Source organism: Ahaetulla prasina, chromosome 9 (genome assembly GCF_028640845.1).
Source record: "Ahaetulla prasina isolate Xishuangbanna chromosome 9, ASM2864084v1, whole genome shotgun sequence".
In the NCBI taxonomy this organism is placed as follows: Eukaryota; Metazoa; Chordata; class Lepidosauria; order Squamata; family Colubridae; genus Ahaetulla; species Ahaetulla prasina.
In genome coordinates this window covers 5,160,443-5,677,703 of record NC_080547.1, presented here as the reverse complement: position 1 = coordinate 5,677,703, position 517,261 = coordinate 5,160,443, and the positions used below count along the sequence as shown (strand labels likewise).

Below are 517,261 nucleotides of genomic sequence, written 5' to 3'. Positions count from 1 at the left end.
GGTTTACAGCCAACAGTAAAATACAGAAACAACACATACAATGCTAAAAAACAAACATTAAAAAACTTATTCAATTGGCCCAATTTAAAATACAATATCAATATAAAACTAATAAAATTTAAAACCCATAAAATCAATTAAAAATTTTAAAAATTCAAGCCAGTTAAACAGGAATTCTAAAAGTTTTCAGATTTTATACCTTATCTATCAACAGAGAATGAGGTGGCTGGATGGAGTCACTGAAGCAGTAGGCGTGAGCTTAAATGGACTCCAGAGGATGGTAGAGGACAGGAAGGCCTGGAGGAACGTTGTCCATGGGGTTGCGATGGGTCGGACACAACTTCGCAACCAACAACAACAACAACAACAACCAACCTGGAGCTCTTTGGCAACACTTCCCTTTCCATCCTTTGCAGCCAAGAAACTGGGACACCAACCTATTGGAATACAGAAAGACCTAAGTTTAACTCACAGAATCATCTATTGTAATGTCCTTCCTGTTAAAGACTACTTCAGCTTTAATTACAATAATACTAGAGCAACCAATAGATTTAAACTTAATGTCAACCGCTTTAATCTAGATTGCAGAAAATACGACTTCTGTAACAGAATCATCAGTGCTTGGAATACTTTACCTGACTCTGTGGTCTCTTCCCATAATCCCAAAAGCTTTAACCAAAAACTTTTTACTATTGACCTCACCCCATTCCTAAGGGGACCATAAAGGGCGTGCATAAGCGAACAAATGTGCCTACCGTTCCTGTCCTATTGTTTTTCTTTTCTTCTTCCTATATACATATATGCTTATACCTCCTTATATTTACTCATATATGTGTTTATATCTATATAATCTTTTTGTATGATACCTACATATATTGTTGTGACAAAATAAATAAATAAATAAAATCAATAATAGTTTGCAAATATTAGCCCCCATGGCAGAGTTGTAAAAGGGAAGCAAACTAACTCAAAGGTTGCTTGTTCTTTTATTCAATCTGCATGATATGAATGCGTCTAACAACGCAATGTCTATGGAGATTCTCCATCATCCAGGTCATGGTTGTCCTAGAAGTGCTTTTAATCAAGAGGCAAGAAAGTCCAGTTGCCTCTTGAAAAAAGCACCTTTGGGACCATCTAACACAGGGGTCGGCAACCTGCAGCTCCAGAGCCGCATGCGGACTCTTTGGGTCCTCTGCTGTGGCTCCCTGTCAGGTGATCCCACCACTGGTTGGCCCCACCCCTCGCCCTCCTCTCCCAGTCAATCCTCACCTGGCCTGAGAAGGTAAGGGCGACAGTGGGGGATGGAGAAGCAGCCAGGGTAGAGAGAGAGAGAGATACAGAGAGAGTGGGAGAGAGGGAGGGAGGGGAGAGAGAGAGATGTCAAAAGAATTTTGTTTTTTTTTAACAACTGGTTCTCTGCCTTAATGACCGACTGGGTATAGGCGTGGCTGGGGGGGGTCATGTGACTGGTGGAAGTTAGTGACATCGAGTTGGCCACGCCCGCCCAGGTTTTGTGGCTCCCGGTGTTTTCTTTTCTGTGGGAAACGGGTCCAAATGGTTCTTTGAGTATTTAAGGTTGCAGACCCCTGGGCTAGGAGAAGCAGTTTGGTTGCCTCCCATTTTTGAGTGTGAAACGCAAGACTTTTTTTTTTTTAAAGGAAAAAGGTGCAAATCACCTACTCTCTATGGAAAAAAGTACCTCCCTTCTTTTAGGATAAAGGATACTCAGCCATCGAGAGAGGCGTAACAAGGGCAACATAACAAGGGCCACATCCAATACTCAGAAATGTTAAAAAACGATATTATTTTCTTTAAAATTGAATTAAGAACACTCTTCAAATATTAAATATTTGAAACATTAAACATTACATCTCCTGACATGTTAATAATGTGGGTTACTAAGCCATGGCATAGTGTGTAATGTGAGGTGACCACTATAAATTGTTACCCAAAATTTGCTTAAAACCAAAGTAATATAGACGAGAGGTCAAACGACTAGCCTTGTGGTTCAACCAAAACAATCTGGAACTGAACACACTCAAAACCGTAGAAATGGTGGTAGACTTTAGGAGAAACCCTTCCATACTTCCACCTCTCACAATACCAGACAACACAGTATCAACAGTAGAAACCTTCAAATTTCTAGGTTCTATCATATCGCAAGATCTAAAATGGACATCAAACATCAAAAACATCATTAAAAAAGGACAACAAAGAATGTTCTTTCTGCGCCAACTCAGTAAGCTCAAACTGCCCAAGGAGCTGCTGATCCAATTCTACAGAGGAATTATTGAGTCTGTCATTTGCACCTCTATAACTGTCTGGTTCGGTTCTGCAACCCAATAAGAAAAACACAGACTTCAGAGGATAATTAGAACTGCAGAAAAAATAATTGCTACCAACTTGCCTTCCATTGAGGACCTGTATACTGCACGAATCAAGAAGAGGGCCGTGAAAATATTTGCAGATCCCTCGCATCCTGGACATAAACTGTTTCAACTCCTACCCTCAAAATGACGCTATAGAGCACTGCACACCAGAACAACTAGACACAAGAACAGTTTTTCCCGAAGGCCATCACTCTGCTAAAGAAATAATTCCCTCAACACTGTCAAACTATTTACTAAATCTGCACTACCATTAATCTTCTCATAGTTCCCATCACCAATCTCTTTCCACTTATGACTATATGACTGTAACTTTGTTGCTGGCAATCCTTATGATTTATATTGATATATTGACCATCAATTGTGTTGTAAATGTTGTACCTTGATGAACGTATCTTTTCTTTTATGTACACTGAGAGCATATGCACCAAGACAAATTCCTTGTGTGTCCAATCACATTTGGCCAATAAAAAAATTCTATTCTATTCTATTCTAATTTAGCCGGAAAAAAATCTAGATTGACCATCCAAACAAGATAGAAAACTCTCATTGCTCCACCTAGTGGCCATATAAATTTCAGCAGTTGGTTATGGCATGTCTAGTTAAAACAGACCACAATTAGCATAGCTTAGACGTAGAATTTGTCGGAAACGATAGAGAACAATTTCCATTTACATCCTCCTGCCTGGATTAAAAAAAAAAAACAGGCTATAATTTCTAACTGACAATGGCCCCAACTGGCCTAATGGGGTTTTAATAATGAGGTTTTATTGGTTTTAAGTCTTCAACCAACTCTAAATTTTCCTTTTAAAAATTGTACTAATTGTTTTTACTTTGGCTGTAAATCACCCTGAGTCCTTTGGGAGAAGGGCGGTATAGAAATTGAAACAATAAATAAATAAATAAATAAATAAACTTGCAAACAAGATTAGTTATGCATGTTATGTCTATACCTTTCTAGAAGCAGGATTCTGGCAAGAAATGGTGTAAAAAATGCAAGAGGAGAATTGCATTCAGTGTCAGAAAGCCAGAGAAGTCACGCCAAAAAAAAAATTAAAAAAAAATCCATGTATTTTAGGCAGAGTTTAAACCCCCAACTTCTGAAAAAGTTTGATTGCAAAGAACTGGGCAGAAGATGCCCATTATTGGAAAAGAGCGACATCTAGGGGTAGTTTGGCGTCATAATTCTTTTTCAGCCTTTCAAGAGGCTAATAATGGATTTTCTTAGACATTTTTTTTTATTTAATTTTGTCATAACAGTATACATAAACATTGTCATAAGTAAAAAAACATATCATGAAATATATATATATATATATATATATATATATATATATATATATATATATATATATATATATATATATATATATATATAAGTAAAGAATATGCATTAGCTATATTAATTAGATATAATGAAAGGGAACAATAGGACAGGAACGGTAGGCACTTTTGTGCTCTTATGCACGCCCCTTATAGTCCTGGGGTGAGAATGGGGTGAGGTCAATAGTAGACAGTTTTTGGTTGAAGATTTTGGGATTTTGAGTAGAGACTATGGAGTCAGGTAATGAGTTCCAAGCATTAACAACTCTGTTACAGAAGTCATATTTTGGTCGGGAAGCATTGGGGGAGCAGGACAGGAGGGCAGAAAAGACTACTAGATTCACCCAATGCTCTTGAACTTAAATTGTTGTTTTCGAAGTAATTTCTTCCTTCTCTGGATTCATTCATCCATGGCAGAAACCTAACATACTCGAAAACTAGGGATTAGGTTTTAATTGATCGGTTTAACTAATAGAAGAGCTTGCTTTCAGATCAAGTTGTCCCAACTTTAGTACCCTCCAGGCATATGGATCAGGGGTGAAATCCAGCAGGTTCTGACAGGTTCTGGAGAACCAGTAGCGGAAATTTTGAGTAATTCGGAGAACCAGTAGTGGAAATTTTGAGTAGTTCAGAGACCCGGAAAATACCACCTCTGGCTGGTCCCAGAGTGAGATGAAGATATTTTGCAATATCCTTCCCCCAGAAGTGGGGAGGGAATGGGGATTTTGCAGTATCCTTCCCCTGGAGTGGGATGGGAATGGAGATTTTGCAGTATCCTTCCCCTGCCATGCCCACCAAGCCACGCCCACAGAACAGGTAGTTATCTATCATGTCTCCCCTGGTCCTTCTCTTCACTAGACTAGCCATGCCCAGTTCCTGCAACCGTTCTTCATATGTTTTAGTCTCCAGGCCTTTGATCATCTTAGATAGATTCAGATTAACAGAGTTGGAAGGGATCTTGTAGAAATTTCTAGTCCAATCCCCCGCTCAAGCAGGAAACCCTACACCATTTCTGACAGATGGCAGTCCAGTCTCTTCTTGAAAGCTTCCAGGGATGAAGCTCCCACAACTTCTGAAGGCAACTTCTGTTCCATGGGTTGATGGTTCTCCCTGTCAGGAAATTCCTCATTTCTAGGTTGAATCTCTCCTTGTTCAGTTTCCATCCATTGTTCCTTGTCTGGCCTTCAGGTGCTTTGAAAAATAGCTTGAGCCCCTTCTTCATCCCTGTGGCAGCCCCTCAAATATTGGAAGACTGCTATCATGTCTCCCCTGGTCCTTCTTTTCACTAGACTAGCCATGCCCAGTTCCTGCAACCGTTCTTCATATGTTTTAGCCTCCACTCCAGTCCCCTAATCCGGTGGTCTCCAACCTTGGTCCCTTTAAGACTTGTGGACTTCAACTCCCAGAGTTCCTCAGCCAGCAAAGCTTCACAGCAAAGCTGGCTGAGGAACTCTGGAAGTTGAAGTCCACAAGTCTTAAAGGGACCAAGGTTGGAGACCCCTGCGGCCTAATCATCTTGGTTGCTCTTCTATGCACCATTTCTAGAGTCTTCCTCAAGGAAGCCTCGCTCAAGCAGCCCCTCTCTCCCCAACCGCAACCCCTCCAACGCCATAAGGACAACGTGGTCAGAAGGCTTTGAAGCCCACCAGTCTTTAAAAGCAAGGGTCTTCAAGCTTGGCAACTTGAAAAGTTGGGAGTCCACAAGTCTTCAAGTTGCCAAGCTTGGAGACCCCTGTTTAAAACAGGGGTCTCCAACCTTGGTCCCTTTAAGACTTGTGGACTTCAACTCCCAGCAAAGCTGGCTGAGGAACTCTAGGAGTTGAAGTCCACAAGTCTTAAAGTTGCCAACTTTGGACACCCCTCCATTATATAGTCAGAAACTAAAAAGGAGACAAGAGAAGATTCTCATGAGAATTCTGCTGGGAAAATTAAAATCTTCAATAGGAGCTAACTAACTTATTCCGATGTTTCTCCAGATCCATAAAAATTGACATTTTTCCATAAGCAGGCCTAAATAGATTTTTCATGCAAGTTCCTGCATGATAGTATTATGGTCTAATTATAGCCGTTGCCTATAAGCATTGAACATCATTATCTTCATTGGGTATTTTCTGGTTTTATTTCCAGTAAATGATGACTTCTCTGCCTTTTGTGTTTTTTCTCTCAGCCACAAATAGCCAAATGCTGGTATAAAACAAAGCAAAATCAAATGTAAAGAAAATGTCAGAAAATACCAAAATATTATGTTGGGATATAAATTGCAAATTAATACAAAAAACGTACAAATCTTAAAAACGTTTTTAATTTTTGAAAGAAGAATTCCAATAACATTGTCAATTTAAAGACACTGAAGCAACTTGCAACAAAAAATATGCGGTTCCCCCCCCCCCCAATTTCTGTCTTGTAAAGATAACTAAACTAAAAGCAATCAAGATTATCCAAGGCCGGGCTTTTTCTTCGAAAGGAACTCGGAAGTGACCCCTCCGGAGAGCAAGGAGCGCTCTCTTATTTCTCTCTCTCTCTCTCTCTCTATGTATATGCATATTCTAATTCTGCGGCGCGGCCACGCCCAGCGGCCGTAGAGTTCGCCGCCGTCAAAACTCCTTCAGGCGAAGTGGGGGGGAAGGGAGGGAGGGCTTTGCGACAAGCCGTAAAGCGGAGGAGCTTGCGTCGTCGCCGGCGGAGCGACGCTGGAAGCGGAGGAAGGAGAAGCGGCGGCGGGGCTTTGCCCGTAAGGGGGAGGTTGAGGGAGGGGAAAACGGCCGTTGGGACGAGGGCGGGGCCGGGCCTGAGGGGGCGGTTGGCGGGAGGGGGAGGGGGGAATGTATGTGTGTGTGGGGGGGTCTCTTTGACTCTTTGACAGGCCCGGCCTGGCCTACCTCGTAGGGTTGTTGTTGTTTTTTGAAACCCGCCTCATGGCCGTGAGGGAAAAGGGGACCACCCAGGATTCCCCTTCAACGGGCGGTGGTCCCGTCTCTCCTGAGGGAGAGGTGGGTGGGTGGGTGGGGGCTTTAGGGCAGTTCTTCCTCCGGGGAGGAGGGTTGGGGGCTGGAAAGGGAGGGGAACCCCGTGGCAGTTTAAAGTGTGTGTGTGTGGAGGGGCATTAAACGTGTGAGAGAAAGAGAGGCTGGGCCTGTGGTGGGAGTGGGAGGGGCTTCTGGGGAGGGAGAGGAGGAGGGTCTCTTTATGGGCTGGGTCTTTGGGCCGCCTTTCTTAGGCGAAAAGGTCTGATTTCTCCTCCCCTTTTTCCTTCCCCTTTTTCTCCCCTTTTTCCTTCCCCTTTTCCTCCTTTTTCTCCCCTTTCTCCCCTTTTTCCTTCCTCCTTTTTCTCCCCTTTTTCCTTCCCCTTTTTCTCTGCCCCTTTTCCTCCCTTTCCCCTTTCTCCCCTTTTTCCTCCCCTTTTTCCTTCCCCTTTTTCTCCCCTTTCTCCCCTTTTTCTCCCCTTTTGCTTCCCTTTTTCTCCCCTTTTGCTTCCCCTTTTCTCCCCTTTTTCTCCCCTTTTGCTTCCCCTTTTTCTCTGCCCCTTTTCCTCCCCTTTTTCTCCCCTTTCTCCCCTTTTTCCTCCCCTTTTTCTCCCCTTTTTCCTTCCCCTTTTTCTTTCTTTTAAGTTTTTATTTCTACACATTAAAACACAAGACAAACATACGACATATATAAATGTGTGTTTTCGTAGGTTTTCACGGGTATATGTATGCAGGTTCGATGAGTGAGATCTCATCGAAACGTTGCCTAAATACTTCCAATCTTACACGGGAAAAGTCCTGAACATACTAAAACCTGCATATATATATATATGTGTATATGTATATGTATATATGTAGGTCTTTGGTTATTTGGGTTTTCTCCCGCGTAAAATTGGAAGTGTCTTGGCGACGTCGCCAAGACACTTCCAATTTTACGCGGGAGAAAACCCAAATAACCAAAGACCTACATACAAACACCCGCGAAAACCTCAGAAAACAACTATATATATATATCTTATCAGCTATTCAGCACGGTCCTTTCTTACTATATATACATATTTTAATCCTATCTTATTTTGCTTTTATGATCTCTCTTCCTTTATTTCATCTACATTCTACCCTATTACTCAGTTTTCCTATCTTACTTTTTCTTCCCCCTTTTTTTTCTCCCCCCCCACTTTTTTTTTCATCCCACCACCTTTCTTTCTCCCCCCCCTTTTTTTTTTCTTTTCCCCCTCCTCCCCCCCTTGGATGCACTTGGCCGAATGGATTTCAGTCTCTGAGCTGCCCTATAAATGGGGCTGCTGCTTAGGAAGAGTCCCGAGGCTTTGCTTTTTTGGGGAGGGGAGGAGGAAGTTGGGGCAGCTGGGGGGGGGGAGGAGAGAGATTGGCCCTCAGAGCATCAGCTTCTCCAAAGTGATCTTGGTATTCACACACACACAGAGACAGACAGATAGACAGACACCTGGGAGTCTCTGGGAGGATGGATCGGTGCTATCCTTATTTTTATTATTCGAGGTATTTTTTATTATTCGTGTGGATAGGTTTTCCTATCGTAAATGGGGTTTCTTTTAGGGATGGGGGTCAATCTGAAATGAAGGGGTGAAAAGGAGCTAAAGAGTTTGTACACACACACACACACACACACATATACACACATACACACATATATACATACACACATATACATACACATATATATACATACACACATATACATACACATATATATACATACACACATATACACATACATATACACACATATACACACACACATATACACACATGCACACACATACACACATACCGTATATACTCGAGTATAAGCCGAGTTTTTCAGCACGTTTTTTGTGCTGAAAAACGTCCCCTCGGCTTATACTCGAGTATATACGGCTTATACTCGAGTTTTTTTTTTTCTTCTTTTTTTCACATTATACCGGATGGTGCAAACTTGGCGGGCTTTTGCATTAGCGCGGGGAAGCCTTGCCGGTGCAGTGAGAGGGCGGGGCGGGGGAGCCGCCAGCCTTCTCGGCTGAGGGAGGGAGGCTTTCCCTGACCGGTAGCTGCCTCATTTCCCTCCCTCGGCTTATACTCGAGTCCCCAGTTTACCCCAGTTTTTTGGGGTAAAATTGGGGACCTCGGCTTATACTCGGATCGGCTTATATTCGAGTATATACGGTATATATATATACATACACACACACATATACACACATACACACATATATATATACATACACACACACACATACACACACACACACATGTGTGTGTGCGTGTGAACTCAAACTCTTTAGCTCCTTTTCACCCCTTCATTTATTTCAGATTGATATGATATATATACCTTATATACACATACAGGGCATACGGGGAAAAAATGATACCCTGCAATGCTGCAGCACATAGGAAAGCCGTTTTCCGTGCTGGCTTTTGCAGCTTAGGAAAATGGTATTTTGAAAAGCATCCTCTGGCAACCCTGGGAAAAAAAGAGTAAAAAAAGAGGGATAAATTGGTAAAAAAAATCTGGACTTTATACCTTTATAGATTCTCTCTTTTACTGCTGGCTGCTTTCAACTGGAGAGGGAGTTGGAGGAAAGTTGATCTCCTAAAGGAAAGAGGAGGAAATCTAAAGCAAAGGCACATTTTGCAATGCTTCGTGGGTGCAGTTGTCCTGATCTGATTTGATTTGGAATCCAGAGATGGAAAGGGGATATCAGTAGCTTGTGGGGGGGGGGGAGCGCTGCCGTCAAAATGGGGAGCCACCACAGGAAAGACGCTGCTCTCCGCTCTTGTCTCTCCAGTTGTGAAAATGATTTTAAATAAGAGCCTCTTCTGATGCTATCAAAAAATGGCTGTTTTGTATCCATCCACATCAGGGAGAAAGATACCCCGGTTTCTATTTGGATGGGAGACAAATAGCTATAGCAATAGCACTTAGACTTATATGCTGCTTCACAGTGCTTTTACAGCCCCCTCCGTGGTTTACTGCAGCAGCATATTTCACCTCCCACCCCCAACCATCTGGGTCCTCATTTTGCTGACTTCAGAAAGATGGAAGGATGAGTCAAACTTGACCTGGTCAGGATTGAACTCCTGACTATGGGAAGAGTTTTCCTGCAATACTGCATTCTAACCACTGCGCCACCGTGGATGATTAAGCTGTGATCGGCTGGTCTAAGGCCACCTGTCTGCAAAATGGAGGAAACACTTGATATATGCCTTTCTTGTGCTCTGTCTCAGCTGTTTGCGTACCTTTCAACACCCTTTCTATCCTTTGATGAGAGCCAGTTTGGTCTAGTGGTTGAAAGTTGGAGACTTGAGTTCAAGTCCCGCCATAGCTGTGAAAAGCCAGCTGGCTGACTTTGGGCCAGTCAGTCACTCACAGCCCAACCCAACCCATCTCACAGGGTTGGTGGTTGTGGGGAAAAAGGAGAAGGAAGATACATTGGATATGGTCACCGCCTGAAGTTATTTGTAAAAATAATAAAGGCAGGATGCATGTAAATAAATTAAAAAATAAATTTGGGGGTGGGGAGGCAATTTGAACTGGGGTGTTTAACCTCTGTCAAGAGGGATCAGTTTTCTTCTGATTACACCAGTCCTCTTTCCACCAGTACACTTGTGGGAATTTTTAAGCTAAAAGATTCAGTTGCAATATTTTAAATGACACTTCCTAGTGCTGAGAAGTGAGGCAGAGGTGGAACAAGCTCTGGACCTTTGAGACAGACAAAACTGACTAGAATGCCAGCATGTTCCTCTTACTGGCATAGATGCTCTTAGAGATGGAAGCCACTGAACCTGTTTAAAATAGGTACAGTCCCTGGGCCATTACTTTCACTGCTGAATTCTACTTATCATTAGAAAGGTTGGCCTAACACTCAGTTGGAGTCTTGCCTTCCTCTGACTTCAGATTACTGGCCCACGCTGTGCCTTCTGGGATGATGGAAACAAGACCCTTCTTTTCATACATTTGGACATTGCTGTCTTATATTATCCACTCAACCTTGTCTCCTTGTCTTCTCAAGGCTAAATATTCCCCCAAGTCTTTTCAGTCTCTCCTCATTGGCGGGTGATGTTTTTGGTTTTTTTTAAATGGGGTTCCTGAGTTGCAGGGAGAACTGAAGCACGAGTATGTTTCATGCATTGAAAAGCCATCATGGAGCACCTTCAAGATTACAGCACAAATAGCAGGATGTTGAAGATCCCTTGCACCTCATAACAACTGGAGCAATGTTCTTAAGCATATTAAGCACTCATCCTTTTTAAGTAGAGGGAATAAGGCCTTCAGTATGCATGTCAAACGTATAGGACCATTTAATTGATTATAATAATTGCCCAGTGTGTAGAACCAGGGAGCTGATCAGCCGGGCACACGTTCCAATGCAGTCAGCCACACAGGATATATAACTAGATCAAAGACGCACTTTGATCGCTTATCTCTTCTTTCACATCCAGACTGGCCAGTTTGAGCTGCGAGATGAGGCCACAGCAGCCGCCTGTTGCCAGCAAAGTCTTCATCCAAAGGGACTACAGCAGTGGCACTAAGTGCCAGTTCCAGACCAAATTCCCCCCAGAGTTGGAAAATCGGGTGAGTGATCACTTAAGCTTTTAAACTATAGTGTGCTTAACAAGCCAAAGTTGGCTGGATCCATGTTAACGTACTGTGCTTGGGGGCCCCAAATTGCCCACCTTTCTTAGCGGCTTGCTTGGTTCTGCACCTTAGCCAAATCTTATCTACGGTAGGTAATTTAATTAAAAAGTGACGAGCTAGCATGGTACGAAGCAAAGAATGACTTGGGAGCAGGGAGTATTCTACTGCAAGGGATGGGCAGTGAGTGGGGATGGGGAGGCATTCTGTCAGTTGTGTCTTTTTGATCAGCCCCTTTGCAGGAGTTCACGCAGCAGGTGCTCCAGCTGCTTTGTGCCACACTCCTCCCGTGTTTGTGGACACCTCCTTGCTGCCCTTTAGGCTTTGACTTCAGTGACTGGGATTTGTCACTTGTTAAATCAACTCCTACTTTGTTGAAAACCTGTTTTCTGACGGGGGGAAAGTCTGACCTTACGCATTGTGATGAACTCCAGTTCCTAGCTGTCTTAGAACGACCATCGATGGGAGAGTTCTGAGTTGCTCGTGCCCAGTCTAAGGCTGTTTTATTTAAAGAGCTACGAAGACTTCAGTGAATTGAACTGCATTATATTATATGGCATTTGCTTCAACACTTATGAAAAATGAAGAGCCAACTTACATAAAACTAACTGATGAATTCAGGGGTGAAATCTACTTACCTTCCTTACTGGTTCGGAGGTGCGCACGCTGCTCGAGCATGCGCAGAAGGTAAAAAACATATTACTTTCTGGTTAAAATCAGGAAGTAATGACACCCAGGCAGGTCAGCAGAGCTTTGCTCCACCATCGCTACCAGATCGCCGAACCAACGGCCACAATCGCTACTGGATCATGCGATCCGGTCCGAATCGGGAGCATTTCACCCCTGGATGAATTACTATGCTGATTACTATACTATACTGACACTAAGTATAAATGGATTTTAGAGATGTGTAAAACCTACTCTTAAATCTCTTAAGATCACCCCAACAACAATGGGAAGCCAAGCCACTAGAATATAAATTGAGAGCAAACCCCACTCCCTACTACCACCGATGATGTTACCTAGTTTGGATAATGAAACGTTTGCAAGGAAACAACCAAGCTAAAAGAACACCAACTCCCATCATTGATTGATGTCTTGGGCTGGGTGGAACAGAGAATAGAGGAAGGGTTAGCAGCGATTTCTGTGTTGCTGTCCCTTTCATAAACAAAGGCTAATAACAGAGCGGTAATTATTACCTGTTCTATTCAACTAAAATTACTCTGTGTGAAAACATTTTCCGGCTTTTTGAAAGCAATGAAAGTACTTTTTTGAGAGGAAAGGATAGGTTCTCCCTTAAGTTAAAATTGCCATTTCATGTAGTTAACGATGCACTGCATAGACTCAAAAGGAATCTGGTAGCAACTTTTCTGACTAGCAAGTTGATCAAAAGGCTGCAATTTATGTCTTTTAATATAATTTGCTGGTTGGAAAAGGTCCCACCGATCTCCCGGTTTGGGGCGATTGTAGACTAATGTGGCTTTCCTCCGATGCAATTTTCACTGTAGAGTTGTTTTTCTTCTGGATTTTACACTGCATCAGTTGTCTTTAGCTGTTTTAACAATTCTGTTTTTGGGTTTTTTAAATTTAACACTCAGGATTGTGAATTATTTTTATAATTAAGCTGAAATCAATAATGACAGAGATGCAGGAAAAACCATCTTTTTCAAAGCAGAGATAGAGTATGGGAGATCTAGTCCTAGAACAACAAATGAGAGCTCAGGGTGGTTTTTTTTAACTGAAAACCTATTACCGTACAGATTCTGAAAGAGCTGTTCTAGAAACCACCCAAACATTTAACAAGCATTTCAGAGCCTTGGCGTTGAGTCATGCCGGCCACATGACCACGGAGACGTCTTCGGACAGCGCTGGCTCTTTGGCTTTGAAACAGAGATGAGCACCGCCCCCTAGAGTCAGGAACGACTAGCACATATGTGCGAAGGGAACCTTTACCTCAGAGCCTTCTTTTATTTCTCTTCTCTGATGGGCAAATATTTCGATCCTACCGATTGAATTCTTTGGTTTCTCATACCTTTGATTTGTGCAGGACGGTAATTTTGGATTGGATTTAAGTTTATAGGACAGACATAAGCTTTGGATATGAAATCTCAGAGCTGTAACCCTTTGATGGTGCCTACTTCCTGTTAAGAAGTCTTCAAAACAGGTTTGTCGGGCTGACTGTGCAAGCAATTAAAGAGCCACGCAAGAGCCAAGCTTGCCTGTGGGAATCCCTTTATTAGGGTGGTGACTAAAGCAACACCTGGGCTTCCTGTCCCAGCATCTCTCAATTGGGCTTCAGTTCTTGGGGGTTACATTATTCAGGTTCGAATCTGCCACTCAGCAAAAGAATAAAAGCCGACAAGGACCAAGTTACATCAGCTCCGTATGGATGGGTATTTGGCAATGAAACATTTGGTTATAGGAATTGGATGGAATAGGGATAGGAATAGACCTTGGATGTCTTCTACTCCAGCCCCCTGCTCAAGCAGGAGATCCTATACCAGTGTTGGCAAATCTTTTCGACACCGAGTGCCGAAAACGGGAGCGTGCGGGGCGGAGCGCCGGAAATCTGAAGAGCAGTTTCCTGATACATACACGCAGGAGTTCCAGAACCCGAAAGTGCAATGGGCGACAGTTGGCGTGCCCGGAGAGATGGCTGTGTGTGCCACTTCCGGCACGCATGCCATAGTTTCGCCATCACTGCACTATACCAGCTCAGACAAGTGACCGCTCAGTGTCTCCTTAAAAACCTCCTACAACTCCTGGTGGCAAGCTGTTCCGCTGGTTAATTGTTCTCACCATTAGGAAAGTTTCTCCTTTCCAGTTGCTTCTTTCTTTGATTAGTTTCCAGCCGTTGTTTCTTGTCCTGCCCTCCGGTGCTTTGGAGAATAACGATTAGTAAGGGCATTACTGTATATGGTTCCCTCTCAAGAGCATTGGGATTAAAGCAGGGCAAAATAAACTTCTGAGAGCCCCTTTCCGTTGGGAGTTTAGCACAGAGGTCTCCAACCTTGGCAACTTTAAGGCTTGTGGACTTCAACTCCCAGAATTCCTCAGCCAGCAAAGCTGGTCTAGTGAACTCTCAGGGAGTGGGATGGCAAGTAGGAAGAAGAGCAGGTCAGGGTGAGACTGCCCAGCATGGCTGACAGGGGACTTCTGGTAGTTGAAGCCCACAAATCTTTAAAGTTGCCAGGGTTGGATGCCCCTGTTTTAGACAAATGCTGTGGACAGGAATATTTTTTTCTATGACGCTCGGAACGCATAGGTGTTAAGATGTGTGTGCGCTCACGCGCCTTCGAGTCAGTGTTGACCTCTAGTGACTTGCCTGGACAAGTCCCTGCAGTTTTCTTCTCAAGTTTTTCAGAAGTGCTTTGCTGTTGCAATCTTCCCTGGGTCGAGAGAAAAGGACTGGCCCAAAGTCCTCCAGTCATTTATAACATTCATAAGCAACTTTACTCTAAAGGAGTTGTGGGCTTCAACTCCTAGAACTCCTAGCTTTGCTGGCTGAGGAATTCTGGGAGTTGAAGTCCAGAAGTCTTAAAGTTGCCAAGTTGGGACACCCCTGCTCTAAAGGCTTTAGGCAGCATACAAATTGTGTCAAAGTATGATAGAAAACAACAATAGTGTAAAAAACAATAGAATTATAAACAAAACCCCTGGATTTCAAAGCCAGGGCTGTTTTTTGCATGATGGTTTTATACCAAAGATGTTTTTGGCAATGCCGGAAAAAGAGCACTTAGTTTAACGTTTACTGGAGACAGTGGAAATTTTCTACATATTGCTGCTACAGATGTCTTACTTTGATTGTAAAGTGCCATTAGTTTGCAAGGATTTGGTAGAATATAAGCCCAGTCGATCAAATATGTTTGCTGGAGTGTTACTTCAAGTGCCTAAGACCAATTGATCTTTTTAACAATAGATCTCTTCCAACGAATTCTTCAAGTGGAGGATAATAACCACAAGAACCATGGAAACAGGATGGTGGAATAGATGGCTGTTTTCTGCGTTCAGGTCAACGCATTGAATAATAAACAAAATAGGTTGCATTGACGCTGTTCACAAAGCCACAAAAGAAACCTAATCAAATGTAGCATGTAAGAATACGGAGCTGCTAAGATCAAATCCTCAGGATTTGAGTACTTGCACTTCGAGGGCAGCATTTCCAGCTTATTCCTGGAGGAAAGTCAAAATTTGTGATGTTATAAGTAACTAGCAATCTGACAGCCAGATTGTCTATGTATTTGCTAAGAAGTAAACTTTACTGCGTAGAGTTTCTCCTAGTAAGTAATAAAGGCAGAATAAAAAAATTAATAAAGAAATAAAATAAATAGCGCAGTGGATCTAGGATTGTAGCCTGAGATTTCTTCCTCAAAACACCTTTCGGCTTCCAAGTGAAAGAAAAAGAAAAAAAAATATTAAATCTAAGTTATGGCAGTGTCATCCTTAATGGTTTGAGAATAATGAACAAGTCATTTGTATGTTCTGGAATTACTGTTCTTGCTATGTGGGTCAAACTTCTCTCTGCTATTGAGAATTTGTCTGGTATTTTTGTTCTCAAATACTCTTAATTTACTGGCTACTTATGCTGGGTGGAGATCAGTGTTGAAAGCAAAAGCAAACACGATTTCTCCTTGCGATCTTTTGATCAGCAGTTCCACCAAGGAAAAACAGACTGTTTCCATTGTAATAGCCTGATTGCTTTCTTTTGTGAATTGAGTTGTGCCAGGAGCAGCTTTGAAAAATATCTCGAAATGCTTTTCTGAAGGAAATTGCATTTTTTCGGTGACTTATTTTAAAACCTGTAATTGTTTCCTTAGCCGGAGTTCTCCATACAAGGCTCCTGACCTATAACTCTCCTTCCAAGAAGTCAGGTTCTGTTTCCTGGGGATCTGAGCCATCTGAAATCCCATATGGCTTTCATCTAAATATGCTGAAGCTTGTTTTCCATTCAAGAAAGTCGATTCTGTACCTGCCTGGATGTCTGTTTCTCAAAAAGATCCTTTGTTCAGATTGACAGGCAGCAGTTTGAAGAAACTGTGCGGACCCTGAATAACCTTTACGCTGAAGCAGAGAAACTTGGGAGCCAGTCCTACCTGGAAGGGTGCTTGGCTTGCTTGACGGCCTACACTATATTTCTGTGCATGGAGACACATTATGAGAAGGTCAGCTGGTTTCCTTTCCTTTAAGAAAATCCTAAAAGGAAAAAAAAAGGGGGTAATGTATACACACTTGGAGGTTTGGTGGCCGGAAAAAAAAATTCCACGGAAGGAACAGCATGTAATCTCTTTGCAATAAAATACTGGAACGGCATCACGTTAAACTTTGGTTATTAAAGCCCGAGCAGGATGTGATTTACTGCTTCCATTCTATATTCAAGAATGTCCATTTTCCATTCTGACTCTCTGACAGTAGTTCCAGGCTGAATGTCTTTAGCCTCAAGTTGCTAAGTGTTAGGACTCACTCACCTGCATCTGCTCCCCTGTGGTAGAGCTGTATCCCATGATAGAATATTTTGGTATAAATCAAAGTGTCTGCCTATGGGGAAAAAAAACTATTTCAAGAGGAAGGCTAGAGTAGCACAGGTGCTTTCTGTCTGTTTCGTTCTCTTTGGATGGGGAAATGTTCCATTATGTGGTTTTTTTTCCCTTCCAGACAAGGCAGAGAGTAGTGGTTTGTTTAATAGCAATAGCAAAAGCCCTTAAGACTTATATACCACTTCACACTGGTATATGAGTCTTATAGCCTTTTCTAAGCGGTTTACAGAGTCAACCTCTTGCCCCCAACAATCTGGGTCCTCATTTTACCCACCTCGGAAGGATGGAAGGCTGAGTCAACCTTGAGCCTAGTAAGATTCGAACTGTCAAATTGCAGGCAGCCGGCAGTCAGCAGAAGTAGCCTACAATAATGCATTCTAGCCACTGCGCCACCACAGCTTAATTCTTGTGTTTATATGCCGCAACATTTTTTAAAAAAGAGACTTCTTGTAGTTTATATTGGAAGAACATTAAAAACCTTATAAAGCAATGAAATTATAAAAGCTATAAAAACACAAAAGTGGTAGGTAAATGGAATATGTAAACAGGGGCACGGCCAGGAGATAATCACAGTGAAATCTGGTTCCTGCAGTTTGCTAAGCAGACTTAGTGTATTGTGTGAACCTAATCAATTTTATTTTATAAACCATGATATACGGCTTCATACAGTGTTTTCAGGCAATTGTGAGTGATTCAAAATATAGCCGAATGGAGCATCCACAATTTCTGAAGGCAAGCCATTCCACTGATTTTAATCATTCTCACTGTCAGGAAATACCTCCTTCGTTCTAGGTTGCTTCTCTCTTTTGAGTTGTACTTCAATAAATTGAGCAAAGGCTCTTCCAACTCCTTTTTCATACAGTCTTTGTTTCTTAAAAGTGAATTTTGCCTTCCTTTAAAGAAGCAGGATACCTGGGGAACCTCCCTTTTATGCTTCCAGCAGCCTTGTAAAATAGGAGAGAAACAAATCTGGTTTAAAATTAACCAAGGAATTCTGTGGTTGAGTGGGACTTGAACCTGTCTCTTCCCCAGTTTCTGTCTGGTTATCTGACCTTTTCCCAGAAGTTTACTTTTCCTCTTCTCCCTTGTCCTCTAGTAGCCTTGACTTATATTTCATGCCTGCATCTTATGCAGGCTCCCTTTGAGAACCTCATGGTGCTATGAAGGCTGCCTTGGTACCCTTCTTTGATTTCACTTAGGGTTTATTGCCATAAATTCAGCCCCCGAAAATTAAGTTTCCTCTCTGTGCTTCCATTTCACACTTCTATCGCCCCTACCAGCTAGTTGGCTTTCCTGCCATTGATAACATTTCAGGGTGGCCTTCCTGGGGAACAAAAAAAAAATGAATGGCATTCTTTCCATCCACCACTTTCCTGGCCTTAAAAAGCCTTGTTTTTGGCCCTTCAGAATTTTTTTTTAAAGGTCGTATTTTCTCAGAAGTCAGCATGACACAGTTCTCTGGCTCTACCAAGGAGAATCAGTTTCAAGCTAATGGCTTCTGCTCCTGATTATATATCCTCGGGATTTTGTGCCAGTCTCTGGCTACTCCGAGGTGTCTCTACTGAGAGTGCCTTTGTGGTATTCTCTTTTTGAAAATGGACACTGAACACACTTAGTTCCAGCCAAGTTGGCTTCCAAAATCTTGTCTGTTCTGAACTTGGGGTAAAATACTTTCCAAGCACCACATTTCTGTCTAATGCTAATCTCTAGTCTAGTTGAAAAGAACCTTTTACAAATATTTTAAGTGATACATGTCAGTTGTGATCCAGGCAGCCTCCATTTCCTTGTAAAACAACCTTTCAGATTTTCCATTGGGGTTAGCAGCAAGGGTGCATTTGCCATAGTAGCTGTTGGGAGAGTTGTCTCAAGGGAAGATTATTTTTACGTGCGTACCCAATTGTGTACAACACAATACCATCATTGCAGGGAGAGGTCGCAGAGAATTGTGTGAATAGCTTGCAAGTATTCTCTGCGTTAGGAAGCTGAATATAGTCAGATTTGGTTAACATATGGATGGGAGACTATTGGGATGTGGGTGTTGTGACCAAGGCCCAAGTAGTGATTACCAAACACAATTCAGTCCTGAACAAACTTATTTTATTAGAACAGCTGAGAATTAATTCATTCTCAGCTTAGTCCAAAACAAATTCTTCATAAACAATCCTTCGACCTTATCACCAACCTTTGTTGTCTTTTGCAACCTGCCAAAGGCTTTTCTTCGCAAAAACCTCACAAAGTTCAAGAGACGCTGACAAGAAGCAATGGAATCAACGTTGCTTTTCCACAAAGAACCCAATAGCTCATTGCTGCTCTTTGAAGCCTTATGGGAGTGGCCAATCATCTCCTGGCCTTAATCCCGAGTCGTCCTTTTTACTTCAGCTACTCTTGCCTTTTGGCAGCTCTTTGCATGCGTGCACTAGGAACAGGCTCCTCCTGTTCCTCTGCCTCTCTGCTATCCACCTCTGGAGGCTCCAGAGTCCGCGCATCGCTCCCAGATGGCCCTGGCCCCATCTCTGCCTCTGATGCAGAGCCCTCGTCTGCGCCTTTCCCTGACTCCAGGACTGGCCCATTGTCCTCCCCAGCTTCCTCACTGTCCGACTCCGCTGCCAAGTCCGCAGGCTGGTTAAACATGGGAATGTCCTATGATAAGAAAGCAGTTGGGTTTTTTTTTATTCCATGAGAATGATATTAAATGATATAATGATTCCCTGCTACTATAGCAACTAATGATATTAGCCTTTGCTTATGAATGACTGAATCTTGTGAGTTGAGTATAACAGTATTTTTATTTGGCATGTGTTTTGTTCAATCACAATACAGGGCTTTCATAACAATTATAATTCTGTGAGGTCCACTTGGGCTAAGTGAGAGTGATTGGCTTGAACTCACGTTCATGAATCTCCCTGTTGTGAGACCTTCATCATTTACAAGTATTACCAAGAGTTTGTAACAACTGGAATTGAAACAAGCATCTTGTCTTTTCATTCCAGGTTCTAAAGAAAATTGCCAAGTACATTCAGGAGCAAAACGAGAAGATCTACGCTCCGCAAGGCCTCCTCTTGACTGACCCCATTGAGCGGGGACTAAGAGTTGTATCTTTTTCTGTGGGTTCCTAAACTTTTGCTACCACACGGGTTGTCTTTCTTTCTCCATTCCTTCGTGAAGCACAAAAACCCACACTATGGTTATTTAAAAATAAGGTGAAACTATTGATGCAAACTTTGTTGTTCCAGGATTTATGCCATGAAGGTTACTTTTATTTATCTCAGTTCTGCTCCTTAATTCTGTAGCAAACAGACCTTTATGTCATAAGTCCCAAACAACAAGGTCTGTCATTTAAGGTGGCCGTGATTAGATTCTGGTTAGCCCATGGACTTTTAGAAGAAATGCCCTTCCCTATCGCTGAATATTCAAGTTTGCTACCGAGGGGTGTGTGTGTCTTTTTACTTATTGCGGCAATTGTGTCACCAGAAATAGAATAAATGAATAGAATAGAGCTAGGAGGGACCTTGGAGGTCTTCTAGTCCAGCCTCCTGCTCAAGCAGGAGATCCTACACCATTCCAGACAAGTGACTATCCAGTCTCTTCTTAAAAACCTCCTGTGATGGAGCTCCCACGATTTCTGGTGGCAAGCAGTTCCACTGGTTAATTGTCCTGTTTAGGAAGCTTCTCCTTAATTCCAGGTTGCTTCTCTCCATGGTTAGTTTCCAGCCATTGTTTCTTGTCTGGCCTTCGGATGCCTTGGAAAATAGCTTAAGCCCCCTCTTCTTTGTGGCAGCCCCTCAAATATTGGGAGTACCGCTATTTGCACATGATGAAATGATTGCAAAGAGATATGCTGCATAGAATTTTCTAGGCTTTTCTGCTTGTGAAGAACAGAAGGTAGACGCGGCTTCATTATTTTCAGGGTTCCGGGTACAGACAGTTGCCTTACGATCGGTTACCAAGGGAATGTGTGCTATAAGAATCTCCTCACCCCTGGTAACATCCCTAGAGCTTGAACCTTCAGCTTCCAGGACCCCTGGCCCCTATGTCAACTCTGGAAGTTAGATGTCCAACACTTCTGGTTGGAAATGCAAGAACAATTACGGAACATATTATCATCTCTGGTGGACCTGCCCAGTGGCGAAACAATTCTGGGCCAAAATTAAAAAGTGGTTACAGGAAATAATACAGAAACCAATAAAGGGAGAGCCAGAACAATTTTTATTAGGGATTCCAACAGAAAATTATACAAACGATACGCAATATTTAATACTCCATATATTGACAGCAGCACGTATAGCCTATGCCCAGAATTGGAAGAATGAAAATCCACCAACAGAGGAAGAACTAATTAAAAAAATATTAGAATGTGCAGAGATGGACAAACTTACAAAACAAATTAAAGAGAAAGAGGACACAGAATATTATAAGGTCTGGAGCAAATGGTATGAATGGTTAGAAAATAGGAACGGTAGATAAATAAAAGTAGAGTAAGACAGAACTAAAATATGTGTAAATAATAGGAAAGGACTGTCTTGAATAGCTGATAAACAGTGATATCTACATAAATGTGGTATGTTTTGTCTTTCGTTTTAATGTGTTTTAAAAATAAAAAACTTTACACCCCCCCCAAAAAAAAGAAGTCCAACACTTCTGAAGGACATCAAGTTGAAAATCTAGAGTAACCTCTATTATCTCCTTTGTTTTTTAACCTCTCTGACTTGCCCTGCGGAATATTTCCCTTAACAGGTGTGCTCTACAGGTTGAAATTACCATTTACGAAGACAGAGGTGTGAGCAGTGGAAGATAAACCTTTGATGTCAGAGGTAAACACGATGAATATGTAACTGTTGAGCTTGAACCGTGCTTCCCCAAAAAACCTCCCTATCCAAAATGCTACTTATTTGACTACTCTATTAACACTTGAAGGAATAACACCCTCGTGGTGTCCTAACCACATTAGATATTATAGGTGCCTAATAACTGATAAAATCTAGAAGTTTCAAATCAAAAGCCCAAAGTTCTGGTACAGTAGCAGTGTCAAACTCAAGGCCCACGAGCTGGATCCGGCCCGTGGGGTGCTTAGATCTGGCCAGGGGTGGGCTTCAAAAATTTTAGCAAGGGATTCTCTGCAGGTTGCTGGATGGGCATGGCCATGGGGGGTGTGGCCTAGTCAGCGTCCTACACCATGGGGCGGGGCTTTTTTGCCATCCCTGGGCTCTGAAGGCTTTCTTCAAGCTTCTGGGAGGGCAAAAAGGGCCTCCCCAGGCTCCAGAGGCCCTCTGGAGGCCAGAAACGGCCCGTTTTTCGCCGTCCCGACCTTCCACTTACCTGCATCCAAAACGGGATGCATGGAGACTCCTGGGAGGGGCAGGGTGGGCGGGGCCAGCCAAGAGTAGGATTTGGGGGTTCTCCGAACTGCGCAAAATCTTAGTTAGAGGTTCTCCCGAACCCCCAACAGCCCACCCCTGGATCTGGCCCATGGGGCAACCCTAGAAACAGCAACGGACCAGCCTGCGATGCCTCTACCAGCGAAAACGGAGCTCCATTTTCACTGGCAGAGGGCTAGCAAAACAAACTAAAAACAAAATAAAAGGAGAAACGTTTCCCCCTTTTGCATTAGAGCATGCAAGAAGGGACAGGAAAGGAGAAAGGGGAAGGGGAAAGACAAAGAAAAAGGTGGGAAGAGAGCAACTAAGGAAAAAGAAGGAAAAAGAAAGAATGGAGAGGGAAGTCAAAAGAAGAAAAGGAAGGAGCTTATAATGGGAGGAAGGGAAAGTCTGTGGGAAGTCCTACCTTAGCACTTGGCCACCACAGGTGCCCCCGACACAAGTTGAGATGGCCAGCCCCCCCCCCTCCCCCACTACGTCCCCCCCCCAGGTCAAACACAACCCCTAGGCAGCCCTCCATGAAACCCCTGGGTAATGGGCGTCTTTTATTTCAAAGCACCGCAGTGAAAGAGCGTTTATTTGCTTCTAACCATGTACGTACATTTTTGTGTGGGTTTTTAGTATACAGTTGCGTGAGGCTTGCCTCAGTTGGCAACCCGTTTATGGGAAAAACATCTGCTTTTTGGGGCTTGGAAGAACCATTAATTCTAATATCCTTAGTGGCCGCTAAATGAATTATTGCTGGGGGTTTTTTTTTACTTGTTGTGTGGGCCAGAATTCCTTTTCTCCCCTGATCTTGAAGCTGTGGGCTATAAATTAGATTAATAAATTATATAATGTCTAGACCATTTACCTGCTTCTTTAATTTGCCAACCTGCACATCATAGACCTGGCCATGTCGGAGTCTTTCAAAACGCAGACTGGCTGAGGAAGCGGGGATTAAGGGGCTTGGATTGAAAACTTGCAAATTAAAATAACAGGAATGCTCTCAATAAACGACAGGATGGTAGTACTTTATCCCCATTTAAACTGTCTCGGGCATTGCAAGGTTTTGAAAATATGGATTAAGGCAAACTTTTGTTGTTCCCAAAGGAATTGCAAAGAACTGCTGGAAAACTATATTATAACCGGTAAGAAGTTTCATGATTTTCTGGCAAATGGGGTGCCAAAACTTGAAAAAGCAACCAGTTTCCAAGCCCACCTGGTTTTTTGGTTTTAAATAATTTATCATGAATAGAACAGAATGTAACCAGAAAGGAGGATTTTAGGTAGACAAGAAACCACCTCATTTTGGAACGAAATGGCATAAAAGTCTTAGTAATTCATTAGCAATTAATAATTTTCTTAATTTAAAAAGTCTTTTTTTTTAAAGAGCCTAATTGCATCACTGCATGGAAGATTACATGGTTAAAATCCAGGATAAAGCACATTGGGGTGGTATATATTAATCTTAGCTGGTAGATTATGAAATGTTGAGACTCTTGAAAGAGTGCAGAGAAGAGCAACAAAGATGATTAGGGGACTGGAGGCTAAAACATAGGAAGAATCGTAGCAGGAACTAGGTATGTCTAGTCTAATGAAAAGAAAGACCAGGGGAGACATGATGGCAGTCTTCCAATCTCTCAGGGGCTGCCACAAAGAAGAGGGAGTCAAGCTATTCTCCAAAGCACCTGAGGGTAGAACAAGAAGCAATGGGTGGAAACTAATCAAGGAGAGAAGCAACTTAGAACTAAGGAGGAATTTCCTGACGCGAGGCTCCGTAAAGGGGAGCGCGTTTGACCTCGGCAAACAAGCTAAGCCCCGTGTTTATGTCTCTGTATCCAGTCAGAGAACAACGGGAGCATCTGATTGCCTGTCCAAAACCCTTGTGACACGAGCCTGTCGGAGCCATCTTTAGTGTGGGACTGCCAGTACATGTGACTGCGCATGCTCCTCCCTTTCAAGGAAAAAAACGCCTGAAAGAAAGTCGCGCGGGGGGGCGCGAAAAATGTTTTCTTCTTCCTAGGGGGGCATGACAGAAAATAATTGAGAAGCACTGAATTAACAAGTGGAACCACTTGCCTTCAGAAGTAGCAAAAAGATTGGATAACCTTTTGTCCTAAGTGTTGTAGGGTTTCCTGCCTAAGCAGGGGGTTGGACTAAAACAGGGGTCTGCAAACTTGGCTCTTTTAAGACTTGTGGACTTCAACTCCCAGAGTTCCTCAGCCAGCAAATCTGGCTGAGGAACTCTGGGAGTTGAAGTCCACAAGTCTTAAAGGGACCAAGGTTGGAGACCTCTGGACTAGAAGACCTCCAAGTTCCCTTCAAACTCTTGTTCTTCTATTCCATTATCAGCTACTGATGTTTTCACAACTCGCACCTACATTGTATGTTGCATGTATGAATATTGGCATGCTCCTGTGGGTTGAAGAGGGCCCGTTGTCCTGCTGATGTGTTTCACCATCCCAACTCTTGGTGGCTGAACTAGTGCAAGCCTCTGCCCCTCCCATAGGAAACCATCCTATTTTCCATCTATTGCGCTGGTTTTGTCAGTGCGTTTCAGGCCAGAGTGAAAATGGGCTATTGGTTTCACGCCAGTAGTTGTTATCCCTAAAATTTGCTACCCTATAATTCTGTGAACCACTGACAAGTGTGGGGCACTAGAGGAGGGGAGAAAATGATATTCTGCTATTTTCTTTTCCCGGTTGCTCTCTCTCCAAATGAGCGCCTGGAGAAGACGACTTTCTTCACATTTTATATTTTTCTTTTAAATCTTGGGTTTCTTAATTGCAGGTAGTCCTCAACGTACAACCACAATCGAGACCAAAATTTATGTTGCTAAGTGAGACATGTGTTAAGGGTGTTTTGCCCCATTTTACGACCTTTCTTGCCACCGTCGTTAAGTGAATCACTGCAGTTAAGTTAGTTAACACGGTTGTTAAGTGAATCTGGCTTGGCTTGTCAGAAGGTTGCAAAAGGGGATCACATGACAATCGTCATAAATATGAGTCAGTTTTTCTCAGTGTCCAAATTTTGATCACGTGACCTGGGGGAGTTGAGATGCTGCAATGGTCGTAAGTGTGAAAAATGGTCGTAAGTCACTTTTTTCAATGCTGTTGTAATTTTGAATGGCCACTAAGCAAACTGTCGTAAATTGAGGACTAACTGTATTGTCTTTTTATTTTCTCCTGGAAGAGACAGTTTGCCTGGGGCAATACACGTCGTAAAATAAATGCTTGAGGAAAAAAAAAACATGACTTCTGGGATCAGGGCTGGCATTACTTGCAATCCTTTTCTAGCTTTCAATGTCTAGTTTTACACCGAATTGTCCCGTGACTCGTCCCAGCTTCTGCCAACCTAGCAGTTCAAAAGCAGGTAAAAAATGCAAGTAGAAAAATAGGGACCACCTTTGGTGGGAAAGTAACAGTGTTCCGGTCGCCTTTGGCATTGAGTCATGCCAGCCACATGACCACGGAGACGTCTTCGGGCAGCGCTGGCTCTTCGGCTTTGAAACGGAGATGAGCACCGCCCCCTAGAGTCGGGAATGACTAGCACATATGTGCAAGCGGAACTTTTACATTTAGCCTTGTATTGCTACTACCTTCAAACAGCCCCAACAGGATGATGTAAAATCCTGAGAGCTGCCATGCTGTGCTTTAAATATTAACGAAGCTTTGTTTTCTCTCCCAGGGACCAGCGAACTTGTTTTCCGCTCGTTTTCTTTCTTCTGTCCTAGCACCCTTTCCTCCGCTTCCCTGAACTCCGCAGTGCCATTTACACAAGGAGTAACTTTTCAGACTCCTGTTCTTTCGTGGGGGAATCCCAGCCCAGCTGGGCAGCCATCCGTCTTGCTTTGTTCTGCCGGAAGCTCCAGCGTCCCCTCAGGTGGCTAGTTCCTTTGGCCCGGTCGAGCCATCACGGACAACAGACATAAGACCAACCAGAAATGACCAACTCAAGGCAGCGGGAACACTCTCGGTGGACTCTGGGCTTCTATCAGCTTCTGGAGAAGAAAGCAACCATGCGTTGCGTTTCCGAAAATAAGGCGCTTCTGTGATAAAATAAAACCTGCTGATTTGTCGAGAAGAGACCTCAAGCCCCCATCTTTCCTGACTGACTCCGCTAAGAAATCGCAAAGGGTTTTTTTGTTTTGTTTTGTTTTGTTTTTTAATTTTTATTGCTGACGTATTTAGGGAATATGGAGCCTCTTTCTCCAGATCAGTGTACATTTCATGAGAAGAAGCTATCGGCCGCGTGTTAAAACATGAGAAAAAACACAGCAGCCCCAAAATACGTCATCGTCAGCAAAAGCATCCCTTCTCGGCTCTCCTCCCACCCTTAAATGTTGAATATGTAAATGTAGGTAATAAATACGGTTTTGGGGTTTTATAGATGTTTTAGTTTAGGGCAAACAGGTGTTAGGACAACTTAGAAACGGTGTTCGCTGCGTCAGCTATTTCTCCTTTCCCAGATGTCATCTCTGCAGTACTTCTACTTGTGCTCGACATTCCAGCGCGATGCTTACAAAAATACCTGGAACATTTTACCCCTGTATCCCCCCCAAAAAATATCAAAGATTCTTTGTTCCTTCTTTTCTGTCAAATGTGGGTTACTCTGTGTATCACTTTGACTTTAAAACGGCAAAGTAATTCTGCTGTGTGGAAGTTTGCTATTCTCTCGTGACCAGGTATTAAGGAATTTGCCAAACAAGACCAGTTTTAATACTGGTGGCATAGTTTGTTTGTTTGTGTTTTTTTTTGTTTTTTCTTTGAGCAATAGAAGAGACGCCAATAGTGGATCAAGGTTTTCAGGTGTATAATTCTTCAGTTCCTTTACTTCATTGTTTATCCTGTTTAAAAGTTTAATATTTGAAATATATATATAGATATATATATACACTTGTGAGTTGTTTTTTCTAATCTGTAACAGTATTTTGCCTTTTGCACCCATTACGATTGACTTTGGGAAATAACGGCTTAGTAACCTTTTTTCTTAAATAAATGGTCATTTGCTAGCACTGGTGTAAAATACAGGCTGCTTTTGTTTCAGAACAGTGAAATGGGTGGTAGGATTAAAAGTCCTTTATTCTGACAGTAAAGAGAAGCAGGGTTTACAATTACAGTCATCTGAAGATGGCAGGGGGTGTATTGTCATCATCGTGCAATAACTTTTTAAATTACATCTTGAAATTGTATGAAAGGGTTGAGCATTAGAATTTTAACAACAGCCTTAGTGACTGACATACTAGCAGGACAACAGAATTCATGCCAAATTAATTTCTACAAATAATTTGTCCCCTATCCCCCCAGCCACCCACCCCAAATCTCATTCTGCTTCGTAGATCAGAAGCAGTAGTTTCTTCTCCGGTAATATTGAATTGCAAACTAGGGCATACAAAACTTTTGCCAGACCAATTCTTGAATACAATTCATGTATCTGGAACCTGCACTGCATATATCAGACATTAATACAATTGAACGAGTCCAGAGATATTTCACAAGAAGAGTCCTCTACTCCTCTGCTCGCAACAAAATGCCTTATGCCACCAGACTCTAAATTTTGGGCTTAGACAACTTAGAACTTCGCCGTTTTCGGTCTGACCTAAGCGTAGTACATAAAATCATCTGCTACAATGTCCTTCCAGCCAATGAATACTTCAGCTTCAACCAAAACAATACAAGAGCACACAACAGATACAAACTCATGGTAACCGATCCCAACCAGACTGCAGAAAATACGACTTCAGTAACAGAGTGGTCAACGCCTGGAATGCACTACCTGACTCTGTGGTGACTTCCCCAAATCCCCAAAACTTTAACCTTAGACTGTCTACTGTAGACCTCACCCCATTCCTAAGAGGTCTGTAAGGGGCGTGCATAAGCGCACTAGCGTGTCTACCGTCCCTGTCCTAACGTTTTCTTTTATTCATATCCTTTACATGTGTTTATAATTAAGCTTACACTTGTATCTGTCATAAAATACATGCTTGACAAAAAACGAAAGAAAGAAAAAGAAAAGAAAGAAAGAAAGAGCCCTGAACCACGTCTCCATGTGGGTGTCAAAATGCTTTGCAGGCACATGTGAGAAAGCAGCAAAAAGCCTCATTGGTCGATAGGAGCCTCTCTCCGCTCTCACATTAGAATAGAATAGAGGTGAAAGGGAGTTGGAAGGGACCTTGTAGGTCATCCAGTCCACCCCCCACCCTCAAGCAGGAGACCCTACCATTTCTGACAGGTGGCAGTCCATTCACTTTTTGAAAGCCTCCGATGGCTGTCTATGCAGTTACTAATTTAAAGGGGGCTGGGCAGTGGTGAAATCCAAATTTTTTTGCTACCGGTTCTGTGGGCGTGGCTTGGTGGACATGGCAGGTGATGGATATTGCAAAATCCCCATTCCCACCCCATTCCTGGGGGAAGGATATTGCAAAACCTCCATTCCCACCCCATTCCTGGGAGAAGGACATTGCAAAACCTCCATTCCCACCCCACTCCTGGGGAAAGGATATTGCAAAATCTCCATTCCCACCCGACTCGAGTCAGCCAGAGGTGGCGTTCGCCAGTTCTCTGAACTACTCAAAATTTCCACTACTGGTTCTTCGAACTATTCAGGTGGCTAAGTGGCTAAGACACTGAGTTTGTTGGGGATTCGAATCCCTAGTTTCTGAATCACACAGGTCTCCTGCGTGAGCAGGGGGTTGGACTGGATGACCTCCAAGGGCCCTTCCAACCCTTTGTTACTTTAAATCTTTTTTAAAAAACTCTTTTAAACTCTTTAAAAACTTTAAAAACTCTGTTAAAAGCCTCCAGTGATGGAACAGGCAGGGGTTTGAAATTCGAATCCCTAGTTTCCGAATCACACAGGTCTCCTGCGTGTGAGCAGGGGGTTTATTTTATTTATTTATTTATTTTTTATTTATTATAAAAAATATTTACAGATCCCTCACATCCTGGACATAAAATGTTTCAACTCCTACCTTCAAAACGACGCTACAGAGCATTGCACACCAGAACAAACCTGTGTTTAACTCATAGAATCATCTATTACAATGTCCTTCCTGTTAAAGACTACTTCAGCTTCAATCGCAATAATACAAGAGCAAACAATAGATTTAAACTTAATGTTAACCGCTTCAATCTTGATTGCAGAAAATATGACTTCCGTAACAGAGTTGTTAATGCTTGGAACACACTACCTGACTCTGTGGTCTCTTCCCAAAATCCCCAAAGCTTCAACCAAAAACTGTCTACTATTGACCTCACCCCATTCCTAACAGGTCCGTAAGGGGCGTGCATAAGAGCACAAACGTGCCTACCGTTCCTATCCTATTGTTTTCTTTCATTATATCCAATCAATATAGTTATGCTTATATGTATATGCTTATATATTATATAGTTACTTTCATGCTTATGCTTATATGACTAAATAAATAGAATAGAATAGAATAGAATTTTATTGGCCAAGTGTGATTGGACACACAAGGAATTTGTCTTGGTGCATATCCTCTCAGTGTACATATAGTGTACAAATAAATAAATAAATAAATAAACAACTAAACACAAGAACAGTTCCCCCCCCCCAAGGCCATCACTCTGCTAAACAAATAATTCCCTCAACACTGTCAAACTATTTACTAAATCTACACTACTATTAATCTTCTCATTGTTTATGACTATGACTGTAACTTTTTGTTGCTATCATTAAGGGTTAAATTGCAACATATGACCGTCATTTGTGTTGTAAATGTTGTACCTTTGATGTATTTTTTTAATTTTTTCTTTTTCTTTTATGTACACTGAGAGCATATGCACCAAGACAAATTCCTTGTGTGTCCAATCACACTTGGCCAATTAAAAAATCTATTCTATTCTATTCTATTTATTTGTCAAACGCAACAATATATACAAGTATAAGCATGAAATAACCATACGAATTGGATACAACGAAAGGGAACATTAAGGACAGGAACGGTAGGCACGCTGGTGCTAGATGACTAAATGACCTCTAAGGACCCTTCCAACTCTGTTACTTTAACTCTTTTTTTAAAAAAAAAACTTTTAAAACTCTTTTTAAAAACTTTTTTCAAAACTCTGTTAAAAGCCTCCGGTGATGGAACATTGATTATTATGGTTTTTTTTCCGGCCGACGGCTCCTTTAAGAAAAGGGGCGGGGCGAAGAGGACTTTCCCTCCGCCCCGCCCCCTGCCTGGTGGGGTGGGGGGAAATCCCTCCTCTTTTCCCGCGCTGGAGGATTATGACGTCACCGAGCGGTGGCGGGAAACCCGGGGGTGGGGGGGAGGTGAAGCGGTCGTGGGAATGGCTGAGCTGGACTCGGACGCGGGGAGCGATGAGGTGGTGCTCACGCCGGCTCAGCTCATCTGCAGTTTAGAGGAGGTGAGGCCGGGAAGGTCTTGGGGACCCCCTTCCCCCGCCTTCATTGGGAAAAAAAACGGGGGGATTCCCTTGAACCCGACCCGCCAATGCTGCCGGCTGGTTTTTGCAGCGCAACCCGGGCTTGAGTGCAAGACGCGGGGAAGAAGGGGAAACGTTGCCAGGGGCAGTGAAACTGCAGGGAAATTGGATTTAAATTTAACTTGCATTTCAATTGCATTTATATCGAAATGCATTTCAGTTGCATTTCAATGGAAATCAGGGGTCTCCAACCTTGGCAACTTTTAAGCCTGGAGGACTTCAACTCCCAGAATCCCCTGGGGTATTCTGAGAGTTGAAAAATCCTCCAGGCTTAAAGTTGCCAAGGTTGGAGACCCCCCGATGTAAGTGCATTTCAATTGCATTTCAATTTAAATGCACTTCAATTGCATTTCAGTGTAAATGCATTTCAATTGCATTTCAATTGAAATGCATTTAAATTGCATTTAAAGCCGTGTGAGTGCAGCTGACACGTAAACTGGCCACAGCTGAGCCGCAGCTGTTAGGGTTTCAGTTTATAAGGTGGGGGGGGGGGGTTTCAAGAAGCCACGTTTTGGATTGAGTTCTCACGGTCTTTTCCCACCTGTTCTGGGTTTGGGGAAAATGCGCAGGGAACTTCCGCCTTGGGATAAGCTGATTAAGGCTGAAGGATTTAAACCGGGGGTCTCCAACCTTGGCAACTTTAAGTCTTGTGGACTTCAGCTCCCATAATTCTCAGCCAGCATAGCTTTAAGACTTGTGGACTTCAATTCCCAGAGTTCTACAGCCAGTAAAGCCAAGCCAGCAAAGCAAAGCTGGCTGAGGAACTCTGGGAGTTGAAGTCCACAAGTCTTAAAGTTGCCAAGGTTGGAGACCCCTGATTTAGGCAAAACAAACAGGTAACTTGTGGGTGGGACATTGTGGGTGCTCCATCATTGGAGATTTCTAAGAAGATATTGGCCAAGTGTGATTGGACACACAAGGAATTTGTCTTGGTGCATTTGCTCTCAGTGTACATAAAAGAAAAGATACGTTCATCAAGAATCATAAGGTACAACACTTAATGATAGTCATAGATTAGACTAGACTAGACTAGACTAGAATAGAATAGAATAGAATAGAATAGAATAGAATAGAATAGAATAGAATAGAATAGAATAGAATTTTTTTTATTGGCCAAGTGTGATTGGACACACAAGGAATTTGTCTTGGTGCATAGGCTCTCAGTGTACATAAAAGATATGTTCATCAAGAATCATAAGGTACAACACTTAATGATAGTCAAAGAATAGAATAGAATAGAATAGAATAGAATAGAATAGAATAGAATAGAATAGAATAGAATAGAATAGAATAGAATAGAATAGAATAGAGTTTTTTATTGGCCAAGTGTGATTGGACACACAAGAAATTTGTCTTTGGTGCATATGCTCTAAGTGTACATAAAAGAAAAGATACCTTCATCAAGAATCATAAGGTACAACATTTAATGATAGTCGTAGGGTACAAGTAAGCAATCAGGAAACAATATCAATATCAATCATAAGGATACAAGCAACAACGTTACAGCCATGCAGTCATAAGTGGAAGGAGAGGTGATGGGAACGATGAGAAAAGACTGGACAGTCACTTGTCTGAAATGGGGTAAGGAGGGTCTCCTTCTTTAATGGGGTTGGACTAGAAGACCTCCAAGGGCCCTTCCAACTCTATTCTAGTGCAGTCAGCAATCCCCAGCTGTAGCTGTTCCCAGTCTGGGGCTCTCTAGCTTTAGATGTTCCTTCATTCAGCTCTGACTAGATGGTGGGGAAATGGAAGGATTTATATTCCTTGCAGACAGCTGGTCATTTGCATTCTGCAATATAAATCCTTCCAGTCAGAGCTGAAGAAGCTTCTTGGATGAGAAGCGAAACATCTTCAAAGAAAAAAACCCAGAAGTCTAGGTGCCTCTTGAAAAAAGCACCTTTGTGCTGTTTTGAGTTCTTTTGTAATCTTTGATGCTGAAGTTTTCTTATTTTTTCTAGCTGTGTACGCAGTTCTTAATCCCCGTATGTAAGCTTTGGTAGCGTCCCATGGAATTTGTAGTGATGTGTCTTTCTTTTTATTTACCATGAAAAATAATGTCAATTCTTTTTCTAACATCTGTCTATACTCTTTATCTTTGCACGAACTTTGATTCGTTGTCCATCTCTTTTTCCATTTCTGGCCTTTCCATTTTATTTTTATTGAATTATGATCTGCCCAATTGTTAACTCCTATTTCTGTTTCATCTACTCCCATTTAATTTAATTTAATTTAATCTTCTCATAGTTCCCATCACCAATCTCTTTCCACTTATGACTGTATGACTGTAACTTTGTTGCTGGCAATCCTTACGATTTATATTGATATATTGACCATCAATTGTGTTGTAAATGTTGTACCTTGATGAAGGTATCTTTTTTTTTTTATGTACACTGAGAGCCTATGCACCAAGACAAATTCCTTGTGTGTCCAATCACACTTGGCCAATAAAAAATTCTATTCTATTTCCTAATTCTGATGTCATCCAGGCCATGTCAATCTTGGAACAAGATTGATGCGGATATGAGTAATATGTATATTGGTTATTTGTCCTGTGTGTCTCTCTCCAGACATCCTAAAGATTAAATTCTGATGCCATGTCAAAAAATGATTTTGGTAGTGTATTTTTCTTCTTCTTACTCTTATAATAAGTCTTTTTTGACATCAGCGATTGCGTTAAAATCCCCGATTATACAAATATTTTCACATTCCAATTGATTTTGTTGTGTATCTTTTTGAAAAAATCATATTGATTTTTATTTGGTGCGTATATTGCTGTAAACAAAATTTGTTATATAGTTACAATATTATGCATGAAGGATTGCATATATGAATAAGGAATAAGAGGACTATAAAGATAAAAATATGTATAGAAGAGTTGGGGAAAAATGTACTGGATAGAAGAACACCGATTTGAAACTCTTGTAAAAAAGAAATATATGTTTTATGTTTGTGTTTGTTTTGTTTTTAAAAAAAGAAATAACAATAAAAATTGAATATTTAACAAAAGAAAAAGAAAAAGCATCTTTGACCTGGATGACTGAGAATCTGCATAGACAGCTTTATGCAATGTTTGGAGGTAGTAAAGGCGGCAGTTTAGAAGAAGACAATAATTCTAATCTGAGCAACGTTGGATTGGTTTTTGCTTGGTTCAGACTGCTAGCTTAGCTTTCTTCATCCTCTTGCTTATTACGCTGGGTTTCTAGCAACGAACTCAAAGCCTTGAACATTGGGCGCTATCTAACAAAATGAAATTCAACGGTGAAAAAATTAAGGTTCTACATTTAGGCAAGAAAAACCAAATGCACAGGTACCATATAGATGGTACCTTGCTCAATAGTAGTAATTGTGAAGGGGATCTTGGAGTCCTAGTGGACAACCATTTAGATATGAGCCAGCCGTGTGCAGCAGCTGCCAAAAAAGCCAACACAGTTCTGGGCTGCATAAACAGAGGGATAGAATCAAGATCACGTGAAGTGTTAGTTCCATTTTATAAGGCCTTGGTAAGGCCACAGTTGAATACTGCATTCAGTTTTGGTCGCCACGATGTAAAAAAGATGTGGAGACTCTAGAAAGAGTACAGAGAAGAGCAACAAAGATGATAAGGGGACTGGAGGCTAAAACATATGAAGAACGGTTGCAGGAACTGGGCACGGCTAGTTTAATAAAAAAAGAAGGACTAGGGGAGACATGATAGCAGTGTCCCAATATCTTAGGAGACAAAGAAGAGGGAGTCAAGCTATTCTCCAAAGCACCTGAGGACAGGACAAGAAGCAATGGGTGGAAACTAATCAAGGAGAGAAGCAACTTAGAACTAAGGAGAACTTTTCTGACAGTGAGAACAATGAATCAGTGGAACTACTTGCCTCCAGAAGTTGTGAATGCTCCAACGCTGGGAGTTTTTAAGAAGAGGTTGGGTAACCATTTGTTTGAAGTGGTGTAGGATTCCCTGCCTAAGCAGGGGTTGGACTAGAAGGCCTCCAAGGTCCCTTCCAACTCTTGTTATTTTATTCTATTCCATATGCAGAACTCTGGGGTGTGCTAGGGGGTGAACCTGGAAAGAATAGGGCCTTACTAACAGTATCAGATCTTACATTCAGATCATAGTGGTCAGAGAGGATGAGAGCGGTTGATCAGCCACTTGGAAGAAAAGGACCTTCCTGGGACCATAATAAAAGCATTGGGAGAGCTGGGAGCGTGAAGTTCTGAAGGCAGAGGGTACCAGGAAAAAGTTTCAGACGGTAATCATGATGCCCATTTTCTGTTGTTATTCTTCAGGCTTGGATGAATGAGAAATTTGCCCCGGAGCTGCTAGAAAGCAAAACAGAAATTGTTGAATGTGTCATGGAGCAGCTTGAACATATGGTAAGGCATCCAAAGAGGTAAATGGAACATGACTGATCTTGGTTCAAGAAGTTACTCAGGCCTCACTCTTGTTCTAGCCTAGTAACTCTCCTTTACTTTACTTAACTTTAACTTTAACCTTAACCTTAACCCTAACCTTAACCTTAACTTTACTTTACTTTTACTTAAACTTAACTTAATTAAACTTTACTTTTACTTTACTTTTACTTTACTTTTTTATTTTACTTTACTTTACTTTTACATTTACCTTTACCTTTTACTTTAACTTTACTTTAATCTTTAACTCTAACTTTACTTTACTATACTATACTTTACTTTGCTGTCATTGCACCTCGTACAACGAAATTAAATGCCATCTTCAGTGTACATCATACATAAAAAAAAACCACAGAGACACCTCCTTCGCATTCTATACAATTAAATTGAAAAGCTCTGATATTGCATTAATATTGCACTATACAGCAGAATTCAACATAGTTACTGCTCTGGGATAGCAGAGCTGTTTTTTTTCAGCCTATTTGTCCTTGTCTTTATTGTCCTGTACCGTCTGCCAGATGGTAATAGTTCAAAAAAAAAAAAAAGGGTGAGATCCAGGATGAGATGGATCTTTAAGAATGTTTTAAACTTTCTTAATGCACCGGGAGCTATAAAGCTCTTCCAAGTGATAGGGTAATGCCACACCACCACTGCAATGCAACCGCTGCTCCTTTTGTTCCTATGATGTCATACAATGGAGGTGGACCTTGAATCACATTCCTGCGGTGCTGCTTTTGGCATTCAGTTCTGCGGCCGAGGCCTCTGCTGGTACTCTTAACAGGCTGTGTGGCCTCACAGCAATGAAAATCAGGAGCTTTAAAGATCTCCTTTTTGATTATGTTGTTTCCTAGTATGATTCGATTGTTTATTTTATTTTTTTATTTATTTATTTATTTACATTTATATCCCGCCCTTCTCCGAAGACTCAGGGCGGCTTACAGTGTATAAGGCAATAGTCTCATTCTATTTGTATATTTACAAAGTCAACTTATTGCCCCCAACAATCTGGGTCCTCATTTTACCTACCTTATAAAGGATGGAAGGCTGAGTCAACCTTGGGCCGGGCTTGAACCTGCAGTAATTGCAGGCTGCTGTGTTCTAATAACAGGCTTCTTACCAGCCTGAGCTACCACGGCCCTTATTTGTACCTTATGGCTATCATTAAGTATTGTACCTTATGATTCTTGACGAATGTATCTTCTCTTTTTATGTACACTGAGAGCCTATGCACCAAAGACAAATTCCTTGTGTGTCCAATCACACTTGGCCAATAAAGAATTCTTTCTTTCTGTCTGTCTGTCTGTCTATCTCTCTCTCTATCTATCTATCTACCTACCTACCTACCCTATCTATCTACCGAACTAACTAACTATCTACCTTATCTATACCTACCTAACTACCTACCTAACCACCTTATTTACTTACCTACCTACCTACCTTGTCTATTTATCTACCTACTCTAACTAACTAAATATCTATCTATCTATCTATCCATCCAGTGGTGGGATTCAAGTAATTTAACAACCAGTTCTCTTCCCTAATGATTTCTTCCAACAACCAGTTTGCCAAACTGCTCAGAAAGTTAACAACCGGTTCTCCAAAAGTGGTGCGAACTGGCTGAATCCCACCACTGTATCTATCTTATCTATCTATCTATCTATCTTATCTATCTATCTATCTATCTTATCTATCTATCTTTTTCCAGTTGGATCTGAACTCTTGATTTTGCTATTCCTGTTTGCTGACCTACTGCAGGGTGAAGGAGTTGCGAGTGATCGAGGGGGTGGGGTGGGTTAAGAGTAGGATGAAAGTTGTGTATCTTTTAGCGAGTACAGGTACCCCTTGACTTGCAAACGTTTGTTCGGTGGCTTTTCAAAGTTAAACAACGGTGCTGAAAATAAGTGGTTTACGGCCGCTTTTCACACAACTGTTGCATCAAAACTCAGACGCCTGGCAACTGCTTCCTATTTATGACAATTGCAGTCCTGGGGTCACCCCTTGCAGCCTTCTGGCAAATGAAGTCAGTGGGGAAAGACAGATTCACTCAACAGCCGTGTTACTAGCTTAACAATTGCAGTGATTCACTGCAGAGAAAGGTCATAAAATGGGGGGGGAAACTCACTCAACAACGGTCTTGCTTAACAATGGAAATTTTGGGCTCCTTTGTAAGTCTATAAGGACGTGATGGCTCAGGGGCTAAGATGCTGAGTTTGTCGATCGAAAGGTCGGCAATTCAGTGGTTTGAGTCCCTAGTGCTGCCGTGTAACGGGGTGAGCTCCTGTTACCTGTCCCAGCTTCTGCCAACCTAGCAGTTTGAAAGCATGTAAAAAATGCAAGTAGAAAAATAGGAGCCACCTTTGGTGGGATGATAACAGAGTTTCGTGCGCCTTTGGCGTTGAGTCATGCCGGCCACATGACCACGGAGACATCTTCGGACAGCGCTGGCTCTTCGGCTTTGAAACGGAGATGAGCACCACCCCCTAGAGTCGGGAACGACTAGCACATATGTGCGAGGGGAACCTTTACCTTGTAAATCAAGGACTACCTGTAGTATATTTCAGAAGGAGAAAAGCAGACAAAGCCAATCATCCATTTTTGAGGCCCGTGAGAATAAAATTTAGGAATCCTTGATCTACGGAAAAATTACTGTGATTTATTATCGTCGTCATTTGTCCCGTAGGAAGAGAATCTGAAACGAGCCAAACAAGGGGACCTAAAAATCAGCATTCATCGCATGGAAGTAGAAAGAATCCGTTACGTTCTCAGCAGTTACTTGCGCTGCCGACTTCGGAAGGTAAAAATGACCCCAGCGGGGCTTAATGTAAAACCTGCCAGATATATTAAACCAACCCCATCCAGCACAGCTACTATTGTAGAAGTTACCGTACTTTTCAGAGTATAAGATGCACTTCCCCCCCAAAAAAAGAGGGTGGAAATGTCGATCCGTCTTATACACCGAATACAGCCAATTTTGGCCTCCTGTTCTGTCCTCCTTTGCCTCCGTCCGAGCGATGACTTAATTAGCCGGCACTATCAGCTCTGGCGGCAAACTAGCAAGCGTCTGCCAAGTGTCTCTGTTATCTCTCTTGATGCCGATGAGTCAAACAGTACATCAGCTCTAGTCAAGCAGTTGATTTACCTGCTACGAAGACGCATAGCAGCTCTTGCTGCTTTTATATCCTGTGGGGTGTGGCTCCATGACTCAGTACTTCCTAGGCCTGCCCCACCCCTGCTTCTGTTGTTCCCGCCTCTCCTGCCTACGAAACCTAGGGTCCAGCCAGGCCTGATTGCCATCAGCTGGGTCTAGAGGCATGGCCTGGGGGGGAAAGAGTCAGGGGATGGAGGCCTCGTTATCTCCTCCACCTGGCCTGCCTCTGTCTCCTGGAGCTGAGCCAGGGAAGCCGGTGCTCCTGAGGTAAGTCCTGATGGCCCTTCCCCCTCACTTTCCAAGTCACTTTCTGGCAGGGGGCCCGGCTTGCGGGGTGCAGACACAACACCTCCCAAAACCCCGCCCGTCCCATTTTTGCAAAAAACTGGGCCCGTTTTTCACAAAAACAGGACGCACAGAGCGTTTGGGAGGTCTGCAGAGTGCTCCTGGGGGCTGGGGAGGGCAAAAACGGGATAAGTGGGGGGTTTGAAAAGCCAAAAATGGGCCTTTTTTTTTTTTTTTTTTTTTTGCAAAAATGGGACACGCAGAGGGTGTGGGAGACCTCCAGAGTGCTCCTGGGAGGTGGGGAGGCAAAAACGGGACATGGGGGGGGGTTTGGGAGGTTGAAAACGGGCCTGTTTTTTGCAAACATGGGGTGCTCAGAGGATTTGGGAAGCCTGCAGAATGCTCCTGGGGGCCAGGAAGGGCAAAAACTTATTTCTTTTCTTGTTTTCCTCTTCAAAATCTTGGTGCATCTTCTACTCCAGTGCGTCTTATAGTCCGAAAAATATGGTATTTTCAACAGACATTGAAGAACGAGAAGCATCATTGGTAACAAGTGGTAGATTCCTTGAGCCCAGAGACTTAAAAGGCAAAAGGACATTAGCCAAGGAAATCAGAAAAGACAGAGGAACTAGAGATTTTGTGTTCCGTCGCTGGCTTTCGGCAATGCAGAAGTGCCTGTATATTCTTACCTTTGTTGTTTATTTCCTCTGAAAGATTGAGAAATATTTCCCCCATGTCCTGGAGAAAGAAAAGACTCGGGCAGAAGGAGAACCATCTATCTTGTCCCCAGAAGAGTTTGCCTTTGCTAAAGAGTGAGTAAAGATTTGGGAAGAGGGGGGGGGTGGTTGATGGCCAAATATGGGTTCTAGGTTCGGGCCTTGGTATGCTAGACCCCAATTAGGCAACCAAGAGAAGAAAGATAATTTAATTTAGCAATAGCAATAGCACTAAGACTTATATACTGCTTCACAGTGCTTTTACAGCCCTCTCTAAGCGGTTTACAGAGTCAACCTCTTGCCCCCAACAATCTGGGTCCTCGTTTTACCCACCTCGGAAGGATGGAAGGCTGAGTCAACCTTGAGCCTGGTGAGATTTGAACTGCCAAATTGCAGTCAGCTGGCAGTCAGCAGAAATAGCCTGCAGTGCTGCACTCTAACCACTGCGCCATCACAGCTCAATTTACTATTTATTTGAAATGTTTCAATTAAAAGATCCGTGGTGACATAGTGGTTAGAATAGTGGTCAGAATGCAGGCTAATTCACTGGTCACTTAAGGATTTCGATCCTGATTGGCTCAAGGTTGACTCAGCCTTCCATCCTTCTGAGGTGGGTAAAATGAGGACCTGGATTGTTGGAGGCAAGAGGCTGACTCTGTAAACCGCTTAGAGAGGGCTGTGAAGCGCCGTGAAGCGGTATATAAGTGCTATAGCTACTTTCCTTCCTTCCTTCCCTTCCCTTCCTTTTTTCCCCCTTCCTTTCCCATCCATCCATCCCAGCTCAAGGTTGACTCAGCCTTCCATCCTTCCGAGGTGGGTCAAATGAGGACCCAGATTGTTGGAGGCAAGAGGCTGACTCTGTAAACCGCTTAGAGAGGGCTGTGAAGCGCCGTGAAGCAGTATATAAGTGCTATATTGCTGTTGTTAAAAAGGATTCCCTTCAAAGGAAAGAGAACAAAGGTTTAGTTTTACTTCTATGGCTTGTACAACAAAGAAATTTCAAAGTAGAAGTTGGTTGTTTTAGGAAAAATCATCCCCCACCCAGGGAGGTAGTTAGGGCGCAGATGAGCAAACACCTGTCTCCAGTATTCTATTTATTTCATTGTCCTTGCATTTTGCATAGGTCAAGTGGAATAGGAAGCCCCGTTTCCTATTTATAATTTATAATGATTTATATAAATGTAATATATTAATTTATATATTTAAATATATTTAATATATTAAAATATATTTATAAAATATATAATAAAAGGGACACGGTGGCTCAGGGGCTAAGACAGCTGAGCTTGTTGACTGAAAGGTCGGCAGTTCGGCGGTTCAAATCCCTAGCGCCGCGTGACGGAGTGAGCTCCCGTTACTTGTCCCAGCTTCTGCCAACCTAGCAGTTTCGAAAGCACATAAAAATGCAAGTAGAAAAATAGGGACTACCTTTGGTGGGAACAGCATTTCGTGTGCCTTTGGCGTTGAGTCATGCCGGCCACATGACCACGGAGACGTCTTCGGACAGCGCTGGCTCTTCGGCTTTGAAACGGAGACGAGCGCTGCCCCCTATTATTATTATTTTATTATTATTTATTATTTATTAAATTTTTATACCGCCCTTCTCCCGAAGGACTCAGGGCGGTGTACAGCCAGAATAAAACTCAATATATATACAATTAAAACCAAAATTTAAAACGAAGCAAATTGCAAAAAAGGCCGACATTAAAATTTAAAAATTTAAAAACCCTAAGACAATAAAACCCAATTTAAAATAATAAAAACTATTATGCCAGTCCCGCTTGAATAAATAAATATGTTTTTAGTTCACGGCGAAAGGTCCGAAGATCAGGCACTTGGCGTAAGCCAGGGGGAAGTTCATTCCAGACCATCGGAGCTCCAACAGAGAAGGCCCTACTCCTGGGGGCCGCCCGCCGACACTGTTTGGCGGACGGCATCCTGTGAAGACCCTCTCTGTGGGAGCGTACGGGTCGGTGGGAGGCATAGGGTAACAGCAGGCGGTCTCGTAAGTACCCGGGTCCTAAGCCATGGAGCGCTTTAAAGGTGGTAACCAAAATCGGCAACGATTAGCACATATGTGCGAGGGGAACCTTTACCTTTACCTTTAACATATTTAAATATATTTAATATATTAATTTATATATTTAAATTATAATAATTTATAATGGGAAGTGCACAGGTCATTCTGCATAGGTCAAGTGAAATAGGAAGCCCCGCCCCTTCCTTCCCTTACACTGAAACAATCTCTGCTTTTTCAGGTTCATGGCAAACACAGAGAACCATCTCAAAAACGTTGCACTGAGACATATGCCTCCAAACCTTCAGAAAGTTGAGTTCCTCAAAGCCGGTAAGGAAGAATGCAGGAAGGGCAGTCAGGACCCAGCCCTTAAGCCCATAAGCAGCTGGAGAGCTGCAGATGACATCCCTGAAACGGATGGCAGGCTGGGGAGGAGCTGAACCTTCGGGCCAAACAAGGATATATTTACAGATTAACAAGAGTTGGAAGGGACCTTGTAGGTCATCTAGTCCAACCCCCACCCCCGCCCAAGCAGGGAGACCCTACACCAGGGGTGAAAGCTAAAAATTTTCCCTACCGGTTCTGTGGGCGTGGCTTAATTGGGTGTGGCTTGGTGGCCAGGTGACTGAATGGGCATGGTCAATAATAATAAATAAAAATCATAAAGTATACAAAACTTGGGAGGCACCGGTCTACCTTCTTTAAAAATGGAGGCACCAGTGTACTAGCCACCTACAGCGCTGATCAGCTGTATTGCAGCCCTTTGAAGCGCTGCGGCAGTCATTTAAGGCCGTTTGCAACTATATCACCATCGAGAGCTTGGGACAGAGAAGAGGCACAGCGAGGCGTGGGCGATGGGGGGGGGCAGGGATTTTTGCTACCGGTTCTCTGAACTACCTGCCCCCCCCATCGCTACCGGATCGCGCGATCCGGTCTGAACCGGGAGCATTTCACCCCTGCCCTACACCATGTCTGACAGATGGTAGTCCAGTCTCTTCTTCAAAGCTTCTAGTGATGAAGCTCCTACAACTTCTGAAGGCAACTTCTGTTCCGTTGATTGATTGTTCTCACCGTCATAAAAAATTCTCCTTATTGCCAGGTTGAATCTCTTCTTGATCAGTTTCCATTCATTGTTCCTTGTCTGGCCTTTGGGTGCTTTGGAAAATAGTTTGACCCCCTTCCTCTCTGTGGCAGCCCCTCAAATATTGGAAGACTGCTATCCTGTCTCCCCTGGTCCTTCTCTTCACTAGACTAACCATGCCCAGTTCCTGCAACCGTTCATCGTATGTTTTAGCCTCCAGTCCCCTAATCATCTTGGTTGTTCTTCTCTGCACTCTTTCTAGAACAGGGGTCTCTCAGCAAAGCTGGCTGAGGAACTCTGGGAGTTGAAGTCCACAAGTCTTAAAGGGACCAAAGTTGGATACCTCTGTTCTAGAGTCTCAACGTCTTTTTTATAGTATGACCAAAACTGGATGCAGTATTCTAGGTGTGGTCTTACTAGGCTTTATATTAGTATTAGTACCCCCCTTGATCTTGATTGTATCCCTCTATTAATGCAATTTAGGATTGTATTGGCTTTTTTGGCTGCCGCCGCACACAGCTGACTCATCTTTAATTGGTTGTCCACTAAGACTCCAAGATTCCTCTCACAGTCACTGCTATTAAGCCTTGGAAAACCATCTTCCCTACAGCTGATAATAACAATATGTGGGCCCAGGCATAGCGGCAGTAGAAACTTAGCAGACCTCGTGTTGTCGTATGCTGTATTTTTTTCGGAGTATAAGACGCACTGGAGTATAAAATGCACCTTAGTTTTTGGGGAGGAAAATAAGAAAAAAGCTGATTGGCTGGTAGATCGGCCTCCCGGAATACCCCCAATCAGCTGTTCACAGAGGTGAATTTTAGCTTGGTTGTGAACTCTGTGCCTTGCTTTTTTCGGCTTTTTTTTTCCTGCCTCTGAAAGCCTCCAAAACAGAACTTCAGAAAAAAAGCCTCTGAAGCTCTGTTTGGGGGCTTCTTTTCTGAAGCTCTGTTTGGGGGTTTCTTTTCTGAAGCTCTGTTTGGGGGCTTCTTTTCTGAAGCTCTGTTTGGGGGCTTCTTTTCTGAAGCTTCTTTCAGCCTCTGAAACCTCAGTTTGAGAAGCTGGGCAGGGTTACATTCGGAGTATTAGACGCACCCAGATTTTCACCCTCTTTTTTTGGGGAAAAAGGTGCGTCTTATACTCCGAAAAATACGGTATATTATGGCAGGAGATCTTTCTAAGTGCTGCTGAAGAAAACTTTTTTTTCTCTCTCTCCTCTCTGATCTTTCTTGGCAGTTCCCAAGCCCAACCTGGATGCCTTTGTCTTCTTGAGAGTGAAAGAGAAACAAGAAAATATAATGGTGGACCCGGAACATGATGAGCAGAGGTTGGAAGTTCTGTTGGCAACAAAGAGAAAAAGATAATAGCTAGAAAAAGAGCCAATCAGCTGGGCTTTTGATCGGCCAGTGAGATTTTTTCAAGACACCAGAATCAGTGGTGAAATCCAATTTTTTTTACTACCGGATCTGGGGACGTAGCTTGGGGCATGGCGTGGCTTGGGGGCGTGGCTTGGGCATGACAGGGGAAGGATACTGCAAAATCTCCATTCCCACACCACTCCTGGGGGAAGGATATTGTAAAATCTTCATTCCCTCCCCACTCTGGGGCCAGCCAGAGGTGTTATTTGCCGGTTCTCCGAACTACTCAAAATTTCCGCTACCGGTTCGTTAGAACCTGCTGGATTTCACCCCGACCAGAATGGTTCTTCTCTCTCCCCCTCCTTACTTCCCCTTTAGCCCTCACATATTTGGTATTCCTGAAAGATGCTTGTCCAAGTGTGAAAGCATCCCATTTCGGGTGGTGCAAATCAGATTTTCCAGTGCAAATTCAAGCAAAGGGGGTCTCACGAATGAAGGCAAATATAAAGAAGGGATCTCAGACTTTCATTATTATCGTATTTTTCGGAGGATAAGACGCACCTACCTTTTTTGGGGAGGAAAACAAGAAAAAAAAATCTGCTTCTGCCTCCCAGCAATTTGCCTCGTTACAGCAAACAGCCTGTTTTAGTTTCAGTTTCATTTTCAGCACAGCCTGATTAGCAAAAGGAAAAAAAAAATCACCCTCCCACCAATTTACAGGAAGCCCGCGTGGCAATAGGCCATGGCAATCCCTTCAACCTGGAACAGCTGAGAGCTGGGAGGCTGATCCAACTGACAATCAATTGCTTGTGCTAATCAGGCTGTGCTGAAGCCGAAATGGGCTGTTTACTGTTTGCTGCAAGGAGGTAAATTGCTGGGAGGCATATATTATTTTTCTTGTGCTAATCAGGCTGTGCTGAAGCTGAAACGGACTGTTTGCTGCAAGGAGGTAAATTGCTAGGAGGCTTTTTTTTTCTTGTGCTAATCAGACTGTGCTGAAGCTGAAACGGGCTGTTTGCTGCTTGATGCAAGGCGGTAAATTGCTGGGAGGCAGAGGCCAAAGGGTAGGGGCCAGTGGGTGGGCGGGGCTACATGGGGTGTATAAGATGCACCCAAATTTTCACCTTCTTTTAGGGGGGGGGGAAGTGCCATCTTATACTCCGGAAAATACGGTACGTTTGGTGCAGGTGGATTCAGTCTTGCTGTTTGCAAAAGTTCAGTCAGCCAGAGGAGAGATCTGACTCCACCTTGGTCCATGAAAGACCCCTCCCAAAATTTTTACTAACCTGGGCACCTGGATTTCCTGCAAGATATCCTCCCTTCCACTTTTAATAAGAGGAGTAGAATATTAAGGATGTGGAAAGGAGTGGGATAAAGTCATTAAATTATTATTTTCATTTTATTAAATTTATATAATATTTTTTAACAAAACACAACAACTAACACTAACATAAAACATATACTACTTCTTTACATCAGCTTGGTTTCGGTATTCCTCTATTCTTTACATTTTTTTCCCCTTCTCATTTCCTTTAATTACACTTTTATCTTTTTTGTCCCATTATCCCTTATTTCTGTATCTATTCCATCAGACCTATCATTATAACAATTCATTTTCTTTCACGCACTACCCTTTTATGTATGTGTATATGTGACTTTTTTTCATTTTTATTAAATTTAATGTAGTTGCTACTCACGTGTGTGTGACTCTGGGTAGCACGCACAATTCAAATACGATTAAAAGAGGCCTATTAAAAACCATTATAATAAGTTAAAACTGTAAACAAATAGACTTAATTCAAAATCCTGTTTACCATCTAGCCAGTTTGGGGAGGGAGGGGGGCTTATTTTCATGGGGTGCCCGAGCTTGCAGACAGAAACAGGTTTTAAGGGCAGATCGAGAGAGTTGACCAATCTTGCTTGGGGGTGGGTAGATGACCTTCCAAAGGGCAGGTACCAAGGCAGGCGAAAGCTCGCCTCCTGTTACAATAGCCCTGGATTTAATTTCACCCGAATCCCATTAAAAGCTAAATTTATACCCTGGAGCTTTTCTTCTAAAGTTCTGCCCTTGAAAAGGGGCTCCCTTCCAAAAGGCCTCTCAGCATTAAAAAAAAAAAAAAGGAGGAAAGATGGAAACCCTCAATTAATTTAATTAAGGTAGGTAGTCAATAATCAATTAAGGTAGGTAAAATGAGGACCCAGATTGTTGGGGGCAATAAGTTGACTTTGTATACAGTATACAAATGGATGAAGACTATTGCTTGACATAGTGTAAGCCGCCCTGAGTCTTCAGAGAAGGGCGGGATATAAATGCAAAAAAAAAATTTAATTTTGTTTTTTTAACAAAAGTGTTTTATTTTATAGACAAACATACATTTAAAACATCAGCAATTCCTTCCGTGTGACGTCTCGGTGTTCTCTTCCTGGCTCCATCATTTTATTGTTTCTTCTTTCTTCACTTCAATTTAAACTATTACCATTTTTCCACAAATACATTATTAGCGTTTTCTTTACATAGTTATCCATTGCTTATCTGTACCTTTTCTTCTAACCAATGGTAAAATTTATCCCGTACCTTAAAATATTCTCAATCCTCTCTTTCTTTAATCCTCAAAGTTAATCTGTTCATTTCTGCACAATCTAAAATTTTTCTAATAATTTCTCCTTCCAGGGGTTATTTTCTCTGCTTTCCAATCTTGTGCAAAAACAATTCTTGCTGCTGTAATTACACGTATAATCAAATAGATATTTTCTTTACTAATTTTCTCTGGTAGGATTAATTTTGTGTGTGTTAAAAGTTATACTCGCTTTTTTCTCCAGGAGCTTAGATGGGTTTATGTGGGGACCTTTCATTTAAGATCCCAGGGAGATAATTTCTGTTACACACACACACGGGTGTCAAACTAGATTTCATTGAGGGCCACATCAGGCTTGTGTTTGACCTTGGTGGGGCTGGCGTGGGAATGGCCAGGGTGGGTGTATGGTGGCCCAAGTGCTCTACCAGCGCTCCATTTTGGCTGTGACTGCCTCCTGCAACCCTCTGCCCGCGAAAACAGAGCTCAGAAGGGCTACACGCTCCGTTTTCACTGGCAGAGGTACCGCAGGCTGGTCCTTCGCTTTTTCCAGGGTGGCCCTGCAAGCCATATCCGGGGCCCCGGGCCTTGAGTTTGACACCCCTGCTGTAAGGGCTATTGTAGCAGGAAGAAAGAATGTGTTGTGACCCAGGCCCAAGTAGGTAGTACGAAACTCAGTCCGTGAAACAAACAAACTTTATTCGGATAGCTGAGAATTACTTCATTCCCAGCGTAGTTTAACTAAATTAAAGCAAATTCCTCCCAACACAAATTCCTCAGTCCTATCACCAACCTTGGTCCAATTAGGCAAACGGCCAAAGGCCTTTCTTGGCAAACGTTCAGAAATCACAAAAATAAATGCAAGATGTAGACGAAGCAGAAGAAGAAGCTACCAATGTTGTTTTCCGGCAAAGCTCAAAACGCCGTTGCTGGTTTGTTTTAAGCCTTATGGGAGGGGCCAATCATCTCTTGGCCCTACTCCCGAGTTGTCCTCTTTGCTTGAGCTGCTCTTGCCTTCTGGCAGCTCTTCTCATGCGTGCATTAGGAACAGGCTCCTAATGCACGCACGAGAAGAGCTGCCAGAAGGCAAGAGAATTTGGTTGATTTTACAAAATGTTTTGAAAAAGAAGATAAAGTTCCTGCCGCAATTTTTTTTTACTGGGAATTATCACGGACTGTACAGTAATTGAGACTAAATTGATTTTAAATCTAATAACAGCGGCAAGATTACTGATAGGACAGTATTGGAAGAAAAAAATTGGAAGCCTTATGGGAGTGGCCAATCATCTTCTGGCCTTACTCCCGAGTCATCCTTTTTGCTTCAGCTGCTCTTGCCTCTAGCCTCTTGCTCTTCGCATGCGTGCACTAGGAACAGGCTCCTCCTGTTCCTCTGCCTCACTTCTGTCGGCCTTTGGAGGCTCCTGAGTCTGCACATCACTCCCTGATGGCCCTGGCCCCACCTCAGCCTCATTACTGTCCGACTCCGTTGCCAGCTCCGCAGCCTTCTGGCGGACCAGAACAGAATGGAAGGAAAGAACATTCTGTATTATTTGTAGAAATTGAACTCCTGCCCATACCCCAAAAAAAGCTAAGAATTAAGTCTAACGAATAAGTATGTATAGAATTACGAGAACAGTCTGTTTTTATTGTCCTTCTATCTCTTTCAGAGATTATGTGATTGACCTGGATGAAAACTCCCAACATTTGATCCGCTACAAGACAATTGCTCCTTTGGTGGCCTCTGGGGCAGTTCAGCTCATATAGACCCGATGGATTTACAGATGCCAATCCTAAGACTGACCCTGTGTGCCTGGGGAGCCAGTTCTTGATGAATAACCTTGGGAATTTAATTCAACTGGTTTAATTCCAGCATCGGATGCCCGAACGGCTGTTCGGTGCTGCTGAAAGAATGGTGCGCGATTCCATCGGAAACAGGGTCCTATCCACACCAGAGAAAGGGAGGGTGCTGGCATTGGAGAAAAGATTTGGAAAGTGGAGCAGTCCAGCTCAGCAACTTAAGGGCATGTCCTTACCTGTCCAGCGGGTGGCAGTAGGCCTGCTCCCGAAGGGCCAGATTCAAGCAATGGAATGAAAATATGAAATTGTCTAGTTAAGAGTGGTAACTTTTTTTTTTCTCTAGAGCTATGATGGCAAGCCTATGGCACAGGTGGCACGCAGAGTTCTCTCTCTGGGCACGCGAGCCGTTGCCCCAGTTTAGCTCCGCCGCACATGCACCTTCCGCTGGCCAGCTGATTATCAGGTCTCTGCTGCTTATGTCGTGTCCCACTCCTCCTCTGACAACCGGGTCGGGGAAGTCTGTATCATGCGTGGCCACAAAGCCTCTGCAGCTCTGCCAAATTCCTATCAGAGTTCTCAGGACAGGCAGGAGTTCAAGGTGTGACTTCAGCAATCCAGATTAGACTTTGCCTGACTCAAAGAATGCCAGAAAGCAGATCCTTTATATAGGCCATGGGGTGTGGCTCCATGACTCAGCACTTATCCAGGCCTGCCCCTCCCTTCCTTTTGCTGACGTCACCTCTCCATTCTCCGAAAGCGTGGATCTGTCCAACCTCCAACTGCCGGCAATTCCAGCTCCTCAGGCTCACATGCTGTGGGAGAGGGGTCTATTTGCTCCGTTTGTCCGGGCATGGTGCCAGGACTGGGGGCTGGAGGCATGCCAGGACATTCTTCTGCACTATCAGTCTCTGGCAGGAGATGAGAAGGGCCCGGCTGCGGAGAGGGGGGCGGCCAAGGCACAACAGCTTATGCGTGGGGGTGGGGCTGTGTGCACGCATAAGCTGGGGGCGTACGCATGCAGGGGGTGAGGCGCATGCACGGGGGCCATGCACACTGCATTTTGGGGGTTTGGGAGTGCATTTTGGGCAATTGGTCAGGAAAAAGTTAGCTATCACTGATCTAGGGGAATGTTTTTTTCCCCCAATTGCGCAAAGCTGCAGGGCATGGCAGGAAGGTCATTGGGAGTAGCTGGTCTCAAGCTGTTGGGTTTTTTAATTTGGGGGAGAAGGGTTGAGGGGAAAGAGGCGTGTCTCACCCTGTAGGTCCTTAAAAGTTGTATTTTTAGTGCTTTCTTTGCAGCACTTAAAATCGGCAATAAACATCAGGGATCTTGGTGACCCAATTGCAGTGGACGCGGTGGCTTAGTGGGTAAGAGACGCTGAGTTTGTCGATTGAAAGGTCGGCAGTTCAGCGGTTCGAATCCCTAGTGCTGCTGTGTAATGGGGTGAGCTCCCGTTACTTGTCCCAACTTCTGCCAACCTAGCAGTTCGAAAGCACTTTAAAAAAAAGCAAGTAGAAAAAATAGGGACCACCTTTGGCGGGAAGGTAACAGCGTTCCGGCTACATGACCACGGAGACGTCTTCTGACAGCGCTGGCTCTTTGGCTTTGAAACAGAGATGAGCACCGTCCCCTAGAGTCGGGAACGCAAATATGTGCAAGGGGAACCTTTATCACACGCTACGGTCCCCCAATCTCTTGGCAGATAGGTCAGGCTGCAATTGCCCCCCCATCTTCCACTAGTCCATTGTGTTGTACCCAGAGAATGTGTGAGAGGGAGGCGGGTCAGGGGATGATGGGGTTGCTAAAACGTTCATGGGGGAAGTTTGAGGGTTGGGGAATAATTTAACACAAATTGAGGCACCAGACTCAGGAAAGCAGCTGTTAGAAACGCACGGATGAACTGAGCGGGGCATCCATTCAAGAGGTTTTAAAAGTGTAGTGCTGTACTATCTGGGCTGTGTGTAACTTGGATGTGACTCGAAAAAAAACAGGAGTGTTTTTGAATCTAGAAATAGTACCATCTTCCAGTTAAAAACTGCTAATGGGAGTCAATGCAAGACTTAAATATCATGAATAAGAGTTTGAAGGTGCCTTGTATTTGCTTCCGTTAAACCAGGGGTCGGCAACCTTAAATCCTCAAAGAGCCACAAAGGTCCTAACTGGAAGCCCCCCCGCCCCCCATTCAATTCTGGAGCCGACCGGAAGTCCTGTTCCCCCACCATAGAGTCTCCTCCTAGTGCGGTGTCCTTTTTCCTCTACCTGTCCTAACCAAAAGCCCTATCAATTGTGGAGCCGACTGGAAAACCCACCCCTTGCCATAGAGTCTCGTGGCATGCCATGCTTCCCCAACCCGAAGCTCCTCTCAAAATTGTGATGCCGACCAGCGACAGGGAGCCGCAGCAGAGGGGTGAAAGAGTCACATGCAGCTCCAGAGCTGTGGGTGTCTGACCCCTGCATTAAACTCAAGTGATCATGAGCCGTGGTGGCGCAGTGGTTAGAGTGCAGTACTGCAGGCTCCTTCTGTTGACTGCCGGCTGCCTGCAATTTGGCAGTTCGAATCTCACCAGGCTCAAGGTCGACTCAGCCTTCCATCCTTCCGAGGTGGGTCAAATGAGAGCCCAGATTGTTGGGGGAAATATGCTGACTCTGTAAACCGCTTAGAGAGGGCTAGAAAGCACTGTGAAGCGGTATATGAGTAAGTGCTATAGCTATACTGTTCTATATAGTTCACCTTGAGATTCCAAAATTCATCACTTACACCATGATTTCATTGCTGTATTCTCCATTAAGGTATATATTGAGACTGCAATATCCTATTCAACCAAAAAGGACTCGGTGCAGGTAGTTCTCAACTTATGACCAGAATTGGGCCCAACATTTATGTTGCTAAGTAAGACACTTGTTAAGTGAGTTTTGCTTCCTTTTATGACTTTTCTTGCCAAATTTGTTAAGTGAATCTGGTGGTTTCCTCATTGACTTCGCGGGTCAGAATATGGCAAAAGATCATCACACGACACCGGGACACTGCAAATGTCATGAATGTGAATCGGCTGTCAAGCATCCGACAATGTAAATCGCCTGACCACGGGGCTGCTGCAATGGTCATACATGTGAAAAATGGCCATTAAGTCTTTTTTCAGTCTTGCCGTAACTTTGAATGGTCACTAAGCGAAGTGTTGTAAGTCAAAAGTCTACCTGTGTGTCCAATAGATCAGGGGTCCGATCAGTGGTCCAATAGATCAGCGGTAGTAACGGAAGTTGGGAAATGGGCCATTTTTGGCCTCTAGAGGGCCTCCAGGGGGTGGGGAAGGCCGTTTTTGCCCTCCCCAGGCTCCTAGAAAGACTCTGGAGGCTAGGGAGAGTAAAAAATGGGCCTTCTGGTCCCACTGGAAGTTGGCAAACAGGCCGTTTCCAACCTCTGGGGGAGGTGGCAAAGGCTGTATTCACCCTCCCCAGACTCCTAGAAAGACTGGAGGCTAGGGAGAGCAAACAACAGGCCTACCTGTCCCACCGGAAGTTGGCAAACAGGCCGTTTCCGGCCTCCGGAGGGTGGGGAAGGCTGTTTTTGCCCTCCCCAGACTCCTAGAAAGACTCTGGAGGCTAGGGAGAGCAAAAAATGGGCCTTCTGGTCCCACTGGAAGTTGGCAAACAGGCCGTTTCCAACCTCCGGGGGAGGTGGCAAAGGCTGTGTTCACCCTCCCCAGACTCCTAGAAAGACTCTGGAGGCTAGGGAGAGCAAACAACAGGCCTACCTGTCCCACCGGAAGTTGGCAAACAGGCCGTTTCCGGCCTCCGGAGGGTGGGGAAGGCTGTTTTCGCCCTCCCCAGACTCCTAGAAAGACTCTGGAGGCTGAGGAGAGCAAACAACAGGCCTACCTGTCCCACCGGAAGTTGGCAAACAGGCCGTTTCCGGCCTCCGGAGGGTGGGGAAGGCTGTTTTCGCCCTCCCCAGACTCCTAGAAAGACTCTGGAGGCTGAGGAGAGCAAACAACAGGCCTACTGTGCCATCATGTGCCAGGACCGTGGTGGTGGTGGTCATGCGCGGGGGAGGGCGCATAGAATTATGGGTGTGGGCACACACGTGACCCACCCCACCCCACCCCCCGCTCCTGGCTCACCTTTTTGCCATCACTGCTGTAGGACGTCTTGGCCTTCTGTGGCTCAGATGTTCTGTGGACTTTGGGGGGAGGGGAATGCTCTTGAGTTTTTGTTGACATCTGGACTTGTCCTTCCAAAACTGAGCTCACAAGTCTCACAAGTTTCTAGCTTGGTGCTTTAACCACTGTATAAAATCAGATTTTTGATTTATTTTTTTTTAGGGAAATTGGGGCCATATGTTATTACTGATTAGTTTAGTTTAGTTTTAGTTTTATTTAGATTTTTATACCGCCCTTCTCCCGAAGGACTCAGGGCGGTGTACAGCCAAGTAATAAAACCATACAATATACACATTAAAACAAAAAACTTAAAACCAAGCATAATTATATAAATGGCCGAAATTTAAAACAGTCAATTTTAAAACCCTAAAATTCATACATAGCCCCAATAAAATTCAATAAAACTTTTAAGCCAGTCCCGCTTGAATAAATAAATGTGTTTTCAGCTCACGGCGAAAGGTCCGAAGATCAGGCAATTGGCGTAAACCAGGGGGAAGTTCGTTCCAAAGAGTAGGAGCTCCAAATGAGAAGGCCCTACCTCTGGGGGCCGCCAGCCGACATTGTTTGGCGGACGGCACCCTGAGTAGACCCTCTCTGTGAGAGCGTACGGGTTGGTGGGAAGCATAAGGTAACAGCAGGCGGTCCCGTAAGTACCCGGGCCCTAAGCCATGGAGCGCTTTAAAGGTGGTAACCAAAATCTTAAAGGTTATATGATAGGTTATACTACCTCTTCCGGCCAATGTCTTTATACCGCTCATCAAAGTATCACATTCTCAAGTTAAGAAAACAGTGCAAAATACTGAATATCTGGGAGATAGTGCCCTCTGATGGTTCCCAGGATGTATCGCAGCCTCAATGGTGGGGGGGGGGGGAAATGGCTCTATAAATCTGAATAAAACCAACTGTGTAAATCTAACTTTTGGACAGACTGTCTTAGAAATAACTATTAGACCTGTTAATCACCTCTCTGTACTTCCAGACCTTTGAAATACAGGTCCTTGTGCCCTACAGCAGGGGTCTCCAACCTTGGCCCCTTTAAGACTTGTGGACTTCAACTCCCAGAGTCCCAGAGGAACTCTGGGAATTGAAGTCCACAAGTCTTAAAGGGGCCAAGGTTGGAGACCCCTGCCCTATAGCAATGATGGCAAACCTTTTTGGCATCGAGTGCCAAAAAAGGTCGTGCGGGCAGCTGCACTCTGGAAAAACCAAACTTCCGGGTTCTAGCATGCAATGCGGCCCCCGACGGTCAGCTGGTTGGCACACAAGCACAGGCTGGTTTTCAGCACTGCCACGCGCACGGAAGGATTGCACTCCAGAAAACCTGAACTTCTGGGTTCTGGCGCACATGCGCAGCCGACAATCAGCTGGCTGGCGTGCATGTGCTGCTGAACGACAGCTGATCATTGCGTGCGCATGCACACACAAAAAAAAAACGGAAGACAAACAGGCAAGGCCGTGCTTGCCAGCCAGCATGGCTTCACATGCCACTTTGGGAACGCATGCCATAGGCTCGCCATCATGGCCCTAGAGTATATAGCGGAAACAGGAAACAATTTTTTGGAAGCTGCTTAAATTATCCGCTTGAGGGGTTTCAGTACACCTGGCTTATTTATTTTTTTCATTTATTTATTTAATCAAATTTATTTAATCAAATTTTTATACCGCCCTATCTCCCGAAGGACTCAGGGCGGTTTAGAGCCCAATAAAATACAAATACCATACAAGGTAAAAACATTAATTAAAAAACTTATTTAAATAGGCCAAAATTTAAAATTACAATTAAAATGTTAAAACCCCATTACCTAAAAATTAATAACTAACCCCAGTTAAAATTAAGTAAAACTTTTAATCCAGTCCCGCTTGGATAAATAAATGCGTTTTCAGCTCACGGCGAAAAGTCCGAAGATCAGGCACTCGGCATAAACCAGGGGGAAGTTCGTTCCAAAGCGCAGGAGCTCTAACAGAGAAGGCCCTTCCCCTGGGGGCCGCCAGCCGACATTGTTTGGCGGACGGCACCCTGAGAAGACCTTCTCTGTGTGAGCGTACGGGTCGGTGGGAGGCATGAGGTAACAGCAGGCGGTCCCGTAAGTACCCGGGCCCTAAGCCATGGAGCGCTTTAAAGGTGATAACCAAAATCTTAAAGCGCACCCGAAAGACCACAGGAAGCCAGTGCAGACTGCGTAGTAGTGGTGTTACATGGGAGCAACGAGTGGCTCCCGTTACTACTCGCGCAGCTGCATTCTGGACTAGCTGCAGCCTCCAGGTGCACCTCAAGGGCAGCCCCATGTAGAGAGCATTGCAATAATCCAAACGAGATGTAACCAGAGCGTGAGTGACCGTGCACTATCAGATGGTTATTCATTAAATAAATGACTCTTTGAATCCGAGTTAAACTTAAGATTGAAAACAACAAGTGTAGGTCTGGTGTTGTAAGCTGCCCAGAGTCGCTTAAAGTGAGATGGGGGAAATTTAATAAAAATAAAAAGTGCAATTAGCTACGACGTCTAGCCACGACAGCTGCCTTACACCCAGTCCGGCTAAAACCTAGTTAACCGGACCGTCATCTAATGGGGATGATTGCTCTTTTTTTCCCATTCTAACACTTTTCTTAAGTTCCACCCTTTTCCAGCTGCAGCGAGAATTGCAAGTTGCCATACTAAAGAATTGCAGTTGCCATACTAAAGGGTCGGTTCAACATCAACCAGCCCGACCTTCCACATCTGGCTGCCAGACGGAGGAGGAAAGATCAGAACCTCTGGCCAATGGCCAACTCCGGGGGACGGAGAGGAATTGCGAAGCCCAATCAACCCCCGCCTTGCCTTTGATTTCCTCGCCTCTCCTTTACACCTGTCCGTCAGGTGACTTTGCGCACCGGTGGGCTTAATTAAAGTGCAGCCACGCAGCTGTGGGGCATTCTTGGCTGGCTCGTAGCGGAAAAATTGCCCCGGACTTTGGATTTTGTCCTTGACTCTTCTTCGCACGTACGTAAATTGAGGGTCTTGAGCAGAACTGGGACCTTTTTACCACGCTAGTGCTGCCTTGTAATAAGTTTATTCTGTGAGTCGAGTCTGCTTGCCTTTAGTAGGTTGTAGTGAAGGGGTGTTTAGGCATGCAGTTTTTCCAAGCCCATCAGGAAAAAGAAGGTATATATACCTAAGTGCTATTGCTGTTGTTCTTCCTTCCTTCCTTCCTTAATAATAACAACAGAGTTGGAAGGGACCTTGGAGGTCTTCTAGTCCAACCCTCTGCCCAAGCAGAAAACCCTACACCATCTCAGACAGATGGTTATCCAACCTCTTCTTAAAAACTTCCAGTGTTGGAGCATTTACAACTTCTGCAGGCAAGTTGTTTCACTTACTAATTGTTCTCACTGTCAGGAAATTTCTCCTTAGTTCTAAGTTGCTTCTTTCCTTGACTAGTTTCCACCCATTGCTTCTTGTTCTACTCTCAGGTGCTTTGGAGAATAGCTTGACTCCCTCTTCTTTGGGGCAGCCCGAGATATTGGAACACTGCTATCATGTCTCCCCAGTCCTTCTTTTCATTAAACTAGACATACCCAGTTCCTGCAACCGTTCCAGTCCCCTAATCGTCTTTGTTGCTCTTCTCTGCATTCTTTCTAGAGTCTCAGAATCTTTTTTACATCGTGGCGACCAAAACTGAATGCAATATTCCAAGTGTGGCCTTACCAAGGCATTATAAAGTGGTATTAACACTTCACGTGATCTTGATTCTATCCCTCTTTCTATTCCTTCCTTCCTTCCTTCCTTCCTTCCTTCCTTCCTTCCTTCCTTCCCTATGCCCACTGCCAGCAGTTCGATCCTGACTGGCTCAAGGTTGACTCAGCCTTCCATCCTTCCGAGGTTGGTAAAATGAGGACCCAGATTGTTGGGGGGCAAGAGGCTGATTCTGTAAACCGTTCGGAGAAGGCTATAAAAGCACTGGGAAGTGGTATATAAATCTAAGTGCTATGCTGCTGTCCTTCCTTCCTTCCTTCCTTCCTTCTCTCTGCCCACTGCCAACAGTTCGATCCTGACTGGCTCCAGGTTTTATTTTTTATTTTATTTTATTTATTTTGTCACAACAATATATGTAGGAATCATACAAAAGATTATATAGTATATAAACATATATGGGTAAATATTAGGAGGTATAAGCATATATATAAAAAGAAGAAAAGAAAAACAATAGGACAGGAACGGTAGGCACGTTTGTGCGCTTATGCACGCCCCTTATGGTCCTCTTAGGAATGGGGTGAGGTCAATAGTAGAAAGTTTTTGGTTAAAGCTTTTAGGATTATGGGAAGAGACCACAGAGTCAGGTAAAGTGTTCCAAGCATTGATGATTCTGTTACAGAAGTCATATTTTCTGCAATCTAGATTAAAGCGGTTGACATTAAGTTTAAATCTATTAGTTGCTCTAGTATTATTGCAATTAAAGCTGAAGTAGTCTTTAACCGGAAGGACATTACAATAGATGATTCTGTGAGTTAAACTTAGGTCTTGTCGAAGGCGACGGAGTTCCAAGTTTTCCAAGCCCAGGATTTCAAGTCTGGTGGGATAAGGTATTCTATTGTTTTCAGAGGAATGGAGAACTCTTCTTGTAAAATATTTCTGGACACGTTCAATTGTATTGATGTCAGAGATGTGGTGAGGGTTCCAAACAGGCGAGCTGTATTCTAGAATTGGTCTAGCAAATGTTTTATATGCTCTGGTTAATAGTGTGGTGTTTTTGGAAAAGAAACTACGCAAGATTAGGTTTACAACTCTTTAGAGCCTTCCATCCTTCTGAGGTGGGTAAAATGAGGACCCAGATTGTTGGAGGGTAAGAGCACTGTAAAAGCACTGGGAAGTGGAATATAAGTCTTAATTGCTATTGCTATAATGGGGCCAGGTGGAAGAAGGCTCCAGATTGTCAGAATATTGATGACCGGGAAGACATGGTAACAAGGTCAGCCAATGAATAGCCGCACAGCAACTAAATCAGCCAATGGGGAGCTGGAACAGAACTGAGTCTGTGCAGAGAATTGAAACTGAAACTAACCAGTGTGTGTTAAGCTCTGAGCTGTGAGGCTGTGTGTGCGAATTTGTCTGCTGATCCGAGCTGAAATGAAACTCTGAAGAGTCAGCTATTGGTATTTGGTAAAAGTATTGGTAAATACTTTATGTGTTATTATGAATATAAATATATGAATATAAATATATAAATACTGACACAGATGCCTTCAAGTGAGCGTAAAATGGGGCAGGATCACTAATCTTATTTATTAAATTTATATCCTGCTTATCTCCCCCAAGAGCCTGTTCTAATCATCCAGTCTGGGGCACCTTTTTATCCAGAAGTAACACCCACTTTCTCTGTGCATGACTCAAACAAGTGATAGATAATTATTGATGAGTTAATTTGTTTACAACCCCATCTTTATTATTTTTACAAATAATTCAAGGGGGAGAACATTCAACGCACCATCCTCCTATTTCCCCCCATAACAACAACAACCACCATTGTAACGTGGGTTGGGCTGAAAGAGAGTGACCGGCACAAAGTCACCCACAGTTGGGCTTTTGAGGGTTTTAAGGCAAGACTTGAACTCACGGCCTCCCGTTTTCGAGGCTAGTGCCTTAACCACTACAGTAGACTAATCTGGTTCTCTTAAGAATTAGGAATTGTTGCCAGTATATCAGGTAGTAGCAGTAAGAACATAGAACGTAGAACAATAAGAGTTGGAAGCAACCTCAGAGGTCTTCTAGTCCAACCCCCCCCCGCTCGAGCAGGAGACTCGGTGGCGGGTTTCAATTTTTTTTATTACCGGTTCTGTGGGTGTAGCTTGGTGGGCATGGAAGGATACTGTAAAATCTCCATTCCCACCCCACTCGAGGGGAAGGATACTGTAAAATCTCCATTCCCTCCCCACTCCAGGAGAAGGATACTGTAAAATCTCCATTCCCTCCCCACTCGAGGGGAAGATACTGCAAAATCTCCATTCCCACCTCACTCCAGGGGAAGGATATTGTAAAATCACCATTCCCACCACACTCCAGGTGAAGGATACTGTAAAATCTCCATTCCCACCCCACTCCAAGGGAAGGATACTGTGAAATCTCCATTCCCTCCCCACTCCAGGGGAAGGATACTGTAAAATCTCCATTCCCACCCCACTCCAGGGGAAGGATACTGTGAAATCTCCATTCCCACCCCACTCCAGGGGAAGGATACTGCAAAATCTCCATTCCCTCCCCACTCCAGGGGAAGGATACTGTGAAATCTCCATTCCCACCCCACTCCAGGGGAAGGATACTGCAAAATCCCCATTCCCCCCCACTCCAGGGGAAGGATACTGTAAAATCTAAATTCCCTCCCCACTTCAGGGGAAGGAGACTGTAAAATATCCATTCCCATCCCACTCCTGGGGAAGGATATTATGAAATCTCCATTCCCACCCTACTCCAGGTAAAAGATACTGTAAAATCTCCATTCCCACCTCACTCCTGGGGAAGGATACTGTAAAATATCCATTCCCACCCCACTCCTGGGGAAGGATATTATGAAATCTCCATTCCCACCCCACTTCAGGGGAAGGATACTCTAAAATCTCCATTCCCACCCCACTCCAGGGGAAGGGTACTGTGAAATCTCCATTCCCACCCCACTCCAGGGAAGGATACTGCAAAATCTCCATTCCCTCCCCACTCCAGGGGAAGGATACTGTGAAATCTCCATTCCCACCCCACTCCAGGGGAAGGATACTGTAAAATCTCCATTCCCACCCCACTATGGGGGAAGGATACTGTAAAATATCCATTCCCATCCCACTCCTGGGGAAGGATATTATGAAATCTCCATTCCCACCCTACTCCAGGTAAAGGATACTGTAAAATCTCCATTCCCACCTCACTCCAGGGGAAGGATATTGTAAAATCTCCATTCCCACCCCACTACAGGGGAAGGATACTGTAAAATCTCCATTCCCACCCCACTATGGGGGAAGGATACTGTAAAATCTCCATTCCCACCCTACTCCAGGTAAAGGATACTGTAAAATCTCCATTCCCACCTCACTCCAGAGGAAGGATACTGTAAAATCTCCATTCCCACCTCACTCCAGAGGAAGGATACTGTAAAATCTCCATTCCCACCTCACTCCAGAGGAAGGATACTGTAAAATCTCCATTCCCTCCCCACTCCAGGTGAAGGATACTGTAAAATCTCCATTCCCACCCCACTCCAGGGGAAGGATACTGCAAAATCCCCATTTCCTCCCGATCGGCTGGGACTTGGGAGGCAGAGAATAGATGGGGGCGGGGCCAGTCAGAATTTTTACTACCTGTTCTCCGAACTACTCAAAATTTCCACTACCGGTTCTCCAGAACTGGTCAGAACCTGCTGAAATCCACCTCTGAAGAGACCTGTGCTGTTTCAGACAAATGGTTGTCCGAATCCCTTTTTGAAAGCCTCCAGTAATGGAGCACCCACAACTTCTGAAGGCAAGGCCTCTGTGGTTCAGACTGTTAAGACAGTCTGTTATTAACAGCAGCTGCTTGCAATTACTGCAGGTTCAAGTCCCACCAAGCCCAAGGTTGACTCAGCCTTCCATCCTTTATAAGGTAGGTAAAATGAGGACCCAGATTGTTGGGGGGGAATAAGTTGACTTTGTATATAAATATACAAATAGGATGAAGACTACTGCTAACATAGTGTAAGCCGCCCTGAGTCTTCGGAGAAGGGCGGGATATAAATGCAAATTAAAAAAAAAAGGCATTCCACTGGTTAATTGTTCTCACCATTAGGAAATTTCCCCTTAGTTCTAGGTTGCTTCTCCCCTTGTTTCTTATCTTGCCTTTTGGTGCTTTGGAAAATAGTTTGTTTTTTTTAAATTTGCATTTATATCCCGCCCTTCTCCAAAGACTCAGGGCGGCTTACACTATGTCAAGTAATAGTCTTCATCCATTTGACACCGACACCCACACCCGTCTTTGTAAAAGCCCCTCAAATATTGAAACAGTGTTATCCTGTCACCCCTCGTGCTTCTTTTCATTAGCTTTATTTTTATTATTTTAAAATTTATGTTTTTTTAGTTATTATATAAAATATTGTATTATTTTATTAGCTTTCTTCTTTTCATCAGCCGGATTCGAAGGATACGGCTCCCCTCCTTCAAATTCCCATGATTGATATATTTGGCTGAGGTTTTTGAAACATGATAGCCCCAGAATTTAGAATAGAATAACAAGAGTTGGAAGGGACCTTGGAGGTCTTCTAGTCCAACCCCCTGCTTAGACAGGAAACCCTACACCACTTCAGACAAATGGTTATCCAACATCTTCTTAAAAAACTTCTGGAGGCAAGTTGTTCCACTGATTCATTGTTCTGACTGTCAGGAAATTTCTCCTTAGTTCTAATTTGCTTCTCTCCTTGGTGAGTTTCCACTCATTGTTTCTTGTTCTACCCTCAGGTGCTTTGGAGAATAGTTCGACTCCCTTTTCTTTGGGGCAGCCCCTGAGATATTGGAACAATGGACTTGTAGCGAGATGGGTGGGAAACAAAATTTGATAAAATATATATCCTACGCTTTCCAAAATAAACATCGATTGATTAAATTTGTTTGCCCCAGATAGGTGGTCATACAAAATCAAGATGGCGGCACGTCAAACCAGGTGGTCCTTTGATTGCTATCTTGATTTTTTTTCTTCCCAACCACACCTGTGGATGCTGCTGAGCTTGAGCGGGCGAGAGGAAGACCCTCGAAGGAAGAAGCGGGGAGAATTCTGAGGGGGGGGGGGAAAGGAGGGAAAAGATGTGTTTCGATCGAAGCAGCCAATTTCTTTCAAGCTGGCCTCCACCGAAATGAAATTCTCTCCCAGAAAATTATGCTGGGTGAAATGTTTCTCATGGGAAGGGAGAACGAAACATTCCAGCCTTTGAAATGCCCCCATATTTAACCCTTCAATGCATATCTTTGGCCTTTTAAGCACGGGAACACGAAGTGCCCGAGTTGAGTTTTTGAAAGCTTTTTATGGTGGGTGTTGAACTGGAAACCGTTGTGGTTGTTACTGAACGCACGAGAGAGAGAAGTGTGGGGAGGCAGTAATGGTCCTAGGACAGAGGTCTGCAAACTTGGCTCTTTTAAGACTTGTGGACTTCAACATGAGCTGTTTGATATGATTGTAAAAATAAAACTTCTTTATGGAAAAAAACAACAACAAGCTTTGCTGGCTGAGGGACTCTGGGAGTTGAAGTCCACAAGTCTTAAAAGAGCCCAAGTTTGCCGACCCCCTGTCCTAGGAGGCCTTGTTTACTGTATTTATGCATTTATTTATTACATTTGTATCCAGCCCTTCATTCGGGTGCTTTAGTGCCTCTGTTTGTTTGTTTTTTACTCCCAATTATGACCTTTTGAGGTGGGTCAGGCTGAGCGGGATTTGGTGTGTTCTCCTCACCATTTTGTTATTGTATTTATTTATTTAATTAATTTTACCAATAACTCAAGGCAGAAACATATCCAGCATATACCCTCCTTTTTCTATTTTCCCTGCAACAACAATCCTGTCAGGTGGTTTGGGCTACTGGCCAAAAACTACCCAGCCGGACAGTTCATGCATAAGGCAGGACTTGAACTCATGGTCTCTTGTTTTCTAGCCTGCAGCTTTAACCAGTAGGTTTTTTTTATTTTTTATTTTTTTGTTTTTTTGTTTTATTTATTTTTTTGTTTTTTTATTTGAATTTATATCCCGCCCTTCTCCGAAGACTCAGGGCGGCTTACATTATGTAAGGCAATGTAATACACTATGTCAGAATATTCATGACTGGGAAGACATAGTAACAAGATCAGCCAATGAATAGGCATAGCAACTAAGTCAGCCAATTGGGAACTGAGATAGACTGGAGCCAGGTCTGCAGCTTCTGATTCTGTGCAGAGTAAAGAGAAATTGAAATCTGTGTGTGTGAAGCTGTGAAGCTGTGTGTGTGAACTTGTCTGCTGATCTGAGCTGAAATGAAACTCTGCTGTTGGTATTGTATATATATTCTGGTATATAGAGAATTTATTTATTTATTTATTTATTTATTTTTATTTACATTTATACCCCGCCCTTCTCCGAAGACTCAGGGCGGCTTATACTATGTTAAGCAATAGTCTTCATCCATTTATATATTTATATACAAAGTCAACTTATTGCCCCCAACAATCTGGGTCCTCATTTTACCTACCTTATAAAGGATGGAAGGCTGAGTCAACCTTGGGCCTAGTGGGACTTGAACCTGCAATAATTGCAGGCAGCTGTTGTTAATAACAGACTGTTTAGCAGTCTGCGCCACTCAAGGACCCTTGAGAAGTTAATGAATCCTGCTGAATCAGTTTATCTATGTGTGCTTCTGGATTTGTTTTTTTGCAACAAACTCTTGACACACTATATATTTATATAGTGTAATAATACACTATATTATTTATTTGGTTAGTTTGGGATAGTGTAGCGGTTAAGATGAAACCAGGAGGCTGTGAGTTCTAGTCCTGCCCTACCCATGAAAGCCATCTGGGTGAACCAGGCACTCTATCCCAACTTGCCTCACATAATTGTTGCTTTGGGGAAAATAGGAGAAGGAAGGAGTATTAGGTACATTTGCCACATTGAGTTACTTATAAAGTAATACAGGCAGAGTTAAAAAGCAAACAAACAAACAAATAAATAATAAAATATATAGGAATGCTGGGCCTCTGAATTATTTATTCTCATTTGTCTACCTCGCACCCAGTCCTGTATTCAAAAGCAGTTATAGGGATGTCTACAAGAAGGAAAGAGGTCAAAAAAGTCAAGATTTTTTAAATCTAGGCCTACACAGACAGCTCTTTCCTATCCCAAGGGCATTTTATGGGCTTGTTCTGTATTTACTGAATTAGAAAGAACAGCCTGAGTTTCGCTCAAATTAAGCTGTTTTTGTCTCCCTCTGATGAGCTCAAATTGAGGGAAACCTTGGGTACAAAGGCATTTAATTTATTCTATTAATAACATGCTACTGAGTAGCCATTACGCCAGCTCAGAAGACGAAACATAAAACACACGTTAATGATTAGAAGGTTGACTGTAAAATTTAGCTTTCATGGATCTGATGCATTTAAAGTGCTGTTGGCAATAGAATTTGGAAATAATTGCTTAGAGCGATTTGCAAAAAATATAGGCAGCTTCGCAATGCAGTTGTGTCTGGTGGAATCCAGGGGTAGGTTGCTGGGGGTTCGCAGGGGTTCGGGAGAACCTCGAGCTACGATTCTGTGCAGTTCAGAGAACCCCCAAATCCCACTCCTGGTTGGCCCCACCCACTCCTCCCCTCCCCTCCCCTCCCAGGAGTCCCCATGCACCCCGTTTTGGATGCAGGTAATTGCAGACTGCGCATGGAGGCTCGGGGAGGGCAAAAAACGGGCCAACTGGAAGTTTGGGAAGGCCAGAAACGTGCCCGTGGAATCTGTTAACTTTTCACTATTTTGTTTTTGGCAGGACACGATGAAGCCTCTGATTCTCCGTTTTCTGGCAGTTTCTTTGTTTTTAGTTGTCCTGCAAGACAGCGTCAGAATGGAAGAATGCATCTTTAGAAAACTGGACATGGAGGACAAAACATTTTGTAGGTAAGCTCAGATTCCTTTATAAGTTTTATACCAATTTTCATTCATCATGACAGCCATAAAGCAAACATTTTATGCAACAACATCAGTAACATTTTCTGAATAAGAGTCATCAGTAAATTAACTTCCTAGGGATAACCATAACTCTTTTGGCAATATTCTATTAAAATGTTTATTCTATTAGATGGTATTAATAGTGTATTTCTGACAGACAAGCATTTATCCATTGATAATATTGGATAGAAGAAGTTGCATACATTTACTCTCTATGTTAAAACTATGGGACATACTATTTAAATTTAGCTGGTATATGCCTCTACTTTTTAAAGAATAATATCAGGCCCATATATGATTAAGAAGTATATAGATGAATATCTATATAGATCAGGGGTGTCCAAACTTGGTCTCTTTAAGACTTGTGGACTTCAATTCCCAGAGTTCCTCAGCCAGCTTTGACCACAAGTCTTAAGGGACCAAGTTTGGACACCCTGATATAGATGATATAGATATCAGGTATATTTATGAGCATTCACACTGGTATCTTTGGTTTTGATGTGTACTCTTTTATCAGTATATTTCAAGAAATTGGATCCTGGATCATCCAACATTTTGTCTTCTTTCTGTGTATGTCAAATTGCATAAGAGGGGCGGAGGAGGCGGTGAGCGGGAAAGAGGCTGCTGGCCGTGCCTGACCCCAGCAGTTCTACCCTCGCCTTCCTCGGGCCGCCTGGCGAGGCTCCTCACGCCTCCCCATGTCGGACACGCGTGGCGGCAGTGACAGCCATCGAGAAACAGGTGAGGCGGCGGCAAGCGGGAAAGTGGCTGCTGGCCGTGCCCGACCCCAGCAGTTCTATCCTCGCCTTCCTCGGGCCGCCTGGTGAGGCTCCTCGCGCCTCCACCCCTTGGGCAGGGAATAACGAAGGGAGTTTCATACCAAATACAAAACAAAAGCCAAGATCAGGGGTGTCCAAACTTGGTCTCTTTAAGACTTGTGGACTTCAATTCCCAGAGTTCCTCAGCCAGCTTTGACCACAAGTCTTAAGGGACCAAGTTTGGACACCCCTGGCCAAGATGAATGAATATGAAACATATTCATAAACTGTGCATAGGGACTACCCAGACGGCTGAAAAAAGTGATTTCTGACAGGTTCTCACACTTTTGACTGGTCCTCACACCTACAACTATCTTTACATTTTGCACCCTATCTTGTAACCGTGGTGAAGAGAAGCAGTTGTGAAATGAGTGATATGGTTGTTAAAAATGCTGCAATGGGCATAAATGTGAGGATGGTCATAAGTGTGAGGACTGGTCAAAAATTACTTTTTTTAGCCCTCTGAGTAGTTTCTATGCCCATAGCCACATCCACTCAGTCACATGAGCAGTTAGCCACGCCCACCAGTCACATGACCACCAAGCCACACCCCAAAATAAGCCACGCCCAAAGAACTGGTACAAAAACCCGGGCCTTTGCTTATTTTTCTGTATTTGGCCCTCACTCAAAAAACTTTGGACACCCCTGATATAGATGATATAGATATCAGGTATATTTATGAGCATTCACACTGGTATTTTTGGTTTTGATGTGTACTCTTTTTATCAGTATATTTCAAGAAATTGGATCCTGGATCATCCAACATTTTGTCTTCTTTCTGTGTATGTCAAATTGCATGCAGAAGGTTTTTTTTGCAAATGCGGTATATATTTTATTATATCACAACATTCATGGCTCAGCCTATTTCTAGAAGGCTCTAAGCAAGGTCAAACAAAGAAGATGTTTAAAAAGTAACAATTCAATTAGTATTTAAAAAGTAAATTAAAAATAAAAAAGGTAACAATTTAGTTAGTATCATTTAAAGCATCAACAATAACCTTGGACATTCATAAAACTAAGCAAATTAAACTGAGGACAAAACATTTTGTAGGTAAGCTCAGATTCCTTTATAAGTTTTATACCAATTTTCATTCATCATGACAGCCATAAAGCAAACATTTTATGCAACAACATCAGTAACATTTTCTGAATAAGAGTCATCAGTAAATTAACTTCCTAGGGATAACCATAACTCTTTTGGCAATATTCTATTAATAACATGCTACTGAGTAGCCATTACGCCAGCTCAGAAGACGAAACATAAAACACACGTTAATGATTAGAAGGTTGACTGTAAAATTTAGCTTTCATGGATCTGATGCATTTAAAGTGCTGTTGGCAATAGAATTTGGAAATAATTGCTTAGAGCGATTTGCAAAAAATATAGGCAGCTTCGCAATGCAGTTGTGTCTGGTGGAATCCAGGAGTAGGCTGCTGGGGGTTCGCAGGGGTTCGGGAGAACCTCGAGCTACGATTCTGTGCAGTTCAGAGAACCCCCAAATCCCACTCCTGGCTGGCCCCGCCCACCCCTCCCCTCCCCTCCCAGGAGTCCCCATGCACCCTGTTTTGGATGCAGGTAATTGCAGACTGCGCATGGAGGCTCGGGGAGGGCAAAAAACGGGCCAACTGGAAGTTTGGGAAGGCCAGAAACGTGCCCGTGGAATCTGTTAACTTTTCACTATTTTGTTTTTGGCAGGACACGATGAAGCCTCTGGTTCTCCGTTTTCTGGCAGTTTCTTTGCTTTTAGTTGTCCTGCAAGACAGCGTCAGAATGGAAGAATGCATCTTTAGAAAACTGGACATGGAGGACAAAACATTTTGTAGGTAAGCTCAGATTCCTTTATAAGTTTTATACCAATTTTCATTCATCATGACAGCCATAAAGCAAACATTTTATGCAACAACATCAGTAACATTTTCTGAATAAGAGTCATCAGTAAATTAACTTCCTAGGGATAACCATAACTCTTTTGGCAATATTCTATTAAAATGTTTATTCTATTAGATGGTATTAATAGTGTGTTTCTGACAGACAAGCATTTATCCATTGATAATATTGGATAGAAGAAGTTGCATACATTTACTCTCTATGTTAAAACTATGGGACATACTATTTAAATTTAGCTGGTATATGCCTCTACTTTTTAAAGAATAATATCAGGGCCATATATGATTAAGAAGTATATAGATGAATATCTATATAGATGATAGATATCAGGTATATTTATGAGCATTCACACTGGTATCTTTGGTTTTGATGTGTACTCTTTTTATCAGTATATTTCAAGAAATTGGATCCTGGATCATCCAACATTTTGTCTTGTTTCTGTGTATGTCAAATTGCATGCAGAAGATTTTTTTTGCAAATGTGGTATATATTTTATTATATCACAACATTCATGGCTCAGCCTATTTCTAGAAGGCTCTAAGCAAGGTCAAACAAAGAAGATGTTTAAAAAGTAACAATTCAATTAGTATTTAAAAAGTAAATTAAAAATAAAAAAGGTAACGATTTAGTGAGTATCATTTAAAGCATCAACAATAACCTTGGACATTCATAAAACTAAGCAAATTAAACTAAGGACAAAACACATACTGAAATAAAAGTCAGGGTATTTTTGAGTTTCTGTCTCCCATCTTTCCTCATATCAGAAATAACACTGCAACTATTTTAAAAAAATAATAATTGTAAAGTCCTTTGAGGAATTGGAAGTCGGGCAGACATAATTGGTAGGACAGAAGATAATTGACAGTAGTAGATAGTAGTAGATAGTAGGGCTATCTGGAAACTTTCAAATTGTTTTATTTATTTCAGAGGAGAACAATATGTTTCTGAATTCTACTCTATAATTGGTCTGAAATGTTCTAAAAAGTACTTGCTCACCAGTGGTGGGTTTCAAAGTTTTTTACTACAGGTTCTGTGGGCATGGCTTAGTGGGCATGGCATGGCTTGGTGGGTGTGGTTTGGCAAGCGTGGCAGGGGAAGGATACTGTAAAATCTCCATTCCCATCCCACTCCGGGGAAGGATACTGCAGAATCCCCATTTCCTCCCGATCAGCTGGGATTTGGGAGGCAGAGAATAGATGGGGGCAGGTCCAGTCAGAATTTTTACTACCAGTTCTCTGAACTACTCAAAATTCCTGCTACCGGTTCTCCAGAACTGGTCAGAACCTGCTGAAACCCACCTCTGTTGCTCACCTTGGGAAACCTGGCAACGGCTTTAAAAAATATGTTAACATTTCCCTTTTATTTTATTCGTCCTCATCCCGCACTTCGCTATCATTAAGGGTTAAATTGCAACCTATGACCATCATTTGTGTTGTAAATGTTGTACCTTTGATGAAGGTATTTTTTTTCCCTTTTTCTTTTATGTACACTGAGAGCATATGCACCAAAACAAATTCCTTGTGTGTCCAATCACACTTGGCCAATAAATTCTATTCTATTCTATTCTATTCTATAGCTTTTCATTCTACTCCACTGTAGTACTCTAGCCCTATGGTTAGATTTAGAGCAGGAATGTCAAACTCGAGGCCCATGGGCCAAATTCAGCTCACAATGTTGTCAGATATGGCATGCAGGGCCGTCCTGGTCAACGCAATACGAAGAGCAAAAATCGTCCCAATCTACCCAGTGCGAAGAGGAAAGATCAGGCCAGTGTGGCATCAGCCAGGTCTACCCAATATGAAGAAGAAATATGCCAGCAGTTTGGGGAGTGGCGTCAAGCTGGCCACGCCCACCTAGTTGACCACACCCATCCAGTCGGCCACGGCCACCTGCCCCCCCCCCAAATTCAACCACAGCCTTGATGTGGCTCTCAATGAAATTGAGTTTGACACCCCTGATTTAGAGGATAGTCTTAGGTTGTTTCCCTCATCCCAACACAAGCTTCAGGGCAGTGGTTTACTACCTGTTCTGTGGGTGTGGCTTGGTGGGCGTGGCAGGGGAGGTATACTATAAAATCTCCATTCCCTCCCCACTCCAGGGGAAGGTTCCTGCAAAATCGCCATTTCCTCCCGATTAGCTGGGACTCGGGAGGCAGAGAATAGATGGAGGTGGGGCCAGTCAGAGGTGGGGTATTTACCGGTTCTCCGAACTACTCAAAATTTCCGCTACCGGTTTGCCAGACCTGGTCAGAACCTGCTGGATGCCACCTCTGCTTCAGGGGCGTGACTGCATCAGATCTTGGCTGTACATCAGTATCAAGAAATTGTTATTTGCCTAACTAGTTGGCTAGGCAATATATAAACTAACTATATATGTTTGCAGTAAGAAAAGCATGATATTGCTTTAAGGCTGTGCTGCATCATGCAAGCATCCTGATTGGTTGAGCTCTGTAGCCAATGTATAAAAGGACTACTAAATTATGGCTTGTGGGGAATCTACAGGGACGCTACAGCATTGTAACCTAATGACATGCTGCAACTGTATATTTGAGCTTTATGATCATTGCTTGATCATGGCTAGTTACTGATTCCTCAAGATACTGACCGTTGTGAATTGAACTGTGTTTTGCCGAACTGAAAGAAGACCTTGTTTGTTTTGCAAGTCTACGTTTGGTAAGAAGACTTGGTTTGAAACATCCCTGACTGACTGGCTTTATATGTGTATGACCTGGAATTGTTTTTGGACTATGACTTTGCCTTTTCCCTAAAAGTAAAGGAATATCAAACCCCAGTTTGTCTGCAAGTGACCGTTATTGTCTACAACCAGTCTCAGTCGTTTTCATGCATAGGGTACTCTGCTCAACAGTCCACAACTTTGGTTGTGAACCCAGCCAATATGCAGTATCCACTCAGAAATATTTCTCGTATAAAGCATATCACTGATCCAAAGAAGCCATTTATTCAAAAGGGCCTTGAAAGCTTCTTCTATACCAATGATTCTTATTTACTGTAACTCATTGAGTCTTTCAGAAGACTTTTGTAATGACTGCTGCAATCAAGAGAGGTTTTCAACAGCTTACAATAATCCATTAAAGAAGCAATAAAACATCCATAAAAAGCAATAAAACATCCATGGTATAACTAGGAAAATAAAAATCAACCAATCCCAGTCATACTAATCCAGTGGTTCTCAACCTTTATAGTGCTGCGACCCCTTCAATACAATTCCCCATGATGTGGTGACCCCTTTAATACAATTCCCCACGATGTGGCGACCCCAACCGTAAAATTATTTTCGTTTTGAATTTATCGCGCCTGAAGCGGTATTGGCTAGCGATCTGAACTGCTTGCAATTGCCTTGAGGATGGAGGCATTAAAGCGGAGACTCCTCCCCTATTAAGTTTATCGCGCCTGAAGCCAGATTAGGCTAGCGATTGGGAGTGACTGCAGCTGGCTTGAGAGGGAGACATCAGAGCAAAGATTTCTCTCTTTTTTAATTCATCGCGCCTGAAGCCGAATTCGGCTAGCGATTTGAAGAGCCTGCAGCTGGCTTGTGGAGTCAACCATTGGAGCGCGATTCTTCTTATGCGACCCCTGGCAAATCGTCATTCGACCCCCAACGGGGTCCCGACCCACAGGTTGAGAACCGCTGTACTAATCGGTAATCGATGGCATCAGTTCATGCCCCAAATAGTTGTCTGAAGTAACTTACTTTTTAATAATTTATGGAAACCTTACACTGTTTAAACAAAAATAAAGATAAATATAAACACATTCTTTTTCCCCCCTATTCTTTCCTAAAATACACCTTCCCAATCTCCCACTCAGATTTCAAATTGTATCTTCAAAATCTTTCTGACAGGGGGAGTCTAGAAGTTTTCTATCCAGAATTGGGAGATGTTGGCTGTTCATATATTCCAAAGTGCAATGCCTATCGTAAACGGATCAGCAAGGAATGGATCAGCCCCGAAGTTAAATATCAGCAGGCGGATATGGTAAGAACTTATTTACTCTTCGTCATTTTATGCAGACGTTTCTGAGGGCGATTAGATATTTTGGTTCATTTAATTACATTGCTCTTCTTTTTTCTTAACGGTGCCTAAAATCATATGTGCAAAAACATGTATGCTTTGCGACGTTCCTCTATAGCAGGGATGCAAACGCAAGGCTCGTGGCCCAGATCTGCTTAGAAACAGTAAAGGACTGACCCGCGATGCCTCTACCAGTGAAAATGGAGCCCAGGCGGGCAGTGCGTGGCCTCCCCAAGCTCCATTTTTGCTGGCAGAAGGCTGCAGGATGCCATTGCAGCCAAAAACGGAGCCTCGATGAGTGATATCAATGAGCCCCCTGGCCACGCCCAACACCCCCACCCCCCCGAGGTCAAACACAACCCTGATGTGGCCCTCAATGAAATCAAGTTGGATACCCCTGCTCTATAGCAAGCATCTGTGTTTGAATATATATGCATATACACACACAAATAAACCCCTACATGTGCCGTTGCGTGATGGTTAGTGGAAACTAGTGGGAAATAATTCAGAACAGGTCTGTGGAGAGTAAAGTTTCCCTTCGCCATGAAGTAAATGTGTCAACATCCAATATGTCTTCCCTCACGGGTGAAATGCTCCCGGTTCTGACCGGATCTGGCGATCCGGTAGCGATCGTGGCCAGTGGTTCGGCAAAGAAATGACACCGCCCAGGTGTCCTGGTTTTAACCAGGAACTAATGTGTTTTTTACCTTCTGCGCATGCGGAGAAGGTTTTGCGCATGCACAGAAGGTCTGCGCGCGCATGTGACGTACACACACGTGGTATGTATGCACTTCCGAACCTGTAAGGAAGGTAAGTAGTTTTCACCCCTGTCTTCCTCACTCCTTTTGTCTCTGAATAGTGTAGCCAGCATATAATTTTCCTACCTACTACGTTGTTAAAACATCAAATAAGCTGTTTGAATTTTATGCCCAAGCAGAAATTTTATACGTGTTACATATAAAAGGATAAAGAGAATAACGATGAAGACTAATGAATGCAAAGGGCTGTTCTTTGCTATGGAATTTTGATTTGTAGAAAGTGCTTTAAAGCTTTTACATTAAGCAATTATGTACTATAGAAGCTGTACAGTAATCAGCTTCCGTTCATTTATTTACTGCATTGCATCATAAAAAGCATTTATGTAATATAACTGCGTTGTTTGATAACAGCATGAACCCAGAACCGTGTGGACACGGTCAGTGGTCTAGATGATATTGTTTGCAGGAATCATTAGCAGCTTGCAGGAATGCTGGCGGCTTTCAAATAAGCACCAATGTTAATGCATTGGATTATAGAGCATGAAAACCGGGTCACCATCATCCCATGGAATTGGATTATTGACCTCTAAGCCCAACACTTCCATCATTCGTAGAACTGAAATACACACCTCCCCCTCAGGATTTACAACGGCTTAATCTAGAGATGATAAAATACATTCAATATCAAGTCAGATTCATCTTGGTGGATGTCAAGTGTGGTAGAACTAACTTTGGTGTGGCCTTACCAAAGGCATCATAAAGTGGTATTAACACTTCACGTGATCTTGATTCTATCCCTCTGTTTATGCAGCCCAGAACTGTGTTGGCTTTTTTGGCAGCTGCTGCAACACGGCTGGCTCATATCTAAATGGTTGTCCACTAGAACTCCAAGATCCCTCTCACAGTTGTAATGGAGGAAGAATTCCACTAGGATATTTGGACTGTTCTGTTGCTGTATTGGTTGTGGGTTTATACTCCCACATCAAGCCCTTAATATCCTGGAAATATTCTGGAGATGAATGAGCAGGAACGGTGTCTTGTAAAATGTTGACGGTATTAGAGTGGAGGGGAAAAAACAGCCCAGTAGATGGCAATATTATCCTTGTTATCACATTGCATAACAGATGAAATTTTCCTAGGGATGATAAAAAGTTAATTCTGTTGTGGGATGTTTTCCACAAGGCCTATCTCGGATTTCTGCTTCTTCTGTAAGATTGCATTTCCGTAATCCAAGCTATTTAAAGAGAGTCAGGAGAGATGCATCTGATCCAATTTTTTTTACTTCCGGTTCTGTGGGCATGGCTTAGTCGGTGTGGCGTGGCTTGGTGGGCGTGGCTGGGGTGGGCGTGGCAGAGGAAGGGTACTGCAAAATTCCCATTCCATCCCCACTCCTGCAGGAAGGATATTCCAAAATCTCCATTCCCAGCCAGAGGTACCATTTGTCGTTTCTCCAAACTGCTCAAAATTTCCGCTACCGGTTCTCCAGAATCTGTCAGAACCTGCTGGATTTCATCCCTAGTTGTTTTTTATGTTTTTTTTAATTTTCAAAAAAACCTTTATTAACTTTTAAAAAATAAAAATAAAAATAAAAATACATCTATAACACAAATACATCCATAATAATTATACAATTCAACGTACACAATTCTTAACTTTATTCCCAAATATTCCTGTTTAATCAAACATATGTAAATACAATTTATGTTTTATTTTGTTCTATTCCTTTCCTATTTTTAATTTCTAACCATTGATACCTAATTTTCCCAAGTTGAGTAGTATTCCAAGTCTTCCTTATTATTTAATTCTTTAATTAAGTTTGTCCATTTCTGCACATTCAAAAATTTTCCGGATTATTCCAAAGTCTGTTGCTATAGTGGACATTTTCCAAACTTGTGCGAGTACGATTCTCGCTGCTGTAATAATATGAATAATCAGATATTTAATCCTTTTGGGAAATTTTCATATTATGGTTTTAACTGGGCTTTAAAGCATTGTTTTTGTATTTGAATTTATTTTTGTACGCTCTCTGTTACCTCACTTGTGGGCTAGTGAAATTCCCTCTACATGGGGCTGCCTTGAAAAATACTTGGAAGGTTCAGCTGTTCCAGAATGCTGCTGTGGCTGTTATTTTATCCTTCCTTTTTTTAAAATGTATAACTCAAGGCGGTGAGCATATGTAATACTCCTTCCTCCTATTTTCCCCACATAAAAATAAAAAAAACCCTGTGAGGTAGGTGGGCTGAGAGAGACAGTGAATAATTTAAAATTCCTGAGCTGGCTTTCATGCCTAAGGCAGGACTAGAGCTCACGGTCTCCTGGTGATTGGCCCACAGTCACCCAGTCAGCTTTCTTGCCAAAGGCAAGATTAGAACTGAGAGCCTCCAAGTGATTAGGCCAAAGTCACCCAGTTAGCTTTCCTGCCTAAGGGAGGACTCACTGCAGTGGTGGGTTTCTACCAGTTCGTCCCGGTTCGGACGAACCGGTAGTGGCGGCGACGGGAGGCTCCGCCCACCTGCCCAGACGTCATCCCAGATGCTCTGCGCATGCGCCCGCACTCCCAGTTCCAAACCGGTAGCGAAGGTAAGCGGAACCCACTACTGACTCACTGCCTTCTGGTTTCTATACCAGCATTGTGCTACACTGACTCTTTGTAATGGAATGTGTGGTTGATTTTGGGGAGCGAGGGGAAGAGATGCTACCTAGTAAACAATCAGACAAGAGAAGCAGGAGCCCCTGGTAGCTTAACAGTCCCAATTTCTGCAGGGAAGGACTTCATTTTGTTCCCGAGCAGAGTGGCCAAAAGCTGAACTACTTTATTTGTTACGATTATTTTTATCACGACTAAAATACTAGGGTTTGAAAAGAATCACATGAAATTTGAATATTTTATGGATGGTAAGAAAACCCAATTCCTCAGATAACATCTGTAGCATCTTCTAGTGTTCTGTGCAGTGGTGAAATTCAATTTTTTTTACTACCGGTTCTGTGGGCGTGGCTTGGTGGACGTGGTGTGGCTTGGTGGGCGTGGCAGGGGAAGGATATTGCAAAATCTCCATTCCCACCCCACTCTGGGGCCAGCCAGAGGCGGTATTTGCCGGTTCTCCAAACTACTCAAAATTTCCGCTACCGGTTCTCCAGAACCTGTCAGAACCTGCTGGATTTCACCCCTGGTTCTGTGCCCTTAAATATTTATATTAGGGCTATCTGGTCATTAAAATGTTAAACTACGGTAGATTCTAAATCTTCCTGAAAGATGGAGATTAACAAGTTGTGAAATATTTTTTCTGCTTCTGATGTACGGTAGTATTTTTCAGAGTATCAGACGCACCTTAGTTTTTGGGGAGGAAAATAAGAAAAAAGCTGATTGGCAGGTGGATCGGCCTCCTGGAATGCCCCCAATCAGCTGTTCCCAGAGGGGAATTTTAGCAACAGGTTCCTTGGTTTTGAGCTCTGTGCCTTGTGTATTGTTGTTTTTTTTGCTTTTTTTCTGCCTCTGAAACACCTTTTCAGAAAAAACATTTTTTTCTGCCTCTGAAAGCCTCCAGAACAGCTTAAGAAAAAAAGCCTTTGAAGCTCTGTTTGGGGGCTTCTTTTTTGAAGCTCTGTTTGGGGGCTTCTTTTCTGAAACTTCGTTTCTAATGCTTTTTTCAGCCTCTGAAACCTCCGTTTGAGAAGCTGGGCAGGGATACATTCAGAGTATAAGATGCACCCAGATTTTCACCCTCTTTTTTGGGGGGGAAAACTTGTGTCTTATACTCCGAAAAATACGGTATGTAATTGTTGAAATGTCCCCAAGTGACTCTACATTTTAAATACTTCTACGTTTTTCATTGCCTGTTACATTCAGTCAGCCAGCAGAGAGCATAGCATGGATAATATATCTATAAACCTCTTGTCTACATGCTATATGTGGCTGACTTTTTAATTTCCCCCAAATAACTTGGTAGATTTCCAGGCAAGAGTCTCTTCAATTACAATGAAAAATACACAAGAGTGCTAAGGTTTGGAGTATGTGATAATATATTTTAAAATATATATCCAGGCAAAGGAAGAAGTTATAATAAAATAAAACGTGAAAAATACGGCTTTTGAGATTTCAAGTTCCTGGTGATTTTTAAGTAATTGATTTATTTAAATCTGCCTAACCTACTTTATGTCAATTGGCAATTAATTTAAAAAGTCTACAGCTATGATAGCAGGGCATTTGGCAAGCAGTTTATCAAATGGTTGTGGGCAGGGGTGGGTAAACTGGGATGAGATCTTATGATGGATGGAAGCAGTTTATGAATTATGTAGCATCCAAAGCAGGGTTGAAATCTAAAATTTTTCCCTACCGGTTCTGTGGGCGTGGCTTACTTGGTGGGCGTGGCTTAATTGGTGGTCATGGCTTGGTGGTCAGGTGACTGAATGGGCATGGTCAATAATAATAAATAATAAAAATAATAAAGTATACAAAACTTGGGAGCACATCGGTCTACCTTCTTTAAAAATAGAGGCACCGGTCTACTAATTGCCTTTTTTTGGGAGCGCACCGGTCTACCTTCTTTAAAAATAGAGGCACCGGTCTACTAATTGCCTACAGCGCTGATCAGCTGTAGTGAGGCACTTTGAAGCGCCGCGGCAGTCATTTAAGGCCATTTGCAGCTATATCAGAATAATAATATAACTATTTGGTAACTAGTTTTGTAATTTACCTACACATTTTTTAAAAAAAGAAACAAACTTATTGCTGTTAAAACTGTTTATAGCTGTAGTGAGTGTTGAATTATGACAACTGTACATTCAGCTACTTCATGACGTGCTAGTAATGAAATGATAAATATAAAATAATAATAATAAACCAATATTTAAAAATAAAATAATAAATAAATAATATATCTAGAATGGAATGGAACATACTGTATTTCTATAAATCACAGATGGAGAATCTTCCAGTGGACTCAACAGATATTCTTCTAACTATAAGAATAAGATTGATTAATATTAGCAAAGTATTGTGATAGAGGAAAAACTAAGATTGCTATCAAGCTTCAGATCTAAATTACTGATTGTTTAAGTTTTTTTTTTACCAGAGCAATGTGGAAATACATTTTTATATAAATGAAAAATGTAGACTATCCCTGTCTCCATTTTGGAAATGTCAGTTAGATTGGAAGTACGTGTTATATCAATTCTGTAAGAGGAATCTATTGCATGACACATATTTTAAGGATGGGCATATCTGTTTAATTAGAATACCTTGAACAACAGTTCCTTATTACACATTGGTGATTTTTGGAAAGGCAACATTAACAGCATTTTATTGTAGATATAGTTATTCCAAAAGTTTCAGCTATGCTTGTTTTTTGTTTAAAGCAACTTGTGTACCAAATGGATTAATATTACTTACGCTCTCATGGTTTATATACCGCAGATGTTAAGACGTAATGCTCCAGTTTTCAATCTATGATAGAATAAGCCAAAATGGCCAAGTTTTTTTAAACGAATCTATGAGATACATTTTAATTTTCACGAGCAGAGAATATTAATTTGTCCGAAAGTTCTCCTGTTGCCAACTACGATTCCTTCAATGATGGATACGCCGTTGCTCAATAAGAAGTTCAGCTTAGACTGAAAACATCTGGATACGTTGGTAATACGCCTTGTCTTTCAAACACTTCAATATTGCTTTGCTCAACCAAAAAATAAATTGGAAAAGAAAATTGAACATTGCATCAATTTGGAGCAAGTTTATAAATTCTGCAGCTAAGCAATCCCAATAGAAGATGATAGATCACTAGCAAACATGCAGTCCCGGTCTTGATGTATAGTCGCATTAGCTGAAATGCCGTATTACATGATTCTGCTTTATTACCAGTGTTTGTGGCAGACAGAAAAACAGATTACACTTGAGATCAAATCGATAGGAACTTTATTTACTGGCCTCTTAAAAACATATTTCTGCACTTTATAAAAACATACGGTAGATGCTATTGATAGAGCTTGTCTGCTTGTTAAAAAGCAATTTACCCACAGCAGTTTTTTAAAGCTGCAATTTATGGCAATACTTTTCTACCTACTCTTCCACATTCCTCTTTTCATCATTACATTTGATGACTTCCTCAGAGGATTCCAGAGGTGCTAGCCATATTCACTGAGGGTTGAGACCGTCTCCTTTCCGGAATATGTTTGGTTTTACTTTTACTTCCACTGATATACTTGGAAAGATGATGATATCCATCATCAATCTGCCTTTACTCCTGCTTGGTTGACAAGCCACGAACAAAAAGGGAAGGAAAACCACATTGTATGCAACAGAGCGAACCAATTCAAGCAGCAAGAATAAATTTAGTCTATGGATACCTTTTGAGGAACCAATAACTTGATCTTCAACGAAGTCAAAAAGCATTAAATATTAAATTGTCATTTAGAAGCTTCAACTGGTTTTCTTTCTCATGTTAGATAGAAAGGAAGGAAGGAAGGAAGGAAGGAAGGAAGGAAGGAAGGAAGATTTTTTTGGCTGAGTGTGATTGGACACACAAAGTATGTGTCTTGGTGCATATGTTCTCAGCGTACATAAAAGAAAAGATATGTTCATCAAGAATCATAAGGTACAACACTTAGTGATAATGTTGTAAGCAATCAGGAAACAATATAAATAGTTATTTCATGCTTATGCTTATATATACTGATGTGACAAATAAATAAAATAAAATAAAATATAAATCGTAAGGATACAAAGCAACAAAGTTACAGCCATGCAGTCATAAATGGAAGGAGATGGGTGATGGGAACGATGAGAAGATTAATAATAGTGCAGACTTAGTAAATCCCTCAACTCCCAACTACTTGACTCATGCAACTAACTAACTCATGGTTCTTGCAATTTGCTCAGAAAGAGCAACCGTTTAGAGTTGCTCTGACTTCCTTCGGAGAAATTTTTACCAGTGATAATCCAGCATCCAGAGGAAGTTGAAGTCGTTTATGTCGTACTATGTAAACTTCTCAAAATATTCTATTTGCTAGCTAACAGAAACTTTCGCTCTCTAATATTAAGAAATCTGGCATATCAAGAGGTATTGTTGGAGTACGCTAAGCTGAACTGCTAATGTCTTTTTTAAGAACTTCTTTGCATGAGTAGGCATGGTAGAAATGTCATTTCTTATCCATAGTATTGTTTATGCTCTGACAAGAAACTTAACCATCTCAGACAAACAAATGCTCTGTCTTGCACATTGGCAAAAAAACAAACAAACCAAAATATAAAATACAAATTAGATGGACATGACCTTATAGATGACCCTCACTCTGTCAAGGACCTTGGAGTACTCATATCAAATGATCTAAGTGCCAAAGCCCACTGTAACAACATCGCCCAAAAGACATAAAGAGTTGTAAAACTAATTTTGCATAGCTTCTTCTCCGGTAATATTACACTACTAATCAGAGCATACAAAACATTTGCTAGACCAATTCTCGAATACAGCTCATCTGTCTGGAACCTGCACTGCATATCGGACATAAATACAATCGAGAGAGTCCAGAGATATTTCACAAAAAGAGTCCTCCACTCCTCTGCTCGTAATAAAATACTTTATGCCACCATACTCCAAATTTTGGGTTTAGACAACTTAGAACTATGCTGACTTCAGTCTGACCTGAGCATAGTACGTAAAACTATCTACCACAATGGCCTACCTGTCAGTGACTACTTCAGCTTCAACCACAACAACGCACGCGCAAACAATAGATACAAACTCAAGTTAAACCGCTCCAAACTCAATTGCAGAAAATACAACTTCAGTAACAGAGTTGTTAATGCCTGGAATGCACTACCTGACTCTGTAGTTTCTTCCCCAAACCCCAAAAACTTTAACCTTAGACTGTCTACTGTTGACCTCACTCCATTTCTAAGAGGTCTGTAAGAGGCGTGCATAAGCGCACCTGCGTGCCTACCGTCCCTGTCCTAATATTTTTTTTACTTACTCTTTTCATATATCCAAATTATATTTATACTTTTACCTGTTATCTTATATGATTGACAAATAAATAAATAAATATTCCACTGCTCCAAGCAGACGAAGGATAACTTCACTACAGCCTATTTATTCAACCTTTAAGTGTGCATTTAGGAAAGAGGTTGATATACTTTAAAGCTGCAGAACGTTGATGGGTTTTACTTTGATCTCTTTAAACAGTCTATAGTAATCAACACTTAAGCCACCTTGTGTGAAATAATTGCATAACAAATGCATAAAAACAAAATGATTCAACAAATGACAATTAGAACTTGTGATATACAGAACAGATGCACTCAGTGTACCATATTATAATGTGTTAATACAAGATTGACAGCACAATAATAGAAGAGAAGAACTACTCAGCCTATAATTTTAAACCAAATGTGAGGCTGTTCACGGAACTCAAAATCCCAAGAGGCTATAAAATCAGAGATAACCTGCCACAAAAGTCAAGAAGGCTCATTAACAGGTTGACTGTGAATTGCGGGAGGAGAATTTCTCATGTTGGGTGTGTTGGAAGAAATGTCCATCTGGGTTCAGTTCCAAGTGGGGAGAAAGACTTTGGAAACATGGAGGCTGCTTGAAAAGATAGTTTAGCGGTGGACAGGACCACACGGTTTTGAGGTCCTGGGCAAAATGGCTTTTGGGTGAGAGAGAGAGAAAGAGAGAGAAAGAAAGAGAGAGAGAGGGAGGGAGGGAGGGAGGGAGATTTATACCTTCTGTTGGGCTTTTGAATTTGATTCTGTATTCTGATTGGTTGTCAGACTCCCGTGGGGCCGTGCAGGGGTAACTTTGTAGGTTGTCTTTTGAATCCCAGGCTTGGTTGAGCCTTGCTGGATGATGATGTAATGGAAGGGCTTTGGGCAATTCCTATTAAGGCTCCGCTGAAGGAGGTAGATCTTTGTTATGTAAAATAGACTGGTTTAGTGGCCCCTTGACAAAGGTGGCGGGGGTGGGGGGGTGGGACCGAGTTTCTGCCTCTCTTTTAGGGGAAATATTCTGCCCTTTTAATATTTCCTAAAATATCTCATTTTCCTAGGAGAGGGTGCATGCAAGCTACCACTTCACAAGTTTTTGGAATCTAGAACGAAGAACATTTGCAATAGAGTTTTGTTGTTCATTGCGAAGTCGTGTCTAACCCATTGCGATCCCATGGACAATGTTCCTCCAGGCCTTCCTGTCCTCTACCATCCTCTGGAGTCCATTTAAGCTCACACCGACTGCTTCAGTGACTCCATCCAGCTACCTTGTTCTCTGTCGTCCCATTCTTCTTCTGCCCTCAATCTTTCCCAGCATTAGGCTCTTATTTATTTATTTGTTTAGCCTATTTATTTGTTTGTTTGTTTGTCTAGTCTTTCTGTATGTGTGTGTGTGTATGTATATGTATATATATGTATGTAGGTCTTTGGTTGTTCGGGTTTTCTCCCGTGTAAAATTGGAAATGTCTTGGCAACGTTTCGACGAAGTCTCATTCGTCATCTTCAGGCTTCAGCTTCGTGCTTCTGGGAGCAATGTGTGATCGCAGCTGTTTCTTCCTTTTAACTGCTAGTGGGGGTTTGAACTGATTGGGTGGGAGCTTGGCTGTGCTCTGATTGGATGGAGGTTTTTTTGTGCTCTGATTGGCTGGGGGTGTGTCCTGTTTGGGTGGGGGCTTGGTTGTGCTCAAAAAAACCTCCATCCAATCAGAGCACAGCCAAGCTCCCACCCAATCAGTTCAAACCCCCACTAGCATTTAAAAGGAAGAAACAGCTGCGATCACACATTGCTCCCAGAAGCACGAAGCTGAAGCCTGAAGATGACAAATGAGACTTCGTCGAAACGTTGCCAAGACATTTCCAATTTTACATGGGAGAAAACCCGAACAACCAAAGACCTACATTCAAACACCCGTGAAAACCTCAGAAAACAAATATATATGTATGTATATATATACATATGTATGTATGTATGTACATATACATACATATCCATATCCATAAATATACATGTACGGTACATCTACACTGCATTCATTTGGGCAGCTCCAAATATTTTTTGAACTCCGATGTTCTCTATGAAGAACAACGTAGAATATTTAGTTGCTATATCTGAGAATATAATAATCTGCTTCATTGATGTAGATTCAGAGGGTATCCTTGTCACTCATTTGACATTGATGCTTGTCAAAATACACCCTTTCAATTTTAATTGTTTCTGTCTTACAGCAGAGAACAATGCTGGGGACATTGCGTGCTACTACTTGAAAGATACTTCTCAAAAATTTAGACTGCACAGTTTCTACTTTGGAATACTGTTCATAAGATGGGTGCCATGCGGAACTTGGGAGAGCACAGTTTAAAACAGTAATTAGTTATAAAGCTGCAGAATTAATTAGAGCACCTCCAGATTGGTTTTTTAAAAAAAAAAATCAATTATAGAAGATGATTTCTGAGCTGCATAGTTTGTATGTCTTCCATGTGAAATCTGGAACACGATTTTGAATTATTTAACTATCTTGATTTCCTTGATTTTGCAGCCATTTAAATACTGTATACGAGACCTAGTGCATCTAACAAAGACCATTATTTTTGTCTGTTCATAATCTATTACTAGCCCTTCGTCCTTACAGTAGGTAGCAAGAGAGCTTAAACCACAGTTCTAAGTTAAATTGGAGTCTGGGATAAGAAAACTACATAATCATTATTGGGATAATTGCTAAATATCCTGTTTCCCCCCCCTCCCCAATAAGACAACTGATAATAAGCCCAATCGGGCTTTTGAGCACATGGAAATAAGCCAAAGCGCTTATTTCAGGGTTCAAAAAAAATAAAAATAAGACAGGGTCTTATTTTCGGGGAAACACAGTGTCATTTTAAACAATAGAAGGGGCATTTAACATTTAAGATTTGCATTTTCCAAGCAAAAACTTATCTTCGCTTGGAAAATGCAAATCTTACAGGAATAGGGGAAAGGACAGTAGGGAACTCCATTAAGGAAGCAGCTGTGAGTGTGTGAATATTGTCTCTGAGATGGTGCTAAATATCATGTTACAGATGTGTCCTCAGCCAGGGAAGTTTTGCCAAAAATGCAGAAGTCAAAGGAATTCTCTATGCAGCTGCTACATTCTACACACTATTCTCAATGCTCTCCCTCAAACTTCCTTGCTTTTCCCCTATTTTCCGGCTTCCTATTTACCTATTTAAAAAGCCTTTGATTACAAGTGAGTAATTCTTCTAAATTACGGGGGGGAGGGATCCTTCCTTGTTGCCAAGCTGCCTGTACCAACCAAGTCTTGGGGTGTTCTTTGCTTTCTTTCTGATGTGATGGATTTTCTATTTAACCGGAGGTGGGAATGAAGAGGAGGATCTCAATTAGACAAAGCGAGGTGGGAGGTGGGGGAGAAGAGGAGATTATTTTGGAGACGTTATTCCCTGCCTACAAATTGCGGTTTAGAATGTGACAAGTTACAAAACACTTGAGTCATCTTTCTTTCACCCCCCACTGCAAGAGGTGAGGCTGCTTCCCCAGCCCCCCCGTCTCCCCCACCCCTCGGTGACTTTCTGCAGCCCACACAAAGGATATCTCTGAAACGCTGTTTATGTAAGCTGTTCAGATTTTGCTGAGCCATAGCCAGCTAAGGAGATGTTGTCAGTTCTGAGGAAAGCCCACGGTCTGCCCACACAGGAACTCCCAGGCTGGGTTGTGTAACAAAGATGAGGAGGTGCTTAGAAAATCAGTGCTTCCTCTGGAACAGGCAGACTTCTTTTTTTGCTTAGAGCTCCTGAGTCGCTTTCGATATACATTACCTTCAGGGGTGAAATGCTGCCGGTCCAGACCCGGTAGCGATGGCGGCGGGTGGTTCGGAGAACCGGTAGCAAAAATTCCTTCCCCTGTCCGTGCCCAGCTGAGCCGCGCGATCATCAGAGGCTTTTTTTAAAAAACTTTTTAAGAAAAGCAAAGAAAAATGCTTTTAAAAGTAAAAAAAAAAGCCTCTGATGATCGTGGGGCTCAGAGCTGAAGAGGTTGTAAAAAAAATGCTTTTAAAAGCCTCTGACGATCAGGCAACGGAGCAGGGATCGTCAGAACCTTTTAAAAGTATTTTTTCTACAATCTCTTCGGCTGAAGAGATTGTAGAAAAAATGCTTTTAAAAGTAAAAAAAAAATTGGCCATGCCCACTCAGTCACATTAACACCACCACCGTTACAGCCACGCCCACAGAACTGGTAGTAACAAATTTTACATTTCACCACTGATTAATTTCTCTGCAAATGTTTGTTCTGCAAATGTTTATTCAACATGGGGCAGTTATGTTCTACACAAGAGGAAGGAAGTAGCATGTTTACATATTTTGATACACGTGACATGTTGATTGTAGAAAATCTTGATTGTAGAATATATGACTTCAGCAACAGAGTGGTCGATGCCTGGAATGCACTACCTAACTCATCCCAAAATCCCCAAAACTTTAACCTAAGACTGTTGACTTCACCCCATTCCTAAGAGGTCTGTAATGGGCATATACTTATATATATTGTTTAGTATGTGTTTGACAAAATAAATAAATAAATAAAATAAAATAAAATGAATAAATAAAATAAATGTTACAACACGAGACTGTCTCATTCACCTTCACAATACCCCAGAGAAGATTGGATCTCACAGGGTTGACAAAGAATCTTAATATTTCATGAAGACTGTTTGCAACATTTATTGCATGTAGTATCTTGATTTTAAACACATCTGGGATCAGTGGGGAAAAAAAAAATAGGAGCAGGGTTATGCTTTACTCTGGGTACCTAAGGAATTGAGCAGTTTGCCAAAAGTATTATGCCCTTTATGCTGGAGACTAATAGCAGCTAAGACACTGAGGTTGTCGATCGAAAGGTTGGCAGTTCAGCAGTTCAAACCCTAGTGCCGCATAACGGGGTGAGCTCCCGTTACTTGTCCCAGCTTCTGCCAACCTAGCAGTTCGAAAGCATGTAAAAAAATGCAAGTAGAAAAATAGGGACCACCTTTGGTGGGAAGGTAACAGCGTTCTGTGCGCCTTTGGCATTGAGTCATGCCGGTCACATGACCACGGAGACATCTTCGGACAGCGCTGGCTCTTTGGCTTTGAAACGGAGATGAGCACCGCCCCCTAGAGTCAGGAATGACTAGCACATATGTGCGAGGAGAACCTTTACCTTTACCTTTAATAGCCTATATTAAGGGCTATTTTTGTCTCCGGCATTAGCTGCAATCAAATGGCTAATGTCAGGTGTTGATAGCAATAGCAATACCGCTTAGACTTATACACCGCTTCATAGTGCTTTACAGCCCCTCTCTAAGCGGTTTACAGAGTCAGCCTCTTGCCCCCAATAATCTGGCCTCTCATTTTACCCACCTCGGAAGGATGGAAGGCTGAGTCAACCTTGAGCCTGGTGAAATTCCAACTGCCAAATTGCAGGCAGCCGGCAGTCGGCAGAAGTAGCCTGCAGTACCACATTCTAACCACTGCGCCACCGTGGCTTGCTCCTTCCCATATGTTTCTGTCCGTTAGCAGCGAATAACAACTTGCCTACCTCAGCAATCTGCATCTATCACTGAGTTATTTATTTATTTTGTCACACAGTATATATAAGCTTAAGCATGAAGTTACTATACAATATATAGACAGAGGGATAGAATCAAGATCACGTGAAGTGTTAATACCACTTTATAATGCCTTGGTAAGGCCACACTTGGAATATTGCATCCAGTTTTGGTCGCCACGATGTAAAAAAGATGTTGAGACTCTAGAAAGAGTGCAGAGAAGAGCAACAAAGATGATTAGGGGACTGGAGGATAAAACATATGAAGAACGGTTGCAGGAACTGGGTATGTCTAGTTTAACGAAAAGAAGGACTAGGGCAGACATGAGAGCAGTCTTCCAATATCTCAGGGGCTGCCACAGAGAAGTGGGAGTTGGGCTGTTCTCCAGAGCACCTGAGGGCAGGACAAGAAGCAATGGGTGGAAACTAATCAAGGAGAGAAGCAACTTAGAACTAAGGAGAAATTTCCTGACAGTTAGAACAATTAATAAGTGGAACGACTTGCCTTCAGAAGTTGTGAATGCTCCAACACTGGAAATTTTTAAGAAAATGTTGGATAACCATCTGACTGAGATGGTGTAGGGTTTCCTGCCTGGGCAGGGGGTTGGACTAGAAGGCCTCCAAGGTCCCTTCCAACTCTGATGTTATGTTATGTTATGTTATATAAGCATATATATATAAATATGAGTATGTAATAACTATATTAATTGGCTATAATGAAAGGAAACAATAGGACAGGAACGGTAGGCATGCTTGTGCTCTTATGCACACCCCTTACAGACCTCTTAGGAATGGGGTGAGGTCAATTGTAGATAGTTGTAGATAGTTGATGGAGCAAAAATGTACATCATATACAGGGGTACATCTCCCCTTTTTCTTGCTCATTGTTGATGGATAATTTACTCCATGGAAGAACAAAGTCCATCTATGGCCATCTTTTAGAACAGGAGTCTCCAACCTTGGCAACTTTAAGACTTGTGGGCTTCTATTCCCAGAATTCCTCAGCCAGCAAAGCTGGCTGAGGAATTCTGGGAATGGAAGCCCACAAGTCTTAAAGTTGCCAAGGTTGGAGACCCCTGTTTTAGAAGGCATGGGAAAAATTCCTTTCCATGCTCCTTAATATGTTCTGGAAGTTGAGGAAGAATAGATAGAATGCGTGTATTATATCACCCCTCTAAGCTGTACGGATTCCCACCCCTTCCGCTTGCTGTTTCTGATGGTGATTACAGTTTCTCAGGGAATGGCTTTTTCCAGTTTTACAGAAGGAGAAAATAGAATGCTTCCTTGCCTAAAGACACCTTAGTGGAATTATGACAGAATAAAAGCTTGAAGCAGGCTGTTTCCATGCTAATTACTCAAAATCGGTGCCACTCAACAATCAGTTTCTATGGAGATTCCAGATGATGTCGCTGCCAAACTGCTGCAGTACAGTGTGTGTGTGTGTGTTTTTAGTTTTTTTTCCTGGACTGTCATCATCTTCTTTTTGAAGCTAAGTTACAGTAATTTATTAATTGCAATTGCCTTTCAGCTTTCTGATGTGAACGGCGTAGTGCCATTGTGGTACTGATGTAGAGAAATGATGGATGACATATTCCATCAACTGCATTAGCTTTCCTTGCTGGAGCCCCCTTTCTCCCAACTCTTCATCATCTCCCAGCCCGATTGCCGGTGGGGGGAGTAGCAACCTGATGAACCTCCCCGGTTAGTCTCCCCTGCTGTTTCTGCTGGAAGGAGACAGAGTTATAAAGGCATGCAGGACTTGTAAAGAGCAATGTGTACGTGGAAAAATCAGCAATAGAACTTAGGCTTACATACCGGGTTAGTATATTGCCCCTAACAATTTGGGTCCTCATTTTACCCACCTTGGAAGGATGGAAGACTGAGTCAACCTTGAACCTGGTGAGATTTGAACTGCCAAATTGCAGGCAGATGGTAGGCAGCAGAAGTAGCCTGCAGTACCACACTCTAACCACTGCGCCACTGCGGCTCATGCAAAATTTATTTTGCACCAACTTTTTACCCCTTGTGGATTTTAATTTGTACTTTCGGGGTATATAACTTGGTAGAGCATCTAACCACTTGCATTTCTGGGAGTAGGTACGGGTAGTGGTGCTGGTAAATCCTGGAGCAATGTTTTCCCATTTTACTAGTGGTTTAACTATTGGTTTACTCTCTTAGAGATACGGTTTATTTATTTATTTATTTATTTATTTTATTTATTTATTTTTCGCATTTTTATACCGCCCTATCTCCCTAGGGACTCAGGGCGGTTTACAGCCAGATAAAACATACATATAAATACAAAATAAAACATCAATTAAAAAACTTATTACATAAGGCCGAATATTTAAAAATAGCAATACAAATAATAAAACCCCATTAAAACCAAATTCAAAATTTAAAATTTAAAATTCTAGTCCAGTCCTGCGCAGATAAATAGATGTGTCTTAAGCTCGCGGTGAAAGGTTCGAAGGTCAGGAAGTTGGCGGAGTCCTGGGGGAAGTTCGTTCCAGAGGGTGGGAGCCCCCACAGAGAAGGCCCTTCCCCTGGGTGTCGCCAGTCGGTACTGCCTGGCTGACGGCACCCTGAGGAGTCTCTCTCTGTAAGAGCGCACAGGTCGGTGAGAGGCATTCGGTGGCAGCAGACGGTCCCGTAAGTAACCCAGCCCTATGCCATGGAGCGCTTTGAAGATAGTTACCAGAACCTTGAAGCGCACCCGGAAGGCCACAGGTAGCCAGTGCAGTCTGCGCAGGAGAGGTGTCACATGGGAGCCACGAGAGGCTCCCTCTATCACCCGCGCAGCCGCATTCTGAACTAACTGGAGCCTCCGGGTGTTCCTCAAGGGGAGCTCCATGTAGAGAGCATTGCAGTAATCCAGACGAGATATCACGAGAGCGTGAGTGACTGTGCATAGGGCATCCCGGTCTAGAAAGGGGCGCAACTGGCGAACCAGGCGGACCTGGTAAAAAGACCTGGTTGACGAGAGAGTCTCAGAGACCACTTTCTCTCTGAGCGGTATGAATATTTCTGATTTCTCGCTTCCAGTTTATGCCTGCACTACTGTTTAAACCAACCACTGAAAAGAGCAGGAGACAAGTAACAGCAGCAATCTTGGATCAAGGATTATTATTTTATTTCTCAGTTCTAAGAGCACAGTGGCAAAATTGTAAAGAGTTTTATTTGGCCTTATTTTAACATGAATAAAGAATTAACATTCCATTAACAGGTAGTCCCTGACGTACTGTACAAGTATTTGTTTTAGATGTTACAACAATACTTAAAAAAAAGTGACATATCACAGTTTTTCACACTTAATGACTATCGCAGCATCCACGTGATCAAAATTTGGATGCTTAGTAACTGATGTATTTATGAAGGTTGCAGCATGCTGGGGTCATGCGATCACCTTTTGAGATGCTCTGACCCACTAATCTTCAAGTTTAGACTTGCAGATTAACTGGTAGTTAAACCCTATTGAACTAAGTAGCTATTAGAGCAGAACAAATTCTCTTAAAGAAATTATAAAGAACAGATAATCACAAAACTATTCCTTTTCACATCTGAAGCCAGAGAAATGGTGCTTAATAACATTAAAGGATTTTAATATGGAAGATCACAAAACCTTAAGTCTTTATACTATAGCCTCACAAATGTTTGGTTGTTGCAATTTGCTTCTGTAATGTATAAACCAGGATTCTACACCTCACTGGCTTTAAATTGTATAACAGGTCAGTGATTCCTATCGCAAGTTGTTTATCAAGAATAACCCACAGGAAATGAGCAGTACAATATGTTTAAATCCCAAAAGGCTCCTAACATCTGAATTCTTAGACACTTCCATTGCAACTTCAAGAGCTAAAATTGGCCTCTTAAAATTAGGTAATTGGAATGTATTTTGCTAAGAAACATATTTAGATTACAGACATGCGATCTAAACATAGCCATATAGATTGCCAGAATTGTGCTTGTATGTGTGTGTGTAGAGGGGGAAATTAATCAAATAATTAAAATGTAGATATCACTGTAGAATAATAATAACTTTAAACTCCTCATGAATGTATTTAGATCTTATTTTAATTTCCCTTCCTTTAAAAAAGTCTGGGTCAGCTAAAATGTAGGGAAACAGTACTACGTAGTTTAGTTAAATTGAGTAAACCTAGATTGAGGTCCTGAGTTTGAATTTATTGGGTTTCTTCTCCTAACAGCTTTTTATAGTGAACAAAATTAAAAACATCTATAGCACGATTGTAGGGACACGATAGCCAAGCAGTTAAGATGTTGGATTTGTTGACCAGAAGGTTGGCAGTTCAAGACCCAAGAACCCTGTGACAGGGTGAGCTCCCATTCCTGCCCCAGCTCCTGCTCAGCTAGCAGTTTGAAAGCATGCAGATGTGAGTAGATAAATAGGTACCACTTTGGCGAGAAAATAACAGCGTTCCATGCACTTCAGTGTATAGTCACACTTCATCACGGAGGTGTCTTCAGACAACACTGGCTCCCCTGGCTAGAAAACAAACGTAGCCCCCTACAGTTGGATACAACTGAACAGGGGAGACCTTTATGTATATATGTGTGTGTGTGTGTGTGTGTGTGTGTGAATATCATGATTAAACTTGCAGCTGAGTAGCACAAATACATCTGCATTAATTCCTAGTTGTTGTCAATATGTAAGACATAGGGTATATCGGGGTGGAATGCTACCAGTTCACTCCGGTTTGGGTGAACTGGTAGTGAAAAAAACTACCGGTTCGGGCAAACAGATAGTAAAAAAAAAAAGCTACTGGTTCGGTTGAACCGGTAGTTATAAAATAATGTATTTCCGATGACAGCTGTGCCGCATGGTTTATATTTGCTAGAAAGCAGGAAATCCTGCATATGACATAGGACAAACCTGATAGATATGACATGTCCATGTTAAGACTCCAAAGCATTCACAACTATAAAAAAAGAAAAGAAAGGCCAAGTCATCTTCCTTCTGTGTAAATTAGCATTATCTTATAAAGTAATTAACAGTATTATATGAAAGACAGAGTGCCTGGACTGCTTACTGTTAACAGGTTTGTGCAGATGGCTTTAGCATCTGAATATTCCTAAGCTACCACAAAGAAAAACAGCATTCACGCACATGGAAAAAGAAAATTCTCACATTAACATTTCAATGGTTCTTTACAAAAATACAGAAGAATCAGGAAAACTAGAGGCTTGTTTTCTCATAGATTCTAAGAAATACACTCACGGTTCTTGGATTTTAATCTTTGCAGCATCACATTATATATATAATTGCACATTACATACATACATACATATATACAGTACATATATGTTTTATTCATGCAGAACAGAAAGGCTGAGTTTCTCGCTCTGCCATGATGCACTGATGGAAACACTGCTTTATATGATAAAGAGCATAAGAGCACCAGCGTGCCGATCGTCCCTGTCTTAATGTTCCCTTTAGTTGTCTTCATTTTATGTATTCAATTCATGCTTATACTTATATATATTTAATATGTACTCGACAATATATATATATTTTCTGAGGTTTTCGCGGGTGTTTGTATGTAGGTCTTTGGTTATTCGGGTTTTCTCCCGCGTAAAATTAGAAGTGTCTTGGCGATGTTTTGACGAAGTCTCATTCGTCATCTTCAGGCTTCAGCTTCGTGCTTCTGGGAGCAATGTGTGATCATAGCTGTTTCTTCCTAGCAGTTAAAAAGAACAAACAGCTGCGATCACACATTGCTCCCAGAAGCACGAAGCTGAAGCCTGAAGATGACGAATGAGACTTCGTAGAAACGTCGCTAAGACACTTTTAATTTTACGCGGGAGAAAACCCGAATAACCAAAGACCTACATATATGTAGGTCTTTGCACTTTCCATTTGCACCCTCAGAATTTTCAGCAATTGTGTTGTACGAAATAGATTATTTTTTATTCCTACTGGTTTTTTAAAGGGTTTTAAAGTGTTGAGATATTTTTTGATCTGTATGGAAAATTTCCTTTTAAATTTTCATGTCAAAAAAAAATAAAATACAGAGTTAGTCTTTCTCTGTTTTCAAAAGTTGTAGAGTGAAATAATGGCTATTTCCTTTTAACTGAGCCTGTTAGTTTTGCTATAAGCCAGTTAGCTCCTTCATTCTGCCAGCATAGAGCCAAGGTTTCAATACTTAAGGATATTGCCTTGCGGTGTCCAAATAACATGGATGTTTATACTTTTATTTATTTATTTATTTTATTAAATTTCTATGCCATCCATCTCACTACCCAAAGTAGTGAGATCTTTTAAAATTGAACCTTTTTATGCAAGTTCCCATGCTTACTTTGGATTATGTTGTAAGTTTTTAAAATTTAAAATTTTAATTATTTTTTTTTTAAATACGGATCACTAACTTATATCTTTATACTGTAAAGAGATTCTGCCTTTCTATTAGAACACATGACTCTCTGTGCATGGTTGTTGACTTTACCTTTACCTATTACAGTAACTAATACCATATCGGCCAGCGGTCACCAACTGGTGGTCCACGGACCACTGGTGGTCCACGAGAAAATTTTGGTGGTCCCCAGAAAAATTATTTTATTGCACTAAATCAGGGGTCCTCAAACTATGCCCCCTGGACTGGATACATGCAATGAATGCTTTTGTTGCTGCATAGAATCTCCCCCTTTAGGGTCTTTTTGTGTGGGTTGGGGTCTGCTTCAGCCTCCTGGTGTGGGGCTTTGGGTGAAGGATGGAGGGAAGTGCTGCTGGTGGCAAAGAGTCGGAGGGCCTTGTTCCAGTAGGACTGCATCATGGCCTGGAACTGGCTGACCATCTCAGCCCGCTGAGCCTCCAGGCGCTGGTACCTGGCCTTGCACTCCTGCAGGTTTTCCCTCTGCTTGGAAAGCCTAGTCCTCAGTGAGGTGTTTCTGCTGAGCCTCTTTCTCAGCCAGTTCCAATTTGAACTGATCCAGCTGTTTGGCCAACTCTTTCTCATGGTGGCTGCTTAGCTCCAAAAACTGCTTTCTGTTGGGGCCCTAAGGAGCCCGGGTTGGCAGGCAAGGAATGGCTGGGAGGGGAGGGGTGAGTAGAGGTCGGCGAGGCGCCCCTTGATGTGAGTGACATTGAGTTGGCCACGCCCACCCAGTCATATGACCACCTAGCCACACCCACCCAGCCGGTCATTAAGCAGATCATATTAGTGGTCCACGGGATTTAAAATTATGAATTTAGTGGTCCCTGAGGTCCGAAAGGTTGGGGACCCATGATATAGACTTATCAGTGCTAATTATATTTGTTTTGAATTAAATAAGTACCATAACATCGTGGTTCCAGATGGAAACATCTAGCTAGCCTCAGTTGATCTGGGAAAAGCTAAAAAAAATTAGAACCTAGTTGGAAGATCATGAAATCTTAACCGATAGGTTTGATTGACTATGTGTCGTCAACTCCTAGAGACCACTCAGACAGATAACCATCTGTCTGAAATGGTGTAGGGTTTCCTGCCTGGGCAGAGGGTTGGACTAGAAGGCCTCCAAGGTCCCTTCCAACTCTGTTGTTGTTATTGTTAAGATCTTCTCCATGACGATCTATCCCTAACCTGTCATTTCAACTTTCTCAATGGTACACTCAACACCTTCTTCCTTTTCCAGCCTTAGAGCCTTTTTCCAGAGAGTTGGGTGGGCTTCGCAAATAGTGTTCAAAGTGCGATAACTTGAGCCCGGTTATTTGTACCTTGAGTGAAACTTCTGGGTTGATTTGTTCTGCGATTGATTGATTGATTGTTTCCTTGGCTGTCCACGATATTCTTAGAAGTCTAAAGTAGAAAGTTGAAAAACATCTTGGAAGAGGAATGGAAATCACTTTTCTATTGTTGCCTAGAAACTTACATCTCTAGGCCCATGTTAGCTATTCCTCAGGAAATGAGCTCAACACAGGAATTTTATCTTTTTATCAAGTAATATAAGGCATAGAAATTATAAATAATCTGAAGCCGTATTTAAGAAGGCCAGAACATAACATAAAAATTAACAGCTAAAATTCTGGCAATGTAATGATGTAATGCTACAACACAGGTAAAATATGAAACCAAACTAATCACACAATGTAAATTCTGTAATAGAAGAATTATCCTAACAGCCATAGCAATTGTGCAAATTTTGGTTACTTTCTTAGATACGTTTTCTCCTCATCCATTCAACCATAATTGTTTGATTATTAAATCTATGCACCACGTATTATTAAAAAAAAAAGGCAGTAAAATGTGACTGACAGACTCTATACTCCTAGTTAGCAGCAGGGGCATATCTGATCACATATTAGGGTATTGTATTTGCCTAATTTGCTTTCTACCCAGGCTTCCTTCATAAAAAAAGAGAGGGCATTATGCTAATCTTTATGAAAGTGAATATCAAGAGTGCAGTTTCAATTCTGTATAAGCTTGCTTGTGTCCTAAAGAAAGTAAGAGACCAAGATCAGTGGTGGGTTTCAACAATTTTTACTACCGGTTCTGTGGGTGTGGCTTGGTGGGCGTGGCATGGCTTGGTGGGCGTGGCAGGGGAAGGATACTGTAAAATCTCCATTCCCTCCCCAGTCCAGGGGGAGGTTACTGCAAAATCCCCATTTCCTCCCGATCAGCTGGGATTTGGGAGGCAGAGAATAGATGTGGGCGGGGCCAGACAGAATTTTTACTACCAGTTCTCCAAACTACTCAAAATTTCGTCTACTGGTTCTTCAGAACTGGTCAGAACCTGCTGAAACCCACCTCTGGCTAATTAATTAATTTAATTTAATTTTATCACATTTATATACCGCCCTATCTCCCTAGGGACTCAGGGCGGTTCACAGGCAAGTAAAAAAGTACATATAAATACAGACTAAAATAACAGTTAAAAAACTTATTCTTCATGGCCGAATTATTAAAAAGCAATATAAATAATAAAACCCATTAAAACCAGTATAAATTTAAAATCTAATCCAGTCCTGCGCAGATGAATAAATGTGTTTTAAGCTCGCGATGCTAAGATGCTATGATGTCTGAAATATAGATCGATGCTTTTTATAGATATATAAAAGTCATCCATGGTCAAAGTGCCTTGCATGAAGATCAATTTAATCTAGAACTTGAACTGACATAGAGTCATACAAGCTTTGTATGAAGCAAGTCCTGGTTCCTGCTATTACAGATTTTTAGAAAGTTGACTGGATTGCTTTGATAGGTCTTAAACATTTGACAAGGTCCAAATGATGAATAGGGGGTGAGGTGAAATTCCTTTCTGAATGAGAGGATTGTTCCTTCACCTCTGAAGGACGCTTTAGTTCATCCCCTGCTCAAGTAAGCCACTGATGAATCCTATGATACTGGCTCTCGTCTAGTAGTATCTCCTTTTTGGGAAAGGTAATTGAGAAACCGGTTGTGCAGCAGCTTCAGTGGGCCTTGGAGAAGGTGGATTATCTGGATCCTTTTCAATCAGGTATTAGAGAGAAATGGCGTTACTGACATTTTTGGGATCTTTAGATCTTTAATCTTTAGTGTGGGCAGGTTGATGGATGCATGCCCATCCTTGACTCCAGATCAACTGAACCCTGGCAAGACAGAGCAGTTTTGGGCTCTGAGCCTTTCTGGTTTCTTGGACTTTACAAACTTTGGTACTAGATGGGGTTGCACTGCCCCAAATAGGCTCTGTGCACAATGGGAGGTATGGGGTGTTTTCTCTTGGACTCATGACTTCTTCTTGAAAAACAGCTGGTGATTGTGGCTAGAAGGGCCATTGCCCAACTTGATCCGGTGAGCCAGTTGCTCTCCTTCCAGGGGTGAAATCTAAATGTCTTTCCTACCGGTTCTGTGGGCGTGGCTTGGTGTGTGTGTGTGGGTCATGTGACTGGGTGGGCGTGGCTATGTGACTGGGGGATCAAAAGACAGAAACACTAACAATGTCCTGCTGGAGCAGGGTTGGATTAGATGATCTCCAGCTGCGTCTAGTGCCAGGTTTGTAGTCCTTCCTTCCTATCCTTTTTCCTTCCCCCATCCCTCCCTCCCTCCCTCCCTCCCTCTTTCTTTCTTTCTTTCTTTCTTTCTTTCTTTCTTTCTTTCTTTCTTTCTTTCTTTCTTTCTTTCTCTCTCTCTCTCTCTCTAACAACCCCCCCCCATTTTTTGCCTATACCCCCCCCATTTTTCGCCTAACAGGCTTCAGCTTTTTTACCTTTTAAAAAATGCTTTTAAAAATTAAAAAAAAGAGCCTCTGATGATCAGGCGCCTCAGCTGGGATCATCAGAACCTTTTAAAAGCATTTTTTTTTACAACCTCTTCGACCAAAGCGGTTGTAGAAAAAATGCTTTTAAAAGGCTCTGACAATCCAAGCTGAGCCGTGCAATGATCAGAGGCTTTTTTTTTTTTTTACTTTTAAAAGCATTTTTTCGGTCGAAGAAAAATGCTTTTAAAAATAATTTTAAAAAAAACCTCTGATCATTGCACGGATCAGCTAGGCATGGGGGGTGGGCAGGGATTTATGCTACCGGTTCTCCAAACCACGTTGCTACTTGATCGGGCAATCCGGTCCGAACCAGGAGCATTTCACCCCGTCTCCTTCCTAAACCAGGAATGTTTTTGTTTAGATGGATGAGTAAAATTCACCATTTTCTAGCGCTACACTTACGTAGTTGATATGAAAGTGGGAAAAAAGTGTGACAAATAATAGAACCTTGGTTCCTTCCTTTTCAAATAAAAATCATCGTGGAAGATGGCCCGAGGCACATCTAACTTACATGAAAATACATTTGTGTAAATGACACCATCAAAAGCTGTAGTCTTTGATGAAAGAAAAAACAAAGGCTACCAGCTTCACCCCAAGTCTATTCCTGGGAGATTGGATTGATTGCCAAGTTTAAATAAATACATCTAAAATAAAGTAAGAAGATGCTCCACGCTAGGCAGTCTGTGAGGGCTTCCTGTCACTTCCCTCCTCTGCAGCAATTTATCCCCAAAAGCAAAGTTGGCTTTCACTTTCAAAGCCTTCACGAGGGTACTAAAATTCGGGTTTTTAAGAAGGCATTTAAAGATTGTTAGTTCAAATGCTACGTCATTGATGTCAGAAAGGCTGAATATATGAATATATTATTGTTGTATACCAGGTAGATTTGTTTCGCTTTCAGATGCTTAATAAATCTAACAGATAAATAAACAAGGTGAAGGTTCCCCTCGCACATATGTGCTAGTCGTTCCTGACTCTAGGGGGCGGTGCTCATCTCCATTTCAAAGCTGAAGAGCCAGCGCTATCCGAAGACGTCTCCGTGGTCATGTGGCCGGCATGACTCAACGCCAAAAGCGCACGGAACACTGTTTACCTTCCCACCAAAGGTGGTCCCTATTTTTCTACTTGCATTTTTTACATGCTTTCGAACTGCTAGGTTGGCAGAAGCTGGGACAAGTCACGGGAGCTCGCCCCATTACGCGGTGCTAGGGATTCGAACCGCTGAACTGCTGACCTTTCGATCAACAAGCTCAGCGTCTTAGCCACTAAGCCACCGCTTCCCTTAAATAAACATTACACTTTACTAAACAATACAGGAATAGTCTATGTACCATCATAGTATTGTGTATGTGACCTAGAGTGGGATTTGTGATACTAAACTATTAAACCCACCACTGTCTGCATCTTAAAAGACTTTTGTAATTTTAAAAATCCACACCGTCTTCTGAACATTTTCTCTTCCGTTACAAGTCTTTGAAGGCAGGTGTCATTCTTAGCTCTTCATTATCATGACGAGAAACCGCTATGACATATGAATCTCACATTTTAAAACATGCACTCAGCAGATGTCATTTAATGAAGATTGTCTGTCCACTGTAATTACTGCATCTTGACAGACTGTAAGATAGTTGGTTTTTGCACAGTGAAGATCTTATAATTGGGAGCAAGAATTTTCAGATATATACGGTGCAAATTATTCCTGCTGGAGATCCATATTTTGTTGTTTCTTTATTTTAGATGTGGGCTGAAACTGATCTAAGAGCGTCTTATTCATATAAATTACTTTTCTGGAGATTGCTTCATGCTGGCATTCATGATTCAGTAAGAGGTGCTCTTCCTTTGATAGAAAGCTAATACTTTAGTTCTGTTCCCAGGAAAGCAATACAAATCCAATATTCTTGTGCGGTTTTGGCCATTTGTAAATCTATTTTACTATATATTTCTTTAGCGTTTTTGGTTGGGATAATTTTGTGGTTGCAATCTTAATTAAGACTCCACTAAGAGGAGGTTAGACACTGCTAAGCAGTTTGCTCTGTAACACAGGTTGAAAAGTTGCAATGATTTTCTCCAGCAGTATATAACCAGAGCAGAGAGTGGGTATTTCAACTCCTACCCTCAAAACGACGCTATAGAGCACTGCACACCAGAACAACTAGACACAAGAACAGTTTCTTTCCGAACGCCATCACTCTGCTAAACAATTAATTCCCTCAACACTGTCAAACTATTCACTAAATCTGCACTACTATTAATCTTCTCATCGTTCCCATCACCCATCTCCTTCCACTTATGACTATATGATTGTAACTTCGTTGCTTGTATCCTTACAATTTATATTGATATTGATTGTTATTGCTTATTTGTACCCTATGACTATCATTAAGTGTTGTACCTTAGGATTCTTGATGAACATATCTTTTCTTTTATGTATCCTGAGAGCATATGCACCAAGACAAATTCCTTGTCTGTCCAATCACACTTGGCCAATAAAAAATTCTATTCTATTCTATTCTATTCTATTCTATTCTATTCTATTCTATTCTATTCTATTCTATTCTATTCTGTGACTATCATTAAGTGTTGTACCTTAGGATTCTTGATGAACATATCTTTTCTTTTATGTATCCTAAGAGCATATGCACCAAGACAAATTCCTTGTCTGTCCAATCACACTTGGGCAATAAAAAATTCTATTCTATTCTATTCTATTCTATTCTATTCTATTCTATTCTATTCTATTCTATTCTATTCTATTCTATTCTATTCTATGACTATCATTAAGTGTTGTACCTTATGATTCTTGATGAACGTATCTTTTCTTTTATGTATGCTGAGAGCCTATTATGCACCAAAGACAAATTCCTTGTGTGTCCAATCACACTTGGCCAATAAAACATTCTGTTCTGTTCTGTTCTGTTTTGTTCTGTTCTGTTCTAGTCTAGTCTAGTCTAGTCTATATTTGTTATTCTATTCTATTCTATTCTATTCTATTCTATTCTATTCTATTCTATTCTACTCTACTCTACTCTACTCTACTCTATTCTACTCTACTCTATTCTGTATTAAAGTGTCTGTGACAGAAATTCATTGATAGTCAGGTTTTCATTCATTCCTCTATCTTCAATACTGCTGAACCCACGATCCTCATTTTAAACAAAAAAGCTAAGCTGCACCTACGTAATGAAGTCAAAATGCTCTTACAAGCTGGAGTTACTGTTCATTACTATTGATCCAGGGGTGGGTTCCGCTTATCTTTACTGCGCACGTGCTTCTGTGCATGCTTGCTTCTGCGCATGTGCAGATCACCCATGATGACATTGTGGCGGCTGGGTGGAGCTTCCCGCTGGTTTTACTATCGGTTCTATAGAACTGGACTGAACTGGGAGCAACCCATTACTGCATTGACCCCCGAGCTCTGTAAGCAACAAAGGGGTGTGTGGCAGTAGCGGGATTCAGCCAGTTCACACCTATTCAGCAGAACTGGTTGTTAACTTTCTAAGCAGTTTGGAGAACCAGTTGTTGGAAGAAATCTCATTCCCCCCCCCCACTTTAAAGGGCTAATCCTGTAAGGAACTGAAACATTCTGGTGGTGTTTCTAGCCTCATCTTTATTGCCCTGCTTACAGAAACTGCCTCTCTGGTTAACCCTTATTACATTGAAACAACTAAGGTGAAGTGCCCTTTGATGTGAATGACAGTGAGTTGGCCACGCCCACACAGTCACATGACCACCAAGCCATGCCTACCCAGCTAGTCATTAAGGCAGAGAACCGGTTGTTAAATTATTTGAATCCCACCACTAGTGTGTGGTATGTATTAAAGAGAGGGTGAATAGAAGGCAACATTTCACATATGAATGCAAGAGTGAAACCGATTAGAAATCCTTTTAACCTGAGCTTTAGAACAGAACTAGAGAAAAGAGAAGCTTTTGAACTAGTAGTATCTTCAGAAACAAGAATAAAGGTGAAGATACAGGACTCCGCCGTTGCGGCGTGCAAGTTATTGTGGCATGTTTTATCTTGAGAATGCCTGAGAATAACCTGACATAGAGTTACATCAAGTGCAAGACCGCAATAGTGCTTGAAGAAGAAGTAAAAGTTTTGCAACAGTGAAAAGAGTGAGCCCTCCAGCTGATGAATAAAGAATAAAGATTTGTAGGCTCAAAAAAGAAAGACTGATAGTGCTTCTTATGGAAGCACTTATTCAACTTCTTACAGAAGCAGCGCTCCATAAGAAGATGAATAGAAGAGCTGTAGTTGTTGATACGTTAAATCTAAGTAGGAGCAAAACAAAATTTTGGGACACTGAATGAGTTCAGTACTATGAGTAATGAAAGGTAAAGGCAAAGGTTCCCGTCGCATGTATGTGCTAGTCATTCCCGACTCTAGGGGGCGGTGCTCATCTCCGTTTCAAAGCCGAAGAGCCAGCACTGTCTGAAGACATCTCCGTGGTCATGTGGCCGGCATGACTCAATGCCAAAGGCGCACGGAACGCTGTTCCCTTCCCATCAAAGGTGGTCCCTATCTTCTTACTTGCATTTTTTACTTGCTTTCGAACTGCTAGGTTGGCAGAAACTGGGACAAGTGACGGGAGCTCATCCCATTACGTGGTATTAGGAATTTTGAAGCGCTGAACTGCTGACCTTTCGATCGACAAGCTCACCGTCTTATCCACTGAGCCACCACGTCCCGCTAATTAATTAATGAGTAATTAGGAAAGCTTTAAACTGAATCCTGTGGGGGTTGAACGCTCTGAAAGACTGCAGAAAAAGTCTTCTGCACTAAAAGAAAGTGGGAGAGTTACTGCGCAAGACCTTATAAATTACACAATGGAAAAACCCAAAACATCCATGCCCTTCGTTCTCTCAGTGCTAATATTCAGTATTTGAGATACAAAAATGGAAAGCTCTGGATCGAATAGAATAGAATAGAATTTTTTTATTGGTCAAGTGTGATTGGACACACAAGGAATTTGTCTTTGATGCATAGGCTCTCAGTGTACACAAAAAGACAAAATACATTTGTCAAGAATCATAACGTACAACACTTGATGATAGTCATAGGATACAAATAAGCAATCAAATCATACTAGGAAACAATCAGTATAAATTGTAAGGATACAGCAACAAAGTTACAGACATACAATCATAAGTGGGAGGAGATGGGTGATAGGAACAATGAGAATAGTAATAGTAATGCAGCCTTAGTGAATAATTTGACATTGTTGAGGGAATTTTTTGTTTAGCAGAGTGATGGTATTTGGGAAAAAACTGTTCTTGTGTCTAGTTGTTCTGGTATGCAGTGCTCTATAGCAGGGGTCTCCAACCTTTTGGACCTCAGGGACCACTAAATTCATAATTTTAAATCCAGAGGACCACTAAGATGATTTTTTAAAAAAGATAATGTCGTGTCCCACTCCTCCTCTGACGGCCGGGTCGGGGACGTCCGTATCAAGCGTGCCTCTGCAGCTCTGCCAAAGTCCTATCAGAGTCCTCAGGGCAGGCAGGAATCCAAGGTGTGACTTCAGCAATCCAGATTAGACTTTGCCTGACTCAGAGACTGCCAGAAAGCAGATCCTTTATATAGGCCATGGGGTATGGCTCCATGACTCAGCACTTATCCAGGCCTGCCCCTCCCTTCCTTTTGCTGACGTCACCTCTCCATTCTCCGGAAGCGAGGATCTGTCCACTGCATCATTTCGTCCCCAGCTGCCGGTAATCCCAGCTCGTGGCTGGCATCAGGCGCACATGCTATCGGAGGGAGGTTTGTTTGCTCAGTTTCTCCGGGCATGGTGCCAGGACTGGGGGCTGGAGGCATGCCAGGATATTCTCCTGTACTATCAGTGTCTGGCAGGAGATGAGAAGGGCCCAGCTGCGGCGAGGGGGGCGAGCGAGGCACAACAGATAAATAGTATTTAGTGCAATATAAAAAATGCAAATAATTTTTCTGTGGACCACCAAAATTTTCTCGTGGACCACCAGTGGTCCATGGACCATTGGTTGGTGACCATTGCTCTATAGCGTCGTTTTGAGGGTAGGAGTTGAAACAGTTTATGTCCAGGATGTGAGGGGTCTGTAAATATTTTCACAGCCCTCTTTTTGACTCGTGCAGTATACAGGTCCTCAATGGAAGGCAGGTTGGTAGCCATTGTTTTTTCCTGCAGTTCTAATGATCCTCTGAAGTCTGTGTCTGTCTTGTTGGGTTGCAGAACCAAACCAGACAGTTATGGAGGTGCAGATGACAGACTCAATCATTCCTCTGTAGAATCATCTTAATCTTAAGAGATGATCTTTTGCTTCCTATTCAAAAAAATCAAAATAATTTTTTCTTCACTATATTTATATGCTGATATGCACCCACTTACACTTACATGCTTTTCTGAGCTGCAAATAAGCAATTTAGTAACTTATACTTTCATTGCCCTATAGAGTGGCAAGTAGCAAAAGTTTCGTTTTCATCTCTCTTTTCAATTCTAGATAAACACAATCCTCCATTTTACCCAGTAACACCTAAAATGATTTCAGCTCCCACTTAAATGTTATAAAAAGAACATGAGATAGAAGGTCCAATGTTGACATGAAATTAATGAATCAGTTTATAGCTGATTTTATCATTGCAATTGTCCTTTTTCCCCTTTGGTAGAATATTAGTTTATAGCTCAAAAATGCTTCTGTAGAATTTAGGTCAAAAGTGTCATGTTTTATCCATACCAATAAGATCGCATTCCTTTGGTCATCTTGTAAAGGTGTTAGTTTTATTAAAGCATCTCTAGTTTTCATAAGTCATTTTTACATTCTCAACAAACAACTCCAGAGCAGAGAATGAGTTCTACAAATAAATATCAATTGTACAGTTGTATTCTCTTTTTAGAGCACGGATCCCGATATTGAGTTCGGGTTATTAAAACACTAGATTTGGTATGAAGGTGGGAGCAATCTCGATGCTATTAAGAATAAGACAAGCTTACTACTGCATTAGTCTCAAAATGTATTTGTACTTGCCCTGTTTTGCTGCATCGCCTTTAATAAACAAAGAATTGTGTGTTTTTTTAAAAAAAATAAACTACTCTTTTTTGCTCTACATTTTGTATCTATTTTGAAATTTTCTGTTAAAAGTTCTTCCGAGTACTTTATAAGTTATAAACAACATGCAAATGTTACAAAACTAAAGCAAATCAAAAACCAAAACCTTGCCTGTTTCCTCTCCATGATTGGTTTCTCTTCTGATGTGCTAGATTTGTTGTTGTTAGTTGCGAAGTCGTGTCCCACCCATCGCGACCCCATGGACAACGTTCCTCCAGGCCTTCCTATCCTCCTACCATCCTCTGGAGCAGGGGTCTCCAACCTTGGTCCCTTTAAGACTTTTTTTTTTTTAATTTGCATTTATATCCCGCCCTTCTCTGAAGACTCAGGGCGGCTTACACTGTGTCAAGCAATAGTCTTCATCCGTTTGTATATTTATATACAAAGTCAACTTATTGCCCCCAACAATCTGGGTCCTCATTTTACCTACCTTATAAAGGATGGAAGGCTGAGTCAACCTTGGGCCTGGTGGGACTTGAACCTGCAGTAATTGCAAGCAGCTGCTGTTAATAACAGACTGCATTAGTCTGTTGAGCCACCAGACAAGACTTGTGGACTTCAACTCCCAGAGTCCCTCAGCCAGCAAAGCCACAAGTCTTAAAGGGACCAAGGTTGGAGACCCCTGCTCTGGAGTCCATTTAAGCTCATGCCGACTGCTTCAATATGCCAGTATTTGAGGGGCTGCCACAAAGAAGAGAGGGTCAGTTTAATTTCCAAAGCACCAGAGGACAGGAAAAAGAAACAATGGATGGAAACTAATGAAGGAGAGGAGCAACCTGGAATTGAGGAGAAACTTCCTAACCGTGAGCACGATCAACCAATGGAACAGAAGTTGCCTTCGGAAGTTATGGGAGCTTCCAGTGATGGCTTACCTTTTTGTCATTGCATTCCGAAAGCACACGCATACGTGTGCCAGCACCCATCATGCAATAAGTGTGTGACACCCCCCTGTGCCCCATTTTGGGCCTAGCAGGCCTTCCTGCAACCTCCTGGGACCAAAAACGGGCCATGGGGGGTATGTGCAGCACCCCTCCATGCTCCCCTCTCTCCCATGCATGTGCCTGCAACCGCCCCCCCACCCCCATGCATGCACCCATGACCCACCATACCTCCCATGCACATGCACCCACATCTCCCGCATGCGCCCCAACCCCACATATGCACAGCAGAGACCCCAAAATCAGCTGGCTGGTGGGAGGCGCGTATGTATACACGGCAGAGCTGATGTTGTGATTCCGGCTCCCGAACCTGTCCTCACGGAGGAAAATGACTCTGAAAGTGATGGGGGAGGAGCTGACAAGGCCTCCCTCTCCAGGACCCTCCTTTCTGGCAATGCCTCAGGTTCCAGCTGAAGGCCAGGAGGAAGGCATGTCGGAGCACCCACTAGTAGGGAGTGATGAAGATCAATCTTGGATTGATCCCAGGCAGCGTCGGAGGGAGACGCATGCACAGCAAAGGAAGAGGTGGAGAAGGGCCAGAGATTGCTGAGTCACTGAGCCATGCCCCACAGGGGATAAAAGTGGGTGGGGTTGCTCTGCAGGCTCTGTGACGGACAAAAACTGCATATCATGAGTTTCGGATGGGATATTTTTCGGAATTAAGGCTTGGACATTGTGAATGACTTCTGACTACACTTTGAACACTTGGTTGCTCCAGCAACGGACTACAGATATGCTGACTCCTGTTTCTGGAGGTGATAAGAAACTTGGCAGGCATTCGGAAAGTAGCTGCCAGCACTTTTATCTGCTAAAGGGATTCAGGCCGGCTTGTAAAAATAAATTACTGGTAGACGTCGTTTGCTCGTGTGTCTTCCTATGTGAGGTGGGGGGACAGAACAGCTAAGTTGGGGCGACAGCTCGCGTGCCTGCAGAAAGGGCTCTACCTGTGGCACACATGCTATAAGTTTGCCGTCGTGGGTATAGGATCTCCTGCTTGAGCAGGGGACTGGAGTAGAAGACCTCCAAGGTCCCTGCCAGCTCTATTCTGATCCTGATTGCACCAATGGTAGTCCCAGCCCTTCCAGTTGCCATCATTAGGTGACACATCAAACAGTAGCCACTTGTGACCTCCTGCCATCTTCCCCGTTGACTTTGCTTCACCTGCATCGTCACAACTTCAAACCAGCCGCCAAGTACCCAGATCACGATCGTATGATTGTAGGGATGCTGTTGTCAGCTGTAACTCCAAGGACCAGTCATAAATACTACTTGTTCAGTGCTATCATCACTTCAAACAGTCCTCGAACAAGTAGTTGGTAAGGAAGAACCAGCTACTATTTCCCCCACGCACAGTCCTTTACCCAAAACGAGGGTGCTCAAATCTGACTCTTTTGTGTGAATTTCCTATTCAGAAAACATTCACGGCTAATGAATGTCGGGGATGCAATCTTATACATTGTGAAACCATCTTTGTGTTATTTATTGTTGCCAACAGAAGTCGCAGTTGGTATCTCTGCCAACTTCATCGGTTCAGTTCCTTAATCAGAACACATGGACAATTCCAATTTATGGAACATATTTAGAGTGAATGATTGGAGTGCTTTACAGGTTTCTGTTGAATGAGTTCTCCATTACAGCCAAAGGGCAGCAAAATAAAAATAGTATACAGGAACAGACTGTCAAGATAATAATACAATACATAATAAAACAGACAGTCGCATAAAAGCAAGAAGAGATTACCGGTAGATGCTACAACTGAGAGTTGAGAGATCTGGATGATAAGGCTAGTTTCAGGGGTCTCCAACTTTGGTCCCTTTAAGACTTGTGGACTTCAACTCCCAGAGTTCCTCAGCCAGCTTTGCTGGCTGGGGGACTCTGGGAGTTGAAGTCCACAAATCTTAAAGGCACCAAGGTTGGAGACCCTTGGGCTAGTTGACATCCCCTTATTATCTGCTTCCATTCTCTACACGCCATGGAGCAAATGTGTCCTATATTACAGATAGTAGCCTGGAAAATTAACTAAAAAATTGAATATATTTTTCTGTATAGATCCGTATAACGTTTACACTGTTGTAGAACGTGTCTGGGATTAGCAACTGGACTTATTTTCTTGTTGGTTTAAGACATTTTACTGCCCTTCCAAATGGTTTCCTCAGTCTGAACAAGTTGCTTAGGGGGAATCTGAGTAGACAGAATTGTTGCTCTTTCTTGCCTACATATGGAGCAATATGGTGAATGGTAGGATGGGGAGAAAAGAGAGAGAGAGAGAGAGAGATCTAGCTTACTAATTTACTTACAGTATCAAAACAGTTACCCTTTCTCATGTTCACTAATCCATCATTTGCTTTAAATATATATATCACTCAGTTTAGTGACTTTGATGTGGGTTTTAACAACTTGGTCAAAGTTAATAGCTTTGCTTTAACTACATTTTCATTTTGTCTCATGCCTTTAGGTTCTTGGCCTCACTGTTTCTTTCTGTGTTTTGCATAATGAATAGAATAGAATAGAATAGAGTAGAGTAGAGTAGAGTAGAATAGAATAGAATAGAATAGAATAGAATTCTTTATTGGCCAAGTGTGATTGGACACATCAAGGAATTTGTCTTGGGTGTATATGCTCTCAGTGTACATAAGGAGAATAAAATACATTCGTCAAGGATAAAAAGATACAACACTTAGTCATAGTCAAGGTTACTAATAATCTATCAAATTGTACTAGGAAACAAACAAAAACAATATAAATTGAAAGATACAAGTGACATGATTATAGTAATAAGTGGGAAGAGATAGATACTAGTAAGGAATAATAATAGATACTAGTAAGGAAGAATAATAGTAATACACTCTTAGTAAATTATTTGATAGTGTTGTAGGAATTCATTGTTAAGCAGAGCGATGGCATTCAGGAAAAAACTGTTCATGTGTCTAGTTGTTCTGGTGTGCAGTGCTCATTTTGAGGATAGGAGCTTAAACAGTTTATGTCCAGGATTTGAGGGGTCTGTAAATATTTTCCCAGCCCTCTTTTTGACTTGTGCAGTATACAGATCCTCAATGGAAGGCAGGTTGATAGCAATAGTTTTTTCTGCAAGTACAGATAAGTACCTGATTGTTTTTAGGAATGATGTCTGGGCAGAAACCTTTTGGCCAAAGATTTATAAAATTGACGAGAAGAGAGTTCATGTTTCTCAAAACACAAGTACAAGACTCTAATATAAAGTTGTAATCCTATATAACGCATACTTCATAGAAAGTTTCTGTTGAATTCAGTGGGACTTAAATTTGAGTGGATGGATATGTCTTCCTGATTTCAAAGATTTCCATAGTTTTAAAATATATTATTTTTTTCTGAAATAAATACTTTATAGCATAAATGTGGAAAGTAACACCAGTTAAACAATTGGATTTAGATATAAAAAAATGATTCCTTAAAAGAGCAAGTTGTTAATATCCACAGCAAAGTCACTAAACTGAGAGTTACATATATAAGGCGAACGATGGATTAGGGAACACGAGGAAGGGTAACTGTTTTGATACTATAAGTAAGTTATTAAGCTAGATCAAGGAATGATCCCTCTTTCTTTTCTCCCCATCCTACCTTAATTTGAGTTTATCTCATCCCATATTCATTTTAATGAGATAGTACTTTTGGAAAGAGTATTTTTGCGAAAGAATTTGGCACCGTTTTGAAAAGTGATTTATTCCCTTCTCTGTTGCACCATATTTGAAATTATTCCAAACGTACTTGTCTTTCTTTTTTCTTTTTTTGAGAAGCTGTGGCTGCGTTTGCCCATTGGAGGGAACTCTTGCGTTACTCCTCCTTATAGGAACCTCTTCCTACAAAGGAAATAGGGCTGTGCAGAGATCTGGAAACTCTGATTTGAGGTATGGGTGGGGAAGCACATGGAGCACCTCTTAGAAATACTTTAAGAGCAGTGTTTTTTCTGGGCCTTGAGCAGTCACTGTGCAAGCCCAGGAAAATTCAGATTTGTTTTAGGAGTTCCCAACAGATGCCATGTCTGCCCACACGTCCTCCAACGTTTAACAATAGCAATAGTACTTAGACTTATATACCGCTTCACAGTGCTTTACAGCCCTCTCTAAGCGGTTTCCAGAGTCAGCCTCTTGCCCCCAGCAAGCTGGGTCCTCATTTTACCCACCTCGGAAGGATGGAAGGCTGAGTCAACCTTGAGCCAGTGAAGATTGAACTGCTAGCAGTGGGCAGAGTTAGCCTGCAATGCTGCATTCTAACTATTGTGCACTGTGGAAGGAAGGAAGGAAGGAAGGAAGGAAAGAAGGCAGGAAGGAAGGCAGGAAGGAAGGAAGGACAATAGCACTTAGACTTATCTAAGGGCAATAGCACTTAGACTTACCCTCACTAAGCGGTTTACAGAGTTAGCCTCTTGCCCCCAACTATCTGGGTCCTCATTTTATGTACCTCGGAAGGATGGAAGGCTGAGTCAACCTTGAGCCAGTCAGAATCGAACTACTGGCAGTGGGCAGAGGGAAGGAAGGAAGGAAGGAAGGAAGGAAGGAAGGAAGGAAGGAAGGAAGGAAGGAATATACCGCTTCACAGTGCTTTACAACCCTCTCTAAGCAGTTTACAGAGTCGGCCTCTTGCCCCCAACAATCTGGGTCCTCATTTTACCAACCTCAGGAGGATGGAAGGCTGAGTCAACCTTGAATTTAGCTTTTCATATCTGATTCTTTGTACTGATTTCTGAAAAGAAATCCTAGCTTGACTGTTAGGAAGCTTGTTTTCAGACGCTCTGATAAAATGTATTTAAAATTGGCAAGAATTATGTGAGTCCTCCCCCTCCCTTTCTTTTCCAGCATTGGACTAGTCTGTGAAAAATGCAAGCTTTTATTTTTCCCCCTATTTGCTACTTTTAGAATAATGGGGGGGTTTAGAAGATTGTTGCTGCGTTGGATCTCGCATAAACAATGGTAGGGCAGTGATGTTCGTTTCTGTTCTTAGCTTTTAAATTTGAAAAAAAAAATGAAGATGACTCTCAATTGCCTTCAGATTGCTTCTTAGTGCTTCAGGAATTAAAACATTTCCAGTGAAAGATAATTGACTATATACAGTCACCAATAGAAATGGCCACAAAAAATCCTTTTTAAAATCAATTGTTAAGTATTTTGGTGGTTAGCCCAGGATTTGCTGCCAAGTCATATAATGAGAAACCTGAACATTATGTTCCATAAATGAAGAAAACACCTCATATTCACTGGAACATGGAATATAGAAATCCATTCAGCTATTTTTCCTCATATGCATAAACATAAAGATGTAATGAAGAAATAACAGTCATGTTATGTATTCTTGTCTGTACCTTTAAATATTTGAGCGGGAAATCAGCACGTTGCTGATTGGACGAAGCCACCAGTAGAACTGTATAAAAGGAGAGGTTTTTCCCCAGCCTGTTGCTGGGTTCACCCTATATTAAAGAGCTGTTGTCACTACCCTGGTCTCCAGCCTCGTTACTTCCAGAACTTAACACTGGCGACGAAGGTGGGATTTCGAGGCTAAGGAGAACCAGAACCGAGCTGAAGCACGATAGACCCGAACCCAGCAAACACAGGGCAGAAAAGCGGAGATGGCCAGTTACACTCCGCCCGCACCGTTTGACCTGGCTAAAGAGAAATGGGGAACGTATATGACCCGTTTCGAAAGCTTTCTAGAAGCCAACGAACTGCAAGGAGTTCCAGATAACCGGAAAAGGGCTTATTTCTTAAGTCACTGCGGTCCGGAGGTCATTGATATCGCGGAAGCCCTGGCAGAGCCAACGCCGCTACAATCGGTGTCGTGGCCAACTCTACAGACTTTACTAAGGAACCACTTCGCGCCAACGCCGTCCAAATACGTGAGGCGGTTTGAATTCGGAGAGCGAAGGCAGATGGAGGGCGAATCCATCGGTGACTACATGGCCACCCTAAGAAAAGCGTCCAAGGACTGCGGATACCGCGACCTAGACGAGGTGCTCCTCGAGCAACTCATCTGTTCTGTTTCCCTTCCCCCAATACTCCCAGCAAAGAGTCCGTCAGAGGCCTTCCTTTTTTTTTTCCTTTTATTTACATAGATACATGTCCTGGCCACGTCTACCCACGGGCCTGCCAAGTTTCTGGAGATAACGAGGAAATTATAGATAAGGCCAGAATTACTCACGAATATATTCTTCCCTCCATGAATTAGCTTGCCCCAAATTCATTGCTTTGTCCGAGACAAAAAACCAGGAAGTCCCGCCTCCTATTTATAGTCTCTGCAGATGTCACTGCATGACAATTATGACTTGGCTTTGTCCCAACTCTTCCGCTGCTGCGCACGCCGATCAAGCCTTCGTAACCTTGCGTCCCTCCAAAACTGTTCTTGGGGCGTGGCCAAATCAGAAGAAGGCCCGGGAGAATCAGGCCTTGCCGACCCCTCCCTTTGAGTGGGTGCCAGGGAGGGAGAGGGCTCAAGAGAAGCAGGGCTTGCCAGGTCTTCTCCCTCATTTTCTGAATCATCCGAGTCCAGGAGTCTGGGTCCAGGAACCTGGGTCACAACACTATCCCTCACCGCAGGGCCCTTCCCCCGGGGCTGACGATCGGGATGCGGTCGGGCTGGGTTCTGCTCATGGAAGGCCTGCACCAGGTCAGGGGCATGAACGTCGGAGGCATCTACCCAGGAGAAATCAGTCCCGTATCCCTTCCACGCGATCAAATATTGGAAACGACCCTTTAGCCAGCGAGAGTCTCAGACGCTGTGGACTTCAGATTCCTCCGATCCGTCCTCGCGACAGTGACGGGTGCTGTTGGGCACCGAAGGGGACTCGTGTGGCCTCAGGAACCAGAAGGGACCGTGAAAACGGGTGGATCCGCATGGATCGTGGCAGGGTCAGTCGGTAGGCTACCGGGTTGATGACTGCCTCGACAGGGAACGGGCCGATGAATCGGTGGTCCAACTTCTTTACCGGGCGGTCGGACGGGAGGTGTTTGGTGGAGAGCCACACCGGTCTCCAACTGCCAGCGGGCGTTGCCCGTCGGGAGCGGTCGGCGGACCGTTTGTAGTCCTCCTTTGCCCGATTCAGCTGCTGACGTACCAACTGTTGGACCGCATGCAATTCCGTCAGGAAGGTCTGCGTTCGGGAACAGGAGAGTCCGGTGGTGCCAGAGGAAGAGCGGATGGTACCCCACATTGGCAAAGAACGGGTCATCTGAGTAGAGGTGTGCTGAGAGTTGTTAAAAGCAAACTCCGCCAGGGACAGGTAGTCGCCCAGTTGTCCTGTTGCTGGTTGATGAAGCAACGGAGATACTGTTCCAGTATACCGATGACCTTCTCTGTACCCCGCCGGTCTCCGGATGGTGCGATGACGACAGACATACCTGCACCTCCAACGCGCCATCAGGCTCTTCCAGAAGCGGGCTGTGAACTGAACTCCAGCGGTCCGAAACCACCCTGTCCGGTAGACCATGGAGGCGGAAGATGTGCTGCAGAAAGAGGCGGGCGTTTTGCGGCTGTGGGCAGTCCGCGGCATGGGATGAAGTGTGCCATCTTGGTGAGCATGTCCACCACCACCAGCACCGTGGTGAACCCAGAGGACGGCGGCAGGTCTGTCAGGAAATCCATAGAGATCGCCCCAGGGTCTGTCGGGTGTCGGCAAGGGCTGGAGGAGCCGGGAGGCCCCGTGGCGGTCTTGGCTTGCCGGCACGGCACGCAGGATGTCACGTAGGCATGTATATCATGCCCTGCCACCAAAAGGTCCGTGTCACCAGGTGGAGGGTCTTGAAGAACCCAAAATGTCCTGCTGCAGGGTTGTCGTGGCACTGGGTCATGACGAGGGCTCGGAGTGGTCCTGTGGGCACATATAATCGCCCCAGGAGTAAGTCCTCCTCCAAGGTCCAAGGAGACGTGGGGCCCACCTCCGCTCTCCTTTGCTGCGACCAGGCGTCCTGGCGCTGCGCCTCTCGCACCTGGGCCCGCAAGTCCACTGGCTCCGTGCTGCAAGGCTTCTGCCGCAGCACTGTCCGTGGAGGAAGGGGTCCTTGGCGCAGAGGTACTCTGGCTTGCGGGACAGGGCATCCGCCTCCGGTTGTGACCGCTGGGAATGTAGGTCACGCGAAGTTGAACCGGCAAAACAACGACCACCGGATCTGCCGCTGGTTCAACTTCCGAGCTGTGGTGAGGTGCTCGAGATTCCGATGGTCCGCTCGACCTCCACCTGATGTCGGGCCCTCCAGATGGTGTCGCCAAGCCTCGAATGCAGCCTTGATAGCCAGCAACTCTTTTCCCAGATAGTGTAGTTGCGCCGGAAGGGTTGAGTTTCCGGAGTAAGCGCGGGAAAAGTGTGCCGCCATTCGCCGGAGCCTGTAGCAGCACCGCTCCCAGAGCCACATTGGGCGTCCGTTTCCACCACAAAAGGCCGGAGCGGGTCGGGATGCCTCAGGACGGGTTCCGTGACGAAGGCTTTCTTGAGGGCTGTGAATGCTTCTTGCTGCGGGGACCCCACCGAATGCAACCTTCTTCCTGAGGAGCTGGGTAAGTGGAGCTGTCAGTGTGGCGAAGCCGGGATGAAGGTCCGTAGTAGTTGGCGAAGCCCAGTAGGCGCTGAACATCCTTCACCCGGGAGGGCTTCCCAGCTACACAAAGCTTCTACTTTACATGGGTCCATGGCTATGCCCTCGGGCGAGATGATATGCCCGAGGAATTCTATGGAAGTCCGGAAGAAGACGCATTTCTCCAGTTTCATTGAGTTGTTGCTCCATAGCGTTGCAGAACCAGACTGACGTGTCGAAGGTGGCTTTCCTGGACCGGGAGTAAATCAGGATGTCGTCAGGTAGATAACCACGAACCGATCCAACATGTCTCGAACACGTCGTTCATGAAGTGCTGAAAAGCGGGAGCATTGGTCAACCCAAATGGCATGACAGTGTATTCGTGTGTCCGTATCGGTGCGAATGCCGTCTTCCATTTCTCCTTCTCTATCCGCACCAGGTTGTAGGCCCCGGAGATCGAGCTTGGTGAAGATCGTGGCCTCGCAACCTTTCCAGTAGCTCCGGGATGAGCGGCAGGGGTAGCGATTCCGCACCGTAATGGCGTTTGGCGGTAATCACAGCATAGCGCAAGTCCCTGTCTTCTTCTTCACAAAGAGGACCGGGGCCGAGAGGGACTTTGAAGGCGGATGAACCTCGGGCCAGGTTTTTGTCCAGGCAGTCCCTGAGGGCGGCCAACTCGGGCTCCGACATGGAATACAGGCGTCCCACAGGCAGTGGTGCGTTGGGCAGAAGGTCCACGGGGCAATCGTAGGGCCGATGCGGGGGTAGTCGGTCCGCCTCCTTCTCCCTGAACACGTCGGCGAAGTCCGTCAGCTCAGGAGGCAAGGTGATGGCAGCGGTGGGGACGTTCTGGCCGGCACAGGTGTGGCGGATGTGATCGACGCACTGCAGACTCGGGAAAGAGATGGCGTTCCGCGACCAGGCCACCTTAGCCCGGTCGTCTGGGAAATCCTCTGGCCTCATAGCCATGTAGAGCTGGCACTGTCCCAAGAAGGTCGGGAACATCTCAGGCTGCCCAGAAAACTTATCCGGCACGGTTATCGGGCACTTGCGGCGAGGAGGAGGAGGAGGAGGAGGATGGGGGCTGCAGGCACATTCCTGGCAGCAAGTTGGCCTGCCAAGTGAGCCACTTGCTGCTGGAGCTGTTGATTAGCCACGTGTAGCTACTCTAACTGCTGCTGTCCCTGCTGCTGATCCATCTTTGGTGGAAGATGTTTTAGTCAGGTCTCGGACAAAATGTTCTGTTTCCCTTCCCCCAATACTCCCAGCAAAGAGTCCGTCAGAGGCCTTCCTTTTTTTCCATTTACATAGATACATGTCCTGGCCACGTCTACCCAGGCCTGCCAAGTTTCTGGAGATACGAGGTTATAGATAAGGCCAGAATTACTCACGAATATATTCTTCCTCCATGAATTAGCTTGCCCCAAATTCATTGCTTTGTCCGAGACAAAAACCAGGAAGTCCCGCCTCCTATTTATAGTCTCTGCAGATGTCACTGCATGACAATTATGACTTGGCTTTGTCCCACTCTGGCGCTCTTAGATCAAGCCTTCGTAACCTTGCGTCCCTCCACTGTTCTTGGGCGGAAGAAGGGAATCAGGGCCGAGTGGGTGCCAGGGAGGAGAGGCTCGAAGCAGGGCTTGCCAGGTCTTCGAGTCCAGGAGTCTGGGTCCAGGAACCTGGGTCACAACATCATCCGAGGTCCGAGACATCCGCCACGAGGAAGGGTCTGCAGAACCGAGAAACGCGACAAAGGGGACCGAGCAGTGCGGAAGCTGCGGTGGTCAACACCAGCGCCAACGCTGCAAATTTAAGGGGCGACATGTCGGCGGTGCGGAAGAAGGGCACCTAGCTCAAGTTTGTCGAGCGCCCAACCTTCCGAAAATTCAAATCGGCCAATCAGAGTAGCGGAATCGGCAAGGCGACCCGCGATTGGCTCAAACAAAAAGCGATTCAAACCAAGCGACTGTGGTCATAGGCGCGCCTCGACCAGTGGAGAAGAAGATCTTCACCAGACCAAAAATAGAGAGTCGGTGCCGGCTCGAAGTAGACACGGGATCAGCGATCACCATCATGTCCTGGGACACTTTGGCGAAGTCACTGCCGTCAGTCATGACGCCACCTGCAAGCAACTGCGCGCGTCCACGACTACCAGGGGAATCGCATCCCTGTTCGAGGGACCACCTCCGTCCGAGTCGAGTACGGACCACATAAGAAGACCCTGCCCATCACGATCGTCGAAGGGACCCTGCCCAGTCTGTTGGGACTAGACTGGTTTCGTGCCCTGGGCATGGGAGTGACTGGCATCTACAGAAGTGACTGTAACCTGAAAGACAGTCTCTTTAACGAGTTCAAAGATGTCTTCAAGGACTGCCTGGGCAAGTACAAGGGGACCCCTATTTCCTTCAACTTAGACCCCAGGTAGCTCCCCATTAGGCTTAAGGCGAGGAGGTCCCTTTGCCCTAAAACCAAAATCGATAAGGAGCTAGATAAGCTCATAAATCAGGGATTTTGGTGCCAGTCGATCACGCCAAAGTGGGAGGCGCCAATCGTCACCCCCAATAAAACCAGGCGGGTCAATTAGAATTTGCGCTGACTACAAGGCGACGCTTAACAAAGCCTTTACAGAAAAGCGCTTACCGGTTCCGTGGTGCAACACTTGCTGCACTCTTTGGGGCGAGGCAAGTCTTTGCAAAGTTAGACTTGGCCCAAGCCTACCAACAACTGCCCCGTGAGCGCCCGCTGGCGAAGCCCAAGCGATTATAACGCACAGGGGGCCTTCAAGTGCACCGATTGCAATTTGGGGTGAGTGTGGCACCAGGGCTGTTCAAAACCTAATGGAACGACTTCTGCAAGGGCTCCCAGGGTAGTTCCCTACCCGATGATGTCCTGATTTCAGGGAAAACATAGAGGAATTGGGGAGCGTTTAAGAAAGGTTTGGGCATTTTCCGGACAGCGGATTAAAAGTCAAGGTAAACAAATGCCAGATAGGGGTCGAATCTCAATTCTTGGGCTACCGGATAGACAAGAAAAGAATTCACCCTACTGAGAGCAAAGTCAAGGCAATTAGAAGGCTCCAGCGCCCAAAAACAAAGCAGAGCTGCAGGCATTCCTGGGGTTAGTGAATTTTTACGGTCTTTTTAAAGAACAAAGCGACCGTTGCGAACCGCTGCATAGGCTTTTAGGAAAAATACTGTTTGAGTTTCCAAACACCCCTCATCTCTCACACACACTGACAGGATGCTAGCCAGATGGATACCAATGGATGCTGTGGCTGGGACATTCTACTCCCCCTCCCCCTCTGTTCCAACTGCCAGTTGCATTATATTAACACACTCTGATGCTACGCAGTTATACATTCTACATTAAGTTTCAGGCTGTAAGAGTCAATTTATCAAGCCCGAGCATGAATTCATAACAAAGTACGGGTGTCCAACTAGTTTCTTAATATAAATCTTTTTTTAAAAAAATCATAAGGACCATGTATACTTTAAAAGCCAGCTTTGTTTGACAAAATTGCATGTATAATTTCTTTTAATTTTAGATAATTCCATGGAAGCCAATTTCAAATGAATGAAATAAGGCAGTCTGGGCTGATCAAAATCATAGTGTATCAAAAGAAACTTAAGTGGGCAGGATTTCCTGCTGAAAGATCCCAAACCGAACAATCATACAATAACTGAATTTGTATAGAAAGCCAAAAAGGGACAAAAAAAGTTAGAAGCAATAGTCATAGAGATGAAAATTGGAGAGACATTAAAGTATTAACTAGGGAACATACGTTAAAAGGATGTACATTAAAATTAAAAACCTGATGGATGGTTCTAGCTGAACCTACATCTACCAAAAAGCAACAGTTTCTTTCTGATTTATCCTTGGAGTTTGAAGTTTTTCTGGAATGTCCCCACTTACTTTGAGGGAGGTCCTCATTTCCATTCAGCTTCAGCTTCTCATACCCCCTGCCTGGGCAGGGTTTCCTGTCTAGGCAGGGGATTGGACTAGAAGACCTCCAAGGTCCCCTTCAACTCTGTTATTCTATTCTATTCTATTCTATTCTATTCTATTCTATTCTATTCTATTCATAATAACAGAGTTGGAAGGGACCTTGGAGGTCTTCTAGTCCAACCCCTTGCCCAGGCAGGAAACCCTACACCATTTCAGACAAATGGTTATCCAACATTTTCTTAAAAATTTCCAGTGTTGGAGCATTTACAACTTCTGCAGGCAAGTTGTTCCACTGATTAATTCTATTCTATTCTATTCTATTCTATTCTATTCTATTCTATTCTATTCTATTCTATATTCTATATTCTATTCTATATTCTATATTCTATTCTATTCTATTCTATTCTATATTCTATATTCTATATTCTATTTTCTATTTTCTATTTTCTATTTGCTATTTTCTATTCTATATTCTATATTCTATATTCTATATTCTATTCTATTCTACTCTACGTCAGCATTCCAGAAAAAAACCCAGTTTCCAGTAAAAACTTTCAAAGTTCTATTTTCTAGGATGGGTAAACTGGCACATCTGGGAAATCTGAGAGGTCCGGGTTTTCCCTCAGTAAATCAAAAACCCCAAGGGCCCTGGTCAAGAACCTGCTCTCAAGTGATAGCCTGCTCATCCAATATCACAACTCATTGCCCCTAGTGCTGGTTTGCGATGCCTCCCCTTATGGGGTGGGGCTGTACTCAGCCATAGACTTCAAAGCGGCACAGAAGCCCCTATAGCTTTTACTCTAGAACGATGTCCTCCCCAGAGGAACTACAGCCAATTAGATAAAGAAGCACTAGCCATTGTGTCAGGGGTTAAAAATTCCACGAATATGTCTTTGGGCGGGATTTTGAAATCGTGACTGACCACAGACCGCTACTAGGGATACTGGCTGGCGACCGTAGCGCCTGTGGCACCGCTTGACCCGATGGACTATTTTCTTGGCAGCTTATTCGTACAAGCTGCAGCATCGACCAGGAAAGAAGTGGGGCATGCAGGCCAGCGTTAAGCAGATGCCCACTACCAGGGCCATCGAAGACCCTCGCGGGGCGCCCATCTATTGACTCTTTGGACTCTGGCCCAGTCACATCTAAGGAAGTGGCTCGGGCATCATGCGGGACATTATGTTAAGGACTGTACTCGGTTGGGTACAAGAGGGTGGCCGCTGCGCGAGCTTAAGAATTTGTTAAAAAACGGATGAGCTCTCGGCTCAAGGGGTGCCTGTTATGGGGTGATCGTGGTAATCCCGATAAATTAAGGAAAGGTACTGGACCTCCTCCACGAGGCCACCCAGGGATCGTCCGATGAAGGGCTAGCTAGAAGCTATGTGTGGTGGCCACTCATGGATTCAGAGATTGCTGAGAGGGTGAAATGCCAGGCTTGCCAAGAGTCAGACCCTACCCCCAAGCAGCCCCAGTCAGGAATGGGAAAACCCCAAACCATCCCCTCACTCCTCAGTTGATGACATGCTCCAATGCCAACCATCCCATCTCGAGACAGCACTCCGACCGCTCCTTCTCCAGATGCAGGATCGGCCTGACCTTGACCGACAGGAAAATTCAAAAAGTAATCCAGGGCGGATGGCCAGAAAAAGAATCTGCAATAATCCAGGGCCCGATGGCCTAGAGAAAGAGCTGGAGGAGAAAACAGCCCTCCGACCAGCTCAAAACACCACCCAGAACTGAACCGCGCGGGTCTGAAAGAACTAGGAGGCACCCAGGTTATTTGCGTGACTACGTGAAAAATAACATGTAAATAAAATGTAAATAGAGGCAAAGTGTTTTCTGGGAGGAGGAGTGTTATGTATTCTTGTTTGTACCTTTAAATATTTGAGCGGAAATCAGCACGTTGTTGATTGGACGAAGCCTCAGTAGAACTGTATAAAGGAGAGGTTTTTCCCCAGCCTGTTGCTGGGTTCACCCTATATTAAAGAGCTGTTGTCACTACCCTGGTCTCCAGCCTCGTTACTTCCAGAACTTAACAAGTCAGCATAATTTCTTGTCATTTCTCTTTTCATTCTTATATAACTTTTGGACATTTAGATTAATCCTATTTTACAGTAAAAGGAAGAATACTTGATTCATTTATACAAAGTTTCAGATTAGTCTTTCTAAATCAAAATAATATGCATGTTAGAAATATCTGTTTAGTTTCATTCTGAAGCACTGCATCTAGCAGTTTCTATTTAGAACTACTCAGGATAATGTATCTAAGACTCAAAATTTATTGTTGTTGGATTACCGTATTATTTTTAGAATATTACGTATGCATTTTCTTGTGGGTTTACTTAACACTGTTCTCTTAAGCCTCATTTGCTTCAGTGAGAAATCTTTCTCACTAACATTGTGTTGTGAAAATAAAAACCTTGTAGGTAGGAGAGAGTTCTGCAAAAATGTTGTTCACCTTTTTTCAACTTTATTATCTACATACTATAGATTAGGGGTCTCCAAACTTGGCCACTTTAAGACTTATGGACTTCAGCTCCCAGAATTCCTCAGCCAGCTTTGCTGTCTTAAAGTCTTAAAGTGGCCAAGGTTAGAGACCTCTGCTATAGATGCACTTTCATGGACCACTGAAAGGAGGAAATGGCTCACATGATTTGCCCAAGAGTGTGACAGGCAACAGTCTTTTAAGGGGCTGCTAAAAAGAAGGGGGGGAAAAGTATTTTCCAAAGCACCAGAAGGCAAAACAAGAAGGAATGGATGGAAACTCAACAAAGAGAGAAGCAACCTAAAACTAAGGACAAACTTCCTGACAGTGTGAACCTATATAGGTTTCAGTCATAATTTCAAATATAAAACAGCCATTCATGTAATACAACCTGCATATCGTTCAAAACAATCATTAGTATTATGGCTGATGTTTGACAGCAAGCCTAAAATCCCTATTCCCTCCCCACTCCAGGGGAAGGTTACTTCAAAATCCCCATTTCCTTCCTACCCCACTAATCTGTTCTGGGAAGGAATCAAACTCCCCCCTCTTCATTTCCCAAATAAAATATCCCAGATAATTAAGGATTAATCAAGCTGCTAGCAAGGAACCTGCCTGGAATTAAACATTCCTGCCAGCTGCATAAAGGAAACTTCATAAGCAGAAAACAGTTACCGGTGCTTACAGATAATATATAAAGTGGAAGCCGGAAGTTTGGCTCCATTTACAAGCCGGCAGAAAACTCATTCAAGACAGGATACTTCACAATGGAAATCGCCCAAACCTTTTTAGAAACACAAAGCCCATGTTGCACAAACCCCAAAACTTCAAAAACATTGAACCATATAAGAATTCCTCCTCTTATCCAATTTGTTGTTCAGCTGACCCAGAAAGGAGCTTCTAGCCGCTCTTGTCAATTTAAAACGACAGTATTTCCCCCCACCTCTTCTTCTTTGCCAAGCGATCTCCTGGCTGAGAAGCGAGCCGATCAGTTGGGAGGCTTCTTGGCTTCTCAATTTAAAGGAACAGTGTCTTGTTTTTTTTTTTCCTCTTCTTCGACAAGTGAGTCTTGATTTTTTCCTTCTAGCCGATCAGCTGGGAGTCAGGAGGCAGCAAGAGATTAGGGGCGGGGCCAGGCAGAATTTTTACTACCGGTTCTCCGAACTACTCAAAATGTTTACTACCAGTTCTTGCGAACTGAGGAGAACCACTAGCAACCCACTACTGAAGCAGACCTGTGCAATTCTAAGGATTTAAACATGACCATACTGAGGAATTTATCTCTTAGAGGTAGAATTTATTGTGGTTCATCATGCAGTCAGTCAGACGGGTAGACTGGATTCAGCATTTTTAATCCACCTATTGATTTCTTCCCAACCTGGGATAGGAAATGTTGTGTCTTGCCCGCCCTCAAAGCAGCCGGGGCCTTCTTACCTGCTCCTGAACACTGAGGAATGTATGCCTCCCGGCCCAAGTCCTGGCTCCATGCCCACACAAACTGCAGAAGAAGGAGCATCTCCCTGCCCCAGCCCTAACTCCATGCCCAGGCAAACGGAGCAGCTAGACCCCTCCCCCTCCTCCACAGCAGGTGAGCCTGAGGAGGGTTTACTCCCAACAACAGCTGATTGGAGTAATCCTCGCATCAGAAGATTGGAGAGGCGGAGGCAACAGAAGGAAGGGAGGGGCAGGCCTTAATGAGTGCTGAGTCATGGAGCCACACCCCATGGCCTATATAAAGGATCTACTTTCTGGCAGTCTCTGAGTCAGGCAAAAGTCAAACTTATCTTGCTGAAGTCACTTTCTGGTCTCCTGCCTGCCCTGAGGACTTTGCTAGGACTTTGGGCAGAGCTGCAGAGGCAAGCCTGATTCGGATTTCCCTGACCCGGCCGTCAGCGGAGGAGTGGGACACGACATCAAAATGTGGAATGTGTCATTGTGTTTGTCACAGGATGTAAGCTGTTCCAAGTAAAGCTGCCTTTTGCAATTGACTGATGGAGATATTTTGTCAGTGCTGATCATGTTCAAGTGATGCTGTAGATGTTTTGGGATTGCATCCAAGGTGTCTTATTACAGTGGTGAATTTTTTTTTTACTACCGGTTCTGTGGGTTTGGCTTGGTGGGCGTGGTGTGGCAGGGGAAGGATACCGCAAAATCCCCATTCCCACCCCTCTCCAGGGGAAGGATGCTGAAAAATCCCATCCCCTCCCCACTCCTGGGGGAAGGATATTGCAAAATCTCCATTCCCACCCCACTCTGGGGCTAGACAGAGGTGGTATTTGCTGGTTCTCCGAACTACTCAAAATTTCCGCTCCAGAACCTGTTAGAACCTGCTGGATTTCACCCCTGGTCTATTGGTACTTCTACTATCTTTGCTTTCTTTTTCCACAATTGTTCTATTTCTGTTAGTAGGTCTTCGTATTTTGTTATCTTCTCCAGTTCTTTCTCTTCAATTTCTGCTGTCTCCAGGTCCAAAAAACTCTGGAGAGTTTTTTATTAATAATTGTTTCTTATTAATAATTGTTAAATATGGGGAATTTTGTTTTTTTGTTTCTTATTAATAATTGTTAAATCTGGGGAGTTTTGTATAGGTGCCTGTCAGTTTGAATTCTAAATCCCCAGAGCCTTTAGCGTCTTCATTTTCTATTACTTTCTTTATTTTATGTTCCCCCTAATTCTTGCTTGCAGGCAAATGGTATTTCCCGCAGATCTTCCAATGCACCAATATTATTATTCTATTTTATTTATTTTTATCGTGCCTTTATTATGTCATAATTAAGATAATACTCTTAAATGAAGATGTTGAGTGGTTTGAGAAATATGTGGTGCTTGAAATAAAACGTTTCTCCCACCCCCCACCCCCACAGCAATGCCAGTAATCTAAGACATTTATTGGATGGATCACAATTACCTTTATAGAATAGAATAGAATAGAATAGAATAGAATAGAATAGAATAGAATAGAATAGAATAGAATAGAATTTTTATTGGCCAAGTGTGATTGGACACACAAGGAATTTGTCTTGGTGCATATGCTCTCAGTGTACATAAAAGAAAAGATACATTCATCAAGGTACAACATTTACAACACAATTGATGGTCAATATATCAATATAAATCATAAGGATTGCCAGCAACAAGTTATAGTCATACAGTCATAAGTGGAAAGAGATTGGTGATGGGAACTATGAGACGATTAATAGTACTGCAGATTCAGTAAATAGTCTGACAGTGTTGATGGAATTATTTGTTTAGCAGAGTGATGGCCTTTGGGAAAAAACTGTTCTTGTGTCTAGTTGTTCTGGTGTGCAGTGCTCTATAGCGTCGTTTTGAGGGTAGGAGTTGAAACAGTTTATGTCCAGGATGCGAGGGATCTGTAAATATTTTCACGGCCCTCTTCTTGATTCGTGCAGTATACAGGTCCTCAATGGAAGGCAGGTTGGTAGCAATTATTTTTTCTGCAGTTCTAATGATCCTCTGAAGTCTGTCACCTTATCGAGATAGATCTCACCTTATTGAGATAGGTTATAACAATAAAATCTGACAAGCCTGATCATGCTTTATCTCTCCTCCTCAAATCACTTTTGAATACTACCTTGCTACTTAAAGAAAGTTTCAGCCCTCTTTGCTTTATGTAACAGTTCTTGCATATTTCTGTCAAGATCATCTGATATACTCTGTGTGTTGTGGTCCGTCAGCAGCCTACAAAGCTGGCAACGGAGTCGGACAGCAATGAGGCTGAGGTGAGGCCAGGGCCATCGGGAATTTGAGGTGTCGACTCCAGAGCCTCCAGAGACTGATAGTAGTGAGGCAGAGGAACAGGAGGAGCCTATTCCTAATGCACGCATGAGAAGAGCTGCCAGAAGGCAAGAGCAGCTCAAGCAGAGAGGACAGCTCGGGAGTAGGGCCAAGAGATGATTGGCCCCTCCCATGAGGCTTAAAGCAAACCAGCACCGGTGTTTGAGCTTTGCTGGAAAACAACATTGTAGCTGCGTCTTCTGCTTTGTCATCTGCTTTGTCTTCTGCTTCGTCTACGTCTTTGTTTTTGTGGCTTCTGGACGTTTGCCAGGAAGGGCCTTTGGCAGTTTGCCTAATTGGATCAAGGTTTGCGAGATAGCTGAGGAATTTGTGTTTGGAGGAATTTGTTTTACTTTGAGTTGAACGATGCTGGGAATGAACTAATTCCCAGCTGTTCGAATAAAGTTTGTTTGTTTTTCCACAGACTAAGTTTATTACTACCTACTTGGGCCTGGATCATAACACTATGCCTAATCTGGAACTCATACTTCTGAGGAAGCAGAAGAAAAGTTTGCTTTATTTATCTCCCTCTCTCTCTCTCTCTCTCTCTCTATATATATATATATATATATATATATATATATATATATATGTGTGTGTGTGTGTTCAAAATGGCCATCAGAGCATTAGTATTTCCTATATTATTATTAACACACTGTGATGCTAAGGAGTTCTACTTCCCCCATCCCACCTGAAAAGAAATCTATTCCAAATGCAAAACACAAGCAGAGGAGAGGAGTTTCACTTTCAGTTTTACTTTCACAGCTTTACTACAGAACAGTTGAGCTAAGCCACACCCATCCTCCTTCCTGCCTCCTTCTTGCTCACACAGCAAATACTGTTTGAGTTTCCAAACACCCCACACACTGACAGGATGCTAGCCAGATGGATACCAATGGATGCTGTGGCTGGGACATTCTACTCCCCCTCCCCCTCTGTTCCAACTGCCAGTTGCATTATATTAACACACTCTGATGCTATGGAGTTACACATTCTACATTAAGTTTCAGGCTGTAAGAGTCAATTTATCAAGCCCGAGCATGAATTCATAACAAAGTACGGGCATCCAACTAGTTTCTTAATATAAATCTTTTTTTAAAAAAATCATAAGGACCATGTATACTTTAAAACCAAGCTTTGTTTGACAAAATTGCATGTATAATTTCTTTTAATTTTAGATAATTCCATGGAAGCCAATTTCAAGTGAATGAAATAAGGCAGTCTGGGCTGATCAAAATCATAGTGTATCAAAAGAAACTTAAGTGGGCAGGATTTCCTGCTGAAAGATCCCAAACCGAACAATCATACAATAACTGAATTTGTATAGAAAGCCAAAAAGGGGAAAAAAAAGTTAGAAGCAATAGTCATAGAGATGAAAATTGGAGAGACATTAAAGTATTAACTAGGGAACATACGTTAAAAGGATGTACATTAAAATTAAAAACCTGATGGATGGTTCTAGCTGAACCTACATCTACCAAAAAGCAACAGTTTCTTTCTGATTTATCCTTGGAGTTTGAAGTTTTTCTGGAATGTCCCCACTTACTTTGAGGGAGGTCCTCATTTCCATTCAGCTTCAGCTTCTCATACCCCCTGCCTGGGCAGGGTTTCCTGTCTAGGCAGGGGATTGGACTAGAAGACCTCCAAAGTCCCCTTCAACTCTGTTATTCTATTCTATTCTATTCTATTCTATTCTATTCTATTCTATTCTATTCATAATAACAGAGTTGGAAGGGACCTTGGAGGTCTTCTAGTCCAACCCCTTGCCCAGGCAGGAAACCCTACACCATTTCAGACAAATGGTTATCCAACATTTTCTTAAAAATTTCCAGTGTTGGAGCATTTACAACTTCTGCAGGCAAGTTGTTCCACTGATTAATTCTATTCTATTCTATTCTATTCTATTCTATTCTATTCTATTCTATTCTATATTCTATATTCTATTCTATATTCTATATTCTATTCTATTCTATTCTATTCTATATTCTATATTCTATTTTCTATTTTCTATTCTATATTCTATATTCTATATTCTATATTCTATATTCTATATTCTATTCTATTCTACTCTACGTCAGCATTCCAGAAAAAAACCCAGTTTCCAGTAAAAACTTTCAAAGTTCTATTTTCTAGGATGGGTAAACTGGCACATCTGGGAAATCTGAGAGGTCCGGGTTTTCCCTCAGTAAATCAAAAAACCCCAAACCATCCCCTCACTCCTCAGTTGATGACATGCTCCAATCGCCAACCATCCCATCTCGAGACAGCACTCCGACCGCTCCTTCTCCAGATGCAGGATCGGCCTGACCTTGACCGACAGGAAAAGTGCGGTTGTGCCTAAAGACAACCCCTCTACTAAATCCCCCCTCCTACTTTCCCACACAGGAGAAAGTGGCAGCATGGAAGCTTCTGGCCTAATATGGCTTCCAAAACTGACACTCTACTCTACTCTACTCTACTCTACTCTACTCTACTCTACTCTACTCTACTCTATTTCTGTTGTGACCAAGGCCCAAGTAGTGATTACTAAACACAATTCAGTCCTCGACAAACTTATTTTATTAAAACAGCTAAGAATTAATTCATTCTCAACTTCGTCCAAAACAAACTTCTTAATAACCAGTCCGTTGGCCTTATCACCAACCTTTGATGTCTTTGGCAACCTGCCAAAGGCTTTTCTTGGCAAAACCCCCACAAAGTTCAAGAGACGCTGACAAGAAGCACGGAAACCAACGTTGCTTTTCTACAAAGAACCCAAAGGCTCATTTTTAAGCTCTTATGCTCTTTTAAGCCTTATGGGAGTGGCCAATCATCTTCTGGCCTTACCCCCGAGTCATCCTTTTTGCTTCAGCTGCTCTTGGCTCTAGCCTCTTGCTCTTCGCATGCGTGCACTAGGAACAGGCTCCTCCTATTCCTCTGCCTCTTTGCTGTCCGCCTCTGGAGGCTCCGGAGTCCGCTCATCGCTCCCAGATGGCCCTGGCCTCATCTCTTCCTCTGATGCAGAGCCCTTATCTGGGCCTTCCCCTGACTCCAGGACTGGACCATTGTCCTCCCCAGCCTCCTCACTGTCCGACTCTGCTGCCAGCTCCGCAGGCTGCTGGCGGACCACAACAATTTCTTGCTTGGATTTTAAAATGGCTGCTTCTTTCTGTCGGGAAAGAAGAAGCTGGAGGGAGCTACCCAGTCTAGGAGCATAGATCCATGTCTTAGACAAGAAGATCCCACTTGAAGCGGACTGAAGTTGTTTCTGTGTTTAGGAAGTATCTGCCAATCTTACGTTGGTTGAATGGCAACTCCGTTTTATCTCCCTAAGTAACTGACTGAGGGATTCAGTTTTATTATTATTATTTTTTAACTTTGTTTTGTAATCTCTATACTGTTGGTAGTAGCAGATTTCATGAAATAAATATAAGTAATATTTTTTGTGGAAAGTATGGCAGGAGAATTGTCATGCTGTATCCACGAGAGAAGGGAAGGGACTAAGACAGAGGATAGACAAGGCTTTTAATCTGACTCCTTTCTAGAAAAATCAGAATATTCCGGCTGTCTCACATAAGACTGGTTAATTATGACATGTACAAAATCGTTCTCTTTGGTGAGTGTCTATGCTCCTCCCTCTTGCCAATTTTAAATTTTTTTTTTAAATCCAGGGGTTCTTCACCTTTCGCTTCTTTCTCTCTCTCTCTCTCTCTCTCTCAGGTTTACGCTAGCAGGACTAGGGGAAATGCAAAAAAAAAAAAGAATATAACGTAACCTGTAAACTTCATCACGTCCTCATTAATTTGGTGATGCATTTCACTGTAGCCCAAGGGAACAGTCAGATTTTTTAACAAGGGAACCAAGATGCCATCACATTAATGGCTTCATCTTGACAGCCGGGGAGGCTGTCGTATAAAAGGTGCCATGTCAGGTTTTACAATTCCCACACACTCTTCTTCAGCTGGTGTTCACAATCATCTCAGCCTGACTGCACAATATTGGGACTCTCTTATAAGGGAAGGCAAAGACCTGAGGGCATGGTATGTTGTGACCTATATTCCTCATTACCCAGTTCCCTGCTACTACAGAAGCTGTCAGGCAGCTACAACAGGAGAGTGATGTATGAAATAGCGAGTGACCTAGGGACTATTGTATCGTAATACTTTTATTATAATCAACTAAAAATGGCAAAGCAGTGATCTGGCAATTTCAAACTTCACAGAATCCTTGGGCTTAGACGTTGGAGCTGAGAGGGAGGAAGGGTATTGCTGGCAGAGGGCACGTTAGAAAACGTGTGTCTGTCATACATTACAGTAATTCGGGGACTTCTTTGCGGAGTAATTACTGCTGCATGTAAAACAATCGCAACTCTGGTGGCTCAACAGACTAATGCAGTCTGTTATTAACAGCAGCTGCTTGCAATTACTGCAAGTTCAAGTCCCACCAGGCCCAAGGTTGACTCAGCCTTCCATCCTTTATAAGGTAGGTAAAATGAGGACCCAGATTGTTGGGGGCAATAAAGTTGACTTTGTATATAATATACAAATGGATGAAGACTATTGCTTAACATAGTGTAAGCCTCCCTGAGTCTTCGGAGAAGGACGGGATATAAATGCAAATTTAAAAAAAGAAACTCGCTGCAGAGATTAATAGGATTTAATAGGATTAATAGGATTAATTTAATTCTCGGATTTATTTATTTATTTGTCAAACACAACAGTATATATAAGTATAAGCATGAAATAACCATACGAATTGGATACAGTCAAAAGGAACATTAGGACAGGGACGGTACGCACGCTGGTGCTCTTATGCATGCCCCTTTTTATTTATTTATTTATTTTGTCACAACAGTATATATAAGCATAAGCATGAAAGTAACTATATAATATATAAGCATATATATATAAGCATAAGTATGCAATAACTATATTGATTGGATATAATGAAAGAAAACAATAGGACAGGAACAGTAGGCACGTTTGTGCTCTTCTGCACGCCCCTTACGGACCTCTTAGGAATGGGGTGAGGTCAATAGTAGACAGTTTTTGGTTAAAGCTTTGGGGATTTTGAGAAGAGACCACAGTCAGGTAGTGTGTTCCAAGCATTAACAAGTCTGTTACAGAAGTCATATTTTCTGCAATCAAGATTGAAGCGGTTAACATTAAGTTTAAATCTATTGTTTGCTCTTGTATTGTTGTGATTGAAGCTGAAGTAGTCTTTAACAGGAAGGACATTGCAATAGATGATTCTATGAGTTAAACTCAGGTCCTGGCAGAGTTCTAAGTTTTCTAAACCCAAGATTTCAAGTCTGGTGGCATAAGGTATTTTGTTGTATTCAGAGGAGTGGAGAACTCTTCTTGTAAAATATTTCTGGACACGTTCAATTGTATTGATGTCCGAAATGAGGTGTGGGTTCCAGACAGGCGAGCTGTATTCAAGAATTGGTCTAGCAAAATGTTTTATAAGCTCTGGTAAGTAGTGTAGTGTTTCTGGAGAAGAAGCTACGTAAGATTAGGTTTACAACTCTTAAAGCCTTTTTTTGCGATATAGTTGCAGTGGGCTTTGGCACTTAGATCATTGGATATGAAAACTCCAAGGTCTTTTTACAGACCTCTTAGGAATAGAATAGTGTAGAATAGAATAGAATTTTTTATTGGCCAAATGTGATTGGACATACAAGGAATTTGTCTTGGTGCATATGCATAAAAGAAAAGATACGTTCATCAAGGTACAACATTTACAACACAAATTGGGGTGAGGTCAACAGTTCCAGGCATTAATAACTCTGTTATTTACCCTTAGATATTCTCAAGCAGCTGCTGAGATGCTGTGTATTCTCTTTTAAAACAGCAGCTGGATCTGGGAGAGATCTCATTGTAATTTCCTACAGTCTCTTGGAGCAATATTATGCAGGTGTGATTCTTGGAAATGAAAATGGCAGGTGATTTTTCCAGTTGAACAGTACAGCACCATTGAAAGTACTATTGCCAGCTTCTGTTACCTGGTCAGCTGTAGGGGATCATTACCATAGACAGTTCTTCACCAGAAGACATTCTGATGGTTGAATGAATGACAATTAAATTTAGGGGGGAAAATCCCCATGCTTACTTTGTCTGGGCTTTCCTCATTTTAGAAATGCATCATTCCATAAAACGAATAACATAATTAATGAGTTTGCTATAGCAGCCAGTCAAGAAATATGCCGCAGACTAGCACTTGGTAGAGGAGCCTTGAAGGCCTTGGAAAAGATATCCAAAGGCCATGATGTCAAATATCAGAATCATGCAAGCCCTTTGACAATCGAGAGAAGTGAACGTTGGTTTTTGAAGAAGCAGGATAGCAACAGTAGTGAACTTTGGTGTTGGAAGCAAATTCCTGAGAATAGTGGATAGACACGAAAACAAACAAATAGATCATCAAACTAATTAACTCTGTTCTCACTCCAGGCACAAATGACCAAGCTCAGGTTATCCTATTTTGGACATTTTTTTTTTGGACAGGCACAATGTCTGTTTATTTTTTTATTTTTATTTTTTTATAAAAAAGTTTTATTTTTACAATCATATCCAACAGCTCATCCAATGTACAGTTATATACAATTAGTTGGGCTTGCCCAGTCACCACCCCTCCTTTTAACTCTCTTCCCTCTTCTATCTTCTTCTACTTTCCAGACCTTCCTCTCCTTCTCTTATCTACATCCTCTCCTCCCTCCACCCTACACCTTCCTTCTCCTTCTTCTACCCCTCTTCCTTCCTCTTCTCCCTCTTCTCCCCTTCTTCTCCTCTTTCCTACCTCCTACTCTCTCCTCTTTTCTCCCTCCCCACCGTTCTAAAATGGTAACTGGGCAGACCCGACCCTACATTAATTATATTTATACATCTTCAATAACATAACATAACATAACATAACATCAGAGTTGGAAGGGACCTTGGAGGCCTTCTAGTCCAACCCCCTGCCCAGGCAGGAAACCCTACACCATCTCAGTCAGATGGTTATCCAACATTTTCTTAAAAATTTCCAGTGTTGGAGCATTCACAACTTCTGAAGGCAAGTCATTCCACTTATTAATTGTTCTAACTGTCAGGAAATTTCTCCTTAGTTCTAAGTTGCTTCTTTCTTTGATCAGTTTCCACCCATTGCTTCTTGTTCTACCCTCAGGTGCTTTGGAGAACAGCCAGACTCCCTCTTCTTTGTGGCAGCCCCTGAGATATTGGAACACAGCTATCATGTCTCCCCTAGTCCTTCTTTTTGTTAAACTAGACATACCCAGTTCCTGCAACCGTTCTTCATATGTTTTAGCCTCCAGTCCCCTAATCATCTTTGTTGCTCTTCTCTGCACTCTTTCTAGAGTCTCAACATCTTTTTAATCCCTGTACATTAAGCATCACTCCATCCTCTACCCTCAACCCCCCAAATTCCCCTCCCCCTTACCCCCCACCCCGACTTCCCAGAACAAAATGCAGGGTATCAAAACTAACACCTATTTTGGACATTTGATGCAAAGACCCAGCTCTCTGGAAAAGGCTGTTAATGCTGGGGAAGGGAGGGAGGGAGGGAAGGGAGAAAGAAAAAAAGAAAGAAAGAAAAAGAGAGAGAGAGAAAGAGAGAGAGAGAAAGAGAGAGAGAAAGAAAGAGAAAGAGAAAGAAAAAAAGAGAGAAAGAAAGAGCAAGAGAGAAAAAGGGAAAGAGAGAAAAAGAGAAAGAAAGAAAGAGAAAGAGAAAAGAAGAGAGAGAAGAGAGAGAAAGAGAGAGAGAGAGAGAGAGAGAAAGAAAGAAAAAGAGAGAGAAAGAGAGAAAGAGAGAAAGAAAGAAAGAGGAAGAGAGAGAAAGAGAGAAAGAAGGAAGAAGAAAGAAAGAAAGAGAGAGAGAGAAAGAAATAAGAGAGAGAGAGAGAGAGAGAGAAAGAAAGAAAGAAAGAAAGAAAGAAAGAAAGAAAGAAAGAGGCCAGCAGCAAAGTGAATGGATTCAGTTACAGTGGCAATGAGTGCATCACTGGCAGACTTGAAAGAAATGGTTAGGGATAGATCATTATGAAGAAAATTTAACTATGTGACTATTAGTTGAGAACAATTTGAAGACACACAATCCATCAATATAGCAGTGAGAGTGGTAACCAACATCCTTGTGAAATTGAAATGATGTAGTACTTTTTTTCATTGTGTAATTACAAAGGACTTATATATATATTCTTACCTTGAGACATACTGCAATTAGAAAACACCATTGGCATTGCCTCCTGTTTCTTTCTTAATGTAGGAGGAAAATATGAAGTTTGGACTCTAAATTTCAAAATATGCATATATATATTCTCATGGAAGAAAAGTGGCAATAAAGCTTTGAGCCTGAATATAATTTAAGATTTTATTTTTATCCATATTTATAGGCTACATTTAAGATACACTCTTCACAAGAATGCATGAAACGATGGCACTAAACTCACAGACAAAAACCAACCAACATAAAAATCAATTATAATGCAGAGGTGCATTAACGTTGTTTTCCTAAACAATAGAAACCTTAATTGTTCGACTGATTATTTTTAAAAAGTTCCAATGTGAAAAAATGATCTGGGAAAATTGGTCTATATGCATTCATCAAGAAAATAAAGTTCCAGATCTGGCAGCGCCCACCACATTCTGCTGCCCGATTCCCTGCGTCTGTCAGTGAACAGATTTAATTGGAAAAGCATATTTTAATATCTATGTATGTCCATATCAATTGATCTTTTATATAGAATGTTCTCATGTTGTGTAATATAATTCTAATAATAAACACTCCACATAAAATATCAATTTAGTAAGGTGACCAACTTTTTTACACTGAGAAGGAGGACGCAAATAAATTGAAGAAAAAAAATATCGTAAATAAAAGAAACATTTTATTCAGTGCAACAATAACACAGAACGCACTATAATATGATAAATGCATAATAAAAAAACATTTGTAACAATAACATTTTATATTGATATTGCAATTATGCCCTCAATTAATTATTAAAACTGAAACAATAACATAAGTGAATAAACTTGTAAATAAATTATACATATTTGGAAATTATTAAATAGATAATGAATTAATAAAACGTGAATTATTGTGCTCACCTGTGTAGGATTGAATATTCACTGAGAAAGAAGTGAGTCTAATGCATGTGTGTGTGGAGTGTCATGTTTCGGTAAGAAATAAACAAAGCCACTTGCGCATGGCGCACTCTTGCACATGGCGCAGTCTCTCAAAACAATTCTCCTGTGCGGAGCGCATGCGTCTCATAGTCGCATCTCGCCGCGCTGTACCAAGCCTTGACGAATCGTCATGTCAAATACAAATACATCACATGCAACGGATCGGATTGGCATCGATCGAATATGGAGATTTACAGTTTAGTCTTCAAATATCGAAAAAGAGGACATGTAGGAAGACATTTTTCGAGAGAGGACAGAAGTTACAAAAGAAGGACTGTCCCCCCTAAAGGAGGACCTTTGGTCGTCTTAAATTTAGGCCACACCCATTCAAAATTTTCTGAGAGACTCATATCCGGGAGCTGTTCTTACACATTAGATTCCAAAAGTAAATATATTTCCTATAAACAAGTTACTGAATCATTGCTTTCTGTTGGAAAAATCATTTATCACATGAAATCTACATTACGTATTTGAATCAAATGTGGCTGAATGCTATTTTTATCTTGGTGACTGCAGAGCAAAGATCTGTCCTTAGTTATCTTTTCAGGATAAATTCTCTCTGCGAGGAAATAGATACTTGCCTATGGAAAGCAATGCTAGGTTTCCTGAAAACATTGAAAAATATTTGGATGAAAGAAGCATTGGTTTGTATAGTTCATTGGCTTTGGCATAGTTTCAGTTTGCATCCATTGTTTACATGGGTCTTCCAATATGAATAGCCTAACTGAACCACTGGATAATATCTTCTCAAACTGGACATGTCCCAGCCTCATTGGTACAGGTCTATATAAAATTATTTTGTTAATAAGTCTTCCTTCCTTCCTTCCTTCCTTCCTTCCTTCCTTCCTTCCTTCCTTCCTTCCTTCCTTCCTTTCTTCCTTCTAACAGATTTAACAGATTAACAGAGTTGGAAGGTACCTTCTAGGTCATCTAGTCCAACCCCTCCCAAGCAGAAGACCCTACACCATTTCTGACAGATGGCAGTCCAGTCTCTTCTTGAAAGCTTCCAGTGATGAAGCTATCACAGCTGCTGAAGGCAACATCTGTTCCATGGGTTGATCGCTCTCACTGGAACAGCTTCCTTCCTTCCTTTTTCTTCTTTCTTTCCTTCCATCCATCCTTCCATCCATCCTCTGTGTGAATGAATTGAATAGATTTAGTTGTAGAAGTTTCAATGTAGTGTTCAGAACTTGAACGATAATAAAAGGGCACCAAATGGAACATTTATCAAGTAACACTTCCAAAGAATGATTCTTAGTTTCTCCTTCTTGTCCTCTCACCTTAACTAATTGCCCAGGTTGCATATAATTTCATTTCTAATTCCTCTAGGGAAATGAATTGATTTGTCTCCTAAATGTCACTTCGTAAAGAAGGTGAACTGTTTGTTACTTGAGTCTAAGAACAGCAATAGACAAGACAATTCTCCTATGCTTCCTGTATTCTTTTGTTTAAAGTGCAGTCCCTAGAGATTAGGTTCCAGTTTCACTAATGAAATTGATAATTAAAGATATTTCAGAACAATTATCTAAACCACTGAGTTACCTACATCTATTCAGGGTTCAATATTTGGCCAATTAGAGCATTAAAAAAAAAACAACTTTGAGCTTTGTTTTCACATGGATGATTACCACTTCATTTAACAAGACTTATTTTCTCTGAAAAGTTCATCTTTCCTTTTTTTTTTAATAATAACAACACAACGTAACAAACACAAAACACATAACGTACATTCCCTTTTTGCAACTGTTTCGTAGCGGTGAGCTCCGAATATTTACATTTTCTCCCAATTCCCTTTATAATATTTATATCCTTCTTGTCCCATTAGCCCCTATATTACTCTATAATTCCTATCACTTATAATATTAAATTTGCACATTTTATACAATCCCTCTCAAGATTTCTGGGTTCCTCCTACCACTACCAGAATTCTTTCCTTCGTTCATTTTTAAGTACAATCCGAATAATACAGAAATTCTCTAAAGAATTTCAAAACTACTGAAGCTTAAAGCACAAACACAAGTTACCTGGCCTACCTGAGCTCAGTTTTCATCTTCATAAGACATTATTGTTTTATTTTATTTTTTTAAATAAAAGTGGGATAAAATATCTAAAGCTACTTTTTCATATGCATCATAACTCGGAGCAGCCACTAATAAGGCAACAACTAAATGAAGGACTTCATGTATTTTTACACTGAGTCAGTCTCATCCTATGACAGTAGCCTCCAAGCGAACAAGTGTTTGACGTCTTAACTTGTTGCATTCTTTAAAACATTACTATACATTCTTGGGGACTTTAGAAGGCACGAGACTTCAAATATCCCAAAGTGATTTTCCTTCATCTGTTCTTATAGCAGCATCCTTGGAACCGATTATTTTTTTAGATAATCATACAACCTTCACCCAGGGGTGAAATTTTCCTGGTTCGGTCCGGTTCACCCGAACCGGTAGTAAAAAAGGCTACTGCTTCGCCGAACTGGTAGTAAAAAATGTAAAAAAAGAAGTTCTGACAATCAGGTGAGCGACGCGCGACTGTCGGAACTTTTTAAAAAACTTTTTTAGCATTTTTTTACTATCGGTTCTCCAGAACGGGTAGTAAAAATGCTTTTAAAAAGTAAAAAAGAAAGCTCTGACGATCACAGTTGTGCTGTGCGATGGTCAGAGCCTTTTTTAAAATCTTTTGGAAGCGTTTTTTTACAACCTATTTGCCCAAATAGGTTGTAAAAAAATGCTTTTAAAAGTAAAAAAAAAAGATCACGTGCCACAGCTGATCACACACACCCTGCATGCTGTTCTACTTACCCCATGCATCTTTTTGGTATGCACTGTGCACGCGCACCTCGCATTTGGTGCGTAATGCGCACTGTGCATGCACGCGTTTGGTGCGCAACGGACATGCGCAGCCAGCGAACCGGTTGTAAACCGGTTCAGATTTCACTACTGCCTTCACCCCTGAAGTTTGGCTGCAAGTCCCAGTAGAATATGTTCTATTCATGTGCAGACATCTGGCCGAAGCCTTCAAAACCAGGCACACCATTTTTTTCCTAAAAGGTGATAACAGGATCGTACTGACTCCAAAGCTGTGTGACACAACTGTCCGTGTGTCTAGTTGTTCTGGTGTGCAGTGCTCTGTAGCATCGTTTCAAGGGTAGGAGTTGAAACAGTTTATGTCCAGGATGTGAGGGGTCTGTAAATATTTTCCCAGCCCTCTTTTTGACTCGTGCAGTATACAGGTCCCTCAATGGAAGGCAGGTTGGTAGCCATTGTTTTTTCTGCGGTTCTAATTATCCTCTGAAGTCTGTGTCTTTCTTGCTGGGTTGCAGAACCAAATCAGACAGCTATGGAGGTGCAGATGACAGACTTAATAATTCCTCTGTAGAACTGGATCAGCAGTTCCTTGGGCAGTTTGAGCTTTCTGAAAACTGCCCAAGGAGCTGCTGATCCAGCTCCTTCGTACCCTATGTTTATACCCTCTTTTTATACTCTCTGTTATATACCCTCTGTTGGGCTTTGAATGTGAGTTAGTATTCTGATTGGTTATCAAACTCCCATGGGGCCATGCAGGGGTAACTTTGTAGGTTGTCTTTGGAGTCCCAGGCTTGGTTGACTCTTGCTGGGTGATGATGTAATGAAAGGATGATGCAATTCCTATTATGGCTCTGCCTGAAGGAGGTAGATTTTTGTTATGTAGAACAGACTGGCCCAGGCCTTAATGGCCCATTGACGAAGGTGGGGTTTCTGAGTTTCTGCCTCCCTTCCTCCCTCCCTCCCTCCCTCCCTTCCTTCCTCCCTTCCTTCCTTCCTTCCTTCCTTCCTTCCTTCCTTTCTTTCTTTATTTATTTGTCACAACATTATATATAAGCATAAGCATGAAATAACTATACGATATATAAACATATATATAATCATAAGTATGTAATAACTATATGAAATTGGATACAATCAAAGGGAACATTAGGACAGGAATGGTAGGCCCGCTGGTGCACTTATGCACGCCCCTTACAGACCTCTTAGGAATGGGGTGAAGTCAATAGTAGACGGTTTTTGGTTAAAGCTTTGGGTATTTTGGGAAGAGACCACAGAGTCAGGTAGTGTATTCCAGGCATTAACAACTCTGTTACTGAATCATATTTTCCGCAATCAAGATTGGAGCGGTTCACATTAAGCTTCAATCTATTGTGTGCTCGTGTATTGTTGTGATTGAAGCTGAAGTAGTCTTTTAGGGGAAATATTCTGCCCTTTTAATATTTCCTAAAATATCTCCTTTTCCTAGGAGAGGGATGGGTGCTAACTTCCTACAAAAACTTTTCTTTTTCTCTTCAGTAGTTCCTAAATAACAGAAGAATGTACCTCTGTGACAAATGAAAGAACTCTATGGGTTAACCTGATGATTGACCTAGTAAACATAATTGGATCAGATAGATAGTCTTTACGGTCGGTTTCACCGGACAGGAAAATGATGATCCCAGCCATTAACCCAGTCTGGAAAAGAACGGAGTCCAGATGACTAATGATTCATAAAAAGCAGCAAACTTATTGACTAATAGAATTCTTAGTCATGAAGCCTCCATGTTCCATATGTACCCGAATCAAAGCAATTACTGATTTAAGTGAAGCTGAAATCTATAGAGCAGAAAATGCTTGTTTTAGCATACGATTGGACGGAGGTGAACGACCTGCGAAACCTTAGGTAATGAAAGCTCTTCACAGCTTGCAGTGTTTCAGGGGATGATAATTGCTTCAGTCTGTGATATAGATCTGACTGCGTTAATGATGCACTGTTCCTTTTTTGCAGGACTTATTTAAGCTTCGCGTTTTTTTCATAGACTTTGAGAGAAACAAGGCAGAGTAAAATTAACACATTAACGTTTTCTCACTTTGCATATTTAAAATATTGGGGGGGAAAAAGCTGAACTTCTAAAAAAAATTGTTTATGACTCAGAACATTTTGGGGCACTTAAGCAGGGGTGGGGTCTAAATTTTTTTACTATTGGTTCTGTGGGCATGGCTTATTTTGTGGGTGTGGCTTGATGGTCATGCTACAGTGGGTGTGGCTTGATGGTCATGTGACTGGGTAGGCGTGGCCAACTCAATGTCACTCATGTCAAGGGCTGCCTCGCCTGGCCCCTCCCCTCCCAGATGTTCCTTGTCACACCCAGCCTCAACGTATCTATAAAGGTAAAGGTTCCCCTCGCACATACGTGCTAGTCGTTGCCGACTCTAGGGGGCAGTGCTCATCTCCGTTTCTAAGCCGAAGAGCCAGCGCTGTCCGAAGACATCTCCATGGTCATGTGACCGGTATGACTCAACGCCAAAGGCGCATGGAACACTGTTACCTTCCCACCAAAGGTGGTCCCTATTTTTTCTACTTGCATTTTTTACCTGCTTTTGAATGGCTAGGTTGGCAGAAGGTGGGACAAGTAACGGGAGCTCACCCCGTTACACAACAGCACTAGGGATTCGAACCGCCGAGCTGCCGACCTTTCGATCGACCTATAATGTATCTATAGTTCTGTAAAAATGTTGTTCACCTTTTTTCAACTTTATTATCTACATACTATAGATGCACTTTCATGGACCACTGGAAGGAGGAAATGGCTCACATGCTTTGCCCAAGAGTGTGATAGGCAACAAGCTTTTAAGGGGTTGCCAGAAAAGAAGTGGGGGGACAATGTATTTTCCAAAGCACCAGAAGGCAAAACAAGATCCCCAAAACTTTAACCAAAGACTGTCTACTGTTGACCTCACCCCATTCCTAAGAGGTCTGTAAGGGGCGTGCATAAGAGCACCAGCGTGCCTACCGTTCCTGTCCTAATGTTCCCTTTGGTTGTATCCAATTCGTATGGTTATTTCATGCTTATATATATTGTTGTGTTTGACAAATAAATAAATAAATAAAATAAAATAAATAAGCAATGGATGGGAACTGAACAAAGAGAGAAGCAACCTAAAAATAAGGAGACACTTCCTGACAGTGTGAACCAATATAGGTGCAGAAATATTTCAGTCATAATTTCACATATAAAATAGCCATTCGTGTAATGCAACCTGCATATTGTTCAAAACAGTCATTAGTATTATGGCTGATGTTTGGCAGCAAGCCTAAAAGTCAAAGATTACAAGAGTGCTTCTTTTTCTGTATGTATACAAAACATCACATACCAGGAATAGCATATTAAGGTGGACTTCAGTTGTGCAGATAGGTGGCATAACCATAATTTTAGATTAAGCTGGGTGAAATCAGGAAGTAGGGAAGGAAAAAAAGAAAGGTTTCATCAAAGGGCTGCTTCATTGGAAAATTAAGATTAGCATCTAAATTAAGCAAGAGTGTTCCCGCTTCCACAATCCACGCATCCATAATGCATACGGTAGATTCTTGATTTGCGTAGCTCTCATTCGGATTTTTTTAAAAGGTACCGTTTTGGTGTTACGTGTTGAACTCTGGTAGTTCTTAAGAGGTTTCTTGGTTCGGATCAACAGTTGTGAATAAGGCTCTTTGTCACGACTATACAAACAATCCTAGACGAAGGGCCAATGGAATGACTACCCTGAACTGACATTAAATTTTGCTGATGGGGTTGGCGGAGAGGTCTTTTCCTCGCTTCTTCTGAAATACTTTTAAGGAAGACTAATAAGTAGTCCGGGAAGGATATTGCCTGATTTTCTCTTAACATGTGTAATTTTCTCTGGATGAAACAGAGGCAGCTATCCCAAGAGGACAGGAGTTAATTTCTTTCTGTGACCTTTAAGACTGATCTGGCTTGACCTCAGGCCCTTCTGGGCAGGCAGATCAGATACAACTGCTGGAAAAGACTGGGAGTAAATGATAAAGGGCTTTTGCCACTTAGAGTTTGAACAAGACGGGAATAGCATTTTCAGTTAATCATAGGACAGTATCGGGACTGAAGAGAAGCAACAGGATTCAATTACTCTTCCTGTTAACACTGCCCCAAAAGATAAGTCTTCAGTCTTGCAATGCAGTTCCTACATAAGATGCTGAAGCCGCATTAATAATCAGGTATGTACCTCTGAAACTCTGAATAGAGGAGTAAACGGTACCTTCTTTCGTTGTGGTGTGTTTGCAGAAACTCTGTAACTCCGTTCTTTCTTTAAACAGGGGCTAAGTAATACACATCAGAGGTGGGTTTCTGACCAGTTCTGGAGAACCGGTAGCGGGAATTTTGAGTAGTTCGGAGAACCGGTAGTAAAAATTCTGACTGGCCCAGCTCCAGTGATGGGTTTTAATTTTTTTTTTACTACCGGTTCTGTGGGTGTGGCATGGCTTGGGTGGCGTGGCTTGTTAGGCGTGGCAGGGGAAGGTTACTGCAAAATCCCCATTTCCTCCTGATCAGCTGGACTCGGGAGGCAGACAATAGATGTGGGGGGAGGGGCCAGTCAGAGGTGGTATTTACCGGTTCTCCGAACTACTCAAAATTTCCGCTACCGGTTCTCCAGAACTGGTCAGAACCTGCTGAAAGCCACCACTGCTCCGCTTTTCTTGTTGTAAGCCACCAAAATTGCAGTTTGAAACAACAGAGAACTGCTAGTATGAAGGTGCCTCTAACAGGAAGGGCGGGGGGGGGAGCTGGAAGTGGCAAAATTTTCCTCCCATAAGATTCCCTTGAGTGACATGGAATTGCGCTCCAGTGCCATTAAAACAACTTCAAAAAAAAAAAAATCACAGCAGAAGGGAACGTATGTCTTCTTACTATCCTTGTAATTTCTCTTCCTCCTCCTCCTCCTCATTTGACTAACCAAAATCAAAGGCTGATCTACTACTGCCTGTGCCTCAAAAGAGTATTGGATTGTATGCATGGAAACAGCAAAAGAGGCCGTCAGTGTTGACGGTTTGGAAAAAAACAAAAAACAAATCTGGGGTAGCAAACAGCTCCTGTTTAACTTAGGAACAGGGGATGCAAATCCTTCAAGAGGGTTTGCGGCTCAGGTATTAATGGCAGGACGTTCTTCGCCCTTCTGTAGGCATATATGATAGAGAAAACGAGATTCTAATCTATTGCCATTTATACTAAGCACCAGAAATGCTGCTTTCCCCAGTTCTACCACGAGCTCCTGATGGAGCCACATTTCAGCATCTAATGAGTGTGAGTTTTGTTTTTTTTTTAAAGAAAAAAAAGAAAGAAAAAAAACCCCTTAAAGCCTTTTCCTGCAAGCTGGTGACTGACACAAATGGAGTTCATATTTAATCATCTGTTAACTCGTTGTCTATTATAGCTCTTTAATAGCACCATAGATATTCTTAATGAAGCATGATTTAAGGTATTTACAGCTCGAGGACCGACAGACATCACTCACAGCGTGTAGGTAATGAGGCATAAAGCAGCTCTCGGAAACTGTAAAAAAAGAGAGAGAGAGAGAGAGAGAGAGAAAGAGAGAGTGCAAGACAAGAAGGTAGAAACGGAATTGTTCCAAGGTTTGTTTTAAAATGTTTAGGCATTTAAAGACATTTTAGCTTTTTAGAGGTGTCTGGTAGCTTAGGGTTCAGCAATTACAGCTGCTGTTCAACTCCCATCAACAGTGAAGGAGTTCATGGTGCTAATACTCATCTTTAAGATCCTTCTCTCCAAGACAAAATAATGGCTTTTCATTGCTATAGCTCCTCAGAATAAGCCATTCTCTGTCAGAAACTCCCTTCACCCGCTCCCCCCCCCACATTGTTTTATACCTATGGCTTCTGTGGTCTATTGCAGGGGATCTCCAATCTTGGCAACTTTAAGCCCGGAGGACTTCAACTCCCAGAATTCCCCAGCTAGCAAAGCAAAGCTGGCTGGGGAATTCTGGGAGTTGAAGTCCTCCAGGCTTAAAGTTGCCACGGTTGGAGACCCCTGCCCTATTGGACTAGGATATGGCTGTTCCAGCTCCCAGAATGAAGGTGCTATAATTATTTTTGAGAAGTAAAAAAGCTACAAATGCTTTATTATGAGATGATTTATTGTTGTTAGTTGCGAAGTCATGTCTGACCCATTGCAAGCCCATGGACAACATTTCTTCAGGCCTTCCTGTCCTCTACCATCCTCTGGAGTCCATTGAAGCTCATGCCTACTGCTTCAGTGACTCCATGCAGCCACCTCATTCTCTGTCGTCCCCTTCTTCTTTTGCCCTCAATCGTTCCCAGCATCAGGCTCTTCTCCAGGGAGTCCTTTCTTCTCATTAGGTGGCCAAAGGATTTGAGTTTCCTCTTCAGGATCTGGCCTTCTAAAAAGCAGTCAGGGTTGACCTCCTCTAGGACTGACCGGTTGGATCGCCTTGCAGTCCAAGGGACTCGCAGGAATCTTCTCCAGCACCAGAGTTCAAAGGCCTCAATTCTTTGGCGCTCAGCCTTTCTTATGGTCTTATGATGATTTATTAGGGCTTCACAATGCTTCAGGTCACATGCTTCAATAATAACTGAATATTATTTACTAATACAAGCTTGTTTTAGTTGTCCCCGGGTGAGATGCGTTCATCTAATCTTGGCAAATAGGCACAATTCAAAGTATCCTGTGCTTTATATAAATGAGATATCTCCCTTCTTGATGTAGACTCTTAAAAGAAAGAGTCTTCTTTATTTTAATCATGAAAAACAAAAGTTATAAACTATTTCTGGGATGTTTCAGTATAATTTGAAGATGTACAATGAGCCACATGCAAACATGGTTGGGTTGGGTTAGGCTGGGTTACTCTACCTTGTGACTAAAATTTCAATTTCAATGAATACAGAATTCAACATGAAGGCTGGCTTATTTGTCTTGTTGAAGTCTAATTTATCAGTTTTGAAAGGGCTGTTTTAGCTGCCGCTTCATTTGGTGTTTACTTTTAAAAGTCTAAATAGCTTGGAGTCAAGTACTTGAAGGTGCCGTTTCCCATACCGACTTTTTTCATTGAGAGAAATACAAAGTTACACACCATTTTCTACAGTACTGCATTAAACTACCTTCTGTTTCTAGTTAAGAAAGCAATTTCATTCGTTGCCTTTTACAATCTGGATTCCAAGATCCTAAGAAATCTTAGCAGTTGTTTGTTTTTACCTCTACTTCTTTACAATTTCATTGTTTGTCTATCTTGTTTGCCTTCATAACAAATCATTAATTCAACAACATAAACACTTGAAAGATCTTTGTGTTTCTGAAACTTCTAAAAAAAAAATACTCCATTCATAACCCACAAGTCAGTGGTGAAATCCAATTTTTTTTTAGTACCAGTTCTGTGGGCATGGCTTGGTGGGCGTGGTGTGGCATGGCAGGGGAAGGATACTGCAAAATCTCCATTCCCACCCCACTCCTGGGGTCAGCCGGAGGTGGCATTTGCCAGTTCTCTGAACTACTCAAAATTTCTGCTACCGGTTCTCTAGAACCAGTCAGAACCTGCTGGATTTCACTCCTGCAACAGTTCCTAATCCTAGCTTGTGAAAATAAAAAGGGTCTGAGATAGGTTGCCTTTTAGAGTTTGCGTCTTCCTTGCCAAGTGTCAAAAATATTTTTAAAGACCCATCAAGCAATTTTGATTCACCTCAGCGAAGTAATTTGTTTGGCCTTGAACCTCTTGCGCCGCCTTCGACAGGACCTGTGTTTAACTCGTAGAATCATCTATTGCAATGTCCTTCCTGTTGAAGACTACTTCAGCTTCAATCACAACAATACAAGAGCAAAAATAGATTTAAACTTAATGTTAACCGCTTCAATCTTGATTGCAGAAAATATGACTTCAGTAACAGAGTTGTTAATGCTTGTAACATACTACCTGACTCTGTGGTCTCTTCTCAAAATCCCCAAAGCTTTAACCAAAAACTGTCTACTATTGACCTCACCCCATTCCTAAGAGGTCCATAAGGGGCGTGCATAAGAGCACAAACGTGCCTACCGTTCCTGTCCTATTGTTTTCTTCATTATATCCAATCAATATAGTTATTGCATACTTATGCTTATATATATATGCCTATATATTATATAGTTACTTTCATGCTTATGCTTATATATACTGTTGTGGCAAAATAAGTAAATAAATAAATAAAATAAAATAAATGTCACGGAAAAGTTTCTTCTCAATGCTCACCAAATGCTCCCAAACTGGTCAACTCCAAAATTGCCCACAAAGGAATTTTTTTTTTTATAAAAAGTTTTATTTTAACATTCATATCCAATAACATATTTAATGTACCATCATATACAATTAATCGGACCTGCCCGGTCACCACCCCCTTCCTACTCTCTTCCCTTCTCTACCTTCTTCTACTTTCCACGACCATCCTCCCCTTCTCTTATCTACCTCCTCTCCTCCTTCCTCCCTACTCCTTTCTTCTCCCTCTTCTATCCCTCTTCCTTCCTTTCCTCTTCCTCCTCTTCTCTTTCCTACCTCCTTCTCTCTTCTACTTCCTTCCTTCCCATCATTCTGAAATGATAGCCAGGCAGCTCCGATCTTACATTGATTATACATCTTCGATCATCTTTGTACATTGACCATCAATCCATTTTCTACCTCATCCCCCCTCCCTTCCCCTCCCTTCCCCCACCCCCCAGGACTTCCCAGAACCAAATACAGGGTATAAAACTAACAATCTAAAATTAAAATATAACACAAATCATAATCCATAGTCACTCCTTAAAACCTCGACTCCCCGATCTCAGAAATTTCCAATTGAGTTCGTATTTGTTCTTCATTAAAGTACATAGTTTTTAATATCCAACCACAAAGGAATTTTTTAACAAAGTCGCCCATCCTGGAAGACCCTGTGCACAAAGCTTTTGTCCTATACGGTGTAAAGTTATTGGAGGAAAATAATCTGGAAGAGGGAAATATCGCCTCTTATGTCGCAAATGCTACCTATTTCCTCTAACACTGCTTGCTATAATTCCTCATGAGGGATATGGAGGAGGAAAGGGGTAACTCTACTACGGTGTTTGCCCCAAAAGGGAGCAAGTAGCTCCACATTGGTAGCGTTCAGCAGCTGGTTGTAAGACTGCCTCAGGATTGTCAGAGATAGCAAGCTTTGAAGATCTCTCTGGTTGTTGTTTTTTCCCCCAAGGTCACTCGACGCTTGCTATCATTGGTACACACTATCCACAATCCTGAAGGGACATGGTGGCTCTGTAGCTAAGACACTGAGCTTGTCGATCAAAAGGTCGGCACTTCAGCGGTTCGAATCCCAAGTGCTGTTTAACAGGGTGAGCTCCCGTTATTTGTCCCAGCTTCTGCTAACCTAGCAGTTCGAAAACATGTAAAAAAATGCAAGTAGCAAAATAGAAACCACTGTTGACGGGAAGGGAACAGCATTCCGTGCACCTTTGGCGTTGAGTCATGCCAGCTACATGACCTCAGAGACATCTTCAGACAGTGCTGGCTCTTCGGCTTTGAAATGAAGAGGAGCACCGCCCCCTAGAGTCAGGAACGATTAGCACATATGTGCAAGTCCTTTTGCCCTTACCATCCTTATTTACAACCCTACAGTGTTTTGGAAGACTGCCAGGCTCGAAGCCACTACTATGGGAGAAATTTTTTCTCCCAATATCCCATAACGTGAGCTCCATGGAAGAAGATTGAGAATACTTCAAATCAGAACTGGGCCTCTGTGGCTCAGACTGGTAAGACAGTCTGTTATTAACAGCAGCTTGCGTGCAATTACTGCAGGTTCAAGTCCCACCAGGCCCAAGGTTGACTCAGCCTTCCATCCTTTATAAGGTAGGTAAAATGAGGACCCAGATTGTTGGGGGGCAATAAGTTGACTTTGTATATAATATACAAATGGATGAAGACTATTGCTTGACATAGTGTAAGCCGCCCTGAGTCTTTGGAGAAGGGTGGGATATAAATGCAAATTTTTTAAAAAAAGCAATATGGCTGTTGTGCTTTGCTGTTAAAAATTGCTTCACAAAACAGCCTTGGGGATTGCACTTCATTCAGATGGTTATTGAAGTGATCCACTCCTTTAAAACTTTGTATAGTCTAGTTATTTATATCAGGGAAAATGTAATAAAGCATTACAGCGATTTGAACAAAAGGTTTCTATTGTAGTAAAATAACTGTGAGGAAATGAATTGATGGCATTGGTTTATTGCTCAATTGATTATTACGTTTATGCCCCAATCCATGCAACAATTGTGCTGCCTTAAGTTCCTTTCGGATCAAACTCATGGAAAGTAAACAGACTGAGAATGTGATAGAAAATCTGCCAATCAGCATTATAGCGCTTCTCGTAAATAGGAATATTATGAGAGATATGGCATAATTATGCAGAACTAGCCCTTAAACTTTGGTCAGAAAATAGCAGCAACTTTTTTTTTTTATTATTCTGAAAAGATGCGACCCACTAAGAGTTTTACAGAATCTCGGAAATGATAAAAAAATAATTTATGATGGAAGTGCCATTGTTCATGATAACATTTTCTAAAAATTGTCAAATGTCACCCATCTGCATGTCCTCCCAGAATGATGGTAATTGGGTTGGAAAGCTGGGCTCGGTTGCCTCTTCCCTCTTCCTTGGTGTTTATTTTAAAATGCACTAAGCTTCCATCATTAAAGTTGGCGACTTCCTTGCCTACGAAGAGGCCCATCTCTATCTGGGCTCTGAAACAGGTGGTGGGGAGGAGCACGATTTTTTAATTTTGATTTTGATAATTATTAGGGGGTTTTTTTTTTTCCAAGAAGAAGATTTGACAGCATTATTCTAAGGTAAAGAAGACCTACCTATTTTTCCGCGCGGGACTGGCATAGAATTTTTAGATGTTTTATGGGTTTTTAATTTTTAATTACTTTTTTGGGATTTTAAATGTAAATGATTTAAATGATTTTAAATGTATTTTAAATTTGGGCCAAATTTAAATACGTTTTTTAGCTATTGTTTTTATTTGTATTGTGTGTATTGTGTGTATTTTGATTGTTGTTTTTATTTGGCTGTTCACCGCCCTGAGTCCTTCGGGAGAAGGGCGGTATACAAATTAAAATATTATTATTATTATTATTATTATTATTATTATTATTATTATTATTATTATTATTAGTATTAGTATTAGTATTATTATTATTATTAAAGGGAGTTCGGATTACGTGGAAAGAGGCAGTGTAGATTCTCCTAATTCTCCTAATCTGCTCAGATGATGATGATGATAATAATAATAATAATAATAATAATAATAATAATAATAATAACAACAACAACAACAACAACAACAACAACAACAACAGAGTTGGAAGGGACCTTGGAGGTCTTCTAGTCCAACCTCCTGCCCAGGCAGGAAACCCTACACCACTTCAGACAAATGATTATCCAACATCATCTTAAAAATTTCCAGTGTTGGAGCATTCACAACTTCTGCAGGCAAGTTGTTCCACTGATTAATTGTTCTGACTGTCAGGAAATTTCTCCTTAGTTCTAAGTTGCTTCTTTCCTTGATCAGTTCCACCCATTGCTTCTTGTTCTGCCCTCAGGTGCTTTGGAGAATAGTTTGACTCCCTCTTCTTTGTGGCAGCCCCTGAGATATTGGAAGACTGCTATCCTGTCTCCCCTAGTCCTTCTTTTCATTAAACTAGGCATACCGAGTTCTTGCAACTGTTCTTCATATGTTTTAGGCTCCAGTCCCCTAATCATCTTTGTTGCTCTTCTCTGCACTCTTTCTAGAGTCTCTTTTATCAAGGTGAAAAAATCACATTGCTTTTTCTTATTGAGTAATTTTTGTTTCACTTGAATTCTCTTTTTGCTGCGAGTTGCTGGATACGGCCTTTCTGCAGCAGCTTTATTTTACGTTAAGTATGCCATCCAATTACACTTTGTGTGAGTTACAGATGATTGAGTATGTTTAGGGAATGGAAGGTAGGAAAGAACCGTATCGTCCTTTACAAATTTATTTTTATATCTATATAACCTATATTTGTAATGGGTTTCGATCTCCGCGAAAATGAAAAGTATAAATTTGCTCTCATCATCGTATATTGCAACCGATTCAAAGCGGCTTTGCAAGAATGGATTTTTTTTGCTTCCTGACTGATTTTTCCACCGCTATTTTGTTTCACTTTTAAGAATGGCACACTTTATTATTTATATTTTTCAGGAGAAAGATTTAGGATGTGAATTCTGATCTTGCTTTCATTAGGTCCTAACACTCTGCTGTCTTTATTATAGAAACTTGAATTTAACCTGATAATGTCCAATTTTTTTTTTGTCCTAAACTACTTCTATTACTTTTTTATATTGTGTTTGCCATTTTAAGCCACTTTATGGTGTTTCATAAACTTTAACCTAATTTTATTATAAGTGAGCAATCGTATTTCATTGATGTCTCATACGTGTGTGGGCATGAACATATAAAGAAAAACTGTAATGAAAGAATGAGGAATTCCACGCTCCACATTTGCTTTGGTTCTCTAGATAGTGGAGAATATATGTAGCTCCGGATTGACCCGCTGTATTCTTGATATTCTCTGACTTGGTGGTTTTTCTTCTAGAATCTAATTTACAAGATGCAATGTAAGGTCTACAACAGGAAAGCGCATCCATATGAATGAATGACCTTGGGGAAAAGTCAAGGAAGCAATCAGACAAGACAGGTGGGGCCCACAGTCCCTTAATGGTCAGAAAAGAAGGATTCTACCTATTGAAGCAAGCACTTATAAGTGGAGGCTGGTGCCCTCCGACTTGCAAGATTTTGTTAATGTTACCAGAGGTGGGTTTCAGCCGGTTCTGACCGGTTCTGGAGAACCGGTAGTGGAAATTTATTTTTTTTTAATTTATTTTTTTTTTTTTTGCAACAAACAAACAAAAAGAAAATACATTATTACACCCTTGTGCTATACATAAAAGGAAGATTTGGGTCTTCGGATATATCCTCATGATTGCCAAAATCCACGTTCTCGAGGTACAGGTACTGAAGCGTCCAATGTTCCAAGCGCAAAGTCCACAAATGGTTTCCAAGTCTTCCAGAAAATATCTTCTTTATACACACCACTTCTAATTTTAATATCACATGTCATTTTATCATTTAAAGCTAATTTCCACATTTCAGAATTCCACTCTTCTATTCTAAAAATCACATCCAGTTTCCAATATCTAGCTATTATAATTCTACCTATTATAATCATAATTCTAATCAATTCTTTTTCATATTTTGTTAATTCTATTTCCTTAATTACCAACAATAATATAGTTTCCACTCTCAATGTTATTACTTTCCCCATCATTTCAAATATCATTTTCTCCAATTGTTGCCAAAACTTTTAACCTTATCACAATTATACCACATATGTTCATAAGTCCCCAATTCCATCTCACATCTCCAACATTTTTACTAGTTTTTATCCATTTGTGACAATCTTACTGGAGTCAAATACCATTTCCAAACAACTTTATAATTGTGCTCTTTAATCCTTATAGATAAAGTTCTCATAATTCTACTCTTCCAATTCACATTCCAATCTGATTCTGGTATTTCAATATTAAGATCTTTTTCCCAATTTGTCCTCATCACTCTTTGTAATTTTCATCAGAATTTATAATCTTATAAACCCTACTAACGAGTCCCTTTAGCCCAATTTCATCTTTCATAATCCGAGATACTAAATATTCAAATTCAGTTTCACATCTATTTATCGAATAATTTTCCTTTAGTTTTTTGTCCATTTTTCTATCTGTATTTTTCAAACCAACTTAACCCTAATTTTCAATAATTTCTTTATTCCTCCTTTCATTTCCCATAACTTTTATCCAATCTTTAATAATTTCTATATTTTCCTCTTTAATCACTTCATTACGTTTTATATTATTTTTAATCGCCAAATTCAGTTGTCTCCCCAAAAGATTATATCCGAATTAAAATTTTAACAAATTTGTTCCACATTTTACTTAATCCCTTTAACCAATAACTTCTACTTACACATTTTAAATTTGCTTTATCTAAAACCACCTTGATCCAAATTTCTATATCCCTTAACTCTAAATCTCTCCAATAATTATCTTCACCTTTAAGTATTTTTACCACTATCCGGATACCATACGCACAGTAATAATTAAATAATTTGGGGATTCCTAATCCGCCTTCCTTTTGATTTTGATACCACATTTTCTTCACTAATCTGGGTCTTTTGCTACCATTGCAAAATTTATCCAGTTTTTTCTGATATCCTTCAATATCTTTCTCTGTCAGATTTAGTGGTAGCATCTCGAATAAAAAGTTGAACTTGGGCAGCAGCATCATCTTACACATTGCAATTCTACCAAACCAAGACAACTTTAAAATTTTATATTTATCTATCTTCTTCTCAATTTCGTTAATCACCACATCATAATTAAGTTTTTTCAATTCTTTAACCTTAAGTGAAAGCACTATACCCAAATATTTCAATGTGTTTTTAATCCTTATCCCAAATTGCTCTTGCATATTCTCAGACTCATTACCATTACTATCCATCAATAATTCTGACTTTGACCAATTTACTTTCAATCCTGTCATTTCTTCAAATTCTATCAAATGCTTATATATCTTTTTCAAATCTTTCTCTACATTTTTCAAAATAATTAAAGTATCATCCGCATACAAATTTATCTTATACCCCTTATATCCTTCTAGTTCTTCATCTTTTTCTATCATTTTTGTCAATATTTCCATAGCCAATAAAAATAATGTTGGGGACAGGGGACATCCTTGTCTCGTACCAGCTTCTAATTTTATCTCTTCAGTTAATATTCCATTCACCTTCACTCTTGCACTGCTCTTTTGGTACCTAACCACTTCACATTTCTCTAATTTTTTATAACATCTTATACCTCTATCATCTATCAAAACTCCAATTTCTCTCTTCTCTCTTTTATCTTTCGCCATCTTTGCCAATAATTTAGAATTTCTATTACTAAATTCAAAAAATTCTATTTAAAAATCTCAAATTTCTTTTACTAACTCTGTATCTTCTTCTATCATTTTATTTCTTAACATATTAAGCTCCTGAAGAATTTTTTTCTTTAGTAAGCAAAATTGATTTTCCAATTCTTTAATCTTATTTTTATCTCTTTCCATTTTAATTTTATAATTTTATATTTTCCTACTTGATAATTTAATACTCTCCTCTAAACACCGCTTTCATCGCATCCCAAACAATTTCAAATTTAACCTCCCCGTTATCATTTAATCTCCAACTTTCCTCCAATTTTTTAAGTATCCATTTTTTATCCTTTTCATTTTTATACAATTTCTCGTCATATCTCCAATAGCTTCTTTTTTTCTCAAAATTAAAATCTAAGTCCACCATAACTTCTGCATGATCAGAATCTTTAAAAATTCCCACATCTACCTTATCCACATTATTCAACAAATCTTTAGAAAGAAAAATATAATCAATTCTAGAATATGTATTATATATCTTAGATAAAATTGTGTATACTGTCTCAATTCCTTTAACCTCTCTCCACACATCAACCACGCTTCAAGCATCCACATATTTAAAATCCCCAGTTTATTTGCTCCTCCACAGCGGGTGGGATTAGTACTGTCTATTTTATCTCTGATTAAATTAAAATCCCCAGCCACAATTACTTTCCCTACACTTTCATTCTCCAAAATTTTTGTTATTTTTTCAAGAAATTCTCTTTGTTTTTCATTCGGTAAATATAAATTAACAAGTGTCACTTTTTCCTCATTAAGATTTCCAACAATTATTACATATCTTCCATCTTCATCCAAAATTACCTTATGTTTTTCAAAGTACACCCTATCTGATATCAGTGTTGCAACTCCTCTAGCTTTTGAAGTTCCAAATGCTTTTTCATATATTTGCATACCTTTTATATACATTCTATTTGAATCTTCAGATTTCTGATGAGTTTCTTGTAAAATAAAATGTCTGGTAAATCCTTTTAATCTTAAGCTCCAATCTTCTTCTTTAATCTGATTCCCTGTACCCTTCACATTCCATGACATTATTTTTATAACTCCCATTTAAAATATAAATTTTTTAATCCTATCCCCGCATCTTCCTTTCTGTGCCCCCCACCACCCGACATTAAACTACCATATAAACAACAATAAGAAAACAGAAAAAAAACAAAAAACAAAACAAACAATAAAGTACAAACAATCTTCTTCCCCACATCCTCATCGGTTTCGCCTCTATAAAGAGAATGGGGAGAGGGACGTGCCAATGCCCGGGCACTTCTTTCGGCTGTCTATTTAAATTCATCACTCAAAAAAAGATAGCGATGACCCGCATTCAGCTTCATATTTTCCAAGACTCTTATCTGCTTCTTCTCCTACTGTATCCTCACGACTCTTCTTCTGTTCAACCAACACAGGTGATATTTCTTTCCTCTTTAACCCTTTGAGTCTTGCCCTCCAATAGCCCCTTTTTCTTCTTCTGAGATTGATGTTTCCACGTATGTTCCACCCATCTGAAGCATTTGATCTTTTATCTCCATTAAATCCTCCATCTCAATCAGTCCAAGCTCCCGTAAATATAATAATGCATCTATATCTGGGGTGATTGTACGCATCCTTCCTTTATAAAAAAATTTCAATTGTTGTGGTGGCCTCCAATTGTATTTAATTCCATTATCTCTCAAAACTTTTGTAATTGGTTTTAAAAAAAATCTCCATGCCCTTTCTTCTCTTGATATATCCGGGAAGACTTGAATAGTCTTCCCTTCAAACTTCAAAGCATCTCCCAACTCTCTTAACTTGGCCATAACTTCCAACTTATCACCAAGATTTGCGAACCTGACAAGCACATTCCTGTTAGAACCATTTTGCCTTCTATATCCTATTCTAAACACGCTTGCCAGGCCTGCTATTGTGAACGTAAGTTGCGTATCCAAATCATTAATCCATTTCAAAACCCGCTGTTTCAATTTATCTTCCCTTTCTTCCGAGATTCCTCTGATAACAAAATTATATTTCCTCATCTCTTCCTCCAAAAGACAAATTCTCTTATCTTGCTGCTCATTTTATAAAATATTTTGCCAATTTGCCGATCTACTTTTGCCTCATGCACATGCAGCTGCTCCATTTCATCTTTAATCATTGTCATTTCCTCTTTTTGTTTAGCAAAGTTATCATCCATATCTTGCTTTAAATTTTGCACTTCGGATGTCAGTTTAAATGTCAAATTATCTATACGCTCTGATAGTGCTGCTATTTTTTCCCCAATTTTATTTAAAGCTGCAGCAATTTGCTGCGTTTCTGAAAGTTGTTGAGTCATTTTGAAAAAACAAAACAAAACCAAAAATTTCTCAAACTGGGATTCCAATTTTTCAAAGAGTCTTAGTGAAGATCAAAGGACAGCAGTCAAACCAATTTTACAGAGGGTCTTGATGAAGATCAAGGACGACAATCTTTTAATTGAAGCGAAACGGCTTATTTGCACTCGTTAGTAGCTTATCAGTAACTTATGAGTCATATTCACTCCACAAAGAAACACAATTACCTCACAGCTTAATCAGCGCCATTTTTTCTCCACGTCGGCAGAGAGAAAAAAAAAAAAACCAGCTTGAACTTCAAAACAAAGTCCTTTTTTTGTTTTCTGTAATATAAACAAGCTATTAATTTCCTCTCAAAAGAAAAATAATAAAAAAATTATCCACCTAATAAAATCTTCTTCAGCCAATCAGCCAGTCAGTCCAGCACAAAAGATCGATCTCTTCAATTAATATTCTTCTCATTAACAAATTCAGTCTTTGATATTCCTTAGCCTCAGCATTTAACACAGAACACGATAATTATAATAAGGAAAGCAAAAGACAGCAGTTTATTCCAAACTCCTTGTGTCTGCCAGTTCGGTCATCCCACGCAGTAAAAACTCCTTAATTCAAGCAGTTTCAGATGACCTACCAGTTTTAAATTCAGTCTGCTGGGCTATTAACACTTCCACTTCATGATTTATTAACTTTCATCCATAACGGTGCATTCCAAACAGCATTAATCCTCATAAATCTTCATTATTAAGCCCTGTGAAGTGAAGGAAAGGTCCTTACCCCACCACGGTCATGGCCACGCCCCCGGTAGTGGAAATTTTGAGTAGTTCGGAGAACCGGCAAATACCACCTCTGGCTGGCCCCAGAGTGGGGTGGGAATGGGGATTTTGCAGTATCCTTCCCTTAGAGTGAGGTGGGAATGGGGATTTTGCAGTATCCTTCCCCTGCCACACCCACCAAGCCACGCCCACCAAGCCACATCTACAGAACTGGTAGTAAAAGAATTTGAATACCACCATTGAATGTTACTTTACAGCAGAGAAATAGAATTAGTTCTTCCTACTGTGTTTCCTGACTGATTTACTTGGCGAGTTGACAATCCATGAACATCAACTGGCAAATTCTGAGCGGGAAACAGACAAATAAAAGTATTTATGATGACTTGTTCATAAAGCTAACGTTTGCTTTAGTCGTAAAATAGTGTTCACTTATAATTTCTAAGGTAGCAAACTCTGCTAAACAAATAATTCCCTCAACACTGTCAGACTATTTACTGAATCTGCACTACTATTAATCGTTTCATAGTTCCCATCACCAATCTCTTTCCACTTATGACTGTATGACTAACTTGTTGCTGGCAATCCTTATGATTTATATTGATATATTGATCATCAATTGTGTTGTAAATGTTGTACCTTGATGAACGTATCTTTTCTTTTATGTACACTGAGAGCATATGCACCAAGACAAATTCCTTGTGTGTCCAATCACACTTGGCCAATAAAATTCTATTCTATTCTATCCTTTCTTGTCATGTTCTTTAGCTCTACTTTCTCTTCACGTTGATGAGCTGCCACTACGGTATTTCTGCCAGGGCTCATTTGATTGTTGTTGTTGTTGTGGTTCATCGCACAGGCAGCCAGATGCCAAGACTGGATTTGGCATTTTTGTCCACCTATCGAGTCCTCCCCAAGAACCTAGGATAGGCAGATGTTGCTATTTGATGGTGTTAGAAGTATCATCACAGGACATAAACTCTTCTAAGTAAAGCTGCCTTTTGCAATTGACTAATAGTGAACTTGTCAATGTTGTGTGGTTTAAATATGAATTGTGACATACTATTTTGCATTTACCTCTTCATAGACAAAACATGCATTTGGGCAAATCCAAGTTATGTGTATCGTGCAGCTCCAAGTTATATTTTGCAAATCAAGTCACAGGGTAATATAATTTATGACCTTGACTACTTTCATCCAAAATTATTTCTCTTCAATTTTACCGTATTTTTTGGAATATTAAGACACACATTTTTCTCCCAAAAAAGAGGGTGAAAATATGGGTGCGTCTGATACTCCGAATGTAGCCCTGCCCAGCTTCTCAAACGGAGGTTTCAGAGGCTGAAAAAAGCATCAGAAAAAAAGCTTCAGAGAAGAAGCCCCCAAACAGATCTTCAGAGGCTATTTTTCTGAAGCTGTTTTGGAGGCTTTCAGAGGCAGAAAAAAAAGCAAGGCACAGAACTCCCAACCAAGGAACCTGTTGCTAAAATTCACTTCTGGGAACAACTGATTGGGGGTATTCCGGGAGGCCGATTTGTCTGCCAATCAGCTTTTTTCTTATTTTCCTCCCCAAAAACTATGGTGCGCCTTATACGCCAAAAATATGGTAATTTCAAGTCAGCACTCTGGCCATTCAGCATTTTCAGCATTTTGAATTTCCGAAGTCTTTCTATCATACTGCATTCCCATGTTTAAATCTTTAGCCATATTCTTATGTTTTGGGGATCCATTCCAGGCTTCCAACATTAACATGGTGTTCTCATATAAGGGTAAAGGTTCCCCTCGCACATACGTGCTAGTCGTTTCCGACTCTAGGGGGAGGTGCTCATCTCCGTTTCAAAGCCGAAGGGCCAGCGCTGTCCGAAGATGTCTCCGTGGTCATGTGGCCAGCATGACTCAACGCCAAAGGCGCACGGAATACTGTTACCTTCCCACCAAAGGTGGTCCCTATTTTTCTACTTGCATTTTTATGTGCTTTCGAAACTGCTAGCTTGGCAGAAGCTGGGACTAGTAACGGGAGCTCACCCCGTTACACGGCAGCACTAGGGATTCGAACCGCTGAGCTGCCGACCTTTCGATCGACAAGCTCAACGTCCTAGCCCCTGAGCCACCGCGTCCCATCGCGTCCCTATGACATGGGAAGTCTCATATACTTCCCCTATAATTATTGCTGAGTTTATTCTTCCATCCTCTTTCTCAGTGTCAGAAGCGAACATACCAACCTTCTTTTGTGTCGTGTTTTAGAAGTCACGTTTCTTATTTCCTGGGTCAAGAAGAAGTCAATTCTGAACTCTCTTTCTGCAAATGGGAATCGAATAGATGGGATGTTCAGATTGTTCCAGATTAGCTCAAACTTCCTTCTTCATTTTTAAGTGCTGTCGCTGGTTCTCTGAGAATCCATATGAATTCAGTCTGGACTTTGACACATTCCTCGGCATTGTTCAGTTCCTGCAAATATATGATGGGCTGCTTAACTAGTGCATGTATGGCAATTCGCTAGTGCACTTGTTACCTAGGAAACCATAAGCTCTCCATGTGTGTCACTTAACACCCTATTTGCTTTCATTTAGGTCTTTAATTTTTGCACTGCCCCATCTCCTCTGGATCTATTCAAGCTGTTTGTCTTCCTACACTAATCCCTCTCCCTTTGCCCTGCCTTCGTCTCTGGCTGTAGTTCTCAAAAAAAAAAAAACCACCATAAAAAATAATAATAATCCCTTCCTTCTTAAAAGAAGTTTCTAAACCTGTGGATAATCTAACAGCTCGTGCCTTTAACAATAATAACTCAAATTATATACGCGGCTTCTCCCATCCAGAAGCAATTAGTAGCTCAAATGTGATGCTTAACACTTCCATCATCAAAGCACTCTGCAGACATTAACTAATTAATCCTTCAAATCTTACAATGAAGCACAGTAAGATGGTGATGTCTGCTTTGCAGAAGGGGAGCTAGCTAAGGCGCACAGACAACTGGAATAGGACAGTGGCTGGTTCTGTCTAGTTCCTCAAATGAACGGTTAGGTCGTACAGGATCATTAGGTAGAAATTTTGGAAGTCATCTTTCTAATTCTAAATAGAAAAAAAAAAGTTTCAGTTTGTCGGAAGAAATATCCATCTGGGTTCAGTTCCAAGTGGGGAGAAAGACAATGGAAACATGGAGGCTGATTGGAAAGATGGTTTATTGATGGACAGGACCACGTGGGTTTTAGGTCCTGGGAAGCTGAACACACGGAGGAGAGAGAGAGAGAGATTTATATTTATGTATACTCTCTCTTGGGCCTTGAGCTTCCTGTTCCTGTGCAAGAAATGTATTCTATTGGTTGACAGACTCCCAGGAGGCTTTCCAGGGTCATAGCTAACTTTTTAGGTTGCCTGTGTCCCAGGCTTGGTTGAATCTTCCTGGGTGATGCAATTCCCTGCCACCCTCCCCGCTCACACCTTGCTGTTCATCTTCTCTGTCCCTGAAGCTCTCGGTGGTGATATAGCTGCAAAAAGCCTTAAATGACTGCCGCACTATAGCTGATCAGCGCTGTAGGCGGCTAGTAGACCGGTGCCTCTTTTTAAAGAAGGTAGACTGGTACGCTCTCAAAAAAAAAGGCAATTAGTAGACCGGTGCCTCTATTTTTAAAGAAGGTAAACTGGTGCGCTCTCAAGTTTTGTATACTTTATTATTTTTATTATTTATTATTATTGGCCATGCCCATTCAGTCACCTGACCACCAAGCCACGCCCACCAATTAAGCCACGCCCACAGAACCGGTAGGGGAAATTTTTAGATTTCACCCCTGTGTTGGACTGTATGGCACTGAACGTTGGGCAGCAACAACAGGGACCGAAAGCCATCTCCATGCCATGGAGATACTCTGTTGGATGCTCTGTTGGATATTGGGCATCTCCTTTCTTGACCATCTCACATACAACACCATTCGACAACATTTTGGTGTGGCACCAATTATGGAGAAGATGAGAGAAGTCCAACTGCTCCAGTATGGACATGTCCTGAGAGCAGCACCTTCCACTGTCGCCAAGACTGCCTACCAACTAGAAATCAATGGCCAGCGACCTCTCAGGCATCCAAAACAGGGATGGCAAGACACCATCAAAAAAGATATATATGCCCTGGAGACGCAGCTGACCGTGCAAAATGGCATTCAGTGATCTGAAAAGGAGACCCTGCACTTGTGGGAATACGCAAAGGAGAGGGATAGGGAAGAGGAGGAGGAGAGAAAGGAAGAAGGGAAGGAAGAAGAGGAGAGGAGGAGGAGGAGGAGGAGGAGGAGGAAGAAGAAGAAGAAGAAGAAGAAGAAGAAGAAGAAGAAGAAGAAGAAGAAGAAGAAGAAGAAGAAGAAGAAGAAGAAGAAGAAGAAGAAGAAGAAGAGGGATCTTGAGAGGGATCTTGGAGTCCTAGTGGACAACCATTTAGATATGAGCCAGCTGTGTGCAGCAGCTGTCAAAAAAGCCAACACAGTTCTGGGCTGCATAAAAAGAAGAGATAGAATCCAGATCACGTGAAGTGTTAATACCACTTTATAATGCCTTGGTAAGGCCACACTTGGAATATTGCATCCAGTTTTGGTCGCCACGATGTAAAAAAGATGTTGAGACTCTAGAAAGAGTGCAGAGAAGAGCAACAAAGATGATGAGGGGACTGGAGGCTAAAACATATGAAGAACGGTTGCAGGAACTGAGTATGTCTAATTGAATGAAAAGAAGGACTAGGAGAGACATGATAGCCATCTTCCAATATCTCAGGGGTTGCCACAAAGAAGAGGGAGTCAAACTATTCCCCAAAGCACCTGAATGTAGAACAAGAAGCAATGGGTGGAAACTAATCAAGGAAAGAAGCAACTTAGAACAAAGGAGAAATTTCCTGACAGTGAGAACAATTAATAAATGGAACAACTTGCTTGCAGAAGTTGTAAATGCTCCAAAACTGGAAGTTTTTAAAAGATGTTGGATAACCATTTGTTAGGCAGGTGTAGAGTTTCCTTCCTGGGCAGGGGGTTGGACTAGAAGACCTCCAAGGTCCCTTCCAACCCTGTTATTATGAAATTGTGAAGAAGAGGAGGAGGAGGAAGAAGAAGAAGAGGAAGAAGAGGAGGAGGAGGAGGAGGAGGAGGAGGAGGAGGAGGAGGAGGAGGAGGAGGAGAAGAAGAAGAAGAGGAAGAAGAGGAGGAGGAGGAGGAGGAGGAGGAGGAGGAGGAGGAGGAGGAGGAGGAGGAGGAGGAGAAGAAGAAGAAGAAGAAGAAGAAGAAGAAGAAGAAGAAGAAGAAGAAGAAGAAGAAGAAGAAGAAGAATTGTATGCCTCTTTCCCCAAGTCTTGCTCCTTCACAAGTCAAGTTGGATAAAAAGGAAGAAATTGGCCAGCAGCAATCATCAGGAAAGCTGCCAGATCTTCCAAAAGCTCATCTCCTGGTGCATCCTGCTCTTCTGAAGCTATGTCTGGCTCAGAAGTAGCAATGGAGAAGGCGATAATAATGGCAGTTCTTCCATCCCCATAATTTTTACACAACACACCTCCACTGTCAGCTGTTATTGGGCTTGCAAAAATCCAGATGACCAAGAGACTTGAATAAACTTGGGGGGGTGGTACCCCATTTTTATTTCTTTGTTGGCATCTGGCAGCTTGATGGATTTTTGTAGACCAGACATGGCATCTCCATGACATTTGATCAAGTTTGGTCAAGATGTGGGATAAGGAGCAGGCATTAAAGGGAGCCCAGCAGACCCCAAGGTAGCTTCTTCTTCTGCCTTCAACACACGCAGGTGCACACACAAACATAAACACACACACACACACACACAAAACCACATATATGGCACCAATTGCATCTTTTGAAACTCTGCCTTCTAGAAATTTACGAAAATGCCATTTCAGGTTGCTTTTCAGTAGATCACACTGTACCTTAAATAACTGAATCTTGGCACTAGGCAGGGGTGAAATCCAGCAGGTTTTGACAGGTTCTGGAGAACTGGCAGTGGAAATTTTGAGCGGTTCGGAGAACCAGCAAATACCACCTCTGGCTGGCCCCGGAGTGGGAAGGGAATGGGGATTTTGCTATATCCTTCCCCAGGAGTGGGGTGGAAATGGAGCTTTTGCAGTATCCTTCCCCTGGAGTGGGGATGGAATGGAGATTTTGCACTATCCTTCCCTTGCCACGCCCACCAAGCCACACCACGCCCACCAAGCAACACCCACAGAACCGGTAGTAAAAAAAAATAGATTTCACCACTGGCTCCAGGTATATATTAATTTAGAAATGCCACAGTGTCCCCTCATCTAATAATTCAAAGATGTCTTACAATTCATGCAAATATTAGGCTGGATAAATGAAGAACGGCGCCTCTTTTATGCCGATGCTCCTGTTTGTATGAACGAGCAGGCCTTGAAAAAGGAAATTTGGGGAGCCCATCAGTACATTTTTAATTATCGTTATTACTGTCTTGCCATTTATGATCCATGCTTCTTGACAAGATCTGTCACCAATTCCACAAGAGACTACAGAGGTTAGCGTATTCATATGTTCAAACTATGCTGTCACATGAATGATAATTTAAAACGCAGTTGGATAAAATTGTGCAAGGGATCTTCTTAAATCCTATCCAGTAAGGTACAGATGCTCAACAGAGTAGGCTGGAAATAAACAGATCCTGAAAAATTAGAATTTTGCATTGGGTAAGCAGATGGCTTAGAAATTTATGAAGATAACACTGCCTGTCTGTAACATTTCCAGCACAATATGGTACCTATATGTGCCCTTTTAAAAAAAATACGCTTGTCATTAATGAGAGCATTTGTCTTGAGAGTAGCAAAAGTCATCTTTTATTTATTTATTTATTTATTTTATTTGTCACAACAGTATATATAAGCATAAGCATGAAATAACTATACAATATATGAGCATATATAGAAGCATAAGTATAAAATAACTATATGAAATTGGATATAATCAAAGGGAACATTAGGACAGGAACGGTAGGCACATTGGTGCTCTTATGCACGCCCCTTACAGACCTCTTAGGAATGGGGTGAGGTCAATAGTAGATAGTTTTTGGTTAAAGCTTTGGGGATTTTGGGAAGAGACCACAGAGTCTGGTAGTGTGTTCCAAGCACTGATAACTCTGTTACAGAAGTCATATTTTCTGCAATCAAGATTGAAGCGGTTAACATTAAGCTTAAATCTATTGTGTGCTCGTGTATTGTTGTAATTGAAGCTGAAGTCGTCTCCGACAGGAAGGACATTGTAACAGATGATTCTATGAGTTAAACTCAGGTCATATAAAAGGCGGCGGAGTTCTAAATTTTCTAAACCCAGTATTTCTAGTCTGATGGCATAAGGTATTTTGTTGTATTCAGAGGAGTGGAGAACTCTTCTTGTAAAATATTTCTGGACACGCTCAATTGTATTAATGTCCAAAATGAGGTGTGTTTAATTAGCCTGCTTAATTAAGTTGCCCCACTAGTGTTAGGTGCAAAAGGAAAGCAAATCAACATCATACGCAAATTCACCACAAATTTCAAATACAGTAATATGGTAATTATTTAACAGTCAACCCACCAGCCAGCCTGGGGGAACCAGCTCCATTTTAAGGGCCAGGTTACCTGTTCACCCAGGTGATAATCTGTCTTCCTGGAAAGAGATGCCCACACCTTTAATCAAGCATGATTTTTCTCCCATGTAGAAAACTCTTGTCCCTTTCTGCCTTGAGGAAACTAGAAAAGAGGAAATGAAGGAATTGTTTTCTGATTTATTTATTTATTTTATGCAGACAGAAAGAAATCTTTACAATAGGGGTTTTGAGTACTGAGGAGAGTCGAGAAGCAATGCTGACGTTGGAGCTGAGAGAGAGGAAGGGTATTGCTGGCAGAGGGCACATTAGAAAACGTGTGTCTGTCATACATTACAGTAATTCGGGGACTTCTTTGCGGAGTAATTACTGCTGCATGTAAAACAATCGCAACTCTGGTGGCTCAACAGACTAATGCAGTCTGTTATTAACAGCAGCTGCTTGCAATTACTGCAGGTTCAAACCCCACCAGGCCCAAGGTTGACTCAGCCTTCCATCCTTTATAAGGTAGGTAAAATGAGAACCCAGATTGTTGGGGGCAATAAGTTGACTTTGTATATAATATACAAATGGATGAAGACTATTGCTTAACACAATGTAAGCCGCCCTGAGTCTTCGGAGAAGGGCGGGATATAAATGCAAATTTAAAAAAAAACAGATTAGAGATTTCCGATGCTGTTAAAGCAAACTTTCCAAGACAGGGCTTAGCAGAAGTAAACAGAAATTACTTTGAAAGATTTAAAATATAAAGCACCATATTAACAATAAGGAAAGCAAATCTAAAAACATATGCACCCCACTCTGGCTGCTGATATATTAAGAATCCTATGCCTACCTAAAAATTGCATCCCGTGGTGTTTAATCAAACTTAATTCCAGATAAGTCTTTGAACTGCAATCTAAACAATGTACTAGTTCATCTATCTGAAACCTGCAAGATGATTTCTAGTTATTGTGTTGTGATTCAGCTAGTTTTTTTCTCAACTGCTAAAAATATTCCTAGAGTTCCAATCCTGAATAAATATCAGCTCCCTATGCAAATTTTCATGGGAATGTAGGCCTGGTTGTTTTAACACATGGAAGCGTATTGATCTTAAGACTGAGTTCATCAGATGTCATTTTACCTTGTGCAATTGTGGAAACAGAAAACGATTTCGTGTCACAGCGAATGTTGGCCCCTGTTCTGTCAGTAGAGCTCAGTCTCTTGTATCCGTGATTATTCTGCTATATGTATGTGAGATATTCTGCTATATGCATGTGAGATTCGCTGAAAGGGTTTTGTTTTTAACATAACATAACATAACATAACATAACATAACATAACATAACATAACATAACATAACATAACATAACATAACATAACATAACAACAGAGTTGGAAGGGACCTTGGAGGCCTTCTAGTCCAACCCCCTGCCCAGGCAGAAAACCCTACACCATCTCAGTCAGATGGTTATCCAACATTTTCTTAAAAATTTCCAGTGTTGGAGCATTCACAACTTCTGCAGGCAAGTCGTTCCACTTATTAATTGTTCGAACTGTCAGGAAATTTCTCCTTAGTTCTAAGTTGCTTCTTTCTTTGATCAGTTTCCATTCATTGCTTCTTGTTCTACCCTCAGGTGCTTTGGAGAACAGCCCGACTCCCTCTTCTTTGTGGCAACCCCTGAGATATTGGAACACAGCTATCATGTCTCCCCTAGTCCTTCTTTTTATTAAACTAGACATACCCAGTTCCTGCAACCGTTCTTCATAAGTTTTAGCCTCCAGTCCCCTAATCATCTTTGTTGCTCTTCTCTGCACTCTTTCTAGAATCCCAACATATTTTTTACATCGTGGCGACCAAAACTGGATGCAATATTCCAAGTGTGGCCTTACCAAGGCATTATAAAGTGGTACTAACACTTCACGTGATCTTGATTCTATCCTTCTGTTTATGCAGCCCAGAACTGTGTTGGCTTTTTTATGTCTGTGGAGATTCTCAATTATCTAGGTCATCTGCATCCTTTTAGAGGGTCATTGAGGCCACTTGGAGGTTTATTTGTGTCCTCAGGGTCACCTGAGTTCCTGTAGTCTGCCATTTTTTCTCTGGAAATCCGTTCCTACTCCCACATTATTCCAAGGGTGTTCATCCCAAATTGTATAGCTACAAGTATGTAGAGCTGCTCAGTCATCCAGGTCATGGTTGCCCCAAAGGTGGTTTTTTCAGGAGGCAACTGAACTTTGTTTTTTTTTTCTTTTGAAGATGTTTCGCTTCTCATCCAAGAAGCTTCTTCAGCTCTGACAGGATAGTGGAGGAATGGGAGGATTTATATTTCTTGCAGGCAGCTGGTCATTTGCATCCTTTTAGAGGGTCCTTGAAGCACTTGCAAGTTTATCTGTGTCCTCAGGGTCACCTGGGTGGTGCAAATGGTTTTTGTAGTCTATACTTTTACTGTAGTCTGGAAATCCCTTCCTACTCCCACACCATTCAAAGGATGTTCATCCCAAACTGCATAGCTAAAAGCCTAGAGATTCTCAGTCATTCAGTTCATGGTTGTCCCAAAGGTGCTTTTTCAAGATGCAAGTGGTTTTTCTTTGAAGACGTTTCGCTTCTCATCCAAGAAGCTTCTTCAGTTCTGACAGGATAGTGGAAAATGGAAGGATTTATATTCCTTGCAGACAGCTGGTCATTTGCATCCTTTTAGAGAGCCGTTGAGGTCACTGGGAGGTTTATCTGTGTCCTCAGGGTCACCTGAGTGGAGCAAATGTGTGTGGAGCCTTCTTGGAAACCTTGTTGTAAACTGGAGATAGATGATGTTGTATCCCACCCCCTCTGTGGGAAGAGGGCTGTTCAGTTTGGACACAGATGGCCTCTTGGACCCCTCTTTCAAACTAGCGGTCCTTTCTGTCCAAAATGTGGACTTTGGTGCCTTCAAAAGAGCGGCCTTTGCCCTTTAAATGCAGCTAGACTGCCAAAATCTTGTCCTGATGGGTTTGTTCTCCTGTGTTGTGCTGTGCGTTTATGATTTTTGTTTTATGTATTTTCTTCTATAGCATTTTTTTAAAAATCTCTTGGACGCTGCATATGTTTGTCTCTCTCTCTCTCTGTTGTGACTCCTCCTCCCTCCTGTCCTCAGCCGGGCTCCTCCGTCTCCAACCGGGCCTGTTATCAGACTCTGAGTCTGATAATGAAGAAGAACGGCCTGTCATGCCTCCAGCCCCCGGCCCTGGCCCCATGCCTGGAGAGGATTCCAGGAATGAACAAACAAACCCGATAAACCTCACTCATACGGCGTGTGTTCCTTTGGCTCAGCCGTCAGAGGAAGTCAGCCAGGGATTGGAATTGCTCAGGCCTACTCCTTCTGACCCCTCCCTTTCCCAAACAGCAGAAGACAATTCAAAGTGGGAGGATCCTCGCTTCCGGAGATCTGAGAGGTGACGCCAGCAGAAGGAAGGGAGGGGCAGGCCTGGATAAGTGCTGAGTCATGGAGCCACACCCCACAGCCTATATAAAGGACCTGCTTTTGGCATTCCAACCTTGAGTCAAGCAAAGTCTCATCTGGTTTGCTGCTATCGGACTCTATCGCTGAAGTCACAACTTGGACTCCTGCCTGTCCTGATAAACCTCGAAGGAATTTGGCAAGCTGCAGAGGCTTCGTTGCCACGTTTGATACAGACTTCCTTGACCTGGTCGTCGGAGGGGGAGTGGGACACAACACTCTGTGTGTGTGTGTGTGTGTGTGTGTGTGTGTGTGTGTGTTATCTTACAGCATATGAATGGTATAGTTGATACTTAGATAAAGATAGAGTTTGCCCAAAATTGTCACAAGGTTGCCAAGCCCCTTGTTTGCTTTGATTTAAGGTCTCGTTTGACCACCTCGAAACTGGGTAACGATGCTGTTGCAGTCTGCAATCTGTACTGAAATCCAAGCCTGCTGTTAGCTTCACTAGTGCTTTATTCTCGTGTTGCTGTTATTTTTTTTAACACTTTTTTTGTGTGCATTAAAGCACTATCCTCTCCCAAGAGTCTGCCTGCAGTGAAGACATGGTCTGTGCAACTGCAATTATTTAGTAGAACAGATGGAGGGAAGAGCAGAAAGTCTGTTAATAGTAATAGAAATGCTACATGTTAACCTGGACAGCACACGATGACAGTCCCATGACGACACGTTCTGTTCTCACCAGCTGGGCACCAACGCAGAAGTGAGAGATTCATAACCGTAGCAAAAACCAAGAACCCACCTAAGTTAGAAATGAAATTCCACACTTCCCGGTCTCCGTTTGTTTCTCCCACCTCCCGAATAAAAAGAACCACATGGTCATTTCAAAATATTTTCGTATTTAAGGTGAGGTGTTAGAAATTTCATCATGGTTGGCCAAGACAGCAACTAGGCAGGAATGCAGCGGAGGAAGCGTGGACTAGAAAAGGGAATACAGGAAACATAACTGTGCTTCTGTAATATCAATTCTGGAGCTCTGGTATCACGGTCTTTTTTATGGAAAGATGCGCATGGAATTAGAGGCAGCTCCTACGAGCATAAGGAAAGTAGAAGCTTGAACTGTTAATTGTAGCCAGGGATTAGGTTTCTATGTTTAGGGACTTACAGCACAATTCTTCTCTCAAAAGGATATTGAGACTCTAGAAAAAGTGCAGAGAAGAGCAACCAGGATGATGAGGGGACCGGAGGCGTTCAAACATATGATGAACAATTGCAGGAATTGGGCATCTGGCTTTGAAATGGAGATGAGCACCACCCCCTAGAGTCGGCAATGACTAGAATGTATGTGCGAGGGGAACCTTTACCTTTACCTTTAGTCTAGTGAAGAGAAGGACCAGGGGAGACAGGATAGCAGTCTATCCAATATTTGAGGGACTGCCACAGAGAGGAGGGGGTCAAGCTATTTTCCAAGCCACCCGAAGGCCAGACAAGGAATAATGGGTGGAAACTGAACCAGGAGAGATTCAACCTGGAAATAAGGAGGAACTTCCTGACAGTGAGAACAATCAACCTGTGGAACAGAAGTTGCCTTCAGAAGTTGTGGGAGCTTCATCACTTGAGACTTTCAAGAACAGATTAGACTGCCATTTGTCAGAAATGGTGTAGGGTCTCCTGTTTGGGCGTGGGGTTGGACTAGATGACCTACAAGGTCCCTTCCAACTCTGTTAATCTGTTAATACATGTTCTTACTAAAAAATTGGGTTGTCTGATAATGAGCTATTGAAACAAAGCTCTGAAGATCAAATTGTAGAGAAGGTCGAGGCTACAAGTTGAGTCAAACTGGTAGCATATAAATAATTAAACCAGGATCAGTCTTAGTAGAACACTACTTCTTGTTGCAACAGAATTATAATTCAACCAGAATAAAGCTGGACCTTGGAGGCCTTCTAGACCAACCCCCTGCTCAAGCAGGAGACCCTATAGGTGGCTGTCCAGTCTTTTCTTAAAAAACCTCCAGTGGTGAAGCATCTACAACTTCTGAAGGCAAGCTCTTCCACTGGTTAATTGTCCTCATTGTTAGAAAGTTTCTCCGTAATTCCAGGTTGCTTCTCTCCTTGATTAGTTTCCATCCATGGTTTCTTGCCTTGCCTTTTGATGCTTTGGAAAATAAGTTGACCCCCCTCTTCTTTGTGGCAGCCCATCAAATAATGGAATACTGCTATCATGTCCCCCCCCCACTAGTCCTTCATTTCTCTAGACTGGCCATACTCAATTCCTGCAACCGTTCTTCATATGTTTTAATCTCCAGGCCCTTAATCATTTTAATTGCTCTTCTTCACACTTTTTCCAAAGTCTCAACATCTTGTTTGTAATGTGGTGACCAAAACTGGATGCAGTATTCCAGCTGTGGTCTTACTAAGGGTTTGTAAAGTGGTACTAATATTACATGTGATTTTGACTCTATGCCTTTGCTTCTACAACCAAGGATTGTATGAGCTTTTTTGGCTACTGCTGGCACACTGTTGGCTCATGTTTAAGTGATTTAGGACTCAAAAGTCCCTCTCACAGTTACTGGCTTTGAGTCAGATTTTGCCAAATCTGTACTTTAGGTTTTTCCTGCCCAGGTGTAAAACCTTGCTTTTCTCCACATTAAATTTAATGTTGTTCAATTGTTCAAGTCTGTCAAGATCTTTTTGGATCCTGAGCTTGTCTTCTTTCGTGTTAGCTATTCCTGCCAGCTTCGTGTCATCTGCAAATTTGATGATTTCACCTTCTATTCCCTCATCTAAATCATTTGTGAAAATATTGAAGAGTACTGGGCCTAAGCTGGAACCTTGTGGTATCCCACTGTGTACTTCTCTCCGTGTAGACGTAGTACCAGGAATAATTCTGGTGGTTAGCCAAATGTGTCAATTATGAAATCACATATTTTAGACTTCTTGGAACAAATAAGTATAAAATAAACAGAACAAATATTTTAATTGGTTTTGAAAGAAATAAGTTATCCGCTCTGGAACAGGTCAAGGGCATCTTAATGCAGTTATTTTTTTTTCACAATGACCAAACAGATGTCTCTAGGAGATGAAGCTATATCCATCTTCTTCAGTGATCCCCTTTAACTCATATTTGGAGGCAAAATTCACCAAATCAGAAGTAATACTGGCTTTAGTCTAATAGCTGGTGGTGATAGATCTGTTCTCTATGAATGTCGCATCCTGGACATAAACTGTTTCAGCTCCTACCCTCAAAACGACGCTATAGAGCACTGCACACCAGAACAACTAGACACAAGAACAGTTTTTTCCCGAAGGCCATCACTCTGCTAAACAAATAATTCCCTCAACACTGTCAACCTATTTACTGAACCTGCACTACTATTAATCTTCCCATAGTTCCCATCACCAATCTCTTTCCATTTATGACTGTATGACTATAACTTGTTGCTGGCAATCCTTATGATTTATATTGATATATTGACCATCAATTGTGTTGTAAATGTTGTACCTTGATGAACGTATCTTTTCTTTTATGTACACTGAGAGCATATGCACCAAGACAAATTCCTTGTGTGTCCAATCACACTTGGCCAATAAAAATTCTATTCTATTCTATTCTATTGTATTCTATGTCTCCAATTCCTTTTTGGCCATATCGTACAGTAATGCATTTTCCAACTAAATTTTGTGCTGTTTGGAAAAGTATTTTCTTTCATTGGTTCTAGATTAACTTCCAGTCAGCTTCACTTGATGAACCCTGATTCTAATTCTGATGTTTTGACAGAAAAAAAAGAAAAACTTCAATTTCCTCGACATTCTCCATTCCATTTTCCCTGGAGCTGGATCAAGACAATCCAGGAAGGGTGTTGCTCTGTTCTTCTTCTGCCTGGAGACTGAGCACGTGATCATAATTTGCGTGCGTCGTCCCTCCTTCCTCGCCTGGTGCTTTTCCATTTCGGCTCAGTCTTCAGCGCAGAGGGACGTGATTGAACAAGAGGCTTTGTTGTAACCCAGGCCCAAGCAGTTATTACCAGACACAATCAGTCCTAAACAAACATGTTTTATTAGAACAGCTGAGAATTACTTCACTCTCAGCTTAGTCCAAATTAAGTCCATGTCCATCAGTGGGAGGCGACAACTTCAGACAAATGGGTCCTCACCATGTTGAATTCGGGTTTAGCACTGGAATTCCTCTCCACCCCTCCAAAATTCTTTCTAAAGTGTCCCAGGTCAAAGGACCCATCCATAAGAAGCCTGATGAAGATGGCCATCCAGCTGGATATCCAGGCTATCGAACCGGTCCCTCTGGACCAACGGGGACTAGGATTCTATTCGATCTTTTTCGTGATCCAAAAAAGTTCCAGGGGGGTGGAGAGCAATAAAATTTGCCAAATAAAAATTTGGCAGCTCCAAATCTCAACCAGCAAATGCTCAGTCTTACATATAGGAAAAAAGAACCCAAACACTAAGTACATACTAGATGGACATTACCTTACAGACGACCCCCATCCCGTTAAAGACCTTGGAGTTTTCATGTCAAATGATCTCAGTGCCAAAGCCCACTGCAACTACATAGCAAAAAAACCTAATCTTGCGTAGCTTCTTTTCCAAAAACACCACACTACTAACCAGAGCATATAAAACATTTGCTAGACCAATTCTAGAATACAGCTCGCCTGTTTGGAACCCTCACCACATCTCTGACATCAATTGAACGTGTCCAGAAATATTTTACAAGAAGAGTTTTCCATTCCTCTGAAAACAACAAAATACCTTATCCCACCAGACTTGAAATCCTAGGCTTAGAAAACTTGGAACTCCGTCACCTTCGACAAGACCTAAGTTTAACTCACAGAATCATCTATTGTAATGTCCTTCCTGTCAAAGACTACTTCAGCTTTAATTGCAATAATACTAAAGCAACCAATAGATTTAAACTTAATGTCAACCGCTTTAACCTAGATTGCAGAAAATATGACTTCTGTAACAGAATCATCAGTGCTTGGAATACTTTACCTGACTCTGTGGTCTCTTCCCATAATCCTAAAAGCTTTAACCAAAAACTTTCTACTATTGACCTCACCCCATTCCTAAGAGGACCATAAGGGGCGTGCATAAGCGCACAAACGTGCCTACCGTTCCTGTCCTATTGTTTTTCTTTTCTTCTTCCTATATATATATATATATGCTTATACCTCCTTATATTTACTCATATATGTGTTTATATACTATATAATCTTTTTGTATGATACCTACATATATTGTTGTGACAAAACAAACAAACAAACAAACAAACAAATAAATAAATATTAGATTTGAAAGGTATTAACCGTTTTGGCATTTCCTGGGATGGGATTTGTCTTTTTCAACTTCATTCAATCATCTGCTACGGTTCTTCTTCTTCTTCTTTTTTTCCCTAGTTGGTTACTGGGAACTGAAAACCGTTGAAAATTTTACTTTTGAATGAATTGTTTTGTTTAAATGTATTTTTAAATGATACAATCTCAATGGAGGAAGGATGCCTTAATATATTTTAAGAAACTTAAAAACACTTAAAAATAAACTTATAGTGGACGCAAAGAAGGAAATAGAAAAGAAATAGACACGCACACTTGCTTGAAACAAAGATAGTTAATTAAAAAAATAATGTAAATTGTTTCAACCTCTATGATTCAAAAGCCGTAATATTAAGTTTCCTGGTCAGCTGCACAATCTGTGTTTCTCACTTTAGGCACGTATTTTATTTTAACCTTCCTCTCATGATGCATGGTGAAAATCACATAGTTTGTGCGCTGGCCAAAAGCCAAGATTAAACCAAGCCAGAAATGGCAAACTCCTTAGAAAAGTAAATATTAATGTCTAAACGTTACTCTATTTTACCTCACATTTTATTTAACAGCATTAACATAACATAACATAACATAACATAACATCAGAGTTGGAAGGGACCTTGGAGGCCTTCTAGTCCAACCCCCTGCCCAGGCAGAAAACCCTACACCATCTCAGTCAGATGGTTATCCAACATTTTCTTAAAAATTTCCAGTGTTGGAGCATTCACAACTTCTGCAGGCAAGTCGTTCCACTTATTAATTGTTCTAACTGTCAGGAAATTTCTCCTTAGTTCTAAGTTGCTTCTTTCTTTGACCAGTTTCCACCCATTGCTTCTTGTTCTACCCTCAGGTGCTTTGGAGAACAGCCCGACTCCCTCTTCTTTGTGGCAGCCCCTGAGATATTGGAACACAGCTATCATGTCTCCCCTAGTCCTTCTTTTTGTTAAACTAGACATACCCAGTTCCTGCAACCGTTCTTCATATGTTTTATCCTCCAGTCCCCTAATCATCTTTGTTGCTCTTCTCTGCACTCTTTCTAGAGTCTCAACATCTTTTTTACATCGTGGCGACCAAAACTGGATGCAATATTCCAAGTGTGGCCTTACCAAGGCATTATAAAGTGGTACTAACACTTCACGTGATCTTGATTTTATCCCTCTGTTTATGCAGCCCAGAACTGTGTTGGCTTTTTTAACAGCTGCTGCACACTGCTGGCTCATATCTAAATGGTTATCCACTAGGACTCCAAGATCCCTCTCACAGGTACTACTATTGAGCAAGGTACCACATATACGGTACTGGTGCATTTTGTTTTTTTGGCCTAAATGTAGAACCTTACTTTTTTCACTGTTGAATTTCATTAGATAGCGCCCAGTGTTCAAGTCTGTCAAGATCTTTCTGTAACTTGAGCCTATCTTCTGGAGTGTTGGCTATTCCTGCCAGCTTGGTGTCATCTGCAAATTTGATGAGTTCCCCATCTATCCCCTCGTCCAAGTCATTGATGAAGATGTTGAAGAGTACTGGGCCTAAAACAGAGCCTTGGGGTACTCCACTGCATACTTCCCTCCATGTGGATGTAGTTCCGTTGAGGACTACACGTTGAGTGCGGTTGGTCAGCCAATTACGAATCCATCTGGTGGTGGTGCTGTCTAACCCACATTTTTCTACTTTATCTAGTAGTAGGTTATGGTCTACTTTATCAAATGCTTTACTAAAGTCCAAGTAAATTATATCGACAGCATTCCTCTGGTCTACTAATTTTGTCATTTTGTCAAAGAATGCGATAAGATTAGTCTGGCATGATCTGTTTTTGACAAACCCATGTTGGCTTTTGGTTATTACTTTGTTTGCTTCTAGGTGTTCGGTGATTCGTTGCTTGATTATCTTTTCCAGAATCTTCCCCGGTATTGAGGTCAGACTGATAGGTCTGTAGTTTCCTGGATCTGTTTTTTTTCCTTTTTTGAAGATAGGAACTACATCAGCTCTTTTCCAGTCCTCTGGCAGCTCCCCAGCATTAATGTTAGTTGAATGAAATATTTGCCCGAAAGTTGTTCTGAACCAATGGAATGGAACCCTGGCATTATAATTCTCCTTCTCTCTCATTACTCATTTTAAGGCGACCAACTTTTTTACAACGAGAAGGAGGACACAAATAAATTGAAGAAAAAAATATCATAAATAAAAGAAACATTTTATTCATTGCAACAATAATACAGAATGCACTATAATATGATAAATGCATAATAAAAAACATTTGCAACAATAACATTTTATATTGTAATTATGCTTACATGCCTATTAATTATTATTTAAATGAGTACTTTTCCATTGAATAAATATTTTTTGTCAATGTATCATCTTCTAACAATATATTAGAAATATCTGAACAAGAAATACCCTTCAAATTGAATCTTACAGTAGGTGCTGCAGCTAGAGTGTCAACATTCAATCTCGATTTCTCACTTTTCCAAAAATCATTAGCAATTGAATAAATAAAATTAATTATTAAAACTGACACAATAACATAAGTGAATAAACTTGTAAATAAAATTATATATATTTAGAAATTATTAAATAGATAATGAATTAATAAAACGTGAATTATTGTGCTCACCTATGTATGATTGAATATTTACTGAGAAAGAAGTGAGTCTAATGCGTGCGTGTGTACCATGTCGTGTTTCGATAAGAAGTAAACAAAGCCACTTGCACGCGGCGCACTCTTGCACACGGCGCAGTCTCTCAAAACAATTCTGCGCATGCGTCTCATAATCGCATCTTGCCGCACTGTACCGAGCCCTGACGAATCATCATGTCAAATACAAATACGTCACATTACACACAATGGATCGGATTGGCTTCGATCGAATATGGAGATTTACAGATTAGTCTTCAAATATCGAAAAGGAGGACATGCAGGTGGAGCTTTTCAAGAGAGGACAGAATTTACCAAAAAAGGACCGTCCTCCCTAAATGAGGACGATTTGTCACCTTACTCATTTAATTCCTATGGAGATCAGTTTTCTACTACTGGCCATCCACTATAAATCAATATTTAAAGTTCTAGACAGCATTAAACAAAAGTTGTTATAAATAAGGACCTCTGAAAATAACCTGTTGTACAGGAAATGCTTTTAAAATAATTTTGTTGTTGTTGGTAGTTATCACTTCACTTCTTATATATTATATAAATGCCGACTAACAATTTATTCGTGTCTGTGTTAACTATATTATGGAAGCTATGTGTAAACTTGTTAAGACTCTCTAAAAAACTGTTTTATTCGTTGGCAACTCAGATGAAATATTTGGTACAGCAGTTGCTATTAAACCTAGAATTTTTAGACAGTTGGATGTCATGTTTTTGCTTCTTCCTGATTTTCTAAATTAGAGTTAGAATTTTCATCCCACATATATTTTAGCACTTGGTGAATAAGAATAAAATGCCTAATATCCACAAGCTTATTAATTAGGATGAGGCCCATTGAGTTAAGTAACGTTCATTACAGAGGAAATAAATTTTGTTCGGATTAAAAAAATAAACTTTGATCCACTTCTTAATTTCAAAATATCTTGCTAGCAATTTAATTAAAATAAAAATACAATCAGCATTTAAACACAATATACGTTTAAAACATATGCAGCTTGAAACACCTATAAAAAGTGAGAAACAAACTGAAAAAGCCAGGGGAAAAAATCCCAAATCCTTACTTTAGCCCTGAAAATACAAAAAGCTGAGGTTGGATGATTGGCAGTACAGAAGTCTGTGAAATTGGATGGGCCATTGGAAATACCCACTTTTGTATTGGTATTAACCTGACTTCAATTTGGGAAGAGCCATGTGAAACTAAGCAGTCCTCTGATCCCAAGCAATTTAGAGTTTAAATAACATAACCAGCATTTTGAATTATACCTGAAAATAAATTGGTAACTGGTGCAGCTAGACCATGAGTCGTATTATATACCTTGATTTATCTTTAAGAGAAAATCAAAACCTTAGATGCTGTACTTTGGGCTAACTGTAGTTTACAAAAACGGTAGAGTATTTTAATTGAATAGTCTCAAGGTTTTGAAACCCTCAGGAGAGGTAGAATAGTTTTGGTTAATACAGCTAAAGCTTGAGGAATAGTGCCAGAATAGACATCTGCATGTTAATTAATAAAGCCCTCACTGATAGCACCACTGCTTTCAAATATTGTTGTGTCTCGCCCAATCTCACCACAGCCGGGGCCTTCTTATCTGCTTCCGAACATGGAGGAATGTTCTAGTATGCCTCCCGGCCCCAGCCCTGGCTCCATGCCCAGACAGGCTGAAGAGGAGGAAATATCTCCAGCCCCCAGCTCTGGCTCCATGCCCAGGCAAACGGAGCAACTAGACCCCTCCCCCTCCTCCACAGCATGTGAGCCTGAGGGAGGTCAATTGCCAACAGCTGCTGACTGGAGTGACCCTCGCGTCAGAAGACTTGATAGGCGGAGGCAACAGAAGGAAGGGAGGGGCAGGCCTGGATAAGTGCTGAGTCATGGAGCCACACCCCATGGCCTATATAAAGGATCTGCTTTCTGGCATTCCCTGAGTCAGGCAAAGTCTAAACATATCTTGCTGAAGTCACTTTCTGGTCTCCTGCCTGCCCTGAGGACTTTGCTAGGACTTTGGCAGAGCTGCAGAGGCACACCTGATTCGGATTTCCCTGACCCGGCCGTCAGCGGAGGAGTGGGACACGACAGATATTGGTCTAGGACAGGGATGTCAAACTCAAGCCCTGGGGGCCTAGATCTGGCCCACAGGGCTGCCCTGGCAACAGCGAAGGTATTCTGACCTAGGCGTTCCCAAACCACGAAGCAGACTCCTTATCCCAAGGAAAATCCCTTTTTATTAAGTTACTGTGAATTTCTCCCATTCACACTCAGCAAAGTCTTTCAAGAGAGAATTTACAGTCACAGACCTTATCTGGCTTGGAGAGCTGCCAGGCCGATATCTTCAAAACACAGCAAGGAGTCTGGGAGAGTCACAAACCAATTAGGCGAACTAATGGTCTCCTGCAAACTCCACTCCCCTTTCGCTCCTCTTTTATTCCCTCTGGGAGAGGCCATTCATCGTCCACCTGTGGCCTTACTCCCAAGCTGACCCTTGTTCTTTAGTTGTTCCCTTCGTCTGGCAACTCTGCGCATGCGCACACTGGGAACAGGCTCCATCTGTTCGTCTGACTCGCTGATGTCTGACTCCAAAGGCAGCTGATAGCTGGCATACAGCCCTGGCCCTCTCTCTGCCTCCGACGCAGAGCCCTCATCAGAGCTTTCCCCAGACTCCAGGACTGGCCCATGTTCCTCCCCAACCTCCTCACTGTCCAAATTTGCTGCCTGCTCTGCTGGCAGCTGGCAGGCCACAACAGAAGGACCAGCCTGCAATGCCTCTGCCGGCGAAAATGGAGCAACAAGCTCAGGGTCTTAGCCACTGAGCCACTGTGTCCCTTTTGTTTCTAGACTACAGGGGACTAAATATCAGGAAGCAAATTTTGACCAAAAAAAAACAACAACCCCAAAGCAAAACCCCAGAGTGGTTATTAACTCTAGGAATGTCAGCAACGAATGCTATATGAGTTGTACTGGATCATGAATAGACATAGATAAATTTTACAGGAAGAAGAATCTTTCATCAGTCTTGGTCAGGGGTGAAATCCAGTAGGTTCTGACAGGTTCTGGAGAACCGGTAGTGGAAATTTTGAGCAGTTCGGAGAACCGATGGCGGAAATTTTGTGTAGTTCAGAGAACCCGCAAGTACCCCCTCTGGCTGGCCCCAGAGTGGGGTGGGAATTGAAATTTTGCAATATTCTTCCTCCAGGAGTGGGGAGGGAATGGGGATTTTGCAGTATCCTTCCCCTGGAGTAGGGTGGGAATAGAGATTTTGCAACAGCCTTCCCATGCCACGCCCACCAAGCCACGCCCAAAGAACCGATAGTAAAAAAATTTGGATTTCACCACTGGTCTTGGCTGATAAGGTACATCTCTTTCTGACAGATTGGATTATGTTAATACATCTTTCAAGGAATGATCCCTGAAAATAATTTGAAAATTATAGTTGGAGCAGGGCTGTCAAACTCCCGCCCCACGGGCTGATGGCGCTGGCCACACCCACGCCCGGTTTAGCGAAGGGGAAAAAGGTCCCGATAACATCACGTGTCGACAACATGAGTTTGACACCCCTGAGTTAGGGCATCCATTCTAGAATCCATCTTGCATTATAACTATATATTTCTATCTGAAGAGTGAAGCCGAGGAAGCATAATAAGGAGAAAGTCTGCAGAAGAAAAGTAGATCACAAAATAGAATGGCCAGTCATTCTGACTCATGCCCAGGTTCCTCAAGCAAATTAATCAAGCAAATGAATAGATGAAATTGTAGAATGATCTAAGGTTAAAGCACATATTTCAGGAGTCACAGGATACAAGAAACAGAGGGAGGCATGCTGTAAATAGCAAACAACAGAAAGCCTGAATAGCGAGCTTGCTTCAGTCTGCCAGGCTGAGTGTCTCATCCCAGATGTTTGATTAATCAGCCAGGACAATCCTCCTCCTGTCACTCTGAGCCTTATTTGCTCATTATTCTAGCCCTGCAATCTAAGAAGTGGTCTTTCTCCCTTGGGCTGGCAAGTGGAAATTCTGTTCTCCGACTGTTGTGTCTTGTCCGCTCTCACCGCAGCCGGGGTCTGTTTATCTGCTCCCGAACACGGAGGAATGTATGCCTCCCGGCCCCAGTTCTGGCTCCATGCCCAGACAAGCTGCAGAGGAGGGGGCACCTCCCAGTCCCAGCCCTGGCTCCATGCCCAAGCAGGCTGCAGAGGAGGGAGCATCCCCCGGCCCCAGCCCTGGCTCCATGCCCAGGCAAACGGAGCAGCTAGACCCCTCCCCCTCCTCCACAGCATGTGAGCCTGAGGAAAGTTTACTTCCAACAGCAGCTGATTGGAGTGACCCTCGCATCAGAAGATTGGATAGGCGGAGGCAACAGAAGGAAGGGAGGGGCAGGCCTTAATGAGTGCTGAGTCATGGAGCCACACCCCATGGCCTATATAAAGGATCTGCTTTCTGGCAGTCTCTGAGTCAGGCAAAGTCGAACTTATCTTGCTGAAGTCACTTTCTGGTCTCCTGCCTGCTCTGAGGACTTTGCTAGGACTTTGGGCAGAGCTGCAGAGGCAAGCCTGATTCGGATTTCCCTGACCCGGCTGTCAGCGGAGGAATGGGACACGACCCCGACTTCTGCTATTTCTGTTCCTGAAGACATATTTATCTCTAGCACCTCCCAGACAAATGACCATGATTCCAGTCTCCCATAGGAGACCTTGAATAGGTATCACCTCCTCCTTATCAGAAAATCTCTTCAGAAGCCCAGTCCTGACCATAAGTGGTGAGCGAGGTCCCGTGAAGGTCTCATACAACGTTCAAGTTGAAACAGCCTTACTGGTTGCCCGTTGCGTTCTGATTATCATGATTATTTATGATTCATTATTATCATGATGGTCTTTAAAGTTGAGCACCTACTCTACATTCCACCCTATACTTTTATGTCACTAACAGGGCAAGTTTCATGGGATCCATACTGAATATGATTGACATCAAGAATTAATTCTGGTTTCTACTGGGACCAGTGTTATGGATCAAAATGTCACCAATGTTGAAGCAAGTTCACTTCTCATTGCAATTCAAAGCACAAATCATCAAATCAGAAAGGCCAAAATCTTCTGTTAGTTCCAAATACTAACTTTCTTTTTCATCTGTAAGATAGTTTGAATTTAGATATTATATGTATCAACAGCAAGAAATATCTATTTCTTTGGTTCTGTGAGAATTGTCATTTTGTAAATTGCTATCACTGCAGAAAAAACCATGGCTACCAACCTGCCTTCCATGGAGGACCTGTATATTGCACGAGTCCAAAAGAGGGCTGTGAAAATATTTAGAGACCCCTCGCATCCTGGACATAAACTGTTTCAACTCCTACCCTCAAAATGACGCTGTAGAGCTCTGCACACCAGAACAACTAAACACAAGGACAGTTTTTTCCCAAACACCATCACTCTGCTAAACAAATAATTCCCTCAACACTGTCAAACCATTTACTACGTCTGCATTATTAATCTTCTCATCGTTCCCATCACCCATCTCCTTCCACTTATGACTTTAACTTTGTTGCTCGTATCCTTACGATTTATATTGATAATGATTGTTTCCTGACTTCTTATTTGTACCCTATGATTATCATTAAATATTGTACCTTAGAATTCTTGATGAACGTATCTTTTCTTTTATGTACACTGAGATCATATGCACCAAGACAAATTCCTTGTGTGACCAATCACCCTTGGCCAATAAAATATTCTATTCTATTCTATTCTATTCTATTCTATTCTATTCTATTCTATTCTATTCTATTCTATTCTATTCTATTCTAAAAAGGGAATTGAAAGTCTGTTGTCATAGATGACTAGATGGATAATAGGTGTTTTGTATAGAATGTTCCCTTTTTAACTTGCTAAATAACAAAACCCTGAAGACTGATTGTCATATATTATTTTACAGAATAAGAAGTATATTCTCATCATGGTTGATCCAGATGCTCCTAGCAGATCTAATCCAATATATCGCTTCTGGAGACATTGGGCTGTGACTGACATCAGCGTAAGTACTGTGAACATTTGATATTTCTTTCTTGATATGTTTATTACATATTTTGTGCGATTAATGGCTGTTTTCTGCTTTGTAATTTTAATCCCTCTCACATGAGTGATTCCTTCGGTTCAAAGTGTCAGGCTCTTCTTCTCAGAAACAGCTTGACTAAATTATTACTGTAACTCAAGAACAGTCCTTATAAAACATTTGACGCCTCTGAGCAGTTAAGGATTCCTCTGGTTCAAGTGAACTACCATCTGTTCTACCTTCGTACAGCAGAATTTTCTGACTTTCATTTTCAGTCCTTGCTTGTTAATAATATTCTTTGGTCCATGCTGGGTGTTGATATTCTACACAGTCTGCTTTAGCACTTGAAAAAAACAGATTTTGAGGATTTCTGTGCTGCTGCCTTGATGCTTGATGTATTTGGGGGTGGGGGAAAAAAACCCACTTTCAATTTCTCACAACTGTGGTTGGAAACAAGTAGGTCTGAGGACTATCATGTTAGCTCTGCCATATGAGAGAAATCGGGTGTAACCAGTGTTAACAGCCATTTCTATGGGCAAGCTAAGTTAAGAAGCTCAGAATTCTTGTTTGGCCAAGTGTGATTGGACCCACAATGAATTTGTCTTGAGTGTATATGCTCTCAGTGTACATAAAAGAAAAGATACGTTCATCAAGAATCATGAGGTACAACACTTAATGATAGAATAGAATAGAATAGAATAGAATAGAATAGAATAGAATAGAATAGAATAGAATTTTTTATTGGCCAAGTGTGATTGGACCCACAAGGAACTTGTCTTGGGTACATATGCTCTCAGTGTACATAAAAGAAAAGATACATTCATCAAGAATCATGAGGTACAACACTTAATGATAGAATAGAATAGAATAGAATAGAATAGAATAGAATAGAATAGAATAGAATAGAATAGAATAGAATAGAATTTTTTATTGGCCAAGTGTGATTGGACCCACAAGGAACTTGTCTTGGGTGTATATGCTCTCAGTGTACATAAAAGAAAAGATACGTTCATCAAGAATCATGAGGTACAACACTTAATGATAGAATAGAATAGAATAGAATAGAATAGAATAGAATAGAATAGAATAGAATAGAATAGAATTTTTTATTGGCCAAGTGTGATTGGACCCACAAGGAACTTGTCTTGGGTGTATATGCTCTCAGTGTACGTTATCAGGAGGATAAAATACATTCGTCAAGGATAAAAAGATACAACACGTAGTGATAGTCAAGGTTACTAATAAGCTATCAAATCATACTAGGAAACAAATAAAAACAATATAAATTGAAAGATACAAGCGACACGGTTATAATCATAAATGGGAAGAGACAGATACTAGTAAGGAAGAGAAGAATATTAGTAATACAGACTTAGTAAATTATTTGACAGTGTTGTGGGAATTAGTTGTTAAGCAGAGTGATGGCATTCGGGGAAAAACTGTCCTTGTGTCTAGTTTTGGTGTGCAATGCCCTATAGCAGTGATGGCTAACCTTTTTGCAATCGTGTACCAAAAGTGGGGGGAGTGCAGGGGGGTCGCGTGTGCGCATGCCCACACCCATAATTCAATGCGCCCCTACCCCCTGCACATGCACATGTGACCCTCCGCGCTCCCCCTGCTTTTGGCACGCGATGGCACGGTGGGTCCAGTAGGGCCATTTTTCGGTCTCCCCAGTCTCCAGAGGCTTCCTAGGACCCTGGGGAGGGCGAAAATGGCTTTCCCCACCCCCCTGGAGGCCCTCCAGAGGCCGGAAACAGCCCGTTTCCTGACTTCTGGTGGCCCGGAAGGCCCAAAAATCAGCTGGAAGGTGCGCACATGTGTACTGGAGCTGAGCTAGGGCATCACTCGTGTGCCCAAGATACGGCTCTGCGTGCCACCTGTGGCACGCATGCCATAGGTTCGCCATCATGGCCCTATAGCGTAGGGCCTACCCTATAGTGAGGGTAGAAGTTGAAACAGCCAGTGAGAAATCTTTGGCTTGAATCTCTAGAACTTGAATGGGGACACAGAAACTAAGGATGTATTACAGAGATTTAGCCCAAAGAACAGAGTGAGTAGAGTGTATCCCATCTACATTGCCGGAGGTTTTCAAGAAAAGATTGGACAACTATTTGTCTGGGATGGATTGGAATAAGGACTCCTGCTTTGGGTGATTGGATGGACTAGAACAGGGATCACCAACCTTTCGGACCTCAGGGACCACTAAATTCATAATTTTAAATCCCGCGGACCACTAATATGATCTGCCTAAGGACCGGCTGGGTGGGTGTGGCTAGGTGGTCATATGACTGGGTAGGCATGGCCAACTCAATGTCACTCACATCAAGGGGGGCCTCACCGACCTCTACTCGCCCCTCCCCTCCCAGCCATTCCTCCCCTGCCAACCGGGGCTCCTTAGGGCCTCAACAGGAAGCAGTTGTTGGAGCTAAGCAGCCACCATGAGAAAGAGTTGGCAAAACAGCTGGATCAGTTCAAATTAGATCTGTCCGAGAAGGAGGCTCAGCAGAAACACCTCACTGAGGACTAGGAGCATACATTTTCCAAGCAGAGGGAAGACCTGCAGGAGTGCAAGGCCAGGTAGCGGTGCTTGGAGGCTCAGCGGGCTGAGATGGTCAGCCAGTTCCAGGCCATGATGCAGTCCCACTGGAACAAGGCCCTCCGGCTCTTCGTCACCAGCGGCACTTCCCTCCATCCTTCGCCCAAAGCTCCAAACCAGGAAGCTAAAGCAGACCCCAAGTTGGAATTTCTCCAACCCGCACAAAAAGACCCCCTCGAAGGGGGAGACTCTCTGCAGCAACACAAATATCTATCATTGCACATATCCGGCCCGAACCGGGAGCACTTCACCCCTGTGTGGAAGTAAAATGAATATGCAAGTCAGAATTAACGTACCATCCAATGGACTATGATCACCTTTGACTTCCAATGTTTGTTAGTGGTCCAAAAATGAGTTAGCATAGTTCTTTAGTAGACGAGTAGTTAGACCTGTAATTCAAAACATTTCCTTAAATGCCTGGAAATTAAGAAGTTAAAGAAAGAAAGTAAAGGATAGCTACTACCATTTATTTCCACTAAATCTTTTACATTGTCTCTGACCTTCCTTTTCATGAATTACAAGTTTTAAATAAAACTACTTAGAATAGTTTATTTCTCTTTGTGCCTCGATTTAACTTTACTGCATGTTTAAAAAAAATTAGGTGGTTCCAACTATGATTTGATCTTAGTACTAAAGTCTAATTAAGATATGAATTAATAAAGCAACCTGCATTTAAAGAAATACTATCTAGTTGTTCTCTATTATTCTCTAAAATTACAGCCAAATTTCCCCTTTTTTCTTTTTTTCTTTTTCATACACATACCTTAATTAAACTTTTTTTTTATTGTTAATGGCACTACAGAACAAATTAAAATTAGATATTAATACTTTTCACAATTTTCATAATTGGCTGAAAAGAGTAAAGCATTCAGAATAATTGTAGCAGCTTGTGTATCATTTTACTCCTATACAAATTCTTTCACAGGAATCTTTGCACATTTGTTAACAATAGGGTCTTGAAAGTCCCTCATTAATTTTAATATTTATTAATCAAGGAAAAAAGCTGGAACTAGCATTCCTTTTCTGTAGTCAGTTCCTTCTGGTATATTAACTGCTGCTAATTATTGTAATTAAAAATAACTTTAAGGAAGGTTTTTAAAAAAATCTCAAGTGGTATAATTTTCTTCTGGGGAAAAAAACGCTTATGTTCCTAATGGCATGATATTGTATATTCTTGTAACACATTGGTAATTCTTGTTTTTCTTCATGACTGGAGGTTTATTGATGAAAAGTAGAAACTTTGCATTATGTATATAGCAGATTCTCTTCAGATTGTATAGATAGATCTTTTATTTTTAATCTATTTTTTTAAAAAATAGGAAGTCAGGGACTAGTATACAGGTAGTACTGAATTTACAATCACAGTTTAGCCCAAAATTTCTGTTCCTAAGCAAGATAGTTGTTAAATAATTTTTGCCCCATTTTACGACTTTTCTTCTTGCCACTGTTGTTAAGTGAATCACTGCAGTTATTGTTAGTAATAACTAACTTAAGGGCCGGGATAGCTCAGGCTGTTAGAAGCCTGTTATTAGAACACAGCAGCCTGCAATTACTGCAGGTTCAAGCCCGGCCCAAGGTTGACTCAGCCTTCCATCCTTTATAAGGTAGGTAAAACGAGGACCCAGATTGTTGGAGGGGCAATAAGTTGACTTTGTAAATATACAAATAGAATGAGACTATTGCCTTACACAATGTAAGCCGCCCTGAGTCTTCGGAGAAGGGCGGGATATAAATGTAAATTTAAAAAAAAATGCAAATGTCTATGGGAAATCAACACTGCCAAGGATATACATTGGCCACAGATTTGATTAAAATAATATTTTTTAAAAAAAAAACGCTAAAAATTGCAGATGTTAACCCCTTGCCATTTTCAGTGACTGCAGGGTTTAGGAAGTCCATGTTCTTGAATCCTGAAATGTGTATCCTGAGATATTTGTATTGCCTCACTTGCTCGATAACTTGGCCCTAAGTCTGCTATTTATGTCGAACTAGGTTTTGCAATAGAGCACAGTTTTGGTTCTAGAATAATTTAAAGACAACCTTCTTTAAAGATTTTTAGTCATGGGGGGGAGGAGGGCAAAAACGCCCTCCCCCCGTGACTAGGCCACGTCCACTATGGCCATGCCCGCCCAGCAACCCACCCGAGAACCCCTTGCTAAAATTTTTGAAGCCCATCCCTGGTCTCTTCTTGAGAAGTTTGCTCTGCCCCCATTCCTTTGTCAATCTCTGCAGCTCTTTCTCCTCTCTCCCCAGGTTTATTCCTATATACAATACATCTGAAAAGTTTTAAATCAGGATATCTTGAATGTAGTTTGCTGATTCTACCTAGGAAATGAGTGGGCTGATAATTTTGGGGTTTGTGCAAGAGCTTTTTTTCCACCCTTTTTTTCTTTTAACAAACGGGAACAATAGTTGACAAGGACCAGTGTTTTGAGATTCCTAGAGAAGAATCGTTGGTGGCAGGAAAAAGGACTGTTAAAATTGAAGTCCAGAAATCAATATATTACGTTTTTGTTGTTGCTGTTCTTTTAAAAAATGCAATGGAATTATAATTGCATTCCACTGCTTTGCATGCTTTAGCCTGCACTACTAATTTCTTAACTTCTGTTGTAGCACAATAACCACAACAATACACGAGCACACAAACAGATACAAACTTAAAGTGAACCGCTCCAAACTCGAGTGCAGAAAATAGGACTTCAGTAACAGAGTGGTCAATGCCTGAAATGCACTACCTGACTCTGTAGTTTCTTCCCCAAACCCCCAAAACTTTAAGCTTAGACTGTCTACTGTTGACCTCACCCCATTCCTAAGAGGTCTGTAAGGGGCGTGCATAAGCACACCAGCATGCCTACCGTCCCTGTCCTACTGTCCCCTTTATTTGTATTCATTTTATGTATTCAGTCCATGCTTATACTTATATAAATTATCTAATATGTAGTCGACAAAATAAATAAAATAAAATCAATCAATCAATCAATCAATCAGAAGCCAGGCTGAGAGAGTGAGGTATGCAGGGCCATTGGATGAGATGCATTTGTATCTAAAACAGCGGCTCTCAACCTGTGGGTCGGGACCCCGTTGGGGGTCAAATGACGATTTGCCAGGAGTCGCCTAAGATCATCAGAAATATGGGAAGTATACTTGCGAGTCGAAGAATCGCTCTCCAATGGTTGACTTCACAAACCCAGCTGCAGGCTCTTCAAATTGCTAGCTGAATTCGGCTTCAGGCGCGATGAATTCAAAAAGAGAGAAATCTTTGCTCTGATGTCTCCCTCTCAAGCCAGCTGCAATCACTCCCAATCGCTAGCCTAATCTGGCTTCAGGTGCGATAAACTTAATAGGGGAGGGGTCTCCGCTTTAATGCCTCCGTCCTCAAGGCAATCGCAAGCAGTTCAGATTGTTAGCCAATATGGCTTCAGGCGTGATAAATTCAAAACGAAAATAATTTTACGGTTGGGGGTTGCCACATCGTGGGGAATTGTATTAAAGGAGTCGCCACATCATGGGGAATTGTATTAAAGGGGTCGCAGCACTATAAAGGTTGAGAACCACTGATCTAAAGTCTGACGTTGTAAGCCCATACAACATCAGACTTTAGATAGTTAGTTCACTACAGAACTAAGGAAAGTTAGCCTTAGACTCTTCATCTATTTTAGCAGATAATCTAATTTCTCATTTGGCCTGGTGGCTTTGCGTGCGCACATAACAAAGAAATGCATAATGAATAATTTATTACAAAAGAAATAGAATAAGATAGAACTTTTTTTATTGGCCAAGTGTGATTGGACAGACAAGGAATTTGGAATTATTACAATAGAAATTGTAATGTATCTTTAAAAGTTTTGGCGGGGAAAAAAGCACGTTGCTGATTGGTTGAAGCCTCCGGCTAAACTGTATATAAAGAGAGGTTTTTCCCAGCACTGGCTGCTGGGTTCACCATATAGTAAAGAGCTGTTGTCACTATCCTGGTCTCCTGCCTCGTTATTGCCCGAATCTAACACTGGCGACGAAGGTGGGATTTCGAGGCTAAGAGCGCCAGGAAAAGAGCTGAACTCACCAGGAAGACGCGAACCCAGCAAACAAGGGGCGGAAAGCAGCGATGTCCGGCTACACACCGCCAGCGCCATTCGACCCAGCTAAGGAAAAATGGGGGTCATACATGGCTCATTTCGAGTGTTTCCTCGAGGCGAACGAACTTCAAGGAGTTTCAGACAACAGGAAACGAGCGTATTTCCTGAGCCACTGCGGTCCAGAAGTTTTCGACACCGCAGAGCCCCTGGAGGAGCCAACGCTGGTACAGTCGGTACCGTGGCAAACTCTGCAGACTTTATTGAAAGCCCATTATGCACCAACGCCGTCCAAGTACGTGCAACGGTTCGAATTCGGGGAGCGCAGACAGCAAGAGGGCGAGTCCATCAGCGCATACATGGCCGCCCTGAGGAAAGCCTCAAAACATTGCGAGTACCGAGACTTGGATGAGGCATTGCTGGAGCAACTCATCCGCGGGGTCAGGGACATCCGTTTGCGGAGGCGGCTGCTGTCTAAAAGCAACCTAACACTGGCAAACGCCTTGGACGAAGCCAGGGCTCACGAGATGTCTACCCAAGCGGCGGAAACCCTACAAAAGCCGCTCGCACCAACGGCTGGTGCGAAATCAACCCCGGTCCACAACGAGGAGATCCAGGCTGAGTCGGACGGTGAGGAAGAGGAAGGAGTCTTCCACACCGGGAGGCCGGAGAAAGAAGACCGGGGTGACTGCGCAAGTTGCGGAGGGCAACACCAACGACAACAATGCAAATTTAAGGATGCGGTGTGTCGGCGGTGCGAAAGGAAGGGGCACATAGCACAGGCCTGTCGAGCACCCCAACCTTCCCGCCAAAAATTCAAACCGGCCAATCAGAGCGCGGGAACGGCGAAGCGGCCCGCGAGTGGTCAGTTTAAAAAAGGCGCGAAGTTGAATCAGACTGTCGTGAGAGTGGGTCACGCATCAACACGCCTAGAGAAAAAAATCTTTACAAAAGCAAAGATTGAGGGGGTGCCGTGCCGATTGGAGGTGGACACCGGCTCATCGATCACGATCATGTCCTGGGACAATCTCGTGAGAGCCTTACCCGCCATAGCAAAGCGCAAGCTGCAACCACAGAAATTAAGGGTACAAGACTACCAAGGGAATCGCATCCCTGTTCGAGGGGTAACGTCCGTCCACGTCGAGTACGGACAATACAAGAAAACTCTGCCCATAACCATCGTCGATGGGACCCTGCCAAGCTTATTGGGTCTGGACTGGTTCCGAGCATTGGGCATGGGAGTGACGGGAATCTTCAGAAACGAATTCGACCTCAAAGACGCACTCATGAAGGAGTTTGGGGACGTTTTCAAAGACTGCCTGGGCAAGTACACGGGGACCCCTATCTCTTTTAACTTAGACCCCCAAGTTGCCCCTATCCGTCTAAAGGCTAGGAGGGTCCCGTTCGCCCTAAAGCCCAGGATTGACCGGGAACTGGACAAACTAGTAAACCAGGGAATTCTAGTGCCAGTTGACCATGCTAAGTGGGAGACCCCTATAGTCACCCCAGTCAAACCGGACGGGTCGGTCCGGATTTGCGCTGACTATAAGGCAACGCTTAACAAAGCGCTGCAAAAGAGTGCTTACCCCGTCCCGGTGGTACAGCACTTACTGCACTCATTGGGGCAAGGGCAAGTTTTCGCCAAGCTAGACTTGGCCCAAGCCTATCAATAGCTACCCGTAGATAGCAGCACAGCCGAAGCACAGACAATTGTGACTCACAGAGGGGCTTTTAAGTGCACCCGGTTACAGTTTGGGGTTAGTGTGGCTCCAGGGTTATTTCAGAACCTCATGGAGCGGCTATTGCAAGGACTACCAGGGGTGGTACCATACTTCGACGATGTATTGGTATCCGCTGAGAACCTAGAGGAATTAGGGGTAAGGCTGCGAAAAGTTTTGGGCATTTTCCGGTCTGCCGGTCTAAAAGTTAAACTGAACAAATGCCATATCGGGGTTGAATCAGTAGAATTCCTGGGCTACCGAATAGACAGGGAAGGGATTCACCCCATTGAGAGCAAGGTACGGGCCATCAGGAAGGCCCCAGCCCCAAAGAACAAAACGGAGTTACAGGCATTCTTGGGTCTGGTCAACTTCTACGCGGTATTTTTGAAAAATAAGGCAACAATTGCCGAACCGCTGCACAAACTACTAGCAAAGACAGCTGCGTGGTCTTGGGGAAAGGCGGAAGCTAGGGCATTCGAAGGGGTAAAGAATCTCCTATCTAGCGATAGCCTCCTTATTCAGTATAATGGCACGTTGCCATTAGTATTAAGCTGCGATGCATCTCCCTATGGGGTGGGGGCTGTGCTCAGCCACCGGTTGCCAAATGGCACAGAAGCCCCTATTGCATATTACTCCCGAACCATGTCAGCAGCTGAAAGGAATTATAGCCAGCTTGATAAGGAAGCCTTGGCTATAGTCTCCGGAGTAAAGAAATTCCATGAATATGTATTTGGTCGTGATTTCGAAATCATCACGGACCATAGACCTTTGCTAGGCCTGTTGGCAGGCGACCGCCCAACGCCCGTGGCACTTTCGCCAAGAATGACCAGATGGACTATCTTCCTAGCGGCATATTCCTACAAACTACTACACCGGCCGGGGAAGGAATTAGGGCATGCAGACGCCCTGAGCAGATGCCCGTTACCAGAGACTATCGAAGACCCCACTCCGGGGATACCAGTTCTGCTAATTGACTCTTTGGACTCTGGCCCAGTCACATCCAAAGAGGTGGCTCGGGCTTCGTACAAGGACATTACAATAAGGACTGTAATTGGTTGGGTACAAAGAGGTTGGCCCGCTGCGCCGGGCGAGCGTTTTAAAGAATTTGTGAAAAAACGTGGGGAACTCTCAGCTCAAGGGGGGTGTCTGCTATGGGGGGATCGAGTGGTGATCCCGGAGAAATTGAGGGAAAAGGTATTGGGGCTCCTTCACGAAGGTCACCCAGGGATCGTGAGAATGAAGGGTCTAGCGAGAAGCTATGTGTGGTGGCCCTTAATGGACTCGGAAATTGCTGAAAGGGTAGGGAAATGCCAGGCCTGCCAGGAGTCCAGACCGCTACCCCCAACGGCCCCGATTCGGGAATGGGAAAGACCCCAGGGTCCTTGGTCTAGGATCCATATCGATTTTGCCGGCCCCTTCCACGGCCAAACTTTTCTGGTAGTAGTCGATGCCTACTCCAAATGGCTGGAAATCATTCTCATGAGATCCATGACAGCCGAGGCCGTGATTTCAGTCCTACGGCACCTATTCGTAACCCACGGGTTGCCAGACACGTTAGTCTCCGACAACGGGCCGCAATTCACGGCAACCCAGTTTGAGGGGTACTTGGCAGAGGAGGGCATCCGGCATGTCCTCTTGGCACCTTTCCACCCTGCGACGAACGGCCTTGCAGAACGTTCCGTTCGGAGCGCAAAAGAAGCATTGTCCAGAATCAGGCCAGGCGACTGGCAAACAAAAATCGATACCTTCCTGGCCGTCCAACACAGAACCCCCTGTGTCACAACTGGCAGAAGCCCGGCAGAGCTATTAATGGGTCGGAAGCTCAGGTGCCCACTAGACCGTTTAAACCCAAACTACACACCAGACGGTTACAAAGGGGTACAGGGTAAAACAAGAGGGATGGCAGTAGGCGACCTAGTGTGGGCACACAACTACAGCGAGGGTCCGACCTGGGTAACAGGAAAAATCCTAGAGATAACAGGACCAAAATCATATCTAGTAGAGATAGAGGATGGCCGGGTATGGAAGCGCCACATAGACCAGATAAGGAAACGCATAACCGGTAATTCAGAAACAGACGAAACAGGCCCTGACTACCCAACGAATGAATCCACAACTGACTCAAACCCGGGGCAAACGCGGGACTTATCTGAGTTCCAGGAGATCCAGCGACGCCAACCGGTTCCTTCTGAAAACAGCAGGCACGAGTCTGCAAATAATCCAGGGCCGGATGGCCCAGAGGAGGAGCTGAGAGGAACAAACAGTCCCTCCGGTCAGCTCGACTCACTCCCAGAGAATGAATTGCGCAGGTCCGAAAGAGTCAGGAGACGCCCAGTCTACTTGCGTGATTACGTTGAAAAATAAGATGTTAATTTTATGCAGATAATGGTAAAGTGTTTTCTGGGAGGGAAGGAGTGTAATGTATCTTTAAAAGTTTTGGCGGGAAAAAAAGCACGTTGCTGATTGGTTGAAGCCTCCGGCTAAACTGTATATAAAGAGAGGTTTTTCCCAGCACTGGCTGCTGGGTTCACCATATAGTAAAGAGCTGTTGTCACTATCCTGGTCTCCTGCCTCGTTATTGCCCGAATCTAACAGAAATCGCTTTGATAAAACTATTCACAAAAGGTAACTGGCCTTTCTGATCTCAAATAAAGGCTGCTTCTCTTCCTGTCAGAATTCTACTCTTTTCAAGATACTCCTTGCTGCATTGCAAATGGGAAGAGGAAACAAGAGAAGCTACAAGGGGACAGTGTCATTTTGCAGACAATGCTCCATATTATTTTGTAAGACCATGTTAAAAAATTATATATTATTTTGTAACACCCTTCGTGGTGAATTCAGTCTTATTCTGAGCTTTTGGCAGAAATTTGACCCATTATGATGAAAAATTCAGTACCCTAATCTGAAAAACAAATGGTTGGGAAAAAATTATCATTCACTACTTAACATTGATGATTATAGTGTTATTTTAAATTTCAGAAGGTACATGGCTTAACTTCAATTCGGCACTCACTAAAAATGCTTCTGTAAAGTGAAATAATACCTGTTGATGACTGTTTTTAAGGCCCTTTAAATTTTCAAGGTAATTTGCAGTTTAAAATTACTTAAGAGATAAGAACCAAATTAGCTCCTAAAGCTAGGAGGTCAATATGTCCCGTTATTCATACAAGAAGTGTTTAAATATAATCAGTCTTTATTCCAAATGCAGCATAATTGTTCATTTGAAGTAGCTTTTTTCCTTCATTCAATGAATCATTAAAATATTTAAAGGATAAATGCAGTGAATTAGAAATAAATTTATCATATTATCCTGGATACATTGAGGAGTATCACGTAACCAGGTGGAGGCTGAACTAGTTTACAAAGCCATCCAATAAACATTTTTTAAAATACTTTAAAATAGGGAAGGAATAAATCATATTGCCACATTCCGTTTGCTGTTTTTTTCAATCATGGGCAACAATGGAGAGAAGCAAAATGGAACACTCTTCGAAGTTTTCCTGTTCTAAGATTTATTTCTTCTGGAATAATTATTTAGAATTAAAAAGCCTGAACTGTCTGTAACTAATCAGCAAAAATGGTCGGGATCATAGTAGATAGCTTAATGGCTGGTGACTCAGTGTGTGTGGTAGCTGTAAAAGAAACACATTCTGTATTAATGATCATTAAAAAGGGTTTGAAAATACCACTATAAACATTCTAATAAAGGTAAAGGTAATTGCAGTTATGTGCTAGTCGTTCCTGACTCTAGGGGGCGGTGCTCATCGCTATTTCAAAGCCGAAGAGCCAGCGCTATCCAAAGACGTTCTCCGCAGTCATGTGGCCGGCATGACTCAACGCCAAAGGCGCACGGAATGCTGTTCCCTTCCCACCAAAAGTGATCCCTTTTAATGTGCTTTCAAACTGCTAGGTTGGCAGAAGTTGGGACAAGTCACGGGAGCTCACCCTGTTACGTGGTGCTAGGGATTCGAACCGCCAAACTGCCGACCTTTTGATCGATAAGCTCAGCGTCTTAGTGTACAAATCTAGGGCATGTCCATGTTTGGAATTCCGTTCTGGTGGCCACACTTGAAAAAAAAAGAACATAATAGAGAAAGTGCAGAAGAGGAAACCAAAGTGATCGGGGGGCTTAAGCAACTTTGTTAATGAAGGAAGACTAGAGTTTTTGAAATTCTATAGCTTGAAAAAGATTGATTCGGAATGGGGTAAGGACAGGACTAAGATGTGTAAAGTAACAAGAATGGAACCAGGGAAAAGTTTTTCCTCGTCTCCCAAAATGCTGTGACCAGTTCTCATCAGTTCTCAACTGACGAAATTGATCTGAAAAATGATCAGAAGAAAAGACAAAGTACTTTTTCACACGGTATATAATCACCCTATGGAGTTCATGACCACAAAACATGATGAGGGCCATTAACTTGGGTACTTATTAAAAGGGAACTGAATATATTCATGGGAAAAAGGGCCTACCAAGAGTTCGTAATCTTGAAGGGCAACATTCTTCAGAGGAATAACAGAAGAGGAATGAGAATGGAAGGCTAATTTTTTTTTTTATCTTCTTAATCAAGAAAGCTGGATTAAGATGGTCCTTCTGTTGGTCCAGGGAGGCTATTTATATGTTCTTTTGTTCGTTGTGAAAACATCTTCTTACAGGAAAAGATTCAAATAATTTAACAATCGGTTTTCTGCCCTAATGACTGACTGGATGGGCGTGGCCATGGTGGGCGTGGCCAGGGGGTGTGGCAGACAGCACTCGGCCTCCTACACCCCCCTGGAAGCAAAAACAGGCCGTGGGGGGGGGGCACCCCACCTCACCCCCGCACCCCACCCCATTTTGGACCTAGGAGGCTTCCCTGCACTTACCTGGGAGCTAGAATGGGGCGTGTGGGGACTCCTGGAAGGGGCGGGGCAGGAAGGGGCCAGCCAGCAATTTAACGTCCGATTCGCCCAAACCAGTGGTGGGTTTCAAATTTTTTTTACTACCGGTTCTGCGGGTGTGGCTTGGTGGGCGTGGCATGGCTTGGTGGGAGTGGCTTAGTGGGCAGGGCAGGGGAAGGATACTGTAAAATCTTCATTCCCACCCGACTCCAGGGGAAGGATACTGTAAAATCTCCATTCCCAGCCCACTCCATGGGAAGGATACTGCAAAATCCCCATTTCTTCCTGGTCAGCTGGGAATTGGGAGGCAGAGAATAGACGGGGGTGGTGGGGCCAGTCAGAATTTTTACTACCGGTTCTCCAAACTACTCAAAATTTCCACTACCAGTTCTCCAGAACCTGCTGAAACCCACCTCTGGCTCAAACCAACTGAATCCCACCGCTGTTTTTTGTTTTTTTTTCACTTGGTGAGGGAAAGTTCCTAAATTGAATTATACTCATTGAACACCAACCTTAAGAATAGGCCTTCATAGTTGGTGGTTGACTTATACATTGGATCTTTTTTAAAAGCTAGAGGAGTAGAAGTACAAACTTGGACACTCAAACGTCTCACACTTTAGTGAAGCCCAGAAGTTAATACTGTTGTCACTTTCCCTTTCTTTTGTCTTAACTTCCATAAGCTCCTTGGAAGAGCACTTAAGAGATACCGTTTTCTTTGACACATTCGCTGTGAAAGGAAGTCCCAAACTTGCCCATCCTAAGCCGCAAATGCAAGCAGCCCTCCAGGTGTTCTCATTAAGGACGCTTTGATGCCTGAGGTGAAGCAGCAGGGACGGTGAAGCAAACAATCTGTTCAGTGAGGAACACCGTATAGAGACAGCTGTTCCTTCTGTGCAGTACGGCAGCAGTGTGAAAATCATATCCCCCTAGTATGTTAAGCTAGCAAGCTGCTTCTGTGACATGAAGAGCATGGCTGTTTTCATCAGCAGTGAACTCTTAATCATCTCCGAGTATAATCCTCTGTCTTGAATAAGTGCAGGAGGAAAGACAGAGGGTACCACTCTTCTGGGAAAGGATGAGGCCTTTCTCCTCTTGAGGATTCGGCAATCGGCTTCAACCGACTATGTTGGTGCATTCTTTTCTTATGGGCTGATGGAGAGGTTCTGCAAAGTGTCACCATAGAAACAGGCGCTCAACTAAAGAAATCGAAAGCTTGATCGGTTTTAACGGCTGACTGTTTGAAGCCGAGTTGTGGCGTGGTGATGGCAAAGTTTGTGGAGAGCTGGTGTGAAGGAGGAGGACAAATATTTCTGAGCATAAACTTAAGTATAAAAAAAGGGCCTCTGTGGCTCAGACTAGTAAGACAGTCTGTTATTAACAGCAGCTGCCTGCAATTACTGCAGGTTCAAGTCCCACCAGGCCCAAGGTTGACTCAGCCTTCCATCCTTTATAAGGTAGGTAAAATGAGGACCCAGATTGTTAGGGGCAATAAAGTTGACTTTGTATATAATATACAAATGGATGAAGACTATTGCTTGACATAGTGTAAGCCGCCCTGAGTCTTCGGAGAAGGGCGGGATATAAATGCAAATTAAAAAAAAAAAGTAGAACATTGAGCGTTCAGGTTGATTTTTCTAGTCTAAATGAAGAGTAGGCATTTCTGTTCATTTTCTTAAATTGCTTTTTGTTTGCTTGTTGATTAATTTTGAATCTGATTCTCAACGAAATTGTGACTTTATTTTCTGTTGCCTTAGGATTTCTCAGCCTGAAACCCACGTTAAGAAACAAAAGCAAAACAATTGTAGTTATTTCATGTTCTTGGCCTATCACCATTTAAGGGACATCTTGGTTCATGCATAATTGTGATACTTCTTATATATTTGTTGTTGTTGTTGTTAGTTGCGAAGTCGTGTCTGACCAATCGCAACCCCATGGACAACATTCCTCCAGACCTTCCTATCCTCTACCATCCTCTCAAGTCAATTTAAGCTCACACTGACTGCTTCAGTGACTCCATCCAGCCACCTCGTTCTCTGTCGTCCCCTTCTTCTTTTGCCCTCAATCTTTCCCAGCATTAGGCTCTTCTCCAAGGAGTCCTTCTTTCTCATATATTCTCTTATATATTTACTTGGTGGCAATGGAGTGAAACATGTCAGTGTACATAGATGGGATTATAACACACATCAGTTTTTGAACCTTTCTTCTGCTTTATGTGCCATGTGAATACGATAGAACAGGGGCGTCAAACTGGCAGCCGTGGGCCAGATGCGTCACGCGCAGGCCACGCCCACCCCAGCTCCGTGAATGGGAAAACCGCCGTGAAATGTCACGTGATGGCAACGTAACGCCAGAGGTGGGTTTCAGCAGGTTCTGACCAGTTCTGGAGAACCGGTAGCAGAAATTTTGAGTAGTTTGGAGAACTCGTAGTAAAAATTTTGACTGGTCCCGCCCCCATTTATTCACTGCCTCCCAATTCCCAGCTTATCGGGAGGAAATGGGGATTTTGCAGTAACCTTCCCCTGGAGTGGGGTGGGAATGGAGATTTTACAGTATCCTTCCCCTGCCATGCCCACCAAGCCATGCCACACCCACAGAACCGGTAGTAAAATAAATTGAAGCACACCACTGCGTAACGGGATGTTTGACACCCGTGCTACAGAAAATGTATGTATGTATGTAATTATAGGATTTATATGGCCACCTATCTCATATAATAATTCTAGGTGGCTGACAACAAATCCATCAAAATACAGATTAAAATTGGAAGTACCCTTCTCCTCAGGTACCAGACCAAACAGCCTCCCAGATGAACCACCATCATAACTCAGTGCTTAAGTGAAGAACCATGTCTTACGACCCTCCAAAAGCTAAAGTGGTAGAGTTTTAGCTAGCACAGATGTTACCTTTAAAATTAGAATTAGAATTCTTTATTGACCAAGTGTGATTAGACACACAAGGAATTTGTCTTTGGTGTCTATGCTCTCAGTGTACATAAGGAGAATAAAATACATTCATCATGAATAAAAAGATTCAACACTTAGTGATAGTCAAGGTTACTAATAAGCAGGGGTGAAACCTACTTACCTTCCTTACCGGTTTGGAAGTGCATATTCTGCGCATGCTTGCTTTGCTCGCACGCACGCTTCACATGCGCATGCGCAAAACCTTCTGCACATGTGCAGAAGATAATGAACACATTACTTTCTGGTTAAAACCAGGAAGTAATAACACCCAGATGGGTGGGCGGGGCTTTGCCCCGCCATCGCTACCAGATCGCCGAACTAGCCCCCAAGATCACTACCGGATCAATTGGTCCGGTGCGAACCGGGAGGATTTCACCCCTGCTAATAAGCTATCAAATTGTACTCGGAAACAAGTAAAAACAATATAAATTGAAAGATACAAGCACATGGTTATAGTAATAAGTGGGAAGAGATAAATACTAGTAAGGAAGAGAAGAATAATAGTAATACAGTCTTAGTAGATAATTTGAAAGTGTTGTGGGAATTCGTTGTTAAGCAGAGTGATGACATTCGGGGGGAAACTGTTCTTGTGTCTAGTTGTTCTGGTGTGCAGTGCTCTATAGCGTCGTTTTGAGGGTATGAGTTGAAACAGTTTATGTCCAGGATGTGAGGGGTCCGTAAATATTTTCACGGCCCTCTTCTTGATTCGTGCAGTATGCAGGTCATCAATGGAAGGCAGGTTGGTAGCAATTATTTTTTCTGCAGTTCTAACTATCCTCTGAAGTCTGTGTCTGTCTTGTTGGGTTGCAGAACCGAACCAGACAGTTATTGAGGTGCAGATGACAGACTCAATCATTCCTCTGTAGAACTGAATCAACAGCTCCTTGGGCAGTTGGAGCTTTCTGAGTTGGTGCAGAAAGAACATTCTTTGTTTTGCTTTTTTGAAGAGGTTTTTGATGTTAGCTGTCCATTTTAAGTCAATTTTAAATTAAGTCAATTTAAGTCATTTTAAGTCTTTATCCTCCTTTTTCTTCTCCTCCTCGTCCACTGCAGGAGCCTAAAGCACTAAACAGCAGGTCAAACATACAATAAAAAGCCATATACAGCTAATAAAAATACAATAGTACCAATAAAAATAATGTAAAACTTTAAAAACACTAAAGTGATTGAGATCAATTGAAAATGCCACGTTAAGAACATATCTTAAAACTTCTTTTAAAAAAAGAAATAGTGAGGCCCATCATAACTTTGACAGGAATGCGTTTCACATTTCACAGAACTGAAACAGGATAATAAAGCCACTTTTCCTAGATCTCTACCAGGAGCAGGATCCTAAAAAGAACATTTCTGCAGATTTGAATAATTGGACAGATTTAGGTAAAGAAACTTTTGATACCTGTAAATAGCTCATGTCACTAATAGCTAAAACTGACACCTTGCAGGTCTTTATTTGCCTCGTTAATAGCAGCCTAATAGTTTATTTCTATCCATGTGGTTTTCTTGGTAAAAATATACTACTGGTTTACCATTCTCTTCTCCTGTGCAGTATGAATTGATACTACAAATGATTAGGTTATCTGCTTAGGTTCATTATGCAAAGACCTGGTCAGATTTCTTGTGAGCCGATGGGTTATAAATTTTGTTGCTGCGAAGCAGGGTGCCTGGTTGTTCGTTTTGAATGCTACCTTCGGGATTGTGGTTGACGCAGTTCTTTAGTTCTCAGCGATTGGTGGACTGGATCGATGTCATTGGGTCTGTTTATTGACCTATTGGTGGAAAACCAGGCATTTCCATATCATTAAATATTCATATATATATTTTTATTTGAATTTATATCCCGCCCTTCTCCGAAGACTCAGGGAGGCTTACATTGTGTAAGGCAATAGTCTCATCCATTTGTATATTATATACAAAGTCAACTTGTATTGCCCCCCCAACAATCTGGGTCCTCATTTTACCTACCTTATAAAGGATGGAAGGCTGAGTCAACCTTGGGCCTGGTGGGACTCGAACCTGCAGTAATTGTAATTGCAGGCAGCTGTGTTAATAACAGGCTGCATTAGCCTGTTGAGCCACAAGAGGCCCATAATATATAATACAACATCCCAAAGAATATGGTGCTAAATATGAGTTCATGATCACCCACTAAAACAGAGGTCGCCAACCTTGACAACTTTAAGCCTGGCGGACTTTAAGCTTGCTGGCTGGGGAATTCTGGGAGTTGAAGTCCGCCAGGCTTAAAGTTGCCAAGGTTGGAGACCCCCTGCACTAAAAGATTGCAGTTATGGAATCACATTGATCACCTTTATCATTTCTGTGATAGTTAAGGTGTGTTATATAGAGTGGGGGTCCCCAACCCCCCCCCCCGTCCACAGACCACTACCAAGCTGTGTCTCATTGGCAACCAGGCCACGCAGGCAGCGGACGAGCATGGGAAGCTCCATTTGCACAAGGGGTGTGCGCACAAAGGAAACCAGAAAGGTTTCGCGGAGCCAGAAAATAATTGATATAGACAAAGGGCCTTGCAGCATTCAAAGGACTTCAAAATCCACAAACTATTAAAATTCAGGGTGATATTGGATCTGTCGGTATTTTATCTGTCCCAGCATTGACCTATTCAATCATGAATTCATTCTGTTAGAGATATGCATTCTGCAATTAAACAAAATTACACAAAATCTGCGTTTGTTTTTACATATAACTTTGCTATGATGGAAAATTGCTACGGGCTTCCAGTTGGCAATTACATTATGAAATTTCATCGTGAGGTTTGATTAACTCTACTATATATTTATATTTTTTTGATAACAACCTTAATAATGTCGTGATTAAATCGTCAGAAAGGTTCACCCTATTTTATTTTAGGTCCTCTGAATAGAGAAATACTCTGACACATATTCCATTAAATCTCCATTGCCTGTTAATTTCAATTTTATCTACATGAATGTACCATTGCTCATTTCTGAGTATGTACATCCATCTAAGCTTGTCCCAGATCTCTTTTCTTGAAGCACAGTTTGACTTGTTGATTTCAACCTCAGAATTACTTCAGATTTCAGCAATCAACCTTTTTCATCCATAATGCTTGGCTGAGGACTTTCTTTGACATGACATCTCCAAGATGTCCAATTTTTCACTTATGTGCGTGTGTGAATGCGCACTCTTAGCCTCAAAAGCGTGAAAAAAGAAATGCTCCTCAATGGGGACATTTTTGTGATTGAACTGCTCAAGGGTTTAGCTCTGGCTCCCTTGCTTGACCCATTTCCATGGTGTTGAAAAAAATGACAGGAGATAATTTCCAGTTTAGTTTTATCCCTCACACATTCAGTCAATCCCTGAATCAAGATCAGAGTAAGAATATCTGCTCTCGGTTAGATTTTGCTTGATCAAAAACAGCCTTCAGAGTGAAATGGGCAACATAGAAAATAGATGATAGATAGATAGATAGATAGATGATAGATAGATAGATAGATAGATAGATAGATAGATAGATAGATAGACAGATAAATAGATAGATAATAGATTGGTAGGTAGATGATAGATAGATAGATAGATTAGATAGGTAGGTAGGTAGGGAGAGAGAAAGAGAGAGAGAGATTAGATAGGTAGGTAGGTAGATGATAGATAGATAGATAGATAGATAGATAGATAGATAGATAGATAGATAGATAGATAGATTAGGTAGGTAGGTAGATGATAGGTAGGTAGGTAGATGATAAATAGGTAGGTAGGTAGATGATAGATTGATTAGATAGATAGATAGATGATAGATAGATTAGATAGATAGATAGGTAGGTAGATGATAGATAGATAGATAGATAGATAGATAGATAGATAGATAGATAGATAGATAGATGATAGATGGATGATAGATAGGTAGATGATAACAAAAAAGGGCAAAAGACATTTACATCATTTAAAAAACAATTTGGTGATTGGGGATGATATATCCAATATGTCCCATTATTGACATTTTTTTACACACCTGCGTTTACATATGTGCACATTTTCTGCTGTTATATTTTAAAATGGAAGTTAATGGACTCCATCAATCATTCTATTTTGAATCTATATGAACCGCTTCGTTGAAAAAAAAAAACAATTAACTTAGATTCTAAGAAAAAAAGAAGGACATTTGTCTATGGACACACTAGGACCTTAAAGTACTGTATGAGTTGCAGCACATATGGAAAGTATGGGCTTTGTTAGATTAAGCTCATCTGCAAGGGATTTGCTCTATGTTACATCTAGGAATGTTTTTAAGGATTTTTGTGGTAGAATTGAAAAGCTATTCAAATTGAAGGAAAAATCCGATTCCTTTTCTTCTCCGGTTCTTTTATGAATTTTTAATCATAATAATAATAATATCAGAGTTGGAAGGGACCTTGGCGGTCTTCTAGTCCAACCCCCTGCCCAGGCAGGAAACCCTACACCATTTCAGACAAATGGTTATCCAACATTTTCTTAAAAATTGCCAGTGTTGGAACATTTACAACTTCTGGAGGCAAGTCGTTCCACTTATTAATTATTCTAACTGTCAGGAAATTTCTCCTTAGTTCTAGGTTGCTTCTCTCCTTGATTAGTTTCCACCCATTGCTTCTAGTTCTACCCTCAGCTGCTTTGGAGAATAGTTTGACTCCCTCTTCTTTGTGGCAACCCCTGAGATATTGGAAGACTGCTATCATGTCTCCCCTTGTCCTTCTTTTCATTAAACTAGGCATACCGAGTTCCTGCAACCGTTCTTCATATGTTTTAGCCTCCAGTCCCCTAATCATCTTCGTTGCTCTTCTCTGCACTCTTTTTTATTTACCCATCCATAGAAATCTCTGAAAATTCAGACAGATTGACATAGTTAATATGTGTTTCATCGCAAAAACTTTTTTACAGTTTAATAATATGTGATACATGCAAACTTTTTTTGGAGGGAGGGGAGAAGTAACAGCCTGATTCACCCAAATGTTAAGCCATCATTATTAAATAAATTACAATTGGCCAGGTTTATACAAAAACGCCAAGCCAAAAGTCGTGATTTACAAATCACAGTGGGTGAGTTCACTAAGCCAACATTATTACTGTTTAGGGCAGTGTGTATATGAACTTTAACCTTCATGATATAAAACAAAAGTCCTTGAACAGCTATTCAGGAATTGCTTTTGTTGCCAATATTTAAATTTCTGTATGAGATTTAAACTGTATGAGTTTAGGGGACGCGATGGCTTAGTGGCTAAGACGGTGAGCTTGTCGATCAAAATGTCAGCAGTTCAGCAGTTCGAATCCCTAGTGCCGCGTCACGGGGTGAACTCCTGTTACTTATCCCAGCTTCTGCCAACCTAGCAATTCGAAAGCAGATAAAAAATGCAAGTAGAAAAATAAGGACCACCTTTGGTGGGAAGGGAATAGCGTTCCATGTGCCTTTGGCATTGAGTCATGCCGGCCACATGATCACAGAGACGTCTTCAGACAGCGCTGTCTCTTCGGCTTTGAAACGGAGATGAGCAGCACCCCCTAGAGTCGGGAACGACTAGCACATAAGTGCGAGGGGAACCTTTTCCTTTACCTTTGGAGGGAACGATTTCGCTGAGAAATAATATCTAGATCAATCTGGGTTGGAGTCCCACAGCAAAGAAACAAACTGAAGTCCCAACTCCACGACAGAGTTGAGCCTGACACATTATTGCTGCCACAAGTTTTATAGTTAATAGGTTTTCCATGCATTATGCTGGAAGTTGAGTGTCAACTGTTATTATTTGTGCCCTGAAAACAGATAGGGTTTAATTGCTGTATCTGTCAGCCTAGCAGGAAATATCACAAAGAAAAAAAGCTAGGGTTCGGGGCTAATTGTTTTCAAGTTGAGAAAGGATGTATAGAACTTATTGATTAAATGTATTCGAAATTGTTTGTGTGACCTACTGCATTTAAATACAGTTTTTAGTCAAAAGCGTTAAGATCAGTGAATGGCTGAGAGATACAATGCCACCCTATGGCCTCAGCTGAAGGAACAATATGACAGCAGTAACTCGGTATTGATGCCAGGGGTGGGGTAGAAAATATGCTTGGGTAGCATAGGAGAATAATAGAACTGTTAATCTTGGTAATTTCATGAGTACCATTAAGGCAAAATGCTGCTTTTATAGAGCTTTGAGGAGAACAAGATACTATAGATAGATCTGCAAGGGCACTGATAATTAAAAGTCTTACCCTAGTTGGGTAAGGAGAGTTTGCATGGCTTCCTTTCATTTCTAAGCAAAGGAAGACCTGACAATAAATAAGTATAACATAATAAGGTAGTTTATTAATTGATAATACCACGAGTTAAGCATGAGTATGAGGAGGTATAAATAAATAAAGTACTAATGATTGTACATTATTGTTACAGAAGCTTTCATGGATGTATGAGTCACAACATTTGTTGTTTTTTTTAAAAAAATGACTCTAATTACGCAGCGTTGACATGCCCATCTTCATCTGAGAGAAAATTTCTACCCACCATGGTTCTTAAGAGGCAGATCACAGTTAGTCTGTATTTCAAGTGTGGGAAACAAGTGGAGAAAAGATATAGAGAGGGCAAAATAACAAGGCAAAGGTAACAGATAATAACTAGGGCTGAAAATGTATGCTTATATCAAACAATGTGGATATAAAAGTCATTAATTGCACACTAAAACATTAATACCTCTGCCAGTTTTGGATATCTTGCTCATAGAAATTGATCATGCATATGAACCAACAATAAAACATCAATGACTTACATTTTTCCAATCTAGGCTACCAGAAAAGATGTGGTTAAAATTTATGGTTCTTATGTCATACTATATTAAAATAATTCATCTTGACTTGGATAGTATACATTTTGGGGGGCAGGTCATAGAGGGATGCAGGCTTGAACATTTCTTGTCCTGCCATTTTCAGTTTTCTTTCAATTTGTGGTTTTGCCAATTTGGATAATTAGATCCACTACCATAGTGCAAAATATGCAGTGGTGGGATTCAAATAATTTAACAACCGGTTCTCTGCCTTAATTATTTCTTCCAAAAACCAGTTCACCAAACTGCTCAGAAAGTTAACAACCGGTTCTCCCGAAGTGATGCGAACTGGCTGAATCCCACCACTGAAAATATATATGTTACTTTAACTTTTAACTTGACTCCTGGAATTTCCTGAAATTGTGTTGCTAAAATTCGGGGGATATTAGTGTTGCAATTTTCTGCAGAACACATAGAAAACAAGAAATCGAATATATTAGACTAGACTAGACTAGACTAGACTAGACTAGACTAGACTAGATTAGGACTAGATTAGTCTAGTCTAGACTAGACTAGACTAACTAGACTAGACCAGACCAGACCAGACCAGACCAGACCAGACCAGACCAGACCAGACCAGACCAGACCAGACTAGAACAGAACAGAACAGAACACCACTGCAATGCAACAATTGTGGCATGGTTGAAGGTTCCATCTATATCTTGGTAATCAAACAACTAATTGAACCTCTGAGGAACTTTGTTCTGGAGAAATGATAGAATTTTTGTTTTGCCACCAGTGAGAATGGTGATATTGTTTGATATTGTTTGTTGCATTGTGAATTGTTTTAGATTTTTCAGAGATTATAAAAACCTGAACAAACAATAACAAAAAAAAATAGCTAGAAATGTGCTTCTCTGTAACAATATATTGCTCACAAGCTCTTTTAGAATTCACTAAAGTATGTGTATTCACACAGGTTTCAGGAATGTCTGGTACATTTCTAGTATATCTTGCTTTGATAACTTTGGGGCTTTTTGAGTCCACATTATTATACTTTATTGTCAGTGCACAACGTATGTACAATGAGATTGGTTGAGCTCCCTCAGTTCACCCCCCAACACAATACAACTCACAGTGAAGACAGACAATCCCTGACCCAATAAATCATATTAACAAAACACCCAGTCCTATTGCATTAGCGTGAACATGTTACACATTGCACCGGCCCTGCAGTCCATCATACTACATAGTTATGATGTTATTTCTCGTTCAGGAGTCTGACAGCCCACAGATAAAAACTCTTCTTCACCCTGTTTGTGTGGCTGGCTATACTTCTATATCTCCTTCCCGATAATAGGAGGGTAATGTTGAAATCCAAATTTTTTTATTACTGGTTCCGTGGGTGTGGCTTGGTGTGCATGGCAGGGGAAGGATACTGCAGAATCTCCATTCCCACCCTGCTCCATGGGAAGGATACTGCAAAAACCCCATTCCCTCCCCACTCCTGGAAGGAAGGATATTGCAAAATCTCTATTCCCATCCCACTCTGCAGCCAGCCAAAGGTGGCATTTGCTGGTTCTCCGATCCACTCAAAATTTCCGCTACCGGTTCGCCAGAACCTGTCAGAACCTGCTGGATTTAACCCCTGTAGGACGGTAAAGAAATGATGACCAGCGTGAGAGTCGTCCCTGAGAATTTTCCTCATTCTTCCAAGGCAGCAAGCCCTAGCGATCTCGTCTAGTGGTATCTGGGGACAGCCCACGATGTTTTGTGCTGTGCTCACCACCCTCTGTAATGTTTTTCTATCCACGGCTGTCAGACCAGCATGCCATACCGTGATGCAATAGGTGAGGATGCTTTCTGTTGTGGACTGGTAAAAGGAGTTCATCAGTTGTTGTTCCATCCTGTTGTTCTGTTCCCCTCAACCACAACCCAAAAAACACACGAGCTGACTATATTTGCCAGCAATTTATTCCTACTACAGATATCAGTTCTGGCAACGAACCTGCGATTGCCTGCCAAGTCCTCCTATCTCTTCAGTGCAACTGCGGTCCGTTGCTGGAGCAACTCAGAGTTCAGAAATAAACAGAAATCCAGAAGCTAAGTCCTGAGTCTCGCAGTAAAGCAGCCAAAACTCCCAAAAGTCAGTTTTTGTCCATCACGAAGCCCAATGGCAGCTCCACCCATTTTTATACCCTGTGGGGTGTGGCTCTGTGACTCAGCACTCCCCGGGCTGGCCCCTCCCTTTCCTTTGCTGCGCACGTTTCCCTCGGCGTTGCTGCCTTGCATCTAGCCAAGATTGATCCTCCTCAGCTGGCTCTTTGGTCGTTGCCAGGGAGAAGAAGGGTTCAGGGGAAAGGGGCCGTGTCAGCTCCTCTCCGCCACCTGGCCTGCCTCTGGAACCTGGAGTGGAGCCAGAGAGGAAGGTCCTGCAGAGGGAAACCCTGTCGGCTCTTCCCCCTCACTCTCTCTCTGCCAGGAGGCCAGGTTCAGGGCCCGCAGACACAACACCTGTTGTTGTGTCTTGCCCGCCCTCAGAGCAGCCGGGGCCTTCTTACCTGCTCCCGAACACTGAGGAATGTATGCCTCCCGGCCCAAGTCCTGGCTCCATGCCCACACAAACTGCAGAAGAAGGAGCATCTCCCGGCCCCAGCCCTGACTCCATGCCCAGGCAAACGGAGCAGCTAGACCCCTCCCCCTCCTCCACAGCATGTGAGCCTGAGGAGGGTTTATTCCCAACAGCTGCTGATTGGTGTGACCCTCGCATCAGAAGGCTGGATAGGCGGAGGCAACAGAAGGAAGGGAGGGGCAGGCCTTAATGAGTGCTGAGTCATGGAGCCACACCCCATGGCCTGTATAAAGGATCTGCTTTCTGGCATTCTCTGAGTCAGGCAAAAGTCGAACTTATCTTGCTGAAGTTACTTATTGGTCTCCTGCCTGCTCTGAGGACTTTGCTAGGACTTTGGGCAGAGCTGCAGAGGCAAGCCTGATTCGGATTTCCCTGACCCGGCCGTCAGCGGAGGAGTGGGACACGACACCTGTTTTTACGCAAGACCCTAAGGTCATGGAGTCTCTGTTGAGCCTTCCTGGCCACCTGGATCGTGTTGTTTTTCCAGGTGAGGTCTTTGCTGAGATGGACTACCAGGAATTTAAAGGAGGAAACTCTCTCTACACAGCCCCCCTCAATGTAAAGTGGGGCAGGTTCCTTTCTCTTCCTCCGGAAGTCCCAACACCACCTCCTGGTCCACCGTGAATATATAAGCTCATATTTATTACAATTCTGGGCAATACATATATTATCTGATGTCCGCTCGTTTATACCTGTGAACAAGAGATTTAAATTCTTTATAAATGCCAAAACCTCATTCTTGTCACCGGGTATATATAACAAGAGGGTAAAGTGGTTAACCTAATATTTACTGCAAAGCTGAGGCACTCTGGTTGACTCAATGACTAGGCCAAGTCTGTTACTAAACTCCCACGAAAATGTATTATTTTCTGAATTGTAATTAATGCTGTCAGATAATTACATCTAAAGCACAATTGCAAAACAGTCCTTCCTAAGCAGACCTTCTTTTCATGTAAAAGAACAACAGCGGCGGCTAATATAATGCATAAATGAATGGCGGGGATTTGGGTTATCAAAGTATTTCCTGCTGTTATTCATTCCCATAAACAAATATGAAAATAAATACCGTTCTGTAATGATTTTAGATGAATACTGGTGATTTTTTTCCCACCTTGATAGGTAACTTTCTGCAAGTACAAATTTCTACAGTCATTCTCAACAAAAATAAATTATGAAAACAACAGGTTTTTGAACAATATTCAGATGTAGGCTTTCATGGTCTGCATCTATCAAATGGTGATCTGTTTTCAAGCTAAATCACATGGTCTAATTTTCTAGTATCCTAATGTTTCACCGGCAACTGTGATTGGTATTCTCAGATGCAAAGCGATCTGCTCCATAGCACATTTCTTGGCAATTCACAAGCAACTGAGCAGGGAGTATTTAAACTATTGTATTTATAATTGAGCAATCTGGTTTCCGAATAAATTTCCCAATCAAGCTGATGTGTCCATGTCATGTCATGGGAATCTTAGAAAGCTGATTTCTGACTGCTTCTTCACTCAGATAAACTTCCAGTTGGTTGAATTTGAGGAAATTCCAAGAGAACTAGTTTCTGATTGGCCTGTCTAAGACAGCTTACTGTTTTGATATTCTCTGGAAATTCATTGCCAAAGCTGTTGTAGATTCTTCTTTGCTTTTTGTTAATTAAGGCTGTTTATTCTTGGTATGAAATAAAGCTAGAATCCAGGTTTTGTCAGGATACCAGAAAATTAAGATTGTGGCCATTTAGCCGAGAAATTCATCCCCATTTGAATGTTGTGACACTTCTCTATATCTTTCTACCTGTTTAGATTTAAATAGAGAGCAGGAACAGCAAAATTTCTAGAATGTACTTTATTATTATTTACTTTATTCATTAAACGTGAACTCGGTCAACTGAACATTCAAAAAGGCATCACAAATACCATTGACTAGTGCTAATGGTTGATACGGGTTGCTGCCAGTGTCCTAGGTATCAACCAAGTACCTTCTTAAGATGTACGATGTTCCAAGTAGCACAGTTTATTATTATTATTATTTTATGTACACAAAATGACAGTATGCATAGCAAACAAGATAACTATGCTGGATTTCGTATCACAAATCACTAGTCGAACACTTCCCAAGCATTTAGGACTGCGTGATGTATCAGCGAATTATGCGAGCAGATCCCAGTAAGGTGGCCTTCTGCAGCTGACCGATGGTGATCTTGTCAGCGCCAATTGCCTTTAAGTGCTTGCCTAGGTCTTTAGGCACAGCTCCCAGTGTGCCGAGTACCACTGGAACCACCTGCACTGGTTTATCCCAGAGTCTCTGCAATTCGATTCTCAAATCTTGATATCTGGTGACTTTTTCAAGTTGTTTCTCATCGATTCTGCTGTTACCAGGTATAGCAATGTTGACTATCCACACTTTTTTCTTTTCCACAATCGTGATATCCGGGGTATTGTGTTCCAAAATTTAAATCAGTCTGTATACGGAAATCCCAAAGTAGTTTCGCATGCTCATTTTCAGTCAGTTTTTCAGGCTTATGATCCCACCAAAGTTGTTGCTGTTGTTGTTGTTGTTATTATATTAAAATAATAATAATAATAATAATAATAATAATAATAATAATAATAATAATAATAATAATTTATTTATTTATTTGTCAACAAGTACAAGAAAACAAGTAACAGTATAGACATAGACATGAACACATGAAAAAATTGACATACACAAAAAAAGGATATAAATAGGCAAAACCTAGCCATAAACAGGGACGCGGTGGCTCAGGGGCTAGGACGTTGAGCTTGTCGATCGAAAGGTCGGCAGCTCAGCGGTTCGAATCCCTAGTGCTGCCGTGTAACGGGGTGAACTCCCATTACTTGTCCCAGCTTCTGCCAAGCTAGCAGTTTCGAAAGCACGTAAAAATGCAAGTAGAAAAAATAGGGGCCACCTTTGGTGGGAAGGTAACAGCGTTCCATGCGCCTTTGGCGTTGAGTCATGCCGGCCACAGGACCATGGAGACGTCTTCGGACAGCGCTGGCTCTTCGGCTTTGAGATAAGCACCGCCCCCTAGAGTCGGCAACGACTAGCACGTATGTGCGAGGGGAACCTTTACCTTAGCCATAAACATGTAGAATGATTACACATAATTGGGGACAGTAGGACAGGGACAGTAGGCACGCTGGTGCGCTTATGCACGCCTCTTTCTACTTAAAGAGAAGCATTAAGTCCTGGCATATGGGGAGAAACGTTCTTTCCACCCTAGCTCTTTTTCATTTTAAAATACCTCCATAAAGAGTCAGAAACTAGCATTGTGTTACTTATGGCAGCTCCAAACACAAAGACAAAAAGACTCTGGATCTCACTTTGTGTGACCTTGCATAGTTGATTTTCTAAGGGTTCTTATTCGTGGTTCTCTTCTTATTTGTGGTTGTCACCTGGTAGGAGTTACAAGAAAGAGCAGAGTAGAAAGCCATGTCTTGGTTCTCCTGAAGTGTAGGAAACTGCTGAGATCATTAAAATCAGATCATCAAACCTCCAAATCCTCCTTTACTGTTGGGAGTTATTCCCTGGCAGGTATAATCTTGTGTCAGCTTTCCCCAAGCAAGAGAAAGCATTCACTTGCCGTAATTGTCATGCCATCCAATCTGCGTTTAACCAGCCTGCTAGTCATAATGTCATGGGATACTTTGTCAGGTTTTGCTGAAATCATGTAAAATTGCGTCTTGGAGCGTTCTCACAATGTGCTAAGTTACCCGGTGAAACAATTAATCAGGCAAAAACGTGTTTACATTGATTTCACATTAATTGCCATGTTGTTTTAAAGGTGCTTGATCTCTAAGTGACTTCTGCTCTTCTATATGTCACTCAGTCTTTTTGATCTAACCCCATATAACCCCTAGGTCCATGATGGCGAACCTATGGCACACATATGCCAGAGGTGGCACACAGAGCCTTCTCTGTGGGCACACGAGCCTTCGCCCAGCTGCTCTTCTGGTTTCCAGCGCGCGCATTCCAGTTTGGGCAATTGGTGCTGAAAAAGTTCACCTGTTGTGGTCCGCCAGCAGCCTGCAGAGCTGGCAACGGAGTCGGACAGGATGAGGCTGAGGTGAGGCCACGGCCATCGGGGAGTGAGGTGCGGACTCCAGAGCCTCCAGAGATTGATAGTAGTGAGGCAGAGGAACGCATGAGAAGAGCTGCCAGAAGGCAAGAGCAGCTCAAGCAAAGAGGACGACTCGGGAGTAGGGCCAAGAGATGATTGGCCCCTTCCATAAGGCTTAAAAGACCAGCAACAGCGTTTGGGCTCTTTGCCGGAAAACAACTTTGATAGCTTCGTCTTCTGCTTCGTCTTCTGCTTCGCCTATGTCTTGCCTTTATTTTTGCGACTTGTGAACATTTGCTAAGAAAGGCCTTTGGCAGTTTGCCTAATTGGACCAAGGTTTGCGATAGAACTGAGGAATTTGTGTTGGGAGGCATTTGTTTTAATCTGAGTTGAATGACACTGGGAATGAAATAATTTTCAGCTGTTCGAATAAAGCTTGTTTGTTTTTTCATGGGCTGAGTTTCCTACTAGTTACTTGGGCCTGGGACACAACAATAACCTTGGTTCCCACAAGAAAGAAAGACTGCAGCCTGGCTATCTACTTTGCCCCCCCCCTTCCCCCTTTCTGGCTTCGTGGCAACTATGAGGCAGCACCAGATGGCTTCAGCCAGGTTCGCTTCAGAGTTGTGACAAAACCCCAAAGAAGGACTATGCTGATGTCAAGGCCTTTCCTACCGGACGGAAAAAGGAATTGACCATCGAAGAGCCCTACCAGCCAGGCTCAGTAAGTAGCAGTTTTAACTGAATATGAAATATACAAATAAATAGACGCCTGTGGTGACCTGGGGCATGGCATAGAGATAACACAAACAGCTGGTTGCTCAAATTACCCCTTTATTGCTCCAAATTTCCCCAAACACTCTCAAGTTTCTGGCCAGTCCCAGAGCAAAGTGATGTCAAACCCCATACACACCTCGAGTGGCCTCTGGCTGCAAATAGTCGAGCCCAGTGCTGTGTACCCCAAGGCTGCAAGCAATAAATCCATCAGGGCAAATCAAGGAGTTCAGGAAGCAAAGAATCCAGGTAATTAGTCCAGAAAGCTAGAAAGAATGCAAGGACTATTGAGAAGTTCAAACGTCAGCACTTCAGAAACTCAGTGTTTGTTCCCAACAAATGCCCCTCCCCACGGTGTCTCCTTCAGTCTCATTCCCCAGGTGTGCCTTGTCAAGATAGGCGGAGCACTCTCCTCCCAAGTAGCCTGCTCAGTCTGCACTGTTCTTGCCTTCTCTCCACTCTCCGTGCTCTCGGATCAGGAGGGGTGATCCTTCCTCCTCACCGGAGTTCTGTCTCTCATGTTCATCCTGCCCCTGTTCCTCCCTGTCTACAAGCTGTCCTAATCCTGAAAGGCCCTTCCCTTCCCCATTTTTCTCCAAAGCCAACGAAGCCACCCCCTCAATCTTTGTCAGCTCAGATTCCAGCTCATCTTCCCTCACTGATTCAGGCTCCAACAGAGGCATGACACACTCATATACCTGAAACATTCTTGAAGTAGGAGACCCTGAACATTCATGAACATTCATGCTCTGGTCACCTACTGTTGTGACCTAGGGCCAAGTAGGTAGTAGGAAACTCAGTCAGTTTAAAAACAAACAAACTTTATTTGAACAGCTGAAAATTACTTCATTCTCAGCGTAGTCCAACTAAATTAAAGCAAATTCCTCCCAACACAAATTCCTCAGTCCTATCGCAAACCTTGGTCCAATTAGGCAAACTGTCAAAGGCCTTTCTTGGCAGAAGTTCAGAAGATACCAATTTGAAACAAATACAAGACAAAGCTATCAATGTTGTTTTCCAGCAAAGAGTCCAAACGCCTTTGCTGGTCTTTCATGGGAGGGGCACAACTCAAAACACACTGACAAAGTCTCTGCGAATGGTGACGAAATGTTTTCAACCAAATTGCCGAGCTCAAACCAACAGCCTAACTACCAACCTGAGCACATTTCAACCTGGTTGAAAGCAACCTGACTTTTGGTTGCTTTGATTATGATGCTGGTTACAAATACATGTTCTTTATTCTTTTTATTTTGATATTATGCGTGTTTTAGCATCATATGGTTCTGTTCGGTTTGTTTACGGTTTGTTTATGAGTCGTGCTCTTGAGTTGGGCGGCCTTTATAAATCCAGGAAATAAATAAATAATTCCTTTTTTAAAAAAATTCTTTTAATGAACTGGAAAAAAATTGATGAAAACATCCTCTTTAAAATCCATGATAATGAGCGCATAGCTGCTCCAATCAGTATTATTTGTCCTAACAAAGATTAGCAGGAAGAGATATTTGTCAACAAATCTTGATAAATCTTGGAAGTTGTTCTGTTATATCCCGAGTCTGTGATCTTGGCAGGCAGCACACCTCACAAATCAAAGGGTTGTCAACACATTTTTCTGTTTTTGCTGCTCATTGGAATGAATCTACTATAACTCTTCTTACAGGACATAGTAACACCTGGTCTTTGTGGATCTCGTGTCCTCTCTCCTATTCAGCAATGTTTTTCTTTCCTCTGTAGGAAGTTAGCACCCACCCCTCTCCTAGAAGAATGAAATATTTTGGGAAATATTAAAAAGGCAGAATGTTATATTTCCCTGGATGAGAAATGAAGAAACATGTTTTAAAGACAAAGCAGCTCCCACCTTCCTGCCTCCTCCTCCCCACTCCACCTTTGCCAATGGGACCATTATCTGCAACACAATAGGACCCATCTAGCAACAGAAACTCACCACATGGCACCTGGGGAGATTATATCAGCCAGCAAGGCTAGGTCATAGCTAGTCTTGACCTCTGACAGTAACCAATCAGGATACTTTTCCTGTGCCCCAGGAAGTTCAAAGCCAGAGTGGGTATAAAACCCAGGGACTCTCAGCATCTTGGCCCTTCTTCTGCTCAGGAACTCAAACTTCTGTGGTCCTGGCCACCATTAAGCCATCTTTCCCAGCAGTCTCCATGTTTCCAGTCTTTTTCCCCACTTAGAATAGAATAGAATTTTTTTTATTGGCCAAGTGTGATTGGACACACAAGGAATTTGTCTTGGTGCATATAGTCTCAGTGTACATAAAAGAAAAGATACGTTCATCTAGAATTCTAGGGTACATCACTTAATGATAGTCATAGACTAGACTGCCCTGAGTCCCTTGGGAGATAGGGCGGTATATAAATACGATTAAATAAATAAATAAATAAATAAATAGACTAGACTAGAATAGACTAGAATTTTTTATTGGCCAAGTGTGACTGGACACACAAGGAATTTGTCTTGATGCATTTGCTCTCAGTGTACATAAAAGAAAAGATACCTTCATCTAGAATTCTAGGGTACAACACTTAATGATAGTCGTAGGGTACAAATAAGCAATCAGGAAACAATATCAATATAAATCGTAAGGATACAAGCAACAAAGTTACAGTCATACAGTCATAAGTGGAAGGAGATGGGTGGTGGGAAAATGAGAAGATTAATAGTAGTGCAGATTTAGTAAATAGTTTGACAGTGTTGAGGGAATTATTTGTTTAGCAGAGTGATGGCGTTCATGAAGAAACTGTTCTTGTGTCTAGTTGTTCTGGTGTGCAATGCTCTGTATCGTCATTTTGAGTGTAGGAGTTGAAACAGTTTATGTCCAGGATGTGAGGAGTCTGTAAATATTTTCCCAGCCCTCTTTTTGACTCATGCAGTATACAGGTCCTCAATGGAAGGCAGGTTGGTAGCCATTGGTTTTTCACTTGGAACTGAACCCCAGATGGGCATTTCCTCCAACACCTTGAAGGGTCAGTATCGTTTTTCCTTTTGCATGACTGTTTGTGCAGAATATCTTCCACATTTCTTAGTTCTGGTTTTCGTTGGACTTCACTCTTGTTTAAATATCGGCTATTGTATATGACAAACCAAGACTTAACATGGTGCCAGTTCAATTCAGATATTTACATTATAGATTAATAAACAGATTTATGACTTCCAGAAGTCCACTGAGTTAATAAACGGTTTATTATCTAAATTTTAAAACTGATAATATCATGAAAATAGGCAGCTTAAAATATATGGGGACGGTAGAAAAAATTGTGTTGAAAGCTAATACAATACAATGAAATACAGCAGAACCTCTGGTCATGACCATAATTCCTTCTATAACTTTGGGCGCAAACCGATTTGGTCATGGCCCGAACCTAATTTTGGAAATTTGGCGCTTACCAAAAAAAAAAAAAAAAAAAAAAAAGGCACAAAATAAGAAATTGGGCATGGTGAAAAAACGGTGGATTTTTTGGTCGGAACCCGATTTGGTTATAGTCCGAAGCGTTCGATACCAGAGGTTCTACTGCAGAGGTTCTACTGATAGCAAACCTTTTAGAGATCGAGTGCCCTCACTGCAACCCGAAACCCACTTATTTATCGCAAAGTGCCAACACAGCAATTTAACCTGAATAATGAAGTTTTACTACCTAAAATAATGGTAAACAACGCAGAGTTCAGCTAATTGTTCTAAGAAACACATGATAAATGCATTTTTATTCCCCTACATTTTTTTCTGCTTTTGAAATATTACATTTAACATCAGTAAAAAAGAAAAACTTTTGTAATATCATTTCTCTCTTTTACCCCTCTTTCTCTTTCTCTCTCTTTCTTTCCCTCCCCCTCTCTTTCTCTCTTTCCCTCCCTCCCTCCCTTTCTCTTTCTCTTTCTCTTTCTCTTTCTCTCTCTCGCTTTCCCTCCCTCTTTTTCTCTTTCTCTCTTTCTTTCCTCCCTCTCTTTCCTCCCTCTCTTTCCTCCTCTCTTTCTCTCTTTCTCTCCCTCTTTCTCTCTCTTTCCTCTCTCTCTTCCTCCCTCTTTCTCTCTCTCTCTTTCCCTTCCTCCCTCTTTCTCTTTCCCCCTCTTTCCCTCCCTCTCTCTCTCTCTTTCCCTCCCTCCCTCTCTCTCTCTTTCACCCTCTCTTTCTCTCTCTCTCTTTCCCTCCCTCTCTTTCTCTTTCTCTCTCTCTCTTTCCCTTCCTCCCTCTCTCTCTTCCCCCTCTTTCCTTCCCTCTCTCTCTTTCCCTCCCTCTCTCTCTCTTTCACCCTCTTTCTCTCTCTCTCTCTTTCCCTCCCTCTCTTTCTCTTTCTCTCTCTCTCTCTTTCCATTCTCCCTCTCTCTCTCTTCCCCCTCTTTCCCTCCCTCTCCCTCTTTCTCTTTCCCTCCCTCTCTCTCTCTCTCTTTCATCCTCTCTTTCTCTCTCTCTCTCTCTCTTTCCCTCCCTCTCTTTCTCTTTCTCTCTCTCTCTTTCCCTCCCTCTCTTTCTCTCTCTTTCCCTCCATCCCTCTCTTTCTCTTTCTCTCTCTCTTTCCCTCCCTCCCTGTTTCTCCCCCCCATGGGAGAAACGTGATGGGGCTGGGTCGATGGTGCACGTGCCCAGAGAGAGGCCTCTGAGTGCCACCTCTGGCACGCGTGCGAAAGGTTCACCACCACTCTTTATATAGTAGTGAACTATGAGAATTCAACCCATTGTTCAGTTCAATAAGAGAAAGGCAAAAAGTTCAGAAGGAAGCAAAGGAGATGCAGGAAGTTTAAAAAAGTGATTTACTTTTACAACGTTCATCTTGAGGCAAAGAGACTTTAGTGATTCCTGCTGCAATCTGCGAAGTCGGAATTTTGAAGGCTTCCTGTAACAGCAAAGAGGAAGGATTACAAAAAAACACAGCATTCGTTTACGTGCTGTGTGAAATTGCAGGGGCATCGCTTCACTTAGGAATGGGAGAAATAAATGAAACGTTTCCAGACTGAAGAAAGAAGTTGAGGGAGAATTCTATTTCCTCCACAGAGTTCACAAAGGAAGATGGGGGGGAGGATTGGGGGGGGTCACTGTAAATAACCGCCTTGCTGGTGTTCTTTGGCTGAGTTTACTCAGTGTTGCTGCTCGGCTTCCTGTAATTACAGTTCTCCTGCAGCTGGAGACTCAAGACTGTTCAAAGGATAAGTATTAGTATACTCCTTTTTTTTTTTTTAAAGATTCTGGAACAAATCTCTTCCATTATTAGTATATTTCTCTTTTCAAATTCTGGGTCCAACGGATCAAATGAACTTGTTTTGCTCTTGAAGGCTCAGAAATCCATCTAGGTTACTTCAAACCCAGGAAGGCTGTGCTAAGAAGACCATATAATCAGGGGTGAAGTGCTCCCGGTTCGGACCGGATCAATCGATCCGGTAGCAATGGCGGCAAGTGGTTTGGAGAACCGGTAGCAAAAATCCCTGCCCCACTGCCTTTCCCCCCCCTATTGCTCGCTTGCCGCTTCTTTTAAAAAATGCTTTTAAAAGTAAAAAAAAAGAATCTCTGACGATCACAGCTGAGCTGTGCGATCGTCAGAGCCTTTTTTTTTACTTTTAAAAGCATTTTTTTTTGCAACCTATTTGGCCAAATAGGTTGTAAAAAATACTTTTAAAAATAAAAAAAAGATTGCGCACCACAGCTGATCACACACACACATCCTGCGCGCTGTTCTACTTACCCCATGCCTCCTTTCGGCGTGCACTGCGTGGGTGCACAGCCAGCGAACCGGTAGTAAACCGGTTCAGATTTCATCACTGAATATAATGTAGGGCAGGGGTGTCAAACTCAAGGCCTGTGGGCCGGGGCTGGCCCACTCTGTGGTTGGATCTGGTCCACAGGGCCATCCTGGACAATGTAAGGGGCCGGCCTGCGTTGCTTCAGCCCAGTCTACCTGCATCGCTTTGGCCCAGTTTACCCAATGCAAAGAGGAAACATGCCAGCAGATTGGGGAGCGGTGTCAAACTGGCCATGCCCACCCAGATGGCCATGCCCACCTAATCTGCCATGCCCAGTGAGTGGCATCAAGCTGGCCATGCCCACCCAGTCAGCCGCAGCTGCCTGCTCAGCCCCCCAAAATCAACCAAAGCCCTTATGCAATGCTCAATGAAATTGAGTTTGATACCCCTGATGTAGGGTATTGGTTCAGCTTCTGTAAGGCCCAACAAATCCAAATCTATTAAGGATCTTGATTGACCACTGCCTGATAAAGATCACATTGCTATGCTCTTTTAGTCAGGAGGAGGGGTCTAGGACAACTCGCCATGGCCAACTTACTTTGGCCAGTTCACCATGGCCAATTCACCATGAAACAACCCGCCATGGCCAACTCGCTAATACTGAAGGAATTGTGGAATACAACCATTAAGCAAATGATGCAAAAGGAAGGACAAAATGAAATGTGAACGACAAAAATTAAAATATTTTTAACATTATTTTAAATAAATTGAATTGTTGAATATCCCATGGTGAGTTGTCCTGAAGCAACTTGGCCATGACGAGTTGGTCATGACGAGTTGGCCATGGCAACGTCTTTGGGGTAAGCTGTCCCATTCTGTCAGGGGCAGGAGTTAAATACAGCAGGTTCTGACAGGTTCTGGAGAACCGGTAGCTGAAATTTTGAGCAGTTCAGAGAACCAGCAACTACCACCTCTGATTGGCCCCAGAGTGGGGTGGGAATAGGGATTTTGCAATATCTTTCCCCCATGAGTGGGGTGGGAATGGGGATTTTGCAGTATCCTTCCCCTGCCACACCCATCAAGCCACGCCCACCAAGTTATGGATGGAGGTGAGAAAAAGAAGTGAGGAAATAGACAAAACAATGATCAAGTCTAAGACCAGAAGGAAACAAAAAGTGTTGTGCCTCGCTCACCCCCCTCTCCGCAGCCGGGCCCATCTCATCTCCTGTTATCTCAGCCAGAGACGGATAATGAAGACGAACGGCCTGGCATGCCTCCAGCCCCCAGCCCTGGCACCATGCCCGGACAGACCGAGCAAGACAAATGGCCTGGCATGCCTTCAGCCCCCAGTCCTGGCACCATGCCTGGACAAACCGAGCAAATAAACCCCTCCCCCACAGCATGTGAACATGAGGAGCAGGAAGCCAGTCACGAGCTGGAATTGCCGGCAGCTGGAGGGTGGAGGGATCCACGCTTCCGGAGAATGGAGAAGCGACGTCAGCAAAAGGAAGGGAGGGGCAGGCCTGGATAAGTGCTGAGTCATGGAGCCACACCCCATGGCCTATATAAAGGATCTGCTTTCTGGCATTCTTTGAGTCAGGCAAAGTCTAACTTGGATTGCTGAAGTCACATCTTGGACTCCTGCCTGCCCTCAGAACTCTGACAGAACTTTGGCAAAGCTGCAGAGGCTTTGTGGCCATGCTTGATACAGACTTCCCCGACCCGGCCATCAGAGGAGGAGTGGGACATGACAAAAAGGGGGAAAAAACATTGGGCCAGTTGATAGGATTAGTTCAACAGTTTATCTTCTTGTCTGACAAAAGGGTTGCAGAAAGATTGATGGCCTTAATAAGGTTTTCCAAACTCCTTTTCATTTACAAAAGAAAAGAGAGAGAGAGAGAGAGAGAGAGAGCGTAAATAGTTATTTTAAAAATGATTCCTCTTGATCTGATTTACCTTAAGTGTGGCTCGGGATGAATTCATCGCAAGCAACATTATTTTATTGAACCATTGTTTTTGCTAGCCCTATCATTCTGTATAAGGATATCAGCTTTGACTGGAAAGCAGAACTGTTTCCTGTAATCTGTTAAATCACTCTCTTTTTTTTTTATGAGTGTGGCTGCTTGCTGCTCCAAACCTCTGACTTTTCCTTCAAGCATCACTACAAAATGTACTTAATGCAAATATACACCAAGTTATTTTTAGGCAGGAAGATAAACCTGTCACAAGCATTGCAGTCAGGACTGCAAAGTTTTGATTATTCATCCCCGCTGTTAAAAGTATGTCCATATATTTTAGTAGAGGACTACTAAAAGATTTCTGCTACTTTTTCAGGGCCATATCCAGGGGTGAAATCCAGCAGGTTCTGACAGGTTCTGGAGAACCGGTAGAAGAAATTTTGAGCAGTTTGGAGAACCGGTAGTGAAAATTTTGAGTAGTTCAGAGAACCGGCAAATGCCACCTCTGACTGACCCCAGAGTGGGGTGGGAATGGAGATTTTGCAGTAACCTTCCCCTGCCACACCCACCAAGCCATGCCACACCCACTAAGCCACACCCACAGAACCGATAGCAAAAAAATTTGAAACCCACCACTGGTCTTGTATGCTCAAGTTAGGCAAAGTGTTGCATTAGATCAAAACAATTTTTGAACCAATGTAGCTAAGATCTACCAATTTAAAGAACGTATAGAAAATCTCATTACTTATGTAGCATTAAAATTTCCACAAAGTTGTATTTGCAAGGTTTGTGGCTCTTGCAATATCCTATAATTGTGTGCTCCTGATTTCCGTTGCTCCCTGCCAGCTTCCCACAAGCAAAGTCAAGCTGACAGGAAGTTGGCAGTTGCTCTTATCCCCACTGCTTTTTTGACCTGTTGAAGTTTATTTTCATCTGCAATTATTTTTCTATTTGTGATATATACTCTTCTCAGATGAACTTGGGACTGGCCAGTTTTAGAGTTTAAAAAATTGTAATATAAGATACAGTCTAAAATTTAATGTTCTTTCTGGTTATATCACTCAACCTGATGGATCTGATAGGTCACATAGCAATAGCAATAGCGTTTAGACTTATATACTGCTTTACAGTGCTTTACAGACCTCTGTTGTGGTTCGCCAGCTGTCTGTGGAGCTGGCAACGGAGTCAGACAGCGATGATGGGCCCGTCCTGGAGACTGGGGAAGGCCCGGGTGAGGGCTCTGCATCGGAGGCAGAGATGGGGCCAGGGCCATCAGGGAGTGATGTGTGGACTCCAGTAGTGAGGCAGAGGAACAGGAGGAGCCTGTTCCTAATGCATGCATGAGAAGAACTGCCAATAGGCAAGAGCAGTTCAAGCAAAGAGGACAACTCGGGAGTAGGGCCAAGAGATGATTGGCCCCTCCCATAAGGCTTAAAAGACCAGCAACGGCATTTGGGCTCTTTGCTGGAAAACAACGTTGATAGCTTTGTCTTGTTGCATTTGTTTCTTATCGGCCTCTTCTGAACTTTTGCCAAGAAAGGCCTTTGGCAGTTTGCCTAATTGGACCAAGGTTGGTTACAGGACTGAGGAATTTGTATTGGGAGGAATTTGCTTTAATTTAGTTGAACTACACTGAGAATGAAGTAATTCTCAGCTGTTCGAATAAAGTTTGTTTGTTTTTACACTGACTGAGTTTCCTACTACCTACTTGGGCCTGGGTCACAACAACCTCCCAACAATCTGGGTCCTCATTTTACCCACCTCGGAAGGATGGAAGGCTGAGTCAACCTTGAGCCTGGTGAGATTCGAACTGCCAAATTGCAGGCAGCCAGCAGTCAGCAGAAGTAGCCTGCAGTGCTGCACTCTAACCACTGCGCCACTGTGGCTCATCGACATGGTTGTCTATTGCAGAACCGTCTTATCGGGACAATTCTATAAATGCTACAAATGTTTAGCATGCTTCATTTTAATTTGTATCATATACAGAGGTCATCATAACGCTGCACAGAATGTAGAGGCCTGGCCCCCTTCTGCTTCTTTTACTACAGAAGACATTTACATTTGAGATGGAAAGCTATTTGCCAGATTCTGACATTTCCGGCAAAGTGCAAGTCACAGTCAAATAGAAAAGACTGGATCTCTTCCAAATTCTCCAGAGTCTAAATGCGTGGAACTTCAGTTCCTATGGAAGCTCTGGAAGAAAATTTTTAACAAAAATAGATTGAAATCGTTTATTAACATTGGTTTTTCCAAAGCTCTGACAGGTAGAACACAACATGGCTTTGAGAATAATAGTAAATTGTTCCTTGCTATCTGTGCCTTGTATAGAATCTCCCCCCCCCAATTCACGCTCCTCCCTCCCCCATCTAAGAAAAAAATCTGAAGCATCACATTGCTGATGAGGTTCTGGACTAATAGGTTGTGGTCTAATTGTTTGGTATCCTGGCATTTTGCCAGCAGTTGTGCTTGGCATCTTCAGACGAGCAAGTGAAAGTGCTCTACTCTGAAGTACATTTCTTGTCAACTCACAGGCTATTGTGACCAAGGCCCAAGTAGTGATTAATAAACACAATTCAGTCCTCAACAAACTTATTTTATTAAAACAGCTGAGAATTAATTCATTCTCAGCTTCATCCAAAACAAGATTCTTAATAAACAGTCCCCCTCAGCCTCATCACCAACCTTTGATGTCTTTGGCAACTTGCCAAAGGCTTTTCTTGGCAAAACCCCCACAAAGTTCAAGAGATGCTGACAAGAAGCAATGGAATCAATGTTGCTTTTCCACAAAGAACCCAATGGCTCGTTGCTGCTCTTTTAAGCCTTATGGGAGTGGCCAATCATCTTCTGGCCTTACTCCTGAGTTGTCCTTTTTTTCTTCAACTCCTCTTGCCTTCTGGCAGCTCTTCACATGCGTGCACTAGGAACAGGCTCCTCCTGTTCCTCTGCCCCTCTGCTGTCCGCCTCTGGAGGCTCCAGAGTCAGCACATCACTCCCAGGTGACCCTGGTCCCATCTCTGCCTCCAACTCAGAGCCCTCATCCGGGCTTTCCCCTGACTCCAGGACTGGCCCATTGTCCTCCCCAGCCTCCTCACTGTCTGACTCTATTGCCAGGTCTGCGAGCTGCTGGCGGACCACAACACAGGCAACTGAGCAGGAACTGACTGAACTCTTCCCTTTGTAACAGAACTAATCTCTAATTGACCCATCATCATCATCATCATCTTTTAACAACCCCATAATCCCTTGTGGGGTGGAGTCTGGGCAACTGAATGGAGCTGGCAGAGTGTTTTAATGGCCTGATGCCCTTCCTGTTGCCAATGCAGAGTTTTGTTCAGCAGATATATTCTCACTGTGCCCAGAGAGAGAAATATCCGCCTCTACCTAGGATTGAACTCATAGCCTCCTGATTGTGAGATGAGAGCTCCATCTCTCTAGGCCACCGCACCACTCCGAATCTCTAATTGACCCAAGTTGGTGAAATTATGGAAACCCAGTTTCTGATTGGTTCTTCATGCCGGTGGATTTGCAATTGGACTGATCCGAAGATAAAGTTCTAAAGATAAAGAAGCTATTTTTTTTAATTGGGCTTTCTTTGAAACATACTGCTATTTATTATTTTTCAGGTTACACTGCTAAAGATTATCTTTGTTAAGAAGGGCTGTTTTCTTTGTTTTGATATAAAACTGGATGGAAACCAGACTTCGTTAACCATCAAGACTTTCTTCTTTCTAATATTAATATTTAAAGAAGTGACTTTTGATCTCCTTTAGAGTAATTACAAAAGTGGCTTAATATCATTTCTTCCCCTTTGAAATTACCTTGTGCAGATCCCTTCTTCCAGTGTCCAGCCCTTTCAAATTGCCAGATCCAACTGTTAATTGTAATTAACAGTTCCATTTATTTTAAGCCAAATTCCATAACAGTTTTTCAGTATTTTGTAAAAAGTACTTATTAACATATCCCTGATCAGACAAGTCAATTTTGTAGCCAAGGTGGCACAGTGGTTAGAGTGCAGCATTGTGCAGGTTACTTCAGCTGACTGCTAGCTGCAGTTTGGCAGTTCAAATCTCACCGGCTCAAGGTTGAGTCAGCCTTCCATCCTTCCAAGGTGGATCAAATGAGGAGCCAGATTGTTGGGGGCAAGAGGCTGACTCTGTAAACTGCTTTAGAGAGGGCTGTTAAGCAGTATGAAGTGGTATATAAGTCTAAATGCTATTGCTATCTTCCTTCCTTCCTTCCTTCCTTCCTTCCTTCCTTCCTTCCTTCCTCCCTGCCTCCCTCCCTCCTTTCCTTTCCTTTCCTTTCCTTTCCTCTTCCCTCACTCCCTCTTTTCTTTTTCCTTCCTTCCTTCCTTCCTTCCTTCCTTCCTTCCTTCCTTCCCTCCCTGCCTCCCTCCCTCCTTTCCTTTCCTTTCCTTTCCTTTCCTCTTCCCTCACTCCCTCTTTTCTTTTTCCTTCCTTCCTTCCTTCCTTCCTTCCTTCCTTCCTTCCTTCCCTCCCTCCCTCCCTCCCTCCCTCCTTTCCTTTCCTTTCCTCCCTCCCTTCTTTCCTGTTCCCTCACTCCCTCTTTTCTTTTTCCTTCCTTCCTTCCTTCCTTCCTTCCTCCCTCCCTCCCTCCCTCCCTCCCTCTCAGTCAGAGGTTAGAGTGGTGCATTGCAGGCTAACTCTGCCCCTTGCCAGGAGTTCGATCCTGACCAGCTCAAGGTTGACTCAGCCTTCCATCCTTCCGAGGTGGGTCAAATGAGGACTCAGATTGTTGGGGGCAAGAGGATGACGCTGTAAACGGCTTAGAGAGGGCTGTAAAAGCACTATGAAGCGGTATATAAGTCTAAGTGCTAAGTATTTCTTTCTCTTAGCAGTATTATTTAAGCATTTTTTACTCCTTAACCTGATACTAAACTGCTATACTCAAACCAAGCAACATATGTTGCTTCTCACATCCTAATTTTGTTAAGGCTTAAACAATGCTCTCCTTACTATTTTTTTAATCAATTTTTTCCCTTTTTGTTTTCTAAACTTTCCACTTTGACTTTAATTTGTTTCACCTCTCCGCTCAATTGTGCTTCAGATTCTTAAAAGGGCTTTGATTTATGCGGGTTGTATATCTATCAACATGTACTGTGTAAGAAATTAAAACTGAAAAATATTTATGTGTTAAAATATTTATGTGGCTTGGTGGAAGTTCCTAAAGGGGTCTCGGGGACCGCCAGACTAAACTTTGAGAACTATTGTCCTAGTAATAATGATAAGTCAGTTTTTACTGTTGCCAGAAAAAATATGTGGTTGTATCCATGAAGTCATGAGCTGAATTCCACTCATTGGCGATTTTATTTTTCTTACTCATTTTACGGTAATTTAGAGGCAGAGGGCTTTGGAAGCCCTTCAGTGTTTTCTAAATGTAGCAAAACCCTCTTAGAAACCCAGAAACAGGGAGTCATATTTTTAAAATTATTAAAAGAGTGTTCAGAGTTGGGGAAGATTCATGTAAGAAAATAACATTTTAATAAATGCTCTTGTAAAAATGTAAATTAAGATTGTATTTTATTTTTAAATTATCCACTCAGATGAAGAAAGTGGAGAATAATCAAATAGAATTATTTAGTTCAACCCAATAATAATTTATTAATAAATAATTTTAATGGATTATTAATAATAAATAATAATTTAGCCCAAGACGGGGGGGGTTGGACTAAATGACCTACAAGGTCCCTTCCAACTCTGTTAATTTGTTAAAAATCCGTTAAAAGAAAATAATATTTTAAAGGAAAAACAAGGAAAATGTTTTTGGGAAAATATATATTTTCCATACTGAGAATTACTAAGTTATCTTTGCTTTTTCTAATGTAAAAGAAATTATTGTCATACCAAATTGTGATAAAAAAAATTGAAAATAATGGAAAAACATGGGAGAGGCGAATCAAAAAACACAGAGGAAAGTTTGATGAAAGAAAACTTTTCTCTCATAGTCTACACCAGATTTTGTTTAAACTTTTAAAAAAGTAAGTTGTTGATTAACAGGAAATATACAGAAAACAAGTAATACAGCTAACTATGCTTTCTAGTTGTTGTATTATTGATTCTCAGTGACTCTGATTTTATTTTGTTCCTTCTTACAACAAGCTAAAATATTCTCCTTCCTGTTTTTATCCTTATGATACACACAGAGGGAGCAATAGTTTAATATTATGAGCAGGTTACCTTAGACCACCCATTTATATCTGGTATGGGGTAACTAATTTAAAGTAATTGACTAGTGGGTGTGCCGTGTTTATCAATATCTATTCCCTATGTACATTTTCATTGGTTTAGAACTAAATCCCAAATAACAGTGAGTGAAATTATTTTTCCCAACCCTCTTCTAGCTATTCCTTCAGCTGGCAACTGCCAATGGGTATAGAAAATCTCTTAGACCTTAAACCTCAACGCCAAGAGGTATGGTTGGAGCTATGAATGGAAAATAAACAAATATTGGATCAGAGGAAGAAACCTAAGGGACCACTTGCCTAAACAATAATTGTTTTACAAAAACACCTGCCTTTGTTTTATCAATTCATTCTGGAAGGTTGAGTTGTTGTTGTTGTTGTTGTTAGTTGCGAAGTCATGTCCGACTCATTGCAACCCCATGGGCAACGTTCCTCCAGGCCTTCCTGCCCTCTACCATCCCCTGAAGTCCATTTAAGCTCATGCCGACTGCTTCAGTGACTCCATCCAGCCACCTCGTTCTCTATCATCTCCTTCATTGTGAACGTTGGAGGAGGCTGAGCGCCAAAGAATGGAGGTCTTTGAACTCTGGTGCTGGAGAAGACTCCTGCAAGTCCCTTGGACTACAAGGCGATCCAACCGGTCAGTCCTAGAGGAGATCAACCCCGACTGCTCTTTAGAAGGCCAGATCCTGAAGTGGAAACTCAAATATTTTGGCCACCTAATTAGAAGGAAGGACTCCCTGGTCCTTTTGCTGGGAACGATTGAGGAAGGTTAGTGTCTGATCCCTAAAAGTGATATGCCATTCAATTGGGAGAAGAGGGGGGAGGCCTGGATTCGAATTACTAGCATTGCCTGTGTCAACAGATATTTTACAACCTATATCCTGGCGCCAAAGCACCCTGAGATCTCCTTAATGTTGAGGAATGTTTATGACAGCCATGTGGGATATTTTATTTTAAAGGATAACGATGGGAATACATGCTCATCCGGTTCTCAGGGTAGCTGGTAAAGAAAACATCTTCACACTTGTGTATCGGCTAAAATCTGCATTCTGGTTTAAGGGAGGGGTCTCTACTGCTTTAATCCTACTTGTCTTGCCTAAGGGTATTCAGATGTTGCTTTGAATCCATTGCTGTCACTTCTGCTTAATAACAGGTTCCTTTTGAAATACTACGTTTCAAGAGTTTTTACTTTCTTAAGTTAGAAGGAGAGGATTCCTCACAGTTAGGTAGATTCCTTCATATAGCCTGCAGGAATTCAGTCAGCTTCATGATTTAACAAACATGAGACACAAGAACAGTTTCTTCCCGAACGCTATCACTCTGCTAAACAAATAATTCCCTCAACACTGTCAAACTATTTACTAAATCTGCACTACTATTAATCTTCTCATCGTTCCCATCACCCATCTCCTCCCATTTATGACTGTATGACTGTAACTTTGTTGCTGGCAATCCTTATGAATTATATTGATATACTGACCATCAATTGTGTTGTAAATGTTGTACCTTGATGAAGGTATCTTTTCTTTTATGTACACTGAGAGCATATGCACCAAGACAAATTCCTTGTGTGTCCAATCACACTTGGCCAATAAAAATTCTATTCTATTCTATTCTAATTCCAATTCAGAATTCTGGAATTACTGCTTTCACCAATTTTATTAAGTCAACCAATTTGTAGAGGGTAGTTTTATGAAGATAAGAACAGACACTCTCTCTGGAGATTCCTGGAGAAAAGTGGGATATTAGATGCAATAAAAAGCTTTAAGAATTATTTATTATATTTAATACTCCGTTACCCTCCGGGGAACTTGGGCCGTCTTCCATAGGGTTTCCTGGCTTCTAAAGCCAGATTTATTTATTTATTATTTTTGACCATCTAAACCAGTGGTCACCAACTGGTGGTCCTTGGACCACTGGTGGTCCGTGAGAAAATTTTGGTGGTCCACAGAAAAATTATTTGCATTTTTTATATTGCACTAAATCAGAGGTCCTCAAACTACGGCCCCTGGGCCGGATACGTGCAATGAATGTTTGTGTTGCTGCAGAGAGTCTCCCCTTTCAGGGTCTTTTTGTGTGGGTTGGAGGGAGACAGAAATTCCAACTCGGGGTCTGCTTCAGCCTTCTGGTGTGGGGCTTTGGGCAAAGGCTGGAGGGAAGTGCTGCTGGTGGCGAAGGACTGGAGGGCCTTGTTACAGTGGGACAGCCTCATGGCCTGGAACTGGCTGACCATCTCAGCCCACTGAGCCTCCAGGCGCCAGTACCTGGCCTTTCACTCCCACAGGTCTTCCCTTTGCTTGGAAAGCCTATGCTCCTAGTCCTCAATGAGATGCTTCTACTGAGCTTCCTTCTCGGTCAAATCCAATTTGAACTGAGCTCTTTTGCCAACTCTTTCTCATAGTGGCTGCTTAGCTCCAACAACTGCTTCCTGTTGGGGTCCTAAGGAGCCTGGGTGGGGAGACGAGGAGGGGCTGGGAGGGGAGGGGTGAGTAGAGTCTGGTGAGGTGCCCCTCAACGTGAGTGACATCAATTTGGCCCTGCCCACCCAGTCACCTGACCATCTAGCCACACCCACCCAGCCAGTCATTAGGCAGATCATATTAGTGGTCCATGGGATTTAAAATAATGAATTTTATTGATCCCCGAGGTCCGAAAGATTGGTGACCCCTGATCTAAACCGTGTTGTCTAACTTCAACACTGCTCACATGATTAATACTCCATTCAGATTCCAAAAGTCCCCGGGTCCAATTTTGTGTGACATTAACTCCCACCTGAATGGTAAGGAGGTGGTTGTGAATGACTTGAGAGTGTGGCATTTTGATTCCCCAGATTTACCTTGTGGAAGACACTTTCTAATCGGTGATTAATCAGGCATATGTATCTGTGTGGGAGAATTGTGTTGGAGGAGGGAACTCCTACAGCACCCTGGTCATGAATCATTTGAAAAGCAAATTCGCTTGGTTACCAAGGGAACTATTAAGAAAGGAAGGGGCTTCCCTCGCCAGGATGACTCTATCTCTGATGCTGCTGAGAAAATCACTCCATATTTTTTTAAAAAGAGTAAAACCTGTGACTAAGCAACAGAAGTTATGTAAAGTGCAGAGGATGGCTTGCTAAATCTTATCTCGGGGAGAACACATTGGGGGGGAGGGCTTCCACCTACGGGGCAAAAGACAACTGTTGTGGCACAGAGGGATTATAAGCCCTGTGTTGTATAATTAGGAAAAGAAAGTTTAAGTCATAATTGGATAAAAGGAAGGCACTCGGAAGGGATTCTCCTTTCTAGAGTCTGACCTGGGCGTTTTTAATCAGGCATGGTGATAAATATGCGTCTCTATGATGGATGACTGGCAGTTAAAGCCCAGTCAGTTTTGAGCTCCTTTCAAAACAGAGGAACGTCTTGTTTAAAAGCTCTCTCTTTCTCCGTGTTTTTTTTTTTTGAAACCGTTGATTCATTGGTAGGAAATGGGCCGTTTCAAATGTGTGTGTGCAATAAATATTAAGATGGGTTTATACGACAGGCTAAACTAAAATGTGATTAGCAGGTTTATGATTCTGTGTGAAGTGCAGATTAGTTTATGACTTAGTGCAGGAGTCAGCAACCTGCAGCTCCAGAGCCGCATGCGGACTCTTTGGGTCCTCTGCTGTGGCTCCCTGTCAGGTGATCCCACCACTGGCTGGCCCCACCCCTCGCCCTCCTCTCCCAGTCACTCCTCGCCTGGCCTGAGAAGGTAAAGGTGGAAAAGCGGCCAGGGCAGAGACAGAGAGATACAGAGAGAGGGGGAGAGAGAGAGACATAGAGAGATACAGAGAGAAAGAGGGAGAGAGGAAGGGAGGGAGGGGGGAGAGAGAGATGTCAAAAGGATTTTGTGGTTCCCAGTGTTTTTTAACAACTGGTTCTCTGTCCTAATGACCGGCTGGCTAGGTGTGGCTAAAGGGTCATGTGACTGGTCGAAGTGAGTGACATTGAGTTGGCCACACCCATCCAGGTTTTGTGGCTCCCGGTGTTTTCTTTTCTATGGGAAACAGGTCCAAATGGCTCTTTGAGTATTTAAGGTTGCAGACCCCTGACTTAAGTGTCTGGGTGAAATTTAGGTAAGTTGTTAACTAGTTCAGTTTTCTCCTCAAGTCCTTCTGTGCCGCCTCATTGGGATAGTTGGGGTGAACAGAGAAACATTGGGAAAGTACTATGAGTTTATACTTTCAGTACAGTCGTCCAAGGAGGACGGTCATCCCAGCTGCTCAACTAAAACAAACAGGAACTTGATTTGGAGAGTAGTGATATAGCAAAATGCGGGAGGTGGATAATCTCTTTAGTTACAACAGTAAAGTTGTCCTTTTGTATTGCATGGGAGAAGGCAGCAATCAACCATTCCTGTCTTTTACCAAGAATCAAAATTAAGTGATTGGCAGTACGGCTCAAGATAATGAGGTGTAATAGTAGCAGACTTGTCCTCAGAAAAGGTATGAGGTGGTGTTACTAAAATATGAACTTAGCCTGGGAAAACAAGAAATCATAAACTTAAATTGCCTCTTTGGTATAAGACCGAAGGAAGGGGAAATACTATATTGTTATAGCCAGTGGTGGGATTCAGCCAGTTCGCACCACTTCAGGAGAACCGGTTGTTAACTTTCTGAGCAGTTTGGTGAACTGATCATTGGAAGAAATCATTAGGGCAGAGAACCGGTTGTTAAATTACTTGAATCCCACCACTGGTTATAGCTAATCTCGAGCTCATATCATTTCCACAAAGAGCTGATACCAGGTTAGAAGGCATTCGACATGCTAGTGAGGAGGAGCTGAGGATCTTTCAGAGTACTATTGTCGTGTCCCACTCCTCCGCTGACAGCCTTGTCAGGGAAATCCGAATCAGGCTTTCCTCTGCAGCTCTGCCCAAAGTCCTAGCAAAGTCCTCAGAGCAGGCAGGAGACCAGAAAGTGACTTCAGCAAGATAAGTTCGACTTTGCCTGACTCAGAGACTGCCAGAAAGCAGATCCTTTATATAGGCCATGGGGTGTGGCTCCATGACTCAGCACTCATTAAGGCCTGCCCCTCCCTTCCTTCTGTTGCCTCCGCCTATCCAGTCTTCTGATGCGAGGGTCACTCCAATCAGCAGCTGTTGGAAATAAACTTTCCTCAGGCTCACATGCTGTGGAGGAGGGGGAGGGGTCTAGCTGCTCCGTTTGCCTGGGCATGGAGCCAGGGCTGGGGCCGGGGGGTGCTCCCTTCTCTGCAGCCTGCTTGGGCATGGAGCCAGGGCTGGGACCGGGAGGTGCCCCCTCCTCTTCAGCTTGTCTGGGCATGGAGCCAGGACTGGGGCCGGGAGGCATACATTCCTCCGTGTTCGGGAGCAGATAAGAAGGCCCCGGCTGCTGTGAGAGCAGGCAAGACACAACACCTATTGTGTTTATATCCACAGCTGGATTTAGCAAGATATCTAATTGCTGATGTTGCCATGAGTGAAAGAAACCGTAAAGGCAGAAATATCGTGGGAACATGGACGGTGAGAAACATGAACAAGTATAAAATTAAATGAATTGACCACCTAGTAACATGTAGGGCAGAGGTGGTATTCAGCAGGTTCTGACTAATTCTGGAGAACCGGTAGTGGAAATTTTGAGTAGTTTGGAGAACTGGTAAATAGCACCTCTGACTGGCCCTGCCCCCATCTATTCTCTGCCTTCCGAGTCCCAGCTGATCGGGAGGAAATGGGGATTTTACAGTATCCTACCCCTGGAGTGGGGAGGAAATGGAGATTTTACAGTATCCTTCCCCTGCCATGCCCACCAAGCCATGCCACGCCCACCAAGCCACGCCCACAGAACCGGTAGTAAAAATTTTGAATCCCACCCCTGCTGCAGGGCATTAGGAAATTGAAATGGCATGAAATTGGAAAATTTCAGTCAGAAGATTATATCGTTTATTGTTCAGGACATGAAAAATGGAGGAACAGGATTGCTTTCCTAGTCAGGAGGACTGTAACGAAGTCCACAAACAGCAAAATAATATCAATTAAACTTGAAGGCAAGTCTTTAATGTAACATCTTAATTTATGCTTGCTTCTGGCTGGGGACTGGAATGCCAAAGTTCAAAATGGTACAGATGAAAACATAGTTGGGACTTTATAAAGATGAAGGAGGAGAATATCTTCTCAGTTCCTGCCTAACCGACTATTTCTTCATTGCTGACACAGTTGTCAAGCAATGAAAACAAAAAGTGTACATGAACATCACCAGATGGAGTACACTGAAATCGCATTGATTATTATTGGTACTCAATGTGATTATTATTGGTACAGGGACGCGGTGGCTCAGGGGCTAGGACGTTGAGCTTGTCGATCGAAAGGTCGGCAGCTCGGTGGTTCGAATCCCTAGTGCTGCCGTGTAACGGGGTGAGCTCCCGTTGCTTGTCCCAGCTTCTGCCAACCTAGCAGTTTCGAAAGCACGTAAAAATGCAAGTAGAAAAAATAGGGACCACCTTGGTGGGAAGGTAACAGCGTTCCGTGCGCCTTTGGCGTTGAGTCATGCCAGCCACATGACCACGGAGACGTTTTCGGACAGCGCTGGCTCTTCGGCTTTGAAACGGAGATGAGCACCATCCCCTAGAGTCGGCAACGATTAGCACGTATGTGCGAGGGGAACCTTTACCTTTTTTTAATTCTTATTTTTATTTGCATTTATATCCCGCCCTTCTCCGAAGACTCAGGGCGACTTACACTATGTTAGCAATAGTCTTCATCCATTTGTATATTATATACAAAGTCAACTTATTGCCCCCAACAATCTGGGTCCTTTACCTTATTATTGGTACAAGGAATTGGAAAGCCTCAAAGATATGTAGATCAGATCATGACATTATTTGTGCGCAAGTATCAAATCGAGCAAAAGCAGCAGACGAAAGATATTTCAGTTTCCATGTTTTCTTGATTGCACAACCACCATTTGCAAAAGAACATTTAAGAATCACTTTGAGCTCATGAAACTCATTGAGAGAGAACCAAAGGGCTTGTGGAATGAAATCAAAGAAGCTGTTAAGGCTGAAAGCAAAAGGAGACTGCCAGACATCAGTAAACAGACAACACAAACTAGGTGTCAGTGCAAAAGACTCAAATTGCCAAGAAGAGAGGGCATAGCCAAAAAAAAAAAAGGACAAAGATCTTTAGAAGGAGTTTAATAAAGAATTTCAGAAGTTCCAGTTGGTTTTAGACATGGCTAAGCAATGAGGGAAATTATTGCTCATGCGCACCAGATAATTGAGAAGGCCAACGGAAGAAAGAGAGAGAGAGAGAGAGAAAGGAAAGGAAAGGAAAGGAAAGGAAAGGGAAAGAAGGAAGGAAGGAAGGAAGGAAGGAAGGAAGGAAGGAAGGAAGAAAGAAAGAAAGAAAGAAAGAAAGAAAGAAAGAAAGAAAGAAAGAAAGAAAGAAAGAAAGCAATTTGTGCATTATTGATCATATAAGACATTTGGTAGTGCCAAACATGTTAAGCTTTGGAATATCTGGGAATCCCACAACATTTCATTGTCCTTATGTGAAACATATGAATGGCATGGGGGGGAGGTGTGCACGCCCTCATGTATACACATATTCTCAGCGGTTTGTTTTCGAACTGGTTGCGTCTAATAATATCTACTTGGGCCTGGGTCACAACATCTGGATTTGATCAATCAGACATGAATGGATATTACATTCCAGGGCAGTAAATACCCTCAACAGCTGCCCTTTTTGTATCTTGCTACTTCTGACAGTGCTCCTACAGGAAAGGTGGACTTTGCTTACAGTCCCTTGATAGCAGTATTTTGCTCTCCTGAAGTAGTCCTCTTCTATAGCTCTTCAATTCTACTCATAAGCAAATTGCTTGCAAAAATCATTTTTTGACTGATTGTATTTTTATCACCCCAAAGGTAGCCTAAACATGCTGGCTTCTTCCACTGTTAAGTCCGGTTCAGCAGGTTTTTAATCTATAGTTATTGTTCCGAGGGGTTTGGGGGAACCTCTAGCTAAGATTCTGTGCAGTTTGGAGAACCCCCAGATCCCACTCCTGGCTGGCCCACCCCTCCCCTCCCCTTCCAGGAGTCCCCATGTGCCCCGTTTTGGATGCAGGTAAGTGCAGGGCACATGCGGAGGCTCGGGGAGGATGAAAAATGGGCCTACCTGAAGTTCAGATCTCATTTCTGGCCTCCAGAGGGCTTCCAGAGCCTGGGGAGGCTGTTTTTGCCATCCCGGAGGCTCGAGAAAAGCCTCCGGAACCTGGGGAGGGCAAAAACACCCCCCACCCCCCATAATGCAGGAGGCTGACTAGGCCACACCCATCATGGCCATGCCCACCCAGCAACTGGGCAGAGAATTTTTGAAGCTCACCCCTACTTATTATCCGTCCATCTTAGGTTTCTAACTATGATTTCTTCTTTCTCACAGTCCCGTAGATTAAACTAATCGTGATCTTACTGATTTGCAGGAAACTTTCAACCCAAACTTCCAACATCTTACTTTATTGAGAAAAAAATACTTTTTGAGTGTGAGACTGTCCATGCCTGTCCTAGTTTTTCAGTTAAATTTAAACCGTTGTAGTTGGAATGAATATAACTATTTCAATGTTCCATTTCCAGGTTGTGAGTCAGAGTATCCTCCCCCCCCTTCCCTCTTAACTTAACCGATTCAATAAATATTTAACTCAGCTTTACTCATTGGTATTTCTGTTCACGCAGATTTAGAATATTCCTTAATTCTACACATGCCAATAGCGAAGTCATTTGTACCAATGGCATCTGCTTCTATCTCTTAATTTTCATGGCAGAGTGAATTTTTAGTAGTTAACATATAACCATGTTGTTATGTCATTCTGGCAAACTATGGACACACTTGTTCTGGCTATGAATCATATAGTTCTCCGGCCAGATTTTTCTACCAAAGTCTGTTTCTGAGTTTCCTCTGAGACAAGATATTGTTTTAACGCTTTTTTCTCTGATGGTTCAACACTGATGGAGAACTCTTTACATACTCCTGATCAGTGGTGGGTTTCAAATTTTTTTACTACCGGTTCTGTTGGTGTGGCTTGGTGGGCATGGCAGAGGAAGGATACTGTAAGATCTCCATTCCCTCCCAACTCCTGGGGGAAGGATATTGCAAAATCCCCATTCCCTCCCCACTCCAGGGGAAGGGATACTGTAAAATCTCCATTCCCACCCCATTCCAGGAGAAGGATACTGTAAAATCTCCATTCCCTCCTCACTCCAGGGAAAGGATACTGCAAAATCCCCATTCCCTCCCCACTCCAGGGGAAGGATACTGTAAAATCTCCATTCCCTCCCCACTCGAGGGGGGGGGATATTGCAAAATCTCCATTCCCACCCTACTCCAGAGGAAGGATACTATAAAATCTCCATTCCCTCCCCACTCCAGGGGAAGGATACTGCAAAATCTCCATTCCCACCCTACTCCAAGGGAAGATTACGGCAAAAATCCCCATTTCCTCCCGATCAGCTAGTACGCAGAGAATAGATATGTTTTAGCCTCCAGTCCCCTCATCATCGTTACTGTTGTTCTACTGCATCCAGTTTTGGTCGCCACAATATAAAAAAGATGTGGAGACTCTAGAAATAGTGCAGAGAAGAGCAACAAAGAGGATTAGGGGACTGGAGGCTAAAATCTATGAAGAACAGTTGCAGGAACTGGGAGGTATGTCTAGTTTAATGAAAAGAAGGACTAAGGGAGACATGATAGCAGTGTTCCAATATCTCAGGGGCTGCCACAAAGAAGAGGGAGTCAAGCTATTCTCCAAAGCACCTGAAGGCAGGACAAGAAGCAATGAGTGGAAACCAATTAAGGAGAGAAGCAACCTAGAATTAAGGAGAAAGTTCCTGACAGTTACCATAATTAATCAATGGAACAACTTGCCTCCAGAAGTTGTCAATGCTCCAACACTGGACGTTTTTAAGAAGAGATTGGATAACCATTTGTGGTGTAAGGTTTCCTGCCTAAGCAGGGGGTTGGACTAGAAGACCTTCCAAGGTCCCTTCCAACTCTGTTATTCTATTATTATTCTATTATTCTCTGCACTTCTAGAGTCTCAACAACTTTTCTACATGGTGGTGACCAAAACTGGATGCAGTGTTCCAAGTGTGGCCTCACCACGTGGTGTCTTGCTGAAATGTAATGCCCATCTGAATTCTGATTTGTTTTGTAACAGAATAGACAAAGATGGAGAGGAAATACCCTCACACAGTTATATCTGGTATCTTTATATTCCTATTTCTGAAATTTTACTATGTGGGATGTTCCTATTCCAAATGGACGTTGCCCTAATGCAGAGGTCTCCAGCCTTTGCAACTTTAAGACTTGTGGACTTCAACTCCCAGAGTTCCTCAGCCAGCAAAGCTTCTTTTCCAAAAACACTACACTACTAACCAGAGCATATAAAACATTTGCTAGACCAATTCTAGAATACAGCTCGCCTGTTTGGAACCCTCACCATATCTCTGACATCAATACAATTGAGCGAGTCCAGAAATATTTTACAAGAAGAGTTCTCCATTCCTCTGAAAACAACAAAATACCTTATCCCACCAGACTTGAAATCCTAGACCTAGAAAACTTGGAACTCCGTCGCCTTCGACAAGACCTAAGTTTAACTCATAGAATCATCTACTGTAATGTCCTTCCTGTTAAAGACTACTTTAGCTTTAATTGTAACAATACAAGAGCAACCAACAGATTTAAACTTAATGTTAACCGCTTTAATCTAGATTGCAGAAAATATGACTTCTGTAACAGAATCATCAGTGCTTGGGATACTTTACCTGACTCTGTGGTCTCTTCCCATAATCCTAAAAGCTTCAACCAAAAACTTTCTACTATTGACTTCACCCCATTCCTAAGAGGACCATAAGGGGCGTGCATAAGCGCACAAATGTGCCTACCGTTCCTGTCCTATTGTTTTTGTTTTTGTTTTTTTCTTTTCTTTTCTTCTTCCTATATATATATTGATGCTTATACCTCCTAATATTTACTCATATATATGTTTATATACTATATAATCCTTTTATATGATGTTGTGACAAAATAAATAAATAAATAAAATAAATAAATAAATAAAAACTCTGGGAGTTGTAGTCCACAAGTCTTAAAAGTCGCCAAGGTTGGAGACCCCTGCTCTAATGTATGGGATGTTTACTTTATTTATGGGATAAGTAAATAAAATATCAGTCACCTCCAGCAACTTGAACCTTCTGCTCTCTCTCTGGTTTGACATTTTAATCAGCTCTAGCAGTCAACAAGACCCTTTTAAGCATTGTGTTTTAGTAGTATAAAAAAAATGTGACCAAGATTGACACTTAAGTTATCACCCATCAATTTTGAAAGAGTTCTCTCTCTCTCTCTGCTGCGGATAATTCCGACAGCGGAGTGCGGAGAGCCCTCCAACAACTTTTACTGAGCAGATTTCCAAACTGTTACACATATTTGTGGTCTCTTGCCTCACCAATGTGAAGCTTTGAAGGAAGTGTTAGAAATAAATTTGTGTGACACTACACTCATTCCCATGGCAACACATGCTGCATTCGGCATTGGTATGCTTACTCTTACTTTGAGGTGCCATTTAAGGATTGCCTGAAGGAATTAAGAAAAGGACACAGTCATTTTTCAAATGGCCTCCATATAATATGAGGATTAAGGAAGCGGTTCAGGTTATCGTTCTACTATTTGGACCACTAGAAAGAAAGAACCTATCTAGTTTGTAGAATCCTTGGGTCATTTGATGAGTAGAACATGTTTTTTTTTCCCATGTTGTTGTTAGTTGCGAAGTCGTATCCGACCCATCTCAACCCCATGGACAATGTTCCTCCAGGTCTTCTGTCCTCTACCTGTTGCGTCTCGCCCGCTTTCACCGCAGCCGGGCCTTCTTATCTGCTTCCGAACGCTGAGGAATGTCCTAGTATACCTCCAGCCCCCAGCTCTGGCTCCATGGCCAGACAGGCTGAGGAGGAAGAAGTACCTCCAGCCCCCAGCTCTGGCTCCATGCCCAGGCAAACGGAGCAACTAGACCCCTCCCCCTCCCCCACAGCATGTGAGCCTGAGGAAGGTCAATTGCCAACAGCTGCAGACTGGAGTGACCCTCGCTTCAGAAGAATTGATAGGCAGCGGCGACAGAAGGAAGGGAGGGACAGGCCTGGATAAGTGCTGAGTCATGGAGCCACACCCCATGGCCTATATAAAGGATCTGCTTTCTGGCATTCTCTGAGTCAGGCAAAGTCTAACATATCTTGCTGAAGTCACTTTCTGGTCTCCTGCCTGCCTTGAGAACTTTGCTAGGACTTTGGCAGAGCTGCAGAGGCACGCCTGATTTGGATTTCCCTGACCCGGCCGTCAGCGGAGGAATGGGACACGACACTACCATCCTCTGGAGTCCATTTAAACTCATGCCTACTGCTTCAGTGACTCCATCCAGCCACCTCGTTCTCTGTCGTCCCCTTCTTCTTTTGCCCTCCATCTTTCCCAGTATTAGGCTCTTCTCCAGTGAGTCCTTCCTTCTCATTAGGTGGCCAAAGGATTTGAGTTTCATCTTCAGGATCTGGCCTTCTAAAGAGCAGACAGGATTGATCTCCTCTAGGACTGACTTGTTTGTTCGCCTTGCAGTCCAAGGGACTCGCAGGAGTCTTCTCCAGCACCAGAGTTCAAAGGCCTCAATTCTTTGGCGCTCAGCCTTTCTTATGGTCCAACCTTCACAGCCATCCATTGCAACTAGGAAAACCAGAGCCTTGACTATACGCACTTTTGTTGGCAGGGTGATGTCTCTGCTTTTTAGTACGCTGTCTAGATTTGCCATAGCTTTCCTCCCCAGGAGCAAGTGTCTTTTAATTTCTTGGTTGCAGTCCCCATCTGCGGTGAACTTGGAGCCCAGGAAAATAAAATCTGTCACTACCTCCATTTCTTCTCCATCCTCAGACCCATCTAATAGAAAATCCTATGCAGTGGTTAAATATTTTCTGAGGGATGGGTGTTCAATTAGTTCTGATGCCTAGAAACAGCATAATTATGTTTCATAGGAATCTACAATATCTTTGCTTCTGCTTGCTGGGGAAAAAACAACAACCACAAACCCTCAGGCTTGTCATATCTATTAGTAAGCATGAGGTCTAGAGCCAAATACTGGTAAGTTTTCCTTAGAACTCTATATATAACATCTGGCTCATTTCTTTAGTATATTGCTATTCGCTGATATATATTTTTTTACACTCCAAAAATGTGAATACTTTATACAAATGAAATTTGCCTGCCTTTCAATTGATTATATCTTACACCAAAAGTCATGAGGCCAGATATCTGGCTCAAACCTGATTGGACCTTCCAAGAGACTCCACTGACATGGTTAGGAATGAGTTTTTATTCTAACTGTAAAATTAAAGCAAGGGTGCCTATGATATGTGTGCACAGTCACTCACGCCCTTGTGACGTCTCGTCTGGACTACTGCAATGCTCTCTACATGGGGCTCCCCTTGAAGGGCATCCGGAGGCTGCAGTTGGTCCAGAATGCAGCTGCGCGGGTGATAGAGGGAGCCCCTCGTGGCTCCCTAGTGACACCTATCCTGCGCAGGCTGCACTGGCTACCTGTGGCCTTCCGGGTGCGCTTCAAGGTGTTGGTGAACGTCTTTAAAGCGTTCCATGGCATAGGGCCGGGTTACTTACGGGACCGCCTGCTGCTACCGAATACCTCTCACTGACCCGTGCGCTCTCACAGAGAGGGACTCCTCAGGGTGCCGTCAGCGAGACAGTGTCGTCTGGCGACACCCAGGGGAAGGGCCTTCTCTGTGGGGGCTCCCGCCCTCTGGAACGAACTCCCCCCAGGACTTCGTCAACTTCCGGACCTCCGAACCTTTCGCCGCGAGCTCAAAACTTACTTATTTATCTGCGCTGGACTGGGTTAGTTTTTTAAGTTATGGGTTTTTAATGGGTTTTATCTCCAAATTTTAATTGTGGCCAATTTAAATAAGTTTTTTACTAGTATTTTAATTTTATGTATTGTGCATTTTTTACTTGGCTGTGAACCCGCCCTGAGTCCTTCGGGAGAAGGGCGGTATACAAATTTAAATAATAAATAAATAAAATAAATAAATATATATTTACGGGACCGCCTGCTGCCACCGATAGCCTCCCACAGACCTGTGCGCTCCCACAGAGAGGGTCTCCTCAGGGTGCCGTCAGCCAAACAATGCCGGCTGGTGACCCCCAGGGGAAGAGCCTTCTCTGTGGGGGCATCCACCCTCTAGAATGAGCTTCCTCCGGGGTTACGATTACTCCCCGACCTCCGGACCTTCCGTCGCGTGCTCAAGACATTTTTATTCCACCGTGCAGGGTTGGCCTAAGTTATTATTGTTTTAAATGGGGTTTTATTATTGTTTTAGCATAATTTTTAATTGATATTGGCCTAATAGAATTAGATTTTTATACTGTATTTTAAGTCTGTTTATAAATTATATTTTATTGGCTGTAAACTGCCCTGAGTCCTTCGGGAGAAGGGTGGTATAGAAATTTAATAAATGAAATGAAATATATATGGCAGTTGCTCCATCTTTTCCGTTTTCCTTTTCCTCCTCATATAGACCTTGGTTGAGGGCTTGCCATGTTTCATGCTAACTAACAATTGTTTGTTGCCATTCTCGGTACATCAGTCTTAGGTTACTCTCCCTTACAGCATGCCTATCATAGGCAAAGACATCTTGTCTGTCTGTCTCCTTTACTGTCCTTATTTGTTAATTTGGATGGTTTCTTATTCAAAGGAGGTTGATTTAACTTTGGCTATGCTAGAAGTTTTGCATATATCACTCTGCTAAATGAATAATTCCCTCAACACTGTCAAACTATTGACTAAATCTGCACTACTATTAATCTTCTCATCGTTCCCATCACCCATTTCCTCCCACTTATGACTGTATAAATGTAACTTCGTTGCTTGTATCCTTACGATTTATATTGATATGATTGTTTCCTGATTGCTTGTTTGTACCCTATGACTATCATTAAGTGTTGTACTTTATGTTTCTTGATGAACGTATCTTTTCTTTTATGTACATTGTGAGCCTATGCACGAAGACAAATTCCTTGTGTGTCCAATCACACTTAGCCAATAAAAAATTCTATTCTATTCTATTCTATTCTATTCTATTCTATTCTATTCTATTCTATTCTATTCATCAAAACCTTCATGCTAGGCAGGGTTTGAATTGGAAGGGACCAATCAGAAGGATGTGGTGGCTCAGTGGCTAAAACGCTGAGCTTGTTGATCGAAAGGTCGGCAGGTCAGCGGTTCAAAACCCTAGTGCTGCAGAACGGGGTGAGCTCCCATTACTTGTCCCAGCTTCTGCCGACCGAGCAGTTCGAAAGCACGTAAAAAATGCAAGTAGAAAAATAGGGACCACCTTTGGTGGGAAGATAACAGCGTTCCGTGCGCCTTTGGCGTTGAGTCATGCCGGCCACATGACCACAGAGACGTCTTCGGGCAGCACTGGCTCTTTGGCTTTGAAACGTAGATGAGCACCGCCCCCTAGAGTCGGGAATGACTAGCACATATGTGTGAGGTGAACCTTTACTTTTACCTTAATCAGATCAGAAGTATAAGCAGCAGATTTCCAATGAGGAGACAAGTCCTTTTGGTTCTATATGCCTTATGAAACCTGAATAGAATATGAACAAAAATTCATTGGACTCCAGTTTTTACTTGTTCTGCGATTCTAGATGTACCTGCTAGTTTTAGTATTGTCTTCAGGAAATCTAGTGTCTCTTTCTATTCAACTTCAACAATGTGGTCAAAATAAGAATATCCCAATAATAAAACAACTCTATTACTTAGGATCTTGAAAAGATATTATTGATAGTCATGTTATCTTTTATTCAAAGTAATTTGTCTTGTGGATGCGCATGACCTTCGGTATATGAAATTTTAAAAATCGTAACTATGATATGGCAAAGTGATGGTTATTATGCTAACAACTGCTAAACAGAATGAAGTTAAGGAGGCCAGAAACCTAATCAGCTTGGGAGGAAGGCCTAATTATGGAGCAATTGTGTTCCTAGACCGCTGCAGTTTGTATAAAAAAAAAGAGTGTGTAAGTTGCTGTATTTTTTCCTCATTCAGTGGATCCTTATAATCTACTGGGATGGTGTATGTAACCTCTTGACAATGTCAGAAATGGTGTGGTTTTTTTTAATTATATAAAAAGAAATGCAGGGGTAGCTGTACTCTGAGGAAAGCCCTCTTCTTGTGCTTCTACACCATGTAGTAGACAGTTGGTGTCTAAATGATTAGTCAGTGCAATAAAGCCAAGTTTCTTTCCTTAATTGGAGTACCTCACGCCTTTAGATGTACTGTAAAGTCTTAACTGAAATGACAGGATGATCAAAGTGCCACAACTAGAACCTGGAGCTCTAGGTTGCTATGGAGTTTCTAGCTTTGGAATTAAATGCACATGCAAACATATATCATGGGTAGTCTATACATAATGAAATGGGAAAGAACCAGAACAGCTTCAATATCAATATGTGCTCTCTAAAAATTGAAATCTAGGTTCATCAATACAATTTGCATGTAAGAAGCAACATATTGCTAGGAAACTAAGAAACGGTCAGGACAAATAAATCAATTTTTCCAACTTCTTTATTCCAATTTCTTTTTCTATCAGTCATTTTTACCGCTGGCTTTGGTGTATTAGTAATTTGATAAATGGGATATAAAGCTTATAGGTCGCATGGTAAAGTCTGAAAGAAGATGGACTCCGACATTTTGCTTTCCGGAGAATGTTAAAGAAATAAGCCGATTAACAATTTGTAAACATATATTTCATTATGGTACAGAAATTCGACAATCAGATCTTCATTTATCCTTTGTTGGTATGTGAGGATGTTTACCTGGCATGGCTAATAGACAGTCTCTTATTCTTATCTAGCAGGGTATCACTGCTTTATTTTATTTATTTATTTAATTTATTTATTTGCCAAGCATGTATAAGATAACAGTTGTTGTTTTTTTGATTGCATTTATATCCCGCCCTTCTCCGGAGACTCAGGGCGGCTTACACTATGTTAGCAATAGTCTTCATCCTATTTGTATATTTATATACAAAGTCAACTTATTGCCCCCCCCCAACAATCTGGGTCCTCATTTTACCTACCTTATAAAGGATGGAAGGCTGAGTCAACCTGGGGCCTGGTGGGACTTGAACCTGCAGTAATTGCAGGCAGCTGTGACAGTTATAAGTATAAACATGATTATGAATACAGGAAATGGATAGGAATAAAAGGGGACATTAGGACAGGGACAGTAGACCCACTGGGTTATGCACACCTGTTACAGACCTCTTAGAAATGGGGTGAGGTCAACAGTAGACAGTTTAAGCTTAAAGTTTTGGGGGTTGGGGAAGAAACTACAGAGTCAGGTAGTGCATTCCAGGCATTGACCACTCTGTGGCTGAAGTCGGATTTTCTGCAATCGAGTTTGGAGCGGTTTACCTTGAGTTTGTATCTATTGTGTGCTCTTGTATTGTTGCGGTTGAAGCTGAAGTAGGCATTGACAGGTAGGACGCTGGATAGTTTTATGTACTACACTTAGATCGGACCGAGGACGACAAAGTTCTCAGTTGTCTCAGCCCAAAATTTCAAGCCTAGTGGCATAAGGTATTCTGTTGCGGGTAGAGGAATAGAGGACTCTTCTCGTGAATTATCTCGGGACTCTCTCAATTGCATTAATGTCCGATATGCAGTGCGGGTTCCAGGCAGATGAGCTGTATTCGAGAATTGGTCTAGCAAAGGTTTTGTATGCTCTAGTTAGCAGTACAATATTACTTGGTGATATATGCTTGGTGATGTGTAGGTGCACTTTGACACAGGAGTAACAATGATTAGTATTGGAGGGTTGTTGTTTTTTTTTCAATTCTTGTAACAGAGATCTCAATATTTACTGTTCTGCAATTTCTCTTGTGCACAACTCAGTGCAGGCCATCAATTTCATTTGTAAATGCCCACAAATTATCATTTGTGAATGTTTTATTGAGGAAAAGAATTCAGTCAAAAAAGCTTTTGTTGCTGAGGGACATAGTTGATAGGATTACAGAAACTAATCCTCATTAAAAAAAATAATAATCTTCATCTATGAATACCGTGCTAATGAGATTGAAAGTGTTTACAAGAACAATTAATTCACTATAATCTATTAAAGTGTGACCATCATTCTTCATTGATCAGGGCCCTGAGGATTTGAAATAGGGAGTTTTCTATGATCTATGCGCATGAATTGTAACAATTCTTGATGGTTAACTTTTCATATCTGGAATTATTATTTTTTTACCAATACATTACCCCTCATTCCCCCCTGCCTAAATCATCCTGTATATAATTCTGAATGCCAGTGTTCATAATAAATTAATTATTAATCCTTACCTGTTTAATAAGGGGACACAGTGGGTCAGTGGTAAAGACGGTGAGCTTTTCGATCGAAAGTTCGGTAGTTCAGAGGTTCGAATCCCTACTGCCGCATAACAGGGTGAGCTCCCATTACTTATCCCAGTTTCTGCCAACCTAGCAGCTCGAAAGCACATAAAAAATTCAAGTAGAAAAATAGGGACCACCTTTGGTGGGAAGGGAACAGCGTTCCGTGCGCCTTTGGCGTTGAGTCATGCCGGCCACATGACCACGGAGACGTCTTTGGACAGTGCTGGCTCTTCGGCTTTGAAACGGAGATTAGCACTGCCCCCTAGAGTTGGGAATGACTAGCACATATGTGCGAGGGGAACCTTTACCTTTACCTTTACCTTACCTATTTAATAACCTGCAGAGATATCAGATGCATGTCTTATTTTCAATTAAAATGATTAGATCAAAAGTAGAGAGTTAAAGTATTCCTAGTCTGGACTAATGAAGCCTTAGAAGACCAGAGGAAGTCAAATGTCATTTCCATCTTCAAAAGGAAGAGAAAGTTGGATGCAGAAAACTATAGACCTTTCTATCTGGGCAAAGCCCTCAGAATTAGCAAACAGTATCTTTGGATAGGCATGCAAATGTTAACAAGAGCCAGCATGTGTTTCTCACAAACTAAGTGTGTCATACCAATCTTATCTTCTTCTTTGACAGAACTACTGTTTTAGTAGAACAGAGGACTGCTATAGACCTAGTGTATCTGGATCTCAGCAAAATCTTCCAGAGTCTCATGCAGGGGTGAAATGCTCCCGGTTCGGACCGGATCACACGATCCGGTAGCGATGGCAGCGGGTGGTTCGGAGAACAGGTAGCAAAAATCCCTCCCCCTCCCCACATGCCCAGCTGAGCCGCATGATCATCAGAGGTTTTTGGGTTTTTTTTAATTTTAAAAGCATTTTTTTCTTCAGCTAAAAAAATGCTTTTAAAAGTAAAAAAAAAGAAAAGCCTCTGACGATTGTGCGGTTCAGCTGGGATCGTCTGAACCTTTTAAAAACATTTTTTCTCAACCTCTTCAGCCGAAGAGGTTGTAGAAAAAATGCTTTTAAAGGGTTCTGGCTAGCAGGCAACTCAGCTGGGATTGTCAGAACCCTTTTAAAGCTTTTTTTCCACAACCTCTTCGGTTGAAGAGGTTGTAAAAAAATGCTTTTAAAAGGCTCCTCTGGTGATCCCAGCTGAGTTGCCTGATCATCAGGGGCTTTTAAAAGCATTTTTTTACAACCTCTTCGGCTGAAGAGGTTGTAGAAAAAATGCTTTTAAAAGTAAAAAAAAAAGTTGGCCATGCCCACTTAGTCACATTAACCCCCACCGCCACCAAGCCACGCCCACAGAACCGGTAGTAACAAATTTTACATTTCACCCTTGGTCTCGTGATCTTCTTTTTCAGTAAAATATGGGCTACAGTAATAATAATACTTGTATTGTAAGGTGGATTCACAAAAGACTGAACAGCTGCACCCAAAGTAAGCTTACTAATGACCCCACTTCAACTTGCCAAAATGGTTTCCTGCCTGGATAGTTTGCCGGTAGATGTCCTAACTCTTCTGCTGTCATCCCTATAGGATAGGAACCTATAAGGGTTTTAGAGGTTCCAAAAAATATCATATAGGTCAAGGCGACTTTTATTGCAACTGCTAGAGTAACAGAATCTTGCCAATTTGAGCATGCTTTCTCCTGCTGTCTCACTTTATCTTAGTGTGGTGGGTTTCTACTGGTTCACCCCGGTTCGGGCAAACCTGTAGTGGGGGTGGTGGGAGGCTCCGTCCACCCATCCGGATGTCCTCACGGACGCTCTGCGCACGCACAGAAGGTTCTGCGCATGCTCAGAAGCGCCGCGCGCAAGCTTCCAGTTCCAAGCCAGTAGGAAAGGTAAGAGGAACCGACTACTGGTATGAACCTGTGTGAGATGCTTACTCAAACTTGTTTCTCAGCATGGGTTCATGCCACACTTGTCTCATCATTGCTTCGGGAACAGCTCTTCCTGCTTGTCCTTCAAAGCCAACCATCCAAACCAAAAAAAAAAAAAAAAGATGTGGAGACTCTAGAAAGAGTGCAGAGAAGAGCAACAAAGATGATTAGGGGACTGGAGGCTAAAACATATGAAGAACGGTTGCAGGAACTGGGTATGTCTAGTTTAATGAAAAGAAGGACAAGGGGAGACATGATAGCAATGTTCCAATATCTCAGGGGTTCCCACAAAGAAGAGGGAGTCAAACTATTCTCCAAAGCAGCTGAGGGTAGAACAAGAAGCAATGGGTGGAAACTAATCAAGGAGAGAAGCAACCTGGAATTAAGGAGAAATTTCCTGACAGTTAGAACAATCAATAAGGGGAACAACTTGCCTCCAGAAGTTGTAAATGCTCCAACACTGGAAATTTTTAAGAAAATGTTGGATAGCCATTTGTCTGAAGTAGTGTAGGGTTTCCTGCCTGGGCAGGGGGTTGGACTAGAAGACCTCCAAGGTCCCTTCCAACTCTGTTATTATGTTACGTTATTATGTTACGTTATTATCCTAAGGCCCCTGAAGCTCTTCACACGCTAATCCAGAATCATACAGTTGGTTTCATGTTTACTTCTTTCCATTAGTCCTTACATTGGCTGGGTGTTCAGGAACGCTACAAATTTAAATTGTTGGTACAGTTCAGGGCAGGCACACAGGAACAACCAGTTATTGGAACAATTATGATTCATAATCCTTTGTGCTTGGCTAATTCATGCAATCAGGGTCACATTTTTTTTCCCTCATGTCAGAAGGGTGACCTCACAATTTGACAGTCTCTTCCCACGTAGTTCCTATTCTTTGGAATCAACTGCTCCCTTTGAACTCCAGAAGTTTAAAATTGCTCTTAAAATGCTTTGGGGGAGGGGGACTTCCTTTGCGGTTGACAGTATTTGATAAGGATTTAAAATTATTGTTCTGCTAGGACTAGCAGATGTTTTAAATTTATTATTATGTTGTACTGTTGAGATTGATCCATATTGCTTTATTTTATTTACTGTTTGCCCTGTGCTTAGATAGATAAACACACAAAAATCATACAATTAGTACTTGTTGCCTATCTCAAGGAGTAAAAGTTATTTAATTAGGGGTTTTTACCTGCCGCAATCAAGGTCTTGGCGGGCTATAACCTTAACAAACAAACAAAAATCACCACAGCACAGATAATATTACATAACAGTCAACAATAAATCATAAATAAAATCTAAAGTGATCAATTGAAACACAATAAAAATTGATTTATGGCTCTTTTTCCGTAAGGTGTGTATATATATATATTTGGGAGATGGTATCTAAGTATATATGACTCCCGATTCTGGACGATTCATTGATTAATGGGAATTTTTATTCCTGTTTGAATTTTTTTGACCATACTCAAAGCATTAGTCTTGCCTAGAGGGAAGATAATGGAAGATGATGCACATGAAAATATGTAACAGAATTTTAATTTTGCATTCTCTTTGTACATGAAAGTTTTATTTTACATACGTACATATCTACATGGGATAGACCCAGAGGTGGGCTGCTGGGGGTTCGCAGGGGTTCAGGAGAACCTCTAGCTAGGATTCTGTGCAGTTCGGAGAATCGCCAAATCCCACTCCTGGCTGGTCTCCACCCTGGGAGGCTCTCCCAGGAGTCCTCACGCGGGCCGTTTTGGATGGAGGTAAGTGCAGGGTGAGCACAGAAGCTCAGGGAGGGTGAAAAAAGGGCCTACCAGAGGTTCAGGAAGTTCTGGAGGCCCATTTCCAGCCTCCAGAGGACCTCTGGAACCTGGGGAGGCTATTTTCACCCACCCGGAGGCTTGAGGAAAGACTCCAGAGCCTGGGAAGGGCAAAAACGACCCCCCCCGGCCTGGTGCAGGAGGCCGACTAGACCACACCCACCATGGCCACACCTACCCAGGAACCAGGAAGAGAACCTCTCGCTAAAATTTTTGAAGCCCACCCCTGGATATACCAAGTATGAGTTGAGTGGTGGAAGTAAAAACTGCCCTGTTGTCGGAGAAGCTTTAAACTTTGGATGGCCTGGAGCCAACCCTGACCTGGAGGCAGAATTAAGGTTAACGACAAGCTGTGTGTCTACTATTTATTTATTTATTTATTTATTTATTTATTATTTTAACTTCTATACCGCCCTTCTCCCGAAGGACTCAGGGCGGTTTACAGCAAGGTAAAAAGCAAGAATACAAAACTTAAAACATTATTAAAAAACTGATTCAATTTAGCTTAGAATAATTAAAACTCTGATAAAACTCTGATAAAACCCCCCATTAAAATTATTAGGCCAGCCCTGCGCGATGGAACAAAAATGTCTTGAGCTCGCGTCGAAAGGTCCGAAGGTCAGGGAGTCGACGAATCCCTGGAGGCAGCTCGTTCCAGAGGGCGGGAGCTCCCACAGAGAAGGCCCTCCCCCTGGCAGTCGCCAGTCGACATTGTCTGACCAACGGCACCCTGAGGAGACCCTCTCTATGGGAGCGCACTGGTCGATGGGAGGCAATCGGGGGCAACAGGCAGTCTCGTAAATAACCCGGTCCTAAGCCATGGAGGGCTTTAAAGGTAGTAACCAACACCTTGAATTGCACCCGGAAGACCACCGGCAGCCAGTGCAGCTTGCGCAGGAGAGGTGTTACATGGGAGCCTCGAGTTGCTCCCTCTACTACCCCCGCAGCCGCATTCTGGACCAGTTGGAGCCTCCGGGTGCTCTTCAAGGGGAGCCCCATGTAGAGAGCATTGCAGTAGTCCTATGGGAAGCTTCCACTCTCTTCCCTTGAGCAAATGAAGCTCCGTGTTGTTTTAGTGGCTAGCTCCATAGCTGAATTCGAGGCTTCCCTCCTTCGTAGCAAACCTTCTCCCACACAGACAAAAAAGGCTGCATATTTAATTGGAATTCCTTACACCTACAGGGTAAAGCCTTGTCAGTAGAAATATAGACCATTGCCAGCATGAATCCCTGCACTCCGCCCACCTTGTCTCCTAAAAAGAAATCCTTCCCTCCCCCTCCTCCTCCCCCCAGCCCACATCCAGGAGTCTGTACGGATTCATCTCAATGCAGTTTTGAATTTGAGGAAAGCTCTACTAACTCGGGAAAGGTGACTCTCTGACCTGACCTTGGTATTTTTCCTGTAGGACAGATCGGGAGGTGTGCAGGTCTGTTTTCTCGGAACAATTATCAGGTCAGGATGGGCGGTATATGTGTGAGGCACACACGTTATTCTACATCTGCAGCAAGGGGTGGGCTGCTGCGGGTTCGGGAGAACCTCTAGCTAAGAATCTGTGCAGTTCGGAGATCCTCCAAATCCCACTCCTGGCTGTCCCCACCCACCCCACCCCGCCCCTCCCAGGAGTCCCCATGTGGTCTGCTTTGGAACCAGGTAAATGCAGGGTGCATGCAGAGGCTCGGGGAGGGTAAAAAACGGGCCTTCCGGAAGTTCTAGAAAAAACGATCCCATTTCTGGCCAACAGAGGGCCTCCGGAGCCTGGGGAAGCCATTTTTGCCCTCCCCGAGCCTCCGCGTGCACCCTGCATTTACATGGATCCAAAGCGGGCCGTGTGGGGACTCCTGGGAGGGGCGGGGCAGGGTGGGCGGAGCCACCCAGGAGTGGGATTTGGAGGTTCTCCAAATTGCACAGATTCTTAGCTAGAGGAAAACCTCTGGAGCCCAGGGAGGGCAAAAACACCCCCCCCTCTGGCCGTGGTGCAGGAGGCCAACTAGGCCACACCCACCGTGGCCACACCCACCCAGCAACCGGGCAGAAAACCCCTTGCTAAAATTTTTGAAGCCCACCCCTGATTCTCCAATAAGTATATACCGTACAGAATTTCTCTGAAGAATATCTTTCCTGATTTAACATTTTCCAGCAGCAAGTTAGGAATATGTTCAGTGGCTGTAAATAGCAGTTCTGAAACTTCCTAGGTACCTAAGCAGGTAGTGACCCTGCTCTTAAACAAGCGAACTTTGGCCTCTGTGCCTAAAACAAAGGATAGGTGTGAGAACCTACTCACATTGCTTTTCCCTGACTGGCATGCAAGCACTATCATTTAGTGTTTTGAGATTCAGTTCCTGGTATAAGTATAAACTTATATTTCTCTGTGACTCAAGCTATTAGATCATGTATGGTTGGAGCGGAGGGGGCTAAATGCCCTCAGATTACTTTTGTGAAGCCAAAATTTTCTAACTTTGAACTTCCACATTCAGAGATCTCAGCAATGATCCTATTAAGTGGAGATTCTTGAAGTCCATCGTTCTGGATGACTGGTAAATTTTGTCTGCTGTGGACAAAACACAAAACGTTTGTAAGCTAGCAAGCCAAGTAAACAGAAGATTTCAAGAGTGCAGAAATTATACAGAGTGAGGTTGAAGAGATTAGGCAAACCAGAGGCTAGGACTTTCTTTGTGAATGAAACTGTCAACTGTTTTCTAATCTGACCAACGGGTGGAAAATCCCTTTACACACCCAGCTTCTACAAAAAGGTTCGAGTAAAAACTTTTTGGAATGTAACTAGCAAATGATGAAAAACCCACCAGACGGTTGAATTACTTGCAAAGCAAAATGACACATCTAAGGACTCACAGAGAAATCTAAAGGGGACAAAATGGTAAAATAAAAATAGAATAGAATAGAATTTTGTATTGGCCAAAGGTGATTGGATACATAAGGAATCTGTCTTGGTGCATAGGCTCTCAGTGTACATAAAAGAAAAGATACCTTCATCAAGAATCATAAGGTACAACATTTAATGATAGTCATAGAATAGAATAGAATAGAATAGAATAGAATAGAATAGAATAGAATAGAATAGAATAGAATAGAATAGAATTTTTTATTGGCCAAGTGTGATTGGACACACAAGGAATTTGTCTTGGTGCATAGGCTCTCAGTGTACATAAAAGAAAAGATACCTTCATCAAGAATCATAAGGTACATTTAATGATAGTCATAGAATAGAATAGAATAGAATAGAATAGAATAGAATAGAATAGAATAGAATAGAATAGAATAGAATAGAATAGAATAGAATTTTTTATTGGCCAAGTGTGATTGGACACACAAGGAATTTGTCTTGGTGCATAGGCTCTCAGTGTACATAAAAGAAAAGATACCTTCATCAAGAATCATAAGGTACAATCAGCAGCTAGGATTGTGTTTGCTAAAAACTGGAAAAATGAGAAATTACCTTCGCAAGACGAAATAATTAGGAAGATGATGGAATGTGCAGAGATGAGTAAATTGACATTTGAAATTAGAGATCAAGAAGATAAGCAATATTATGAAATATGGAAATTATTTTACCATTGGTTAGAAGGAAAGATATGTTAGAAAAGACAATATAAGATATGTATTGCACAAGAAGATATGTAAACATCCCTTCAGCACATTGTAATTGTTTGATGAGAATGTGGTGTGGTTTTTTGTTTTGTTGTTGTTATAGAAAAATAAAAAAATTATTTAAAAAAAGAATCATAAGGTACAACACTTAATGATAGTCATAGAATAGAATAGAATAGAATAGAATAGAATAGAATAGAATAGAATAGAATAGAATAGAATTCTTTATTGGCCAAGTGTGATTGGACACACAAGGAATTTGTCTTGGTGCATATGCTTTCAATGTACATAAAAGAAAAGATACCTTCATCAAGAATCATAAGGTACAACACTTAATGATAGTCATAGGGTACAAATAAGCAATCAGGAAACAATATCAATATAAATTGTAAGGATACAGCAACAAAGTTATAGCGCTGAGTGATAGATCCCTTAGGTCGAAAGGCATTTAGCATGCTACTGAGGAAGCGCTGAGGAGATTCTCTCGGATTAGCAATGGTGTTTATACCGCTAGATTAAAAGACTTTGGGACATCTAGTTGCTAATGTTGCCATTCAGAAAAAGAAAATCCGAAGCTGGTTTACAACGGGAACATGTAACACAAGAAGCATGAATACAGGAAGGCGTAACACTGTGAAAGATGCAATGATACAAGTTGACATCTTCTTAGGCATCAGTGAATTAAGATGGACTGATGAGACACTTTCAATCAGAAAATCACACTGTTCATTACTCAAGACATGAAAAACAAAGAAGGAATGGTGTTGCTTTTATAGTTGGGAAGGGTATAGCAAGAACAGAAGCTAGAAACACAGTCAATGGCCAAATAATATCAATTAGACTCCACAGAGAGTCCCAAGCAGTGGTTGTATTCAGCCAGTTCAGGCGAACCAGTAGCGGCGGTTGCAGGAGGCTCCACCCACCCGCCTGGATGTCATCACATCCCATTTTTGATGCCCTGCGCATGGATGGAGGTGGCGCGTGCACTCGCATTTCTGAACCGGTAGCGAATGTAAGTGAATACCACCCCTGGTCCCAAGGTACTTTTTCAAAAAGCAGCTTTTTCCTTGAAAACATTTCACTTCTCATCCCAAGATGCTTCTTCAATTCTGACTGAAATGGTGGAGGATGGAAGGATTTATATTCCTTGCAGTCACCTGGTTGTTAGCACTCTTTCTGAGAGTCGTTGGATGCTTATCTGTGCCCTCAGAGTAACTGAATAGTACAAATTGTTGTGGACCATCTGTTGTAACCCAGGCCCAAGTAGGTAGTAGGAAATTCAGTCAGTTTAAAAACAAACTTTATTAGAACAGCTGAGAATTAACTCATTCTCAGCGTCGTCCAAACTAAATCAAAGCAAATTCTTCATAACACAGTTCTTCAGTCTTATCACCAACCTTGGTCTAATTAGGCAAACTTCCAAAGGCTTTTCTTGGCAAAAGTTCAAAAGTAGAAGATGCCAACAAGAAATAAATGCAGCAAGACAAGGAGCATATTTATCAGCGTTGTTTTCCGGCAAAGAGCCCAAGAGCCGTTGCTGGTCTTTTAACCCTTATCGGAAGGGCCAATCATCTCTTGACCCTACTCCCAAGTCGTCCTTTTTCCTTTAGCTGCTCTTGCCTTCTGGCAGCTCTTCTCACGCGTGCATTAGGAACAGGCTCCTCCTGTTCTTCTGCCTCACTACTATCAGTCTCTGGAGGCTCTGGAGTCTTACACAAATTATTGCCATTAAAGGCACTAAGAGTTGTTAACCTAATCTTGCGTAGCTTCTTCTTTGGTAATATTGTACTACTAACTAGAGCATACAAGACATTTGCTAGACCAGTCCTAGAATACATCTCAACTATCTGGAACCCACACTGCATATTGGACATAAATACAATCGAGAGTGTCTAGAGATATTTCACGAGAAGAGTCCTCCACTCCTCTACCCGCATAAAATACTTTATGCCATCAGATTCCAAATTTTGGGCTTAGACAATTTAGAACTACACAGACTTCAATCTGACCTAAGCATAGTACATAAAATTATCTACCACAATGTCCTACCTGTCAATGACTACTTCAGTTTCATCCACAACAATACACGAACAAATAATAGATACAAACTCAAGGTAAACCGCTCCAAACTCAATTGCAGAAAATATGACTTCTGTAACAGAGTGGTCAATGCCTGGAATGTACTACCTGACTCTGTAGTTTCTTCCCCAAACCCCCAAAACTTTAAGCTTAAACTGTCTACTGGGACCTCATCCCATTCCTAAGAGGTCTATAAGGGGCGTGCATAAGCACACCTGCTTGCCTACCATCCCTGTCCTAATGTTCCTTTTTACTTACTCTCTCCATGTATCCAAATTATGTTTATACTTTTACCTGTTATCTTATATATGAATAGAATAGAATAGAATTTTTATTGGCCAAGTGTGATTGGACACACAAGGAATTTGTCTTGGTGCATACGCTCTCAGTGTACATAAAGGAAAAGATACCTTCAGCAAGGTACAACATTTACAACACAATTGATCTCATGCTTAGATTTCACCTGAAGCGAAGTGAATTGGTCTAAGTTGCTCTGAATTCAACTATGGGAAGTGACTTCCGAGAACCTGCAGAAGTTGTGAATGCTCCAACACTGGAAATTTTTAAGAAAATGTTGGATAGCCATTTGTCTGAAATGGTGTAGGGTTTCCTGCCTGGGCAGGGGGTTGGACTAGAAGACCTCCAAGGTCCTTTCCACCTCTGTTATTATGTTATGTTATGTTATGAACCACAGAGACACAGATATGCATATTTCCCACGAAGAAAAGAATCATACGGACATGCCAATCATGTTCCACCAAAACAAAAGAGGACAAATCAAATCTTTTTTGTAAAAGAAAACAGATTGTAAAGTCTGCTCTTCCAAAATCAGTCTTAAGAAACCTGCACTACTATGACTGAAATTTGGCAGAAATCATTCCCTCAGAAAATGTAATTATATATGCAAATTTCATCCAATTCTGCTTTTTTTAAAAAAACAGGTTATTCACAGTTCCTTTACAAGAGAGAGTCAAGCTTAAAAGTCTACTTTTTCATAAATTCCTCCATCTACGGCAGGGGTGTCAAACTCTCATCATCACACGACATATCCGACCTGCAGCCCGCGAGTTTGAGACCCCTGATCTACGGTATTTATTTGAAATGTCAAAACATTAACTATTTAAAATAATCATGTTTGCAAATATCCCATTTTTATCAAAAGTGGGAAAAGGGCCATACCAAGATACTTATTTGCTATTGAAAAACCCAACTAAAGTTTTTCATAATCAATTAAGTGAGGTTCAAAGTGAACGTTAACAGCTAGAGTGCATTTCTAGTTCAGAGTAACCACCGAATCACTGAAAAAGTGTGGCAACAAAATGGTAGAAGTGATAAATATAAATGTGATTTTGTGCCTTGGGAAGGTCTTTGAATCTTCCTCTTCATGCATCTTCACTTTGGGGATTCTTACAGTATATACTGCTTATATATTTCCAGACTGAAGAGAGTAGTTGACATTTTCCATTAATATTTCTGCATTTCTGCATCCTAGACTACGTTGTAGCAGGGGTGAAATCCAGCAGGTTCTGACAGGTTCTGGAGAACCGGTAGTGGAAATTTTGAGTAGTTCGGAGAACCAGCAAATACCACCTCTGGCTGGTCCCAGAGTGGGGAGGGAATGGAGCAGTGGTGGGATTCAGCCAGTTCGCACCACTTCGGGAGAACCGGTTGTTAACTTTCTGAGCAGTTTGGCAAACTGGTTGTTGGGAGAAATCATTAGGGCAGAGAACCGGTTGTTAAATTACTGGAATCCCATCACTGGAATGGAGATTTTGCAATATCCTTCCCCTGGAGTGGGGAGGGAATGGGGATTTTGCAGTATCCTTCCCCTGGAGTGGGGTGGGAATGGAGACTTTGCAGTATCCTTCCCCTGCCACGCCCACCAAGCCACACCCACGGAACCGGTAGTAAAAAAATTTGGATTTCACCACTGCGTTGTAGAGTATTTAACTTTCATTGGATCAAGTTGGAAGAATAATTTGGGATTGAAGTAAAGTCATGCTTCCTGGAATTAAGAATTAAAATACAGCACAACTGAAGGCTGAGAGCAGAAGCTCTTAATGCAGGGGTGTCAAACTCGATTTCAATGAGGGCCACATCAGCTTTGTATTTGACCTAAGGGGACCAGGGTGGGTGGGGCCAAGGTGGGTGGGGCCAGGATGGGCATGGCCAGTTGACGTCACTCATGTCGAGCACGCCTGTGGCGACTCGAGCACTCTGCCAGCAAAAACAGGCTCCCGAGCTCCGTTTTCAGCTGTGATGGCCTCCTGCAACCTTCCGCCAGCGAAAATGGAGCTCAGGAGGACTGTTTGCGGCCCTCCCAAGCTCCATTTTCATTGGCAGAGGCGCCGCAGGCCGATCCTTTGCTGTTTCCAGGGCAGCCCCCATGGGCCAGATCCAACACGCGGAGTGCTTTGAGTTTGACACCCCTGTCTTAATGTAGTTTAAAAATCAGAATAAAATAATAAGACTATATAAATAAGTAGATTTTTCATGGGTAGGCACCACATATCCACCTCGTCCAATTCACCACGGAGGTCACGCACACCCGAGCAAATCTGAAAGCTTCTTACCAACTAAGTGTAAATATTGATCTACTGTTTTAATCTACTGTACATTATTCGACGCATGTGCTTCTGCCCAGTGGTGGGATTCAAATAATTTAACAACCGGTTCTCTGCCCTAATGATTTCTTCCAACAACCATTGGAAGTTAACAACCAAACTGCTCAGAAAGTTAACCACCGGTTCTCCCGAAGTGGTGCGAACTGGCTGAATCCCACCACTGCTTCTGCCCTACCCTTTCCTGAAGGGATGGTAGAGACCTTCTGAATCCCACTCCCTCCCTCAACACGCACAACCCCACACCCAGCAGAGGGAAAGAGAAAAAGGCAACCCCCAGTCCTAGACTTTGGGAATAGAAATAGCTCGAGAAGTGACAAATGAGGAAGCCGGGGGGGAAAAAAAACACAGACTTTTCCGAGTTCCAAGTCTCATTGTCTTTTATACTTCAGAGCTTTAACAGAAATGGCAGCTATTTGTATTCCCTAATGCCTCTCAATTTAGTGTGACTGAAATGTCAAGAAAGTAGAAGATGGAAAGCACACTTGAAGAGCAGGCAAGTTTACCCCCCCCCCAATACACACACACCAATTGTTCCCATCCAAGTTGTACAAAGATGTTTCAAAACCTTCTCGCTGCAAAAGCCAGCTCACCTTCCAGAATGATGTTGCTTGTTTTCTGTCATAACAGCAGTTTTCTCTGCTGGTGCCTCCACACTTGGCCAATAAAATTCTATTCTATTCTATTCTATTTATTTTTGAAAGGGACAGCAGTGAATGGCCACTGCAACCAGGTTTGAAAGGCTGCAGGCCAATAGCAATCTCAAGAGTCTTCTGCCTTTTTTTTAAAATTGTCTTCCCTTTTCTTTATGCCTTTGTCTCAACAAGCCAGGTTAAATATTCTGTAATCAGTGTAATAGCACACCTGGGTTTGTTCTCGCGCTATCTGCCTTTTGTACTGCGACAGGACATTAATAGTAATTATTCTGCTTTGTAATTGGAGCTTTAAATACTAATTCAAACAGCCAGAGGAAAACCAATTAGTGCTAATTTATCTCTATGTGTTTTGGAGAGACTGTCTCTGTCATACTGTGAAGAAATACGTTGGTAATTAGTACAGTTGAGTGGTAGATAGAAGTAATTATCAGATTCTTTCATGTTCTTGAGAGAGAGAAAAAGACAGAAGAAGAGAAGGGTTGGCTGACTCTTCCTTTCCAAGGAATTTTTGCACCTAGAAGGAACGCAGTGAGCGGCCACCCTGCTAGAACCATGTCATTCATTTATTTATGTTTATTTATATCTCACCTTTCAGATTGTGGCTTTCAGCTTTCTCTCCCTCTCTCACACACACATACAGAATTAAAATCCTATTTATCTAAACTAGGATTTTTGAGTAAAGACTTCCTAGTAACAATAGCAGCATAACAATTTATCAGCATGTCAACCACTTTTTGGTTTAGCAAGTTCTTTGAAAGGCATACAAAAAATTAAACTTGGAGAAATCTTAAAGAAAAACAGGAATATTCTTACCAAAGGAAACGTTTTTACTAAAGTGCGTATGAAATTAGTAGGCTTCTACAGGGTACCATGAGCGTAAGGTGTAAGGAGCTCAAATAGGGAATTTAAAAACACATTATTTTCCCCCAAATATATTTCAGCATTTATCTTATTAATTTGTCAATGGGATAGTTTTTGGAGTGCTTATGTGGGTTTTTTCCCCCCTAAAGATTTTCTGTATTTCTTCAAAAGGTTAGATTTATCCCATAGTTTTAAAGACCTCGACTTCATCTTGAATTCCTAGTAGTTGTTTGATATATATTCCAACTGGAATTCACTTCTTGAGTTTCAACTTAAAGGGTGTGATATATTTAGTAAATACGTGGAGTGCATCATATAATAACATTGCTTAGTTGAGGATGAACTCAACTTTGAACTCTGGTGCTGCAGAAGACTCCTGTGAGTCCCTTGGACTGCAAGACAACCCAGCTGGTCAGTTCTAGAGGAGATCAACCCTGACTGCTCTTTAGAAGGCCAGATCCTGAAGATGAATCTCAAATACTTTGGCCACCTAATGAGAAGGAAAGACTCACTGGAGAAGAGCCTAATGCTGGGAAAGATTGAGGGCAAAAGAAGAAAGGGACGGCAGAGAACAAGGTGGCTGGATAGAGTCACTGAAGCAGTCGGCGTGAGTTTAAATGGACTCCAGAGGATGGTAGAAGACAGGAAGGCCTGGAGGAACGTTGTCCATGGGGTTGCAATGGGTCAGACACAACTTCGCAACTAACAACAACAACAAGTTGAGGATGCTTCAAAACATATTATTATCTTTTCATTATCATTTTCCTCTGCTCTGTATGTTTGATTCTGTCTTGAAAGTGTTGTTTCCCTTCTGTTAGTAGATGGAAAAAAATTATTTATGTCTCCATGTACAGGTAATAATCTGGGATATTCTGCCAAAGTATAGTTTAGGGAACACTTTATTCCAGATGATTAATCTTATGTATTATTTATTCCAAAGACTTTTAGCAATCATTCCACAGTGGTCAAACCAGCAGTTATGGTGATGAAATAACATCCCACTCAGCGGTTAAATCTGGCCGGATCTATTCAATTTGTGCGAACCGGTAGGACTGACCGCCCACCCGCCGGGAGGTCATCACGTCCCTGGTTTTTACTCTCTGCGATGCGCAGAAGGCTCTGTGAATGTGCAGAAGAAGCACACACAAGCCTCTTGTCAGCGCTCTAGAAAACCCCCTCCTGCAGAAAAGACTCCGAGGCAAACATCTTTCAAAGTTCTTTTACTAGCATAGGTAAGCTGGCACAGCTGGATGAACTCCAAATCTGGAGATCTGGGTTTTCCCTCAGTAGTACAAAACCCCAGACCACCCCCACCTTAACTCCTCTGCTGATCACGTGCTCCAATCACCAACCGTCCCAATCTCGAGGCATCACTCCGACCACTCCTTCTCCAGATACAGTCTTGGCCTGACCTTGACCGGCAGGAAGAATGTTACTATGTCTAATGGCCCCTTGTACCAACCTAGCCCCCCTTCTACTTTCCCACACAGGAGAAAGTGGCAGCGTGTGGAAGCCTTCAGCCTAGTATGGCTTCCAAAGGTGACAGGCATCCCCCCCACAGAAGAAAACACACCCTGGAAAACAAAACAGACAAAAATGCAAAAAATGGGGTTAACGCCCAGTACACACTCTCCTAACCCCCACTCCCCGCTCCAGGAGGACCCTTAGGTTCCTTAGGGAATTTATCATGAAATTGCTTGACTAGCGCATCAGCATTCACATCCCAGCTTTTCACCCAAATAGCTTCAGACAATCGGTACCCCTTCCAGTGGACCAAATATTGTAAGCTACCCCTGTATAGTCTAGAGACAAGGATTAGGGAGGCAAGCGCGCTCACATGTCTGATCCAATAGCAAAGGTAGATGCACTTTACCCCTGATCCCACCGATATAGCAACATTGTCAAGGTTCCGACTGACGAACCCAACCATAGCAAACACGGCCGAGACGATCCAATCTCTGAATGTACATCATATCGGAACTGATGAGGACCAAACCAGCTGATTCCTGCACAAACCCACCTAATTTAAAGTATAGATCCTCCCTCTATTAGAACAGGTCACACTGTCCAAATGAGTCTCATTGTATTGTTATGAGAAAAAGTTTTTGCCTTTGGCAAACAACCTGCCAAAGTGTCCTTGGTTCTCACGGCTGTCGTCTTGATGTCTGAAGCCTACATTCCATCTCCCTTTTCCCTCCCCCCTGGTTCATTTGCAAGCTGAGAAGCGATAATGGTTGCGACAGCAAAAGCACACTTTGAAACATGGCAAGTATATTGTCCCTACTCTTATTGCTATCCTATGGCTCTTGTTCTGCCTCCTAGGAGACATGAAACAGATAACTACACTTCTGGTGCCGAATGTTCTGACCTAGACTTTCCTAAAAAGCACAAAACAGAGTCTGGGTCCCAGCAAAACCTCTTTTATTTACACGACTGTGAATTCCTTTCATTCACAGTCAGCAAGGCCTGACAGAGGAACAGTCTTTCAGAGGAATATTTATCAACACAAACCTTATCTCGCTTGGAAAGCTGCCATGTCAATAGTTTCCAAATGCAGTGCAAGGCAAAACTTGGCACAGGGTGTCTGGGATTCACGGACAGATCTTTCCACTCTTGAACGACCAAACGAACAAATTGTTTCCTGCAAAAGCCCATTCCCTATTTGCTCCTCTTTTGTTTCCTGTGGGAGGGGCCAATCACCTCCAAGGTGTGGCTTTACTCCCAAGTCGACCCTGCTTTCTTAGTTGTTCTTGTCTTCTGGCATCTCTGCGCATGCGCACACTGGAAACGGGCTCCAGCTGTTCTTCTGCCTCACTGCTGTCTAGCTCCCTCTCTGCCCCTGTCTCAGAGCCCTCATCCGAGCTTTCTCCAGCCCCCAGGACTGGTCCATGTTCCTCCCCAACCTCCTCACTGACTGACCCTGCTGCCAGCTCTGCTGGCCACTGGCGGGCTGCAACACAGAATGAATGAAAGGATCATAAAATTGCAGATCCTCTTGATATCAAACAGAAACACTACTCTGGATAGGAATTTAGGACGTCCGTTGTACAGGCTATTTGCTTTTATGAAAAATGCTTCCTTTCAGAACTTTTGGCAGGAAGCAGATGAACGCAATAAAAAAATCATGTAAGTGGCATATTGAAGCTCATAACTTTAGGAAGCACAGAAGGGGTTCCACTTTTCAAAATGCAAACATATCATTTAAATGCTGAACTTCTTGTTGACTGTCAGTAGGTAATAAGCATCTAATCGCCTCTTTTATTTATCTATCCACTCATTCATTTGATTGGATAGTCAACCTACAGAACCCTGTGCAAAGAATTTTCAATATTCTAACGGAGGCAAGGGTATTAATATTCACGCCAAGAGTTGCATGGATGACAAGTATGAGACTCTGTGTCATTGGACTTCATGGGAAGCCAACGCATCTCTCTCTCTCTCTCTTCAACCTCTCGGCTCTTTTCGGTTGTCAGAGATAAGTGTAGTTTTCTGTCTCATAAATTATTATGATAGTTTGATACCATGTTAGCTTAATACTAGAAAATCCTAACCTGAAAGAGTACTTTTAGACCTTATTATAAACCCAAAGCATTTTGTGAACCAGGTTCATAAATATTAAGAGCTGGTGGTAACTGAAAATGTCAGAGTCTATGCCTAAAGGGCTTGGGACATAAAGGTCTAGATAAGAGGTGACCTGAAGCTCATTTTGCCAGTAAGCCTGGCTTCCTATCGGTGAGATTCAATTCCCTTCCTGACTAGGTTCTTTTTCGAGATGGTAGCTCCCTTAGGATTTCATTTGCCAATTCAGTTTTTTTTTCAGAAAGCACATGAGTTTTTCTTTCAGAGTTGAGTTTTCCATATTTTAGAGTTTTCGTACTAGAACTTTTTATTATTATTATTATTTCTGAGGCACGGCTATTATCCAGTGTTCACACCTTAATTAATACAATGGGGTATCTTCAGTAGCTCTAACTCAGTAAAGTGCCACACCAAAGCCAAATATCAGTAACGGTGGGAGAGAGGTAGGAAGTGTTTGAAAGATAATATGGCTTTAGAACAGGGGTGTCAAACTCAAGGCCCTGCAGAGCAGATTTGGCCCACAGGGCAGAGATCGTCCGCGAGGCGCCTTACTTGTGGGGTGCCTCAGGGGTCGATTCTCTCGCCTCTCCTGTTCAACATCTATATGAAGCCGTTGGGCGAGGTCATCAGTGGCTTTGGGGTGAGTTACCAGCTGTACGCTGATGATACTCAGCTGTACTTTTCCACCCCGGGCCACCCCAACGAAGCCGTCGAAGTGCTGTCCCGGTGCCTGGAAGCCGTACGGGTCTGGATGGGGAGAAACAGACTCAGGCTCAATCCATCCAAGACGGAGTGGCTGTGGATGCCGGGACCCCGGTACAGTCAGCTGCAACCGCGGCTGACTGTTGGGGGCGAGTCATTGGCCCCAACAGAAAGGGTGTGCAACTTGGGCGTTCTCCTGGATGGACGGCTGTCGTTTGAAGACCAGTTGGCGGCCATCTCCAGGAGAGCCTTTTACCAGGTTCGCCTGGTTCGCCAGTTGCGCCCCTTTCTTGACCGGGATGCCTTATGCACAGTCACTCACGCTCTTGTCACTTCTCGTCTGGATTATTGCAATGCTCTCTACATGGGGCTACCCCTGAAGTGCACTCGGAAGCTTCAGTTAGTCCAGAATGCAGCTGCGCGGGTGATTGAGGGAGCCACACGTTGCTCCCGGGTAACACCGCTCCTGCGCAGTCTGCACTGGCTACCTGTGGTCTTTTGGGTGCGCTTCAAGGTATTGGTTACCACCTTTAAAGCGCTCCATGGCTTAGGGCCCGGGTACTTACGGGACCGCCTGCTGTTACCTTATGTCTCCCACCGACCCGTACGCTCACACAGAGAGGGTCTTCTCAGGGTGCCATCCGCCAAGCAATGTCGGCTGGTGGCCCCCAGGGGAAGGTCCTTCTCTGTGGGGGCTCCCACACTCTGGAACGAACTTCCCCCTGGTTTGCGTCAATTACCTGACCTTTGGACCTTTCGCTGTGAATTGAAAACGCACTTGTTTATTCAAGTGGGACTGGCTTAACTTTTTTAAATTTTAAGTTTTCTGAATTTTAATTTTAACTGGGGTATTTTATTTTTGGGTCAAATTTGACGGTTTTAATTTTCGGCCAATTATAGAATATGTTATTTTAACTGTTGTTTTAATTTGTATATTTTACTGTTTTAATTTGGCTGTACACCGCCCTGAGTCCTTCGGGAGAAGGGCGGTATAAGAATCTAAATAATAAATAATAAAATAATAAATAATAACAGGGTGCTTAGATCTGGCCCACAGGCACAGCCTGGAAACAGTGAGGGATAGGCCCATGGTGCCTTTGCCAGCGAAAATGGGCTCCTGAGCTCCGTTTCCAGCTGCAAAAGCCTCCTGCAACCCTCTGCCAGTGGGTTATTCATGGGCCCATCAGTTGACAAGTCTGACATTTGGAAAACTGTGACTTGGAAGATCCCATTCTTATATTTGTTAATCCAAAGAGTATGGATTAACAAACGTAAGAAGGTGAACTAGATATGTTGTTTTTGGTGAAATTGAGAGAAAAGCAAAGGATATAACAGATGCGAATGAAGGTAGCCTTATTTTGTGGAGTTTTTTAATGATGAACTAGGCATGGAAGATAATTTCTTGGGTAATTAGTAAATGAAAAAATCTAAAATGTATGTCAAAATGCATGAAATGGAGTTATCTAGCTTTGGTGGCGCAGTAGTTAGAATGCAGGATTGCAGGGTAACTCTGCCCAGAGTCAGGAGTTCAATCCTGACTAGCTCAAGATTAAGTCAGCCTACATGAAAACCATATAATTTTATATATTTTTCATATCTTGCTTGCATTTCCATATATGTATACCAATCGATCACAATCCCTTGTTCTATTAATTCTTGTTCCCCTTTCAATTCCCCCTTATCTGTAAGTAAATCTTTAGATCTAAAAATATTTTTAAAATTAACCATTTTTGGGTGTATTAGTGCTTCCATTATTGATAGCCATGTTGGAATTTTCACATAGTATTTATCTCTGATCTTCTCCCATACTAATAACAATGCATTTGGATTGGATAACCATTTGTCTGAAGTGGTGTAGGGTTTCCTGCCTAAGCAGGGGGTTGGACTAGAAGACCTCCAAGGTCCCTTCCAACTCTGTTGTTCTGTTCTGTTCTGTTCCGTTCCGTTCCATTCCATATTTTCTATTCTATTCTGTTCTGTTCTATATTTATTATTCTATTCTATTTTATTCTATTCTATTCTATTCTATTCTATTTCCATTCCATTCCATTCCATTCCATTCCATATTTTCTTTTCTTTTCTTTTCTTTTCTTTTCTATTCTATTCTATTCCATTCCATTTTATTCCATTCCATATTTTCTTTTCTTTTCTATTCCATTCCATTCCATATTTTCTTTTCTTTTCTATTTTTATTATTCTATTCTATTCCATTCCGTTCGTTCCATTCCATTCCATTCCATTCCATTCCATTCCATATTTTCTTTTCTTTTCCATTCCATTCCATATTTTCTTTTCTTTTCTTTTCTATTCTATTCTATTCTGTTTTTATTATTCTATTCTATTCTATTCTATTCTATTCTATTCTATTCTATTCTATTCTATTCTATTCCATTCCATTCCATTCCATTCCATTCCATTCCATTCCATATTTTCTAGTCTAGTCTAGTCTAGTCTACTCAACTGGCAAGAGTGATATGTGGCCTCAGGGAGGTTAGTGCCTTAAGAGCACTCCCTTCACCTCTATAATATTTTAATTTTAACTTAGTTTTAATTAATTTTAATTATGTTGTATCTTGTTTTTTTTATTTATCCCTTTTCCCTGTGTTTTTCTGTTTTTGTTGTAAGCTACCCAAGAGTCACTCAGTTGAGAGGGGCAGTTTAAAATGTGATAAAAATACATAAATAAATAGATCTACTTAGAAAAAGTCTGTTTTAATATAAGGTGTATGTCTTCATACATATATAGCACATGATAGGGGAATGAACCTAAATCATGACTGATTTTATGGTTGGTTTATTTTTATGAAAGATGGAGGGAACAGGATAAGAGAAATTCTTAATATGGTCCAGTGTCAAAAAAGCTTACAGTACAAAGGGGCAAGAAAGCTATTTTCGTAGCATAGAGAGAGAAAACATATGGTAGCAAAGTGGGGGAAATGGTTAGAATTAAATTAGGCAGCAAAAATGCCGAGAGGTTTTGATAAAATAAAAACTGGTGGTTTTTTTGTTTTTTTTTAGTAGGGGAAAATGGCTAAACAAGAAGACAGTCAGAGTGAATAGGTTTATAAAACTAAAAATGATGCAATGATTTGGAATGTAGAACTGCTAGAAGTATGTGGGTGTTTGTATGGGATTTCATAGTCATATACCGATACGATTACTTACCAAGTTTATTATCCAAGAAAAAAAAATAATGAAAGAGAAATCATAAATGCTGTAAGAATATTACACAAGGTTTAAGGCTGTGGGTGTAGATGGTGTAACAGAAGGAAGGTTTAAAATGGATGTGATTTGCCTATGGAGTAGCAAACGTGTGTGATATGTGTTCAGATTACATCATGCCCAAAGATCAGAATAATGTCATTATTGTTCTCCTATACAGAAGGAAAGTAACAAGAACAAATACAAAAACTATAAAGAGATTAATTGGATAAGACTGCCTGGGAAAACACTCTGTAGAATAGGGGTCTTCAACCTTAGCAAATTTAAGACTTGTGGACTTTGCTGGCTTTGCTGGCTGAGGAATTCTGGGAGTTGAAGTCCACAAGTCTTAAAGTTGCCAAGGTTGGAGACCTCCCTACTGTAGAATTTAAAGAATTCATATTTAAAGAATCTAAGAATAGCAGTAAGCAATATTGGGAAAGTGAATTGTAGGTTGGTTTTGGGCAGCAGCTATAAAGAGTAGATTTTTTTCCTTGTTGGCAGGTCACTGTGCAATGTAAAAAGAGACGGAATAAAGTTTAATTGAATGTTCATTGATTTGTAGCGAAAGCACATGATAAAGTGAATTGTTTTGAAAAATAGAAAACTTTGACAGAATATGGAAACCTGGATGCAAAAATGTAATACAGGGTGAAAGAGGGACCAGTGTAAGAATAAATGCATCGCTTCACAATTGGTTCAACAGGGAGCAGTTTTGATTCCATTTCTTCCAATCCTGCTATTCTTGCAATAATGACACATCCGTTAAACTTAATATATTTCAAATTCAGATATGATATATATAGTATATATTATCAAAACATTGTAGGACTTTGGTTTTTCGGATTTTGTTTTCTGAAGTTTTTGCGGGTGTTTGTATGTAGGTCTTTGGTTATTCGGGTTTTCTCCCGCGTAAAATTGGAAGTGTCTTGGCGACGTTTCGACGAAATCCCATTCGTCATCTTCAGGCTAGGTGTTTACAGCTTCATGCTTTTAGGAGAAATGTGTGATCGCAGCTGTTTCTTCTTTTTAACTGCTAGTTGGAGTTTGAACTGATTGGTTGGGAGCTTGGCTGTGTTCTGATTGGGTGGAGGTGTGTTCTGATTGGGTGGGGGTTTGGCTGTGCTCTGATTGGATAGTGGGGTTGGATCTAGTTTTAAAAGAGACATCATTCTGATATTTTCTTGCTCTCTCCATTATCTCTTAGGTTCTGCCTCTTCTAAAACTTGCACAGCCATTTGTTATTACTCTTTCTACATGATCCTTCCTTCCTTCCTTCCTTCCTTCCTTCCTTCCTTCCTTCCTTCCTTCCTTCCTTCCTTCCTTCCTTCCTTCCTTCCTTCCACAGAGCTGTTAATACTTTGCTTCTTTTCTTACAACTTTAAACTGTTCACTGGATTTTTGACCTGTGCCTACCGCTTCCCTACTGCTTCCCCGTGACAGCTAATTTGTTGCTCTTATATCTGATCTTTTAGTGGGATCAATTCTGCAATATATTGCCTCTCTTTTTAAAAAAAAAAAAAAAAAGTCATTCTATCATCCTATTTGTAAAGTGTTTCAGTATAGTTTTTGTATTGTCTTTGAACCCACTTTGCTTCTAACAGATCTTTTCCACAAGTATTCTTTTGGTACGGCTTTCTATTTCTATGATTTCTCGTACTTTCTGAAAAACAACTCCCATTTTCTTTAATATTTTCCTTTAGGCTGACTTTCCTAACTCTTCCTTTCTTTGATGCTGAAAGTCTTTTGTCCTTGTCATATGCCATTTCCCTGGCTTTCAAAAATTGCACGGACATTTTCCCCCTGAAATATTGATTTTTTTTAAAAAAAAATTGTTTTGCACAATATCTCACGCCTCAGGTTCTATTGAGTCTTTTAGATTTGTTCCTTAAACCCATCTTATATTTTGACTCAATTTTGAATTGATAGAAAACTATTTAAATAGTACTTTGATAGGTTATTTTATTTCATATTGATAAGTAATGTTCATCAATCCATTAATAGTAAACATGGTGATACATAGTGCTCCTTTGATTGGATGGACTTATTAGTCGACTATTGTCCGTCTTTGCAGTCCCTAAAACCCAGAAGTCAAATTTCGATAAAACAGCAGAAACCCAGATGTTTTCTATTGTTTGCTGTTTCTTTTGATGCCTTTAAAACAGTAGAATTACACAACAGTTGCAGAAGTTAGATATTTTAAATCTTCAGCTGCGGTTGAAAAAAAAAAGAGCAAAACATACTTTTAAAAAAAAGAAATTTTGGAACAGCTGTATAGTTTAACCCAGAGATTCAGCAGAAGCCATGGGAAAGTATGCTGGACAATTACTGACTCTTTCTAATTTAAAAAAAAACACCAAATACAGTATCTAACAGTTAATAAAATATACTATTCCTAAAGGGAGCATACAAATCAGATTTGTATTTTGCTTAAACAGAAGTTTCCCACCCCCCCTTTTTTTTTGCCCTTTTTATTCCTGCCAATTTAAATCAGACTTTTTTAAAAAAAAAAACAAAAAAACCACCAAGGACAATAAGCAAATTCTAGCAAAAAAAAAAACAACACAAACCAAAACTCATTTGTTAGAAGAGTAGAAAAATCTGCCATTGGAAATGTTTGATGCGGAGTGATGCTGGGGGGCACAATATATCAAAGAAAATATAATACAGCCAGTTTAAAACTAATGATTGCCATATAATTAGATGTGAACCATTGTGCTATAAATGTGTATTCTTCAGCATGCTGTGATTTTACTGTAAGAGTGAGAGAAAGAAAGAAAAAACACAGACCCCGGCAACATACTATAAAAAGAACTCTGTTGACTTTTTCCGCTGTTTAGTATTCCTTGCCTGTTCTCTCCTGGGAGTATGTAATTAGTGCTTTATGAAGAGTGCATTTAAAGCAGTTTAATATTCACCTCATTCAGTCTGAAACAATGTGATCACTGCTTAGACAAATCAGTGCTCCTTACTGACATAATCTGTCAGTACATTACCTCTGAAAAGACCTTTCTAGAGGCTTGGATGTTAATTAGTTGTCTGTCATGTATAAACAGAGCGGTGAGCAGAAGGGGTTTCAACAGGCCAAAGACAAATGGCCCGATGCAGTTTTGTACACGTTGGTTCCTTTATTCCTTAAAAGAATTAGGCGGGCGATTCGGCAGCTCGATTGCGGGTAGAAATCTGAATATAGATGTGGATGTGTGTTTGCGTTTGTGTGTGGACAAAATAAATGGCCTTTTCAATTCTCTTTGCTTGCTTGCTCCGCTTTTCCTCCAGGAACTCAAGGAGCCATACATAGCACTACGCTTTCAGGTTGTCTAACTCTGAGAGGTAGGTTGGATTGAGAGACCTAGGCTTCCTTAGAAAGTATACAACACAATCTTAGTCCCAGCAAACCTCTTTAATTCATACGGCTGTGAATTATTGCCCTTCCCAATTCAAAAGGCTTCCCAAACAGTCTTTTCAGGGGAGTGTTTACAAACACCCACCTTATCTCCCTTGGAATGCTGCCAGAGAACTAAATGCCACACGCAGGGCAAGGCCAAACTTAGCACAGAGTCAAACAGAGCTTTCCAAAGCTTTAACCAACCAGAGGAACTAATTGCTTCCTGCAAAAGCTCACGTCCCATTCGCTTCTCCTTTATGGGAGGGGCCAATCATCTCCAAGCCTTACTCCCAAGTTGACCCTGTTTTCTTAATTGTTCCTGTCATCTGGCAGCTCTGCGCATGCGCACACTGGAAACAGGCTCCTGCTGTTCTTCTGCCTCGCTGATGTCAGCCTCCGGAGACTCTGGAGGCAGCAAAGAATTACCAGATGGCCTTGGCCCCCTCTCTGCCTTTGACTCAGAACCCTCGTCTGAGCCTTCCCCAGACTCCAGGACTGGCCCACGTTCCTCCCAAACCTCCTCATTGTCCAAATCTGCTGCCAGCTCTGCTGGCCGCTGGCGTGCCACAATACAGTGCTTTCCCAAAAATCCCCAGTGAATTTCCATGGTTGAGGTAGATATAAGAGGGAGGGGAGGTAAAGCATAATAAGTCTGGCAAGGCTGATGTCAGCCCTTCAAGGTAGACCAGATCAGGAAACAAACTCCACCGGAAGAACTGAACTATACTTCCTTGAAACAAACTGTAACAGCTCGTCACATCTCGCTTGGATTACTGCAATGCTCTCTACATGGGGCTCCCCTTGAAGAGCATCCGGAGGCTTCAGTTGGTTCAGAATGCAGCTGCGCGGGTAATAGAGGGAGCCCCTCGTGGCTCCCACGTGACACCTCTCCTGCGCAGACTGCACTGACTACCTGTGGCCTTTCGGGTGCGCTTCAAGGTTTTGGTTACCATCTTTAAAGCGCTCCATGGCATAGGGCCGGGTTATTTACGGGACCGCCTGCTGCCATCGACTACCTCCCACCGACCCGTACGCTCTCACAGGGAGGGACTCCTTAGGGTGCCGTCCGCCAGGCAGTGCCGACTGGCGACACCCAGGGGAAGGGCCTTCTCTGTGGGGGCCCCCATCCTCTGGAACGAGCTCCCCCCAGGACTGCGTCAACTTCCTGACCTTCGAACCTTCTGCCGCGAGCTTAAGACACATCTATTTATTTGTGCAGGGCTGGCCTAGAGTTTAATTTTAAAATTAATTTTAAATGGGGTTTTGTATTTTTTAACCATAGTTTTAAATTTGGCCTAATGGAATAAGTTTTTTAAATGTTGTTTTTAACATGTTTTTATTCTTATACTTTATGTTTTATAAGGCTGTAAACTGCCCTGAGTCCTTCGGGAGATAGGGCGGTATAGAAATTTGAATAATAAATAAATAAATAAATAAATTAGCATGTATTGTATACATTTTATTCATATAAAATATGCTCATGTAATTGCCATAGTAGCTTTACCTATCCTATTGGGATCAAACCGGTGGTGGGATTCAAATAATTTAAAAACCGGTTCTCTGCCCTAATGACCAGCTGAGTAGGCATGGCTTGGTGGTCATGTGACCGTATAGGCATGGCCAACTCAACGTCATTCACGTCGATGGGCGCTTCGCCTTAGCTGTTACAGTATAATAAGGGTTAAACCAGAGAGGCAGTTTCTATAAGCAGGGCAATAAGGATTAGGCTAGAAACAATACCTGAATATTTCCTTCTTGCCTTCCTTACAGGATTAGCCCTGTAAAGTGGAAAAAAAACAAAATAAGTTTTCTTCCAACTGCTTAGAAAGTTAACAACTGGGTCCCCCGAATAGGTGCGAACTGGCTGAATCCCACTACTGGATCAAACTCAATATCTCTTCATTACTTTTCAAGAGGGATAAATTGTGAGAAGCTTATTTTTCCAGTCCTGTTTCTAGAACAGAATCAGATAAAACTAATTTGTACCTTCCCTGTAGCAGGCACAACCACAGATACACACTGACTTAAAATGAAACTGGTTTTACTGGTAGCTACCATCAGGCCAGTAAGGTTTCACTGGTGTAACCGTTGATGTCTTTAGTATACAATACAGTACAAATTATAGGTTGTATCCCAATCAGATCTTAGAACGGCCTCAGCTGGCCTTCAGGGAGGCCCTGAAAATATAGCTTCAGCATGGCACTTGTGAGGCTGCTAGTAATGGAGAACTTCTACAATGGCTATGTTGAATGTGACATAGTAATTTTGCTGTTCAGTATGGTTCATTTTTTGTTTTCTTTTAATAGGGTGTTATTAATGGTTTTTTAAAATATTTTTTGTATACTTGTTTAGAATAGTAGAATAGAATAGAATAGAATAGAATAGAATTTTTATTGGCCAAGAGTGATTGGACACACAAGGAATTTGTCTTGGTGCATATGCTCTCAGTGTACATAAAAGAAAAGATACGTTCATCAAGAATCATAAGGTACAACACTTAATGATAGTCATAGAATAGAATAGAATAGAATAGAATAGAATAGAATAGAATAGAATAGAATAGAATAGAATTTTTTATTGGCCAAGTGTGATTGGACACACAAGGAATTTGTCTTGGTGCATATTCTCTCAGTGTACATAAAAGAAAAGATACCTTCTTCAAGGTACAACGCTTACAACACTTAATGATAGTCATAGGGTACAAATTTAACACTTAATGATACAATGATAGTCATAGGCTACAAATAAGCAATCAGGAAACAATATCACTATAAATCGTAAGGATAGAAGCAACAAAGTTACAGTCATAAGTGGAAGGAGATGGGTGATGGGGAATGATGAGAAGATTAATAGTAGTGCAGATTTAGTAAATAGTTTGACAGTGTTGAGGGAATTATTTGTTTAGCAGAGTGATGGCGTTTGGGGAAAAAACTGTTCTTGTGTCTAGTTGTTCTAGTTGTTTTAACCATTTTCTATCTGGTTATTATTTTATCATTGTTGTGAGCCATGCTAAATCGCTAAGGTAAGATTGGTGGCTATACAAATCAAATGAATGAATGAATGAACGAATGCATGAATGAATGAATGAATTAATTAATTAATTAATGAAAATAAACCAGTCATTGATTTAACATGAGATTTTGCTAAAGCCCCGAACAAATAAAACTGCTTCACAGAATAATTTGCAGTTATTAAATGCTAATGTTAAGCTATTTTTAAGCCAACACAAGCTTTAATCAATAGCTTAATCAAACAGACTTTGAGCTAATTAATTGCAAGATGGGTGGCAATACAATACAAATCAATATAAGTACGTTTGTTAAGGGTAAAAAAAAAAGCCTAAATCTTAAAGACATTATTAAATTATTATTCTATTTTTATTGACCGAAAGTCAAAGGGTTGATCAACTAAGAACAATTTTAGCTGATTGGAAGTCCAAACTGTTACGCAATGGTTGCATTGACATGGCTCAGTAAATACCGGTGTGATCTGGCTTAGCATGATATCTGAACCTAGCATATGCAAGTGATTAATATAGCTATCCTGATAATGTTCCGCGTAGTCTAGGCTGATGGTTCTGTTTGATCAAAGCAGCAGGTCACTTTGATCCCAATAGCAGTGTCTGAGTGTGAAAATTCCTTGGCAGAACCAGCAAAGCCTTCTTTGACTGGAATCTAACTGTATGGGATATATACAGCTAGTTATAACTGTATAACTAACAGTTTGGCAGGTTGTTGCTGCCACATGCAACGTAAAAATAGTGTAAGTTCACGCCAAGTGCAGCTCCCTCCTGAAATTTGGATGCAAATCTGGAAAATAAAGCAACTTTACTCTCTAGCCTTAGCCATCAAAAGCAAACATAGTATATAGAACGCTAGATACATCTCATCTCACCAAGTTAAATATGGATTCTGCTGCATTAAAAGAAAACTCGGTTCAATGAAAGCATGGCTGCCCATTCAAGCTTCATGTCAGGGTTGCAAGTAATACGCCCATAGCAAACAGAACTCCGAGGCAGGTAAGTTCCTCAAAAAATAGTTTTATTGGACATATCATATTGGCACATAGTGGCCGACTGAAGGTTCCCACGGTTTTCATCTGCTAATTAAAAGTAAAAGTTTTTCTCCCTTTCCCAAACAATCAGTCACATGGTCCAATCAGGGTGCCATCCCATTGCCTGGTGACTTCACTCCTCCTCCATCCGGCCACCTGTGGGAATGTCCTTGGTTCCCAGGAGAAAGTATTCTGTTTTGGCTACAAAACGCCAGCTATCTTCCCCTCCCTATCCTCAGCTTCAGGGTTGACACTTCATTCTTCCTGTGAAAGCCATTTTTCAGGTAATAAAATCAGCCCAGCAGAATCCCTGTCTACTCTGGTCAGGTAGAAAGCTTCGAGCTTTCTATAGGGCATTTGTTTTCAATAGCCAAGGTTATTCAATAGCTTTGGTTGCTTGACTTTCCAATTTTGTATTAAATTTTCAGAGATTATTCACACATATTGCAGTTGACATCAAATTTCAATATATTACTCAGAGTCTCTCTCTCTCTCTCTCTCTCTCTCTCACACACACACTAAACTGGTGGCCAAATTCCTTCTTTATGTTTCTGTGGCATACTGAAGTGCTGTACTGTCAGTCGAATAGAATAGAATAGAATAGAATAAAATAAAATAGAATAGAATAGAATTTTTTATTGGCCAAGTGTGATTGGACACACAAGGAATTTGTTTTGGTGCATAGGCTCTCAGTGTACATAAAAGAAAAGATACCTTCATCAAGAATCATAAGGTACAACACTTAATGATAGTCATCAAAGAGAAGAGAAGAGAAGAGAAGAGAAGAGAAGAGAAGAGAAGAGAAGAGAAGAGAAGAGAAGAGAAGAGAATTCTTTATTGGCCAAGTGTGATTGGACACACAAGAAATTTGTCTTTGGTCCATAGGCTCTCAGTGTACATAAAAGAAAAGATAAATTCATCAAGAATCATAAGGTACAATGCTTAATGACAATCATAGGGTACAAATAAGCAATCGAATCATACTAGGAAACAATAAAAACAATATAAGTTGTAAAGATACAAGCAACATGGATATAGCCATACGTGGGAAGAGATAGGTACTACGAGCTGAAGACTCTTTTATTCCATCACGCAGGACTGGCCTAATAGTTTTTAATGGGGTTTTTATTAGTTTTTAGAATTTTCAGCCAATTTTGAATCAGTCTTTTAAATTTGTTTTTTAATTTTTGTATCTGTTGTTTTATCAGGCTGTAAACCGTCCTGAGTCCTTTGGGAGAAGGGCGGTATAGAAATTGAAATAATAAATAAATAAATAAATAAATAGATAGATAAATAAATAAATAAATAAATAAATAGTAAGGATGAGAAGAAGAATAGTGTTTTAGTAGTTAATTTGACAGTGTTGTGGGAATCAGTTGTTTAGCAGAGTGATGGCATTTGGGGAAAAAACTGTCCTTGTGTCTTTTTGTTCTGGCGTCTTGTTTTGAGGGTAGAAGTTGAAACAATTTATGTCCAGGATGTAATAGATCAATTCAAGTAGAATTTTCATATTCAAAGGTGCGAACTTCTAAGAAGAGAGATCCCAACGTCATTTCAATTGGTTCCATTCTTCATTCAGACTCCTCTGCCATTCCCAGCCCAACTTCATCTGAATTTGGAAATAAAACGTGAAGGGGAAGTTTTAACTTTTCTCATGTAGGAAGAACACTACTTACTCGGTATAGTCAGTAGAGGGCAGGCTGGTTTGGCTCTGATATTTTCCCTAGTTTTCCTTGAGAAAAATGGTTGGTGATTATTGGTGATGCTATGACTTAACCCATTGCAGGGATGAATTTGTTAGGAATCTGGAAGCTGTTTCTGTGCCATCTTGTGAGGTGGAAGAAGGGGCTGCCTGTTTCAAAATTCCTTCAGTTTTACTCTCTTTGTAAATGGTGATTTATCAAGTCGATGTTTTCCATAAATTGATGAAATGGATACCAACCCTATCATTCTAGATACTTTCATTGCCATACTTTCAGTTTTCTCTCCCTTCTGGCCTCATGTTACAATAGACAGCCTACTAAAACGGCTTCCTTTTTGTTGTGACTCGTCCTCCCTCCTCTCCTCAGCCGGGCCCCTCCCGTCTCCAACCGGGCCTTTTATCAGACTCTGAGTCTGATAATGAAGATGAACGGCTTGTCATGCCTCCAGCCCCCGGCCCTGGTCCCATGCCCGGAGAGGATTCCAGGAGTGAAAGGAGAAGCCCGATAAACCTCACTCATACAGCGTGTATTCCTTTGGCTCAACCTTCAGAGCAGGAAGCCAGCCAAGTGCTGGAATTACTCGGCCCTACTCCCTCTGACCCCTCCCTTTCCCAGAAGCTGCCAGCAGATCCAGCTGAAGACAATTCAGGGTGGGAGGACCCTCGCTTCCGGAGATCTGAGAGGTGACACCAGCAGAAGGAAGGGAGGGGGAGGCCTGGATAAATGCTGAGTCATGGAGCCACACCCCACAGCCTATATAAAGGACCTGCTTTTGGCATTCCAACCTTGAGTCAAGCAAAGTCTTATCGAGTTTGCTGATACCGGACCCTATCGCTGAAGTCACAACTTGGACTCCTGCCTGCCCTGAGAAACCTCGGAGGAACTTGGCAAGCTGCAGAGGCTTCGTTGCCAAATTGGTTACGGACTTCCTTGACTCGTTCGTCGGAGTGGGGGGTGGGACACGACACTTTTCATGCTGTTCTGTGGAGTTTCTACAAAGGCATATTATTTTTAAGTAAAACATAATACGTAATAGAGATAGCTGGGTCCAGTAGACAGATAAAAAGCTCTTGAGACTTCCAGCCCGGTTAAATTATCTGAAATGTGCAAGTTTCTATGCACACGTTTGAGGTTTCACTCAAAATCAAAGATAAAAACATGAAAGGAAATACTTCAAAATAATCCAAACCTGAACCATCCAAACGACCATTTAATGGTGTGTGAAGAACAGCAAGGCTACTGGTCTGCTCCCTTGAAATATGAAGAGAGAAACCTATCAGTAGTGACCTCCACATTGATTTTTAGACTGTTAACAAAAACATGTATGTAGATTTTTTAGCAGAGTCATAATGGTAGTATTTATTATTGAAGTTGGTTACATCTTTTACAAACTTTTTTTTACTGGAATAATTACTTTATGCAATCTTTCGGGCTTATAGTTGATTACTTTTATTTTAATTGTAAGAAATCTTGACAGGACTAAAAAAAAATACTATAAAACAGTATGTTTCAGGTGAAAGTTTCATTCAGAGGCAATTCAGGTTGTGCAGTTTTGCCACAAGATAATGCTCTCGCGCTCTCTCTCTCTCTCTCTCTCTCTCTCTCTCTCTCTCTCTCCCCCTCCCTCGCTCTCCCTCCCTCTCTCTCTCTCTCTTTTTTTTTTTTTGCTGTCTACTGGTATGGTAGGGACACGTTGGCTCAGTGGCTAAGACGCTGAGCTTGTTGATCGAAAGGTCCGCAGTTCAGTGGTTCGAATCCTTAGTGCCGCGTAACGGGGTGAGCTCCCATTACTTGTCCCAGCTACTGCCAACCTAGCAGTTCTAAAGCACGTAAAAAATGCAAGTCAGAGATGGTATTTACCGGTTCTCCAAAGTACTCAAAATTTCCACTACCGGTTCTCTGAACTGCTCAAAAATTCCGCTACCGGTTCTCCGAACTGCTCAAAATTTCCGCTACCGGTTCTCCACAACCTGCTGGATTTCACCCCGGTGTGGACATACAAGAACATGGATATTTCTTCTAGAGACAGCAGACAAAAAATATCTCTACCAATAATTCTGTAACATGGGCATTGTTTAGACCAGGGGTCTCCAACCTTGGTCCCTTTAAGACTTGTGGACTTCAACTCCCAGAGTTCCTCAGCCACCTCTGGGAGTTGAAGTCCACAAGTCAAAGGGACCAAGGTTGGATACCCCTGGTTTAGACTGCAAAGACAACCTGCTCCTCTTTAAAATGTTTATAGTCAATATAGCAAGAAAAGAAAAGAAAAAGGAAATGTGCAAATAACATTCGCTGAAAGGATTATAAAGATTAGATTAAATAAAACTTAGACAGCAGATCCGTCAAAAACTAATCCAGCTTTGGACTTGATTTACATTTCTGTACAGACTGTGCCAGTGTGAACACCTACCGCACTGCCATGTTCAAGGGCTTTTTTTGAGTCCCTGAGCCTGCTGATCAGTGGTGGAATTCATTTTTTTTTACTACCAGTTCTGTGGGTGTGGTGTGGTGGGTGTGGTGCGGCTTGATGGGCGTGTTAGGGGAAGGATCCTGCAAAATCTCCTGGGGCAAGGATATTGCAAAATCCCCATTCCCTCCCCATTTTGGTGCCAGCCAGAGGTGGTATTTGCCGGTTCTCTGAACTACTCAAAATTTCCACTACCGGTTCTCCAGAACCTGTCAGAACCTACTGAAGAGCACTCCTGCTGCTGAAAATATTCCTGCACATTGTTGAGCTAAATCTAGTCCATGGCTGAGTTTGTCTGCTAGGGTTGTTTTAATGTAAGGCAAATTAAAGTAGCGGTGAATTTCCCTGACTTTGTTTCCCTTCTCACGGAGTATCACCTGCTGGCACGAAGGGAAAAAAATACCACCTATATCACCTAAGATGGGACGCAGTTTGCACGTTGATGTGAATGATGTAGCTCTATGACTGACCACAAAAAAGCCTCCAAAATACGAATAGTAGAGAAATACGGAGGAAAGATAAAATTCATAATAAAAAATATGTGCTAGGAGCACATAAGAGGGTGGGGGGAGTAGAGATAGGTATTGAAAAGAGAAAAAACAGGTTAGAGATAGCATCAGCATAAACCTCTTTACTTTAGAAACCATTTGAGAATACGATAGATTTGCATAATACTGTGCTCTCCTTTAATGCAAGTAGTTAATGCGTACTCCGCCCAGCATCCCAAAATTACTCAGGAGATAAATCATGAAACGTTTTCCACAAAAGAATATTGCACTTCCGTAGAGCATTCTGCAAGACAAGAGGTCCTTCCCCAACAGCCACTTAACCTTGTTGGTGTATCCATGTTCTCAGTGGTTGAAAGAGGCAAAAAAAGACATGTTAGCGTCTCATGAAAGCCCCATTTAACAGTGAGTTTTTCCCGGATTAATGGCAACCTAAGTAGAAGTTGGAAACACGCCTATTGTGAAAGAGTTTGTCTTAGAGAATGGTTTGTTTGTTCACAGGAATAGTTCTTCCTCTGTGCAAACATAGCCAGACAATGGTTGAAGCTGCCAGGGCCAGAAGGCACAATAAGCCTGCATTTATTTATTGCTTGTTTGTTTTATGTTTGTTAATAGGCCTTGTCCTCACTTGCAATTTACAAAAACACTATCATGCCCTAACTACGCCTGCCTTCCAGTTTCATTCCAAATTTAATTTACATAATTATATCTTGCCACTCCCACCTATAGGGGGCTCACCCCAGTGGTAGAATTCAATTTTTTTTACTACCAGTTCTGTGGGTGTGGCTTGGTGGGTGTGGTGTGGCTTGGTGGGCGTGGCCTGGTGGGCGTGGCAGGGGAAGGATACTGCAAAATCCCCATTCCCACCCCACTCCAGGGGAAGGATACTGCAAAATCCCCATTCCCACCCCACTCCTGGGGGAAGGATACTGCAAAATCCCCATTCCCACCCCACTCCTGGGAGAAGGATACTGCAAAATCCCCATTCCTTCCCCACTCCAGGGGAAGGATATTGCACAATCTCCATTTCCACCCTACTCCTAAAATACAGGTGGTATTTGCTGGTTCTTCAAACTAGTCAATATTTCCGCTACCGGTTCTCCAGAACCTGCTGAATAGCACCACTGGCTGACCCCTTTAATCATACACTGTCCCACCACAGCTTTACGGCACGTGAAATCTATAAAACTTTGCCAGCCATTATTTTAGAAATGAGATCAGATGATTTGAGGCTGGTGTGACCCTAGAGGTGTGCTTCAGCCATCTTAGTATGAATTTATACATCCCTTCTAGTCACAGGTCAAGCTTCACCCTAGCCATTTTTGTCCTAGCCTTTGATCCTCAAAGAGAGCTGTGTCTTGGGTTCATTTCATATACATATGTTCATATTTCATATCCACCTGGTCATTTTTTCTTCTCTGCTTTTAAATGAGCTTCTCTCCAGACTACCAGCCAGATTAAGAGAGGTAAATAGAGTGTCACTCTTCTCCCCGTTAGAATGGGAAACATAATAAGTATGCAATACTAGGCATTTCTAACTCTTTTAAGCAACTTTTTGTTCAGAAAAGGCTGCTCTGAAGATTCACGTTAGAAATATCAATAGAAAAGCCACCAAGAACACCTATTGTCAGTAAAATGAGGAGCCAGATTGGTGGGGGGCAATATACTGACTCTGTAAACCGCTTAGAGAGGGCTGTAAAGCTCTGTGAAGCAGTATATAAGTGTTATTGCTATTGCCCTTCCTTCCTTCCTTCCTTCCTTCCTTCCTTCCTTCCTTCCTTCCTTCCTTCCTTCCTTCCTTCCTTCCTTCCTTCCTTCCCACTGCCAGGAGTTCGATCCTGACCAGCTCAAGTTTGACTCAGCCTTCCAGCCTTCTGAGGAGGGTAAAATGAGGACCCAGATTGTTGGGGGCAACACACTGACTCTGTAAACTGCTTAGAGAGGGCCATAAAGCACTGTGAAGCGGTATATAAATCTAAGTGCTATGGCTATTTCCTTTGCCTTATATGCCTTGATAATGTTTATTTAAATCTATAAACCGGCAACTCAAGAGACTAAGTATGCCCATACTATCAAAAGTCTACCTAATTCATTCAGTGAAGAGTTAATAATTTATTCAGATTTCAAAAAATGTAATTATTAATAAAATGAAAATAAAATCTTTTAAGTTTCCTATTTGACAATGGTCTACTCTACGTTACTGGTTCCTATATCTTAAAATGAGTAGCCGAGTGTTCGATGACCTTCAGAAATATGGGGGAGACTTGGCTGATCTTATAACACATAACATGGAGCATTTTGATCTATTCAGCGACTATATTCACACCCACCTCTTAGTGAGTGACTATTTATCTATACCTCCATTCCCAAATTAAAGTCTTTTTGTCTTAAACATATTTCAGAGAACAGGGTTTTTCCCCCCATTATTTTTTGGCTCTTAGACTTTCATCACAAACATTCTATAAAGCTATCTAATATTCTCTCTGCTAGATTGTTCAGCAACATGAAATCTGAACCGGAGCAAACCAGTAGCATTTCACCCCCTGATTTCTACACAAGTAATAGATGAACAAGTAAGAACTTTTCTTAAGCGATGTTGACTGTAGTATATGCCTGACAAGTGGAAATGTTTGTCATGTTTCATTATGGTATGACTTTATACAAATTAAGGACTCCCCTCACAAACTCTGATGCTGCGGAGATTGCCGGGAGACAAAGATATAGCTTCCTGGAGTTGATTGCAACAAGTTGATTGCATTGATTGCTACAAGGTCTCGGGAATAAGTACATCTTTGCAAGCTGGAGAGAAATACAGTATCATTGTAAGAACAGGAAATGGATTCCCAAAGGTCCAGTAAACATGTGGTGGCATTCAACCTACCCAACAACCTGTCCATGTCCTCGGAGCCACAGGGTCAAACTCATCCCATAAAATATCACCAAGACCACCCTTGGACGCCTCCCTGGGCCACTGCAATTTTGGTCCAAACCGTCCCGAAGCTGAACGATTTTATCGATAGATAACGTTAAACTCCTCAGCACGCCCCTGCAACGGGTCATCCCGCTCCCCTGATGAAGGAGGGAACGAGTCACCAAACAGGGCGGCTGGGCGGTTATCTGCCGACGCAATGAGGGAGGAGGCGTAGCAACGCCTCGCTTCCCTCAGTGCCACTAGGTAAGTCCTAGTATAGGACTTCACTAGTGTCCGATCAGCCTCGGAGCGGCTGGACCTCCAAGAACTCTCCAGGCGTCTTCTCCGGCGCTTCATCCCCCTCAGCTCCTCGGAGAACCAAGGAGCCGTATTTGCAAATCTATCGTATTTGAGAATACGATAGATTTGCATAATACTGTGCTCTCCTTTAATGCAAGTAGTTAATGCGTACTCCGCCCAGCATCCCAAAATTACTCAGGAGATAAATCATGAAACGTTTTCCACAAAAGAATATTGCACTTCCGTAGAGCATTCTGCAAGACAAGAGATCCTTCCCCAACAGCCACTTAACCTTGTTGGTGTATCCATGTTCTCAGTGGTTGAAAGAGGCAAAAAAAGACATGTTAGCGTCTCATGAAAGCCCCATTTAACAGTGAGTTTTTCCCGGATTAATGGCAACCTAAGTAGAAGTTGGAAACGCGCGTATTGTGAAAGAGTTTGTCTTAGAGAATGGTTTGTTTGTTCACAGGAATAGTTCTTCCTCTGCGCAAACATAGCCAGACAATGGTTGAAGCTGCCAGGGCCAGAAGGCACAATCAGCCTGCATTTATTTATTGCTTCTTTGTTTTATGTTTGTTAATAGGCCTTGTCCTCACTTGCAATTTACAAAAACGCTATCATGCCCTAACTATGCCTGCCTTCCAGTTTCATTCCAAATTTAATTTACATAATTATATCTTGCCACTCCACCTATAAGGGGCTCACCCCAGTGGTAGAATTCAATTTTTTTTACTACCAGTTCTGTGGGTGTGGCTTGGTGGGTGTGGTGTGGCTTGGTGGGCGTGGCCTGGTGGGCGTGGCAGGGGAAGGATACTGCAAAATCCCCATTCCCACCCCACTCCAGGGGAAGGATACTGCAAAATCCCCATTCCCTCCCCACTCCTGGGGGAAGGATACTGCAAAATCCCCATTCCCTCCCCACTCCTGGGGGAAGGATACTGCAAAATCCCCATTCCCTCCCCACTCCTGGGAGAAGGATACTGCAAAATCCCCATTCCCACCCCACTCCTGGGAGAAGGATACTGCAAAATCCCCATTCCTTCCCCACTCCAGGGGAAGGTTATTGCAAAATCTCCATTTCCACCCCACTCCTAAAATACAGGTGGTATTTGCTGGTTCTTCGAACTAGTCAATATTTCCGCTACCGGTTCTCCAGAACCTGCTGAATAGCACCACTGGCTGACTCCCTTAATCTTACACTGTCCCACCACAGCTTTACGGCATGTGAAATCTATAAAACTTTGCCAGCCATTATTTTAGAAATGAGATCAGATGATTTGAGGCTGGTGTGACCCTAGAGCTATGCTTCAGCCATCTTAGTATGAATTTATACATCCCTCCTAGTCACAGGTCAAGCTTCACCCTAGCCATTTATGTCCTCGCCTTTGATCCTCAAAGAGAGCTGTGTCTTGGGTTCATTTCATATACATATGTTCATATTTCATATCCACCTGGTCATTTTTTCTTCTCTGCTTTTAAATGAGCTTCTCTCCAGACTACCAGCCAGATTAAGAGAGGTAAATAGAGTGTCACTCTTCTCCCCGTTAGAATGGGAAACATAATAAGTATGCAATACTAGGCATTTCTAACTCTTTTAAGCAACTTTTTGTTCAGAAAAGGCTGCTCTGAAGATTCACGTTATTTATTTATTGTCTATCAACAAGTACAAGGAAACAAATAACAGCATAGAGATGGACACATGAAAAAAATTGGCAACCACAAAAAAGGATATAAATAGGCAAAACTGAGCCATAAACACATAGAACGATTACATATAATAGGGGACAGCAGGACAGGGATGGGAGACATGCTGATGTGGTTATTCAGACCCCCTTAGGGGTCTTAAGAAACATGAAAGGTCCACGTAGACAGTTTATGGTAAAAGGTATGGGGATTAGAGAGAGAGTAACAACAGGATCAGGTAGAGTGTTCCAGACATTTACTACTCTACTGCAGAAGTCATATTTCCTACAATCAAGATTAGAGCGAATTACATTGAGTTTGAATCTATCGATAGCCCTTGTGTTATTACGGTTGAAATAAAAGTACTCATTTACAGGTAGGACGTTTTGGTAAATAATCTTATGAACTAAGCATAGGTCAGATTAGCCCTCTACCCCATGTCACCACACGGCACCTGGGAAGATTACATCACCCAGCAAGGCTCAACCAAGCCTGGGACTCAGGACAGCCTACAGAGTCGCCTCTGCATGGCCCTAAGGGAGCCTGACAACCAATCAGAATACAAGCTCAAATTCAAAAGCCCAGAGAGGTCATAAAACCTAGGACCACAAACCCCATGATCCTGTACACCAATAAAAGGCATCTTTCCAAGCAGTCTCAATTTTTCTAGTGTCTTTCTTCCCCACTTGGAACTGAACCCCGATGGACATTTTCTTCCAACAGGATTAAGCAGTTCCTGAAATAATTCCCACTCCTCCATCCTGGGGATCCTTACATTCTCTACACAGGGAAAAGATGAAGTTAGACTGTATAATAACACAAAGGTGTGAATAGTGAATTGAAAACTGCCCAAGGAGCTGCTGATTCAGTTCTACAGAGGAATGATTGAGTCTGTCATCTGCACCTCTATAACTGTCTGGTTCGGTTCTGCAACCCAACAAGGCAGACACAGACTTCAGAGGATCATTAGAACCGCAGAAAAAACAATGGCTACCAACCTGCCTTCCATTGAGGACCTGTACACTGCACGAATCAAGAAGAGGGCCGTGAAAATATTTGCAGATCCCTCACATCCTGGACATAAACTGTTTCAACTCCTACCCTCAAAACGACGCTATAGAGCACTGCACACCAGAACAACTAGACACAAGAACAGTTTTTCCCGAAGGCCATCACTCTGCTAAATAAATAATTCCCTCAACACTGTCAAACTATTTACTAAATCTGCACTACCATTAATCTTCTCATAGTTCCCATCACCAATCTCTTTCCACTTATGACTATATGACTGTAACTTTGTTGCTGGCAATCCTTATGATTTATATTGATATATTGACCATCAATTGTGTTGTAAATGTTGTACCTTGATGAATGTATCTTTTCTTTTATGTACACTGAGAGCGTATGCACCAAGACAAATTCCTTGTGTGTCCAATCACACTTGGCTAATAAAAAAATCTATTCTATTCTATTCTATTCTATTCTATTCTATTCTATTCTATTCTATTCTATTCTATAGCTTTGGAAAAACCAAGATGCTCACCTGAATTGACCTGAGAGAAACCAAAACTATCCCAGGTTGAAAAGTTCAGTTTTTCACAAACGTTCCCATCGGTTTTAAAAAAAAGGAACAGATGGGAATAAGGTTACGTTACTCAAAATTGCAGCCTCTTCCTGTTTAGTTTATAAACAGCAACTGCCCAACGGCAGTTCTAATTTCTTATTCTGGATCCTGCCAAAACGGCCTTCCCCAGTCAGAAAGCAATTTCTCCAAAGAGCCCGCTAGAATGTCAGCATATGAAATTAAAGATTACGATTTCTTTAAAAAAAGAGAGAGAGAGAGAGAGAGAGAGAATCAGGAGTGGTCAATCTTGCTTAAACAAATATGCCCTTGAATCACAGCCAAGAGGAATCGGGTTCCACTAACCAGCTAAGGGAGGGCACGCTTCGCATTTATATATACAGATTAACAGAGTTGGAAGGGACCTTGCAGGTCATCTAGTCCAACCTCCCCCCCCCCAAGCAGGAGAACCTTCACCATTCCTGACAAATGGCAGTCCAGTCTTTTCTTGAAAGCTTCCAGTGATGAAGCTCCCACAACTTCCGAAGGCAACTTCTGTTCCATGGGTTGATTGCTCTCAGTGTCAGAAAATTTCTCCTAATTTCCAGGTTGAATCTTTTCCTTGTTCAGTTTCCATCCATTGTTTCTTGTCTGGCCTTCGGGTGCTTTGGAAAACAGGTTGATGCCCACCCCACCCCCCGTGGCAGCCCCTCAAATATTGGAAGGCTGCTATCATGTCTCCCCTGGTCCTTCTCTTCACTAGACTAGCCAGGCCCAGTTCCTGCAACCATTCTTTGTATGTTTTAGCCTCCAGTCCCCTAATCATCCTGGTTGCTCTTCTCTGCACTTTTTCTAGAGTCTCCACATCTTTTTTATAGTGTGGTGACCAAAACTGTTGTTTGAAAGAGATATCACATTAAGAAAGCCCCATTTTACAGTTTCCATCTCTTCTTTCACGTCTTCCCTGGCATTTTTAAGAACCATTTCTCGACATTCTTTGCAAAATATGTAGGGTATTTATTTTCATAGCTCTGTTCCAGGAGGAACATACCTATATCTCTGTGTCTATTTTTTTATTAGTTTTTTATTATGGTCATTGACCAGTGCAATGCAATTATATAACAAAAATTTATAAAATGAAAGGCAAATTGAATACTTAATAAAAATATTTTATGGAACAGAATAAAAGATATCAGTAGAGTCCTTAGGATATTAAAAATAATAGTATAAAAATGAACTGGGGTTAACGATAGACTATTAATTTAAATTAAGTTTATTAAATGTTCCACTTTAAATTAAAGGGCTATTTAAATACTAATAGGTTTTAAAAGTTTACAAATCTCAACATCAATAAAACTTAAAAGGTAAATGTAATAAATTTAAGAAGGTTGACCTCAACAGTATTTTATCAATGCTACCACTCAGACTTGAAACACTATCAATTTATCTCCTAATATCACTTATTTATTATCTTCTAATAGTGGTTATTTAATTATTAAATCAAAGACCTTAAGTATTTTTGCCCATGGTCTGACCTAATAATTGTATGTTATTTAATTGCCATAGAATAGAATAGAATAGAATAGAATAGAATAGAATAGAATAGAATAGAATAGAATAGAATAGAATAGAATAGAATAGAATAAAAAAATAGGGAATGGAATGAAATGGAATGGAATGGAATAGAATAGAATAGAATAGAATAGAATAGAATAGAATAGAATAGAATAGAATAGAATAGAATAGAATAGAATAGAATTCTTTATTGGCCAAGTGTGATTGGACACACAAGGAATCTGTCTTGGTGCATAGGCTCTCAGTGTACATAAAAGAAAAGATACCTTCATCAAGAATCATAAGGTACAACACTTAATAATAGTCATAGAATAGAATAGAATAGAATAGAATAGAATAGAATAGAATAGAATAGAATAGAATAGAATTTTATTGGCCAAGTGTGATTGGACACACAAGGAATTTGCTTTGGTGCATATGCTCTCAGTGTACATAAAAGAAAAGATACATTCCTCAAGGTACAACATTTACAACACAAATGATGGTCAATATATCAATATAAATCATAAGGATTGCCAGCAACAAAGTTACAGTCATAAAGTCATAAGTGGAAAGAGATGGGTGATGGGAACGATGAGAAGATTAATAGTAGTGCAGATTTAGTAAATAGTAGGAGGACCATATTCGAATTCCAATGCGGTGGTTGAAAAATTGTCCTCAAAACTAGGATTGAACTCTATCTAAAGGAAAGAATGAGTAGTAGAGACTCAAATGAGCTCCAGAAAATAGCTGTACCCCAACTTGTGATATATAATCGGACAATGAAATCACTAAGATAATCAAGCAAGTGTTTTGCCACAATGACAAAAAGGTGGTGTTTTTTTAGTTTTGCCATGAGAAAGCTCTTCAGTTTTTGTGAGTGGCCCATTTCCCCAGTCAAGGAAATTAATTCCCTCAACCCATCTCTCAACCCAAAGCATCAACAGAGGGATAGAATCAAGATCACGTGAAGTGTTAATACCACCTGGAATACGGCATCCAGTTTTATATAACATAACATAATAACAGAGTTGGAAGGGACCTTGGAGGTCTTCTAGTCCAACCCCCTGCCCAGGCAGGAAACCCTACACCATTTCAGAAAAATGGTTATCCAACATTTTCTTAAAAATTTCCAGTGTTGGAGCATTCACAACTTCTGCGGGAAAGTTGTTCCACTTATGGATTGTTCTAACTGTCAGGAAATTTTTCCTTAGTTCTAAGTTGCTTCTCTCCTTGCTTAGTTTCCACCCATTGCTTCTTGTTCTACCCTCAGGTGCTTTGGAGAATAGTTTGACTCTCTCTTCTTTGTGGCAACCCCTGAGTTTTGGTCGCTATGATCCATCTACTACTCATGGATGATTTAAAAATGTATGCGAAAGGCCCCACTGAACTTAAATCAATACTCAACACAGTTCAACTGTTCAGTAGCGACATCAAAATCAACTTTGGACTTGAAAAATGTGCTATATTATCCATGCAGCAAGGAAAAATAGAAAAAATAGAAGGAATAGAACTGGGAAATGGAAACATAGTAAAAGCATGAGCAAAGGATGATGGTTACAAATACCTAGGCATATTGGAAGCAGATAACATCTTGAATGGAAAAGTCAAAGAGTCAATGCAAAAGGAATACAGCAGGTAAATCCGCAAAATATTAAAATCAAAGCTGAATGCTGGAAACATAATTAAAGGCATTAATACATGGGCAGTTCCAGTGATACGCTACTCAGCTGGAATCATCAACTGCACTTTGGCTGAATTAGAAAACTTGGACCGGAAAACGCAGAAACTTTTGAATATGTACCAGGCTTTACATCCATGAAGTGACACCGACAGGTTGTACCTGCCAAGAAAAATAGGGGATAGAAGGCTATTGAAAATCCATCAAACTGTAGAAGAAGAAAAACGAAGTTTGAATGATTATGGGAACCAAAGTACAGAAAAATTGCTGCAGGCTGTGAAAACAGAGAACATTATAAAAACAACAGAAACAAAGGCAGAATATAAGGGAAAACAGCTGGATGACAGATTAAATAGATGGAAAACCAAAGCTTTGCATGGATAGCACTTGAAAAACTTTGAAGGAAAATGTGATGACAATTTTACATGGGCATGGCTTAAGATGGGAACCATCAAGAAAGAAATGGAAGATTTAATACTCGCTGCTCAAGAACAAGCACTACAAACTAATGCCATGAAAGCAAAGATACAAAAATCCACCGACCATCCAAACTGCCGACTTTGCAACAACAAAGTCGAAACTGTTTCACATTTAATATGTGAATGCAGCAAAATTGATTACAAAGCTAGACACGACCGAGTTGCTAAATTAATCCACTTGTCAATATGTAAAAAATAGGACTTGCCGGTATCCAAAAAGTCACAGGAACATAAAGTGGAAAAAGTTATAGAAAATGAGAAGGTGAAGATCTTGTGGGACTTTTGAATACAGACGGATCGTCACTTGGAACACAACACGCCGGATATCACAGTTGTCGAAAACCGAAATGAACAATTCATTGACATTGCGGTACCAGGAGATGCCAGAGTCATTTCTGCACACAATTTAACCTTAATTATTAAATTTTTATTCTCATTTTATGGAAGGAAAATCTACATTACTCACCCCCCTGCATGTGATAGCCGTCAATATGAGCTAAGAAAGTGCATTGTAACCCTTACCGCCATTTCTCTTTTTGGTGGGCATGCTTTAAAATGTTTTAAAATTTAAAGATGGACGTGAACGAATGTCACATTTGGATTTGAAGTGCATGTAGAATGCTAAACTGAACGTTTGAGGTACTAAATAATGCTGCCAGAAGCTGAAAATGTCAGAAGCACTTTGAACAAAAACTTACTGAATATCCATAAAGATAAAGTTCCCCTCACACATATGCGCTAATCGTTCCCAACTCTAGGGGGCGGTGCCCATCTCCGTTTCAAAGCCTAAGAGCCAGCGCTGTCCGAAGACGTCTCCGTGGTCATGTGGCTGGCATGACTCAACGCCAAAAGCGCATGGAATGCTGTTACCTTCCCACCAAAGGTGGTCCCTATTTTTCTACTTGCATTTTTAGGTGCTTTCGAACTGCTAGGTTGGCAGAGGCTGCGACAAGTCATGGAGCTCACCCCGTTACGCAGCACTAGGGATTCGAACCGCCAAACTGCCGACCTTTCAATCCACAAGCGTCTCTTACCCACTAAGCCACCGCATCCCTTGAATATCCATAAGAAAGCACAAATATACTAAGACCGTCAGCTTGCTAATACCTATTGGTAGCTTAGCGCAGTCATTTATATAAAGCTTTTCAAACATTCCCACGGCTTGAAAGTATAATATGGAAATAGCCTCAAGAGGGTAATGCTGGGATAAATGAGATGAAGCAATCTCCCAAATACGCTCGGGCAATTTCATATATTACATATCTGCTTTAAGTGCTACATTCATTATATAAATTTAGCTGCAGCCCTTGATTTCTTTTAATTATTTTAAAATCGCGACGGCCTTTTAAAGCATGCTAAACGTATTATGAGCATTCTGGGACTCTTTGGTAATTAATTTTTGAATTAACTTTATTAATTGCTTCTCTTATATTTCATGCAAGATGTTCAGAAAAGCACATGAGGTTCCTCTCCATATCGCTCCCTCTGGGCTTAGGTGACAGACACCCTTACAGGAATTCTGTGTTGTTTGCAAATCTCCATCAAAGTAGTTTACAATGATAAAAAAAACCACAGAAATATAAATACATTAAAATGCTGTTAATAACATAGATATCTACTAAACAGAAAGCCTTTTATCAGATTTTTTTTTTTATCCGTCTGTTCAATTGTGCCCAATTCTCCGAGAATTGTGCCCAATTGTGTTCAATTGTGCCCAATTCTCCAAAGCAAAGCTGGCTGAGGAACTCTGGGAGTTGAAGTCCACAAGTCTTAAAGTTGCCAAGGTTGGAGACCCCTGTATTAAAGGCTCATCCAGCATATGCAGCCTTCTCCTCTCAGCCAAGAACAGGAAATACTATATATCACAGGAACAATGAAGATGAAATCTAGGATGGCAATGTGATACAGGAAACAACTGCAACAGAGAGGAATGATAGAGCTGCATATCAGAGCAGGGGTCTCCAACCTTGGCAACTTTAAGACTTGTGGACTTCAACTCCCACACGCTTCAACTCCCAAAAGCAAAGCTGGCTGAGGAACTCTGGGAGTTGAAGTCCACAAGTCTTAAAGCTGCCAAGGTTGGAGACCCCTGGTCTAGACAAGACCCTGTAAAGTTCTTGGCAAGGTTTTTAAGAAGTGGTTTGCCATTGCTTCCTTTCTAGGGCTGAGAGAAAGAACTAGCCCAAAGGCAGTTTTGTGTCTTAAGCAATATAGCAATAGCACTTAAACTTTATATACCTCTCTAAGTGGTTTACAGCAGGGGTCTCCAACCTGGGCAACTTTAAGCCTGGAGAACTTCAAAACTGTCCTTAATAAATAATAAAGCAAAGCTGGCTGGCTGGCTGAGGAATTCTAAGTCATCCAGGCTTAAAATTGCCAAGGTTGGAGACCCTCTGGTTTACAGAATCAGTCTATTGCACCCAACAATCTGAGTCCTCCTTTTACCCACCTCGGAAGGATGGAGGGCTGAGCCTGTGACCCAAAGGTGTGTTTTTTTCAAGAGGCAACTGGACTTTCTGGTTTTTCTTTTGAAGACATTTCGTTTCTCATCCAACAAGGTTCTTCAGCTCTGATGAGAAGCGAAACGGCTCTTCAAAGAAAAACCAGAAAGTCCAGTTGCCTCTTGGAAAAAACACACCTTTGGGACAACCATGACCCGGATGACTGAGAATCTCCATAGATTTGAGCCTGTGAGACTCTAACTGCTGAAGTCCTGGTAGTCTGCAGTCAGCCAAATTAGTCTGCCATACTGCATTCTCACCACTTGCACCACCAAGGCTCTAAAGGTGAGACTAGAACTCATAATCTCCTGGTTTCTAGCCTGATGCCTTAATCCAGGGGTGAAATTCAGCAGGTTCTGACAGATTCTGGAGAACCAATAGCGGAAATTTTGAGTAGTTCGGAAAACCAGCAAATACTACCTCTGGCTGGCCCCAAAGTGGGGTGGGAATGGAGATTTTGCAACATCCTTCCCGCAGGAGTGGGGTGGGAATGGAGATTTTGCAGTATCCTCCCCCTGCCACGCCACCAAGCCACGCCCACAGAACCGGTAGTAAAAGAAAATTGAATTTCACCACTGCCTTAATCACTATATTAAATAGATCTCAAAAATTAAAAATTGTCTGCTCGCTCTAAGTCAGGGGTGTCCAAACTTGGTCCCTTTAAGACTTTTGGACTTCAACTCCCAGAGTTCCTCAGCCAGCTTTGCTGGCTGAGGGACTCTGGGAGTTGAAGTCCAAAAGTCTTAAAGGGACCAAGTTTGGACACCCCTGCTCTAAGTGATGAGTTGCCATCCATTCATTAGCCATGTCCAACCCTGCTTAACCTCTGAGTCCAAACTCAGCCAGCTGGTGCCAGCTTCTGAGATTACAAAATGTGTGAGGTATGTAGTTAGCCAAGTCTTATTTTAGTTTTTCAAAAAATAAAATACAGACCACATATGTTCCAACACTCTGAAAACTATTTTGGCTCTGAGTTGTGTAGCCTGAAAGATACTCACAACAAAACTGAGCTCAAATAATGGAGTCAGACAGCGATGAGACTGAGGAAGAACATGGGCCAGTCCTGGAGACTGGGGAAGGCTCGGATGAGGGCTCTGCGTCGGAGGCAGAGGTGGGGCCAGGGCCATCTGGGAATGATGTGCAGACTCCGGAGCCTCCAGAGCCTCCAGAGGCTGATAGTAATGAGGCAGAGGAACAGGAGAAGCCTGTTCCTAATGCACGCATGAGAAGAGCTGCCAGAAGGCAAGAGCAGCTCAAGCAAAAAGGATAACTCGGGAGTAGGGTCAAGAGATGATTGCCCCCCTCCCATAAAGCTTAAAACAGACCAGCAATCGTGTTTCAGCTTTGCCGGAAAACAACGTTGTAGCTGCGTCTTCTGCTCCATCTTCTGCTTCGTGTACGTCTTTGTTTTTGTGGCTTCTGTACGTTTGCCAGGAAGGGCCTTTGGCAGTTTGCCTAATTGGACCAAGGTTTCTGAGATAACTGAAGAATTTGTGTTTGTTTTACTTTGAGTTGAATGGCGCTGGGAATCAAGTAATTCCCAGCTGTTCGAATAAAGTTTGTTTTTCCACGGACTAAGTTTATTACTACCTACTTGGGCCTGTTGGGATCACAACATTCCCCAGGTAGAGCAAAATGAAAGGATAGTTGATGCTTGAGATTTATAGAAAAATAAATAAATGTTATGCAGGGCATAATGGACGCTGGAAAAATGCGCAACCTTAAGAGTCTCAGATGAAGACAGGTGGTGCAGATGTAATAAATCTCTATCTATCTATCTATCTATCTATCTATCTATCTATCTATCTATCTATCTATCTATCTATATCGCTATCTATCTATATCTATCTATCTCTATATCTATCTATCTATATCTATCTATCTATATTTATCTATCTCTCTATTTCTAACTATCTATCTATCTATATCGCTATCTATCTATCTATCTATCTATCTATCTATCTATATCTATCTATCTATCTATCTATCTATCTATCTATCTATCTATCTATTTCTATCTATCTATATCGCTATCTATCTATAGCTATCTATCTCTATAGCTATCTATCTATCTATATCTATATATCTATATCTATCTATCTCTATATCTATCTATCTATCTATCTATCTATCTCTATATATTTATATCTATCTATCTATCTCTATCTCTCTATTTCTATCTATCTATCTATCTATAATTAACTATCTCTATCTATCTATATCTATCTATCTATATCTATTTCTATATCTATCTATTTATCTATCTGTCTGTCTGTCTATCTATCTATCTATCTATCTATCTATCTATCTATCTATCTATCTATCTATCTATCTATATCTCTAGCTAGCTATCTATATATCTATATATCTGTCTGTCTGTCTATCTATCTATCTATCTATCTATCTATCTATCTATCTATCTATCTATCATCTATCTATCTATCTATCTATCTATCTATCTATCTATCTATCTATCTATCTATCTATCTTTACACACACACACATACACATATACACACCAGTGGTAGCATTAAGCCGGTTCAGACCAGTTCCAGCGAACCAGTAGCGGAAATCGCGGGTGGGCCTGGCCACCCTCTCCGGCTCTATGCCATCCTATTTAGGCACGTTTTTGAGGCCGGGTGCATGTGTGGAAGGTATGTGCGTAAGCAAAGAGCATACATGGAAGACTGGACACATGCGCGGAAGGTGCGCGTGCACGCAAAGTGAGCGTGCACACAAAGTGAGCATGCACGCGGGGGACGAAATGGTGGTAACAAAATGTGAAAGCCACCGCTGAGACACACACACACGAATACACAAATTGTTTGAGCCAAGCAAATATTTGATAGCATTGTTCATTCAATTTTTACAGAAGCCTTATCCCCATTTTTTTTTTGTGATTTCTTAGGAACAGATTCAATTTTTGCTGTTTATTTATTTTATTATTTTTATTTTTCAAATTTATATACCGCCCTATCTCCCTAAGGACTCAGGGCGGTTCACAGGCAGTTAAAATACATATAAATACAAATTAAAAAACAACAATTAAAAAACTTATTCTATTGCCTAATTTAAAAACAATATAAATAATAAAAAACCCCTTAAAACCAATAACTTTAAAATCTAATCCAGTCAGCGCAGATGAATAAGTGCGTTTTAAGCTCATGACGAAAGGTTCGGAGGTCCGGAAGTTGGCGAAGTCCTGGGGAGTTCGTTCCAGAGGTGGGAGCCCCACAGAAGGCCCTTCCCTGGGTGTCGCCAGGCAGCACTGCCTAGCTGGCGGCACCCTGAGAGTCCCTCTCTGTGAGAGCGCACGGGTCGGTGAGAGGTATTTGGAAGCAGTAGGCGGTCCCGTAAATAGCCCGGCCCTATGCCATGGGCGCTTTAAAGATTGTCACCAACACCTTGAGCGCACCGGAAGGCCACAGGTAGCCAGTGCAGTCTGCGCAGGATAGGTGTAACACGGGGCCCGAGGCTCCCTCTATCACCCGCGCAGCCGCTTCTGGACCAACTGAAGCCTCCGGATGCCCCTCAAGGGAGCCCCATGTGAGAGCATTGCAGTAATCCAGGCGAGGCGTCACGAGGCGTGGTGACCGTGCATAAGGCATCCCGGTCTAGAAAGGCGCAACTGGCGCACCAGGCGAACCTGGTGAAAGCTCTCCTGGAGACGGCCACAAATGGTCTTCAAAGACAGCCGTTCATCCAGGAGAACGCCCAGATTGCGCACCCTCTCCATCGGGGCCAATGACTCGCCCCAACAGTCAGCCGAGGACTCAGCTGACTGTACCGGGATGCCGGCATCCACAGCCACTCAGTCTTGGAGGATTGAGCTTGAGCCTGTTTCTCCCCATCCAGACCCGTCGGCCTCCAAACACCGGGACAGCACTTGATAGCTTCATTGGGGTGGCCGGTGTGGAAAAATACAGCTGGGTGTCATCAGCGTACAGCTGGTACCTCACACGAAGCCACTGATGATCTCACCCAGCGGCTTCATATAGATGTTGAACAGAAGGCGAGAGAATCGACCCTCGGCACCACAAGTGAGGCGCCTCGGGGCGACCTCTGCCCCCTGTCAACACCGTCTGCGACCGGTCGGAGAGATAGGAGGAGAACCACCGATAAGCGGTGCCTCCACTCCCAATCCCCCCAACCGGCGCAGCAAGATACCATGGTCGATGGTATCGAAAGCCGCTGAGAGGTCTAATAGGACCAGGGCAGAGGAACAACCCCTATCCCTGGCCCTCCAGAGATCATCCACCAACGCGACCAAAGCCGTCTCCGTGCTGTAACCGGGCCGGAAACCGGACTGGAACAGGTCTAGATAGACAGTTTCATCCAGGTGCAGAGGAAACTGATATGCCACCATACTCTCTACAACCTTCGCCGCGAAGCGAAGGTTGGAGACCGGACGATAATTACCTAAGACAGGGAGGGCTTCTTGAGGAAGGGCCTCACCACCGCCTCTTTCAAGGCGGCCGGAAAGACTCCCTCCAACAAGGAGGCACTCGTAATCGCCTGGAGCCAGCCTCGTGTCACCTCCTGAGTGGCCAGCACCAGCCAGGAGGGGCACGGGTCCAGTAAACACGTGGTGGCATTCAGCCTACCCAACAACCTGTCCATGTTTGTGGAAGAGTTACAAAATGAAGGCAATTGTACCTTTTGTTGGCACAACTTAGCTTGCATATCCTCCCATAGCTGCGGGCAGGTAGTAGTTGTCGTGTCCCACTCCTCCGCTGACGGCCGGGTCGGGGAAGTCTGTATCAAACGTGCCTCTGCAGCTCTGCCAAAGTCGTAGCAAAGTTCTCAAGGCAGGCAGGAGACCAGGAAGTGACTTCAGCAATCCAAGGTAGACTTTGCCTGACTCAGAGAATGCCAGCAAGCAGATCCTTTATATAGGCCATGGGGTGTGGCTCCATGATTCAGCACTTAACCAGGCCTGCCCCTCCCTTCCTTTTGCTGACGTCGCCTCTCAATTCTCCGGAAGCGAGGATCTCTCCAGCCTTCAGCTGTTGGTAATCTTAGCTCATGACTGGCTTCACATTCTTCAGGCTCACATGCTGTGGGGGAGGGGTTTAGTTGCTCCGTTTGCCTGGGCATGGTGCCAGGACTGGGGCCTGGAGGCATGCCAGGACATTCTTCCGAACTATCAGCGTCTGGCAGGAGATAAGAGGGGCCCAGCTGCGGCAGGGGGAGCGAGCGAGACACAACAGTAGTACTCTTTTGGTAGTTCTGTTATGTATTTTAAATCACTCATCTTTGAAATAACCCATTCATAATACCAAGCATATATAAAAACAGGTATTATCTGAATCATCTTGCTGTATAATACAGGCAATTAAAAAAAAAACCAAAATAATTAAAAACCAGAGGAACAAAAAGAGAATGCCAAAATTAAACCATAGCAACTTAGTCATAGGCTAGCATAAATAGATAATTTTGTTTCTTTTAAAAAAATGGGGCGAGAGGATAGAGAATTAATTAAATACCCATGAGCAATGAATTTCATAAATAAGCACTAATAAGGCAAAAATCAAAATGAAAAACAGAAAGAAAAATGGAAGCTTTAATGAAGCACACAGAACTCAATGCTGAAGAAAGTGAACATGCAGAATTTTTTTTTTTAAAAATGAAACCTAAATATGTTAAAGAATTGACACGTTAAAAACATAACTTCATTACAGGAAAAAAAATTAGAAAACTAAAATTTCACCCTTTAATTGTGGCGAAATTGTCACTCGGTTATAAGCCTTCTAAAAATAGTAGCTGGCAGACTGCTAAAAGAGGTTAATTCACTCTGACTCTACTTTAATTCAGGCATTGGGATATCATCAGTAAAGATACAACAATATCAAAGAAGGAAAGATCATCTACACTAAATTTGAAAGATAAATGAATTACCTTGAAATCAGGAAAGTTCATGCAAAGAAGTAAAAATAATTGTACAAACGTATAGACATGCATTTTGAAATAAGTGTTACAATGTTTGGTAGAGGTTATTCGTAATTAGGTATAAGATTACTGTTAGATACTGTTAGATTAGTCCAAAGAGTCAATTAGCAGGACGGGTGTGCCCGGAGTGGGGTCTTCGATAGTCTCTGGTAATGGGCATCTGCTCAAAGCGTCTGCATGCCCTAACTCTTTTCCTGGCCGATGCAACAATTTGTAAGAATACGCAGCCAGAAAGATAGTCCATCGGGTCAGTCTAGGCGAAAGTGCCACGGGCGTTGGGCGGTCGCCTGCCAACAGACCTAGTAGGGGTCTATGGTCTGTGACGATTTCGAAGTCACGGCCAAATACATATTCATGGAACTTCTTTACCCCGGAAACTATGGCCAAGGCTTCTCTATCTAGCTGACTATAGTTTCTTTCAGCCGATGACATTGTTCGGGAGTAAAATGCTATAGGGGCTTCTGTGCCATTTGGCAACCGGTGGCTGAGCACAGCCCCCACCCCGTAGGGAGATGCATCACAAACTAACACCAATGGCAGCGTGCCATTGTATTGAATCAGTAGGCTATCGCTAGACAGAAGGTTTTTTACTGCTTCGAATGCCTTAGCTTCCGCCTTTCCCCAAGACCACACAGCTGTCTTCGTTAGTAATTTGTGTAGCGGTTCGGCTATGGTCGCCTTATTTTTTAAAAATACCGCGTAAAAGTTGACCAGACCTAAGAATGCCTGTAACTCCGTTTTGTTTTGGGGAGCTGGGGCCTTCCTGATTGCCCTAACCTTGCTCTCAGTGGGGTGGATTCCTTCCTTGTCTATCCGATAGCCCAGGAATTCCACGGATCCTACCCCGATCTGGCATTTATTCAGTTTGACTTTGAGACCGGCGGACCGGAAAATGCCCAAAACTTTTCTCAGCCGTACCCCTAAGTCTTCTAGATTGTCGGCGGATACCAGTACGTCATCAAAGTACGGTACCACCCCGGGGAGCCCCTGCAATAGCCGCTCCATTAGGTTCTGAAATAACCCTGGAGCCACACTAACCCCAAACTGTAACCGGGTGCATTTAAAAGCACCCCTGTGCGTTACGATCGTTTGTGCTTCGGCCGTGTTGCTATCTACGGGTAACTGCTGATAGGCTTGGGCCAAATCTAGCTTGGCGAAGACCTGGCCTTGCCCCAAAGAGTGCAGTAAGTGTTGTACTACTGGGACGGGGTAGGCACTCTTCTGCAACGCTTTATTAAGCGTTGCCTTGTAGTCAGCACAAATCCGGACCGACCCGTCCGGTTTGATTGGGGTGACTATGGGTGTCTCCCACTTTGCATGGTCAACTGGCACTAGTATTCCCTGGCTTACTAGTTTGTCCAGCTCCCGGTCAATTTTGGGCTTTAGGCTAACGGAACCCTCCTAGCCTTTAACCGGATAGGGGCAACCTGTGGGTCAAGGTTAAAGGAGATCGGGGTCCCTCGTACTTGCCCCAAACAGTCTTTGAAGACGCCCCAACTCCTTCATTAGTTCGTCTTTTAGGTCGACGTCGCTTCGAAGACTCGGTCACTCCCATGCCCAATGCCCGGAACCAGTCCAGTCCCAACAAGCTCGGCAAGGTTCCGACGACCACGGTGATGGGCAGGGTCTTGTTGTGCTGTCCATACTTGACTTGGACGGATGTTACCCCTTGGACGGGGATGCGATTTCCTTGGTAATCTTGTACCCTTAGTTTCTGTGGTTGCAGCTTGCGCTTCGCGATGGCTGGCAAACGTTTCACGAGTGTCCCAGGACATGATCGTGATCGATGAACCGGTGTCCACTTCCATTCGCACGGCACCCCTTCAATGTGTGTTTTAGTAAAATCTTTTTCAAGGCGTGGCTGCTTGGCCTACTCTCACGGCAGTCTGATTAAGCGCCTTTTTGAATCGACCAATCACGGGCCTCTTCGCGTTCCCGCCTGATTGGTCGGTTTGAATTTTTGGCGGGAAGGTTGGGGCGCTCGACAGGCCTGCACTATGTGCCCCTTCCTTTCGCACCGCCGACAAGTCGCATCCTTAAACTTGCAGTCTTGTCGTTTGTGTTGTCCCCATAACTCGCGCATTCGCCCGGTCTTCTTTCTCTGGCCTCCCGGTGTGGAAGACTTCTTCCTCTTCCTCGCCTTCCTCCTCGGCCTGGTCTTCCTCATTGTGGACCGGGGTTGTTTTCACCCCAGTCCCTGGCGCGATCGGCGTTTGCAGGGTTTCTGGACATCTCATGAGCCCTGGCCTCGTCCAAGGCGACTGCCAGTGTTAGGTTGCTTCTGGACAGCAGCCGCCGTCGCAATCGGATGTCTCTGACCCCGCAAATGAGTTGGTCGAGTAATGCGTCTTCCAAGTCTCAATATTCGCAATGGTTGGCGGCTTTTCTCAGCGCTGCCATGTACACACGAATCGATTCGCCCTCTCGTTGCATCCGTTGCCGCAATTCGAACCTTTGAACGAATTTTGAGGGCGTCGGTGCGTAGTGAGCCCGAAGGGCGGTCTGCAGGGTTTGCCACGGTACCGACTGTACTGGCGTTGGCTCCAAAAGCGACTCTGCGGTGTCAAAAACTTCCGAACCGCAGTGGCTTAGGAAGTACGCTCTCTTCCTGTTGTCGGAGACCCCCTGGAGTTCGTTCGCTTCGAGGAAACACTCGAAACGAGCCATGTATGACCCCCATTTTTCTTTAGCTGGGTCGAATGGCGCTGGCGGTGTGTAGCTGGACATCGCTGCTATCCGCCCTTATTTTGCTGGGTTCGCGTATTCCTGGTTAGCTCAGCTCTTTCCTGGCACTCTTTTGCCTCGAGATCCCACCTTCGTCGCCAGTGTTAGATTCGGGCAATAACGAGGCAGGAGACCAGATGAGTGACAACAGCTCTTTAGTTTATAGTGAACCCAGCAGCGAACAACAGAAAAACCCCTCTTTATATACAGTTCAGTCGGAGGCAGCGGCCAATCAGCAACGTGCTATTTCCCGCTCTAATTTCCCTCCAAAACTCTTAAAGATACATTACAATTACAACCTTAAGGTATCACAGGAAAACATCTTGGAAGAACAACAGAATATCATCATTCCTGCTGAAACGTTAAAGGAACTAGTGAAATCACAGGAAAACAGCAAGCCTCCTCAAAAGAGCTATATATTTGTGTAAGCTGTTGCAGTTTGAAAGAAACATAATTATTCACAGTGATTTAAAAAACTCAAACTGTTTTCTACTCATTGGCAAAAACTCTCAGGGAAGTTTAAGTCGACGAATTCCATTCAATTGTGAAATTTTCAGTGAACAAATAAGATTAAAAAGCCAGCCCAAAAATCACATTTCATAGCATCAAGGCAGCTATGAAATTCAAAACCTTGCACGCTTCTCCTATTGTAACGTTAAAACCTATGTGTTAGATGTTAATAAGTGAACTGCCTGGACGTAATGGAATAGGATACTGAATGAAGTGGAGCGGGGGTACCCAGCAGAGACAAGCAGTAGCTCTCAAGTTGTTGATTAATCTCCTGTCACATAAATCAGGGATCTCCAACCTTGGCAACTTTAAGACTTGTGGACTTCAACTTCCAGTTGTAATTCGACTGGGAGTTACGAATTCTGGGAGTTGAAGTCCACAAGTCTTAAAGTTGCCAAGGTTGGAGACCCCGGACATAAATCAGAGGTGGGTTTCAGCAGGTTCTGAACAGCTCTGGAGAACTGGTAGTGTTGTGTCCCACTCCTCCTCTGACGGCCGGGTCTGGGAAATCTGTATCAAGCGTGGCCACGAAGCCTCTGCAGCTTTGCAAAATTCCTGTCAGAGTTCTCAGGGCAGGCAGGAATCCAAGGTGTGACTTCGGCAACCAGATTAGACTTTGCCTGACTCAAGGAATGCCAGAAAGCAGATCCTTTATATAGGCCATGGGGTGTAGCTCCATGACTCAGCACTTATCCAGGCCTGTCCCTCCCTTCCTTTTGCTGACGTCGCCTCTCCATTCTCCAGAAGCGGGGATCTGTCCACGTTTTGTCAGCTGCCGGCAATTCTAGCTTGTGGCTGGCTTCTTGCTCACACGCTGTGGGGGAGGGAGGTTTATTTGCTCAGTCTGTCCGGGCATGGTGCCAGGGCTGGGAGTTGGAGGCATGCCAGGCCATTCTTCTTCACTATCAGTCTCTGGCTCAGATAACAGGAGATGGGAGGGGCCCGGCTGCGGAGAGGGGGGTGGGCGAGGCACAACAGGTAGTGGAAATTTTGAGCAGTTCGGACACCCAGTAGTGGAAATTTTGAGCAGTTTGGAGAATTGTCAAATACAACCTCTGGCTGGCCCAAGAGTGGGGTAGGAATCAGAGCTGGGTTTCAGCAGGTTCCTACCAGTTCTGGAGAATCGGTAGCAGAAATTTTGAGTAGTTTGGAGAATCGGTAGTAAAAATTCTGACTGGCCTCGCCCCCATCTATTCTCTGCCTCCCGAGTCCCAGCTGATCGGGAGGAAATGGGGATTTTGCAGTAACCTTCCCCTGGAGTGGGGTGGGAATGGAGATTTTACAGTATCTTTCCCCTGCCACACCCACCAAGCCACACCCACAGAACTGATAGTAAAAAAATTTGAAACCCACCACTGATATAAATTCTTTTTTTTTTTTTTTTTGCATTTATATCCCACCCTTCTCCGAAGACTCAGGGCAGCTTACACTATGTTAGCAATAGTCTTCATTCTATTTGTATATTTATATACAAAGTCAACTTATTGCCCCCAACAATCTGGGTCCTCATTTTACCTACCTTATAAAGGATGGAAGGCTGAGTCAACCTTGGGCCTGGTGGGACTAGAACCTGCAGTAATTGCAGGCAGCTGCTGTTAATAACAGACTTCATTAGCAGTCTGAGCCACAGAGGCTCAGCCAATTCAGATAGAATGGATCAAAGTGCATGGACTGTAGGTCAAAGGTTAAACTTCTAGGCATCTCAGAAGTCCTTCATCTACAATAGTTCCATCAACTACATTAATCCCGTCATCGGTGATTGAGAGACAGATGTTAGCGTTATGTGACAGACTGTGTTATGTGACAGATGAATGCCAACCGGTCTTAAATCTAAGATTTACAAGACAACCATCCACCCTGTTGCACTGTATGACACTGAATGCTGGACAACAACAACAGGGACCGAAAGCCACCTCCATGCCATGGAAATGCGAAGGCTCCGTTGGATATTGGGCATCTCCCTTCTTGACCACATTACAAACGACCCCGTTCGACAGCGTTTTGGTGTGGCACCAATTACGGAGAAGATGAGAGAAGGCCAACTCCGCTGGTATGGACATGTCCAGAGAGCAGCACCTTCCACCGTGGCCAAGACCGCCTACCAACTAAAAGTCAACGTCCGGCGACCTCACAGGCATCCAAAACAGAGATGGCAAGACACCATCAACAAAGACATGCATGCCATGGGCCTGCGTCCCAGAGACGCAGCTGACCGTGCAAAGTGAATAGAATAGAATAGAATAGAATAGAATTTTATTGGCCAAGTGTGATTGGACACACAAGGAATTTGTCTTGGTACATAGGCTCTCAGTGTACATAAAAGAAAAGATACCTTCATCAAGGTACAACATTTACAACACAATTGATGGTCAATATATCAATATAAATCATAAGGATTGCCAGCAACAAGTTATAGTCATACAGTCATAAGTGGAAAGAGATTGGTGATGGGAACTATGAAACGATTAATAGTAGTGCAGATTCAGTAAATAGTTTGACAGTGTTGAGGGAATTATTTGTTTAGCAGAGTGATGGCCTTCGGGAAAAAACTGTTCTTGTGTCTAGTTGTTCTGGTGTGCAGTGCTCTATAGCGTCGTTTTGAGGGTAGGAGTTGAAACAGTTTATGTCCAGGATGCGAGGGATCTGCAAATATTTTCACGGCCCTCTTTTTGACTCATGCAGTATACAGGTCCTCAATGGAAGGCAGGTTGGTAGCAATATTTTTTCTGCAGTTCTAATTATCCTCTGAAGTCTGTGTTTTTCTTGTTGGGTTGCAGAACCGAACCAGACAGTTATAGAGGTGCAAATGACAAGTGGTGTTCAATGATCCAAAAAGTGAATGCTGCATCTGCGGGAATACTCTAGGAAGGAGAAGAAGGTGACTGAGGGACAGATAGGTTCCTATTTTCCCATACTCTATCTCCAAAGGACCTCCGTCTGGTGGGATCCAAGCGCCATGCCTTTTCTGCTGTGGCCTCTGCCTACTGGAAAATACCAGAAGGCAGGGGTGAAGTTATCCCCATCTCTGTTAGTCTCCCAGAAGGCCTTTAAAACCTATTTTCTCACCTGCCTTAGGGATCTCAGGGAGAACTTGCAAGGTGACTGCGTTAAATATGATATTCTCCCACTTATTTGTTTTTGGGTTGTTATGGAGTTTTGATCTGTTTCAAAAAGAAGGGAAAAAAGGCTAGTAGGTAGCCTGTTCTGCTATTCAACTAAAACAATGTCTGGGATAAAAGTAAAGGTAAAGATTCCCCTCGCACATATATGCTAGTTGTTCCCGACTCTAGGGGGCGGTGCTCATCTCTGTTTCAAAGCCAAAGAGCCAGCGCTGTCCGAAGACGTCTCCATGGTCATGTGGCCGGCATGACTCAACGCCAAAGGCACATGGACCACTGTTACCTTCCCATCAAGGGTGGTCCCTATTTTTCTACTTGCATTTTTTACGTGCTTTCGAACTGCTAGGTTGGTAGAAGCTGGGACAAGTAACGGGAGCTCACCCCGTTACACAGCACTAGGGATTTGAACCGCTGAACTGCCGACCTTTCGATCAACAAGCTCACTGTCTTAGCCACTGAGCCACCGTGTCCAATACTTCTATGCAATCAAAATAATGACATCATTTGACCAAAAGAATGCACAAATTGATGGACCAAATCAAATCAGTCATATGAAACCAAGCTTATCCAACTTAACTTTTTTTATCAACACATCTTGCACTAAGCACACTACTAAAAAATGACTACTATCATTTTCTGCAAAACAATGAACTTAATGAGAAAATTTATATGACTCCAATAAGTCGAGTTACTTTATGCAATTTGGGAGTCTGTTTAGATTTTCAAAATTCTACATTTTATTTTCTCCATTATAGGACTATGATGTACAGTACTCTGCGCTTTAATGAAAATTCTCAGAAGACCATGTGATTTAGTCTCCAGGGGAAAATATTATGTTCCTGGAATATTTTCTATTATTTCAGTAATTGTGGTTTACATTGTCCGCAGACAAGGCGGTTAGCACTGTGGTTTGAAGGTTGCAGTTATGTTATAATTTTAGTTTACAACATAAGGGCTACTAAAACTAAAATCACTAAGCTGGGCCCAGGCTTGAGCCCTGTTGGAAGATCGTTTTCATCAAAAGAATATCAAGGGTGTGTTGGATAGGATATTGCTCTGTTTGTAAAGATAATTTGTTTTCAGAAAGTGGAAGGAATAGAAACAGCAACAAGTAGAAACTCTCAGCAAGTACTCAGTCATTTTGCATTGTAAAATTTTGTGATGGAATACGTAAACAGAACAGGGAGACGGGAGACCAATTGATAGCGGGGTCATTATAGAAAAATTCCTTGGTCCAGGAGAGGGCAAAATCATAAGAAAGAGACTCAACAACTGCCTTAATTATGCTACTTTTAAGTTGAGCCGAAGAATTACTCTGGCAGGCTTCAAGATTATGTTATAATACCTACTAGCACTAAAGATCTTTTAGAAGCAAAAATGGTTCTTATTTCCTCAGGTTGCATGCCTCAAACTGTTTGTGACTCATATATGTTTCATGATAATAGTGAACCTTATGCGAGGGGAGGAAATTAGATTTGGTAGGGAGCAAATTAATAAGGCCATTCCATTACCACATTAGGACCAGTTGGTGGCAAACCTGGCTAGTTGTGTTCCGTCCGCCTGAATACGGATCAATGCATAATTTATGATTAATGGCGAAAGACTGCTTCAAACCAGTGCAAAAGCTTGAGATACAGAAATTGCAAAATAAATACTGCAGCATGTGGAATTGTAGGCCTCTTGATTAACCGTAGACAGCTTTGAGCTGTAAAGATGGGACTGATTTTTGCTACTGGGCTTGAAATTTTGGGTTTAGACAACTTAGAACTATGCCGCCTTTGGTCTGACTTAAGCGTAGTATATAAAATTGTCTGCTACAACGTCCTACTGTCAATGACTACTTCAGCTTCAACCGCAACAATACATGAGCACACAATAGATACAAAGGTAAACTGCTCCAAACTCGATTGCAGAAAATAGGACTTCAGCAACAGAATGGTCAACGCCTGGAATGCACTACCTGACTCTGTGGTTTCATCCCCAAGCCCCCAAAACTTTAAGCTTAAACTGTCTACTGTTGACCTCCCCCCATTCCTAAGAGGTCTGTAAGCGCACCTCCGTGCCTACCATCCCTGTCCTACTGTCCCCATTTATTTGTATCCATTTCATGTATTCATAATCATGTTTATACTTATTTATTTTATTATTTTATTTATTTCGTCAAGCATGTATTTTATGACAGATACAAGTGTAAACATAATTATAAATACATGTAAAGGATACGGATAAAAGAAAACATTAGGCCAGGGGCGGTAGGCACGTTGGTGCGCTTAGACTTTATTAGAACGGCTGAGAATTAACTCATTGTCATTGTCATAGTCCTTCATAACACAAGTCTTCAGCCTTATCACCAACCTTGGTCTAATTAGGCAAACTGCCAAAGTCTTTTCTTGGCAAAACTTCAAAAGCAGAAGATGCCAACAAGAAGTAAGTGCAGCAAGACAAGGAGCAAGGCTATCAATGTTGTTTTCCGGCAAAGAGCCCAAACACCGTTGCTGGTCTTTTAAGGCTTATGGGAGAGGCCAATCATCTCTTGGCTCTACTCCTGAATCATCCTCTTTGTTTTAGCTGCTCTTGCCTTTTGGCAGCTCTTCCCATGTGTGCATTAGGAACAGGCTCCTCCTGTTCCTCTGCCTCACTACTGTCAGCCTCTGGAGGCTCCGGAGTCTACACATCACTCCCAGATGGCCCTGGCCCCACCTCTGCCTACGACGCAGAGCCCTCATCCGGGCCTTCCCCAGCCTTCAGGACTGGCCCACGCTCTTCTTCAGCCTCATCGCTGTCCGACTCCGTTGCCAGCTCCGCAGGCTGCTGGAGGACCACAACACCATTTCCATGGCCTCCTGCTCCAGATGGGGCCAGAATAGTTCAGGATAATCTCCCAAATAACGAAACTGTTCCTTCATGGGTGGGAGGTGCTTTGTTGTCTAGAATAAATAACCGGAGCCAAAAGAAAATCAGACCGTTTCTGGACAGATGGTATTGCCATTTTACTAGAATTCAGTTTCAGATTTTTTTTTTCCCTCTTCCCATCCAATTTTTCTCAGCTTCCAGGCAACAAGTCATGACAATGTATTAACAATCTCAGCACTAGCATTTCATCCCTCAATGGCATCATCTCCTATCATACATGGTGCTCAACAGTTGCTGGGATACATGTCAGCTGCAGCAATTATTGTGGATTAGGCCTATTCTGTAGATATATTGCCTGCAGTAAGGCTTTCTCCAATCATTCTTGGTGGTGGTTTCTGTATAAGACGTGCAAATTTCCATCCTACTGATAATATTGTCTTCTCTCTATTGATACTCACATTGCAGCAATTAGAATTAAGACATTTCCTTTCTTCCATGTACTTCCAACTTAATTATTTCTTACCAATGCATTTTTTTTTCACAGCTGGAGAGCTTACTGCTTGGGATGGTTGATAGTTGAAATTAGAAATGTCTTTATACTTTTTCTTATCACTGCCTGTCTTATTAAATCAATAAAGACAGGCATCTTTTTTTTTTTAATTCATTAAGATAGGGGTCTGCAAACCTGGCTCTTTTAAGACTTGTGGACTTCAACTCCCAAGAACTCTGGGAGTTGAAGTCCACAAGTCTTAAAAGAGCCAAGTTTGCAGACCTCTGCATTAAGATATTGCATTCTGGGGAGGTAATTTCACTTCTCCCTTGAACACATATTTGGCATTATAACCATTCTGGTCCTCTATTGTATAACCTCTTGTCATAAGTAGGGAGGGAACTTACTTCTCATGTTTGCTTTGTTTATCATCATTATATGATAATTACATTTCTGTGAGTTTCAACAATTTGAGCAGCACCGTTGGCTTAATGTAGTAATTAAAATAATGGTATGCATTAGAGAGGAAAAAAGGATCTAGTCCTTGATATGATGTCTTTCCTAAGCGTTTCAAAAACAAGAAAGCCCAGTGCCAAAACCAAAACCAAACCATTAAGAGCTCCATCACAATTATTGGAGGACTAGTAGAAACTTTTAACATGGACTCCCCAGCCCACAATTATCCTAGACTTGTGCCGTTAGATATGTTAAGTTATGAAATAAACATTTTCATTTTCATTCTGAGTTGTATTTTCTTTTTTGCACGGTTGAAATTGTGATACGATCCACAGTGAAAACTTTCCGTCGTCCCTTAAAACAATCCCTGCTTCTCTCCGCAGTTTCGTGTGAATATAACGTGAGGTTTGTGGAAAGTGTGTAGATTTTGCTGACTGCTTTGAATTGGCAGCAATTCTAGTTCCCACGTAAAAGAGAGTAAAGACTGTTTCTCCCTAATAGTTCCAAGAGTATATATGATTTATGGGACAAATAATCTGTTTGAGTTTGGCAAGATTTCTGTCTGTAGATGAAGGAAACTGCTTAGAACAGGGGTGTCAAATTCGATTTCATTGAGGGCCGCATCAGGGTTGTGTTTGACCTCGGGGGCCCCGGGGGGGGCATGGCCGGGATGGGCATGGCCACCACAGCATCACTCGTGTCGGGGGCGTCCATGGTGGACCAAGTGCTCTGCCCTGAAAACGGGATCCTGAGCTCCATTTTTGGCAGCAATGGCTACCTGCAATCAGTGGTGGGATTCAAACAATTTAACAACCGGTTCTCTGCCCTAATGATTTCTTCCAATAACCAGTTCACCAAATTGCTCAGAAAGTTAACAACCGGTTCTCCCGAAGTGGTGCGAACTGGCTGAATCCCACCACTGCCTGCAACCCTCTGCCAGCGAAAACAGAGCTCCATTTTTGCTGGCAGAGGCACCACGGGAGGGTACTTCACTGTTTCCAGGGCAGCCCCGTGAGCCAGATCTAAGCACCCCGCTGGCCGAATCCAGTCCGAGGGCCTTGAGTTTGACACCCCTGCTGTCTGGTGAATGTTGTTGTTGTTAGTTGCGAAGTCATGTCTGACCCATCGCAACCGCATGGACAATGTTCCTCCAGGCTTTCCTGTCCTCTACCATCCTCTGGAGTCCATTGAAGCTCACGCCAACTGCTTCAGTGACTCCATCCAGCCACCTCGTTCTCTGCCGTCCCCTTCTTCTTTTGCCCTCCATATTTCCCAGCATGAGGCTCTTCTCCAGGGAGTCCTTCCTTGTCATCAGGTGGCCAAAGGATTTGAGTTTCATCTTCAGGATCTGGCCTTCTAAAGAGCAGTCAGGGTTGATCTCCTCTAGGACTGACTTGTTTGTTCACTTTGAAGTCATACACAGTACTCAGTCAACTGAGAATACCCCTAGTTGGGAGAATTTAAAAAAAACTAGAAATCGAGGAAGAATCTAAAAATTTGTGTGATGATCATCATCACATCATAAAATATGAATACAGCCCGCGGCAAACAATACCGAACCAGAAGGATCTGCTTTATTTCATTTTCAAGAGTAGAATGCCTGAAATGTATTTGTTTGGCTGGGAATGAGGTGTGATTAAACCTTAGCCTGTTCCCGAATACAGGAAAGCTGCAGATAATTGTGAACATCAGGAAGGCCATAACCACTATGACCTGCCTCTGAATAAGGGAAAAATTTCAAGTTTTGCTAGATTCAGCAAACAATTCCCGGGGCCTGTAGGGCCAGCTCAACCTCCGCAAGGTTTTTTCCCTCCCCCTCCCTCACTTTCCAGGCATTTATTCTGTCCTATATTAGAATCCAGCTAGATCTGAGTCATCCAAAGGACTGAACTATCTGTGTGGGATTCCACTACTCAATGTTTTCCAGACAGGCTCATTTAATTAGATCCTCCAATGAGTAGGATATGTAATCTTAGTAGTCATCAGTAAACAATGGGAAAATTAGCTCTTCATAGTATATGGAAAACAAAATAAAGACATACAAAAGAATCCAGGGAGTAGGTAAAGGAGTGTTAAACGTGCACACCATTAAAGTGTGAACAGTACAAGGGCATCTTGTGGACCTCCTACATGGTTTCATAATCTTAAGAATAATCAGATGGTTCCCGTTCCCACAAAATTCATATTCAACGTTCATCAAAAGCTTCTTTAGGGTTGTATGATCTCACCTGAGGTATCATTGGTTTTTGATTGGATCTGTCAAGACATTAACACGAGAATAGTTCAGATTGAATCGTCTACTTTTGAAATATGGATATGTTGAAAATTTCTAGGATGACAGCTTTCCGAAGTCAGGAAATAATTCCTCTTACAACTGTTTTGTGAAGGATTCTAAACATCTGCTGTAGAACTCATATGTGTAAACAGATGATTAAAGATAAGGCTTGGGCAACTGTTCAGCCTGATAGTTCCGTGGGGAATAATTGTTCCCTTGCAAAAAAAAATAAAAAAGTGAGAATGTGGGTTAAATGCACTCCAAATGTCCCCATGCTTTACATTATAGAAGGTGACCATGTGTTTTAGATCTTCTTCTTCTTCTTCCTCTTCCTCCTCCTCTTCTTCTTCTTCTTCTTCTTCTTCTTCTTCTTCTTCTTCTTCTTCTTCTTCTTCTTCTTCTACTACTACTACTACTACTACTACTTCTTCTACTACTACTACTACTTCTTCTTCTCCTCCTCCTCCTCCTCTTCTTCTTCTTCTTCTCCTTCTTCTTCTCCTCCTCCTCCTCCTCCTCTTCCTCCTCTCCTCCTCTTCTCCTCCTCCTCCCTCCTCTCCTCCTCCTTCTCCTTCTCCTTCTCCTTCTCCTCCTCCTCCTCTTCCTCCTCCTCCTCTTCTTCTTCTTCTCCTTTTCCTTCTCCTCCTCCTCCTCCTCCTCTTCTTCTTCTTCTCCTTTTCCTCCTCCTCCTCCTCCTCTTCTTCTTCTCCTCCTCCTCTTCTTCTTCTTCTCCTTTTCCTTCTCCTCCTCCTCCTCCTTTCCTCCTCTTCTTCTTCTCCTTTTCCTCCTCCTCCTCCTCCTCCTCCTCCTCCTCCTCCTCCTCCTCCTCCTCCTCCTCCTCCTCCTCCTGCCATATCCATCATCAGACGTTGTTGATCATGTTGGCAATCCTATTTTGGTCAACAGCTGCATGAAAAAGTGCTGCTGAATTTTGTTCAAACCGGTCCCTTAGGTTTTGAAGCCATGATGTTCTACTTCTGCCTAGACCTCGTTTGCCTTCAGTCTTTCCCTCGAGCGTTAAGTGAAAGATGCCTTATTTTTCTGGGTGTCGCATCACATGTCCAAAATATTCTAACTTTTGCTTTTTGATGGTTTTGATGATTTCTCTTGGCACTAGATGCAGCTTCAGAGGATAATCCAGGGCTGGAAGGGACCTGGAGGTCATCTAGTCCAGAGGTCTTCAACCTTGGTCACTTTAAGACTTGTGAACTTAAACTCTCAAAATTCCTCTGGAGTTGAAGTCCACAAGTCTTAAGGTTGCCAAGGTTGGAGACCCCTGCCTTAAACATACCTTTGTCATTAATTTTTACCATGGCAGTTTTTCTAGCTTTGTTAGAATTATTATATTGTTTTTGGAAATGTATAAGCCTTCCAGAATCATGGGAGTGGACAACACACAAGTTTATAAAATAAATATGAATGTTAGCTAGATTTGGGACATGTTAATTGCATAGTTAAGGGACAAGAGTTTGTGAATGCACTCTCATTCCTTGGAAACAAGACAAAACAAAATGCAAATACAATGCGCAGGTAACAGTTTTTACACTTATCTGCATAACTGTCTATCTTGTTATCATTTTCTGTCACCATAGTTAACTTTATGGGACAACCCTTGAGGTGCTATTCCATGTAAGGTAATGTGCCCCATAGAATGATTCATAATTCCCGACCTCGTTATAACCATAACAATAATAAAACCCATGAAATATATTTTATATCACCTCCTATCAAAATCACTTTGCAAAATATAACCTGCAAAATAAAACAAACAAAACAAATGAACTGAAAATGTTAACGTACATAGCAAACAGGTGGGGAGACAGAAAGGGAACAAAAGCAGAAAGAAAAAATACCCCATTGAATGTTCCCATCAAAAAGGTATAGATGGAGTGTTCCACAACAAAATTTTAGAGGAAAACACTTTCCCAAATGTAGATGCCATCATAGAACCTAGATCAGCGGTTCTCAACCTGTGGGTCGGAACCCCGTTGGGGGTCGAATGACGATTTGCCAGGGGTCGCCTAAGACCATCGGAAATATGGGAAGTATACTTGCGAGTCGAAGAATCGCGCTCCAATGGTTGACTCCACAAGCCAGCTGCAGGCTCTTCAAATCGCTAGCCGAATTCGGCTTCAGGCGCGATGAATTAAAAAAGAGAAATCTTTGCTCTGATGTCTCCCTCTCAAGCCAGCTGCAATCACTCCCAATCGCTAGCCTAATCTGGCTTCAGGCGCGATAAACTTAATAGGGGAGGAGTCTCCGCTTTAATGCCTCCGTCCTCAAGGCAATCGCAAGCAGTTCAGATCGCTAGCCAATACGGCTTCAGGCGCGATAAATTCAAAACGAAAATAATTTTACGGTTGGGGTCGCCACATCGTGGGGAATTGTATTAAAGGGGTCGCAGCACTATAAAGGTTGAGAACCACTGACCTAGATAGTCCACTCAGCAACCTGATTACATATGTTGCAAGAATTTCAGTTTCCAGCCCGAGTATAAGAATAGAATTCGGTAATCTTAAAGAGGAAGTTTGGAAAGCCAGTTTGGTCTAGGCTAGGAGTCAGCAACCCGCAGCTCTGGAGCCGCCTGTGGCTCATTCAGCCCTCTGCTGTGGCTCCCTGTTGCTGGTCAGCGCCACAATTTTGAGAGGAGCTTCTGGGGGGGTGGGGGGAGCATGGTGTGCCAAGAGGAGACTCTATGGCAAGGGGCGGGTTTTCCGGTCGGCTCCACAATTGATAGGGCTTTCAGTTAGGACAGGTAGAGGAAAAAGGACACCGCACTAGGAGGAGACTCTGGTGGAGGAACTGGACTTCCGGTCAGCTCCAGAATTAAACGGGGGGCTTCCGGTTAGGATTTTTGTGGCTCTTTGAGGGTTTAAGGTTGCCGACCCCTGGTCTAGGCATCAAGGTAGAAACTGGGAGACTCGTGAGTTCTAGTTCCACCTTGGGTACAAAACCAGTCACTTTCTCTCAGCCCTAGAAAAGTAGCGATGGCAAACCCCACTTCTAAAATACCTTGCCAAGAAAACTGCAGGGAAAATTATCCAGGCAGTCTTCAAGATTCAGACACAATTGAACAGAAGGAAAAGAAAAGTAGGAAGCTGTCAGTTCCTGGACAGTAATATCCAGGCTGTTCCTGTCAATGGATCATTATAGTTGGTTTTTAAAGCTGATAACATGTCAAAGTCTTCAGTCGCTGTGAGAGAAACAAATGAGATACCTATTTGTTTTAGGGGAATATAATCCAACTGATAATAATATCATATACATATACATCAGGGCAGCGGTGGGTTTCAAAAATTTTTTACTATGAGTTCTGTGGGTGTGGCTTGGTGGGCATGGCAGGGGAAGGATACTGCAAAATCCCCATTCCCATCCCACTCCAGGGGAAGGTTACTGCAAAATCCCCATTTCCTCCCATTCAGCTGGGACTTGGAGGCAGAGAATACATGGGGACGGGGCCAGTCAGAATTTTTACTACCCGGTTCTCCAAACTACTCAAAATTTCCGCTACCGGTTCTCCAGAACTGGTCAGAACCTGCTGAAACCCACCTCTGCATCAAGGGTGAAATCCAAGGGTGAAATAGATAGCAGAAATTTTGAGTAGTTCAAAGAACCGGCAAATACCACCTCTGGCTGGCCCCAGAATAGGGTGGGAATGGAGATTTTGCAATATCCTTCCCCCCCCGGAGTGGGGAGGGAATGGGAATTTTGCAGTATCCTTCCCCTGCCACACCCACCAAGCCACACCCACCAAGCCACAGCATGCCCACCAAGCCACGCCCATAGAACCAGTAGTAAAAAAAATTGGATTTCACCACTGATATACATATACATATACACACACACATACACACACACAGACAGACAGACCGACAGACAGACAGACAGACAGATAGATAGATAACAAGAGGGAGCGAAAATATTCTCCAAAGCACCTGAGGGCAGGACAAAAAGCAATGGGTGGAAACTAATCAAGGAGAGAAGCAACCTAGAACTAAGGAGAAATTTCTTGATAGTAAGAACAATTCATCAGTGGAACAACTTGCCTCCAGAAGTTGTGAATGCTCCAACACTGGAAGTTTTTAAGATGATGTTGGACAACCATTTGTCTGAAGTGGCATAGGGTTTCCTGCCTAAGCAGGGGGTTGGACTAGAAGACCTCTAAGGTCCCTTCCAACTCTGTTATTCTATTATATAATCAGCAAACATCCATGGCAACTGTACACAAAACGCCCCTATTGCACAACGGATAAAAATGGCAAAGGGATATTTGAACAATAATTGGTGAGTTTCTCTGAAGCCAAAGAGAGTTTTCTTCAACCAGATGGGCTACTGTTCCTTTTAAGTCCACTAGCACCCCTCCAACATATGTTCACTGCTTCAGTTAGAAGAAACAAGGCAACTTGGGAAAGGGTCAACCGAGCTTGTGGAAGCCCTGATGGCTACAAGCATCTTGTCCACATCCCCAGGCCTTATAAACTGAAAGGGATCCCATGCAGTTAAACCAGATGGCGCACTAAGCAACTCAGTATTATTTGTGTCAAAAGTAGAAGTCAAATTTGTTGTGAAGATAAGCAATTGCATCCTCCTATTGCCTCACTGATTTGTCACAGCAGGTCTGAAGGCTTCAATATCTGGTTCTCCAGAGAATATGAACAAAAGGCCTTTTTGACCGTCTTGAAATATTTCTTTGGATGGCTACTTGATGATGTGGCGGAAGCTGCAAAACGACCCTTTTTGGTCTCCATGCCATACGCTGGGCATAATTACATATCACTCTGTGTGCAACTATTTTCAGGACAGGGCTTACATAATTTATGCTCTGGTTATCTCCTGACAAGCTTCATCCTTCAGAGAACCAAAAACACAAGAGAGTTCTAGGTTCCATTGTAGAATAGCATTTTTTGTTGGCCAAGTGTGATTGGACACACAAGGAATTTGTCTTGGTGCATACGCTCTCAATGTACATAAAAGAAAAGATATGTTCATCAAGAATCATAAGGTACAACTGTCAGTTTTGGAAGACAATTTTCTTTTTGCTTCTTAACTGCCACATATTTTAGCTGGGGAAGTTGGGAGGGGGTTGTTGTGAGAGCGATAGAAAGTTAGTCATAACAACGTTCCGTATTCAAGGACTTTCGCCTGCCTCTGATGGAGACTGCCTGAAGATTGTATCCAATTGAGTGTGAAGAGTTGATTGGACAATGTGATGAACTTGTGGGTGTGGGGCAGGGCTGTGAACTGTCAACTGGGTGTGGAAAACCTGGAAACTTTCAGTTTCGGGTTTTCCCCTGCTGTGCCAACATGACATCTCTAATAAATTGGAACTCTGAGGAACGTCAAGCCTCAGAGCTTTATTTCATTGAGGGTGTTCCTTGGAACCCTGACATTAACACTTAATGATAGTCATAGAATAGAATAGAATAGAATAGAATAGAATAGAATAGAATAGAATAGAATAGAATAGAATAGAATAGAATTTTTTTTTATTGGCCAAGTGTGATTGGACACACAAGGAATTTGTCTTTGGTGCATAAGCTCTCAGTGTATACAAAAGAAAAGATACCCTCATCAAGATACAACACTTAATGATAGTCATAGGCTACAATTAAGCAATCAGGAAACAATATCAATATCAGTTTAAATCGGTTCCATTGTACTAGAAAGTGACCATAATCAGAGGCCCATTCTATTCTTTTATTCCATAAATCAATAAAAGCACATCCATATTCTCTCTAGCTCTGGCATCTGGAGCATCCCGCATACAAAAAGACCCCCGTGATATAAGTTATAACTTATGCGCCTCCCGTGATATAAGTTATAGCAACAGAATCTTGAAAGCTTGCTTTCGTTTTCCCTTCCCTCCTTTACTGCCAGAATGAATTTGTTTTAATATGACACACAATCTGACAAACACACAACACATAACATATAAATATTTCCTATTTCTAAACAGTGTTTCTTAGTGGTCTTCTTTCTCTTTTATACCTTTCCCCCCAAATCACAATTGTTATTTTATTTTCTTTCTTATCCCCTTTTCTTTATTTACATTAAATTATCTAATACTAATAGCTTTACTTTTCTAGATTCTTACATATTTATTATTTACATATTATACATTTCTAATACATTCTGTGCATTCTAATTTCTCCCGTTTATTTTTTTCCCCTTTATTTCTAGACTCAGGCCATTCATACCATTTATTCCAGATTATATAATAATCTGTCTCTTCTTTCTCTTTAATTTCTTTTGTTAACTTGTCCATTTTGGCACAAGTCTAAAACTTTCCCTATCACTTCTTCATCTGTTGGTATCTTTTCCTGTTTCCAATTGTCTGCATATGTTATTCGTGCAGCTGTTATAATGTGCAAAATCAGATATTTTATTTCTTTGGTGTATGTTCTCGTAAAGATTCCTAATAAAAATTAGACTTCCTTTCTAATGCTTTTTTTCCCTGTTTTTCTGTTGTTTCCTGGGCTTAAAGCATACTTTCGTTTCAGTAATTGTTTTGGAGCTGTAGTTTTGCATAGTTTCTCCAACCTCACGTGACTTTGTGGCTCGCTGCACTGCCGTAGAAATGCTTTGTGCTAAAGCAAGCTTCGCTTGAGTTATTTCTGAACGCAAATCTTCTTGTCTTCTGCAAGAAAAGTAGTCCTACATCCAAAAATAGTCCAAGTACAGGTCAGTGAGGTTGACAGTCATCAATGGGCCTGCAAGATAAGGTAGGAGAGAGCTCACATGATTCATTGAAAGAGATCCCGACATCCTAGTTTGTCCTCCACCTTGGCAACCTGTAATCATCTCTATATTTGGACAGAGGTTTATTAGACTTTAAAAAGAGCGGTAAACAGTTTGCCAGTGTTCCCATCACTCGGGCTAGAAGCAGGGGTGAAATCCAGCAGGTTCTGACAGGTGAACCGGTAGCGGAAATTTTGAGTAGTTCGGAGAACCGGTAGCGGAAATTTTGAACAGTTTGGAGAACCGGCAAATACCACTTCCGGCTGGCCCCCAGAGTGGGGTGGGAATGGGGATTTTGGAATATCCTTCCCCCAGGAGTGGGGTGGGAATGGGGATTTTGCAGTATCCTTCCCTCAGGAGTGGGGTGAGAATGGGGATTTTGCAGTATCCTTTCCCTGCCACGCCCACCAAGCCACTCCCACAGAACCAGTAGTAAAAAAAAATTGGATTTCACCACTGGCTAGAAGGAAAGACTGGCAAAACTCTTGTCAATTTCAATTTATCTGCCAATATCCCAAATCCATGAATGTAATTGTCTGGGACAGAACCAGCCATGCAGTCCAGATAGATAGGCAGGTAGGCAGGCAGGCCTACTACCCTTTTCCCCCAAAAATAAGACCTAACCAGAAAATAAGCCTTAATGCATCTTTTTGGAGCAAAAATTAATATCAGACCCGGGCTTATTTTCGGGGAAACACGATAGTCTTTTGAGAAATCATTGAACACATTTCAATAACACTATTTATTTATTTATTCATCTTATACGGTCACCTGTCTCACCTGGAGGTAACTCTCGGTGACCTGCAATTGATAAAAACACCAGTATGAAACATTAAAACTATAAAGTATTGTTTTATACTGTATAATTATTAAAGGTAAAAGTTCTCCTCGCACAAAAGTGCTAGTCGTTCCCGACTCTAGGGGGCAGTGCTCATCTCTGTTTCAAAGCCGAAGAGCCAGCGCTGTCCCAAGACGTCCCTGTGATCATGTGGCCGGCATGACTCAATGCCAAAGGCGCACGGGACGCTCTTCCCTTCCCACCAAAGGTGGTCCCTATTTTTCTACTTGATTTTTTACGTGCTTTCGAACTGCTAGGTTGGCAGAAGCTGGGACAAGTAACGGGAGCTCACCCCATTACGCGGCGCTAGGGATTCGAACCGCTGAACTGCCGACCTTTCGATCGACAAGATCAGCATCTTAGCCACTGAGCCACCGCGTCCCTTTTGTATAATTATTACACTGTTATTATACTATAGTAGTATTCTGCAAGACCAGTATAGTAAGATATAGAATGCTTTAAGACTCGGTAAGAGTGATTTAAGACTGGGTAAGGCATTACCCAGGCAGATGGCTCTGGGGTGGTTAGTACCTAGTTATGGGAGGAAGCAAGGGCATCGCCTGATCATGTAATTACCAGATTTTGCATGAGGCTTCATAATTTTTATCTATACCAAGTGTTGTGTCAAGAGAAGTTGAAAATCTACTTTCAATCTGGCACAGTTGAGAAGAAGAAATTCAGGCTGTTTTCACAGTGGGCTGGCAGTGAGACAAAGGCTGTGTCATGAATCTTCTAAATATAGTTAAAGAAATTCATGGTCAGGGAGTTGTGAGGAAGTGATCAAGCAAAAAGAAAAAGTAATGATTTACAGATAAATGTGTACAATTTTTTTCCCGGTAGTAATCTACCATAACCTAGACAGGTAACGGAATTATGCCCTCTTATTTTGCAACCCGTATCGCCAGACACTTAATGCAGTCACATCAATGTGGAATATAACTATATTATGGAACGGAGACCAAGCAAGATTTAGCTGTGCATGAAATGAGGGGCTGTGCTACATTTTGGGCTGCATCATGTATTACTCATTCTCTTGGTTTTCCATTGCTACATGATTTTTGGGGGTGGGGGTGGAGGGGGGAAGAGATAACACATGAACTCTGTTTTCATTCAGTCTAATCAACCCGTCACTGTTTGTCCTGGGCTGCTGCCAAGGATTGTGTCAATTCCCACGCCCACTTTCCTTCATCCTGAATCATTGCCTTAGAGAAAGTCAGCTTCCCTTTGGCTAACTGCCTCTTCCCTCCTTCCTTGCGACACTAGCAAGAACAGTCCTGCTCTTCTGGAATGATTTCCTGCAGGGAAATGGGGGGAAGGTGACTTTTATTCATGGACCCTGCCTTAAATAGCCCACCCCAAGCTTTTTCATATGACGATGGGTGGATGGGTGGGTGGATGGGGAGAGAGAGAGAGAGAGAGAGAGAGAGAGAGAGATAAGTAGGTAGGTAGATAGGTAGATGATAGAATGGATGGATAGATAGATAGATAGATAGATAGATAGATAGATAGATAGATAGATAGATGATGATAGATAGATAGATAGATAGATAGATAGATAGATAGATAGATAGATTAGAATAGAATAGAATAGAATAGAATAGAATAGAATAGAATAGAATAGAATTTTATTGGCCAAGTGTGATTGGACGCACAAGGAATTTGTCTTGGTGCATATGCTCTCAGTGTACATAAAAGAAAAGATACGTTCATCAAGGTACCTATAGGTAGATAGGTAGGTAGGTAGATAGGTAGGTAGGTAGGTAGATAAATGATAGAATAGATAGATAGATAGGTAGGTAGGTAGGTAGGTAGGTAGGTAGGTAGTGTAATGTATTACTGTAAGTTTTGGCGGGAGTTTTAGGCGGGAAATATCTCGTTCCTGATTGGTTGCAGCCTCAGGCTGAAGTGTATATAAGGAGAGGTTTTTCTCCAGAGTTTTGCTGGGTCACACTATATTAAAGAGCTGTTGTCACTAACCTGGTCTCCTGCCTCGTCAATACCCGAACTTAACATTGGCGACGAAGGTGGGATTTTGAGGCAGAGCACCAGAACAGAGCTGAACTCACTACGAGAATCAAACCCAGCAAGGTGATAGCGAATGCAGCGATGACCGGCTACACGCCACCCACTCCGTTTGACCCTGCTCAGGAAACATGGGGAATATACATGACCCGTTTCGAAAGTTTCCTGGAGGCAAACGAGTTACAGGGAGTCTCCGACAACCGCAAACGGGCTTACTTCATAAGCCACTGTGGGTCCGCAGTCATCGCCGTCGCAGAAGCTCTGGCGGAGCCAACACCGCTACACTCCGTGTCGTGGCAGACCCTTCAGACCCTCCTGAAGAATCACTGCACCGCCCCCGTCCAAATACGTTCGACGGTACGAGTTTGGGGAGCGCAGGCAACAAGAAGGCGAGTCTATCAGCGACTACATGGCAGCCCTGAGACAAGCCTCCAAGCATTGCGAGTACCGCGATCTGGACGAAGAGCTGCTGGAACAACTTATACGGGGGGTCAGGGACATCCGTTTGAGGAGACGGTTGCTAGCCAAGAGCAACCTGACATTGGCAAACGCTCTGGACGAAGCCAGAGCCCATGAGATGTCCAACCATGCAGCAGACACCTTGCAAAAGCGACTCACGCCGATGGCGGGCGCAAAGCCGAGCACAGTCCACCACGAAGAAACCTATCGTGAGTCAACCAGCGAAGAGGAGGAAGAAGTCCACTACACCGGAAAATCGACAAGGGAAGACCCGGAGGAATGCGGAAGCTGCGGGGGGCGACATCAGCGCCAAAGATGTAAGTTCAGGGACGCCATTTGCCGGCGGTGTGAGAGAAAGGGGCACCTGGCCCAAGTCTGCCGAGCACCCCAACCTTCCCGCCGAAAATTCAAATCGGCCAATCAGAGCGGCTCTGAGTCAGAGATGCAAACCCCACATTCCCCCCGAAATTTCAAACCAGCCAACCAGAGCGCGAGATCGGCAAGGCGACCCGCGATTGGCCAGGAAAGAAAGAGCGCGAAGTCAAACCGAATGACTGTTACCATAGACCACGCAGCTACCCGCATCGAAGAAAAGATCTTCACTAACCCAACAATTGAAGGCGTACCGTGCCGGCTGGAAGTAGACACAGGATCCGCCATCACAATCATGTCCTGGGACACTTTTGTGAAAGCCTTGCCGCACATCGCAAAGCGCAAGCTACAGAAACAACGGCTCCGGGTGCAGGATTACCAGGGCAACCGCATCCCTGTTCGAGGGACAACGACCGTCGAGGTCAAGTACGGAACATACGAAAAGACCCTGCCCATCACGTTAGTCGAGGGAACCTTGCCAAGTTTGCTGGGGCTAGACTGGTTCCGGGCGTTGGGAATGGGGGTGACTGGCGTCCACCGGAGCGGATGCAACCTGCAAAACGCCCTAATGGAGGAATTCGCAGACGTATTCGAGGACCGTTTAGGCAAGTATAAGGGGACCCCTATCTCCTTCAGTTTAGACCCCCAAATAGCTCCCATTAGGCTAAAGGCAAGGAGGGTTCCTTTTGCACTCAAACCTAAAATCGACAAAGAGCTAGATAAATTAGTCAGCCAGGGGATACTAGTGCCAGTTGACCATGCCAAATGGGAGACGCCAATCGTCACCCCTATGAAACCAGACGGGTCCATAAGAATTTGTGCCGATTACAAGGCTACCTTGAACAAAGCATTGCAAAAGAGCGCCTACCCAGTTCCAGTAGTGCAACACTTATTGCACTCACTAGGCCACGGACAAGTTTTCGCCAAATTAGACTTGGCACAAGCTTACCAACAGCTACCCGTAGATGCTAGCACAGCGGAAGCCCAGACCATTGTAACGCACCGGGGTGCCTTTAAGTGCACCCGGTTACAGTTTGGGGTGAGTGTGGCCCCGGGGCTATTCCAAAATTTGATGGAGCGACTCCTACAAGGGTTACCGGGAGTCGTGCCCTATTTCGATGATGTGTTGGTATCAGGGGAAGATTTAAGAGAACTAGGGAAGCGATTAAGGAAAGTTTTGGCCATTTTTAGGACGGCAGGATTAAAAGTTAAAGCAAGCAAGTGTCAGATAGGGGTCGAATCTGTTGAATTTCTGGGTTATAGAATAGACAAAAAAGGGATTCACCCCACTGAGAGCAAAGTCAAGGCGATAAAGAGAGCCCCAGCACCCAAAAACAAGACAGAACTCCAGGCTTTCCTGGGTCTGGTAAACTTTTACGCCGTGTTTTTAAAAGACAAGGCAACCGTTGCTGAACCGTTGCATAAATTGCTTGGAAAAAACACAGTTTGGTCGTGGGGGAAGTCAGAGAATAGGGCATTTGAGGCAGTAAAAAGTTTGCTATCAAGCGATAGCCTGTTAATACAATACAATAACAGGCTGCCGTTAGTATTGGTTTGTGATGCGTCCCCCTATGGAGTAGGAGCTGTACTTAGCCACAGACTCCCAAACGGCACTGAAGCCCCTATAGCGTTCTATTCACGAACGATGTCCCCGGCTGAGAGAATTACAGCCAGCTAGATAGGGAGGCTCGCAATAGTGTCAGGGTGAAAAATTTCACGAATACGTTTTGGGAGAGACTTTGACATTATCACTGACCACAGACCGCTATTGGGGTTACTGGCTGGCGACCGCCCAACGCCAGTGGCACTATCACCCGGCTGACCAGATGGACTATTTTTGGCCGCCTACTCTTACAAACTACAGCATCGACCTGGAAAGAGCTGGGGCATGCGGACGACTGAGCAGATGCCCATTGCCGGGAAATCGAGGACCCTACCCGGCACCCCGTTCTACTAATTGACTCTTGGGACTCTGGGCCAGTCACATCGCAGGAAGTGGCTCGGCCTCCTACCGACGTTGTCTTAAGAACTGTAATCGGTTGGGTTCAAGGGATGGCATACCGGGCGACTGCTTTAGAGAATTTGTAAAGAAAAGAGGGAATTGTCTGTGCAAGGGGTGCCTGCTCTGGGGGATAGGGTGGTAGTTCCAGAGAAGCTGAGGAAAAAGTCCTGGAACTACTGCATGAGGGTCACCCAGGAATTGTAAGGATGAAGGGCTAGCCAGGAGCTATGTCTGGTGGCCCCTAATGGACAGGGAAATCAGTGACAGGGTTGGCCGATGCCAGGTATGTCAGGAATCCAGACCACTACCACCCACGGCCCCAGTGTTGGAGTGGAGAAACCCCAAGGCCCTTGGTCCCGCATTCACATTGATTTTGCCGCCCTTCCACGGCCAAACATTTCTAATTGTGGTGGATGCATTCTCCAAATGGCTGGAGATCATCCTAATGAAATCCACAACCGCTGGAGCCGTCATTTCAGCACTAAAACACCTATTCGCCACGCACGGGCTACCGGACACCCTCGTGTCCGATAACGCCCACAGTTCACCGCAGCATTATTTGAAGGGTACCTGGCTGAAGAGGGCATCCGACATGCCTCTCAGCGCTGCTCCACCCGCGCCGAACGGCCTTGCTGAACGCTTTGTTCGGAGTGCGAAAGAAGCGCTATCACGGCAGCCCCGGAGACTGGCAGGCACAAATCGACGATTCCTAACCGTCCAACACAGGACCCCTGTGTGGCCACCGCCGCAGCCCAGCCGAGCTATTAATGGGCGGAAGCTAAGGTGCCCGCTAGACCGGCTACACCAACTACGTGCAGGACGGGTTCAAAACAAAACCAGATAGACTCCGGGAATTAAACATAGGAGACTCAGTGTGGGCACATAATTACAGCGACGGCCCAAACTGGAAGAGGGGATAGTCATAGACAAACGGGCCCCAAATCTTATCTAGTGGAAATAGACGATGGCAGAGTTTGGAGGCGCCACATAGATCAATTAAGAAACAGATTGAGCGATAAGGCAGAATTAGGCGAGACGAGCCCTGACTATGATTTAATTAACCCCACAGCTGACTGGAACCGAGAACAAACAGAAAGCATAGAACCAAACAGAGACTTATCTGAGCCAGGCGAGGTCCAGCGACACCCTCAGGCCCCTCGAGAGGACAGCAGGTCCGAGCCGGCGAATAATCCAGGGCCGGATGGCCGGGAGGAGGAGCTCAGAGGAACGAAAAGTCCCTCCGGCAAGCTCGACTCAACTCCAGAAAGTGAACTGCGCAGGTCCGGGAGAGTCAGGAGACGCCCCACGTACCTGCAGGACTACGTAGAGAAGTAATATGCAAATATTGGCAAAGTGCCTTCTGGGAGGGAAGGAGTGTAATGTATTACTGTAAGTTTTGGCGGGAGTTTTAGGCGGGAAATATCTCGTTCCTGATTGGTTGCAGCCTCAGGCTGAAGTGTATATAAGGAGAGGTTTTTCTCCAGAGTTTTGCTGGGTCACACTATATTAAAGAGCTGTTGTCACTAACCTGGTCTCCTGCCTCGTCAATACCCGAACTTAACAGGTAGGTAGGTAGGTAGGTAGGTAGGTGATAGATAGATAGATAGATAGATAGATAGATAGATAGATAGATAGATAGATAGATAGATAGATAGATAGATAGATAGATAGATAGATAGATAAGTAGGTAGGTAGGTAGGTAGGTAGGTAGGTAGATATGATAGGTAGGTAGGTAGGTAGGTAGACAGACAGACAGACAGACAGAGACAGACAGATAGATAGATAGATAGATGTGAAACTCAAAAAATTAGAATATCGTGCAAAAGTTCATTTATTTCAATAATGCAACTTAAAACGTGAAACTAATACATGAGATAGACTTATTACATGCAAAGCAAGATAGTTCACGCCTTGATTTGTCATAATTTTGATGATTATCTACCTATCTATCTTTCTCTCTCTGTCTATGACAGACAGACAGTGAAAGAGAGAGAGAGAGAAAGAAAGAAAGATAGACAGAGATAGATAGACAGGCAGTCAGACAGACAGAGTTATGAATTGCCCACTGCCGAACATTGATGGGAGATATATAAACTAGTAGAAACCTATGGTTAATAAACAATTGTATTAATATTAATTTATCATCAATGATAGTTAAGCAGCTATAAGTCATGCAAGAGTCTGTGGTATCACAGAGAGACCCCTTAAATTAATATGAAGGTGAGGATACTATTAGCATTGTTTTTGGACTTTTGAAAAATTCAGCAGGATTCTTCCTTCTCTATTCTTCATACTTTACCGCCGTTAAAAATGAATAGATAAAAGAATTTACCATTCTGCTGATCAGACCTGAATTCAATTACTAGAACTGCAATCTCAGGCTGAAATTCTTTATTTTTAGCTGTTGTGAACACAATGGGGCTTTTTTCATAGCAGGCAGGCAGAGAATTGTCCCACACCACATCTGGCTTAACTGAGATGCTTTTCCATCCATTTGACACATTGCAAGATTTTGATTTAGGTTTGAGTTTTTCCATTTGTTTGCTTTCTGCAATGTAAAAAAAAAAAAAACATTTAAAGCTATATTTGAATTGAATGCTGTTCTTTTGAAGTTTCCTCTTTCTAATTCTGGAATGTTCTAGAAAATGAGGTTGTAATTATTAAGATAGGCCTTCCTTCTTTCACTGGCTTGCAGCTTTTGTTTTAGGTTTATTACGTCTTTTTTTTTTAATAAAAAAGTTTATTTTTTTTAATATATAAACATTCCATCTGCAAATCTTCTAATAAATAAATTAATATAGTTATTACATACTTATGTTTATATATATGCTTATATATTATATAGTTACTTTCATGCTTATGCTTATATATACTGTTGTGACTAAATAAATAAATAAATAAATAAATAAATAAATAAATTAAATAAATAAATAAATAAATAAATAAATAAATAAATAAATAAATAAATAAATGTTCTAATAAATGTTCTAAAAAGTTTGAGAGCCTTTCTGAGGAATATATATGCTTCAGTCAGATCATAATGCAGGGGTACTTTCAGCAGGTTCTGACAGGTTCTGGAGAACTGGTAATGGAAATTTTGAGTAGTTCGGAGAACCGGCAAATGCCACCTCTGATTGGCTCCAGAGTGGGGTTGGAATGGAGATTTTGCAATATCCTTCCCCCAGGAGTGGGGAGGGTATGGGGATTTTGCAGTATCCTTCCCCTGCCATGCCCACCAAGCCACGCCCACAAAACCGTTAGTAAAAAAAAAATTGAATTCCATTGCTGTCATAATGGTTTTCTTTTCTTCTGTGCTGCATGTGACACATTTTGGGAAAGGAATAGATTATTGTTTTGAAAGAATTTAAAGAATTGTGCTCGTAGAAGAGTCCATTGTATCACTTTTTGAGGAGAGTTTAACATGCTGATAACAGTGATAGATAGACACATGCCGTTGAAAGATGGGTGAAATAAAGCAGTTAAATGAATTGTAATATTTTTTGAAGTTATTTTGCATCTCTGTCTCTCTCTTTCCCTCCCTCCCTCCCTCCTTCTCCTTCTCCCTCTCCCATCATTCCTTAACCTTTACTTTTTTTTATTTTTTATTTTATTTATAATTTAATTTCTATACTGCCCTTCTCCCGAAGGACTCAGGGCGGCTTACAGCCATATTAAAATACAGGATATAAATAACAAATTTAAAAAGAATTAAAAACAAATATTTAGTATTTTAAACGATACTTCTAAATTCCCTTGGGGACTTGGTTTAGAGAACAAAAATTATCAAGCATTTAAGCATTCAGAGGAACCTAAAAGGACTTAGGCTACTTCATTCAGAAGGTTATGATTGTATAAGAGAGAATTTTAAAATGCAGACGCTTCCAGCGCATTGTGGATAACATGAAATACACAATCAAACAGTATAGCCCTCAACATATTTCGTCAAAGACTGATTCCACTGGATTCAACTCTAATGATACTTCATGGGGGAAAAAATTCAAGATACTATATGCATCAACCACTCTTGAAAGAAGTCCTTTGAATATAAATCTTGTTAGAGTAGTATCCTTTAAATACTTATCTCAAGAAGTAATTAGGAATCGGATTATTCTGATATTGAGGCTGTTAGGTATTTCCAAAGAATTGTACTTATTTATTAAATACAATTCATTGCGTAAAAATTGTATATTCTACTTTTCTTATATGAAAAACATCTGCAATGACAAAAAAAAACCCCTATGAAAATATGAATGACAGTATAGAATAAAAAGCTTATAACTAAAGCTTATAAAAAGAACCATTTTTATAAGCACTTGTTATAAGCTTTTTATAACAATTGAACTATTGTTGAAGTTATTCTAAGAAAGATGGCCTTTAGGTTGAATAGGTGATAGTGTCGTGTCCCACTCCTCCACTGATGGCCGGGTCAGGGAAATCCGAATCAGGCGTGCCTCTGCAGCTCTGCCAAAGTCCTAGCAAAGTTCTCAAGGCAGGCAGGAGACCAGAAAGTGACTTCAGCAAGATAAGGTAGACTTTGCCTGACTCAGAGAATGCCAGAAAGCAGATCCTTTATATAGGCCATGGGGTGTGGCTCCATGACTCAGCACTTATCCAGGCCTGCCCCTCCCTTCCTTCTGTTGACGCCGCCTATCAATTCTCCTGAAGCGAGGGTCACTCCAGTCTGCAGCTGTTGGTAATTGACCTTCCTCAGGCTCACATGCTGTGGGGGAGGGGGAAAGGTCTAGTTGCTCCGTTTGCCTGGGCATGGAGCCGGGGCTGGGGGCTGGAGGCACTTCTTCTTCTTCAGCCTGTCTGGGCATGGAGCCAGGGCTGGGGCCGGGAGGCATGCTAGGACATTCCTCAGCATTCAGAAGCAGATAAGATGGGCCCGGCTGCGGGGAAAGCGGACGAGGCACAACAGATAGCTTTGTAGTAATTTTCCAAGGCTGCATCAGGATAGTTAAGATCCTTTAACCAACTGATCTTTTGTTTGTACAAGACAAAAGTCATCATTTTAGAAGCATTAAGTCACATCAGCATCCATAAGGTGTCCTGGAGCAGAAGTCTTCTCTACCATCAGAGAAGATTCATCATTTACTTTTGACATATAACTCTATATATCGGTGCTGTCAGGGGTGGAATTCAGCTGGTTCGGAGCGGTTCGGGCGAACCGGTAGCTCCGAATATCAGCTGAGAGCGAACCGGTTCTATCCGACGATCAGCTGGTCCCACCCACCCATCCCTGCGCTATACCGACCTATATTTTCTTTGTTTGAAACCCAGCTGATAGGCGCAGCAGAGTGGATTGCAGCGCCTCAGCTATTTTACTCACCAGGGCTACAGTCGAAGGTAAGATTTAGAGCTGTTTTCGAACGCACTGTGCATGCACAGAGCACATGTTTGGCGTGCACTCAGCAAATCGGTTGTTCCGCTGGTTGAATCCCACAACTGGGTGCTGTTTATTGTTGTTCTGAGAAGTTTATGAGCACCTTCATAAAAATGGGCATCTCCGCATCCCATCCTAAAGCTGGGAACAAATGCCAGGAAGTTTTTTTCAAACGAGACAAATTCCGGACAGAAAGCTTAGCTTCCATCTTTCTCTGTTCCGTCCGGCACTTGGCAGTTAAAGAAAAATGATTTATTCCTCCTGATAAATGGGAAGAAGTGGATGAAAAGATTAAATCATCTCTTGCTGCACTCACAGAAATATGCTGCTGACCCTTGAGGTAGGCAGGGTCAAGAGGAGGCAGCAGTGAGGGATTCGAATGCTCCGTAGTGGGCGGGCAGTTTGCAGTTAGTAATTGAAGTGGAATGAGGAAATGCTTGACGCCGCTGCTAGGACCATGGCTGCTCAAAATAGGAGGAGGGCATCTACTTTCCGTAGTGAATGGATCGAAGCTATGATACTTTTCGTTTTCTTATGAGGGAGGGGAGGACAGTAATCTCCAACTCCTTGAGACTTACAAAGAGTGGGTGACCTTATTTACATCAGATGGTTAATAACTTGCATTTTTAATATAGTTTGCACACAGATAAAAATGAAAGGTTTTTGCCTTAACATTCTTTTTTTTTTATTGTTTTAATGTCATACAGAATCTAACAAACACACAACATATAATATAAGTATTTCCTATTTCTAAACAGCATTTCTTAGTGGTCTTCTTTCTCTTTTATACCTTTCCCCCCAAATCACATCTGTTATTTTATTTTCTTTCTTATCCCCTTTTCTTTATTTACATTAAGTTATCTAATACTAATAGCTTTACTTTTCTAGATTCTTATATATTTATTATTTACATATCATACATTTCTAATACATCCTGTACATTCTAATTTCTCCCCTTTATTTTTTTCCCTTTATTTCTAGACTCAAGCCATTCATACCATTTATTCCAGATTATATAGTAATCTGTCTCTTCTTTCTCTTTTATACCTTTCCCCCCAAATCACATCTGTTATTTTATTTTCTTTCTTATCCCCTTTTCTTTATTTACATTAAGTTATCTAATACTAATAGCTTTACTTTTCTAGATTCTTATATATTTATTATTTACATATCATACATTTCTAATACATCCTGTACATTCTAATTTCTCCCCTTTATTTTTTTCCCTTTATTTCTAGACTCAAGCCATTCATACCATTTATTCCAGATTATATAGTAATCTGTCTCTTCTTTCTCTTTAATTTCTTTTGTTAACTTGTCCATTTCGGCACAAGTCTAAAACTTTCCCTATCACTTCTTCATCTGTTGGTATCTTTCCCTTTTTCCAATTGTCTGCATATGTTATTCGTGCAGCTGTTATAATGTGCAAAATCAGATATTTTATTTCTTTGGTGTATGTTCTCGTAAAGATTCCTAGAAAAAATAATTGCTACCGACCTGCCTTCCATTGAGGACCTGTATACTGCACGAATCAAGAAGAGGGCTGTGAAAATATTTACAGATCCCTCACATCTAGGACATAAACTGTTTCAACTCCTACCCTCAAAACGACGCTATAGAGCACTGCACACCAGAACAACTAGACACAAGAACAGTTTTTCCCGAAGGCCATCACTCTGCTAAACAAATAATTCCCTCAACACTGTCAGACTATTTACTGAATCTGCACTACTATTAATCGTTTCATAGTTCCCATCACCAATCTCTTTCCACTTATGACTGTATGACTATAACTTGTTGCTGGCAATCCTTATGATTTATATTGATATATTGACCATCAATTGTGTTGTAAGCGTTGTACCTTGAAGAAGGTATCTTTTCTTTTATGTACACTGAGAGCATATGCACCAAGACAAATTCCTTGTGTGTCCAATCACACTTGGCCAATAAAAATTCTATTCTATTCTATTCTATTCTAAAAACTTCGCAACCGGTTTACTTTCAACTGGTTGTTCTGTTACGAGCCGAGGAGTTTAGTGGTTATCTATACGATAAAATCGCTCAGCTGAGGGACGGTCTGGACCGAATTTGGGATGATCCAAGCGAGGGAGAGGAGGCACGTCTTGTTGAGCACATTTGGGATGAGTTTGACCCTGTGGCTCCTGAGGACGTGGACAGGTTGTTGGGGAGGCTTCACGGCACGACATGTTTACTGGACCCGTGTCCTTCCTGGCTGGTACTGGCCACTCAGGCGGTGACACGAGGCTGGCTCCAGAGGATTATCAACGCTTCTTTGTTGGACGGGGTTTTCCCTGCCGCCTTGAAAGAGGCGGTGGTGAGACCCCTCCTTAAGAAGCCCTCTTTGGACCCAGCTATTTTGGGTAATTATCGTCCAGTCTCCAACCTTCGCTTTGTTGCGAAGGTTGTAGAGAGTGCCGTGGCGCGACAGCTGCCCCAACACCTGGATGAAGATGTCTATCTAGACCCATTCCAGTCCGGCTTCCGACCCGGATACAGCACGGAGACAGCTTTGGTCGCATTGGTGGATGATCTCTGGAGGGCCAGGGACAGGGGATATTCCTCTGCCCTGGTCCTATTAGACCTCTCAGCGGCGTTCGATACCATCGATCATGGTATCCTGCTGCGCCGGTTGGGGGGATTGGGAGTGGGAGGCACCGTATATCGGTGGTTCTCCTCCTATCTCTCTGACTGGTCGCAGACGGTGTTGACAGGGGGGCAGAGGTCGACCGCGAGGGGCCTCACTTGTGGGGTCCCACAGGGGTCGATTCTCTCGCCCCTGCTGTTCAACATCTACATGAAGCCGTTGGGTGAGATCATCAGTGGTTTCGGGGTGAGATACCAGCAGTACGCTGACGACACCCAGCTGTATTTTTCCACCCGGACCACCCCAATGAAGTTGTCGAAGTGCTGTCCCAGTGTTTGGAAGCTGTACGGGTCTGGATGGGGAGAAACAGGCTCAAGCTTAATCCCTCCAAGACGGAGTGGCTGTGGATGCCGGCACCCCGATTCAGTCAGCTGCAGCCGCGGCTGGCTGTTGGAGGCGAGTTACTGGCCCCAAAGGATAGGGTGCGCAACTTGGGTGTCCTCCTGGATGATCGGCTGTCGTTTGAAGACCATTTGACGGCCGCCTCCAGGAGGGCCTTCCACCAGGTTCGCCTGGTTCGGCAGTTGCGCCCCTTCCTTGATCGGGATGCCTTATGCACAGTCACTCATGCGCTCGTTACCTCTCGCTTGGATTACTGTAATGCTCTCACATGGGCTCCTTGAAGTGCGCTCGGAGGCTTCAGTTAGTCCAGAATGCAGCTGCTGGTGATAGAGGGAGCTACGCAGCTCCCATGTAACACCGCCTCCCGCGCAGACTGCACTGGCTGCCTGTGGCCTTCGGGTGCACTTTAAGGTGTTGGTTATGACCTTTAAATCGCTCCATGGCTTAGGACCTGGGTACTTACGGGACCGCCTGCTGTTACCACATGCCTCCCACCGACCCGTACGCTCCCATAGAGAGGGACTTCTCAGGGTGCCGTCCGCCAAACAATGTCGGCTGGCGGCCCCCAGGGGAAGGGCCTTCTCTGTGGGGGCTCCCACACTCTGGAACGAGCTTCCCCCGGGTTTACGCCAAATACCCGACCTTCGGACATTTCGTCGCGAACTCAAGACTCATCTTTTTATCCGCGCGGGGCTGGCTTAAAATGGGATTTTATTGTTTAAATTTATTAATTTTAAACGGGGTTTTTTAGTATGGTAAATTTTAATCATTGGGCTAATTTAAAATAAGTTTTTTAAATCGTATTTTAAATTTGTATATTGTATTGTTGGTTTTATTATGCCTGTACACCGCCCTGAGTCCTTCGGGAGAAGGGCGGTATAAAAATCAAATAAATAAATAAATAAATAAAATAAAATTTTTCTAGCCATTTTTTAATATTAGCCCAGAATGTTTTTGGCCCTGGACACGTCCACCATAGATGGTAATACGTTCCCTGAGTTTTTTTTGCATTTCCAACATGTTGAATTATTATTTGGGAACATCTTTGCGAGTCTTGTAGGTGGAAGGTGCCATCTGTAAAACATCTTCAACTGGTGTTTGGTAACATCTTCATCTTCAGCCCTTAACATTCTTAATAAAGGCAACATGGCTAATGTAAGCTTATGGCAAACATCGTTACGGCCCCAGAGATAACTATTGTCCTAAGAAATTGGCAAAAAATTTATCAGGAGTTTTATTTTCTGAGGGTTGAAGATGCAAAGTAACAGATGTTTACTTATTTATTGGTTAAGCGTACAGTTATAGATCAAAAGAACAGTAAGAAACCACCCAAAGCAAATGGCAAAACTAAAGAGAGAGGAATCTGAATACATTAAGACAGGGGTCTCCAACCTTAATAACTTTAAGGTTTGTGGACTTCAACTCACAGCATTCCTCAGCCAGCAAAGCTGGCTAAGGAACTCTGGGAGTTGAAGTCCACAAGCCTTCATGTTACTAAGGTTGGTGATCCCTGCTTTAAGATACGGGGACAATTTTACCATTGGTTAGAGAAGATATATAGGGTAACGTTGTAATGAAACAAGGGAAGAGGAAAGAGGAGAGAGAAGATTGATAAATGTATTAATAGCAAAGCAAGAAATGAAACGATGATATTATGAAATGATTAATTTTGGAGGAACAAGAAAAAAACACAAAGGATGTATTCAGATGATTGATTGATTGATTGACTGATTGATTGATTTTGTTGAGTACATATTAGATAATATATATAAGATAATATATATAAGTATAAGCATGAATTGAATACATAAAATGAATACAATTAAAGGGAACATTAGGACAGGAACGGTAGGCACGCTGGTGCTCTTATGCACGCCCCTTACAGACCTCTTAGGAATGGGGTGAGGTCAACAGTAGACTGTCTTAGATTAAAATTTTGGGGGTTTTGGGATGAAACCACAGAGTCAGGTAGTGCATTCTAGGCATTGACCACTCTGTTACTGAAGTCATATTTTCTGCAATTGAGTTTGGAGCGGTTCACTTTAAGTTTGTATCTATTGTGTGCTCGTGTATTGTTGCTGTTGAAGCTGAAGTAGTCATTGACAGGTAGGACATTGTAGCAGATGATTTTATGAGCTATGCTCAGGTCATACCGAAGGTGGCGTAGTTCTAAATTTTCTAAACCCAGAATTTCAAATCTGGTGGCATAAGGTATTTTGTTGTGAGCAGAGGAGTGGAGGACTCTGAATGATTTATTATGTATTGTATTGTATGTTTGTTTGTCTATAAAATAAAATAAAAATTTTTTAAAAAGGAGCTTCATAAACCAATGTCAGAATTGATTATGCCTATTTGTCATACTTTGCATCCTCTAATTGTAACTGCTAGAGGAAAATATGTGAATTTTTAGGAGATTACTCTAGCCTTGTTCCTTCACGGAAAAAGAACCATACCTTACTGCACACACCCAGAGCATCTTTTAATGTGGGGAAATTAAAGCCTAGGTGCCAAGTTCATCTGAGAAGAGCACATGTCATCGATCCAAGCATATAGATACATATGCACAATAGAAGCCAAGGTGGCGCAGTGGTGGGAATGCAGTATTGCAGGCTAACTGTTCTGTCTCCTTCCCCACTTCAGACCCACGAGCTGGCCTTCAGCCAGTGGATTCATGGCTCTTATCAGTCCTGGCAGAGAAATCGCAGCTGCCTGCCAAAGTTCCAACAAATGACTCACGTAGCAAGACTTTCAGCTCTTTTTGAAACGGATCAGCTAAACTTTGCTTCCCATGGAGTGAGAGAAGTCCCAAAGCTCCTTATATATCCTGTGGGGTGGGGCTCCTGCCCCACCCTTCCTTTTGATGACGACGCCACTCTAATTTTCTGAAGCGCGGGTCAAACCAAGCTTGATGATTATTATCAGCTGGGTCTGAAGGCGTAGCCTGGGGAAGGAAGGAATCAGGGGATGACAGCCTCATTACGTCCTCCGACTGGTCTGGTTCTGGCTCCTGGAGCTGAGCCAAAGGAATCGGTGCTCCCGAGATAAGCCTTACCGGCCCTTCCCCTCACTCTCGGAGTCACTTTCGGGCATGGGGCCAGTTTCGGGGGCTGGAGTCACAACACTAACGTTGCCCACCGTCTGGAGTTCGATCCCGATGGGCTCAAGGTTGACTCAACCTTCCGTCCTTCCAAGTTTGATAAAAGGGGGACCCAGATCATTGGGAACAATACGCTGACACTGTAAACCACTTAGAGAGTTCTGTAAAGCACTGTGAAGCGGCATATAAGTCTAAATGCTACCACTTTTGCTGAGTGCTATGTGGGATTTGGGGACATCTCCCGTCACTTTTAAGGGTAAAGCAAGACATTAAACATCATTGAAGGAACTGTACCTCTTTGTGGGTTTAGGAATATATTGCTAAAGGAGTTGACAATACAATAAGGATTTGTAATAATAAGTACATGATAGGGATGCTCAGATAAATGCCCGGATACTGCCATAAGACCAAAAAAGTACAGAAGTAGATATGACTCATTCAAGCTGTCATCAAATGAAATAAATTTTGCTTGGAGAACATATACCTATTATAAGTATGTTAGTCACAAACTCAATTGAAATAAAAGAAACAAGAGTTAGCGATACCTTTATCCCCTCCTCCTCCCCCACCAAGAAGAATCCCCACCTGAGATCAACCTGCTCTATTGACCTAGATTGATTTATCTGATTCTGTTTTAAGACAGTTTCCTTGTCGGTCTTTTTAAAGAAGGGCACATGAGCTATTCCATTAATTCCAAATACACAGTGAATGATTCAGTCGCAACCGAAGCTGCCACTTAACTCGTTTTGAAATGATTTGGCATGACACAGTTGTTATTAGCATGATGCAACGTATGTTTGCTCATCCTTTTCTTTACAGATGGCCTCAGCTTACCTTCAAAGGTTGAGCTGAGTCTATCGATAAAGAAAAGATGAGCAAGTGTAAATTGCATCATGCATTCATGGTTGCATCATGCAGTCATGGCTCAATCAAAGGTTGAGCTGAGTCAGATCAATGTAGTACTTGGATGGGAGACCCTTTAGAATTCCCAGAACAACAGACTAGACAAGGAAGTTGACAAAAATATTCCAGGAGAAGATAAGATGATAGTGCCGAACCACTTTCTTATTGCTGCCAAAAAAGTTTTGCCTATGAAGTCACCAGGAGCTGAGCTGAGCTGAACTCAAACAAATGCCTTCCTTTATGCTATGCACTAACATCTCTTTAAATCAAGGGTCTCCAACCTTCCCCTGCCAGCCGGCTGGGGAATTCTGGGAGTTGAAGTCCGCCAGGCTTAAAGTTGCCAAGGTTGGAGACAGGGGTGAAATCCAGCAGGTTCTGACAGGTTCTGGAGAACTGGTAGCGGAAATTTTGAGCAGTTCGGAGAACTGGCAAATACCACCTCTGGCTGGCCCCAGAGTGGGGTGGGAATGGAGATTTTGCAATATCCTTCCCCCAGGAGTAGAGAGAGAATGGGGATTTTGCAGTATCCTTCCCCTGCCACGCCCACCAAGCCACACCCACCAAGCCACACCACGGCCACCAAGCCACGCCCACAGAACCGAGAGTAAACAAATTTGGATTTCACCACTGGTTGGAGACCTTTGCTTTAAATCACTCTACGTGATCTAGCTAGTTACTTATAGTAGACTTCATTGTGGAGTTGCCATCAGGTTAAATGTTTCTTTAAACTATTTGAATTAACCTTCGAAACAAACAAAGGTATTTTTACCAGGAATTGCATTTGCCTATGAAGCTTAGGCATTTTGAACTGGATTGAAGATCCACTCCATGGGATGGCAGCAAGTGGTCCTTCTAACCCTTTGCTATCATCTAATGGTTATAAATCTTGATTTATATAGCTCAAAGGGTATGCCTAATTGAACAGTACTGTAACAACTGCAAAAAAACCCACACCGTTTTGAAAGTCACGGGCTTTTTAATTTGGCTCTTAAGATCACAAGACAAACTAGTCAACTCTTCAAAATCAGAACAGGATTGATGTGAGAGGCTAAAATGCAGCCCACAAAATAACTTCAATACTATTGAGCATCAAATGCTAATTTGCAAAACAAAACAAACGTATTGTTGTCATGAAGCAGTCTTATTCACTCAGTCTTTGATGGTGTTTAAAATGTGCTTCTATGCCACAAATCATTCTCTTTTCTGTTATGATATGGTGATGAGCTTGCAAAATTGGCTGGCAGTGTTATACTTCCCAAATAATTTGGATCCGGATTATTACAATGTAGAGGTAAATATATTATTTAGCTAAAGGTAAAGGTAAAGGTTCCCCTCGCACATACGTGCTAGTTGTTGCCGACTCTAGGGGGCGGTGCTCATCTCCGTTTCAAAGCCAAAGAGCCAGCGCTGTCTGAATACGTCTCCGTGGTCATGTGGTCGGCATGACTCAACACCAAAGGCGCACAGAACACTGTTACCTTCCCACCAAAGGTGGTCCCTATTTTTTCTACTTGCATTTTTACCTGCTTTCGAAACTGCTAGGTTGGCAGAAGCTGGGACAAGTAATGGGAGCTCACCCCGTTACACGGCAGCACTAGGGATTCGAACCGCCGAACTGCCGACCTTTTCGATCGACAAGCTCAACGTCCTAGCCCCTGAGCCACCGTGTCCCTGTCATTATTTAGCTAGAGCTATACTATTCTGTGTCAGTTGGTTCTTCTGGGTCTGTCTTAGATTGATTAAGTTGTAGTCATAACAACATTTGAAAGACCCTGAGATGTGAACAGCTGTTCTATGCATAGTAGACAAATGATCACGTTGTCTAATATGTGAAGTTTGAGCAAGCAACAAGACTACCAGTGTGCACTATTACCAGACTTCTGAATTTCATGAGTTTATTATAATAAGAATGCCATGATCTTGTTTTGTTTTAGGTATACTATCAAGATATGTCCTTGTTACCCACAGTTCTGAGTTAACACCATAGCAGGTTTGCATATGAAGCACACAGTATTTAGACTAGACTAGACTAGACTAGACTAGAGTAGCGTAGAGTAGAGTAGAGTAGAGTAGAGTAGAGTAGAGTAGAGTAGAGTAGGGTAGAATAGAGTAGAGTAGAATAGAATAGAATAACAGAGTTGGAAGGGACCTTGGAGGTTTTCTAGTCCAACCCCCTGCTTAGGCAGGAAACCCTACACTACTTCAGACAAGGTTGACTCAGCCTTCCATCCTTTATAAGGTAGGTAAAATGAGGACCCAGATTGTTGGGGGCAATAAGTTGACTTTGTATATAATATACAAATGGATGAAGACTATTGCTTAACACATTGTAAGCCGCCCTGAGTCTTCGGAGAAGGGCGGGATATAAATGCAAACAAACAAACAAACAAACAGGCAAATGGTTATCCAACATCTTCTTAAAAACTTCCAGTGTTGGAGCATTCACAACTTCTGCAGCCAAGTTGTTCCACTGATTAATTGTTCTAACTATCAGGAAATTTCTCCTTGGTTCTAAGTTGCTTCTCTCCTTGATTATTTTCCACCCATTGCTTCTTGTTCTACCCTCAGGTGCTTTGGAGAATAGTTTGACTCCCTCTTCTTTGTGGCAACCCCTGAGATATTGGAACACTGCTATCATGTCTCCCCTAGTCCTTCTTTTCATTAAACTAGGCATACCGAGTTCCTGCAACCGTTCTTCATATGTTTTAGCCTCCAGTCCCCAAATCATCTTTGTTGCTCTTCTCTGCACTCTTTCTAGAATCTCAACATCTTTTTTACATCATGGCAACCAAAACTGAATGCAATATTCCAAGTGTGGCCTTACCAAGGCATTATAAAGTGGCATTAACACTTCACATGATCTTGATTCTAATCCCTCTGTTTATGCAGCCCAGAACTGTGTTGGCTTTTTTAGCAGCTGCTGCACACAGCTGGCTCATATTTAAATGTTTGTCCACTAGGACTCCAAGATCCCTCTCACAGTTACTACTATTGAGCAAGGTACCACATATACGGTACCTGTGCATTTTGGATTTTGTGCCTAAATGTAGAACCTTACTTGTCTTCTTGTATGGACTGCACCAGTAGAGGCTAAACCAATTTTGTTGTATACACGATGTGCAATGACAATAAAGGCTTTGAACTTGAATTACATGCCAATCTGGACCACAACATTAAAACAGCATCTCATCTAGCTAGAAACACTATCACCATTTGTTGTTGTTGTTGTTGTTGTGATTTGAGTACCTGTTGTGACAGGCAGAAATTAATTAAAGCTTTTTTAGGTTTTTGATGATGGGCCTTTCTTATTTAACTGCTTTTGTCAAAATATTAAAAACATTGGAATGGTACTTAAAAGTGAGTACTTTTAATAAGGCATAGTTCAGAAACCATAACTCATTTTACTTTCTTTTTTTTAGTTCAATATATTTTTGAAAAATAGGGCTGGTTATCTAAAGTAATTATCTTTGTGCTATTTCTAATGATAACTTACTGGATCAAGTTAGACTTGAATCTTTTTGGTACAAAAAGGTGTGTCCACGTTACTAGATTAATACAAGATGTTACAAATCAAAACTGATATGGTTTATCAGACCTGGATGGGAGGAAAAAAATTACAGTAGCTATAGGTGTGGCAGGAAGTTACACAGGACAGGTGCATTTAGTGCAACAAACACTGTATATATTATTAAATTAAATTATATTATGCCATATGAATTCCTTATTCTTTAATATTGCTAATCCTGCTGTAATGCTTTCTGTTATATGTTTGTTTTATAATTATTTCAGACTATCAGCAGAAGATAAATAACTTCAAATTATCTACTTCTGGTAGATTGAAGAATTTTTTTTTTTATCCTAAGTATCTTTTTTGTTTTGTTTTGCTAAACTGACTTGCAATCAGTGTTATCAGATTTCTTCCCCATTCAAAGTAGTACAGTATCAGAAACAGGTATGTTTATAAAGGAGAAAAGAGTTTCTGCCACCATCATACCTAGTTTAAGCACAACGCCCCAACCTTTATGATACTTGCTTGCAGGCTGGAAAAAAACATTAGAACCCAGAAACCTGTGGCACATTTTTTCATGCAGAAGGAATTTCGATGACTGCTAAAATTCTGCAATTAAGATAAAGTGCAAAGATAATATATCGGGTCTAAAAAAATTAGATCCACCTCATTGTAAACTGCTGTGAAAAGTATTTACAAAGTTATGGGCTAGCACAAGCTTTTTAGATCGCGTTCCCTTTACAGAACTGAAAAAACACGGGCAATCCTCAGAGAATGCAGCAAATACTTAAGTGCTTAAGATATTTCTTAGCCCTACATAGGAATGCACTCTCACTTAACAAAGAATCCATAACTGCTAAAATCAACTGGGAATTTGCCACTGTATACTAATGGGATATGCTTTGCACTCCTACTGAATTCAAAGTGACCACGGACTTTCATTCATAAACTGAATATCAAGGATGTATATACCGTAATGAGCTACTTAAATATCCCTCATTCTCTTTATAAGATGCATGCAAGCAGAAGCTGGACAACTGTCTATCGTGGATGGTTTAATTTGCTTACATTACTGAAGAGGCCCGTTTGGTGTCCTTTCCAATGTTATGATTTTATTCTGCGGCTAGAAGTAGATGATATAAAATCTTCGTGGCTGTGTTGACTTGTGAAATTATTATTAACTTTACGTTTTCTGCCTTTTTAATGGGCATTCAACCAACGTAGAATAGAATAGAATCGGTGGTGGGTTTCAAAAATTTTTACTACCGGTTCTGTGGGTGTGCCTTGGTGGGCGTGGCATGGCTTGGTGGGCGTGGCAAGGGAAGGATACTGTAAAATCTCCATTCCCACCCCACTCCAAGGGAAGGATACTGTAAAATCTCCATTCCCACCCCACTCTAAGGGAAGGATACTGTAAAATCTCCATTCCCTCTCCAATCCAGCGGAAGGTTACTGCAAAATCCCCATTTCCTCCTGATCAGCTAGGACTCGGGAGGCAGAGAATAGATGGGGGTGGGGCCAGTCAACATTTTTACTAGCAGTTCTCCGAGCTACTCAAAATTACCATTACCTGTTCTCCAGAACTGGTCACAACCTGCTGAAACCCATCTCTGAATAGAATAGAATAGAATAGAATAGAATAGAATAGAATAGAATAGAATAGAATAGAATAGAATAGAATAGAATAACAGAGTTGGAAGGGACCTTGGAGGTCTTCTAGTCCAACCCCCTGCCTACAAAGGAAACCCTGCACCACTTCAGACAAATGGTTATCCAATGTTTTCTTAAAAACTTCCAGTGTTGGAGAATTCACAGCTTCTGGAGACAAGTTGTTCCACTGATTAATTGTCCTAACTGTCAGGAAATTTCTCCTTAGTTCTAACTTGCTTCTCTCCTTGATCAGTTTCCACCCATTGCTTCTTGTTCTACCCTCAGGTGCTTTGGAGAATAGCTTGACTCCCTCTTCTTTGGGGCAGCCCCTTAGATATGGGAAGACTGTTATCATGTCACCCCTAGTCCTTCTTTTCATTAAACTAGACATACCCAGTTCCTGCAACTGTTCTTCATATGTTTTAGCCTCCATCTCCCTAATTGTCTTCGTTGCTCTTCTCTGGACTCTTTCTAGAGTCTCCACATCTTTTTTTACATCGTGGAGATATACATGCAGTGTTGGGATTCGAATAATTTAACAACCGGTTCTCTGCCTTAATTATTTCTTCCAAAACCAATTCATCAAACTGCTCAGAAAGTTAACAACCGGTTCTCCCGAAGTGGTGCGAACTGGCTGAATCCCACCACTGTATACATGGTTCCCTCTCACCCACGTTGTTATGCTTACAACTAATGTATGATTAGGCTGAGAGGCAGGGATTACAAAAAAAAAAAAACCACACCTCATAACAGCCATAAGTGCTCATATAACAAACCCATTCTTGGAAGCAGAGAACCCATCCTACAAGAACAGATGTGAGGGAATTAAAACTAGAATAAGAGGAGGGCGAGCAAGAGGAAGAGGATGAGTTTCTTTCTTCCAGAACTGAAAATAAACTTCACTGAATGAATAATAATCAGAGGGAATCAGGTTCATATATGAAATAGCCTTATGTTTAACCATTTGATTTGGACTCGTAACTGAGCTGAGAGAAGTATATACTGTACATAATGTGTGGATATATAATTTACAATCCCTGCCACAGCATAGCTGCTACTCTTCTTTTATAGAAAGGATAGCGTCAGAGGTGGGATTCAAAATGCAAGTAGAAAAAATAGGGACCACCTTTGGTGGGAAGGGAACAGCGTTCCGTGCGCCTTTGGCGTTGAGTCATGCCGGCCACATGACCACGGAGATGTCTTCGGACCGCGCTGGCTCTTCGGCTTTGAAATGGAGATGAGCACCACCCCCTAGAGTCGGGAACGACTAGCACATTTGTATGAGGGGAACCTTTACCTTTAAGGTTAGTCTGGGATCAGTTTACTGCTTAGAAGCTTCTGTACCCAATTCCCATTTTAATCCCCCCTCCAAAACTTAAAAATTGTCTTTAAAAAGTCACCCCTGGCCCTTTCAAGCATACATTTCTACATCCTCTCATTAAACTTTCCTGTTTGGCTACAGTAGGTTTAATGATAATACCATAAATTGGTTCTACCTTTTTCGTTCATTGCTCCGACCTTTTTGGTTTGTAAATGTTTCGAACAGTGATTGCGTGCCACATATAAACTGTTACCTTGCTTACAATATGATTTATTTTCAAAACACTTAAATGCCTATCGCCATTTTAATTTTAATTCTGAGAACAGATCTGCAAAGTGCTTTTTACCGTTAAATTCACTTCTATTCAAATCAAGGTTATAGTTTGGCTTTATAGTCCATTGGATAACTTTTAAATAGTTTCTCCATTAAAGGCATTCGCTTATAACGGGATGGGGTGCAGGTAGAAACCACGAGAGAAAGTTAAACGCACTTTTCAGCATCCTGTATTAAATGCCTAAACGGTCTTTGACAGAGCCGAAATGTTTTCAGAGAATACCTCATAGGTATACAGCTGAGAAATATGTGCATTTTATTTATTTATTTATTTTGTCACAACAATATAGATAAGCATCACACAAAATGATTATATAGTATATAAACATATATGAGGAAATATAAGGAGGTATAAGCATATATATATAAGAAAAAAAAACAATAGGACAGGAACGGTAGGCACGTTTGTGCTCTTATGCACGCCCCTTATGGTCCTCTTAGGAATGGGGTGAGGTCAATAGTAGAAAGTTTTTGGTTAAAGCTTTTGGGATTATGAGAAGAGACCACAGAGTCAGCTAATGTGTTCCAAGCACTGATAATTCTGTTACAGAAATCATATTTTCTGCAATCCAGATTGAAGCGGTTAACATTAAGTTTAAATCTATTGGTTGCTCTTGTATTATTGCAACTGAAGCTGAAGTAGTCTTTAACAGGAAGGACATTACAATAGATGATTCTATGAGTTAAACTCAGGTCTTGTCGAAGGCGACGGAGTTCTCAGTTTTCTAAGCCCAGGATTTCAAGTCTGGTGGCATAAGGTATTTTGTTGTTTTCAGAGGAGTGGAGAACTCTTCTTGTAAAAAATTTCTGGACACGTTCGATTGTATTGATGTCAGAAATGTGGTATGGGTTCCAGACAGGCGAGCTGTATTCAAGAATTGGTTAGGGTTAGGGTATATTTTAGTACATTTATATTTTATATAAATATATATTTTAGTATATTTATATTTTAGTATATTTATATTTATATATTTAGTATATTTCCCTTTCCTTTCCTCATACTTTATCTCCTATTTGGTGTACCAGCTTACTTGGGGTTTTTTTTTTTTAAACCACAGTGACCTTTTTGCTATGGCAAAGACAATAATTATCTGCTGCCTGAATTTCTGTGCATATAATAGCCTCACAGGTTGGAAGGAAAGCCTTCACAGCCTTCCTAGCAACCTGGAGCCCAGAGAAACAGGTCCGGTGCTATCAGTCTGTCATTCCTTCTGTGACATGCTAACAGCACAGCTTCCGATTCAGGAGAATACCCCAGGGGAGCTGTACTGCCTTCTCTAACCCCATGACACTTTGAATATAAATTAGCAAGCAAACTATAGCTCCCACCAGCAGAATTAGGCACAAAGTGTCATGCAGATTTTAGAGAGACGGGAAAAAACAACAACAAGTTAACGGAAGTTAAGCAAAGTTGGGACAACTTTCATCAGGCAAAAAACATTGCAGCATTTTTTTTTTTTTTTGCCCCTAACAAGATCATCGAAAAGGAGATTTTAATCTCTTAGAATGGGAATTTATTATAAATTGTACTTTAAGTTGATAAGGACAAAGTAAGGTTCCTCTTAACAGCCTCCATTAGCCCCAGTGGGGAGATAATTCATTTATTTCATATCAACCCTGCCTTGTTTCTGAGAGTTCAGAATGGTGCAAAAGGATAACTACTAACTACTAACTAGAGCATACAAAACATTTGCTAGACCAATTCTTGAATACAGCTCAACTGTCTGGAACCCGCACTGCATATCGGACATAATTACAATCAAGAGAGTCCAGAGATATTTTACGAGAAGAGTCCTCCACTCCTCTACCCGCAACAAAATACCGTATGCCATCAGACTCTAAATTTTGGGCTTAGACAACTTCGGCTGAAGAGGTTGTAGAAAAAAAAATGCTTTTAAAGGGTTCTGACGATCCCAGCTGAGTTGCCTGATCACCAGAACCTTTTAAAAGCATGTGGGGGGGGAGGGATTTTTGCTACCGGTTCTCCAAACAACCTGCCACAATTGCTACCGGATCAGGCAATCCGGTCCAAACCCGCATTTCACCCCTGCTCCTGGGAGGGGTGGGGTGGGAGGAGCCAGCTAGGAGTGGGATTTGGGGGGTTCTCTGAACTGCACAGAATCTTAGCTAGAGGTTCTCCCGAACCCCTGTGAACCCTCAGCAGCCCACCTCTGGCAATAGTGAATCTCAACCCTGATTCCTTTTTGCAACCTGCCTATTGCTATTCTTCTAAAACGAAGTCTACCCGATACGTACATTTATGAAATCTTGGGAAAGAGCTTGTTGCATTTGATATAATTTTATTTCTTTTTCAGGGTGATGATTTGATGACGGGGAACCTGAAAGGTCATGTATTATCAGGTAAGCCGAAGCCCTCAATCCAGGGAGTCCTCAACCTAAGATATCATTCAGCCCCAAAATTTACATCGCTAAGGGAGACCTTTGTTAAGTGAGTTTTGCCCCGTTTTACGACTTTTCTGGCCACATTTGTTAAGCGAATCACTGCAGTTGTTAAATTAGTAGCGCGGTTGTTAAGTGGATCTGGTTTCCCCCATGGACTTTGCCTGTCAGAAGGTCGCAAAAGGTGATCATGGGACCACGAGATATTGCAACCGTCATAAATACGAGTCTGTTGTCAAGCATCCGAATGTAAATCACGCGACCACGGGGATGCCGCAACGGTCGTAAGTGTGAAAAAGGGTCATAGAGTCACTTTTTTTCAGTCCCATTGTAACGTTGAACGGTCTCTAAGTGAACTGTTGTAAGTTGAGGGTTGCCTAAGAACTTCTGTGTCTCATTAGACATCTGTTATGGAGACCTCTATATTTGTATGAGGAAGTACAGATCCTTGTTAATATGTGTGATTTTGTGATCTCGATTGCCTCACAATCAAGTCACACGGGGGTGGTGGGGGGGCTTCAAAAATTTTAGCCAGGGGTTCTCTGCCCGCTTGCTGGGTGGGCGTGGCTGTCAGCCTCCAGTCCAACCTTCGTATCTCTTTGTACTCCTTATATCTAGTGGTAGATAGTATGGGATTGTATTTCTAATGTACATAGCTAATGGATTCAAGTTGTCCTAGATTCAAGTTAAGTAGAGAGAGCCCTTTAAGAGTGTCGGTCTGACGTAATTAAAGGTGGGAGGGGAGATTGCTATTTTGAATTCAACAGGAATGTTTGGCGCGAACTCTAACGGACATTGCATTCCTGATATGATTGACAACCAGAGGCCTGCGGAAGAAGATTACGACGGGACCCCGGGAAGGAGCTGGCATTGGACCAGACCTGATGACCTTTTGGGAAAGGGGAGGGAGGAATAGGGTGATGCAGATTGTTAGCCATATTTTGTCTCAGATTCAACTTTCCACCGCTAAACGCAGCTGCTATCCCAATGTATCTAGTAAAAGTACTTTTCTTTATTTGCAAATGGAGTCATGGTGTATTTCTTTCCTAGATATAATCAGAGGCAGCCTGACAGTGGCCATGGTTGGTGTGGCCTAGTTGGTCTACTGCACCACGGCGGGGCTGGGTGGGTGTTTTTGCCCTCCCCAGGTTCTGGAGGCTTTTCTCAACCCTCCAGGAGGGCGAAAACAGCCTTCCCCGGGCACTGGAGGCCCTCCGAAGGCCAGAAATGGGCCCGTTTCTGGACTTCCGGTACTTCTGGTAGTCCCGGATTTCACCCTGCCTGAGCCTCCATGCATGGCCTGCACTTACCTGGCATCCAAAACGGGCCACGTGGGGACTTCTGGGAGGGGAGGGGCAGAGTGGGCGGGGTCCACCAGGAGTGGGATTTAGGGGTTCTCCAAACTGCATAGAATCTTACCTAGAAGTTCTCCCGAACCCCTGCAAACCAGTGGTGAAATCCAATTTTTTTTTTACTACCGGTTCTGTGGGTGTGGCTTGGTAGGTCATGGCAGGGGAAGGATACCGCAAAATCTCCATTCCCACCCCATTCTGGGACCAGCCAGAGGTGGTATTTGCCGGTTCTCTGAACTATTCAATATTTCCACTACCGGTTCTCCAAACTACTAAAAATTTCCGCTACCGGTTCTCTGAACTATTCAATATTTCCACTACCGGTTCTCCAAACTACTAAAAATTTCCGCTACCGGTTCTCTGGAACCTGATAGAACCTGCTGGATTTCACTGCTGCTGCAAACCCCCAGCAGCCCACCCCTGAGGTCACATCTATTCAAAATGCATCAAGATGAATCCCACTGCTCACCTGTCACTCAGTAGCTAGATTTTTTTGTGGGTGTCTGTTAAGAAACAGGGAAATTGTAAAACATTATTCTCTTTTATAGGAATGGTACCCCTAAAAACCTCATTTTTCCCCCACCCATCAGGTAATTCTGATGCTGCTTGCAAGTTACTTTAGTCCAGGGGTCTGCAAACTTGGCTCCTTTAAGACTTGTGGACTTCAACTCCCAGAGTTCCTCAGCCAGCAAAGTCCACAAGTCCACAAGTCCACAAGTCTTAAAGGAGCCAAGTTTGCAGACTCCTGCTTTAGTCTCTTGTACGACCTAATTGAAGTTCATGCTAAGGTGTGAAACCCACCAGCACAAAAGCCAAATTTCTTTCGAGGGATTTCATGAAACTCCTATAGTGAGTTAATCTCCAAAGTGTAACTGATTGGAAAGAGGCACTAACGCATGTCAGAGGATTTTTTTTTTACTAACATCCAAAAAAAACCCTACTTCTCCAGCAGGAATGAAGTAGGTATGATCATTGGAGTAATTTCCATTAAAAAAAAAACAAACCTCCTTCAGGCAGGCAGGCAGGCAGATGGGAAAACCCCATGTTTAGGTTTGGTAAATAAATATTAAATTACATTTTTGCTATTTGTACTGAGAGATGGGTGTGTTCGCTCCGTTCTTGTTGTAGTTTGACTGGGAATGTGCTGGATGCAGCTAACCTGGAAATTACCCGCAGTAATTTTCCAAGAAAACCCATCTATTTTACATAGCCAATGTCTGTCCTCATTTTCAAAAATAAATTAAAAAAAAAACCTAAGTATGAATAACAGCATTGTGCATATTTTCCCCTCATTATACTTTTCTGTCGGTCTTCTTCTCCTTTCTTTACCCTTACATTGCAAATTCCTTAAGAATGTGTTTTGCTTTTAAAAATGCAGGTAACTTCCAGTAAGGTATCTGACTCAATATTTGATCAATATCTTTATTATGTAGTAGGACCTTCTGCTACAATAGAGTAGAGTAGAGTAGAGTAGAGTAGAGTAGAGTAGAGTAGAGTAGAGTAGAGTAGAGTAGAGTAGAGTAGAATACAATAGAACAGAACAGAACAGAACAAACAGAATAGAATAGAATATCATTTTTTATTGGCCAAGTGTGATTGAACAAACAAGGAATCTGTGTTGGTGCATATGCTCTCAGTGTACATCAAAGAAAAGATACGTTCATCAAGAATCATAAAGTACAACACTTAATGATAGTCATAGGGTACAAATAAGAATTAAGGAAACAATCAATATCAATATAAATCGTAAGGATACAAGCAACAAGAATACAGTCATACAGTCGTAAGTGAGAGGAGATGGGTGATGGGAATGATGAGAAGATTAATAGTAGTGCAGATTTAGTAAATAGTTTGACAGTGTTGAGGGAATTATTTGTTTAGCAGAGTGATGGCGTTTGGGAAAAACTGTCCTTGTGTCTAGTTGGTCTGGTGTGCAGTGCTCTATAGTGTCGTTTTGAGGGTAGGAGTTGAAACAGTTTATGTCCAGGATGCGAGGGGGTCTGTAAATATTTTCACAACCCTCTTTTTGACTGTGCGGTATACAGGTCCTCAATGGAAGGCAGGTTGGTAGCCATTGTTCTTTCTAATAACTTTCTAATAAGGCCCACAGATATTGATAGCATACAAAATTTTCATTTCACTTAAGTGTAGCCAATAAGATGGAAGTCCAGTGATACTTTTGAAAACTTTGTCAAGTACAATTAAAACCATTACCAATCATCCAAAGATAATCTCAATTTAGCCATAGATGCAATACATTACAGAGTAAAAGACAAATAGTGGGCCTCCGATGGCTGTTGCTAATAAAGGGGCTGGAAAGAACTCACGAGGTATGGTCTGTATATTTCTCCTAACTTGCTTGAATAGAGTGTACCTAAATAAATAGAGTGTAACTAAATTTATATCTTGCTTTGATAATATAAAACCAGCCTGGTTTTTCCACCTAGCAACAGAAGTGGGTTTCAGCAGGTTCTGACCAGTTCTGGAGAACCGGTAGCGGAAATTTTGAGTAGTTTGGAAAACCGGTAGTAAAAATTCTGACTGGCCCCGCCCACATCTATTCTCTGCCTCCCGAGTCCCAGCTGATCGGGAGGAAATGGGGATTTTGCAGTAATCTTCCCCTGGAGTGGGGTGGGAATGGGGATTTTACAGTATCCGTTTTAAAAATATTTTCCATCTCGTCCAAGAAAAAAAAAATTCAAGAGACTTCGAAAGCTTACACTATATTTTATGAACTTGTTTTGTCTATGCAAAACAGATTTGCTGGTGGCATTTTATAAAGCAATAGCAATAGATTTCTGAGCTTGTTTAAACAAGCAGGGTGTTGAATTTTAACAAATATGTCCCTTCTTAAGGTAGCACAACAACGTTCTGTAAGACTTTGGTTTTTTTATTTAAGTTTAGAAGGTCCTGCATTAGCTTTCAAAAATGTTGGATAACCATCTGACTGAGATGGTGTAGGGTTTCCTGCCTGGGCAGGGGGTTAGACTAGAAGGCCTCCAAGGTCCCTTCCAACTCTATTATATTAAATACTATTGCATGCATATCATTGACCTCCTTATAAAAATGAGTCCCCAATAAATTGAGAAGCAAGATACGTACTATGTGTTGTCCAAAAGATAGCAGGGCGAATCTTGTTATTCTACGAAGTAGACCAGGGGTGAAATCCAGCAGGTTCTGGAGAACCGGTACCGGATATTTTGAGTAGTTCGGAGAACCGGTAGCAGAAAATTTTAGTAGTTCAGAGAACTGGCAAGTGCCACCTCTGGCTGGCCCCAGTGGGGTGGGAATGGAGATTTTGCAGTATCCTTCTCCCAGGAGTGGGGTGGGAATGGAGATTTTGCAATATCCTTCTCCCAGGAGTGGGGTGGGAATGGAGATTTTGCAATATCCTTCTCCCAGGAGTGGGGAGGGAATGGGGATTTTGCAGTATCCTTCCCCTGGAGTGGAGTGGGAATGGAGATTTTGCAGTATCCTTCCCCTGCCACGCCCATCAAGCGATACCAACCAAGCTACACCATGCCCACCAAACTACGCTCACAGAACCGGTAGTAAAAGAATTTGGATTTCACCACTGAAGTAGACATATATTATACTGGATGTCCTCAAAACAGTGTGTTGTTTCTGCGCCCCCTGAGCCAGGCCTCCTGCCAGAAAGTGACTTGGAAAGTGAGGGGGAAGGGCCGTCAGGACTTACCTCGGGAGCACCGGCTTCCCTGGCTCAGCTCCAGGAGCCAGAAGCAGGCCAGGTGGAAGAGATAACGAGGCCTCCGTCCCCTGACTCTTTCCCCCCCAGGCCACACCTCCAGACCCAACTGATGGCAATCAGGCCTGGCTGGACCCTAGGTTTCGTAGGCAGGAGAGCCGGGAACAACAGAAGCAAGGGTGGGGCAGGCCTAGGAAGTGCTGAGTCATGAAGCCACACTCCACAGGATATAAAGGCAGCAAGAGCTGCTGTGCCTCTTCGTAGCAGGCAAATTAACTTCCTAACTAAGAGCTGAAGTTCTGTTTGTTCCTGTTTGACTCATCAGCATCAAGGGAGATAACAGAGACACTTGGCAGACACTCGCTATTTTGTTGCCAGAGCTGATAGTGCCGGGTAATTAAGCCATCGCTCGGACGGAGGCGAGGGGGGACAGAACACAATGTCCGTGCAAATCTATCAGTCCATTCTTTGATGCTCAATGCTTAATGATGCTTATCTGTTTAAGTTTCTCTTTTCTTATTAAAAACACATGGGAAACTAACACACTGCAACACGAGATAGCATAACCTCAATTTTCAACAATAGACCTGGGTGCAGTGGTGGGATTCAAATAATTTAACAACCGGTTCTCTGCCCTAATGATTTCTTCCAACAACCAGTTCACCAAACTGCTCAGAAAGTTAACAACCGGTTCTCCCGAAGTGGTGCGAACTGGCTGAATCCCACCACTGCCTGGGTGTCATATGAGTCCCAGATATATTCTTAGAAAATACGATGTGAACTGGCTATATAGCCTTCTGCTTTGCTTTCTGTGTGATAAGCCATATCCATCATGTCAACCGTTTTGTTGTAGGAACACTGAAAACACGTTCTTAAAATTCCAATTTCACTATCTCTGGGACTTGGTGCCACTTGCAAGACTTTTTACATCAGCTGGTGGATTTGCCGGACTGGGCAATCGTAAGAAAACTTTTTAAAGTTTTTTGCTCATGAAATTCTGAAGTGGATTTGTGACTTCCACATTGAGGAAGAAAGAATAGCACCTGCCCCTCCCCCCCTCCACCACCACCTCTTGATTAGGCGGCGAAGAATTTTCTCTCTTCAATTTCTTTTACATCATCTTGTCTTCTTGAAATCCAATCTGAAATGCCCTTTGAGCGAAGATTGGGGTTTTAAACCATTAAGGAGCATCTGCATACATAATAGCTCTGCTTGATATTTGATATATACTTTTTTTTTTTCACAACACGGAGGGAGGGGAAGCCATCAACCCACCAGTGAGGCAGTCAAGATTGACAGCAAGTAATGCCCTCATTTCATTTACATCTGAGCTCTTCGGAAATTAAGTGTAGTTTCCGCTCGCTGGTTCTTATGGCAACCTATGCAATTGATGGAGCATATGGAAGCTAAGCTCGCTAGAAATGTTGAGATGATTGAAGTTGGAACTTGACAGAGAGGTCTGGATTCCTGCTTTGCAACTAACATCTTGTCAGGCAGGAATATATGTTTTAAGCCCCTTTCATGGTCAAATGCATGCTATCCGAAGGAAGGTATTATATAGTTTGCCAGTTCTGCAAAAACACAAAATAGTGCTTTGATGAACCCTAAAACAACCAGTTGCTGTCCTAAACGCAAACATTATGGTAGTATTGTGACTTTATTTTTATTTATTTATTTATTTTGTCACAACCATATATGTAACTATCATACAGAAAGGTTATATAGTATATAAAGGTATAAGCATATATATATAGGAAAAAGAAAAGAAAAACAATAGGACAGGAACGGTAGGCACGTTTGTGCGCTTATGCACGCCCCTTATGGTCCTCTTAGGAATGGGGTGAGGTCAATAGTAGAAAGTTTTTGGTTAAAGCTTTTAGGATTATGAGAAGAGACCACAGAGTCAGGTAAAGTATTCCAAGCACTGATGATTCTGTTACAGAAGTCATATTTTCTGCAATCTAGATTAAAGCGGTTGACATTAAGTTTAAATCTATTAGTTGCTCTAGTATTATTGCAATTAAAGCTGAAGTAGTCTTTGACAGGAAGGACATTACAATAGATGATTCTGTGAGTTAAACTTAGGTCTTGTCGAAGGCGACGGAGTTCCAAGTTTTCTAAGCCGAGGATTTCAAGTCTGGTGGGATAAGGTATTTTATTGTTTTCAGAGGAATGGAGAACTCTTCTTGTAAAGTATTTCTGGACACGTTCAATTGTATTGATGTCAGAGATGTGGTGAGGGTTCCAAACAGGCGAACTGTATTCTAGAATTGGTCTAGCAAATGTTTTATATGCTCTGGTTAGTAGTGTGGTGTTTTTGGAAAAGAAGCTACACAAAATTAGGTTTACAACTCTTAGAGCTTTTTTTGCTATGTAGTTGCAGTGGGCTTTGGCACTTAGATCATTTGACATGAAAACTCCAAGGTCTTTAACAGGATGGGGGTCGTCTGTAAGGTAATGTCCATCTAGTATGTATTTAGTTTTTGGGTTCTTTTTTCCTATATGTAAGACTGAGCATTTGCTGGTTGAAATTTGGAGCTGCCAAAGTTTAGACCAAGCGGATAGATGATCAAGGTCGTTTTGAATGATAGAAGTATTGTCTGTGGTGCTAAATAGCTTGACATCATCAGCAAAGAGAACACAATTACTTGAGATGTGGTCACAGAGATCATTAATGTATAGTATAAAAAGTGTTGGTCCAAGGACGCTGCCTTTATCTTCTGTTAGTTACAGGCGTAGGAGACCCAGTTTCCAATATCCATCCAGCCATGGATCTTACTCTCCCAGTTTGCTCTACTCTATAGGGATGTTATGAGACAGGGCTTGGGGAACGCGTGATAAAAATGTAAATTAAAAATAATAAATGCTAAAAAAACCCATCTTTTTAAAATATTTAAAATATCTTTTCCTGTTCTTTCAAGAGAATTTGTGAGCTTCTGGAAGGGTACTAACTGGATTGTTTTTATTCTAATTTAAATTGTTAGTAGAGAGACAACTAGAAATGAAGAAGCTTCTTGAATGAGAAGTGAAATCAATGAATTTAATATCAATAGCTTTGTAACTTCATATTTGCATATCAGAGGTGGGTTTCAGCAGGTTCTGACCAGTTCTGGAGAACCAGTAGCGGAAATTTTGAGTAATTCGGAGAACCGGTAGTAAAAATTCTGACTGGCCCCGCCCCCATCTATTCTCTGCCTCCCAAGTCCCAGCTGATTGGGAGGGAATGGGGATTTTGCAGTATCCTTCCCCTGCCACGCCCACCAAGCCACGCCCACCAAGCCATGCCATACCCACCAAACCACACCCACAGAACCGGTAGTAAAAAAAATTTGAAACCCACCACTCTTGCATATCCAATGTTTGAGTACCTTATGAACTTAGCAGTTTAGCTTTTGGGTTTTATTTCTCTAGTGTTCTAGTATCTGCATTTATATCCTATTTTAATTTTATCTCTCTTAATTTGTACAGCCTATTTCCTTTTATCTTCTTATGGGTGTTTAAAATGTTATGAACTTATATAAGAGTTAATAATAAAAAGTACAATTAATAAAGATACTGGCTGTGTTTGTAGGCTAAAATGTAACTGGTTTGCATTATATGGATCCCCAATGGGTATATGACTCATTGTGTTAAACGAATCCACCCAGCATGGTTAATTCAATAAACTATGATTTCTTTAACCATAGCTCAATGTACTGTACAAAAAAAAGGGCACACTCTTTTTACAATCCAAGGATATGTTTGCATGACATTTTTATCGATGATTAAAGTAATTAACCTGATTTTCTACGTTCGCATAAAAATTTCATCAAAAACTAGTGAGTTCACACAACACACTAGACCAAAATGTATGTGTAGTTAATTTGCCATTCAGTCTCTTTTGCTAAAACTGTCATTTCCTCCCAGTAATAAGTAAGCACTTTCCCTTCTAAAAGCCATAAATGCGCCGCCAACCACAAAGGTCAGACTCATGTAACTCTATGATCAACTCTTGAGTATCAAAGAGTTACACGGAGAGCTTTAAAATTTAGCATTTCTACAGCTGTATTCACATAACATATTGAAGCACAGATTGGCAGCCACATTATAACCTAGGATGAATTACAAACTCAGGCTATATGATTAGCTGAAAGTTGAGTATATTGGGTTATTGGGTTAATTAACTAAACCAGATTACATTCCCCAGGGAGAAATCAATATAAAAATGGCCTCTTTTTTCCCAATATATATTTTTCCTCTATAAGGTAAAGCTAAATGTCCCCTGGCACATATGTGCTAGTTGTTCCTGACTCTAGGGGGCGGTGCTCATCTCCGTTTCAAAGCTGAAGAGCCAACGCTGTCCGAAGACGTCTCTGTGGTCATGTGGCCGGCATGACTCAATGCCAAAGGCGCACGGAACGCTGTTCCCTTCCCACCAAAGGTGGTCCCTAGTTTTCTATTTGCATTTTTTACATGCTTTCGAACTGCTAGGTTGGCAGAAGCTGGGACAAGTAACGGGAGCTCATCCCGTTACACGGCACTAGGGATTTGAACCGCTGAACTGCCGACCTTTCGATCGACAAGCTCAGCATCATATCCATTGAGCCATCATGTCCCTTTTTCCTCTATAACAGTATCCAATTGAAGAAATGAGCAAGATGGGGGGGGGAATCCATTTCTCACCTCCAAATTATTCCTTTGTAAGGCTATTTTGGCCCAAAATTGAACTTTGGAGAGACTTCGTTAGTAATGCAAAAATGATGGGAAGAAAGATATTAAAATAGTTTCCCACAGGTCGGGGGAATTATGGTGATAAGAACATCAACGCAGTCATTATCTGCTTTTTCATTAAAAGGATGGTGTTTAAGGTGGCTAACCAGAGTAAAAATAAAAAGCAAACCCAAATGAAAACATTAGTGAAGTATCATTAAAATAGAGAATTACACTTACACAGGTCAACAGCCAACCCAGTATGCATATCCAAGGCTGCCTGGAATCCTTCAGTTGAGGCATTCCAATGTAACTAAGAAAACCACAGTTAAGTACTCTTCACCTATTATTTAGAGTATAACATGTTTTTAAAGCTCAAAGTTTTACTATTTAGCCTGTTTTATATTGCGTTGTGTGTTTTATTACTTATCTTGTTTTGGTTTTAACCCTCTATTAGCCACACAGAATCACACATTGCGAGTTACTTTATTTAAATAAATACTTGTGAATGTGATAATGAGAGCCAGACAAACTGGAACGAGTCTAAAATTAGGTAGCGCTTTGGGGTTTGGGTGTCATCCATCTGGAAGATGGGTTAGGAGAGGTAACAAGAGGTGGATTTGGAAAGAGAAGGAACTTAATCTAAGCTTGAGTGGTTGGGAAAACCAGGTGAGGTTAAAGGGAGGGATGTTGTTTTTTTTTCCAACAAAGAAAAGACAAGCACATTCTTGCAACTTGCTCAGAGATTGTACATACACACCAGGTGCTCCAAAGAAAGATTGAAATCTGTACCGTCAATCCTCATTTGCTTCTATGATTATATTCCTTATTAAGAATGTTTAATAATGCCCCTCTAAATAGGGATCACAGTCGAAGGACAATAAAGAATTCTAGTCCCACGTCTGGAGTAGTGCATAAATGCAAACAAACAAAAAATTATAGAGCTGTAAAAAAATAAAAATGCCCCTGAGAAGTAGGGGAAAAAATTACGTAAAACTATTATGTAAAAGAGAACTGGTATAGATGAATTCAGGGACGCAATGGCTCAGTGGCTAAGATGCTGAGCTTGTTGATTGAAAGGTCGGCAGTTCAGTGATTCAAATCCCTAGTGCCGCGTAACGGAGTGAGCTCCCGTGACTTGTCCCAGCTTCTGCCAACCTAGCAGTTCGAAAGCACGTAAAAAAGGCAAGTAGAAAAAATAAGGACCACCTTTGGTGGGAAAGGAACAGCGTTCCTTGCGCCTTTGGCATTGAGTCATGCCGGCCATATGACCACAGAGACGTCTTCGGGCAGCACTGGCTCTTTGGCTTTGAAACGGAGATGAGCGCCGCCCCCTAGAGTCGGGAATGACTAGCACATATGTGTGAGGGGAGCCTTTACCTTTACCTTTATACATACCTATGCACCACCAGAATTTTATTTTACTTTTATTTCTTTTTTATCCAGACTACATCCGACCCACGCCACCACCCGAAAGTGGTTACCACCGCTACCAGTTCCTCCTCTACGAACAACCAGTTCGTGAAGTTGTATCCTTGAATTCAGACGAAACTGCATCTTCCGGTGAGAAATTCCTTTTGCCGCTTTGGCAGTTCAAAATCAATTGTGGTGGTGATTGTTACATGAGTTGCACGAAGAGAATAGGTGTCTTCTTTCTGGATGATTTCTTTGATTCTGTTTCGGCACGGTTAGAATTCCCCCGTAGGTATATATACGTTTGTGGAAATGATGAAAATGCCCCAGCAGGGGGCATGGCTTTGCTGGAAGCAGGAATGTATATTTACTTGACAGTGTGGGAAATATTTGTCTCTCCTGCTATTACCAAAGTAAATTCTCACGTCAACTCTGTAAAGGCGACCAAGCAATCATGTAGTTGGATAAGTCTCAGAAACAAACGGCTCGAGGTGCTTTGTTTAGAATATTTAAGGTAATACTAATCCCCCAGATAAGGTGAATCTATGCAGATAATGATGCTTTTAAGTGGAGAATGGTGTTTAGAGCTGGGGTGGCAAAGCTTTGAAGGCCAGGGGGCATGCGCTTTTGTTGTTACGCGGTTGTTCTTTGAGGGACACAATCAAAAGGGACAGGATCAGTGGTGGGTTGCTACCAGTTCGCCCAGGTTCAGGCAAACGGGTAGCGGTGGTGGCGGGAGGCTCCACCCACATGCCCAGACATCATTAAAAACGTTCTGCGCCAAGACTGCTGGTTGGACAATATTGGAAGAAAAAAGAATTACCTACAATAGAAGAATGGCTATTGAAAGTTATCAACTTGGCTGAGATGGCAAAAATCTTTTTGAAAGACAATACGCAGGAAAGATATTTAATTGAATGGAAAAAATGGATTGATTATTTACAAAACAGATATCAGATTAAGAGATATCAGATTGCCTTTGAATAATTAGGATGTATTATTTTAGAATGTTATGGGGGAGGTTAGGAAATGAAAAGACTCGGATGAGGCTGATTGGGTTAGAAGGGAAAATCTTAGTCTATGTTTGGTTTATGTGTAATAATACCTTGTGATTGACCCGGGAAGCCGGGGGGGGGGGGATGGGGTGAAGGGAGGGGTGAAGGGGGTTTTTTTGGGGGGGGAAAGGGGGAAAATGTTTGTTTTTTAAAACTTTTTCAATAAAAAAAACCCCGCTCTGCGCATGCGTAGAAGTGCCGTGCGGTCGCGAAGCCATCGTGCACTCCCATGCACTCCCAATAGCGAACTGGTAGCGCCAGGATTTGAATCCAGTCACTGAAGCAGTAGGCATGAGTTTAAATGGACTCCAGAGGATGATAGAGGACAGGAAGGTCTGGAGGAATGTTGTCCATGCGTTGCGATGGGGTTGCGATGGGTCGGACACGACTTCGCAACTAACAACAACAACAACAACTGTTACAGGATACTATGTGACTCCATGAAATGCGTAAGGAAGGCCTGCATTTCTGTGGATGGCATGCACAAAAGGTGCAGACATGCTAAGCTTCTTGGGTGTGCTAAGCCTAATTAAAGACTTATCTGGTATCTTGTTTATTTTATTAATATGGTGGGGAAAAGTCAGGAAATAACATTGCCAAGGCTCAAAGGTTTGTTGCTATACTTCAACGGCAAAGTGTATTGGGGGCTTGGGGACCTCAAGGAAAAAGCATCCAAAATGCATATGGCCAATTCCGTGAGTCCACATACATGGGTTGCCAAGTTTGAAAGATACTACCCTTAAAAAGCAGGCATGCCAGTACACACATGCTTATGTTTTAATGTCTGAGTAAAGGAGGAAGAAATGAAATGAGTGGACCTGAGGGATATAAACTTTGGATTCCTGGGAAAGGAAGGAGGAAAGGCATCGGGAGGATTGATAGATGGTTGGGTTGAGTAGCAGTGTTGAGGTTGGGAAGATCAAGGAACTGGGCAGGACTAGAAGCAGAGGTGAAATGCTCCTGGTTCGGACCGGATCATGCGATCTGGTAGCGATCTTGGCTGGCAGTTTGGAGAACTGGTAGCAATCGCGGCGTGAGGCTTCGCCCACCCACCCGACTGTTGTTCTTCCTAGAAGTAATGTGTTTTGTACTCTCTGCACATGTGCAGAAAGGTTTTGTGCATGCACAGTGGGAGTGCGTGCGCATGTGACGCGCACGGGCCCACTTCCGAACTGGTAAGGAAGGTAAGTAGATTTCACCCCTAGACTAGAATACCTTTTCCACCGAGGTGGAAAAGAGGAAGCAGGAGGAAAGCTGCTGAAATGACCAGGCTAGCAAATATGCGCTGGATTCCTTTCCTCCACCCTAGCCGACACCAGATGATAGAGCAGGGAGGAAACGAAAGGTTCTTAAAAGCTGGCACCAGAATTGACAATGATAAATTCGCGCAGACATGCTAAGCAGAACGTATACCGCATGCTTGGCAATACAGAGTCAAGTTTTCCAACCCTGCTGATTCTGCGGTGTTCAGAAACAGAGCCTTACCTGCGATTACCTGATGAAGTTTCCATGCGGTAGTAAGACAGGCGGTGCCTCCGTTCAAAACTCAAGAAAGAAAAACCCCAACTCCCATGTTTGTAGAGAAAGGTACTTTGGCTGAGTGTGAACTGAATGCAGCGATAGAAAAGCAAAGTCGGAGGCAACAGGCACGAAAATTACATACTGAAACCATCCCCACATCCCTCTCCCCTCCCCCCCCCAAGGACCCCGGTTGAATATCCACTCCACATCTCCACATAGTGTCATGTGGGGTACTTCTTCAGGCGGCCCCGTCTATCTGGTGTGCCAGGACGGTTGACCTTGACAGTTGTCAGCTCTTTTTGCAGCTACTAAGAAGGCAATGAGACTTTTCCTCCCCTTTCAGAGACATCTCCACCAGATCACTTCCTTCCCCCCCCATACCTAGATTACCTCCCCCCTCCCATTACAATGGCAGCCAAAAGCAACCAAGCAAACATCATGAGGCTGATACCTGGTTTTCTTCCAGCCACAATTTTTTAGAATAGAACAGAACAGAACAGAAAATATGGAATGGAAGGGAAGGGAATGGAATGGAATAGAATAGAATAGAATAGAATAGAATAGAATAGAATAGAATAGAATAGAATAGAAAATATGGGATGGGATGGGATGGGATGGGATGGGATGGGATGGGATGGGATGGGATGGGATAGAATAGAATAGAATAGAATAGAATAGAATAGAATAGAATAGAATAGAATAGAATAGAATAGAATAGAATAGAATTCTTTATTGGCCAAGTGTGCTTGGACACACAAGGAATTTGTCTTGGTGCATAGGCTCTCAGCGTACATAAAACAAAAGATACGTTCATCAAGAATTCTAAGGTACAACACTTAATGATAGTCATAGGGTACAAATAAGCAATCAGGAAACAATAGCAATATAAATTGTAAGGATACAAGCAACAAAGTTAGAGTCATAAGTGGAAGAAGATGGGTGAGGGGAACAATGAGAAGATTAATAGTAGTGCAGGTTCAGTTAATAGTTTGACAGTGTTGAGGGAATTATTTGTTTAGCAGAGTGATGGCCTTCGGGGAAAAACTGTTCTTGTGTCTAGTTGTTCTGGTGTGCAGTGCTGTATAGCATCGTTTTGAGGTAGGAGTTGAAACAGTTTATGTCCAGAATGTGAGAGGTCTGTAAATATTTTCCCAGCCCTCTTTTTGACTCGTGCAGTATACAAGTCCTCAATGGAAGGCAGGTTGGTAGCCATTGTTTTTTCTGCGGTTCTAATGATCCTCTGAAGTCTGTGTCTGTCTTGTTGGGTTGAAGAACTAAACCAGACAGTTATAGTTTTAACTATAAACTATACCTTAAACTTTTAATCGGTCACATTGACTGCATTCAAACTTCCTGCTAAACAAATCAAAACCTTTCCTATTATGGTTTAGTATGACCTGGAATCAATCCACTGGGTTGTGTAAGAGAAAACTATTGGTAATCCAGCTGCACGACAAACTTATTTAGGGTACATATATAGTTTCCATTGCATGTCGATTGAGAATGGGTGGGGGAAAAAAACAGCCAAGCAGAAAGACAGATTATGGTGGCAGATGTAAAGGTGAAGGAGATCTCAAATGCTGTGAAACTGAGAATAGTCTTCGCTCATGTATCCAAGAGCTTCATTGGTGACACCTCAGAACTATCGTGCATGTCAAGCGATGAGATAAAAATCATGAATAATAAGATTTGGCAATTGAGTTGCACAAGCAGTCGTCAAAACAATGTTAATAAAATAACAGCTCTGCTGAGCCAGGCACGTTCTTAGCATGGAAGGAGAACTCTGTCTCCCAGAGGAAAATGCTGTTTTAAGAGTTATTTGCACAAGTGGAATTTCAGGACAGGGAGGAATAGAGAGAGAGAGAGAGATTCGGGAATAAGAAGGGCCCGCCCATGGCGACACTTCACAAGAAGCACCAGGCACATATGAAGTCAGTTTTTGGAGTCAGAGAAACAACAGGGGCAAAAACCAAACAGGTTCTTTGAAATCAGTGAGAGAACAGTGAAATTTCCCAAATGAATTTGCCTGTTTGTAGACCAATGCTTTAGGGACGCGGTGGCTTAGTGGGTAAGACGCTGAGCTTGTTGATCGAAAGGTTGGCAGTTCAGCGGTTCGAATCCCTAGTGCTGCCACGTAACGGGGTGAGCTCCCTTTACTTGTCCCAGCTTCTGCCAACCTAGCAGTTCAAAAGCAAGTAAAAAAAGGCAAGTAGAAAAATAGGGACCACCTTTGATGGGAAGGTAACAGCGTTCCATGCGCCTTTTGGCGTTGAGTCATGCCGGCCACATGACCACGGAGACGTCTTCGGACCGCGCTGGCTCTTCGGCTTTGGGAAGGAGTTGAGCACCGCTCCCTAGAGTCGGCAAAGACTAGCACGTATGTGCGAGGGGCCCCTTTATCTTTACCTTTAAACCAATGCTATATATTACAGCTGAAAAGCCCTCCAGATGATGATGGTGATGACACCATGAAAATTGAATCAGATTATGATGAGAGCAGCTTTCTATTTAATTTTATTTATTTATTAGTTTGTCAAACATGTACAAGATGTACAACATGAACATGGACACGAACGAAGGAAATGAGTACAAATAAATGGGGACAGTAGGACAGGGACGGTAGGCATGTTGGTGCGCTTATTCAGGTCCCCTTTACGGACCTCTTAGGAATGGGGTGAGGTCCATGGTAGACAGTTTAAGGTTGAAGCTGGGAGGGTTTGAGGATGTAACAACAGAGTCGGGTAGAGCATTCCAGGCATTGTTCACTCTGTTGCTGAAGTCGTATTTTCTGCAATCAAATTTGAAGCGGTTTACCTTACGTTTGTATCGATTGTTTGCCTGTGTATTATTGTGATCGAAGCTGAAGAAGTCATTGACAGGTAAGACATTGTAGCAGACAATTTTGTGTACTGCGCTTAGGTCAGATGGCAGGCAGCGCAATTCCAGATTGTCCAAGCCCAAAATTGCAAGCCTAGTGGCATAAGGGATTCTATTATGAGCAGAGGAGTGGAGGACTCTTCTTGTGAAATACCTCTGGACCCGCTCAATTGTATTAATGTCCGACATATAGTGTGGATTCCAGGCAGATGAGCTGTATTCGAGAATTGGTCTGGCAAAGATTTTGTATGCCCTAGTTAGCAATACAATGTTACTGGAGAAGCAGCTTCACAAAATTAGGTTAACAACTCTTAATGCCTTTTTGGCAATAGTGTTACAGTGAGCTCTGGGGGTTAGATCATTTGAGAGGAGTACTCCTAGGTCCTTGACAGAGTGAGGGTCACCTATGAGGTTTTTTCTAGGATCTGCTGGGGGTGGATAGAATACAGTCAGGAGTCTGCAGCTCTTTTACTGTTGTGACCCAGGCCCAAGTAGGTAGTATTAGACGCAATTGGTTCAAAAACAAACAGACTTTATTAGAACATCTGAGAATTAACTCATTCTCAGCATCATCCAAACTAAATCAAAGCAAATTCTTCATAACACAACCCTTCAGTTTTATCACCAACCTTGGTCTAATTAGGCAAACTGCCAAAGGCTTTTCTTGGCAAAAGTTCAAAAGCAGAAGACACTGACAAGAAATAAATGCAGCAAGACAAGGAGCAAGGCTATCAACATTGTTTTCCGGCAAAGAGCCCGAACGCCGTTGCTAGTCTTTTAAGCCTTATGGGAGGGGCTAATCATCTCTTGGCCCTATTCCCGAGTCGTCCTCTGCCTCCAACGCAGAGCCCTTATCTGGGCCTTCCCCAGCCTCCTGGACCATGTTCTGGCCCATGTTCTTCCTCAGCCTCATCGCTGTCCGACTCCGTTGCCAGCTCCGCAGACTGCTGGCGGACCACAACAGTTACCAACTGCATAGCTATGGGGTGTGCAGAAGACATATCCTCAAAAAGGTCATTAAGTCGGCCTCAATAAAGTGACCTATTCAACAGAGCTGCAGGAGGCTCCACCCACTGACCCGGACGTCATCATAGGTGATCTGTGCATGTGCAAAAGAGTGCATGTGTGAGCAAAGCAAGAGCATGCATGGGGGCACGGAGCAAACCAGTAGTAAAGGTAAATTCTACCCTGTTTCCCCGAAAATCAGACATTCCTTGATAATAAGCACAATCGGGCTTTTGAGCACATGCGCTAAAATAAGCCTCCCCAAAAAATATGCCCTCCCCGAAAATATTTAAATGCAGACCTGGAAATGTAAGACAGCAAGAGCCCCATCTTGCTTCACGCACCCCAAAATAATAAGACCTTCCTGAAAATACGGCCAAGCACTTATTTTGGGTTCAAATAAATATAAGACAGCGTCTTATTTTCAGGAAAAGACAGTAGCTAAATTCAGAGAAAGATAGATCGACTGATGGACAGATAGACAGATATGCTGGCCTACACAAACAAAAATGATACCAAACATCAAAGCAAAATATTAAGCTATTGATAGAAAATTTGCAAAACGGCACTGTCAATGTTCCTGAAGGCCCAAATGTAAAAACCTGGCTTCCAGGTCTGACAGGTGCATGGATAGAGAAAGGAAGAAGGATGCATCACAGGAAACATCTGCAAGACTCACACAACCACATTCCACACAACGTATTAGTTATCGCACCAGTCGGTATGCTCTCTGAGGAAACGATTGTGGTATTTCCCAAGTATGAATTTGTATGCTGTGTTGCAGGATTGTTGCGTATGCTTTTGTTGTGACCCAGGCCCAAGTAGAGAGTAATAAACTTGGTCCGTGGAAAAACAAACTTCATTCGAACAGCTGGGAATTACTTCAATCCCAGCATCGTTCAACTCAAAGTAAAACAAATTCCTCCCAACACAAATTCCTCAGTTATCTCACAAACCTTAGTCCAATTAGGCAAACTGCCAAAGGCCCTTCCTGGCAAATGTCCAGAAGCCACAAAAACAAAGATGTACACGAAGCAGAGGATGGAGCAGAAGACTCAGCTACAACATTGTTTTCCGGCAAAGCTGAAACACCGTTGCTGGTCTGTTTTAAGCCTTATGGGAGGGGCCAATCATCTCTTGGCCCTACTCCCGAGTTGTCCTCTCTGCTTGAGCTGCTCTTGCCTTCTGGCAGCTCTTCTCATGCATGCATTAGGAACAGGCTCCTCCTGTTCCTCTGCCTCACTACTGTCAGTCTCTGGAAGCTCTGGAGTCCACACTTCACTTCCCAATGGCCCTGGCCTCACCTCAGCCTCATCGCTGTCTGACTCCGTTGCCAGTTCCGTAGGCTGCTGACGGACTACAACAGACACTGTATTAACTTTCAAAACACAAAGTGTGTGGTAAATGAGAAGAGTGTGTGCAAGAAGTATGTCACAAGCATATAACAAGAGAGGTGGGGGGAATAAATTTTCTGTTCTGGCAATTGGACAGAATTCGTTATTTCTCATTGTGACTGATAACAACCTTGGATCGTGATTTCCCGGTCATTATTATCAGATGCGTCAACTTTATTAAAATCGGTAGCTGTTGGAAATTTGTTTACTTATTCATGTGGAGCTATGCATTTATACAGTTAGCTGCAAATTTATATAGTAATATTTTAACCTGTGCAATTACACGCGTTTCTGGGTAGATTCCATAGTTAAAATTCTAAAATTACCATGTTAAAATCTCAAATGCTTAGACAAAGAGGAATTCCTTAGCCCGGACTGAAAAGCTAAGTATGTAGGTATAGTACCAATCACCTGCATGCAGGAAAGGGCTCTAGCGAAAGAAATTCTAAATATTATTACTCTTTCCTCACTCCCCAAAATCACTAACGTGAATCTTAAAAATATTGTTAACGTGGTCTGTACAGAGTTTGAGATTTTTTTAAAAAATTCTTAAATGAGACCATGTTCTTTTACAAACAGAAGGGATTCTTGCATTACCAATTTTGTCTTCAAATTATCACGAGTTCAAAAGCAATTACTACCGGATTCCAAGTAAATCCATCAGAGGATTTCCTACGGATTTGAGAGAGTTATTATAAAACGAGTGTGGGGTGTCCAGATTTAGCTGAAGTTGTGGTCCCAGTGTGCCCTTTTCCTTGGGGCAGGGGCAGGGATGGGCTTGCTGGGGGTTCACAAGCATTCGGGAGAACCTCGAGCTAAGATTCTGTGCAGTTCGGAGAACCCCCCGAATCCCACTCCTGGCTGGCCCCACCCACCCCACCCCTCCCAGGAGTCCCCTCGCAGCCCGTTTCGGGTGCAGGTAACTGCAGGGCGCGCACGGAGCCTTGGGGAGGGCAAAAAATGGGCATAGTGGAAATTTGGGAAGACCAGAAATAGGCCTGTTTCCGGCCTCCAGAGGGCCTCCAGAGCCTGAGGAAGCTGTTTTCGCTCTCCTGGAGGCTCGGGGAAAGGCTCCAGAGCCCGTGGAGGGCAAAAATGCGCCCACACCCCGCCGTGCTGTAGGAGACCAACTAGTGCTTTGGAGAATAGCTTGACTCCTTCTTCTTTGTGGCAGCCCCTGAGATATTGGACAATTGCTTTTCATTAAACTAGACATACCAAGTTCCTGCAACCGTTCTTCGTATGTTTTAGCCTCCAGTCCCCTCATCATCTTTGTTGCTCTTCTCTGCACTCTTTCTAGAGTCTCCACATCCTTTTTACACCCTGGCGACCAAAACTGAATGCAATATTCCAAGTGTGGCCTTACCAAAGCCTTATAAAGTGGTATTAACACTTCACATGATCTTGATTCTATCCCTCTGTTTATGCAGCCTAGAACTGTGTTGGCTTTTTGGGCAGCTGCTGCACACGGCTGGCTCATATTTAAACCAGACTTTAAACATAAATAAATATAATCAAATGGATCTTGAAGTTATTCTTTGTTCAGATCTATATCAGGAGCAACATCTACAGAAAATGCTATAGAAGGACAGAGAAAACTGTACATATTCATTGTTACTTTTCAGACATAACTCTAGATCATTCTAATTAACGAAGAGGAAAATCGATGCTGCTCGAAAATGTTGTCCCATAATTAGGGCACAATTGTTGTTTAATTATTCCATCTGTAGCTTATTATGCTTCTACCAATTCCTTGCCAGCTAACTTTAGCTGATTGTGATATTTTTTTTTCCCTAGATGGATCTGAAAATGTTAAGATAATTGGCCACTTACACTATAAGACATATAGCACATTTTGTTTCAGTGTGGCTAGGAATTTTGTAAAAAATCATTTTGTAGTGTGCTGGTTGGCTAAGGTATTAGCGTCACCTCCATGTACACTCTTATTCTGAAAGTACTGATTCGTGTGTCTCAATAATCAGTGAGTACATTATTTAAAATATTTTCTATCGTAGAAAGCTCCCATTCTTATGTCTTAGTACAGGGGTCTCCAACCTTGGCAACTTTAAGACTTGTAGACTTCAACTCCCAGAGTTCCTCAGCCAGCAAAGTCCACAAGTCTTAAAAGTTGCCAAGGTTGGAGACCCCTGTCTTAATAGGACCTGCAGCCCACAGCAATATTACTCATTTGATCTGAGATACATCTAATTTAAAGCAAAGGCCCATGGTTAAGGACAGGAGTTTCCAGATTCTTCCACCAGACTCCTAACACTATTCAAATTTTGGAAATCTCGCTAAAATAAAATAAAGCAAAATGGATAAATCCAGTGGTGGGATTCAGCCAGTTCGCACCACTTCCGGAGAACCAGTTGTTAACTTTCTGAGCAGTTTGGTGAACTGGTTGTTGGAAGAAATCATTAGGGCAGAGAACCAGTTGTTAAATTATTTGAATCCCATCACTAGATAAAGCCTCTCTTGGACAGAAAACAAGCTAATTGGGGAAAAAGGAAGGAAGAACAAAACATTTTTTTTAAAAAAAATCCCATAAAATATCAAAACCCACAATAATCTTCAGCGGCGAAAATTCAAACGAAAATTCAAAATTCAAATTCCAGCAAAACTAATACTGGTGAAGAGGACCTGATTCTATTGGTTGCAAACACTGAATTGAGTTTATTTGGAAGATGTGAGTAAATTGTTTCACAGATTCCTTCTTGTCTTCAATAGTATATATGCTGGAGCCAAGGGATAGGGAAAACATCACACATATACTCACCCATACGCAATTTTGAAAAGATAAAAATCTGTATTCATCCAGAAAAAGTTTTCACAAATTAATTCATTTTATTTAGATCATTTATATAGCTGCCCATCTTATATCAAACTCTGTATAACTCCCAGTCAATGAAGAAGAACAGAGTAGATAGGTAGATAGGCAGGTAGGTAGGTAGAGATAGAGATAGAGATAGAGATAGAGATAGAGATAGAGATAGAGATAGAGATAGAGATAGAGATAGAGATAGAGATAGAGATAGAGATAGAGATAGAGATAGAGATAGAGATAGAGATAGAGATAGAGATAGAGATAGAGATAGATGGATGTGTGTATGTTCCAGCATTACTCTGGAACGCCTCAAGCAATTTCAACCAAACTTGGTATACAGAAGACTTACTCTCTGGAAAGAAATAGTGTGGGGGTAAGATGCCCCTAACACCCCTCAGTGTGTGTGTTTCTGTGTCTGTGTCTGTGTGTGTATGTTCCAGCATAACTCTGGAACGCCTGGGCCGCTGAAATGAGAAGGAATGAATTATATCTATAGTGTCAAATCACAGTACTTTTCACAGTGATAGTGTGCATTTTGAATTCAAGTTCTGTTAAGATACAGCCTGTTGTGCCTTAAAATGGCTTCTACTGTACAGCACAGTGGAGTTGCCATGGTTAACGGCTCCAGAATACTCCACAAGGGGGATCCCTTTGGTAAGGGGGATTGGTTCTTCAAAAAAAAAAAATCCTGTTTAATACAGGATTGGGAAAAATAAATACCTGGGCAATGCTGGATTAACAGCTAGTATGCTATAATTGTTCCAATCACCTTTTTATGTGCTATAAGAGACTGCTATAAGTTCAGATGCAAATAAGTTTATTTTATTTATTTTTATTTTATTTATTTATTTTGTCACAACAGTATATATAAGCATAAGCATGAAATAACTATACGACATATAAGCATATATATAAGCATAAGTATAAAATAACTATATGAAATTGGATACAATCAAAGGGAACATTAGGACAGGAATGGTAGGCACGTTGGTGCTCTTATGCACACCCCTTACAGACCTCTTAGGAATGGGATGAGGTCATCAGTAGATCGTTTTTGGTTAAAGCTTTGGGGATTTTGGGAAGAGACCACAGAGTCAGGTAGTCATTCCAGGCATTAACGACTCTGTTACTGAAGTCATATTTTTTGCAATAAAGATTGGAGCGGTTCACTTTAAGTTTGAATCTATTGTGTGCTCATGTATTGTTGCAACTGAAGCTGAAGTAGTCTTCAACAGGAAGGATATTGTAACAGATGATTCTATTAGTTAAACTCAGGTCATGCGCATATCTCAAATACCAGAAACGTCAAGATCCAACTTTTGGAAAAAGCAACCCAAAGAGTAATGAACACCCAAAGGTGTTCACATTTTATATTTTAGGTGGCATTATCACAAGATGTTGCTTTTCTTGCATATCATTTGCAAACTATGAGCTGTTACCTTTGGAGTCCTCTTCTGGATCTCTGGGAAAACAAAATCTACCTCTATTGTGAATTTCTAAAGCAAGGTCAGGATTCTGACCTTCACCAAAAAGGCCCTGCTGCTAGGACACTCGATGGAAGATTATTTTTAGCTGTTTTGCTGCTGAATCATACAGCTCTTCTGAGAATTTTGTGCCAAATTCTCCAAGCGGTCTCATGAGAGTTTGTTGTTTCCGAGTTGACCTGATCATCCACCATATGCCTGGTCCCTTGGATTTCAAATGAATGTTGATTCACACCATTCAATCTGTAAAGAAGCATTTTACCCTTCAATATCTCCTATTATTTGTACACCAGCAGGAGCAGGAGGTATAAGGCTCCTAGGCTGGCTTTTCCAACATAAATAGAAAAACTGATGTCTGTCCGTCCATCCATCCGTCCGTCTGTCTGTCTGTCTCTATATATCTATCTCTATATTCTATTTATCTCTATTATCTACCTACCATCTATCTGTCTGTCTCTCTATCTGTCTATCACTATCTATATCATTCTTTATGTATTTATCCCTATCTATATCTATATCTATCACTATCTGTCTGTCTGTCTGTCTATCTATCTATCACTATCTATATCATTCTCTATCTATCACTATTTATCTATCTATCTATCACTGTCTGTTGTGACCCAGGCCCAAGTAGGTAGTAGAAAACTCAGTCAGTGAAAAAACAAACAAACTTTATTCAAATAGTTGAGAATTACTTCATTCTTAGCGTAGTTCAACTAAACTAAAGCAAATTCCTCCCAACACAAATTCCTCAGTCCTACCACCAACCTTGGTCCAATTAGGCAAACTGCCAAAGGCCTTTCTTGGCAAAAGTTTAGAAGACACTGATACAAAATAAATGCAACAAGACGAAGCTATCTATGTTGTTTTCCGGCAAAGCCCAAATGCTGTTGCTGGTCTTTTAAGCCTTATGGGAGGGGCCAATCATCTCTTGGCCCTACTCCCAAGTCATCCTCTTTGCTTGAGCTGCTCTTGCCTTCTGGCAGCTCTTCTCATGTGTGCATTAGGAACAGGCTCCTCCTGTTCCTCTGCCTCTCTGCTTTCCGCCTCTGAAGGCTTTGGAGTCCACACATCACTCCCTGATGGCCCTGGCTCCACTTCTGCCTCCGATGCAGAGCCCTCATCCGGGCCTTCCCCAGCCTCCAGGACTGCCCCATGCTCTTCCTCTGCCTCATTGCTGTCCGACTCTGTTGCCAGCTCTGCAGGGTACTGGCGGACCATAACAACTATCTTATCTCTATATCTATCACTATCTATCTATCTGTCTGTCTAGCTATCACTATCTATATCATTCTCTATCTGTCTGTCTGTGTCTGTCTGTCTATATCATTATCTATCTATCACTATCTAGCTACCTATTTATCTATCTATCTATCTATCTATCTATCTATCTATCTATCTATCTATCTATCTATCTATCTATCTATCTATCTATCTATCTGCTTATGGCTTTGGACAGTGAACAAAAAGTAAAACCAAGGAAACCAAAACAGCGCAATTATTATTTTTTTTTAAAAAGGAGCAACCAAAATAATAAAGGTAACATGTTTGAAGTCTAAAAAGGAATCCCATTTCACAATTAGTCAAAGAAACCAAGCAACAAGACTCACATAATATCTGGATCACGTGCTTGAGAAAAGAGCCAGGTCTTTAGCCCCCAATGAAAGACCAAGAGGGTTGAGGACATCCAGGTCTCTGTGGAAATATATTTCCACAAGGTAGGTGCCGTGACAGAAAAAAATGGGTCCCAGAAATTGTTTAATAGAAGGAACCCAAAGCTCATACTTCATTTGTCACATTCAGGACAGTCAAATTTACTAGGTGGGAGGGACAGACAGACAAACCCTGCATGAAGATAATAATTTATGAGATCAAACCAGAAGAAGAAAATTAAAATCCTCAATTCTTTCATCCCAGTCATGGGAGAACTGTTAGTTGTATTAAAGAGAAGCATGTGGTTCAATAACTTGAAGGTTTACTTCAGGATTTTTGAGCCATTCTTGTTACCTTAATCCCTTGTAGGGCAACCTATAGACTACAGATCAGGGGTGAAATGCTCTTTTTTTTTTTTTTTTTGTTTACATTTATACCCCGCCCTTCTCCGAAGACTCAGGGCGGCTTACAGTGTATAAGGCAATAGTCTCATTCTATTTGTATATTTTTACAAAGTCAACTTATTGCCCCCCCAACAATCTGGGTCCTCATTTTACCTACCTTATAAAGGATGGAAGGCTGAGTCAACCTTGGGCCGGGCCCGAACCTGCAGTAATTGCAGGCTACTGTGTTCTTAATAACAGGCTTTACAAGCGTGAGCTAAACCGGCTCTGAAGTCTGCTACCGGTTTGCTTCACATGTGCGTGTGCATGCGTGCGAAGTGAACCAATAAAAAAAAAAGGGGGGGGGAATTCCAACAATCAGCTGTGCAACAATCAGCTGTGCCGTGTGATTGTGGGAACTTTTTTTATAGCATTTTTTACTACCAGTTCGGGAGAACCGGCCTGAACCAGTAGCATTTCACCCCTGCTACAGTTTACTGTATTTTTCAGAGTATAAGACGCACCTTTTTCCCCAAAAAAAGAGGGTGAAAATCTGGGTGTGTCTTATACTCTGAATGTAGCCCCACCCAGCTTCTCAAACGGAGGTTTCAGAGGCTGAAAAAAGCATCAGAAACAGAGTTTAGAAAAGAAGCCCCAAACAGAGCTTCAGAAAGGAAGCTCCCAAATAGAGTTTCAGAAAAGAAGCTCCTAAACAGAGCTTCAGAGGCTTTTTTTCTGAAGTTCTGTTTTGGAGGCTTTCAGAGGCAGAATTTTTTTTTTTCTGAAACAGAGTTTCAGAGGCAGAAAACAAAAAGCAAGGCACAGAGCTCACAACCAAGGAACCTGTTGCTAAAATTCACCTCTGGGAACAGCTGATTGGGGGTATTCCGGGAGGCCGACCCACCTGCCAATCAGCTTTTTTCTTATTTTCCTCCCCAAAAACTAAGGTGTGCCTTATACTGCGGTGTGTCTTATACTCCGAAAAATACAGTAAGTTTGAGAAGTACCCATGCCAGAAGTGGGTTTCAGCAGGTTCTAACCAGTTCTGGAGAACCAGTAGCAGAAATTTTGAGTTGTTCAGAGAATCGGTAGTAAAAATTCTGACTGGCCACATCCCCATCTATTCTCTGCCTCCCGAGTCCCAGCTGATCAGGAGAAAATGGGGATTTTTGCAGTAACCTTCCCTTGGAGTGGGGTGGGAATGGAGACTTTATAGTATTGTTCTCTTGGAGTGGGGTGAGAATGGAGATTTTACAGTATCCTTCCCCTGCCATGCCCACCAAGCCACGCCCACAGAACCAGTAGTAAAAAAGTTTGAAACCCACCACTGATCCATACCCCAAAGCTCTATACTATCCTCTCATTTATTCATTTACTCATTTATTGGAGTAGGAAAAACCAGAATGTTGTAAAATTGGTGGCAGAAATGACAGCAGCCTCAGTTGCGCTAATAATACTACTTCAGTGGCAGGAAATGGGGAAGGATTCTGTTATTGGAGATGAAAGAAGAGATTGTAAAAATTATTCTGCTACTCCATTTAAAAAAAAAACCAACAACCCTAAGATTATATCAACAAGCAATGTGGGCATTTGAGAAGAAACTGACAGAAAACAAGTTGGCTAATAAACACTTTCACACAAGCATGAACTGGCAAGAAATCAAGAAGCAGCTAGTCAGTTGTCCATCAAGTCACAAAGGATCAGAAGTGACTGAATAATAATAAAAAAATAACGAATCTAATGTACCAACACAATCTAATGATCCCATTTAGAAGAAATGCTGTACTTTAGGTTATTCCAGTGGACTATCTTAAATATCTCTTCATAGCATCTCTGACTGAGATATTTTTATATATATATATATTTTCTTTCCTTTTAAGTCTTTCCACTTGCTGGTCTATTTTCTTACACAAATTGCAAAAGTGCAGCATTTGCATGGGTATTATATACGAAGTTTTATTTATGTGAAGAGATTGGACAACCCTTTGTCTGTAGTGGTGCAGGGTTTCCTGACTGAGCAGGGGATTGGATAGAAGACCTCCAAGGTCCCTTCCAACTCTGTTACTCTGAATTACCTATTTTTTAAAAAAACCTCCATAGCGAAAAGCAACATTTGAAGAAGTGGTGCTTATTTAATGGCTAAGATTTATATCCTGCCTTTCCTTTGAAAACACCAGGTGATCTGCCTAATAACAACAACAACAACAACAGAGTTGGAAGGAACTTTGGAGGTAATAATAATAATAATAATAATAATAATAATAATAATAATAATAATAATAATAATAATAATAATAATATCATCAGAGTTGGAAGGGACCTTGGAGGTCTTCTAGTCCAACCCCCTGCCCAGGCAGGAAACCCTACACCATTTCAGACAGATGGTTATCCAACATTTTCTTAAAAATTTCCAGTGTTGGAGCATTTACAACTTCTGCAGGCAAGTTGTTCCACTTATTAATTGTTCTAACTGTCAGGAAATTTCTCCTTAGTTCTAAGTTGCTTCTTTCCTTGATTAGTTTCCACCCATTGCTTCTTGTTCTACCCTCAGGTGCTTTGGAGAATAGCTTGACTCCCTCTTCTTTGTGGCAGCCCCTGAGATATTGGAACACTGCTATCATGTCTCCCCTAGTCCTTCTTTTCATTAAACTAGGCATACCGAGTTCCTGCAACCGTTCTTCATATGTTTTAGCCTCCAGTCCCCTAATCATCTTTGTTGCTCTTCTCTGCACTCTTTCTAGAGTCTCAACATCTTTTTTACATCGTGGCAACCAAAACTGAATGCAATATTCCAAGTGTGGCCTTACCAAGGCATTATAAAGTGGTATTAACACTTCACGTGATCTTGATTCTATCCCTCTGTTTATGCAGCCCAGAACTATGTTGGGTTTTTTGGCAGCTGCTGCACACTGCTGGCTCATATCTAAATGGTTATCCACTAGGACTCCAAGATCCCTCTCACAGGTACTACTACTGAGCAAGGTACCACATATACGGTACCTGTGCATTTTGTTTTTTTGGCCTAAATGTAGAACCTTACTTTTTTCACTGTTGAATTTCATTTTGTTAGTTAGTGCCCAATGTTCAAGTCTGTCAAGATCTTTCTGTATCTTGAGCCTATCTTCTGGAGTGTTGGCTATTCCTGCCAGCTTGGTGTCATCTGCAAATTTGATGAGTTCCCCATCTATCCCCTCGTCCAAGTCATTGATGAAGAGTTGAAGAGTACTGGGCCTAAAACAGAGCCTTGGGGTACTCCACTGCATACTTCCCTCCATGTGGATGTAGTTCCGTTGAGGACTACACGTTGAGTGCGGTTGGTCAGCCAGTTACGAATCCATCTGGTGGTGGTGCTGTCTAACCCACATTTTTCTACTTTATCTAGTAGTAGGTTATAGTCTACTTTACTAGTCTTCTACTTATGGTCTACTTTAGTAGTCTTCTACTTTAGTAGTTTTCTAGTCCAACACCCTGCCCAGGCAGGAAACCCTACACCACTTCAGACAAATAGTTATCCAATCTCTTCTTGAAAACTTACTGTGTTAGAGCCTTCACAACTTCTGGAGGTAAGTTGTTCCATTGATCCATTGTTCTCACTGTCAGGAAATTTCTCCTTAGTTCTAAGTTGCTTCTCTCCTTGATTAGTTTCTATCCATTGCTTCTTGTCCTGCCCTCAGGTGCTTTGGAGAATAGCTTGACTCCCTCTTCTTTGTGGCAACCCCTGAGATAATTGGAAGACTGCTGTCATGTCACCCCTAGTATTTCTTTTCATTAAACTAGACATACTCAGTTCCTGCAACCGTTCTTCATATGTTTTAGCCTCCAGTCCCCTAATCATCAATAGTACTCCTTCCTCAGTTTTCCCCAACAACCATCTACTTCATAGGAAGTAGATTGGCTGCTTGAGAGAAAAATGGGTCCCAGAATTACCAAGACAGTTTCCCACAAAAGTTCTTCCCTGATTGTACGACCAGGTAGCCATAATTATGCAATTTTTTCCAATATAAATTATATTGTGATGAATGTATTAGGGCATTCCCCCCCCCCACCAATTTAATGCTCTGATTATGCTGGCTGAACATGGTTGGGATTTAAGCTGATTTTTATTTATTTTTTTGCATTTATATCCCGCCCTTCTCCGAAGACTCAGGGCGGCTTACACTATGTTAGCAATAGTCTTCATCCATTTGGTATATTATATACAAAGTCAACTTATTGCCCCCCCAACAATCTGGGTCTTCATTTTACCTACCTTATAAAGGATGGAAGGTTGAGTCAACCTTGGGCCTGGTGAGGCTTGAACCTGCAGTAATTGCAAGCAGCTGCTGTTAATAACAGACTGTCTTACCAGTCTGAGCCACAGAGGCTGATGCTTCTGAAGAATATTTTAGGAATTCATATTCATTTTGAGCACATTATATTCAGGTAGGTAGGTAGGTAGGTAGGTAGGTAGGTAGGTAGGTAGGTAGGTAGGTAGGTAGGTAGGTAGATAGATAGATAGATAGATAGATAGATAGATAGATAGATAGATAGATAGATAGATAGATAGATAGATAGATAGATAGATTATATATAAATATAATAATACGATTTGGCTTCTTCTACAATTCATAAACGTTTGCATTTCTATGCTTTTCATTCCATTCCTTCTAATGAATATAAAATTCAAGCTAAATTCTTTTTATGTTTTTAGTATTCACTAGAGCCTAGAAATCCCATTTTATACAAAATAAACCCGAATTCTCAATGGTAGTCTCAGAGTACCTTCCTTTAAATTCTAGTGACCAGAAGAGGGCACTAAACTCTGGACTTATGTTAAGAGTTTAATTGAAATGCTTGGTTAAATCACTTGCAAACGGAAAGAGGAAAGTGACAGTTAAAGAAGTTTAAAGGCAGGGGAAAAAAATAGCTGAAGAATTGCAGCAATTATCTTTCATAAACCTCTTTAATAAGAAGTCATGTGAGTTTTATTTTCTGGAGCAGGAGCATCTGTGTGCATTTGTATCTACTTTTTGATAATGTGACTTGGCACCCTCAGCAGCTGAGAATAAATCAAATAAATGAATAGTAGCTGATGTGGTATCAGCTGAGAAGAGAAAGGGTTCTAAAAATCCAGTTATTTAGCCCTCAGTGACAAACGTCATTTATACTGTATTTTAGCAAGTTTATTTAGTGTAAAGGTAAAGTTTCCCCTCGCACATACATGCTAGTCGTTCCTGACTCTAGGGGGCGATTCTCATCTCTGTTTCAAAGCTGAAGGGCCATCACTGTCCGAAGACGTCTCCGTGGTCATGTGGCCGGCATGACTAAACGCCAAAGGCGCATGGAGCGCTGTTCCCTTCCCACCAAAGGTGGTCCCTATTTTTCTACTTGCCTTTTTTACGTGCTTTCAAACTACTAGGTTGGCAGAAGCTGGGACAAGTCAGAGGATCTCACCCCTAATTCTGTGTAGAATTAGATGGAAAGATTTCTTCCTTGACTTAAACATAATTAAGAAATATGTGATAAACAAGTACTAGAGAAGTAAATACGTATCCCAACTTTCTTGTGTTTTTCTTATGCCCAGAATGCTTTCTGTAGTTGTTCTATTATATACCTGCTATTCTCTTTCCAGCACAGGAGGCTTCAGTATTTATTATGTTATGTTATTTTGTTTTGGGTCAATATGCTAAAGTGATCAACAAAGGAAAAAGTAGATCTATACAACAACATGAAAGCATCAGCAGAAACCCCAAAATTGGTAGTCTGTAGATTCTGAGTCATCCAGGTCACAGTTGTCCGAAAAGTGCTTTTTTTTCCCCTGGTTTTTCTCTGAAGGCATTTCGCTTCTCATCCAAGAAGCTTTTTCAGCTCTGACTGGATGGTGGGGAATGGAAAGATTTATATTCCTTGCAGAGAGCTGGTCATTTGCATCCTTTTAGAGGGTCCTTGAGGCCACTTGGAGGTTTATCTGTGTCCTCGGGGTCACCTAAGTGTGGAATAGAAATCCTTCCATTCCCCACGATCCTGTCAGAGCTGAAGAAGCTCCTTGGATGAGAAGAATAGAATAGAATAGAATTCTTTATTGGCCAAGTGTGAAGGGATTTGTCTTGGTGCTTATGCTAAAAGAAAAGATACATTCGTCAAGAATCATGAGGTACAACACTTAATGATAGTCATAGAATAGAATAGAATAGAATAGAATAGAATAGAATAGAATAGAATAGAATAGAATAGAATAGAATAGAATTCTTTATTGGCCAAGTGTGATTGGACACACAAGGGATTTGTCTTGGTGCATATGCTAAAAGAAAAGATACATTCGTCAAGAATCATGAGGTACAACACTTAATGATAGTCATAGAATAGAATAGAATAGAATAGAATAGAATAGAATAGAATAGAATAGAATAGAATTTTTTTTATTGGCCAAGTGTGGTTGGAAGGAAGGAAGGAAGGAAGGAAGAATACAAGGAATTTGTCTTTGGTACATACACTCTCAGTGTACATAAAAGAAAAGATACGTTCATCAAGAATCATGAGGTACAACACTTAATGATAGAATAGAATAGAATAGAATAGAATAGAATAGAATAGAATAGAATAGAATAGAATAGGAATAGGAATAGGAATAGGAATAGGAATAGAATAAAAAATTTTATTTATTTATTTATTTATTTTGTATAAGTATCATACAGAAAAATTATATAGTATATAAACATATATATAAGTAAATATTAGGAGGTATAAGCATATATATATATATAGGAAGAAGAAAAGAAAAACAATAGGACAGAACGGTAGGCATGTTTGTGCGCTTATGCACGCCCCTTATGGTCCTCTTAGGAATGGGGTGAGGTCAATAGTAGAAAGTTTTAGGATAAAGCTTTTAGGATTATGGGAAGAGACCACAGAGTCAGGTAAAATATTCCAAACACTGATGATTCTGTTACAGAAGTCATATTTTCTGCAATCTAGATTAAAGCGGTTGACATTAAGTTTAAATCTATTGGTTGCTCTTGTATTATTGCAATTAAATTTATTGCAAATTTATTGGCCAAGTGGGATTGGACACACAAGGGATTTGTCTTTGGTGCCTAAGCTCTCAGTGTACATTAAAGAAAAGATACGTTCCTCAAGAATCATAAGGTACAACACTTAATGATAGCAAAACGTCTTCAAAAGACAAAACAAGAAAGTCCAGTTGCCTCCAGAAAAAACACCTTTGGGACCCAAAATTGATAGTATAGAAATTTTTAAAAAGTGCTTAGAAATTATTTTATAAACTGAACTATATTTCATAAAAAAATTCTAAAAACATGGATTATATTACTCAAAAATCTGGAGGGCCAGGGATAGGGGTTGTTCCTCTGCCCTGGTCCTATTAGACCTCTCAGCGGCTTTCGATACCATCGACCATGGTATCTTGCTGCGCCGGTTGGGGGGATTGGGAGTGGGAGGCACCGTTTATCGGTGGTTCTCCTCCTATCTCTCCGACCGGTCGCAGACGGTGTTGTCAGGGGCAGAGGTCGCCCCGAGGCGCCTCACTTGTGGGGTGCCGCGGGGTCGATTCTCTCGCCTTCTGTTCAACATCTATATGAAGCCGCTGGGTGAGATCATCAGTGGCTTCGTGTGAGGTACCAGCTGTACGCTGATGACACCCAGCTGTACTTTTCCACACCGGCCACCCCAATGAAGCTATCAAGTGCTGTCCCGGTGTTTGGAGGCCGACGGGTCTGGATGGGGAGAAACAGGCTCAAGCTCAATCCTCCAAGACTGAGTGGCTGTGGATGCGGCATCCCGGTACAGTCAGCTGAGTCCTCGGCTGACTGTTGGGGCGAGTCATTGGCCCCGGCGGAGAGGGTGCGCAATCTGGGCGTTCTCCTGATGAACGGCTGTCTTTTGAAGACCATTTGACGGCCGCTCCAGGAGAGCTTTTCACCAGGTTCGCCTGGTGCGCCAGTTGCGCCTTTCTAGACCGGGATGCCTTATGCACGGTCACCACGCCTCGTGACGCCTCGCCTGGATTACTGCAATGCTCTCTACATGGGGCTCCCTTGAGGGGCATCCGGAGGCTTCAGTTGGTCCAGAACGCTGCTGCGCTGGTGATAGAGGGAGCCCCTCGCCCCGTGTTACACCTATCCTGCGCAGACTGCACTGGCTACCTGTGGCCTTCCGGTGCGCTTCAAGGTGTTGGTGACAATCTTTAAAGCGCCCATGGCATAGGGCCGGGCTATTTACGGGACCGCCTACTGCTTCCAAATACCTCTCACCGACCAGGCGCTCCCACAGAGGGACTCCTCAGGGTGCCGTCAGCTAGGCAGTGCTGCCTGGCGACACCCAGGGAAGGGCCTTCTGTGGGGCTCCCACCTCTGGAACGAACTCCCCCCAGGACTTCGTCAACTTCCGGTCCTCCGAACCTTTCGTCGCGAGCTTAAAACGCACTTATTCATCTGCGCGGGACTGGATTAGATTTTAAAGTTATTGGTTTTAAGGGGTTTTTTATTATTTATATTGTTTTTAAATTAGGCAATAGAATAAGTTTTTTAATTGTTGTTTTTTAATTTGTATTTATATGTATTTTAACTGCCTGTGAACCGCCCTGAGTCCTTAGGGAGATAGGGCGGTATATAAATTTGAAAAATAAATAAAATAAATAAATAAATAAAAAATCATCTTCTATGCCTCTTTCATTTTTTTTTTTTAAAAAACCAACTTAATCCAAATATTGCCAAAATCCCTTATCAGCAACCAGCGGGGTTGTAGATCATAGCTAGATTTCGTTTTCAAGAGTTTTCTAGTAATTCTCTTAGCTCACATACCAGAAAAATCCACCATTTTAATGTTTAAATAGATTCCCAATACTATAGATGAGAGTAAAAACACACGCCTTTAGCATCTGTGTAGCAATTGCTCCAGAACCACAATAACACACCTGTTAATGAAATCCAAGGGTGAAATCCAGCAGGTTCTGACAGGTTCTGGAGAACCGGTAGCGGAAATTTTGAGTAGTTCAGAGAACCGGCTAATACCACCTCTGGCTGGCCCCAGAGTGGGGTGGGAATGGAGATTTTACAATATGTTTCCCCCAGGAGTGGGAGGGAATGGAGATTTTTATAGTATCCTTCCTCTGGAGTGAGGTGGGAATGGAGATTTTCCATCCTTCTCCTGCCACGCCCACCAAACCACACCCACCAAGCCACACCACGCCCACCAAGCCACGCCCACAGAACCGGTAGTAAAAAAAATTGTTTTTTTTCACCATTGTGCCAGCCCCAAGCCTGACAATAACAACATAATTGTTATTGCATAATTTTAAAGGGTTCGTATGAGCAAAGAGAGATACGAATAGATTGCTGAAGCTACGATGCCATCGTAGATGCTGACAAGGAATAAAATTCTTATCCACAGTTTGACGGTCATTTCCATTCGAAGTCATGTGCTTCAGTGGACACTTATTTAACCTGACTATAGCTTAGCTTTTAATGCACCATGTGCTGTATAGATGTGCTATATGTATTGCAATAACAGTTTCCAGAATGGGAGCTCTATCGTAGGATTGTTTCAAACGTAAACCCAGAAAATATTAGGAAATACCCTGCAAATTAAAACCGCTACTTCAGAAATTAGGATATGCTCAAGTATGACGTATGCACAGACCTATTTGTTAATTTCGCTCATCCCAGTGATAAAATTTGATAAAAACACTATCAGTATGAGAATCCGAATAACTATTACAATCGGTTTGGGGCTGATGGGCATATTTAGAATTTTGAGAAAAAAACCATGGGTATTCTCCCCAAATGACTGCCAAAGTGCTATGACCACATTCCTCTTCTTCCCCAGTAGGAAATTGGTTGAAGCAAAGAAAAATAGCTTAACCGGGAATCTAATTATATTGCAGAGTTGAAGCTTGATTTCCAAACCACTTTTTAAAATTTGCCGTTCTCTCTTCCAACATCCACTTCACAGATTAATTGATGAGGTGTAGAGACAAGTAACTTGGCCAAGAATTTGACTACAAGAATGGGATGAAATAATCAAATCACATATTGGCCCTGCGAGTACCAATAACAAATGCATTTTGCCAAAGCAAATTTTTGATTTTCGTACAAATATGCATTGACAAAATATCCACGCACCAAAGCCAACGGCTTACACACACATATACAGCTGCACAAAATAAATATATAATTAATAAAGAGAAGTAACAGATAATTGCAGACATGGCCAAACTCCTCACCACCCCCGTTAGTCCTCAAGTTGTAGGCAGATACTACTCATAGATTACTTTTTAATTTTCTGCAGATGGCTGGGTGCACTTCAAATGACATGGTAAACTGCAGCTGCTTAATGGCTGGTGTTTGAAGCTGGAATCTTACTTTGCATCAAGCTACATTCCCAGTTCAAGAAGTATATATGCACATAAAGCCATGCACTGAAAGGGGGGTAAACCTGGTGGGTGCTAAAATTCATTAGCATCGTATTAGAAACTCCCTAATTAAAACTAAAATATACGAAGTTCTTGGGTGTTTAAGATACCAGCGTTTAAGATTCCCCAGCAGAATCTTGGGCCGGGGGGATTGGATCTAAAATGTTATAATTGAAAGAAAATTATATTCTCAGGGTCAGACATAGTCACTTTCTTATTATTAGCATCTTATTATTATCCTAAATGCAAAATAATGTATAAAACTAATATCAAGCAGACTTTCTTGCTGTAGAAGCACAATGTTTTGAGCAGTTGCTAGGATTGGCTAGTAAAGTTCAATTAAATTGCAGTTCAACACAAACTGTAACTGTAAAGCTTATTTTAGTTTAATGAAAAGAAGGACTAGGGGAGACATGATAGCAGTGTTCCAATCTCTCAGGGGCTCCCTCAAAGAAGAGGGAGTCAAGCTATTCTCCAAAGCACCAGAGGGCAGGACAAGAAGCAATGGGTGGAAACTAATCCCGTCACTTCCCGTCTGGATTACTGCAATGCTCTCTACATGGGGCTCCCCTTGAGGAGCACCCGGAGGCTCCAACTGGTGCAGAATGCGGCCGCGCGGGGGATTGAGGGAGCTCCCCATAGCTCCCATGTAACACCTCTCCTGCGCAGGCTGCATTGGTTGCCGGTGATCTTCCGGGTGCGCTTCAAGGTGTTGGTTATCACCTTTAAAGCGCTCCATGGCATTGGACCGGGATATTTACGGGACCGCCTGCTGCCGACAGTTACCTCCCATTGTCCGATACGTCCAGTGCGCGCCCACAGGGAGGGTCTTCTTAGGGTGCCGTCGGCTAGTCAATGTCGGCTGGCGGCCCCCAGGGGAAGGGCATTCTCTGTGGGGGCCCCGGCTTTATGGAATGAGCTGCTGGTGGGACTCCGTCTCCTCCCTGATCTCCGGACCTTTAAGCGCGAGCTCAAGACTTTCTTTTTTCACCAAGCGGGGCTGGCCTGATTGATTTTAGTATGGGGGTTTTAGTGGGTTTTAATAGGGTTTTTACCAAGGTTTTAGTTTTGATAAATTTTAGCTAATATTTTAAGTTACAGCGATTGAATCAGTTTTTTAAATTTGATATTTTATTTTAAATTTGTTGGGATTCTTGTCGTTTTATTGGCTGTACACCGCCCTGAGTCTTCGGAGAAGGGCGGTATAAAAATATGAATAAATAAATAAATAAATAAATAATTAAGGAGGGGAAGCAACTTAGAACTAAGGAGAAATTTCCTGACAGTTGCAACAATTAATCACTGGAACAACATCTCCAGAAGTTGTGAATGCTCCAATACTGGAAGTTTTTAAGAAGATGTTGGATAACCATTTGTCTGAAGTGGTGCAGGGTTTCCTGCCTAAGCAGCGGGTTGGACTAGAAGACCTCCAAGGTCCCTTCCAACTCTGTTATTCTATTCTATTCTATTCTATTCTATTCTATTCTATTTCATCTTAGTTTAGGATGCCTGCACTAGTTCTCCTATACAACCCGATATTCCTGTCAGCCCGATAAGGTGTGGAGAATTTAACGGTTCCTAGGCATGGAGAAAAAAAATGCCATGATTGTCTGAGCATCCTTCCAAAATTAGCTTTTGCCTAAACTTACTAGCTGGCTTCTCAGCAGGGGTTACCCGTTGGCCGGTCTCGTCTTTTGAGTTAAATGAATGGGACTGCGGGAGTGTGTTTAGCAACATAATCAAAAGTCCCTAAGACTCTGCGGCTATTGTGAGCAGCAAAAAGGATTCCCGCCTACTGCCACTGGGACATCATTAATCTTGGCGGAAAACTCTCAGGACCCCTTTCACCGAGAAGAGCCCCGGTTAACAAGGCAGATAAATTATCAGATAAAAAACTGTGCTGATATCAGGACAAAAAGAAGATTCTTAATTTTATTATTATTATTTTTTAGTCCTTCTGCTGTATCTTAAATTAGAATATCATGCCCTGCAAAGCCATTCATTCCACAATATTGGAGCCTTCATGCTCAATGAAGCGGGCTTGAATTTAGGCAATTAATGTCAGATGCCATCAATCAGGGAGCATGGCACTACAGGTTTATTGCATGCTAATGCTCTCCAATAGAATCTGAACGACTGACGGTCAAGGCAAATTGGTGGCAGGTAAGAGTCAATGGAACTCAAGCTGGGCTGAACATTAGATCCCTTGTAGATGCAAAGGGACTTGAGACTAATGATGTGTTTGACCCCTCCCTCGAGCTCAGCCTGGTCATCTCCTACAATTAGGTCCATACTGAACTGGAATATCAAAGTTATAGGAGGAAAGTTGACGCAACATGATCTAACAGAATGCAACTGGATTGGGGCATGACTGTAAACTTTATTTATTTATTTATTTATTTATTTATTTATTTATTTATTTATTTATTTATTTAGTCACGCAGTATATATAAGCATAAGCATGAAATAATTATACAATATATAAGCATATATATGAGTATGAGTATGTAATAACTATATTAATTGGATATAACGAAAGGAAACAATAGGACAGGAACGGTAGGCACGCTTATGCTCTTATGCATGCCCCTTATTAGACCTCTTAGGAATGGGGTGAGGTCAATAGTAGACAGTTTTTGGTTGAAGCTTTGGGGATTTTGGGAAGAGACCACAGAGTCAGGTAGTGCGTTCCAAGCATTAACAGCTCTGTTACTGAAGTCATATTTTCTGCAATCAAGATTGGAGCGGTTCACATTGAGTTTAATCTATTGTGTGCTCTTGTATTGTTGCAATTGAAGCTGAAGTAGTCTTCGACAGGAAGGACATTGCAATGGACGCTTCTATGAGTTAAACTCAGGTCATATCGAAGGCGTGGTTTTTTTTTTATTATTCAAGTCCCATGCGCTGATGTACACATTCACACATTCACAAACACACACCGCTTCTCCTGGGGGAGGAGGATATGCCAAACCAGTAGCTCATCTTCTGGAGATTCCTACATATTCAGGCATTCAAACTTCTCCCATAATGGAAAGTGAAGAAGTTAATGAAAAAGCCATATACTTCCACTGTCAGTTGTCTCACAAGTTGAAGGCAAATATCTGCAGTTTGGAGCCTTCGCTCTTTGGATAGGCTTTCTGATTTAGATTTCTCAGGATTTGTTCCTAAATCATGCAAGTAGATTCTTTAGGTAGAGATTGTTCACTGCTATAGAAAGAGGCTTCCAGCTCATGGAGAGAGGCGGTAGTTATATAGAGGAGGGGAGTGACTACACTGGTCCACCTTCTTCCTCATTCTGTAAGCAATTTGCACTCACAAAATAGGATTAGAATCTCAAAAACAACAAGGTGCTATTGTTGTAAACAGCAGTGCAATTGTTGGGAAGCCATAGTATATATCAGGGGTGAAATCCGGCAGGTTCTGACAGGTTCTGGAGAACCGATAGCAGAAATTTTGAGCAGTTCGGAGAACCGGCAAATACCACCTCTGGCTGGGCCCAGAGTGGGGAGAGAATGGAGATTTTGCAATATCCTTCCCCCAGGAGTGGGGAGGGAATGGGGATTTTGCAGTATCCTTCCCCTGCCACTTCCACCAAGCCACGCCCACCAAGCCACACCATGCCCACAGAACCAGTAGTAAAAAAAATCGTATTTCACCACTGCACAGAAAGTTGTGGAGGATAAAAGGGCTGTGGTACTTCCAGATCCAGACAGACACCCAGGTACTATCAGACATCATAGTAGTAGACAAGGACCAGAAGACACTGGTGGTAAGTCCCAGGTGAGAGCAACATCAGGAAGAAGGAATATGGAGAAACGCCAGGGCCTGAAGGAGGAAATAAAGAGGATGAGGTCAAATGAAGGCCAAAGTAGCTCAGTAGGAACATTTGGGGATGGGATCCCATTCCTGGGGTATGTGGGAGAGTGGCTCCGACATACCCCAGAAATGACTTCAGAGTTCAAAAGAGTGCAGAGCTAAGATATTGCAAAGAATCCTCAAACACTAGAGGACCTGAAATTGAGAAACACACATATCACCCATAGAAATTGGATGGATGGATGAATGGATGGATGGGTAGGTAGGTAGGTAGGTAGGTAGAGAGAGAGACAGACAGACAGTCCAGACAGTGAGGGGTGCGTACTCATAGTTTGGGCAAAGTAGTATACCCCCCAGTATGTTTCACTATCCAGTGGTGGATTTCAAAAAATTTTAGTACCGGTTCTGTGGGTGTAGCTTGGTGGTCGTGGTAGGAGAAAGATACTATAAAAATTCCATTCCCACCCCACTCCAGGGGAAGGTTACTGCAAAATCCCCATTTCCTCCCGATCAGCTGGGACTTGGGAGGCAGAGAATAGGTGGGGTCAGGGCCAGTCAGAATTTCTGCTACCGGTTCTCCAGAACTGGTCAGAACCTGCTGAAATCCACCTCTGCCACTATCTCCGTCTGGTCAGGAAAAGGGCAGCCATGGCGAGAGCAAAGGTTAGTTATATATTTTCAGCTTCTAAGAATAAGCAAAAACTTCAATAAGGGCAAGAGACTGTGATATAATTTTGCAGGAAATGAGCTGCAGACATGGACTAAGTCAAGTGTGAAGTCCCTCATTGTTCCAATGCTGTATGGATTTCAGCATTTCTCACCCATTGTGGTTGACTTTCTTCCACCCACTTTCCCTTCCCCTTGTTGGTAGTTAGTGCTGGTGAGTCATCAACACACTAGTGAGTGTGCTGCCCAGTCTGTATTTAAGCCCTAAAGACTGCAGTGTATTTTTTTATTTTATTTTGTCACAACAATATACACAAGCATCAACATAAAATTACCACCTATCATATAAGCATATATATGAGCAAAAGTATGCAATAACTATATTAATTTGATATAATGAAAGGAAACAATAGGACAGGAACGGTAGGCACTTTTGTGCTCTTATGCACGCCCCTTATAGTCCTCTTAGGAATGGGGTGAGGTCAATAGTAGACAGTTTTTGGTTGAAGTTTTTGGGATTTTGAGAAGAGACCACAGAGTCAGGTAGTGAGTTCCAAGCGTTAACAACTCTGTTACAGAAGTCATATTTTCTGCAATCAAGATTGAAGCGGTTAACATTAAGTTTGAATCTATTGTTTGCTCTTGTATTATTGCGATTGAAGCTGAAGTAGTCTTTAACAGGAAGGACATTGCAATAGATGATTCTGTGTGTTAAACACAGGTCTTGTCGGAGTCGGCGGAGTTCTAAGTTTTCTAATCCCAGGATTTCAAGTCTGGTGGTATAAGGTATTTTGTTGTTTTCAGAGGAGCGGAGAACTCTTCTTGTAAAATATTTCTGGACGCGTTCAATTGTATTAATGTCAGAGATGTGGTATGGGTTCCAGACAGGTGAGCTGTATTCAAGAATAGGTCTAGCAAATGTTTTGTATGCTCTGGTTAGTAGTGTAGAGTTTTTGGAAAAGAAGCTGCGTAAAATTAGGTTTACAACTCTTAGAGCCTTTTTTGCTATGTAGTTGCAGTGGGCTTTGGCACTTAGGTCATTTGATATGTAAACTCCAAGGTCTTTAACAGGGTGGGGGTCATCTGTAAGGTATTCATAAACCATTTTCAATCTCTAATTTACGGTGGGAGTAGGGGGGAAATGGTCAGAGTTTATTGGATATTTCATCCAACAGGGTGGGTTTCCTAGTTTACTCCAATTTTGATTTTTGTGCGTTAACGTAATGAAATGACATTTGACGTTGCCAGTTGGACTGTTTCCACAGTCATCATTTTCAACTAAAAGTGTCTTTCTTTTTGTCCTTATTCAACTTCTTATTCTCTTCTTTGGAATTGTTGCTGGCATTATCTTTTCAAATAATACATCGTTAATCCTGAGGGTAGAAATATTGCTTTCTTATCAGCAATATCCTTCAATAGGTTACGAGCAGCATATTAACGACAAGCAATTGCAAAAGTGGATTGGATCAGGACAATTTAAAGGAGTGGGGGAAATGTGGGTTTTTAGAGAAGAATTAAGTGCCTTAAACCTGTACAGAAATATCTCAAACCCCCACAAGACTCAAGGGATTCATTTTGCCCATTGATCTTCCTAGAGTTTTAAGAACAACTAAAAAAATTGGATTCACCCAATTTGGTTACCAGACCGGAAGACATAGCAAGGCTAAGACATAAGATATAATTCTCCAGGAAATGACCCCCATCTCTGTGCGAACATCTAAAAGGCCACGCTGACACATGCCTAAAAATAACTTCATCATTCTTTAGTGTGGGACTGTGCATGAGGTTCATTTGTGATGAAGATTTCCAAGGAAATGTGGTGTAGGGATTCCTGCCTAGGCAGGGGGTTGGACTAGAAGACCTCCAAGGTCCCTTCCAACTCTGTTTTTCTATTTCTAAATATCCAGACAAACCATCTGTTGGCTTCATCTCATTGAGCGCTGTTGATTAAAAGTTGAATTTGCTACACATTGCCTCTCTCTTGGTGTCTGGCTTTGCCCGTGTTTTTTTACAATAGAATAGAATAGATTTTTTTTTATTGGCCAAGTGTGATTGGACACAGAAGGAATTTGTCTTGGTGCATATGCTCTCAGTGTACATAAAAGAAAAGATACCTTCATCAAGGTACAAAACTTACACTTAATCATAGTCATAGGGTACAAATTTAACACTTAATGATAGAACACTACAAATAAGCAATCAGGAAACAATCAATATCAGTATAAATCATAAAGATACAAGCAACAAAGTTACAGTCATAAGTGGAAGGAGATGGGTGATGGGAACAATGAGAAGATTAATTGTAGTGCAGATACAATAGTTTGAAAGTATTGAGGGAATTAGTTATTTAGCAGAGTGATGGCGTTCGGGGAAAAACTGTCCTTGTGTCTAGTTGTTCTGGTGTGCAGTGCTCTGTAGCATCGTTTTGAGGGTAGGAGTTGAAATAATTTATGTCCAGGATGTGAGGGGTCTGTAAATATTTTCACAGCCCTCTTTTTGACTCGTGCACTATACAGGTCCTCCATGGAAGGCAGGTTGATAGCCATTGCTTTATCTGCAGTTTTAACTCGGTTATTGAATGAAACCATGTTCTGGATTTACAAACGACGTTAATCATAAAGTAATCAAGTGGATTGGGTTGGTGCAGAACAAACGAACTCCTTAAGCAAGGTTAAAACTAACCAGGCTAGCATATTGTACAAACGCATCACGAGCTGTTTAGCTAACCTGAAGAAGCACGTTGTGGAAACACGACTTTCTGCATAGGCTGTTCCTGGAACTTTGCAAACCAGTTACAAAATAAATTATTGTTCTATGTCAGATTTGCTTCCTCCAAAAGAAATGGCAAGTCCCCCGGAAAGGCATGAATGACCTGGCAACTTGTACTCGCCCAATCAAAGTAGCCTCTTCAAGTTCCATGAGTTCACTTCCCTATGGTTTATTCAAATGTATGTATAGCGAGGTCAGGCAGCATAGCCTGTTGTAGAGTTGTAGGGATTTCGCTTTACTGTACCGTAGTGAAACTTCAGCTTCTTCGCTGTTAAACTTCAGCTTCTTTGCTCTTGAAGATTGTTGACTCCCGAGCCTATAAAGCAGTGGTTCTCAACCTTTATAGTGCTGCGACCCCTTTAATACAGGACGGAGGCATTAAAGCGGAGACTCCTCCCCTATTAAGTTTATGGCGCCTGAAGCCAGATTAGGCTAGCGATTGGGAGTGATTGCAGCTGGCTTGAGAGGGAGACATCAGAGCAAAGATTTCTCTCTTTTTTAATTCATCGCGCCTGAAGCCGAATTCGGCTAGCGATTTCAAGAGCCTGCAGCTGGCTTGTGGAGTCAACCATTGGAGCGCGATTCTTCGACTCGCAAGTATACTTCCCATATTTCCGATGGTCTTAGGCGACCCCTGGCAAATCGTCATTCGACCCCCAACGGGGTCGCAACCCACAAGTTGAGAACCGCTGCTATAAAGCATGAAGGTGTCAGCATTGCAAGTAATGCACCCATAGAAAACAAACTCCTAAGCCAGTTTTTTTTATTGGGGATCGTACCCGAAACTTATAATAAGAGAACTGAGATATTTGATTGTGAATGTTGTAACAGCAGCTAGGATTGTGTTTGCTAAGAATTGGAAAAGTGAGAAATTACCATCGCAAGGTGAAATTATTAAGAAAATAATGGAAGGTGCAGAAATGAGTGAATTGACATTTGAAATCAGAGAACAGGAAGATAAACCCTTATTATAAGATATGGGATTTATTTTATCAATGGTTAGAAGGAAAAATATGTTAAAAAAGACTTGAGAGAGGTTTTTATAAGGAAAGAACTGTTGAATGATACAATTGATTCAAGATGATGGAATAAATGATGTAATAAGATAAAATATTAATTTAGAATAATTCACATGAAGTGAGAGAATGAAATATCCTAGTTAATTAAGGGTCAATTGATTAAAACATTTGGATACATATTAGATTGTCAAAACGTAAGATTAGACAAATTAATGATACGTATATGTTGAAATTGCACAAAAGATTTGTAATCAACCTACCGACACACTGTATCTGGATTGAAGATGTTTTTATGTTTGTTTGTATTAAAAAATAAAAAAATTTCCCCCCCCAAAAAAGAAAACAAACTCTGAGGCACTCAGAGTTCCTCCAAGAACAGTTTCATAGAGACATCATATTGGCACAAACTGATGGAAGCCAACTCTAAGATTTCCCGCGGCTTTCACATAATTAAAAGGTTTTTTTTAAAAAAAATTATTTGAATTTATATATATTCTCCGAAGATTCGGGGCGGCTTACATTGTGTAAGGCAATAGTCTCCTCCATTTGTATATTATATACAAAGTCAATTTGTATTGCCCCCCCCCAACAATCTGGGCCCTCATTTTACCTACCTTATAAAGGATGGAAGGCTGAGTCAACCTTGGGCCTGGTGGGACTTGAACCTGCAGTAATTGTAATTGTAGGCAGCTGCTGTTAATAACAGACTGCATTAGCCTGTTGAGCCACAAGAGGTAAATATTTTCCATCCCCCCCCCCCAAGTCACTGGTCACACTGTCCAATCCATGTGCTGGCCGGTTGCTCCTCCTCTGGCCAGCCACATGTGAGAATGTCCTTGGTTCTTACAGGAAGACTTTATTGTTTTGGCTACAAAACTCCTTCTATTTTCCCCCTCCCGCTGCTGTGTGGCAACCCTGAAGCCTCCAAGATGGCTTCGCCCAGGCTCAATTCAGCTCTAACTGTACAGTGGCGAAACTTCCAGCTTCTTCGCTGTTTAAACTTCTTCAGCTTCTTCGCCCTTGAAAGATTATTGACTCCCGAGCCCTGCAAGCATGTAGCAGCTTGCTCTTCAGCCGGTTCTTCCTTTAAGTCAATTCCATCACCCCTTGTTCTCTAATGGATCTGTTGCCTTGGAGGCAGTTGATGAAGCAACTGCAGTTTGCTAATCCTTTTGCAAGAGCTGCAGGGTCACTTTGCGATGTATATTAAACACTCAGATTTGAATTTTCGGGGAAGGTTGGGCGCTCTGCAAACCTGAGCTAAGTGTCCTTTCTTCCCACATGTTCGTCTTTAAACCTGCAGCGTTGGCGCTGATGCTGCCCTCCAGCTTCCGCTCGTCACGGTCCTCAGTGTCGTTTCTCGGTCCGGCAGACCCTTCCTCATCCTCGCCTCACCTTGATTCGGACTGAATCTCCTCCTGGTGTACTGGCGTTGGCTTGCGCTCGCCTTGGATTGAAGAGGCTTTGCAGAGTCTCTGCTGCTTTAGTAGACATTTGTGCTCTGGCCTCGTCCAGGCGGTGGCTAGTGTCAGGTTGCTCCTGGCTAGCAGTCGCCGTGGCGATGTCCTTGACCCCTCGGATGAGTTGCTCGAGTAGCACCTTGTCTAAGTCTCGGTATCCGCAGTCCTTGGGCGCTCTTAGCGGCCATGTAGTCACCGATGGACTCGCCCTCCATCTGTCTCGTTCTCCAATTCAAACCGCTGCGTATTTGACGGCGTCGGTGCGAAATGGTTCTTCAGCAAAGTCTGCAGAGTCGGCCACGATACCGATTGTATCGGCGTTGGCTCTGCCAGCTTCGCAATCTCGATTACCTCCGGCCCGCAATGGCTTAGGAAGTAAGCCCGTTTGCGGTTATCAGATCCTGTAGTTCGTTGGCTTCTAAGCTTTGAAGCGGGTCATATATGTTCCCCATTTCTCCTTGCCGGGTTATGCGGTGCGGGTGGCGTGTTGCCATTTCGCGTTTCTGCCCTGAGTTTGCTGGGTTGGGTTTAGCGTGCTTCAGCTCGGTTCTGGTTCTCCTTAGCCTCGAGATCCCACCTCGTCGCCAATGTTAAGTTCGGGAAGTAGAGGCTGGAGACCAGGGTAGTGACAACAGCTCTTTAATATAGGGTGAACCCAGGCTGGGGCAAAAACCTCTCCTTTTATACAGTTCTGCTGGAGGCTTCGTCCAATCAGCAACGTGCTGATTTCCCGCTCAAATATTTAAAGGCACAACTGTTAATACATAACAGGGGGAAATGTGGGTTTTTAGAGAAGAATTAGGTGCCTTAAACCTGTACAGAAATATCTCAAACCCCCACAAGACTCAAGGGATTCATTTTGCCCATTGATCTTCCTAGAGTTTTAAGAACAACTAAAAAAATTGGATTCACCCAATTTGGTTACCAGACCGGAAGACATAGCAAGGCTAAGACATAAGATATAATTCTCCAGGAAATGACCCCCATCTCTGTGCGAACATCTAAAAGGCCACGCTGACACATGCCTAAATTTCATTCTTTAGTGTGGGACTGTGCATGAGGTTCATTTGTGATGAAGATTTCCAAGGAAATGTGGTGTAGATTCCTGCCTAGGCAGGGGTTGGACTAGAAGACCTCCAAGGTCCCTTCCAACTCTGTTTTCTATTTCTAAATATCCAGACAAACCATCTGTTGGCTTCATCTCATTGAGCGCTGTTGATTAAAAGTTGAATTTGCTACATTGCCTCTCTTGGTGTCTGGCTTTGCCGTGTTTTTACAATAGAATAGAATAGATTTTTTTTTATTGGCCAAGTGTGATTGGACACAGAAGGAATTTGTCTTGGTGCATATGCTCTCAGTGTACATAAAAGAAAAGATACCTTCATCAAGGTACAAAACTTACACTTAATCATAGTCATAGGGTACAAATTTAACACTTAATGATACAACACTACAAATAAGCAATCAGGAAACAATATCAGTATAAATCATAAGGATTGCCAGCAACAAAGTTACAGTCATAAGTGGAAGGAGATGGGTGATGGGAACAATGAGAAGATTAATTGTAGTGCAGATACAATAGTTTGAAAGTATTGAGGGAATTAGTTATTTAGCAGAGTGATGGCGTTCGGGGAAAAACTGTCCTTGTGTCTAGTTGTTCTGGTGTGCAGTGCTCTATAGCATCGTTTTGAGGGTAGGAGTTGAAACTGTTTATGTCCAGGATGCGAGGGATCTGTAAATATTTTCACAGCCCTCTTTTTGACTCGTGCACTATACAGGTCCTCCATGGAAGGCAGGTTGGTAGCCATTGCTTTATCTGCAGTTTTAACTCGGTTATTGAATGAAACCATGTTCTGGATTTACAAACGACATTAATCGTAAAGTAATCAAGTGGATTGGGTTGGTGCAGAACAAACGAACTCCTTAAGCAAGGTTAAAACTAACCAGGCTAGCATATTGTACAAACGCATCACGAGCTGTTTAGCTAACCTGAAGAAGCACGTTGTGGAAACACGACTTTCTGCATAGGCTGTTCCTGGAACTTTGCAAACCAGTTACAAAATAAATTATTGTTCTATGTCAGATTTGCTTCCTCCAAAAGAAATGGCAAGTCCCCTGGAAAGGCATGAATGACCTGGCAACTTGTACTCGCCCAATCAAAGTAGCCTCTTCAAGTTCCATGAGTTCACTTCCCTATGGTTTATTCAAATGTATGTATAGCGAGGTCAGGCAGCACAGCCTGTTGTAGAGAAGGGATTTCGCTTTACTGTACCGTAGTGAAACTTCAGCTTCTTCGCTGTTAAACTTCAGCTTCTTTGCTCTTGAAGATTGTTGACTCCCGAGCCTATAAAGCAGTGGTTCTCAACCTTTATAGTGCTGCGACCCCTTTAATACAGGACGGAGGCATTAAAGCAGAGACTCCTCCCCTATTAAGTTTATCGCACCTGAAGCCAGATTAGGCTAGTGATTGGGAGTGATTGCAGCTGGCTTGAGAGGGAGACATCAGAGCCAAGATTTCTCTCTTTTTTAATTCATCGCGCCTGAAGCCGAATTCGGCTAGCGATTTGAAGAGCCTGCAGCTGGCTTGTGGAGTCAACCATTGAGGATTCTTGACAAGTATACTTCCCATATTTCCGATGGTCTTAGGCTACCCCTGGCAAATCGTCATTCGACCCCCAATGGGGTGGCGACCCACAGGTTGAGAACCGCTGCTATAAAGCATGAAGGTGTCAGCATTCCAAGTAATGCGCCCATAGAAAACAAACTCCTAAGCCAGTTTTTTTATTGGGGCTCATACCCGAAACTTATAATAAGAGAATTGAGATATTTGATTGTGAATGTTGTAACAGCAGCTAGGATTGTGTTTGCTAAAATTGGAAAAGTGAGAAATTACCATCGCAAGATGAAATTATTAAGAAAATAATGGAATGTGCAGAAATGAGTGAATTGACATTTGAAATCAGAGAACAGGAAGATAAACCCTTATTATAAGATATGGGATTTATTTTATCAATGGTTAGAAGGAAAAATATGTTAAAAAAGACTTGAGAGAGGTTTTTATAAGGAAAGAATCGTTGAATGATACAATTGATTCAAGATGATGGAATGAATGATGATGAAAATATTAATTTAGAATAATTCACATGAAGTGAGAGAATGAAATATCCTAGTTAATTAAGGGTCAATTGATTAAAACATTTGGATACATATTAGATTGTCAAAACGTAAGATTAGACAAATTAATGATATATATATTTATTTTTATTTTTATTTATTTTATTTTGTCACAACAATATATGTAGGTATCATACAAAAAGATTATATAGTAAATAAACACATATATGGATAAATATAAGGAGGTATAAGCATATATATAGGAAGAAGAAAAGAAAAACAATAGGACAGGACGGTGACGTTTGTCCATACATATATGGTCCTCTTAGGAATGGGGTGAGGTCAATAGTAGAAAGTTTTTGGATAAAACTTTTAGGATTATGGGAAGAGACCACAGAGTCAGGTAAAGTATTCCAAGCACTGATGATTCTGTTATAGAAGTCATATTTTCTGCAATCTAGATTAAAGCGGTTGACATTAAGTTTAAATCTATTAGTTGCTCTAGTATTATTGCAATTAAAGCTGAAGTAGTCTTTAACAGGAAGGACATTACAATAGATGATTCTGTGAGTTAAGCTTAGGTCTTGTTGAAGGCGACCGAGTTCCAAGTTTTCTAAGCCTAGGATTTCAAGTCTGGTGGGATAAGGTATTTTGTTGTTTTCAGAGGAATGGCGAACTCTTCTTGTAAAATATTTCTGGACACGTTCAATTGTATTGATGTCAGAGATGTGGTGAGGGTTCCAAACAGGCGAGCTGTATTCTAGAATTGGTCTAGCAAATGTTTTATATGCTCTGTTAGTAGTGTTGAAATTGCACAAAAGATTTGTAATCAACCTACCGACACACTGTATCTGGATTGAAGATGTTTTTATGTTTGTTTGTATTAAAAAATAAAAAAAATTCCCCCCCCCCCAAAAAAGAAAACAAACTCTGAGGCACTCAGAGTTCCTCCAAGAACAGTTTCATAGAGACATCATATTGGCATAAACTGATGGAAGCCAACTCTAAGGTTTCGCGCGGTTTTCACATAATTAAAAGGTTTTTTTGTTTTGTTTTTTATTTGAATTTATATCCCGCCCTTCTCCGAAGATTCAGGGCGGCTTACATTGTGTAAGGCAATAGTCTCCTCCATTTGTATATTATATACAAAGTCAATTTATATTGCCCCCCCCCCCAACAATCTGGGCCCTCATTTTACCTACCTTATAAAGGATGGAAGGCTGAGTCAACCTTGGGCCTGGTGGGACTTGAACCTTGCAGTAATTGTAATTGCAGGCAGGTGCTGTTAATAACAGACTGCATTAGCCTGTTGAGTCACAAGAGGTAAATATTTTCCATTCCCCCCCCCAAGTCACTGGTCACACTGTCCAATCCATGTGCTGGCCGGTTGCTCCTCCTCTGGCCAGCCACCTGTGAGAATGTCCTTGGTTCTTACAGGAAGACTTTATTGTTTTGGCTACAAAACTCCATCTATTTCCCCCCTCCCGCTGCTGTGTGGCAACCCTGAAGCCTCCAAGATGGCTTCGCCCAGGCTCAATTCAGCTTTGACTGTACAGTGGTGAAACTTTCAGCTTCTTCGCTGTTTAAACTTCTTCAGCTTCTTCACCCTTGAAAGATTATTGACTCCCGAGCCCTGCAAGCATGTAGCAGCTTGCTCTTCAGCTGGTTCTTCCTTTAAGTCAATTCCATCACCCCTTGTTCTCTAATGGATCTGTTGCCTTGGAGGCAGTTGATGAAGCAACTGCAGTTTGCTAATCCTTTTGCAAGAGCTGCAGGGTCACTTTGCGATGTATATTAAACACTCAGATTTGAATTTAGATAAAACAAGGTAGCCTTCCCAGCTAAATGACAATTGCAGCATTACATAGGCGAGTCCAGGTGGGGCCCTAGCAATCCAACAGTTCCTACCAAACTGATCCTCCATTTCCATCTTAATCCTGTGTCATGGTTGCATCAATTCCCAGGAGACCTGCCTTGCTTTGATGGCAGTTTCTGTCCCATTGTTCCCAGGTCTGAGACAATATGCTGGCTTAGGAAGCTTGGGAAAAGCTTCTTAGCAGACTCCGTGTATCTCTTTAGCAGAGAAACAGAAACCGCCAAAGGGTGGAGGAATCACGCCACTAATTTCTAGCACATATTAGAAATTAGGAATATAGCACATAAGCAATGGCTACCAACCTGCCTTCCATTCAGGACCTGTATACTGTATACTGGCTGAGGAACTCTGGGAGTTGAAGTCCACAACTCTTAAAGGGACCAAGATTAGAGACCCCTGCTATACAGAACCACCCAGGGTCTATTGGAGTGGACGGTCATAACAAATTGAAATAAATAAATAAATAAATAAATAAAGCGCACTATATCTATTTTGCTCAACAATGGATAAGAGTACCTTCATCAGAGAAGTCCCTTGCAACCAGTAAATATCAGAGTTATATTATATTACCTAGGTGACTAGGTGGCTCAGTGGCTAAGACGCTTGTCGATCAGAAAGGTCGGCACTTCGGCGGTTCGAATCCCTAGTACAGGTCTCCTGCTGTTGTGACCCTGGCCCAAGTAGGTAGTAGGAAACTCAGTCAGTGAAAAAGCAAACTTTATTCAAACAGCTAAAAATTACTTCATTCCCAGCGTAGTGTAACTAAATTAAAGCAAAATTCTTCCAACACAAATTCCTCAGTCCTATCGCAAACCTTGGTCCAATTAGGCAAACTGCTAAAGGCCTTTTTTTAAAATTTATTTCGTTTTGTCACAACAGTATACACAAACATCGATATAAAACAACAACACATCATAAAAGAAATATATATATATAAGCAAAAGTATGCAATAACTATGTTAATTTGAAACATTCAGATGAGACCGATACAAAAATAAATGCAACAATACGAAGCTACCAACGTTGTTTTCCAGCAAAGCCCAAATGCCGTTGCTGGTCTGTTTTAAGCCTTATGGGAGGGGCCAATCATCTCCCGAGTCATCCTCTTTGCTTGAACTGCTCTTGCCTTCTGGCAGCTCTTCTCATGCATGCATTAGGAACAGGCTCCTCCTGTTCCTCTGCCTCACTACTATCAATCTTTGGAGACTCTGGAGTCCGCACCTCACTCCCCGATGGCCCCACCTCAGCCTCATCGCTGTTCTACTCCGTTGCCAGCTCCACAGGTTGCTGGTGGACCACAACACTTGCGTGAGCAGGGGCTTGGACTAGATGACCTCCAAGGTCCCTTCCAACTGTGTTACTGTTACCTATGTCCTCAGTAGAAATCACAAACATAAAATATTGTTGGCATACTTCAAATGATGCCTCTTAAAAACACACACATTTGCTTTCACATTCAACTTCAGGTCTTCTGTATAAGACACAAGAGCTGATATTGCTTTGCCATTTGCTTCAAGTAGTAAAACATTTTATGCCGGTCCTGGATTAGACAGATTAGTAAAAAGATAAATCTGTAAATGGTCACAAATTCTAATGGCCGTACATTATCTACAAGTTATGAAGCTCTAAAGCAGGGCATGCTGGAAAACAATTGCAAAAAGAAGGCATTGCTTTTATCCAGAGATTATGTGAAATAGAATTCCATGTTAGAGTCTTACTGGTCAAATTGCAACTTCCAGAATTCCCAAGAAGAATGAGAAGACACTAGGTTTGGGGAAAACTGTTATCCTAAATATACTTTGGTGTGATCCTTCTGGCTGAACAGCCAAAAAATAGCAGTGTATAGTCAGAATGAAAACATAACCTCAGTAAAAAAAGAAAATAACCTATAATATATCTTTGCAGTGCTGAAATCCAGATATTTTTTTACTACCAGTTCTGTGGGCATGGTGTGGCTTGGTGAGCATGGTGTGGCCTGATGGGCGTGGCAAGGGAAGGATACTGCAAAATCTCCATTCCCACCCCACTCCTGGGGGAAGGATATTGCAAAATCTCCATCCCCACCCAACTCTGGGGCCAGCCAGAGGTGACATTTGCCGGTTCTCCGAATGACTCAAAATTTCCGCTACCTGTTCTCCGAACTGCTCAAAATTTCCACTACAGGTTCTTCAGAACTGTCAGAACCTGCTGGATTTCACCCCTGTATCTGTGTCTTGCTATAAGTGGCTAGCATGTAAAACTCAGAAAGTATAATTATCTGCAGAAGTTGGAAGAGTAGCTCTTGTGTCTGCAGTATCAGACCTGGATTGGAAAGTAGACGCTTCTTCTTAGTGCTTCTGTTCCATTTACTTTTGACTTAGAAACACATGTGGACACACGCATGTGTGTTTGCCACCAAGATATAAATTCTTCACAGCGTGTAACAGCAAAGATTTCCTGTACAGGTTAAGAGACATGAAACTCATTCAATTCTTGTTTCTTAGGGCTGTAAATTCAATTTTCCTCTACGCAGCATTCAAAGTTTGCAGCATGTCTTACGTTAAAAAAATTATGTTTGTCCTTTGTTCTCATAGCTGCTGGAAAAAAAAACCCTAGCAATTTGAAAACTAGCAGAAAAATATTGCTGTGGTGGACACACATGGATGTGTGGGCTCAACTGAGTTTTAGAACTCTAACGAAATGTACTGTATGTAAGGATGTACGTTTAGATTCCTGTTTGACCTAGGCTTACTGAGTCATTACAATACACAATTAGTCCCAAAACAAACCTATTTTATTGTAACAGCTGAGAATTACGTTCATTCCCAGCGGAGTCCCAATTAGTTGCAAAAAGAAGTCCTTCGGAAGAAATCCTTCGGGATAATCACCAACCTTTATCTTCTTTGACACCCTGCCAAAGGGCTTACTTGGCAAAGCCCCACGAAGTTCAGAAACAAACAAGATATGCCGACTGGAAACAGAGTTAGCAACGTTGCTTTCCTGCAAAAGGCCCAACTGCCTTTGTTTCTCTTTTAAGCCTTATGGGAGAGGCCAATCATCTCCTGGCCTTACTCCCGAGTCGTCCCTTTTGCTTTATCTGCTCTTGCCTTCTGGCAGCCCTGCGCATGTGTGCACTAGGAATAGGCTCCTCCTGTTCCTCTGCCTCTCTGCTTTTCGTCTCTGTGGACTCTGGAGTCCGTGCATCACTCCCAGATGGCCCTGGCCCCATCTCTGCCTCCAACGCAGAGCCCTCATCTGGGCCTTCCCCAGATTCCAGGACTGGCCCCCAGCCTCCTCACTGTCCAACTCTGCTGCCAGCTCCTCAGGCTGCTGGCGGACCACAACAGTTCCAACATAGAGAAGAGCTATTAAAAGGAGAAGCTAATCATCAACAAATAGGCTTTGGAAAAATAAGAAACAGTGAGCATTGAGAATTTAATCACATGAAATTGATGGTTGCAGAAAGAATTGATGGTTCCATAAACACAGTGGCTATGAATCTGCAGGGATTTCCTGAGTTGCTTGAAATGGACTAGGAAAATCTATGAGAAACTTTTCTTCAGAAGTCACATTTTAAGTCATGGGATTTAAAATAGGATAAAATTAAATCTCTTGCAATATTGGATGGATCCTTGGATTTTGATGGCTCTGATTTATTCCACTTTCATTTTCAGGGAGCTGGGAAGTTCTCATTTGCCACATTGGTATTAGCAGGCATCTCCGAGGAGTTTATTATCCTTGGTTCAAACAATGGCCAGTTGAATCTGTTTTTATTCATGCTTTAAGCAAAACATTATCAAGTTAGTTTATAGATAATTAAATTAGAATAACATGCAGTAGTAAGTAGTCGTGGAATGGAATAGAATAGAATAGAATAGAATAGAATAGAATAGAATAGAATAGAATAGAATAGAATAGAATAGAATTTTGTATTGGCCAAGTGTGATTGGACACACAAGGAATTTGTCTTGGTGCATACGCTCTCAGTGTACATAAAAGAAAAGATACATTCATCAAGAATCATAAGGTACAACAGTTAATGATAGTCATAGAATAGAATAGAATAGAATAGAATAGAATAGAATAGAATAGAATAGAATAGAATAGAATAGAATAGAATAGAATAGCGTATTGTAATGGCGTATTGTAAAAAAAATAAATCCCTAGATACATATGCAGTATACCGGTATCCTTGGAAAATAATCAGACAAGACTGCTGAGAATTCTGTTTCCTATATCTCATTCATTTGTCACGGGGAAAATATACCTGGTCGTTTGGAGTCAATAGCGACTTAGTGGCGCATAATGTCTCATTCTATAACTGTCTGGTTTGGTTCTGCAACCCAACCAGACAGACACAGACTTCAGAGGATCATTAGAACTGCAGAAAAAATAATGGCTACCAACCTGCCTTCCATTGAGGACCTGTATACTGCACGAGTCAAAAAGAGGGCTGTGAAAATATTTACAGACTCCTCGCATCCTGGACATAAACTGTTTCAACTCCTACCCTCAAAACGACGCTATAGAGCACTGCACACCAGAACAACTAGACACAAGGACAGTTTTTTTCCTGAACACCATCACTCTGCTAAACAAATAATTCCCTCAACACTGTCAAACTATTCACTAAGTCTGCATTACTATTATTATTAATCTTCTCCACGTTCCCATCACCCATCTCCTTCCACTTATGACTGTATGACTGTAACTTTGTTGCTTGCATCCTTACAATTTATACTGATATTATTTCCTGATTGCTTATTTGTAGCCTATGACTATCATTAAGTGCTGTATCATTAAGTGTTAAATTTGTACCCTATGACTATCATTAAGTGTTGTAAGTTTTGTACCTTGATGAAGGTACCTTTTCTTTTATGTACACTAGAGAGCATATGCACCAAGACAAATTCCTTGTGTGTCCAATCACACTTGGCCAATAAAAATCCTATTCTATTCTATTCTATTCTTGACGAATGTATACTGAGAGCATATGCACCAAAGACAAATTCCTTGTGTGTCCAATCACTCTTGCCCAATAAAAAATTCTATTCTATTCTATTCTATTCTATTCTATTCTATTCTATTCTATTCTATTCTATTCTATTCTATTCATAGTACCCCACATCATCTCATATCCTAAAAGCAGCGTGAATGACAACGAAAGTTAAAGGCCAACATTTAAATAATCCAGTGGGAATTCGTTTGCTTTCCCCTTCATAATTCTGTTGGGTCTGATGTAATCAAGGCACAGGGCACAAATATGAAACATTTTGCAGTGTCAGACCAGAAAAACTGGCATGCACAGTCCAAGGATCCGTGTGTCGAAACGTACTACACGCCTATCTAGGTGAAAATGCAATTAATGGTCACAAATCAACCAAGTCTTCTTGGTTGTAACAAGAGAGCATTCGGGAACGTTAAGCATGCACAATTCTTCTGGTTATCCTAGGCAGGAAAGTAAAGGGACTTTGCCATCAGAAAATTGTGTTTGTGTAGGGTTTTTTTTTTTCCCCTCCTGTGGATTCGGTAGCCAAGACTGAGCCTTAGACCTTTCAAAAAAAAACAAAAAAAAACCCCCAGTGATTTGAAACTTCAAAACTGTTCAGCATAGAAGCACAAGATTCTGATTTGAGAGATAAAAGTTGTGGTTTGAAGACGCCAAAACATCATCGCGGTTATCTCGCCATACGGTTGGTTTGCCTCCTTTCCAGTGTATATTTCTTTTCAACCAAGCTCCATACGTGGAAATTTGTTTTTTTTTAACCAGCAAATAAGCAGCCCATGGGGAAAAATTCACGTAATTTCCCATTAAGTAACTCTATCACGGGCCACATCACTTCTTCTTCTTTTTTTTTATTGTTTTATTGTAACACACAATATGACAAACACATAACATACAACATATAAATATATCCTATTTTTAAACGTTTCTTAGTGGTCTTCTTTCGTTTTTATACCTTTCCCCCATATCTCATTTATTATTTTATTTTATTTCTTATCCCGTTTTCTTCATCTACATTGAATTATCTCAAACTAATAGCTTTACTTTTATACGTTTTTACAGATTTATTATATACATATTGAACATTTCTAGTTTCTCCCCTTTATTTTTTATTCTTTTTTTTTTAATTTGCATTTATATCCCGCCCTTCTCCGAAGACTCGGGGCGGCTTACACTATGTCAAGCAATAGTCTTCATCCATTTGTATATTATATACAAAGTCAACTTATTGCCCCCAACAATCTGGGTCCTCATTTTACCTACCTTATAAAGGATGGAAGGCTGAGTCAACCTTGGGCCTGGTGGGACTTGAACTTGCAGTAATTGCAAGCAGCTGCTGTTAATAACAGACTGTCTTACCAGTCTGAGCCACAGAGGCTCAGAAACAAATCTGATTTTGTTTCTAGTCTCAAGCCATTTGCACCATTTGTTCCAGATTATATGAATAATCTGTCTCTTCTTTCTCTTCAATTTCTTTTGTTAACTTGTCCATCTCGGCACATTCTAAAAGTTTTCCTATCACACGGACCATATCACTTCTAAGAGCAAAGTTTTTTTAGATCTTTCTCTTTCCTTTCCAGGTTCCTGGAACATGTACAACTTTGTGGATCGGTTTCATCTTGGAACACCTGTGGCTTCAACCCAGTTTATCACTAAGGATTACCATGACTAGCAGTACCAGGAGAAGCATCAAGAGTGCAACCACCATTGCTCTCAATGATTTAGCTTGATTTCTTCCCTAGGGAGCAGAAGAACGCTCCCAATCAAAGTGAATTTTTCTCTTCATTCAACAAGCACGGGCTGGGTTTTTTTCTTTTTTCTTTTGCATGATCGAATAGGCTTTATAGGGCTGGCTTTGATTTTATTTTAGGATTCCTTAATGTTTTTTCAACTGGCATTAGTACAACAACATAGTTGTCCCTAGCATTCCACCACTTATATCACAGAAAATGTAACACATTCACGGCAGAACCTCTATGGCCTTAAAAGTTAAATATGTATGCATTCTCATATTAGCTTGGACATAAAGTGACAATATAGCCACCAACCTATAATCATTCCTTAAACACTGAAACATGGCCCCTTACCAGCTCAGATGTCTGCCGAATGTTTCTTCTGTTAAAATTCTATCCAACTATGATTAGATATATAGGGCAGGGGTCAGCAACCTTAAAACACTCAAAGAGCCATTTGGACCTGTTTCCCACAGAAAAGAAAACACCGGGAGCCACAAAACCCTTTTGACGTCTAAAATGAAGATAACACTGCATATACCATTTTTTTTTTTACCTTTATCCTATGTATTAAAAAAAAAATTATTTATCCGTGGTTGGCCTACTGAGGGTCGAAAAGATCAATAAATTGTGTGCCGGCGGGTGTCGCACATTGGCAGTTGTGACGCATATTTTGAGCGAGAGGGAGCCGCAGCGGAGGGACGATGGAGCCACACGCGGCTTCAGAGCTGCAGGTTGCTGACTCTATATCCCAGCCTTTTGTTTTAGCTATCTAATTGACATCAAATTACCTTCTTAAACTCTTTTATGGCACTTCCATTCATGATTTCCTTTCCCAGGCTACATATTCGTCGCAAAAACGACATCCATGTTTCCCCCTTGAATTACTATCTGCCATTTACTGCAGCATTCAATTAAAAAGAGCATTTCACCATTGCTTTCTCGAGCTTTTTTTATTATTTATTTATTTATAATATAATTTCTATCCCGCCCTTCTCCTGAAGGACTCAGGGCGGTTTACAGCCATATTTAAAAACACAAAATACAAACAACAAGTTTAAAAACAGAAATTAAGAATAAATATTTAATAGGCCGAATCAAAACTAAAACGGTCGTAGACCGACATAAAACTCATTTAAAATTTCAATTTAAAATTACGCTTAGACCAGTCCCGCTCGATGGAGTAATAAAGTCTTTAGTTCACGTTTGAAGGTCCGGAGGTCGGGGAGTTGGCGCCACCCCAGAGGCAGCTCATTCCAAAGAGCCGGTGCCACCACAGAGAAGGCTCTCCCCCTGGGGGCCGCCAACCGACATTGTTTGGTAGATGGCACCCTGAGAAGGCTCACCCTGTGGGAGCGCACAGGTCGTTGGGAGGCTATTGGTGGCAGAAGGTGGTCTCGTTACACAGTTGGGAAATGGAATCTCACTGAAATTGGACATCAGCTTCATATTATATTGTAATATTTTTTTTTTCTCTGAGGAACTATGGTCCCTGTATATGATTCGACAGGCCCTTCAGGATAGCCTGCGGCCCAAATGGATAAATCAGCAACAGACAACTGCAAAGTTGGAAATGTGCAAATTAGAAACAACTTAGAAATGGAACAATAGGATTGTAAGGGACATTGGAAGTCTCCTCAAGCAGGAGACTCTATACCAGACAAATGGCTGTTCAATCTCTCCACAAAGACCTTCAGTGATAGAGCACCCACAACTTCTGGAGGGAAGCCTTTCCACTGATTGATTGTCCTCATTCTGAGGAAATTTCTCAGAATGGAAATTTTAGGCTGCATCTCTCTTTAACAAAGTCCCACCCATTACTTTTTGTCTCGGCTTCAGGTGCTTTGAAGAGTAGGTTCAACCCCCTCTTCTCTATGATACCCCTCAAGTACTTTAAGACAGCTATCACGCCTCCCCTAAGCCTTCTCTTCATTAAACTAGACATACCTAGTTCCAGGGGTGAAATGCTCCCAGTTCAGACCGGATTGCCCGATTCGGTAGCGATGGCAGCGGGTGGTTCGGAGAACCCGTAGCAAAAATCCCTGCCCCCCCCCCCCGCATACCCAGCTGAGCCGCGCGATCATCAGAGGTTTGTTTTTTTTTACTTTTAAAAGCATTTTTTCTTTGGCCAAAAAAATGCTTTTAAAAGTTAAAAAAAGCCTCTGATGATCGCACGGCTCAGCTGGGATAGTCAGAGGCTTTGAAAAGCATTTTTTACAACCTCTTTGGCCAAAGAGGTTGTAAAAAAAATGCTTTTAAAAGGCTCTGTCGGATTCCAGCTGAGTTGCCTGATTGTCAGAGGCTTTTTTCCCAAAGGCAAAAAAAATGCTTTTTAAAGAAAACAAAAGCCTCTGATGATCAGGCAACTCAGATGGGATCATCAGAGCTTTTTAAAAGCATTTTTTACAACCTCTTTGGCCGAAGAGGTTGTAGAAAAAATGCTTTTAAAAGTAAAAAAAAAGTTGGCCACGCCCACCCAGTCACATTACTATCACCCCCACCAAGCCACGCCCACAGAACGGGTAGTAACAAATTTTACATTTCACCCACTGCCCAGTTCCCACAAACATATAATACTCTCATTTACTCTGTTGCAGTGCTTGGTTGAAGTAAAGTTATTCTACACAATTTCCAATTCGAAATAATCAAATGACGGTACTTTGTATTTTGATTATAGAAGCTTCCCAAATTGACTTTATTTTTCACATTGATCACATTGACCAGCTTCCTGATCAATGACATTGTCACAGTTGAAGACACCCTTTGGCAAAATGTTTTCTGCCTGCACTCAACACTGCTAGATCAGTGGTGGGTTGTTACCGGTTCGCCCCAGATTGGGTGAACCAGTAGCGGTGGTGGCCCAGACGCTTCTGCGCATGCACAGACGCATTGTGCAAGTGTGCAAGCGCCCACAAGCGAACCAGTAGCGACGGGATTTGCAACCCATTACTGTGCTAGATACTTCACCACTCCTGTTGTCCCACCTCCAGTCACACCCATGTGGGCATTCTTTTATTTATTTTCATTCTTACTCTCCCAACCCGTTACTGGACAACGAAAATAGTGCATTTGCTTTCCTTTAAAAGGAGCTATGCAGCTGCAAAGCAACCGATTCTTTCTTCGGAATGTTACTAAATATGGTTTCCGCTTTTTTATGTAAATATTTTTAGGTAAAATTTTTAGGTAAAAAGCAGCTATTGCATTTGTGGACCCGCCACATGATTCTTTCTCAAACAACCCATTCATATTCAGGTAAGTCTTAGAACTATAATGGCGAAATCATGGCATGCGTGCCACAGGTGGCATGCGGAGCCATATCGGTGGGCACGCAAGCTCGGCTCCAGAGTGCATGCGCGTGCTGGTTAGCTGATTTTCAGGCCTTCTGGGCCCACCGGAAGTCACCAATCAGGCCATTTCCGGCCTCAGGGAGGGCCTCCGGGTGGTGGGGAAGGCTGTTTTTCCCCTCCCCAGACTCCTAGAAAGGCTCTGGAGCCTGCGGAGAGCGAAAAACGGGCCTACTGTGCCCACCTTGCCATCGTGTGCCAAAAGCGGGGGGAGCACGGGTGGGTCGCATGCGCGGCAGGGCGCACAGAATTATGTGTGTGGGCACGCGTGCGCGCAACCCCCCCGCACTCCCCCTGCTTTTGGCACGCGATGGCAAAAAGTTTAGCCATCACCGTCTTAGCATGTTACTACTTGTGAGAAGTTAATTTCCAGTCTGGAATGATCTTGGTACATTTAATGAGAACAATTGATATCCAAAACATCTTTAAGTTCCAAGGAAATCTGTCTTATCACCAAAATTTTAAGATGCCGTATGAGAAAAAGGAACAAAGCTGTAAACTAGTTTCATGTGTTCTCGTCCCGGTCTATTCATAAATCACATGAGCGTCTATCATGGTTCCAGTGTGAGGTAATCTTCTTGAAAGCCAATTATATTCTTCTCCATGAGGCAGAAGAAGAAGAAGAAAACAAAAAAAAAAACTTGAACTGGAGAGGAAGCTTGTGTTAGGGGTGTAGCTTACCACAAGCAAAGAGGAAGAAGGTCCAAAAACGCACAACACAACCCTACTTTAGCTGTGCGAGTTAAAATTAGAAGCAGGAGGAAGTGACAATTTAGCATGTCATGGGAGTCAGCTAACGTGGGTTCTCTCTTCTTTTTTTATATATTTATCATTCGCCCAGGGTATAATTGGTGTTTCAGATGAAGGCCAAGGAGCCCGTAGAAATGAAAGGTCACACATTGTTGATATCCCATCATCATCTTTTCCTCTCTGTCTTTAATTCCTTGTGGTGAGTGTGTTTACTTTCAGGAGAAAAAGAGCCGAAAGTCGGATGTTTACCCCTCTAGGAAATTGTCGCCGTAGTTTTTCCCCCTCCTTTTCCCCCCTCCCCTTTTTAATTGAACTATAAGAGGGGGAAAATGGTAAGGAAACCAACCACACTATTTATTTATTTCATAGCTAGGCCTGAACTATCAGTTGAGTTCAAATTGAAAGTCTAGTTGGGTGGCAGGGTTGTATGTAGAAATACTAGAATTCTCAAATTATATTCCGAGTTTTGACTCACATTTTGGTGTGGCCTCCTCACCCAGAAAGACCAGAAGCGGAGAACGGGAGAGGTCAGTGTTGTAGTATCTGAAGTCCACCAGAAGACATCAAGCAATTAAAGTACTCCTTGAGAAAATGTAGAGAAGAACTAAATGTCCACGCCAAGTTCAGATTTGGCAAGTGTCATTAATCTTCAAAGAGCAGATCTTGGGTTTTCATCACAAGCCATGTTTGCAAAAGACAGGCTCTTTCGTTAATGTATAATTCCGTTTGTGGCTTTTTTGCAATTTTGGGGTTGCAACTTCATGGTTCCTGGCTTGGGAGAAACCTCATTTATTTCAATCAGGCTTACTCTTAGGTGAACCGCTGATGTGTTGTCATGGGCAAGTCTTCATTTTCTCTTTTCCTCGGGTTTTATCTTCATCGGCTGTGTTTGTAATCCTATGTTAGCTGCCTGGAGTTGCCATTTGCGCAGGGGGCGTGCATGAGAATTCCTTCAATATTATCCATAAATAAATTTAGGTTTTATGCATCTATTTTACAGTGTTTGCCAGCCACCCCAATCTGCAGGTATTAAGTAGTGATGTGCAGCAAAGTAAACATAAGCAGGCATTGAATGAATAACTACTCCAACACGGTTGCTGCTAAACAATCAACATGGGTTAAAAGCTCAGATGACCAGGATTGTTCTGATGGCTTTACAAAATGCCAGGTGTTTATTAAGAGCTTCATGTCGGCACGTTCCCAAGTGAAGCCAGCTCTGACCCTACGTAATTTACGTCCAAATTATGACCCTGTTTCCCCTTCCCCTCCCCCCAGGGTGTGTCATCAATCACATTCACCAATGGAGCAATTTTGCGGGTTGTAGAGGTCACTCCCCCTCAGGCTGCTGTGGGTAACCCTGGGATACAGCCTTGAGAGGGAGAAGCATGTAATGTGCATCTGTCTTTGGCTGCTGGGCCATTTTGCCAGTTTCTCATCCCCCCCGGCCTATGGCAACTTGAGGGGGAGGGTCTGCATGTACTTCTGGGGGCAATGAACAGAAAGAGTAGAAAAACCTGCTACCTTATCCAGTTATTCCTAACCTCATCTGAATGTTTCAATCATGCAGCACATCAAGTTTTCCACTTGTTCATCCTTACAATTTGTATTATGCATTGTTTCTTCCATTTTATTTATCCTACGACAACTGAAATGTTCTGAATTAAAATTTAGACCTTTAGCCTTTTGATTCATTGTGTAGTTTTCAAGCCCGAGTGAGTTTACTAGCAAAGCTTGCATAGTAAGGAAAGTTTTGTGTCATATGACTTACTGAGCTAAAACATCCTATTTTGATTTTGAATATATACTATGCCATTGTCGCAAGGTGATTTTACAATGACAGGATTGAGAAACTGTGGTTGAAAGTAAAGCCAATCCTGTCTGATAAAATCAAGGAAGGGAGGTTTTGAGATTGCTTACAACTGCAACCGGCTATTGACAGTCTTTTCTTTTGATCTCTCAACGTTCAATGTTCATCTCATTTCAGCCTATCATAAGGTATCTTTAGATGCACGGATTTTAATAATGAGGAAATAATATTTTCCCGAAAAGACAGTGCTATCTCACTGCAAGCTTTAAGAAGTACATCTGTAATGTTGTGTCGGTTGTGTACATTTTGGAAGATGCAAACTTCCTATGACCATGGAAGCCACTTCTATGATAGCCATTGCTCCATTCCTTGCTCTCTAAATTGCTACTAACATTTCCTGAATTCCTTTCATACTTGATCTCTCCTATCCCCTTAACTTTGATACCTTCTAATTTGACCACTTCTGTCCACATTAGAGCAGGGGTCCCCAACCTTTCGGACGTCACTAAATTCATAATTTTAAATCCCGCGGACCACTAATATGATCTGCCTAATGACCAGCTGGGTGTATGTGCCTAGGTGGTCATGTGACTGAGTGGGCGTGGCCAACTTGATGTCACTCACATCGAGGGGCGCCTCGCCAGCCACTACTCACCCCTCCCAGCCACTCCTCGCCTCCCCACCCAGGCTCCTTAGGGCCCCAACAGGAAGCAGTTGTTGGAGCTAAGCAGCCACCACGAGAAAGAGTTGGCAAAACAGCTTAGTTCAAATTGGATCTGTCCGAGAAGGAGGCTCAGCAGAAGCACCTCACTGAGGGCTAGGAGCATAGGCTTTCCAAGCAGAGGGAAGACCTGCAGGAGTGCAAGGCCAGGTAACGGTGCCTGGAGGCTCAGTGGGCTAAGATGGTCAGCCAGTTCCAGGCCATGATGCAGTCCCACTGGAACAAGGCCCTCCGGCTCTTCACCACCAGCAGCACTTCACTCCAGCATCTGCCCAAAGCCCCGTACCAGAAGGCTGAAGCAGACCCCCAAGTTGGAATTTCTTCCCCCCTCCAACTCAAAAAGACCCCAAAGGGGGAGACTCTCTGCAGCAACACAAACGTTCATTTCACGTATCCGTCCCAGGGGCCGTACTTTGAAGACCCCTGATTTAGTGCAATATTAAAAATGCAAATAATTTTTCCACGGACCACGAACATTTTATTGCAAACCATCAGTGGTCCACAGACCACCAATTGGTGACTGCTGCATTAGAGGAGGACAGTGTGCTTTTGCTGAAGGTGGAGGGATCTCCACACGAGGTTGAATGGAGAAGCAGACACATCAAAGAAATCCAGATAGAATCTCAAATCCAGGGTCTCTTCATTCCTGCTTGGTGGAGATGTTTCTCCATGGGGTTTTATAAGTTAAGAAGGTGTGGCAGCAAACTCAGAAGACAAGTAACAAAACAAAGTTCTTATAACGAGTGTTGCTCTCACAAGACCAAGAGGTCATTTGATGGGTGACTCAAAACAAGACACGACCAAAATAGGATAAGGTTTTGGCAACTTTTTATGCCCGCCTTGTTTTGTATGGATGGAGATGTTAGAAGAACCCTCACTCTTGACCTACATATTAGGAACTTGTAGAATGATCCAGTCATAATAAGAATTGACGTCTTCATCTCAGCAATGGCTAGATGACATTACAAGATAGTGGAACCCTATAGTGGAAACCTGTAGCACTTGAAAAAGAACTGTATTTGTTGTTTTTTTAAAGCTACCTAGAATTGAACAAGTAAGCAGCACAAACAGGTGACCTTAAAGGTGCGCGACAGCTTGATAGAAGCTGTGAGATGTTTTCCATTCATGTTTGCAGCAGCTCCAGATTGTTTTAAATACCCCTCTTTTACCTATGTCCTTGAACATTGTCCCACTCAAGAAAATAGTCTAATGCAGGGATCCTCAACCTAAATTCATAATTTTAAATCCCACGGACCACTAATATGATCTGCCTAATGACCGGCTGGGTGGACATGGCTAGGTGGGCATGTGACTGAGTGGGCATGGCCAACTTGATGTCACTCACATCGAGGGGCACCTTGTCAGCCTCTATTAGCCCCTCCCCTCCCAGCCACCCCTCGCCTCCCCACCCAAGCTCCTTAGGGCCCTGACGGGAAGCAGTTGTTGGAGCTAAGCAGCCACCATGAGAAAGAGTTGGCCAAACAGCTCGGTTCAAAATGGATCTGACCAAGAAGGAGGCTCAGTAGAAGCACCTCACTGAGGACTACGAGCATAGGCTTTCCAAGCAGAGGGAAGAACTGCGGGAGTGCAAGGCCAGGTACCGGCGCCTGGAGGCTCAGCGGGCTGAGATGGTCAGTCAGTTCCAGGCCATGATGCAGTCCCACTGGAACAAGACCCTCCGGCTCCTTGCCACCAGCGGCACTTCCCTCCAGCCTTCACCCAAAGCCCCGCACCAGGAAGCCGAAGCAGACCCCAAGTCGGAATTTCTCCCCCGCTCCGACCCACACAAAAAGACCCCGAAGGAGGAGACTGCAGCAACACAACGTTCATTGCACATATCCAACCCAGGGGTCGTACTTTGAAGACCCCTGATCTAGTGCAATTAAAAAAAATGCAAATAATTTTTCTGCGGACCACCAAAATTTTATTGCGGACCACCAGTGGTCCACAGACCACCAGTTGGTAACCGCCGGTCTAAAGCAACCTTTGTCTGGATTTTCCAGACCTCAAATACTAGTCACAAAACATAAAGGCCAGGTAAGAGAGTCGTGACAATAAGTATAGGATTATATACGGAAGCGGGTTTTAGCAGGTTCTGACCAGTTCTGGAGAACTGGTTTCGAAGAACAGTGAACATCCGCCATTCCTCCCCACAAACTGCGACCAATTTAACCCAGATTGATAACGCAGGTAGTCCTCAAATTACAACCAGATTTGGAAGCGGAATTACCTCCGCTAAGCAAGGCAGTTGTTAAGTGAATCTGGTTTCCCCCTTTGACTTTTTCTTGTCAGAAGCTGGCTGGTTGCAAACGGCGATCGCAAATGCAGCCATGGAATGCGGCAACCGTTGTAAATACACGCTGGTGGCCGAGTGCGCGAATTTTGATCATGTGACTGTGGGGCTGCGGTAGCAGTTATAAGTGTGAGGGACCAATTGTAAATCACTTTTTCTCAGTGCCTTAACTTTGAATGCTCACTAAACAAATGGTTGTAAGTCAAGGACCACCTGTACTATGCTCAAAAATTTGGAGCCAGCACAGAATTTTGTAGAACAGGGGTCTCCAACCTTGGCAACTTTAAGCCTGGAGGACTTCAACTCCCAGAATTCCCCAGAAAGTCGATGTCCATAGGCCTTACGGTGGCCAAGTTTGGACACTTCTGCTCTACACCCCGGAGTTGAACCTTAGAACTCTGGGAGTTGAAGTCCTCCAGACTTAAAGTTGCCAAGGTTGGAGACCCCTGTTGTAGAATATCTTCAGTTTTCAAAAACAGTCGTTTTTGTTTCTCACAACGGCCAACAAGATATCTCTGAGGTGTTTAAAAATCAGGAGATGAGGACATTCCGCTTTTTTTTGCTGTTGTTGTTGCTGTCGTTTTGTAACTGGTACTAGGAAACTTGCTGACTTGGAGGTAACATTGAGTCTTCAGGAATAATACTCCTGGATAAACCTGTTCTTCATTCGTTTTCCAATTACCATTAGTGCTTCGCTTTACCTACTGCATATGGATTTTATTAATATATGTTACCTAGTAGAAACATTGACTTGGGCCTAACCACAAACTCTCACTTCAGTGTTTGCAAGAATTGCATTGTGTGGAAAATATTAATTGTGGGTTTTGTTACTTAATTTACATTAAAATCAGAGAGAAGGAGCGAAGGAGGTAGTCATTGGCCAGCCCAGCTCTCTTCTACTCTTTCATTGGCTGCAAAGGGGGGGAAAAAGAGAGAAGCTAAAATTCTCTGTGGCTAAATGTAGAAAGTTTTGTTTCTAAATCAGTCAGTGATGGAAAGGAAATACGTCACATCCTGGAGGAAGAGACTAGACTGCGACACAAATTTTCAGTAGTGTTGTAATGGAACAGGCCAGCACTGAAATAGACTTAAATTTATTCCTTCCAGAATATTTACTTCTCTCTTTATATAGTTATCATTTTTAGCATCCAGAAGAGGTACTAGTTAGTCTGAGTTTCCATTACAGGTTTTTGTGGTGGGTTTGTTTGTTTTTCTGAAGAACAAGAAAAGAATGAAGAAATCATATCTACCATAAACCAAATTAGGAATATCAGTGAAATTGGAACAAATTACTTACAGTACAAACCCCTATTTTTAAGAGTGTGGTTTCCCAGCTAGTGCTAGGTTTTGAACCAGCTCACTTTGAATTGTACAAGCTAAGTAAATCCAATATAATTTATTTTCTGATTTTGTACTAAGCAAAAAACAAACAAACGAAGGATTTAGAACAGAACAGAAATAAAATAGAATAGAATAGAATAGAATAGAATAGAATAGAATAGAATAGAATAGAATAGAATAGAATAGAATAGAATAGAATAATTTATTGGCCAAGTGTGATTGACACACAAGGAATTTGTGTTGGTACATATGCTCTCAGTGTATCTTCCAAATATTTACTCAGAGGTGTTTTGACAATAGAATATTCATCTATGACCAGTTCACTATTTACATTTATATATATTTATTGTATGTAGGTAAAGGTAAAGATTCCCCTCGCACATATGTGCTAGTCATTCCTGACTCTAGGGGGCAGTGCTCATCTCCATTTCAAAGCCGAAGAGCCAGCGCTGTCCGAAGATGTCTTTGTAGTCATGTGGCCGGCATGACTCAACGCCAAAGGCGCATGGAACGCTGTTCCCTTCCCACCAAAGGCGGTCCCTATTTTTCTACTTGCATTTTTTTTATGTGCTTTCGAACTACTAGGTGGGCAGAAGCTGGGATGAGTAACAGGAGCTCACCCCGTTATGCGGCGCTAGGGATTCGAACTGCTGAACTGCCGACCTTTCAATCGACAAGCTCCATAGGCATGGAACATCACCAAGATCCATAGAAGCCTTCTTAACTCTGAAGTCCTGACAAATTCTGTCTAAAATCCAGATCTCTACATTTCTCCAGGCCAAAATGGACAACATCACTGGTTCGTCAGTTGCTAGTCAAGCCCGTGATTTGTATCATCTTTAATCAGCACAGTCAATTATGAAAAATGAAGATTAGCTATATTAATTTGATATAATAAAGGGAACAATAGGACAGGAACGGTAGGCACATTTGTGCTCTTATGCACGCCCCTTATAGTCCTCTTAGGAATGGGTGAGGTCAAGATATTTGCAATTCGACTGCATTCGCAAAACAGGGGATTTTTTTCCTCACCTATTTCGGTCTAAAAGGCAAACTATAACACACAGTTTAAGTCTTATCCTTTTCCATAGGTTTACTTAACCACGTACTTCATTATACGCTGGACTGCATTTATACTTGTCATTCAATATCTCGCCATTAGAGATAGTTTTATAAGTGAGAGGCGCTTGGCAGGGAAACTTTTATCTTTCACCTGCATGTTCTTTCCAAAGTTTTTGCCCTACTCCCAAGCTTAAAATGTCTCCGGAGATAAAATATTTAGTGTTTTTTAGACAGAAAAAAAATAAATATGTCAACGATACAATCCACATACCAAAAAATTACTGTTTATCTCTCACATTATTTCCAAACTTAGTAGACCGCGGAAAGTTTCTCTCTACCTTGTTTGTTTGAATGTCAGCGTTGAATTTGTAATTGTGAACAGTCCTAAAATATTGTCACTTGGGTTACTTGGATCTGGCTGGGTCCTGTGCCCAGTGTCAGGAAGTTTTCTAAATTGCCAAGTAGAACTGCTTTGCCTCCGATGCTCATTACTTTTTAGATGTGACTTAAATCTTGCCAGGCATCCAAGCTTTGCTAGGGTACCACAGGAGACTTCCTTATTCTGCCATCAATGGATTCATGCCATTAAGGTAAAGGCAAAGGTTCCCCTCCAGTAGTTGGCTTCAATTTCGTTTGCTATCGGTTTGCATGTGCAAGGACATAAGAGCGGAGCCACCGCCACTGCCGGTTGCAACCCCACCACCGCTCCCCTCACACATATGTGCTAGTCGTTCCTGACTCTAGGGGGCGGTGCTCATCTCCGTTTCAAAGCCGAAGAGCCAGCACTGTCCGAAGACGTTCTCCATGGTCATGTGGCTGGCATGACTCAACACCAAAGGTGCACGGAACACTGTTCCCTTCCCACCAAAGGTGGTCCCTATTTTCTCTACTCGCATTTTTTACCTGCTTTTGAACTGCTAGGTTGGCAGAAGCTGGGACAAGGAACGGGAGCTCACCCCATTACACGCTGGGACTCGAACCGACAAAACTACTGACCTTTCAACAGACAAGCTCAGTGTCTTAGCCACTGAGCCACCACGTCCCTATGCCATTAGACTTCATCTAAACCAGGATTATTGGGAATTAAGTGGCAAAGAAATTGGATGGATGAATGGATGGATGGATGGATGGATGGATGGATGGATGGATGGATGGATACTGGAACTAAAAGTCTTCTAGGCAGAGATTCAAGGACTCATATCTTGATAAGATGGTTTTATGACAGAAATTAGAAAGGCCATTACAGGTAGTCCTTGATTTACAACAGTTCATTCAGTGACCATTTGAAGTTATAACGGCACTGAAAAAGCAACTTATGACCACTTTTCATACTTATGACTGTTGCAACATATCCCCCCCATGGTCACATGATCAAACTCCAGACGCTTGGCAACTGGTTCATATATAAGATCTATCCCTGGGTCATGTGATCCACTTTTGCGACCTCCTGACAAGCAAAGTCAACGGGGGAAATTCCAGATTCACTTAACAACCATGTTACCAACTTAACCAACACAATGATTCACTTAACAACAGTGGCAAGAAAAGTCGTAAATGTGGGGCGAAACTCACTTAACAAATGTTTCCCTTAGGAACATAAATTTTGGGCTCCGTTTTGGTCGTAAGTCGAGGACTACTTGCACTCCAAAGGAGCTCGGCAACTGCAAATTGTAAGAAATCAGATATATATGGCAGATGCAAAATTCAAATCATATACACCTCTTTCTCTTTTTTGTCATACTGGGGCAAAAGTCATTTGTTTCTAGCAGGATCGCATTCTCACACATCTGCCCTTGGATGAGTCTGGCCTTCCAAATGTTGCTTCAGACTTCGGTTGATTTAGCCCTGAAATGTGCAAGATCTGAATGAGGGTTGCTTCCTAAAAAAATTTTCTTCCCACATATTTGTATGCGTATTTGTATTTAGTAACTGGAATGGCGAAACCTTCAATCACGACTTCTAACTGCTTGATTACTTGCATTGCCATCATACAAATAGTAAACCTAATATATATTTTTTCTTGGTTTAAAAAAAAATGGGGGGGAAAACAATCCTGGACTTTAGAAAAACAATCCTTGGATTATTAGGATAGGATAGGATAGGATAGGATAGGATAGGATAGGATAGGATAGGATAGGATAGATGGAAGGGACCTTGGAGGTCTTCTAGTCCATCCCCCTGCTTAAGCAGGAAACCCTATACCATTTCAGACAAACGGTTATCCAATATTTTCTTAAAAACTTCCAGTGTTGGAGCATTTACAACTTCTGGAGGCAAGTTGTTCCACTGATTCATTGTTCTAATTGTCAGGAAATTTCTCCTTAGTTCTAGGTTGCTTCTCTCCTTGATTAGTTTCCACCCATTGCTTCTTGTTCTACCCTCAGGTGCTTTGGAGAATAGCTTGACTCCCTCTTCTTTTTGGCAGCCCCTGAGAGATTGGAACACTGCTATCATGTCTCCCCTAGTCCTTCTGTTCATTAAACTAGACATACCCAGTTCCTGCAACCGTTCTTCATAGTCCCTTAATCATCTTGGTTGCTCTTCTCTGCACTCTTTCTAGAGTCTCAACATCTTTTTTACATCTTGGTGACCAAAACTGAATGCAATATTCCAAGTGTGGTCTTACCAAGGCCTTATAAAGTGGTATTAACACTTCACGTGATCTTGACTCTATCCGTCTGTTTACGCAGCCTAGTTTAATATTGTGTGACCAATGTTTGTGAGCCTGAGATTATGAGGCAGTAAATCAAGTCCTCCTTCAGTGATTTAGGAGCTCCCATAGCTGTGTATGGACTTGAACCAGTGTCTCCCTGCTTCTAGTCCAGCATCTTTACAATAGCGCCAAGTTGACTGACTGTTAGCATGTAAAATGCCACTGTGTTCATCTAGGACTTTTGTCTAGCCTAGAAAAGCTTATGCACAGTTTTTCTTTAGACTATTTCAGTATTTATTGCCGGGAGCTGCCTCTAAAGATGAGTTTGCATTGTCCAATTAATATATAATACAGTGGCTTCTAGGTTGAACCGGAGCTAGAAAACCAGAAGGAATAATCCACTGCAGCTTCTAGTCTCAATTCAGAGTTGACATTTAAAGTTCGCCCAAACCTTTCAATCCTAAGTAGCTTAAAACAAGATCATTAAAATGGTGTCTTCCTTTAAGAGCCTGCCTATTATGTCACAGATTCTTATTAATTCACAGAAGTTTGATGAATGGAAATGATAGAGCCTTCTTAGACTTCATTCATGAAAGTGTAAACTTTCCTATAGGTAGCACCTACTTAGCCCTTCTTCTATAAATGACTAGGCCAAAAAAAAAATGGATAGTTTTCAATGTCTGAATTTCAGGTTGACTTGTGTATTCAAACCAATTTTGCAATTCTATCTGGGCCGCTGCCAGAGTTGAATACAACCAAGTTCTTCTTCGCACAGTGCTTCATGACAACATAATCCTGAAAAAACACACACACACAAAAATACTTTAAATGATGAAGGAAATAAATTACAAATTGGGAAACTGCATTCATGCACTGGCTTGCAGATTTATGTATTCACAGAAAAACACAGGTTACTGTGGGATACGCTAAGTGAGACGTATGTTCTCATTTGCTGCCCTATTCACATTGAATAAAGGAATAGAGAAGTCAATCTAATTATACCACCGCTATCTAAAGCTCTGGGGGAAAATCCAGCAGGTTCTGACTGGTTCTGGAGAACCGGTAGCGGAAATTTTGAGCAGTTTGGAGAACTGGCAAATACCACCTCTGGCTGGCCCCAGAGTGTGGTGGGAATGGGGATTTTGCAGTATCCTTCTCCTGGAGTGGAGAGGGAATGGGGATTTTGCAGCATCCTTCCCCTGGAGTGGGGAGGGAATGGGGATTTTGCAGCATCCTTCCCCTGGAGTGGGGAGGGAATGGGGATTTTGCAGTATCCTTCCCCTGGAGTGGGGTTTTTGGGTTCTCCGAACTGCACAGAATCTTAGCTAGAGGTTCACCCAAACCCCTGCGAACCGCTAGCAGCCCATCCCTGGTATAGATGGACGTTTTGAAGAGCAAAGATTTAACTACCTATCAAGTTACTCAACTAACGGGTCACTGGTGTAGAAGTGCTTCATGCCTACAATCTACTAGCCAAGATATTCATGAATGTAGGGTTCTTGGAAAGAGAACTAAACACATGTCCAAAATTAGCCCAGCTGATAGACTGTAGGGAAAAGGAAATGCAGAAAGGAGCACTCCCGATCTGACACTATGCTTTCACCCCCCTGTGCTTCCTTTCCACCTGTGACCTGTCAGACAGGTTAATAGACTTGAAAGAGAAGTGCAGTATTAACCGGAAATGCACAACCAGTTACCAGGTAGTACTGTCACCGACTAGTGTTCCAAGAGAGAACCAGAGCGGCTGTGGCCAGTAATGTTCAGAAGAAACCCATGGAGGAAGTAAAACAGTACATGGAAGTAGCCCTATGGAGTAAGCCTCTTCTCACTGAATCAATGAAGACGCTCTCGCTGAAGTTTCTTCTCCTAGAACATTGTATTGGTAACTAGGGCATACAAAACCTTTGCCAGACCAATTCTTGAATACAGGTCATCTGCCTGGAATCCACACTGTATATCAGACATTAATACAATTGACTGGGTCCAGAAGTATTTCACGAGAAGCCTACTCCACTCCTCTGCTCCCAATAGAATCCCTTATGCCTCCAGGCTTGCAATTTTGGGCTTGGACAACCTGGAACTACGCCACCTACAGTCTGACCTTAGTACACAAAATTGTCTGCTACAATATCCTATCTGTCAACGACTACTTCAGCTTCAACCACAATAATACACGGGCAAACAATAGATACAAACTCTAGGTAAACCACTCTAAACTCGATTGTAGAAAATGCAACTTCAGCAACAGAGTGATCAACACCTGGAATGCTCTACTTGACTCCATGGTTACATCCTCAAACCCCCACAGCTTCAACCTTAAACTATTTTATTTTATTTATTTATTTTGTCAATCATATATAAGATAACAGGTAAAAGTATAAACATGATTTGGATACATGAAAAGGGTAAGTAAAAAGGAACATTAGGACAGGGATGGTAGGCACATTGGTGCTCTTATGCACGCCCCTTACAGACCTCTTAGGAATGGGGTGAGGTCAACAGTAGACAGTTTAAGCTTAAAGTTTTGGGGGTTTGGGGAAGAAACTACAGAGTCAGGTAGTGCATTCCAGGCATTGACCACTTTGTTACTGAAGTCGTGTTTTCTGTAATCATGTTTGGAGCGGTTTACCTTGAGTTTGTATCTATTATTTGCTCGTGTATTGTTGTGGTTGAAGCAGAAGTAGTCATTGACAGGTAGGACATTGTGGTAGATAATTTTATGTACTATGCTTAGGTCAGACTGAAGTCAGCGTAGTTCTAAGTTGTCTAAGCCCAATATTTGGATCTATCTATCTACCTATCTATCTACCATGGACCTCCCCCCATTCCTAAGAGGACCATAAGGGGGCATGCATAAGGGCACCAGCGTGCCTACCGTCCCTGTCCCACGGTCTCATTTATTTGTACTCATTACCTCTGCTCATGTCCATGTTTATACTTACACCTGTTATCTTGTACATGTTTGACAAACTAAATAAAATAAAATAAAATAAAATAAACAACAAATATGATCACCCAAAAGTCCTTGCCTGATGGTACATTCACATGCAGATTGGCCTCAGAACCAAGATCCAGGCTTCAGAATCTGATCTTCTTTCCTGGTTTAAATTGACCTTCTGTGCAACAACAGTTTCCATTAAACACCTCTGCTTTTTAAAAAAACACAAAAAAAAAACACCACTAAACCAAAGTATCTGGTTAATCCTGTACCCCAAGCTCAACTGGTCCTAGAGAGCATCGCTCAGTGGCTGAAGGGAAGGGATCTGTCCACAACAGCCAAGAGTGGCCAATCAAAACTGGGCCGAACCCAACCTCTGACCACATCAGAAACCATATCAGTAAGGAACATTCTAGACCAGGGGTCTCCAACCTTGGCAATTTTAAGACTTGTGGACTTCAACTCCCAAAAGCAAAGCTGGCTGAGGAACTCTGGGAGTTGAAGTCCACAAGTCTTAAAGTTGCCAAGGTTGGAGACCCCTGGTCTAGACTGTGTCCACAGCAAAAAGGTCATTGAAAAAGGAAAATGCTACTTGAAAAGAGGAGCAGCTAAGTGTAATTCTAAGCTGCTTCGGTTGGGTTGGAGATGCGGTACAGGCAACGTCCTGAGGTTCTGCCATATTAAACGGGAGGCATTCTGTGCCAGGATTAGGGTGTGTGTGCGGATGAGCCCTTTGGCTAATTACTATCTCTTAAGCCCAATCTTTCTCACCTAGCCACAGTTCTGAGGGAGAACGTTGAGGAAGGGAAACGCTCCATAAAGCCGCTTTGAGTTCCTTGGGAAAAGCCAGGATATAAATCTAACAAAATAAATATCACTCTGTTCCCTTCCCTTTGCCAGCCTGATTATCATCAGTGAGCACAAACGTTATATGCATTAGGACATCAGATTTCCTTCAGAGGCAGCTTACACATGGTGATAGCGTATCTGGATGAACTGGCCAACCCTTCTGAGTCATTGGGTTCACAATGCAGAAGCTGTCAGGTTACTCACTAACAAATCCAGACCTCACCAGCATCATCTTCCCCCTGACAGTCTTTACACACCTTATTCACTCATTCGAGGGTTAATGCTGTAACCTGGAGCTACTCATTTCTAGCAATCTGAATTCCATCCAAGGCACCAAAATATTCTTTTCCCCCACCTTGATTAGTCGACCATTTAAAAACCATGAGGCTTCAGAATAATCCCACCACGGCCAAGGTTGACTCAGCCTTCCATCCTTTATAAGGTAGGTAAAATAAGGACCCAGATTGTTGGGGGCAATAAGTTGACTTTGTATATAATATACAAATGGATGAAGACTATTGCTTAACACATTGTAAGCCGCCCTGAGTCTTCGGAGAAGGGCGGGATATAAATTCAAATTTTTTAAAAAAAGAGAATTTCCAAAGGAAGAGTGGTTATTATATTTCACATGTATATCTTTCCTTTTTTTTTTCTGCAGAACGCAAGGTAGCAAGCAGGGTTTTAGGTGGTTTTCCGTGCAGTCCTTGATTCGGTTAGTGGCTACAGGTTAGTCCTCAACTTATGACCACAAACTGAGCCCAAAAGCAAGGCAATTGTGAAGGGGGTTCTGCCCTATTTTATGACCTTTCTTGCCACAGTTGTTAAATGAATCACGGCAGCTAGATTGTAACATGGTTTTTAAGTGAATGGTTGAAATATGATTTTACCATATATACATATATATACATATATATATATATATGTTTTCTGAGGTTTTCACGGGTGTTTGTATGTAGGTCTTTGGTTGTTCGGGTTTTCTCCCATGTAAAATTGGAAGTGTCTTGGCGATGTTTCGACGAAGTCTCATTCGTCATCTTCAGGCTTCAGCTTCGTGCTTCTGGGACCTCCCAGATCTACCTAGGACCAGAAGCCAGACCTAGGACCTAGGACCAGAAGCCAGACCGCAGCTGCAACATTAGCCATTTCAAACCCCTCCAATCCATACATGCAGCAGACTGACACCCACTATGAAGATGTAGCACGACCACGACTACGAAGCCAAACAACAGCAATGCAGCTCACCAGCTCAAATCCCCTGCAACTCAGACTAATCTGAGCACAACCAAGCCCCCACCCAAACAAGACACACACCCAGCCAATCAAAGTACAAAAAAAAAACACCCATCCAATCAGAGCACAGCCAAGCTCCCACCCAATCAGTTCAAACCCCCACTAGCAGTTAAAAAGGAAGAAACAGCTGCAATCACACATTGCTCCCAGAAGCACGAAGCTGAAGGCTGAAGATGACGAATGAGACTTTGTCGAAACGTCGCCAAGACACTTCCAATTTTACGCGGGAAAAAACCCGAATAACCAAAACAAAAGTGCACAAAAGTGCTGTGAAAGTTGGATCACAAGGAAGGCTGACCGCCAAAGAATTGAGGCCTTTGAACTCTGGTGCTAGAGAAGACTCCTGCGAGTCCCTTGGGCTGCAAGGCGATCTAACCGGTCAGTCCTCGAGGAGATCAACCCCGACTGCTCTTTAGAAGGCCAGATCCTGAAGATGAAATTCAAATACTTTGGCCACTTAATGAGAAGGAAGGACTCCCTGGAGAAGAGCCTAATTCTGGGAACGATGGAGGGCAAAAGAAGAAGGGGACGACAGAGAATGAGGTGGCTGGATGGAGTCACTGAAGCAGTAGGCATGAATTTAAATGGACTCCAGAGGATGGTAGAGGATAGGAAGGCCTGGAGGAACGTTGTCCATGGGGTTGTGATGGGTCGGACATGACTTCACAACTAACAACAACAAATATATTAAATTACTGTATTTTATTCCAATTTCATTTGAAATTATATTTTATTCCAATTTCATTTGAAACTGTATTTTATCCAATTCCATTTGAAATTGTTTTTTATTGGATTTTAGTCATAATTTGTGTTTGGAACTCTGCACTTTGATACGGCCCATGGACTCATCAGTAAAGTAAAGGTACACTAAGTGAATCTGGAAGTTGCAAAAACTAATCTCATGACACTAAAACTGTGATAAATATGAGTCCGTTGCCAAGCATCTGGATTTTGATCACATAACCATTGGGGCTGCTGGAATTGCATAAGTGTGGTAAATGGTCCTAAGTCACTTTTTTTTTTTTTAGTGTCGTTGTGACTTTGAACAGTCACTAAATGAACCCGTTGTGTACCTTGGACGATTACTTCACACCGCACTTTTTAGCCTTTTGCTTTTTGTCCACTGCAGCTCTGCCCTTATTTGACTTCTGAGCTCCTTTGCGGTGAAATTTAGAACAAAAATCACCCTCGTTGGAAAGGAAACAAAAATCAAACCAATTTTATCTTGCCTGAGTAGGAACAAGGAAGTGACTGCAGGAAGTGGCTGGTAAGCATTTTCTTCAAGGCACTGCTCAGGAGTGGTGCTTGCTGTCGGAGACGAAAACAGTCTGCAGAGCAGAAGTCTCCAACCTTGGCAACTTTAAGACTTTGTCGTGTCCCACTCCTCCACTGACGGCCGGGTCAGTGAAATCCGAATCAGGCTTGCCTCTGCAGCTCTGCCCAAAGTCCTAGCAAAGTCCTCAGAGCAGGCAGGAGACCAGAAAGTGACTTCAGCAAGATAAGTTCGACTTTGCCTGACTCAGAGACTGCCAGAAAGCAGATCCTTTATATAGGCCATGGGGTGTGGCTCCATGACTCAGCACTCATTAAGGCCTGCCCCTCCCTTCCTTCTGTTGCCTCCGCCTATCCAGTCTTCTGATGCGAGGGTCACTCCAATCAGCAGCTGTTGGAAGTAAACTTTCCTCAGGCTCACAGGCTGTGGAGGAGGGGGAGGGGTCTAGCTGCTCTGTTTGCCTGGGCATGGAGCCAGGGCTGGGGCCGGGGGGTGCTCCCTCCTCTGCAGCCTGCTTGGGCATGGAGCCAGGGCTGGGACCGGGAGGTGCCCCCTCCTCTGCAGCTTGTCTGGGCATGGAGCCAGGACTGGGGCCGGGAGGCATACATTCCTCCGTGTTCGGGAGCAGATAAGAAGGCCCCGGCTGCTGTGAGAGCGGGCAAGACACAACAGACTTGTGGACTTCAACTCCCAGAATTCCTCAGCCAGATTTTCTGGCTGAGAAATTCTGGGAGTTAAACTGCACAAGCCTTCAAGTTGCCAAGGTTGGAGACCCCTGCTGTAGAGAGTCTCAGTCATCCAGGTCATGGTTTTATTTATTTATTTATTTATTTTTGTCAAGCATGTATTTTATGACAGATACAAGTGTAAGCTTAATTATAAACACATGTAAAGGGTATGAATAAAAGAAAACATTAGGATAGGGACGGTAGGCACGCTGGTGCGCTTACAGACCTCTTAGGAATGGGGTGAGGTCTACAGTAGACAGTCTAAGGTTAAAGTTTTGGGGATTTGGGGAAGTAACCACAGAGTCAGATAGTGCATTCCAGGCGTTGGCCACTCTGTTACTTGAGTCGTATTTTCTGCAGTCTAGTTTGGATCGGTTTGCCATGAGTTTGTATCTATTGTGTGCTCTTGTATTGTTGCGGTTGAAGCTGAAGTATTCATTGGCTGGTAGGACATTGTAGCAGATAATTTTATGTACTATGCTTAGGTCAGACCAAAGTCAGCGTAGTTCTAAGCTGTCAAAGCCCAAAATTTCGAGTCTGGTGGCAATAAGGCATTTTGTTGCGAGCAGAGGAGTGGAGGACTCCTCTTGTGAAATATCTCTGGACTCATTCAATTGTATTAATGTCCGATATGCAGTTCGGGTTCCAAGCAGAAGAGCTGTATTCAAGAATTGGTCTGGCAAAGGTTTTGTATGCCCTAGTTTGCAGTTCAATGTTACCAGAGAAGAAACTATGCAAGATTAGGTTAACAATTCTTAATGCTTTTTTAGCAATGGTTGTCCCCAAAGGTGCTTTTTTTCAGGAGGCAACTGGACTTTCTTGTATTTGTCTTTTGAAGACGTTTTGCTTCTTATCCAAGAAGCTTCTTCAGCTTCTTGGATGAGAAGCGAAACGTCTTCGAAAGAAAAAAAAAACAAGGAAGTCCGGTTGCCTCTTGAAAAAAAGCACCTTTGGGAGCTTTTGGAGAAGAAAAGAGAAATGTCCCAGGCCCACTCTGCATTCTACTTCTCCAACGTTGCCTCTTAGCCCTTCGACACGTCACCATTTCTATTTCCCCCAAACTCTCCAGAACAGTTTGAAAAAACAATCCACGGTCCTTTTCAAAGCTGTCGGCCTTGAAACTTTTTGAGCACCGCAAACAGAAATTCTGGTCCCCTCCCAAGCCACTGTAAATCTGTCCTTCTCACTCCATGCAAAAGAGAGCTGGGGGGTGGGGAGAGAATAATCATTATCTGCTATCTCTTCTCTCTCTGAGCTCACTTTGTATGCATGTGTCTGGCTGTATCAGTGGTGGATTTTTTTTTTTTTAATTTGCATTTATATCCCGCCCTTCTCCGAAGACTCAGGGCGGCTTACACTATGTTAGCAATAGTCTTCATCCTATTTGTATATTTATATACAAAGTCAACTTATTGCCCCCAACAATCTGGGTCCTCATTTTACCTACCTTATAAAGGATGGAAGGCTGAGTCAACCTTGGGCCTGGTGGGACTAGAACCTGCAGTAATTGCAGGCAGCTGCTGTTAATAACAGACTGCATTAGCGGTCTGAGCCACAGAGGCCCCTATAGAACCGGTAGTAAAACCGGCAGGAGGCTCCGCCCACTGACCCAAACGTTATCAAAAGTCTTCTGTGTATCCACGCGGGCATGATACGAACCTGTAGTAAAGGTAAGTGGAACCCACCTCTGGGCAGTATGCAAAAACATTGCAGGAACAGGAGGCATAGTCAAACAGGAAATCTTGCAAAGAGGGAAACCGGCCACCTACAAACTCAATTTTACGGCAGCCTGCAAGCAAACTATGTTTATTTATCCTCAGCACTGTGCACCCAGTCTGTCCTGAAGACCTTTCCGGTGGCTGAAAAGACACTGAAGGACAGCATTCCCATGGACAATCCCACAGCTCTGTAGAGTTAAAGAGGTAGACTTCCTGCTTTCGTTTCCTATACCGGTAAGAAAGTCTACGCGCTTTCAAGAAGCACTGCCCGTGTTTCTAATTCCAGGCGGCAGATTTCGCAGGATTTGTGAAAATGACTGTAAAGATTGCGAGGCTCCTGGGGTGCCGAATTGCCATCTGGACTAATCCGCGTCCCAAAGTAACATTCTCCATGGGCAGATTCCAATCGCGTCCAGATTGCCATAAGCAAGAAGACAAAAGTGGGAACAGCACACTCTGCCTAATGCACGTGTCGGACAAAATATTACAGTTAGTAAATATCTATCTATCTATGCAAATGCTTCTACTAAGACACGCGGAGTGGGCTGGCATGGCCATATGTCACCAAGTCCATCAGAAAAAAACACGGGGCATAATGTTGGGCAGACCGTTGGATCATCCAGAGAATCTCAGGCTATCTTCATTGTTTGTTTTCAAGTGCAAGCCTCACCCATATGGCCGAGCGCTTGAAAATGGGCAAGAATCTCTGACAGATGCCAGGAAATGCTTGGGGATGGATGGAGGATTTCCGGTTGCTATTGGTGCTTGCTTTCCCACATCAATCGATAGCGATAAATTATGAATAAAATAGATAGATGATAGATAGATAGAAAGATAGATGATATATATATATATATATAGAGAGAGAGAGAGACAGAGAGACAGAGAGACAGAGAGACAGATAGATAGATAGATAGATAGAGAGAGAGAGAGAGAGAGAGAGAGAGAGAGATAGATAGATAGATAGATAGATAGATAGATAGATAGATAGATAGATAGATAGATAGATAGATAGATAGATAGATAGATAGATAGATAGATAGATAGATAGATAGATAGATAGATAGATAGAGATAGATATTTAGATAGATAGATAGATAGATAGATAGATAGATGATAGATAGATAGATAGATAGATAGATAGATAGATAGATAGATAGATAGATGGTAGATGATAGAGAGAGAGAGAGAGAGAGAGAGAGAGAGAGAGAGAGATTTAGATAGATGATAGATAGATAGATAGATAGATAGATAGATAGATAGATAGATAGATAGATAGATAGATAGATAGATAGATAGATAGATAGATAGATAGATGGTAGATGAGAGAGAGAGAGAGAGAGAGAGAGAAATGTTAGACAGCATACTAAAATGCAGAGACATCACCCTGCCAACAAAAGTGCGTATAGTCAAAGCTATGGTTTTTCCAGTTGCAATGGATGGCTGTGAAAGTTGGACCATAAGGAAGGCTGAGCACCAAAGAATTGAGGCCTTTGAACTCTGATGCTGGAGAAGACTCCTGCGAGTCCCTTGGACTGCAAGGCGATCCAACCGGTCAGTCCTAGAGGAGATCAACCCCGACTGCTCCTTAGAAGGCCAGATCCTGAAGAGGAACTCAAATACTTTGGCTACCTAATGAGAAGGAAGGACTCACTGGAGAAGAGCCTAATACTGGGAAAGATTGAGGGCAAAAGAAGAAGGGGACAGCAGAGAATGAGGTGGCTGGATAGAGTCACTGAAGCAGTCAGCGTGAGCTTCAGTGGACTCCAGAGGATGGTAGAGGACAGGAAGGAACATTGTCCATGGGGTCGCGATGGGTCGGACACAAGGGTAAAATCCAGCAGGTTCTGACAGGTTCTGGAGAACCGGTAGCGGAAATTTTGAGTAGTTCAGCGAACCAGGAAATACCACCTCTGCTTGGCCCCAGAGTGGGGTGGGAATAGAGATTTTGCAATATCCTTTCCCCTGGAGTGGGCAGGGAATGGAGATTTTGCAGCATCCTTCCCTGCCGTGCTCACCAAGCCACGCCCACAGAACCAGTAGTAAAAAAAACTGGATTTCACCACTGGTCGGACACGACTTTGCAACTACATGTTGTAACAACAACAACATGAATAAATTATGCAACCTAACAGAGCTGTCAAAAAATAAAAGAGAAATCCTGGCCCAGCAGAAACCAATTGCAGAATTCAGGGTGCAAGAGGCATTTTCTTTTGTTCTGTAGATTTTTGGGTTTTCTGGGGGGTGGGTGTTGGGATTTGATGCAGAACTTACTTGATTGGTCTGGATAAAAATAAGGTGATTTTGGTAAAATTCCAAAATTTTACAAAATTTTGCTTTTGTACTATCAGTGATTGTTTTTTTTCAATAACTGTCAAGATATTGACTTGTAAGATAATACACTTGTAAGAATAAATTAGGACATCCTCTAATATATATTATATCTGCAGAGAGCTATATCAAAACATTCCGACAAGTGTGAAATCTGATAGATAAATTAATCTGTGAGGTGGATAAGAATTTAGAAAGTATTCATCAGAATACTGAATGAATGAATGAAACAGATGTTGCTGATCTTCTTTTAAAAGGGATGGTACCGAGACTCAGAAAGGCTGATTTTTATATTCAGCAATAATATAGTATACTGTAGAGAATACTGTGATAATGCTGCGTAACTTTACATGACAAATGGGAGATTTACATGAATCTGGAATATCTCCTTATAGGAGAGATACGACCCTTATTTCAGAATAGAATAGAATAGAATAGAATAGAATAGAATAGAATAGAATAGAATAGAATAGAATAGAATAGAATAGAATAGGAATCATAGAATAGAATAGAATGGAATGGAACGGAACGGAACGGAACAGAACAGAATAAGAAGAATAGAATGGAATGGAACGGAACGGAACGGAATGGAATGGAACAGAATGGAATGGAACAGAACAGAATAGAATAGAATAAGAAGAATAGAATAGAATAGAATGGAATGGAATGGAACGGAACGGAACGGAACGGAATAGAATAGAATAAGAAGAATAGAATAGAATAGAATAGAATAGAATAGAATAGAATAGAATAGAATAGAATAGAATAGAATAGAATAGAATAGAATGGAATGGAATGGAGTGGAGTGGAGTGGAGTGGAGTGGAGTGGAGTGGAGTGGAGTGGAGTGGAGTGGAGTGGAGTGGAATGGAACAAATGGAACGGAATGGAACGGAACAGAAGAGAAGAGAAGAGAAGAGAAGAGAAGAGAAGAGAAGAGAAGAGAAGAGAAGAGAATTTTTTTATTGGCCAAATGTGATTGGACACACAAGGAATTTGTCTTTGGTGCATATGCTCTCAATGTACATAAAAGAAAAGATAATTTCATCAAGAATCATAAGGTACAACACTTAATGATCGTCATAGGGTACAATTAAGCAATCAGGAACCAATCAATATCAATATAAATCGTAGGGATACAAGCAACAAGATTACAGTCGTCATAAGTGGAAGGAGATGGGTGATGGGAACAATGAGAAGATTAATAGTAATGCAGACTTAGTAACTAGTTTGACAGTGTTGAGGGAATTATTTGTTTAGCAGAGTGATGGCCTTCGGGAAAAAACTGTCCTTGTGTCTAGTTGTTCTGGTGTGCAGTGCTCTATAGGGTCGTTTTGAGGGTAGGAGTTGAAACAGTTTATGTCCAGGATGCGAGGAGTCTGTAAATATTTTCACGGCCCTCTTCTTGATTCGTGCAGTATACAGGTCCTCAATGGAAGGCAGGTTGGTAGCAGTTATTTTTTCTGCAGTTCTAATGATCCTCTGAAGTCTGTGTTTTTCTTGTTGGGTTGCAGAACCGAACCAGACAGTTATAGAGGTGCAGATGACAGACTCAATAATTCCCCTGTAGAACTGGATCAGTTGCTCCTTGGTCAGTTGGAGCTTTCTGAATTGGTGCAGAAAGAACATTCTTTATTGTGCTTTTTTGATGACGTTTTTGATGTTAGCTGTCCATAACTATCTACAGTATCTGGTACACACATGTTGGCTAATGATAAGACTGCTGGATTGGCAAGATCATCCCTTGATCTCGTTGATCGAGCTAATGACCAGAATTTCAGTCATTTTCATAGTGCCATTCCTCAAATCCATCCAGGTGTTTCCCAGTGATCCATGATCTCTTTGTTACCGCCAACCTGAAAATAGCAAGCTAACCAGAGGTAGTATTCAGCCGGTTTAGACCGGTTTGCCTGAACTGGTAGTAGAAATCGCAGGTGGGCCCGCCCACCTGCCCACCTGTCCTGGCTCAATGCCATCCTATTTAGGCCAGTGGTGGGTTTCAAAAATTTTTGCTACCGGTTCTGTGGGCGTGGCTTGGTGTGCATGGCATAGTTTGATGGTTGTGGCTTGGTGGGCATGGCAGGAGAAGGATACTGTAAAATCCCCATTTCCTCCCAATCAGCTGGGACTTGGGAAATAAGTGAATTGATGGGGGCGGGGCCAGTCAGAATTTTTATTACCGGTTCTCTGAAATACTCAAACTTTCCACTACCGGTTCTCCAGAACCGGTCGAATCCTGCTGAAACCCATCTCTAGCGCATGCACACAAAGCAAGCATGCATCCGTGCAGCAAACCGGTAGTAACATAATCTGAAACCCATCGCTGAAGCTAATGTCCTTCCAGCCAAAGAATCAGTCACCATTCTAATGGTCCTCCTACCCTTCTTTGATGCTGTGTTTATTTGCCTGATGGTTTGAAGAAGAAAAAATCATCATCGTTTCTATGATAAGAAGCCTCTGGTCTGCTCAAAATCTAAAATAATAGCGAGCAACAAAATGGTAGGATCTCACCATGGCACCCCTAAAGCTGAGGGGGGAGAAAAACCAGGGGTGAAATCCAGCAGGTTCTGACAGGTTCTGGAGAACCGGTAGTGGAAATTTTGCATAGTTTGGAGAACTGGCAAATAACACCTCTAGAGTGGGGAGGGAATGCAGATTTTGTTCTATCCTTCCCCTGGAGTGGGGTGGGAATAGAGATTTTGCAGTATCCTTCCCCTGGAGTGGGGAGGGAATGGAGATTTTACAGTATCCTTCCCCTGGAGTGGGGTGGGAATGGAGATTTTGCAGTAACCTTCCCCTGGAGTGGGGTGGGAATGGAGATTTTGCAGTATCCTTCCCCTGCAGTGGGGTAGGAATGGAGATTTTGCAATATCCTTCCCCTGCAGTGGGGTGGGAATGGAGATTTTGCAATATCCTTCCCCTGCAGTGGGGTAGGAATGGAGATTTTGCAGTATCCTTCCCCCTGGATTGGGGAGGGAATGGGGATTTTGCAGTATCCTTCCCCTGGAGTGGGGTGGGAATGGAGATTTTGCAGTATCCTTCCTCTTCAAAAATCTCCATTCCCAAGCCCACCAAGCCACACCCACAGAACCGGTAGTAAAAAAATTTGGATTTCACCACTGGGGAAAAAAACCCCATCTCTTCATTTTTCAAATGAAAAAATAAGACTCGCTACCATTTTATACAGGTTCTACGACTGAGCGGGAAATAAATTTTAATAAATCTCTCAGGTGTAGTGCAGAGGCCCAGCAAGGATTCAGGGAAAGTGTTTCCATCTTCTGATGATTTTGTTTAAATAAAAACAACGCTAGAGAATAAACACATTATAGTACCATTCGTTGCGTTCTTTTTTTTTTTCAAAATACACCAAAGGTGAGAAAAAATATGAGGTGTGTTTGTCATGTAGCTGAAGGCTCTTCCTTGCAGGCATTTCATTTCAAAACTGGTTCTAATTCAGAGGAGCCTGGGCAAATGTGATGTCTAAACCAGTAAACTACTAATTATCTATTTTAACAATTATTGAAATAATTGCTATCATGAAAATCTGAAGAAAGTGCTTGAGGCTTTTTAGGCAAGTCGGGGACCGCATCTTCCTCTGTTAAACCCATCTGTGCGTGACTCCTTAGTAAGAGGACTTGCCAAAGAAGGTTCATGCGCCTGTCCTCATGAAACCTGGCGGAGAGAGTACCACTGGGAATCTCAGAGTAGCACAAAGCAGGGGTGAAATTCAAGATTTTTTTCCAAGACTGCTGGCAATCGGCTGACTCTGCCGATTGCCAGCAGTTCAATTCTGACTGCCTCAAGGTCAACTCAGTCTTCCATCCTTCTGAGATGGGTAAAATGAGGACCCAGATCAGGGGTGAAATCTAAAAAATTTTCCCTACCGGTTCTGTGGGCATGGCTTAATTGGTGGGTGTGGCTTAGTGGTCAGATGACCAGGTGGGCGTGGCCAATATCAATAAATAATAAAAATAATAAACAAAGTACACAAAACAATAAGAGGTACCAAAAACCAACTTTCACACTTTACACACAGACAACACAACTGACTCACACACAATGTAAAAGCAGCTGCACTTCACCCAAAATGGCCCCTGCAACAAGCAGGAACCTCACACAACCACAAAAAGCTCAAAAACCAATTTTCACACTTTACACACACACAACACAACACAACTGACCCACACGTGCACACACACAAAATGCCACATACAGCTTTGTAAGATTTTGTGTGTTTGTGTAGTTAGAGTGAAATAATACAGAAACACACCAAATCACAGAAAGCTGCACAAATATTTTATTTTATTTATATTTTTTAGATAAAAGCAGCTAAATTTAAAACTTCCTTAACTTTAAATTGCTGTCTTAAAAAAAAAACCTCCTTAAAAGGGCCGTGGTAGCTCAGGCTGGTAAGAAGCCTGTTATTAGAACACAGCAGCCTGCAATTACTGCAGGTTCAAGCCCGGCCCAAGGTTGACTCAACCTTCCATCTTTTATAAGGTAGGTAAAATGAGGACCCAGATTGTTGGGGGGGCAATAAGTTGACTTTGTAAATATACAAATAGAATGAGACTATTGCCTTATACACTGTAAGCCGTCCTGAGTCTTCGGAGAAGGGTGGGATATAAATGTAAATAAAAAAAAAAAACCCAATTAACTATTTTTTAAAGCACCCCCCCACCCAATTGGAGGCAGGCAGATTGAGTTGCTCACCGATAAGATGGATTGCAGGCAGGCAGATTGAGTTGCTAGCTGATACAATTGATTGCAGCAGCCGAAGCAAGGCTTAGCAAGCCCGAAAGAAGCAGCAAGTAGGCACGTGGGGACCGGGCGATTGTGTGGGCATAGACGGGGGCTGTTGTAAGAGGTTGTAAAAAATGATTTTTTTTATTTTTTTTTGTTTTGTTTTTTGTTTTTTTTGTTTACATTTATACCCCGCCCTTCTCCGAAGACTCAGGGCGGCTTACAGTGTTTAAAAGCCTGTGATGATCAGGCAACTCACTGGGATCACCAGAGGAAAAAAAGCTTTTAAAAGGCTCCTCTGACAATCCCAGCTGCTTGCCTGATCGCCAGAACCTTTTAAAAGGATTTTTTAAACAACCTCTTCGGCCGAAGAGCTTGTAGAAAACATGCTTTTTAAAGGTTCTGATGATCAGGCAACTCAGCTGGGATCGCCAGAGGAGCCTTTTAAAAGCTTTTTTTTTTCAAAATACACCAAAGGTGAGAAAAATATGAGGTGTGTTTGTCATGTAGCTGAAGGCTCTTCCTTGCAGGCATTTCATTTCAAAACTGGTTCTAATTCAGAGGAGCCTGGGCAAATGTGATGTCTAAACCAGTAAACTACTAATTATCTATTTTAACAATTATTGAAATAATTGCTATCATGAAAATCTGAAGAAAGTGCTTGAGGCTTTTTAGGCAAGTCGGGGACCGCATCTTCCTCTGTTAAACCCATCTGTGCGTGACTCCTTAGTAAGAGGACTTGCCAAAGAAGGTTCATGCGCCTGTCCTCATGAAACCTGGCGGAGAGAGTACCACTGGGAATCTCAGAGTAGCACAAAGCAGGGGTGAAATTCAAGATTTTTTTCCAAGACTGCTGGCAATCGGCTGACTCTGCCGATTGCCAGCAGTTCAATTCTGACTGCCTCAAGGTCAACTCAGTCTTCCATCCTTCTGAGATGGGTAAAATGAGGACCCAGATCAGGGGTGAAATCTAAAATTTTTTCCTACCGGTTCTGTGGGTGTGGCTTAATTGGTGGGCGTAGCTTGGTGGTCAGGTGACCAGATGGGCGTGGCCAATAACACTAAATAATAAATATAATAAACAAAGTACACAAAACAATAAGAGGTACCAAAAACCAACTTTCACACTTTACACACACAACACAACAGACTCACACACAATGTAAAAGCAGCTGCACTTCACCCAAAATGGCCCCTGCAACAAGCAGGAACCGCACACAGCCACAAAAAGCTCAAAACCAACTTTCACACTTTACAGACACACAACACAACACAACTGACCCACACGTGCACACACACAAAATGCCACATACAGCTTTGTAAGATTTTGTGTGTTTGTGTAGTTAGAGTGAAATAATACAGAAACACACCAAATCACAGAAAGCTGCACAAATATTTTATTTTATTTATATTTTTTAGATAAAAGCAGCTAAATTTAAAACTTCCTTAACTTTAAATTGCTGTCTTAAAAAAAAAACCTCCTTAAAAGGGCCGTGGTAGCTCAGGCTGGTAAGAAGCCTGTTATTAGAACACAGCAGCCTGCAATTACTGCAGGTTCAAGCCCGGCCAAGGTTGACTCAACCTTCCATCTTTTATAAGGTAGGTAAAATGAGGACCCAGATTGTTGGGGGGGCAATAAGTTGACTTTGTAAATATACAAATAGAATGAGACTATTGCCTTATACACTGTAAGCCGTCCTGAGTCTTCGGAGAAGGGTGGGATATAAATGTAAATAAAAAAAAAAAACCCAATTAACTATTTTTTAAAGCACCCCCCCACCCAATTGGAGGCAGGCAGATTGAGTTGCTCACCGATAAGATGGATTGCAGGCAGGCAGATTGAGTTGCTAGCTGATACAATTGATTGCAGCAGCCGAAGCAAGGCTTAGCAAGCCCGAAAGAAGCAGCAAGTAGGCACGTGGGGACCGGGCGATTGTGTGGGCATAGACGGGGGCTGTTGTAAGAGGTTGTAAAAAATGATTTTTTTTATTTTTTTTTGTTTTGTTTTTGTTTACATTTATACCCCGCCCTTCTCCGAAGACTCAGGGCGGCTTACAGTGTTTAAAAGCCTGTGATGATCAGGCAACTCACTGGGATCACCAGAGGAAAAAAAGCTTTTAAAAGGCTCCTCTGACAATCCCAGCTGCTTGCCTGATCGCCAGAACCTTTTAAAAGGATTTTTTAAACAACCTCTTCGGCCGAAGAGCTTGTAGAAAACATGCTTTTTAAAGGTTCTGATGATCAGGCAACTCAGCTGGGATCGCCAGAGGAGCCTTTTAAAAGCTTTTTTTTTTTACAACCTCTTCGGCCGAAAAGGTTGTTAAAAAAAAGCTTTTAAAGGGTTCTGACGATCCCAGCTGAGCCGCTCGATCATCAAAGTCTTTTTTTTACTTTCAAAAGCATTTTTTCGAGAAAATGAAAGAAAGAAAAATGCTTTTAAAAGTAAAAAAACAAAACAAAACTCTGATGATCGCGTGGCGGGGCCAGGGATTTTTGCTACCAGTTCTCCAAACCACCCACCGCCATCGCTACGGGATCGGCCGATCCGGTCCAAACCGGGAGCATTTCACCCCTGACCCAGATTCTTAGGGGCAAACCACTTAGAGAGGGCCGTAAAGCACCGTGAAGCGGTATATATGTCAAAATGCTATTGCTATTACCCTTGCTACTCCAGGGAGGAGCACAAGTATCTAGGATCAAACACAGCTTTAAGAGACGGCATGTCGTGTCATATCATATGCTAACATATTCTGTGCTAGAAGGAATCCAGATACAAGGCAAATAAAGTCCCTGCAGACACCTCCCTAGGTGCCCATCCAGCTCCCTCTTCCACCTAAATTAAATTTAAATTATTTTAATTAAAAATGGTAATAAATGGTAAGCCAGCATGGTGCAAATTAAAGTGCTTGCCTGTAGCATCATCTTTATTTTCAAGTGTGCTACTGAACTCCAGAAGCACTCTTCAGAAACCAGTCGTGACACTCTTGTGTGGCTGAAGCTTCTTTGTGTAATGTGCCCCCTGGTCCCCTCCCTCCGGGGAAGGGATGAAGGAAAGTCAAGTGGATTAGAAGAGACCCTCGCAGGAGATTAAACAGACTGGCAGGGAACAACTTTATTCTTTGCTTTCTAGTAAAAGATTTTTTCTGATAATCCTTTGGAGACTACGGAAATCTTTTGAGCCTACATAAATCCTAAATATTTCTGTGCGCAGCCCAGCCGAGCTCCGTTTTCACTGGCAGAGGGCTGCAGGATGGCGGCGTGGCCAAAATGGAACCTGTTTTTTTCTGGCAGAGTGCTGAGGCCGCCCCAAGCGCCCCTGACATGAGTGACGTCCAGCTGGCCATGCCCACCCCGGTCCCTGAGGTCATACACAATCCTGATGTGGCCCTCCATGAAATCGAATTTGACACCCCTGGTATAAAAATAAAGCAGAGCCTTGAGAAAGGGAGAAGACTAGGATCATGAATCTGTTGTGACCCAGACCCAAGTAGGTAGTAATAAACTTAGTCCGTGGAAAATCAAACTTTATTCGAACAGCTGGGAATTACTTCATTCCCAGCGTCGTTCAACTCAAAGTAAAACAAATGCCTCCCAACACAAATTCCTCAGTTATCTCACAAACCTTTGTCCAATTAGGCAAACTGCCAAAGGCCCTTCCTGGCAAACGTCCAGAAGCCACAAAAACAAAGACATACACGAAGCAGAAGACGGAGCAGAAGACACAGCTACAACATTGTTTTCTGGCAAAGCTGAAACACCATTGCTGGTTTGTTTTAAGCCTTATGGGAGGGGCCAATCATCTCTTGGCCCTACTCCCGAGTTGTCCTCTCTGCTTGAGCTGCTCTTGCCTTCTGACAGCTCTTCTCATCTGTGCATTAGGAACAAGCTCCTCCTGTTCCTCTGCCTCACTACTGTCAGTCTCTGGAGGCTCTGGAGTCTACACCTCACTTCCCGATGGCCCTAGCCTCACCTCAGCCTCATCGCTGTCCGACTCTGTTGCCAGCTCCGTAGGCTGCTGACAGACCACAATAGAACCCAGTACAAATATCTTCTTCACATCTGTGAAATACCGAGCGAATTTTTGTTAGTGACTGCTGCATCCAGCTTTTCTAAAAGGGAGAGACCCCTTGGTGTCTGTGGAGGGGCTACCCTTGAAGGTGGTTTGAGGCTAGAAATGAACAAAAGACGGAGCATCAGTCTGTTCTAGCTACATCAAGCTTTTAAGGTGGACTTCTGTGTTCCTCCAGATGTGCTGGTCAGGATGGCTGCATCTGGGGGACTTATAGCCCCATTCAGGGCACAGATTCTGTGCAGTTCGGAGATCCCACTCCTGGCTGGCCCCGCCCACCTTGCCCCTTCCCACCCAGGAGTCCCCACATGGCCAGTTTTGGATGCAGGTAAGTACAGGGCGCCCACGGAGACTCAGGGAGGGTGAAAAACAGGCCTACTGGAAGTTCGGGAAGATGGCCTCTGGAGGGCCATTTTCGCCCTCCCGGAGGCTTGAGGAAAGCCTTATTTGATTATACATGTAATAACAGCAGCAAGAATTGTTTTTGTGCAAAATTGGAAAGCAGAGAAAATACCACTGGAAGGAGAAATTATTTTTTTAAAAAAAATTTTTAGATTGTGCAGAAATGAATAGATTAACTTTGATGATCAAAGAAAGGATTCAGAATATTTTAAGATATGGGACAAATTTTACCATTGGTTAGGAAAAAAAGATACAGATAAGCAATGTAAGAAAATGGTACAATTAGAATATCGTACTTGTGAAAAAAATGGTAATAGATTAAATTAAAGTGAAGAAAGAAGAAACAACAAAAAGATGGAGCCATGAAGAAAACAGCGAGATGTCACACGGAAGAAATGACTGATGTACTAAATGTTTGTTTGTCTATAAAATAAAAAACTTTTAAAAAAAAAGAAAGCCTCTGGAGTCAGGGGAGGGCAAAACACGCCCCCCCATGTTGCAGGAGGCTGACTAGGCCACGCCCACCATGGCCACGCCCACCATGGCCATGCCCACCATGGCCACGCCCACCCAGCAACCGGGCAGAGAACCCCTGGCTAAAATTTTTGAAGCCCACCCCTGGAGACAATTATAGGTATTTAAGAGAAACTTTTTATTTATTTATTTAGTCAAACACAACAGTATATATAAATATAAGCATGAAATAACCATACGAATTGGATACAATCAAAGGGAACATTAGGACAGGAACGGTAGGCACGCTGGTGCTCTTATGCATGCCCCTTACAGACCTCTTAGGAATGGGGTGAGGTCAACAGTAGGCAGTCTTTGGTTAAAGCTTTGGGGATTTTGGGAAGAGACCACAGAGTCAGGTAGTGCATTCCAGGCAATTAACAACTCTGTTACTGAAGTCATATTTTCCACAATCAAGATTGGAGCGGTTTCTTTCTCCTGGATTCAGGCGGATCCTGTACTCAAAACTGTGCTGAAGTCGGTCTCTTGGCGTTCTGCTCTGCTATTCCTCCTTAGACGCGCTATTCCAACTCTGCCGTTGGAATCCACTTCATCTCTTTCTTTCTTTCTTTCTTTCTTTCTTTTTAATACAGCGTGGCGTTAAATGCCTCTTTTTCAGAGCTTCGTGAAAAAAATTTGCCCACCGGTGCTCGGATCGCCTTCTGCTTAGGGCAGTGCAGCAAACAAACACAGGGAGATGTTTGCGTGTTCCCTGAACATAACCCAGCCGATAGATAAAATCTGGGATGATACATCACCTACCTCCGACTGTGGCCCATGGGGCAGCAACCACAAAGAAGAAGAACTAGCCGGGCAGGCAATTTTTTTGCACATGGAGGCTCAATGCCTCTGGGAATCTCATAATCACTATAATTAGCTTTCAGAGCAGAAGCGTAGATCCATGTTTTTTCCCAAAGCCACTGTCTAGGGCAGGCACTTCATGTTAAATATTTACTCTCCCTTTTTCCCCTCCTCCCTATAAAAGCCCTTCTAAATTGCATTTTGAGCTTAACAAATCAGGACCCCCAAAGTGGCTTTTACAACAAATTCAAAACAAGACAAGTTGAGACACTGTAGCCAAAGGAGAAGAGTAATTAAAACAAAATAGATAATAAGAACTCAAAATGTAGACACCAGTTGACCCTTCTGGGGTAGGGGAAGCAGTTGTTGTTGTTGTTAGTTGCAAAGTCGTGTCCGACCCATCGCAACTCCATGGACAACGTTCCTCCAGGCCTTCCTGTCCTCTACCATCCAGTGGAGTCAGTGGTGGGATTCAAGTAATTTAACAACCGGTTCTCTGCCCTAATGATTTCTTCCAAAAATAAGTTTACCAAACTGTTCAGAAAGTTAACAACCAGTTCTCCTGAATGGTGCAAACTGGCTGAATCCCACCACTGTGTGGAGTCCATTTAAGCTCACGACGACTGCTTCGGTGACTCTATCCAGCCACCTCATTCTCTGCCGTCCCTTTCTTCATTTGCCCTCAATCTTTCCCAGCATTCAGGTTTTCTCCAGTGAGTCTTTCCTTCTCATTAGGTGGCCAAAGTATTTGAGTTTCATCTTCAGGATCTGGCCTTCTATATCTTCTTCTTTCTTTATTATACTTTTATACTGCACCATCTCCCGTAGGACTCAGGGCGGTTCACAGGCATATTAAAAATACAACAATAATAAATAAGCAATTTAAAACCCAATTAAAACAAAATATTATAATCGCCAAATCACTAAAACGATAAAAAACCAGTTAAAACCCATTAAAATTGACTAAAATATTTTATTCTTAGGCTAGTCCAGCTCATTGAAATAATAAAGTCTTCAGTTCACGCCTGAAGGTCCGGAGGTCAGGGAGTTGCCGTAACCCTGGAGGAAGCTCGTTCCACAGGGCCGGTGCTGCCACAGAGAAGGCCCTCCCCCTGGGGATCGCCAACCTACATTGCTTGGTCGACGGCACCCGGAGGAGGCCCGCTCTGTGGGAGCGCACCGGTCGTTGGGAGGCTATCGGCGGCAGAAGGCGGTCTCGTAGATACCCCGGTCCTAAGCCATGGAGCGCTTTAAAGATGGTGACCAGAACCTTGAATTGCACCCGGAAGGCTACCGGCAGCCAGTGTAGGCCGCGCAGGATAGGTGTTATATGGGAGCAACTGACTGCTTCTAAAGAGCAGTCAGGGTTGATCTCCTCTAGGACTGACTGGTTTGATCGCCTTGCAGTCCAAGGGACTCGCAGGCAGGCAGGAAGGAAGGAAGAATACCAATAGTACCTATATACTGCTTCACAGTGCTTTTCAGCCCTCTCTATGTGGTTTACAGAGTCAGCCTATGGCCCCCAAAAATCTGGGTCCACCTCAGAAGGATGGAAGGCTGAGTCCACCTTGAGTCTGGTGAGATTCGAACTGCCAAATTACAGGCAGCCGGCAGTCAGCAGAAGTAGCCTGCAGCACTCTAACCACTGAGCCACCTCAGCTCTGGTATGGTATGGAGTTTCCTGCTTGAGCAGGGGGTTAGACTACCAAGACCTCCAAGGTCTCTTTCAACTCTATTATTCTAAATGTTCAAAATAAATACACCCATACATAAGTATTACACCAAGTGCTGACAAAACGGTGCTGTCACGCCTCAAATTATGTGGGACTATCTCATCGAACAGGGACACGGTGGCTCAGCGGTGAAGATGCTAAGCTTGTCGATCAGAAAGGTCAGAAGTTCAGCAGTTCGAATCCCTAGTGCCGCCTAATGGAGCGAGCTCCCGTTCCTTGTCCCAGCTTCTGCCGACCTAGCAGTTTCGAAAGCACGTAAAAAATGCAAGTAGAAAAATAGGGACCACCTTTGGTGGGAAGGTAACAGCGTTCCATGCGCCTTTGGCATTGAGTCATGCCAGACACATGACCACAGAGAGGACTTCGGGCAGCGCTGGCTCTTCGGCTTTGAAACGGAGATGAGCACCACCCCCTAGAGTCGGGAACGACTAGCACGTATGTGCAAGGGAAACCTTTACCTTTTCTCATCGTACGTAGAATATTCATCCATTTTCTCCTACTTTCGGAGCTCTTTGAATTTCAAAGGAACATTGCTTTTTAGCCCAGCTAACCACAAATTTTAAAGAACACTTCGCGCATTGGTATCGTATAACAACATACTTTGCTGCAAAGGTTCTATGTTATATTATTGGGTCTCCATGATTCTGTGGATAACTCATCAGCTGCATTCAGACAAGGCTCCCCTTTCCTGTTGCATTCTTGCTTTTCTTGTTCCTTCTGCAATCAGGCATCCGAGCAATTTATTTCTCTTGATTTATTGCCATAGAAATAAAGATCCCATCCATCCTGGTGGACAGATCACAAGATTCGACTTTGACTTTGACATATTTGATCCACCTGCCTCAACCTCTCTTCCTTCCCATGCTCATTCCTTTCACACCGTCTTAAGAACATCTGCAGGCAGTTTGCACACTTACATGCTTATATTCTTCTTCTTATTATTATTATTCTTTTTTTAAGAATACTGACACGCCAACTCCAGAAAATATCCCCAGATCGCTTGCTAAATACTCTTGTCATAATATTGGTATCCTTGTTTGGTAAGAATGAAAAAAAAAATCACTTATTATCATAACTTCATTTGTTTCTAGTAAGAAATATATTGCTGCTTGGCAGTGAAGCATTTAATAAAGTTAATAACAACCCCCTCCCCAGTCAATCAAATAGGGAGATGGGCAGCATGCAAGTTTAATAAATAAAATAAAATGATGGGAATTCTTTCTGGAGCAGCAGTTAAACTAGAAGCTAATCAGCTATTCTTGCAAATGGGGAGCATAGAACATAAACATTCCCCAGAGTTTGGAAGTCCATGGCAGCTTTCAGAAGTGTTACCTAGAACAGGGGACTCCAACCTTGGCAACTTTAAGACCTGTGGACTTCAATTCCCAGAATTCCTCAGCCAGCAAAGCAAAGCATTGTGGGAGTTGAAGTCCACAGGTCTTAAAGTTGCCGAAGTTGGAGACCACTGACCTAGAAAGTTCTTGGAATGACTCCCCCACCCATTTCTCTCTGTGTGTTAATGTTGTGTTCCCAAGCGTCTGGATTTTGATCACGTATCCATGGGGATTGAGGCAGCTTTGTAAGTGCAAAAAATGATCACTTTTTCAGTGCCGCAATAACTTTGAATGGTCACTAAATGAACTGTTGTAAGTTAAGGACTACCTATATGCTATATACTGTTTTTCTTCTCTGCATACACATTTTCAAATATAGGAAAAAATCCAATTTCTAGTATTATTTGAAACCTTTTGTATAACAAAGGGGGTTGCTTGTATAAATTCTATTTCTGGCTAAATATATTCCTTAGAATTGTGTAGTTTGAAATAATAATCCCCTCGTCTCCTGGCAGACTTACAGTATTGTCAGTCTCCTTTAAAAGTATGTCATTATGAGTGTAAGATAGACTGCCAACTTTCTTCTTCTTCTTCTTCTTCTTCTTCTTCTTCTTCTTCTTCTTCTTCTTCTTCTTCTTCTTCTTCTTCTTCTTCTCCTCCTCCTCCTCCTCCTCCTCCTCCTCCTCCTCCCCCCTACTCCTTCTTCTTCTTCTTCTTCTCCTCCTCCCCCTCCTCCTCCCCTACCTCTTCTCCTTCTCCTTCATCTTCTTCGTCTTCTCCTTCTCCTTCTTTTTCTTCTCCTTCATCTTCTCCTTTGTCTTCATCTTCATCTTCGTCTTTGTCTCCTCCTCCTCCTCCTCCTCCTCCTCCTCCTCCTCCTCCTCCTCCTCCCCCTACCCCTTCTTCTTCTTCTTGGCAGAGTTTTTGTGACTAGCAGACGAATATTTACTTCCACCTGTAGGTGCAGCGATGTGCTTTCATTCCATTTATTGCACTGCCAACAGAAATGTCAGAGAAATAAATGCAAACTGCAGCACCACAAGCGATGCCGATTTTCAGTCACTGTTTGATTGCGTCAGGTTTCGCAAAAGAACTGCATTACGATGAAAAACCCATAAGAAACAGGACCAGCTCTTCTCAAAATGAGCCGACCATGGGTTCTATCCAGTGGTGGGATTCAAATAATTTAACAACTGGTTCTCTGCCCTAATGACCAGCTGGGTGGGCATGGCTTGGTGGGCATGGGACTGTGTGGGTGTGGCCAACTCAACATCGTTCATCTCGATGGGCGCTTCACTTTAGATGTTACAATGTACTAAGGGTTAACCAGAGAGGCAGTTTCTGTATGCAGGGCAATAAAGATTAGGCTAGAAACACCACCAGAATGTTTCACTTCCTTACAGGATTAGCCCTGTAAAGTGGGGGGGGGGGAACCAAAATAAGATTTCTTCCAACAACCGTTTCTCTGAACTGCTTAGAAAGTTAACAACCGGTTCTCCCGAATAGGTGCGAACTGGCTGAATCCCACCACTGGTTCTATCTGCCATACCATTATTAGCTCAGTTTGTTTCTTATTCGTTCCAGATGGAAAGGCATCCAGCTTTATCATTTGGGGCAACGATATAACCGCAACGGTGCCGGAAATCAAAAGAGGAAGTAACTACTTCTACTGCATTGACTCTGACTTACCAAGAAAGCTCAATTGCATTTTAACAGTTTCCTCCTTAATATGTGTACATTTTTGACTGGGCGTTTGATTTTTGCCCTGAAGGTGTTTTCAGCAATTGTAACATAACAAAATAACAGAGTTGGAAGGGACCTTGGAGGTCTTCTAGTCCAACCCCCTGCTTAGGCAGGAAACCCTACACCACTTCAGACAAATGGTTATCCAACCTCTTCTTAAAAATTTCCAGTGTTGGAGCATTCACAACTTCTGGAGGCAGGTTGTTCCACTGGTTAATTGTTCTCACTGTCAGGAAATTTCTCCTTAGTTCTAAGTTGCTTCTCTCCTTGATTAGTTTCCACCCATTGCTTCTTGTCCTGCCTTCAGGTGTTTTGGAGAATAGCTTGACTCAGGGGTGCAATCTAAAAAATTTTCCCTACCGGTTCTGTGGGCGTGGCTTAATTGGTGGGTGTGGCTTGGTGGCCAGGTGACTGAATGGGCATGGTCAATAATAATAAATAATAAAAATAATAAAGTATACAAAACTTGGGAGGCACCAGTCTACGTTCTTTAAAAATAGAGGCACCGGTCTACCAATTGCGTTTTACTGAGAGGCCCCGGTCTACCTTCTTTAAAAATAGAGGCACCGGTCTACCAATTGCGTTTTACTGAGAGGCCCCGGTCTACCTTCTTTAAAAATAGAGGGACCGTCTACAGCGCTGATCAGCTGTAGTGCGGCCCTTTGATGTGCCACAGCAGTCATTTAAAGCTGTTTGCAGCTATATCACCACCAAGCACTTCAGGGACAGAGAAGTGGAACAGTGAGGCGTGGGCAGTGCGGGGGGGCAGGGATTTTTGCTACCAGTTCTCCGAACTACCTGCCCCCATCGCTACCGGATCGCGCGATCCGGTGCAAATCGGGAGCATTTCACCCCTGGCTTGACTCCCTCTTCTTTGTGGCAGCCCCCGAGAGATTGGAACACTGCTAACAGGGGTGACATCCAGCAGATCCTGATAGGTTCTGGAGAACCGGTAAGGGAAATTTTGAGTAGTTCGAAGAACAGGCAAATACCATCTCTGGCTGGCCCCAGAATGGGGTGGGAATGGAGATTTTGTATATTCTGTGGCACCAGGGCTGTGTGAGTTTAGCAATGTAGTGAATTACCTGCCTGAACACATTTACAAGGATTATAAGATAGAGGCTCTCAGCCACATGATCATAAGATCTAGTTTTTGCCATCATGCGCCAAAAGCAGGGGGAGCGTGGGGGGGTTGCACGTATGCGTGCCCATAACCATTATTCAATGTGCCCCACCACCCCCCGTGCATGCGCATGCGAACCACCCACCCCATTCCCCTCGCTTTTGGCACATGGTGGCAGGATGGGCCTGGTAGGCCCATTTTTCATTCTCCCCAGGCTCCAGAGCCTTTCTAGGAGCCTGGGGAGGGCGAAAACGGTCTCCCCCCCAGCCCTGGAAGCCCTCTGGAGGCCGGAAACAGCCTGTTTCCTGGCTTTCAATGGGCCCAGAAGGCCCGAAAATCAGCTGGCCGGTGCGTGCATGTGCACTGCAGCTGAGGTAGGGCAACGCTCGCATGCCCACCGATATGGCTCCATTTGCCACCTGTGGCAAGCGTGCCATAGGTTCGCCATCACGGATCTAGTGCCTTAAAAAGAGGGCTTGCATGACTGCTGATATTGAAAGGTCACCCCAACTGTAAGGCCACAAGCTTCGGACGTTATTCCGAATCTGTGGTTTCAGCAGAAGCTGGCAGCTTTGATTTTCCCCTCCCCCCCCATAAATTGGTCTTCTCAATCAAGAACCTCAAATTGCACTAATGCCCACGTCAAGATATCTCCGTTGATAGGAGAAAAATAATAGCTCTCGTTTTTTGTAATTATTACCGCTACCACATTTGTCAAATTCCAACAGCTTGCTTATGTTTCAGCCGTCTCTATTTAAGAAGTACAATACTTAATTTTTAACCCTGCTTATGATGGTGTTGGAAGCTAAGTCCTTTGAGGAAGTAGAGCTAGAGGAAGATAAGATTAAAGGGAGTAAAAACATTAAACTTGCTAAAATAATCCTAGGAAGAAGCCAGAGCAAATATATTTCTTGTGTGGGAAAGTTCTAGATGGATGGAAATAGAAGGGTAGCAGTTTTCGGCTAACTCGAAGGACAAACTTCCTAACACTGAAAGTTGCGGAGTCCTTTGCTAGAAATATACAAATAGATATTTATTAGGTGTGTAACCATGACCTTCCCCATCTTGCATATACAGAGTCATACAGATCAACAGAGTTGGAAGGGACCTTGTAGGTCATCTAGCCCAACCCTCTGCCCAAGCAGGAGACCCTACACCATTTCTGACAGATGGCTGTAGTCTCTTTTTGAAAGCTTCCAGTGATGAAGCTCCCACAACTTCCGAACGCAACTTCTGTTCCATTGGTTGGTTGTTCTCACTGTCAGAAAATTCCTCCTCATTTCTAGGTTGAATCTCTCCTTGATCAGTTTCCATCCATTATTCCTTGTCTGGTCTTCAGCTGCCTTGAAAAATAGCTTGAGTCCCCCTCCTCTTTGTGGAAGCCCCTCAAATATTGGAAGACTGCTGTCATGTCTTCCCTGGTCCTTCTCTAGTTCCTGCAACGTTCTTCATATGTTTTAGTCTCCAGTCTCTTCATCATCTTTGTTGCTCTTCTCTGCACTCTTTCTAGAGTCTCAACATCTTTTTAATAGTGTGGTGACCAAAACTGAATACAGTATTCTAGGCGTGGTCCTACTAAGGCTTTATAGAGTGGTATTAGTACCTCCCCTGATTTTTCAGTTGTATTGAATTCTATCTTTCCATAATCCATCACCAACATGGCCTTTGGCTATAAAGTTGGCAGATTATGGAAACTGAGAAGCAACATATCTGGCATCATAAATTGCTCACTGTTGTAGACACATTGTACAATGATCAAATGATTTTGGTGTTCTTCAAGATACCTTCTGATTCTCTCTTCTCTTTTGCCTATCACTACTTGACTTCTGAAGGGACACGGTGGCTCAGGGGCTAGGACGTTGAGCTTGTCGATCGAAAGGTCGGCAGTTCAGCGGTTCAAATCCCTAGTGCTGCCGTGTAATGGAGTGAGCTCCCATTACTTGTCCCAGCTTCTGCCAACCTAGTGTCGTGTCCCACTCCTCCGCTGACGGCCGGGTCAGGGAAATCCGAATCAGGCGTGCCTCCGCAGCTCTGCCAAAGTCCTAGCAAAGTCCTCAGGCCAGGCAGGAGACCAGAAAGAGACTTCAGCAAGATATGTTTAGACTTTGCCTGACTCAGAGAATGCCAGAAAGCAGGTCCTTTATATAGGCCATGGGGTGTGGCTCCATGACGCAGCACTTATCCAGGCCTGCCCCTCCCTTCCTTCTGTTGCCTCCGTCTATCAAGTCTTCTGACGCGAGGGTCACTCCAGTCTGCAGCTGTTGGCAATTGACCTCCCTCAGGCTCACATGCTGTGGAGGAGGGGGAGGGGTCTAGCTGCTCCGTTTGCCTGGACATGGAGCCAGAGCTGGGGGCTGGAGATACTTCCTCCTCTTCAGCCTGTCTGGGCATGGAGCCAGGGTTGGGGCCGGGAGGCATATTAGGACATTCTTCCGTGTTCGGAAGCAGATAAGAAGGCCCTGGCTGTGGTGAGATCGGACGAGACACAACACCTAGCAGTTTTGAAAGCACGTAAAAATGCAAGTAGAAAAAACGTTCCGTGCGCCTTTGGCATTGAGTCATGCCGGCCACATGACCACGGAGACGTCTTCAGACAGCGCTGGCTCTTCGGCTTTGCAACAGAGATGAGCACCGCCCCCTAGAGTCAGTAACGACTAGCACATAGGGGAACCTTGACCTTACTTGACTTCTGACCACAATTAAGGCCAGAATTTCTGTTACGAATTGAAATGGTTGTTAAGCAAGTCATGTCCAGCTTTATGACCTTCTATGCCAGGGTTAACCAAATCCGTGCAGTTGTTAAGTGTATCATAAGTTGTTAAGCAAATCCAACTTCCCCTGCTCTAAAGTATTGGAAGACAACTGTGCTTAGTAGTCTTCATTTTATTAAAAAAAAAACGACGACTGCAAAAGCTTATAACTTCCTTGATTACAAATGAGCAGAGGGCAGATTGCTATAAATAAATAAATAAATAAATAAATAAATAATAATAATAAATAAATAAAATAATAATAAATAATAAAAAAAATAAAAAAAATAAAACTAGTGGACTAGAATTTTTTACTAACAATAATCATTCAACCTATTGGGAAATGGAACAGAAAGGAATGGAACAAAATGCTGGCAACAAACCTTGAAATTCTTCCTTCCTGTTTTCATCTGTCAAATTGTGAATTACCTTCAATATCTCACTGATTACTGATTTGTGCTTTAATTACACTTAGATGACAGCTTTGTGTGGCTGGGTTTTTTTTGTATTTAAGAAAGCTTTTCAAAAATGTTCAGGTGGTTTCAATAAATGAAGTAGAACAGGGGGGTCAAACTCAAGGCCCCGGGGCTGAATCCGGCGCACGGGGTGCTTAGCTCTGACCTGCAAGGCCACCCTGGAAACAGCGAAGGACTGGCACATGCTGTGTTGTGTCTGCGCCCCCCAAGCCAGGCTTCCTGCCAGAAAGTGACTTGGAAAGTGAGGGGGAAGGGCCGTCAGGACTTACCTCGGGAGCACCGGCTTCCCTGGCTCAGCTCCAGGAGCCAGAGGCAGGCCAGGTGGAGGAGATAACGAGGCCTCCGTCCCCTGACTCTTCCCCCCCAGGCCACACCTCCAGACCCAGCTGATGGCAATCAGGCCTGGCTGGACCCTAGGTTTTGTAGGCAGGAGAGGCGGGAACAACAGAAGCAGGGGTGGGGCAGGCCTAGGAAGTGCTGAGTCATGGAGCCACACCCCACAGGATATAAAGGCAGCAAGAGCTGCTGTGCCTCTTCGTAGCAGGCAAATCAACTGCTTAACTAAAAGCTGAAGTACTGTTTGTTCCTGGGTGACTCACTGGCGTCGAGGGAGATAACAGAGACACTTGGCAGATGCTCGCTAGTTTGCTGCCAGAGCTGATAGTGCTGGCTAATTAAGCCATCGCTTGGACAGAGGCGAAGGGGGACAGAACACGCTGTCTCTGCCAGCGAAAACGGAGCTTGGGAAAGCTGCTCTCCCGAGCTCTATTTTCGCTGGCAGAGCAACGGTGAAATGCACCTACCTTCGCTACCGGTTTAGGAATGAGAGCGCATAGGCCTCTTCTGCACATGCGCAGAAGAGTAAGTCAGGCATGACTTACTTAACAAACTGCCTTGCTTAGCCGTGGAAATTCTGATCCCAGCTGTGGTCATAAGTCGAGGATTACCTATAGACCTAGGGGTGGGCTTCAGATCCTTTAGCAACGGGTTCGTTGCCCGGTTGCTGGGTGGGTGGTGGTCATGGTGGGTGTGGCCTAGTCAGCCGCCTGCACCACGGCTGGAGGGAGAGATGTTTTTCGCCCTCCCCAGACTCTAGAGGCTTTTCCCGAGCCTCCGGGAGTCGGGGAACTGCTTCCCCTAGGGTCTGGAGGCCCTCCGGAGGCTGGAAACAGGCCCATTTCTGGACTTCCGTAACCTACGGTAGGCCCGTTTTTTGCCCTCCCAAACCCTTTGCACTTACCTGGAATGATGAATGGGCTGCGTGGAGACTCCTGGGAGGGGCTGCGTGGAATGGGCGTGGCCAGCCAGGGGTGGCATTTGGGGGTTCGTTGAACCCCGGCGATCCTTGGCTAGGGGATCGCCCGAACCCTGCCGAACCCCCTGCGTAGACCAATCAATAACAACACTTCTTTATGAATTACTCCATACCGAAGAATTGTCGTCTCTAGGTTGGGAACAGTTTTAGCCAGAGGTTTGTTTTCACTTGTGACATGTTGTTTTTTTTTTTAAAATAAGAATTCCCCAAATTTTCACAAGTGCAACAGTGGAAGGAACTCGGGAAGGAACAGCGCGAAGCAGATTTTGCAGATTCACCCATTCCTTGCTCAGTTTAACATTTTCCTTTTTTCTCCAGGGTGAGGGAGTGGGATCGCGCCTTCGAAGCGCTACAGCTAGATTCCAATAAATATAAATAAAATAAATATCCTGCGCTTTGCAAATGATTTTACACGGATACCCGTATTTAAACTGCAGTCATCCAAGTTACAAAATGCTCCCTCAATTAACCACAAACAATTTGCACCAATGCCAAAAAACACTCTAAGAAGATTTATTTTTTAAAGAAAAACTTCTCTGGAAGATGCATTCATACTCTGGCAAACCTCCAGGGTTATGTAACAATAAAACGGCAACAGACAACATCTCTATACACACCTTTTCTTGCAAAGGCACAGGGGGGGGGTGGTTCACGTCACGTAGGCAAAAGAATATTGACCCTCTGAGGGTTTCAAATAAAATCGCATCGGCACATATGGTCCTGGTAGTACATCAGATGGATATCACTATTTTATTTTATTTTTATTTATTTTTCTTTGCATTTATATCCCGCCCTTCTCCGAAGACTCAGCGCGGCTTACACTATGTTAAGCAATAGTCTTCATTCTATTTGTATATTTATATACAAAGTCAACTTATTGCCCCCAACAATCTGGGTCCTCATTTTACCTACCTTATAAAGGATGGAAGGCTGAGTCAACCTTGGGCCTGGTGGGACTTGAACCTGCAGTAATTGCAAGCAGCTGCTGTTAATAACAGACTGTCTTAACAGTCTGAGCCACCAGAGGCCCTTAAGGTTTTTTCTAAGGTTTTTTCAGGTCCAAACAGCTTTTCCCGACCCAATGTCTTATAGCTGTAATCGGGCCAGGGGTGGGCTTCAAAAATTTTAGCAAAGGGTTTTCTGCCCAGTTGATGGGTGGGAGTGGCCATAGTGGGCATGGCCTAGTCTGCCTCCTGTACCAGGGGATGTTTTTGCCCTCCCCGGGCTCCGGAGGCTTTTCTTGAGCCTCCGGGAGGACGAAAATGTCCTCCCCATGCTCCAGAGGGTGGAAACAGGCCCGTTTGTTCCTGAACTTCTGGTAGGGCCGTTTTTCACCCTCTAAGAGCCTCCGCGCACCCCCTGCACTTACCTGCCTCCAAAACAGGCCATGTGGGGACTCCTAGGAGGGGAGGGGTGAGAAGGGCCAGCCAGGAGTGGGATTTGGGGGTTCTCCGAACTGCACAGCATCTTAGCTAGAGGTTCTCCTGAACCTCTGCGAACCCCCAGCGGCCCACCCCTGAATGGGGCTACAAGTCCCCCAGATGCAGCCATCCTGACCAGCACATCTGGAGGAACCTTCAGCTCGATGTAGCTCGGTGAAGGCCACCTTAAAAGCTCCATGTAGTTAGAACAGATGGATGCATCGGTCTTCTGTTCATTTCTAGCCTCAAACAACCTTCAAGGGTAAGCCCCTCCACAGACACCAAGAGAGGGAGGGAGTCCTAATTAGCCGGGCCTAATTACAAGGTTTAGCATTCACGGGTAAAATGCAGTTTCATTTTCCACGTTAAACCTCCTAATTGTCAACATCAAACTGTCTGTACATGTTTTGCAACAGTCATAGGAAAAACCGAGAGGTGCAATTGAAAAAAAGTGAACCAACCACATTTTAATCATCACTTTTCCCCCTCTGCACGTGCGCACGTACACAAACACACAACACACACACACACACAGAGGGTTCATGCTTCTTCCTCTACCTCAACTCCAAGGATGTACTGACATAGTATCTCAGACTGGGGTACAACAGGTGAAAGAGTATCTCAGACTGGGGTACAACTACTGATGGGTTTTTATCGGTTCGCCCTGGTTCGGGTAAACCGGTGGTGGCGGGAGCGGAAGGCTTTGCCTTCCGACGTCATCACAGATGCTCTGTGCATGCGCAGAAGGTTCTGCGCATGTGCAAAAACACCTCGCGCAAGCAAAGCACGTACACGCAGGCTCCTGGTTCCGAACTGGGTACAACAGGTGAAAATCAGCATGGGAGTAATTGGGGAGACCGGGGGTCCCCTTCTCCTCCCCCACCCCATTTCACACTTCTCTGGGGTACGTCTGGTTCGCTCCTTTCCTTTTGCCCTTGGAGCATAGCTGCCATCCTAAAAGGCAGGCGCGTGATCCATCATTCCATTTCAGGCTTTGTGCAAAATGGGTGTGCTTTGTTTTTGTTTTTAAAAAAAAATAATCATGTGTTTATTAAGAACAACAACAACAAACAATGTCCCTGGCTCCTTTTTTCCCCTGAACTTGATGGGAAGCGATGTTTGAGGTGTAAGGCGGCCTCACTCGCAGTTGGTTCACACACTGCCTGCTCCCTTGGCCCCTCCACCCACCGTAGACTCATCGCTTTTCCCCAGGCAGATTCCGACGAGGCTCATCGGCTAGCCAGCCCCACATGGAAGGAGACCAAGACAGGGGCTGGGCTCCTTGGCATTTCGATGGATGTAGTGCTGGAACCTGCCTTACACCATCTTGCAAGGGGAGGAGACTTTGGGCCAGTGCCTGCTTGCTAGCGCATAGTAATTGCAAATGAAATTCTCACTTGCCTTTCGCCAAGCAGGAGAAAGCAAACAACTCCATCTTCCCAGTGCAAAATCAGGAGCAACATTTTTTATTATTATTATTATTATACTGGATTTGGGACGAAGCCCAGAGGAAGAGGTGGCCTTTTTTTCTATGTCAAGGGAAACAGGCCTGAACTGTCTATCTTGTCTCAGATTTGTCTTCTTGGCTCCCCAAAGTTAATTGTTTTCTTCTGAGAGCATTTCCCCCTATATTTCACCTAAAGGGGCACGTTGCCTCCATGGAGTGAGACTGGCTGGGAATTTGGGGAACTGCAGACCCGATACATCTGGTGGGCACCAGGTTACAGATTAACAAGAGTTGGAAGGGACCTTGTAGGTCATCTAGTCCAACCCCCGCCCTCCGCCCAAGCAGGGGACCCTACAACATTTCTGACCAATGGCAGTCCAATCTCTTCTTGAAAGCCTCCAGTGATGAAGCTTCTACAACTTCTGAAGGCAACTTCTGTTCCATGGGTTGATGGTTCTCACTGTCAGAAAATTTCTCCTTATTTCCGGGTTGAATCTCTCCTTGGTCAGTTTCCTTCCATTATTCCTTGTCTGGCCTTCAGGTGCCTTGGAAAATAGCTTGACCCCGCCGCCTCCTCTCTGTGGCAGCCCCTCAAATAATGGAAGACTACTATCATGTCTCCCCTGGTCCTTCTCTTCACAAGACCAGCCATGCTCAGTTCCTGCAACTGTTCTTCATATCTTTTAGCCTCCAGGCCTTTGATCATTTTAGATAATTTCAGATTAACAGAGTTGGAAGGGACCTTGTAGATCATCTAGTCCAGCCTCCCACCCAACCAGGAGACCCTACACCATTTTTGACAGGTGGCAGTCCAGTCTCTTCTTGAAAGCCTCCAGTGATGAAGCTCCCACAACTTCTGAAGGCAACTTCTGTTCTATTGGTTTGATTGCTCTCAGTGTCACAAAATTTCTCCTTATTTCCAGGTTGAATCGCTCCTTGTTCAGTTTCCATCCATTATTCCTTGTCTTCGGGCGCTTTGGCCTAAACCTAAGAAAGATCAGAGTTATTAATTTCAGTCTCTTCTCCCAAAACATAAAAGCCTCATATTTTATACAACTTATTCCCTGCCACATCAAAAGTCCTTCGGTGTTTGTTTTGCAAACAATGGATGGAAACTAATCAAGGAGAGAAACAACCTGGAATTAAGGAGAAATTTCCTAACAGTGAGGACAATTAACCAGTGGAATGGCTCGCCATCAGAAGTTGTGGGCGCTTTATCACTGAAGCTTTTTAAGAAGACACTGGATAGCCACTTGTCTGAAATAGTATAATGGTTTCCTGCTTGAGCAGGGGGTTGGACTAGAAGACCTCCAAGGTCCCTTCCAGCTCTATTCTGATTAAAGTACAAATTGCTACTTTAGAAGCGTGTACCAGTGAGGCTAACTAATACACGCTCCTTATTTCTTCATTTAAACAGTAAAATACACAGATAACCATCTTTTGGCCCCCAAAGCAGCATATTTTAATAAAATCAAAATAATGTCCAAATGGTTGAAATGGATTACTAAAAATGGAATCACCGCTGAGAGCAAAATAAAATAGGCTCGGTCAAGAGCGACAAAATATTTAACCCAAGCCAAAAGCCAGACAAAAGAACAAGAAAAGAAAAAAAAGGAAGCTAGCTAATGCTTGGAGGAAAGGAGGGACATAATCTACATCCCAGACAAGCAACCAGATGTGGTGCAAAGCCCCAGATGTTGAAAGAATGGTAGAGCCGGTTCCTACCTACTGGTGGATATCAACCTTCCTTTCACAACTTGGGTTGGTAAGATTCGTTTCCAGCTTTGTACGCCCAAGAGTTGCAGAGATACGTTTCAGGTGTGCAGTATTTATTGAACTTGTGTAAAGCTGGTGAGCTCCTGGAGGCTTACTCTGTTCTGTCTCCTTCCCCACTTCAGACCCACGAGCTGGCCTGCAGCCAGTGGATTCACAGCTCTTATCAGTCCTGGCAGAGAAATCGCAGCTGCCTGCCAAAGTTCAAACGAATGACGCACATAGCAAGACTTTCAGCTCTTTTTGAAACGGTTCAGCTAAACGTTTGCTTCCCGTGGAGTGAGAGCAGTCCCAAAGCTCCTTATATATCCTGTGGGGTGGGGCTCCTGCCCCACCCTTCCTTTTAATGATGCTGCCTCTCTAATCTTCTGAAGCGCGGGTCAAGCCAAGCTTGATTATTATTATCAGCTGGGTCTGAAGGTGTAGCCTGGGGAAGGGATGAATCAGGGGATGACGGCCTCATTACGTCCTCCGACTGGCCTGGTTCTGGCTCCTGGAGCCGAGCCAAAGGCATCGGTGCTCCTGAGGTAAGCCTTAATGGCCCTTCCCCCTCACTCTCGGAGTCACTTTCGGGCATGGGGCCAGGTTCGGGGGCTGGAGTCACAACATACTAAGGGAGTAAGGGCAGCTTAAGAGTGAGCAGAAGCAGGGGTGGGTTCTAATTTTTTTTAACTACTGGTTCTGTGGGCGTGGCTTGTTTGGTGGGCGTGGCTTTGTGGTCATGTGACTGGGTGGGTGTGGCTTGCTGGTCATGTGACTGGGTGGGTGTGGCCAACTTGATGTCACTCACATCAAAGGTTAGGGTTAGGTTGACTGGCCTCTCCTCGCCTCAAAGGTCTCAATGAGCTACAATTTCCTTGTCTATTTATTTACTACTACTGAACATCCAAAATATACTATTTAATCCTATGAATATATCAGTAGTGGGTTTCACATTTTTTTTACTACTGGTTCTGTGCGTGTGGCTTAGTGGGCGTGGCATGGCTTGGAGGGCGTGGCTTGGTGGGCCTTGGCAGGGGAAAGATACTGTAAAATCTCCATTTCCACCCCACTCCAGGAGAAGGATACTGCAAAATCCCCATTTCCTCCCGATCAGTTGGGATTCAGGAGACGGAAAATAGATGGGGGCGGGGCCAGTCAGAATTTTTACTACCGGTTCTCCAAAATACTAAATTTTCCACTACCGATTCTCCAGAACTGGTTGGAACCTGCTGAAACCCACCTCTGAGTGGAAGACAATATTTCCAAATGTCTATTGCGATTGCAGTTTGGTTCCAGGATTATCCATCAAACATTCTGCAAGGAGTTGTATTATCAAATGGATAGCATTTAAAACAGGGATCTCCAACCTTGGCAACTTTAAGACTTGTGGACTTCAACTCTTTTTTCTTTTTTCTACTTTTAAAAGCATTTTTTTCTACAACCTCTTCAGTCGAAGAGGTTATAGAAAAAATGCTTTTCAAAGGCTCCTCTGACAATCCCAGCTGAGTTGCCTGATCGTCAGAGGCTTTTTTTTTCTTTTAAAGGCCAAAAAAATATGCTTTTAAAAGAAAAGAAAAGCCTCTGATGATCAGGCAACCCAGCTGGGATTGTCAGAGCCTTTTAAAAGCATTTTTTTCCAACCTCTTCAGCCGAAGAGGTTGTAGAAAAAATGCTTTTAAAAGTTAAAACAAAAAAGTTGGCCATGCCCACCCAGTCACATTACCCCTCCCACCAAGCCACGCCCACAGAACTGGTAGTAACAAATTTTACAGACACCCTCAGGGTTTGGGTGGGATTCTTAGAGGTTGTGCTTCATACTCTCCTAATAGTCAAGAAAAAAAAACTGTGGCGATGGCTTTAAAGCAGAGGCGGTCCCTTTATGACCTGCGGGCTGAGGGATTCTGGGAGTTGAAGTCCACAGATCATACAAGGACCATGGTATCCCCCCCTCTGCTTTAAGGGGAGGTGGTGGTGTTTCGCAGAGAGAATTGACATGATGTACCTGGATAAGCAGGTGAGTGGTTTTCAGTTTAACAGCCTTGTTCTTTTCTACGGTAGCTGGTGGGGGAGAAATTACAATCCTCCTATCAGCATTCTGGCAACATCTGAAGACAGACCATCCTTGGTCTGTTCCTATGTGATAAAAGGATGCTGGGACATCTTGGTTTATACAGATTGCCATACGTTCTGTTAAAAATGTCAGCGTCCTCCTTCCAAGTCAGTCTAAATTGTTCTCAAGCTGTCACCGTTCTAGTTAAGCTTCGCCACTTCTGTTAAGACATTTGGCTTCCTTGTCAAGATACGATCCTCGCAGAAGCTGACGTGGCTACCTAAGACAATGAATATTCATAGCTAGAAAGTTTGGGAGACCTGACCAATAGGCTGCAGTTTTTGCCTAGGGAACTGAACTGCACAAATACCAGCACAAAAAATGCGTAATTGCCCGTTACACAAATGAGGAATCAAATACTCCCTGGTTCCCCCTTAGTTAGACATACCAAATGCCCCGGCTGGATGTCTTAATATCTTAGTGGCAGGGATGCACATATATGTTGTGGCCTGTCAGCTGCCAGCTGAGCTGGTGGCAGACTCGGACGATGAGGAGGTTGGGGAGGAACTTGAGCCAGTTCTGGAGTCTGGGGAAGGCTCTGATGGATGCTCTGCATCAGACGCAGAGATAGAGCCAGGGCCGTCCGATATTTCCCAGCTACCAGAGAGGCAGCTGCCTTTTGGAGGCTGAGATAAGTGAGGAGGAAGAACAGCTGGGGCCTGTTCCAGATGCGCGTATCCGCAGAGCTGTTAGGAGCGGAGAACAATGGAGGACAAAGAGTCGACTCAGGAAGCAAGGCATACGTGGATGCTGAATGGGCCCTCCCTGGCTGGGGAATAAATAGAAGGAAAGGGGAGTGGTGATTGTAGGAGACAACCGTTCGGATTTCTGAAGATTTTGCTCATTGTGTTTCATGCCACAAAGACTGCTTGCCAGAACTTAATTTGCAGCCTTTCGGCTGGGAGCTCACAACCTGGCAATTATGCAAGTAACTGATAAGGTCTGTTGTTGCAGTTAACTCCTTGAAAGACTCTTGCCTGGACTTTTCGGTGGGTGAATGCCATTAATTCACAGGAGATAAATAAAGAGGGGTTTTTTCGGGCCAAGGAGTCTGTTTCTTGCTTCTGCTAAGGATGGGTCAGAACAATATGCTCCATTTTTGTGTGAAGAAATCCTGGTATGATTTTTGCCTTTGGGAGATTTATTGAAGCAAGGTTTCTTGAATACCTACTGACGGTACCCCCCAAAAAGCAGGAAACAAAAACATCTGTGGCTTGCCGACAACAGGAAGAATTGTTGGCTACTTTCAGTAAGTTGACACACCATGGGCCTCCTCTGCTTTGGGCAACAACTCCGCTTCTAATTTCTACCCTGAGCATGAAGAGCTGGCTGCGATGGCTGGGACGGAGGAAGTGTGAAAGTTGGGTTTTGAGCTTTTTGTGGCTGTGTGAGCAGTGGTGAAATGTAAAATTTTGTTACTACCGGTTCTGTGGGCGTGGCTTGGGGGGGATGTGACTGGGTGGGCGTGACCAACTTTTTTTTTTTTTTTTGCTTTTTAAAGCATTTTTTTTCTACAACCTCTTCGGCTAAAAAATGCTTTTCAAAGGCTCTTCTGACGATCCCAGCTGAGTTGCCTGATCGTCAGAACCTTTTTAAAAGCATTTTTTAACAACCTCTTAAAAGACGGAGACGTCTTCGGACAGTGCTAGCTCTTTGTCTTTGAAACGGAGATGAGCACCGCCCCCTATGTGCGAGGGGAATCTGAACCTTTACCTTATTTGGTGTCGTGTCCCACTCCTCCGCTGACGGCCGGGTCAGGGAAATCCGAATCAGGCATGCCTCTGCAGCTCTGCCCAAAGTCCTAGCAAAGTCCTCAGAGCAGGCAGGAGACCAGTAAGTGACTTCAGCAAGATAAGTTCGACTTTGCCTGACTCAGAGACTGCCAGAAAGCAGGTCCTTTATATAGGCCATGGGGTGTGGCTCCATGACTCAGCACTCATTAAGGCCTGCCCCTCCCTTCATTCTGTTGCCTCCGCCTATCCAGTCTTCTGATGCGAGGGTCACTCCAATCAGCAGCTGTTGGAAGTAAACTTTCCTCAGGCTCACATGCTGTGGAGGAGGGGGAGGGGTCTAGCTGCTCCGTTTGCCTGGGCATGGAGCCAGGGCTGGGGCCGGGGGATGCTCCCTCCTCTGCAGCCTGCTTGGGCATGGAGCCAGGGCTGGGACCGGGAGGTGCCCCCTCCTCTGCAGCTTGTCTGGGCATGGAGCCAGGACTGGGGCCGGGAGGCATACATTCCTCCGTGTTCGGGAGCAGATAAGCAGACCCCGGCTGCGGTGAGAGCGGACAAGACACAACATTTGGGTTCTGATAAGAAGCTCTCCAAGAAGAAAGCCTCATTGAGCAGAGTGGGTTGGCATAGCCAAGAAACATGTCAAAATTCAGCTGTCAAAGCTTGTCAAGCGGATAGCTTTTTCACTCTACATTTTCCTCTTGTTTCTCTCCCAGGGCATGAGTACCACCAAGCAGCCTAAATTACGTTGCTTGGAATGCCTCACATGGAGTCATCAGGGCAGGCAAAGATAAGCTAAGGAACGAAAAGATGGAGAGAACGGGATCCCTAGAGGCGAAGAAATGATTATTGATCAGGCCCAGAGCATTTGTGATAAAGACCTTTTTCAAAGCAGATTTTTTTTTTTAAAAAAAAGCCCAGATTTATAAAAAGCAGAAATCAATTCTGACCACAGGAGTTTCCAAGGAAAAGTGCTTATTACCAGCTACCTAATGAATGTTCTGTTGTTGTTGGGTTTTTGTTTGTTTGTTTGTTTTATTTGCATTTATATCCCGCCCTTCTCCGAAGACTCAGGGCGGCTTACACTATGTTAAGCAATAGTCTTCATCCATTTGTATATTATATACAAAGTCAACTTATTGCCCCCCAACAATCTGGGTCCTCATTTTACCTACCTTATAAAGGATGGAAGGCTGAGTCAACCTTGGGCCTGGTGGGACTAGAACCTGCAGTAATTGCAAGCAGCTGCTGTTAATAACAGACTGCATTAGTCTGTTGAGCCACCAGAGGCCTTGTTTCAGGACAAACAAGCCTCAATATAATATCCTTTTTTAAAAAGAATCTGTGGATATTCTCAGTCATCTAAGGTCAGGGTTCTCCAACCTTTCGGATCTCAGGGACCACTAAATTAATAATTTTAAATCCCGCGGACCACTAATATGATCTGCCTAAGGACCGGCTGGGTGGACATGGCTAGGTGATCATGTGACTGAGTGGGCGTGGCCAACTTGATGTCACTCACGTCAAGGGGCGCCTCGCCAGCCTCTACTCACCCCTCCCCTCCCAGCCACTCCTGGCTCCCCACCCGGGCTCCTTAGGGCCCCAACAGGAAGCAGTTGTTGGCGCTAAGCAGCCAGCACGAGAAAGAGTTGGCCAAACAGCTCAGTTCAAATTGGATCTGACGGAGAAGGAGGCTCAGTAGAAGCACCTCACTGAGGACTAGGGGCATAGGCTTTCCTATGCTCAGCAGGTCGTGTTCCAGGCCATGAGGCAGTCCCACTGGAACAAGGCCCTCCAGCTCTTCGCCACCAGTGGCATTTTCCTCCAGCCTTCGCCCAAAGACCCACACTAGAAGGCTGAAGCAGACCCCAAGTGGGAATTTCTGCCGCCCCCCCGACCCACACAAAAAGACCCCGAAGGGGGAGACTCTCTGAAGCAACACAAACATTGATTGCACGTATCCGTCCCAGAGGTTGTAGTTTGGGGACTCCTGATTTAGTGCAATATAAAAAAAATGCAAATAATTTGTCTGCAGACCACCAAGATTTTCTCATGGACCACCAGTTGGTGACCGCTGATCTGGGTCACCGTTGTCCCAAAGGTGCTTTTTCGAAAGGCAACTGGACTTCGTTTTTCCTTGAAGACACTTCGCTTCTCATCCAAGCAGCTTTTTCAGTTCTGACCACTTCGGTTTGATCCCTTCAGAACTGAAGAAGCTTCTTGGATGAGAAGCGAAACATCTTCAAGGAAAAACGAAGTCCAGTTACCTTTTGAAAAAGTACCTTTGGGATATCCTTTTCTTTTTCACCCTTAGGTTTACAGAGTCATGTCAATTATTTTTGAGAATGGCTTTTATTGCACAACCAGAAACTACAAAACAATGTTTTAAAGCAAACATACTTGATTCAGAAGTATGTTTATGATTTCATGCTGCTTTGAATAACTGCCACATAATAACAAGACCTTATAAATCATTGTAACAATGAAACAGGTGTTTTGGCCTACTCATTATATAACAAATGCTGCAGTGTTTAGAGTTTGGGTTGCGTTTTGAACTTTGTTATGGGTAACGCTCTTAAAAAGAGTTTTATCGATCAGACCCGATCAATATTTTTTTAAAAATAGTTTTTATTGAACCTTTTCCAAGTTTAAAAATCGCAAGTTAAAAGAAAAAGAAAAAGTGGGGAAAAAATACAAAGAAAAAATGCAAACAAAATACACAAACAACACAACAATATAATTTTACAGCTTTCCATATTAGCATGTATGTTCTGCTTTTGTAATTCACTATTCAATATTTGCCTTCTCGTATATTTTTGCAATTCTAGTAATAGTATAGTAATTATATTGTAATAATAATAATTTTAAAATGTTATTTTTAATAATAAAAAGCAGACAAACAAAAGTGCGTATAGTCAAGGCGATGGTTTTCCTAGTTGCAATGGATGGCTGTGAAAGTTGGACCATAAGGAAGGCTGAGCGCCAAAGAATGGAGGCCTTTGAACTCTGGTGCTGGAGAAGACTCCTGCGAGTCCCTTGGACTGCAAGGCGAACCAACTGGTCAGTCCAAGAGGAGATCAACCCTGACTGCTCTTTAGAAGGCCAGATCCTGAAGAGGAAACTCAAATACTTTGGCCACCTGATGACAAGGAAGGACTCCCTGGAGAAGAGCCACCGCCCTGAGTCCTTCGGGAGAAGGGCGGTATAAAAATCAAATTAAAAAAAAAAAAATGCTGGGAAAGATGGAGGGCAAAAGAAGGGGACGGCAGAGAACGAGGTGGCTGGATGGAGTCACTGAAGCAGTAGGCATGAGCTTAAATGGTCTCCAGAGCAAAGCTGGCTGAGGAACTCTGGAGTTGAAGTCCACAAGTCTTAAAGGGACCAAGGTTGGAGACCCCTGCTCCAGAGGATGGTAGAGGACAGGAAGGCCTGGAGGAACATTGTCCATGGGGTCGCGATGGGTTGGATATGACTTTGCAACTAACAACAATAATAATAATATAATATATTCTGCTTATATGTGTATACAGTTATCTTTCTATTATAGTCAATGCTTTGGAACATTTATTTCTGATTTGGGCAGACCCAATTAATACTGTATTTTTTTCCCCCGTGGCGATGGGGACTCCCTTCATATTCTTTCTTTACTCCAAGAAGAGGAAAGAGCACCAGCCCGATTATATTTGGGTGCTTTTGATCAATATTTTTTTCCCCACTGGCGATGGAGGACTCCATTCCACTATCTTCATTACAACAGGAGGAAAGACGGCCAGCCAAATTATATTTGGGGTGCTTTTGAACAATTAACGTGCATTTATTTATTTTATTTATTTATTTATTTTGTCACGCAGTATATATAAGCATAAGCATGAAAATAACTATATAATATATAAGCATATATATGAGCGTGTAATATGTAATAACTATATTAATTGGATATAATGAAAGGAAACAATAGGACAGGAACGGTAGGCACGCTTGTGCTCTTATGCACGCCCCTTACAGTCCTCTTAGGAATGGGGTGAGGTCAATGGTAGACAGTTTTTGGTTAAAGCTTTGGGGATTTTGAGAAGAGACTACAGGTAGTGTGTTCCAAGCATTAAGAACTCTGTTACAGAAGTCATATTTTCTGCAATCAAGATTGAAGTGGTTAACATTGAGTTTAAATCTATTATTTGCTCTTGTATTGTTGTGATTGAAGCTGAAGTAGTCTTCGACAGGAAGGACATTGTAATAGATGATTCTATGAGTTAAACTCAGGTCATGTCGAAGGTGGTGGAGTTCTAAGTTTTCTAAACTCAGGATTTCAAGTCTGGTGGCATAAGGTATTTTGTTGTATTCAGAGGAGTGGAGAACTCTTCTTGTAAAATATTTCTGGACACGTTCAATTGTATTGATGTCTGAAATGTGGTATGGGTTCCAGACAGGCGAGCTGTATTCAAGAATTGGTCTAGCAAATGTTTTATAAGCTCTGGTTAGCAGTGTAGTGTTTCTGGAGAAGAAGCTACGTAAGATTAGGTTTACAACTCTTAAAGCCTTTTTTGCTCTGTAGTTGCAGTGGGCTTTGGCACTTAGATCATTTGATATGAAAACTCCAAGGTCTTTAACAGAGTGGGGGTCATCTGTAAGGTAATGTCCATCGAGCTTGTATTTAGTGTTTGGAATCTTTTTTCCAATGTGTAAGACAGAGCATTTGCTGGTTGAGATTTGGAGTTGCCAAGTTTTTGACCATTCCGACACAAAGTCAAAGTCTTTTTGAAGGCTAGCTGTATTGTTGGTGGTGTTAAATAGTTTGACATCGTCAGCAAAGAGAATTTCTTGCAATGCGGGGTGGGGTAGGGGAGGAGAGAGACCATTTAGTCTCCTACCTTAAGCAAGCGGAGAAGGATGTGTGAGGGGGGGAGAAATTTGCAAGCGGCGCCCGATCACATTTGCCACTCTGGCTTTTTTTTTTTTTAAGTTTGGCGCGCGCGCGCATGCGTGCCATTGCAAGCAAGCAATCTGTACCGAGGAAGGAAAGACTGGGAAGGGGGGTGGGTGGGATAAGCGGAGGGGGGGGATGCTAGCGGTTGGAAGACACGAGGGGGCGTCCGCAGCTTTCCCGGCTGCCGCGGACGGGGGAAGGAGGAGGAGGAGGTGATGGAGATGATGGAAGAGCCGTTTTCCTTCCTTTTGCTTGCAACGCAATCTGGCTGCGGGGCTGCACCGGGGAGCATTTCCAAGCGGGGGGGGGTGTCCGTTGCCCACGCCTTCGCCGGGCATCCCTCCCCCCGCCACCATCCTCCTTCCCTCTGTCTCCGGAGCCGGCTGTTCTCCCCTCCCGGGAGCAGGCGGCGCCTTGAAAAGGCCGGCGGTTCCGCTCTGTCTCTCCTTCTCTTTCCACTTGTAGCAGATCGAGGCGCTGGGGGGGGCGAGGATGAGGAGGAGGAGGAGGAGGAAGGAGAGAAATGCCACCCGGGAGCCGGAACCTGCCGCCAAATAAGGCATGCCGGGCGGGGCCGGATCCTGGCCTTGTATGGCGCTTCCCCTCGGCTGCCGGCCCAGCCGAGCCCGCGCCTGCAACGGGCGAAGGCGAGCTGGGGGCTCCCTGGCGGGCCGCCCCCGCGATGCGCCACCAACACACACATATATCTTTTCTTTTATGTACACTGAAGAGCCTAGGCAGCGAAGACAAATTCCTTGTGTGTCCAATCAGGCTTGGCCAATAAAAAAAATGCTATGCTATGCTGTCCAAATAGCATAGGTTCTCCTACTTGAGCTTGGGGCTGGACCAAAAAACCTTCAAGGTCCCTTCCAGCTTCTATGCTGTGCTATGCTATGCTATGCCCTGCCCTTCCCTTCCCCTCTTCCCTTCCCCTTCTGTAATGGTATAGGTTCTCCTGCTTGAGCATGGGGCTGGACTAGAAGACCTCCAAGGTCCCTTCCAGCTTCTCTTCTCTATACACAGAGCGTGTCCCCCACCCCACCCTCCAGGCACCTGGCTGTACCGCCGAGAAGGTTTCGCTCAGTCTCGCCTCTTTGGAGCATCCCCAGTCGGGAGGGGGAGGAGGGGGGGCATCCTTTCGCACCCTCCCCCTTTTTTTTGCACATCCCTGCCTCCCACTCCCTTCCCTCCCTTCTCCCGCCCGCCCGCCCGGCTCCTGCTCCGCTGGCGAACTTTTCTTTCCAGGACCAGGACCAGCGCCTGGGCGAAGCGCCGCTCCCGTTGGGAAGGCTGAGCTCAATGCCAGCCCGGAAGCCCCGCTCGCTCCCCTCCCTCCGCCCCCGTGGGGGTGGGGATGATGGGGGTGGGAAATACTGTTGCTCCTGCTGCTGCTGCTGCCTGTCTGGTTTTCAGCCGGTTGAACTCCCGGTCAGATCAAAGCTGAACTTCTTTGCAGTCCTGCCCCTCCCCCCCCCCATGCAGGCAGCTTCTCCACAAATCCCTTTGCGAAGGCAGCGAGTGTCCCCAGCATCCTGTTCCGATGGGAGGGGGGGAGGGGCGAGCGGTTTTTTTACCTCTCTTTCCCACCCACCGCCTCCCTTTAGGAAAAAGAGACCTCTCGAAGAATTTTTTTTTTTTTTTTGCCCACCGCTGCCCGCCTCGGAACGGAAACGATGGCACGGAATGCCTTCAAAAGTCTCCGCCAAGTTCAAAGCGGCGGCGAGGGGGGGGGAAGCTGTTCTCACTTTCTCCCCTTTCTACTCCCCCCCCCAAACACCTTCCACTCACTGCCCCCTCCCCCATCAGCGATGCTTATCCAGGTGGGGCGGAGGATGATGGGCAGCCTTCACTGCGAAGTCCAGCATTCCAAATCCTTGCCCGTTGGGGGAATTATTCGCAACTCCGAGAAGTAGCGCCTGCGCTGGGGGCAACCCTGTTCCTAGCGCTTCCAAAAAGCTAAAGCGGCGCTTCTAAATATTCCCGCGGCCCCTCCCCCTCCCCCCCCGCATACCGTCCTTAGGAGTGCTTTTCTCTTAGGCACGGAGGGCAGCTACTCCTCCTCCGAGTTATACAGCGGTGCCGTTCCATAGCTAATAGTATCCTTAAGAGTCCATCTGAAACAGCCCTCCTACCACCCACCCTCTGTCTCCCCCAAATCCTCGGAGGGCCTCGGAGGTTGGACTGGGATTGCAGAGCGACGCGCAGCGACTGAGTTGGAGCTAGGCGCGCTTCTACCCGTTGAAGTTTACGTCCGAGTAAAAGGGAATTAATTACAAGACAACCTTGTGAGATGCGGGAAAAAGTAAGCTAGGCTGGCCGCAGGCTCTGATCTGCAGGGGGGGACTGTTAGCAATTCCCAAGTTTTTGGACTAAACTGCGGGTGTGGGGGGTGGGGGGGGAAGGGAAACCCTCCAGTCCCGAAATTGTTGCTAAAAACACTGCCCGAAGTATTTACGCCGTCTCTGAGAGTGAACATTACTGGAGAGAGAAAGGGAGACAATAAAGATCCTAGATGCATCCGCAGTAAACAACGAAGGTGCCATAATAAATATTTACGCCCGGGACCTGAAGACCTCTTACACGCACCTGGAGGGGGAGGGTGTGTGTGGGGGGGAGACTCCGTCGCGCCTCCGACTGCCCTAGGCTCTTGGCCACCTTCACCGCGCGCCCTCCCCCACTTTTCCAAATCCAGCCTGCCTTTTCACTCCCAATTCGCAGGGCTGCCCGTACGGTGCAGGAGTTGGGTAAGTGGAGCTGTTGCAACATAGAATTTTTTTTCCATAACATTTGCTACGTACCTCGCAGGGTTTTTATTTCCAGATAGCATCAGTTGGCACACTTAGCACGAAACCACCTAATTACTGACGCCTCGCAAGTGCCAAACGTTTTTTAAAAAGGGAGGAGATTGGGAGGGGGGGGAGGAAAAAAGGATGAAAATCACACGCGCAGTCCAGGGTTTCCCCCCTGTCTGAAACCGTTCCAAGTTTTCGTATTTACCGTGCCTGAATTTAAAAGGCGAAAAATACACCTGGGGGAGGGGGAAGGATTGCAGAATTAGGCGACTGTAAGTTTAACTCCCCCCCCCCCACTCCCTCTCCGTCCCCCGTAAGTTGCGCGTCTGCTTGGAGCTTCTCCTGCTACCTTACAAACTCCCACGAAAACCCGGGCTTCGGTGCCAGACGCTGCTCCGGTAATCCCAAGCAAGGCCAGGCTTGCCTCGCCTCTTCTCCAAAGGTTTGCCATTGTAGCGCTTTAGGTCTACCTGCGAGTATCTGGGACTGGCGAAGGACCTCTCGGATGTTTGCTAGCCGGTCTGGGTCTTCTTACCGGTTTCCGTTTTTTTTTTTTTTTTGCTAGCGGGTTACCCTGGAAAAAAAGCTTTGGACTGCGAGAAGGACTCGCGATGTCGTTGAGGGTCTCTCTTAGCCTCGCAGGCCCGTTCCGACGATAATGTGGGGGAAGATCCTTTGGGGCCCATCCCAAGCTGCTTGGAGGAAAGGTAGGAAGCGAACTCCTAAGAAGTTGTGCGTGAACGCTAGCAAAGCGGTCTCGAGGCTTTGGCGACGTTACTCTGGCGTGTTTGTTAACCGATAAGTAGAATTTATTAAGTAGGATAGATGAATTAAACTGCCCCGCGTCGGTCAACCTCGCAGGGCTCTTGTTTCGGATGAAGCGCTCCGCAGTGGGGCGGGCGCGGTGGGGGGAGGGGGGGTTGGGGGTTTGCTGTCTTCAGCCTATCCCGTATAACTTGTAAGAACAAAACGCAGCACGGCTTATAAATACTGAACGGTGGTTGAACCAGGCTTTTCGTTTATCGAAACGGCTCCCCCCTCCGGAAAGAATAAATATTTGTCTTTAATAAATACTTCAGCTTGGTCTGTCTCAGTGGAGCGTTTTTAATAGAACTTCCGAAGCAGTTACAGAGTCGGCGAGGGTGGGGGGAACAGTAGCACGGCCACCCACGGGAGTCTTTTGCTGTGTTATGAAGTGATCCCCGCTTGGGGGGGGAGGGCGGCAAGACTGCCCCAGCGCCCCTCTTTAACCCCTCCCTCTCCTCCTCCAGTTCTTTGAATGCGGGGAGCGCGCAAGTGCCCCGCGGGGTTCAGCAGGAAAAGGGTTCAAAAGCCAGAAGAGGCGACGCGGGTTTAAGCAAAGGGGCGCCCCGCCGAATGCCCCCGACCGAGCGCTCGCGCGTCTCTTGCTTACTGCCTCCTCTTCCTCCTCCTCCTCTTCCTCTTCCTCTCTCCCGAAGCCAAGCCAGAGGGAAACCAGTGGCCAGCCAGGAGTCCCCTGGCGAGGCACCCCAGGGCTGTCCAGCTGATGCGCTGGGGATTAGCCGGCCGCAGGCAGCCGCTTTGTTGGACCAGGGATGCAGCTCTGTCGGCTTAAAGATGTTTCCAAGCCGAAGCCCCCCGGCCTCGCGGAAAGCGACCGCTTGGAGATATAAACGGCCTCCCGCTTCCCGAGAGAAGCCGGCGATCCCGCGGTCCTCAGCGCTGCGCTCTGGACGGAGGTTGTCCGTCCGGGCCGCCCAGCTCTCTAGCTCGGAGCGAACTCGGGCTGCCCAGCTTCCTGCTTTCGAAAAAAAAAACGTTCCATTGTGAGGAGCTTCCATTGTGACGTCGCGGCTTCGGCTCGGCTTTGTCTGTCCATATATGGGCAGCTACGTCACGGAGCTTTTCCCTCGCTCACATAAATAGCTGGTGGAGTTCCCTGGCTTGAGCATTTGGGCTGCAGCGGAGAAAACCGGCTGAGCGGAGGAGAAGAAGAAGAAGAGACGAAGCAGGCGAAGGGAGAGAGAGAGCGAGGCTGGGGAGGGAGGAGGACGGCGGGTTGGGGTGGGAGGGGGGCAAGGATTAAAAGCTCCAACCCTCGCCCTTCTACGCGCATCTCTGCAAGGCAGAACGGCTTGTCCTTCCTCCTCTTCCTCTTCCTCAGCCATCCAGGAAACACCTTCAGGGATCTACCGAGGATTGCGCGCTCTCCCCCCCCACTCTCCCCGACCCACCCACTCACCCACCCACCTTCCTCTGCCAACCGGCCCTCCCCTGTTCGCACCTCGCCTCCTTCCCTTCCCCTTCCCCCTCCCCTCCTCCCCCTCCCTTCCCCCCAACCCCGGTCGCCGCAACTTTTCTCTCGCATGAGCTCCTTCTCACGGATTTGCCATTCGGATGTCGCCTTGTTTGGAACGGCGCTCGGAGTCACTTTGAACCCCCCGGTGGCGCGGCGGCGGCGGCAGCTGCCTCGGTCTCTCCTCCTCTTCCTCTTCCTCCTCCTCCTCCTCCTCCTCCTCCTCCTCCTCCAGTGCTATGACAGGCAAACTCGTGGAGAAGCTGCCAGGGACCATGAACGCTTTGATGAACCAGTTGCCTGACAATCTGTACCCGGAGGAGATACCCAACTCTCTCAACATTTTCTCCGGCAACGGCGAGGCAACGGTGGCTCACTATAATAACCAGATGGCGACAGGTAAACGAGGCAGGGAGAGAGGCGAGGCTTGGGGAGGGGGCGAGGGGAGGGAGGGGGGCTGCTAGGGGAGGGGGCAAAACGTGGTGTTGGCCGTGGGAGCCAAGGGGATGGGAGGGAGCTGTACGCCGGCGGAGGGGCCGAGGCCGAGACTGTGCATCTCCCTCGCAGAGAGAATGGCTGGAGGCAGAAACTGGAAGGTAGGGGGTGGGTGGGTGGGGGAGGAGAAGCTGCTGGAGGCGGGCGAAAGAGGGGCCCTTGGCAGCCCCGTTTCTCCGCCCTGGCCCCCAGATCGGCACTCTGCCTTTTCAGAGGCCTCCCTTGGATGGCTGCGGTTCTGTTGGCGGTGCGCCTCTGGCCGTGAGAACGCGGGTCCCCTCCTTCTCCCCTGGCGTACTTCTTTCTATGCGCTTCCATTCCCGTGTGCGTGTGTCTGTCTGTGCATGTGTATTTCTTTCCATGTGCCGTGGCTTCTCCGTGGCACAGGCTGCCATCCGTCGCTGCGCTTGGCATGTCGCCCCCCCTCTCCTCCCCCCCTTCTCCTTCGTCTCCTTTCTCTTTGCTGCTACATCCATCATGTCGGCACCAGGAGGAGTGGAGAAGTGCCTGAAGGCGACCCTTCTGTTTTCTTAAACTGGCAGTGAGGGGGGGGGGAGAGAGAGAGAGAAGTCTGGGGCTGGCGAGGATTCCTAGAGGCAGAGAGGTGGCAGGGAAGAGCAGCGAGGGGGGGAGACACAAGGTGGGAAAGGAAGGGGGCTTCGTCCCCGCCTTCCCCCCCCCCCGGCTTTCCTCTTCCCCTGCAGAAGCCCTTGGGCTGAATCCGAAATGGACAGGCTCCCCTTTTGGGTGCCACTCGGGAAGAGGTGAGTTCTGGGAGGTGTGGGGTTGACCCAGAGGTCAGGGTCAAAGATTCCCCCTTTTTCTTCCAAGCCGCAACGGACCAGGTTCGGTTCGGTTCAGCTTTGCGGGCCTCCTCTGCCCCCCTTCCCACCGCATCCTTTGATTAGCCGGCCCTCTCCAACTTCTCCCCAAATTCTTTGGCCCCCAGAGCTCAGAGAGAAGTGGGAGGGGAGGGAACGAGCACATATCAAAAAAATAAAAAAAACCCAAACAAATAACACCCCCAGCTTCCCCTCCTCCCTTTGTATTTTTCATAAACGCAGAAATCCCGGGCAAGTTTGTAAAGGTCCCATGGAGGTCCCCGACCGCGTCGGTGGGGTGGGAAAGCGCCTGGAGAGACAAGCAGACAGGCAGACAGACCGACCAGTTCGCTCTCGGCAGTCTGAGAACTTCAGGTACCTGGCTTTTTCCCCGCCCTCCGACACGCAACTCTGCTTTAGGGTTCCTCTCTCGACCGTCCATTTCAAGCCCTTCAGGTAGCCTCTTTTGGCCAGCGCTTGGCGGCTGTAGTTGTACCCAAAGTTAAGGCTGGGAGTAGTAAGACCTTCCTCGGCTCTGGACTCGGCCTGGACCGAGACGCGCCCCCCCTCCTTTTTTTTTATTTATTTAAGGCCGCAGAAAACGGCCTGCGCAGAGGACGCGGCGGTTTTTTGGAGGTACAGGTGCTTTAGATGCTCGCTCGCGCGCGCGCTGGGTCTCGCTGGGTTCTCTTAACACGCGTGTTACTGGTAGGGCTGTGCGAGCGCTACTTGTGGATACTCTTCCTAGCATTGTGTCTTGTCTCTCTCTCGTGTGTGTGTGTGTCTGGAGCGAGAGAGCGCGCGCGCGCTCCAAGAGGCAGCCCAGCCTGGTTGGCGATCCCAGAGCCTGGTCCGCGTGGGGAAAGAGGGGGGCGCGTTCCTCCCCAGCCCCCTTCCTCCCCGTTGTATTTCTGTGTCTTGTCTTTGGAGTCTGTCCATAAGCAAGTTTTAAGCCTTAAATATTTTTACCCCTCCCTGCTGATCGAGCGCGAGGACTCCGCCTTCCGCGGCCTCCTGACGCCGGCGCCTTTCCTATTCTTCTCGCGTGCAAGTCCCGGGCGCTCCAGGCGCCCGAGCGCAGCTTCCAATTTGGCTTCGCGAGTGTCCGAGCGGGGAGCGGGGCTTCTTGGCAAGAGCAAGGGTCCTCGGGACTGCTGGCCGCGTGGACCCTTCCCCTCCTTCGCCTGCCCCTCCCTTCCCTCGCCAGGCAGGTTTTAAAACCCCCATCCCCAGTTCCTCCTGGTCCCCAATCGCTCACCTTTTCTCTCTCTCTTGCCCTCCCCTCCCCCGTTTCTCTCCCTCTCGTCCCTCGCAGATAATGTTATGGATATTGGTTTAGCCAACGACAAGGTCGGCCAAGACTTGTCCTCTTACTCGGGCTCCTTCCAGCCCGCTCCTGGGGGCAACAAGACGGTGACCTACCTGGGCAAGTTCGCCTTCGACTCGCCGTCCAACTGGTGCCAAGACAACATCATCAGCCTGATGAGCAGCGGCATCCTGGGAGTACCGCCGCCTTCCTCCAGCGCCCAGGCCTCGACGGGCAGCATGGTGCAAGCGCAGAGCCAGGCCGAAGTGGACGGCATGTACCCGGCGCTGCCTCCTTACTCCACCTGCGGCGACCTTTACCCGGGAGACCCGGTGTCCTTCCACGACCCGCAGGGCAACGCCGCCGGCTTGGCTTACCCCACGCAGGACTACCAAGGAGCTAAACAGGCCGGGGGTCTGGATGGCAATCTCTTCCCTATGATCCCGGATTATAACCTCTATCACGGGCATCCCAACGACCTGGGCAGCCTCCCAGAGCACAAACCTTTCCAGAACCTGGACCCAATCCGGGTCAACCCGCCTCCCATCACCCCACTGGAGACCATCAAAGCCTTCAAGGACAAGCAAATCCACCCGGGTTTCGGCAGCCTCCAGCAGCAGCCGCCGCCGCTCACCCTTAAGCCCATCCGACCGCGCAAATACCCCAACCGGCCCAGCAAGACCCCTCTCCACGAGCGGCCTCACGCCTGTCCGGCCGAAGGCTGCGACCGGCGCTTCTCGCGCTCCGACGAGCTGACGCGGCACCTGCGCATCCACACGGGCCACAAGCCTTTCCAGTGCCGCATCTGCATGCGCAGCTTCAGCCGCAGCGACCACCTCACCACCCACATCCGCACGCACACCGGCGAGAAGCCCTTCGCCTGCGAGTTCTGCGGGCGCAAGTTCGCGCGCAGCGATGAGCGCAAGAGGCACGCCAAAATCCACCTCAAGCAGAAGGAGAAGAAAGCTGACAAGGGACCTGCCGCTTCCACCACGGGGTCCGGCCTTGGCGGGCCCTCCGGCTCGGCCGCCGTCTCGGCCCTGGCCCCCGTAGTTACTACCTGCGCGTGACGCTGCCCCCGCCGCCCCGACGGCTCCCAGTGCCTCCCGAGCCAGGCTGCCTTTGGTTGCGACCTCGCGCAAAACCCGCGCAGCGGGAGCGGCTCCTGGCCAAGTCCGGCTCGGGCTCCCGTTTGAAGTGTGGGGTGTGTGTGGGGGGGGGAGGGGAGGTGGGGTGCCTCGGCGCGCCCGCTTCCCGTTGGCCACCGGCCAGTCGCTGGTGGGAAGGGAGGCTTGGAACTTTTCCGCGGGATCGTCTTGATCCTAAGCGGGCTCAGAAGGAATTGTGGGGAAGCGGCGGCTGCGCTGCTTCTCTAGGAGGAACTGCCGGAGTGGAGGGAGGTGGGGGGGAGAAAGGCGGAGGTGTCGGGTTGGGTTTGGATCTGGCTGACAGGTGTAATTGAGGGGCACGCGGTTGGATGCGGGGCATCCCCTTGGATTCTTTCAGGCCCCCCCCCCGCGCAACACACACGCCCTCGCCCTCCTCCCCTCCCCTTCTCTCGCCAGAAGGCGCCCTTTCCCCTAAGCGTCCCCTCTTTCTTCTCCCTCTCTAGAGGGGGGGGGGCACCAAAGCTCAGCGCCTGCTGCCCGTGGAGACCGTGTCTGCCTGCATGCGTGTGGAAATGTGTGCGTGGCTGCGCGTGCGTTGGGCCCCTTGAGCTGAACTGGACTGTTTGCACCCTTAGAATTCATCCTGCTCTCCCTCCCTCCCTCCCCCACCACCACTTTATCTTCTCTTCCCCCTCCCCCACCTTTCCCCAATAACTGAGAGTAGCTGGGGAGGGGGGAACAACCCAAGGTCGCTTTTGCATCCCCCTCTCCCCACCAAAAAAATCGCTGGATCTTTACAAAAAAATGCGCAGGACTGGGAGGTGGGGCTGGGCTGGCGTCTTTCCTCTTGTCTCTCTCGACCCTTCGGGTAGCTGCCTGCCGATCTGCTTTCGCCTTCCTAGGCAGCGCCTTTGCCACTGCTATTTGGGGGTAGCTCCAGTTCTTCCTGGTTTCTAAAGAGTAAACCCCCCCCACCCCCGCCTTTCCCCCTGTTCTCCCAGGCTGCTGTCCTCTGCTTTGCTCCTCTCCCATCCCAGCTTAACTTGTAAGTCCCTGACCCAGGTCGAAGCAAAGACCCAAACAGCAGCAGACTCCTTTTCCTTGGGGGTCCTGTCTTCCTTCTGGCCCTCCACTGCCCCTGGCCACCTGGAGGGATGGCTGAAATGGCCTGCCATCCTCCTCCTCCTCCTCCTCCTCCTCCTCCTCCTCCTCCTCCTCCTCCTCGCATTGGGGTCCTTTAGTTAGAAGTTGGGCATTGTGTGACCTAAAACCTTTGGGGAGGGGGGGGAGAGAGAGAGAGAGAGAGAGAGAATAGTTGGGCTACTCCAAACTGTAATTTCTCCAAGGCAGGGATAAGAACTGATGTAAGCCTGTTTTGGATGATCAGGCCAATCCCCCCCTCCCTCCCTCCCTCGGGTCACTCACTCACTGATGGTACCCATGAATGTAGTGGCTAGAGAGAGAGCCCCCCCCAAAAAATGGAATTCGGAGGGGGAGAGTTTCTCTCAACTTCCCTCTACCTTGAATGTATTTCCTGATCCTCTTCTCTGGTTTATTTTCCTCCTGGGACTTGGTTACTCCGAGAGGGAAATGCGATGATCCATTGTTTGAAGAGTCACTTTATGTACTCCACTCCATTACCCTTCTATTCCTTTTTCAAAGCGCTGTGTGCGTGAATGCGAGAGAGAGAGAGAGAGAGAGAGAGAGAGAGAGAGAGAGAGAGAGAGAGAGAGAGAGAGAGAGAGTGTATGTGTGTGTAGTGAATGTATTCAATCCAGCCGAACTATGAAAGTGTTCAAACCACCCTTACAAATTGATGGCGGAGGGAAGGGCATGGATTAGCTATTTCCAGATCCTTCTAGCTCTCCCTGGAAATGCTCATTTTTAAGAAAGAGGGCTACTCTGTAAGAATTTGGGGTGACGTTTTTTTTTAAGGGGGAAAAAAAACCCAACCCCATTGTTTTCAAAAAATGCAGGAAAAAAAAAACCCCAACAACCACCAGTGTTTTAATGCATACTTTTTATAATGTTATTTTGGGAGGGTTTTGTTCTGTTTGGGGATCATTTAAACCGAAGGGGAGAGAAGTTTTTTTTGTTTTTCACCCTCTTCTTCCGGTACGTGCATGTCACTGCATGTCTTGCTCTATTTTTTTTTTCCTTTTGTTTGTTTTAATAAAAATGCTCAGATATTTAAGCAAAACAATGATAATAATTATTAAAAAAAAAAAAAACTTGTTGCCAAAAGGTTGTGTTTTATTCAGGTTTGATGTCTGCATGTTTTTTAAAAAACTACATCAGAAACATTTCTCAGAGAGAAAAATGCAGTCTAATTTATGTGAAACTGAAAGAAACAAAAAAAAAATCAGGTTTAACTACAAAAAATCTTAAGGGAATGCTATTTTTTTGGAAGACTTTTGTATAAAGTTGAGTACTTAAAGGGGAAAAAGACAAACCAGATGTAATATATTTTGTGGATGTTTTTATTTCTTGAATTTATAGTACCTTATACTAAGGTTAAAATGCTTGATATTGTGGGGTGGGGGGGAAAGTGATAATTTTCAAACACACATTTCATTTGCTCAGTTGTCATATTGTAATGCAAATATGATGGTTAATGCAGACAGCATTTTAAAGGGGGGAAAAAATCAGAATTATTGAACAGATGTATTGTTGTACCCTTCGCACTGTGAGCAAATGCTAATGCAGTAAATATATTGTGTTTGCTGACAATCAAATCCTTGTAGTTAATATCTTCATTGTTTTTTTTTTCCTTTCTAAATATTGGGAGGTATAGATACATACATTTTCTCTGCATTTGAAAAAACAACAACATATCTGCTATGTAAAGGAAGGAATTGCATGGTTACCAATGGAACCTTAGACTTTTCTCTTTCCATTCTCTTGCTTCTGGAACTACTTTAGAGCTGTGTATCTAATGTTGGGCTGTTGGTTTTCAGGGTCAGTAGGTGCAATTTATTGTTCAGAATAGAAGTATCTGAAGGGTAGGAAAGACCAACTGGGCTACAATCCCATTTAAGCTTCTTTGCAAAAAATAATAATAATGGATCTTTTATTTCTCAAAACAATTTCACTAAAACTCGGTTTCTTGGTCTCAGTTTTGTAAAGTCTTGTTCCTAAATGGTTTGCTAATGGCTCTGGTGCCACCCTCAATACGTCCTTGTGAATTGACCAGTTTCTTGCTATCCTAGTTTCCCAAACTCAAGACAGTTTTCTGGACATCCCTTTGTTCTATCTCAACTTACCTGAACTTTGTAATGTTTGGGCACAGGAATTCTTGTCATATGATCATGCGCTCCGAGTTAAGGGTTTATTTTATCCCTACCTGCTTTTTCTTTTCAGTCCGAGAGCTTAGTGGACACTGTACATGAGAATCAATGACTACAACACTTCTTGTTCTTAATTGAAGAGAAACATTTGCATACCCAAAATCTGAAATAGCTGGTAAGGGTTAGTTATTAATTCTCTGCCTTGCTCAAAGTCCTGTGGTTTCAGATGGGGGGGGGAGAAACAGGAGAACAGGACTATTCATGGGCAAAAATGGGAGAGTTAAAAATATATCCTTGCATCTTCTTTAGAAATGGCAGGAGTAGCCATGAAAGAATGGAGAAAGTGATGTTCATTAGAAAGCTATAAGAAAACAATAGGCTGCATTAACTATCCAGCCCGGCATACAGTAGACAGTGGGGCCATAGTCATTTCATAGATATTTTTTAATGCGCTCAAAGAAAGTTAGAGGGAAAGAGAAGGTCAGATATTATTTGGTGATTTAATCTTCCTCAGACTTGATAAGGATTGGCCGGTAATGATATTTCATTGCAGCATTTCTCAATTGCACAATGGAAGAAGGAGAAATTCTGAGATTTATAAATGTAGCTTATCCATAGGGACACGTTAAGCTTAAGAGTGGTCTATTCTATTCTCTTATATATATTTTTTGCATTGCTTTTTTTTTATTTTAGAGACAAACATACAATACATAATCAGTCGTTCAGTGCTTCATCTGAGTACATTTTTGTGTCGTCTTCTTGTTCCTCCAGTGTTAATCATTTCATAATATCATTGTTTCATTTATTATAATGTTTCTCCCTCATTTCTTGCTTTACTATTAATACATTTATCCATCTTCTCTCTCCTCTTTCTTCTTCCCTTATTTCATTACAAAGTTACCCTATATACCGTATTTTTTGGAGTATAAGACGCACCTTTTTCCCCCTCCCCAAAAGGTGAAAATCTGGGTGTGTCTTATACTCCGAATGTAGCCCTGTCCAGCTTCTCAAAGGGAGGTTTCAGAGGCTGAAAAAAGCATCAGAAAAGAAGCTTCAGAAAAGAAGCCCCCAAACAGAGCTTCAGAAAAGAAGCCTCCAAACAGAGCTTCAGAAAAAAAGCCTCCAAACAAAGCTTCAGAAAAGAAGCCTCCAAACAGAGCTTCAGAAAAGAAGCCTCCACAGAGCTTCAGAGGCTTTTTTTCTGAAACTGTTTTGGAGGCTTTCAGAGGCAGGAAAAAGTTTTTTTCTGAAATGGAGTTTCAGAAATTTCAGAGACAGGAAAAAAAAAAAGCAAGGCACAGAGCTCACAACCAAGGAACCTGTTGCTAAAATTCACCTCTGGGAACAGCTGATTGGGGGTATTCCGGGAGGCCGATCCGCCTGTCAATCAGCTTTTTTCTTATTTTCCTCCCCAAAAACTAAGGTGCGTCTTATACTCCGGTGTGTCGTATACTCCGAAAAATACAGATATATTTCTTCTCTAACCAATGGTAACACTAGAGTGGTCTATTCTCAAGATTGTTTTATAGGGTTACTGTTAAGTGAAATGTTATTACTTTGGCCTGGGGCAATATTGGAAGGCTGTTCATAAAGTGGTCGCGGTGTTAGCTAGCCATTCATAATGTGATCACCATGGGTGTTGCATGTCTGAATGCTGTTCTTTTGTGGGGGGAAACCTAGCTCTTTGGCCGTTGGAAGAGATGAAACCAAAAGCTTTTTCTTTTCCTACTTTGTGAAACGTTGGTCCTGCTTAATGACCATGGAAAGCGTTTTGCTGATGCAAATGATCAAGTTCATTCTAACATACAACATTTCCACTTCCATATTCTCAGAAAGGGTGCAGCTTAAAATAGCAATGGGGATGAGATTATTTAAACCAGTGTTTCTTCCCAAGTGTGATCTCAGGGTACCTGAAGGTCCCCCAGAGCCTTCTCAAGGATCCACAAGATTAGAATTATTTGCCCATCTACATTGGAAGCTAATACAAAATTAACAGTCCATAAAACCCGTTGAGAAAAACAGTTGCGGAGGCAAATGCATCTGTTTAAATTTTTAATATAATAAATATTGATAAATATAACCTATACAAAAAAAAAAGCTTTGGGGGCAGGGGTCTACCATGATTTTTTTTTTTAAAGTGGGAAGGGATCCTCAGAGAAAAAGGCTTGAGAAACATTGATTTAAACTCTTCTATGGAATGGCTTTGCTGGTTGATTCGCAGGCTCAGATATTCAGGCTGAAATAGATCCACCGCCTACCCAAGCTTGCTGGGAATCTCGTCTCTTCCCCTAAGATGCAGGATTTAGTTGCTGACTCAGTGCCTTCTTATCTCTCTGGTCACGAGGAAAATCTACCATTTTGTATTTCAGGGGGAGGGAAAAAATCAAACTTCTTTGTCTAGTTCAACCCTATGAACGTAGAACATTTTTGAGGCTGGATGGCGTGTATCCAAGTTGTTTATCTTAATGGCAGTTTTCTAAAACAGAATTTCTGTTTTTATTATTTTTTTCAAATGTTCCCAGATGCTCATTCCCAGATGCTCATTTTGGCTGTGCATTCTGGGAGGTGTAACCATATTGTTCTTAAATGGGGGAAAAACTACTTCAGAGGCTCAGGTAGTTTTGGAGAGTTTTGATTGAAGATATAACATTTCAGGATTTTTCGAATATCTGTCTAGTATATATAATATTGAGTTTTCCCCTCTTCCCATCCCAATGATAGTTTCCCCAAGAGTCTTTTTATATGAATCTTGGTAAGGCAGGTTTAATTTCAGTAATCTCTCCAGACATTGAATCAAAAGAAAAACCAGTCAATGCTTGAACACATAGATTTTAAAATCTATCTATCTATCTATCTATCTATCTATCTATCTATCTATCTATCTATCTATCTATCTATCTATCTATCTATCCTTATATTCTGGGTGTCAACCTACACATACACGTTTTCCTCAGTGGAAAATAGGATTCTAAAGTTAGAAGATCTATTCATTTCTCCTCTTGCACACCTCTTTCCCAGAATTTATAGTCTCTTCTTTGCTCCTTTTTTAAAAAAACTATGAAGGTTATTTCAGCATGGTTGACTATATATAAAACAAACAAACTTTGGGGTTTGTGGCAGTGGTGAGAATCAGCCAGTTCGCACCACTTCAGGAGAACCGGTTGTTAACTTTGTGAGCAATTTGGGAAACTAGTTGTTGGAAGAAATCATTAGGGCAGAGAATCGGTTGTTAAATTCCTTGAATCCCACCACTGGTTTGTGGCTCTGTAGACATGCAAAGTTTATTTAACATTTTTTATCTTCTTAAATTTTGGATTCCCTTCAAGACGCCTTCTCTGTAGATGTTAGAGTATGTTATAAAATATTGGTCATTATCCATTCTGTTTTGGCCAATGAGAATGTATTATAAAAAAAATATTATTTTTTAGTATTATAAATTTTGCTGACGTTCAGGTACCTGAGTGAAAATTTCTTTTAAAAAAAACAAATGATTTCATACTCTCTTCCCTTCCCTTCTTATTCTTCTGTGTGAACTGATTTGTGCTTGTAGTTTCAAGTGATTAAGTAGACCAGGGGTGGTAGTTACTTACCTTCCCTACTGGTTCGCAGATGTGAGCGCGCGGCCTTCCACGCGTACACTGTGCTTGTGCGCACGTGGCTTGTACACATGCACACAGCGTCAAAATGTGCCTAAATAGGATGGCATAGCACCAGGGCAGGTAGACGGGCCCACTCATGATTTCCGCTACCGGTTTGAGCAAACCGCCTGCATACCAACTCTGAAGTAGACTCCATTATATTATATAGAGAAGTACATTTTTGTGAAGGGAAGAGAGCTAACTTATAGAAGAAGGGCTGTTTATTGAAAGAAAAGGAACTTAGGGGGAACTTAGCATTTCGCTTTTATCTTTTTCTCCTTAAACAGAACCAAATATCCTATCAATCTTTGAGTCGGAGTCAGCATCAATCTTTCTTAAGACAACTCACACCGTTTGCCCCCCCCTCCCCATTGAAAGTCAGCTCAGGTATGGTTAAAATGAGATAATTGGCGGCCTAGAATTGCATGTGTCACCCCCCCAAAAGAGAAAGCCGTCCAGTAATCCTTTATTATGGCCTGCCAACCATTTTACTATCTCTTATTGTTTGCCAACCTTAACAAAACTTAACATAACATAACAACAGAGTTGGAAGGGACCTTGGAGGCCTTCTAGTCCAACCCCCTGCCCAGGCAGGAAACCCTACATCATCTCAGTCAGATGGTTATCCAACATTTTCTTAAAAACTTCCAGTGTTGGAGCATTCACAACTTCTGCAGGCAAGTCGTTCCACTTATTAATTGTTCTAACTGTCAGGAAATTTCTCCTTAGTTCTAAGTTGCTTCTTTCTTTGATCAGTTTCCACCCATTGCTTCTTGTTCTACCTTCAGGTGCTTTGGAGAATAGCTTGACTCCCTCTTCTTTGTGGCAACCCCTGAGATATTGAAACACTGCTATTATGTCTCCCCAGGTCCTTCTTTTTATTAAACTAGACATACCCAGTTCCTGCAACCGTTCTTCATATGTTTTAGCCTCCAGTCCCCTAATCATCTTTGTTGCTCTTCTCTGCACTCTTTCTAGAGTCTCAACATCTTTTTTTTTTTTGCTGGATGCTTAGCAGACCATCTTATGTACCTAGGACAGGGATGGGGAACAATGGCCTCTTTGGGGCCTGTGGACTTCAACTCCCAGAATTCAGCATGGTTGACTCAGGAATTCTGGGAGTCGAAGTCCACAAGTCATAAAGGGCTCATCATTCCCCACCCTTGAATAGGGCACATTCTTACTGAAATACAGAATGCACCTGTCTTGTCTGCTAGGGTCTAGAGAAAACAATGAGATGAAAATGTAGGTAACCCAGAAATAAATGATTTGTCCCAAATAAAAAGAAAGAAAGAAAATTCCCTTAACACGAAACTTATAATTAGTGCCTTAACAAAATACTTTTTATCTGGAACAACTTAACCTGGCCTTAACTTTTGAGAAAGCAGCTGTAACCTTTCCTTGATCGCATCTAGAATCCCCGCAGCTATTCGTTCTATTTGAAATTTTGTAATTACAATTATATTTTTAATAATGGGTGAATGAGAAGAATTCACCACTGGGCCTTTGGCTAGTTCTTTTACTCCTTTTTTTTTTTTTTTTGGTTGTTTGTTCCCGATAGGATTACATGGCATAAATGTGAAAAGTTCTGACCCGGATGCAGAGTATATTTTCTTGCCTCCCATACCCATCAATTTTTACTTTATAATGTTTGGTTTTAGCCTGCTCTGCTTGTAGCCCTTTCTTTCTCTGAAAATGACAGAGGGGAAAATAATTTCGGTCAAAATGAGGCTGTCGTCTGACCAAGAATTAAAATAGCCAGGGATACAACGTTAGCTGCACTACCTTTAAAAAAAAGGGATACAATACAGAGAACCATGAGGAAGAGACACTATTTTTAGCTAAGGTTTCCAACAAACCTTGTTTCACTCTCATTTCTTCACATAGTTAGAGCCACTTGGCTCTTTATTTATTACTTCTGCTTTGCAGGTCTGTCATCTTTTGAAATGATTTCTTTATGGGGGGCCCTTCTTGTTTATATGTAGACCTAATTGAAGAGATGCAATTATTCAGCGTTGTTTACAGTTTGAATAGGCTGGTGGTTTTTTTTAAGTTTCTAACCCCTTCAGATCCTTCTACATGAATCCTTTGTCTTCACCGAGTATGCCTTCTTTGCATCCGTCTCACACTGTAATTATTATGTTGCTTACCTGCTTGTCCAGATTGCTAATAAATAAAGCTGATCCTAACCCTTATCCCAGCAGTTCCCTTCTGGATACCTCCCTGGCATCATGCAATAGCATTATAACAGCCCTCCTTCTCTGCCCTGCCAGCATCTTTGTGCTCATTTGACATGTTTTGCATCCAAGCCAGCTTAAATTAACATCCCGGTTGCAGCTTCAGGAGGCAGATTCATAACCAATTCCCTACTAAAGCAAGGATATAAATATTACCAGTTTTCTCATTCACTAAGGTTTTAGATAACCAAATGGAAACTTACTGAGAACAGAAAACACTTTTTTAAAAAAAAAAGTTGAATTATGAATCCATTTCAAAAAGACTTTCTTTTCATTTTGATTATTTTGGAGGGGGAGATCATCATCCATATAATTGCAAGATCATCTCCTACCATGCCATCTGGGTGTATGCAGTTTTCAGGAGAAATGTAAGCCATTGTAGGGTAGCTAGTTGCAAGTTTAACATAACATAATAACAGAGTTGGAAGGGACCTCGGAGGTCTTCTAGTCCAACCCCCTGCCCAGGCAGGAAACCCTACACCATTTTAGACAAATGGCTATCCAATATTTTCTTAATAATTTCCAGTGTTGGAGCATTCACAACTTCTGCAGGCAAGTTGTTCCCCTTATTGATTGTTCTAACTGTCAGGAAATTTCTCCTTGGTTCTAAGTTGCTTCTCTCCTTGATTAGTTTCCACCCATTGCTTCTTGTTCTACCCTCAGGTGCTTTCATTGTCTCTTTTTCTTATAAGAGCTATTTAAAAAAAGAAGAAGAAGAGGAAGGTATGAGGGCACCTTCAAGTTGCTTGTAGAGATTAAATCCGCCTATATATTCTTGATATCAAAAGCATATAGTCTGATCTACCCAGTATTGCTAGATCTGAATTATGTTTTGATTCCCAGCATCAGAATTTCTTACATTCGGTTTCACTAAAAAAAAAAAATCCTTTGGGTGTCAAATCTTCTAAATCCCCCATCAGGAAGGGCAGTGAAAAAGGATAGACCACCCTGGCTACTGGATGAGGGACAGCAGTCTTTAATTCTCCTTGCTTTCAGGTGGGGAATTCAAAAGCGTATAGTCTGATCTACCCAGTACAGCTAGTTTGGAATTATGTTTTGATTCCCAGCATCAAAATGTCTTGCATTGGTTTCACGGGAGAATTCCTTTCTTTAAAAAGAAATCTCTCCCCTTGGACTTCTTGATGGGACAAGCGGGGATCATAAGTTCTTCTTTTATTTTTCCTTCTTCCCGAATATCAGATGTCGGGTAACACCAAGTTTTGTCTGTGCCAATCCACAAATTTAAACCGGTTGTATATTTCAGCTCCTCCGCCTTCTCCCTCAAGGCGAGTTTCATCATCGGATGTGCAACATTTCAAATCTCCGATCTCTCACCTGACTTCATAATTGATGGCACCCTCTCTTGCTCCACCTTCCCGCCGTTTATCCTTCTCTCATCCCTATCGGTGTCAGCCTTCAGTTTCAGGTGTTTGCTCTCAGCTCATCCGTTTATGTAACACTTGCACTTAAGCTGAGCTGGAACTTCTGGTTGAAGGATTTCTTCACTGTTCCAACCACTCTTAGCTAAAGGTTCTCTCTCTCTCTCTCTCTCTCTCTCTCTCTCTCTCTCTCTCTCTCTCTCTCTCTCTCTCTCTCTCTCTCTCTCAGAGCACTGCCTTCATTTGGCTTATTTTTATAAGCATTTTTTTCATCTTCCCAATTACACCTTCTTCCCCATCCAGGCCTCCTTCCTCTTCATTTTACTGGCAGGGTTTCACTCAGGCTGTTTTGTAGCTGTCTGTAAGCTCTAAACCCTGCAGTCCAGGGGTGAAATCCAGCAGGTTCTGACAGGTTCTGGAGAACCGGTAGCGGAAATTTTTGAGTAGTTCAGGAGAACTGGCAAATGTCGCCTCTGGCTGGCCCCAGAGTGGGGAGGGAATGGGGATTTTGCAGTATCCTTCCCCTGGAGTGGGGAGGGAATGGGGATTTTGCAATATCCTTCCCCTGGAGTGGAGTGGGAATGGAGATTTTGCAGTATCCTTCCCCTGGAGTGGAGTGGGAATAGAGATTTTGCAGTATCCTTCCCCTGGAGTGGGGTGGGAATGGAGATTTAGCAGTATCCTTCCCCTGGAGTGGAGTGGGAATGGAGATTTTGCAGTATCCTTCCCCTGGAATGGGGTGGGAATGGAGATTTTTGCAGTATCCTTCCCCTGGAGTGGGGTGGGAATGGAGATTTTGTAGTCTTCCCCTGGAGTGGGGTGGGAATGGAGATTTTTGCGGTATCCTTTTCCCTGGAGTGGGGAGGTAATGGAGATTTTGCAGAATCCTTCCCCTTCCATGCCCACCAAGACACCCTCACATAACCAGTAGTAAAAAAAATTGGATTTAACCACTGCTGCAGCCCGTCTCTGACACATAGCCTCCTCCCATCCTCCCAATCGTATTTTATTTGCCAAAGAACTCTACCGGTGCTTTGAGTGTCTCACATTTTGCACTAAGATCACTCCAGCAAGAAGTCTTTTGAAACCATATTGTTACAACTACTTTTGTTCTCTTCTCTTCTTCATCAAGGCTGTGACTCTCCCCCCCTCCGTACACATACACAATTCCCTGAAATTTTTTTTCCTGGGCCTTTCCCCTCTGTTGTTCCCCCTCTCACCTCTAATGCTGAATCGAGATTGGCTCCAGTCATTCTTAGTTGTAAAAATACTAAAATGAAAAGTAGAAAGGGAAAATGCATCAACTCAGAACTTGCTCCCTCTCTGGCCCCCCCCCTTCCCTCCCCCACCGCCAGCCATCTTGACCCACCCCCCCCTCTCTGAAGTTGTACAGCGCTAGTATTAAAGTAGCCCTTTTTTTTCTCCTGACCACAGTCCAGAGACAACTTCAATAATGTGTGTAAAAAAAAAAAATCTTTGTGATCCATTTACCCTGGAGGCAACTCCGAGAACCGTAGGATAAAGGACTGGCAAAAGTAGGCAGCAGATGTCGAATTGATAGATTTTTTTAAAAAATAAAAGATTTTTAAAATTTAAACATTTTTTTATTTTTATTTTTAAAATAAAAGATAAAGCGAAGGGCACTATAAATTGACAGCAGGGAAGCCCAAATAAATAAATAAATAAATGGAGTGGTGAAGGGTACCATTTCAGTTCCTAGCCTGAGTGACTCTCCTTCCTCCTTTGACTCTCAAATTAGACCATTCCTTCTTCTTCTTCTTTTTCCACTCCCATAATCCACCCTTCTTCCCTTCCAAGACGGTCATCCCCATGGATCCATTCTTCTCTGGCAATGCCAGCCAGCCGCAATACAGCTTCTTCATAATGTAGGAAGGGGGCTATCAGATAGACAAGGAAATACCGAGCAGGGCATAGAAGAAGAAGAAGGAGGAGAGGGGGAAGAAGGAGGAGGAGGAGGAGAGGAAAAAGAAGAAAAAGAAGGAGGAGGAGGAGGAGAGGAAAAAGAAGAAAAAGAAGGAGGAGGAGGAGGCGGTGGTGGAGAGGAAGAAGGAGAAGGAGAAGAAAAAGAAAGAGGAGGAGGAGGAGGAGGAGGAGGAGGAGTGGGGGGATTTGGGGTAGAATTTACCTCACTTTCTGTATCCAGAAGCAAAAGAAAAAATGGCTGAAAGATGAAGGGGGAAAAGAAAAGACACGATCTAAGGGGTTTGGGTTATTTTAATCGCTCAGTAAAATAACCCAAAACCTGCACAAATGGTCGGTTCGTTCTGCAAAGTCCATTCGAGACACATTCTAGCCCGTCCAATCTGAGGAAGGTCTGTGACTCTTTGCAGGATGCAAAGTCTTCCCCAAAACCCCCAAAACTTTTAAGCTTCAACTAAGCGTCTACTATGGACCTCACCCCCATTCCCAAGAGGTCGGTAAGGGGCGTGCATAGGCGCACCCGCCTGCCTACCGTCCCTGTCCTAATATTCCTTTTTTCCTCTTAACTCTTTTCAGGGATCCAAATTTAATGGTTATACTTTTCCCTGTTATCTTATATAGGATTGACCAAATAAAGAAAGAAACAAAAATTAAATAAATAAACTTGGAGAGGGTCGCCGATGCTCCGCTCCGTTCTTTCCACCGACTGGGCGTGACGCGGGGCGCCTTTCGGCCCAAATTCTCCTCCACCAGATTTTTATCGGCGTCGCTTTTTCTTCCTTTTGCCTCCTTCTCCAGCGTTGGCGGGGGGGGGGGGCGGTCAAAGAAGGCGCTTGGCTTATGGGCCCAAGTTCCTGGCTTGGCATCCCCGTCTTTTTAACTTCTCCTCTCCAGGTTCTTTGAACTCTTCCCCCCTCCCTCCCTCCCCCTTGCCTTTGTTTCCCCACCTGGAGTTGGGTTGTTAGCAAAAGCTTCCAACCGTTAGAAAGAGCCCTTTTCAAGAAACGAAGGGCCGACTCCTTCGCCTGGGGAACCCATTGCTATCTACCTGTTACTATGCTGCTGCAGTTCCACTGGTGCTTTTTTTTCAGGAGGCAACTGGACTTCCTTCCTTCCTTCCTTCCTTCCTTCCTTCTTTCCTTTCTTTCTTTTTTCTTTTGAAAACGTTTCGCTTCTCATCCAAGAAGCTTCTTCAGCCCTGAGTAGTGGATGGTGGGGGAATGGGAGGGTTTATATTCCTTGCAGACAGCTGGTCGTTTGCGTCCTTTTAGAGGGTCGTTGAAGCACTTGGAGGTTTGTCTGTGTCCTCAGGGTCACCCGACTGGTACTCCTGGTTCCTGTAATATGCAATATTTTTCTTCTGGAAATCCCTTCCTACTCCCACACCATTCAAAGGACGTTCATCCCAAATTGTGTAGCTGAAAGTTCTGTAGAGATTCTCAGTCATCCAGGTCACCGTTATCCCAAAGGTGCTTTTTTTCAGGAGGCAGCTGGATTTTCTTGGGTTTTTTTTTCTTTTGAAGACGTTTCGCTTCTCATCCAAGAAGCTTCTTCAGCTCTGAGTGGAGGGTGGGGAATGGAAGGATTGATGCTCCTTGCAGACAGCTGGTCGTTTGCGGCCTCTTAGAGGGACGTTGAAGCAGGACCCAATTAAAACTTCCAAGTGCTTCAACTTCCCTCTAAAAGGATGCAAACGACCAGCTGTCTGCAAGGAGTATCAATCCTTCCATTCCCCACCATCCGGTCAGAGCTGAAGAAGCTTCTTGGATGAGAAGCGAAACGTCTTCAAGGGGGGGGGGAACCCAGAAAGTCCAGTTGCCTCCTGAAAAAAAAAAGCACTTTTCGGACAACCATGACCTGTAGGACTGAGAATCTCTGCAGAATTTGTACTGCTGGAGCTTTGTTACGGGGGAGGCTGGGAATAAAGGAGGCAGAGAAAGGACCTTCTATTTTTTCGGGCAATTCCTTCAACCTTTCAATTATATGCCTCCAGTCTAGCAATAGGTGCCCCCCCCCACTCCACTACCACCCCTCCGTCTTCCTCCTTTTGAGTTTGGGCTAGCCCAACTACTGCCCGTGAAATTCCCAGCGCGGCTCTCCCGTCCTGCTTCTCCCAGCTGCCGATCGCTGGCGCTGGATTTTTGTCCTGTGCCTGTAAACTCAGAAATCGCTTCACTTCGGGTTCAGCGGGACTGACTTAGGCTTGTTTCAAAACCAGCTACACGGATCAACCATAAGCCAGCGCCTTCGCTCTCCCTTCCCACCCACCCCTCAAGCCCCTTGATGGAGCCCTGGGATTCACTTGGACCAAGAGCCCAAGAAACTCTTCCCCCGCACAATGACATTTTTGTTGCCCCTTCTGGGCAGCGCCCGCAAAACGCCGAAGCGCCTAGGAGGAGGGCAACTTCGGGCTCGAAGTGGGACGCCTGCCCGAAGGAGCCTGGCTGGCTTCGCAGCCGGAGGGGAGCCGGGCGAAGCTTTTGGCAGAGGCCGGAAAAATGCCGCGCTGGAAACTTTGGTCACAGGAGCACCAAGCCGATTTCCAGCTACTGAAACAGAAGAGAGGAGAGGAGAGGGGAAGGGAGGAGAAGGGAAGGGAAGGGAAGGGAAGGGAAGGGAGGAAAGGAGAGGAGAGGAGAGGAGAGGAGAGGAGAGGAGAGGAGAGGAGAGGAGAGGAGAGGAGAGAAGAGAAGAGGAGGAGTGGAGAGAAGAGAAGAGAAGAGAGGAGAGGAGAGGAGAGGAGAGAAGAGGAGAGAAGAGGGAGGAGGAGGAGGAGTGGAGAGAAGAGAAGAGAAGAGAAGAGAAGAGAAGAGAAGAGAAGAGAGAAGGGAAGGGAAAGGAGGAGAGGAGAGGAGAGGAGGGGAAGAGAAGAGAAGAGAAGAGAAGAGAAGAGAAGAGAAGAGAAGAGAAGAGAAGAAGGGACCTTGGAGATCTTCTAGTCCAACCCCCTGCTCAAGCAGGAGACCCTACACCATTCCAGAAAAGTGACTGTCCAGTCTCCTCTTAAACGCCTCCAGTGATGGAGCGCCCACAACTTCTGGAAGCAAGTCGTTCTGCTGGTGAATTGTTCTCACTGTTAGGAAGTTTCTCCTTAGTTTTAGGTTGCTTCTCTCCTTGATTCGTTTCCATCAGAGGAGAAGAGAGAAGGAAGAGAGAAGAAGAGAAGAGAGAGAGAGAGAAGAAGAGAAGGAAAAGGAGAGAAGGAAGAGAAGAAAAGTAGAGAGAAGAGAAGGAAGAAGAAAGAAGGAAGAGAGGAGAGGAGAAGAGAAGACAAAAAGTAGAGAAAAGAAAAGGAAGAAGGAAGAGGAGAGAAGGAAGAGGAGAGGCGTGAAAGAAGAGAAGAGAGAAGGAAGACAAGTGAAGAGAGAAGTTAGAGAGAAGAGAAGAGAAGAGAAGAGAAGAGAAGAGAAGAGATGGATGGGACAGAAGCGCAAAGGAGGCAGCGCCTGGTTCTCGGAAAGGCCGGCAGCTCCCGAGCTCAGCGAAACTGCCTCGCTTTCGGGCGCTGCTCCGGTCACTCCGCGGGACCGCGAGGGGGAAAAGCTTCGGGTGGCCTTGCCCCCCTTCCCCGGGGGAACTAAGGTGAAAGCGGGAACCGCTTCTGGGCATGGAGAGATCGGCCGCCGCGCCTTAGGCGACTCCATCCCCGGGGCGTTCGCGAGCCAGGCTCCGGATTTTTCTGGGTATTAATACTTTTCTGGGATTTGCTCGTCGCCTCTGCCTTTCCTCTTTCCCACTCCGAGCTGGCTTTCTTTCGGGACCCCACTTGGGAGATGAGGAAGGGTCCTCTCTGCACCGGCTCACATGCCCCAGGAGAGAGAATTCGCTTTGGCTTCCTTGCTGTGCCGAGCGCCCCGGTCTCAAACCTCCCCAAGTCGGAGTCCCGCAAGTGTTACCAAATACAGACCCCCCCACCAAGTTCCCTCTCCTCCCCTCTGCCCTCTCCCCCTCCCTCCTCTCCTCCCCTCTCTCGTCTCCTCTCCCTTCTCTCCCCTCCTCTCTCTCTCTTCTCTCCTCCCTCTCTCCTCTCTCCCTCCTCTCCTCCTCTCCTCCCTTGACCCCACCCCTCTCTCCCCTCTCTCCCTCCTCCTCTCTTCCTCTCCTCCTCCTCTCCTCCCCTCCCTCCTCTCTCCTCCCTTCTCCTCTTCCTCTCCTCTCCTCTCCTCCCTCCCTCTCTCCATCCTCTCCTCTCCCCACCGCTCCTGTCCTCCCTCCTCCTCTCTCCTCCTCCTCCCTCTCTCTCCTCCCTCTCTCCTCTCCCTCCCCTCTTCCCTCTCTCTTCTCCCCTCCCCTCCTCTCCTCTCTTCGTCTCCTGTCCTCCCTTCCCCATCCCATCCCATCCTATCTCATGCCACCCCACCCCATCCCATCGGTGAGTGAATTCTAGCATTTGTGGGCTTCTTGCCTCCAGTTACCAAAACCGAGCCAAAACCAACTAGGGAAATATGGCTGTGAAAAGCACCAGCTGCCTTTAAGGGAGCTTTGCCAGCTGCCCATCCTGTCTCTGGACAAGAGACTCAAGGCGAGGAGGCCCTGTCATTGCACAGTAAAATCCTGCTGTTTTGTTTCCACTGTATCTGAGGCAGTACATTCTCTTCCAGAACTGCCTTCTACCACCAGTGATTATTTTTAGGGTGCCGTAAAACAAACTTCCTTTGTTTGTTTGCTGGTTGCAATGGAGAAGAGGGCTACCCAGTGGAACGCTTCTTTTGTTGATAGGGCCCTTATGGCAACGGATTGAGAAAAATATTACAGGGGTACCAATGTTTGCCATCAAAGTATCAATAACAGGACAGAGAGACCATGGATCTTTTCCCCCAGATGTTGCGCCCTTGAGACGTTCCTATGGGTATTAATGGAACACCTGTACTTTGAATCTCACAGGTATACCTTCTCTGAAAGTGCAGAATGATCCTAAGGCTACTTATGTAGCAGAAATTTTATTTTATTGGAATGGATTCTATAATGATTGTGCTCTTGGAAGAAATACCTTCGTTTTTTTAATACTCATTCCCAATTTTTGTTTGTCAGCCCACCCCACCCCCCAAAAAATATACAGAAAACTCAAGAAAGAACAACTTCTCTTCCCTCTTAAAGAGATTAGGAAGCAATGAAAGGATCCAGTAACATTTTAAACCCATTTGGAATTTGTTTGGGGAGCCAGATCAGAGGTGGGTTTCAGCAGGTTCTGACCAGTTCTGGAGAACCGGTAGTGGTAATTTTGAGTAGTTTGGAGAACCGGTAGTAAAAATTATGACAGGCCCTGCCCCCATCTATTCTCTGCCTCCCGAGTCCCAGCTGATCGGGAGGAAATGGGGATTTTACAGTATCCTTCCCCTGCCACGCCTACCAAGCCATGTCCACCATGCTACACCCACCATGCCACACCCACAGAACTGGTAGTAAAGAAAATTGAAACCCACCACTGAGTCAGATGTCCAGTGAAGGATTGAACTGCTGGCAGTGGGCAGAGGGAGGGAGGGAGGGAGGGAGGGAGGGAAGGAAGGAAGGAAGGAAGGACAATAGCAATAGAACCTAAACTTATATACTGCTTCACAGTGCTTTTACAGCCCTCTCTAAGCAGTTTACAGAGTCAGCCTCTTGCCCCCAAACAATCTGGCTCCTCATTTTAGCAACCTCAGAAGGATGGAAGGCTGAGTCAGTTTTCAACCGGTCAGGATCGAACTCCTGGCAGTGGGGAGAGTCAGTCTGCAATACTGCATTCTAACCACTGCGCTAACTTTTCAATGGGGCTTTCTCCCCGTGTAGGTAGATATTGCAGCTGTAATTCATTTCCCCCATCTTCGAATGTCTAATTTAGACTTTATGCTAATTTAGACAAGTTTATGCTTCAACTTATAAGTGGCTGAAATTAGCACCCGAAGGTTTTTCAGGCTGCACGTTCCCTAATAAAGTGATAGTAGAGTTATAGTAAAGTAATGACCAGGAGGATTTGTGCCCCTGAAGGAAAAGGTAAGGAAAATAAAATGCTTTGGAACAAGGTGACACTGTGAAAAAAATACATTCTGTACCCACAAGCCTTTCAAACTGGAAAAGAACAATTAATAAATGTCCAGGAGTTTTTCTTTTTTTTGGTACAAATAATTTCACCTGCTAGGTGGAGTCAGCTCTCCTGTTACCAACTTCGGGGGGGGGGGGCGTTGAAGTTATGTATGAATAATCGTTAATCTTTGTGCCGGGGGTCTGATTTCTGATTGGTTCAGCCTCTGCTCAGTCTGTGTCTGTTAAAGACAAGCGCCTGTGTTTTCCCAGCGCTCTTCTAAATTGGTTTCAATGAGCTTAGTAATTAACTTCAATTATCTTCTATTATCTTATGATGCCCAGGAAGATGCCAGCGGTGCCTGTCAGTGGAGGTTCAATAGGCCTCTTACAAAATTACGGGGAGGAACCCCAAATTCCTTCCATCCCAAGCCAAAAGCAGTATTTCTAGGAGCCTGCTGCCTGGCACAAGATTTGGCGATGGGTGGTGCCATTAAAGACCAAATCAAGAAGAGAACACTTCTCCCTTCTTTAAGGAATAAAGGATCAGGTGCGGATATCAGCAGGCCTTTTTTTAATATAAGGCCAAAGATAGCAATAAGCACTTAGACTTATATACCGCTTCACAGTGCTTTTACAGCCCTCTGTAAGCGGTTGACAGAGTCAGCCTATGGCCCCCAACAATCTGGGTCCTCATTTTACCCACCTCGGAAGGATGGAAGGCTGAGTAAACCTTGAGCTGGTCAGGATCGAACTTCTGACAAGGGGCAGAGTTAACCTGCAATGCACCACTCTAACCACTGAGAGGGAGGGAGGGAGGGAGGAAAAAAGGAAGGAAGGAAGGAAGGAAGGAAGGAAGGAAGGAAGGAAGGAAGGAAGGAAGGAAGGAAGGAAGGAAGGAAGGAAGGAAGGAAGGAATAGCACTTATACACCGCTTCACAGTGGTTTACAGCCCTCTCTAAACGGTTTACAGAGTCGCCCTATTGCCCCCAACAATCTAGGTCTTCATTTTACCCACCTTAGAAGGATGGAAGGCTGAGTGAGGATTGAACTGTTGGCAGTTGGCAGAATTAGCCTGCAATACTGCATTTTTTTAAAAAATATTTTTTTTAAACTTTCTTTTAATACAAAACATTCCATCATTCATTACTATTCATTATTTATATCTACTCTTAGTTTAATATTAATAATATTTAACATATTTATTATCATAACATTTCCCTTCTTAGCTTATTTAACTTTACTATAAATTACTTTCATATTTATTCTCTAACCCTTGATAAAATAAATCCCATATATTATAATAATCGGCACTTAGACTTCTATACCGCTTCACAGTGCTATAAAGCCCTCTCTAAGCGGTTTACAGAGTCAGCCTCTTGCCCCCAACAATCTGGGTCCTCGTTTTACCCACCTCAGAAGGATGGAAGGCTGAGTCAACCTTGAGCTGGTGAGAATCGAACTGCTAGCAGTTGGCAGAATTAGCCTGCAATACTGCATTCTAACCAGTGCACCACCAGGAAGGAGCAGGACAAAGGGAGTGAGGGAGTGAGGGAGTGAGGGAGGAAGGAAGGAAGGAAGGAAGGAAGGAAGGAAGGAAGGAAGGAAAATAGCAATAGCACTAGGACTTATATACCGCTTCACAGTGCTTTACAGCCCTCTCTAAGCAGTTTACAGAGTCAGCCTCTTGCCCCAACCTGGGTCCTCATTTTAGCAACCTTGAAAGGATGGAAGGATAAGTCAACCTTGATCTGGTCAGGTTCGAACTGCTGGCAGTCGGCAGAATTAGCCTGCAATATTGCATCCTGACCACTGCACCACCACAGTTTTTATAGCAATCCAGGTCCATCTTTGTCCACGGGTGCTGTGAATTTTAAAGAAGTGAACGTTTGCCAATGGCCTTCTACCTTTAAAATGTTTTTTTTCCCAAGTTTTTTTATTTTTCAACGTAAATGTTTTTTTTTTATTTGTTTTGATTTCTTTTCAAATTGTATTACTATTATTATCTTTAATAATAAGGTAACATTTACTGTATTAATATTTCCTCATGCCGATGAGTACTTTAGTGTCGTTGTTTTTCAGTTTTAAACTGCTTATTACATATTGAAACATAATGAGACACTTAGAGATACTGGGGTGCGTGACAGACTTAATCTTTTATCATGTAATCCTGTGTGTGTTAAAGTCTTAAATTGCATTCACATTGTATATTAACACAATGGACAGCCATTTGTCACAAATGGTGGGGTCTCCTGACTGAGCAGGGGGTGGGACTAGAAGACCTCAAAGATCCCTTCTGACTCTGTTGGACTGCATTATGTAACTCTGCTAAGCTTCTCTTCGTTTACCCTACCTCCCACACTACCTGTTGACATCTCCCAAAGTTAATGTACACCTAGGAAGATAATCTGGGCAGAAAGATCTCCAAAAAGAAACTAAACCGCCTTGTCGTGATTGATTGCACAACTATTCTAGGCCCTGTAGAGTTGAAGAAGTGAAATGAATTGCCTGTCAGGCAACCAGGTGTTTTTTTTTAGTTCAGGGGAAGGGAGAGGAAGTGGAGCTCCCTTTTAGTTATGGTGATGGTTAGGGTAACTGTTGTGTCTGCTTCCCCACCCCCACCCCGAGCCAGGTCCCCTGCCAGAAAGTGACTTGGAAAGTGAGGGGGAAGGGCCATCAGGACTTACCTCGGGAGCACCGGCTGCCCTGGCTCAGCTCCAGGAGCCAGAGGCAGGCCAGGTGGAAGAGATAACGAGGCCTCCGGCCCCTGACTCTTCCCCCTCCCCAGCCCACGCCTCCAGACCCAGATCAGGCCTGGCTGGACCCTAGGTTTCGTAGGCAGGAGAGGCGGGAACAACAGAAGCAGGGGCAGGCCTAGGAAGTGCTGAATCACGGAGCCACACCCCACAGGATATATAACCAGCAAGGGCTGCTATGCCCTTTTGTAGCCCTTCCAGTTCTGTTCTGATTGGTTAATGCCAGTCTGACATTTCCCAGATATTTGGGGATGCAACTCCCATCATTCCCAGTCTAGCTATGAATTTGTGGGTGAACAAGCCCGACATCTGGACAATGCCAGCTTTGGAATGCTCACTCATCCATAAAGCTCGTAATGAACATTTATTATTTCATAGACAACTTATCCTATAAGACTATTGTGGTAATACTTGCATGCATGTTTGTGCGTGCGCACACTAGCTTTTTCAAAGGTCTGGTTTTCCTGTAGCAGCCAATATCACTCATTCTGAAAATTAGCAAGTACTTTGCCAATGGCCATCTGTACAGGCTATTTCTTTTGACTCTGGCCTTTCTTGTATCTGGGCTGCTGGGCTGTCTTTGTGCCTGGGTTCCCTGTGTATTTTTCTTTACATGTTTATCCAATTCTTCTTCCAAAGAAATCAAACATTAACTTGTCACCTCCATTCTCCCACCCAATGCTAATTTTATAATCATCTATAAAGGAGAACAGAGACTATGATTTGGAATAAAGCGACTCAATAAGAATCTAATCTCTCTAGCCTATTGGTTGCAGTGATGCCACTATCATTGGCCCACTGGGCAAAGGTTCAGAGTGCTAAACCCAAACATAGCTTCTTTTAAGAATTTTTTTTTCATGTATTTTATGACAGATACAAGTGTAAACATACTTATAAATACATGTAAAGGATAGGAATAAAAGAAAGCATTAGGACAGGGACGGTAGCACGTTGGTGCTCTTATGCATGCCCCTTACAGATCTCTTAGGAATGGGGTGAGGTAGACAGTAGACAGTCTAAGGTTAAAGTTTTGGGGGTTTGGGGAAGAAACCACAGAGTCAGGTAGTGCATTCCAGGCATTGACCACTCTGTTACTGAAGTCATATTTTCTGCAATCGAGTTTGGAGTGATTTACCTTAAGTTTGTATCTATTGTGTGCTCATGTATTCTTGTGATTGAAGCTGGAGTAGTCATTTGACAGGTAGGACATTGTAGCAGATGATTTTATGTACTATGCTTAGGTCAGACAGAAGACGGCAAAGTTCTAAGTTGTCTAAGCCCAAAATTTTGAGTCTGGTAGCATAAGGTATTTTGTTGTGAGCAGCGGACTCTTCTCGTGAAATATCTCTGGACTCGTTCAATTGTATTAATGTCCGATATGCAGTGGGGGTTCCAGACAGATGAACTGTATTCGAGAATTGGTCTGGCAAAGGTTTTGTGCGCCCTAGTTTGCAGTTCAATATTACCGGAGAAGAAGCTACGCAAGATTAGGTTAACAACTCTTAATGCTTTTTTAGCAATGCTGTTACAGTGAGCTCTGGCACTTAGATCCTTTGAGATGAGTACTCCAAGGTCTTTGACAGAGTGAGGGTCGTCTGTGAGGTTGTATCTGTCCAGCTTGTATTTTGTGTTCTGATTTTTTTTTTTATTTTTTTTTGCCAATGTGTAAGACAGAGCATTTGTTGGTTGAGATTTGGAGTGATACTTTTTTGCATAGCTCTTCCCCCCCACCTACAGACTCCCTTTATGTAAATGATGTGGCCAGCTGCTAAAAGATGGAGACAAAAATAGAGTGTTGTGCCTCGCTCGCCCCCCTCGCCGCAGCCGGGCCCTTCTCATCTCCTGCCAGACACTGATAGTACAGGAGAATGTCCTGGCATGCCTCCAGCCCCCAGTCCTGGCACCATGCCCGGAGAAACTGAGCAAACAAACCTCCCTCCGATAGCATGTGCGCCTGAAGCCAGCCATGAGCTAGGATTACCGGCAGCTGGGGACGAAATGATGCAGTGGACAGATCCTTGCTTCTGGAGAATGGAGAGGCGACGTCAGCAAAAGGAAGGGAGGGGCAGGCCTGGATAAGTGCTGAGTCATGGAGCCACACCCCATGGCCTATATAAAGGATCTGCTTTCTGGCATTCTCTGAGTCAGGCAAAGTCTAATCTGGATTGCTGAAGTCACACCTTGGATTCCTGCCTGCCCTGAGGACTCTGATAGGACTTTGGCAGAGCTGCAGAGGCACGCTTGATACGGACGTCCCCGACCCGGCCGTCAGAGGAGGAGTGGGACACGACGTAGAGGGAAAGAGAGTGGTGGGAAACAAGGGGAGAGAGAGAGCGAGAAGGAGGAAGGAAGGAAAGAGAGTATCATCAGCATTAATTGAAGAGATGCAAACCAGAAGGTGAAACCTCAGAAAGTGTCTATGGAACCTCCAGACCACGGGTCTCTAACCTTGGCAACTTTAAGATTTGCGGACTTCAACTCCCAGAGTTCCTCAGCCAGCTTTGCTGACTGAGGAACTCTGGGAGTTGAAGTCCGCAAGTCTTAAAGTTGCCAAGGTTAGAGACCTCTGCTCCAGACAGTATCATCCCTAGGACTTTGTTAATCATGTATCACCCTGGTTCTCATCTGCAGCCCATGGAATCGTCTGTTGAGGAAAGAGACAACAAGTGCTTTCTGAATGCCAAGCAAAATGAAACCTGGATCTTAGCTGAGCAATGCCCTTGATTACCATAGTATGATACCTTGTTCATTGATTTTCTGGCAAAATGTAAGCTGTTTATTTCCCTTGGGGCCCTCCTCCATAGTCGATCTCAAGCAGTAATACTCAAACCCTCTGTCGTTGTGTTCCGTTTCTAAGTTGTGTCGGACCTTCCACTGTGTAGCCATGGACCAGGGGTGAAATCCAGCAGGTTCTGACAGGTTCTGGAGAACCGGTAGCGGAAATTTTGAGCAGTTCGGAGAACTGGCGAATACCACCTCTGGCTGGCCCCAGAGTGGGGTGGGAATGGAGAGTTTGCAATATCCTTCCCCTGGAGTGGGGAGGGAATGGGGATTTTGCAGTATCCTTCCCCCGGAGGAGGGGGGTGGGAATGGAGATTTTGCAATATCCTTCCCCCAGAAGTGCGGAGGGAATGGGAATTTTGCAGTATCCTTCCCTTGGAGTGGGGTGGGAATGGAGATTTTGCAGTATCTTTCACTGGTCACCACCTCCAATATACACCACAAAAACATGACAATAGAATAGAATAGAATAGAACAGAACAGAACAGAACAGAACAAAACAGAACAGAACAGAACAGAACAGAACAGAACAGAACAGAACAGAATAGAATAGAATAGAGTAGAGTAGAGTAGAGTAGAATAGAATAGAATAGAATAGAAAATATGGAATGGAATGGAATGGGATAGGATAGGATAGGATAGGATAGGATAGGATAGGATAGGATAGGATAGGATAGGATAGGATAGGATAGGATAGAAAATATGGAACGGAACGGAAGGGAAGGGAACGGAATGGAACAGAACAGAACAGAATAGAATAGAAAATACGGAATGGAATGGGATAGGATAGGATAGGCTAGGCTAGGATAGGCTAGGATAGGATAGGATAGAAAATATCGGATCAAATCGAATAGAATAGAATAGAATAGAATAGAATAGAATAGAATAGAATAGAATAGAATTTTTTATTGGCCAAGTATGACTTGGGAGGGCGCAGACACAACACACACAATGAATTTGTCTTGGTGCATAGGCTCTCAGTGTTCATTAAAAAAGACAAAAACAATATGATAATGATATCTGAAAATATACTGAAGGTAGGAATTGACCTAGAAAAACAAGGAAAGTCATTCAAAAGATCTACAAACTCAGAAGGCATGCTAAATGATGGGCGTGGGTAGCAACTGGTTCAACGAAAGTTAAACAAAGGTGAACAGAGTAAAATTATGTCCAATATCCAAAATAATTTAGAAAACATCCCTTATGAACGAGTACTTGTAGTTCTAGAAGATTAAGCTTGGTCAGTATTTTGGTCATTAAGAAATGGGAAGGCTATGACAATTGTTGAAAAATCAACAGAAATATGGCAAAGCAACAGGATAAGAATCAGTCATGTTTTTACCCAAAGTACGGTTATAAACTTGAAGAATGACACAACGGCCAATTGATTGGAAGAAATCAGTCTGCACACCAATACCAAAGAAAAGTCACTTTACACATTGTGCAAACTTTTGTACAATCCCCTTAATTTCACATGCTACTATCAAGTTTATAACATTTCCGTATAAAACGACCACATAAAATCATTTGAGATTAGATTCCCAACCCTTCCTTGACATTCATTCCCCCAATAAAACTTATTATTATAAATGCTCTGTGAAAAAGTTCTGGTGCCACTACTTTCTTTTATAACAGAGTTGGAAGATACCACAAACAACTGATTCTCTAACAAACAATTTGGTTTCAGGAAAAAATTGTCCTGTAATCTGCAACACTTACACTGCAAACACATATGGACTACACGATTCGACCAGGGCAAAGCAATAGACACAATTTACATAGACTTCTGCAAAGCCTTTGATTCAGTGGTACACGACAAACTACTCCTAAAACTAAAATCTTATGGCGTTTCCGGATCCTTGCATTAATGGATTCCTATCAAACAGGCAACAAGTAGTCAAAATAGGGAGCGCCCTATCAAAACCCTGCACCTCTTAACAGTAGTGTCCCCCAAGGCAGCGTTTTAGGACCCACACTCTTTATACTTTACATAAATGACCTTTGCGATCATGTTATAAGCAACTGTGTTCTCTTTGCATAGGATGTAAAACTATTCAACGCCTTGGAGGTCTTTTAGTCCAACTCCCTGCCCAGGCAGGAAACCCTACACCACTTCAGACAAATGGTTGTCCAGCCTCTTCTTAAAAACCTCCAGCATAGGAGCACCCACAACTTCTGGAGGCAAGTTGTTCCACTGATTAATTGTTCTCACTGTTAGGAAATTCCTCCATAATTCTAGGTTGCTTCTCTCCTTGATTAGGTCCCACCCATTGCTTTGGAGAACAGCTTGACTCCCTCTTCTTTGTGGCAGCCCCTTAGATATTGGAACACTGCTATCATGTCTCCCCCAGTCCTTCTTTTCATAATCCCTATCAGGAAATACCATTTGGATTTCTAGGGAGGCTATTCCAGAGTGGTAAAATGAAGCCTGAAAAAATGGCTGGTCTTGTCTCTTGTCTCCTTTCCCTGAACATCACATATGCAAAAAGGGATCCTTAGCAGGATAACAACACTGACCAGATTGCCTGACTAGGTGGCTCAAGTGGCTAAGACACTGAGTTTGTCAATCAGGAAGGCCGGCAGTTCAGCGGTTCGAATCCCAAGTACGGGTCTCCTACATGAGCAGGGGGTTGGGCTAGATGACCTCCAAGGTCCCTTCCCACTCTACTTGAAGGAGATGGTCTTTCAAGCCAGGTCAAAACCAACATGTTAAAATGTGCTCGGAAGCCCGCTAGAAAAACAGTGCAATATTTGTGGAGACCCACCACAAACAATATTGCACGCAGCCCTTCAGAGCTCCATTTTCACAGGCAGAAGGTTGCAGGAGGCCGTCGCAGCCGAAAACGGAGCTCGGGAGCCAGTTTTTGCTGGCAGAGCGCTCAGGCCATCACAGGTGCCCCCAACATGAGTGACATTAAGATGGGCCATGCCCACCCTGGCCATGCCACACACCCCCATCAAACACAACTCTGATGCGAGAAATTGAACCTGATTTAGAGGGTCCGGTTCTTCCCCTAAACGACCACTTCCAGTAATAATGACTAATGGTTGCCCCTTAAGCTGGAGCGACCTCACGGAACAAAAACGAATGACTTGTGAATTATCATGAGAACTTCTACAATCCCTTGGGCTGTGACCATGTCAAACACCCACTTCTTCAAAGGTTTAACAACACTGGATTTTAGGCAGCAGTAAACAGCCCGTCACAAAGAAATAGGATTTGGGTGACAAAGGCTTTTGGGAAGCTGCCAATTATCTCTCCTTACTGACATTCCCAATTTTTTAAGACGGCTGTGCCTTCAGAGCGAAGTGCAATGTTTTTTTGCCTTCAGGAATCCTACAGGGAAGATATTCTAAATCCCTTTTGAGAAACACGTTTTGCCAATGTGGAACTGGAGATGTTGAAACAGTCAGGAGCATATTATTGTGCTGCCTCATTATAGGGTTATTCATAAGGCCTGTACTCTGCCTCGTTTACATGAGTAACCTGGGCAATAATGACAAATACTTTCATCCTTCCATTCTTTTTTCTTTCTTTTTTTCAGATTGCACATTGTTTAATAACTCAGACCATAACTTATTTACTTATTTACTTACTTACTTATTTACTCAGACCATAACTTATTTACTTTTATTACATTGATCATGACCACCCAGAGTCTGCTGGAGTGAGTAACTATGTTAAATTTAATGAAATAGACGCAAACAAATAAGAATACTTGGCAGCAATCGTGAAAAATCAGGCATCGATTACTCAAAGGTTTCTCACAGTTGTAATGCATTCTTTACATCGACTATTACGATTGCCGGTAGTATTCTATGTTTTATTGATTTTAACCGTTTTCTACAGAGGAATTATTGAGTCTGTCATTTGCACCTCTATAACTGTCTGGTTCGGTTCTGCAACCCAACAAGAAAAACACAGACTTCAGAGGATAATTAGAACTGCAGAAAAAATAATTGCTACCAACCTGCCTTCCATTGAGGACCTGTATACTGCACGAATCAAGAAGAGGGCCGTGAAAATATTTACAGACTCCTCGCATCCAGGACATAAACTGTTTCAACTCCTACCCTCAAAACGACGCTATAGAGCACTGCACACCAGAACAACTAGACACAAGAACAGTTTTTTCCCGAAGGCCATCACTCTGCTAAACAAATAATTCCATCAACACTGTCAAACTATTTACTGAATCTGCACTACTATTAATCTTCTCATAGTTCCCATCACCAATCTCTTTCCATTTATGACTGTATGACTATAACTTGTTGCTGGCAATCCTTATGATTTATATTGATATATTGACCATCAATTGTGTTGTAAATGTTTTTTTTTTGTTTTACATTTATACCCCGCCCTTCTCCGAAGACTCAGGGCGGCTTACAATGTATAAGGCAATAGTCTCATTCTATTTGTATATTTTTTTACAAAGTCAACTTATTGCCCCCCCAACAATCTGGGTCCTCATTTTACCTACCTTATAAAGGGTGGAAGGCTGAGTCAACCTTGGGCCGGGCTCGAACCTGCAGTAATTGCAGGCTCTGTGTTCTAATAACAGGCTTCTCTACTGCCTGAGCTATCCCGGCCCCTAATGTTGTATCTTGATGAACGTATCTTTTCTTTTATGTACACTGAGAGAATATGCACCAAGACAAATTCCTTGTGTGTCCAATCACACTTGGCCAATAAAAATTCTATTCTATTCTATTCTATTCAACTCTAGCTTTTATTTCCAGCTTTTGGCGGTAGTGATAAAGATTCATTCACTCATTCTTACAGATACAGATTAAAAGAGTTGGAAGGGACCTTATAGGTCATCTAGTCCAATCTCCCGCTCAAGCAGGAAACCCTACACCATTTCTGACAGATGGCAGTCCAGTCTTTTCTTGAAAGTTTCAAGTGATGAAGCTCCCACAACTTCTGAAGGCAACTTCTGTTCCATTGGTTGATTGCTCTGTCAGAAAATTTCTTCTTATTGCTAGGTTGAATCTCTCCCTTGATCAGTTTCCATCCATTATTCCTTGTCTGGCCTTCAGGTGCTTTGGAGAATAGCTTGTCCCTTTCCTCCTCTCTGTAGCAGCCCCTCCAACATTGGAAGACTGCTATCATGTCTCCCCTCATCCTTCTCTTCGCTAGACTAGCCCTGTTCAGTTCCTGCAACCATTCTTCATGTGTGTGACTCCATAGTCTCACACTCCCACCAATGGGGTAGGCTTGACAGAAGCCATAACTCATCTATGAATCTGCATAGATAGCAGCTAGAAACAACTCAGCACCTTCTGAAAAATATACTGACTTCAGTGTGACATATATCCAGATGCCATGTTAGGAAAAATATATTTTATGGCAGACATTAATAATACAGTACAGTAATTTTACTGTAGCAGAGACATCACCCTGCCAACAAAAGTGCGTATAGTCAAGGCTATGGTTTTCCCAGTTGCAATGTACGGCTGTGAAAGTTGGATCATAAAGAAGGCTGAGCTCCAAAGAATTGAGGCCTTTGAACTCTGGTGCTGGAGAAGACTCCTGCAAGTCCCTTGGACTGCAAGGCAATCCAACCGGTCAGTCCTAGAGGAGATCAACCCTGACTGCTCTTTAGAAGGCCAGATCCTGAAGATGAAACTGAAATACTTTGGCCACTTAATGAGAAGGAAGGACTCCCTGGAGAAGAGCCGAATGCTGGGAACAATGGAGGGTAAAAGAAGAAGGGGATGACAGAGAATGAGGTGGCTGGATGGAGTCACTGAAGCAGTAGGCATGAGTTTAAATGGACTCCAGAGGATGGTAGAGGATAGGAAGGCCTGGAGGAACGTTGTCCATAGGGTCGCGATGGATCGGACACAACTTCGCAACTAACAACAACAGCAGCAGCAGCAAAAATTTTACTGTCCAGTAGAACACATTCCAGTATGGTATGGTTAAGGAGATTACAATTCGAATATAATTCACCTTTGTAACTCCCTTTTCTTCCACAGCTGTTTCAGTTTAGCCTCCCCTTCTCCCAGGCAGCTTCTGTTCTGAAGTGCTAATGATGGGGGCCTTCAAATCACTCCCACCCTGATCCACTAAGGGTACAGAGTGCCCATCCTCATAAATCTCTGATCGGATAATTCTTCGTTCCAATCGGAAGCCAAATTTACCAGAAGAACAATACACGTGGAGCGGCAGATAATTCTTGTTACCGTCACTAAACCATTTGAAAACGAATTGACTCCCATTTTACCTCAAAAATAAGAAGATGTCCGAGCGATCTTATGCTTGGAGCGACTCAATTTGATGAGCAGTAATAATAAATGGGATTTGCAAAATACTTGTAATCTTATATTACAGTTCCAGAAGAATAGGTTTTCTACTCAGGCGTAATAGCAGAATAATAGAGTTGGAAAGGACCTTGGAAGTCTTCTAGCTCAATCCCCTGCTCAAAAAATGGTTGTCCAATCTCTTCTTAAAACCTCCTGTGATGGAGCATCCACAACTTGCAAAGGGAAGCCATTCCACTGGTTAATTGTTCTCACCATTAAGAAATTTCTCTTTAGTTCTAGGTAGTTTCTCTCCTTGATTAGTTTCCATCCATTGCTTCTTGTTGTCACTTCAGATGCTTTGGGGAATAAGTTGTGCCCCCTCTTCTTTGTGGCAGAGCCTCTCAAGTATTGGAACATTGCTATCATGTCACCCCAGTCCTTCTTTTCAATAAGCAAGACATACCCAAGTTGGAAGTGACCTTGGAGGTCTTCTATTTTTTTATTTTATTTATTTATTTTGTCACAACATCATACAAAAAGATTATATAGTATATACACATATAAACATATATAGGAAGAAGAAAAGAAAAACAATAGGACAGGAACGGTAGGCACGTTTGTGCGCTTATGCACGCCCCTTATGGTCCTCTTAGGAATGGGGTGAGGTCAATAGTAGAAAGTTTTTGGTTAAAGCTATTAGGATTATGGGAAGAGACCACAGAGTCAGGTAAAGTATTCCAAGCACTGATGATTCTGTTGCAGAAGTCATATTTTCTGCAATCTAGATTAAAGCGGTTTACATTAAGTTTAAATCTATTGGTTGCCCTTGTATTATTGCAATTAAAGCTGAAGTAGTCTTTGACAGGAAGGACATTACAATGGATGATTCTGTGAGTTAAACTTAGGTCTTGTCGAGTTCCAAGTTTTCTAAGCCTAGGATTTCAAGTCTGGTGGGATAAGGTATTTTGTTGTTTTCAGAGGAATGGAGAACTCTTCTTGTAAAATATTTCTGGACACGTTCAATTGTATTGATGTCAGAGATGTGGTGAGGGTTCCAAACAGGTGAGCTGTATTCTAGAATTGGTCTAGCAAATGTTTTATATGCTCTGGTTAGTAGTGTGGTGTTTTTGGAAAAGAAGCTACGCAAAATTAGGTTTACAACTCTTAGAGCTTTTTTTGCTATGTAGTTGCAGTGGGCTTTGGCACTTAGATCATTTGACATGAAAACTCCAAGGTCTTTAACGGGATGGGGGTCGTCTGTAAGGTAATGTCCATCTAGTATGTACTTAGTTTTAGAGTTCTTTTTTCCTATATGTAAGACTGAGCATTTGCTGGTTGAAATTTGGAGCTGCCAATTTTTAGACCAAGCGGTTAGATGGTCAAGGTCGTTTTGACCTTCTAGTCCAACCCTTTGCTCAAGCAGGAAACCCTATACCATTTAAGACAAATGATTATTCAATCTCTTCTTAAAAACCTTCAGTGTTGAAGCACCCACAATTTCTGGAGGCAAGTTGTTCCACTGATTAATTGTTCTCACTGTCAGGAAATTTCTCCTTAGTTCTAAGTTGCTTCTCTCCTTGATCAGTTTCCATTCATTGCTTCTTGTTCTACCCTCAGGTGCTTTGGAGAATAGCTTGACTCCCTCTTCTTTGTGGCAGCCCCTGAGATATTGGAAGACTGCTATCATGTCTCCCCTAGTCCTTCTTTTCATTAAACTAGACATACCCAGTTCCTGCAACCGTTCTTCATATGTTTTAGCCTCCAGTCTCCTAATCATCTTTGTTGCTCTTCTCTGCACTCTTTCCAGAGTCTCAACATTTTTTTTATATCATGGTGACCAAAACTGGATGCAATATTCTTTTTTTTTTATTAAACATTTTTTTAAAAACAAAAAGAAATTTTAACACTTTTTTCTTTTCAACAGTTTCGCGTCGCTAACCAATACTTATACATTTTTTGTCCCTAATCCCAATATATCTTTTATACATATAGTTCTAAGATTAATTATTTTATTTACATATACACATTTATTTATTTATTTATTTACATATATTACATGGATGCAATATTCTAATCTTTTTAAGATTAGTTCGTTCTCTTTATTGGCACATTGTTATTGGAAGAATTCCCCAGATCCCTTGTTAGTTACTGGCAGTTTCTAGGAAGAAACTAGAACGAGTTTGGCATTATATGAGTTCTCTTCACTTCCTTCAGCAAAGACTGTTCCAATTTTCTTTTTAAGGGAAATTGTTTTTAACTGTTTTATTTTTTAAACCTATTCAAAGCTGGCGGATAAGTTATAAAGACAGATGATAATACACGAAAAAATTCTTGCTTCAGTAATAATACAGAACTCCCTTCTCCAACCTTGCGATTGCCCAGATTGGTTGAACCTCACCTCTCGTGATTCCTATTTTGGTCATTGGATTATACCAGAAGAACACGTTTGAAGAATATCAAACAGAATTATGTAATTATATAGTGAGGAATGTGACGTGGTCCTCAGCCTATGACCACAATTGGGGCCACAAGTTCAGTTGCTAAGCAAGGTGACTATTAAGTCAGTCGAACCCAAACGTATAACCTTTTCTTGCCATGGTGGTTAAGCAAATCGTGGGGTTGTTAAGGAAAGTCAAATTCGTTGACTTTGCTTATTGGAAGCTGTCTGAGAAAGTCACAAAATACAAGCCAGATGGCCAAGTGCCCGAATTTGATTATATGGTCATGGCAATGCTGTGATGTTCATAAGTGTGAACACCGGACATAAGTCACATTTGTCAGTGCCATTGTAAGAATAGAATAGAATAGAATAGAATAGAATAGAATAGAATAGAATAGAATAGAATTTTTTATTGGCCAAGAGTGATTGGACACACAAGGAATTTGTCTTGGTGCCTATGCTCTCAGTGTACATAAAAGAAAAGATACCTTCATCAAGGTACAACACTTACTACACTTAATGATAGGAATAGAATAGAATAGAATAGAATAGAATAGAATAGAATAGAATAGAATAGAATAGAATAGAATAGAATAGAATAGAATAGAATAGCATTTTTTATATTGGCCAGATAAGGAATTTGTCTTGGTGCATATGCTCTCAGTGTACATAAAAGAAAAGATATGTTCATCAAGAATCATAAGGTACAACACTTAATGATTGTCATACGGTACAAATAAGCAATCAGGAAACAATATCAATATATTGTAAGGATACAAGCAACAAAGTTACAGTCATACAGTCATAAGTGTAAAGAGATTGGTGATGGGAACGATGAGAAGATTAACAGTAGTGCAGACTTAGTAAATAGTTTGACAGTGTTGAGGGAATTATTTGTTTAGCAGAGTGATGGCATTCGGGGAAAAACTGTTCTTGTGTCTCGTTGTTCTGGTGTGCAGTGCTCTGTAGCATCGTTTTGAGGGTAGGAGTTGAAACAGTTTATGTCCAGGATGTGAGGGGTCTGTAAATATTTTCACAGCCCTCTTTGACTCGTGCAGTATACAGGTCCTCAATGGAAGGCAGGTTGGTAGCCATTGTTTTTTCTGCAGTTCTAATGATCCTCTGAAGTCTGTGTCTGTCTGGTTGGGTTGCAGAACCATCTTCGAATGGTGGCCCTACAAATGCTTTAAGTCAAGGACTACCTGTAGTATACTTTATTTTACTGAGTTTGGCTGAGTAATTTCTACAAACTGCCCATATTAATTTGAAACCATGGTTTATGGCTTGGTTTGTTCAATAAAACCTGGTTTAAGTCAAGCATGGCTTAAGACAGTATGTGAACTTTGTAAGTGATGCTTATCTCTTACAAAGGAGGTAGCTTATCAGAAGGATTTATTGCATGTATTAATTATTAATTAATTATTAATAATATTAATTATTAATAATATTAATAATTAATTAATAATGTTAATTATTAATATTATCTATTAATGTTCTGGAGAACCGGTAGCAGAAATTTTGAGTAGTTCAGAGAACCGGTAAATACCACCTTTGACTGGCCCCACCCCCATCTATTCTCTGCTTCCCGAGTCTCAGCTGATCAGGAGGAAATGGGGATTTTGCAATATCCTTCCCCCAGGAGTGGGGTGGGAATGGAGATTTTACAATATCCTTCCTCTGCCATGCCCACCAAGCCACATCCACAGAACCGGTAGTTAAAAAAAATTGTATCACACCACTGATTTATTGCTACCACTGGCTGAATAGCTACGATCCTAAACAAGGGCAGAGCAGAGGCGAAGAGCATGGAAAAAAGGAATTAAAAATAAAAGTCTAGAAAATCAGGACTGGATGTAGGAGTAGATCAGCAAGATAAATGGAAGAGAGAGATTGGGAAGAAAAAGTCGGCCACAACGAAGAATCGCACATCGTGAACTCACCAGAGTTCATAATAATTAACAAGATTAGGTGGATAGAAATGCCACATCCAATCGAAAACGGCGGCTGACAATAATTGTTAAGGGTATAATATTTAGCTAATTGATTCATTAGATTAATCTTATAGCATCGGCTTTATTGCTTCAAAAAAGCAACTTCAGCCAGCCAGCAGATTAGAAAATACATCTTCTTCTGTTCAGATATGTGTTAAAAAACAAACAAAAAAACTTGCCAGATTCAAGCATAACCTTATTGACTTACTATGACTAATTTAGCCATTGTGAATCCAATTTTCTGGTCTCATAAAACATCAGAAGCTAACTACCATACATCGACTGGCTTTCATATTGTGCGAGGCTAAAATGTGAATGGCTGCTTGAGGACTTATGCTTTTATATATAGAATAGAATAGAATAGAATAGAATAGAATAGCATAGAATAGAATTTTTATTGGCCAAGTGTGATTGGACACACAAGGAATTTGTCTTGGTGCATAGGCTCTCAGTGTACATAAAAGAAAAGATACGTTCATCAAGGTACAACATTTACAACACAAATGATGGTCAATATATCAATATAAATCATAAGGATTGCCAGCAACAAAGTTACAGTCATACAGTCATAAGTGGAAAGAGATTGGTGATGGGAACTATGAGAAGATTAATAGTAGTGCAGATTTAGTAAATAGTTTGACAGTGTTGAGGGAATTATTTGTTTAGCAGAGTGATGGCCTTCAGGAAAAAACTGTTCTTGTGTCTAGTTGTTCTGTTGTGCAGTGCTCTATAGCGTCGTTTTGAGGGTAGGAGTTGAAACAGTTTATGTCCTGGATGTGAGGGATCTGTAAATATTTTCACGGCCCTCTTCTTGATTCGTGCAGTATGAAGGTCCTCCATGGAAGGCAGGTTGGTAGCAATTATTTATTGCACATGCAATAATAAATAAATAAATAAATAAATAAGCGATGCAGTGGCCAAGATGCTGAGCTTCTCGATCAAAAGGTCAGCAGTTCAACGGTTCGAATCCCTAGTGTCGCATAACGGGATGAGCTCCCATGTCTTCTCCCAGCTTCTGCCAACCTAGCAGTTCAAAAGCAGTTAAAAAATGCAAGTAGAAAAAATAGGGACCACCTTTGGTGGAAAGGAAACAGCGTTCCGTGCGCCTTTGGCGTTGAGTCATGCCGGCCACATGACCACGGAGACGTCTTCGGACAGCGCTGGCTCTTCTGCTTTGAAACGGAGATGAGCAGCGCCCCCTAGAGTCGGGAACGACTAGTACAAATGTGCGAGGGGAACCTTCACCTTTACCTTTGTTGCACATGCACTTTACCAGGGAGTTAAAATCAGCTATATGTCCACATATTTTATCAAGCATTAACTCTGATAGGCTGAATAGGCCACAGTGACCTGGTTTACTTATAGGCCGCTAAGCCAGCATCAAACAGTCCTCAGCTCAAGTCCTGGAGGAAGTATCCCTAATTTATGAGAAAGAAAGGGAAACTCCCTTTCTGATTTCTCCTCTGACACATACTGAAATCAAAGCATGTTTTTTTATTTATTTATTTAGAGTGATCGGCTTTTCATATGCAAATGAACATATTCCTGGAATAGGTTAGGTGAAACTTGGCAGCAGAAGCTATACAATAGCAAGGTAAACTTGTGGCTACCTGGGCCGCCGGGGAGGAAGATCCCAAGAGCCACCAAGAATCAGGGCCTAGTTGAAAGGCGCAGGTTGAACCAGGCAGCCTCCTCCCCCTCAAACCCTACTCCAATTGGGATGACCCTGTTGGTCTGTTGGATGAATCAACCTAGGATGTCCAGATAGGAAGTTAGAAATAGACATTCAGAATAACAGTTGGAAGGGAACTTGTAGCCATCTAGTCCAACAAGCAGGAGACCTTATATCATTTCTGACCAAGTCTCTTCTTGAAAGCCTCGAGTGATGGAGCAACCACAACTTCTGAAGGCAACACGTTCCACTGATAGGGCCTCTGGTGGCTCAACGGACTAAGCAGTCTGTTATTAACACAGCTGCTTGCAATTACTGCAAGTTCAAGCCCCACCAGGCCCAAGGTTGACTCAGCCTTCCATCCTTTATAAGGTAGGTAAAATGAGGACCCAGATTGTTGAGGGCAATAAAAGTTGACTTTGTATATAATATACAAATGGATGAAGACTATTGCTTAGCACAATGTAAGCCGCCCTGAGTCTTCGGAGAAGGGCGGGATATAAATTCAAATTTAAAAAATTTTAAAAAAATTGTCGTCTCTGTCAGAAAACTCCTCCTTATTTCCAGGTTGAATCTCTCGTGGGTCAGTTTCCACCCATTATTCCTTGTCTGGCCTTCGGGTGCTTTGGAAAATAACGTGACCCCCTTCCTCCTCTCTGTGGCAGCCCCTCAAATATTGGAAGACTGTTATCATGTCTCCCTTAGTCCTTCTCTTCACTAAACTAGCCATGCCCAGTTCCTGCAACCGTTCATCATATTGTTTTAGCCTCCAGTCTCCTAATCTTGTAACAGAGTAACAGAGTTGGAAGAGATCTTCAAGGTCATCTAGTCTAACTCCCTGCTCCTGCAGGAGACCTATACCATCCTGGTTGCTCTTCTCTGCACTCCTTCTAGAACAGGGGTCTGCAACCTTAAATACTCAAAGAGCCATTTGGACCCATTTCCCAGAGAAAAGAAAACATCGGGAGCCACAAAAACCCTTCCTGTGCCTGACTATTTCTTGAGCAGCCACAAAACTAGCCTATGTGGTTGAATTAAACCTATTTTCTTCTGCAACTTTTTTCTTTGCTTATGTCGTGTCCCACTTCTCCGCTGACGGCCGGGTCAGGGAAATCCGAATCAGGCGTGCCTCTGCAGCTCTGCCAAAGTTCTAGCAAAGTCCTCAGAGCAGGCAGGAGACCAGTAAGTGACTTCAGCAAGATATGTTTAGACTTTGCCTGACTCAGAGAATGCCAGAAAGCAGGTCCTTTATATAGGCCATGGGGTGTGGCTCCATGACTCAGCACTTATCCAGGCCTGCCCCTCCCTTCCTTCTGTTGCCTCCGTCTATCAAGTCTTCTGACGCGAGGGTCACTCCAGTCTGCAGCTGTTGGCAATTGACCTCCTCCAGGCTCACATGCTGTGGAGGAGGGGGAGGGGTCTAGTTGCTCCGTTTGCCTGGGCATGGAGCCAGAGCTGGGGGCTGGAGATACTTCCTCCTCTTCAGCCTGTCTGGGCATGGAGCCAGGGCTGGGGCCGGGAGGCATGCTAGGACATTCCTCCGTGTTCGGAAGCAGATAAGAAGACCCCGGCTGAGGTGAGATCGGACGAGACACAACAGCTTGGTTGGCCTACCGGGGGTTGAAAAGCTCAATAAATCATGTGCTGGCAGGTGTCGCTCATTGGCACATTGTGACACATATTTTGAGTGACAGGGAGCCGCAGCAGAGAGGTGAAAGAGCCACATGCAGCTCCAGAGCGGCAGGTTGCTGACCCCTGTTCTAGAGTCTCAACATCTTTTTTTTTTTTTATAGTGTGGTGACCAAAACCAGATACAACATTCTAGGTGTGTCCTTACCAAGGCTTAATAGAGCCTCGTTTAATTTATGCTAAACAAATAATTCCCTCAACACTGTCAGACTATTTACTGAATTTGCACTACTATTAATCGTTTCATAGTTCCCATCACCAATCTCTTTCCACTTATGACTGTATGACTATAACTTGTTGCTGGCAATCCTTATGATTTATATTGATATATTGATCATCAATTGTGTTGTAAATGTTGTACCTTGATGAACGTATCTTTTCTTTTATGTACACTGAGAGCCTATGCACCAAGACAAATTCCTTGTGTGTCCAATCACACTTGGCCAATAAAAATTCTATTCTATTCTATTCTATTCTATTCTATTCTATTCTATTCTATTCTATTCTATTCTATTCTATTCTATTCTATTCTATTCTATTCTATTCTATTTATTCTCTATTAATAAGATGCCCTTTATTGCGGCCAATAGTTCAGACATCCAGGTTGGGTGAAGGAAGTTCTAGTCCAGACTGGAGATGGTTGGATAGACCGGGTGGGAGGGTGGGTAACTTGTTTGAAGATTAACTCCCAGAATTCCCCAGCCAGCAAGCAAAGCAGAGCTGGCTGGGGAATTCTGGGAGTTGAAGTCCTCCGGGCTTAAAGGTTGGAGACCATCTAGGATAGACAACTGGAAGCAAAGTGTAATTACAGGTCACGGGGTGCCATGGCCTCTGTGTGTGTGTGTGTGTGTGTGTGTGTGTGTGTGTTTTCTTCCTCTTGCCTCGTTGTCCTTGTCCTTCTAATCTTCCTCCTGCCATCAGTGTGGAGGAGGGTAGAAAGTAAGAGCAGTGAGAGAACGGCAGCAATGCTGGTAACGAAATCTCTGCACAGAAACAGAGTGACTAATGCAAAAAAAAATAATAAAAAAAAGGCAGCGTAATCAAAACACCTTTTTTTATTTTTATTTTTTTTTCGGTTTTAAAGTTAGTCACTCTGCAAGCAGGAATCTAAACAGGCAGATAGATGTGAAGGAGAAGCTGAGCTTTCCTGAGCAGCCTCTTGTGCAACAGGCCCTCAGCTTGGCTTTCTCTGCCATGTCTGCAGCCTTTAATTTGGGGAAGGAGGAGCAGCATCCGGGGAGTGGCGGCCGAAGGGCAAAGAGGGGTGGAGAGAGAGGCAAGGCTTGGTGGGAGCTCTGGATTGGGGACCAGAAAAAAAATAAAATCCACTCCTTATAGGTTCAGTGAATGTTTGGATCCTCCAATTCCCTCCCTCTCTTTCTCTCTTCCTCGTCTCCCTCCCTCCCTCTCCCCCTTTCTCTACCTCTCTCTCCCTTCCTTTCTCTCTCTCCCTCCCTCCCTCTCCCCCTCCCTCTCTCCCACCCTCATCTCCTCCTCCTCTCCCCTTTCTCTGCCTCTCTCTCCCTCCTCCTCTCTCTTTCTCCTCTCCTCCCTTTCTCCTCTCTTCCCCTCTCCCTCTCTGCCTCTCTCTCCTCCCTTCCTCCTCTCCTTCCTTTCTCTCTCTCCTCTCTCCTCCCTCCTCTCTCTTTTCCTCTCCCTCCTCTCTTCCCCTCTCCCTCTCTCCCACCCTCATCTCCCTCCCTGCCTCTCTCTCCCCTTTCTCTTCCTCTCTCCCTCTCCTCTCTCTTCTCCTCTCCTCCCTTTCTCCCTCTCTCTTCCCCTCTCCCTCTCTGCCTCTCTCTCCTCCCTTCCTCCTCTCCTTCCTTTCTCTCTCCTCTCCTGCCTCTCTCTCACCCTTTCTCTGCCTCTCCTCTCTCCCTCACTCTCCTTCCTCCTCCTTCCTTTCTCTCTCTCCTCTCCTCTCTCTCCTCCCTCCTCTCTCTTTCCTCTCCTCCCTTTCTCTTCCCCTCCTTCTCTCCCACCCTCATCTCCCTCCCTGCCTCTCTCTCCCCCTTTCTCTTCCTCTCTCTCCCTCTCTCCTCTCTCTTTCTCCTCTCCCTCCCTTTCTCCCTCTCTCTTCCCCCTCTCCCCCTCTCTGCCTCTCTCTCCCTCCCCTTCCTCCTCTCCTTCCCTTTCTCTCTCTCCTCTCCCTGCCTCTCTCTCACCCTTTCTCTGCCTCTCTCCCTCTCTCCCTCACTCTCGCTTCCTCCTCTCCCTCCCTCCCTCCCTCTCCCCTTTGCCTCTCCTTCTCTCTCCCCCTTCCTCCCTCCCTCCCTCTCCCCCCCTCTCTCCTCTCTCTCTCTCACGCACACACACCAAACTTCATAATATGAGTCAATGAAACAGGAATTCTGGAAACTGTATCAGTACAACTAGAAGGCTTGTGGTCAGAGAAGGCTGGTTTCAGAAGTTGTAGATGCTCCATCACTGAAGGTTTTTAAGAAGAGATTGGACAACCATTTGCCTGAAATGGTATAGGGTCTCCTCCTTGATCAGAGGATTGGACTAGAAGACCTCTGAGGTCCCTTCCAACTCTGTTATTCTGTTTAGTCTGACTCTTTAGCTTCCATTTTGTCACAAAAGTGCCAAAACCTTTTTGAGGAAGATTGTGTGTGTGTGTGTACAGAAATACGATAGATAGATAGATAGATAGATAGATAGATAGATAGATAGATAGATAGATAGATAGATAGATAGATAGATAGATAGATAGATAGATAGATAGGAGAGAGGAGTAGGTAGGTGGGTAGGGTAGATAGATGATAGATAGATATAGATGATATAGATAGATAGATAGATAGATAGATAGATAGATAGATAGATAGATAGATAGATAGACAGACAGACAGACAGACAGACAGACAGACAGACAGACAGATAAGAGAGAGAGAGAGACAGACAGACAGATGAGAGAGGGAGGGAGGGAGAGACTGGTAAATAGGTAGGTAGGTAAGGTAGGTAGGCAGATAGATGGATAGATAGATGATAGATAGATAGATAGATAGATAGATAGATAGATAGATAGATAGATAGATAGGAGAGAGGAGTAGGTAGGTGGGTAGGGTAGATAGATGATAGATAGATATAGATGATATAGATAGATAGATAGATAGATAGATAGATAGATAGACAGACAGACAGACAGACAGACAGACAGATAAGAGAGAGAGAGAGACAGACAGACAGACAGATGAGAGAGGGAGGGAGGGAGAGACTGGTAAATAGGTAGGTAGGTAAGGTAGGTAGGCAGATAGATGGATAGATAGATGATAGATAGATAGATAGATAGATAGATAGATAGATAGATAGATAGATAGATAGATAGATAGATGAGAGAGAGAGAGAGATGCCGGTAGGTAGGTAGGTAGTAGGTAGGTAGGTAGGTAAGTAGATAGATAGATAGATAGATAGATAGATAGATAGATAGATAGATAGATAGATAGATAGGTAGGTAGGTAGGTAGGTAGGTAGGTAGGTAGGTAGGTAGATCTATGACTTGGAGTCTACATGTAATTCCAGATAGGTTCTATCTGTAGGGCTATGGTGAAGAGCAGAACTGGTAATGCAAATGACTCCAATCTATAGCCTATCACTGCCATTTTGTCATTCCAAAGATAAATTGTTCACAATGGAAGGTTGAAATGTAACGTAGTGGTAGGATGTGGGCTTTGCAAGATCCCTAGTTCTAATGCCCAGAAATCCTCTGTGGCCAATGGCATAAGCTGGATACTACCTTTGAACAGAAGCTACTGCATCAGTGTAGAATGTCAACACAAGATGCTAGAAATGAACACTTAATAAGATTTCCTTAATGGGTCAAATGTCCAGGGTGCACAAGTGGAAGTCCTAGTTAAGACAATACCAGGACACCTCCTTCCCAAATGTATCAGGGGAAAAAAAAAAATTGAGTTACTTATGTGATCAAAGACAACCAAATATTCTAGAAAGCGCCACCAACATTTGCCTGAAACTCAACCGATTTTGATCGAAAGGTTGGCAGCTCAGCGGTTCGAATCCCTAGTGCTGCTGTGTAACGGGATGAGCTCCCGTTACTTGTCCCAGCTTCTGCCAACCTAGCAGTTTCGAAAGCACATAAAAATGCAAGTAGAAAAAATAGGGACCACCTTTGGTGGGAAGGTAACAGCGTTCTGTGCGAGTCATGCCGGCCACATGACCACGGAGACATCTTCGGTCAGCGCTGGCTCTTTGGCTTTGAAACGGAGTGAGCACCGCCCCCTAGAGTCGGCAACGACTAGCACGTATGTGCGAGGGGAACCTTTACCTTTACCTTTTATTGTATTTAAGTCCTTAAGTGCAGTTTCTCGATTTTATTTAAAACATTGCCTAAAAATTGGGGGAGGAATCACACTTTAATAACTTAGTGGGTGGGTGAACATTGGAGATTATCGTGTACTTGATCAACAAATAAACAATAGATAATTTATGTTGAATCTATGAAGATTCAGTAAGTAACCTCGGCCCCATAGTATAACACAAGCAGTTAATGCATTTAATCGTGGCTAACTTCTGTCTATTATCCTACTCAAAACTACACGCGGGAAAAGCATTACCTGGTCGATGGCCATGTGGATCATTTGCTGCAATTGGGGGACAAAATACACATTGCAGTAAGACATAATGTAGTTCGTTTCTTTTCTTTTCGGCTTCAAGTAGCATCAAATTCACTTTCAGTTTGTAAAATACAGAGGAATTATTGAGTCTGTCATTTGCACCTCTATAACTGTCTGGTTCGGTTCTGCAACCCAACAAGAAAAACACAGACTTCAGAGGATAATTAGAACTGCAGAAAAAAATAATTGCTACCAACCTGCCTTCTATTGAGGATCTGTATACTGCACGAATCAAGAAGAGGGCCGTGAAAATATTTACAGACCCCTCGCATCCTGGACATAAACTGTTTCAACTCCTACCCTCAAAACGACGCTATAGAGCACTGCACACCAGAACAACTAGACACAAGAACAGTTTTTTCCCGAAGGCCATCACTCTGCTAAACAAATAATTCCATCAACACTGTCAAACTATTTACTGAATCTGCACTACTATTAATCTTCTCAGTTTCCATCACCAATCTCTTTCCATTTATGACTGTATGACTATAACTTGTTGCTGGCAATCCTTATGATTTATATTGATATATTGACCATCAATTGTGTTGTAAATGTTGTACCTTGATGAAGGTATCTTTTCTTTTATGTACACTGAGAGCATATGCACCAAGACAAATTCCTTGTGTGTCCAATCACACTTGGCCAATAAAAAATTCTATTCTATTCTATTCTATTCTATTCTATTCTAATTCAGGGTTTATAATTGAATGCGAAACTTACCTTCTGTGGCTTATGAACTATTCTCCTAGTGAATAAAACACAGTTTAGCACATCGTAAAAATGTAGTCATTACCTTCTTTTTAAATATATATATATATATATATATATATATATATATAGGTCTTTGGTTGTTCGGGTTTTCTCCCGTGTAAAATTGGAAGTGTCTTGGCGACGTTTCGACGAAGTCTCATTCGACATCTTCAGGCTTCAGCTTCGTGCTTCTGGGAGCAATGTGTGATCGCAGCTGTTTCTTCCTTTTAAAAGTTAAATAAATTTTAAATAAATTTTAACTTTTAAAAGGAAGAAACAGCTGCGATCACACATTGCTCCCAGAAGGACGAAGTTGGAGCCTGGAGATGACTTAATGAGACTTCACAAACGCCGCCAAGACACTTCCAATTTTACACGGAGAAAACCCAACAACCAAAGACCTATATACAAACACCGTGAAAACCTCAGAAAACAATATATATATATATATATATATATATATATATATATATATATATATATATATATATATATATATATATATATATATATATATATATATATATATATATATATATATATATATATATATATATATATATATATATATATATATATATATATATATATATATATATATATATATATATATATATATATATATATATATATATATTATTAACTTTATTAAAAACAAATTTTAAAAATGCACAAAATTATGAAAGGGGGCGGGGAACTGAAGAAAAACCCAAAATATACAAGATGTGTATTCACAGACATCAATAAATTGAAGCCATAAGTCATTATGGTCATCCATAGGTGATCTGTGTTAATTCTGCAAATCACCAAATAGTTGAAGGTGTAGTATGTTAACTATGTCCAATTTTTTTTGGTCCAGAATTCAAAATATTAACTCTCAGAGTTCAGTTAATGCATATATAGAGTAATTGCTTCTTACCAATGTGAAACAATATATATTCCATGAAAGCATTAATTTTATGATATCTCCAACAACATAAATGCAATGAGGCCATTTATAAAATAGTATTTCTTGAGGGATGTGGTGGCTCAGTGGCTAAGACACTGAGCTTGTTGATTGAAAGGCTGCCAGCTCAGCAGTTCGAATCCCTATTGCCGTGTAATGGGGTGAGCTCCCGTTACTTGTCCCAGCTTCTGCCAACCTAGCAGTTCGAAAGCATGTGAAAAATGCAAGTAGAAAAATAGGAGCCACCTTTGGTGGGAAGGTAACAGCGTTCCGTGCACCTTTGGCGTTGAGTCACGCCGGCCACATGATCACGGAGACGTCTTCGGATAGCGCTGGCTCTTCTGCTTTGAAACGGAGATGAGCACCGCCCCCTAGAGTCGGGAACGACTAGCACATATGTACCTTTATTTCTTGCAATGTAAAAATGGGTTTTAATTTTTGCTTTGTTTAACATCTCTTCTTTTTTGTTGGATAATAAAACATGGGAAAAAAATTAAAAGATACATAAGCATATACTGAAAGGACTTTAGTTTTTTTTAAAAAGGGAGAAACAAACAATAAATATTTTTTAAAATTGTGATTAAAAGGGGCTTTTTCATAGCTTTCCTCTCATTCTCCCTCCATCCTGTTTCCCCCCCCCCCAGCCACTAATTGCTGCTTGAATATTTTTATATTTTGGACATTATTACTCATTTCTGTTTTGATTATTAATAGTAATATTCAGTGTCTGCTTTCTTCAAAAACCATAGTTTAAGTGTCTTAGCTTGCCTTGCTTGATATATTGTATATAAGAGACCCATTCTTGATTTTGGTTGGGCCTTCTGCTGTGAATGAACACAGTCACTTTTTCCAATGTCTCATATTTTTTAATTATAGTCTCTTGATCCTGGATTAATGACAATATTTCCCTTTTCCAGTGTTGTGCCAGGCTTATCCTTGCTGCCGTCAGCATATATCTTAATTAATTACGGTCATTCATGTATATTCCTTGGAATTATACTTAATAAAAATATTTGGGGTTTTAATTCAAATTTTATTTTCAGAAATTTCAGAATATTTTGGCGTATTTCTTTCCAGGATTGTACTTTTGATTATTGCCACCACGTATGATAAAATCAGGGGTGAAATCTATTTACCTTCCTTACCGGTCCGGAAGTGCATGCGCCCCATGCATGCGTGTGTGTCACATACTCATGCAGACCTTCTATGCATGCGCAGAAGGTAAAAAACACATTACTTCCTGCTTAAAACCAGGAAGTAATGACACCCGGGCGGGTGGGTGGAGCTTTGCTCCACCATCACTACCGGATCGCCAAACTACCGGCCACGATCGCTACTGGATCGCGCAATCCGGTCCGATCCGGGAGCATTTTACTCCTGGATAAAATGTTCCCTTTTTGTTGTAACATTTCCAACATTTATTGTTGAATGATGTATCCATCTTGGTAATTGCTGAGGGGGTGATATACCATTCTGTAGAACATTTTGTATCCATTTTTCCTCAAATTGTAGCTTGGTGGAAATTTTTATTGATTTTTTTCCCCTTGATTTCCTATTTTTAATCAACCCATTTTTTATTTATTTATTTATTTATTATTTAAACTTATTATTTAAACAAATTTAAAATTTGTTCTGGATCTACGTTATATTTAAGTAGCTGTGGAGGTTCCAATGGATGCCCTAATTAAACCATTATTATTATTATTATTATTATTATTATTATTATTATTATTATTATTATTATTATTATTATTATTAATTCAATTTTTATACCGCCCTTCTCCCGAAGGACTCAGGGCAGCCAAGGTAAAACAAACAGTACAATATACAAATTAAAATACGAAACCATGAGTCTCAAGTTGACAGTAGCAATATTGGAATACGTTCTAAAAAAAAATTGACTCTGTATAAGTATTTCAAATCCTATCATCTTTCTCAGGCCCCCCTCCTTCTTTTTTAAGATTGCTTTTTATTTTTATTTTTTACAGTTATTTGCAAATGCATTAGCCATGGAGGGCCTCCTCCTTCCTTAAGAAGCCTTAGTCTGTTTCTTGAGCCCCGATGTATCATGCTGGCAAGCAGGTACTGACTTGTTTAAAAAGAGACCCAGTCAGTTATAAAAATTTAAAATCAGGAGAGCCAGAATTAATTTCCTTTTTCCTAATCTTTCGCCATACATTTGTTGCAAGAATAAAATGATAAGTGGGAAAACGTTATGCTTTGTCGAGTTCTTTGGAAAAGCGATGGCAGATAAATGTAACGAATAACAGAACAGAATAATAGAGTTTGAAGGGATCTTGGGAGATCCAATTCTGTGCTCAAGCTGGAGGCCCTTCCCTATACCATTTCAGACAAACGGCTGTCCGATCTCTTCTTAAAAACCTCCCAGTGTTGGACTATATAAAAATCCCAATTTGGCTATCCACAATGGAAGGGATGATTCACCCAAATAATTTAGATTTGAATAAAATGCTAAAATACAAAGATCTATTAGAAGTGGCTCAACAGGCTAATGCAGTCTGTTATTAACGCACAGCTGCCTGCAATTACAATTACTGCAGGCTCGAGTCCCACCAGGCCCAAGGTTGACTCAGCCTTTCATCCTTTATAAAGTAGGTAAAATGAGGACCCAGATTGTTGGGGGCAATAAAAGTTGACTTTGTATATAATATACAAATGGATGAAGACTATTGCTTAACACAATGTAAGCCGCCCTGAGTCTTCGGAGAAGGGCGGGATATAAATTCAAAATTAAAAAAAAAAATTCATGGAAAATTAAAAACATTACAGGACCTCTAAGAACAAGGACTACAAGTTGACTGGTGGGCTTATCTTCAATTACAAAATCGATACAAACAAGATATAAAAGAATATGGAATATATCTTAAACTACAACAATTAGATAAAATTTTACTAGGGCCAGACAAAAAAAAATATTACCCAAATTTATAAATATTTGCTGGAAGTAGAATTGGAAGAAGAAGTAATGAAAGGCTGTATGATTGCATGGGGTCAAAATATTGGACATAATATAAATTTATCAGACTGGGAGAACATATGGAACGGAAATTATAAATTAACAAAATCAGCAGCATATAGAGAAAATGCATATAAAAGGTTCTACAGGTGGCACCTATCCCCTTCGAGATTAGCGAAAATGTATCCCAAAATGAGCCCCATCTGCTGGAAATGTAAAAATAAAGAGGGAACATATTACCATATGTGGTGGTCCTGCCCCGAATCCCGTAAATATTGGTTAAAAATTAAAGAGTAGCTGCAGGAAATCACGAATGAACAATTGAATCTAGAACCGGAACTCTTTTTATTGGGAATTTTCAAAAGAAAATATGTGACGAGTAGAAAACATTTAATACTGCACATATCAACTGCTGCTAGGATGGCCTTCGCTCAATGTTGGAAACAGCCATGTATACCCATAGCGAAACTTGTTATACAAGAGGTCATGAACGGTGCAGAAATGGACAAACTAACGCTGAGTTTAAAAGATAGAGACATCAGTATTTTATAATATATGGGAACAGTGGTATAAATGGATAGAAAGGAGAGAGACAAGGATATTTAGTTACTAAGTATAAACAATAGATAAAACAAGAACACAAATAAATACAATTTGATGTTTGTAATCATTGCACGGATTATTGTTATAAGAAAAACACCACAAATAGCTGGTAAGTGATATAACCTTTTCTTTTTCTTTTTTTCCCCTATGTTTTTAATGTAAAAAAAGTTTAATAAAGTATATTTAAAAAAAACAAAACTCCAGTGTTGGATCACCCACAACTTCTGGAGGCAAGTCGTTCCACCGAGTAATTGTTCTCACTATCAGGAAATTTCTCCTTAGTTCTCAGTTGCTTCTCTCCTTGCTTAGTTTCCACCCATTGCTTCTTGTTCTACTTTCAGGTGCTTTGGAGAATAGGTTGGCCCCCCTTTTCTTTGCGGCAGCCCAAATAAATAAGTCTAAATCAAATGCCTCTAAAACAGACAATACTAAAACCAGCTAGACTGGGAGAACTAACAAGAGTACTTCTTCTCTTTCTTTTTTTTTATTACAAGTTTTTATTGATTTTTTTTTTAGTTTCCCCCCCCCCCTACACACAGACATAATTTATGAACAGAGTATTGTTCATACTCATATCGTATCTTATACAATTCAATATATTCAAATATATTTTACTTAGTTACAGAGCACTTCATACTGTGTTTCAAACTCAAGTTAAGTCAACGGCGCAAGAAGACAGGGACTATTTCCAGGGGGGGGGTTTCAAAAATTTTAGCAAGGGGTTCTTTGCCTGGTTGCTGGGTGGGCGTGGCCATGGTGGGTGTCGCCTGGTCAGCCTCCTGCACCACGGCGGGTGTGGGGGGCATTTTTGCCCTCCCTGGGCTCCGGAGGCTTTCCTCGAGCCTCTGGGAGGGCGAAAACAGCGTCCCCAGGCCCTGGAGGCCAGAAATGGGCCCATTTCCGCCCTTCCCCAAACTTCTAGTAGGCCCGTTTTTCGCCCTACTCGAGCCTCTGCGGGCATCCTGCACTTACCTGCATCCAAAATGGGCCTCATGGGAACTCCTGGGAAGGGCGGGGTGGGGTGGGTGGGGCCATCCAGGAGTGGGATTTGGGGGTTCTCCGAACTGCACAGAGTCGTAGGTAGAGGTTCTCCCGAACTCCTGTGAATCCCCAGCAGCCTACCCCTGACTATTTCTATTAAATCAGGATTAACAGATTAACAAGAGTTGGAAGGGACCTTGTAGGTCAGGGGTCTCCAACCTTGGTCCCTTTAAGACTTGTGGACTTTAACTCCCAGAGTTCCTCAGCCAGCTTTGGGTTGAGTTTCCTCAGCCAACCTTGCTTTGCTGGCTGAGGGACTCTGGGAGTTGAAGTCCACAAGTCTTAAAGGGACCAAGGTTGGAGACCCCTGATCTAGTCCAACTCCCCCGTCCAAGCAGGAGAAGTAGAAAGTGTTGGAAAATGTTTCTTCCCCCCCCCCACCCAACCCCAACAAAGATCCTGCCCTTTCTACAAATTGGTCACAGTCCCAATCCTCGTCTTCCAAGCCTTTCCCCCTGCAATCCTATCACACCCTACCCCGAGGAAATACAGAGCACAGGGCACTCAATGTGACAATTTCATTTATAATCTCTTGAGCAAGAGAGGACCAGCCTGGCTCAAAAAAAAAAAAAACCCGTGTTAAGTCTCTGCCTGCAATTGGGATTCTTTGGGGATTGGGGTTCTTTGGGATTTGCCAAAACAGAAATGGCTGGGTCTACCTGGGAACAGGAAACCAGGGGCGTCGATAGCTGCTCTCTTCTGCTGGCTCTGCCTCCTGAATGAGATTGTTTTTCGTCGGGGCCTATTTTAGATATACTTGAATGGTTTCCTTACGTTGCTTTCGATAAAATTATAAGCTGCTCTGAATAGAAATGTCACGAGATCTTGAATAAGCGAATGAGCAAATAAAATGCAGGCCAAATTGAAGGGAAGGAAGGATGGAAGGACAGAAGGGAGGGAGGGAGGAAATTAACAGATTAATAAAGTCGGAAGGGACCTTGTAGGTCATCTAGTCCAGAGGTCTCCAACCTTGGCAACTTTAAGCCTGGAGGACTTCAACTCCCAAGATTCCACAGCCAGCTTTGGGAGTTGAAGTCCTCCAGGCTTAAAGTTGCCACGGTTGGAGAGCCATGATCTAGTCCAACCCCCCACTCCCCCTGCTGAAGCAGGAGACCCTACAGCATTTCTGACCGATGGCTCTCCAGTCTCTTCTTGAAAGCTTCCAGTGATGAAGCTCCCACAACTTTTTAAGGCAACTTCTGTTCCAAAGGTTTTTAAGGAAGGAAGGAAGGAAGAAAGGAAGGAAGGAAGGAAGGAGGGAGGGAGGAGGGAGGGAGGAGGGAGGAGGGAGGAGGAAGGGAAGGGAGGGAGGGAGGGAGGGAGGGAGGGAGGGAGGGAGGGAGGGAGGAGGGAGGGAGGAAGGAAGGAAGGACGGACTCTACCTAAGGAGTTTCCTGATTGGTCACCATGAACTATGTTAGTTGAGGAACAAAAGCAGGAATCTTTGGTTGCTCAAGGAAACGCATCCATGACAGTGAAGTTTAGCAACCGCAATCAGGGTGGAGAAACTTGGATGCAAGTCCAAGGGCGTGAAACTATGTGTTAAGTAATCCAGTGTGACATGGTTCTTCTGCCCTCATTTCCACTTCATGACAGCCTGTTGTAATGGAGCTCCTAGCATTGCACAAATGCTTCTGTGTGCTAGACGTACGAAACTAATCCTACCTAAGGTTAGATCATTGGTCCATCTTCCCCCTAATTTACCTATCCTGGGCCTTTCCCCACTTGCAACTTTTCCCGGTAATCCCTGTACTCCCGTGATGTTGCTTTCACCTAGTCCCTGGTGCATGAGTAAGAATAAACTCTTCCCTACCTAGTGTCATGCCCCTGTCGGAGTCTGAATCCCAACGGGAAGAGGAACAGCTGACAGAGAGTGAGAGAGTGGATCCGTTGGCTGTGGAAGAAACTGGGGAAGGGCAAAGTCAGGCTGGGCAGAGCAGGGGAGAGGTATAAAACAAGGGAGAGGGAGTTCAGATGAAAACCAAGGCCCACCCCCTCCTCACCCTAGGCAGCGCAGGGAGGAACAGAGAAGAGAGCAACGTGGGTTGCGTGGCTTACAAGGGAGGAAAGGGACCCGATTCTCTCTACAAGGCACAGCTGTTGCTGGAGATTAAAAGGAGAGACAAATGGGAGGGGCAGTTGTCGGGAACAAACACTGAGTTTATCTGGTGTTTCTTTGAATCCTGTCATCCTCCCAACTGGTTTGATTTATTGCCGTGCTACTTTACTTATGGAATTCCTTATTTTGCTTGCTCTGCCGGATTAATTACCTGGTCTTGCCTTTGGATTTTTTTGGTTAGAAGTTTTCTGCTTACAATGTTTGGGACTGAAGTATTGTCAGCCAAAGACTACTACAGGTTGTGTGAAAGAGCTCTCTCCAGGCTGGAGAGTTGAAAGGGACATTGGGGGCGCAGTTGGTGATAATAAAGGGACTCGTATCTGTTCTCTGGCTGTGTTGCCTTGGTGTCACGCCCCGGGTCATCACACCTGATCCAGTTTTAAAGTAGCGTTTCCCCCCTTCCTCAACATGATGGACAGCTAACTGGTCGATTGTTGGGGCAGGAGGTAAAATCCAAGAGCCAAAACTCTCTGAGTTTTGAAAAAGCATTAAACCCCTGCCCCTGTCAATCTGGGGAACAACAGTTCAGCGGTGAGAGAACTGCATGCTAAAAAGTGGAAACTTGCCAGCCTACCAGCTGCAAATGGTAGAGCATCAAGGTGGAACGAGATATCTATGTTTAGTTTAAAAGAAAAGGTAAAGGTTCCCCTCGCACATACGTGCTAGTCGTTGCCAACTCTAGGGGGCGGTGCTCATCTCCGTTTCAAAGCCAAAGAGCCAGCGCTGTCCGAAGACGTCTCCGTGATCATGTGGCCGGCATGACTCAATGCCAAAGGCACACGGAACGCTGTTATCTTCCCACCAAGGTGGTCCCTATTTTTTCTACTTGCATTTTTTACGTGCTTTCGAAACTGCTAGGTTGGCAAAAGCTGGGACAAGTAACGGGAGCTCACCCCATTACACGGTAGCACTAGGGATTCGAACCGCTGAGCTGCCGACCTTTCGATCGACAAGCTCAACATCCTTGCCCCTGAGCCACCGCGTCCCATGTTTCGTTTAGTTTGCTTTATTGTAGCTCATACAACGAAATTAAATGCCATCTTCAGTGTACATTATACATTAAAAAATAAATATATAAATAAAAATAAGTACATCCTTTGCATTCTATACAAACAAATCGAAAACCCCTGATATTGCATTCATATTGCACTATACAGTAGAATTCAGTATAGTTACTGCTCTGGGGTAGATGCTGTCTTTCAGTCTATTTGTCCTTGTTTTTATGGTCCTGTACCGGCTGCCAGATGGTAATAGTTCAAAAAAAAAAAAAGTGAGATCCAGGATGAGATGGATCTTTAAGGATGTTTTGAACTTTCTTAAGGCAGCGGGAGCTCTAAAGCTCTTCCAAAGAAAGGAGTGAGCAACTAATGATCCTCTGGGCAATGACGTAGACCCTCTGGAGTGCTGTCATATCTGCCACTGTGGAATGGGCAAACCATACGCAGGTGCGGTAAGTTAAAATACTTTCTCTGGTGTAGCGGTAGAAGGTCACCAGCAGTTTTTCATCCAGTTGTTGTTTCCTGAGGAGTCTCAGGTAGTGGAATCTCTGCTGGGCTCTCAGACAAACTCCTACGATTTGTACATAGCCCCACGGGAGTCTGACAACAGCCAATAGAATACATGTTCTTGCATAGGAATAGGAAGTTCAAGTGCAAAGCCCAAGAGAAGGTATAAATACTCTCACACACACACTCTCTCTCAACGCCATGTGGTCAGCTGTCCAGAATCACCCATGCGCTTCTGCTTCATCAATAAATGGACGCTCTTTCCAATCAGCCTCCAGCCTCCATTTTGTCTCCAGTGTCTTTCTCTCGGCTGGGAACTGAACCAGATGGAGATTTCTTCCAACAGTACAACAATATGTACTTGTTCCCCATTGAATGGCAGCTGCCTATTTGATCTTCACTCCTCTAATATGCAAATATTCTTCGGTGCTCTTCATGATCCATTATTGTTTTTTAATCATTGTGTTAAGTTCGGGCAATGACGAGGCAGGAGACCATACAAGTGACAACAGCTCTTTAGTTTATTGTGACCCAGCAAAAGACCAACAGGCAAAACCCCTCTTTAAATACTATTTTGGCTGAGGCATCAGCCAATCAGTAACGTGCTTGTTCCCGCCCAAACTTCCCTCCTAAAGTTCAAATACATAACACATTGAATATCAGCACACTTGGCTATTCCACTAGGCCAGTAGTGAAATCCATTTTTTTTTACTACCGGTTCTGTGGGCGTGGTTCAGTGGGCAGGGTGTAGCTTGGTGGGTGTGGCTTGGTGGACGTGGCAGGGGAAGGATACTGCAAAATCCCCATTCCCTCCCCACTCCTGGGGGAAGAATATTGCAAAATCTCCATTCCCTCCCCACTCCAGGGGAAGGATACTGCAAAATCTCCATTCCCACCCCACTCCAGGGGAAGGATATTGCAAAATCTCCATTCCCTCCCCATTCCTGGGGGAAGGATACCGGAAAATCTCCATTCCCGCCCCAGTCCAGGGGAAGGATATTGCAAAATCTCCATTCCCTCCCCAGTCTGGGGCCAGCCAGAGATGGTATTTTCTGGTTCTCCGAATTGCTCAAAATTTCCACTACCGGTTCTCCAGAACCTGTCAGAACCTGCTGGATTTCACCTCTGCATTAGGCTGTTTCCAAATGCTCCTTCC

The 517,261-nt window shown here is 42.8% G+C and overlaps 5 protein-coding genes across 9 annotated transcripts; all 5 read left to right on the top strand.

The window, feature by feature from the left end:
- The first annotated feature begins 6,329 nt into the window (after positions 1-6,329).
- Positions 6,330-27,240, top strand: GOLGA7 (golgin A7). The gene is made up of 6 exons (XM_058194154.1): positions 6,330-6,441; positions 11,132-11,264; positions 16,334-16,486; positions 19,849-19,950; positions 21,606-21,669; positions 25,903-27,240. Exons 2-5 carry the CDS (start codon positions 11,154-11,156, stop codon positions 21,651-21,653), a joined length of 414 nt encoding a protein of 137 aa, XP_058050137.1. The 5' UTR covers positions 6,330-6,441; positions 11,132-11,153; the 3' UTR covers positions 21,654-21,669; positions 25,903-27,240.
- A 3,223-nt stretch (positions 27,241-30,463) lies between these two features.
- On the top strand, positions 30,464-48,996 carry GINS4 (GINS complex subunit 4). Its single transcript, XM_058194153.1, has 7 exons — positions 30,464-30,602; positions 34,956-35,042; positions 37,759-37,872; positions 39,226-39,323; positions 41,486-41,574; positions 43,562-43,652; positions 47,924-48,996. Exons 1-7 carry the CDS (start codon positions 30,525-30,527, stop codon positions 48,018-48,020), a joined length of 654 nt encoding a protein of 217 aa, XP_058050136.1. The 5' UTR covers positions 30,464-30,524; the 3' UTR covers positions 48,021-48,996.
- A 4,415-nt stretch (positions 48,997-53,411) lies between these two features.
- On the top strand, positions 53,412-396,102 carry PEBP4 (phosphatidylethanolamine binding protein 4). Its single transcript, XM_058194679.1, has 7 exons — positions 53,412-55,192; positions 66,388-66,515; positions 70,441-70,573; positions 176,891-176,989; positions 337,902-337,947; positions 349,180-349,296; positions 395,035-396,102. The coding sequence occupies exons 2-7, from the start codon at positions 66,394-66,396 to the stop codon at positions 395,124-395,126; spliced, it is 609 nt and encodes a 202-aa protein (XP_058050662.1). The 5' UTR covers positions 53,412-55,192; positions 66,388-66,393; the 3' UTR covers positions 395,127-396,102.
- Positions 314,514-317,926, top strand: LOC131203946 (uncharacterized). The gene is made up of 2 exons (XM_058194678.1): positions 314,514-314,984; positions 317,451-317,926. Exons 1-2 carry the CDS (start codon positions 314,558-314,560, stop codon positions 317,714-317,716), a joined length of 693 nt encoding a protein of 230 aa, XP_058050661.1. The 5' UTR covers positions 314,514-314,557; the 3' UTR covers positions 317,717-317,926.
- Positions 396,103-457,495: 61,393 nt separating the features above from the next.
- EGR3 (early growth response 3) lies at positions 457,496-465,710 on the top strand. 5 transcript variants are annotated; one of them, XM_058194767.1, is made up of 4 exons: positions 457,496-457,906; positions 458,030-458,171; positions 461,302-461,433; positions 462,374-465,710. In XM_058194767.1, exons 2-4 carry the CDS (start codon positions 458,123-458,125, stop codon positions 463,432-463,434), a joined length of 1,242 nt encoding a protein of 413 aa, XP_058050750.1. In that variant the 5' UTR covers positions 457,496-457,906; positions 458,030-458,122; the 3' UTR covers positions 463,435-465,710. The 5 variants fall into 5 exon arrangements, with proteins under 5 accessions (XP_058050750.1, XP_058050752.1, XP_058050748.1 ...); XM_058194765.1 differs by lacking the exon at positions 457,496-457,906 and adding an exon at positions 459,611-460,141 and having other exon boundaries at positions 458,033-458,171; XM_058194766.1 differs by lacking the exon at positions 457,496-457,906 and adding an exon at positions 459,978-460,141 and having other exon boundaries at positions 458,043-458,171.
- Positions 465,711-517,261: the final 51,551 nt, after the last annotated feature.

Excerpts from the sequence above, each read along its gene's own strand:
- GOLGA7 (XM_058194154.1), top strand. The coding sequence starts at position 11,154 with ATGAGGCCACAGCAGCCGCCTGTTGCCAGCAAAGTCTTCATCCAAAGG. Across the intron at positions 16,487-19,848 it reads TGGAGACACATTATGAGAAG|GTTCTAAAGAAAATTGCCAA; the intron begins GTCAGCTGGTTT and ends TTTTCATTCCAG. Across the intron at positions 19,951-21,605 it reads TTGAGCGGGGACTAAGAGTT|GTTGAAATTACCATTTACGA; the intron begins GTATCTTTTTCT and ends TGTGCTCTACAG.
- GINS4 (XM_058194153.1), top strand. The coding sequence starts at position 30,525 with ATGGCTGAGCTGGACTCGGACGCGGGGAGCGATGAGGTGGTGCTCACG. Across the intron at positions 37,873-39,225 it reads TGCGCTGCCGACTTCGGAAG|ATTGAGAAATATTTCCCCCA; the intron begins GTAAAAATGACC and ends TTCCTCTGAAAG. Across the intron at positions 41,575-43,561 it reads AGTTGAGTTCCTCAAAGCCG|TTCCCAAGCCCAACCTGGAT; the intron begins GTAAGGAAGAAT and ends CTTTCTTGGCAG.
- PEBP4 (XM_058194679.1), top strand. The coding sequence starts at position 66,394 with ATGAAGCCTCTGGTTCTCCGTTTTCTGGCAGTTTCTTTGCTTTTAGTT. Across the intron at positions 70,574-176,890 it reads AATATCAGCAGGCGGATATG|AATAAGAAGTATATTCTCAT; the intron begins GTAAGAACTTAT and ends ATTATTTTACAG. Across the intron at positions 349,297-395,034 it reads AGACGAAACTGCATCTTCCG|GTTCCTGGAACATGTACAAC; the intron begins GTGAGAAATTCC and ends TTTCCTTTCCAG.
- LOC131203946 (XM_058194678.1), top strand. The coding sequence starts at position 314,558 with ATGACTGTTACCATAGACCACGCAGCTACCCGCATCGAAGAAAAGATC. Across the intron at positions 314,985-317,450 it reads CGTATTCGAGGACCGTTTAG|CTGACTGGAACCGAGAACAA; the intron begins GCAAGTATAAGG and ends TTAACCCCACAG.
- EGR3 (XM_058194765.1), top strand. The coding sequence starts at position 459,982 with ATGACAGGCAAACTCGTGGAGAAGCTGCCAGGGACCATGAACGCTTTG. Across the intron at positions 460,142-461,301 it reads TAATAACCAGATGGCGACAG|AAATCCCGGGCAAGTTTGTA; the intron begins GTAAACGAGGCA and ends TCATAAACGCAG. Across the intron at positions 461,434-462,373 it reads CGGCAGTCTGAGAACTTCAG|ATAATGTTATGGATATTGGT; the intron begins GTACCTGGCTTT and ends CGTCCCTCGCAG.